At 32.2% G+C, this 576,716-nt stretch overlaps 36 protein-coding genes and 1 long non-coding RNA gene across 65 annotated transcripts in view; 20 read left to right on the top strand and 17 right to left on the bottom strand.

Annotated features, from left to right (window-relative positions):
* LOC113518405 (protein rolling stone-like) overlaps nucleotides 1-14,387 on the top strand; it is a 23,024-nt gene extending 8,637 nt beyond the window's left edge. The window contains exons 2-6 of the mRNA XM_026903312.3: nucleotides 3,785-3,938; nucleotides 4,565-4,773; nucleotides 6,731-6,871; nucleotides 7,716-7,943; nucleotides 9,549-14,387. Of these exons, the coding sequence (XP_026759113.1) occupies nucleotides 3,785-3,938; nucleotides 4,565-4,773; nucleotides 6,731-6,871; nucleotides 7,716-7,943; nucleotides 9,549-9,700 (884 nt within the window). The 3' untranslated portion in view covers nucleotides 9,701-14,387. The remainder of the gene's footprint in view (nucleotides 1-3,784; nucleotides 3,939-4,564; nucleotides 4,774-6,730; nucleotides 6,872-7,715; nucleotides 7,944-9,548) is intronic.
* Nucleotides 14,388-17,225: 2,838 nt separating this feature from the next.
* Nucleotides 17,226-43,660, top strand: LOC113518355 (protein rolling stone-like). 3 transcript variants are annotated; one of them, XM_052903035.1, is made up of 6 exons: nucleotides 17,244-17,375; nucleotides 21,531-21,608; nucleotides 24,713-25,115; nucleotides 34,468-34,581; nucleotides 37,577-37,772; nucleotides 41,609-43,660. In XM_052903035.1, exons 3-6 carry the CDS (start codon nucleotides 24,827-24,829, stop codon nucleotides 41,802-41,804), a joined length of 795 nt encoding a protein of 264 aa, XP_052758995.1. In that variant the 5' UTR covers nucleotides 17,244-17,375; nucleotides 21,531-21,608; nucleotides 24,713-24,826; the 3' UTR covers nucleotides 41,805-43,660. The 3 variants fall into 3 exon arrangements, with proteins under 3 accessions (XP_031769140.1, XP_052758995.1, XP_031769141.1); XM_031913280.2 differs by lacking the exon at nucleotides 21,531-21,608 and having other exon boundaries at nucleotides 17,226-17,375; XM_031913281.2 differs by lacking the exon at nucleotides 21,531-21,608 and having other exon boundaries at nucleotides 17,246-17,379.
* Nucleotides 43,661-45,359: 1,699 nt separating this feature from the next.
* LOC113518525 (uncharacterized) lies at nucleotides 45,360-60,086 on the top strand. Its single transcript, XM_026903500.3, has 8 exons — nucleotides 45,360-45,722; nucleotides 48,455-48,568; nucleotides 49,698-49,884; nucleotides 50,364-50,549; nucleotides 53,248-53,564; nucleotides 56,871-56,981; nucleotides 57,857-58,046; nucleotides 59,009-60,086. Exons 1-8 carry the CDS (start codon nucleotides 45,407-45,409, stop codon nucleotides 59,229-59,231), a joined length of 1,644 nt encoding a protein of 547 aa, XP_026759301.2. The 5' UTR covers nucleotides 45,360-45,406; the 3' UTR covers nucleotides 59,232-60,086.
* A 2,647-nt stretch (nucleotides 60,087-62,733) lies between these two features.
* On the top strand, nucleotides 62,734-73,049 carry LOC113518362 (protein rolling stone-like). The gene is made up of 4 exons (XM_026903246.3): nucleotides 62,734-63,549; nucleotides 67,863-67,973; nucleotides 68,603-68,798; nucleotides 72,288-73,049. The coding sequence occupies exons 1-4, from the start codon at nucleotides 63,255-63,257 to the stop codon at nucleotides 72,505-72,507; spliced, it is 822 nt and encodes a 273-aa protein (XP_026759047.2). The 5' UTR covers nucleotides 62,734-63,254; the 3' UTR covers nucleotides 72,508-73,049.
* Nucleotides 73,050-75,109: 2,060 nt separating this feature from the next.
* On the bottom strand, nucleotides 75,110-96,844 carry LOC113518524 (zinc finger protein 28 homolog). Of its 2 annotated transcripts, none has more exons than XM_052902327.1 (13): nucleotides 96,451-96,844; nucleotides 95,316-95,682; nucleotides 94,452-94,522; nucleotides 93,789-93,846; nucleotides 92,402-92,592; nucleotides 91,690-91,922; nucleotides 90,573-90,804; nucleotides 89,337-89,580; nucleotides 87,747-87,889; nucleotides 87,018-87,263; nucleotides 82,228-82,319; nucleotides 81,420-81,540; nucleotides 75,110-80,340 (listed from the first exon to the last, which is right to left on the bottom strand). In XM_052902327.1, the coding sequence occupies exons 1-13, from the start codon at nucleotides 96,451-96,453 to the stop codon at nucleotides 80,311-80,313; spliced, it is 2,031 nt and encodes a 676-aa protein (XP_052758287.1). In that variant the 5' UTR covers nucleotides 96,454-96,844; the 3' UTR covers nucleotides 75,110-80,310. The 2 variants fall into 2 exon arrangements, with proteins under 2 accessions (XP_052758287.1, XP_052758282.1); XM_052902322.1 differs by having other exon boundaries at nucleotides 87,012-87,263; nucleotides 96,451-96,834.
* Nucleotides 96,845-100,489: 3,645 nt separating this feature from the next.
* Nucleotides 100,490-105,142, bottom strand: LOC113518517 (uncharacterized). Its single transcript, XM_031913299.2, has 6 exons — nucleotides 104,840-105,142; nucleotides 104,256-104,494; nucleotides 103,239-103,421; nucleotides 102,579-102,897; nucleotides 101,672-101,930; nucleotides 100,490-100,793 (listed from the first exon to the last, which is right to left on the bottom strand). Exons 2-6 carry the CDS (start codon nucleotides 104,373-104,375, stop codon nucleotides 100,490-100,492), a joined length of 1,185 nt encoding a protein of 394 aa, XP_031769159.2. The 5' UTR covers nucleotides 104,376-104,494; nucleotides 104,840-105,142.
* A 2,193-nt stretch (nucleotides 105,143-107,335) lies between these two features.
* LOC113518307 (uncharacterized) lies at nucleotides 107,336-109,420 on the top strand. The gene is made up of 2 exons (XM_026903167.3): nucleotides 107,336-107,596; nucleotides 108,685-109,420. The coding sequence occupies exons 1-2, from the start codon at nucleotides 107,536-107,538 to the stop codon at nucleotides 109,125-109,127; spliced, it is 504 nt and encodes a 167-aa protein (XP_026758968.2). The 5' UTR covers nucleotides 107,336-107,535; the 3' UTR covers nucleotides 109,128-109,420.
* A 1,835-nt stretch (nucleotides 109,421-111,255) lies between these two features.
* LOC113518341 (low molecular weight phosphotyrosine protein phosphatase-like) lies at nucleotides 111,256-114,322 on the bottom strand. Its single transcript, XM_026903216.2, has 4 exons — nucleotides 114,039-114,322; nucleotides 113,573-113,760; nucleotides 113,048-113,209; nucleotides 111,256-111,534 (listed from the first exon to the last, which is right to left on the bottom strand). The coding sequence occupies exons 1-4, from the start codon at nucleotides 114,076-114,078 to the stop codon at nucleotides 111,442-111,444; spliced, it is 483 nt and encodes a 160-aa protein (XP_026759017.1). The 5' UTR covers nucleotides 114,079-114,322; the 3' UTR covers nucleotides 111,256-111,441.
* Nucleotides 114,323-117,821: 3,499 nt separating this feature from the next.
* LOC113518455 (alpha/beta hydrolase domain-containing protein 17B) lies at nucleotides 117,822-121,370 on the top strand. Of its 2 annotated transcripts, none has more exons than XR_003402282.3 (4): nucleotides 117,822-118,619; nucleotides 120,390-120,522; nucleotides 121,008-121,143; nucleotides 121,232-121,370. XR_003402282.3 is itself a non-coding variant. In XM_026903387.3 (4 exons), exons 1-3 carry the CDS (start codon nucleotides 117,973-117,975, stop codon nucleotides 121,089-121,091), a joined length of 864 nt encoding a protein of 287 aa, XP_026759188.1. In that variant the 5' UTR covers nucleotides 117,822-117,972; the 3' UTR covers nucleotides 121,092-121,125; nucleotides 121,232-121,370. The 2 variants fall into 2 exon arrangements, 1 of the variants encoding a protein (XP_026759188.1); XM_026903387.3 differs by having other exon boundaries at nucleotides 121,008-121,125.
* A 5,896-nt stretch (nucleotides 121,371-127,266) lies between these two features.
* Nucleotides 127,267-138,181, bottom strand: LOC113518456 (lipid droplet-associated hydrolase). The gene is made up of 3 exons (XM_052903116.1): nucleotides 137,938-138,181; nucleotides 132,038-132,270; nucleotides 127,267-128,935 (listed from the first exon to the last, which is right to left on the bottom strand). Exons 2-3 carry the CDS (start codon nucleotides 132,225-132,227, stop codon nucleotides 128,214-128,216), a joined length of 912 nt encoding a protein of 303 aa, XP_052759076.1. The 5' UTR covers nucleotides 132,228-132,270; nucleotides 137,938-138,181; the 3' UTR covers nucleotides 127,267-128,213.
* Nucleotides 138,182-141,937: 3,756 nt separating this feature from the next.
* On the top strand, nucleotides 141,938-145,000 carry LOC128202490 (uncharacterized). Its single transcript, XM_052903038.1, has 2 exons — nucleotides 141,938-143,430; nucleotides 143,955-145,000. Exon 2 carries the CDS (start codon nucleotides 143,960-143,962, stop codon nucleotides 144,998-145,000), a length of 1,041 nt encoding a protein of 346 aa, XP_052758998.1. The 5' UTR covers nucleotides 141,938-143,430; nucleotides 143,955-143,959.
* A 2,261-nt stretch (nucleotides 145,001-147,261) lies between these two features.
* LOC113518229 (F-box/WD repeat-containing protein 9-like) lies at nucleotides 147,262-151,367 on the bottom strand. 3 transcript variants are annotated; one of them, XM_031913132.2, is made up of 6 exons: nucleotides 151,254-151,367; nucleotides 150,468-150,607; nucleotides 150,000-150,311; nucleotides 149,245-149,513; nucleotides 147,967-148,507; nucleotides 147,262-147,563 (listed from the first exon to the last, which is right to left on the bottom strand). In XM_031913132.2, exons 2-6 carry the CDS (start codon nucleotides 150,597-150,599, stop codon nucleotides 147,474-147,476), a joined length of 1,344 nt encoding a protein of 447 aa, XP_031768992.1. In that variant the 5' UTR covers nucleotides 150,600-150,607; nucleotides 151,254-151,367; the 3' UTR covers nucleotides 147,262-147,473. The 3 variants fall into 3 exon arrangements, with proteins under 3 accessions (XP_031768992.1, XP_026758849.1, XP_026758848.1); XM_026903048.3 differs by lacking the exon at nucleotides 151,254-151,367 and adding an exon at nucleotides 151,086-151,246; XM_026903047.3 differs by lacking the exon at nucleotides 151,254-151,367 and adding an exon at nucleotides 150,686-150,770.
* A 1,577-nt stretch (nucleotides 151,368-152,944) lies between these two features.
* LOC113518514 (DNA ligase 4-like) lies at nucleotides 152,945-170,814 on the top strand. Of its 3 annotated transcripts, none has more exons than XM_031913130.2 (14): nucleotides 152,947-153,311; nucleotides 156,682-156,906; nucleotides 158,459-158,765; nucleotides 160,759-160,934; nucleotides 162,014-162,187; nucleotides 162,751-162,946; nucleotides 163,393-163,606; nucleotides 164,821-164,947; nucleotides 165,825-165,945; nucleotides 166,271-166,464; nucleotides 167,317-167,454; nucleotides 168,607-168,880; nucleotides 169,414-169,682; nucleotides 170,401-170,814. In XM_031913130.2, exons 2-14 carry the CDS (start codon nucleotides 156,712-156,714, stop codon nucleotides 170,725-170,727), a joined length of 2,712 nt encoding a protein of 903 aa, XP_031768990.2. In that variant the 5' UTR covers nucleotides 152,947-153,311; nucleotides 156,682-156,711; the 3' UTR covers nucleotides 170,728-170,814. The 3 variants fall into 3 exon arrangements, with proteins under 3 accessions (XP_026759285.2, XP_031768990.2, XP_031768991.2); XM_031913131.2 differs by having other exon boundaries at nucleotides 152,948-153,104; XM_026903484.3 differs by lacking the exon at nucleotides 156,682-156,906 and having other exon boundaries at nucleotides 152,945-154,888.
* A 2,900-nt stretch (nucleotides 170,815-173,714) lies between these two features.
* On the top strand, nucleotides 173,715-181,125 carry LOC113518427 (doublesex- and mab-3-related transcription factor 2). The gene is made up of 3 exons (XM_026903342.3): nucleotides 173,715-174,030; nucleotides 174,673-174,823; nucleotides 180,787-181,125. Exons 1-3 carry the CDS (start codon nucleotides 173,848-173,850, stop codon nucleotides 181,050-181,052), a joined length of 600 nt encoding a protein of 199 aa, XP_026759143.2. The 5' UTR covers nucleotides 173,715-173,847; the 3' UTR covers nucleotides 181,053-181,125.
* A 1-nt stretch (nucleotide 181,126) lies between these two features.
* Nucleotides 181,127-206,465, bottom strand: LOC113518058 (transportin-1). Of its 2 annotated transcripts, none has more exons than XM_031913129.2 (16): nucleotides 206,278-206,465; nucleotides 205,695-206,027; nucleotides 205,401-205,616; nucleotides 205,161-205,283; nucleotides 204,998-205,093; nucleotides 201,072-201,255; nucleotides 200,616-200,833; nucleotides 192,980-193,189; nucleotides 190,222-190,533; nucleotides 189,694-189,801; nucleotides 188,959-189,141; nucleotides 188,325-188,496; nucleotides 187,330-187,425; nucleotides 186,355-186,430; nucleotides 185,175-185,478; nucleotides 181,127-184,832 (listed from the first exon to the last, which is right to left on the bottom strand). In XM_031913129.2, exons 1-15 carry the CDS (start codon nucleotides 206,380-206,382, stop codon nucleotides 185,196-185,198), a joined length of 2,715 nt encoding a protein of 904 aa, XP_031768989.1. In that variant the 5' UTR covers nucleotides 206,383-206,465; the 3' UTR covers nucleotides 181,127-184,832; nucleotides 185,175-185,195. The 2 variants fall into 2 exon arrangements, with proteins under 2 accessions (XP_031768989.1, XP_026758619.1); XM_026902818.3 differs by having other exon boundaries at nucleotides 188,968-189,141; nucleotides 206,278-206,464.
* Nucleotides 206,466-206,979: 514 nt separating this feature from the next.
* On the top strand, nucleotides 206,980-209,040 carry LOC113518154 (probable dimethyladenosine transferase). Its single transcript, XM_026902936.3, has 5 exons — nucleotides 206,980-207,188; nucleotides 207,285-207,471; nucleotides 207,636-207,939; nucleotides 208,261-208,482; nucleotides 208,843-209,040. Exons 1-5 carry the CDS (start codon nucleotides 207,131-207,133, stop codon nucleotides 208,990-208,992), a joined length of 921 nt encoding a protein of 306 aa, XP_026758737.1. The 5' UTR covers nucleotides 206,980-207,130; the 3' UTR covers nucleotides 208,993-209,040.
* On the bottom strand, nucleotides 209,026-210,351 carry LOC113518156 (NADH dehydrogenase [ubiquinone] 1 beta subcomplex subunit 6). The gene is made up of 3 exons (XM_026902937.3): nucleotides 209,970-210,351; nucleotides 209,663-209,764; nucleotides 209,026-209,298 (listed from the first exon to the last, which is right to left on the bottom strand). The coding sequence occupies exons 1-3, from the start codon at nucleotides 210,210-210,212 to the stop codon at nucleotides 209,158-209,160; spliced, it is 486 nt and encodes a 161-aa protein (XP_026758738.1). The 5' UTR covers nucleotides 210,213-210,351; the 3' UTR covers nucleotides 209,026-209,157.
* Nucleotides 210,352-211,094: 743 nt separating this feature from the next.
* Nucleotides 211,095-220,148, top strand: LOC113518077 (mitogen-activated protein kinase p38b-like). 2 transcript variants are annotated; one of them, XM_026902838.3, is made up of 9 exons: nucleotides 211,095-211,342; nucleotides 211,507-211,643; nucleotides 211,833-212,026; nucleotides 212,958-213,067; nucleotides 214,035-214,159; nucleotides 214,988-215,067; nucleotides 215,718-215,839; nucleotides 216,162-216,292; nucleotides 217,597-220,148. In XM_026902838.3, exons 1-9 carry the CDS (start codon nucleotides 211,239-211,241, stop codon nucleotides 217,674-217,676), a joined length of 1,083 nt encoding a protein of 360 aa, XP_026758639.1. In that variant the 5' UTR covers nucleotides 211,095-211,238; the 3' UTR covers nucleotides 217,677-220,148. The 2 variants fall into 2 exon arrangements, with proteins under 2 accessions (XP_026758639.1, XP_026758638.1); XM_026902837.3 differs by lacking the exon at nucleotides 214,988-215,067 and adding an exon at nucleotides 214,653-214,732 and having other exon boundaries at nucleotides 211,097-211,342.
* Nucleotides 220,149-220,956: 808 nt separating this feature from the next.
* On the bottom strand, nucleotides 220,957-223,737 carry LOC113518078 (uncharacterized). Its single transcript, XM_026902839.3, has 4 exons — nucleotides 223,394-223,737; nucleotides 222,911-223,097; nucleotides 222,419-222,582; nucleotides 220,957-222,107 (listed from the first exon to the last, which is right to left on the bottom strand). The coding sequence occupies exons 1-4, from the start codon at nucleotides 223,417-223,419 to the stop codon at nucleotides 221,486-221,488; spliced, it is 999 nt and encodes a 332-aa protein (XP_026758640.2). The 5' UTR covers nucleotides 223,420-223,737; the 3' UTR covers nucleotides 220,957-221,485.
* A 1,419-nt stretch (nucleotides 223,738-225,156) lies between these two features.
* Nucleotides 225,157-233,693, bottom strand: LOC113518252 (E3 ubiquitin-protein ligase Topors-like). The gene is made up of 5 exons (XM_026903081.3): nucleotides 233,217-233,693; nucleotides 231,402-231,621; nucleotides 228,415-228,578; nucleotides 227,884-228,102; nucleotides 225,157-227,782 (listed from the first exon to the last, which is right to left on the bottom strand). Exons 2-5 carry the CDS (start codon nucleotides 231,609-231,611, stop codon nucleotides 226,189-226,191), a joined length of 2,187 nt encoding a protein of 728 aa, XP_026758882.1. The 5' UTR covers nucleotides 231,612-231,621; nucleotides 233,217-233,693; the 3' UTR covers nucleotides 225,157-226,188.
* A 7,539-nt stretch (nucleotides 233,694-241,232) lies between these two features.
* Nucleotides 241,233-242,276, top strand: LOC113518253 (NADH dehydrogenase [ubiquinone] 1 alpha subcomplex subunit 5). The gene is made up of 3 exons (XM_026903083.1): nucleotides 241,233-241,301; nucleotides 241,484-241,645; nucleotides 242,021-242,276. The coding sequence occupies exons 1-3, from the start codon at nucleotides 241,284-241,286 to the stop codon at nucleotides 242,195-242,197; spliced, it is 357 nt and encodes a 118-aa protein (XP_026758884.1). The 5' UTR covers nucleotides 241,233-241,283; the 3' UTR covers nucleotides 242,198-242,276.
* An 893-nt stretch (nucleotides 242,277-243,169) lies between these two features.
* Nucleotides 243,170-245,766, bottom strand: LOC113518369 (tax1-binding protein 3 homolog). Its single transcript, XM_026903253.3, has 3 exons — nucleotides 245,569-245,766; nucleotides 245,356-245,484; nucleotides 243,170-245,158 (listed from the first exon to the last, which is right to left on the bottom strand). The coding sequence occupies exons 1-3, from the start codon at nucleotides 245,620-245,622 to the stop codon at nucleotides 244,970-244,972; spliced, it is 372 nt and encodes a 123-aa protein (XP_026759054.1). The 5' UTR covers nucleotides 245,623-245,766; the 3' UTR covers nucleotides 243,170-244,969.
* A 935-nt stretch (nucleotides 245,767-246,701) lies between these two features.
* LOC113518382 (NADH dehydrogenase [ubiquinone] 1 alpha subcomplex assembly factor 2) lies at nucleotides 246,702-248,043 on the top strand. Its single transcript, XM_026903281.3, has 4 exons — nucleotides 246,702-246,856; nucleotides 247,197-247,290; nucleotides 247,380-247,530; nucleotides 247,761-248,043. The coding sequence occupies exons 2-4, from the start codon at nucleotides 247,197-247,199 to the stop codon at nucleotides 247,960-247,962; spliced, it is 447 nt and encodes a 148-aa protein (XP_026759082.1). The 5' UTR covers nucleotides 246,702-246,856; the 3' UTR covers nucleotides 247,963-248,043.
* A 6,475-nt stretch (nucleotides 248,044-254,518) lies between these two features.
* On the top strand, nucleotides 254,519-267,737 carry LOC113518105 (ornithine aminotransferase, mitochondrial). 2 transcript variants are annotated; one of them, XM_026902873.3, is made up of 10 exons: nucleotides 254,519-254,707; nucleotides 257,115-257,221; nucleotides 259,462-259,600; nucleotides 261,617-261,785; nucleotides 262,403-262,543; nucleotides 263,232-263,391; nucleotides 263,971-264,098; nucleotides 265,154-265,231; nucleotides 266,283-266,421; nucleotides 266,948-267,737. In XM_026902873.3, the coding sequence occupies exons 2-10, from the start codon at nucleotides 257,116-257,118 to the stop codon at nucleotides 267,112-267,114; spliced, it is 1,227 nt and encodes a 408-aa protein (XP_026758674.1). In that variant the 5' UTR covers nucleotides 254,519-254,707; nucleotide 257,115; the 3' UTR covers nucleotides 267,115-267,737. The 2 variants fall into 2 exon arrangements, with proteins under 2 accessions (XP_026758674.1, XP_026758675.1); XM_026902874.3 differs by lacking the exon at nucleotides 254,519-254,707 and adding an exon at nucleotides 255,061-255,213.
* Nucleotides 267,723-279,202, bottom strand: LOC113518129 (trans-1,2-dihydrobenzene-1,2-diol dehydrogenase-like). Of its 6 annotated transcripts, none has more exons than XM_026902901.3 (7): nucleotides 279,065-279,202; nucleotides 277,429-277,550; nucleotides 273,900-274,107; nucleotides 272,277-272,568; nucleotides 270,886-271,132; nucleotides 269,284-269,434; nucleotides 267,723-268,155 (listed from the first exon to the last, which is right to left on the bottom strand). In XM_026902901.3, the coding sequence occupies exons 2-7, from the start codon at nucleotides 277,453-277,455 to the stop codon at nucleotides 268,052-268,054; spliced, it is 1,029 nt and encodes a 342-aa protein (XP_026758702.1). In that variant the 5' UTR covers nucleotides 277,456-277,550; nucleotides 279,065-279,202; the 3' UTR covers nucleotides 267,723-268,051. The 6 variants fall into 6 exon arrangements, with proteins under 6 accessions (XP_026758702.1, XP_026758703.1, XP_031768969.1 ...); XM_026902902.3 differs by having other exon boundaries at nucleotides 278,941-279,124; XM_031913109.2 differs by lacking the exon at nucleotides 279,065-279,202 and adding an exon at nucleotides 278,682-278,701.
* A 245-nt stretch (nucleotides 279,203-279,447) lies between these two features.
* On the top strand, nucleotides 279,448-282,628 carry LOC113518380 (FAST kinase domain-containing protein 3, mitochondrial-like). Its single transcript, XM_026903278.3, has one exon. The coding sequence runs from the start codon at nucleotides 279,695-279,697 to the stop codon at nucleotides 281,627-281,629; it is 1,935 nt and encodes a 644-aa protein (XP_026759079.1). The 5' UTR covers nucleotides 279,448-279,694; the 3' UTR covers nucleotides 281,630-282,628.
* On the bottom strand, nucleotides 282,621-456,951 carry LOC113518458 (solute carrier family 12 member 6). 10 transcript variants are annotated; one of them, XM_052902067.1, is made up of 22 exons: nucleotides 349,181-349,334; nucleotides 346,498-346,651; nucleotides 317,274-317,344; nucleotides 304,968-305,228; nucleotides 303,942-304,127; nucleotides 302,845-303,080; nucleotides 302,317-302,470; nucleotides 301,775-301,961; nucleotides 301,193-301,349; nucleotides 300,565-300,777; nucleotides 299,937-300,116; nucleotides 299,501-299,620; nucleotides 297,889-298,082; nucleotides 297,041-297,209; nucleotides 296,323-296,527; nucleotides 295,951-296,166; nucleotides 295,261-295,368; nucleotides 294,840-294,890; nucleotides 292,397-292,552; nucleotides 289,176-289,345; nucleotides 288,503-288,642; nucleotides 282,621-287,134 (listed from the first exon to the last, which is right to left on the bottom strand). In XM_052902067.1, the coding sequence occupies exons 2-22, from the start codon at nucleotides 346,577-346,579 to the stop codon at nucleotides 287,043-287,045; spliced, it is 3,348 nt and encodes a 1,115-aa protein (XP_052758027.1). In that variant the 5' UTR covers nucleotides 346,580-346,651; nucleotides 349,181-349,334; the 3' UTR covers nucleotides 282,621-287,042. The 10 variants fall into 10 exon arrangements, with proteins under 10 accessions (XP_052758027.1, XP_031768965.1, XP_052758050.1 ...); XM_031913105.2 differs by having other exon boundaries at nucleotides 346,498-346,647; nucleotides 349,181-349,322; XM_052902090.1 differs by having other exon boundaries at nucleotides 289,176-289,276; nucleotides 346,498-346,647; nucleotides 349,181-349,322.
* LOC113518465 (trypsin CFT-1-like) lies at nucleotides 418,261-423,300 on the top strand. The gene is made up of 4 exons (XM_026903403.2): nucleotides 418,261-418,419; nucleotides 420,663-420,831; nucleotides 421,794-422,049; nucleotides 422,959-423,300. The coding sequence occupies exons 1-4, from the start codon at nucleotides 418,374-418,376 to the stop codon at nucleotides 423,253-423,255; spliced, it is 768 nt and encodes a 255-aa protein (XP_026759204.1). The 5' UTR covers nucleotides 418,261-418,373; the 3' UTR covers nucleotides 423,256-423,300.
* LOC116413519 (transmembrane protease serine 9-like) lies at nucleotides 425,968-436,310 on the top strand. The gene is made up of 8 exons (XM_031913112.2): nucleotides 425,968-426,067; nucleotides 427,168-427,336; nucleotides 427,910-428,165; nucleotides 429,454-429,748; nucleotides 432,064-432,120; nucleotides 434,152-434,320; nucleotides 434,928-435,183; nucleotides 435,962-436,310. The coding sequence occupies exons 1-8, from the start codon at nucleotides 426,007-426,009 to the stop codon at nucleotides 436,259-436,261; spliced, it is 1,563 nt and encodes a 520-aa protein (XP_031768972.2). The 5' UTR covers nucleotides 425,968-426,006; the 3' UTR covers nucleotides 436,262-436,310.
* Nucleotides 456,952-466,939: 9,988 nt separating the features above from the next.
* Nucleotides 466,940-469,527, bottom strand: LOC113516554 (trypsin CFT-1-like). The gene is made up of 4 exons (XM_026900973.3): nucleotides 469,372-469,527; nucleotides 468,422-468,590; nucleotides 467,500-467,755; nucleotides 466,940-467,387 (listed from the first exon to the last, which is right to left on the bottom strand). Exons 1-4 carry the CDS (start codon nucleotides 469,415-469,417, stop codon nucleotides 467,091-467,093), a joined length of 768 nt encoding a protein of 255 aa, XP_026756774.2. The 5' UTR covers nucleotides 469,418-469,527; the 3' UTR covers nucleotides 466,940-467,090.
* Nucleotides 469,528-474,169: 4,642 nt separating this feature from the next.
* Nucleotides 474,170-484,581, bottom strand: LOC128202497 (transmembrane protease serine 9-like). The gene is made up of 8 exons (XM_052903069.1): nucleotides 484,450-484,581; nucleotides 483,820-483,988; nucleotides 482,992-483,247; nucleotides 482,456-482,748; nucleotides 476,320-476,372; nucleotides 475,622-475,790; nucleotides 474,800-475,055; nucleotides 474,170-474,559 (listed from the first exon to the last, which is right to left on the bottom strand). The coding sequence occupies exons 1-8, from the start codon at nucleotides 484,493-484,495 to the stop codon at nucleotides 474,263-474,265; spliced, it is 1,539 nt and encodes a 512-aa protein (XP_052759029.1). The 5' UTR covers nucleotides 484,496-484,581; the 3' UTR covers nucleotides 474,170-474,262.
* Nucleotides 484,582-490,329: 5,748 nt separating this feature from the next.
* Nucleotides 490,330-493,384, bottom strand: LOC113518463 (trypsin CFT-1). The gene is made up of 4 exons (XM_026903402.3): nucleotides 493,226-493,384; nucleotides 492,321-492,489; nucleotides 491,474-491,729; nucleotides 490,330-490,817 (listed from the first exon to the last, which is right to left on the bottom strand). Exons 1-4 carry the CDS (start codon nucleotides 493,269-493,271, stop codon nucleotides 490,521-490,523), a joined length of 768 nt encoding a protein of 255 aa, XP_026759203.1. The 5' UTR covers nucleotides 493,272-493,384; the 3' UTR covers nucleotides 490,330-490,520.
* A 147-nt stretch (nucleotides 493,385-493,531) lies between these two features.
* LOC113518460 (monocarboxylate transporter 11-like) lies at nucleotides 493,532-531,693 on the top strand. 3 transcript variants are annotated; one of them, XM_052903054.1, is made up of 11 exons: nucleotides 493,532-493,668; nucleotides 514,987-515,113; nucleotides 516,159-516,301; nucleotides 517,736-517,838; nucleotides 519,945-520,118; nucleotides 521,952-522,099; nucleotides 523,029-523,176; nucleotides 525,660-525,807; nucleotides 527,312-527,503; nucleotides 530,177-530,370; nucleotides 531,468-531,693. In XM_052903054.1, the coding sequence occupies exons 2-10, from the start codon at nucleotides 515,053-515,055 to the stop codon at nucleotides 530,332-530,334; spliced, it is 1,275 nt and encodes a 424-aa protein (XP_052759014.1). In that variant the 5' UTR covers nucleotides 493,532-493,668; nucleotides 514,987-515,052; the 3' UTR covers nucleotides 530,335-530,370; nucleotides 531,468-531,693. The 3 variants fall into 3 exon arrangements, with proteins under 3 accessions (XP_052759014.1, XP_026759199.2, XP_052759013.1); XM_026903398.3 differs by lacking the exon at nucleotides 493,532-493,668 and adding an exon at nucleotides 514,012-514,137; XM_052903053.1 differs by lacking the exon at nucleotides 493,532-493,668 and adding an exon at nucleotides 514,295-514,324.
* LOC113518462 (trypsin CFT-1-like) lies at nucleotides 497,655-501,316 on the bottom strand. Its single transcript, XM_026903401.3, has 4 exons — nucleotides 501,160-501,316; nucleotides 499,818-499,986; nucleotides 498,740-498,995; nucleotides 497,655-498,088 (listed from the first exon to the last, which is right to left on the bottom strand). Exons 1-4 carry the CDS (start codon nucleotides 501,236-501,238, stop codon nucleotides 497,792-497,794), a joined length of 801 nt encoding a protein of 266 aa, XP_026759202.2. The 5' UTR covers nucleotides 501,239-501,316; the 3' UTR covers nucleotides 497,655-497,791.
* A 13,576-nt stretch (nucleotides 531,694-545,269) lies between the features above and the next one.
* Nucleotides 545,270-559,367, top strand: LOC113518459 (monocarboxylate transporter 9-like). Its single transcript, XM_026903397.3, has 8 exons — nucleotides 545,270-545,874; nucleotides 551,176-551,302; nucleotides 554,158-554,580; nucleotides 555,055-555,427; nucleotides 555,624-555,771; nucleotides 556,574-556,718; nucleotides 557,325-557,516; nucleotides 559,050-559,367. Exons 1-8 carry the CDS (start codon nucleotides 545,761-545,763, stop codon nucleotides 559,193-559,195), a joined length of 1,668 nt encoding a protein of 555 aa, XP_026759198.2. The 5' UTR covers nucleotides 545,270-545,760; the 3' UTR covers nucleotides 559,196-559,367.
* Nucleotides 559,368-559,446: 79 nt separating this feature from the next.
* On the bottom strand, nucleotides 559,447-564,573 carry LOC128202402 (uncharacterized). Of its 2 annotated transcripts, XR_008253758.1 has the most exons (4): nucleotides 564,453-564,573; nucleotides 562,469-562,655; nucleotides 560,819-560,903; nucleotides 559,447-559,574 (listed from the first exon to the last, which is right to left on the bottom strand). It is a non-coding gene; the product is annotated as an uncharacterized LOC128202402 (long non-coding RNA). The 2 variants fall into 2 exon arrangements; XR_008253757.1 differs by lacking the exon at nucleotides 564,453-564,573 and having other exon boundaries at nucleotides 562,469-563,949.
* On the top strand, nucleotides 564,525-576,299 carry LOC113518461 (monocarboxylate transporter 7-like). Its single transcript, XM_026903400.3, has 8 exons — nucleotides 564,525-564,733; nucleotides 566,320-566,446; nucleotides 567,042-567,455; nucleotides 567,533-567,656; nucleotides 567,767-567,914; nucleotides 568,491-568,635; nucleotides 572,343-572,534; nucleotides 575,407-576,299. Exons 1-8 carry the CDS (start codon nucleotides 564,632-564,634, stop codon nucleotides 575,520-575,522), a joined length of 1,368 nt encoding a protein of 455 aa, XP_026759201.2. The 5' UTR covers nucleotides 564,525-564,631; the 3' UTR covers nucleotides 575,523-576,299.
* The last annotated feature ends 417 nt before the right edge of the window (nucleotides 576,300-576,716 follow it).

Below are 576,716 nucleotides of genomic sequence, written 5' to 3'. Positions count from 1 at the left end.
TTAATTTTAGAAATATGAAAGCGTAGCGGTTTTTTGTATTAATTGCCGCATGCATTCTTATGTAAAATGTGAATACTATAACTATCAGATGGCAATTGTGAGTAGCTTTGACGTGGTCTAGTGTTTTGAGTAGTCATGCTCACTAAAATGTCCAGACTTGTGGCGGCGTGGTGGGCCGGGTCATTGGGCTCCCTAAAATATGGTCGAGCGCAGTGATGGCTGGCTCATCCGTCATACTCGTGAACGGGTGCTGCTTGTAGGGACTGGTCTGCTCTAATCACTATGACTGATTTCCTCTTATTAATTGTTTAACCAGTTGGTTATGTATTCAATATTTTTTTCTTTTTGAGTATTTAATTGAATTAGTGCTAATTGGTGGTTTGTATTCACACAATTAAACTTGAAAATGTAAAGTAATAATAAAATTATTTAAAAGAGCAACACGCAAGTTTCTTGCTCGTTCTTCTTGTGATGAGACAGCTTTCCGAACGAGCGGTAGATTAAAAAAAAAATGTAATGACTTTTCAAAAGTGCTTCAATGTAAGTTTATTTGAATAAATGATTTCTATTCTATTCTATTCTATATAATCTAACCTTACTCCTATATCACAGACTATCCTACAGACCCGTAGCAACAAGTTTTCAATTTAAACATTGTCTGTGCGGCTGCCTTGCTCATGATATGTCACTAACCGAGTACAATACGACAATATTAGTGCAAACGACATTTGTATGGTCGTGTCCACTGATGATTATGCACAATATTTCTGTTGCTTCCTTTTTATTGTGATCTAATATAGCCAGAGAGATCCAAGCAAGTGGGTACATTGGTGACTGACCTCAAGAAATTTAATAAACCAGGTTGGTTCGAGCATGAAAAAGGAATGGATGTCAAAACAGATATACAAATGCGAAAATGGTAAAAATTCCGTAGTGAAAACCCACTTGTTGGAGAAGACGAGTTAATACTACCATACTCCTATATCATGTAAAACTCCACAATGTTCTACCTCCTCGTCATAATGCCATGGGTTAACTTTAAATTTCATCGTGAACCAAGCGCTATTAACCCTCTAACAGGCCCCTCCTACTCTTGTGGAGAAACCTGTTCCAGTTTCCCCTCACGTGCCCTCCAAAGGTACTCATGTAACAGTAACAACAATAAGGAATATATACAATGCACCTGCACTGCTCGTGCTACTATACTCGTATTGGGGGGAGAGATTGTTAATAATGCGGACTACCAGTTCCATTGCTAGCAACATATCCTGTCAGGTCGACCTCCATGTGGTCCTCCCTGAAACTATCGTACTGAATCCCAAGTGTATTTATCACGATGGGCTAACTGATCTGCCTTTTCATTCTCACCTGTCATCCCTCACTGGTGTCCCGCCAGCGTATACCGTTAACGCAGGCGGGGTAGCCATTCCATTACCATCCATTAAAAAAGAAAAAAAATCTATATTCGTATTGAACTGCACCTATTACTCAAGTACCTTACCCACTCCAGATATTCTTTTTTTACAACACAGGGTGCAAACGAGCATACGGCTCACCTGATGATAAGTGAGATAAAAAAATTTACTAACACAATTAGTATTATGTCAAACCAAATATTTACTAAAAACCTAACACTATCGTATTATGTATGAGTACAATCCAACTCTCAATCGTCCATGATTACCTAAAAGTCATAATAGTGTGGATACTGACACCACTAAGTCATATGTTTTCGATAAACTAAAACGACTAGTGCCATATTTGTAAGTTATAATGAAATTATAAATATCTGTATTGTAATACACTACGATAGATTTAAAGAAATCTAAAATCGAGGCCGAAAACTATTGTTTTTTGTTTTGGAGTTAGTAGATAATTAAATAATGGAATTAACTGCGCCTTTAATGAAACATGGGCATCATACAACTTCAATCATTTAGGTATGTAATATTTTCTGAACACCGATATTAATGAAGACTCTGTAGATAATTATTATGAGACATAAAACTTTGTTTATTGAATCATGTGTATGACATTGGATTGCATTCAATACTTTCATTTTATCAAAAAATCCTGAGCTAAACTTTGATTAATGTCGATACCGTAAATAGAACGCTGTAATTTTTTAGGGTTGTCACACAACAACATTGTAATTATATAGATAGATTCCAAAAAAATCATTCAATATTTTTTTTATATGATTTTATATATGATACTGTATATCATAATTAAAGTTTTACTGCCATTTCTTATGGTATTTTATGGTAAAACTACTACATCAATCAAGTGAGGACAAAATCAGATCGGGTAGACCATATTGTCCATTGAGTCCGCGTTGCAATCAACATAATAGGGTCTACTGATAGCACTATTGCTATATAAGCCTATTTTTCGAAAGATTCCCTCTTTCTTTAATAATAAATGTTAAATTCCATATTCATATTTCTTATTTACTATTTATATAAATAGTTCATAAGAAAGAGTCAACCAAAAAATATTACAAAAATCTTTTTTTTTTAATACAATATATCAAAGTGACAACCTTAGCGGTTCCCGAGACATGCGGTTGTTGTAATCAAACGAGCAAACGACGTAATAATACGTATTCGCTAATAGTCTGAATGACTTTATTCATCGCGTGTGACGCTTATTCTGGCCACGGTCACGTGAAACAGCTGCAATACTTACTTAAACTTCACGCCATATCACTTATAGGATTATGCAAAGGTACCAAACTACCAAAAACCTCTATCCGTGCAATCTCTCTTGACTCATGAGTCATATTAAACAATCTTGGTCCAGAGACTCTGGACTCATCTTAAATTTATCTCGATCTAAAGGTATTTAGGTCGCAGTTTTTTGCACTTACAGTAAAACATACTCATATATCTACAAATGTAACTAAATAACTTCCACAATTCTGTACCATTATTAATTTCATTATTAACTTCCCTCGCGTAATCGGGATGTATATATTTACCAGAAAAATTTGCCGTCTTCGTCGCAAATACATGTCTACAGGTACCAAAAGTTTATAACGATTTATTTATCTGTTAAGATGCTAAAAAAAAACAAACACATAAAACTCATCTTCTCATTCATAATTATAGTAAATAGCTATAAATTGCTGCTTCGAACACGTGAATCAGTACATAATGTAACTATTTTTTAACGTCTGGAAAATGCTTTATGCAGACCCGTACACCTTATGGGAGGTGAATGGATACTGTGGGATTCAAGTAACGCAGGGGTGTACCCACCAAAAACCAGACGATATACCCTCAAGGTGCCATATGTCGGAGACATAGGTTCCATCGCTTTCGCACTCATCACATCTTCGACGGCACATAATGTAACTTATGCTCAGCACATAGGAGAGATTATATATAGGATTTCTTTTTATACCACAAAGATGGTAAACAAGCATTTTGTCCGTGTGATTATTCACGGTTACTGTAGCCTATGGACGTCTGCAACACTACGAGTGTCACGTGTGCGTTGCCAACCCTGAAAAAAAACTTAATATACGCTTTTTGAAAAATATTGTAGTCTCTTAGGAAAACTTCGGCAAGGAGCTCATTCCACAGCCGGAGTGTTCGCGGGAGAAAATTCCTTTGAAACCGCACTGTACGTGACTATTAAAAGTATAACCTACCTATGTCCCAAATTTCATTCAAATCTGTTGAATAGTTTTTGCATAAATAAACGTCCATCCTTACAAACTATCGCATTAGTAATAATAATAGGGTATCATATTATATTATTTACTATGATTTGTTTACAGCAATGCAAAAAAAATCATGCAGACCAGTAATGCTCGGTCGGATGTGGCAGGCAAGCAGACGAGCTCTGAGGCTCGATCACTCTCCACCACATCAGTTTGCCTGCTGCCAGTGGCAGAACGGTCACAAACCCTCAACTGGATACCTCATATACAGGTAAGTTTATCTATTTATTTTACTCCAGGTCCTTTACCGTATAGGCACAGAAAACCAAGTGCCTAAAGGCTTGCATAAACCTAGATCCTTGTAAATATCTCTTCATTCACTTTTATAATTGTCTTATACATATACGCCGATTTCCAAGAATGTGGAAAATCTTCAAATAATATGATCTATCTAATTATTACTTTAAGTTTCCTATAATGTCTACGTTCTTACAGTTTTGCATTCTATAGTATCTGTTTCATCACACTTTCATCTTCACCCAACCTTTCCATTTACTGAAACCAACATAGCCCAGTCATGCCCAGTGCATTATTTCTCATTTTATCACCGACGCTACAGTCTACGAGTAAATAACTCAAACCACTACTTTCCAAGCTTATTGTTTATTATTTTTTGGGTTCAAAAAAAAAATTTATGTCGACCACATGATTTCTCCTGTCGTTAGTGGCAGAAAGGTCAAAGACCTACAATTGGATACGTCGTATACATAGGTACAGCCTATAAAGACTGATACAAATACATTATGAGTAATTACGAGTAATTTCTTAGAATCCTTCATCATTGCCATTTTTAAACTAAAAAGACTGTTAATTAAGTTGTTGATGGCTTGTTTTCAGATGGCTGGTATTCTTGACTGTAATATGCATCGGTGTTGCAAGTTTCGCATGCCAGCGACTTCCGCGGCGTTATGAGGGGCCCCCAGTGAAGATAAATTATTTCAAATGGTTCATTTACTTCACTAACTGGGGGTTCATGTTAATTGCAATTCAGTCTGGCCTTGCATTGGCCGTTGTTCATCGGTATAGAAAAAAAGCTTACAATTTCTGTAAGTATGAACATGTTTAATTGTAATACAATACGTAAATGATACTTTTTATCTATCTACGAAGATATTGCTTAGCAATAAGACCGCCTTTTGTACTACACTATACTTATCAAAAATTTTTCAACGAGTTCTATAATTTTGGTGCAATAACAAATAAATAAATAAAATTGTAACATATAATTATCTTCAAATATTATTAACGTGCTTACGCAAATCTACGCGGAAATTTTGGAAAATCTACGACTACTTTTAATGAATTAATCCAGAATACGTGAAATCTATTGTTATGAATTTAAAATTAACCTGCATATTGGGAAATATTTTGATATTATTAAGTTTTTCTGACGATATATTTTACATATTGATGGTTAACGAATATCCACATATTGTGCAATTTCCAAAGTTTCTTCTGCAATGTGAAGACCCTCGTATGGGTGCGTCGCATCTACTAGTTAGTCGAATGTTTGCCTTGAGCGATGTCCGAGACGAATCAATTAATTTTAAAACGTACCTATCCATGATCTCGTGCCATTGTTTCACGTACACAACATAGCTGCCATTTGCTATTTAATCAACAGTCTATCGTATCAACTGTTATTATGGCATTTATAGATTCAGGATAGGCGGGAATATTTCTAAACCGCAACAATATTAATATAACATTTATCATTCCTTCGTTGTTATAAATTTACTTATTATTATTTATTTCATTTAAATAAATAAGTGTATTAAATCATTTAAATTCAGTGTTTTTGTCAACCAAGATAAGTGGAGATATACATTTTTATTTTTATTTATTTATTTAAGGAACACCAACAGCATATTGCATTATAACATATAGGTATAACAAACATTAAATATGATACAATATTAATGCACATGCCTATTATAGGTATTCACAGCATTTACTTTAACATAGTTATACAGTGCGAGAAAATGAAGTACATTTGAAAAGAAATGAGAGAATGATTTAAAATTACAAGTACAAACATATTGAACCTTTTTAATATGTTTTTACAGTTGCGAACCTCTCGTATATAGAAAAATAGGTACCCTTTTACTTATTTTTAGTTTTTTTCTTAATAAGTTTTTTTAGGATTAAAAAAGTATGTGCCTTAACTGGAAACGTATTGAATATGTAATATAAAAAACCTTATTATTTCTTTTACTGCATTAAAAATAACTTTTTTAAACTAAAAATAAGGTAATTGAAAATTTCTAGATAATAATATGGTGAATGATCACGTGGAATCAGTTATTTCTTGTTTTGTCAGTAAGCAAATGTATTTTTATATATTTTTCAAGACTGTTTACTGTATTGGTTAATTGTATTTAATTCGATACGATTCAACTTTAGATTAGTTAGTCGAATGCCTAATATCGGCATTCAATTCAACTTATAGACAGGGGTCTAACGGGTCAGAAACTGTCGATTGATACAATTTCGCATCAATTAAGAGAAGCAGCCGGCTCGCAAGTCTTGCGTTCTAATTGTCCTTATTGGTTCCCAAATTATTTCTCCGTCTGTCTGCTATTGACTGTCTCGGCAAGAAATAAAAACAAAAAGTTAATTGACTATCATCACAATATATAAAACGGACAACATTACGAGTCAGTTTGTACCTAACAGTTGTATTAATGTCTTGATAATGCAGCTTACATACCTAATAACATCCCTAGTATGTGAAAATTATTTTTTTAATGGATAAAAATAAAATGGTGCACTGAGTTGCCTTCATTCTCACTTATTATCCTTTACTAGTGCCCCGCCAACGTATATCGATAGCGCTGATGGGATTGCCATTCCTTTATCATCCATTAAAAATAGGCTGAAAGGATTTAAATGACATTTATTTGGTACATATAGATATGTACACACAGACACTTTATGTGCTAGTTAGTGTAATATAAATACCATTTAAATGTATTTAATTATCGACATTTTTAACATTTACAGCGTACGAGGAAGACGACGTGTTAACGCCACGGCGATCCGCCACACCGCTGCTGTGTCGGATGTATTGGCTCTCACACAACGTCGCCACAGACCTCGCATTCGTCATCACCCTTATCTACTGGACACTCGTTTACGATCCTAGTACGTGACTTCTGTTATACTAGTAAACCAGAGGGAAACTTTATACAAAAACTGTCTGCATGGTTACCTCTATCACATACGTGTTTCTGCCACGAAACAGTTGTGTTTGCATATCTGCTTTGATTTGAAGAGTGGAATATCTCTGGAAAATTACAGGGTACATAACATCAAATCAGAAATGACAAAGTATTAGATATGGCCATACTTAAGGATTAAAATGCCATGAATGTACAGTCATATTGTAATCTGGGATGCCATTGATGCTGTTTATTTCTATCCTGGCGACCGTGATCATTGTTCACTAAGTAGACTATTAACTTCTTTGCAATCTAAATTACCTATATGTATAAAAAAAATATAATAAACTCACTCGATCTTTGCTATCAAGTTGGCAGGAACTAGAGCATTAAACTTGCTTAAACCTTAAGCGCTTACATAATTTTTATTTGAGTCCCTTAGTTATAAGATAATGACTAGAGGGAAAGAATCTAATAATATTTTTTATACCACTATAATGGCAAACAAGCATACGACCCGTCTGTTACTATATGTAAAAACGATAAACAAGTCTAAGGACATGAAAAATACCACGAACTTCACCAGTACTGTGAGATCATTCCTCAAATATTGATATTTTTGAGAGTTATAAAACTTTGCCTTTTTTTATAAATATTGCACTCATATTGGAACTAACACTGGTGGAATACCAGTGAGAGGCTATAAATGAGGTTAGAGTGAGGTCAGTTTTCAAAAAGGACCGCATTAAAGTGAACCTGATTAGCATATTGCTGGCAATTAGAGACATTAAATACGTAATTACCAATATCATTGTTTGTAATTACAGAGTTACATGACATCAACGCTCTGAATCTCCTCGTTCACGGCGGGAACTCCTTGCTCATGGTATGCGAGCTGTTCGTAACAGCGCACCCTCTGCGGGCTGCTCACGCGCTGTATGGCTCCGCTGTTGGCCTTGCGTATGGTGTATTCAGCGCCATCTACTGGGCCCTCGGCGGCACCGACCGGTTCAACTTGCCTGCCATATATCCTTCTCTCAATTGGGATAAGCCTGGTATGTTTTTATCTACCGTTAATAACTGTTCTAAACTTTAAAGCAAGGCAAACCCTTCTGAAAGTATTCTAAAAATTGGGGCTCGTTAGCCTAATTATCTATTCACTTGCACTTGTATTCTTACAAGTATTAAAATTATTAATTTTTTTAAAATGAAAATTTATCTACATAATCGTATAGAAATAGTGTAAAACTCGTTATTAATTATATTATACATGATATTATTGCTCTAGGAATAAATGGCAACCCTCTTCGAATAGTTTTTCATCTGTAGATATTTCAGAAACCTAATAGTGTTAAAACAATGTTGGCAATTAAGACCACAAATAATTTTGTCTAAACCTGCTTATCTGAATTTTAGAAATCAACCATCCTTTAGTAATACCAACTTTGCCCATTACGTGGGTAGTTGATCATTTATTAAATTCAGTCAACGTTAAATTAAAGTCACGATGCAGACCGAACACGCAACATTTAACTGTCAATGTCAAGATCGCATCTGTGTTTAACGTCAATTAAATAATTAGTGGTTCTTATAGAGAAGGAACACATAAAATGGATATCGCGCCGATCCCAAATAGTATAATAGTATGCTGGGCATATTTCTCAATGCCATCTAGTCCAAAACTAAACAGAGCGTGTACTAAAAGGCATCAAGAAACTAATAGACATACTTAAATTTAAATTCAAATCATATTTATTTAAATAGACTTATTTACAAACACTTTTAAATCTATTTTATGAATGCAGGGTTCAGAAAGTTGTTATCTGTCGAGAAGAGTCCGCAAGAAACTCAACAGTTACTCTTTTAAATCTCTGTTAACATTATGTGTATTTATTTAAATGTACTATATTTAGAATTACACGGTCGTTAAAAGCCCATGCATGATGGACTAACACCATGCATATTTCAGATTCAAGTAATCGTTTAGTATGTAATAGGCTTTGTTAAAAAAGTGTTTTTAATGACAGTTTTAAACTTATTAAAAGGCAAATCCTAAATATCCTTCGGTATCTTATTATAACATTTAATGCCCATCCCGTCCCATTAAAGACCTATTAACTTTTTCTAAACGATACTTCGGAACAGCAAGTTTGAATTTGCATTTTTTTTATACAACTTAGAATGGCAAACAAGCTGACGGCCCACCTGATGGAAAGTGGTAACCGTCGCTTATAGACATGAGCAGTACCATGGACATAACAATGTATACTGTTTCGCCCATGATACACACCATGCGTTGCCATTCCTGAGGACTCAGATGTTATTCCTCTGTACCCAATAAATTCACGCCATATTCCACCCTTCAAACCGAAACACAGCCATGCAAACACAACTGCTTTACGGTTAAAACATATTTGTTAAGATTATTAAGATCGCTTTTTTATTTATATTATAAATAAATACATACATAAAAATAAATATACTTACTCCCGAATACAAATGTATTGTACAGGGAACAAACCCAATAACATGACAAACATAAGTTTAAAAAAGGATTAAGTCTAAAATCGATATTGACATGCCCAGATTGCAGTCAAGTGTTGTCCAGCTGATTATTCACAAAGATAAAGTAATCATGACTATGATAATGATGGTTCTAGGTCCAGCCTTCGGGTTCGTGGCTGTATGTGCCATGGTGCTCATGTTCGTCCACGGTTGTGCCACTTGCCTGGTCGCTTTGCGGTTGAGACTCGCCGCGCGCCTGCGACCCACGCGTGTTCAGAGCGAACACCTCACACTGCCGACGCACTGAGGGTCCAGAAAACGTGTATAGGTTAATTTAATTCTATAGTGTTTCCTTGAATCTAAGTGCGTGTTTGACACTAAATGATCGTGCTTATTAGGTATATAAAATGTAGATATTTTATTCAAATTACAAAGTTGAATTTTAAATAGGTACCGCAAGTGCGACAATATAGAAATATCTGAACCCATGAAATTTTTACATGTGAATATCATATAAAGTTCAAACAATTAACAAAACAGCATTAGAAAAATGTTATGTCTATACTACTTATTCAGTAATTATAAAAAATAATATGGCAAGGATGATTTTTATAGAATTTGACATGCTTGCGACATCTATTTAAATCTATATCCATGTTTTAAGTAGAGTTATTCTACTAAGCATAATACTGCAAACTGCAACGGTGAAAAGGTATCTACATGTAAGAATGTGAGGTTAGATAAAACTTTTGCATGAGACGTTGGGCTCGTGAACATAGATTATTACATTCGTTATGCTCGTGAAAGTCTTTAATGTGTTATCTCTCAAATTACCAACTAGTTGTTAGATGACTATCATGCATTCCTGTTTTTCAATTATCTTCTTATTTCACAGACTTATTTATATATTATTATTATATAAGCCGTTAACTGTCCACTACTGAATATAAACCTCCCCCATTAAGGGCAGTTTGCCAGTAATTCACAAAATTATATATGTCAAATTTCGAATGAGACAAGAATATCAAGTCAACAAGTGTTCACGTCCGATTTATATTCAGGAGATATACAGGGTGAAGTCAAAATCGTTAGTATCTCTTTACAATATATTAATCATCAATCATAAATTTGAATAAAGGTAAAGCCTTTCGTACTAAGGTGTCAGCTGGACGCGTCTGTTTATACAAGAGGATCTTTCTACGACAAATTTTTATTTGGGTTATATTGTTTAGTCACCCTTAAGCCTTAGGAGATATTTTGCCTCACTCTGCGTGTTCTACCGCTTGTAAAACGGATTGCGCTCAGAGGAATTGTTCAATATGATGCCCACGGCCACTTTCTGCCATCGTACCGTTCACCATCGACAGGGAGTTCACCCTAATACCCTACAGCTTAGATGATCGCGTACAACGCGGTTTCAGGAAAGTTTTCTCGCACGAACACTCAGGTTATAGAATGAGCTCCCTGTCGAGGTTTTTCCAAGAGACTACAGCATGGGGTTCTTCAAATGAGGGGTAAAGAGGTTTCTTCAGAGTCGGCAACGCGTGTCTAATACCTCTGGTATTGCAGACGTTCATAATCTACGGTAACTGCTTACCATGAGGTGGACTGTATCCTTGTATGCCCCCTGAGTGGTATAAAAAAACCCTGTATGTTTAATGGAACATATATTGTATATAAAAATAAATATGTCCTCAACATATCTAATCGCACAATATAAGGAATGTATATAAAATATTGTTTGTAAGACTTGAAAGATATTAGAATGTCGTAAGTGCAAGAACAGCATTTAATTAATATATCAGGTTAATGCAATAATACTCTCAATAAATTGTAGTTTAACAAACTAAAATATAATTAATTGTAATACTAAAACTATTTTGTAAGAAACAAAAATTGTTCAATGTTATCAGACTGAACTATACGGAGCTTTTTCAGCTCGTGTTATTAGATGCTAAGCTAGATTCATAGATCATATACATCTAGATATAGCGTTGAGTAATGAATAATGCCCCAAAAATAATCAGTCAATAATTTTTATTACTGTAAATTCAAATAAGTAGGTACTTTATCCCTTGTTATGATAAGTGAATTGTCGAATTCTACGACACGAACTGTTATTATAATAAAAACTAAACTAGGCAATTAGGTAAACAAAGTCTATTTTTCAACAAATAAAAATTGATATCTTTATTTGCTTGAATACCGATAACTTTATCGAAGATTCGGAAGGCACTTTATCTAGATGTTATTGATCTAAGTGTATTAATAAGCTTTGCCTAAGAAAGGAAGGAATATGAAGGAATAACGTAGCAAGTATAAATATAGACTATAACAATAGATGGGTACAAAATCAATCCATTGTTTAATTAACTGAACAACTTTTTCCAATTTCAAGGTCGATTTAAGCATGATTCAATATTACGTTCGTCATATGTCGAATACGGAACAACCCAGTTGTTTTTTTTCGAACAGTTCCGTGTAGAAAGTTGTTCAGATGTGAATAATTACCAATGGAATTGAGCTTGAATATCCTTTTCGTTACATCGTGTTTAAGTATGTGGAATGAATGAACAGTATTAAATAGGCTGTTGTTTTAATTAATAAGTATAGAAATGTTGCCATTTAAAATGTAAATTTATTTACAACTGATCTGATTTAGAAATGATCACACCAAAAACAATCTTGATAAAATATAACAAAATTGGTGGCATAATCTCCATAATGTAGTCTATATAATAATTTAATTTAACAGGTCCAAATATAATAGTAATTAACACTATTAAGCTGCAGAAAAGGCTGCAAGCATGATATCTGCGATACTAAACAACCAAAAAAAAACAACAAAATATCTAAACATTTTGTTAGTTCCTACTCGATTCTAAAATTACTAATAAATTACGTACTTTTAAAGTCACTAACGATACTTTACTATCTGGGTTGGAGAATTGAGTAGGCGAACTTAGTATTGTGTTTATAACAAATATTTACGATGCAATTCTACTGAAATAATTACGAAGCAATAATGTGATTTTTATTTAGTAATAGTAATAATAAGATATAGTCATTAATTCGTATTAATTGTCTATTTCTACGTATCACATTTATCAATTTATAAAATCATACACAGTTTAAATTACTAACCCTGTATCTCTACATGTATCTGAAACTATCGAAACGGCACCTTTTAAAAAACTAGAATTGTGTTTAAAAATTAGAATTAGAAGGAACTGAAATACACAATCAAGGCACCAGATCATCATGGTGAAATGTATACTTTTTTTACAATACATTAATACATTACTGCAGTTTGTTTCAATAGAACATACTAAACATGTAGACGAATGAATCATTGTCCCGACCTTAAGACAGTCTCCCTTAGTGGTACGTATAATCAATTAATAAACAATCGATTGTATATTGCGATTTGTTTCTGTGATATTTCAACAAAAATTGCTTACCTTTTCATTATATTCTACTGTAACAGACTGTAAATAGTATATATTAAATACCTACATTTGTAATTATTATATACGATATCATACAATATACACATGAGTACAGTGCAGGTGACAGGTCTCAAATTATAAGAATTAATTTAATAAAATGTGACATGTGGTTTTAACAAAATATTTAATCGTGAGAAACTATCAGCTGTGATTATTAGATTGTCTTCGACCCCAAAAATCTGATTCTGTTCTACCGTTAATATGTCGAGTATAACAGGTACTCAGTAATTCGAGTACCCTATATACAAAACTCGAATGCACAATATATACAGATTTCGATTACTTTGGTAGTTATGGTACTCGAATACTACATATGTGTTTATCATTTTTCTGTTTCTGTTTCGACATTTTTATATATATATTTTTTTTTATTTTATTTATTGTTAAAGAATATAGTTAAATAACGACATAATTAAAAAAGAAAAATTATTAGATTACCTAATTGTATTACTTTCATAAAAATAAGTTTCATAATCAATTTTAAAAGTACTCAAACCTGATAAAGTACTCGAATTACCCGTATAAGTGTTCGAGTACTTGTCCGAATATTCAGACCAAAGTCAGAATTCGATTCTTTTTAACGACTACCTACTAAAATACTTGAATACCTGACAAAGGTTAATTTAGCATAACACTAGCAAAACTTAAAATATGAGCTGTCGCCCGCACCGTTCTACATTGTAGAGAGTATTTATTATTCCCCTTTTATTTTCATCGTATATTGATATATATTGATGTGTAATAAGAATGACTGTGATGTGTTAAATTATGAATTAAGAATAATGTGCGACCGCCTTTTATTTTTAATTTCCAACAGAGTTAAAGGTTCTTTTTATGTGGTTGTAAAGTAGATGATAATGCCTTAGTTTATTCTATATAAGATTTATATAAATACCTACATATATTATACTGCAAATATAATAAATGCAATTTGAAAACATATTAATTTCTTGTAAAATTAAAGTATAATATAATATTAATTAATAATTAATTAATTAATAACTGATGGTATTTCTTTTATGTATAGTATTTATTGATTTTTTTTATTTGTCTTAATAATAATAATTCCGATTTTTTTATGCTTATCTGCTATAACCTATACAATTTTTATGAATATTGATTGTGTGGTAATATTACAGAATATGTAATAATACTAATACAAAATTGGTAATAATTAATTAATAAACTTTATAATCAAATACATTTCACTGTGAAATAAATCTTAATTTGATACAATGAACATTAAATGTAAAATAATAATTGATGTATACGTATATTACATCTGTTAAAAGATAAACAGATTTAAATATAATAACGTCCATTATTAGGTAATCGTGAAGTATATTTATTATATACTTACCTACCTACCAGTGGGAACATTTATATTAGAATATTTAATATCGACGTACTGAGTACGTTATCTACTTGTTTCTAGAATAGTTTTGCTTGTATGTAATGATTATAATATATTATAATGAACAATTAGCATGAATATTTTCATTTCATCATCATCATATCAGCCTTTAACTATCCACTACTGAACATAAGCCTCCCCCTCGGGGGGTTTTGCTAATAGTTGTCACGCTTGGCAAGCGGATTGGCAATTGCAGTCAGTCTTTAGAGATGTTTTAAGAGAGACGCTGCTGCCCAACCCTCGCCTCCCCCCCCCCCTTAGTCGCCTCTTATGACACCCACGGGAAAGAAGGGGTGGCCTATTCTATGTCTGGCATACCACACCGCCAATTTTTATTTCATACTAACAAAATAAAATATAAATAAAATTAAAAATAATATTCTGATAACTCATCTGATGGATGGGAGTAACCGTTGCCTTAACACATAAGAAATACCATAGATATGACATAGTATATTGTTATATTTATGGTATGAACATATATTACATGAACAATACAATTTTTGGCACAAAAATGGCAAGGGATGGCAAAACACCATATATTCATGGTGTTGCCAACTTAAGCAACGGACGAACGAAGAAGCTATAGCATAGCTGTGTCGATGAAGGGTGATGAAATTTTTTTTTATTATTATTGCACGACATGTGACCACACGATCCTGACCGAATACAGAGACGATATAGTCCATGAATACTACCCACCGAAAAGAGAATGTTCTACCCTCAAATGTTGACCGCACTATGTCGAATCAATAGATGTTTTTCATGCTACTTTTGAAGGGTTCAAGGTTATAGGGCAGAGCAAACACATCAAGGAAAAGGCTATTAACGTATGAGTTGGTAAACATATACAGCAGTAAAATTACTAGAAAGTATTTTTTTTTTATATAATTCTTTTTTATGCAACTTAGAATGGCAAACAAGCTGACGGTCCACCCGATGGAAAGTGGTAACCGTCGCCTATAATCATGAGCAGTACCATGGACATAACAGACTATACTGTTTCGCCCATGATACCTCCCATGTGTTACCATTCCTGAGGACTCTGGTGTTATTCCTCTGTACCCAGTAAATTAAATTCCAGTAATTTTACTGGAGACGTAGAAACCCTAATTCTAAAAACTAAAAATGCATTAGTGGTATCTTGAAAATTAATTAATTCATATTAATTCATTCAATAAACACGTTTTCATCAAGCTGCCTAATTTAAGTACTTATCATGTGATTGTTCATAACTGAAGTGTTTGCAAAACAAAATATACTTCTTTATTGTATACGGATAATGCCATAAAAAATCACCGACTACCATCGTGGCGTTACCAATTATTCTGATTTAAAAACCAAATCACTGAACCAATTTTGATAATATTTCTATGGAACCAATCTAAGAAAATATCCTTTCTAATAAAGAATTTTTTTAAATCGGTTTATAAATAACGGAAAGCTAATGTGACAACCGAATTTAAATCCTCCTCCTTTTTTGAATTTGGTTGAGAATGCTTTTATAATTTTCTGTCGATAAATTTGCTGTCGAACTTTCTAAATTTTCTTTATATAATTATGATAAACAAACGAAAACAAAAATAACAACTACATTGAAACTAGAAAAATTGTTAATCCGATTGATTGCCTCTGATTACCTCTCTTCAAAAATACTACCTTATCTAAATAATTATTATTACCTTATCTAAATTACATCATTTACAAATTAAAGAACTCAATGCCTTTTAAAAGTAACAAGTAAATTCCATATTAAAAAATGCATATATTCATAATTATATTTAGTATTTTATATATTCGAGCTAATGTGAAATACAATAAGCGTATATAAAAAATATAAAGATTTTTTTGAACAAACGTAAACCAAGTAGTGAATAAAAATCTTCCAATGCCTATTTTATTAATAACTTTTCAGTTTTTATTTGTTATTTCGTGTTATTGTCTTTATTTATATAGGTATAAATGGAAATAAAGTGTATTCTATTTAAATAGAATACACTTTATTGACTCAATTTAAGTTAAATAACGTATCTAGGTACCACTACACTTCAATATTTTAAGAAATATGTCATCCATATTATATATATGTCATGATTGACAGGACTTTTGGAAATAAAATCAACTTGTGAACTATGAACTAGTCTTTAATTTCAGTATGTGTATAACTAGGTACATTCTTAATTAAAATAGCTTATCTCAGCGCCTAGTTATTTTATTCCAAAATGATGCACAACGGCAAAAATGAAACTTCTATTGTAATGAAGTCTGCATAAAAACGAAATAGGTTCTTTATTTACCTATATTTTGTTTTTTTTTATATATATTTTACGCGATATCTTAAATATCTTGTATAGTTATATACATATAACTATCATCCATCCATCCGGTGGGCCGTCAGCTTGTTTGCCATTCTAAGTCGTATAAATAAAAACATAGCTTTAGTGAGCAATAAGCGAAGGATAAGCAAACTGAAGTGGCAATGGGCTGATTACATGAAGCTTGAAGAACCGACAACCGATAGGGAAGTAAGCTTTTCGAGTGGCAACCTCGTACGGGCAAACGCAGTGTAGGACAACCCCCCACTACATGAACAACGACGACTATCAAATGCATTGCATGGATGCAGGTGGCTCTGGACTGTTTGTTTATGGCACTCAATGAGGAAGGCCTATGTCTAGCAGTGGACAGAAAATAGCAGTTATAATGATGAGAAATAACTGCAATAACCGCCGTATTATTAAATATCTTTACTCTTTGTGGTTTTGTAAAAATAAACAAACGTAAATTAATATATAACTCCTAGTAATATTTAATAGACGTCATAATTATATATTACCTTGAACACGGTCGAATGCGTATGCGCACGCAGCAAGACGCAGCAGCGTCTCAAACAGAGCATTGCCCATCATCAGTAGCGCGCCGAAATACGCGCATAACGCGCGTGTTCTACTCTCTTAATACTACACATTAAAAACATCGCGTATATATGTAATAAAAAAAATATTAAATAAAAAAAAATAAGAAACAATATCTATTTTAAGTGCTACAGCAAATACATGGTAGGTAAGCTCCATTAAAGAGTTTATTTATTTTTTTAATATTATTAAATAATTAAATAGTGTATTAGTATGTGTGATTTATTTAAATTCTTATAACAGACCAATACAAATATCAAACGAGTATAAGCAATGGTATGTGCGGTTTATCTAAAAATAATTACGTCCGCGCCAGAATAACGCTTCCCGTGGTAATTACAACTGCCTCATTATTCACACGGCAACATACCTAAAATACACTATTATATTGCGTGCATACATCTATTGAGTATCAGGGAAATCACTTCAAACAAGGACACAAAATATTAATAAAAACTGAAAAAAATAACACAAGACTTAAAAAAAAATTATGTACAGTGTATGAAAATATATATTTTTATTTCTTTGTTTGTTTTAATTTGAGCAAATTATTTTTTATTACAAATCAAGAAGACAAAACACAACACTTTTATTTATTTATTAATTAGATGCACATAACAAAATCTTTTTAACGGTGATACCGTTACAAACTACCGATACAGGCACGAACATAAAATTGAAATATACGACTACGCTACTGTATTATTCATGTCAATTTTTCTCCCCTTAAACAAGTTTAAAAGAGCCTATTTGGTACTCCACCTTCATTTCAATTCGCAATCCTATTCTATATGAAATTTATATAAAACTATTGACAAAAACAGGTGGAACCAGAAGGCTCATAAAATCGCCATCTGAAAAGTCATATCCGAGGCCTTTATGTACAAAAAACACGCCTTAGAAATACTTGATACCTTGAAAACAAACCTCAATATCTACATATCAATATCCCTCTAACCATCCTCACATGAGAAGTAGTAGTATTTTATAGAACAAACATTATGAAATAAATATTGTATGCATATTTATGTTGTCTGTGGAGTGAACCACTTCAAATTAATGCAATAATTAAGCTCAAAGCCTATATATTTTAAGATAACTAAACAAAATGTTTACACTGGGTAAGTAAACGGAAATCTTACGTAATATTTAAGTGACTATCTAAATCAATTTAACAATAAATTTGGAAAAAATAACATATCATATTAAAAAAAGTTTATAAACAAATATAAACGTAAACATTATTATAAGATACAAATAATTACTTACAAAATTTGGAGCAAAAACAATTTGTATATTGATTATACCGTATTTGCGTACAAATAATTTGTGTCCAGAATTAGTACCTAAACTAACTTGAAAACATTTTATAATTTCTTATTACAAAATTAAAAAAATTTCATTCCCTTTTTTATGCAACTTAGAATGGCAAACAAGCTGACGGCCCACCTGACGAAAAGTAGTAACCGTCGCCTATAGAAATGAGTAGTACCATGGACATAACAGAGTATACTGTTTTTCCCATGATATTCGCCATGTGTTGCCATTCCTGAGAACTTATTCCTTATTCCTCTGTACTTTGTAAATTCACTGCCATATCCCATCCTTCAAACCGAAACACAGCCATGCAAATACAATAGCTTCACGGTAGAAATACGAATAGGAAAGAGGTGCCTAAGCTAACGCCTTTTGTACAAAGTCTCTCTCTGGTCTATGTACAACATTTTAGCATTACAAATAAAAGCACTCCTTTACTTATAACTGGTGATCCGGCCCGACTTTGCATGAGTAAACAGAATTTTCAAAAATAATATAACCTGAGTTACTCGCTGATAATGTAGCTATAGGTGAGTCCTCAGGAATGGCAACGCATGGGGGGTATCATGGGCGAATCAGTATATTATGTCCATGGTACTGCTCATGTCTATAGGCGACGGTTACCACTTTCCATCAGGTGGGCCGTCAGCTTGTTTGCCATTCTAAGTCGTATAAAAAAAAAGATGAAAGACTTTTTTAAAATTGGCTGAGTAGTTTTTGAGTTTATCCATTACAAACAAACAAACAATCTTTGCTCTTTATAAAACTAGTATAGATATAGATAAAATTGTAAATATGTAGTAAAAGATATAATTCTATTCTAACTAGAAAACCTCGACCCAAACTTATATAGTAGATCTAGTTAGTTTATAAGTAACTCTTTGTAGGCTTAAACGACCATAACCCTAAGAGTAGTAGGTAAATTATTCTTATGTCGAAGCCAAGTAATACTTGTTCACCTTAATTCGTAATTCATTATCATTGTTAGTACGTAAAAGGCAATGTTCAAAATTCATAACCAAATGCGTACGTCACAATGAAAATGTAAAAATATTGTTGTATGTTATTTTTAACCCTTCATAGTACCATGCGGAATTATTTTCTTGTAATAAAAATTTTCAAAAAATATTATTACTGAATAAACATATTACCATAATGGCCTATTAGCATGGTATAGCAATTTATTTCTCTCTGCATTGATATGTTATCTTGTCGACTTATCTGACCGAGAAGGTCTCACCCGTAGTGTGCCTGAATATCTTTTATGACATTTTAGGAATAAAAATAAACTACGTCTAAATTACTTTTTAATAAGTAATATTAATAATAAATTACTCCATAAACAACATTACTATCGTAATTTAACATTACTGTCCTGCTTATATAATATTATACCTCTTTCATTTTTGAGTATAAAAAGAAATAATGGCTGTTTTTCATCTATACTGATATTATAATGATATTATGAATAACATCTGAGTCCTCAGGAATGGCAACGCATGGGGGGTATCATGGGCGAAACAGTATACTCTGTTATTTCGATGGTACTGCTCATGTCTATAGGCGACGGTTACCACTTTCCATCAGGTGGGCCGTCAGCTTGTTTGCCATTCTAAGTTGTATAAAAAAAAAAATTATAAAAAGGAAAGGTTGTATTGTTTGTTTGTTTATTTGTAATGAATAAAGTCGAAAACTACTTAACCGATTTTAAAAATTCTTCCACGTATAGAAAGCTACATTATGAACAAGTTACATAGACTATATATTTTCGAAAATTCTACGAGTACCCGTGCGAAGTCTGGCAGGATCGCTAGTCCATAAGTAGACACAACAATACAGTATTCCATATAAGTTGTATTTTTAATCTGTCACCACATGGTCAATAGACAATTATAACCAATTAAATGACTCTGCTACATTGACGGAAATGTAGTAACCGGTGTTTTTTACATCTTGAGCTAGTTATTGTGAACCGAAGCGAAGATAATGTTCGTAATATACCTCATCCTTCACTGAGGCCACACCACTTTCCTGGGCTTCCACATGCAAAGGGATGTCCCAACTGACTATATAATTATAATTGACAACTGATATTCAAAAGCAGTACAGATTCACTAAATTTATTAAATAGACAAATTACAGTTCGTTATGTCGACTATATAATATTATTACAAATTATTTTATTTTTTAACTACGGCTAAAGATGAAGTTTCAAAACCGATCGAATGTATAAATAATAAAAACAAATTATTAAAATCAATTAAACACAGTACAAGTATTTTGAATAATATTAGATAATCAATAGGAAAGTTTTTGTTATATACACATACCACATTTTATTGGTCAATAAAGTCTAAATAAATAGATAATTCATTAAACACTTACCTTTAAAAAACAACTAGAATGTTTTCTCTGACCCAAAGTAAAAAGTATGAATATATAATAGTATCAAGACTGCCAATAACATTTCAAATAGGACAAATGTATGCCGTAGATATTGGCAACGGCCCAGACTTCTGACACATACTCGTAACAGCACAGTGTAAGGAACATCTAGCGGTTAAATTATGTCCCGCACATTTCGGGACACATTGCTCTGTCTAGTCATGTTCATTAAACTATTTAAAAAAAAAAGTTATTTTAGACAACTATATAAGTCCTTATTAAATATATCTTACATCATGCCAAATCTTTTACGTCTTAAGTAGAAAGAAGTTAGTACCAGAGGTCCTACAAACATACATATAAACACACGATTTTTTTATTAGTATACCATGCATTAACATATATATTATTGTAAATATTTTCTATATATAGTGATAGAGAGATAGTGTAGATAGTGTAGTCTACTCATATTATTACTTAAATTTTATAGCACTTTAATTAACGTTGAGTGCAATCGAGATAACATCATTATCCACAGGAACTAATGGTATATATTTAAGTAATACAATTTCATTAATATGCCTACAATCTCAACAGAAAATACAGTTACGCACTAAACGTGCAAAGAGCACAGAGTAACAGCTAGATTAAACAGCTTTTGGCAGCTGTTCATTGGTATGTTAACTACCTTTTTTATTTTATTTTTATACAGCTTAGAATGGCAAACAAGCTGACGGCCCACCTGATGGAACGTGGTCACCGTCGCCTATAGACATGAGCAGTACCATGGACATAACAGAGTATACTGTTTCGCCCATGATACCCCCCCTGCGTTGCCATTCCTGAGGACTCAGGTGTTAATCCTCTATACCCAGTAAATTCACGCCATATCCCTTCAACCTTCAAACCGAAACACAGCCATGCAAACACAGCTGCTTCACAGTTGAAACATGAATGGACAGAGGCAATCGAGTTTTGTACAAAGTCTCCCTCTGGTAATTTTTAGTTATTTAAAGTAAATAAATTAATAAATGGAAAACTCTTTATTATTCCCTTCACTGATATATTCCTTTATTCATAAAAATTAAAATATACAAACCTATTTTAACATTTAGAGTGTTTTGTCGATGTCTTTTAAATAAAGAAATCAATACAAAAGAAATAGTCAAAATACTTCAATAGCTAAAAAGGTTTATGACAGATTTGACGTTTTTATAAATAAAGAGGTTAGATTATATAGATAGAGTATCACAATACCGTTACCATAATGTGCATTTATAACTCATCATATGAAAGAATGTATTTACATTGTAAAGTTAAATTAAAAAATAAAAACGATTGAATATTATTATGAATATATTTAAAAGAATTATGTAAATAGTGCATATCTAATGATGCTTATCTCTACTAATTATTTTGATTTATATCGAAGTATAGACATAAAAAATGCTTTAGTTTTAAATCATTAAAAACGGCCGCCATTCTAATTTATACATGTATATTAACTTATATGCAACATTTATATATCAGAAGAAAATAATTTCTATCTAAAATTTAAGAAATCGACGTGATCTGGAAAATTATTAATCCATAAACTTGCAACACCGAAAAAATGGCGCGTTTTGCTTCATTTAAAAAAATATGCATCAAATTGAATTGACATATATTTACACTCGATGCTCAACCTATATAATCCAAGTTTACAAATTACATATGTTAACAACATTTACACAAAAATAAATCTTAAATTTTAATTATATTTTACTCTTGTTATTTCACCCAATTTCATAACCCATTTATAAGTATGCAGTCTCCAGAGGCTAATAACTTTCCGAATTTATAACTATAAGTCAGTACTTACCAGCCTTTTACATCAGTATCTATGCTAATAAACACTGCGGTCATTTCTAGGTCAATATAAAATCCCACCTATCAATTAATTTTGGCCGTAGCCTGCTGAACTTGAACTTAGAATTACATGTTACAGTCCACTGCAAGGTTATGTCATCAGAATGATAACCATATGTAAAATAGGTACATCAATAATCTTTATATCGAAGTTTAACCTCACGACAAGATTATAGATTCGTAAAGAAAACCAGTTTTTTAAGTTAGACCTTCAAGAATATAAATGTAAAAAGCACATCAAATTTGTGAATTGTAAGAATTAAAATCTAACAAATTGCTAAAGTAAATATGTCTTCTACAGACGTTCCCGTATGATTTCCTACACATTACACGAAATCTACAAATATACAATATAATCTATAAATATATAAAAGACAATTTTAACCATAAATGCTTTTTTATTATAGTTATGTAGGTTACATAGGAGTGGTTCGTGGTATAGCAATGCATATAATTAGGGCCAAGTTTATGTTATGGGATAGCGGTTTAGTACGTTATTATTATAACTAGTACAATGCATTAGTTGCGCAAAACATACCTAATGTATCACGAAGTAATTTAGTTCAACAATTGTAATATCCACTAAATTTTGTAAGTATAAATTTTATTTGTTATTTATTAGTATTCTGGTATATACGCGTGCATATATAACACTATATATATTAAATAAATATATTCTTAAAACGATTTTTTATAAAGTTAAAAACATCACCACTTTTGAAATTTATTAGAAAAAATACTTATAAATAAAAATTTTCTTAATACTAATATAACAGAATTGTAATTAAGCAATATCTATACATAAAAAATATTTAAGAAAAATTAATATCAGTCTTAAATTACCAGTAAATACCAAAACAATATTTTTTAGAAATGTTATCTATCTTCATGTCTATTTCGAAATCACGCAGAAACTACTTCACCAAATTGGTTGCAGTTTTTACAGTTGTATGTCTGAAAGTCTAACTTTATATCTGGTAAATGTTTCATCTATAAACGCCGTCTAAATCTATTACCTATTAAATTTCTTCTTCTGAAATTCACGCTTACAAAGTAACGGATAAAAGACTGTATTATAATAAAACTAACTAAACCGTGTTTAAAAAACCGTCGCACGAACGACATTGCAAATATTTTTTTATACAACTTAGAATTACAAACAAGTTGACGGTCCACCTGATGGAAAGTGGTAACCATCGCCTATAGACAAGAGCAGTACCATGGACATAACAGAGTATACTGTTTCGTTTATGATACTGCCCATGCATTACCATTCCTGAGGACTCAGATGTTATTTCTCTATACCCTATAAATTCACTGCCATATCCCACCCTTCAAACCGAAATATATTCATGCAAACGCAACTGCTTCACGGTAGAAATAAAAATAGGTCAGAGGTGTCCAAGCTAACGACTTTTATACAAAGTCTCTGTCTGGTTAAATAAGTCATACTAATAAATAGTGCTTTTAAAAATAAATCATGCGTTACAACAATTTAATATAGTGCCGTCGCGGCGTCGGTCTAGATTTCAGGTGTAATTATTTAGTTTTCTTAGTCCTCAGTTACACTTAAAAATATCTTAGTCATCAAAACCCAAACACTAAAACTAAGTAATGTACGCACATCCGTTTGGAAACGGTATGTCATTATTTACTAACAAACAGTAACAAAATAGCAAGGGCTTGACGGTCATAGCGCCAACTCTATTCGAGGTCTATTCGTGAGAATTTACCAAGTCAATTCACACGATGCACAAAGTAGATTGCTTTTATTGGCAAACTAAAATTTACGTAAAGCACGAGAAATATGAACGACCATTCAATGAGAAAACAATTATGACTACATCTAATGAGAATTTTGTTTTTTGCAGAAACTGTAAAGTGCCCCGTAGACGATTGCAATTGAACGAAACACAACTCCAGTGTTTTTAACTGTAAACACACAAGGATAAAGAAACCTGTACGATTAGTTTGAAATAAATACAATGGGTCGATTAAACTGGAGAAACGCTCACTGCATGGGTGGTGTTATGGACGGAGATGAGACATCGAAGTTGTTTGGAAAGTCCTGCCGTGGGAATGTATCGCCATTGTATTGGCGCATCCCAATTCTGCTATGGTCCGTCGTCGTGATCACTTGTTCAGTCAGCTTTTTCTGGGGCTCCCGTGAGAAATTCCTCATTTATATGACGCACTGGGGACTGGTGTTAATTTCATTGGAATCTCTGTTTGGAATCATTGTCACAGTCAGAAAAGTTAACAAAGAAAAATCTGGTAAGCTCGTTTAAATTTATACCTATAGTTTACCCTTACTAATATTGTAAATGGAAAGGTGATTTTATTTACTTGTTTGTTTCTTACTATTTGATACTTTAACAGCTCAACTAATTAACTTAAAATTAAACATAGATACATTTTCTTTATAGAAGGATATTTTGATCCCAGTCAAATGACCCAATCATACGAAATCGCGGGCATAGCTAGTACGCATGTTTAATTAGATAAATAGATAGACAGATTCTTTTTATTGTTTCCTCCATAATATTACAATAGTAAACTTATCATAAATATAGACAATTACAAGCAAATATTACACTGAGGAAACAATGGGCGGCCTTATTGCTAAGACGGATTCCTTCCAGGCAACCTTTGGATGGAGAAGAGTAATAAAAATAATAATAATTGACTTATAAAACGCATGTAAAATGTATGTAACAGATATAATTTGATATAATCGTGCTCTACCCATAAAAATCTCATTGCCGAACTAACGAGCCGACTATGAGAACTCAACGAATCGATGTTATAAGTATTTTTATTATGTTATTGATTTTTTTTATGCAACTTAAAATGGCATACAACCTGACGGCCCACCTGATGGAAAGTAGTAACAGTCGCCTATAAACATAAAAAGCACCATGGACATAACAGAGTATATACTGTTTCGCCCATGATACCCCTCCATGCGTTGCCATTCCTGAGATCTAAGGTGTTATGACTCTGTACCCTGTAAATTCACTGCCATATCCCACCCTTCACACCGAAACACAGTCATAGAATCACAATTGCTTCACGGTAGAAGTACGAATGGTACAAAGGTACCCAAGCATACGACTTTTATACAAAGTCTCTTGCTGTTATTAAATAAAACACAACAAGATTAAACCTATCAAACATTATATATACACGCACGCCTCAGTTAATTGATTTAGATCCGTCCGGTAGGTATTAAAATTTCCTTTACGTGCAAACATCATATAATACCATAAGAAGAGATAACTAGATGCTATATTTCAAAAGAAATAAGAAAATTCAATAATACTCATAAAGTAAAGCCTTCATCATTAGTGCAAATCTATTCATATCTTACAATAGACAAATGACATTTGAATATTGTCATTCATAAGTTCCATTGTCATATACAAGTAATTTAACTAATATACCTAATAGTGAATAATAATATTTTAGAGACATATATATATAGGTATATTATTATTTATATACTCTTGTCTAATACACTAAAACAAAATTCGAAAATAAAAAAGAAACTAACATAACATGTGAAGTGAAGGAGTACCTATTATGTATTATTATGAGTAAAAATAATACTATATAAATAATATATAATATATATAAAATAATAATATTTATATCTATACACTTATAACAAAAGTATAACATAACAATGTATGAATGTTAAAACTACAATTTTAATAAAGTCTGTATGTTTATTTCAGCATTACACAAAAACTACTGCACTAAATTGAGCACAGTAGTTTTTGTTTCCAAGATAAAATGTAGAAACGGGCTAACTTCTAGACATACGAGTGAATTCCTAGCATAGGACTATTAGTAACCATTAATAGCATCATTCCTTCATCCTACATGTTTTATTTCTCACTTATTAAATTATTACTTACAAAATTAAATTTATTAAAACAGTTTATATTTTTTTAATAAACATTAACAATTATAAAATTTTCATGAAATGTAAATTTTATGAAATATGGATTTGTGTAAAAAATTGCATAATATATTAATATACTAAACATATCCTGATTATTTTTAAAAATTTAATATTACGTACGTAAATGTTATTTTTAGTCATTAATTGCCGAGTAAGGGGATTTAATTTGCTTCGAGCGTAAAACTCAACCAACGTCTTATACTGGTAGCTTGTCAAGTTCACGTGCAAGGCTATAATGCGTTTAGCATAATCATTAGGGTCATAGAGCCGTATTCATGCGGTGCTTTGTTTCATTTTTAGAATCTTAAAAAAATAAAAGACTAAATTCAAGTTGTTTATATTGTTTTGTTAATGTCATGTCAATATGAGTATTACAACATAACTTCGTCAAATTTGAGTCTAAGAATAACAAACAAACCTAAATGTTTTAAGCAGCATGTATAGATAAATGACTAACTCATTTAACGGATTAATTAAAGATCATAGTTAATGGGTGGATCACGATTTAGAAATATTATATTTACCAAAATTTTCCCGAAAACAATACAGGCTGATGATGAAACGGCTTTACATTTTCGAAGCTATTGTCTATAGCATCGAAAAATAAAGAGCTATTTAATCTTAATAATAAAATATATTAATTAGACGTATGTTAGCATAGTCAGATTTCTATGATTATGTGAGCATCCTTTTATAGGAGGAAAATATTTTTTAAAATAAGTAAATGTACTTCATCTATTACTCTTGAACTATTTCAACAACCTTGACTGTACTGTTGACAATCTCCTCGGCTCACGCTTCGCCGATTCGACATAAATTTCTCGCGTCAGTTTAATCCAATAACTCAATGTTTTAGTACCTGTGGGCACGATAAACCCATGATAACTCAATAAATGTTCAATATTGTTAATCGATAATGGGAACAATTGTTAATTGCTACACAAAAACATAACAGATACGATACGAACAAAGCAATGTTGGAAAGTGATTGTTTACAGTGATCGTTTAATTATCGGTGACTGCAACCGTTTGCAATCATGATAATGCAGTACTTGAAGTGTTCGAAGTTACTACGTGAATGGAGAACGATTATGTTGGAGCACACGTTACCATCGGAATTTCACGTGAGCGGATGGCTGAGCAGTCACTCCTCATTGCCTTTGTTGTTACTAAGAAGTTGCCTCTTCCTGTTATCGACGAGCGTACTCATCAGCTCTATGATCTTGACCCGTATAACCTTAGACATTAAGTTCGGACTCTGGTTCATATACTTAACACACTGGAGTTTCCTTGTAATTGTCCTCAGCTCAGCTTTTTCCACTGCTGTTTCGGCCTATGCTTATTTTATTAAACCTATTGGTATGCATTTTTTCTTGTTTGACTAATGAAAATCTAACTATAACATATAAATCATCTTATTTCAATGTTCTTATTTCATCTTATTACAATTATTTTTTATTATAATTTAATACTTTATTTTAACAAGATAACAAAGACATCATAATAAACCACTTCTTCATCAATTCCTTGCTACATTAATAACATAATTAAATTATAAAAATTTGTTAAATAAATTGTCATATAATACGATATGTACAGTAAATAAGTATAATAATTTTTTCGGTCCAGTAAATAACACAGAAGGCATTTAATGTCTATTACTACAAAAAAAAGGAAACCTTACTTATACAGATAAACTTGTTCTATGTATAATGTATAACCACCACCAGAGGAAGACTTTGTACAAAAGTCGATTGCTTGGGTACTTCTGTCCCAATTGTGTTTCAACCGTGAAGCAGTTGTGTTTGCATGGCTGTGTTTCGGTTTGAAGGGTGGGATAGGGCGTGAATTTACAAGGTACAGAAGAATAACACCTGAGTCCTTAGGAATGACAACGCATGGGGGGTATCATGGTCGAAACAGTATACTCTGTTATTTCCATGGTACTGCACATGTCTATAGGCGACGGTTACCACTTTCCATCAGGTGGGCCGTCAGCTTGTTTGCCATTCTAAGTTGTATAAAAAAATGTATACTCAAAATTACTGCTGTTACTTTTTTGTCCTTCTTCCTTTTTTTTTCTATGTTAGACTTCAGACTATATATTTTCAAAATACTTTTATTCTTATTAGATATATACATATAATAGCTTTTATTAAATAATTTAGCATTTACTTCGCATAAATTGCCGACTTCAATCCTGACAAAATTGGTACTTGAACAAAATGGGAATAAATTATATCTATTTTTATTTTGTGGAACAAAATCTAAAAATATTATGTTCTGAATGAACACAATTAAGTACCTAATTATGTCAGCAACTAATATGAAGGAATACTTACTTTATAACATTTATAGAACGACTAATAGAAACAAAAGGAAATCTTATTTTAAGAAAAACATGTACGTTAAAATAAAAAATAAAATTAGGAACTGATAGGTCATTGAAACCTCCAGGTACAGCAGAACATAACGAGGACAATATAGTAAACGTGATCTTAGTACCGCGTTACTACGTGCTCGCAATAATTATTTTGTTTTACAGAAGGATAAAGTATCTAGATACAGATAATTATCATTGATGCAACAGATTCAATATTTCGAAATAAAATCTATCGGAATTAAAATTTTATCCCCTAAAATAAAGTATATAGTTCTGAACTTAGTCGATTAGGGTCGTGTAATAATTATAAGTAGAGGGATGGGCAGCAGCGTCCCTCTTAAAACACATATAAAAGCCTAACTGCGATTGCTACTGTGCTAACTGTGCTCATAGTACTCCTCATGCGTCACCATTTCTGGAGATTGGTGTAAAGACTCTTATATCTTCTTTTTTCATACCATATCGTACCCTTCAAACCAAAACAAAGCCTGTCTTCACGGTATAAGCACAGATGAGGTTTTTCCAACAGACTAGACCACGGAATTCTGCAATAAAGAAGTTTTCTTCAGGGTCGACAACACGCGTCTGATGCCCCTAATATTGCAGGCGTTAATAGGCTACGGTAACTGCTTACCATTAGGTGCGCCGTATGCTTATGTGCTACCTCACTGTTATAAAAAAAGGCACCCTTGCATATGACTTTTATATAAAATCTAAGGAGACTTCTATAAGACTAGAATACCAACATGTAGCCACAAATCCTTAATATCTTTTAACTTTCCCTAAGGAAAATATCTTTAATAAATCCTTATAGAAAAAGTTATTCAAGATCTAATTGTCAGTTGTGATTTACTCACAAATCGAACAAATCCTTTGTAAATTCACAAAACAAATTTAATGTTAAACCGTCATTAAAACTAGTAAACATCATTGACTGTTTTCAGAATCTTAACAATTATAATTGACGGGTTCAAATTTCATAACCTTACAGTCGTACTCAAGGTAACTTGTCATATAGTCGTAATTATACTTATTTGAGAAAATATTGAAAAACTATACTATTGCTTATAAAATTAATAGACTAGCATTTAATTAGAATAAATAAATAAGTATGATATATAAAACTGTTTCTTTGTTTAGATTTCAAAGTAATTTCGATGAATTTTTAGAGATTAATAAAAATTTTTCTTAAACATCGGTCGGAACTCTCATCATAACTACAATGCTCAGATAAAATGTAATACTATTAATAATTAAATTAATATTGCTTTATTCCGCCTATATGTTTTTTTATCTATGGTTATATGCAGTAAAATTATTCTCATAACATTATATATTAGACACTAACTGGTTTAATGTAACTAGTCTGGCCATAAATACTATTACGTAAGAACTTTTCTTTTTTTCAACTTTTTAATTATTTTGAATTTGGAACACGTTTATTATATTAAAAACTTCGTTCGATTTCGTACCATTTCACATATTTTTTCGTGTTCATTATCAAATTAAAATGTGGAAAGAGGTGTTAAAAAAAAAAAGGATTGCAGTGATCGCCTTGTACAAAGTGGGTATGGAGCCGTCGGTTATATTCCAGACACTTCAAAAGCTTGGTATTAGCTGTATGTTCATATATCGTACTATCAACAGATAAAACAACACTTCCTCTGACGGGGCAGCCGCGTGCTGTTAAGACTACAAAGACTGTCAATGCTGTTAAAGCCAGAATTCGTTAAAACCCCATTAGGAAGCAAAAAACCTTCAGTTCTAGATGGTTTACCCAGATAAATCATATTCTAGATTTTAAGTAAGACTTTCAGGAATACAATTGTGAAAACCGCTTATTATTAACTGCTTAGTGCAGTAGGTACTTTTTGCGTAATGTCGGAACTTATTGTTTTGTCTTCTATTTTTTTATACCACTGAGGTGACAAACAATCATACGGCCCACCTGATGGTAAACGATTACTGTAAATTATGAACGCCTGCAATACCAGGGGTATTATGCACTCGTTATTGACCCTAAATAAATCTCTTTTTTGAAGAATCCCGTACAAGAATCTCTTAGGAAAACCTCGACGCGACAGAGAACTCATTCCATAATCTAAGCGTTTGTGGAAAGAAACATTTCTGAAACCGCATTGTACGCGACCATCTCGGTTCTAAGGTATAAGGGTGTACTTCCAGTCAAAAGCGAGCTGTACAACTGTAGAAAGTACCCGTGAGCATTATAATGAATAATTCTTCTCAGTACTATTTTATTTTATTTTATTTAGTATTTTAATGGGTGTAAATGGCATAGTAACCTCGCCAGCGCTATCGGTATAAACTGGCAGGGCACCAGTGAGAGGTGATAGGTGAGGATGAAAAGACAGGTCAATTAGCCCGTCGTGACAAATTCAACGATCAATTAGTTACGATAATTCCCAGGGAAAACCGCGTGGAGGTCGACCTGATAGGGTATATTACTAACAATCTCTTCCCCCAGTGGGATACTTACTTACATATGCGTTCACTTAGAGTCAAATTGTTAAATATTTGACAGTTCGTAGACCTACAATGTAATGTCATACATTCAGCTGACACAATATTTGCAAAACTTGGAAAAACCTTGATACTCATATTAGATTTTGTGTTTAATAAAAAAAAATATCAGCAATGAATTGACGTCAAATAACCAGTTTTTGAATTAATCACACTTTTGTGTTTGCGATATTGTTACATAATCAAAGTGAACAATACTCACTCATACATTGTAACCATAAACACATAAAAAGTGATTGACATCTTACGGTTTGTTGGTTCACGCAGTGAACAAAATAAGAGGTCAAGTGTGAATCAAACGTGTTCTATAGTTAACGTTCCGAGACAGTGTCATGGCCTGCCCGGACTAGGGACATTTCGAATTGAGACAAAATTTACCTTTATGTTTAATTTGCCTGGGCAGGCTTTCAAGTATGGCTAAAGACAATCCTCTGCGTATTTGCGTCTGATCATAATAAAACCCTGTGCTGTGGTTTACGCATACTTTTAGATAGTTTATTTATTTATTTTATAAATTTAACTTAGAATTGCAAACAAGCTGATAGCCCACCTGATGGAAAGTAGTAACCGTCGCCTATAGACATAAGCAGTACTATGGACATAACAGTGTAAACTATTTCGCCCATGATACCCCCCATTCGTTGCCATTCCTGAGGACTCAGGTTTTATTCCTCTGTACCCTATAAATTCACTGCCATATCCCACCCTTCGAACCAAAACACAGCCATGCAAACACAATTGCTTTACAATAGAAACACGAATAGGACGGAGGTGCCCAAGCAAACGACTTTTTACAAAGTCTCCCTCTGGTAAGTACAAGTATATGACTTACACAAAAGGCAATTTTCTACGCGAACAAAAGTCTATTTTCTGCCCAGAATTGCGCGCTCTTTTATGTGTAATTAGATTTATATTCTGTCATCAAAACACTATTGTGTAGCTTTCACATCTACTCAATAGATAAAATATTGTAAGGATTTAATATATAGGTAGTCCTTATTGTTATAAATTTACGGTATTTAACGGTATCCCCATTCTAGTATGCGAACGCTATGCTTCTAAAACGATTTTGACAATTCTATTTGGTTCTGCTTATTAATTCTCTTATTGATAAATACGTAAAATATCTGAAGCCATAGACATATAGACATAGTATAATGTACTATGTACTAATCATAAGCCTATTTTAGCCATTGAAGGGTTTTGTCTTTTTTACACTAAATTCCTAATTTCCTACAATTTTCCAACTCTAATAGTTAAAATAAGTTTATTAAATGTTTTATTTATTTAGTTTATTTATTTATTCTTAATGAGCACATTACAAAAAATGTCTGTTACAAAAGGCGGACTTAATACTACATAGCATACTCCAGTCAACCTTTGACAAAACAGAAATGTAATTATGCCGTGAAAAAATTGAAAATTGTTACAGATAAAGAATTACACGTACGTATTGATATTGTCTTACAAATCACAGCACATACAATGGAGAACTAATGCATACTATAATTAAATAAATGTACATACATTAATACATTAACCAAATATTATTTACATGTGCAAATATATATCATATAAACATATATACAAATATAAATATACATACATACTTATAGATTATATACTATAATACCAATACACAATGATAGGAATCAAAAGTGATGCTGATGAAGATCATGAAATGCTTTCAGAACTTTTTCAAAAGATATTCGTTCTAATTATTATAAATAAAAGGGTGTAGGTTAAATCGGATGTTCTATAAATATGTACACCTACTTTATTTTTTCTTTTTTTTACACAAATTGAACGTAATGACATACAGAAAGCAGACTGTCCAACTTAATGAAAAATGGTAAACTTTGGCTATAAATATAAACGAGACTTCGATATCCCAGAATACACTGTGACGCCATGGTATCGCTCGTGCGTTGATACCTTATAATTTTTAATTACTATAAGCTCTGTAAATGTGTCAAATAGTCGAAATGTTTTTCCGGTATTTTTCATGTTTAGAATTACGCGTTACGTTACATCTTCTCTAGTTACGTACTGATTGTAGTAAATTTTTATTTGATCTGATGGTGTTAATAATTGGCTTTGAATTTAAAGAATTCCGAGTTAAAATTTATTTCAAAACTATCCAATAAAACATAACTGCATATCATAATTACATGTAAATAATGTTATAAAACATTGAGAATGCCGTAGGGCGCAATCAATCAAGTGTTATATAAAAAATGTCGTATAGTACCTACATGTTTTTTACTTGATTAATGATTTATTTTATCTATTAAAAATTTTACATTAAAAGCAATTGAAACTCAATTGCTTTTCACAAAATTCTCAATTTTCACAAAACATTAAAAATCTTCTATTTATTTCTATTTTAAATTCTAGATAAAAATGTTATTATCTTATCTCAATGTAAATCGTAATAGACTTTAATAAAATATAAAACTAGGTGCAAATTTATTGATTTAATTATAGTAGAGTTTGTTACTGAAAGTTGCTTAACTTACTAATATTATAAACGTAAAAGTGAGATTGTTTGTTTGTTTCTTACCTTATAGCGCCTAGCGGCTTAACCAATCATTATAAAATTTTATACGTACTATATGGCATAGAAAATGATACGGACAACTTTTATCCTAGTCAGTAAACACATCCCGATTACGCGGAAGAAGTCGAGGGTAAAAGTTAGTAAAATTATAAAAATATGTTTGTTGATTTTTCAGATGCTACATTCGGGTTACCATGGTACGTCAAGACTTACTGGTTGTTGTACAATATCGCTATACCGGTGTCCTTCCTCGTCTCCGGATTCTACTGGGGTCTCCTCAGGAGTAAAGGTGAGTACCTACTGAACAAAGTAATGGCAATAGCTCTAAAAGATATAACTTCAACTTATAGATATTATTCATAGCCTTTAGAAGACATTAAGAAGCTTTAGAAGAAATTTAATAAAATGATCAGAAAATATAAAAATTTACATATCTAGCTTGCAGTACCGATAGTTCTCTTATCTACAAGTTTTTTTTTTTCTTTTTTTTTTTGTACAAACACAACTGCTTCACGGTTGAAACACGAATGGGACAGAGGTACCCAATCAATCGACTTTTGTACAACGTCTCCTTCTGTAATTACTCCTCTCAGGTTTAGAGACTCTTAGACTGTGTATACCGTAGTGTAAGAGTCTCTAAACCTGAGAGGTTTAAATGGTACTAAAAATTCTTATTCTATGTTTTGTATGAACTTGCATGATAGTTAATTAAAAATAGTAACTTGTGAAGAAACGTAATCTATATATTTATATCTATCTATAGGTAACGTAAAGTTTATTTCTTAAAACAGTTATTTCTGGAAAAGGCTTTTAGGCGCTTCATACACGCGTCGCGCCGCCCTGTGCAAAGACTCCATGGTTTTCATACAGTTCAGTACAATACACACTTGCCAACGACGTGGAGGTGGACAAATTTGTATGGCACAGTATGAAACAGCGAAGTTATTGCATATAGCGGCATAACGTGTATGTGGAACGCCACGACAGTTTACCTTTTTTTTAATGGATGAAAATAGATTAGTGGCCCCGCCTACGCTATCGGTATACGCTGGCAAGGCACCAACGAGAAAGAATAAGTAAAGATGAAAAGAGGTCATTTGGCCCATCGTGACAAATTCGACAAGAATTAACCACGATTGTTTTCAGGGGATAGTATTATATTATCTGTGCCAGGGAGAACCGCGTGAAGGTCAAACTGATAGGGTATGATAGCCATACTCTATCAGTTTGGGGGGAAGGGATTGTTAATAATGCGGACTATCAGTCCCATTGCTAACAATATGCCCCATAAGGCCGACCTCCACGTGATCCCCCTGGAAACCATCGTGCTAAATTCCTAGTGTATTCATCAGAATGAAGTAACTGACCTGCCTTTTCATTCTCACCTATCACCCTTCCTTGGTACCCCGCCCGTGTATACCGTTAGCGCAAGTGGAGTAACCATTCCATTATCATCAATTACAAAAAAAAACTAACTATCAGTTTGACAAGTCCCATTGCTCTATAGCTAGCAATGGGATTTGCAATGTAAATTGGATTCCCATTTCCGCACTAAGCCTCTCATTTGGGACGTTGCAATACATTTTTCATTTTCATTTGGGACATAGCAATAGGATTTTTAAACTCCCAATTAATAACACCCACTTTATAACAGTTGATTTTGAATAACTGAAATGATTATGATATCATTTTAACTTTCCTGTGGTTCAAAGTCAAGTTTTTCTTATCTTTTGATTTATTGTTTAAATAACCATCACTAAAACTACTCTACAATATTTTTAAAATAATTAATACATCCACACTGGCTTGCAGTAGCCACTAGTGTCATGACCTCGTCTATTGATAACGATGAGGTTCAGCAGAATTTGACATTCACTTTCAATTGTCCGCGAGAATAGTTATTATGTACCTAAGCCTTTAGTAACGTTTTTATAGAAAATATTTCATGTCCATGCATAATGTTGCGTTACCTACTATATAATGTTAAAAAGGCTACAATAATAAATATATGACTATTTAATTTTTAAATATACATTAACCCTTCTGATTTATACGATAAGTATATAAGGGCTATTCTTATATAATGTAATAAGAAGATTGACCATTTTTACCTATATACAGAAACACCAAAACTATTTTAACGATACTAACATAAGTGTTCTAAAATAAGTTTCACAATCACTATTGCTATAATAAATACTATAATTTATAAAAAAAAAAAAACCGATAAAAGTCATACTTGCATCTGAAAGCCATTTACAGAAAAAAGAAATATAACAAAATACTTAAAAATCCGAAACAACGATATCTATGGTTTCAACCATTGTCTTAAACTACCTCGACTTTCTTATGGTTAAAAATTAACGATAGGTAATCCCCATAGGAGTTTGACATTCACTGTATATTATATTAGGATTTTTTTGGTAGTATTAAAAAATTACATAATGTAAATAAAGCAATATTTTTCCATGAATAAATGAAGTACTTTTGTAAAGTACATTAGAAAACCTTGCCCTTATTTTAATATAACAATTCAAATATACATTCCCATTAGAAAACCACATAATTTGGTGATTGTAGGTAACTGTTCGAATTAATTCATTTACAGGCAACTCATATTTCTGACCTGTTGTTCCTTTTTCTATGACAGGATCATAATCCCACAAAGTAATGTGACTTACTAATAAAGGATCAATTGAAAAAAATCCCTTATAGTAAGATACGTCTGTCATTAAAAATTCTGTATCCTGTAATTTAAATTTTACTGCACAATAAATAATAACAATTATTATAACTTTCGTATTTATATTTCGTACAATGAACTATTAGTTCTAGGTACACTGGCCTCTTACATAAATCTCAAACGCTATAATCGAACGAGAATAATCTGAGAGTCTACCATGAAATGACATTCTGAAGTTTCGAGCTCAATTTTTGTGTTTTATTCGTACCGAAATCAGCCCAGTAAATGGAGTTTGACATTTCATTCGTCATAAGTCCTAACATAAAAGTCCAAATAACGATATTTTAACATTTTAAATATTTTTAAACGATATGTATTATATAAACATCAAATTTGTATTTCGTTCGTGCCCGAAATATTGGAAAATGTTTCATTGTAGGGTATCTGTATTGTTTGAACTTCAACAGAATATAGTGGCTCATTTGGCCTGCAATACAGACGATCCATATTTTTTCGATGTTTTTTTTTTCTCATGTAATGATCGTCAATCATCATCACTTTTTTTACTGCCTTATTATAATAAAAATTCAACAATTTCCAGTGGGAAAGTTGGACTACTTCGCACCAAATCCAGTGCTGGACGTAATGTTACACGGAATTAACTCAGCTGTAATGTTGGTGGAGCTACTGTCGTCGGCGCACCCCAGCAGGTTACTTCACATCATGCAGCCGCTTCTGTTCGCAGGAGCTTACCTGTTATTCACCGTTATATATTACTACGCTGGAGGGCTCGATCCGTAAGTGCTTACACCTAATTATACATAATAAAATCTAAATTGTTAGCGCCTCTTGACGAAATGTATAATAATTATTTTTCCAAAGAACATGAGTCAAAAACAATAAAAAATTGTATGCCTCCCATACGAACACGACGTATCCAACTATCAGATTAGTAAAATTATATTTAGTTTCGTTGGTAGAATACTCACTTGACCTTTTTTTTTTAATTTCATCATTAGCATCCTTATGCTGAAATCACTAGCATCTTTCACCTTGTGTAATAAACAATAATATCTACCGACATATTAAAACTCATTATCTATCTCGATCAGACTAGACGGTTACATCAGTTTCCTGATTCTAATAATGGATTAGAATTCCAAGGTCTGATTAATTATTACTGTCATATAATAATTTAATTCGATAATAACTAAATAATATATTAATTAATTAATATTATTAGTAGATTATATTACAAAATAAGTTAAACAAATTACTCATAAATGAAATTAGAATTAAATTAATCTAATTTAGTTATGATTCGCACTATCTGCCTCTATTCTATTCATGTCTAAGCATGAGACTATTCTTAAATAAAATCAGACACTCTAAGTACCTCAACTTATACTAGATTAAGCGAATCATTGCCTTTAAATTTTCTTTGAGTTTTACTTCAACCGAAAGATGGACAGCATCGGGTCAATGTTTATTTTTGTGGATTCCAACCTCAACATTATGATTAGTAACTATTCTAACTGTATAGAACAATACAATGATGTCCACTTGATGTACGTACTCTTGCCTAAGAATATGAGTATTTGATTCAACAAACCTCGAGAGGCTGAATGTGAAACTAGTATTCAAAATCAATACCCAAAATCTGATCGGATATTGGTTTACATGAATTAACATAATCTAAAGGAGTATTTAAATTGTATGCATATAATATATATTGCATGAATATAAAATATAAACTAAAAAAAGAACATTTTATATATTTATACTTTATTGCTATAATTATGTACATACAAATGGCAGATTAGAGAGGTCATGCAAAATATCTGCATTATTTTTATAAAGGTATCTTGTAAATTAATTATCTAATAGATTGCTTTGTCTTATAATAAATAAATAAAGAAAAATACGATCATCTAACAACTAAAAATATCCATGCTATATTATAATTTGTCCAGGTTTTAGAATGCCACGTCGTAACCGGGAAAAATTTTTGACGCAATACTACGATCACCGGAAATTTATATTCTTCAATAAAACCAATATTGTTTAATGTGACATTTCTGATATTATAAGAACAAACAGACAATGAAAAAATATTGTTAAAAATTTAGACTATTCAAGTGCATTGGATACGAGACGTGTAAGATATCTCGACTATTTAGCATATTGTTAAGCATGTCGCAATAGTACGAGTATAACATCAGTAAGGTTAGATTAGAGGACATTCGCCGACGACCATCGATAGCGTGACCCTATTAAGTTTAAAGGAAAACACAACATCTATTACAAGTTCAAAGACCTGTTTTTTTAATAATCCTCATTTTAAACAGTTATTTTTTTAATTATAGTGGATTAATCTGGCGAACTTCTACTTCAAAATCTTTGGAAATATAGCAACATAATAATATAACACAAACAAAAATGTTCGTCGTGTTCGAAATATAAAGACAGTACCAAACCCTAAAAAAATGAAAAAACGTTATTTTTTCTGGGTTAATTTTCAAACGATTACCGATTCACACGATACCGACAATAAACGATGCCTTATGCTCAAACGCAATCCAGAATAAATTGATTAATTATCTAATTTCAACTTCAATTTTGTACATTACCCAGAGTATGTTTAAGTCAAATTGTTTTAATAAGAATGATTACAACATTTTTAGTACCTACTACCTACAAATAAAACAGATCAAGCGCAAGTAATCTCACGCTCGAGGGTTCCGTATTTAAAATAATCTGTAAATATGTTTTGGTATTTTTAAATGAAAATTTATTTGTATTTACATATATGAGATAAATTTTATAGATTTTACGTACATGTAAACGTGTTCGTACGTACACGTAAATGTGTTTTTTTTTTTTTTGTTATTAAAACAGAAATATGATAACAAGCGTTAGTATAATTAGAATTTCCACATTTAGGCCCTAACTGTGCTTAGAACCGGATTTTTACTATATTATTCACATATATCCTGATCAACTGTGATTATTTCTTTTTTTCTTTTCATAAAACAAAAAGAAATAAATGCAAATATAATATACAAATGAATCCCTTTCATATGATAATCAATTTGAACTATTTTGAAGTTTAGATGTCTCCTTTTGGACATCCAACAAAGAATATAATAATATTTTTCCAAATTAATTTCTCCAATACTATACAAGTAGCACTATAACAATGGAAAAAACGAATGGATGGAAAGAATCACTTACACCGACATAAGGGCTTTTTTAACCAATTAAGTACGGAACCCTAAAATCTTGTAATAGCTACTTACCCAATAACGACATCATTATAAAATAACACTTCACTCTGTATAAGACATCAAATGATGCCTCAATCTAACTACTGTCAAATGGTTTTTAGCAAGCGTCATTACAGCCAATGTCAAGTAGATAACGAAATACTACTAAACGAAGAACTTCAAAGTTGCACGCAAAACCTTCAAGCCATCTTATTGGTTAATTGAATTGAATTTCAAAATTTCAAAGCATGTATTGTCGCTAAATACCATACTTTTTAGCCCGAGGCACTTTTGTAATGTACAATGCAGCATGGTATGGCACAATTTTTTCTTTTAATGCAATAATCTATTCAATTACTCTAAAAAAGGTGTGTATTAAATAAATCCATTTACTACTGCAGAAAATAGTGCATTTTTTATTTTTTTTTTTATAGCTGACCAAAATTCGACTAATATATCCATTTTCCCGATGCTACGTTATATTATGGTATATTTTTTAATCAATTTGTTGAAAAAAAATCTATTAATTGCAGTAGAATAATTTCAAATATTTATCTTATACTTTCCGTTTGTAATTATTATTTTTCAGTGAGATACTTCTCAATTTAAAACTAGTAGATACTTCATTAACTTTTTCATCAACGCTATCTGTTCTTTATATGTATCTCCGCGCTTCTTAAAGATTGATTGATAGAGAATGCTTATACAATTAAGCCCGCCTTGTGTATCACATTTTATTAATAACTAAAATTTAAAATAAGTAACTAAATATGATTAGTATACAAGTACCTACCATTTCTATATCCTAAGATTTTGAGATATGAGCCTGATTGTTTATTGCTTAAACAAATATAAAGAGATTTACAATTTCGGATTTTGGGGATACAAATTGACCATGTTCTAAATGTTTTTATTTCTAACATTTCCACGTGATAATTTATAGTAGAAATTCCATAAGAGATATAGTATTTGCTAATAAATAAAATTATATGTATCTCTTTCAAATCCTAAGGTTCAGATTCGCCAATAATATCTTTATATATCTTGAGTTTTGTTCATAGATACAAAAAAATATCATAAAATATTTTTTTAAATAAACCTATTACACTTCCTTACTTACCCCCCAAAGACATATTAGTTTTACATATAGATATACAGATAGAGGAAAAGATTGATAGATAGTGTATCACTAGGCGTAACACATAACTTCGTTTGCATGGACTCAAAGATTAGATTAGATTGAATTGGTTCGAAATTCATACTTGGTATCTAATTATTTTTATTCAAATCAGAGCAAAAATAACTAACAAACATAAGACAATCCCATTTCGGATTTACTAAAGTTAATATAAAATATTTTATTTCAGGTGGGGTCACCCATACATTTACCCCGTAATGGACTGGAGTAAACCACGAGAGACGATAGTTGTTGCGGCACTGTCAGGCTTGTTCCTAGCTCTGATGCACATTGTTGTAGTAGCCATTGCAACACTGCGGGATGCAATCGTGCGGCGGTTACAGAAGGACGTCACTGGCGTTTACAACAATGCGTTCAATGCCTGAAGAAAATCCGATGGCAATGCATCAGAAAACTTACTTCTGATAGGTACCAGCGCATATTTTATAAGAATCCCTTTTATAATAGGTAGTTCATTTAAGAAAGAGGTGAAACTAGTCACAATTTCTTCTTCATTATTTGTACGTTAGTGTGGTTGTATTAATTACTGTGATCTATCTATCTATTGAAGTTTTTTTTAATTATTATATATCCAAAGAAAAGGGTAAAATTTAAAGATATGAAGATAATATAAGGCTCACGGACGATTCCACACGTGATGTTTTAATTCAAGCAGTATTTTCACTGATCAATACTTCATGTTAGATGTTGTCAGGAGACCTTTCTTTTACCAGTATAGTTTACTATCAAGCAGCTTATCAGCAATATTGGGTACTCCGAAATCGATATTTCTGCTGCCTGGACAGTGTGGATTTGGTTATACGTAGCAGCTGTTATGTTTCACTGCAAATTTTTATCATATAATTTGCAATACTAAACGAATTATGGTCTTATAAAAAATATTTATACATACACATTTAGTACATCCCTGTGTATATATATCGGATGTCATACCCATCACGTCTCTCCATTTCATCCAGGAAGCCGTATCCTGTGTTAGATGTTTGAGTCGAGACTACTTGAACTAGGTCATGCTCCAGTAGTCTCGACTTAATATTATTATAATAAAATAAATGCGAAATTCTAGATATGAAATCGACTACCTGTATGTATTCCCCTTTTATTTTTATTAGGTACTAAGAAAACAAAGATGATTTAGTAATAAGTGGTTATTGTTGCTCAATTAATTTATAGTTAAGACGATGAAGACTTGATGTGATAAATAAATAACAGACCCGAGGCACAGAAGAAAGTAAAGTTCAAGTTTAGTTATGGCATTGTATTACAAGCTAATAAATCTGGGTTATTATACAAAAATAATTAAATTTGCATTATTATGCTGCATTAAATACATAGTTTTTTTTTTTATTGAATTTATTTATTTTAATAGAAAAAGCCTAGATTTACAACTTATATAACACCATCAACCGCTACTAATAACTAACAACACTATCTTTTAATATTAGGAAACAGGATTAGGACTAGTGAATTTTTGTCTGCCTGTTTATTTCAACTGATATCTCTCTCATACCCAATTTTATTCTTATATATTAGAATAACTTAAAAGTGATATTAAATTAGTAATATTGTGTAAATGACATTTATTTCGTAAGATTAAGTATTAAAATATGAATTTTGTACAAACCGCCAGCTTTTTTGGAAATTTGAGTTATAACACAAACAGCATTTAAGTGGGTATCTAATATTAAATTCATGGATTTATTTATTTCAAATTAGTTCTATGTTTCTATTTGTGACGGTTCGGTGTGAAGTTTTATCGTCATATTTTCCTTTATTTAATAATCTTAATAGAACGCCAAAAAATATTTTTAGTTTTTGAATCTGGATTAAGGGGATTGTTTCTGTTTTTTTTATACAATAACATAAGTAACTTTAAACGAAGGGGAAAATAGTTCTATTGAACTTAATTTTATTTTGTAAAAAGAAACATTTTCTCTTTTAACACTCGATCGAAAATTAACAAAAAAAACATCTACTACCCACTCCTAAACTGCAAAATATTTTTGTAAAATAAACTTTTCACCCATTATTTTAATTTAAATACCTATACCTCAAGTACATTTATTTATTTTTTATTTAAAATCATTACTAGTATGAACAGTTCGATTTTATGGTCAACCAATAAAACTAAGATTCATTCATATCCAAAAATTAATTAATTATTAGTTACCTGGTAAATGTTATTATGTTTATTCATATTTGCCATAAAAAAAATTAAATAAATATTTACGACCTTTATTTGTATTTTTATTAATTCTTACCATGTGTCTTACGAGCTTTTTTTGTTTGAGAAATAAAATACATTTTTTTATTTTAAATAAATATAAAAATATTACTATATATACCTAACTAATAGTTATATATATATATATATATATATATATATATATATATATATATATATATATATATATATATATATATATATATATATATATATATATATATATATATTAGTTAGGTATATTGACGAGATGATTTTTTTTTTCGGTCTATTATTTACTAACTTTTACCCGCGACCTCGTCCGCGTGGCAGAAATATGTTAATTAAGATACGAGTAAAAAGTTGCCTATAACCTTCTCCATCTCATATAGTATGTGTATACTTAATTTAATAGCTATTGGCTAAGCTGTTAAGGCGCTAGAAGATAACAAACAGACAAACTCCCTTTCACATTCATTATATTTGTAAGGATTCCTAATAATTCTCAGAGACAAGTTTAAAATAAGGTACTTCTTTCATAAATAAGTATATCGTGAATTGATTAAGAACATTTCCTTCGATATGCTATTATCGCATATATGCCAGCGTGTATGCTAAATATGTTATTGTAAATATAATATATCACATTACTGATTAAATAAAGTAATTAATGAATATTGATATTAATGTCCGATATTAAATATTTCATAACGGAACTTTATATATTGAATCCCAATGTTCTGAGTAATCTTGTAATGTTTTATTTCAATATTATTATTACATAATATACATATATCTATGCACCTCTGTCCCATTCGTGTTTCTACCGTGAAGCAGTTGTGTCAAAGCTGTTTCGGTTTGAAGGTTGAAATATGGCAGTGAATTTACAGGGTACAGAGGAATAACACCTGAGGACTCAGGAATGGCAACGTATGTGAGGTATTATGAGCGAAACAGTATACTCTGTTATGTCCATGGTACTGCTCATGTCTATAGGCGACGGTTACCACTTTCTATTAGATGGGCCGTCAGCTTGTTTGCCATTCTAAGTTCCATAAAGAAAACTTAACATTGATAAAAACATCAAAAAATTATGAAATACACAGTACTATATGAAATATTATTATGGCAATAGGGAATAATGACTACACGTAGTATTTGATATGTACCAAAAAACATTGTATTAAAAAAGTACATCAACACTGACTGATATAACGATACGATCATAGACGAAGCCGCGGAGTCCAACTAGCAACATACAAATGAAATATAGTAAAATAGAGAATATTTTAGCCTCATGACGCCCGCCACGCCTCTGTATGCTTTCAGACTCAGACTCCGCGCCTCTGTGTGCAAAGACTCCACGCTTTTCATTATAAGTATATTTTATCTGGAATGACATATCCCATTTCCTCTTGATAAGTCAAAATAAACTACTCATAACGGTATTTCAGTATGCCTAATATATTTTTGATAAGTAAAATACGTTACTGGCTTTAGTTACAAGATATTACTCGTAAATACGTAAATTTACTTTGTAAGACAGTTGTATATTTTCATCATAATAAAAAATATTTATTTTAAAGTAATCTAACTGAATTTTGTTTTGAATCATAAATGACGGAGACATTATATCATAGCTTTATTATCACTTATCGCAAACCATATTGACGTCACGTTATCGCAGGTAACAAATCAAATAGATATAATACGAATACTTAGTACGTGATTTGAATTAGTGTAGACTTGACAATTTGCACAAGTATGGGAATAAAACAATATTTCAGCAATGAATTCTCAAAACAAATGTGGTTTCTGGAGCACGACGATGGGTCAGATTTCTACGTAAGTTCACTGCAGAGCAATCGGTCGTGCGTCCCCCTACTGTGTGCAAGGCTCATAATATTTATAGGTTGTTTAGGAATATTACTATCATCAATAATACTCGATGGACTGTCAAGCGTCACCTTTGGCGTCCGTTGGCCTGTTTACTTGACACACTGGGGGCTGATCTTCATAACTGTCACTTCTGGACTTTCATTATTTGTATCTATAGTAGCCTACAAGCAAGGATCTATTGGTGAGTAATATTTCCAGTTATTATATATCAAGTTCTAAATATCAATATTCTTTTACAATTATTTAATCAAGTTTTAAATCACAGCATCATTCTAATCTTACTTTTCCGCTAATATAAAAAATGGGGGGAAAGGGATTGTTAGTAATGGGGTCTAATGAACCCATTGCTAGCAATACACCTTATCAGGTCGACCTCCAAGTGGTTCCCCCTGGAAACCATCGTAAACAATTCTTGTTGAATTCGTCACGATGAACTAACTGAGCTGCTTCATCTTCACCTGTCATCCCTCACTAGTGCCCCGCCAGTGTATACCGATAGCACGGGTGGGGTTACCATTCCATCATCATCCATTAAAAAAAATATAAAAAATGTGAGAGTTTGGGTTTTGTATAATTGGATATTTAATGAGTACTCAATCACGCTTAAACAGCTGTATGTACTCGTACATACAAGTACATAAATGAAATATGCAGAAGCATAAAGGTTACATTAAGCTCTAGTTATATTATATTTTGAATAAATATATGATTATTATATATTTGCATAATACAATATAGGAAATAAGCAATACAATAAATGTAATGATACAATTTTCTAAGTACAGTAAGACAGTCTTATTGCTGAAAGCATTTTTTTCAAGACAATCTTAGAGTAACATTATAAGTATTTTGATTCAAACTAGTTTATTATCCAGATAATAATTACTAGGTATTTATTCCAGAGTAAGTAATTTTACTCCTTCAAAAACTGATGCATTTTTATTGAGCTAATATAAAAATACATACTCTCTAGAACCCACTTCTAATACTCCCCATTTCTTTCTTATCAATTTCATAATACTGTGGGTATTATGAAATTAGTATTTATTCGATCAACATATATATTAAACTGAATTTGTATCTCTGTAGATAAGTTAATACTCTATTACCGTTGTATTTGAAACTGATTAACTTATGCCTACTATAGGCACAATAATTATTAGTCAAATATTACAGATCTAATGAGAAACAAAGTAAATAAAACATTTGCCACGTTAGATTTTTTAAAGAATAATAATGAAGCTGTAACCCCGCCTGTGTGATGGAGGGAGAAGGAACTGTTAGTAATGCGAACTACTAGCCCCATTGCTAGCAATATACCATCTCAGGTCGAACCTCCTGGAAATCATTTTTGAATTCCAGGTGTATTCACCACGGCTAACTAACCTGCCTATTCATTCTCACTTATCATCCATCACTGATGTCCCGCCAGCGTACACAATTAGCGCAGGCAATGCTCCCATTCCATTATCATCTATTAAAAAATCTATCAGTATATGCTAACGGAGAACCAGTGATAATTGGTAAAGAAGAAATCATGGCAATTAACCTATCGTAACAAATACACTAAGAATTGACTACGATGGATGGTTTTCAAGGGGGACAGCGCGGAAGTCGACCTAACAGGGTATAGTAATACAATAATAAGACCGCTAATCTCGTTACTAATGACCCGACTCCCCCCTGCCACATTAGTTACCAATACCCACCTAATAAACATTTTCAAACATATTTGCGAGTACACAGTACTCGTGTTATCTTTGAACTTAGTATTCGGTACAGGAAGCATAAGAATCTGATAGGCAGTATATTTTTGTATACATGCATGTAAACAAGATTAGTAATGACTTTTATATAATAGTGGAGTTTTTAATAGTAGAGTAAATAAATAGATTTTTTTTTAATGGGTGATAATGCAATGCTAACCCCGCCTGCAATATCGGTATACGCTGGCGAGATACCAGAAGGTGTGATAGGTGAGGATGAAAAGGCAGGTCAGTTAGCTCATTGTGAGGAATTCCATTAGAATAAATTACGATAGTTTCTAGGGGGAACCGCGTGGAGATCGACCTGATAGAGTTTATTGATAATAATGGGGAAATTAGACCCATTGATGATTGGGGATTTAGATTACTAACAATCCCTTCCCCCCCCCCCCCCCCAATAAATAGGTTTGTTTTCTGATCATAAAATGCTCTGTTTATATTTTTGTTTTATTTATGTTTATTACGGCATATAAAAAGTTATAATATGCAATATCTAGTGACAAGGGGTGAAAGGGATTGTTAGTAATGCGGACTATCAGTCCCATTGCTAGCAACACACCCTATCAGATCGACTTCCACGTAGTCCCCCTGGAATCCATCATGCTGAATTCCAGGTATATTCATCACGATGGTCTAACTGATCTGACCTTTCATGTCACCTATCATCCCTCACTAGTGCCCTGTAAGTGTATACCGTTAGCGTAGGCGGAGTTACCATTTCATTATCATCCATTGAAAAAAAATATCTAGTGACAAGATATTTGATTCAAGAACAGCAAATCAACTGTATTTATTAATGTTGAAATACTTATACCAGAGGGAGACTTTGTACAAAAATTGTTTGCTTGGGCACCTTTGTACCATTCATGTTTCTACCGTGAAGCAGTTGTGTTTGCATGACTGTATTTCGGTTTGAAGAGTGGGATATGGCAGTAAATTTACAGGGTACAGAGGAATAACACCTGAGTCCTCAGGAACGGCATCGCATGAGGGCTACATCGTGAGCAATACGCATACTCTGTTACGGTTGGATGGTTCATGTCCATGGGCGACGATTAACACTTTCCACTAGGTAGGCCGTCAGCTTGTTTGCCATTCTAAGTTGTATAAAAAAAAATTACTAATACATATTTATATAATGTTCCAGACACGACCCTCGGTCTGCCATGGTACATAAAGGTGTACTGGGTATTATACAACGCAACGGTCCCGATAGCATTATTCATTACAGTTTTCTATTGGATTTTGCTGGCTTCTGGAAGTAAATATAAAAATGCACAATATTTCTTAAAACATTAAAACATCCTCGTAAATACATATGTAACCACTGAAAAGCAATTTCAAACTCCAGCATGATTTAGACGGAGTGATGGCCTCAAAGGCGTTGCTGATATTCAATGGATGCAGGTAGCCAGGATCGCTCCTTCAGCAGTAGATAAACGACTGAAATGATAATGAAATAATAAGTAACTTCACGTTTTTATTATAAAAAAAAATGTATGTTTAGATAGTGGACAGTTAAAGGCTGAAATGCTGACTACATCCATCAAACAAGCAATAAACTAGAATCAAGGTTCCAAAATGTTTGCCAAAGATCTGTCAATTTAACGACAACTGCATACTTTCACAAGTATAACACTAAAGTTATAATATTTGCTTTCAATAAATACTTCAACACTAATTATTTTAGTTATTTAACATCTATAAATGAGAACCAACGAATGCAGTTACAAATTTAAAACAGCTGCAACTAATAATGCCTATTTGGTATGGATACTGATAAAATAAGATTTACTGAACAAGTTAGTGCATCCTTTAACCTGAGATTATTGATAAAATTACATTAAAATCGAGTGTTAAAAGTTCCCTTTAGCCACTTGGCTGAAATTTTGAGATGAGTTTTGATACTCGGCGCTCCATCCAGATCTATATAATGTATACGTATCCAATACCGCAAAATTAATTCTACTTAAAAGTATTTTTTAGCAAAATTCTAATTATAGTTGGTTTCAATACAACTTAATGGAAAGATACCCATATTTTTTTAACATTATCAATGAAAAATCCCCTAAATGAAAATAGTAACAATTATGGGCGGTTATATATCGATATCGCCCATTGAGTTCCTCTGGACATTGACAAGATCATCACTTATTTTGATATCGCCCACACAAGTTGGATGTCTATATTGTTTTGAATCGGATTCTTTATTCCGATATTGTATAACCGAGTAACAAATCAATACACTTAATTAACTCATCGGTTATTTATTTGTACTGCCATTTAGACATTAGCAGACTGTCTTATGGTCAATTATTTTTATGTTATATTGAAACAAACTATAGCTTACTTTTTTACGTTTAATATCAGAATCATATTACCTTTTTCAGTTGATGACTATGCAATGGACCCAGTTCTGGACTTGTTCATCCACGCCATAAACTCTGTGTTGATGCTCATACTGCTGCTGCTGTCCCACCATCCGTCACATATTCTGCATTTCTTCCACCCCATATCATTCACTTTCGTCTACTTAGTGTTTACTATCATATATTATCATGCTGGTGGAACTAATCCGTAAGTGTTAATCTTTAAATAATCAATAGATATAAATCAAACGCTTACGTAAATAGTTTTTAAATTATGCCTTATAACTACGTAGTAAAATCAAAATTGTCTTCGATCATTCTTTATTTACCAAAGGATCAAAACTCTAATCAATTTTAACTATAGAAGTGTTTTGTTTTCTTTTAGCGCTTCTTAATTTAAAAGATAGTGAGAAAACATTTTATTGGTTAAAATACATCTGTATGGGATTTCAATTTTTATAAATAGGATTATTAATTAGTAGCACTTGAGTATGTCATTATAAAGGGAGGCCTATATTCAGCAGTGGACGGATAATAGCTGAGATGATGATGTCACCAATGAAGGAAACCGCACTTTATCATCTCCAAACAATATACGTATTTCAATTATTGTCCTCTTCCCATTTCTTTATTTTCTGAAAATATAAAACTAAATCTTAAATAATAATAATAATTTATATATTCCAGATGGGGAGGCCATTATATCTACCCGCAATTGGACTGGTCTAAACCTGGATCAACAGTTGGGGTGGTATTCGGTTCGGCGTTCACACTGATAATCCTGCATCTTATTGTAGTGCTGCTGTCTGTCTGTAGAGATTGGTTCTCTAAGAGATTTATAAGAAACAATCGGAAGCTCTTCATACATGAATAAAGAAATTTAGTAAAAAAAGTCTGGTAGTGAAGGGCTAATATTTAATTCCTTCGATGTGTGCTCTCTTTTTTGATAATACATTGTGGTTGTTGATACAAGATTGTCTGTATATACTGTAAACTCATAAAATAAATACATAACTACTTATTTAAAAAAAAACAACTTGTATAATAAAAAAAAAACTAAATTAAAACCCAAAATACATTGGTTACTCGACCCGCTTATCAAAATTTCTTAAATTTCCCTAAGGGGTCTTGTCCATCCATCCTAAATTCTCGACAAACATATCATATAGGGACATAAATAACTTTTTTAAAAGCATGAGTATTGTCTTTACAAGAAATAAAAGCCCATCACAGAATAACACTGTGAAAGATGGTACTCGAGCACAGTATTTCTTATTTTTTTTTTTAAATGGATGATAATGGAATGGTAACCCCGCCTGCGCTGACGGTATACGCTGGCGGGGCACCAGTGAGAGATGATAAGTGACAATGAAAAAGCAGGTCTGTTAGCCTATCATGATAAATTCACTTCGAATAGAACACGATAGTTTCTAGGATGGACCGCGAGGAGTTCGGTCTGACCCTGTATTACTAACAATGGGGCAACTAATCCCTATTTTAAAAGAATCCATTATACTCCCCAGTATTTCTTATTCGTTACTTATAAAGACTAATGTCATAATTCTTGAGTTTGAACTATCATTATTTATTCATTTTATTCATTAATATTATAATTCCTTTTATATTAAAACGCCTAGTATTTTACTAATTTCTGTAATAAAACACTATAATACCAAATTGCTCATAACTGAAACTTACTACTTACTGAATAGTAATTTACAAAAACATGTAAATATATCTAAGATATTTAATATATTTCTACGAAATAATCTTTTTTTATACCGACTTAAAACATATAAAATATATCAATCTTAATGTATAAAACTTCCGTGGAACCGCTGAACCAATTTTAATGAAATTTGGTAGTTGCGTATTTTTATAAAAACAATAGCGGCCTCTCCCTGCTAATAAAATTCCCATTTAAACTGACGTTTATAAAATTGTATTTTTTGCGTTCTGGAAATAAATTATGTATCTAATTTGTACTAACATGGAGATTTAATTTCTTCACGTAACAACTAGCACCTATAAAATCCATACTACATTCGAGGAGTCGCACATCCCGATTAGAAAAGATGGACATGGTACCTGGCGATAGGGGCAAAACAATCATTGCCGACTCATTAGTCGTAAATAAAGTCGTCATTTAAAATTTTAACTGTTCCACTCATTTCTGTCACGCATCGGTCTTCCTCATAGCTCGCGTTCCAAACCATAATTCAACATTATACCGCCGCATATCAATATAGATGCCACATGACATATATATGTATTACATAATATAAACAGTATGTGGATGGTATTATTCCTAAAAGAATAATCATAAAGTTATTGAATAGATAAAATCCGGTACAAAGACTTTATAGAAAATATTTAGTACTAGCTAACTACCTCGTTCCGAAATTTTAACTTCATCCATGCATCTTAATAAAATCTATGTATGTATAATTTTTTTAATATTCGAAAATGATATTTCATTCCCTCCTATAATTTTAAAGCATAATGAAGCACTATAGTGAAAGATATAAATATAAGGACGGAGTTAGTTCAGTTGGCGTATATTAATGAATTCGTAAGTGACCATTTTGATTTCCAAAGGGAACCATATAAAGAATCGGTACGTGACGTTACTCCCAACAATAGAAATGGCAACAAATTATTTTTATTAATTGTAACTGAAAGTATAGTAGGACATTTTTTTAAGGCTGGAGATATAATAGTGCCCCCGTCTATATAACGGTAAATAATGGCAGTGCACCAGTGGGTGGGTAATAAAATTATAAGGATAAATTTTGATCAACTGCCCAATCGTGACTAATCTAGGATAACTATCAACCAACCTCAAAATAATAAAATAGCTTCAAAAGTAAATACTTTTCATTAGAACACATGCGGGGCTGCGCGCGTAAATTTATAACGTTGCCATTATTTTAAAAATATAGTTGCCGTTTGTAATTTGTTTAAATTTTTTTAATAAGACTTCTCTTGAAGACTTCACCCCATATGACAAACTCACTAGGAATGTGTGATGGTTTTCGATGGGATCACGTGGAGGTGAAATGGTATATTGCAATAAATGGAAACTGGCGTCACCTTAACTAAAATTTCCTCTAACGCCACATGAGAGGGTAGCTCGAATTTTACAAATTGTATCGATCTTAAATAAAAAAAATCGCAAAAGAACAAGAAACAAAATGTAACTGGTAATTAACTCACTTTGATATTTAAGACATGTTAGTGTCTTTTCAAACTTCTTGTTTGTATATGAAAATGTATCTACGATTTAAAATACGAATACAATAAAAAATATAGGTAGCAATTTATTTATTTTATTTGATACAATAAATACCTATCACACCAAAATTATAGTATCTGAACGTAAATTATAAATTAAAATTATTATATAATTAGGAATAGAGTCTTGTACCTTCCTGCCTCACCCTGAAACAGTTCAAGATTATATTTGGCAACACAACTCAAGATAAACAAGGTGAGTCAATCCGATAACAGCCATCAATGTTCGTAATATTGGACGATAAAGATTTCAGGTGTATTTAAACTATAATTGAAGTAAAATGAGTGTTGTGAAAAGATATTTCAAAGATCAAATGCAATGGAGGAATTTAGGGCTAGAATATTCCGAGCCGGCGACCTTCTACCTCAGCGTTTGGCAAACGACCCGGTCATCGGTGCCGCTCTTGATATTCCGTGGAATACTTTTCCTAACCTCACTTGGGATTGTACTATCTTCAATAATCATATACTCACTTAACGGTATATGCGGATATTGGTTTATTTATTTAACGCATTGGGGACTAACAGCAAATCTACTAGCGACAGGATTTGCTACAGTGGTGTCCGCGCGGTGCTATTTCTATGGACCTATAAGTAAGTTTATTAAAATTATTGTTTTGTTCGCCTTCTTTAGACTTTTTCCTTTTTGTTCTACCTGAATGTTAAATTTAATTTTTATATTTAAATTATGTTAAAAAGCTAATTATACAAGCATGTATCATAGTCTCTAATCTATTAATGTTATGATAATAGGCATACCTACCTTTATTTTGACAGATAAAAAATATTTACATTGTAAAGTTTGCAGTTAATAAAGTAATACCTACATACTTCTATACCGAATTAGCTGTTTACATTATATTCCATTTTTGTGAAAATTTCGAACATCTTTTTTACGTACCTCATACCGCGAATAATAAATTATTTATTTATTTATTTATTTATTTATTATAAGTTACAACAACAGTTTGCAAACAGAAATGAACCATTAAAAAAACCAAAACAATACAAAAATTTATCAATACGCAGTTTGCCAACCTTACATTGTAAACATCATTTAACACTAAGTTATAAGTAAACGTTATACATTTTTATAGATATACATTATATTACTGATTACAATTATGAACTTATTCTATGCAAAAAAAAAAAAAAAAATCTAAACTTATTCCATCTCAAAACCATACAATGACCTCTTAAACCCAATAGTACTCTGATGAAAGATATCGATTTTTCCGCTAATTTTATTATACAATTGACACATTCGATGAATGGGATTATTATGTGAGACATTATTATTGGTGGATGGAATACTGAATAGCCGAGGATGTCTGAAAGAATGCTTACACGCAATCAAGTTCAGAGAAGCTGTTAATGATTCATTCAACAATCCATTTGCAATCCTAGAAAGCAAGCACAGATCACCAATTCTACGCCTCGTTTCCAAAGTTAAGAATCCAAAATACTTCATACGTTCCTCATAATCACGTAAATTTTGTTTTAAATGAAATTTCCTTGTAATGTAACGAAGGAAACCAGCTTGTACTGATTCGATTCTATTTATATCTACTTTATATATAGGAGACCAAACTGATGCACAATATTCTAAATTACTCTGAACGAGAGTTTTATATAATATAATAAAAGTGTTCGGCTTTTTAAATGGTTTAGTTGTACGAATTACAAATCCAAGCATTTTTTTAGCTTTATTTACAATAGAATCATAATGCAACTTAAATGACAATGTATTATCAAACCAAACTCCGAGGTCCCTTACTAATTTAGTATGTTTAAGTTTTATATCTTTAATGGTATAATAGTATGATATTGCGTGTTTATTTTTAGTAAATGTAATGTATTGACATTTGTCAATATTAAGAGTCATTAAGTTGTTTTTACACCAATCATCGACAATATCCAAATTATTCTGTAGCTTTTTACAGTCTTTCAAATCACAAATAGTTGAGAACAATTTAATGTCATCTGCGTAAGCCAGACACTGACAAGTAATGGTTTGAAGTAGATCATTAATAAAAAGCAAAAAGAGTAAGGGACCTAGATTCGATCCTTGTGGAACTCCGGATGTCGGTACAAATGGGACAGAATCATAACCATACAGTGCAACCAGTTGAGTTCGGTTCATTAAGTAGGATCTAAGCCAACGATGTAAATTGCCATGAATACCCAAATGTTGAGCCTTTACAAGAAGTATCTCATGATTAACGCGATCAAATGCCTTAGCAAAATCAATATAAATAGCATCCACCTGAGTCTTACTGTCAAAAGCCTTGCACAAATAATTAATATATGTTAACAGATTTGTATTTGTAGATTTTCCATTAGTAAAACCATGTTGTTTTTCACTTAATATGTGTTTTAGATGATTGTATAACTGATCATATACCAAAGATTCGAAGGCTTTACTAAACTGACTCAAATTACAAATGGGGCGGTAATTGCATATTTCAGTTTTATTACCCGACTTGTAAATAGGGGTTACCTTAGCTATTTTCCATAAGTCTGGGAAAATTCCTTCTTCCAGCGATTTATTAAATACAATAGTCAATGGTATAGATAATGCAGATGCACAGTAACGGACAAACACCGGAGGTATCCCATCGGGACCAGCACCCTTATTTATATTTATCTTTTTTATATGAGACAAGACTTCTTCTTTAGTAAATTTTAATGTAGTAAAATTATAATTTGATGGTGCAAATGTTGGAGTATAGTTAATGCATGTAGCATTGCTATATGTAGTATCAAAATATTCAGCGAAAAGATTCGCTACATCAGATCCTGTGCTTGCGGTTCGATCTCCATAAGTGACCATTTTAGGTACATCATTTGTTATTCTTTTACTTTTAGTATAAGACCAGAAGGCTTTAATATTTTTATTTAAATCAGTCTCTATTCTAGATATATATAATTTAAAACATTTATTTAGTGAATTTTTATTACGTGCTCTAAGCATTGAATAAGTATCGTAATCTCTAGGATTTGAATAAAGTTTAAACCTGCGATGGTATTTATTTTGCTCTTTTAGTGCCTTAATGAGTGATTTAGAATACCAAACCGGAAAACGTGAAACTTTCGGTGTCGCTATTGGAGTATGCCTATAAATAATATCCCAAATGTTATTATATAAGAACTGTACGAAATCATTACAATTCATTTGATTTTCATACAACTCCCAATCAACTTTGTTTAGATCTAAAATGCATTTTTCATAATCGGTCTTACGAAAATTAAGCTTAATTTGTGGAGATTCTTCCTTAAGAACAGACGGTATACCTACTGGGACAAATAATTCTAAAGGTGGATGATATGTGTCTATGACACTTAGAGGAACTGCTGTAATAATATTAGAATTCGATGCAAAGTTAGTCAATATAAGATCCAGTATATTATTCGAGCTATTAGTTACATCATTCAATTGCAGAAAATTAAATTTATACCTACCGACTTGCGAAATAATATGACTGTTAAAAATATCAAATTTAAACTAACACCATATTTTCTGTCCAACCTTAATAAAATAATGGAATAGTAATGTCAGTACTTACTATTTAAACAAAATGTAAAGTACCACACACAAGCCCAAGAAGTTTAAGTGGTACTAAAAATGCTTTATTTTTTGTATGTATTTGCATACTAGTTAAATAAATAATAATATATTCGAAATTCTAATCGTAGTAGTTTGGACTGTACGTTATTAGAACAATCAGTCAGTCAGGACAAGTCTTTAAAAATTCTATATATTCTATATTTATTAAATATTTAAGTTACTGAGCGTTACATATCACATCCTTTTTATATTTACATTTATTTAGCATACATTTCTTGTTTGGAGACTATACATTTTTTATTACTACTTACGGACTACCTTTATTTTTACAGGCACTAAATATCGCATTCCTTGGTATTTGAAGACCTACTGGGTAGTGTACAATGTGGCAACTCCTGTAGCGTTCCTCATCACAATTTTCTACTGGAGTGTCCTCTATGAAGGTGTGTTAATATTATAAATGTAAAAAATGTTTTTATGTTTGTTACGCTTAAACGGCTGAACGCATTCGAATTAAATTGGTATACGGGTAGATTATATGTGGACTTAACACTTAGAAATGCACTATATATAACCAGGCACGCTGTCACAGTCAGTTTTTTTATATATATTAAATTTTAATATAAGTGTAAGCAGTGTGACCATTTGTGTTAGATTCCTACAATTTTGGCATATTTCGCTCCTAAATTTTGTCTGTGGCAAATCATACTGAGGATTTACAAAAGTGTCAGATTATGGCAGGTTTAAGGATTCCAAGAAAATGAAGTGTGGCAAATTTTGGTAGATTCGTTGCCCAGTCTGTAGCAAATTCGCTATTAATGAGATAGTCACACTAATGATATGATTGAAATTGAAATCGAAATTATTATCATCCTTTTAAGGTCTGCCAATGTAACAGAATATTTGTTCATTTAAAAAAGAATGGATCGAAAATTGTCAAAAATATTTAGCCTAGCATTTTATTTCACTATGTATACTTTTTATTTTATTATGAGTTTATATTTAATACATAACGCCACCATTCTGTGCTGGGCTGGGACGGTAAAAACAGCTCTGCACACAGACAAAACCTTATTTTTATATATCGATGAGGAGTGAATGAAACGAAGCCTACATAATTGTGCTTACTAGAAAAAAATACCAATAACACATTTAACTAAGAAATTCTGTAGAAAATTAGAAAGGGTTTTTGAAAATTAATCCTCTAAAGTTATTTAAACAGAGTAGGTATATGTTTTAGTCCATAAGCAATGTACAGACACACTGTACTTCATTTTTTGACCCTATAAAAGATAATTACATTTTTCTGAATACGCAGCTGGCATAGAAGAAGAATTGAACCATGGCTTGGATGTCGCCGTCCACGGTCTGAATACTATAGTGATGTTTCTGCTACTGATCACGTGTTCGCAGCCCAGCTTCCTACTTCACTTGTACCAGCCTTTACTGTTCGCCCTGACATACTTTTTCTTCACTCTCATCTACTATTTAGCTAGAGGTGTCGACAAGTAAGTAGAACTAGTCGTAAATCAATTTAAATTTTATTTCATGACTTTGCCCACACAAATAAATTAAATAAATATCTTTTTTATTAATACAACACAGTACCTATAACGTAATCTAGACGCGATCTCTACTAAATAAAGAATTAGTCATAATTTTTTAGGTAATTTTAATTGTCTGTGTAATAAAATAGATGTAAACAAAACAAAAAACATACAGAAAAATTATCATACTATATTATATTCAAAAGTAATAAACAGGTTCTCGTTGAGTCACGAAATTACGAATATTTTAGGGTCTGTCATTGTTACTATCGTGTCAAAGCATTTTTTATTAACTTTTTTACTCATCTACGACTTTAAAAAGGAAGAATTATGTTTCTTAATGTTTTTTTTTTTTCATATTAGGCCTACATATGTCGAATAACATAACTAGGAATTTAAATACATATTATACCTATCAATTGTTTTAATAATGGAACGATTTCAATAATTGTTTATAGCTAACAATGGCATTGTCAGAACACGACGATTAAACACGAATTAGCTATAGACACAGATAATATATAGCTATAGATATCCCAAGCACATGTCTTCGTTTATAAACTTCCTTTTTTTTATGCAACTTAGAATAGCAAACAAGCTGACGGTCCACCTAAAAAAAGTGGTAACCGTCGTCTATAGACATGAGCAGTACAATGGACACAACAGAGTATACAGTTTCGCCCATGATACCTCGCATGCGTTGCCATTCCTGAAGACTCGGGTGTTATTCCTCTGTGCCCTAAAAATTCATTACCATATCCCACCCTTCAAACCAAATAATATTCCTGTACGATAATGTTAAATAATCTTACGATAATATAATAAATTAGAAGATCTCATAATTATTCTACACAAATGTTGCAATTTTCTTTTTAAGAAATATCAAAAAAGAGGTTTATTTGTGATTTTTTTTAATTTTACAGCAAAGGAAATCGATACATCTACCCAGTATTAAACTGGCAGAACCCTGGCATAACGATAGCTGTAGGTTCATTGACTGGTGTCCTGCTGGTCACGCTGTACTTCGTGATGGTAGGCATGGCAGCGGCGAGGGATGCCATCGCCACGCGCGTCATCCAATCTTCTGTCAAAGTGTACGCCCGAGAAGAAGTGCCTCTGTCACAACCAGTACAAACAGCAGTATAAATTTTCTACTAATTAATAAACATAAATTATAATTATTTAATTGTATTCAAAAATTTTCACAGGGTGGTTTTAATGTAAGATATAAATAAGCGTATAAGTAAATTGGTTATATAAAGCCTTGATTGATTTAAAACAGTAGCTCAAAAATGTGTATACTCAATGGTTTTGTATTTATTTATATTAATAATTATTATTATATTCATTAAAAATATATATTATATGTTATTATTAATAATTAGGAAATTCCCTTCATTTTAGAGGGATAGTTTTTAGTTATTTATTTTTTTTAAATGATATAATAGATTTGAGAGAATGCAGTAATGTCTACTATGTTGCACTGATCGGACACTAGTAAAAGAATGCCAACGGTTTCGATTTCATCCTATTTATTCGGGTTATTCGATATAGCATCATTGTTATGCACCCTTGACAGTATCTACAATGTGTAAGGCGCCAGCGCTGCGCCAAATCTATAACAATTTGCATGGCATATTTTCTTTTATCAGTTTATGCCTAATGAAATGACTAACAAATAATTGATGAACGACATTAAATACACTACCTTGTGTAAAAGAAATCTCTGAGGTTCAATTCGTGGACAAGGCCATGTAGGACTGAATCTATCCTGCTTGGGAACTAGATAATAGCGGCAGATGTTCGTTGCCTGATTTTCCAACAGCTCCAGATCCTCAAGGATTATATTAGTGAGATAAAGTGGCACTAACAATTTGTAAATAAGAGAGCATAAATACCTAATAAGTATTAGTATAAAGTGGCAATAAAACTGGCCCCATAGGACATAAGTGATAATATAATTTATTTCATTAGTTTACAATATAGTTTTTAATTTTTAAATTACTTTGTTTAATTTTTTTACCACGAAATATCTAGCTAATCGTTTCTTGAGTGCTCCCTAAATTAAATCCTGATTGCGCTCTTGTACATAAGTAAATTAATGGTAAATAGTGTTAATCTAAGAATAATATTATTCATTCTAATACCAGCAATCTATTACTAATTTGCCATGTAAGGGACAAGGGGATTGTTAGTAACGGAGATTGAGAGTCCCATTGCTAGCAATATACCCAACCAGGTCGACCTCCTCGCGGTTCTCTCTGGAAACTATCATGGTTAATTCCTGATGAATTCATCATGATGGGCTAACTGGCCTGTTTTCATTCTCATCTATCACCCTTTACTGGTGCTCCGCCAGCGTATCCCGTTAGCGCAGGCGGGGTTACCATACCATTTACACCCATAAAAAAAATTGCCATGTAATTATTTCTTATACTATTTAGAATATTTAAAAGGCGACTTAACTTAGGCAAGGTTAATTATGGTTTTTTATTTATTATTTAAGCCATTAACTGTCCACTGCTGAAAATAAGCCTTCTCCATAAGTGGAGTCTTGCCAGTAGTTGCCACGCTCGGCGGGTTGGCAACCACAGTTAAGCTTTTGATATGTTGTAAAAAAAACGCTGCTGCCCATCTCTCGCCCTCCCTTAGTCGCCTCTTATGACACTCAAGGGAAAGGAAGGGGTGACCCATTCTATGCTGAGGCACACACAGCCAATAATGGATTATCATACAAAATTACATCCCATTGTTTTAAATTTAAGAAAAAAACGTACTTTCCTATTTTAGAAGAAGAAAGTAACAACAACATGGGTACATGTAGTATAAAATAGTAATCACATCACCAGTATAATCAAGTTCTATCAATAAGACACAACAAAAACAGTACATTGTCTTAATTCTTTTTTTTTCATTGCGAAATTTGTTTTATGTAGAAAAGCTATACTTAATAATTCTATAAATTTGACTCTACTCACAACTAAATTAACAAGAACATCGGATCACTAGTTGTCTAATACCTAATAAGGGACTTTTAATCAAATGCGAAAAAAAATAAATCACAAGAATGCCGTAGACCTTCCAACTGCAAACAGCAGAGGTTGAGAACCTGTTTACACTATCTTTGTGTTGCTATTTATATTTTTTGCCTCTAGTCACCTACAGGAGATAATGTTTTATACTTTTAACACGTGTAGATAAAGGTACCGTATTAATTTAATACCTTATCTATTTTTTTCATAAATCAGCGTGTTTAGATCTAAAAAGTAAAATCGCAGGCCAGACAGTTCTACAGTTCTAACATAATATATTATGTGGTTATTTCAAGTGTTGTCCTTGTTTATACATATGTGCAAATGTAACTACCACTTTCTAAAATATGAAATATTTTTATGAGATTTAAAATTGCAAACAAGCTCTCAGCCTGCCTGACGGAAAATAGCCATAACCATAATCGCCTATGGACATAAGCAGCACCAGATATCAACTCGTCGTATATCTCTACATTTTAAGTATTTACGAGTAGCTACCTATATCCTAAAAATGTATTTAAATGTCAAAAAAAATATATAATCTATACGCAAGTAAGTAATGATCCGATAGATGTAAATTACGCAAGTTTTATTGTAATAATACATTTTATAAATAAATCGACTAGTTAGTAATTTAAATGATACCTAGTTAGTGAAAGTTCCAAAAGGCCAGGTTAATCCATTCGTCCATCCAAAACGTTAATAGGTTGCATCATAAATTTTAACCACGGAGTGGCATTGATAATTATATAATTTCAACGCAATGGTTTAACCTTAAAATAAGGTTTTAAAAAAGTCCTTTGTCATTGTTTTACTAACAAATTGCCATTTGTTGTATCAATGAGCAATCGTAGTAAAATAAGATAAAATGTTTTATTAAAAGATTAATTAATTGAACATTTAATTATTTTCTTACTCCTATTATCAATTCCGTGTTCGTACTTTGTAAGCGAGTTTTGTAATATATTTGTCCTCCTACACGTAAGTACCTACCAATTGCATTATGTTTTATTATTATACTTTCATATGCAGAACGTTGATGTAGGTATGACGATGTTGAAATAGTAAAACATACCTGTACAAATTTCTAAAAAATTTTATCAAACAATAAAACCAAGGTAATATATAAAATAATTGATATTATTATACATATCTATATATAATTTATATGACAACTATAACGATCGACCTTGATTTTGATAACTAGTAAACTAAATCGGTAGATTTAATAATCCCTAAAAAATTTGTACTCATTCTTAACAATAAAGTGTTACTAACAAACAAACAAACAAGATTCACTAACCAGAAATCAGACTTCTACCTAGATAGAAACCTAGACTCTACCTCTGAATCTCAACAAGTAATATCTCTTTCAAAATTAATAAAATAAAGTTATTTAAAAATATTTATATAGTATATTTCCAAAAACTCCTTACGAGGTATACGGAAGGACTAAATGCTAAAGATTGTGTTATAGAAAAATAAATTATTGTATAATCAGTTTATGCAATTTTGTATCCACACAAAGATACCAAAATCGTAAAATAAACAGAATCAAGTTTTAAATTTAAAGTGGGCTTGTTACGGTCGTTACGCAAGATGCAGTTGCGCGCGAGCCCTGGCTGGCCCGGCTCGCGGCGCGGCGCGCGGCAACCCAGCACCGCTCGCATTCAACATCGACGCGTTAGCGCCGCCACGCCGCTGCGTGCGCCACCGCACTTCTCAATTTCCTCACTTTTAGGGAAAAAGTATTTCTAACTAATATCAAGAACACTTAACATTTTTTGTAGATAATTTCACATCATATTTAAATTCTTTTTCCCAAATATAGCATAGTTAAAAACAATTATTACATACTTACTGATTATTTCCCTATTTGCCAAACACCTGTGGTACTTCCCTACCTTATTATCCGTTTATTGATGTCAATATATAGGATTACGCGGCGATAATAATGGCTTATCGATAGCGATTCCTAAACCTGCTCTCTCTGCGACATCTCGTCATTCATCCGCGCTGTGTTGCGAAAGAATATTATCTAAAAATTCAAACTTATCGGTCACTCCCAAACCTTTGATGTATTGTGTATTTATTTTCCGAACAACGCGTGTGAAATAAGTGATTATTTTTCAATAAAATGGTGAAATGTTATAGGAAATCTGTGTCATTGTCGGATGTATGGGTATCGTCAAACGACAAACTAAGTGATTTTTACGCGTCGTCATGGCAACGAGGAGAGTCTCCAATACCACTGTTGGTGGTAAGGATGCTGCTAACTGCGCTGGCACTGGGCATCCTGGTGTTTTCTTTGGTGGAGGGCGCTTCACCGTACTGGCTCATCTACCTCACCAACTGGGGATTACTTCTAATCACCATGATGATGGTCAGTGGACTTCTCGTCTCATGTGTTGCCGTGTGTAAAGCCAATTTTGGTAAGGTTTGATCATTAATTTTATCACTAAACTAATCATAAAAATATATTTTTAAATATATATAGATATTTTCATAATTTCTTGCAAATGTATTAAATACCTGTTATATACTAATACCGAATATGCGAAAAGCAATTTATTCGTAAGTATACATATTCGAAATACGCCCAAGCGTTAATAGGTGTCTATTAAGTAATGAATGAAATCGTTCATGTTACGTTAGGTAATAATCATATTAACTTCCTGTTAGTTTTTCTCAAAATAATTATCAATTTTGCAAACAAAAGAATTACTTGTCAGTTACTATCTACTTTATTTACTACCTACTTCATTATGTAAATTCTAAATCATAAATAGAATTAATCAACAAATGCCACTAACATCAGACATTGTTATTGTCAGCACATTAATTTATTTTTTATTTTCAACATTATTCCAAATTTTCAAGCACAAAATTCAAAGACAGGAAGTGGATACATTTATCTATTATCTTTCATATTATAATGATATTGGGTCAATTATATTTAAAACTATTCCATATCTACAGTGGTAGGAGTTTCTGAAATAGCATTGTGTTGTGACATTCGATAGTAGAGAACCCTAAAAATCATGCCTATAACGCAGGGGTGGCCGATTTGACTAGACCCGAGAACTACTGTTTACTGACGAAGCCCTGTGGGATCTACCAATTACATACTACTTGAATTTTTTTTTTATACAACTTAGAATGGCAAACAAGCTAACGGTCCACCTGATGGAAAGTGGTAACCGTCTCCTATAGACATGAGCAGTACCATGGACATAACAGAGTATACTATTCCACCCATGATACCCCCCATGCGTTGCCATTCCTGAGGACTCAGGTGTTATTCCTCTGTACCCAGTAAATTCACGCCATATCCCACCCTTCAAACCGAAACACAGCCATGCAAACACAGCTGCTTCGCGGTTGAAACACGAATGGGACAGAGGTACCCAAGCAATCGATTTTTGTACAAAGTCTCCCTCTGGTAAAATGAAAGAACATAATTCAGTACACAATTATATAATATTGTAGACTACAATTTACTTATTTATTAAACATAAAACTGAAAATCATTCTTAGTAACTGCTTATTTATATTAGTGTGAGCATTGCGTCTGAGCATCTTCAACTAGATTAGCAAAATATTATATTTCTTGCCTTGTCACGATCGAATGGACTAATAGTTGTGATCGATTGGTCGATCGCGATCGATATTGCTATAATGGTTAATCCTTACTAAGTAAATGTAAAAGTGAGTTTATTTTTATCCGTTTCTTTGTTACCTCTTGTTGCCTTAACGGCTCGACCAATCGTCATGAAATATAGTTTAGATACTCCACACATAGTATTTGGATTGTTGAAGAACACTTATAACGGCCAACCAATATATTCCAAACACGTGGACGTTGCAAATAAAAACTAATATTATTATATATAACAGACCTAATTTAAAATCTAAGAATTTAATTATTGACTATTCGTATTTTTTTATTTTTTTATTTGAATATCGTTTTTCATTCTATCTTGTATTCAAATACGTATCTGTAGGTATAGTATATAACAATGGAGTGTATTTTACGAGTGTATAGAGCATTGTAAAGTAAGACAACAATGATTAACAAGATATGATATTTATATTATCAATTACTGTCGTTTAAAATACACAGTCACGATAACTAACTAGTTAGCAATTATGTTAACTATGTCAATTTCTTTTTTCATCATTAACAATGTCTCTTATTCTCTAATATGAATGCAAATGCGACTAAAACTAAAATAAGTACTGAACATTGAATTCTCAAACTCGTATTACACGACGAAATGAAGCACCAAAGTGATCAAAGCTTGTAACAATTGGTAAGATATAATAGCTACTTACATATAAAACTTATACATATATATATATGTATAACTTATATATATATATATATATATATATATATATATATATATATATATATATATATATATATATATATATATATATAACCTGTCCAACTTCTTTACTGAACAAGTTACATACAAATTTTCAAATCCTGTGTTACCCTTTTAGGTGTTGAATTTTCAAAATTCCTTTAATTTCGTTCCCCTGTACCGTCCCTTGCTGTTCTGTTAAGAATCTATTTGCACAATTTCAAGATTATAGATTTCTTTTATACAACTTACAAGCCGACGGCCCACCTTTTTTTTACCAAACAAGCTGACGGAATGTGGATGGTGGTAAGTGGTAACTGTCGCCTATAGACATGAGCAGTACCATGGACATAACAAAGTATACTGTTTTGCCCATGATACCCCCCATGCGTTGCCATTCCTGAGGACTCAGGTGTTATTCAAACACAACTGCTTCACGATAGAAACACGAATGGGACAGAGGTACCCAAGTAATCGACTTTTGTACAGTCTCCCTCTGGTAACCTATACGATAATATATGGGTCAGTCAGTCACTGAGCATCCTCTTTTATATATAATATTATACGTATATATAGATTACCTAAATATGCTCGTATTCTGGATTAAAGAGACCAATGTAATTTTTTTAATGATTTTTACAGTAGTTTTTGGCAAATCTCATAGACAATAATAAATAATACATAATATTAAAAATAACAAAGTTGAATTGTCAGGCTCTCTGCCGATTGCTGTTCTCTTGTAAGACATCACAAAATGTCTTAACATCTAACATACCCTATGCAGGAAACTACGAGCATTATATGTTTTAGTAATATGCAATAAACATATTAAATACTGAATACATTTGACTAGTATTGCCATTGTAACAAACGTGACTATTGAAATGTACATATTTATATAATAAATTTATTAATAATAAATTGCATATAAACGTTACATATCTTTTATTAATTATATAATGCTATAAGTTGTCAGTTTCCTTAACATAATCTTAGCGAGGTACTCTATGGCCATTACGTCCCTTACTATGCAATATTCTGTGGCAACTTCACGTCGAATTGCGAGATATCAAGCCGGCCGAGTCGCTCGTGGCCCACATGCGTGTAATGGTTTGACATTGTGACGTAACTCTATGATGCATACTGATTCTCCGCGTTGACCAGTGACATTCTTAGTATTGTAACCGCTTGCCATAAGACGGGCCGTATATAAAACGGACTATCATTTTTTAATGTAACTTAGAATGGCAAACAAGCTGACGTCTCACCTAATGGAAAATAGTAACCGTCACCTATAGACATGAGCAGTACCATGGACATAACAAAGTATACTGTGAGTATACATCAAGAATGCTAACGCATGGGGGGCATCATGAGCGCATGATGCCCCCCATGCGTTACCATTTCTGAGAACTCAGGTGTTATTCCTCTGTACTCTGTAAATTCACTGCCATATCCCACCTTTCAAACCGAAACACAGCCACGTAAACACAATCGCTTCACGGTAGAAACACGAATGCGAAAGAGGTGCTCAAGTAAACGACTTTTGTACAAAGTTTCCTTCTGGTAAAGATACCTATTTGTAAAACAAATTTAAACTTAGTCACGATGATTAGATTCATAAGTTTAAATTTCGAAAAACATTAACTTTTCATTAAGGAACTAAAAAAAAAACATTTTATATTATACCATCTTTTATACAATTACCTTCTAAGCTTTCTTAAAAATTCAAAAGCAATATATCCAGTACCAGGCAATATCTAAGGGAGATGCCGAAATACAATAGAAGCGCTGAGATGTAAGAAAAACAATATAGGTAAATAAAGTATCACATTTTTTGTCATCAATCAGTAGATCCACCGGGTACCGTCATCACTTTAAAAGTTGGCCTTTTTTTGTCGTCGTCTTGCTCAGGGACGACAAATACCTAAACTAAGGCCGTCCTTATAGATACCTCCAAAATCTTTCAACAAGAAGAAGGCAAATCACTACTCCCAGAAATAGGAAATAGGAGAGAAAAAGATTATTAGTAATAGGGATCTAACAGCCCGGTTGCTAGCAATATACCCTATCAAGACCTCCACGCGAATCCCCCAGGAAACTATCTCAGTTAATTTTTATGGTATTTGTCACGCTGGACCAAGTGGCCTACTTCCATCCTTACCCATCATTCCTCATTGATGTTTCGTCAACGTATACCAATAATACAAGCGGGTTTACTATTCCATTATCATCCATAAAAAACCTTCCAACAATACTCAGAATACAAGCATATTCAGATAAACTTAAAGAAGTTGAAAATGAGCATTCTCTCGCTTGATCTAACACCCACCTTTTGACTATTTCATAATTGTTCAAATTCTCTATTTTTTCAGAGACAAAGGAATTGCCGTGGTACGTCAGTACCTATTGGTTTCTATACAATATTGTCGTCACAAATGCATTTATGATCACTGCCTTGTATTGGATCTTGCTCTATGAACCAGGTGATTTAAAAGTTTCATTTTTAAAATGGTTAACATCAAAATGTAGCAACATCGGAATTGTCTGTCAATTTATTTTGAAAACCAATTAAAGTATTTTTCACATTTAAAAATGGTTTGATAAGTTGCACTAAATATATCACTAAAACTTTTCCATACATTTAAAATTTCAGAAGCAATGTATGCCTCTGAAATTTTTAAATACTTTATTGCATCAAAAATATTGGCATTTAGTATTATTTTCCATGGCTGGGGGTTGCTTGACCCCATAAAAAGTATCTGCGAACCTTCACTCGCGTCCTGGAGTGGGCACCAGCGGATTCTGGTATGGTCACGGAATCCCTATAATAGCCTATAATCAAAAACTAAAATTTCAGTGGTAGCTAATATATATGATTTTGCTTGATTAATTTTGCGTATTTATTCACTATCATAGCACTTTTTAAATACATTATCAATATATTATAATTTATATACTCAAGGTATATTTAAATTTACTTGTTTTAGAAAAATTACATTTAATCCCGATGTTGTCATACTTTTGCAAGTAATTAATAATTCCCTTAAATCATTTTTAATCAGTTACCAACCAACCAATTACCTCACTTAATGTTTTCCTTTGTACTTTGTAGGTAGTTATGAAGAAGGGGGCCGTCGTCTGTTGTGGCTGGACATATCGACGCATGCGATGAACTCCTGTATAGCACTGATCGAAGTATTGGCTTCTAGGACACCAGTGCGTTTTTTACATTTCTACCAGCCGTTAAGCGTGGGAGCCTGGTACGCAGCGTTCTCCGGTATCTACTATTCAGCAGGTGGCACCGACAGGTAACTAACTAATAAATACATGAGTATTTTACATTGGGGGGAAAAGGGATTGTTAGTAATGGGGTCTAACTGACCCATTGTCAGCAATATGCCCATCAGGTGAACCTCCACGTGGTTCTCTCTGGAAACCATCATGGTTAATTCTAGTGGAATTCGTCGCAATGGGCTAACTAACCTGCTTTTATCGTCACCTGTCATCCCTCACTGATGTCCCGCCAGCGTATAGCGGGTTTACCATTCATTTCATATTTTTATTTATTTAATTAATTATTTCTTTACAAAGAAAGGCCAGCATTTGGACGGATTTTATTAATATGAGAAGAACTGGACCTCAAAAGAATAAATCTAATGTCTATATCGCGTGACACATTAATGTGCTTAGAATACTTGCAACATTAATAAGATGTCATTGTCAAAGGCGAAAAAATATTACGTTTTTCCGCAATGAAATAACTAGATCAGACCTGTGACAAATAGGTATTTATTATGCATGTATATTATATGCATATGCTGTAAAAGTAGCTTGATAGTCCTTTCTAGCATACTTTAAGAACAACTAAATAATGATAATGTTTATTCGAAACAGAATCCGTAACTGTAACGTGTTAGTAGAGATTATAATGTCTCTATATGTACGTCTAGCTATTCTGGGCCCATAACATTATATTGAATATTAAAAACTCTAGACTACTCTGGAATAGAAAGAGTTTCTATGAATATTGTTTATCAGTAAACAGACTATCAATAATAATTGTGATGTTAGTTACCTTAGCAACCACAATAGAGCTAACTGAGTTAATCACATTTGTCAACATGTGATAAATAGCTAATCACACTCATACATAAGTAATGATACCAGGAAATAAATAACCATAATAATGAGACTATAATATCAATATACGAATGATTTCTATTCTGATAATTCCTAATTGGGTACATATATTAGATGTTTACCTACATTTTAGTATTCCGTAAAACCCTGTCAACGATGTTTTTTTTTACCTTTCTACCATAGGCCTGTAACTTAAAAATAAACTGTCAAGGATTTGAAATTAGAATTTAAAAATGAAACAAAGACAAGTATTGCGCAAGCGAGAATTTCTTAATCGTCATAATAAAATAAAAACAAACAAGTTCTCACCGACGTTAAAATTTGGAAATTTTAAACTCGCAGACTAAAACTTCTTTTTGTAAGCAGTATGTAAGTATAGGTGATACTTACCTACAAAACAAAGAAAGGGCAAACCCCTTGTCTAAAACCGATGAAATTAAAATCATCTAAGTAAACACTGTTGATAAACTTGTTCGAATGACAATGCTTAGTTTTCCATCTCCACTTTTGATTCCAAAGAGAAATTTAACAATACATTAAACACATAATCAATAATAGCCTATCATAGAAACATCTCTGGCTCTATTACACTCGTGAGCATAGATGTTTAATAATACTCGTATAATCCCACAGACCTTTGAAAGAAATGTTGCTGATTTTAGAATTCACGTCCATTAGTCGACCAATCTTAGGAGATTGGTACAGTCAATAGGCTGTCTATCAATAAACAAACAGAGGCAGATATTACATCACCCTATACACATCATAGTAGATTATCAAATTGGTTTATAGAAAAATCTATTATAGTGAATAATCAAAATATTAATCTAAATACACTAGATATACAATGCACGTGATTGCTTCCTAGAGGCTACCGAAACAACCTTCTTACTTTGTTACCTACATTGTCAGTACGGACTAACAATGTAATAACAAACTAAGAATGGTCTTTGTTAAATAACAGTTTTGTCTTATCTTTAACGATCACTTTAGAAAATATAGCGTTATTTTTTTTATTTTTTTTCAATACCTGATAAGATGCAAAGTGTCTTCCAAGAACCCCTTATGATCATTTTAACTATCGCCAGTAAATGCTGGAGGCGTTCGTTGGTTTAGAGTATCTATAGGTACCAACCTATCCAGCACGAATCAGAAAAACAAATACAATGGATATATTTTATATTGAACAGTATGAATGTTACTCTTGTATAAAGACGTCGAACGACGATTACGATACCACTTTCCATCAAATAGGCTACTGTTGGATCGTTTACTAATTACAGTAGCAAAAAACAAGAATTTATCATACAAAACATATTCTATTCCTTTGTATTAAAGACGGTATGAGCGGAGGTAAACGCAACTCATCCAAGGACTAATGCAGTCCGCGTGAGTATCTGCTGTTTTTTATTAGGTTAGCTATTTCTTAAACGCTTAAGTTGGTATGCACAAAGTATGCACCTAATTAAATTTAAACACATTCGTTTAGTTAGATACATTCTATATAACTTAAAAATATTTATCAGTATAGGTAGGTGTCTACTACTTTTAATAAAACAAATTAAGGAATATGTATTGAAATTTTAAAAATCACGTTAAATACCTAATTACTTTGTAAAAAGCTAGCGTCTTTTATTTTCATAGCCATTTACTATTTCACTAATGGCAACCAATTAGAAACAACTCTGCTTCGCCTGTGTTTATCCTGTTAATTTGTATATGAGAATTCCCATGTCGAACAATATAACCCATAGGTATGTATATTTACAGACTCGTTGTCCTTGAGGATAACGAAGCTTAATCACTACATACATAGTATAAAACAAAGTCGCTTCCCGTCTATCTGCCCCTATGTATGCTTAGATCTTTAAAACTACACAACGAAATTTGATGCGTTTTTTTTATAGATACGAGTGATTCAAGAGGAAGGTTTGTATGTATAATACATGCATAATATAGTAGAGAAACACTGATAATTTTAGAGGTCTCCAATGTGATATGATGTAATGTGCACCCGTGCGAAGCCGGGGCGGGTAGTTAGTGTATAGTAGTGGCTAGTATAGTATAATTATATGTAGTATAGGTAATAAGGCTTCATTATATAGATAAAGACTATATTTGATATAATATTCTCATTTAGAAATAACAGAATAGTGCAGAGAATTTAAAACAAAAAATTAAAATTCTAATTTGTCTTTATATTAAAATATCTCTAAAAGTCTAACAATTTTGTTACAATATTAGTAGTATTCGTATACCTTTTTATTATTAGTGTAGGAAAGCTTTTTATTGATGCAAAAAAAATAAGAAACAAAACTTGTATAGTTCTATAAATTAATCATTTTCTTACACAAAAACAAACTTGAATATAAAAATTTTTGAAAGATACAAAAATCTTAACAAATCTATAGACGATGACTACCAGTTTCAATCAGGTGGGCGGTCAACTTGTCGTCAACGTCTATTCTAGTTACCTACATACAAATAAATTGACGACCGGTCAGATTACTATTGATAAATAATAAATACCTATAAATTAAGTTATTAAACGAATAAATGTTAATTGCGTTGGCAACGGAGAGTACATTCATGTACTAAATGTTGATAGTTTTTATTACTTCATTTTATATTTTGTAAAGCAGTGTTTTTCTTTTTAGTAATGGGAACCAGTACATCTACGAAGTTCTAGACTGGCGCGAAGGGAAGCGTACGGGTGCTGTAGTAGCAGCATCGGTGGCAGGCTTGCTTGCCGTGTATGTGGCACTGTGGTGCCTCGCGCTCTGCAGGGACAAGTTATCAATATCTCTGATCCGCACCATCAGCCATGATTTACCCGCGGTGCCTCCTGATACTAGACTGCACACCAGAATTGTTTAACAAGTATTTTTTAAGCTTTTATTTAATGTAAATTATTTTTAAAACCTTTTATTTATATGTACGTATTAATAACAATATAAAATTGGTGCAAAAGAAATATTTAAAATTAATTGTGACTTTCCAAACATATATTATTGTACTTAAATTATGTTTAAATATAATTTCAAGGATGGACTGAAGTATAATTAATATTGCAGGTATTGTACCTTCAGAGGTTGTACCTACTCCGAAAATTCGAATTTTTCAATAAGTTACAATTAACCTGTATAAAAAAATTAATAAAAACCAAAGAATTAATTTCCCATCATCACAACGATTGAAATTAAAAACGAATTAACTAAATGATTTAGGTACAGTATTTTATATATCTGTAGGTAAATTATGTTGACCAGTTTAAATACGATAAATCTTAAAAGATTTTTCATAGATACTGTGACCTGAGATTATAACTGTGACTGATATAAAACAAATACCTATTCGTCATATCAGCCTTAACTGTCCACTGCTGAACATAAGCCTCCCTCTTGGGGGGGGGGGGGGGGGGGGGGGGGGGTATTACCAGTTGTTGCCACGCTTGGCAGACAGATTAGCAACCACAGATAGGATTTGGAAATGTGTTAAGAGGAACGCTGCTGCCTATCCCTTGCCCTCCCTTAGTCGCCTCTTACGATACCCACGGAAGAAAAGATGGTGGCTTATTCTACGCTGGGACCACACGGGATACCTATTACTATTCATCAACAAAATTATCTAAGATTCTCAATTGTTTTGTGTTTCATTGCACAATAACATCGCCAAAACTAAACCGATTTTAATAAATCATTTTGTAATCGATAAGTTTTAATCCTATGTTAGTCCCATAGTACTTGTTATCATGTATCTAATATCCATCAAGTTTGTATAAACAATAATAAATTTGCGTTGTCTTAGAGCGAATATATTTATATATATATTTTTTTTACCTTGATGAATTTATTTTAATCAAGTTAGATTTAAGTTTAGTACTTATAAGTTTTGTAAATAAATAATATTATAAAAAATAGCCTTTTGCATTTATAACAGTAAGTTATAAGTAGACATACCCACCTTTCCTACAATTTCTTGCGTTAGAAATTGTCTAAAATTGTGAAAGATCTTTTTTTTATATATATCTGAGAATGGATTAAAAAGTACTCGGCCTAACCCAGAAATTAAACACACATAAAATTAACTATATTTTTATTTTTCTACGTAATTACCATCAAATTTAACTTTTCTTCTGAGTATTCTTTTATCTCCTCGTGTAAACGACATAGTAAGGTGCAGCAACAATCAGAATTTATTGGTAGACCTTTTTCAAGACAAACCATAAGCACACTCTTCGAATGTTATAGCTTCAATATTCTAAAATACTAAAACCATAGCCCACAAAACCGACTTTGCCTTTTTAGGAGGCGGTGAACTGGGTATTTTTGTTGTGTTTATTATTTTGTTTCCAGTGTGCTGTGGTAAAGCTATTGTTACATCCAAAGTAACGAAGCGATTCAAAAAAATATCTGAATTTACTTCAAACAGTTGCGTGAAATAGTCAATCGCGTTCTTTTTTATTCGATTGAAAGCAGCCACCTCGCTTATATCTTACGGAAACTAATAATGATGTTTTAAATTTGTTCATAAGAGATGCTTATAATTACGGCTTTCTTTCAATTTTTAATTTGCTGTCTCCCATAATTAACTCATGTACTTTTCCAATATTTTCATCGGTAGTGGAAGTCGTTACACTCTCTATTCCATATTTTTTTATAGATGAATATAACAGAGAAGAATACCCTAATATACTGACCACGTCATCATGGATGGCTTTTAGTGATTAGGTACCCCTTCTGATGGAGACATTTAATAACCACACATTGCTCAATTAGCTCTATTTGCGTAAATTACAAACTTAAATCACAACTAATTATCGAACACTTTATTATTCCGAACTTGACACAGTTAAATAGTTAATTTGAACTGCACTTAATAATGTGAATAGTTTTAATTTTAAGAATCGTATGGATCTGTGTCGTGCCGAATACTTTTCAATTCATCTCGTAAATAACATTTGAAACATTTCTGTATAATAATAGTAATTATACAATATTTGTTTCAACCATTTTTCTTATGTACATATAGATAATATTACTTATTATTACATATTAAAATGTTAAATATACGTTTGTATTGTTATTTTTTTTATACCACTGAGGTGGCAAACAAGCATATGGCCCACCTGATGGTAAGTGGTTACCGTAGCCTATGAACACCTGCAATACCAGAGGTATTACGCGTGCGTTGCCGACCCTGAAGAAAGATCTTTACCATTCTACTTTCTTTTATTTTTACTAATATATAAAGTATATATAAGTTAAGTATGTATCTAAAAAAATTACTAAGTATAATGCAAGCAATAGGTGCCATATAAGTAAACCAACAATCATGTAATGTTTCACTGATATTTCTTACTCTGTTCCGTCGCTTCAACCGTGTGATAATAACTTAGTGCCAATTTTATCACAATGTACGAATAAACAAAATAAACTCAGAACACACAAGGAAAAAGAAACTATTAAAAAAGTCACAATGTAGTTATCCAAGAACATTTATTTCATCTTCATCCAAACACTATTGTGTTACTATCCAAACACAATTAATAACAAACTAAACAATTATTGATATGTGATATTCTTAATGAAACATCTGACTTAGCGTGTCTGTACGATACGAGAACGTGCTTACATTATGTATACATCCGAAAATATTAAACAAAACAAATAGAAACAACCAAAATAAAACTCATTTATAAAAATAATTTTGCAATACATCTTAATTAGATATATTATTATAATTTTAACAAAATGATATCATGATATTATATTTTGGACAACAGTCTCAAAAAATAAGCCATCTTATCATTTATTTTGTATATCCAAAAATATATTTTCTTATTTACAATATTAATGTCTAAATTGTTAGCTAAATCAAGTCTTAAACAAACACTATACCTTCGGTCTGGCCTTCAGTCATTTCCGTGTTCAGATGGCATACCTAGCAAAAGTTCCTACCTAATTTTTCATATACCCCACTTGGCTACGTGTTAGGATACCAGATGTTCGAACTGCAAGGGAGTGTGTTTTATAAGCATCTATTAGCATATCTAACATTAGTTCAGATACTTATTTTTAAATTCAGCACTAATTGTAACTATTTACACAAATTATTGTAAAGTATAAAAGCATCTACACACGATTTGATTGAAATCAATAAGGTCTACTGCCATGTTGATCCCATATTAATTTTGTGACAATTAAAGCCACGGTGCCCGTTTGCTTGGGCCGATCTGTTAGCTTGGCTGCTAATTGATACTTGCGGAAATCAATCGCGCCGATATAACAAACTAATCATTTATTCCTAATTAAAACAGCTAAAGAAATTCAAAAATTAAAAATGGAATTCTCCCCTCTTTATTACGTCTCTATTTACTAAGTATATAATATTACAACTCATGCAATCTGTCGCCCTTCAAGACTAGAATATAATAGGCCACGTCATCACACAATTTCAAGGTAGACTGTGGTCAGTCGCGCTTAAAAATTAATAAAAAAAAACTCAAGAATGCTTGATTCCGGCCCAACATGTCGGCAAGACTGTGACAGTGTCAAAATTTGTCGTGCATAGAACCCTAAATACCACACTGCGAATTTTCATTGCACAGTTATATCCCCTCAAATTGTATAAAAATATTTATACCAAAGTTTGACTTTAATATTTCTAAATAATTATTTGAAAAATGCTGCTAAAATGAGGGAATTAAAATGTGAATTATGTAATAATACGATTTTTACTAAAGTAACATTGAAAGATTGGATTTTGAATTCAGAAAAAATGTTTGTAAACTTCTACAGCAAAATATATAAATACTATAAAATTTTTAGTGACATGATAGAGTTATGTGCAACTAATCTACGATTAATGTTTTAGTTTGCTTAATTTTAAAAATAGTATAATTTAATAAAGTAATAATTTAGAGAGATTTAAAAAAAAATATTTAAAATTTAAAAATAATGCAAAAATTGCCTCACTGCTCAATGACATCAAGAAAATTGTATAAACCTGAACGTTTACACGGATCCAATTCGCAGTGTGGTAATGTAACGATGCGATTTTGAAATAATAATGTTTCTACGTGTATAATGTATATAAGTAACAACTAGAAAATCGCATTTTAGTTTCAGTGCCATCATTCATTTTAAATATTTGATAAATTACATTTATCAAAACTACTTTAAAATGTAAACGGACTTATTAAAAAAAAATAATTTAACACATTGTGTATCTAAATGATTAAATATTGTTTAATAAGCGCAATAACGTCTATTTATAATTTTACGGCCCAAAATCTATAGTTTATTATTAATATATGTATAAAATACTAAACACCTTTTTATTTTTTATAACATAAACTTTTTTTTATTTAGACTTTTCTAGTCATCTAAACATGTACTGAACACCTGTGTATCGCAACTTTTCTGTGAAAAGACGGAAGGTATTTATCTTTTTACGCCACACTTCTTACGGAGTAGACAGAACTACACACGAATGGCCTCTATACTTCAAACAGACTTCCTATTTCGTCCACTTAGTATCCTTTACATAATAGTATAATTTAAAATCGGTCGCATTATCTCATGTCTCATTAAAATTTATGAATTAAGTATTATATTTATTGTTATTTCATCCTATAATAAAATCAGCCATACACTAAATAGATAAAACGATTTAAAATTAATTGATGATAAAATAGAAATTTATTATTCAGTCACCTTATCAAATTACCTACTTCACTGAATAATTATCCTGACATTTCAGTATGTTATTTTAGATAAAACAATTGTTATTAAAATAAGCGTTTTGATCATTGTAAATTGTAATACAAACTTGATCAGTCAAATTCGTGCGTGGCACGTTATTAGGCGTCAACAGGTATGATGATACATAGGATAGAACAAAACTACATACATACATACATATCTGTCACGCCCGTCTCCCATTAAGATAGGCAGAAACAATGGAACGTCAAATAGAGTAAAACCAACAACGTGATAATAACTTGAGCAGAATCTAGACAAGATATATCACTCTGCTGGTAAGCGACGCACGAAGTTGACTGATTCACTATAGTAAACCTCCTATGAATAGTTTTTGAAGCATATACACAAATCACTCGTAAAGCTAGGAGCATTCTATCGTAGTTCAATTAACATACTATCTCTTTTAAACCATTATACCTAATACGTTTTGATTCTCGTTCTCGTTTAATGTAATTCTAATCAAATTCGACATGTTAACTTTACAATACTATCCATATATTGTGAAAGCACTCTCTCATCTTCTAATTTAAAACTACAGTATCGATATTGTCTATTATATTATTTGTGTCTGATTACGCCCCTTTTTAATTGTACATCATGGACATAGGTATTAATTACAATATAATCCTATCGTGTCTTTCGTATGCTATAAAAGGAATTTATGTCAAAAAGACGTATTATATTATAGTTAAAACACACGATCGAGTATTCAATCATAAAGGAAACCACCTTAACCAAGGATATTAGATCTATTCAGACTTAACTTCCATACAACATGGAAACAATCCACTGTACATACATTTTAATTAATATTATCACAAAAAATAGACATTACGCTATAATGGTCAATCCACACAGTCCTTAATATAAAAGGCATTTCTAGAGATCATTACTTCTTGGCGATACATTTAAAGAACCGCTAACTTTAATACCAACAAATTAAAACCAAACTACGCATACTAGTTTACGAATTGTTTGTGAGAATCGTGGGAAAAAACGTAGGAAACGAAACATCGTAAAATAATGACGTCACATTTTGAATCTACTGTTATAAATTAATATAAGTACGACATTGAGATGTATGTGTGTGTTTACTAAATAACTTGTTTATGACTAGCTCATATGATTACTCAGATGGTCAAGTAATTCATACGTTTGTATTGTTCATTTATATAAAAGTGATGACAACGGTTATTTATATGAGTAAGTAATAAAATTTCAATGCAAACGGAAATCAATGTTACTTTTTCTCATATAAAACCGCAATTTTTTAAGACATATTTGTAGTGTTTGTATATGAATTACCTGCTTTAATTTATATATTTAGTTATACTTTTTCTTTGACACCGAGACATATAATAATTATAAGCAAAGACAAATATCCAAAAACCAATTTTGTGATAAAAATAAAAAAAATTAAGAGAGACATAATTCACAGTTAACAAGAGCATGTGTAACACAAAAAGAGGAATTGAACAACAACAAAAAAAGAACGTTGAATTCCGTATTGATAACTCTTTTTACATTTCTTTTCTTTTACCTTTTACGTGCATATCACCTAAATAATTTGGAAGCCAATAGGATACACGGAATAATTACTAACCAAATACCATAGCTTCATACAAAAAATAGAAAATAAATTATTGCACCGTAGATCATAATTTCATTAGTATATGCACAAGTATTTGTACCTTAGTTCAAAATTTGGCAAAAATTATATAAAACACATGCATAATATAAAACGACAATAGGAATTGCATTCGTCTTGTAACTACAGAAATAACATTTATCATACCTTGTATCATATAAAATTATACAAGAGATTTTTCATATTGGACCCAGTCATTGTACACTATTTAATAATATATCGAGATATAGGAGAATGTACCGAAAATATGAAATGTTGAAAAAATTCAATAAAATTAATATAATAAACAAAACCACTTAGTAAGAAAACTATTTTAGTATTTTTTTTTTTTATGTATGTTATGTTACATATCATAAATTTTAATATAAAGTAAAAATAAACAATAAAATTAATTTGTTTACTTCATATATAAATTATTGTATAATATAATTAGCTGTATATAAAACATTGTATAAACTGTAAAATAAAAATTTACTATAATTAATATAAGGCGTGCAATATGCGGCGTATGAATTTTTAAATAAAAATAACGATTAGAAAATCCCACGTGTTTGAGGCAGTTTATTGATGTTCTGATGAAGCAAATTTATTAAAAAAAATTTACTTCGGATTTTTTTTTTACATATAATATACATAGACTGGGCCAATGCTTCATATATTGCTAAAACATCTCCTTTCTATACCGTATTCCTTCTTGCCAAATTTGATTCATTTCTCTTAAATATACTACAATCTGTATTACATTACTTTTAACTATTCATAAAAAAGATCCACATATATAAGACACTTTGTCTTTGCTACATCGTATCACATACAAACTTTCCAAGAACCATTTCAAAGAGTCTTCAACAGTTTTTTATAAATCTTATAGTATATAAAACGGAGCCTTATGACTTTGTAATAAAAACTAAATTGCAGTTACCCACACGTATTTCTACTGTGTATATACATAGATCGTATAAATATACACAATCAATATAATTATTACAGTCTAGCAAAAATTGTCATCGTTTACCTCATGTCCTTCAATTAATAACGGCTCTAAACCTACCATAAAAATGTTACTAACCATAGACTATAAATATCGCTTACATATACCTCCTTATAAACATCTATCACTTCCAGTGATATAAATAAGATATTAACACAACAATGACTTGCTTTGAGCAGCCGTTACTACTTAACCTAGCTTGTGATTATTTAGTTGTCTGCCAGTTTGTAAATTATTTGCATCAATGAATAAATTCCTCTAGCGCTTAAACGCGATTACTGCCACACGGTGTACATTAACTCCTCCTACAAATAAAAATATAAACGCACAGGTCATTATTATATCCAATATATAATTATATACAGTTTACCCTAATAAGCAACTTTAAGGGCAACAAAATAGGACACAGAATATAATATGACTTCTATTGGAAAACTAATTGATACATTCTGTGAAAGCTAAGCAAGAATATTGTGATGCCAAAGTAAATAGTACATTACTGCAGCGGCCAGCAACTGAGGCATTGGTGGACGAACGTGCAAATGTGGGCCGAAGCGTAGCCGAGGCACACAGACGTGAGTCCATCAATGCCTAGTTGTGGCCAAGGCTTGTATAGTACTTTTCTCAAACAATACGCGGAAATCAAAAACACAATTTTATTTTTTAAGTTCAATGACGAATAACGAACAATAATAATTATTCACGCGCCATAATGTTCCTTTGTTTTTTTTTTTTAATAAACAGCTTTCTATTTGCAAGTCAGTTCGAATTTAAATATTAATAAAATTTAAATAAAACCTTTTATCAGTTGCCTTCTTGGTAGCTATGTTTCGAAGTAAAAGGTCATTCCATTTTTAAATTACAGGACAGATATGAGTTTACGTTATGTAATTTATCAGGCCGCAAAACACGACAGATATGGATTTTCATACAACTTTTGCCGGCCGCTGTCCGCATGTATCTGGCCAGTACGACAATTTTGATTTATCTCGAAGAAGATTGTCAAAATAATGCTCACATTTCCAAGCATGTTTGAGAAAAATATATATTCTTTCTTTTCCAGGACGTTATATGAGGCAACTAAGATAATAAATCGCTATCGCAGGCTTCCTCGCTTCCTATTACAACATTAGTTGTAATTATCATCAGCATCATATCAGCCCTTAACAGTTCACTGCTATACGAGTACATAAGCTTTCCCCATTAGGGGGGTTTTGTTAGTTATTTCCACGCATGGCAGGCGGGTTGGCAACCGCAGTTAGGTTTTAATGATGTTTTAAGAGGGACACTGCAGCCCATCCCTCGAACATTAAGTTAGATATAAATAAATAATAATTGAAAATAACTAATATAAGCTAACAATAATGTGTACAACAACACAAACCTGCATGAGATCAATAGTGGGATGAGCATCGAGCAGTCCCAGTTCGCCGAGCGCATCGTCCGCGCTCGCCTCCGCTTCCGCTTCCGCCTCTGCTCCCACCTCAGACACACCGCCCATATGTCTGCAGACATTTTTATTTTTGTTATATACATACATCATACTCATATACCACAAGTTTCACTATCCTTCTGTAGTGGGGGTACCTATGAGAAATATGGGGAGAAGGGATTGTTAGAAACGGGGAACTTAGTCCCTATTGCTACCAAAATACCCTATCAGGTTGACCTCCACGCGGTTCACCCTGAAAACTATCGTGACTAATTGATCGTTGAATTCGTCACGACGGACTAACTGACCTGCCTTTTCATCACCTATCACATCATATATCACCTCTCACTGATACCCCGCCAGTGTATACCAATTATCATGCCATTTCCACCCATTATAAAAATCTATGAGAAATAGCGTGAACAGAGCATAAAATAATCTTAATCATAGGCGTATTTGAAGAGGGGGGCCGGGTGGATCATGCCCAACCTTAACATTGCCATAATTAAATTACATAAGCACCTTTTTTAAGTGTCCAGGCCCCTCCTGGAAAATAATCTTAAACTATAATGATATAAAAAATACAGAGTAAAATGTTATAGGATAGAAATGTCGAAGGTCTTATTAAATAATTAAGAAGAAGACAACAACTCAGTTCGGAACGAGGTTCTATGCAAATTATCAAAATAATATATAAAGCTAGGGCCTTCAACATCTAGTGATTAGTCAGTTAAAACAATTTAATTCAGTATATACTCACTCACTATCTTCGTTGATCAGAACATTTCCATGGAGAAAGAGATCACTTCTCACGGTATAAATATTACTTTCTGAATTCTCAGACGGTTCCACCTGCAATAAATATTTATTACAACTGTCATAAAATTTAACATTTTGTCACATTTCTATCTTTAATATAGACATTAAATTATATTGAACATATTACTTGTCCAATTGTGTCTTAGAGAAAATGGACAGAAAAAAAATTAAGACTGAAAACAAAAACATACCAATATGCATGCATGGAAGGGTTACTGAAAGAAAAAAATTCTGTTCTTTTAAAAACCAAGCTTGGTACATCTCATTTAAATCCAGCTTAACCAATCATTATGAAATTTTACATACACGTTAATATGGCAAAATCAATATAGGTTATGAATAGAATAGAATAGAATAGAATAGAATAGAATTTTATTGCTAACTGTGTACATACATATAGCAGTAACTATTGCTTTGAATTTGACATCAGTATCAACAGTTATACCCTATCGGGCATGCAACAATTTAAGAACAGGTAATTATATTAACATCGAAACATTCAATACTATTACCATTACTTGATTACAAATAAATATGAAACATTATACAATACAATTAACAAGACAAAGAATAATCATAACCAAATTAAAATAAAATAAACATAATTTCACTTACATGTCAATTATTATTAATTATTAATTTAATTAGTTTTAAGATTGAAGTATTCATTTAAATTATAAAAAACATTATCAAAAAGCCAGGCTTTGAGTTTAATTTTAAACATATGCTTATCCTGACATTTAATGTTTAAGGGAAGATGATTAAATACTTTAATACCCATTATAATTGCACTCCTTCCATATGTATAACTATTTATTGTTGGTAGACAAATATCATATTTGTATTTATTACGTAAATTATTTCGAATATCAGATTTATTAACAAAATATGTCATATTATTATTAACAAAAACACACAATTCCATAATATATATGTTAGTCAGGCTGAGATATTTTTCATTTTTAAATATATTTCTTAAAGTCTCATCTGAATACATATTATAAATAATACGTAGACATTTCTTTTGAAGTAGAAAAGTCGATGCAACATCTACAGAATTTCCCCAATATATAATTCCGTATGTTAGTAAAGGGTACACATTACCAAAATAAGCGGACCGAGCAACAGTAGGCGACCACGAGTATAGAAAGAGCATAACAATAACTTGATATCTTTTTATTTACTTTATCTATATGCGATTTCCAGTTTAGATGACAATCTATGGTAACACCTAAAAAGTTATGTTCGTTAACTTCCTCGACTGTTGTATTTGAATGATGGATTTTCAATTTTAAAGAATTATTTTTAGCGAAATTGAATAAATTTTGTTTTCTTAAAATTTATTTTCAGGTTAATAGTTCTGAGCCACTTAACTATTGTTTGTAATGTTTCATTTATTTCATTTTCAAACACGTCATTATCACTGCTATTATCTGTTATAAAAATGGTCGTATCATCTGCAAACATCACACAGAGATGTTTTGTGATTTTAGGTAAGTCGTTTACACTTACCAGAAAAAGAAGTGGACCCAGAACACTTCCTTGAGGGACTCCTACAATTGTTTCTGCTTGAGTAGATTTAATTTCCTCAACAGTATTATTGTTTTTATTATATTTGTCAATAACTGTGTATTGTTTTCTATTCGTTAAATATGATTCAACAAGTTTTAATGCTATACCACGCACACCCATGTTTTCTAATTGTATTAAAAGAATGTTATGTTTTATACAATCAAATGCCTTTGACATATCCAAAAATAAACCAACACCTGCAGTTTTAGTGTTCAATGCATCCCATACGTCTTTTAGTATTCTAAATATTGCCGAACTTGTTGATTTTTTCTTTTGAAATCCAAATTGATTACTATCAAGTATGTCATTAATTTCGAAGAATTTAATTAGTCTTAAGTAAATTACTTTCTCAAATATTTTAGAAAACGACGGTGGTAAGGCTATTGGTCTATAATCATTTATATTTGATCGCGTACCCTTTTTAAACAATGGTTTTATTTTTGAAAGTTTTAAGGCGTCAGGATATTTGCCAGTTTCAATCATTAAATTTAATATATAAATGAGAGGTTCACTTATACAGTTTATGGATTTTTTAATAATTGATATTGGTATGTCGTCATAACCACAACTTTTTTTATTTTTAAAACTCGTTACAATTTTAATTAATTCAGTATTATCGACCGGTTCTAAAAATATGCTCTTGCAAGTTTTTTCGGACGTTGACTTATACAAACTGTTTTCATTGCATTGAGCGTTATCATTTACAAAGTAATCATTAAATGTTTTAGCTATGATTCTCGGGTCTTCAATGAGTACATTATTATTAATGAGATAATCAACTGTATTTTTTAAATTATTTACAGGAGTAGTTAGTTTTTTAATGATATTCCAAGTAGCTTTGATTTTGTTTGCGCTTTTATTAATAAATTCGATGTTATGTTTTATTTTCGCTTTATGAGTTACTGATTTCAAAATTTTACAGTATTTTTTATAATACACAATAAGGTTTGTACTTCTCTTCTTCAATATATTATGATAAATTCTTCTTTTATATTTACTTGATTTGCATATACCCCTAGTTTGCCAGTTTGATTTTCTGTGATATGTCATTTTGACTTTTTCTACAGGTATACATAAGTCATATAACATTTTAAATATGTTTATAAAAGTTTCATATGCTACATTAGGATCATCATGTAAATATACCTCCGAAAATTTCAGTTGAGACAGGTAATGCAAAAATATAGGCATATTCTCATCAGTATTCCTTCTATATACATACCAGTACTTTTAAATAAACTCCTGGCTACATGGCACCTCGATCAGTTGAGCTGAATGGTCTGAAAGACCTAGGTGCTCGACTTTGGACACGTAATTTTTATGATTTGTCAAGATATTGTCTATGCATGTTTTTGTATTTACTGATATTCTTGTTGGTTCATGTATTGTAGGTTTCAAGTTATATTTTAATAATGTATTCAGGAACATTTCACTTTTACTATTATTCTCAAGAGTATTAATATTGAAATCACCAGCTATAACAATTTTTTTCTTTGAGTACCGTGATCGTATCGTTAATCTTTGCAATAATAACTCCAATGCCCCAATAAATATATCAAAGTTCGAGTTTGGTACTCTATAGACACATATGACCACATAGTTCAATTCAGGTAACAAAATGCCACAACACTCAAAGTTAAGTTCCATTGTTATGTTATTTATGCATTCAAGCTGCTTTGTATTTATTCCGTTTTTTGCATAAATGCATACACCTCCTCTAGATTTACGACGACAAAGGAAGCCACCATTTTATAACCCGGAATTTGCAATGTAATTGTGTTTTGTGCTTTAAGAAAAGTTTCACTAAAACACAATATATCCATTTCATTTGAAGTTACTAATAATTCTATTTGACTGAGTTTAGATCTAATAATATTTTGATGTAGTATCTTTAACGAATAATTATTACTGTTGTTCACGAAAACAAGGCTGTTCCAGATTATTAATATTTGAATCAATTTTGGACTTGGGATTTCTTTTGAAATAATATGGTATAGTACCTTTTTTTAATACCTTCGTTTCAAACTGTTCGGAAGTTGCCTTAAGGTAACTCTTTTGTTTAGCTAATTTTGTAATCTCATTAAGTCTAATTTTATTAAAATAGTATGGAATAGTTCCCTGAACGTAGCAATTTTTATTTTTATTACTTATCCTCCTTTTGACAATGTGTAAATAATGAGTATCATAATCCTTCTTATCTATAATTATATTTATTTTATTAGTTATCATGTTCTTAAGGGCTGAACTATGCAAATTTATCTCATTTACCTGACTTTCTACATAAATACAATTTTTGAAACAAGTTACTAAAGATTTTATTTTAGAGTTTAGTTTACTAACATTTATATAAAGATTATGTAAGACACTGGTAACTATAATCTTAGGTTTATTTACAAGTTTTAATACTGCACATATTTCAGCAAAAATATTTATGGGGTTTGAATCATTAGCACCTATACATAATACAATCCAATCATCTTCGTTAAAGGTTATATTTGATAACTTTGATTTTTCTAAAATATAACTAACAGGCGCATTTGGGAAAATTTTACCTATTATATTATATTTTATGGGATTTTTATAGGACATTCTTTTAAAAATTAGGGATGAAGCAAGACCTGAGCCTTGCTGGTCACCAATAATAATTATTTTATTCTTTTATAACCGTATTAAAATCCAAATTTTTATTAATGTGGAAATTTGAATCTGTCCCATTTAAAGATGGATGAACAGTTGTTTGTTTCTTGCATGCACTCGGCCTAGTAACTTGCAATATCATTTTTGATTTGATGTCAACTGTTTCCTTTTCCTCTAGGATTTTTTTTCCTGATTGAAACTGATTCTTGTGTATGATGCGCGGTGACGATTGTTATGCACGGTATATACCAGTGATTGTCAACCACTGTGCCGCGGCACTTTTGTGTGCCGCCAAATTTTAAAAGTGTGCCGCCAAATTATGCAAATATTTAAAATTTTTGTCATAAACTATTTATGCAGTGTGTTGTAGTAAGTAAATAATTTTTATCTTTTTCCGCCAAATTTTGAAATCGTTAAATATGTGCCGCAACAAAAAAAAGGTTGAGAATCACTGGTATATACAATGGTGTTGCAGCTAAAATCGAGTACATAAAAAAAATATGATTTATGACTAACACTGACGTCCTCCTCGATGACGAAGTCGCGAGGCGCCCGCGACTGCAGCGGCCACGGGCAGTGCGTCCGCGCAGCACCGCCGCCGCCCTCCTCCGCAACAGTATCCTCCCCCTGCCCGTCTCTCTCCGCCTCCCCCGCGCACACTACCGACACCACGCCTTCCTCCACCTCGGGAACAACACCTTCCATTACCGCTTCCGCTCTCGGGTCCACTTCTTTCTCTTCGCTGGTCTCCGTTACACCCTCCACTGTCTAAAAATACATTCACGTTAAACAAATAAAAGCAACACCAACCTAATGATTTTAATTTTAGTTTAAGTACAACTAGGAAATTCAACATGATTTATAACCATTTACCGATCTTCACATGTCTTTATCCTAAATCGTCAATCAAGACATTTATCTACTACCATGTTCCACTTTGTATTACAATAATTTTATTTTGGATTTATTTTACGTTAAAAAACAAAATTGTAAAAAGGATTTGTAAAATTTAAATATACTTATATCATGATTTAGCTTTTTTTATACATCATAGTATATATTGGCTTCATTCATATCCTTTCAAGTAATATTTCCGAAGAGGAATATAAGCGACGTTCAAATAAACGTACATGAAAAAATTCATATTAAAACAGTTAATTTTACTACTGCACTTTTTCATTATGACATTGCTCATAATTATTTACTACAAAATATAACTTTGAGAATGTTATACTATGTCTATGAACTAACCAAAAATATCAAGTCCCAGTTGTTCTTCAATAGCGAGGGGGCGTCCTCGGTTGGAATGATCGTCGTATTGGTCTCTTGTTTCCTGTGCACCTTCTTCATATGCATGTAAAGCGAACTCATATTGCTGAAGACATGTTCACAACCTATAAAAAAATATTTGCAATATAAATTTTGATTAGAAAATACAATAAAATAATATTCCACGAAGAAAAAACTGAACTTCAATTCTAGTAAAACCAATTATTTTCATTTAATAACTACTGAGCCAAAAATCGGTTCGGTAATTAACACCTGAGTCCTCAGGAATGGCAACGCATGGGGGTATCATGGGCGAAACAATATACTCTGTTATGTCCATGGTACTGCTCATGTCTATAAGCGACAGTTACCATGTTCCATCAGGTGGGCTGTCAGCTTGTTTGCCATTCCAAATTGCATAAAAAAAATACATACAACAGGAGAGAGTGAAATTGGAAGATAAAGAGAGAACACGTAAGAGAGACCATAGGCGTATTTGTTTTAGGTTTTGGATCGTAACCAACCCAGAATCAGGAGTGGAGATTTTAGTTATGGGTAAATAAATGTTTAAGACTACACATTCGTTCCTTTTAAGGAATGAGGCACCCTTTGAAGAATAATCTTAATTATGCAAATTGAGAATGAGCGTCTATGAGTAAAGTGTAGGCGTATAGGTGTAAAGGTAACATTGAGCATAGGGGGGGAGGGATTGTTAATAATGGAGACTAAGGGCCCCATTGCTAGCAATATACCCAACCAGGTCGGCCTCCACGTGGTCCTCCATGGAAACCATTGTGCTGAATTCCAAGTGTATTCATCACAATGAGCTATCTGACCTGTCTTTTCATTCTCACCTATCATCCCTGATCGGTGCCCCGTCAGCGTATACCGTTAGCGCAGACGAGGTTACCATTATATTATCATTCATTTAAAAAAAAACATTGAGCATAACAAAACTACACGAGTATATCTGTGGGTAAAATTCACAAGTATATATGTAAAGATACCCTTAAGTGTGTTCATAATTTTTGCTTACTAGCAATACTCTGACGATATTGCAATTGTCTATTAATTTTCAAAAACGTACTTAAAATAAGTACTTTTCTCAATTTTTTTTAAATGTTCTGCTAGAGAACTAAAATATTAATAACAGAATACTTTGCATATAAATCTACCATAATTTTGCAGCTACTTTATATTTTCCTTCAGAATTTTTCAAATACATTTTTGCAATCAAAATCCAAACTTTCAGTGATAGTTTAATAAATATATTATTGTACGATTAACGTTTTATCCGTTAGTAGAGCATTTTTAAATAATCAGGATTACGATTACGATACGTTGCCAAGGCGCGCGTAATACTCCTGGCATTGCAGGCGCTCATAGACTACGGTAACAGCATACCATCAAGTGGGCCGTATGCTAGTTTGCCACCTCAGTGGTATTTTTAAATAATCAATCAGAACCATTGAAAAAATATCGGTTATTTTTGAAAACTGACAAATAATTGCGACGTTGCCACACTTGATCACGAACACTCTTAACCATAAACAAGCAGTGTAAGCGGCTGACCTTCGTGCGTGCAGCGGTGCGGACCGCGGCGGCGGGCGGCGGCGGTAGCGGTGGTAGTGGCGACAGTGGTGGTGGCGGCGATGGTGGCGGCGGGGCGGGCGCGGTGCCTGGCGGCGTGGTCGCGCAGGTGGTCGCGGCGGTGGAAGGCGCGGCCGCAGGCGCCGCACGCGTGTCGCCGCTCGCCCGTGTGACGCCGCGCGTGCCGCTCCAGCTTGCTCGCCGACCGGAACGACCACCCACAGTTCTGTACGGTAACGCAACTTTAGAATCCGACACCTACTTTCGCTCCAATTCACCCCAGACTTTAATATTAATTTGTATTCCAGTAACCGTATGTATATAAATATAATAATCAGTAGGGATAATATTTATATAATCACATCTCCCATATTAAGAACTAACAAATTTTTTCATCATGCCTCCCAAAAAATTGTTTATAATTACTCCTCTCCATCCAAAGGTTGCCTGGAAGAGATCGCTCTTAGAGATAAAGTCGCCCATTGTTTAATCATTGTGATTATTTCTTGTAATTATTTATATTTATAATAAGTTTATTGTTGTAATCTTTTGGAGAAAACAATAAAGAGTATCTATCTATCTATAAGCATAATTTTATGTGTATATATGTTAGTTACCTAGTACCCATAGATAGAGGGAAAAGGATGTTAACTGACCTGCTTTCATCCTCACCTATCTCATCCCTCACTGGTGCCCTGCCAGCATATAACAAGCTCTAGTTAGCGTGACGCGAGGGCGCCAAGTACCTACTTTTTTAATAGGTGATAATGGAATGATAACCCCGCTGCGCTATCGGTTTACGCTGGCGGGGCACCAGTGATAGATGCCAGGTGAAGATAAAGGCAGATCAGTGAGCCCATCGTGAAGAATTCAACACGAATTAACCATGATGGTTTCCAGGGAGAACCACGTAAAGGTCGACCTGATAGGTATATTGCTAGCAATGGAGACCTGGTTGGGGAGCATCATAAGGGTGATAGATGAGAATGAAAACAGGCCAGTCAGGCCATCATGATGAATTCATCAGCAAGTAACCATGATAGTTTCTAGGGGGAACCGCGAGGAGGTCGATCTGGTTGGATATATTACTAGCATTGGGATTCTCAGTCTCCATTACTAACAAACCCTTTCCCACCAAATTCAATGGAGGCTGTTAGAACATATTACTAACAATCCCTTTCCCCCCGCCAAGTACCTACTGTGTCAAGGTAAACTAACCGGGTAGGGACAGGGGTAGGGCCTGTCGCCAGTGTGCGCGCGCGCATGCTCGCGCAGGCGGCAGGGCTGGCGGAACTGGCGGCCGCAGCCGGGCCACGAGCACGCGTACGCGCCCGCGCCCGCTTCCGCTCCCGCTCCCGCTCCTGCCGCGCCCGCCGCCCGCGCCCAGTGCGACCGCGTGTGCGCGCGAAGCCCCGACGCCCAGAAGAACTTGCGCCCGCACTCCTCGCATCTAGTGTTTGACAATATTTTAACCCTTTGCACTCGAGCGGTGCCGATACGACGCCCGGCCGATACAAAGTGGCAACTCGAGCAGCGCTGCTGCGGCGACACTACGCTGCTACGACGCTATAGTCTTTTGTAACTGGATCTCCTTATTTACAATATGCGATAAGATAGTTTTCTCGAAAGTACTTTCGTGGACTAGGCTCTGCTTACATTGCAAGCGAAAAAGGCCTCGAGTGCAAAGGGTTAATATTAACAGCTGACTAATTTTATATATGTTTTGGTAAATTTAAACACTATGTTACTATCAAATTGTTTTCAATCACGTCACAGATAACAAAACATGTAAAACAGTAAACCAAGTAAACCAGTACCGTGATATCTGCAGTATTGCTAAAATAATGACTTCATAATCACAATTTTCGTAACCCTAGTTCACATCCCGTTTCCTATGATAAAACTTTTATTAAAAATATCATGTAGCATAAAAATGTTTTAGATTTCATGAAAATAGTTCACACGTAATAAAATTGAATCTGTCGAGTCATATATTTAATAAAGCTTTAATCTATACTCATAGGACCAGCATTAGACAGATTATAATATGTAATACATTGGATATGGTAACGTTAATTTTAAATTTTCGCGTTGTTAACACATATTTTTAAACACACAATCTGGACTTTATGCTCATTCAAGCATAACCACGACGTGATACATACAATCCACGTCGAAACGCAGACAATAAACTATGTAGGTATTATGTACCTGTAAAACCCTTTTAATCGCGTTAAGTCTCGATTGTGTATTTAAAAATATATATTAAAGGTATTATTCTGTATTCACAACTACACCTAAGATCAAGCTAGCTGAAGGCATAAAACCAGTTTACCTGTAGCTTGCATCTTCAAGGGTGTGATCCTCATTCAAATGTTTGACGAGTAGACTTCGTACCAAATAAATTTTCCCACATGGCTGCTCAATACCATCAGAATTAATTTTCTTTACAGGGCACTCCACAGTGATTTGCCTTGGTGCACTGCCACCTTCTTTGTTGTGGACATTCTTGTGTTTCTTCAATTTTTGTTCACTTCTGAACTCTTTGTTACAATTTGGAGAGTCACACTGTAAACAAATATTAATATATTGTACAGATTATTGTTACAAACCAATTTCAAAATAAAATATCTATTATGTAGTAATAATAATGATAATAATATAAGCCTTTATTCAGATAACATTTTTTTTTATAACAACTTATTATTTATTTAATTGCTGTTGTCTGTTAGTTTATTAGCAAAGGCCTCCTCCAACTGCCTCCAATGGTCTCTATTGCTAGCAATTCTTGTCCAAATTCCACCTGCTTCAACCCTAATGTCATCTACCCATCTTCTATGTGGTCTTCCTCTTCTTTTTTGTCTTTTGTGTACCAAAGCATTATCATTTTACTCCACTTATCTCTCCCTCTAATTGTATGCCCTGCCCATTTCCATTAAAGTTTTTTAACTGTGACTGTAACATCTTTAGTTTATTATGTAGTAGATACAAATATTTATTACTGCTATTATCGTTTATAAATAATATTTAAATTAATTATTGCTTACTTTGAACTTAACAGGAGAAGCTATGAGTTGTTGAAATAAATCCTGTTCTGGTGTAGCAGTAGTAGTAGGTGCTGGTTGCTCATCTCGTTGATTGTGTGGCTTTATTAATGATACAGATGAAAGAGGCACCATGTTTGTTATTAATTCTTGGTTTTGTTCCGCATACATATTGTTTAGTTGAGATTCATCATCTAAAACAAAATTAATAAATCACAGATTAAAAAAGTTGCAACTCAATAAATATTATAAATGGATTTTTATGGCTTAGCTTTTGATTTAAAATATCTACTAGGAAAAAAACTAATTTAAATTATGACAAAACTAAATAATTTGATTAAAAAACTAAACAACTGAACCAATTTTGATAAAATTTCTATAGGACTAATCTGTAATAATAAAAAATAATTTTCTAAATCAGTTTACAACTAACGGAGTTATGAGGTAATAAACATTAAAAAAAACAATTGAATTGAGAACCTACTTCTGTTTGAAATGTATTAAAAATAAAAATATAACTAAGGATTTATAAAAACAGCATTCATAAAAGCAAATGGAGTTTGCTATAAATAAATGGCTATTTTTGTGATGTTTGACCATTTATTTATTTACAGCAAATTCCATTCAAATAATATAGTAGTGATACATTTAATTTTCTTATATTATGATTTTTTTTTATACAACTTAGAATGGCAAACAAGCATACGGCCCACCTAATGGTAAGTAGTTAACGTAGCTTATGAACACCTGAAATACCAGAAGTATTACGCGTGCGTTGCCGACCCTGAAGAAAACTCTTTACCCCCCTTTTGAAGAACCCCATGCTGTAGTCTCTTGGGAAAACCTCGGCAGGGGAGCTCATTCCACAACCTGAGTGTTCGTGAAAAGAAACATCTCTGAAACCGCGCAGTACGCGACCATTGAGGCTGTAGGACATGAGGATGAACTCCCTGTCGATGGTGAGCCGTACGATGGTAGAAAGTGGCTGTGGGCATCATATTGAACAATTCCTCTGAACACAATCCATTGTACAAGCGGTATAACACGCAGAGTGAGGCAAAATCTCTCCTAAGACTTAAAGGTTCGATACCGCTTGTGAGCCTGGGATCATCGACAATTTTCATAGCTCGTTGTTGCAACGAGTCGAAAGGCTCAAGCTGGTATTTAGGTGCTCCGGCACATAAGTGACAGCAATACTCCATGTGGGGCCGGATTTGCGATTTGTAAAGCATTAATCGCTGATCCGGCGTGAAGTAATGCTTCGCTCTATTTAACACACCGAGTTTTTTGGATGCCAGCTATGTATATATGATGTGTATATATATATACACGCATCGTATATCTGACGAACAATGTACAACATGAATATATAAGTAAAAATGTAACTGACCTATAACCACTAGAGTGCGTAATTCTTTATCTGGATTTAGATTGAAGAGCAAAACATTCTGAAACATAAATAATTAATTGAATACAATGCCAATGGATACTTTAATACATAATTAGTATAATTTATACTGTTTTTGTTGTAATTGAAAGTATAATTAAATACATATTAATAGCATAAAATATATTTATTTCAAATTTATTAGTTAATTATTATTAGACAGTTTAAAACCAATCAGAATTTCATTTTAGAAATGTTCATAAAGAAGCTTACCAAAGTGTGGCAAATTATAACTATCTGTTAATTTACAAACACAATTTAACAACTTTCAATATTTCTAATTAAATAAAAACTATTCTAATAGCAAACTAAAAAATATTAGTTTCAGAACATGCCCCATAAAAACTACCACTAAAACTTTTGCACCCAATTCATATTTTACTCTAAAATTTTTTAAATTCAAATACTTTTTACCATTAAATAATAAAAATATTATTTAATGAGGAACTTTTTAGTTTGCTTGCTTTGCTTTTTAGATTACTTATTAAATAATTAATCAGAAATATTGGACACTGTTTTTGAAAATTAGCAAATAATTCTAACATTGCCACACTTCAGTATAAAGACTTTAGAAAGATGTTATCTAATGTATAAAATATTAAAAACCTCTCTATCAGTCACACCCTTGTTGAAGAAAGACTCAACATTGACAGCCTGATTGAAGTCCTCTTCATTATCTGTAACACAAGCAATTACAACATTTAACAAGTCACCACTGAAAATTTAACACCATTGAAAAAAAAATTATTTACTTACAATTGTAATCCCAGGCTGGGTAGTCAGAGGCATTTTTTCTACTGTTGCCTTTATGATGCTAAAAAAACTATTGTTCACATTGCACAAAGCATATTTAAATTACAGGGACAGAAAGTCTTATGCCCCTCAAATATAACAATTATTTATAATTCTTTCCATCATTAAAAAAAATGGAGGGAAGAAATTTTGCCTTAATTTAACATTTCCATTTTTTTTTTTAATTTTAACAGCTTAATGTTTAATTTCGTAAAACTAACATATTTATAATATTAACCAATTTTAAAAATTCTTTCACTTATTTTCTATAATTTTTAATAGTGGGTTATATTATTAGTAAGTGACATAGGTTTTATTTATTAAAAAAAAGTATACAAAGCTGAAGCGAGTTACTAGTAAGTAGTATGTAATAGGATTATTCAATAAGATTAAGCAATTTAAATATTTCTTTTGAGTGTTTTGTTTTTTTTTTTTTTTTTGTTAAAAATATTTAGTATATTTTAAAGTTGACTGTCACAAAATCTACAATTAAGTATATATGCAATTTAACAAAAAAATTCAATTTAAGCAGTCACAACAGGATAAAAAAAAGCAAAATACTATAGCTAGATAAAATCAAATGAAGTCATAGGAATAAGGTATAATACCCAAATTAAATATTTAAACTTAACTTTAACTTTTTAAATATCATATATTTAATATAAAAAATAAACTTACTATTCATATTCATATTGTTCCCAATAACACTATTATCCATTATGAGTTTCATATCAGTGGCTGGTAACTTATTTGATTCACTGTCTAAACCATTTTCTAATTTAAAACTTTGTGCTGGTCTCCTAATAATATCAAGTGAAGTATTACAATTATATCCATTAAAGCTATCTAACAGTAAGCTGCTGGATGTCTCTTGTGATGTCAGAGATTGTGTCTCTGGAGGTATGCATATCCCCTGCACATTTGTCCTTACTGTAGCTTTTGATTTTTTTCTAAGAATATTTGGTTTCTGAAAATTCTTTTTACAATGGTTTTCATGTGAAACAAACATGTTTATCACATCTTCCAATAGTTGTAGATTTGATTCCTGCACAATAAAAACATTTATGTTCATAAGCAAGTCTGTTTGGCTGTTATTAACAATAAAAAAAAAAACAAGAATTTAAATTATGCTTAGTTTGAAACTACACATTGTGTAAAGTATACAAGGGTATTAAAATATCGAATATAAAGAAAAGATGATCTCAGTTTACCACAATTTTTTTCCTAATAAGATCGACACTACGCTCCCTATCTATAGAACTTAATAAAATGTTAACCAAATTTTATTGACATTATGATAGAAACTCTCTAGATATGGATCAACAGTAATCACAGTATAGATGAAATATCTACGTTGCTAATCAAACTGTTGACAAAAAATACTATTTTCCATCAGGCACTTTGTAAATACTAATATAAATTACATTACAAATTACTAAATTACAGACTGTCATATAATAAAGTAAATTAATCATTTGTTTACATTCTCATTAAATTCTAATTAAACAGATTATACTTTGGCTAGTTTTAACATTGTGTTTTTTAAGTATTGTTCAGTCAGGTTGTACTTATATTTGACAGATAGGTTAGTTTTTATCACAGATCAATCAAATAGTAAAAAATATACGTCAAATTCATAAAACAATATTTATCTCTAACCTCTCACAGGTTCTATTAAGTTGTTCATTAATTTATTATTATTTTATAAATAATGTGCACTATGACATTATTATAGTATGGTAATCTAACTTTGTTGATAAGGAGAGAGAAGTATTAGCAATGGAAATTAATATTCCTATTACTGATAATATACCATATCAGGTCGACCTCCATGTAGTCTCCCATCATTAAGCCATCATAGTTAATTCCTGGTGAACTATTGATAATGGGTTAACTAACTTCATGGGCATCTATCTGATTTGATATCAATCCTCACTGGTGCCCGCCAGTGGATATTATTAAAGCAGGTGGGATTATCATTTACATCTCATTAAAATATCTTGCTTTATTAAAGTGCCTTATGAAAAAACAAATATAAATTTATTAATTAACAAATGCTAGGAGAAGCAGCATATACATACAACTAGTTACTGTGTTTTATACAGAAATACAAACACATTGGTACAAGAAACAACTTTAAAAATATAATTGTAAGTATCACGTATATAATGACGGTTGTTTAAATTAGTATCATCACACGGCAAATTTTATGCAAATAATAAATTTGAAAAAAAAAATTAAATAATATCTTAGGAATTAAGTAGTTACATTTCACATAAACAGTGACAAATTTACTATACCTATGATTAACGCAGGGAATCCAAAATGTTCATAATCGTATATTGAATAGGGGCAATTCGAAAATTAAAATTTTAATTACAGTAATTTTATTAATAATAAGAAGAAAAAATGCAAAATCTTTGAATAAAATTATGAAATATACAAAACGTCAAACACTTCCGAACTTCATGACTGACACCATATAGGACTGACATCAATCTATAGATTAAAAATATACCGGAGGTTTTTCTACGCCTTAATCATACTTGGTTATGGTTCACAGCAAGGAGCAAGTAATCCAAAATTACTACCTTATAAGATTTGGCAAAGACCTTATATCAACGGAGGAAAAAAATTGAAATGCATTTTTTTTACAACACATGCATGTTACCTTTTCGAAGTAACAACACAATGAAAATTATAAAAAAAAAATGGAAAAATATCCATAGTTTTGTACCATTATCTAGGTATATATTAAATATCTAATTAAATATAAAGTGCATATAGAGATTAGCTGTATTAATATTAGATTAATTATATATTAGAGTATCTATTCAATTAAATGTAGAAGAGTTTTCAAGAATTAAGTGTGATATACCTGAATACAACATAAATTAGGAAAATAACCACAAAATAGCACAATATTTCACGTAATAATTGCACTGTAAATATTTGACCTCTAAACTCAATATTCTGGAACAAACAGAATGAGAAACATGATGGAATTATTTTCAGTTTGGTAACAGTTTCATAGAAAAACATCATTCCATCAGGGATGTTCCAATTGTTGCTATTTTTTTTTTAATGGGAGATAATGGAATGGTAACCTCACCCACGCGGGGGGAAAGGGATTGTTAGTAATGGAGACTGAGAATCCCATTGCTAGCAATATACCCAACCAGGTCGACCTCCTCGCGGTTCTCGCTGGAATACACTGGCGGGGTACCAGCAAAGGATGTTAGGTGAGGAAGAAGCAAGTCCGTTAGTTTACGATGGTTTCCACGTAGAGGTCGACCTAATAGGGTATATTACTAGAAATGGGGCTGTCAAACTCCTAAAAAAAATTTTAGGGGAAAGGGATTGTTAGTAATGGGTTCTAATTGATCCATTGCTAGCAATACACCGTGTCAGGTCGACCTCCTCGCGGTTCTCCCTGGAAACTATAGACCGTGTGAAAGATGAGATGACTTACAAGACATGGGTCTTTTTAAGTCATCCTCTGCACTTATAGCCATCCACATTCATAATAAATATCTTTCTTAAAACATACTCCTCATTCCTAAACATCCCGTGTTTATACCATGACAGACGGTCTTGGTATGAACATGGGACACTCATTAACTTTTCTGTTACTAGCGCTAGTTTCAACTTCCTGATATACTCATTTTTAACTTTGTATATTTTTGTCACTCCACACATCCATCTTAAAAATTTTTTCATCCAGATTTTCATCCGTCACCTTTGCTGGCCTACAATTCGATCTGTATAAGACAACAGACCGGATTATCCTCTATCTTAAGGGGAATTCGCGATTCACAGGTGATGGTCGTAACCTGCCACCATTGCATCCATCCTAATTCGATGATTTACTGTTTATTCTAATTCAGCATCACTATATAGAAGTGAAGAAATAGATTAGATTGGTATAGCAGTACCGGCAAGCTTTATGACTGTAAAAATAAATACACGGACTGCCGAAATCGCAGACCATGTATTCAGATTTAGTACTGCTATTTTTGAAAACAAAACTCTCTAGGGTTCGTTGGCACTAAACCAGTCTGTTCTGAACCTCAGCTCCATCCTTACCGACAAACATAAAGTCGTCGGCAAACAGTAGGGAGAATTGCTTCGGATAAGTCACTTTACTATTATGTTGCTATGTAAATTTCATTACAATTTCAAGTGTAATACATACATAATGGCAGAACTGTCAGTTTATGTCATTTTCGATATATATCAAATCCCTGTAGGGTGCTATTAATGCGTGACTCGATTAGAGCTACTCTTAGGGGTGCTATGGATCAGGGATTTTATAGGAAGGACTGAAGAAAATTTGATAAATTTTCCAATGTCGTAACCCCATTTCTTGTACGACTCTCCGTTTTTTAAATATATGGATTTTACGGTGCCATTGTAGCTTCAGAAGTACAAGACTTAGAAAAATTTCAATGAATTTTTCGATGTCGCAATTATTCCACTTTCATGCGCTAATCGGATAGGGTCCCACTAGGGGATTAACTTTTGTCTAATATTTGTCTTTTAATAGCGTTAAATTCAATAGATTTATCCAGATTTAAGTAAGTGTTACGTGTTATCAATCATAATATCAGCCATTATCCGTCCACTACTGGACAGAGGCCTCCCCGATAGACTGCCATAAGGAAAGGTCCTGCGCCTACTGCGTCCACTGATTCCTTGCAATGCGTTATGTGTTACTAATATCGAATTCAAATATGATAGATTGCGTCGAGTCGACATCTGTCATATTACGAGCGGCCCAATATTGTAAACTACGTACAGTTGTACTCTTTGGTATTATCGTACCAATTGCAATTTTTTTTTTTTTAATGGATGATAATGGAATGGTAACCCCGCCTGAGATAACGGTATACTCCGGCGGGGCACAAGTGAGGGATGATAGGTGAAAATGGAAAGGCAGGTCACTTAACCCATCATGATGAATACACGTGGAATTCAACACAATGGTTTCCAAGGGGGACCACGTGGAGGTCGACCTAACAGAGTATATTGCTAGTAATGGGACTGGTAGTCCGCATTACTAATAATCGCCCTCTCCAAAACGCAGAAGTTGAGAATTCGATAAGAAAGCAAATTAATTCAAATTAGGGAGGTAGGTTCACCCTACCACGTTTTGATTATAAGATGCTTACAATCCAAGATGTCGCCGCTAAATTGTCACGAATAAAACTTTCAAATAAAAGATGAGCGAAAATAAATGCACTTCGCTTGTATGCTTCCACTTAGCTGCAATACAGGATCGCCAGATAAAAATAGGTAATAAATTTGATTAATTTGGTAAACTCTTCTTGATTTTACAAGATTTACACCAAATGTAAGGTTATCAAATTGGTTGCGGCTAACTGACATTCGGCTATCTTTCATTTAAACAAAGTTAAAAAGTTTTATACATGCACATTTCTTGGGAGGAAAGGCATTATTACCAATGGAGTTTGATAGCCTCATTGCCAGCAATATATCCTATTAGATCGACCTCCACGTGGTTACTCTTGGAAACAATCTTGTAGAATTCGTCACGATGGGCTGACTTGGTTCATCCCTTGGTATCCAGCCAGTGTATACCGATAGCGCGGAGGAGTTACCATTCTATTATCACCCATTAAAATAACCATGCAGAACTCAATGTCGGAATTTTAGGCTATCAGCGGAATGTTGAATATTCTGTATTACATTCACCATAACAGACTTTATACTATTTACGATAGTAGTCTACCACAATGATAACAGTAACAAATGCTATCCCACTTACAAAATGTAGTTGGAAGCATTTTTTTTTTTGCAAAATATTAGGTACTATGTTAACATTTACCAGTCTACAAATTATGAAATGAAAACAATACTAAATACAATTTATCATATTGTATTGGTTCTAAATGTCCCTCTTCATTCAATATCAAAGTTCTGAGACGCTTTGTATGATAATATTGACCACATTTTAAACTTGCTAATGCATAATGTACAATTTCTTGTAAAGGTCTTTTCAAATAATTTGACATATGTTTAATTGTGTTGTACGCTATTCTATATAAAAATCGATGTGTGTAACCATCTGAAAACTCTTTTACTAATTCTTTCCATCGTATATCAGGCCATACCTGATATGTAGATTTTTTCAATCTGTAACAAAATGCATCATGATTATTGCATGTATCATATTTACTTCCTAATTTCAATATATATTGAATAATTAAATAATGATAATAAATAACTGGTACAAAGGCCTAGTATTTTAGACTATAAGAAACAATACATAAATAAAGAGGAAGTTGCAGTGTAATCTGTCATGCTCGTAGTGCTTTTGCTGTTTAATAAATGATAGTAATCATTTTCCATCCATTGTTCTCCTATATTTATTAGGAAATATTTTTATTGTTTAATTATAGACTTTGGTAATTTATTATTAAACGATGAAAATACCAAATATTCATCAAAATACATACAAGTATTTTAAATATCATCTTCAAGTCAACTAAAAATTTATATTTCGCTTTTCCAGGTGGACTATATATTGTCCAAAAGAGTATAATAGACATTTAAGTTTTGCGACTTTGATATTCTGAGATCTGAATATCCGCTTCAATTGTGTTATTTTTGGCTTTGTAAGCCTTTATACTGTTTCCCGTGACTTAGCCCTTGTAAAAAGGTTTGTAATAATATTTGTATGTTTGTTACTATATTATATTCTAACATACAGGATTATTTATATACTAATGTATGTGGGCAACACTATGGGAAACAGTTTACAATATTGTTGATTGTATCAGTATAAACACTCATTCATATTATTGTTTATTGATTTTTCTTCTTTAGAATTGTAGTATTGCACAAAAGCACTTCAAATAGGTATACAGCCTATATGAACAAAGTCTTACTAAAATATTATAAAATTGTAACTAGACAATGTCTGTACATGGGAGATATTTGAGAGAAATTGATGAAGTAGATGAACATTTTATAAACCTAATTATAATACATTCAATTTGTAACCAACATACTTTTTGAATATTTTTTTCCTTAACGATCTCAAAGTAATATATTCCTTTACAAAAAGTTGGACTTTAAGAGTGTCATGCCAAAAGGATTGTAAATAAATATATTGCTGGTCTATATCTTTTTCCAGTTTCAACCAAATACTTTTTTCAATTTTCTTATGTTTCAACTCTTCCAAGGAACAATTTGAATATTCAAGCAATAAATTTAAGAACTTAGTTGCCAATGGCAATGTCCATTTTAACTTTTTCCTTTGTGGTTTGACTGTAATAAAAAAAATACAATTAGTAATTTCATATAATGTAAGGATCAAGCTAAATCTTATAAATAATGTCTGTGACTAATTCTATTAAAACATATACCAGTCAATAAAAAGTAAGCAAATATATTCTTAATTTTATTCTATTCAGCTTTTTACTCATGATAATAAAAAAGATGGACAGAGATTGGTTACTTTCAAACATTTATGTTATAATTATTTTTAATGAATAAATAAATAAATAAAATTTCATCATAAATCAGAATACTGATGAATCTTTATGTGTAATCTTTGTCAGATCCGTCAGTATTCTACGACTATGACGATATATTTAATATTTGTCAGATCCGTCAGTATTCTATGACTATAATAATTTGGTTAATTAAATAGTTTGACTTGAGCAAAATGAATTATTTAAATATTATTAAATAATTCATGTTAAGACTGGTAACAAATTCCATAAACAACATCATCCTTTGCTAAATTTCAGCTAACAATCCATGAAAACTAACTTTGCATTCCCCAGGAAAAATACACTGGCCAAGTAGTTTGGTATCTTTATTTTCATTCAAAGATTGATTCAGAATTAGCCCTCCTATTAGGAAGCCACATATAATATTACTCAAATTACTTTCAAATAAATAAGTGCTTACCATCAACAGTATAACCCAATCTTTTGTATATTCCTCGTGGCTCTCTGCCAAGTACTTTAGATAATATCACGACAGCATGTTTAGGTTCATATTGAAAGCATATATCCATAAGTTTTTCTTCAAAAGCAGAATAGTCACCCTTCACTGGACTACCATAATAAGTCATAATGTGTCTTAAAACTTGATAAAGATTTCGTTTTAGGCCTCGTGCTAGATATGCTACCACAAAATGTTTAACATGTAGCTCTCGTGAATGTCTTGATTTTCCCTTGTTTTTCCATCGAGCTAAACAAATAATTTTGTTGGGAATATCATATTTCTGCATAAAAAGAAAATTATAGTAAATTAAAAATAAAATACTTAAATCAGAAATTGCACATAATCACAAGAACGAAGATGTATATGAAGGGTTTGTGCTATAGAGCAATAAAATAGGAAATACTGAATAAAGAAATATATATATATATATATATATATATAAGTAAAATAGTATAGTAGTATTTGTGGTAGTATATACACTACCCCATAACCACTATCAGTTATCAAACAACTTCATGTATGTTTGGTGAATAGTAGTGCAATTTCATAACTCATCTCTATACACATATACCTACTTACATTAGTTTTGTTGTTAATACCATATCTATATTATTTTTATACCTTTTTAAATTTACGCCAATTTTTGTGTATAAGGTCTATTTCCTCTTTGGACATACTGTCTGTGTTATATGTTTCATCATGTTGTTCCTCAGGTTCCTTCAATGGTCTTGACAAGCATTTTGTTTGTTGGTACCATGGTTGCTCCCATGTTATTACTTCATTATCTAATTTAGACAACAGCAACTAAAATAAGATGAAAATACTCTATATTAATTAAATAGTATCCTAATAAACAATCTTGAAATGTAAAAGTGTGTTTATTTGTAAGTTGTCTTTTGGCACCATAATGAGTTAACCATTGGTTATAATTTTTTTATATAAATGGAGTATCTGGAATAGGGGGGAAAGAATTGTTAGTAATGGAGACTAAGGGCCCTATTGCTAGCAATATACCCAGGTCGACCTCCCTGTGGTTCCCCCTGGAAACCATCATGCTGAATGCCAAGTGTATTCACCACGATAGACTAACTGATCTGTGTCCCGTTAGTGCAGGTGGGGGTAAACATACCATTATCATCCATTAAAAAAAGTATCTGGAATAGAAAAGGATATAGGCCAGAGGGAGACTTTGTACAAAAGTCAATTGCTTGGGTACCTCTGTCCTATTCATGTTTCTACTGTGAAGCAGTTGTGTTTGCATAGCTGTGTTTCAGTTTGAAGGGTGGGATATAGTATGAATTTATTGGGTACAGAGAAATAACACCTGAGTCCTCAGGAATGGCAACGTATGGGGTATATCATGGGCAAAACAGTACACTCTGTTTTGTCCATGGTACTGCTCATGTCCAGCAGCCCATGTTCCATCAGGTGGGTCATCAGCTTGTTTGCCATTCTACGTTTGTAAAAAAAACTTTATGCCCCGACAGCATATACGGATAATCAGACGAAGTTAACAATTAATTTTTACCCATTAAAAAACTTTTAATTAACATAATTATCTTGTATATCGCGAACAAAATCCTGAGTACATCTAGTATTTAATAAAGTCACACAAGTAAATTAAAAATTATAATTTACCTCCATAAATTCATCATCTTCTTCTTCAAGTTCTTCAAAATATAATTTTATTTTATCCATACAAGATGGCTCACTTATGTCCATGTCTTTTAATTCTTCGTATAATTCTTCTAACGTCATTTTCCGTTATTATGAGGTTAATAATTCCTAATCTTTTTTCTTAATATAAATGTGTCTCGTGTTCTATTTAGAGTAATTACTTACCTCCTACTATAATCATTATTGGTTAGTTCTGTGATCTAAAATATTATTAATAACTTCTTTGAAAAAAAATATGAACAGAAGATTATCGTTAATAAAAGAAAACTGTAAAACGAGAAACAAAAAGCAACAAAATACAAATGTGCCGCTTAATAACTAATGTATATAAGCGGTGGAAAATGATAGGTAACCGAGATAACCTAAAAATAAGAAAACAAACTTCAAGACTATTCAAAAGACGGTGCATATTTTATGTCTATCTCATTCTAACACATAGATAACTTCGTAAATACAACCTGTAACATACATCAGGATTTTTGCGTTCCATACTGCGCTTTGATACAGCAATGAAAAATGAAATAGCCATAAAGATGACAGCTTACATTATGTATCTCACATTAGAATTTTATAAAACATAATTCTTATTCGAAGCCACTATTTATTTGTGTTGAAAATTCTTATCACAACGCAGCCCACGTTTTCAAAGTAGACGCTGTTTAATACCATAGTGTAAGGTGTCACCACAATTTAGAGAGGTTATGTCTAATCAAAAATAATACTTAAATAAAATGTAAATTCACAATTAACAATCCAATATATATATAGAAAAATAAAAATTGATTCGATAACCAAAATAATAAAGTTGTTAAATAATAAAATTAAACCAATCGTTTTAGTAAATGCGTTAATCTATGGCAGGTACTAATCGAATGCATAAAAGTTCTTCTTCTATTTAGATGTTTCGTAAAATTATGCGTGTTCTACCGCTTGTACAATGGATTGTGCTCAGAAGAATTGTTCAATATGATGTCCACAGCCACTTTCTAGCATCGTACGTCTTGCCATCGACAGGGAGTTCATCCTCATGTCCTACAGCCTCAATGGTCGCGTACTGCGCGGTTTCAGAGGTCCCTGCCGAAGTTTTCCTAAGAGACTACAGCATGGGGTTCTTCAAAAGGGGGATAAAGAGGTTTCTTCAGGGTCGGCAATTTATACGCGTTATACCTATGGTATTGCAGGTGTTCATATGCTACGGTAACCACTTACCATCAGGTGGGCTTGTTTGCCACCTTAGTGGTATAAAAAAAAATCGTATGAAAAGTAGTTCTTACTTTTATAATACTATCTATCGTTATTTAACTAGACACTGATGAGAGTTGGTGACGATGAAGGCAGGTCAGTTGACCCATCGGAATGAGTTTAACAACATTTAAACACGATGATTTACAGAGTGAATCGCGTGAACTTGTTACGGTATATTGCTAGTAATGGGGCTGCTAGTCCCCATTACTAACAATTCGGTTTTCTTTAGACGATATACGTGATAAAAAAAATGCTATCACAGGGAATTACCTGCTTACACACGGTCAGTGTTGCCTGATTGGGTATTTTTTTTTTTGCCCTTTTGGGTAAACATTTTAGTTTAAAGAAATAAAATTGTTAGACAAGTTTTCCAAAAAAATATAAATGATTTAAACAAATTTGAGAATTTTTTGACGGTTTTAGTATGATTTATTTTGTTTTTATGCAACTTAGAATGGCAAACAAGTTGACGACCTATCTGATGGAAAAATGGTAACCGTCGCCTATAGACATGAGCAGTACCATGGACATAACAGAATATACTGTTTTTCCCATGATATAACTCCCCCCCCCCATGCGGAGCCATACCTGAGGACTTAGATGTTATTCCTCTGTAGCCTGTAAATTCACTGCCATATCCCACCCTTCAAACCGAAACACAACCATAAAAACATAACTGCTTCACAGTAGAAACAAACAAGTTGACGACCTATCTGATGGAAAAATGGTAACCGTCGCCAAAAATATAGAGATATTATGTTTTAAATTGCAAAACTAAAAAAAAATTAATTAAATTAGGGAAAATCATTTGTATTCAATGTTGCCAAATTGAGCATATTTTTTTTTCGTAAAATTTAGAAACATTTGCTTAATATTATATATCTATATACTTATAATAAATCTGCAGAGAGGTCAATTCTGTATATATATTTCTGAAAATGCAATTTTAGTAGAATTTTCGTCTGTCTATATGTTTATTATAGAAACAAAAACTGTTACTCGACGGATTTTAACGAAACTTGGTACAATCATTCTTCATACTCCTGGGCAAGTTATAGTATACTTTTCATCACACACACATCATCAGCAGTGAAAGGAAATGTTGGAAAAACGGGAGAAGTTACTCCATTTTTAAGCTTCCGTCGCGTGTGCAGCCTTAATGGCCATTTTTTAAAATATAAAAATGTCCACCCGTGCGAAACCAGGACGAGCCGCTAGTAGAAAATATAATTGTTGGTGACATTCTTGAAAACTTATCACTTATTAACAGCGTCTAGATTCACATAATATGGCGTTATAGTAGGAAGTAAGTAGTACGATGCCCTTATTTTCCATATCACAGAACAAAAGAAAGATAATGGGAAATATACAAAAACTTTGTGATTGGGTTGATTTGTATTGAAATTCGTATCTATCTGAAGAAAAAATGTTTGACGTTTGCCCAAAAATCAAAATTCGCATCTATGTAGCAACCCTGGATCGAAGTGAAACGGATGAATTTAAAATTTAATAGAGTAGAAAATAGTGGGGTTGACTCTAAGGGACCATTTCTGAAAACCTATCTCTAAAATTAAAAATGTAATATCACAGTCAAATAAAGATATTCTAAGAGACAATACGAACTAAATTTTTAGTCACGATTATTATAAATTTAGTTCATGATGGTTCATTTAATAGTATGTTAAGAGGTACTTTAGAGAAATGGCTTCGCAGAATCAGTCCCAATATGAATTTATAAAAAAAATTTGAAATTTGGAAAAAATAAAAAATCGTATCTGGCAACGTTGTTTGTTTTGCACGCAATACACACAAGATAACAGTATCTAGATTAGAAAAATAAATCAAAAAGACTAGTGATTAAAGTAACTTTATTATTTTGGAAAAAATAATACTGCGGCTACTACCTATATACCTGCTTTTTTTCTCACTCTTGGTCCAAAAACTCTTCAAAGTATCTTTGTATAATAAGCAAGAGAAGCTTTTCAAAATTGTAATTATGAAAATGCAACATATCAAAACGTTACAAGAAATGTTGGACAGTGACGATGAATTGCCAAGTAAGTCATTGTACATAATTTTTACTAATTAAGTCATTGTTAAATATTTTATATCTTTATAGCAAGTCTAATTATAAATAACTTCCCTTTATAATGGGAACTAATTAAGTTACCTACTTTCTTAAATAACATTAGTAATTAGACAAAAACTATTAAGTATATACAAATATTGCACAATTCCTTAATAGGTACCTATTTGCTTCATTTCATATTTATCATTAATTTTAGCACAAATTTTATTTAATTTGGACAAATAGATATACTTCTTACATCATCTATAAATATAAAATACTATCTCCGTGGCGTTATGGTAGGCACTTTGTTTTGCTTAAGATTAAGAGTCCAAGTGTTTGATTCTCAATCAAGTCAATTTAGAAAATGAACTTTTCTAAATTGGCTCCAGTCTGGGTGTTTTAGATCGTCTCCAATGTTCATGGCCTGATTCCTCATAACACAGGGTATCCTAGCTGAAAAACCAGGCAATTGGTGTAATTGTATGGCATTTATAATTATTAATAAAGTATCTAAGCAATATAAAGTTTACTTAGTGATATTGCATTGACTATGGCAAAAGTATTGAGAAAAAAATAATGTATTGCTTTGTTATCTGTGACTGTGATATTATATCCTTAATATATATGGATGAAAGAATTTTTAAAATTGGTGATTTTTTTTAGAGTATATTCACAACAAAAACATTAAAAAATCAAGTCTCCTTTTTCTAATTTTGGGTTATATATGATATACCAACAAAGGTAGGTAGAATAACAGTAAACATAGTAGTAATAATAAACTTACCTCTTGAACTTATCTTTTAATTAGAAAGAAAAAAAAGTAATAGTATCACTAAAAGGTATGAAACAATATTATAGCATGACTGATATAATAAGTACTCCCTTATTCCAGTATGGTCGTGTTTTTTGTGTAATTTTCCACTTTCTAATTAATGGGCAACATATTCCATTCCTATTATATAATTTCTTTTTGTACGTTATTTGTCATCAACTTAAGTGCCTCTTCATTATGTAGGTAATTATACTATATTACAATTTTACACTGTCCCATATTTATATTTTATATTGTTTTAGATAATTACCATGAAATACCAGAAGTACCTGCATATAAAATGGATGGTCGTTTTGAACCCATAAAATTTCCATGGTTGAGCAGATCCAAAGACAAACAATCAGTGAAAAAGTGGAATGGGAACACTCTGTATTCAAATTTAAATGAAGATACAGTTTATAAACAAACTAAAGGACTTAAACCAGGTGAAAAAGCTTTGGTCGCCAAGGTAGTACTGAGTGAAGAGGACTTATATTGTTTAAAATGCGTTGAAACAGTCAACTCTGACGAAACATTTCTTTGGTTATTAAATTTTCTAATATATAAAGACATGCAATCAAATTACAAATACTATAAAACGTGTTTAGTGGATGTATATGTTTGTGACAGTATTGAGAATTATACATCAAAAGACAATATTAATAAGAAATTTTATTTTGAATTTAAAATAGATAATAAGCAATGATATGTTCAAGATAAACTTCATAACTAAAATGTAATTTTAGATATATTTGAAGGTGCTTGAAATATTTGAAACGACAAAATATCACATATAAGTACCTGCAAAACACAAAGGTGCTTCTTATCCAAAGTTTTTTTATAAGCTATTATACGTGTCATTGTAATATCTATTATTGGTATCTTGATAAGATACAAAATTGTTTACACTAGTTTTAGCCAATGTATTTTATTAATATAATTTTGTTGTGTTATTTACTTATGTACCTATATTTGATAAATATTATTTTATACATAAAATCATGGCTTTTTATTCAGAATGTTCAACATTTTCAAAAACTTGGGTGATATATTCAAATTTTTGATACATTCAAAATTATTTTATGGATACAAATTAGAGAGCATGTAAGTTATAACAAATTATGAATATGGCCAAGAACTCTGCAGAATAATTGGTATTCTGTGTATAGCCAAATATACTGTTTGCTGCTTATATAAAAAAAATATAAACATTCTTAACAATATCTATACTTATATATATGACTGTTGACAGCCCAATTTAATATAAATGACCATAACAACATAGATTTTTCAGAGAGGCACTGACATACAAAATCAAATATGAACACAGTAACTCATTACAAACAATAAGAATTGGCCATGCCAAATTTAGACAGGAAAAGCCTTGAATTAATTTCAAGGTATAATAACGAGCCATTGCCTCTTAAATACACATACACTATAAGGGTCATAGACAACCTTCTGCACTACAGCTATTGTAATGCTGAAGAATTGACTGCTCACATATAATCCTGAAATATAAAGAAGTAAAAAAAAATGTCTTCCAATATTCACAAGCCTTCAAAAAAGTGAGGTAACTCCATGAAGACTGTCTACTTTTTTTGTAATGGGTGAAAATGGTATGGTAACCCCGCCTACGCTAACGGGATACGCTGGCGGAGCACCAGTGAAGGGTGATAGATGAGAATGAAAACAGGCCAGTTAGCCCATCATAATGAATTTATCAGGAATTAACCATGATAGTTTCCAGAGAGAACTGTGAGGAGGTCGACCTGGTAGCAATGGGATTAATGTGGTTAGTAATAGTAGTAGCTAGTAATGTGATAAATGATAGGCTAAATGTAGAATAGGTGTCCAATTACAAACTGGTATTTATCAAATGTATTATCTGATATTACATACCAAATATCTCACAAATCTACAAGATACGGGGAATTATAGCTAAGGTTATAGGGGAAATTTTAGTTACAAAAGAATAAACCGTACAAACAATATGTTGTTCATAAGGATAATTGAATGCAGAAATTCAAAGTTACGAGGGATACACTGAAAATTTTTAGAACTGGCTACTTGAAAGCAATATAATAAAAAAAATTGTAAAAATTTTGAAAATGGAACTTTTTACGAATAATATTGAGTATATAATTTATTCGTTTGTCATTTGTTTTACGGTTTGGCGGCAAATTGAAAATAGTCTGTGTAACGTTATCATGAACTTAACACGAGAAAATTTTCGTGCAATGATTTTTTATGAGTTTCGATGTCATCTAAGCCAACAGGAAAGTTATGATAAACTACGATTGGCCTTTCAAGATGAAGCCCCGTCTCATGCCACTGTTTACAACTGGTTTAATGAATTTAAACGTGGTCGCACTAATCTTACCGATGATGTGCGTGAGGGACGGCCTTCTACGGCGATAACTAAAGATAACATCAGTGTTGTGCGGCGTATGATAGACTGACAAAAGAGTGACCTATCAGCAGATTCGGGCAAGCATAGGGATTAGTATGAGTCAAGTGCACAAAATCCTCCATGAACATTTGGCGGTCAGGAAGCTTTGTGCCCAGTTATCCAACCTCATAATTTGACCGAGGATCAAAAACTCCGTCGTATTGATTAGTGTCATGAAATACATGAAAGATTTAACGGAGGTGACTCAAATTCTGTGTTTGACATAATTACGGGAGACGAAAGCTGGATTTACTGTTATGATCCCAAAACTAAAAGACAGTCAGCTCAGTGGGTGTTTCCTTTCGAGGAGTTGCCAACTAAAGTGAAGAGAGGTATATATACTTTTTTTTTTTAAGATAGAACTAAAATGAAATTATTCATGTATTAATAATATAATTTATTTAACAATTTAAATTATGTCTTCTTGTAATAATAATAATTAATTAGTATTTATTAATACCAATTTTTTACTATTGTAAAATATAGAAATGTAAATTACTTGTAGTAAGTATGTACTAATACAATATAATTATTACAATTAATTTACATTTCTATATATTTCTGCAAGTTATTTTTCTTCCTTTTGAATATGTTCTAAGAATCCTTTAGAACACCTCACTGATTGTTCATAACATTTTTCAAAACCTTTGGAATCACTATCCTGAAAATAAAAATAATTAATCCTTAACCAAGGGTACAAAAAAAAACAATTCAAATTTCCCTAAGTCAATTTTTTTTACACAATTCTAGTACTTTACCCAAAATGTATATTGCCATTAGCTTTGATTTATAAATAAATACTCTTTATTATTTCCTCCAAAGCATGACAGTAGTAAACTTATTATAGATACGAACTATTGTAAGAAATTACAACACTGAGAAAACAATGGGCTAAAAATTCGGATCTAATTTGTCAAGATCTATCAATAGTTCAACTATAGGAAACCCATCTTTGGGAATTTCAAGAAATCCCCGTCATGCGTCAAAATGCTCATTTGTAGATCTTCATAAGATATGTTTGAATCTCTGGTTCATACTCTAAGCAGACTCATGGTTTGTATTGATTGTCGATTAAATACTGAGCCTTATCAGAAGAATAAAGATTAGGTAGAAGTGACACTCCTGCCAATTCAATAATTATACACTGTTCATAGCTTGGGACAAATTCCTTTAATTCGAGTTTTTTTTTAATGGATGATAATGGAATGGTAACCCCACCCGCGCTATCGGTATACACCGGTGGGGCACCAGTGAAGGATGATGGGTGATGATGAAGTAGGTCAGTTAGCCCATTGTGACAAATTCAACAAGAATTGTTCACAATGGTTTCCAGGGGGAACCACGTGGAGATCGACCTAATAAGCCATATTGCTAGCAATGGGGCTGTCAAACTCCATTGCTAACAATTGCTTTCCCTCCCTTTAATTTGAGTTAGCGCAGTCATGCGCCACTTGGAAAGTATGTTTAATTATAAACTAGATAGATACAAGATGGGTGCTTTTTTTATTTTACCAACATAAAACCAACATTAATGATTTGTTTACTTAGAAATTATTAAAACAATAGTAGGGCTTTTTTACACTTTTTTAATATAGTTATCATTGTCTAATTTTTGGTATGGAGTTTAAAAATAATAAAAAAGACTGTAAATTTAAAACTTTTTAAGGAGGATAACCATTAGTTATAAACTGCATATTATTCAAATTTATCCATATGATCTATAATTGGATTGTGTGCATCATATTACTTCTACTGGTAGGAGGTTGACTTTACATTTGTCTACACGAGGTTGCTGCTTTTGAATCTTTTTCTGTTTTTTTCAATATGATAACAGATTATTTTTCATTATTTTTATATAACAAAGTAATTTATTAAAAGAGTATAAATTTGTAACAAGCCTATTTAAGTAAAAGGAAATAAGATACATTTTATTGCCATTGGTACATTACATTAACAAAGTACATGAGTGTCACCCCTACCCAGATAATTTCATTTTTATTGTTCTTTTAGTTTTATTTATTCATTATATTTTGGTTATTTTTTTTACTCTTATAGTATTATGTACATTCAATAACAATTAGCCAAATTAATACAGCCGTTTTAGAAGATGTGCAATGAACTGCTTTTCAAAGTTTCAATATTTACATTAATTAAACAAATATATAAATACTTACATAATAAGGATCTCTAATAATACGATCACCCTGTGGATCAAAATCTCCAAACAGCAGTAGTTTTGCCTTACTATCCTTTGGTGCTCTCTTATTGAGATCCTTCATATTTGCCTCATCCATGCCAAATATATAATCATAATAGTTAAAATCTGCTGCTGTTATCTAAAAAATACATATTATTGTGTTAAGAAGACTATTAAAATAATATTTACAGTATAAACTATATTTTCCAAACTTACCACCTTCCTAACAGAAAGTGGAATGGGTAATACCAAGATTATATAAATATGTAATAACATATATATAAGTTTACTTACAAAAGTATAAATGTTTTCACATTTACATAATTAGTTTATTGGTTTTGTGTTCAATTTGTTGTTTCTTACTTATTATTGATTTATTGTCCAATGACAGTGACAAAATTCTAGCACTAGCTGTACACTGGGTATTATTGAAATAAAACATAATTTAGAAATCACAATTGTTGTGGTTGTAGGTATATAAAACACTTGCCTAAGTACTCACTTGTCTCGCATGATTGTTATATGGAACATTGTGTTTTTTTAAGGTATCCAAAGCTCTCCAATCTGGAGGGTTTCCAACATGCCAGCCTCCTATTGCAGCACTATCAATTTCCCATTCATCACCCAAATTTAAATCATTAACAGTTTTTTGGAACACTCCTTCTGCTATTGGAGATCGACAAATATTCCCTAAAAGAAAAAGAAAAATACACACAAGATGAAACAATGTTTTAGAATATTTGTTGGTATGTCTGCGTTTGTTGCGATATTAAAAAAAAACTATTGCATCAAATTGAATGCGCTATTTGCATTTGTAGTCTAATTTAAAATCCCGTGTAGGTATGTATGTAGATTTAACATGATATGCCATTTAGAAGAGGTTACTTCCAAAATTCACGAGTATGACCCGAAGTTTTGAGCAAAAACTAGTAATAAATAAATAATACTTAAAAACTTTATGTACTTACCCAAACAAATAAAAAGCGCTTTTTTCTTAGTGTTAGACATTGCTAAATTAAATGGAACTTGTTTTTTTATTACTTCGTCTGTATAACAACTTAGTTAAAGATAATATTTGACTTAAATTAAGTAGGTAACTTGCATGAACATAAAATATTAAGCGATAAGTAATATCAGTTATTGATATTAGCGATGTGCGACTTTACTATTCTATATCCGACTATTAATTATTCGATTAGTCAATTCATTCGGATAATTCAAATGATATTCGAAATTTTCGAATCCTTCAATTTATTGATTCTACTACAAATTTCATCCGCATCTAATTTTCATCCGACTAATATTTCATTTGACAACCAAGAGTACATAACCAATAGAACATCTACAACAAATTCCATTCGCTGTACGTTTCTACTAATAGCTAAAATCATTAATTAATAATTGTTCATGAGTCAATATGAAAGTAACCAAGTTGATTCGATCGCTTGAATATTCTTTTTTTTTTTTTGTTTTTGTATTTAGTAAAAAGTAGCGACTTTTTACATTTATCGAAGTAAATTTATAGTAATAAATTTTTTTGTTCGTCATCCATTATCATCTATTGGCAAACTAGTGGATACAGGGAAAGGATTTAGTTTTCATTATTAATAGTTTAAACGAAATAACTAATTAGCAAAATCATTTGATTACGACAATTAATATGTTACTAATTATGTAGTAAAATAAAAAAAAAACAGTAATTATTAATTATTTGAATAACAAAATCATTCCGATACATGAACTGCTAGTTAAGGTACATATAAATGTATCACAGAGCAAGTAAAAGTAAGCAGCGACTTTTTATCAACGATACCTAGAAAAAAAAAATTAAATGCATGTTACCTTTTCGAAGTAACACAACAAAACTACAAAAAACAAGAATAAATGAATGTATGTAGTGTTATACCACTATGTATATATACCTCTATCTAATATATCGACAGTTACCATAAAAAAATCTAGCTATTCTATAAAATAACATTTTTAAATCTTACAAGAAATGTGGACAATTTCATTGAATTTTCCTTAAAACAGGCCAATGGCCTACGTAATGGAAAGTGACAATCGCCTGTAGATATAAACAGTACCATGGGCATCACATGGTATATTGTGTCGCCGGTGATACCCAACATACGTTGCTATTTTTGAAGACTAAGCTCTTATGCCTGTACCATGTAATTTCAACAACATTCCCCATAAATTCTCCCTTCAAACCAAAACATAGCCATACAAACACAACTGTTTCATGCCAGAAAGACGAATGGCACATATGCACTTGTTAGATATTTATTTGAAATTATATTAAAGTTCTTAAACATCTTGTCAAAATATGTACCTACATTTATTAACAAAAATTAGCATAACAACTTTAAATATAATAAAATTGTTATTAACTTATTGTTGTTACTGTATGTTTTAGTGCAATAAAGAATATATAATAATAATAATATTAAAATTGTTATTATACCATATTTTGTAATAAATTATTCTTGTAATGTATATAAAACACTAATTTATATTTTAATTGATTTTATAATTATTTATTATCATGATATTTAAATAAAAAGTAATGAATTTGTAAGAACACGTGGTTTTGCTGACTTGTTTACTCCAATTCGGCCGTGTAGATATAAAAGATTGTTATTTGGGTGGGGAGGCACTTCTTCTCCAACCGTTGAACAGAGCGGAGCAACGTAGCAAGAGTGAATAAGTATAGTAAACCACATGGTCATTATATAAAATATAGGTATCACAATTATTGTTGATGGAAGTCCTAAAAAAACTATAGTTAAATAAGTGTCAATAGATTAAAAGAAGTTGGGTATTTATGTTATTTGTTATATATCAAATACAAAGTAAAATAAGTAAATATATGATTTAATAGTATGATATGTAAATTAAATGAACTAAGTGAACTTGTGCTTCTTTTCTATTTATTACTAAGAGGCTTACAACCTTTATATTGTTAAAGGATATATCATATATATTTAAGTTACAATTACGTAATACGTAATAAATACGTAATTAAATTACTATATAAATCTATTACTCTACAGTTATTTATCTAATTTGAGACACTCATATAGACGACTTTTGTGCAATGTCTCCATCTGGAAAAAAAAAATGGAAATATTTAAGAATGGCAGTGTTTTCATACGTTGATCGTAACAAAACTAGTTTTTTTGCTATAAAACTGAATCACTGAAGTTACAAAAAATACATATATACTGAAACATTTTGAAAACCATAGATATATTGAAGTTTAGCAAAGTTTATAATAACAATGGAAACTGTAAAGAAAAATATATATTGTGATAAAGGTCCTGTTAAGTACATACTCAAATTAATAAAAAAAAATTAGTTACATATGAAGAAAATAAATCGAAGATTTCTGCTTGGGAATAGATACAGAGAAAAAGAATCGCAAATGACAAATATGCAAATTATATAAACTGTAAAATATACAATTAAAGCGTAACTATCCATGTCTCAAGAAAAATCTGTTAACAAAGATACAGTCATTCGAGATTCTTGTAAACTTGAACACGAACTTTCAACACTAGATGGGGCGGGTGACAATATTGTATTTTTTTTTACAAAATTTATTTATAGTAAAATGTTATTTCTGATACAGCGCTATGACTCCAACTATCATAGCAATTCAAAATGATCATGATCTGCCATGATTAGCCACGTTTTAGTGACATAGTTTTATACAATAATGGTATTCCAACGATTTTCCTATTGTCGTTGACCTTGTAGGTATTCTTTCTCTAATGACATCTGACATTCAGGAAACTGTATTACCATTTCGAAATTTTTAAATTAAGCTTAATCATTTCTTAGATAAAGGTAGGTACATATTAAAAAAAATGGCGTAATTCAGTAAGATTAACAAAATATTAATTTTATCTTACATCTCCGTACTTCCGCAAAAGAACGCTAACACATAAAATTACATATAAGTAAAGGTATTGGCATTGTTTTTTTTATATCATTTAGAACGGCAAACAAGCTGACGGCCGACTTGATAGAAAGTGGTAACCATCGCCTATAGACGTGCAGTACCATGGACATAACAGAGTAGAGAGTAGAGTGTTTCGCCCATGCTACTCCCCATGCGTTGCCATTCCTGAGGACTCGGGTGCTATTCTTTTGTACCCTGTAAATTCACGCCATATCCCACCCTTCAAACCGTAACACAGCCATGTAAACACAACTGCTTCACGGTAGAAACACAAATGGGACAGAGGTACCCAAGCAATCGACTTTTGTACAAAGTCGATTGCTTGGATACCTGTAGTCTGGTGTTTCTCTCTCCCGCTTCTCAGACTGTCTTCAAACTTAGATGAAATATCAATATTTTGTAAATTAAGAATCCGATTTCACATGGGTAAATAGAATTTTTCAAAATAATATATAATTGTAATCTAAGTATATAATCTAAAATGTTATTAGATGACAAATAAATCCTTACTTTTTATAATTATAGTTTAGATTTTGATAAAAATGAAATGGTTTTAAAAATATTGATAAAAGAAAGAAAATTGCACAGGGAAATTAACAATTATGTAACTTTTAGTGTAGGAATTCATACATTAAACAGTATATAGGTATAGAAAGAGACCGATCTATTTCAATTTGTTTATTTTAGTACTGATTTTTAATTTTGATAATCTAAAATATCAAACTTCAAATCATAAATATTCGATTACTTTTTAAATCGAATCAAAATCGGAAACCCTACTTAACTAAATAGCCGTCATGGCTGAATGAATTGTTGTCGAACTGTCAGTTTTGTAAAATTCTTTTATTTTCTCCATGACCAGTAATTTGTGAGTTGTGGTTCTGTAATGGGTTGTGTTCAGTTATTTTTCTCATGAATACACACATATTTTAACCATGAACGGGTTAAGTTTTAGTGAACTGTGTTGCTTATTTTGTTGTCCGCCATGCCCAGGAAAAATTGCGGCTAAGCTGGCTTTCCTGCCTCCAGAACCCACGTATGCATTCACACCTGATGAAACTGGATCAAAATTCTCTTTAACACTGACTGAACGAGCAGAATGGCAATACTCAGAAAGAGAGAAAGAAAACATCGAAGGCTTCTACTCGAGGACAACTAGAGGCAACAGAATAGCTTGTCTCTTTGTTCGCTGCAGCCCCAACGCGCGCTTCACAATATTATTCTCTCATGGAAACGCCGTAGATCTTGGGCAAATGAGTAGTTTTTACTTAGGGTTAGGTACTAGAATTAACTGTAATATATTCAGCTATGACTATTCTGGGTATGGTGTAAGTGGTGGAAAGCCTTCTGAAAAGAATTTATATGCGGATATAGATGCTGCGTGGCAGGCTTTGCGGACACGCTATGGCATCAGTCCAGAGAACATAATATTATATGGACAAAGCATTGGAACAGTGCCTACTGTAGACCTCGCTGCACGGTATGAAGTGGGAGCAGTTGTTTTGCATTCGCCTCTCATGTCCGGCATGCGTGTAGCTTTTCCAAATACTAAAAGGACATGGTTCTTTGATGCTTTTCCAAGGTAAGTTCTATTGGATTTTATAGTAAATTTACAATGTATTTACTATATATTTCTAATATAAGACATAATTCCTTAGGACTATTCATTAAAAGTATATTCCTGTTATATAATTATATATTACTAATATAAGTATACATAACAATATTAAAACTCTTGATATATGATTTCCATATAGAATAATGGAAACATGTAAGATACTCGAAAAGTTATGTGATCAAAATTCTGGTCAAAGTAGTTTCTTGTTTGTTATATAAGTCAATGTGTGAATCAGTGGCTTCGATTAAGTATTAAAGTTATTATATTTATTTATCTTTCATTATCACATTATGTACACAACATTAAATTTTTATCAATGTTTTGTATTCTAGCTAGATACCTTATCTTATTAATAGGACCCTCACTTTGATCAACAATGTCATATAATTTGATTGTTTTTAATAAGTAGGTAAGAAAATTATATTTTGTTATTTTATTTACTAAATTTGTTTCTTATTCTCTTACCACAGATTGATTGAAAAATTACTTGGCAATCTGTTATTTCATATTTTTTTGTTGGTATGTTAATGTCCTAGAATAGATAGAGTTATAAAATATCCCTTGGGTATTGTTAAGAGACTTAATGTCTCACACATTTTATGTGAATAATAAATTTGGTTTTGGTAAATGTAAGACTTGACTTGTCTATATTTACATAAGTATTTTTAATGATAAATAGATTCAAATCAGTGTAGTCTGTCTTATAAAGTTAATCATGTCAACAGATCATTGATCCTTAACAATTATATATTGTTGTATTTTATTTATATGATACCTAATATTGATATCAACTTTCAATTATAATGTGAATAGAGGTGATAAAATATTGATAATACATAAATATTATGTTTAAAGTAGTTTATTGGTTTTGTCTCATTATTTGAGGTGGAGGTGTATTACATATACAATAAATGTTATAATAAATTTAAATTGATTTCCTCCTTATAGATGCACAATATTTCAAGAGATATTTTTTAACAATATTTATTTGAACTTTTCATTTAGTATATGTAATGATTTATGCACATAAAAAACTTGGTGATATAATACACAAACATGCATAGTGTTTTCAACTGCATTACTTCAACTGTTACACTTTCACTACATAGTTGATTACTGGAGCTTGTATGAATAAGTATGTACTAAGTACTTACATAGTTCAGTCATAAAACCAGATATAATGTAGGTAGACTAGCTAATCAAATAATTATATCCTAAAATTTTATACTTTTATTTATACCTAGATATTTTGATGTATGAATTTTTATAAGAACTGAAATAATCATATAGAAATTGTCTCTATTTCTATCAGTATATCATGTTCATTCTCATTTTCCTTGCTTTTATTTCATTATTTTTGGAATTGGCACAGTGTAGTTTCCTTTTGCATTGACCCTTGTCCAACATGTTTTTTATTTGTTTTTTTTTAATCAAATTTTTGTTGAAGGTCTAGTACACTTGAGTGACTATGCCAGCCTCATAGGGATTGTCTAAAAGTCAGTTTGTCAGTCCATCAGGGACACCTGACCCAAAAAAAATGTCATTTTATTTATTGTTGTATTATGTATAACCGATTAGTTGATGGAAATCTTAAAATTTCTCTGTTTAGATTTTTTTCAAATTAGTTATATGCGTATCACATTAAGTATATGATATATTCAAAATTGCAAGGTCAACCTTTATTTTAAATTCATATTTCTAAAAACTTTTATTCTTATTTTTTATATTTTTCAGTATCGACAAAATTCCCAAGGTCACATCTCCAGTCCTTGTTATTCATGGAACTGAAGATGAAGTGATTGACTTCTCCCACGGTTTAGCCATATATGAGCGCTGCCCGAGAGCTGTTGAACCATTATGGGTTGAGGTAGGATTATAAATTTATAATATTTTAAATTAGATGAAATTTTAAATTAGTTCATATTTTATGCTTTTTAACACAAAATTAGAAACAAGTTGGATTTTTTTTTTTCTAAATTATGTTCAATTATTAAAAAATTATAAAAAAATCACATATATCAACTGTATCAATCAGCCTTAGATGGGGGGACAAACTAGGTATGCTGAGGTTGACCCAGCATATTAATACATTTATAAATTAATGTTATGTGAATTAGTATATTATTGCATTTTTTCAATTCATTATATAAAAAAGATCATTATTATTGATTAATTGTAGAAAAGTAATTGAAGGTGACTATAACTTATTTACAATATTTATATTGCCTTGAAATATTTAGTGTGGATGAAATGATTTTGGAAGCTTGTTATTTGCAAGTAATTACTTAAATGTTTTACTAATATATACAAGAAATATATCCCACACTAAATAATTGAAATCTCATTTTTCAGGGCGCAGGACACAATGATGTCGAGCTTTTCAATCAATATTTAGAAAGATTGAAACGTTTCGTTTCAGTAGAGTTGCTCAACTGACAAAGACTGCCGGCCACGGGCCAGACAACTCAAGGTACCAATGTTTTTCCACGTGCGTATTTTACCCGAAAATTTTCCTTTTCATAGATTTTGTATTCACTTTATAATACTAGTAGAAATGACAATTTGTTTTTTCACAGGTGAAGACCAAAATCCTGCTTCAACATTAAGCTCTGGTACGTCAAGTTCAGCGACAGAAAGACTCCTCTAGCTAGCGGGGGCCGGGCCTAGTCGGGCCGGCCCCAATAAAAATTCAACGAATGCAAACGGCTCCGTCAGTCCGCATAATTATAGAGAAATTGATAAAAAAATAGACAATAACGATATCGGATCTAAAGAAACCAAAAGTCCTAAACCCGCAGTTCACAATATCAGCATAAACGTAACGGATACAGACTCGCCCGCGTGTGTCCGCCGCCGCATCCACCTGCGCTCGCTCAGTGACGTGACGCCCGCCAGTCGAGCGCTGGCGCCGCGCGCGCGCTCGCACTCCGAGCGGCCGCGCGCGTCCGCCGCGCCCTCTGCCGCCGCCTCGCCCGCGCCCTCCCCCTCGCACCCGCCCCTCGCGCCCCTCGCGCCCCTCGCGCCCCTCGCACCCCTAGCGCCGCTCCCGCGAGCCGTGCGCAGCGAGCGCTCCTCGCCGGACGCGTCGCAGCGGGCGCTCGACCGTCGCGCCGACGACGACACGAGTGCGGACACGCGACCGCGCCTCCGGGACCGCGGAGCCAGCGATGCGGTCACCGTTCTCGGCAATCCGTGGCGGAAGATGAGCGAGGTCGATCTTAAAAGCGCCGGTGGTCGTTCTCGACCCGTGACCCGTGCCGCGCTCGATCCGTGGATAAAAAATTCGTCGCTCCGGCCCGCAGGCGAGTCTCATCGCGATCGTACGGTCTCTAGAGATGATATCGTGAAGGCTTCGACCGAATCTGACGTGAGACGAGACAGCTCTACCGTCAAACGGGGCAAATTGGAGCGCAAGGCGGCTGTCGTGTGCGAGTCCTGCGGAAATGAAAGTTGCGAATGTTGGCGGCCGCGGAGCCCGGGCTGCCCGCGAACTCCGCGGTTGCAGCGAGCCGTGACGAGTGCTCTCGGCGCGCAGTGCACGTGCGACCCGCGCTCGCCGCGTCCGTCGCCCGCGCGCCTGGCCCCTCGTCCGCCGGTAAGAGCTCTATCAGACGATGAAGACCGTCCTAGACGGCTTTATAAGTCCGCTTCACAAAAAATGATTTGCTCGACTGTCGACAGTGACAACGTAAAAAAAGCTGCAGATCCACTTCTGGAGACTACGTGTTAAAACTGTCATCTCTGATCTTAAAGAAGCAGTAATGGTCTGATAAAAAGATCTAAGCTCTGCCCCGTCCGATATGACGGCTTCCGAGGCTCTACATGAAGCAACGGGGCGAAGCTTTTTGTCTTGTGTATGATATGTGTGTTGTCCCCTTAATGTATGAGTATTATTAGTGTGAATTTTGTATCCTTTAGTTGTAAGATTTCGAAATTGTAATTGTATCATATTAAATTCAATTATTATAAAGAGAGTGTCTGTACTATGTTATGGTATGATGATACTATGAATGTTTTAATGAATATTGTAATTATACTTATTTTTGAGCGATTGCTTGTATGTTAATTATGAATGATGACTTTTATAATAGCATTTTTTTTTCTAGCCGTTATTTGCAATAGTATGGGTGTTTCTTTTTTTTTGTGTAGTTCCTATATTTTGTTATACATTGTTTAAAACTTTGAACGCACAAATTATTCATGTGAAAATAATCAACAATTTATATGAGTTATATTCAAGTTATTTCAAAAATATATTCTTCCAATCATTGTACATAGGGATAGTTTTAGATATTATGGAATATTATGAAATTACACATTTATAAAGTTGTTACCATAATCCATTAATAATGCATTATGAATTATGATACTACCATTTTTTTTTTTTAATTAATCAGTGTATCCATACATTCCACAAATAATACATTCAGTAAAAATTTCTACACTAGGTACATGTTTTAATTGAAATTAATTTGTTTCTGAAACTTTGAGCATTTGAAATGGACGTAAGTGTGTCACAAACGAAGGGAACAAGGTTGGAGGCGTTATAATAGTCACTTTTAGTGAGTAATTATGATTGATTTCGTATACTTCGCCAATTTTATTAAATACCTCAGACTAAGAGCGTAATATAAAACACTAATAAGTACATTTACATTGGCCGGATTATATGAAATTAATCATTATTATAATAATGAATCATGCAGTTCCTTGTAATGAATGCTTAAAATTTTTATAACTTCAATCTTATCAAGGGACATTTAATTATATTTATTTAAGTGAATAATTTTATTTGTGACTTCGATCTTGCAACTGTGAAATCTATTTGTAAAATGACAAATAAAACATGTATTTACCATAGGCGTTTTGGTGAAAACGATTGTCGTGACGTCTAACACTAAACATGTTATCGATTGTAATATTATTTAATATACTTGTACTTTGTTCCCTGCCATTATTAAAAATAAAAACAAACTTCTTTATATATAAGACTATATTATATATAGACACGACTGGTTTCGAAAAGTGATCCTCATTTTTTAATAAACACACTATCAAGGTACAAATATTTTTAATATTATTATGTAATCGATATATTGGAGGTCAATCAAGAATTCTTGTTTTATACAAATACCAAAATGTGTATAAAACCATATATAAAGGCTTTATTATTCAAACCATTTCATTTAGATCACAATATTATGTTTGTTATCTAATGTTGAATGAATTCAATTTCTTCAAGTTCACATATATGTATGGGTCATAATTTCTACTGCCTTGTTATGCCATTATTATTGTTCTTAATATAATAATCACCTATTCTATTAGAATCAAATCGTAAGGTATAATTGGAAAAAGATACAGGTAATTCGAAAATGAAAGATGTAAGTCTGGTATATTTTGGTAAGGATTAACCGATATTTAATTAAAAATCGGTATGTTTTTTTTTGCTCATGAATCGACCATGTATGGTGCTTTGGGTCCATGGTAGTTCTATTATATTCTGTAATTGTTCACAGTACTGGAAATAGTTACCACAGCCTATACTGGCAGCTTATACAGATAACTCCTTTTCTATTACAATATTATTATTAAATATTCTAATAAATATACATCACGCTTCTCCCTTTGAGAATTTTGAATATTTGTAAACCTTAAGTATAAATAAAAAAAAAATAAAGCAGATATGTGCTCTGTCTCAATAATGTCAAAATTAATGGACATTATATTGTAAATGTCCTAAAAAAATCTGAGAACTAATTTGATTGGATTTGGAATGAAAAATTTAAATGTAATATGCTCATGTAGTAAGTATATGAGCATATCATATATAGATGTAAATGTATTTATCAAATATTTAAGTCACGCTGTCACAGATGTATTTAGTTTTTAATTATTATGATAATTATTATTATATACACAAAATTGCATTATCAAATCATAAAACCTCAAATTATCTTTTGATTCGCAAATGCGAAAATATATCTACCCAGTTCTTTTACTTTCATTCAGTGATAAGCACCTATACTATAATACTAATACCATGGTCGTTTATTATTTTGCTTTAACTGAATAAGAAAGGATCTTTTTTATAGGTTGTGACTTGTGAATAATACAAAACATCTTCTAAAATCCCAATTTAATTATTAGTTTCATTACATAGCTAAAATAGGGTTACATTTAATAAATATGAAATTGTATTTTAAAGACTGAAATTTGACAACAAAATAATAGGTATGATCCATTGATCAATGTATTATTGTGCAATAATCTGTAATATTGTATACTTACAATTTTGCCTTATTTATGTACTTAACATTTGTCAACACTTGCAAAACCCAATTGAGGAATCATGCACTATATTAGTACCTAAGCAATTCTTTCATAGCTCCAAAGTATGTACTACTATATAACCTTTGTTAAACTATTTAGATACATACCTATTTCATATAACACAAAATCTCTATTACTACATGTATCCTGCATTGTTATCTCTACCAAAGTAGGTACAAAAATCTAGAATCTGTATAGGTGAGGGATATTTTGTCTGCAAAGAAGAGAATTGTCCTGTATTAACATAGCACATTTTATAAAATTTTAAATTCTATTATAACGGAAGTGTTGACGATTGTCTCTCGTCTATACAGGCTCTAACAATAAGTACTTTTATTATGGCCATCCTACAAAACATACTAAAACTATCTTATATTATTTTTTGGATCACAAGCACTGTAAGTTAGTTAACGAACATGTAACAGGAATATTTTGCAATTTAGTAGTACGATACAAAGGCGATAAAAATAAAAAATAAATTGTTAAAATAGCCCAAATTTTACTATTTGCCATTATTAGTTTGACCAATGTATATGATCTAATATGGGTGGGTATTCATATTTACAGATCTTCATTGAAGTGGACAAATGTGAGCATTGTACTATAAATTTTTGGTTAAAAAATTCAATCGATTTTATAAATGGCTAAAATACATAAATCAGATTCTTACACCTATAGCAATAAATGCCATGAGGCATGAACGACACGGGCCACAACCCGCGGTCTTAGGGGGCAGGATTTCCAAAAAACGTCTTTTGCATCGCGAAAAATATATCTTGCCCATGTCCATATTTCGTCTTGCCCCGACACTACCTATAGCAAAAAGCATCCAGAACTTGTGAAATTAAATTTGGCATTAATTAATTAAATTCTGAAATCTCGTTTACAAGATAGTCATAATTATAAAAAAAAAAAAAACCATAGGTCCTATTACACCCGTTAATAATATCTCGAGAACTTATGAACATACCTAACACCTCAAACAGCCTATAAATCTACTGTAAAGCTCGTTGTATTGGCTAGCGAATTGGTTCATGTAATTCAGTTGCTATTAATTCTTTTTTGCATATGACAGTCTTGTGATAGTTGATATATTTGACAGTTTCAGTTACAAGTTGAGTTATAGTTTGTAATTAAACCACTTAACTGTCAAACAGAACATCCGTTATTGTCAAACTACTAACTACCAAAATAGAATCGATGTAAACTGATTTACTAATCCACCCGCTGGAACACTATCAATAATAATAATTATTATTTCCTTGGAATGTGATATTACTATACGTATGAAATCACATTTACAGTTTAATTAAATATAAAACTATAATGACAGTAATGGGGCCGATTTTGAGTCTCCATTTCTCTTAACCTAATATTTTAATGATTTTGCGTGAATAAGAAAGTATTTATATGATTGTTTTATATTATATCATGAACTGTAATATTACTTAAATTTATTATAAAATTAGTTCATATTGATCCTTACAGTAACCTAAAAATTTTGCATTGATATCAAATTGAAATTTTAATTTTAGGGAAATGACGCCACAGAATCCACCCCACTTTACATTCTTAATGTAATTTATATCGAATACAACAAACCAATAAATAATCTTCAATAAACCTTTTTATAAATATTTACCTACATATAAGTATTTAATTAAAAATGTAAGTATATTTTTCACTGGATTAGTTTATTTCATTAATATTTATCAGCTGTTATCTCTACAATCCCTAAGGTCTTTTTTTAGTATCTTAAAATAAATTATGCATATCCACTTCCACTGCATATTCTACTTATAACAAAACGTTACTTTTCCGTATATACTGGCTGGAAACTATACAAAAACCGCTCAATTGCAAATTGTCATACTGTCGAAGATAATTTTTTTTAAATGCAAGGTTTTGCTTGACATCTTCAAATGGAATGAAGCAGTCCCTTACCTGCATAAAGGACTGCTCCATTCCATTTGGACAAATTTCATTTATTAGCCGCGGTCTTGCTTTAACCTTTAGGTAACATATAGAATTCAAGTAATATATTTTCAGATACAAAAAGGTACGGTCCAGATAAAAAAAAACCCTCATCTGCACCGGCGCTTAAAAAAATATATGCAGTTTAGATAATTGAATTTGCACTTTAACATTATCAAATTATTCATTAATATGTTTGCATCATTATATAAATTTATTTTCGGAACATCGATCAGATAACAAGTTTCTAAAATAAATTTAAATATGTGTAAAAGCACGAAAGTGTAAAATTAATTTATTTATATATTACAATATCAACAGATTTTACTGTATTCAGTAATTATTGCTAATACTGCAATATTAAAGGCTAGATCCACTTCATCATTACTTATTTAGTAATTTAAAATATTTAGGATGAAGTATTTGAGGAAAGGGCACAATGAGATCGAGTAAACCCCGCACGACACAAGTGGTATCAAAATAGTTTTGTTTACTGTGTTGTGTTTTGAAAGTAATATTGTAAGAATGAAATTGATTATTTCTGTTTTGTTGTCACTGATTTTTATCATATAAAAACCGAAATTTATGAAATGTGTAAGCTTTTAGATATAGTTATTTTATGCATACAAAGTTATGTATTATACAATTAGAACACATTGATATATTAAAAAAACTCTTAGGTACACAGATACTAAAATATTCAATTTTGTACTCATTTCTAAACGTAATGTTGCAGTTAAATTTTTTTCTGGACAGTCTCAAATGTAGTATCTTTTATATAGTAATGTTAACCCTAGACTTTTTTATATATCAATGAGTTAGGATTCTAAAAATGGCAAAACATGCTATTAGAATCTATCGAATTTTATGTATTAGTTTTATTATTTACTAATATTTTTATATTTTTTCTATTTGGCAATTTAATTATAGTCATACTTTTTGTACTTACATGCATATTAATTATACTACGAAAAATTTTAAGTAGATACTGTCATGTGATTCCAAAGCCCTATTCTACTTACACCTCAGTGCCATTATTTAATATTTTATATTCCATAAGTACCTACCTAATTATTTTCATATGTTCTTTGTAAATGTATTTTTTTTATGTGGAATGGATCGTCTGCAAACAGGTTTTTTAATTAAGGCATATTACAATCTTAATGTAACATAAACAGGTAACAATAATTTCTAATAAATCAAATTGCACATAATCCTTAACAATCATTTCCATTCCCCATAACCTAGCAGTCAATTGGTTAAATACATTTTTGTTTTAATAAAGTCCACCACCATCTCTGCTACACGGTTTGAGGATTTAAGAACAAAGGCATGATTAATATTTACCAGTTTCATTTCAATCGATGGCTTGAAGCGTATGAAGTCATCGAAGTACTCTATTGGTGCCCAATTATCTCTGTTACTATAAATAACACATGTTAAATGTTTGATTCGATCAATTGCACTCTTATTTAGTGTAGTTACAGTTTGCATTTCGTCTATTGCTAAGTAAATTACTTTGTCCATTGTATTTGGATTTAGACATTTTAATATCCTGTCACTATAATGAGAAGGGAGTGAATTCGATTTTAAATATATATCCACTAGTAATGTTTTCACAAGAACTGGTAAATAATTTAGGAGTGTCAATAACATTATTATTAACGAATGAAATGTTTTTACATATTTAACGAATTGTTTGCCATTCGGACTTTCGACCATTTTTTGTAACGTAGGAAATAATAAGGTGACGGACGAAACTCTACTAATCAAATTAGGGTCTTTTTCCAATAATTCAATAATTAACCATGCACCTATAGAATGACCGATCAAATGAATTTTGCTTTTTTTATCTATATGATTATTAATAAGGTCTAGCTTTTGAGCCACCTGACCTTTAAGATTGTACAAATTATCACTACTTTCTAACTTTTCCTCTGGTCCGCTCGGAGGTTCGTCATGTCCAGCTTGTCCTTAAACATAAAAAATAATTCGATGGGTATAGGCGACTCAGTTACTGAATTACAATATTTCATATCGTTAATTATGTCAAATGTATTATAATGGTTATAGCTTGCCCAATTTCGTTCGGATTCGGACTCTCCGCAGACGGACACTTTTGCAATCGACAAGATAGGTTCTTACAATTTCTTGTTTTCCCACATAAATTTTGTCATGATAAAAACTGGGGAGCAACATTTTGTTTGTTACGGACTAAAATCTAGAAAATCTAAACAAGATTGCATATTATAAATTTAAATATTAAAGATTTTCTCTTAGGTAAAATAAGGGAGGAAATAATTAAGGGGTCATTGTTGAGTGGATACTGACTACCTATTATACCACCAGGCGAAAACTAAAAACGCAATCTGAAGTACTATTTCATTTCCATCCATGAAAAAAATAGACAAATTAATCAAAAACGATAACCAGAGGGAGATTTTGTACAAAAGTCGTTTGCTTGAGAACCTCTGTCCCATTCATATTTCTATCGTTAAGCAGTTGTGTTTCGGTTTAAAGGGTGGGATATGGCAGTGAATTTACAGTATACAGAGGAATAATACCCGAGTCTTCAGGAATGGTAACGCATGGGGTATCATGGACAAAACAGTATGAAAAAAAAAATGAAAAATGAAAAAATATTTATTTCGTAACAAAATTGTATATTCTATTATGTCCATGGTACATGAATATATTGCTGGCAATAGGGCTATCAAACTCCACTGGTAACAATCACTTTCTCCCCCCCAAGAGTTGTGCATGGTACTGCTCATGTCTATAGGTGACGGTTACCACTTCCCATCAGGTGGGCCGTCAGCTTGTTTGCCACTCTAAGTAGCATAAAAAAAAAACAATCTGTTAAAATAGCTTAACTTTTAAAATTGGTAACCCAAAATTATCTAGTCAAATATGACAATCATAAATAGCAAAATTATGAATTTGACAGTTAAATTGAGAATAACCTTTTTCATAGGTACGTTGAAAATTATGGCAACTTTGCGTCGAAAGCTGCATTTTGTGAATATTGGTTATTTTTTTATAGGCTGAAAATGGAATGTTAACCCCATCCATGCTATCAGTATAAATTGACAGGCTACCGATAAGTAATGAAGTTCAATCAGTAGACTCATTGTGACAATTTCACCAAGAAGTAAACATGGTTTTCAGGGAAGATTGAGTGTATTCGACCGGATAGGATATATTGCTGGCAATGTCCCATTCATGTTTCAACCGTGAAGCAGTTGTTTGCATGGCTGTGTTTCGGTTTTAAGGGTGGGATATGGCAGTGAATTAACAGGGTATAGAGGAATAACACCCGAGTACTCAGGGATGGCAACGCATGAGGAGTATCATGGGCGAAACAGTATACTCTGCTATGTCCATGGTACTACTCATGTCTTTAGGCGACGGTTAGTACTTTTTCTCAGATGGGCCGTTAGCTTATTTGCCATTCGAAGCTGCACAAAAACAAACATTAGCAATTCTATCCTCACCACATTAAAAAAGTTAGATCATCATTTGTTCCTTATACTATAATAATACTACATTATATTAGTAATATGAACTAATAACATCATTGCTATATACTCTGTCAGGTCGACCTCCTGGTTCTCTTTGGAAACTATCATAGTTAATATTTGCATTTGTTACTATGGGCTTGCTGATCTGCTTTAGTTTCAATGCAATGCAAGCAGAGTTACAATGCCATCATCACTCATTAAAAAATATGATCTGTCATATATAATTAGCAAAGGCGGGGTCATTTTTCCATTATTCCATCACCCATTAACAAAAATTAGGTAATTTTATACATAAATATATGTCACTCTTGTCTTCCATAATCAAGTAACTTTATATTAATTACTTATTTATTTATCTTTCTCCTAATAATAATAATAAATAAAAAGGTCTTATCCTATTACAATATATTTTAGAAAGTTTGTAAAGATGAATTGATGTTTGTTACTCTTTCACACAAAAACTATCAAACAGATTTAAATAAAATTTGGTAGACATGTATGTTTATAGCCTAACTTAACATTAAGATACATTTGTATCGATTTACATGGGAGACGGCTGCGGGATGCAGTAAATAATATTTTTATATTTTCTATGCAAAATTTTATATTTTCTTACAGCGTCAATTTTTAAGAAAATATAAAACTATCATGTCATGACTAATCGTAAACACTTGTTATGATTTCTATTTAAATAAAGTTTAGTAAAATTAACTACCATACCAATATAGTATTGTGTAAATAGGCTTGTAGCCTATTTAAAATATTTTTAAATAATAGAAAATGTGGTAATGATCTTCTACAATAATCTTATTTTATCATTTCAGTACTATACTAATATCAATCAATAATTAGATTAATATTCTGTAATTCTGGGGAACAAATTAAAATTATAACTTTTTTGTTTTACTATAGATATTTTACTTTTATATATTCTTACAGGATGAATAATTGCAAAGATTTTGCAACTTCAATTTAAGATATAATAACTACAACTTGAGATTGGCCCTCTTAGTATAGGTATGCTCCAGTATATTGCTGTAGGTATATTCCACTATTGCAAGTATTAGAAAATAATTGTCTAGTACGTACATAATAATTGCCTAGTATGTTAACTCATTCAAATTTAAAATTGGTAGGCTGTTTTATTTATGCATAAAAGTTTTTTATCAAAAAGCCAAAAGTATTAAAATAATTCCTAAATATATGTTTTAATTTCGACTAAAATTAACAATGAAAATATAATCTTATCCACCTAGATTTCTAAAAAAATTAAAATCTTGAAAAATGTATTTTATATATAGAAATAATATAAATCCTCCAAAGGGGAGATCTATGTTCAGCTGTGGACGGTTAATGGCTAATATGATGATGATACGAATAATATACCAGTAGTGCACAATGTAGTTTTACCTAAAGGATATGGGTCAATAAAAATTTCTACTAATAATTAGCTTTTCCTGTGTATTAGTTACAGACACCTTTGTACCATAACTACATAAAGATGCTATTAGTCACGTACCTGTGATACAAAAATATAAAAACAAAATTACTAACCAATAACACACACAGGAAGTCCAGTATTCTTGTGTACTTCGGAACCAAATTCTGTATAGAAATCTATGATTCCTGGATTACCCGTAATACACACTACAACATCAGATCCTTTGCAATCATTAATGTTTTCCCACATTAAAAGAGGAGTTCGAACATAATTAAGTGTTCTACAAACTGTTTTAAAGGACATATTTTAAAAATTTGTGGGTACCTATCAAAACTTTATTATTTACCTTTTTTTTTTTTTTTTTTTTCTTTTTTTGTGGCGTTCACCCCGATATTAGGGTATTTTGCCAAGAACAAAACGGGGAAACGATAATAGTAATAAAAATACCTAACACAAACGAATTTAGAAAGGATAAGGATTAGGTCTAGGATATTTATAGGATATGAAACATATACTTGTACATATGAGAATATACTTATAAATATATAGGAAAAGCAATTGATGCAACTATAAATGTATTCATGTAATATAACTAAATCTTAATATTGTTATCATATATATATGAAGATAGTATTTTATAGATAATAGGATCATTGGAAGAAAGTAGAGTAAGAATAGAAGTTGGGAATGGAACACGGATGGATCGGAGATGATTAAAAAGGGAGGTGTGGTCAAATTTAGAACATGAGAAGAATATATGATTCAAGTCCGCCACTTCAGCACCGCAATTACACGACGAACTTTGTACAATACCAAGCTTGTATAAATGAGAAGGTGTGCATACGTGACCTAGACGCATACGAGTTATAATAGTTGTTGCGGTCTTTCCAAGCTTTAATTTACAAAACCATGGTTTGAAAGGAATATCGGGTTGTATAAGGCGATAAAATCTTCCTTTTATTGTACTTGTTTTTTCCCAATATTCCTTCCAGGCATACCTTAAATATATTTTTGGGAGACAAGCTAGGTCACTACAGTAATTATGATACGGATACATATCACCACAAGTTACAGCCTCTCTTGCAATAAGGTCAGCTTTGTCATTGCCGCTAATACCACTGTGTCCTGGTAACCAGGCAAAAGAAACGGAATAACCTCTCAACATGCAAAGATAAAGACTTTGTCTTATGTCACAAATAATGGGATAAACTGGTTTTGATTTAAACGGATATTTGGCTAGAGCTTGCAAAGAGCTCATAGAGTCAGTGAAAACTATTGCCTTATGTAATTTCATTAAAAGTATATATTCTACAGCTTTTAAAATACCATAACATTCCCCGGTAAAAACTGAAGACTCCGGTGGAAGTTTAATTTTTTGAACGATATTAAATTGTGAATGAAACACACCCACACCTACACAACCGCTATTGTCTGGTTTTGATGCATCAGTAAAGATGTAGTGCCATTCATTCCATTCAATGTCAGTTATAAACATAAATTTGGCATTCAATTCTGAATCATTTTTTAATAACCCAAAATCATATTTAATATTAGGAGATAAAACTAAAGATTGATATGAGCATTTATAAATGGGAAAACAGGACGATGTAAAAGTGGGAGATTCTATGGATTTATATTTTTCATAACTTTGTATTAAACATGGAGGTTTTTTATGTTTCCAATAAGATGAAGACGAAATAAAGATATGTAGTTGAGATAACTTTTGAATAAGCGGATGATCAGATAATTGTAAACAACGAAAAAAGAAGCGATCAGATAGATATTGTCTTCTTAAAACCAAAGGTGGATCACCGACTTCGAGCTGTAAAGCATTGATTGGACTTGATTTCATTGCTCCAGAGATAATCCTCAAGGCCTTTGATTGAATTAAATCCAATTTCTTAAAAGCAAATGAACTTCCTGGAGCTAACAAAAAAGTTCCATAATCAATGACACTCCTTATAAGACCATTATAAGCAAGTTTTAGTGAAACGGGATGTGCTCCCCACCAAACTCCAGCAAGGCACCTAAGAATGTTGAGGTTACGCTCACATTTCGTAGAAATATAATTACAGTGGGACAGACCTGTTAATTTATTATCTAGCACGATACCTAAAAATTTAATTTCAGTCTTTATAGGAATGTATGAGTTATCATAAAGCACCTTAATTTGTTGCGGTGATCTCATTCTTGAAAACAAAACTACACTACTCTTGGTTACAGAAAGATTAAGACCATTTGCATCTAACCACGTTTTTAACAAATCTAATGAATCAGATAATTTGGCAGAAGCAGATTCTATGGACTTCGCAATAAAATATAATAAAAGATCATCAGCATATTGTAAAATTTTGACGGATTTATCAAGGAATAATTCTAGATCGTATGTGTATATGTTAAATAAGATTGGACTGAGAACAGATCCTTGTGGAAGGCCTTTCCATACTGTTCTAGATAATTTGGTATCTTCATCTAAATTCATATATATTGTTCTTTCTGATAAAATATTAATAATGAAATTAGAAAGCATTACCGGTACATTTAGAGCTTGTAATTTAGTTTTTAAAATAGAAATTATTACATTATCATAGGCAGAATTTATATCTAAAAAGGCTGAGAGGATTGACAAATTTTGTGAGAAAGCTATATGAATATCTGAAATAAGAATGCTCACATTATCTAAGGTGCTCTTACCTTTCCTAAAACCAAACTGGTTCGGGGATAGTAAGTTATTACTTTCTAAAAACCATTCTAGACGGTTTTTCACTAAATGTTCAGCTAGCTTTAGTAAGACAGAGGAAAGTGCAACAGGACGGTATGAAGATGGTTCAGAAGGTGGTTTATGAGGCTTTAGAAATGGTATAATAATCTGAGACTTCCATGAAGTAGGTATATTTCCCGAAATAATTATGGAATTAATTATATTTAAAAAGTAAATTAATGTCGCATCGCTAGCATTTTTAAAAAAGGAATACGGTATACCGTCTTCTCCCGGTGCAGAGTCTTTAATAGAAGCTAGAACACCTTTAAGTTCTACTAGAGTAAAAGGAGAGTCAAGTTCGAATAATTCGTCAGAGACGGATAGAGAAATATTGTAAAGGCATTCCGGCACATAACTAGGAGCAAGACGATCTAAAAATTTATTCGCTAAAGTTAAATCGAGTGCAGAACGTGATGTATGATCACTAAAGGCAGATCTGAATCTTTTAATATTATTCCAAACGACTGATGAATTAACTTCTGGACAGATAGAAGAACAAAATCTTCTCCAGCCTTCTAATTTCTTTTTTTCAGTAGTTTTCGAGTAGAACGTGAAACTGCGGTGTAAATTTCAAAATTTTCTGGTGTCATGTAATTATTATAATTTTTTTCAGCCTCTTTACGATTTTTAATTGCTTCCGTACAATCTTTGTCCCACCAAGGTGGCGAGGGAATTTTCCCTGAAGCACTATTTTTAACAGGAAATAATAAATCAGCAACCTCCTTCATATTTATCATCAAGTCATTACAACATTGATGTTCATTTCCATGGTAAACAATAGGTAACTCCGATATTTTATTATCTAAATATTGTTTGTAAATATTCCAGTCTACATTTGATAAATTATATTTAAGCCGAGGACCACTCTTTCGACTTGAGGGAATGGAAATTGGAAAAGAAAGAATGAGGGGAAAGTGATCGCTTCCGAAAGTAGAGGAATGAGGATACCACGACAGTGAAGAAGCTAAATCAGAAGAACATATTGAAATGTCAGGAGCACTAAACCCTTCATTCGGTGCAGTTCTACGTGTTGGTACATCTGAGTTAATAATACATAAGTTGTAAGTGTCAATTATCGTCAGGAGTTTTCCACCATAAAAATTAGAAGTAGAACTGCCCCACGATTGGTGTTGAGCATTAAAATCGCCCATTACGAGAAAAGGTTTAGGTAAAATTGAAAATAATTGTTCTAGTTGTGAATATATTTGGCATGTAGGATCAGGAATATATAAAGTAACAAAACAGATACCATTTATAATTATAGCAGCTGCATTAATGCCGCTATATACAGGAAGCGAAAAAGAAGAAAAAGGAAGGGAGTTTTTGACCAATATGGCAACACCGCCATATCCGTCAGCTCTATCATCACGGAGACTTGTAAAGCCTGAAATCCTAAAAGGATATCCTGGCTTTAACCAAGTCTCTTGGAGAGCTATTATAAAAGGATTATATTTATTAATCAAATAAAATAAGTCTGATTTCTTGTTTGTTATGCTACGACAGTTCCACTGAATTATTAGGACTTTGTAATCCATTGTGAGAAGTTAATAATTGAGAAAATACATTGTAAATGGCATCGTTGGACGGTGGTAAAGTTGTTTGTATCATTTTCGATTGCGATAACACTTTAATAAGCATGAGAATAATATCAAAGATGGATTGATTATTGTCAATATTATTTGATGATAATGCACAACCATTAGAGGGAGCAGGAATATTATATTCCTTAACTATGGCTTCATGGGCAGAACGATCATATCCTTGTTGTGCTTTTTGAGGAGAGCGTGGTTTAAGTGTAACTGTTTTTTTATGTGATGATTGAATATGTGGTAATGATGATTTCTCTTTGAGGAAAGAAGATTGAAAATGAGATTTATTGGACGGAGATGATGATGTTAATACATCTGAATATAGTTTAGAAGTGGGAGGATGAAATTTTGATGCTTCAGCATAAGAAACACAACTGTGGGCCATTGTTTCTTTAATGGCTTTCTGACGTGCATATTCAGGACATTTCTTACTAATTGCTGAATGAGAACCATTACACAAGATACAAGAAACATTTTCCTCATCTACTTCACATTTATCACCTGTATGATTTTGCCTGCATTTATAACACCGAGGATTTGAACGACACTGCATCTTGACATGTCCGAACCTACAGCAGTTATAGCATTGGATAGTGGGGTAAATGTACAAATCTACAGTTAATGATGTGTAAAACATAAATACTCTTTTTGGTAATATTTGTCCATCAAAAGTAATAACAATGGTTTCAGTATTAATAAAACTTGGTTGTCCTTCATTAATGGTCTTTTTCTTAATTCTTCTGGTTTTTAGAATTCTCCCACAACCTATAGGTACTGATATATTTTGGATTACTTCCTCTTCTGTCCAATCTTTAGGAATACCCCTCACAATTCCCATACGGGTTACATGGAAAGAAGGTATAAATGCCTTAAAATTATGTGTTTCTAAGTGACTATTATTTAAAAATGCATTTGCATTTTCAAAATTTGAGAAAGAAAGCGATAAACGGTTTCTTCCTATTCTTTTGAGGCTACCATTCACTATATTATTTATCTTATTAGTGTGTAAAAAGCGACCAAATGCAATAGGATGTAATGTAGTGTTATCATTAGGATGTGTTTCATTTTTTTGTACATGAACGACATAAGGAGCTACATCCTCGGCATTGTACAAAGTTCTGCTTAAAGTACTGGGTGGAGAAGCAGGTTTAACAGACTCGGTATTATTTACAACTGGTATTGATACTAGAGTTTGATTCTCATCCTCAATACATTGACAATCACTATCTTTAATTTTAGATTCGAGACCTTTGGTGTGCCTCCTTCGTTTTTTATTGCAATGTTTGCAAATGCGACGTTCGCCACGTACTCGCTTACGTTTAGAACTTGCAACGCTAGAACCATCTGTGTCCATACTAGATTCACCCAATATATCAAAACTATTATTAAATGGGATAGTTATATTTGCAGACACCTGGGGGGTTGTCCCCCCAGGGTCTATAGGTGGATCCATAATGTCTAATTAATATAGGTAATTTACTTACCAATATTTACAGCAACAAACACTATTACTACAAAATATACAATTATATATACAATCTAATACACAATATATAAATAAAACTAATCCTTATATAATTAAAAATAAAATTAATTTAAAGAAGATCAAAAAACACTCCCGCTTTTTTAAACGTTTCCCGCGCTTTTTTTTTTTCTTATTTACCTTCTGTCACGTTACGCAAGATAATAGGGTCACTTCTGAGGCGTCATTTCTCAAAACTTATCGTAAAGATTACAATTTCAATTTGAAATCATAGCGAAATCTTTATGCTTAGAACTAATATAAATTAAATTCTTTTAAATAAAAATTATTATAAATTTAGTTTATAATGATACATGAAACAATAATTACGTGAAACTATCAAACTAAAATATTGGGTTACGAGATATGTGTAAAGAAATGACGTCTCAGAATCGATCGCGAAATAAAGTAAAAATTAGTGATGTGCCCATTGAGTCAGTCTTGAGTCAATCTGACACAAATATCTACTGTGTATCTATTACATTTATTTTACATATGACGTACCATATATATATATATATTATATATATGGTACGTCATATGTACAAAATACACTTACGTGTATTACTCTAATGATACATATATATATCCAGAAATAAAGGAACTAAATGCTTCGATTTGAAAAGACTTCTTTTGTTTTTCCGCATTCATTAATCTTTTTTATTCTTACCGTTTTTTTTTTAATAGATGATAATGGAATGGTAGTCCCGCTTGCGCTAACGGTATACGCTGGGGGGCACCAGTGAAGGATGATAAGTTAGAATGAAAAGGCAGGTCAGTTAGCCCATCATGATGAATACACCTGGAATTTAGCACGACGGTTTCCAGGAGAGGGGGGGGAGGTTATATATAGGTATATTGCTAGCAATGAGACTAGTAGTCCATATTACCAATAATCCCTTCCCCCCTATGCTCACCGGTTACGGGTACTTTTAATTTACCCCTTCTTGAGTACGTTGCCTATTTAGTCACTAAACGCCCCCTATCGACGTTTAAATTCATTCGTGTTTGATATATCTCTTTCGTAATTCTTTCATCCATCCTCTCCATATTATCAAACTAATGGAACAGCCCTTTTTCAATTTTTGTTACTACATCGTCTTTCAGTCTATACTTTTCTTTAAACATATTAATTCTCTCTATCTTTTAATGTAATACAATACATATTTCTCAGAACTTTCATTTCTTTAGCATTTATAATACTTATGGATTGTTTCCCTACATGAGTTTTGATGTCAGTACTCCCTGAATTATGGCAAGACGAACTTCGTTCGATATATTATTACTTGCGTGAATTGAGAGCTGTGCACCATTTACACTGTTTTCCGCTTTATTTATTTTTTTTTCTTTCGCTCTCTTTTCTATATTTACCTCACACTTTTTATTCCTCGTTAATATTAAACCCAAAATTAGAAACCCACTCACTTGCTCCACTCTTTCATCTCCTATAATTATTTGACTACTATTATACTTTATTTCTTCCAAAAATCATTACCTTTGTTTCTTTCTTCGCAATTATTTTCATACCTTCTCTTATATATTCTTCATAACTTGAATTGTAATTTCATTAATTTTGCAAGCGGTACTTGGTCGTCAGCGTATAAAAGTCTTAAATAGTAATTCAATTATTTGGAATCCGCGATCAGACTTTTTCGAATCGGTCTGACAACTGTCCATAAATAGATTGAACATCCAAGAATGCTATACAAACATGTATATACGTACAACACCTGTTGTACGTGTTATACATGTGTAACACCTTCAATGCGAAACCAGCCCATATAGACTCCATTTATTCTGACATAGGCGCTTGAATCCTTATTTTAGGATTTGAATTTCCGTATCAAATATCTACCCACTTCGTACATAGGCAGTGTTTTTTTTTTTTTTGATGGGCGAAAATAGTGTTGTAACCCCGCCTGCGCTAACGGGATACGCTGGCGGAGCACCAGTAAAGCGTGATAGATGAGAATGAAAACAGGCCAGTTAGCCCATCATGATGAATTCATCAGGAATTAACCATGATAGTTTCCAGGGAGAACCGCGAGGAGGTCGACCTGGTTGGATATATTGCTAGCAATGGGATTCTTAGTCTCCATTACTAACAATCCCTTTCCCCCTACATAGGCAGTGTTGACCACAGCTTATTTCTCACCAATCCATCTGTAAGCCTTTTCAAGGTCAATGAAGGCACAGAAAACTTTCTGATGTTAAGCTAAGGTTTTCTCTGTTATGCACATTAAGGAAGACTTGACCCGTAAATCCCTTACTTACCCTTTCGTAAATCTGCTTGCAGATCTCAAATTTTAATCTCCGTTTCATTGATAGATCTTTTAATAAAAATTCTAGCATACATTTTCCATACAACACTAAGAAGGCTCGTTATGGGGAGATTTTTAGACTCCTGCTTTAATTTTAAATTTTAAACAGCCGGTACAGCAAGCTTAATGATTTATCCACTTTCTTTAAAGAATGCTTAAGCATTTCAGCAGATTTTCTATCGAAACCCGCTGCTTTGCAAACTTGCATAATCGTTATTGCATTCATTACCTCATCCATAGTCTCAATTTTAAATGTGTATATAAATTAAACAACAAATTCGTTAAGATTTTATTATAAAATTATCATCATCATGTACAAAAATGTACTTAAAAACAGAGATCGTTAAGAAATTATAATATTATTGAGTAGGTAACAAAACTAGCAAAGACACAAATACTACCTTTGCTAGCTTTTTTACTTTGAAGTAATACAAATAAGTATAACAATATATTTAAACCTGTTGTAGTAGTAAATTAATGTTCATTATAATATCCTATTCGTGACATTATACTGACATTTCTTCCTATAGATAAGTTCGGTACGTACAGTATGTGCCTACTTACTGATTACAGATCTCAGGGCGTTCAGTGAATGCGACAGTTTTAGGACGTGAGATGTAGTTATTACAATCATAAAAAAATTATTACACGTTCAGTCTGTTCCATATTTTTAGAGCTTTTATACATACATAGTTAGCATACAGTTGTAAAAAAGTACCTACTTTAATAGTGTTACATTTTATACCTATTAATTCAAGGCGCTTTTATTATATCATAACACATTATAATATTGTACGATCCTACCGTCATAATATACCTACCTAATAGGAAAGTAAAATATATGCCATACAGTGACATATAAGAGCACTTTTCAAATGATAGTACAGAAATATTTAAAGCTAGCTGGGCGTGCTATTTTGACCGCGTGGTAGGTAAAAAGAAAAATATTTTTTTGCAATTTAGAATAGCAAACAAGCTGACCACTCACCTGATATATTGTGGTAACAGTTGCCTATAATCATGAACGGCACCAAGGGCATCACAGATTACTCTATAGAGCCCATGGTACCCTTCATGCATTGCCATACCTGAAGACTACGATGTTACGTTTGTGTACTCTCTAGTTACATTGCCATATCCTACTTATCAAGCAGAAATACAGCCATGCGAGCACACTTTACGACAGAACGAAATTTATTATTTTTATTTTATATTATGTATTTAGCGGTTTTTTTAATATGATTATCCAATTAATAAAGTCGTTATATGTGATTTCATGCAATTGATGGTATCAAACTATATCTCATTATTTGTTCTACCGATTTTGATGTTATACCCACTGTTGTGATATTCTGTGAAAACAAACTCCAATTTCACTATCGGAATGATTTACATTTGGTATTCTATAAAGAACTACAATCGATGACAGTACCACTTTCCTAAGATAACGGCACAATAACCTAGGATGAGTATGCTACCATACTGAGGTGTCCACTATATTTTTCAAAACTCATATCACTTGTTATTCCTAAAACTGACAAATTTGAAAATAAATAAATTATTTAAAAAGATAAGGTAAAAGTATATTAAGTTGTGAAATAAGTATCTTTAGAGATTAGCATAGGTTGTTGTCTGTATTTAAAGATCACAAAACTATAAAATGTATAAAATTACTTCAATTACTTTCTTGTGATATCTACAAATGTCACCTATATCGAACACTACATGTTCGTTTGTAATAAATAAATATGTATATTATAAATACAGATGGGCAAAGCACCGGGTTTAAACCCGGTGCTTTGGTAAAAACCCAATAAACACCCATAAACTCCCATAATCACCCAAAAAAATAGGTTTTTACGTATTTTTTTGAAAATATGTAAGTAATACCAATAAATTATTTTTATAAATTGTATTGATCAATTCTACAATATTAAATAAAACGTTAACTAATAATATTTCAGGAAATTTTAAAAATCTATATATAATAAAATGAAAGTAATTAATTTTCAGTGTTTTCATGTTGCAGTTGATCAACATGTTGGCCTTTTGCTTCCCGTAGATACTTTAAAATTTCTTCATAACACCTCGTTCGCACACATGGCCGTATATATTTAAATTCTTGAGCCACTAACAGTCCGAAATACTCATTTCTTTTATCCTCTTCTCCATAAATTAAGCATTTAGAACAGTTTGTTTCTTCTTTCAGTAAATTTTCTTTTACTTTATCCTCGTTTTTTTTGTTTGTTGCGACGACGCTGGGTAAATCGTCTGGACACTGGGTCTCACTATCGCCAAATATATTTGGAGATCGGCTTCGGCTACGGCTTGGCAGACATTTTTTTCTTTCTACAATTTTAAATTAAATTTATTAGAATAAATGCTTCGAACACACGCGATCTAAGTACCTTTTGTGTTTATTATACCTTACCTACCTAGGTATAAAAAGAGTACTTACGTAGATTTTCTTTTATTAACTGTTTTATACGAAGATCTTGATCTCTCAAATTAGCATCCATTTTACTTCCAGTGATTATCAACTAAATTAATAATCCACAAAGTATTAAATAACGTTTTTATGAAATATTTAGCACAAAAACAATACCCTTTAAATATCGATCGTCAGTAACTGTGGCTGACTTACCTATATTCTAGCAAGCAGGACTGCCAGATGTGAAGGGGAAATCCCCAATAAATTGTTGCATGTGACTGATGATGTGAGCATGTTCGTTTCATAATAAAAATGTTGCCAGGTAACCAAAAAGTCGTATGTTTTTGTGCGAATTACGATCATAATCTTTACGATCGTACATTAAAAAATAGACAAATAATAGTATGAGTACGATTTAAATCGTATATCTGTCAACCCTGCTAGCAAGACAGCGACAAAATCACGTTGCATAACAATGTAGCCCAAGCTTATATCTTATGAAATATACGGAAGAGATACGGACTTAGAAAAAACAGAAATGTTGTTCTTTGTGGAAGTCATTGATGAAATTCTATGTATTTTAGCCCGCAAACTTTCTTCAAACAAAAACAGCGCCATCTAGTATCGAGTTCTGTAATTATCTCTTTGTTTATGGATTTGAAGTAAGACCGCCACGCATGCAATACATTATGACTGGGGATTCCCCTATTCGTCGACGATGAATATGAGGCGACGACAATCACTGTCAAACGTGTTCACTATTACTCTGACTCTGGTAACGTGACTTCCTGGTAACGTGTTAGGTAGGAAAAGCAGTAAAAAAGTGCATATTAAGGGAGCAGATTTGAAATAATATTTATACTTAACAAGAAATAATTAAAGGTAAGTGGATTTTTGAATGATACAATTATATCATGATCACTTAACAATTTTAACTTAAAATTAGATGTATTATTACAAGCTTTTATTTAGCTTGCGTTATGTAAATAAAAGTATGTAGGTATGTTCGTATGTTGATGCAATTATCCTCAATCCTCAACCGACTGGGATAAAATTTTCCATACACGTTTATTTTGGATGATAGTGCATAGTTAGCTGAGAGTCGTCATTGGATAATAATGGTGGATAGCCTAAGATGTGTACTAGATATTTATTTTTAACATAATATGCGTAAGTACCTAATCGAATTAAAGAAGTTGCTGAGAAAAATACAGAACAATACGATAATAAACTAGCGTCTGCGTTTAATCCTCCGAGGAGATGTAATTTTACAAAGGTTTTTTGTATTTATTTTATTATTTTTTTAATAAATTTATTGTAAATAACAAGAAATAATCATTGTAAAAAAATAGGCACTCTATTGTTGAATTTTCGTCAGACCAACTAATCATCGTTCATTTTTTTAGGTTCAATGGGGAGACCTAAAGATTTACGCATATGGGAGCACTACCGTACTTTACCAAACAAGTCTGTTTCTTGCAAGCTTTGTAATAAGGTCTACAAATTCAGTAATGCTGCCAAAATGCTTCAACATCTTATCACTTGTCCAAAATCTCCAGAAACATTAAAAGACTCTATGAAACTTATAAAAGATAGCTCGTCCAAAACCAAAATGTCTGGACTGTCAGAGATAGAGACAAATGATTCTTTTATAAGCCCCTCGTCGTCTGCTAACACTACAATAAATGCTGAGTTTCAAGACACCGATGATCATATAAAAACAGAATTAGCGAGAGCTATATTTGTAACAGGGACGCCATTATCGATGGTGCAACATCCTTTATGGATACAATTTTTCGAAAAATTGCAACCAAAATTTAAAATACCTTCACGTAAAGCTTTAGCGACAAAATACTTAGATAAAATATATAGAGAAATGCGTTTTGAGTTAAATGAGGAACTAAATGCTTGTAGTTACTTACACCTTCAGTGCGATGGCTGGTCTAATTTAAGAAATGAAGGAATAATAAACTTTCTTATATCAAAACCTCAACCTGCATACGTTAAAAGTTTGAATACAGAAAGTAATCCTCACACTAGTGAATACCTTAGCCAAGAAGTTGAAAAAGTAATGAAAGTGTATGGAGCAAATAAGTTTCTTGTACTTATTGGCGATAACGCTAGAAATATACAAAAGGCATTCGAATTAACAAAACTCAAATATCCACATGTTGTTCCTCTCGGTTGCTGTGCACATATCCTTAACTTGTTGTGCCAAGATATTGTAAAGATACAAGAAGTAACTGTGTTTATTATGCAAGCCATAAATATAATAAAAACTGTTAAAAGGAGTCAACGATTAAGTTCCTTGTTGATAAAATCAAGGCAGGGTGAAGATTCTACACAAACACTAAAATTGCCTTGTGCTACAAGATGGGGAAGTCATGTTACTTCGTTAAAAAGTTTGAAAGCAAATAAGATAGCTTATTATTTATTATTAATTAACAGTTAGAGAAGATGTGGTAATTTCAAGAGATATTAAAGATTTAATTCTAAGTGATGATTTCTGGACGAAGACAGGGGAATGTATAAGTATTTTGGAACCAGTCACTGAAAGCATATTTTACTTAGAGAGCGACCAGAATCGTTTGCATCGCACATACATTACATTTAGAGATGTACAAGCTAAGATACGTTTTGCATTAAATGAGATTTCGACATTGAGCGAAGAAAGCAAACAGCAGATTCTAACATCAGTATCTTCAAGATGCAATATGGCAATGAGGCCAATACATTTTGCAGCATATATTCTAGACCCCAGGACTCTAGGAGTCGAACTTACTCAAGAGGAAGAACTTAAGGGTATGGAGTTTATCTACAATTTAAGCCAATACTTAAGTTTGTCAAATGTAATGGCAGATTTGGCGTGTTATAAAGCTAAAGAAAACTTTTGGGCCAGAGGATTTGTATGGAGCTCATTAGATAGCATTGAGCCCCTAATATGGTGGAAAGGTATTTGTGGTTCCACTGAGTTAAGCAAAGTAGCGATTCGTATTCTATCAGCTCCCTGTACTTCGGCAGCCACTGAGCGTTCCTTTAGTATCCAAGGCTACATACATAATAACAAAAGAAATCGACTTACAACTGAAAGAACTGAAAAAATTTCATTCATTTGTTATAACTGGAATCTTAAACATAAAGCTGAATGCGAGGACATTCAGTTTAATGAAGAAAATACCTTAGAAGCTTTCATTGAGCAAGTAAATGAACATAACAGTTTAGACGAAATAGAGCCTATCGAACCTATACAATTCATCGCTTGTAATAACTCTGAATCTGACAGTGATTGACTGTAGTTTTACATTTTACTTTCATCTCTTTCTTAATAAACTCAAAATCAAATTAAAAGTTTTTTATTCTGTAGGCTGCATAATAATATTGTCTATGTCCAGTATAGTGGACGTCTTGCGGCTGAGATGACGATGATGAAGTACAAAATCATAAACACCCAAAAATTTGGGTGTTTATGGGGTTTAAACCCAATAAACCCAAAACACCCGGTTTTTACCCACCAGACTTTAAACCCACCCAGGTGGATTGCCCATCTCTAATTATAAATGTTTATAATACCTATTCGAATTGAGATTCATACAGCCATTTCCAAGCAAATCCGTAATAAATAGATAATCATCTATTTAATAATGACTGATGCATAACCACCATAATTTTTGCAACAAAAAATAGACTGCCCCCATTAACAATTTCATTATACATATATTTTTATTGTTTTTTATAAAATTGACATAAAATGCAGAGATTGCTACACTTTGGCATATATGTTCACACAATAGAGTGCAAATAGACAATAAAGCATCAGCATCACATTTGTAGTGATTATATTTACAGAATTTAAAAACATATGTATAAAATAAAAACATGTAAGTCATGTTATGACCAGTGTAAACATAACGATTTTTTATTTATAATTATATTTTACACACATTTGAAGCATACATATCTAATGAATTTAAAATAATGAACTGTTAAGTTGCCAGCTGCCACAACTAAAATTTGTCTTCTAATCATATTGTATGGATCAATATAATGACAAGTAAAATGGTCCCTGTTTTTGTCCCTGTGTTGTTGGAGTGGCCTATATAAAAAGACATGGACATACAAGGTAAAGAATGGACATTTTGTATATGATAATTAGGGGGGGGGGGGGAGGAATGGAAGAGGTCTTTGCCTCTATGTTAAATAAATGCATGTATAAGAATAATGTTATATTAAAACTAACATTATTAAAGGAATTAAATTGTCATAATAATAATAACAGATATAGATATATCATAGAATTATAACAACAATGAATTATTTTGATTTTTAATTTATCTTAGATATGTGTCTACTTAGTGATGGGCAGCAGCGTCCCTCTTAAAATATCAGTAAAAGTCAAGCTGCGGTTGCCAACCCGCCTGCCAAGCGTGGCAACTACTGACAAAATGATATATATATGATGTCTACTTATTACACATCATTTTTATATTGCTATGTTAGGCAATATTTGAAACTAAATCCAGGGAATTACATTTTATTCGTTTCTAAAGTTAAAAAGGTAATAAAGGATTTTATTTATTGGATAGATAAGGAAATATTGCAGATCTTATGTTAATGATTTCCCATTTACACTTGACTATGCCAATGTAAAAGAAAAGCATCTCGGATGATTATTTCTGTATGCCATGTTATATAAAATTAAACAATATAACCTGCTTGCTGCTATTTCAGTTTGCTTCAGTATTTCAATAGCATTTAATAAAAGCATATAATGTAATAAGTTAAGGAAAAGCGACGTAATTATAACATTATATAACAAAGATATACCTCTAGTTAGTTATTTTAACTGTAGTTAGAAGTCATGTTTCCATATCAGCAGACTATGAACTATTTAATCTTTAAGATCAATAAGGCAAATCTGCAATAAACTATGTGTCTTGATACCGCTCACTAGGAATCCAAAATTCAATGGCTGAATCACAGGTTCCCGTCACTAGCACCTCGTTCAAATATCGTAACTGGAAAAAAGTTGATTTGTCTATTAATTAATAATTTACATACATATACGTATATGTGAGGCAGAGGGGGAGAGGGATTGTGATCACTGCTAAATTGTCCATGTTAGAATGAGAGCGGCACTTTAATTATGCGTAAACATGTCTGAAAGTACAGAATGTAACTTTAAGACGACAATCTCCTTTTTCCCCTCCAGAAAATAATATTAAATATACATATACATATACTATTATATATATAATATAGTTCATAGTATCGTGTATCTCCATAATCTACTAAGTAGGTTTATATAAAATTTCATGATCATTTGACAATTGGTTAGACCCTTATGTTGTTACGTTATAAAGAAGAAATGAACACCCACATTAATAATATTGTAACTAAAGAATTAACGATGACAATTACCTGAGTCACATCACATGTACTGGTCTCCACATTGGAAAATTCTTCTGGAGGGTAACAATTATATAAAAATTTTATTTCTCCTCTATCTGAACATACAATCATAGTTCCTTGATTTTGATAACAACTAGTTATTTTACTAGACGGCTTGATAATGGGCGGCTCAGGCCATATTTCGTGCGATTTCACATACGTATGATCTTCAGGATTGATTAGGTGCAGAGAACCTTTTGAATCACCAATGTATAAAGCTGTCGGACACCAACTAATACAAACAGGGTATCCTTTGTCTGTAGGTATCTTGACATCATGCGCTAAAAGCTTTCCAGCAATTCTATCCCAAACTGCTAATGTTTTATCTTCACTAACAGATGCAATCATGTTATTATAAGCACATAGTGCTAAAATAGGACCTCTATGTGGTTTATAGCAACCTACTGGACTAGGACCAGCTCGCATATCGAAAGAGAGCACTTTTTTAGAATATAAACCGGCCATTACTATTTTGTCTATAGTTACGACTGACAAAGCTGACATGCCACACCTGTGAAATAATTTTATTAATTGTAATTATTATTAATATTAATGTATAAAGTGCATTGGAGATTCAGCATGTTACATAACATTTCTAGTAAAATAAACAAAAATCTGAAATTGAGTTTCAATATAGAAGAGCACTTATCTGTTAACTAGATAAATGCTCTTCACTGTCGGTCCATCCTCTACTCTGACCATAATTGATAAACTTAAATGATAAATCTGTCATGGCCTCTTCCTTTCCTGGGTTAAAATTATTTAAGAATAATGTAATCACTACATAACAATTTATAACAACACTATGTCTCATAAATGGACACTTATTTAATGAATGAAAGTAATGAAAATTTAATCACCAAGATGTTGATAAAAGCCTGTAACAGCCTCTTTGATAACATATATATTTAGCTATAATTAACTTGATGCTTCATTGTTAACTTCATAGCTAACCAGAGGGAGACTATACAAAAGTCATTTGCTTGGGTACCTCTGTTCCATTTGTGTTTCTACCATGAAGCAGCTGTGTTTCCGTTTGAGGGTGTGATATAGCAGTGAATGTAAAGGGTATAGAGGAATAACACCTGAGTCCTCAGGAATGGCGATAAATAGGGGGTATTATGGGTGAAACAGTATACTCTGTTATGTCTATGGTACTGCTCATGTCTATAGGAGATGGTTACCATTTTCCATCAGGTGGGCCGTCAATTTGTTTGCCATTCTAAGTTGCATAAAAAAATAACTTACTGAAAAGTCTGTACACATTCAAATCCAGAGTGTAAGTCCCAAGCTTTAACAGTGTTGTCCCATGATGCTGAATAAATTATGCTAGCAGAATCAATATTATCTGGTGCTAAGTCCCACACCCAACCCAAATGTGCATCATATTTTATTTGCCTTGGTTTGGCATCTGTAATTGCTGTAGAATTGTCATAATAACGATGAGCTTTTATATCTTGAACACTCCAGAGTGCCATACCACGATCTCTACCACCTGATATACATATTTCACCCTTCTGCAAAATAATCAACTAATATATTTCTAAAAGAGTCTTTTATTTCACAGTCAGCAAGCCGGACATACACTGAATATAAAAAAGCAAAATATAACTACTTGATATTTTAATTTTCATAATAAATCTTACTTATCTTACTACAATTATCTTAACAGAAGTAAAATTTGCAATAGATAAGTATTTATTACATGTTAAGACATCTAAAATAAAATTTGAATTTAAACACTTAAAGAATTTTTTTATACATTGTTTGAATAAACAGCATTTTATTTAAATATTTTCTTTGTAGTAAAATTGCATATATTCTAAATTCAAATAGATAGTGTAAAATTATTCTTGTTTCAATGCCTATGTGTGAAATTGCCATTTTAACATCCAAAGTACTGGGCTAATTTCTATAAAATTTGACAAAGACATAGCTATGTGAGATTGGCGAATATTATTCAGTTTTACATAAATGTGAAGAGTGAATAAAAAACTACTTACATTAACTAGTAACACAGTATCAACAGAAGCAAAATGTACATCCCTTACAACTATGTGCTTCATAGTTTCTTTGACATTTGACCATTTCTTTCTTTCTACATCCATTTCAACACAGACCTCCTCCCAATCCAGATCTGTTTCATCCCATAATTTCAAATAAGGTAAAGGAGGATAGGCACCTTTAATTTTACTATGAATCCAGTTTTTCCAAAGATGATCATCAGCTAATATATCTTCAAAACGTCTACAAACCTTACTTAGTGTGGTTCTTAAAAAATGTGGGTCCAGATATGAACATATGTTAAGAATAATCTGTAATCAAATATAATATTTTTATAAATATGTTCTTTAACATTATGTAGAAATTAAATATTTAATAAAAGAAAATACCTAAAATTATACACTCTTAGGGTTTAGTTTTATATACATAAAGTAAAAAGTATAGACACGTAACAATAAAAGTGATACCTCAACTGGCATATTCAGCAGGGTTGGCTCATTATTTTCCACATAGACTTCCGAAACTTCTTTATTAGACATAATGAGATCATTTTCAATTTCATTCAATTCTCCTTTCAGAGATTCCAGTATATCACACATTTCAATACCTAGATATAATAGAATTGAATGAATAAACCTTGTTGGATTGTGTAACTTTAAAATATAAAAATTTTCAATTTTACAACCATTATAACAAAATGCTGTATCATGCTACAGACGTTAAGTACTTTATTCAAAAATTACTTCATTATTTCTTTGTCCTTACATAGCCTGTTAAGGTGAACAACTATTAAATGAGCTATGCAATGAAAATAATTCAATATATGGAAAAAATCGCATATTACTTAACTACATTATTATGACATTACACTTTTGCTGAGCTGAATAGCTATTTAAGGAAGTGGCTTTAAATTTCTAATGTTTACAACAATACTAAAACAATACCAAAGGTTTTGCAAAATGCAGAAAATAGCGTATATGTAAAAGTAAATGAAAAATACTAAAAGTATCAAACTTTTAAAACGTAATTCATATTTAGTGTAAATATGATAATAGAAGAAATATTTAAATTTTTATTAGACATACTTGTTAAGATTAACACAATTTCTATTTCACATACATATGTAATATATACACAAGTAATTAAAAATAAACACAATAAATAAATAAACAATGGGTTCGATATAAAAACTTTCTATTAAATTTTAAATGCTTTCTTTGATATTGTTTTGATATTTTTTTATAAATTCGTACCTGAGTACAATATAATACAAATAAGTATATAAGTACACAGAGTAATTAATCCGTAGTGCTTTGGCTGAGATAACACGAATTTAGGGTTTACATCCGAATAGTAAATCAGTTCGATTCAAGTATATTCAATTCATTTTTACTTAGATGTTATAGATAGAGAATCGAGTTAAACTTTTTCAACTTTTTGTTAATGAATTTTTTATACCATTGAAGTAGCAAACAAGCTTATGGCCCACCTGATGGTAAGTGGTTACTGTAGTCTATGAACATCTGCAATAGCAAGGGCATTAAGCGCGCGTTGCCGACCTTGAAGAAACCTCTTTATCCCTTTTTTGAAGAAGCTCATGCTGTAGTCTCTTGAAAAACTTTAACATTCCATAACCTGAAACATCTCTGAAAACATGCTGTACGTGACTATTTAGGTTATAAGGTGTAGGGGTGAACTTCCTAGCGATGGCGAGCTGTACGATGGAAGGTGGCCGTCAGCATCATATTAAACAATTCAACACACAGAGAGAGCCAAATCTCTCATAAGATTTAAGGGTTCAATACCGTTTGTAAGCCTAGGATCATTGACAATTCATCTCATCAAATCTTATCTTCGAGATGGCCACGGAATTATATATCACTAGACATGTTAACATCAAGGATTCCAATTTTTTTAGAAATGTTAAGGTTCGTGCCCTATAATTGTAAAGCCGCAGCAAATTAGCAGTGAATGCGCAAGCTTGTGCCATAGCAGGGTTAAACTGAACTACAAGTTGTAAGTTTTATCGACCCCATAAGAAAATTAAATTAACACTAATAAAACAAGTCTGCTAATTATTAAATTTGCTCACTCATTTTTTTATTCGTGTTTTATATTAAAGTGACCAACTATTTTTTGTTAAAAAAGTACACTTTGCTAGTATTTCATAGGTGAAAAAAAAAGAAGAAAAAGCGATAAGAACTTTATTTTCTTTTAAAAACATATGTTTCTTCAGAGTGGATTTTTTTTCCTAATTTAGGGTGTTCGTTTAATAATGTAGCCACATCCGAACAATTTTCATTTTGCATATTAAATTTGATTGTTAAGACGGCAGATAATGTTTTTACAGAAAGTTGCGACTTCTCACTGCTCCAATAATCATTCCCTAATGAAAATATCCTTTCAACAGCAGCATTAGTACGTGGACAACATAATGAAATTTCTATTAAAACTTTTAAATTTTCATGTTGGATATGTTCTACTGAAATTCTAATGTAATTCAAATCACTGTCAAAATCATTTTAAAAATTTTATTAATAAAATTTAAATTAAATAATCTAAAAAAATGTTTTAGAAATACAAATGAGTACTTTCAGAGTACAGAATTTGAAAAGAGTACGGTTTGCGAAAAAAGAGTACAAAACTCAGTAAATGAGTATAGTTGGTCACCTTATCTATATACTTATACCATATACTATATAGATAGATTTTTGAGACTTAAAAATGGGTTAATTTTTTGTCAGCTTATTATCAATTTGAGCACACAGTGTATCTTGACGTGTCTATACGTAATTATTCCATAAATAAAATAAGGCTTTGCGCACTAAAAAACGCCAGCCCAAACACGAGTTAGGGAGAAACTAACTCGAGTTAACTCGAACTTAGCACATTTCGAGATAGTAAGTCGAGTTGGTCGTCTCTAGGAGATTCTTATTCTGTCTTTAGACATAGTCTGTCTCTAATCTGTGATCTATGGTTTAAATTGTTTTTTCAATCTTTGAGTTATCCTATCCTTGTTCTTAAATTCTAATTTTATTCCCTATAAATAAATAATGAAAAAATAATGAAGTAAAAAATTTTTTTGATTAATTCTGCATACATAGGTAATGTTATTCTAATATCTATGTTTTCGTTATGATTAAGCTTGAAAATTTAAAGTATCTAGTTCAGAATATATGTGTGTATTAAAATGGAATTGAGAAGAGCCGGTTTTCAGTAATAATTTATTGTAATTTCTAATGCCGATTTGCGAGCAAACCATCTATTTGGACAAATAAACAAATTCAAGGGCCCTGTTGTAATGTTGTCGTGTAAGTAAATACACTACATGCATAATTATTTCTTCCAACTTCTTGTTTAATTAAGGGTATCCACTGACTAAAAGTTAAAAACGACAACTATGGAGAATTCGGAATCCAATCCCACCGAATGTGAACAAAAAATGGATTTGGAAAAAGAGTTAACAAATAAATTTTTGAGCGGTGAAATGACATTTGCTGATTATTCAAATGAATGGTATAATTATGATGATGATGATGATGGTGACGACGACGACGATATCGAAAATACAGATGATTCCACTAATAGAATAATTGATGAAGAACCCCAACCATCTGTGCAATCTACTGGCAAAAGTGTAACTAGACGTCGTAAAGTTACTCGATTATCACCAGCACTTTTGGGTTTAATGGGAGAAGCTAATTTGCGATTTGTAAGGGGAGAGAAAGATACTGCAGAAAGAATGTGCCATGAGATCATAAAACAAGTACCAACAGCACCAGAGCCATATCAAACATTGGCACAGATTTATGAAAATGATTCGGAAAAATCATTGCAGTTCTCTCTGTTGGCGGCTCACTTGAGTCGTCCTGATGCAACTGAGTGGCTCCGATTGGCAGCTCTGTCTAAAGAAAGGAATAATGTGAAACAAGTAATGACATGTTATACTCAAGCCATTAAAGCTCAGCCACATAATTTAGATATTCATTTAAAAAGATTGGAAATTTTGTCAACCTTGGAGGAAATCAAATACCCTTTGCATACGCTAAGTATAAATAGAGTTAAATGTTACCATAGAATTGTAACTTGTTTACCAGAAAGTGATGGTGAAGTAATTATGAAATATGCCAAAATGGCAACAACATTGTATCACAATTCAAATGAAGTTGAACGGGCGCTGGAGGTCATGGGAACAGCATACAAGAAATGCCCAGCTCTTTTTACTTTAGAGGATATCAATATTTTAATAGAACTCTTAATAACTATGAAACAGTATCAAACATGCTTAGAGATTTTTGTTGCAAATGTTGGTGTAGATATAGAAGCTGAAATAGAAACTTTTAAAAATGCAGATGGAAAGATAGAAGAACAAACAAATTATATTAAATGTTCTATCCCAAATAATTTGCCAATTGATTTGAAAAGCAAATTATTAATATGTTTCATTTATTTAGGTGCTATCAACTTAGTACAGACATTACTAGAGGATTTCTTGTCTAATGATGTAGAAAAAGCTGGAGATTTATATATGGACATAGAAGAAGCATTGTCAGCAGTTGGGCATCATGAATTAGCTATGCAACTCTTGGTACCACTGGTGAACAATAACAGCTTTGATTTAGGTGCTGTATGGTTAAAGCATGCTGATTGTTTAAATAATCTAGGCAGACATGATGATGCTATTGAGTCCTATTATAAAGTTTTGAAACACGCTCCCCAACATCCAGATGCTCGGAGAAAGTTATTTGAACTTCTTGAGAAAAAGGGCTGCATAGATGAAGCTTTAAAAATTTTACAACAAGATTATAAATATGTTATTAGTGCTCAGTTACTTCATGAGCAATGTAATATATTAAAGAAATACAATAAAATGCTAGATTACTTGGAAGCGGGTGAAACTTTATTGTATAAGACCTTCCAAAGATACAGACATCAAGAAGAAATTAAAATAGTACTTCACATGAAAAATACAAAGACTAATCTGGAACTTATTAATGACTTTAGAAGGATGCGTGGGGAAAATCATTATCTAGAGAATGATATACATTTTGATGAAGATGAAACATTCAAATTAACACCTCAACAAGAATGGGACTTATTTTTAGAGTTATTAGGTATTGCACTTAATAATAAGAAATATATTACAATGCAACGTTTAACTTTTGGGGCACTGATGTCCAAGACTTTGAGTCCACATCGCCGTGAAATAGAATTTTTATGTTTTCAAGCTTGTCTGCTCACTGAAGATTATCGAAACGGACTAAGGTTTATAAGAGAATTTTCTCAAAAATCTCCCACTAATTGCACATGGAATTTATTAAATTTGTTAATTAATTTAGTTGAGGAAAGTTCACATGTGAAACTACTCTCAAGAATTTTTCAAAAAGAGCCAAATATTGTGAAAAATCTTTTTATGGGTAATAATTTTCTAACATCAGGAAGATATGCTGTTGCACTTAAATATTTTTTAGAATATCATGAACACCACAGTGATCCTATGTCTGCCCTTTTAGTGGCTATCACAATATTAGTAATGGCTGCTCAAAAAACTGTTAACAAGCACCATAATTTGATATTACAAGGAATGTCATATCTTTTGACTTATCAAAAGTTAAGAAAATTTGATCAGGAAACTAATTATAACATGGGAAGAGCATATCAAATGTTAAGCATAAATAACTTAGCAATAGAATATTATGAAAGAGCATTGGCCTGTGAACCTGTAACTAATTGTGAAAAACATGGAATTATAGATTTAAGAAGGGAAACTGCTTTTAACCTTTTTTTATTATATAAAGATCACTCCCCCCAAATAGCTAGGAAATATATGTTAAAATACCTTGTAATTGAATAAAATAAATGATTATTTATTTAAATTAGTAAACTTTTTTATTTAAATAATGTTTCAAAATTAATATTTTCAAGATCAATTCTTCGATAAACATGTTCTTTTTTTCATTTGGTGGATAGTACCTAATGACTTCGTTTATCGTGTACCTTTTATGTTTAAATATGATTTAAAGTTTTTATGAAAACCTGTAATTGGCTTACTGTTGGTTTTTATAACAAAATTATTTGTTAGTTTTTCTTTAATAAAAATATAATGAAATTGAATTCTTGACCATAAAAATAAATATAGTTGGTAGAGATATTAGATAGTTTTGTGAATAGGCTTTGAGATTTGATATTGCTGTACTATACATTGGCTAGGTACCTATAAGAAATGATAGGTGCAGATGAAAGGTCAGTTTGCTCATCGTGACGAATTCGTTAAGTATTAACCGCAATGGTTTCCAGAGAGGGATTGCGTGGAGGTCGATCTGACAGCATATATTGCAAGTAATGGGACGCTGCTTCCCGGTACTGACAATCCCTTCCCCACTGTGTATATGGTAATACCACCAAAATTTATCCCTTTTGCCATAGGTTTGTGTAAGGGATACAGCGAAGGTTGTGTTTGTTGAAGATTTATTTTCTAACAAAAAAAATTGTACTTTTTAAATTTTGTCCTAATCAAAGAATGTCTGGAAGATATTTGGCAGAGCTCATATCATGTAACAGTTCGTGGATTTTGTTATATACTTACATAGGGATCTGTCTTATATCCTCTGTTGAGTTTAATATTTAGTATATCCGATACCGTGATTTACATAATAGATAAACTAAAGTTATTTATTTTAGGTAAATTTCTAAATTAACTACTTAATTACAATGGACATCGTTGAAATTATGCCGGCTAATTCAGTTCTGTTTGAAGATATATGTTCTGCCTTAGAACGGATCTATGATTTACACAAGAATCAAAACAAACATAAGAAGAAGAATGTTAAAGAAGAACAAGCAAATATTTTAATAGAGTTTTTTAACGATTTTAAATTAACTGCAGCGAAAGTTTCAAGAAAAAAGGTACGTTATAATTTTATTTGCTTGTACAACTCGCTCAGGAAGCCACTACTAACGCTACCAGTAGTGTCATATCGAAATACAGCGCAGGAGAAATAATTTCTACCTAAAATTGAACAATGGAATTTAACAATTTATCGAATAGGTTAATATTTATTATGTAATATAGTTGTAATTAATAGGTACATGGTATCAGCGGCGGCCTCACCCATTGCGAGGCTCCGGGCCCGGGCGGTAGGTCTTTATGAGGCCCTTTGCCCTTCGTGAAAAGTTTGTGATGCGAAACTAGGTCAGGTTGTTTGATTTAGGTATTTGTAATATTTGACGAGAAATGTTATCATCTTTATTCATATACAGATGTTAATGAATAAAGATGATTGATTGTTAAAGTTATATAAATAAATAAAATTTGAGCTTTAAATTATTGGAAATTTTCGGCTGACTCAATAAAATATCTCTTATTTTACATTTATACAATAAAATTTTTTAATTGTATATATTAGTGTTGGTAATTTTGTTCATTCGTGATTAAAATGCCTAAATCGGGAAGTTTTTGCAACTTGCTACTAGACTAAATGTCACTCACTGGTTGTTAAAAATTTGGTTGGGTTGTTACGTGAAGGCTCTACAAGAGTGAGGCCCCGGGTGATAGCCCTATTTGCCACCCCCTAAGGCCGCTGTTGCATGATTCATAATTTATATATTAATATAAGTATGTATTATATCAACATCGAGGGCACGAGCATAAGAATATTGTTACAGAGATGGTGTGATATTAGCGTGATATAAGTGTGATATTAGCGGTAATTATAGTAGATATGGTAAGAGTAAGCAACGCGTATATATTCATATAATTTTAATTGTCTTTTTTTATGCAACTTAGAATGGCAAACAAGCTGACGGCCTACCTGATGGAAAGTGGTAACCTTCGTCTATAGACATGAACAGTACCAGAGATATAATAGAGTAAACATTTGATAAACAAGTTGAGGAGTCCACCTGTAATCCCTCTGGTATTGCAGGTGTTTATGAGCTACGGTAATCGCTTACTATCAGGTGGGCCGTATGCTTGTTTGCCACCTCAGTGGTATAAAATCCATCTAAGAGTCGTTGTCAAGATATAAACAGTATCATGGATATTACAGAGCACATAGAGTACTGTGACGCGTGTATGGTACTCCCTAATGAGTTGCCGTTTCTGAGGACTATAACATGAGGTTCATAATACTTATGACTTTTATAAAGCTCTCTAGAACCTAACATTTTTCAAAATTTCAACTGTATAATTTTTATTTATACCGAAATCCCTTATGATGTTAATGTATGAATACGAGTGACAATTTGATTAATTACAATATTCGTTCGGTCAAAAGTTTTAGAGAAAGAAAAAAATATTGGAATTTGGATAGGCTGTTTGTCTGATTAATTAGTAGATAAATAACATTTTAGATTAACTAAATAGATATCTAAGTATTTATACCTCTAGCAAAGGGAAGGTTCATAGCACTTGTAAACGGATCCGATTCTGAAATAAACACCTTGATAAACTTTTAAGAATTCCAGTATTTTCCCGATTTTGAGATTACTTTTACCGGCATGTGAGCGAGAAAGGAATCCATACATGTTAAAAGAGAAGAAACTCGGGGAACTGTTGGTGAAGGTGTTATCAATAAAAAATTCCTTGGATGCAAGAAAGCTGCTGGAATATAAGTCAGTGAACAGCGCAAGAGACCATGATTTCGCAAGTGTTGCTTATCACGTCATAAAAAATAAAATTCGTGATGAATGTGGCGATCTCACTGTTGGAGAAATAAATGAAATTCTCGACAAAGTAGCTACTGCCGAAGTTGGAAATAAAGGACGTAAGTTTTATTTTTACACAACTTGGCAAAGAAGCTAACGGTTTTTTTTTTAATGGATGATAATGGAATGGTAGCCTCGCCTGCACTAACGGTATACGCTGGCGGAGCACCGGTGAGGGGTAATAAGTGAGGATGAAAGGGAAGGTCAGTTAGCTCATCGTGATGGATACACATGGAATTCAGCACGACGGTTTCCAGTGGGGACCACGTGAAGGTCGACCTGATAGGGTATATTGCTAGTAATGGAACTGAAAGTCTACATTACTAACTATCCCTCTCCCCCCACTTAGAAGCTAACGGTTAATCTTACGAATGTGCTAACGGTCTATAGGGGATGAAAAGGGATTGTAACTAATGAAGATTAGCAATCATATTACTAGCAATATACCTTATCAGGTTGACCTCCTCTCGGTTCCCCTGAGAACCAACGTGGCTGATTCATTGGTGAATTTGTCACGATGGGCTAAATGAAGCAGGTCATCATCTTCACTTATCGTCCCTCACTGGAATTCCGTCAGCGTATACCGATAGCGTAGACAGGGTTACTATTCCATTATCATTAATTAGAAAAAAATAAAAAAGGTGTATGGGGGGGGGGGGAGAGGAGAGGAATAGGGATTCTAAGCAATGAGGACTAACTACCTCATTGCTAACAATATACCTTTATCAAGTTAATTTTTGTAATGTCACGGTAAGTCAACTGACTCTTCACTGGTGTTTCAGTACAGGCGGGGTTACTGGTTAATGGAATACATTATCATACCAGTTATTCTTACTAATATTATAAATATGAAAGTGAGTTTGTTTGTTTGTTATCTTATAGCGTCTTAATCGATTAGTTTGAAATTTGGTAAACACGTACTATATGGAATGGAGAAGGATATAGACTCCTTTTTAGTAAACAGCGGGTCTACCATGAAATGAAATTCTGAAATTTTGGACTCACTTTCGTGTTTTTGTTTATACCAAAATCGGACCAATAAATGGAGTTTAACATTTCGTTCGTCATACATCCTATCATAAAAGTCAAAAGAAACAATATTGTAACATTTTTAATATTTCCAAACGGCATGTATTATGTAATTTTAACATCAAATTTCTGTTTCGTTTGGCTCCGAAATTTCGGGAAATATTCCATGGTAGGCCCTCAGATCCCGGTCACGCAGACGAAGTCGCGGGTAAAATCTTGTAGTTTTATAAACATGAAAGTTTATAAAGATATTAAGTTGTTTATTACTCAATAGTATTTAAAAGACTAAACGAATTCGAATTCAATTTGCTACACGGATAAATAATATTTTAATTTAGCACATAGGATACCTAATGTACTGATTCACGCGGGCAAAGCCGCGGGAAACAGTCATTTATAAAAATGGCCGTCAATAACCATAAACAACTCCATGTGCATCAAAGAATATACAATGATGCTCTATGGACATACCAGAATACTGTATACCTAAGTAAGGCTTTGTCATTTATGAGGACTATGGTATTATATGTCGTGTAGTCCCGGCATAAAATAGACCATCCCTTCCAATCCCGTGGATGTCGTAAGAGCCGACTAAAGGAGGGCAAGGGATGGGCAGTAACGTCCCTCTTAAAACATGTCTTAAGCCTGATTGCGATTGCCAATCCGCCTGCCAAGCGTGGCAACTATTGGCAAAACCCCTCAAGAGAAGATTTATGTTCAGCAGTGGACAGTCATGATGATAGTGATGGTATTATATGCTCACCTGATAGTAAGTGATTACCGCCGCCCATAGGCACACAGGCAACATCAAGGAAATTGCAGGTGTGTTGCTGGCCCTTTAAGAAGGAATACCTACTAAATAGTATACAAAAAAAAAACTGATATACCATAATCTAGTAAGTAAAAATATAAATAATAAGAACTTGAATTATATTGTAAAATCTTTATTGTACATAACTCAGATTAAACACTGGTAAATGATTTAATATATAATACAATATTATGTAATTGTTTGTGTTGTAGCTGTGCTGATGGAGACATTCGAGTATGCATTAAAAAAATTAAGCGCCAAACAATTTAAATGGTTTCTTCGGATAATTCTGAAAGACTTGAAACTTGCATTTGGTGTTGACCGAATTTTATCAGCCTTCCATCCCGACGCTCCAAGTTATTATAAAAATTGTAACAACCTTTATAAGGTAAGTAGTAGGTTCCTTTGTTTACAATATAATGTAAACGATAACTGTGAGTTTATATTTTTTTTATACTGCTATGGTGACAAACAAGCATACGGCTCGTCTGATAGTAAACGTTCATGCCTGCTATATCAGGCAATCATTACATTCCCATTTACCGCTTAGATTACATACATACACATCACTGTCTCCTAAGGATTACGGCAGGCTTCTTTTGTCACTAAATGTAGGACTCTGTCTAAAAGGGATGGAATAAAACTATCTGTACTGATAAATTTGGTATAGACTCCTTATAATAATAGTAATCTTTTATATGCAAAATAGAGTGGCAAATAAGCTGATGGCCCACTTGATGGAAAGTGATATTCGTCGTCTATAGACCAGTACCATGGACATTTCAGAGTATACTGTTTCGCGCATGATACCTCCCATGCGTTGCCATTCCTGAAGACTGAGATGTTATTCCTCTGTACCCTGTAAATTCACTGCCCCACCCTATCCCATCCTTTAAACCGAAACACAGCCATGCAAACGCAACTGCTTCATGATAGACACACGAATGAGACAACGATACCCAACAAACGCCTTTTATATAAAGTCTCCCTATGGTTAAATAGTGTTATTTTTCTTTTCGCAAAGGTTAGGGTTAAATTTAAATTTGTAAACAAGCCACCGTAGAAAATAGTATTATTTACTTTTGTAAGTAAATATTTCGAGTATTTCTTAATACTGTAAAATAATTAAAATATGAACTAATAAAGAGAGACATTTTGTAATGGATAAATACAAAAATACATAACCGATAATTTTTTTTTTTCAATTAAAAAGCTATATTATCAGCGAATAATATAGTATGTATTTTATATGTTGGTCTTATTCAAACTATGTTAGCTGAACTTAAACCAGAAATTTTTCTTCTCTTTCCGCGTCTAGGGAAACTAGATAAAGTTTTGTTTGAGAAATCAGTTCAGGGTACAATAGGACTGATATACCTGAAGAAGGTAAAAGCCGTTAAAATATTAAAAAAAAAAAAACCATGCGGAGTCACACGAATTGTTGCACTCAATACGTTGCTGTTTTAGGTGTGTGAAGAGTTAGACGATGGCAACAGCCGGCCGTTGGAGCTGGGTGTACAGTTGTTCTGCGCTGTGAGCCCTATGCTCTCGGAGCGATTGAATATCACACAAGTATCACAGCGACTCTCGTCGGAGAGGAAGTACCACGTGGAAAACAAATTTGACGGCGAGCGATTTCAAGTGAGCGTACTCTTTACTAATAACATAAAAACGTTGCAATATAATTATGTAGATACGTATATATTTACGTTCAATTATAATCTAGTAATACCCCGTGCTGTGCCATGATTATTTACATTTATCTGTAGTTTACCGCACAATATGATTTCATACGATTTTGCTCTCGCGATATAATAGGAAAGTAGAAAGTAAAAAATACATATGGTTTAAATGAATCCGCTTTAAATTTCCGTTCCCGTTAAAGATAAAAATTATCATGCAAGCATGAAATTTTAAAGATTTTAAATATTTACCTGTGTGAAAGATGATATGGTCAGAATAGGGATGAATGATGAAATTACTACGAAGAAAAAAGGAGGAGAAAAACATATTATACGAACCCCAAATAAAAAATTGGAATTCACACTTTTAAATTTAAAGTTTTCTTTAAAATTTGAAATATCATCGATCAGTATCAAAATCAATATCATCTATCGTTTAAAAATATGGCTGGACATCTCGCGAATAGTAACAAATCTAATTGGTTATAAATTATATCCAATTGACTTGTTTTTTTTTTCTAGATGCACATGAAAAATGGAGAATTTGAATATTTTTCAAGAAGAGGCCATCCGTATTCACATAAATATGGCAAGACGTACGAAACTGGCCTACTGACGCCCTTTTTAAAAAGTTGCTTTAGTCCGAGCGTTGTTAACTTCATATTAGATGGCGAAATGATGGGCTGGCACAAAGTAGATAAATCTTTCAGAGTAAAAGGTTAGTCCAAATTTAAAACTTCAGCATATGAGTTGCTCTCTCTAATCAAACACATAAGAATCGTATGTGAGATAGGCTAGGATTGTTAAATTCAATAATAGTTAATACGATTTATGAGTTTGTGACATAGGTCACAAACTCGTGATTCAATTATTCAATCCGGCTTGAAGGACCAAAAGGTCTACTGCTTTTGTCTAACAGTTTTATTAGTTGTCATATTAGAAGTTAAATTCACAGGCAAAAACAATAAAATATACCTTTCTTCTAGATAGATGTAATAGATTTCGAGAAACTGTATTTTTGCGAGTCCATAAAATTTTAAAAATATAAAATCATAAAGTTTTATATATGGATTTATAAAAACAAATATCGGAGATATTGCACTTGTTATAAAGTAAAGCACAATTGAACCTGTTCTTCACGAAATAAGTAACGTTTTTTTATAGGAGAATCGTTCGACGTGAAGAAAATAACCGAGCATTCGAGTCTAAGGCCGTGCTTCTGTGTATATGACGTGTTGTACTACAATGACAAAGTGTTGGTGGGCACCCCAGACAAGGGCGGCGTTCCACTAGAAGAACGGTTAAAGTTGCTCGACACGATGTTCAGTGACATACCCGGGGTCATACAGCATAGTAAAAGGATACCTGTCAGAGATAGGTAAGCTCATAGGTATACGCCATCGTTTTAAAACCAAACCAGTATTTGTGTAATCATATACATAATATTTATAGGAATAGTAATTCGTGTTTCTGCCGTGAAGCCGTTGTGTTTGTATAGCTTTGTTTCAGTTTAAAGCGTTTTTTTTAATGGGTGTAGATGGAATGGTAACCCCGCCTACGCTATATGTATACGCTGAAGGGCACCGGTTAAGGTTGACAGGTGAGGATGAAGATAGATCAGGTGACCTATAGTGACCAAACCAAACCAAAAAGACCAAAATTAGAATGTTTGCAAACAAACGTATCATATCTTGTCCAAACTTGAGAATTTGTCCTATAAGTGAGACATAAGGGTAATAATGTCATCATACCAACCTTTAACAATAGCCTCCCCCTTGGGGGTTTAGCCAGAAGTTCTACGCTTGGCAAGCGAATTGGTAACCGCAGTTAGGCTTTGAAGATGTTTTAAGCGGCACGCTGCTGCCCATCCCTCGTCCTCCCTTAGTCAGCTCTTACGACACCCACGGGAAAAGAAGGGATGTCCTATTCTATGCCGGAACCACACGGCTATTAATTAAGTTATTAATATGAGTGTACTTATTGACTTAGGGTTACTGAGCTATAAAGTCCCAATTATAGGGGTTATAGAAATTTTTCTATGCAAAAAAGTAGAGAGCTCATTACGATTATCAATAGCAGAGATTTCTCACATATCCATCCAGGTCCCAGTTAGCCAGGTGTCATTTTAATACCAAATTTTTTTTTTATAAAATCTGATTTTGTTATCATTTATTGCTAATATATACAGCTACCTGACAAAATTGATCGTTTCGTGAATCATAAGTTTAAAAATGACAAAAAAAATCGATTCTCCCATTCTGATTAGACAGCTGGACGCATCGCGTTAGTAAGGGAGACTCAATTCTTTTTGCCCCTTTTCAATCCATGTTTCATTAGTGAAATGTTCAGTTTTGCTGGTAGAATTATGAAAAAAAATTCGAAACGCGTGATGTATAATTAATTGATTATATATGTATATGATATGTACATAGAATCAGACAGACTGAAAAAACGAACTTAAAAAAACTTAGTGCTATTAGTAACAATGAACTTTCTAAGTTTTTTCGAACTAAGATTGCTCGACGATTTATTTCCACTAAATTCGCACTCGGTTAAATATAGAAGTATTCAATTTAAATTATTTACTTTCAGTAATGATATCTTAGATAAATTAAATGACGCCATAGAACTACAAGAAGAGGGTATTGTTGTGAAAGATGTCGCCTCATACTACGTGCCTCAAGCGCGCAACGCTGGATGGTACAAAATTAAACCGGAGGCATGTAACTACTTGGCTTATCTTCTCTTGTATTTCTATCCAGAGTTATCATTTGGTGTTCTTATTTTTTCATTGGATGAAGAGAGAATAGCATAGGCGCACTGCCTATGCTATACAATGGCAGGGACTCAGTGAAGGATGAAACAATAATGACATCACTTGGCTCATCACTGCGATTATAATTGCCAGACGTCTACCTAATAGGGTATTTTTTTAATGGGTAATAATGGTATAGAAACCCCGCCCGCGCTATCGGTATACGCTGGCGGGGCACCAGTGAAGGGTGATCGATGAGAATGAAAACAAGTCAGTTAGCCCATCATGATGAATTCATCAGGAATTAACCATGATAGTTTCCAGAGGGAACTGCGAGGAGGTCGACCTGGTTGGGTATATTGCTAGCAATGGGATTCTCAGTCTCCATTACTATCAGTCCCTTTCCTCCCCTAATAGGGTATTGTGCTAACGATGAGAACTAGCGTCCCCATTACTAACAATCCCAATGGGATCCCAATTCAACAATGGGAATATTATTGTATTCGTCACGATGGGCTAACTGACCTGATTTTTCATCCTTACCATAACCATCCTGCCTGCCTATACCAATAGCGCAAGCAAGGTTGCCATTCCAATATCATCCATTAAAAAGTCCTTTTCCGTTGTGTTCTTCTCTTTATTTTAGTACTAGCTGCTTGCAGTGTCGCTTATATAAATAAAAATCGTAAAGAAGTATACGACCTGCCTGATGACTATCGGTTATGCGTAACGTACTTGAAACGGTTATATTGTATAGTATTTCTCGTATATCAAAAAAATATCTAGCAAAATGAATTAATTTAATTTCAAACCAAACAATTATCTAAATAATATGTTATAGTACACGAGCGAAACCATGAATGACTTAGACTTCGTGATAATTGGCGCCGATGAAGCAGAGAACAAGCGGCACGGCCGTGCAAACAGCTTCTACGTAGCCTGCGCTGACGTCGCCGCACCAGGCAAAGTATCACTGTACAATATTTTTTTTACGTGAAAGGACGACAAACGTGCATGCGGTTCATCTGATAGTAACCGTTTACCGCAGCACATGAACACTGACGACACCAAGGGGTCACCCCATGTTTTTTTTTTATGTTGTATTAATTTAAAAATCATCATTATCTTCCTATCTTTATCCCAATTATTATTTGGGGTCGGCATGATATGTTTTTTATTCATATTACAAAAAGATTTGGCTTATAGTTTTACTATTGGCCACCTGCTCTTGAAGTCAACGCTCTTTCAGAAAATAAAAAATAAATATTTTTTAATTATTGTAATTAGGTGAGGTCCCTCACCGATGGGTGTCTGTGGGACGGGTGTCATCTGGTTTCTCCAATGAGCAGTTGCAGAGTGTTTGTGAAATGTTGGAACGCCATTGGGTGCCTACAAAACGGACTTCCCCGCCGGCGACCCTCGTCTTCAATAAAAAGAAACCCGATTTTTGGATTATGCCAGAACACTCTATAGTGTTAGAGGTAATATAAAAATTCTTAAAACGTCACCAAAGCCAAACTACGATTGTTAGCCCGACTGCCAAGCGTGACAACTACGGGCAAAATCTCCGCATTTCACTTCTGTGAAATCCGCATCCAATTTAGTGCATTAGTTTTTGCGTTATGCCGGAATAAATATACACACAGAAAGACAGGTAGACGAAATCTCTAAAGATATTATTTTGGCATCTATTTTTTTTTATGTAACTTAGAATGGCAAACAAGCTGACGGCCCACCTGATGGAAAGTGGTTAGTCTATTTATAATTTCATTATATTAGTAAGATATTAGGTTTCCCAAATGCAAGGATGCTTTAAAAATATAACATGTTCATCTAGAATCACATAATAATACCATATACTATAACCATAAATAGATTGGACAAAAATGAAGTGAAATTTACTCTTTTGTGTGAATGCGTCAATACCTCCAAGTATTAAGTCTATCTTTTGACCCGAATTGTGATATTTGCAACACATTGAGTAATGTTCAGCATATGATATCTGAATGTAAAACATACAAAATACAAAGAGAAGCTTTAATACATAAATATAATTTAAATAGACAAGACATTGGACTATTTTTAAGTATACTCACAGATCCACATTCCGAAATGGCAAAATTTTTAATTGCTATATTTTTGTATCATGACTTCCTCTATTTTCGTATGTAAAATAAATAAGTAAGGTTAGCTTATGACATATCCTTGTTGAATAAAAGCCCCTAAATAAAATGATTAAAAAATGTCCACTTTTTCTACCATACTTTCATTTGGTCAATATTTTTTTTTATTTATAATAAATAATAAATAGATTAAATTTTGTTGATAAATAGATACGCGCGACAGAGCTGATCCGCAGCGTCGACTACGGCACCTCGCACACGCTGCGGTTCCCACGACTCTGCAGACTGCGAGACGACAAGCCAGTCAATGATGTAATCACGTTGGAAGCCTTCAATGCACTCACGGAGGTGAGTAAATATTGTAAACTGTTTTATAAATTTAGTAAACATCTAGATCAGCCTTTCCCAAAGTGAGCGATAACGCTCCCTTGTGGGCGCTGCAGGCCTAAAGGGGGGCGGTAAGAGACCCTAAAAAAAATGGGGGCGTTATAGATAGGCTTGGGGGGTGACTTGTTGATCTTGAAGTGAGTGGTTTTTAAGTACATGAAAAAATGGGGGCGCTAAAAATTATTTATTTTCAAAGTGGGCAGTAGAAAAAATAAGTTTGGGAACCCCTGATCTAGATCCTCGTAACTATGTAACGTATTTATAAATTGAATGCATTTCACATGATTACACCAAGCTCCTGGTTCATAAGGTAACATATCCAGTATTATGAGGAATCAGAAAATATCTGTGTGGAGGCACAACCTAGAATACCCTGAATCTAGGCAATTCAGAAAAGTTCATTTTTCAAATTAGACCGAGTGAGATTCAAACCCGGGACCTCAAATCACAGCAAAGCAACGCACCCGCCACTGCGCCCTGAGTTTGTCGTAAACTCTTGCACCTCATTGTGGACTTATCTATCTTCCTGCCTGGTATATTTTTTACTTAGAAGTTGAAAAAAGAATAAAAGTGTGTACTGAATAAAGAATTTACCAGAGGGAGACTTTGTACTAAAGTCGTTTGCTGTACCTAAGCATTCGTGTCTTATTCGTGTTTCTACCGTGAAGCAGCTATGTTTGCATGGCTGTGTTTCGGTTTGAAGGGTGGGATATGGCATGAATTTACAGAGTACAGAGGAATAACACCTGAGTCCTCAGGAATGGCAACGCATGTGGGATATCATAGGCGAAACGGTGTGCACTGTTATGTCCATGGTACTGCTCATGTCTATAGGCGACGGTTGCCACTTTCCAACAGGTGGGCCTTCAGCTTGTTTGCCATTCTAAATTTCTAAATAGTATAAAACAAAAAAGAGTACTTTAGTTGCAACTTTTTTTTTATTCTTTTAACTAATCTTGACTTTCTATTGTGCTCATCGAAATTTAATGTTAACCTTTACGAGTATTTCGTATACGCAGTAAGGTTCAAGAGATTTGGAATCTGCACATGCTCATGGATTTTTTTTTTTGTTAAATACTGCCAACAGATAACAATAAAAAAATTTATTTGTAGAACAAAGGGAATGTGCTCAAATTAGCCACAAAAACTGTAGAACAAGGGCAAATGGAAGTCGACGGCGTCGAAATAAAGCCACGGAAAAAGCGAGCTCCTAATGTTATACAAGTACACGAACAGTTTCGACCCATGATCAGTGGAGATGTTAAATCGATTTCTAAGGCTTTACTCGATCGTAAAATTCGCATCATATCAGGCGATGAAGAGGACGATTTGAAAGAACTAATCGAAATTGTGATATCGCATAGTGGAAAACATGTATTAAACGTTGGTAAGTAAACACTAGTCCAATTTACGTGGGGGGGGGGGGGATTGTTAGTAATGCGGACTATCAGTTTTTGCTAACAATATACCCTGTCAGGTTGAACTCCACGTGGGTCCCTCTGGAAACCATCGTGCTGAATTCCTGGCGTATTCTTCACGGTGGGTTAACTAACCTGCTTTTTCATTTCACCTATCAGTCCTTACTTATACCCCGCCAGCGTATACCGTTACGCAAGTGGGGTTACCGTTTCATTATCACCCATTAAAAAAAAAAAAAAAAAAAAAAAAAAAAATATATATATATATATATATATATATATATATATATATATATATACGATATATACTGGCTGGGCACCAGTGATAGATGACTAATGAGGATGAAAGCAGATCAGTTAGCCCATCCTGACGAATTCAACCTGACAGGGTATATTGCTAGTAATGGTGCTATTTGACCTCATTACTCATTATTTTAGTTAGTTATCATGAAATGTGGTTTATGCGTAATATTTTTAATGAACTAACAATTGGTGAGGACAGGTCCTGATACGTGGTGTGCGGTGGTGGGTCGCATGACCGCGCGCGCTCGAGACGCACTGGAGTCGCGGGCAGTTGACGTGGTTCCCACTAGTTGGCTGCGGCAACTGCCACCATCACCTGAGCCCTGTCAGCTGCGGCCGCTCGACTTGCTTCAAATGAAACCCTCCACCAGCTTAAACTTCCGTAGAGATTACGATCGCTTCGGTGACAGCTATACGCAACCGGTCGACGAGGGCACGCTCAAGAGGTGTTTTGAAAAGATGGACACTGTTAGTATTTGCCTGTGTTACAAATATTTTAAATCTATACCTTTCATTTATTTTATTTTTATCTTTACTTATTTAAAGTACCTAATATGAAGAAGAAAGATTGGATTTTTGTTTGTAATGGATTTTCCAAAAAAATTAGAGATCACTACGAAAATTATTATACTGTAACCCTAATGTGTAATATAATATATATAATGTGTGTGGCCGTGTGGTCCCGGCATAGAATGGGCCACCCTTTCTCTTTCCGTGAGTGTCGTAAAAGGCAACTGGGAGGGCGAGTAACATGGGCTATATTTTATTTTTGAAGAGTCGCGTGAAGCCGGACCGGGTCGCAAATGTCTAGTAAAACTAAAGCTATTCAACAAATTTTATTGTGTAAGCAGAACGTGAAACTTTTAATGCTGACGGTATCATGATTTTAACGATACTAACTAAAGAAACAATAAAAACAAAATAACTAACGAAAACAAACTTTAATCATATTAGCCTTTAACCGTCCACTGCTGAACATAAGCTTTCCCCTTGGGAGGTTTTGCCAGTACTTGCCACGCTTGGCAGGCGGATTAGCAACCGCAGTTAGATTAGTTAAGGTTAGTTAGGGAGTAACCGCTGGTAATCTGTATTACTAACAATCCCTTCCCCCCCCCCCTATTGGTAGTTTCATACCTAGTCATTAAATGCAGTGTAATGCATCATTAATTTCTCGTTTTTATTTCAGGAATCCCAAATATACCTCACAAGGCGTGAGATGTTGGCTGTGGATAAGCATATTTTTGAGGATGGAAATCCGTTTTCATTTCTACGTCGGTGTACCATATATTTTCACAATAGCAGCAGTATTTATGCTATATTGGCAGAGTTGTACGGCGCTGTGGTGTGTGATCAAGCAGCGGATTTGACCCACGTAACCGTGGCACCGACGACCAAAATTGAAGACGTAATGAAATTGAAAAATGAATTTCGTGTTCCAGTAATTTCCGAAAACTGGTTGGACGAGTGTTTTCTTACCAAAAAGTTAATATCTGAAGATAGATTTATTTTGTAATTATCAATAAGGTTGCATTAACTCTTTCTATCATGTTAAAGATATAAAATTAGTATTTTTTATATTTAATAAAATGTATTAAAAGTATTCAACAATTGTTTATTTATCTGAAAATTTTAAAATCGATCGTAATATCTATAATCTATTCACATAACCGTAGTTAGAGAGGCTAGGGCTTTGAGGGCAATGCCCTACCTTATAAGGCGCAATGCCCTACCTCAAAATAAAGGCCCCAAGAAAATTAGACAAATTCGCTTTTTCGAAGTCCTACCTTTTGTCCTACTAAAATGTCCCTTTGCCCTACCTTAAACATGGATCCAGCTACGGCCCTGTCTATTCCATAATTCAAATATTGTATTTTCTATTTAAATACTCCTATATAGGTATTTTAGGAAATACCTCAGTTGACGTCTGCAGCAATAAGGTTTTTTAATCAATGTTAATCATGGCGGAGCACCAGTCACGGTATAGATGAGAATGAAAAGTCAGGCCTAGTCAGCCCATCATGATTTTTATTCATCACAATTTATCCATTTAAAGTTTCATTAAAAAACATATTAATACCGCGAGGAGGTCGACCGTTGTTTTAGTATATATGTTCAGTCTCCATTTATAAAATTTTCCTCCCAAATATTATATTATCTATTTAAATACTGCGATATATAAAAATCGCTTAAAATATCTCAGTTGACGTCTGCAAAAGCGTGAAAATAATTTGGTTTTTTTTTCAGTGTTAATCATTTTCATGGCCAATAAAAAATACCTTTGCCTTGTAAAAATTCTAAAAAAGTACTATCATTCAGCCAACCCTGGCTTTTTACGTTCCTCACAATTTATCCATTTAAAGTTTCATTAAAAAAGATTTATATTAATATACTCATACCTACAAAGTTGCTGGGGAGGGGGGATTGTTAGTAATGGAAACTAAGGGCCCTATTGTTAGCAAAATACTCAACCGGTCGACCTTCCCGTGGTCTCCCCTATAAACTATCGAAACTATATATCATAATGGGCTAACTGACCTGCTTTTTTCATTCTCACCTACCTCATTGATGCTCCGCCAGCGTATACCGTTAGCGCAGGCGGGGTTACCATTCCATTATCATCCATTTAAAAAAAAGAGCTGCAGAATCTTATCAAATTAAATGTACTTCACACGTTTTCGACTATATTTATTTTGTTTCGACAATGAAGATATAGTAATATCGTATTTTATTATAAGTAAAGAAATGATGCATCTTTCAATTTCTTAATCTTGATAGCACATTGTTTATTATTATTGATTATGATTTAGCACATTCAGACTCGCTCATCCAGAAAATGAATCAAAAGCAAGCGTGTCATTATATGTAACCTGACACACAGCGAGTTCGTTTCACAGCGCTGCACTGCACTTTACCAATGAGTGCTTTGTGCCCTGTAATTATAAACATAATAAGGATCATTGTGCACGCACATTATATTTACAACGTTACTGTATACTAATAGATATCTACAGTTTAATTGTACTAATTAAAATCAGCTAATGGAAGTACATACGTACCACTACATAGTTTCTTATATATTTTTTATGCTACTCGGATTGGCAAACTGAAGGCTCGCGTGATGCAAAAATAACATTGATTTCAGACATGAATGTACTAATCACAGATATCACAATATACTGTGACGACCGTGATACTCTTCATGGGTTGCCATATTTGAGGCCTCTGATGGAATATCTCCAATCTTTGTAATTTTACTGCCTTTTTCCTTTATATAATAGTGCCATTTGTTGTAATTTGCAGCTCATATTAAATCTAGAGTGCAAGATAGGCGGGATTAGGAAGGAGTTGCTCAACCTGCTTTTGTATTTCAGCGTAAAACAACTCGGTAACCTATTCTTAGGATAGAGTATCAAATTTGGCATATGATAGGATGTCGAGACAAGTCCCCGTCAAACAATGAGCAGTTCATATTTTAATGTCATGCCTACTTATAATGTAGTCAGTCAGGCGCTATGTCAAAACTTCTCACGATTAAAGGTTTCAAATGGTCTCGAAACTAATGGAGCTTTCTCCACCTAATTAAACGTAAATTAAACCGGTAGTTATTACATTGAAATATAATGCATACTTAGAAAATTTTGCCCTCCGGTAAAATTTTCCCAAATCTTTTTTCTGAATGGTATTGACTAGTGAAAAATGTGATGCTACATCCTAATGTAAAATATACTTAGACAGTATCCATTCACACCAAAAAACATTATAAGGATGCTTATCCATCATTATATAAAATTCATTGAAATAAGAAAATGGGAAATATGATATTGCTAGTAAAATTAGCAGTGGTCAAATCGAATGTAATCGGAGAGTTAATTGGCAATCGTCGTCCGAGATTGGATATTGTTTACATCTCGCGACACCTCGTTACAAATACTAACATTTTTATACTATTTTGATATAAAGGACAGTTAAATGTTTTGCTAGTATTTTATTTATTTATTATCTATTCTATTACATAATTATAACATATTATGATATCGAATTTTACCAAGCGCCAGACGCAATCCAATAAATGCCAACTAGATAGATATGTAGGATCATGTGCTTTTAAAAAACTACCTTTTTGTTGCCAACATTTTCTCGTAAAATTGTCCAACAGTATCAAGTTGTGTAGCCAACACTTTAAAGTACTTATACTATGACATTTTTATGATCTATCGAGTTGATTTTCAAATTAATTCTTCCGCTGTAAAATATGATATCCTTTGCTGAAACAACAAACAGACTGCTTATAACACTAAACCCGAGCCATGCAATAAATGTATCACTTTACTGAGAAAATATAAAAAATCACAGGGTTTTTTGTACAAATGGTAGAATTGGACTCAAACCGCCCGCCTACAATGCCCTTTCGGCCAATAGCGACGGTGCTAGGGCGGAGTTACTGCTCACACTGAACGTTTTAAACTTGAGACCCACTTCAGAGCCGTCAATCTCTGAAAAGATATTTCAGCGGGGACATGACTCGAATTATTAATACCTATACGTTCGGGAGTTGTTTAGTCGTGTTACAATGAAATAAGAGTATACAATTCTAGATGATCAATTAGCATTGGGAAATAGTAAAAAATTCGTCATGCAAAGTGAGACAGAGGGGAGCGCAAGTCGGAAAGCGCTTAGGACTCCAAAGTGCGCTCGGTGTCGAAACCATGGTGTGATCTCCTGTTTGAAGGGTCACAAACGTTTGTGCCGGTGGCGCGACTGCCGATGCCCTGGGTGCTTGTTGGTGCTCGAGAGACAACGCGTCATGGCTGCTCAGGTCAGTACCTATCTATTTTATCTATACATAGTTACTACTATGTCTACTATCTATAATATTAGTCAAATCAATAAATGTCCATGATCTATTAATTGATATTTGTTCTAAAATTATGTGAAAAGAAAAATACATGCTTCGACTACAATTTTCAGTCCTCTTTTTCTCTGCCCGATTTAAAATAACAATTTAAATTAAAAAAAAAAGATTTTCAATTAATTAAAATAACTCACAATATCTTAATTTTAAAGTAGGTAGAAAAGAACCCTACTTAACAGGGGGAAAGAGATTGTTAGTAATGGGAATTCACCAGCTCAATTACTAGCAGTAATTGAGCTGGTGAATTCCCATATCCTAATGCAATATCATATCAGGTCCACAGGGTTCCTCCTGGAAACCATCGTGGTTAATTCTTGTGGAATTTATCACAATGGGCTAACTGATATGCTTTCTTTCTCACTTATCATCCCTAATTGGTGCCCCGCCAGCGTACACCGATAGCACAGGCGGGATTAGGTACCATTTCATTATCATCCCACAAAAAAAAAACATTGAGTTTAGTAGATACTTAATAAATTATAACATTTTTCATAACATAAAACCTACCTACTTTTACCTTATTTTATTCAACTATTCACACATTAGGTTGCATTGAGGAGGCAACAAGGTGCTGGTGGTTCTGAAACACGGAATGGCGGCGAGATGGCGGCGTTAGCAGCACGCAAACGTGCCTACCGCGCCCGCTTGCGTTGCATGCAGATGGCCAAGACGTATCCACCACAGCCACCTTCCTATGGTGAGTATTTTGACCAAATTACCAAAGTAAGGGAGGAAATATTTTTCAAATGGCAAATATGACTATATCTTTGGCGCTATGTTCAATACATAATGTTCTATAATTAACATCTTTTTTATATTTCAAAGTAAATTTATTTACAATATAATCTGTTTCAATAAAACTTATGAAAAAGTAACTGAGTTTTGTTGAAATGATCACAAACATTCTTCATATACGGTCCCGGCATAGAATAGGCCCCGTCCTTTCCCCTGTGTGTAAGAGACGACTAAGGGACAGTGAGCGAAGGAGAGCAGCGTCCCTCTTAAAACATCTTCTAAGCCTAACTGCGGTTGCTAATTCGCCTGCGAAACGTGGCAACTACTGACAATTAAAGGCTGATATGATGATATATGACTTTTCAAATGAAATTGTAAAAAATCGATAAATTCAATCAATTAAAAATTTTTTTACTATTGAATATTAGAAGACCTTTTTACGGTTTTAGGCTCGGTCATTTACCCGTTTGTTTACTTTTGCATTAAGTTATATTTAAAGAGAGTAGCCTTGAATGGCTCCAAATAGATTATACCTAAATTAGGAAAGCACCACAGGGTGTAGGTATGAGTAATATATATCCATAAGTATCAGAAACTTGCAAATAAATATCTGAATGAATGAATGAAATTTATTGCTAAAAATATGTTTCAATAAGATAATATGTTAATATTACAATAGTTGGTTTCACACATTTTGTCATTACTCACATGCAACAGTCATTACAAAAGTTATGACGAAATAATTCTTTATAATAAGATTAATCTATCAGAGTCTGTTGTGTCTATTTTGAAGTAAATCATGCCAATAAAACCTACGGCACATTTTATTGGCATGATTTACTTCAAAAGGGGGGTAAACAGATTTCTTCAGGGTCGACAACGCACGCGTAATACCTCTGGTATTGCAGGTGTTCATAGGCTACGGTAACCACTTACCATCAGGTGGGCCGTATGCTTGTTTGTCACCTCAGTGGTATAAAAAAAAACGTGGTCCATGTCGAATTTTACATCAGAAAATGTTTAGATAGTGTTATTTTTTCTTATGCAATGGTAACAAGAAGACAATGTCTTACCTGATAGAAGGTAGTACCGTCCTCTATAGATATAAATAGTACTATAGATTTCACAGGATACACTGTGACGCCCATGGTCTTCTCATACGTTACTTTACAATAGTAATATTGTGTAGCCAGTGTAAAATTCTTTGCTGAATTTATGGACATCTATAATTCGACAACAAATTACAAAATTAGGGAAGTACTTGAAAATTTGAAGAATATTAATGTAAAACGAATTCGATAAAATTAGACCCTTGTCTAGATTTGACACTCGTGATTATTATGAGTTTGCATAGAATTATCTCAGGTATGATAAAATATTACCAGAGGGCGGAGAGATTTTGTACAAAAGTATAATACATAGTTTGTTTGGATACCTCTGGCCTATTCGTGTTTCTACAGTGAAGCAGTTGTGTTTGCATAGCTGCGTTTCGGTTTGAAGGGTGGGATATGGCAGTGAATTTACAGGGTACAGAGGAATAACACCTGAGTCCTTAGGAATGGCAACGCATGGAGGGTATCATGGGCTAAACTTATTATATACTTACTATACTTTGTTATGTACATGCTACCGCCCATGTCTATAGGCGACGGTTATCACTTTCCATCAGGCGGACCGTCAGCTTGTACGCCTATCTAAGTTGCATAAAAAAATATGTTTTATATTGTTTATGTATTGAAAAAATCGGTATAGGACGTATGGTTAGAAATTATGCATGAAATGGACAGTTTAGATCTTTTACAAGGTATAAAAATTATAATAGGTATCTATTAAAATACTTAAATCGTGTTGGACGATATATAACTGAATTTATTATTATTATTCTATAATGGTAGCCACGTGCAATATGTGTTTACCGTTGACGGAACGGGTGTCTCAGCGCAGTCTCGTCCGTTGATTGTTTTTCTTGTAAGTGAGTAGACACTGTCGAGTGTGTCGTTTCTCACTCGTGAAATGTTAAATGCGAATTAGCTGTATAAATATTTGTTTTGGAACATTAAGAGCGAGTTAAAATTATATATTTTGAAAAGACCATCCAAAGTTTTAGCTGCTTCTAAATTAGTCATGTTGACGGATTTGTTTGTTTAGTTGTTACACACAATAATTATGTTTGTAGATATTTTGAATGCTGTAAATTGATTATTGTTTTATTGATCAACAAAGTCTAAATAAATAAAATACTATTAGGCTTATGGATAGAGTGTAATAATGATAACTATATTTAAATAAAAAAAGCAGGCACGCTACCTACAGATTTTTATATTAGATATAATAAAAAGTATTACGCCGACTCCGAATAATTGTGGTAATGGCAGAAAGATAATGATGAAGAGTTTGTTTCAATAGAACTTAATAAAAAAGTAAATATTTGAATAGTTCACCCAATCAAAAGACAGTCTACTTTTAAAGAAATATTTTTATACAGTTCATCAAATAATAAACGTTCATTGTAGTTTATGAACGCCTGCAATACTGGGGGTGTTGTGTGTGCATTGCATATCCTAAGAATCTTAATACACCCTTTTTGAAGAACTCCAAACCGTAGTCTCTAGGGAAAACTTCGGTTGGGAGCTCATTCCACAGCCTGAGCGTTTACTGAAGAAAATTCCTTTACGAATTAAAGTTTACTGAACGCGACCATTTAGGTTCTAGCGTGTGAATTTCTCTTCCCTGTCGACGGGAGCAGTGCAATGATAAAAGGTGGCTGTCGGCATAACTGCGAATAATTCCTCAGAACACAATCCATAATACGTACCTATAGAGTACACATAGGGAGACAAAATTTAGACTCAGTTATCCATGTACCCCGGTACAATGGATGGATTGATGGGTACAACTTAGCCAGGGCCCACAGATGAGAGCAATATTCCATGGGTACCACAACAAATTTTTGGTCTTTGTGTCGAGGTAATATTTCGCTCAATAGATTGAGCACCTCGAGCTTTTTGATAATCAGCTTGACCCTATTTTCAATCTGACTTCGGAAGTTGACAGTGCTGAAGATGTCGACACCGAAAACCCTAATGCTTTTGGAGATGGTAACAATTACTTAATTAAAAAATCATGTGGATGATATTACATCTATTTATAGTAAAAGTTGTTTAAGACATCGTTTATTTGATTCCAGATTAAAACATGCTGTCGCAAGTATATATAATTATTATAGACATTTTGTATTAATTACTTGTTTTTGTTGTTCCTACATCTAGTTCTTAAAAAGAGTAAAGTCGACTTTATTAAAAAAAAGTCATATCTTCACCAATTTTGGACTGATTTTGATTCTTAAATCAAAATTATTTACACTAAATTTTGTTAATGATGCTCTTGATTTGTTTCTGCATATAAAATCATCACTTATACGTTTTATTTAGATATTTAAAAGGTACATAAGCACAACAAACAGTAAAGAATTATATTAATTTTATCACATAAATATTATAAATGCGAAAGTTTGTGAGAATGGATGGATAAATGGCTATTTTCCTGTTTTGTATGAAAATATCCATTGTATATATATATGGATATCCATTCTCTGAAAAAAATATCCAAATGTCTCTTATGGCCTTAACCGATCACTATGAAATTTGGTATACACGTACTATAGGTGATGGAGAAGGGCGTTAACTCATTTCTAATATATCTCGATTACATAGACGAAGTCAAGTACCTTGGCAATTTTTTACATTCTATATGCATTCTATTAAGCAATTTTTAAAAATGTACTTGTTCCACAGTCTAAAGAACTCTCTACTATTATGAAGTACAAAAAATAGAACACCGAGTAGAAAGAAAAATAAAGTATTATAAATCTTGAAAATGTCCCCACTTCGTTAGCATTTAAAATAACAAAAGCTGTCATCTACACTCGGCAACATTTCACTGTCTATCAAAAAAAAAAAGACTCAAAATAATTTCTTTCAACTATTTTTATAGGCTCTTAAAAAATGTGAAGATTGTTTTACAAGAGAACGCGGAGGCGGCTCTTTGTCGGGATATCGGGTTACAGCGATACTGTTGACTGTAAACATGTCTTTCCGCCTCGTTGAATGATAGCTCCGCGGGTGCCAAAAAGATCCGACCAAATGTTATAGGGAGCTTTGTTCAACTGTACATATTTTCTTGTGTGTAAAGTTTAAATTATCGATCGTATTTATTATGTAATTTAAGTTTCATAAAAAAAAACTGTGTATGTTGAAAAATATTGATTAATATAGGGTGAGGGTAGGCTCGCCCTCTGCCAATATGCTGGGTGAAATATGAGTATGTCGAGTGTTAAGTTTAAGACAACGGCAGTATTTGATTAGTCGACTGACTGCCTGACTACTTTATTTGGAGGGAGGCAGGTTATTAGTAATGGAGAGTTTAGTCCCTATTGCTATCAATATACCCTATCCTCCACGCAGTGGCGTAACAATAGGGTGGCAGGCCTGGCAAAATGACACGGGCCCCCAACCCAAAAGGGCCCCGGCTCAAGAGGCCAAGAGCTCAGAATTTTTTTTTAACTTGTACCTCAGTATTTTATTTTACTTGAAAATAAATGATAGGACCAAATTAAAAGAATTTGCCACAGGCCTCAAATGGTATAGTTACGCCACTGCCTCCACGCGGTTCCCCCTGGAAACTATCGTGACTAATTTATCGTTAAATTCGTCACGATAGGCTAACTGACCTGCCTTTTCATCCTCATCTTTCACCTTTCACTGGTGCCCCGTCTGTGTATACTGATAGCGCAGGCGGAATAACCATGCTATTTACACCGATTAAAAAATCCTTATTTTTTTTAAAGATGAAAATGAAATTGTTATCCTGCCCGTGCTCTCGATATACACTAGCAGGGTACCAGTGTGTGATGATAGATGAGAATGAAACCAACGTTGAGGGTATACGTTGGCGGGGCATCAGTGAAGAATGACAGGTAAGAATGAAAAGGTAGGTCAGTTAGGACATAGTGACGAATTCACTAAGAATTAATAACGATGGTTGTCTGACAAGACTGCATGGAGGTCGACCTGACGGAGTATACTGGTAGCAATGGGATCATTAGTCCCCATTATTAGAAATCCCCTCCTATAACGCTTCCAAAACTATGTAGTTATATACCTTTATTTACTAATATTCTAATGTGGGGGGAAAAGGACTTTTATTAAGGCGTCTGGTTGGCCCATTGCTAGCAGTATACCTAATCAGGTTGACCTCTACGTGGTTCCCTCTCGAAACCACCAACCCTGAACTTTTGTTGAATTCCTCACGATGGGCTAACTGACCTAATTTTAACCTTACTCTCACTAGTACTGCCTCGCCAGCGTATACCACTCTGATAGCGAAGGCGGAGTTAATACTCCATTTTCACCCATTAAAAAATATTGATAGAGAAATAACGCCTGAGTCCTCAAGAATGGCAACGTATAATAATAATAATAATAATTTATTTCAAAATAAATGTTACATTTTAAATATAGGTAAAACTCTGCTCCCTAAAAAGGTAAATCCTGAATGATAATATAATGACACAAAATTATACAAACAAAGAAACAATACAAGTTAAGGGTAAATGGGGGTATGGAATGGATGAGTTATTTTAAAATGGCGTCATAACCTAACACACTATATTCTTAAAACGTGGGGGGTTCATGTCCATATATTCTGTACTACACATATCTATAGGCGACGGTTACCACTATCTATCAGGTGGGCCGTCAGTTTGTTTGCCATTCTAAGTTGAATAAAAAATTCTAATATTACTACGCGTAATGTAGACTAGAATCTGGATTAATGTTTACGCGAACTTGTTAGATCAAATTATAAAATTCCCAAGTTTATCAACCTAATAAGGTTACAATTTGTTAAACATGATATTTTTAACAGGGAATATCAGACTGCTACACAGCGACTCAGCATGGAGTGAACGTGTACGACGAAGAAAAGCATTTGCCGATGCAGAACTGGAGCGCGGTGCTGCGCCGGCGGCGGTAGCCCTGCCCGCCGCGGCCTCCGCGACCGCCGCGACTCCAGCCGCCGCGTTCTGTAGGCACCTGCTCGCCGCGCTCCTCACTAACTACGCGCCGTTATCACCACCACCACAAAGGCAGAAACTTTCCTTCTCTATTGAATCTATTATAGGTGTGCAGTAATTCGAAAGTAGGTGTAGATGAAGTAAAAAAATTAATTCATAGGATGGAGAATAAATATACTGCATCAACTTTTTTAATATTTGTTAGCTTATGTTTACTTATTAACTGTATATCTGTATGTTTATAAATTATAAATAAAATCTAACATACTGTTTGGTATCATCACTGATCAGATCAATCAAAGTAATGTATAAGTACTTAATAAATGAAAAACAAACATTTGAACAATGAGTGCTTTATTAACGAAATGTTTGGTAAAAGAATGTCTATTGTAAGATTTTTGTATTACAAACTGGTTTTATATGTACTGTAACAAAATATTGTTAACATATCTTATGAACTGTCATAATAATTACAAGTAAATTAGAAAGTGAGTACAGAGTATATTTGAAATGAAAAAAATCCTATTTTTTTACATTTAGGTAGGTACATGCAATATTAGTTTATTTGAATAAATCAAAGCCTAATTCGCACCACCTGTTATATTATATTTATAAGTACTCACTTAAAAGATCAAAATTTGTATAAACAAGTGAAGTCACAATTATTTTAATTAGTGTTATAATTAGACATAACAATTCCATATTGTTTATTTTGAACAGTTCCTTTACAATATTAAGTTGTAATGAATAATCGAATGATTCGTAAAGGGAGCTGGAATAATGTAAATTATAATGACTCGATATTTTTTGCGAATAAACATTATACAGATAAATCACATATTATATATGTAAAATTAATATAAATAAAATATACTTGTTAATAAAAATAAAATTACCGTCGAGAAAGTATCATTGCAAATAGCTGAGTATATTGTATAGGCAAGACGAAAACGAATTGTCACATCACAAAATCTATTCTAATATCTTCTTAACAAATGTATCGAGGGTCCTCTTCGACTTCATTTGTTTTGATCAAACATGCGACAGGTCGTGTGAGTGATTAATTGATTCATTTCCTCAGCGCTATTGTCACTAGAAATCGATTTTTGTTTAATCGATTTATAATCGATAAACACATTTCGAATACATACAAAACTGGTCAATTCTACTATTTCAGATGAGTTACAAAATATTATTAAGTAATATATGAGGGAATGTAATGTACGTGAAATACGTGGATAAGTTCGTTTTCTGTAGTATTATTTGAAACTGCTATAATCTAAGTAACATATAATTTGATGACTGGGTCTTTAATAAATAAGTAGGTATATATGATGAAGTTTAGAATTTGATTTGCGATACTCTAATAATGAATATTTAACATAAAATAATTACAAAATAAATATACATATCGTATGCGTTGCAAAAACGTACAATACATCGACATGCTTCACACTATATTCATCTGTACGATACAAATACATCTCGTATATAATATAACTACGCCTCGAGAATGGGAGTGCCTCACGAATGCCGCCTCATTCACTCACACAAACATGCGCACACTTAATAATCTATTATCACGGTTTCATTTTTTTTTAGAAAAAAAAATACTATAATAAAATCATGACAATAAAGTCTACTAACCTTAAAAATAAATTACAATGCCACCCGTAATATTTATAAAAGGATTCTACTTAAAAATAAATATCGTCTCTCAAATGTAATCGGGAGGCAGCAATGTATTTAGCTACAATAATTTTTAATATGTGCCCTACAAGTACCGGGAATTTAAGTTGGTACCATTTTTAATTATATAATGCAAACCTCAGTCTGTCAAGTTGAATAAACACACATTTCAATTTGTGTATAACTTGAAGATAAAAGAGCGAGCATTCATTCAAGCATGTTATGGGCTTCGTTGGCACATGACAAGGAGTGGGACTAGATAGGACTCGGGATAGGAACTGATTGGGAGGTTAAGGACCGATTGAGGACCTACTGACAACTAAAGCCTGAAATTTTGTAAAATGCAATACTTATTATTATATACGGAAATTACGAAAGAAAGCATACAATTACAGTTGTTGTGACAAAGCCCGTCGCTGAATTTTGTTCCTAAGGAATGTTGTACATTTAATGTATCACCCCAAAGCGAATGTATCCAATGCATACCTAGCGCGAGTAGCAAAATATATTGCGTTTAATTTGTACTAAACATTTCAGATCCCCGTCATCTGAAAAAACAAAATGATATACAACAAGTGTTTAAAGTCAGACTTTTAGCTTTTATAAAACAAAAATATAACAATTTTACTTGCATATAATAATAATAATATACATCGCAATATGTATTTACATATACATAATATTATTTTAATTCAATATACACGTAAATAGTACTTTATATCGATCATATAAGTTTCTCAAAGTGAGCCCACACTGGCATATAAAATGGCATTGAAAAAAAATATATTAAGCTGTATTGAATTTTGGAATCCTTTAACTCCAATACTTCGTTTATTACAGCCAGTGTCGGTCAAAGCGAGAAACGCAAACATACAAATCCATTAAAACAATATACAACGTAAAAATACTATTTGGTATAATATTATATAGCAGAAATCTAGCCGTCATAAAAACTATCAAAGCAGTATATTATATCTACACTGACACAGACATATAATCATACACATATATTAGTCAAAATAAACCAGTCACAAATCACAGCTGACATAAATTCTCGATTTCACTAAGTCTTGTAATTTAAATAAAATTATATAGTTAACACATCAATTTAAAAATACTAAATATTTTCGAAAAGCTCTAGTGGAGACATAAATGCTTTTAGACATACGTTCCAAATATTTCTGTTACGTTAGAAATCACGTAAAGGTCACTCACAATTTCCTTATTGTTATATTTAAAGTACAATTAGTGTTAGTTGTATGTAGAAATAAAACAACGTGTCGGTCGGTTGAGCAGTAAATGGTAACAGTTAGTTTAAATACTAAACAAGCATACATCATCTAGGCTTACAGTCCCACACGTAGACGTAAGTTGATAATGCACTACTTGCGGAGAAGTCTTTTAATTTACACCAAATCAATACCAGCTCATTGTACGGGCAGACAATAATTTATATGATATTCCTTAATAAAATAAAATTATGTAAAATCACTGCTATGTGGCAGACAGAAGTAATCCCGTAATGATTCGATGTATAATTGAAATTAAATTTAACATTCCAAAACTACTGTCACATAAATGTTTACTTGGAAAAACATTTCAATAATGATGAGTAGTTCTAATTTCATACAAATCAACTAAACGGTTCATGTTTCCACTATAATCTATCACTAACTTTCATGCAATTATTATTATATATTTCGACAACATGTCACCTTGTTAAAACAATTAGGTGATTACTACAACTACAGATCAGTGGTTTAACACATTATTCTGTTAACGAAAATATAACGGCACGTAAGCATGCAACGCGCCACATTTATTACACGACACGAGTACAGTAAGCCTAGCACCCTACAGCAGCTCGTCCTCCGGTGCAGAGCCGATGCCGAGCCGACGCGTCCGCCCTACTTTGTCCTATGTACAACACTCACAGTCTGTATTAATTAATGTTAAGGGTTGTCGCCGCTATCAAAAATCATTTTGACTATTAACAATTTCAGGTACGACGATCGATCAGAAACCAAGTGTAATGATATACAACCTAGGTAACATTCCTGATAGGTACATGTAGTGTTGAATCAGAAAATATGGTTGCTAGTCTATTGAGGTTAACGTGTTGGCACAATAAGTGGCGTCCGTAGCAGCGACTGGCGGCTGCGCTCCCGCACCCGCAATGTCTTCCCGACCCTTGTTGACATTGATTCCCCTGGAAAGTACAGTAAGACACAATCAATCACAATAACATCTGATAATATGAAATATTCAGAATAATGTTCTGAATATACTGTTTTAGTTTTTACCAAGCTGTCCCTTACACCCTATATAAATATAAACTAAGCTACAAAACAAATAATTGTTATGATCGATTAGCTGCAATAGATTAGAGACTTTGGATTCAATATAAACTACCTAGTCCAAAGAAATACATTTCACACAAATTACAAGTAAGGAGTATGTTAAAAATAGCGAATTATTGAAGATATGTAAATCAGATATACTAATTATACTACTTATTTTAAATACAATTCATATTGTAAAAATTGCTTACCATAAAATAAGTAATCGTGTCTTATATTCCACACATAGCCGAGAGCCGGGCACTCAGCTGCATAGGGAATTGGTCAGTGAACCGGCGCCAGTTCTCCTCACCCACTTGGTTCTTGAACCCGTGCAGGATCTTGGTGAACATTTCCTTTAGATCGTCCTTGGGGTGTGACCACGAGGCGACCGCGTCGCAAAAGAACATGAAATCTGGGACCACGCCACCCGGGTTGACTTGGATCATCTGACAGATGCCCCGGAAGGCGGAGTCCTTTTCGTCGTTATCCCGGATGTTTCGAAGCGATGCGCACCTGAGCCAGAAACATCGACTCTGTTATACAATAATCTATATTTTGTATTTTAATAATATCAACATATTTTGAAGGTTTCAAATGTTAGTGAACTAATATTATATATTAGATAAATATATAAAGCGGATAAGTACATAATGATCAAAATAATTATGTAGTATAATATGTTATGGTTGTTTTAAAGTGAAAAATATTAAATGTGATGAGCACATAAAAACATATTTATAGACACTGATTTTGAGCATTCCAAACTGTAAGCAAATTATACAGAGCATTTTAAATGAGGCTACGATAAATCGAGTCAATAAAAACATAGTATTAAAAAATATAGGATTAAAAAAATATATATTTGCAATAAAGGACATACTTGTATTGTTTTGAAAAATCCGCACGTCCGGTGCATTTAAATCATACATACAACTCGCCTCTTTTAAAAATGCTTTTATATTAAAAATGGTTATATAAAACAAAAAAATCCTGTTATTAACTCCTGTTAGCCGACAAAAAAAAAATTGGAGAAAATTTTTCTTGCAGTTTGGTTAAAATAATAGTTATATAAATTTTAGCTGTAGTATAATTTAGAAAGCGGATGGTGTTCAACACATAAAGAACAACACCGAAATTAAGTATATAATATATTTAAATCAAATAAATACCACCCCATAGGTCAGCAATTCTTCAAGTGAGGCCGTGTAATCAGTAAGTAAATAGGATTAATATCGCATGCCTGGTTGAACTCAAACGATAACAACATATCATATAAAAGAATATTAACAAGCCATGAACAAACACCATCCACAATCGAAATAATACTTAATATAACTTATTCAATATTAAAAGTAATATAAAGTAATAATAAAAAAAATTACTACAGACCACTGGCGTACAAATTGATGTAATACGGGTGCGACGTCGTGGGGGCACACATAACCTAGCCGACCGATAGTAATCGCTACACGCCACAACACGATATACCGAGAACAAAAACCAAGAAAATAAATCAACAAACAATTAAAAACATAGGTTAATTACAAAAGTCAACAGCAAAAAATTAGTGTTACAAATAGAAAAAATGTGAAACAATTTTACGCTAAGTAATTGCTATTAAAAATTAAATGTTGAATACTCGTCAAGAGATGGCCCAGGACTTGTTAAACAAACTAGTATTTATAGAGCACAGATGATGGTTTACGTTACTATTCAGTATTGTTTTAAGGTACAAATCATAGTCAAGTCCAGGCCATCTCTTAATGTCAGGCACACACTTTAGTGTTTGGCACTACCTCTGTAGTTAAGGATATTTACATTACACCCCGAAAACAAAATTATGAGTAATTGATTACAAAAAAATTAAGAAATAAGTCATAGCTCAAATTTTACTTTTTGCAAATGTTAATGTACTATTTATTAGTTTAATTTCTCTGTATATTAGTTAAGTATATATAAATATTATATACATATTAAAATGTATAAATAGGGAGTAGAAACTATATATATGCAACACAATTTGGTAAAAAAACTTTTCACACAAGATGACATACTTAATAAATTATAATATCTGGTAAGCTTTAAAATTATTTATAGATTCTAATAAATAATATTGCAATGTATCACAGACAGAATAAACAAAGGTTATGAAAAGTGAATATTATGATTGGTATGGGCATACAATAGAAAGCAGTGATGACTATTTTTTTTTTTTTTACAAAATTGTCTGCCACCAAGAAGGTTCCTACTGAAAAATAATCTAGCAAATATCAATGAACAGTTTCTCTCTAGGACAAAATTGAAAGAATTAACTATTGCTTTTTTATGACATAATTTTGATGGTATTATTTTAATATCACTTACCTGTGTTTTCAAGTAGTGTTTTGGGTGTATTAGGCTTATTGATTATTTCCACTAAATGGTTTAAGACAAGGGGGATGTACTTTGAAGTTTCAGGTCCTGAAATATAACACAAAAATCAAGTATATCAATATTTTCAAAAACTTTAAATTTCGACAGAAATTTGCTAGTACAAGTATAATGAAGAATGTTGGATAAATAAATACCTAGTTATTTGTTAGAAGTAGCTTTAAACAAATCAATCTTATATTTACATGTGTGTGTGTGTGTGTGTTGTGCGAGTGAAACATTGTATGCATGCATTATGTATTCTGCAATATATACACATATTTGTATGATTATTATCTCTGCAGTTATATCTTTGCAACTCCACTATTTTTATTCTTGTAAGAATATTCATAGTAAACCATTATCTACATCATTATGAAATAACTTATCTATTAGTGAAAGACTTTAATATAGATTCAATAGTTACAGAAATCGTATTAGTGTAGATATGGATGACTTTTTGAAATTAGTTCATATTTATACTAATAACTAATAATGGAACCAATATTTTAAAATTGATTTACAATCAAGATGTATAATCAGAAACTAAAAAGCGGCACTGAAGAATGAAGATAGATTACATTCAACTACTTATCTATGCATTCAATCAAATTATGCTAAAATTTCTACCCAGACAGTGACATTTGCATTTCACAAACATTCTATTACATTCGTGGTCGCGCTAGTTTCCATAATATATCCATAGATAGAGGAAAACTAGACAAAATATATTTTACCCAGAATTTTAAGATTAGAAATGTTTTAGTATTTTAAAAAACTGAATGAATTTCTCCAAGAGACATTTCATACTAAATAGATTTCACAATGATACTATATGACCTTTCTGAAAGTTGTTCAGTCTTGCTATTGCTCGACTTCAAATCATTGTCCCTTCTATTAAGTCCTGTACAGTGTGAGATTTTTTTCAATAATAATAATAAAGTGCTCACCTAATTTGATACTTATTTCGCCGATAGCCCAAGTAGCATTATTGCAAACAGAAATTAGTTCAGGATTGAGGTTCATTCCCAATATGGGTAGAAACTCGGGTATATATGGGTGTACGTGCTGGAAACAAGCCTTAGTCAGGTCTCCCAACAATGCGAACGAAGACTGGCGCACCTACAACAATGTCACGCTCATTATTTTATATTTTTTTTAGATTATTTCAACCCAATACCCATTTTCTGTTAGTAAGCAACTATTTGATAATGTTAAAAGCAATTGAATGAGCATGTTAATAAAAAATATTTGCAGTAAATTTTTATATAGACTTCAATAAAAATCCTATTAAATTTTTAATAGATTATGATGTCGATAAATGCTCCATCTGAAATTACAGTTGTTGGTAGACATATTAAGAAATATACATTAAGAATATTTTCATTAAAATTTTAAGTCTTTTATATTCACTACAAATATCTTTGATTATTTTCAGATCGAATGGATGATAATATTTTTTTTATTAGTGGTCATTTATAAAGATATATAATTGTTATTTCAGATAAAAAGTAAACTTATACAAAACTTTCTGTCCTATGCTCCATCTTCCCAGAATCTATAAAAAAAGTAATAATCACATACAAGATATACCTCAGGCATTGGATCCTGCATGCATTGGTAGAGTAATTGCATGAGGTTAGAATTGAGGACCAAGTGGTCAATATGTCCATCCAAGCCTTCTGCCAATCCACTTAATAAATCTAATGCCACAATCATAAAATCTTTATCGGGAGCCTCAAACTGTTCAGGACTTTGGCTGTTTGCCTGAAAAAAAAAAATAGATGTTTGTATTGTCATATCATACTTAAAAGAATTAAAGTGGAAAATAAACTATGAATAAATTTTCGAAAATAAATGTTGTTATTAATATTGAAAGACTGGATTTTCAGGCAGAATAACCTGTGACACTGCAAACCTTCCATGTTCTTTAGTGCTCGCTCTGTTTTTAAAGTTTGATGTGAATGATAGGAATTTTAAGATGTTTTTTGTAGCGACGTTTTTTATCTCCTCAGGATATAGAGTGTGATTTCCAAATAAGATATATTGTTTATATATTGTATACATAATAGTGGGCTATAGCCACACAGTGCTGCGGAATTTCTTCCTTACTGTGACAAAATCTGTAAATACTTTTTGAACATAAGCCTAATCGGGCCATATGCTTGTTTAGTTTACAGCGTCTAGTGAGAGACCATGTTAAAGTGGTGTTAGTTGGAAAACATATATAAACAAAACAATCAAATAAAAAAACATGTTATATTACGGCAAGAATTTGTTACAATCGTTTTAAATATAAAAATAATAGTAGATACTTACAATATTTTGATTTAAAGTCTGTTCTATTAAAGACACACATCTCCTGAACACAGGTTCACAATATGGTAGAAATCCAGATTGTAATGCTGTGGCTACAGATGACAGGCACTGAAAAATATATTAAAGTTAGACCCACGAGCTATATAGCTCTTATTTAATATATGACTTCCAGTCTTATTTTTTCTATGTAACACAATATAATTCCACCATCATAAAGATAACGCAAGTTCAATGAATAACTTTTACTATGAATATAATTGGGTTTTCACCACACAGTAAAGACATAAAATATGAACAATGATAAGTTTAGTTTAAAGTTAATAAAAAAAAAACATTTTTTTATGCAATTTAAAATGGCAAACAAGCTGATGGCCCACCTGATGGGAAGTGGTAACCGTCGCCTATAGATATAAAAGCAGTACCATGGACGTAACAGAGTATACTATTTCATCCATGAATCAAACAACTTTTGTACAAAGTCTCCCTCTGGTACATACTTTAATTCAATTATATATAATGTATACCAACCTCAAGTAGCGGAAACAGGTCCTTGTCTTCGTCTTTTAGCACATTCCACTTTGTTATAAGAGGCGGCATCAATAGATTGATGTATTCTTGTTTATTCAGGTGATGGCCCACTGAATCGGCTAGGGTGCCGATAGCGTCGTATAGGATTAGTAGATTTTTGTGCTGATACTTGCTAAAGGCGTAAACGAGTGTTTGGAGAATGTAGCCAAGGTACGGGACCAGTTCTGTGCAGGCTTCCTCTTCGAGTGTAGCGAAAGCCGAACAAGCTGCCTCTTGGACGCGCTTGTTGTTGTCTAACACACGCTTCAGTAACTGGAATAATATACAAGGCGACTCAAAAGAAAGTTCACATTTAAAAATTCGATAAAAAATTAAACAAGGAGTTTATTAAAAAAATGTTTATTACATATTAAAATATACTTTTTGGGAATTTATTTCTTGAAAATTATATTGTTTAAGAGTAAACCGTTGCGTTTACGGCATTCATTTAATCGAGCTCTAAAATTTTCTATGACGGCTCGGCATGTATTTTCCGTGATGGCTGCCATTTCGTGACGGATATTTCCTTTTAATTGTGCCAAGGAAGTAGGTTCGTTGGCATAAACTTTAGATTTGATGTAACCCCACAGGAAAAAGTCCATAGGGGTTAAATTGGGACTTCGTGGAGGCCAATTTATGTCACCTCTCCTGGATATCAATATGCCAGGAAAATTTTCACGAACTCGTGGTAAAGACCTGTTGGACGTGTGTGAAGTCGCTTCGTCCAGTTGGAACCATGTTCTTTGGTTATAACTAGGAAAGTTTTGCAGTTCAGGCACGAAGAAGTTGTCTAACATTTCCACATAACGGTCCGAGGTTCACTATAACTGTGCATCCCCTTTCATCTTCAAAAAAGTAAGGGCCGATAATCCCTCGCGCCGACATTGCAGCCCATACAGTCACTTTAGACGAATGTAGGGGATTCTGATGTTTGTGTTTTGGATTAGTTGCACTCCAGTATCGGCAATTTTGTTTGTTTACATGTCCATTGAGGTGGAAATTAGCTTGATGAGTTACCGTTTTATTACAATCAGTTATTTTAATTTAAAAACTAAAGCTCTGAACACATTTTTATAAAATTCCTATGGGATTAATCTGTTAGTTTTAGATAAGTTTTAACCTTTTAGATAAAAAAACTTCCAAATTGGTCTATAACTAATGAAGTTATGAGGTGACAAAAAAAAACCGAAATAAGAATCTTTTTCTTTATGACATTGGATGAAAATGTTTTCACTTTAGCACAAGATAATATCTGCTTCCGAACATAACAGTTGGAACATAAAACTTGTACCTACTTACTATAATAAGTAGGTACAAGTTTTACATATGTTTTCAGCAAATTAAGCAATTATTCATGTAATATAATAATAATATAAGCCTTTATTAAAGAAGTAACATAAACAATTCAATAAAGTTATTCAGTAAATATTTTGTCACCCCTTTCTTGTCCGAAGACAAAGGCCCTCCTCCAGAGCCTTCCATCCTATTCTGTATTTGGCTATCCTTATTCAAAGTGCACCTGCTACTGCTTTTATGTCTGTAACCCATCATGTCAATGGTCTTCTCTTCTTTCGCCTGTTCTAGGATATCAGTCTGTTACAGTTGCTGTCTGTTTCTGTGTTCCCCCCCCCCCCCCCCATATGTCCTACCCATCATCATTTTAATTTTTTTTTATTGTACAAATAACATTTTTGAGTTTTGTTTTTTCTTAAATGTCTACTAATTTAACCCCATTCTTTGTTTTTATGCTCAGATTGAACGAATTGATGAATCAGAAGACAGCTTTTTATGCTGTTTTGACATACTTTTAATTTTCTAAGATTTCTTTTAGTTAATGGTCATGTTTAGTATCCATATGTAAGATAAAATAGTATGCATGTTTCAAACACTTTTTTTTGCCATTCATTGATATATTTGTTTTTCATGATCTCTTTTAATGACCAATACCAAGTCCATGTGTTGGCAATTCTCCTGTCAATCTGTTTGTGTCATTTGCGACAGAAATTATCTGGCTCAAATATAAATATTCTTCAACATATTCAATGGGTTTTCCATTCACTGTTATGTTTGTATGTATACCATTTGTTAATACCTTTGTTTTTTTGATTTTGATAGACAGTCCTACTTTCATACTCTCATTTGCTAGTTTTTGAACCATGATTTGCAAACTTTCAGTTATCTGCAAGGAGGACTATGTCATACGAAAATCGTGTGTGAAACTCTCGTCATTTATATTCAAAACATAATGTGTCCATTCTATTTTTGTAATATTGTTCTAGTGCAGCTGTAAGTAGCTTAGGAGAGATGGGATATCCTTGTCTAACGCCTCTCTATATAGGAAAGGGTTTTCCTGATCTAATCTTATTTTTGTTGCACTCTTAGAATATATTTTACGCAGTAATCTTATATATTTGTGTAATATAGTCTAGATAAATAATAAATATAAAGCGCCATTTAATCTCAAGAATAAGGATTAGAATAATTGGACAAACCTATTAATCCTTATTTATCCTTACTAATATTTTACAGTGAAATAGTCTGTTCCTTTTTGGCACGTTAAGGACTTATAAAATTGCCATAAAATTTATTATATGCAGTGTTAAGAAGGACATAGGCTACTTATTATACCAATCAATCGATATAATACAGTCACACAGGTAATGTTAACATCTGTATAAACTATCAACTGTGGCAGGGTGTCATTATCATAGGTGTGTACCTCTGTCATGACGGGACGCAGATATAGGTCGTGCGACTGCGAGACGATCCAGTGTGAGTAGCGCGACAGGGTCCAGCAGGTGATGGCGCGCACGAGCGCCTTGCGTTCGGCCAGGCAGCACACCAGGTACGGCACTAGGTCGGGCAGGTGCGGCACCATGCCGCCCATGCACCCGTCAGCCACCGCACCCAGCGCCAGAATGCCGCTCTCCTGTTGCCGCAATACAATACATGTCAATGCGACATTTACTTAAACTGACCTACGATCTTCCAATCCCTCTAAATAATACTATTGTTCACTTTAGATGTAATAATTGCATGGCAACATTCTCGATAATTCATAAAAACATTTATTCTTGTATGTGGCAATTAATAATTTTGATTGGTAGTAAGATAAAAAAAAGTTGTTGGTGTCTGCTCTTAAATACAGAAACAGAACAGTTTTGTCGTTGTCGCTCATAAAGTATTTAATAAGTATAACATTTAATTTCACAATCGTGTGACTAGTTTTTGAATTTAATATTTTTGTTTTATAAAAGAACTACACAACAGATAATTTCTCGTGTCGTTCTTAAATATTTAAAAGGATTTAAGATTGAAACGTCTGTCGGAAGATTCAAGATCGAAACCCTTAGTTCTTATAACATTTACGAGGTAATCTCAGGTAACTTTAGCATGCTTTAGGGAACTGAGTGATCTGAGTATGTTGTAAAAGGAATTTTCGCTAATCAAAGGGTAAGTCATTTGAACTAATTTTGAATCTAGGTAATTTAGTACTGCTTTTAAAACAACTTGTCGTTTTTCGCATTCTCAAATATTTCAAAGAACTTATCGTACATACAGTCCACTTTACATTCTCGCACATTTTGGCCCATCGGCCGGATATCATTGATAGGCGACATAATTGTATTATTAGTAAATTTGATTTGCAAACTATAGTAATATAATATTAAAATAAACTGTTATCTAGTTGAACTAATTAGTATTTTTGCATTCCATTGTGCAGTTTTTATTTTAGTCGAGGGTAGATAACTAATTATTAAAATCATTGATAGTGGAATTAAATTATTAATAAGCACTACATTTTTAGAGAGGCAAAGGTACAATTGCTATACAGCCATACATCGAATATTGATTTCAATATTGATTGAATCTATACTTATCGATTTTGTTGTCGTTGCAAATTATTACGTAAATATATCGTACAATTAGTGAATTAGTGTACGTTTTTTAATAGTTTATTATTTTTAACTTCATTTATTGGCATTAATTTGAATTTTATCGAAATGGCGACCAATGAAAGTCTTAGTTATGATAATGGTGATATAAATCGCATTTCTCGTGATTATGCGGTAATGAGATTGGAAATTATGGAACAATCAGACCTATTGGGATTTTCTGAAGTAGACTTTAAGGATTTGGCAAACGAATTTCATATAGCACAATGTAAGTTGTTATCAACATTGAATCGTCAAGAGCGTTCTAGTGAATTTGAAATTACAGTTAAATTTGATACAAAAATGAAACATATAAAACAAAGATTTTGTGAAATTAATTCCACAGATAAAAAATGTGCTTCTAACTTAAATAATAACAATAGTGAGCCACAGACATCTGTGAAATTACCCAAGATCAGTATTAAACCTTTTGACAGTACCATAGACAATTGGATTTCATTCATACAATTGTTTGATTCTCTAGTTCATAATAGAACGAATATATCGAATGTAGAAAAATTACATTATTTGTTGTCAAGTGTTCAGGGTAAAGCTTATGAATTGATTAAAAATTATCCTGTTACGAATGAAAATTATATGAATGCTTATGAAACTCTTACGAAGTATTATAATAGACAGCGACAAATCGCTACAATTTACTATGAAAAAATGTTATATTGTGAACCCATTAAATTTAAATCAAGTTCCGAACTTGAACGTATTTATCGTACATTTTCAGAAAATTTAGCCATATTAGAAAAATATAAATTGCCAGATAAAAATTTTATGCTATTCCATTTGTTGTGGTCTAAACTTGATAAAGTTACAAAGGAAGCATTCCAACTTGATCAGAATACAGAGGATATTCAGGATTCTATTCCTAAGTTTGAACATTTACAAAAGTTTATTGAGAAGCACTATAAAGCGTTAGAATTAAGTGGTTCATCGTCGATGGTTTCCAAGATAAATCAAAATAATAATAAAGGAAATAATCAATTAAAATTTAAAGCAAAATCATCTCTTTTGGTATCCCATGTAACTTGTATATATTGTACAGGCCAGCACTCTCTTGCTAAATGTGAAAAATTTATAAAACTAAATGTAAAATTTCGTTTTGATTTTGTTAAGGAGAAACGTTTGTGTTTATTGTGTTTTTCGAATAGTCATACAGTAAAACAGTGTCGTGCTACCTATCGTTGTGAATTTTGTAACTATTCTCATCATTCATTGTTGCATTTTGACAAACCCAAGCCTGAAACTTCTGTCACTGAAAATGAAACATTAAGTAGCACTGTCTTGACATCAGTGGCCAAGTTTAGTGATAAAACAGTTTTATTTTCAACAGCTAAGGTTTTAATAAAAGATGGTCACGGTAATTATCAACCAGTTCGTGTACTGCTCGATTGTGCAAGTGCATGTAATTTTATTTCGGAGTCTTGTGTAAACAGGTTACAATTGCCTATAACTAAAACACAGCAGTCTATAAGCGGTATTGGTCATTCTACAGCACAACCACTTGGGTCATCGTTTTGTGAAATTAAACCGATAAACTCTTCATCACCATGTAATTTTAATTTAAAGGCTTTAGTGTTGTCGTCGATTTGTGCTCATCAACCAAGCCAGTATATTAATTCTGCAGATTGGTCTCACATAAATAAATTATCACTTGCCGACTCTGACTTCGATCGTCCTGGTCCAATTGATATGCTTTTAAGCGCTGGTGTTTTTGCTTCTGCACTGCTCCCTGGTTTAAGAAAAGGTAAAGTAGGACAACCACGGGCTTTGCGCACTGTATTTGGTTGGATTATTATGGGTGAGTGCAACTCAGCTGATAGTTGTCAAAATCGAAACGCGGATTGTTATTTCGTTACAAATAATTCCCAGTGTAATATTTCGAACTTGTCGTTAGATAATAATATTAAAAGATTTTGGGAGATAGAAAATGTCACATCTTCTTCAAAATTGTCGAAGGAAGATCAGATTTGTGAACAATACTTCGTTAAAAATTCTCATCGTAATCATGAAGGGAGGTTTATTGTACCCTTACCTTTCATTGATCCTAATAATAAACCCATCTTCTCAAATTCGCGGGAGATAGCTATGAGAAGGTTTTTGTCGCTTGAAAATAAATTAAAAAATAATTTTGAATTTCGCCAGCTATATACTTCTTTCATGGAAGACTATGAGACATGTGGTCATCTTAAAGAAGTCAATGTTCCAATCAGTAGTGTCGGCGAATTTTATTATATCCCTCATCATGGTATATTACGGCCTGAATCAGTTACAACTCCACTTCGTGTCGTATTTGATGCCAGTGCAAAAGATGCTAATAATCTGTCCTTAAATGATACTCTTTTGCCTGGTCCTAAGCTTCAATTAAATATCACTGATTTATTATTGCGTTTTCGTTGGCACTCTGTAGTTTTCACAGGTGATATTAAACAAATGTACCGTCAAATAATGGTTTCTGATAAAGATTCGGAATATCAGCGAATTCTGTGGCGATCTTCACCTGATGAACCTATTCGAGACTATAAATTCCTTACAGTCACGTATGGCGTGTCGTCTGCTCCTTATCAAGCGCTGCGTACAATTGCTCAAGTGGCTGAAAACTCGGCAACGGAATTTCCATCGGGATCCGCTGTGTTGAGTCGTGATATTTATGTGGATGATGTGGTATCAGGAGCTGAATCTGTCGAAAAGGCTTTAAGCATAAGATCGGAATTGACTAAAATGTTGTCGTCGAATGGGTTCCATTTACGAAAGTGGACCTCTAATCATAAAGATTTCTTGAATAATATTAAACCATCTGATTTGTACTCAGAGGAATTTAGGAGTTTCGAAGAAGCCTCTGATGTCACACTTAAAATTTTGGGACTTTTGTGGATACCAAGTGTAGACTGCTTTACATTTAAAGTTGCTGAATTCGAAGAGCGGCGACTCACAAAAAGAACAATATTATCGGACATTGCACGAATCTATGATCCTTTAGGTTTTCTTGGTCCTGTTACATTCTACGCTAAGTATCTTATGCAGCTTCTTTGGACTTCGGGCGTTTCTTGGGATAGCGATATACCTGAGGATATTGCCAGGGAATGGTCGAAGTTCAAATCTCAATTATCGTCTTTGTCGTCTATTTCTATCACTCGTCGTATGGTCAACTCTTTTGTGTCTCTACAGTTTCACGGTTTTTGTGATGCTTCAGAGCGTGGATATTGCGCTGTCGTTTATTGTCGGTCTGTCGATGCAAATGGTTGTTGTTCTGTCGAATTTTGCTGTGCAAAAACTAAGGTTGCACCTCTTCGTAAACTGTCGTTACCTCGATTGGAGTTACAAGCTGCTGTTTTACTAGCAGACTTGATAAATTCAGTACTGAGTGCTTTGAAACCACTGCATGATATAAATAACATTTTTGCTTGGTCAGATTCTACTGTTGCTTTGTCGTGGATAACGTCATGCCCATCTAAATGGCAGACGTTTGTAGCTAATAGAGTAAGTCATATCCAAGACATAGTCTCTCCTGAATGTTGGCATCATGTTAGTACAAATTTTAATCCTGCTGATGGAGGATCACGCGGCATGCATCCAGCTGACTTAGTTAAACATAAATGTTGGTGGAAGGGGCCAGTATGGCTATCTGAACCTGAAGAAAATTGGCCAGAATCATTGTTAATTTTGCCATCTTCTCATGACGTTCAAGCAGAGCAAAAGATTCTTTGTCTTCAAACTTCTTCTAATGTCAACTTTGTCGATCAGTTATTAAATAAATTCTCGTTGCTAATAACTTTGAAACGTGTATTGTCGTTTTGTTTCCGGTTTATTCATAACTCGCGTCGAAGCAGTTCAAATGAAAAAAATTTTGGTCCTTTATTGTCGTCTGAAACGAATAAATCTTTTATGTATTTAATTAAATATGTCCAGCAAACTACCTTTTCGAAGGAAATTGATAATTTGAAAAGAAACCGTTCGAATTTACTTCCTAAAAGCTTACGTAAATTGTCGTTGTTCCTCGATGTTGCGGGACTTTTGAGGGTGGGCGGACGACTGGCTAATGCCAATGTAAATTATAATGTCAAGCACCCCCTTCTCTTACCTCGCGATCATCGCCTAACTCATCTCATAATTGATGATTGTCACAAAAAGTTTATGCATCCTGGTGCACAAACACTTCAGAATATACTGGCGCAAAATTTTTGGATTCTGTCACCTAAGAGAGCGATTCGATCTGTCATAGCTGGTTGTATGAAATGTTTTCGGGCTAAGCCTCAGCCGGCTCCAGCCCCTCTTATGGGCAATCTGCCCGCTTATCGTATCAATCAAATTAAACCTTTTTCAAATGTTGTCGTTGATTACGGCGGTCCTTTTGATATTGCGTTAGGTCGTGGTAGGGGCGTAAAGACCTATAAAGGCTACATTTGCGTTTTTGTGTGCACTGCCACCAAGGCCATTCATCTAGAGCTTGCCTCAGAACTTACAACTGAAGCCTTTTTAGCCGCATTAAAAAGATTTATCGCACGAAGAGGTCGTTGTAGCCATATTATATCGGACCAAGGAAGAAATTTCGTTGGTGCTAGTAACTATCTTGCTTCGATCATGAAAGAGATTTCAGAATCTCAAGAAATAAAATTTTCGTTAAGCCCACCTGGTAGCCCGCATTTTAATGGGTTGGCTGAAGCTGGAATAAAGTCTGTCAAGGCTCATCTGGTTCGGGTTATAGGTCTTCAAAGATTAACCTTTGAAGAATTTTATACAATTTTAACTCAGATAGAATCAATGTTATATTCTCGTCCTCTGTCGCCACTCAGCTCTGATGCTAACGATTTTTCAGTGTTAACCCCAGGCCATTTCTTGACATTGGAACCTTTGTCGACTATTCCGGAAGAAAATATAACCAATCAAACTATTAGCATCCTTCAGCGATGGAAGCTAGTTAAAAAAATCCATCAGGACTTTTGGCGTAGGTACCAACGTGAATATATACACACGCTTAACCAAAAGGCTAAATGGGATAAAAATTATACTAATATAGCTATCGGTACATTAGTACTAATTGTAAATGAACAATCAAGCCCCTTAAAATGGACTATGGGTCGTATCATCGCTTTGCATCCCGGACATGATGGTGTCTGTAGGGTTGTAACAGTAAAAACTGTAACCGGTCAATACAAAAGACCAGTTGTTAAAATTTGTCCATTGCCTATATGTTATTAAAATATTTTCGCTAAATTATTTATTCTTAATAGCTGTAATTTCAAATTATATTAGTAAACTTTATTAAGATTCATAATTGTACTTCTTTGTGTATTATTATTATTTATTTTCGTTTAAATACCTTGTATTTAGGTGGGCGGAATGTTCACTTTAGATGTAATAATTGCATGGCAACATTCTCGATAATTCATAAAAACATTTATTCTTGTATGTGGCAATTAATAATTTTGATTGGAGGTAGTAAGATAAAAAAAAGTTGTTGGTGTCTGCTCTTAAATACAGAAACAGAACAGTTTTGTCGTTGTCGCTCATAAAGTATTTAATAAGTATAACATTTAATTTCACAATCGTGTGACTAGTTTTTGAATTTAATATTTTTGTTTTATAAAAGAACTACACAACAGATAATTTCTCGTGTCGTTCTTAAATATTTAAAAGGATTTAAGATTGAAACGTCTGTCGGAAGATTCAAGATCGAAACCCTTAGTTCTTATAACATTTACGAGGTAATCTCAGGTAACTTTAGCATGCTTTAGGGAACTGAGTGATCTGAGTATGTTGTAAAAGGAATTTTCGCTAATCAAAGGGTAAGTCATTTGAACTAATTTTGAATCTAGGTAATTTAGTACTGCTTTTAAAACAACTTGTCGTTTTTCGCATTCTCAAATATTTCAAAGAACTTATCGTACATACAGTCCACTTTACATTCTCGCACAACTATAAAATTGGTTATAAAATCAAAGTATGTGGAATTATTACTGAAGAACTTCAAAATGGGGATTGGCATATTATTTATAATAATAAAAAAATGATCAATCTAGTGATAAGCATTGTGCTGTTACTAAAAGAAGAGGTGAAATATAACAAAAATAATTTTTATTTTATGAATATGTGTTTAGGCTTCGTTAAAAATGGATAAGGCATCGCAAGCGTCGCGCTGACAACCTCGAGAGTGATCAAGTGATTTAAATGTTCAAACTATTTAGATTTTTTTATTAAAAGTATTGTTAGTAGTATGAATTATAGAATATTAATAATTACATTAATATATTATTATACATAACATTAATTTATTTCTACATTTTATTTTAATCACATGAAATGAATATTGAGTTTTGATACTCTCTTAATGTGCTCAAGCTTAGTTATGTTGGCTCACAATCTTCACAAGTCAGAATAGCTTCTAATATATAAATCTGGAATACTAACCTTAATTACCCATTCTTCATGGAAAAGTGTCTCTTTTAGGATAGGAAAGAGTACTGGCAGTAAGTCAGCGCCGAACACGTTGGCAAGCACATCGAGAGCGGCGGCGCTGCACTTGCGCAGGTTCCAGTCCGAGAGCGAGCCGTCATCTGCGTCTGCACCGCCGTCGTCTTCATCGTCCGACTCACCGCCACCCGACATGTTACTGTCGCCTGCGCCCGCTACCCACAAATTGTGTTATTTCAATAACAAACTAATGATACCCTCATCTTATTCGATTTTTGAATTAAAATATATTTACTAATTATTACAAGATTTCATTGAATTTGACTAAAGTGAATTAATGGGATCTATGTACAGTATCATACAAATTTTATCAAAATTGAAATCTATTTTTTTTTTTGTAACAAAAAATCATAAAATATCCATAATATTTAAGAAAGTAAACAAAGTATTCACCATTATGTTTGATGGTATGTGAACGTGGCTTGTGAAAACGGGGCCGTATGTCTGACTCGCGGTCAGGTTCAGCATCATCGGCGTCGTCGTCACGGTCACCTCGCAACAGGATCACATCCATCTCCGAGTAGCGCATACCACGCACCAAGACAGGCAGCAGGGCCGGTAAACGTGGACCGAGGACCTGGAAATATTTAATTCACAATGTCTTTTATCTATACATATAATAAAACTGTAGAGGTCGAATGTTTATACATAGAAAAAAAATGCTAAAAACTGAGTTAGGGGGATGTCAGAATAGAACACATCTAGATCTTTTAAAAACAATTTATTTCTCTGTTTGTTTGTACAGGTGAATCTCCATAACTGTTTATTAACAATTTAAATTTTGCATGGTTGTACCTTACATCCCCGATCAACATTTTTAATTTTAATCACGGAAAATTAAAGAGTTTCCATAGAATAGTCAAAAAACTATAGTAACTTATACAGTTTAGTACACAACCTACTTAAAGTAATTTTGACCAGTATTCCCAGACATAGTTCACTACAATAAGAAGGTTAAAAATGTTCATCGAAGGGATAACAAATACCACACGGACAAAGTAGCGGGCATCAGCTAGTCAATAATAACAAGACTCGCAGTCAGTGTCCAAAAAAACAACTTCATTAAAACAGTACCCAAATGCTAATTTAGACATTCTTTTACTTATTACATTCTATATTTAGAATAAGTACTGAAATTTATTTGTCCTTGTCAATTTATAGAATTCATAGGATGACTATAAATCTAATTTTAATAACTGGGGCGGTTGAAGTAGACACCAGCTGTATCTTAGATTATATCATTACATACCAATAGATAAAATAAGTTCAAAAACAAACCCACCTTGTAGTAAAAAATACAAATTTACTCTTTCATTCATACATATGGTATACTACTGTTTTTTATTCCTAAAATGTAAGAATCATCCAAAGTAGTGGTCGGAACCTTTCAGAAGATGAGGACGACATAATAGCAAAAAATAAAGCAAACCAGTAATCACAAGCCACAAATTGTAACACAAAAGTGCAAAGGAATGAAAACTGAAATTAAATGAAAAATAAAATATTAACTTCTATATATATATATATATATATTATATATATATATATATATATATATATATATATATATATATATATATATATATATATATATATATATATATATGGCAACCACAGTCAGGCTTTAAAGATATTTTAAGAGGAACATTGCTGTCCATTCCTCGCCTTCCCTTAGTCGGCTGTTATGACACTCACGAAATAGAAATGGGTGGCCTATTCTATGTCGGGACCATATAGCCAAATAATAATAAGTTATTAATAATAACTTCATCATCATCATTTCAGTAACTATCCATCCACTGCTGGCCTCCTCCCTTAAAGTGCCATAAGGAATGGTCCTGAGCCACCTGCATCCATTGACTGCCAGCAATGAATTTGAAATCGTCACTCCATCATTTTGCAGATATCCTTGTTTCGGATTCCGTCACATAAAAAAACTCCTTGAGCATAGCTCTCTCAATCGCTCGCTGAGTAATTTGAAGCTTTTGCATATGGGCAATCGTGTAGGACCATATATCAGTTCCATAAGTCATCACTGGCAAGATGCACTGGTAAGATCTTCATCTTCAAACTTTGAGGTATTTTGGATGAAAAGATATGGCGTAGTTTTCCGAACGCTGCCCAGCGGAGTTGGATTCGTCGGTTGACTTTTCGGTCGAAGTTGAACGTGCCTATTCAGACAACTTGTCCCAGCTATATTTTAGACATGGTATAACTTATCCATGTTCATCTTAAGACCTAATTGTTAAAAGCACCATTGAGGTCATTGGGGATAATATTCAAATCTTCCAGGGATTCCGCCATGATTAATATAGCATCAGCAAATCGAAGTTGAGTGATGTACTCGCCAATAATGTATATACCATATCTTTTCTAGTCCAAGAGTTTGAAAACATCTTCCAATGCAGCTGTGAACAGTTTCGGAGATATTACGTCTTCCTGTCTTACACCTTTCTGCACTGAGATGGGTTTCATACTCTGGTTCTGTACTCGGATAGACATCATTGCCTTACTGTACAATGTACATACACTTCAACACTTCAATATTCTCGTACCTATCAATAGGTCACGTACCTATCGTAGTTAATCTGAAACCGCTGGAGAGACTGTCATACCAACCATGTCGCGAGCGAGTCAAAGACTTCCTTATAGTCCACAAACGCCACATATAGAGGCAGATTATACTCTTCGATCTTCTGTCCAATCTGCCGTAGCGTATGTATGTGGTCTATGGTGCTAAAGATCTTTTGGAAGCCAGCTTGTTCGGGTGACTGAAAGTCGTCGAGTTTGTGCGAAAGACTCAGGACACTCAAAAACAGTACGTAGACAAGATTTAGAAGGGATGTCGATCTATAGTTCTTCAATAGGGTATTATTACCCTTCTTAAAGAACAGGACTACTAAGAGCACTTCTGCTCCACTTCTCTGACGTAACACCGTTATAAATGACGAAATTAAATAGCTTCTGAAGGACTACAAGTACCGGTTTTCCATCCGCTCTCAGCTCTGCTGTAATTCCGTCCTTCCCGGGTGCCTTGCCGTTTTAAGCTGTTTGAGAGCCTTTTTAATCTCCTGCAAACTGACGTTTGGGATATCATCGGTATAGTGTCAGATGACTAGCTATTTTAAATAATAATTAGAAGGAATTCATTATCAAGAGTCCCTCCTTCTCTATGAAGTCAACCAACTGCTGTCCCCTAGGATTTCGCTGCCCAATACCGTAGTTCCCCATTCTCATCATCTTTCCTTGTACCCAATTTAGCGTTGAAGTCCCCCATTAATATTGAATATTAGAGGAATGTATGGCTCTTGTAATGTCCTTATACATTACCACATACGTACATAACATCATTGGAGTGTGTCACGGTCGACACATTTATCTGTATAACCTTCAGCAAATATCTTTTGGTAATTCTGAATGAATATACATATATATAGTATATCAGGTATATTGCCCTTGTAGACACATTCTCAATCTTTAAAACAGTATTAACGTTGTTGATATATAATTGATGTATAATTGTTGATTTGACGATCGATGAATCCAACACTACCATGGGACAGATGGCTGCCTTCAGGGTTGTAGAATAAGTGGTAACTTATTCTACCACCACTAAAAAGATATAAATGATCTTTTAATCTGGTAAGATTAAAAGATCATTTATATCTTTTTCCAGTTCCACAATCTTCCCATCAGTCCTCAAAATTTATGTATTGTATATCACCAGGTCCAATCATCTTGGTTGGTAGCAGAATCTCTGCTGGATATTCTTAGGACCCCTTGTTCTGCAATTACCATTACCTAAGGAATAGCGAAGCTACCAGGGACTGGAGGCCGTTTTTTCATGGTGTTTGCCATTGGTAGGTTTTGTTAGTAGTTGTCATGCTTGGCAGGCTGGTTGGTAACCACAGTTAGGCCTTTAATGATGTTTTAAGAGGGACACTGCTGCTCATCCCTTAATTATAAGTTCCCTTAGTTGCCTGCCACCCACGGGAAAAGAGTGATCTGTTCTATGCAAGAACTGACACGGCTATAACTTAGGATTAGGATAGGATTTTATTCCAAGTATTCTTTCCGAGTGTGGCAAAATCTCTAAGTAACAGGAACATTTTAATAATAATTAACTAAACATTTTTTAAATATTTGCCTTTAATGACAATATTACTTTTTATTATATATATATACTTATTACATACATTTAAAAGTAAATAATACTCATAACTTTTGCAATAAAGTATAAAATGAATAAATAAATAAACTTTTTGTGATTTTTTTAATGTTATGATGAGTAAAATAATTAATTAAAAATCATCACTTACCTCTCTACAAACATTCTGTTCTGCTAGAGATAACCAAAATTCACATGCCTCTAAAGCCACACCTTCCTCTGGATCTTGGGTCCGTACCAACATATACTGCAACAAATGAAACATATTATTTACCTGTTCTGCATATACAAAGAACTAATTCATCACTACTTACCTCAATTATGTTGGGCAAATGCGGTATAAGTCTATCCAAACGAACTTCCAAAAGTAACACTAGTGCATGACAAACATTTTTTCTAACATCTGCATCTTCATCAGCTGCTAAGTGGAATAAATTCTGCAAATTTCATATAAATATATAAGTTCTATATAAATAAAGTATATTATGATACTCAATGAGCAAATATGGAACCTAAGCAAAGAATAATCTAATATAAAGATTTCAATAGTTTACCTCAATGAAAGCGTCAATGTGCATCATAAGGGCCTGTGTTCTGCCCAAAATGAAATAATTAACACAAGCAATTGCATGGCATCGGATTTTTGGTGATGAATGTCTGAAGAATTGTAGAAATTTTGGTATTAATACATTCAACGGCCTATTTAATGCATCACTGTCCAGTAGCTCAGTTGTATCTTCACATATTTTTTGCAAAGCTCCAAATGCACCCTAGAAAGTTAAAAATAGTCTTTTTTAAAAGAATCAGAACAGTACAATAAATATTTTTAGCACTAAACCATTTCATACCTCACAAACATTGTAGTCTTGCGAGTCAAGCATCTGACATAAAGCTGGCAAGAGTTCAGGCCAGGAGGTTAATTCACCCTTGCTTGCAATTGTAGTAATAATAATGCCAACTGTTGCACGGATCAGTGGTGAAGGATCTCCGACAGCAGACAAACATTCACGTTTTATGAATTCTGCTACCTCAGGCAAAAAGCTATTGTAATGTGATTTTACATTATTTTTCAAAATCAAACCACTCAGTGATCTTGTTGGTTCTTCTTCATTGTGTAGTTTAGTCAATACGAATATAAGATAGTTATTAAAATCCGGGTACTTGTTTAATTCTTCCAATTTCTGAGAACATTTGCTAAGGAAGTATATCAAAGATGTCAATGACTGTCATGTCGGAAAATCGATTTTATCACAAGCGTCGAGATGAGACGCACACCTCATAAAAAAGCATTTGTAATGAAACATGTAATAAATTCATCAAAATATTTACACATATGATAGAAATTAAACCTAAATAGAAAATAAGGCGGTTAGAAGCATAAAAAATATCCACGCCGATGAAATGTATCGACCAAAACTATGAAAAGGATACTTGTTGAACAGCTCTTTGTGTCGCTGTATCTGGAGATTGAGACTCCTTAAGAAGTGTTAATATTTGTCTTAATCCTTCTTGTTCAGGTTTCCACTCCATTTTCATAATAATTTCACAAAACGGTTTTAATTCACTCGGTACCGTAAAAATCAACCATGCCAAAATTTTACAAATTAGTTGCCAGTAGAAAAATTCTGAACATTGATTATTAAAGGTAGAATAAATTAGTTTATAATCTATAGAAAAAAATTGGAGTCAAATTTATTCCTTAATATATAATTTTAACGTAATTGTTATACAAAATTACTATTTATATACTATCATAAACTAAATATTAATTAAGTCTATTACAGTTTACTTCATATTATCTTCATTTAAGTCAAGACTTTTAAACTAAATCAAATCTATTCGAGAAAGAATTTAATAAGACTGATTCTGAGGTGCAACTTCCCTATCACTACCTTTAAATTTATAGTTTTGCGAAATTACTGTTTTATGGAACATCATATACTAAAATTATAAAAACTTTGCCTTAAATTTATTAAAAATTAGTTCATGTTGATAAAAATTTTGTTGAAATTGAAATCTTAATCTGTTACTATATAATTAAATTTTTATTCTCAAAAATATAAATTATTTAATTCATGGTATCGATTCTGAAATAAATCACAGTCACTTGCCTACTTTTATCCAAAATCTTTGACTTTCATATTATGTCATTTTAACAAGCGATTGCCCACTTACTCTGTGCAACTTTTGTCTTAATTTTCACATGTTTTTAAAACATATTATAAATATCGTGTTTTGATAAAATACGATCTGTTTCTGACTGATTTAATTTAATATTTTCATAATGCCGAAAATCAAAGCAGAAAAAAAGTCTAGGATTCATAATGATATTGCTAAACAAGGTGAGTCAAAAATATTGATTTAATATTATTGTATTTGGTTATAATATTTGTACTGTGAGTACTGGTGAACTAAAATGAAAATATCTTTTATTTTAGGTATACAGTTTAATAAAGATTTTGGCCAACATATTTTAAAGAATCCTCTTATTATTACATCTATGCTTGATAAAGCTGGTTTAAGACCCACTGATGTCGCCTTAGAAATCGGTCCCGGTACTGGAAACATGACCATCAAATTGCTGGACAGAGTCAAAAAAGTAATAGCTTGTGAAATTGATACAAGGTATTTACAAGGTCAGAATGTAACAAAATGAGTGCTTGAGTTTGCTCCAAAGTTAAATATACTTTTTTTTTAACCTAAGCATCTTTTGTACATTCAATATACCATACATTAATGTCAGACTTTTTTTTTATAAAAGGTAGTAATCAAACTTTCTTTAATTACAGACTTGTAGCTGAACTTCAAAAACGTGTTCAAGGTACTCCTTATCAAGCTAAATTACAGATACTTGTTGGAGATGTTTTAAAAACAGAATTGCCTTTTTTCGATATATGTGTAGCAAATATTCCCTACCAAATTAGTTCACCTTTAGTGTTCAAATTGTTGCTGCACAGACCATTCTTCAGATGTGCAGTCTTAATGTTCCAAAAAGAGTTTGCACAAAGATTGGTTGCAAAACCAGGAGACAAGTTATATTGTAGATTGTCAATTAACACTCAACTGCTGGCACGAGTTGACATGTTAATGAAGGTTACATTTTTTTTTTCAATTAATATAATTTTTTAAAATTATTTATATTGGCTTTATTTATTTACTTATGTGCATATATAACAAATTAGACATAACACCTTATGGATTTTTTTACCAGTAAAGTGTGCATCATATATTGTTGACAGTAATAATTTTGGGATTGCCCAACTTTATAAGTAAAGCCAATATAAATATTATTAAAATGTGACAATTAATAGTTTATTTTAGTTTTTTTTTTTTTTTTTTTTTTAATAAAATTAGTATTATATAAATATTGCTCATTTAATACACTTGAATATTAATTGTAGGTGTATTTTTTAGGTTGGTAAAAATAATTTTAGGCCACCACCAAAAGTTGAATCTAGTGTGGTGCGGATAGAGCCACGGAATCCTCCTCCACCAATAAATTTTGTTGAATGGGATGGTCTGACAAGGATAGCATTTGTTAGAAAGAACAAAACTTTAGCTGCTGCTTTTAAACATGCCACTACAATGGCTGTAATGGAGAAAAACTACAGAGTACACTGTTCTTTAAATAATAAGGTAAATTTAAGCTTGACTAATATATCTTTTAACACAATTATTGTGGTTCTGTTAAATGAAAAATTTCTCTCAATGTTGCGTCTTTTCTATATTATTTTTTATTTTACTAGTAAGATTTTATTCATAAACAATAAATGATGATGTGAAGAAATATAAATTTCACTCTTTCATATGAATCACTAAACAACAAAGTTTTGTTTTAAGAGGTATAATTAAAATAATATAGGAATATAAGATTATACATACATATTTTACCCAAGGAGTAGAATTTAAAGCAGATCAAAAGCTTCATGAATTGATATAACTGATATTGTATACATTTGATAATATCTCTTAGTAAAATATAAAATTTATTTATAGGAGGTGCCTGAGGATTTTGATATAAAACAAAAAGTGCAAGATATTTTAACAAAAGAAGAAGCTGACCAAATGAGAGCAAGGACTATGGACATTGATGACTTCATGAAATTATTACATGCTTTCAATGCAGAAGGAATACATTTTGCATAATTATTTTATAAAATATTTAAAAATAAAACTAAATACAAATTAATAAAACTTTATTAACTAATAATATATTTTTTTAACTAGATGTTGCATATATAGATGTTAGATATAGGTAAAATTATAATTTTTTTATTGTAATTCAGTGATATAAACATATTAACTATAAGTTTAAATTACTGAATTCTTGAAGTTCCTGTCGGCATAATCAGAAGGCTTGGATCTTTCAGATTTGAATGGGAAACCTGGTTGGCCTGGAAGAACTGTGGGTTTGGTCCTCAAAACTCTCCAACCACCTTTCTTTGTCCAATCCTATGATAATAAAATCCTATTAATATAATAAATGCAAAAATTTGTAGCAATAGATGAATATTTGTTACACTTTCATGCAAAAACTACAGAATGGACTTGAATGAAATTTGGTACAAAAAATGGAATGTTTTATGATTCATATATAATTGCTTATTAATATTATTAAATAACTATATAATTTTGTATGTTGATATATAATAATATAACTACAGAGCAATTTATAAATATAAAATTTTTGTACAACATGCAGTAACATTGCTGACAACCCATCTGATAGAAGTTGTCACTATTATCTATAGATATGAATTACACTGTGATGTATACAGTAATTGTTGCAGTTTAGAAGAAAATAAAATCGACTTACATTTCCTTGGTATTTGAAATAATAATGTACAGAAAGTACACCAATAGCAATTAGACCAAGCTTTCCAGTAATATATCTATAATTTACAGCACGCTCTTCACCCTGCAAAAAACTACATATCTGTTACTTGTTCTACATTTTTGTAAACAAATTTTTATTTGTATGTACAGGTATAAAATTTCAAATGGCAATAACAAAACATATGTATGCTACTTCATAGAAACATCTAGAATAATTATAAAAGGATCACATTGTTAATAACAAATATATTGTTATTAAAAGGTTATAAACAGTTATGTAATACTACCAGCATTGGAATAAGGGCAGTGAATAATTTATCCAAGGGTTTGCGATAGAAACGACGAATGGGGTTAGTCCTTTCTCTCCAATATTCCTCTACATATACAGGTTCGTTGGGAGCCAAGACTTGATCTTTTAACCACTGTTTGCGCCAAGCTCTTTCAGCATCGGTCATACCCATACATCGTTCCCTCTCAGAGGCCACTCGACCGGCAATGGTCATAGGCTTTACGCCCGCTGTTTGTGCCATTTTTCTTTATATCTTATTGATTATAATTATTCAAGTTATAACTATACAGAAGAGAATAATAAGGAGAAAAGCAAAATTTAAGAATACTCAACAAATATCATTCATTCGCTAAGTCAATGACATTTGAATCCGTCAGTGTAAGTCAACTGTAGCTATTAAAACAAGCCTAGATGTCGGAAACCACAGAGTAAATAACCACTATGTTATCTTAGTACGTTATTTAGAAAAAGAATTCGGAAATCTCAAAGATTTCGAAATCTGACGGCCTACTATGAAATGTTTTCCGAAATTTCGGAGCCGAACGAAACACAAATTTAATGTTAAAATTACATAATACTTACCGTTTAAAAACATAAAAAATATGAAAATATTATTCCTTGGGACTTTGATGATTTATGACGAACGAAATGTTAAGCTCCATTTACTGGCCCAATTTAGGTGTGAACAAAAATACGAAATTGAGTCCGAACCTTCGGAATTTCATTTCATGGTAGGCCCCGTGTTTTTAGATTTGACTAGAAAATATCTAAGAACAAGGAATTACATAGAATGAATGATAAAATAAAAACTGTAAATCCTATCATTGCCTCCTTTTTTCTTATATAAATATAATTAGTAAAAAGAGGACGAAAGATATACCATCAGTTGCTATTATTGTCAATTCATTTGTAGGCTAGTGTATAGAAAATGTTATACGGCCGTATAAGCCTCGCAAATTCAGATGCAACCTGCTTGCATACTTTCTAGATAAACTGTGTCGAACATATTATCTAGCAATCTAAACATTGTTATTACCATTAACACCTCTTAGATTAAGAATAGTTCTGGCAGTAGGTACTCCTCTGCTTGCTTATTATTTGATCTGTAAAAAAAAATATTTTTTATTTAATTGATCTGTGTTTGGTTCAGTCAGAGTATTGCTTACGCAAAATAGAATTTAATCATAATTTTTACAGAATTAATTAGGCTTGTATTAATTCCAATAATTGACATTTGCATTCTTTTGATTTCCTAACAGAACTCAATATGCCTCGATTTCATAAAGTGGAAATTAATAAAACAGAATGGATTGTGCCTGAAAGATATCAAATGTTAACACCTGTGGGATCAGGGGCTTACGGTCAGGTTTGGTATGTATTTATTTGTAAACTGTTTCAGGCACCGCGCCAGTATTTATTTTCGATTCTAATTCAATCTAATGATAATCTTGTATATTCACTGCAGTTCCTGCATTGTAACAGTGCATTGCCCCTACGTGGGTGGACCGGTTATAAATTGTCTATCATTTTCCCAGTTCCGCTGTTGACACTCTGCATAATGTAAAAGTGGCAATAAAGAAATTAGCGAGGCCATTTCAGTCAGCAGTGCATGCTAAGAGGACTTACCGAGAGCTTCGCATGTTGAAGCACATGAATCATGAAAATGTTATTGGTGGGTGTACAGTTATTTGTCACAAAAAATCATATGAATGTATTTTTAAACATTATCAGTGTATTATTTGCAGTATAATATGTAAATAATATATATATTATGATACTGCACTTGTGTTTCATATGAAATATGTTACAGAATAATGTTACAGCATTATGTTTTTAACAAAAATTATTTCCTATAAAATAGGATTGCTGGATGTATTTAGTCCAGAAAAAACCATAGAGGAGTTCCAACAGGTGTACCTGGTCACCCACTTAATGGGAGCTGATTTGAATAATATAATCCGTACACAGAAATTGTCTGATGACCATGTACAGTTCCTTGTGTACCAGATTCTTCGTGGACTTAAGTATATACATTCTGCAGGAATTATTCATAGGGTATGTTAATTTATCTACTGTAAAATAATTTATATCAATTAAAGCAATTATGTTGTGAATTATGATAAGTAATCTATAAAGGTGTGATAAGGAAAAATCATAATAATAAATATAAAAAGCAAATGTAAATTTTCTTTAGACTCATTATAGAAAAAGGTAACCTTTCATGGATCTATCTTCACACTTCACTATAGCTTAGAACTATGTGGCATAGTTAAATATTATTATACCAGTATAGTTACATCAGTGGGTTATATTAATAGAATGCTAAAATGATTAAAGCAGGTTCTTTTTTAATCCTCCAGTAACTATTGTTTTGTTTCTTTTTATATTAAAAAAAGTGGTGTTAGTTAACTTAGGTGAAATGATTGACTATGGTTTCATGATCAAATTGGAGATTCAGTCTACTAATATCTGAGGTATTAAGTAATTCTTTGATATTATGCTTTAATGAGTGCAACTGTTGTTATGTAAACCATAAGAAAGGCTTTCACAATATAAGGGCCAAAATGGGATATCTTTTTTATAATTAAATTTGTAATAAAAATTATAAATAGTATAATCTTATTAAAATAATAAAATTGGAACTAGATAATGTCATTGGAGATATTTAAGAAAAAATAATATTAGGGCAATAAGAGAAGCCAATACAATAATTTTTTGAAATTTTGTCTGCCTGTCTGTATGTTTGTTCCAGCATTATGCAAAAACTATTGTATCAAATTAGAGCAGATACACAGTAGTATTACTGAAGGTCTAACTTAAAATTGGATGTATGTTTCATCTTGATATGCCATCTGAAAGTGGTCCTTTTAACTGATATTCCTACTTCTGAAATCCATGTATATAAGTAACAGAAAAAAATTGATTACTTTAATAATAAAGATTTACACTAAATACCGTGTTAAGTCTCAAAATTATTATATTACAGGACTTAAAGCCCTCAAACATTGCTGTTAATGAAGATTGTGAGTTAAAAATATTAGACTTCGGTTTAGCTAGGCCTACTGAGACTGAAATGACTGGATATGTAGCTACAAGGTATGTTGTTGTAATATTAGTATTATTATTATCATAGTAATCAGTATGTTTATATATGTATATGTTATGGACCAAGTGATTAATGAGAGCATTATACAAAATGCTTGGGCATTATGAATAATGGCCAGCTATATTAGACCAACTGATTTTAAGTGTAATTTGATAATAAAGCTACATTAGGCGAGGTACAGGACGGATAATAAGCGAGTGTTGTGTGTTGACCAATCAGAGACCGGTATAGCAGCGATGTAACTGTTGTTAGTGTTTGTTTAAGTAATTAATCATGGATATATCAAAATTGAGAGACATGAATCGCCAATTTGATGAAAGATTGAATGAAATAATATAGCTAAAATAACAAAATACTCAGTTTTTTTATCAATGAAAGCTATACAAAGATGATTGCTGAAGTTAAATCTGCAATGTTAAAAAGGACGCATAAAAATCAGAAAATTATCAGCGATTGCGAAAATTTGATGTCATGACTTTTTAGGTTAGGTTAGGTTTAGGTTTAACGTCAAAAATAAAAATAATAGTGATGAACCATGTGATGGACATTATGTATAATGCCTGGAAAATTTAATTATTTGAATAGTTATTATCAAATTGTCATCTCATAATGGTCATTTTTCATTATGCTCGGGCATTATTTATAATGGCCCATTTATCACTTAGTACATAACATATATAATATTCAGATGCATGCAGATATTATCGAGCATACTGATAAGTTATTATTGAGAAAAAATTTAACTCATACATAATTTTTTTTTTTATTATTGTGATAGTTCCTACAAGATTTTTTGAATAAAAACTGAATACATAATAATGATAATGTATTTTTCAGTAATATAGTAAAATCTACTTACCTATATTGTCAAAAAGTTTTAAAACAATGCCCTGTATTAGTAATAATTTACTGTGCTGTTATTATATTCTGCTTTCAAGTACACATATCAAATTATAGGTGGTATAGAGCACCTGAGATCATGCTCAACTGGATGCATTACAACCAGACTGTTGATATATGGTCAGTTGGTTGCATAATGGCTGAACTGCTGACTGGCAGGACCCTATTTCCAGGCACAGATCGTATCCTTTTAATACTGGCATTTAGAGCATTCAACATAGAATGTACTTTATATCTTTCTTTGAATGTATAAATGTAATTGACTTAATCAATCAATAATTTTAGACAATTCTATGTCTGACCAATTTTGAATTTTATTAGTATCATTTTCTTGTAAAAAGTGGAAAAATTAAATATAAGGTGTACTTCATCTCATGTGTTGAATGCTTTAAGTTTATTATAAAAATCGATGTATTACTTTTTCATGCTATATCTACCTACACTGTTTTATATTTCAAATAGAAACGGGCTACATGTTTTAACCAAAATTATTGTTTCACATGCTATACTCATTTTATACTCCTTACTAGATTAGCAGTTTAAATGCTTATGTTTTTTTTTAAAGAATATTATTATTATTATATATTTGTTTCCGTTTCACGTTATTATCTAACTTCCTAGTGTAGTATTAGAAACTGGCGCCTTATTGGCTTTCAACCTTAATGAACGAGACAGATATTCATCAATTGAATCTAATCATGGAAGTACTTGGGACGCCTAGTCAGGAATTCATGCAGAAGATTTCCTCTGAGTCTGTAAGTTGACTTCATTAATTATAGGGCTTATTTTGTAATCGCAGTACCTGCACCAACGACGGGGACACCCATAATTCAAACAACTGAGAGCTGAAAATGTCTTTGTATATATTTTTTTTTATAGTTTTACATCTATGATTTTAACAATACTTAGATAAGTCATAACACAGCTTTGCGTTAACATGCTTATTGGTTTCTACTGTCTACATGGCTTTTGTAAGTTTGGTGCTTGTAACCTTAACATTCGTGCGTCAGATATCGATCACCTCACGAGAATATTGTTTTTGTGTGGGAGTCCCGAACAAGAAACAGTTGATAAAATCATTAGCGAAGAGGTAAGCGAACTAACGAGATTATAAATGGTCTAAATATTATATATTTTCCAGACAGTTATATAGCAATATAATAAATGCAATAATATATAGTTACGATTAGTGCAATTAACTGAAACTACAATAACAAGCTAAATTGCTATTATTAATGATTGAAGCATCCTATTGCCCATGTATATATTGTTAAATTAGTAAATTTATAAGTAACTTAAGAAAATATGCATGCTAGGCGAATATTGTAAGAGGATGAAGTTACTTTTATTTTCTCTCTCATAATCTCTAGGGATACATTCATTACATACATTGTTGTGTCCAAAATGTGCCTCGTTTAAAACTTCTAATAATGCTCTTGTGTAATTGTCTATATGCAAATGTGATACAAGTTGTTGTGTTTGTTACTGCAACTCGCTTTGTCTGATTCATAGGTTACGTAATAGCACGACTGTGATTACGGTAATTGTAGATTCATGAATGAATAAATGAGTATACTTTATTTGCATTATACAATATAGGAAATAAGACAATCAACAAATGTAACGAAACAATTGTATAAGTACAGTAAGGCGGTCTTATTGTTGAGAGCAATCTTTTCAAAACGGCTTTAGGATTGTCATCATTATGCAAGTAACGCATTAATGCAACTTATGTTCCAGGCTCGAAACTACATCCAGACCCTGCCCCGTATGAAGAAGCGCGACTTTCGTGAAGTGTTCCGCGGAGCGAATCCTCTTGCCATCAGCCTGTTGGAACGTATGCTAGAGTTGGATGCTGATAAGTAAGACTCTGTAATTTATTAGAAATTTAATTAATTTATTTACATATGTTCTTTGGCGTTTTGATGGGTTTTTATTATATTAAAAATCGGGAAATTAATATTGTTCTTATTCATTAATATAATTTATATATATTTAACATTACCTTTTTTTTAAAGGTCTTTATCTACTATCTGCGAAACTGGACATGTTTTCCAAAAAAAAAAAACATGGATTTAAAAACGACAAATAACGTTGAGCCTCCTATACTAATACGATCCATATAGCTTTCATTTATTATTAAAATGAATTTAGAAGACATGAATACAAATGGTTAAATTGTAGGCGCATTACTGCGGAGGAAGCGCTCGCACACGAGTACTTGGCGCAGTACGCTGATCCGACTGACGAGCCCGAGTCTACGCCCTACGATGAGAGCTTCGAAGATATGGATCTTCCCGTTGAACAGTGGAAAGGTAATTGCATGTATACAAGTTATATATTATTATCAGTGCTATATCACCTTATGGCATATTGGCTGTAGTTGGGGGAGGGGGGGGGGGGAGGTTGGCATTAAGGAGCAATGCCCTACCTTAAATGCCCAATACCTCTTAAATTTGAAATGACAGATTCGCTTTTTCGAAGTCACAGAATTATAACTTCTGCCCTACCAAAAAAATATTTTGTCCTACCTTAAAGATAGGTCTAGCTACGGTCCTGCCTTATAGTATATACATGGTAATTATAAATATTTTGCTTGAATGAATCTTCTTCGATTCAAGGAGTTCCCATTATACTGTAGATTATAATTTGCAATCTTCTACAATTTCTAAAAAGTAATACTTGAACAAGGGAAGGGAATGGTAGATAAGATTCTGTTTATGCATTCACTGCTCGGATTCCCCTAAAGGACTAAGATTAGAAGGTAGTCTATAATTGTATGTATGTCACTTCAGACGTATACAGTCATCAAGTTTAACTTCAAGTGTAGATAAATATATAGAAAATTATGTACCTATCACTAGAGGGAGATGTTGTACAAAAGTCGTCTGCTTGGGTTCCTCTGTTCCATTTGTGTTTGCATGATTGCGTTTGTTTGAAGGGCAATATGACAATAAAATTACAGGGTTCAGAGGCTTAACACCTTAGTCCTTAGGAATGGGAATACATGAAGCGTGAATTTACTGGGTACAGAGGAATAACACCTGAGTTCTCAGAAATGGCAACGCATGGGGGGTATCATGGGCGAAACAGTATACTCTGTTATGTCCATGGTACTGCTCATATCTATAGGTGACGATTACCACTTTCCATCAGGTGGGCCGTCAGCTTGTTTGCCATTCTAAGTTGTATAAAAAAAAATTATCATGGGCGACACAGTACAATCCATTATGTTCGTGGTTCTTTTGTGACTTTTAAACAGTTTTAACTTGCATGTATTTTTATTTATATGAAACGCGATATATTCGGCTATTCTAAACCGATTTTAATAATTCAGAGCATTACTCCCGGTTCCGTGTTGGTTCATACATGACAATGTAAGTCAAGAGTGAACTCCTTTTTCTATTATTGAGAGACATATTCCATATTCTCTTAATTGAAACTGATTGTCGATCTCTGACTTTATTTATTAGACGACATGGCACAATATGATTTGGAGTAAGTTCTTTGTTTTGTAATTATTTTATATTTTTTGCTCCAATTGACGAGTATAATATTTAAATATTAACTCATATTTTTTCTTACTGAAAATAAAATAGTGAATTTTATCGGATTTCAGATTTGGTTTGGAAAGAAACTGTTGAATTTAAACCTCACCCACAGCACATGAGCACCGTGGTCGAAGTGAACACGTCATAACTTATGGTTTGATATTGTTTTTAAAGTGTATCCTATATTTTATTGTTTACGACTTGAACGAACCCGCTCGTAATACCAACTAGTCCAATGCGTTGATGTTATACAGTGCAATATTATTACAATTTGATTGATGGGCAGAATTGGGATTTACGGGTGAACATGTATTCGCGGCATTGCTGGACAATGCATTACTTGCAGCGATATTTTATTATTCACATGCTGGTTCATTGCTCGTGTTTTATAAAAAAATTCTTAAATAATATATGTTAACGAAGCGGTTTTATTTTGTTACAAAAATATTTGAAAAATTTTAGAAAAAAAATTTGCCTATAAGTGTAACTAATATACGTAATTAATATGATTCGCGCGCAGTTATATATAATTTGTATGTTTAATAATCAAATATAATTTATCGATTAATGGACGTCAATGGATTGAAAGTAATCACATAAATATGCCCAGTGGCTAATTTTAATTATATAGGTTGTAAAGTAAAATATTTTCAATTGTATGTTTAAATAACTGATGAGGTAAAATGTATTTAGTGGTAAAGGCAAAAGAAAACCTTATTAGTGTTAAAAGATATGTAATATCTATAAAATAGATAATAAAGCATGATTATGTATTAATAGATAGTGGATAACATTCTAGCATACAGTGGTAATTTGTTAAATTTAACATGTCATGGATTGACGGACAAAATAGAAATATAGTTTTTTCTAACCTAAAAGGTACTAAACTAGCGATTGTCTGATTTGTATGAAAGAATTGAAAATTCCATTCACATTTCGGCCATGTTGGGATTATTATACTTTGTATTATAAATAATACATTTAAACAGTATCATATATTAAATGTAATTGGAGCAATAACGCGTTTTATAAGATAGTGTTATGTATGCTTATATGAAAATAACAAAACACAATTAGTAGATCTTTAGAGCACTGGTGCTAATAAATAATACGCCTTATAAAATTAAGATTCACTGCTAATTGTTACTGGAACATATTGAAAACAGGGTTTTTCACGCTAATTGCTGTAATTGGTACTAATACATTCAATAGTGTTCGGCTTTTGTATTCAACTACTTACTATACAGCGACAATGGTAGCTGTCCGCCCACGTGACATTTATTTTGCTTTGGTTTTGTTTGAATTAGCTATACCATGTGAGTTTTAAGTGTAGAACTACAATATCTTTTAAGTAACTATGGTTTATTAATTTTATTACGTCTATCGCTATCTGATATATTGGTAGTATGGTCATGCTAAAATTAGACGTAGTTTTGAAAAACAGTGATATATGTGCAGTTTAGTTACTAGCACAGTTATAATTGTATTTTAGTGTACTAATTGTATTTAATATGGCATAAGAGGTAGTCATATTTTGTTGTATAATTTTGGAGTAGTGAACCGTAGCCTGAATTGTGCTATTTACATATAAATATTTTAATTGACAATATCTAAAGCTATGTTAGTCATATAGTACTCTAACTCGAAAACTATTCATTCAAAAACTATTCATAAAATTCATAAATATCGGAATTGAAGGGCTCAGTTCTACATCTCATTTTGATCGCAGGAGTAATAAAGTATTAATACATATTTTTATTATTGTGGTAGAATTTGGATTTTGTCTAAACTATGTCTAATTTTAATAAGTCAATGGCTATTTTTTACATTATGGTTTATATATAACAAAATTTAAAAAAGCAATATATATATATATATATATATATATATATATATATATATATATATATATATATATATATATATATATATATATATATATACTTGAATCTAAAATTCATCACTAATGAACTAAATTTGCGAAGATAACTGTCATGCGAATTCATTATATTTTTATATGTGTATAATATATTAAAAAACTTGCCTGTTATGGAACGATTGTTTTCAATATTCCACGAGCGAAATATATCACGTCAATTATGTGCTAGGCCTATGTGCGTTCGGAGGCGTCTTGGTATTCATTTTTTTTAAGTATCACTTATCTAGTACTTTAGTAATACTACTGTATTTGTAATGTATTTCTGGATTACCACTATTTCCATCACAAATATTTTTTATTTACAATTACATCTAAGTTCTATACTACAATTATATACTAGGTTTTGACTTGATTTTGTTTATATAATTTTGTATAATGAAGTTAATACCTATATGTCACATTGCCTTCTGATGTATAAAAACACTAAGTCAGCCATACTAGACTGGGTAGGTAGTATTATATTTTTCTAAGATGCTAGTAATCATCCGGTACTTATGTATCATACGGAACCTGACAAATGTTAGATACAAGGTCACCTACAAGAAGCTGAATATTGATATAATATATTTTGTCAAAAAAAAAAATTGTGGTAAGGGCTTAGAGATTTGAAGCAAATACTGGTCTGGTTCTGTATAATTAAATATAGACTTGTGAGAAATAAAGTACAATTCACCATAGAAATATTGTTTATTATTTATTCTTATTCTCTTGTTAGGCTAATTTACTTGAAATGGCACGTTTCGAGTAAATTAGCCAAACGATATTGATGGCTAATTTGGAAGGTTGTGGAACTTTTGGTAGTAATAAAATTAAAAGTAAACACATACTAATAGTAAAGGAATTAAACAAAATAATTCTATTCGAATACTTCAGTAAAATAATTTCAATCTCTATATCTATATTATATTATATTTTTTTTGTCTCCACCAATTCACCATTTCTATCAGGCATTTATAGATTGTCATCATGGGCGGCGGTAGTCACCATCAGGTGAGCCGAACGCTTGTTTGCCTCCTGTGTTATAAAAAAATAAAAAATATTAGGCATAAGTAGGGCGGAAATAAAGCTTCATAAGTACCTACTATACTCTCGAATGTGTGGCAAAGGTTTAGGTTAGGTTAGGTTGCGCATAATAAAAGAGTGTGATAAAGTTGATTTATTTATTGTAAATCTATACAGCACTGTGCAATAAAATAATGTTCATTTGCCAGGAACTGAAATTTGGACTTGTTTCAAATACATATGTCAAGTATTGAAGTTTCTTTATTTATATCAGTGACTTTATTGAGCCAATTTAATTTTACATTATAGTTACATGTACATTTACTAGATTAGAAACAAGATTATAAATAACGAAGTTACAAGATATAATTTGATTTGTATTAAAGTATATACCAAATATATAAAGTACACTGATATAAACCGGTGAATTGTAGTTTGAAGAATAGAGATTATGCACTTATTATAAATAAAGTATTTACCAATAGTCCAAATTAAAGTGCAAACACAAACTGCAAACTAAATTTGATAAAACAACATCATTGATAAACCTAAAGGGAAAGAAATAAAAAAAAAAATACTTTATCACATTGTTTGCATTGCCATTGACTAAAATCCACCATTAAGATGTTTTCTGTACAATCAAATTCAGCAGAAGATTATATCTTTTAAATCGGAATCTATGTTACTTCTCATCATCAGTTTATAACTGAGGAAGGTTTTTCTTCAGCTAAACCTTTTTCAGGTAATGTATAAAGATTCGAATTTGTTATGGCACTATTTATAACCTTACATGTTTCATTTGAACTTGATTCACCATTGTTTTTATTGTACACAACATTAACGACATTTTTCAGTATTTTGCTCTCACATCTTGTCGGCCGTCGATTGCGCTCTCTTCTAGGCCTGTGTTTGTGATTATTGGATATGCTGCTCATCTTTGCAATGGATCCGTGATGTGGTGCGTTTTGTTTTACTCCTCTTCTCGTCTTTCCCTGTACCAATACTTTATAAGGTTTTCATTTAGTTTTTCGTTTCAGCATTTTGTTTCTTTTACTGCTAGAAGACGATGTATCACTGTCACTAGAAGAATCATTATAGTTGTCGCTAGTGGATGTGGCATCGGTGGATGGGCTCATCAATGATATACAGGCCGTGGTGCGGCAGGTGTCGCTGGTGGTGGTGGAGTCGTCAGAGAGCAGGCGACGGCGACGGCGCACGGCCGGCGGTCGGATCACACTTTCGTCGCTGTCCGAGTCATCGCTCTCGTATATTATGCGACGTTTCGAAGTTAACTTTACTGATGGCTTAGGCCGATTTTTTTGAGCATCTCGAGTGTTTGCTGTTATTTCCGATGGCACAGTATCTTGTCCAATAACGTCACCGTCCACCACTATGTCTAAGTCCACTACCTCACGCGTTCTATACTTGGGTTCGGAGGAATCATCATCATCATCAGTGTTTGATTGTAACATTTTTTCGATAGTTATGTCGAAGATGGGTAGCGGAGGTCGACGGTGGGGCGCCGACGCTGATCCCGACTCCGGCGCCGGCGGCGGGTACAGTTCCGCCGCCATCATGCACTGCGCCAGAATATCCCGGACAGTGATGCCCTCATGTCGCGAAAGCGTCAACGTCGTCCTGCGCACACATTACAATAAAATGTAAACGACCTGTTTACATTTTATATACTGTATACAATTTTTTGGGGTTAACGGATTAATCGACTACTATGAAATTTAATACACCCATACTAATACGGGCTCGAGATACTTTCCTGTTAATTAACATATCCCGGTAACGCGAAATAAGATTCAGGTAAATTTAAATATGTTTGTTTGTTACCTTCTGGAGGCTTAATAGCTTAACTACCAATTATCATGAAATTTGGGGCACACCGAGTATTTTGTATTAAAGTATTGGATAAGTGTAATGTATATGTAATTACTTACATGTATGTGAACTTCCTCATATAAGGACCGTCATTGTCCAGTCTCTCAATTGTCTCCTCTTCTTCCCGCTGTTCCACCATATATCGCTCATACCGACGACTGGAGATTACATTGTGGATAATGGATTTAAAATTTTGTTTACAAAGTGGACATTCTGTTTTGACCTGCAACAATGGTTTATTAAAATATCAGTAAACAAATAGTGGTAATTTCATAATGTACCTATGTAAAGAAGGGAAAACTGACAAAAACCGATAAAATTTTCTGCCAAGGTCATAGCAATATTATGTAATGTAAACTTCAATTCTGTTTTATCTTCAATAGTGACTTTATATCTAGTCTATTAACTTTTGTATGAAGATTATGTTGTTAAACTTTCATTTCACTGGTATATACATATTTCATGTAGGCATGTTTATCTAATATATATAAATTTCTTATAAAAGATAATGTCATCAAAAAAGTTTTAGAGTTAATAAAATATAAACTTACTTTACTCCAAGTGAAAATACACTTAAAACAGAACTGATGAAGGCAGGAATCAGTAAATGATTTGTGTTCACAAGTGCCCAGACATATTGGGCAATTTGATGATGATGAACCACTCTTAACACTGCTAGGTTTGGCATCTGAACTGTCTTCTGGCATTGCTTCAGATACAGTCTCTATTTTGTGTTGCCTGCGATAGTAATTTTAGTAATATTAATATTCTAATTTGAAAAGAAAAAATAAAATAAAGATATTAATATAGATGAGAATAATAAAAGAAACTGCCTGTTCTCAAGCTTGAACATCTTGTATTATATAAGAAAAATAAGCAATTGTGGGCACAATATGTTTAACTGATTTAAGACAGAAAATCTTAAATCAGTTAAACATAGTGTATATAGTGACATGTAATTGTAATAATATTAAAATTACAAATAGAACTATTTCTCTTATATGCATATATAGTATTATGGAATATGGACTTACCGGTTGGAGTGTTGAGGCAGGTCCATGCTTTTAAGAATTACTTCTTCACTTCACGATTACTTGCACTAAATGACGCGGTTGGCGAGAAAGTATGCGCACGTATCGCGGTTAGGAGCTCCGAGAAGCGACTGACTAAGCGTCGAGCGTTTGAGCAGACATTGGCGAAGGGAGAGCGGGGCATGCGTCAGGGAAGAGTGACGTACCACTCACACGGGTAAGGCGAGGTGCGTACGTACGTTTTTTAATAACAATAGTTTCCATTATTGTTTAATACACTAAAGTGAATTTGCATTGCTTATGTAGCTGTTTTTTTGGAAAATTCAAAAATTCTGTATTATGAATTAGCTAGGTTTTTTATAACGCATTCGATATCGATATTTAGGATAGAGCCGTATACGCATACATACATACGACACTATGGATATCTATATTTTTTTTTATAATTTTTCCATTGCTTTGTTACTTGCATTTTATTTTCCCATTAATTGTTTGTCATTAATAATATCTTCGTTGTGACTTTCCATATTGCAAACGATTCTTCACTTGAGACTTTTTTCACGTTATTAATTTCGTCGTTCGACATGATTTCACGTACTAACCATGATGTACCAATTATACTGATGATGTAGTTGATGATCTTCATTTTAGTTTTTACGGACATAGACGCTAGTAACGTATTTTCTTAGTATATTTTACTGTTACTGTTTTTACGACACTTACAACTTTTTATCACTCTCGCTGGGCACATAACCCCACAAACACGGAAGACAGACAATAACAGTATTGCCAAATTATTTTTCCATAGTCATTCGGAATAAAAATGCGAATGTCCTCTTCAAGACAATCTGGGGATATTCTGCATACGCGTTACTTTAGTTTTTTTGTATATATGTTTATTTGTATATCTTTGATTGTGTATTTATATATGTATGTATTCATCATCATTGTCATATCAGCTTTTAACTATCTGATTACTGATACTATTACTGAACATAAGCTTCCCCCTTGGGTGTGTGTGTGTGTGTGTGTGTGTAGAGGGGGGGGGGAGGGTTACCAGTAGTTGCCACGCTTGGCAGGCGGATCGGCAACCGCTGTAAGATAGGGCATAAGTCCAGAATAATTGAGTGACTTCGTCAAAGCGATTCTGTCTAATTTTTTTGGGGCCTTTCCCATCCCTCGCCTTCCGTTAGTCGCCCCTTACGACATCCACAGGATAGGAAAGGGCAGCCTATTCTATGCCAGGACCATGCTACATATGTATTATGAGTAAATATTTATATTGTGATATTTATGTACTTCCTTATTTATAATATTAAAGTGTTATGCTTTGTGATATATATATATGCTTTCAGATGTATTAGTTATCATTTAGATGTGTTATTTTGTCTTATAGACTTAGTATACCGTACTTGTTGTCCAGTATTAATGTTATGCTCGTGTTATAAACACCTATTATTATTATATTTTTTAATTGGCTTATTTTATTATTTTTTACAAAAAATCTGTTTTTATTATTTTATTTATTATATTTTTTTTTGTCTCCACCAATTCACGCTTTCTATCAGGCATTTATAGATTGTCATCATGGGCGGCGGTAGTCACCATCAGGTGAGCCGTACGCTTGTTTGCCTCCTGTGTTATAATAAATTAAAACATATTAGGCATAAGTAGGGCGGAAATAAAGCTACATAAGTACCTACTATACTCTCGAATGTGTGGCAAAGGTTTAGGTTAGATTAGGTTGCGCATAATAAAGAGTGAGATAAAATTGATTTATTTATTGTAAATCTATACAGCACTGTGGAATCAATGTAATGGCAAATTATAGTATCAATTATATATAATTATAGAGCTGCACCTCATTCGTATGTTGGATTTATATCCTCGTTCGACTTCTGTAAGCACTCACATGACAAAAGCGAACGAAAATATTATTTGGCATGAGTTTTCAAAATAATTAAATATGCTACCAAATGTTCGTAACGTTTATATCTAATACTATAATTTATAATCCTGTTATAGTAGTAAGTCGTTACCCTTAAATGCAACATAAAAAAGGTGCAGTCATCTGATAATAGCAAATAAAATATGTGAACTCTTAAAATTCACATTGGCTATGTACATTTTTTTTTTAATGTTACAATGGTTTTACTTAATGCATGTGATTCGGATACGGCATGGTTTCCAATAATTCCTACAAAAAAATAATGTTCATTTGCTAGGAACTTAAATTTTGGTTGAATCAAATACATATGTCAAGTATTGAAAATTCTCTATTTATATCAGTGACTTCACTGAACCAATTTAATTTTACATCACAGTTACATGTACATTTACTATATTTCATTCAAATATCCGTATTTCAAACAATATTATAAACAACAAAGTTACAAGATATAATTTGATTTGTATTAAAGTATATACCAAATATATAAAGTACACTGATATATACCAGTGAATTGTAGTTTGAAGAATAGAGATTATGCACTTATTATAAATAAATTATTTACCAATAGTCCAAATTAAAGTTTTATAAAATAAACAAAACACTATTCGGTTGTGTGTAAGTAGGCATGTACAGTGAGTTACATTACTCATACACTATCTTAAAATCCAGTCTCTGAATCTAATTCAAGTAACATACAAATGTACAAATATACAGATTGACTGTAACTATATTTTTCCAAACACAAATTGCAAACTAAATTTGATAAAACAACATCTTTGATAAAGGGAAAGAAATAAAAAAATTACTTTATCACATTATTTGCATTGTCATTGACTAAAGTCCATCATTAAGATGTTTTCTGTACAGTCAAATTCAGCGGAAGATTATCTTCTGAATCAGAATCTTCGTTATTTTTCATAAAGTTTATAACTGAGGAAGTTTCTTCTTCAACCAAACCTTTTTCAGGTAATGTATTAGGATTTGAATTTGTTACGGCACTATTTAAAACCTTACATGTTCCACTTGATTCACCATTATTTTTATTGTACATAACATTAACAACACTTTTCAGTCTTTTGCTCTCATAGTTTGTCGGCCGTCGATTACGCTCTCTTCTAGACCTGTGTTTGTGATTACTGGAGATTCCACTAGTACTAGGTTGGTCTGTATCTATAGAAGTCGTAACTGGTGCATTAGAAGATTCATTCTTTTTTGATGATTTACCAGTTTTACTAGAATGTGATTTACGTTTCCTAGGTTTATCCTTTTCTAACTTAATAGATTGCTTATCTTTGTGATGAGTCCGTGATGTGCGTTTTGTTTTACTTCTCTTCTTGTCTTTCCCTGTACTAATACATTCTTTACAAGATTTTCTTTTAGTTTTTCGCTTCAGAATTTTGTTTCTTTTACTGCTAGAAGAGGATGTATCACTATCAGTAGAAGAATCATTATAGTTGTCGCTAGTGGATGTGGCATCGGTGGATGGGCTCATCAACGATGTACAGGACGACAGCGAGGTGAGTGACTCGGATGTCGGTTGCCACTCACTAGCGGGGGAAGGCGTGGTGCGGCAGGTGTCGCTGGTGGTGGCGGTGTCGTTGGAGCGCTGGCGGCGGCGACGGCGTACGGCCGACGATCGATTCACACTCTCGTCACTGTCCGAGTCGTCGTTCTCGTACATTATGTGACGTTTTAAAGTTAATTTTACTGATGGTGTAGGCCGATTTTCTTGAGCTTCTTGAGTGTTTGCTGTTGGTTCCGATGGCACAGTATCTTGTAAAATAACATCACTATCTGAACCGAGTAAGTCCACCACCTCAGGTGTTCTATCCTGGGGTGGTTTTATGTAACCCACAACCATAACTTCGGAAGAATCATCATCAGTGTCTGAGTGTGATATACTTTCGATAGTTATAACATTATTATTTGTTGTAGGCTCAGAAATGTAATTTTGTGGATATACAGGTTCTGGCGCTCTGGAAGGACCCATTATTCTGGAGGATGCCTGTAGCCTAGATGGCCCCGGTATTCTCGAAACACTGGGCACTCTAGAAGGTCCTGGAGGAGGTTCTGCTGGTTCAGAACTGGATACCATTACTATGTCAGAGTCGACACTTCCTTCTGACTCTGAACTTGAAATAACTTCATTAACCATTGTTGATATTCTAGTGTCAGTAGTGTATTGTACATATCTATCATAACCAGTCATATCATAAGGGGTAGAAGCGAAACAATATAGTTCATGAAGGAAATGCTCAGTCCGATCCCTGAAATACACTTGTACAGCTTCTCTGAATTCTGGTGATGTAATATGGTACCGTGGAAGTAATTCCAAGATACGAGAAATTACATATGATATGTGTCCTACATTTTCATTCAATAAATAATGAAGTTCTCTGTTGAGCCAAGGCACTAACCGATGCATTTGCGTATCATTATATCTGAAATATTAGAAAAAAAATAAGTAAATAAAATATATCTAAAAACGCAGAATTAAAAACATCAATTTCAGATTTGAAAATGCATTTTTAATTACGAGTACCTGTAGAATTCCGGCGTACAGTCCCTGAAGCGGCCGGTGAAGTCAGGTAGCGGACGCGCCCATAAGCGGTGGCGGTACACTGTGCGGCGGAAGGAGGCCGGCGAAGGGCGACGGCGGGGCGCTGGCGCCGGTGGCGGGAATAGTTCCGCCGTCAACGGGTACTGCGTCAGCAGCTCCCGGATAGTGATGGACTCGTGTCGCGGAAGCGTCAACGTCGTCCTGCGCACACATTACAATAAGATGTAAACAGGTCTATACAATTTTTTGGGCTTAACGGTTTAAACAACTACTATGAAATTTGGTATACCCATACTAATATGGGCTCGAGATATTTTCCTGTTAATGAACATATCCCGATAACGAGAAATAAAGTTTCAAGTAAATTTAAATATAAACATAAAATGAAAATGAGTTTGTTTATTACCTTCTGGAGGCTTAATAACTTAACTACCAATTATCATGAAATTTGGGGCACACCGAGTATTTTGTATCAAAGTATTGGATAAGTGTAATGTATATGTAATTAGTTACCTGTATCGGAACCTCCTCGTATAAGAGCCGTCATTGTCCAATCTCTCAATTGTTTCCTCTGTTTCCCGCTGTTCCACCATATATTCCTCATACTGATGATTGGAACGTACATTGTGAATAATGGATTTAAAATTTTGTTTACAAAGTGGACATTCTGCTTTGACCTGCAACAATGGTTTATTAAAATATCAGTAAATATATAGTGGTAATTTCATAATGTACCTAGTTAAAGGGAATTTCTCCTTTTTTCAATTTAAATAGCTGCCACCAATTTCGATTGGTGATTCTGCCAACGTCATGGTTGAGACATGGTGAAATATTCTTATTTCTGTGGTTCTTGAATCTGACCGATATTGAACAATGTCACTTGGTGTTGAAATTGTAGGCTAAAAACGAATACAATACATGAGTTTTAAAACAAATAAGCAAGTGTCCGTACGGGTAAAATTAATAACCAAGGGACAACATCTGTAAGAGCGACAACAAAAAAGGCCAATGCGACTTTAGGAAGTCTACTTTAATTTCAAATTATTTAGGACAAAAATTTTGCCAGTATTTTGACAAACGGAGAGTGGACTAATATTTAAAAATATAGAATATTGATAGGACGGGGTATATCATAGGGTAACAGGTCATACAATGACAGCATCTGTGACAAAGTGTCCATTCTTTAAAATGTTCTTCAACAATTTTATTAAATTCCTGATTGGTTGTAAGGGAATGTTTCTGTATACTAAAATTTAAAATAATCCTGATATGATGATGGGATATTGAGCTGGGATATGGGAAAGAGTCGAAGTTAGATTAAAAAAGAGGATGTCGATGCATTTTAACTATTAAAGTATTCGAATTTTTAAGTTTCTGAAAGCTGTTAAGGAGTGGGGGTGGGGCCTTATGTGATCAATATGAAGAGGAAGGAATTAAATTGGATATGGATTCTAGTACAGGGAGTAAAGGATGAGTCCTGTACTGTGCGATGTTAAGGAAAAATCGATCGGAGAGGAATTGTCTACGGAGATGTAAAGGGGGGACAACACACTCTACTTAGACTGCATTGGTTGGAGAAGACTACATTGTACCTAGGATAATAAAGCTATCTAAGCTTGAAGTCTGTCAAACTTTGCAAAAGCAAAAGTAATGGCTCTAAAAGAAAACAACCAACCAACAATTAGGAGTTAATTTGATTATCAAATTGACTCCAAATTATGGCATCGTAAAAAGTTTTTGGCTATAGGGGTGTGAGCCCTAACGGACTCCAAAAAGGGTTTTTAACACATTAATGCCGCTTTCATACTTTTCAGATATGTAGGAAAGATGATGAAGGCCTATTAGTCTAAAATTTTACTTTGTCCTTAATCTTCATTATTTCGCCATTAAAATATACGAAGGGAGGTCAAAAAGTTCGCAGAATGGCGGGGTTGGTGGGGGTTGGTTTACTCGTCCATGTAGTCACTTATTAAGCACCTCATTAAGAGTATATATACCAAGTTTGAACCAAATCGGGTTATTAACTTTTGAGTTATCGATCTGCAAACAAGTGAATCGAGAAGAAATCGGCGAGTATGGAGAAAATTAAACACTGCACTGTTATTAAGTTCCTCAACAAGCAAGGAAAATCCGCTCAGACGATTTATCAAGAGCTGTTCGCTGTTTACGCGGACTCTGCTCCTGGTAAAACCATAGTTTACAAGTGGCATGGTCTTTTTAAACAAGGTAGAGAGTCTATTGAATGACCCCCGCTCCGGACGGTCAATTGAGGCCACCACACTGGAAATTGTCGCATAAGTAGAAAAACTTGTATTAGAAGATACCCGGTTGAAGAAGAAGCAGCTTGCAGCAATGGTTGGAGTATCCGAAACAAGTATTTTAAATATTCTACATCATCATCTTGGCATGACTAAAGTCAGTGCAGAATGGGTTTTAAGAATGCTCACGCTACTTCAAAAAAGTAAGCGTGTTGAGTGTTCTCGCCAGTTTTTGAAGCTCTGTGGAGAGAGTAGGGAAGAAGTTATGGCTCGAACTGTTACTGGAGATGAAACCTGGATTCACCACTATGAAATTGAGTCGAAGCAAGAGTCGATGCAGTGGCATAAAAAAGGCACAACTCCTCCGAAGAAGTTTAAGTGTCACAATCGGCCGGAAAGGTCATGGCGACTATTTTTTGGGATACAGAAGGTATTTTAGATATATTAGATACTGATAGATTATAAAGATTGTAGTGTGACTATAACGTTTTTATGGAGAAAAGGGACGAATTTGAGGAGACGAGTAGAGTAACCTGCAGGTTAACCATATCAGGTTCTATTCTATTCACATGTACAGGGTAGGGAGCAGATTCTGTAACTTTGTATTTATAATGCGTATCATTCTCGAATCCTGGCAAAATATACATAGCTGGATAGAGACCGATGGAGGGTTTGATTTTTTGTTATCGTCACTATTCAAGTTTTAGTTATCTGTCGCTTGGGTTTTCCATGTGACTATCAGTAAGGTCTCCACCATCTGGGAGGTTATCATCCGCACCCATCTCCATCATATTTACAATGGAGATAGGTCACATATATATAAATAAATACTTACCCCCCAACAATGAACGAACACAACACAAATCAGAACAAAAGCACAAAATCTCAGCACAACTAGAAGTTTAAAACAGTCAAATAATGCAACCACGTGTCAATCTAACACACTTCCGAAGGCTGAATCAAGAAGGGAATTTGAAAACTAACAAAAGCAATAAAAATTTCTTCCAAGGTCATATTAATATTATGTTATGTAAACTTCAATTCTGTCTTATCTTCACTAGTGACTTTATACTATATGACCTAGTCTATTAACTTTTGTATGAATATTGTTGTTAAACATTCATTTCACTGGTATAAATTTCAAGTAAGCATGTTTATCTAATACATATAAATTTCTTTTAAAAGATAATGTCATTTTCATCAAAAGGATTTTAGAGTTAATAAAGTATAAAATAAACTTACTTTACTCCAAGTTAAAAGACACTTGAAACAGAACTGATGAAGGCAGGAATCAGTAAATGATTTGTTTTTACAAGTGCCGAGGCATATTGCACAATTTGGTGGTGGTGAACCACGACCTCCTTCGTTACGTGGACTACTGTCGTCACTCTTAACACTGCTGGGGTTGGCACCTGAACTATCTTCTGGCACTGCTTGAGATACCGTTTCCATTTTGTATTGCCTGCAATAGTAATTTCAGTAATATTAATTTCTTTATTTGAAAAGAAGTAAAATAAAAAATTGTAAGCACAATATGTTTTACTGATTTAAAACTTCCTTTCAAGGTCCTAAAATCAAAGTTGAATAAGAAAAGTTTGTTTCATTAAAGTAACTTGACTGGAGATTTCTGCCTTTAATTGACTACTGCTATACATAGGCATTCCCCTACGGGAGGGGGAGAGGGCTTTGCCAATAGTTGGCATGCTTGGCAGGCAGATTGGTAACCGCGATTAGGCTTTGATGTTGATTTTAAGAGGGACTTTGCTGCTATTTGCTCATTAAGTTCTTTTAGTTGCCTCTTAGGACACCCACAGGAGGTGGTCCATTGTATGCCGGGACCGCATGGCATATAAGCATAATTATATGTAAACTAAACTTTAAACCTGTGAATGAAAACCTTGAAAATTCAAACCCACTAGATGTTTTGGTACTGATCTGATTTTGAAAATTCTTTCATTATTAGTATATTATCTCTGAGTGCTATAGGCTACATTTACTAACACAAATAGCTAATTTAAAATGGAAATTTCACAGAGATAAAAGTTTAATTTTAGGTTATTTTTCTTTTTTTTACAACTTGGAATGGCAAACAAGCTGACAGCCCACCTGATAGAAAGTGGTAATCATCACCCATGGACATGAACCATCCAACTAATAAAACTATATAAACATAGACAAATGAAAATGCTAAATAGGTTATTCATTTAAAAATCCTAGAGAATATTAGTGCAGTACTTTTACACAGACCAAGATATCAGCCTTACCAAAATGTCGAACAATTTAAAAGTTACATAAACAAACATTACACTCATACAAAGTCGGGGTGGGTCACTAGTATTATATAAAAGGCACATTATTAACTATCTAATGAAATCAAAATTCTATTATCCCCTTTTATCTTTTAGTTCTGGTTTCAGGAGTTAGGAATTAAATTATTAATTAAAGAAATTTTAAAACTGGGATTATAAAGGGGAGCCATGGAAAAGAAAGCTACAGTAAACAATAGAAAGGTGTGTTAATTTTGAAAATTTGTTAGAATATAAGTGGCTTGTATTCTCTCTCTCTCTCTCTCTCTCTTGGGCTTAGCCTGTACTTATCTTTATGGAGGCATTATAAGAAAAAAAATTAATTTGAAACTAACAGCACTAGTCAAAACCTTACTAATTCATCAGGAATTACAATCATGAGCACATTTATCTTTATTTAATAATAATGATAACTGTAAAGATTAAGGTTACAGATGTGAGACTAGAAATTAGAGCATACAGTGAGACAAGTATAAAATATGTTTTTAATGTAACTGCAGAAATTCCACATATGAAATTTTATGTGAATGTAAAAACTAAGAAGCTAACTAGAAAATTTATATTTATGTGTAGTATGTAAGATTTTTACATCCATTTTTAACATTTACTTCCACAAATTATTCTGGGCAAGGATTACGACATTAATAACTTAATAAATTTACTTGATATTATTCATAATTCACGAATTAAAAGTAAAATACAGATCAATATAATATCCAACAAAATAATAGTTAGGTACAAACTTGCTTACCTCAATTTTTATGTCCAGAAGTACCTATTTGGTGATAACAAACCCCGATCTACATAATCAATGTGCGTGATCTTGACAGATTTCCACTGGAACGTGACGTGACGAAGAAGTCCCGAAATTGAATGCAATAATTTTTAAGAATGAATAAACATTGAACTGTTTTTACACAACATTAATTATAAACATAACGAGGAACAATATATCAATATCCCATAAAACAAGAACTAAGCAAATACACTGTCTACTAGTCAACATTGGTCGACTAGTTATGGTTCATTTCAGAACTCAAGCAATGATAAACAAGTTGATTTATCGACTTTCATGATTAAAATAAGTTAGTTTAAATATGTATTTTAAAGTATTAAAAAGCCACGAATTTATTGTTCTTTCATCACAAGATAAGACGAGATTTAAGAAGATAATATTAAAGAAATCTAATTTAATCGCAACTTATATACTACATTCTTCGAAAAGACCAATCAATCAAAGAGAACATACAAATAACAGAGTAATATATAATGAGTAAAATGGGCTCCGTAAACGCTCTAGTAAAATCAAAGACACGATAAAAAAAAAAGACGGAATACCTTAATCTAAGAACAAATTAGAATAGAAGGAATAAATAAAATAAAAATAGGTAATTATATGACTGCTTCTTTTCTTCTTATGATATTATAATGAGCAAACAGAGAACATTAACAACAACAAGACGCTTACGACAGCTAGAATATGGTTGTTGGAATGACATTTTTGTAGGAGGAAGGTTTCTGTTAATGGAATTGGAAAAGAGCGTGTACGTCAGTGAGAATCTAAATTGATATTATTTATTTTCTGATATCTTTTCATCTTTTTGGTGTTTTGTGTTTGTACTGTATTAGTGGCAGCGAGCCACCTGATATACCGTTTGATACATTCCCTGATTTATTTAAATACTCACTTGTCTTAACAGTGCCCTCTGATTTTTGAAACTTCTGTTAGGAAAAGAACATTAGAGATACCTTCAGAAAATTCATCCTCCACCAAAGTTTTAAAACAAGTTGTGTATCGTTTAAAATACTCTCATGCTGATAATTCTCATTATCTCGTCTACGTATCACGGATTGAATTCGATCCATAATCAGATACTTCCCTCCACTCTCTACATTACTCAACATCCAAGAAGGGTTCAGGAATAGAGCGTTTTTTCGAGAACACAACTACGGCACTTTTGGCTGCGGATAGTTTTAAATCATGAAATTCCAGTTATGTATTTAAAGATTCAAGGGAAATTTGCATGGAGGATACAGCGGCTATAATGTCATTATCAAAGATATATAGTGCTAAGTCCTCTCTAAGGAATTAACCATGATAGTTTCCAGGGGAACCGCGAGGAGGTCGACCTGGTTGGATATATTGCTAGCAATGGGATTCTCAGTCTCCATTACTAATAACCCCTTTCCCCCCAAAAACTATCATGGTTAATTCTTGATGAATTCATCATGATGGGCTAACTAGCCTGTTTTCATTTTCATCGATCACCCTTCACTTTTGCCGCGCCAGCGTATCCCGTTAGCGCAGGGGCCGGGGGGCGGGGGGGGGGGGGGTTAACATTCCATTTTCACCCATTAAAAAAAACGAAAGGATTACAATTCTTGGATCCATAGCATGTGGTTTACAAAGATTTTGTGTCAACTTTAAACGTTGCGATTAATTTTCCCAACATAGTAGACGAACACAACATTCAAAAAGTTGATGACGAACTTCAACAAATAAAATTTGATAAAAGTATAAAAGATTTGTTAGAATAAGTGAAAGTAGTATCACCAATACGATTTTGAGTGTAGATAAATTTTGGGAAGCGATTGGAAAAAAATCCAGGCCGCGAATAGTAATACAAAGTTTTATCAAAGTAAATATTATATATTTTGCGAAAGCTTTATTATGTTTGCCCATGTCAAACGTTTCGTACGAAAGAATATTCTCTCAGGTGAATCTAAACAAAACAAAAACAAAGAATAGGTTCCTAAACCAACATGTTTTAGCTATAATTACCACAAAAGAGGGTATAAAGGAACACGAAGACTTTGTTTCCTTTAAACTAATCAAAAACATAATAAAAAAGATGTCTCCAAATTGTATGTACTTGAAAAATAGAGACGAAAATTATTTGCCTCCAGGCAAATATTGATATGTAAAGTAAATTATTTTGTTGATTAAAGAAATTTTATTAAATTTCTTGTGTATTTTTTTTCCATTTCCTTGTTGCCTACAAGAAAATGGATATTTGGATTTTATTGGGCATTTTTCACAGCAATTCTGGCAAATTTTGGTAGATTCGCTATTAATGAGATGGCCACACTGCTTCTGCCGCAGACTATAGTTAAGTAGTCTGTAGAAAAAAGCGCGGGAAACGTTTAAAAAAGCGGGAGTGTTTTTTGATCTTCTTTAAATTAATTTTATTTTTATTTATATAAGGATTAGTCTTTTTTATATATTGTGTATTAGATTGTATATTTAATTGTATATTTTGTAGTAATAGTGTTTGTTGCTGTAAATATTGGTAAGTAAATTACCTATATTAACATTATGGATCCACCTATAGACCCTGGGGGGACAACTCCCCAGGTGTCTGCAAATATAACTATTCCATTCAATAATAGTTTTGATATATTGGGTGAATCTAGTATGGACACAGATGGTTCTAGCGTTGCAAGTTCTAAACGTAAGCGAGTACGTGGTGAACGTCGCATTTGCAAACATTGCAATAAAAAACGAAGGAGGCACACCAAGGGTCTTGAATCTAAAATTAAAGATAGTGATTGTCAATGTATTGAAGATGAGAATCAAACTCAAGTATCAATCCCAGTTGTAAACAATACCGAGTCTGTTAAACCTGCTTCTCCACCCAGTACTTTAAGCAGAACTTTGTACAATGCCGAGGATATAGCACCTTATGTCGTTCATGTACAAAAAAATGAAACACATCCTAATGATAACACTACATTACATCCTATTGCATTTGGTCGCTTTTTACACACTAATAAGATAAATAATATAGTGAATGGTAGCCTCAAAAGAATAGGAAGAAACCGTTTATCGCTTTCTTTCTCAAATTTTGAAAATGCAAATGCATTTTTAAATAATAGTAACTTAGAAACACATAATTTTAAGGCATTTATACCTTCTTTCCATGTAACCCGTATGGGAATTGTGAGGGGTATTCCTAAAGATTGGACAGAAGAGGAAGTAATCCAAAATATATCAGTACCGATAGGTTGTGGGAAAATTCTAAAAACCAGAAGAATAAAGAAAAAGACAATTAATGAAGGACAACCAAGTTTTATTAATACTGAAACCATTGTTATTACTTTTGATGGACAAATATTGCCAAAAAGAGTATTTATGTTTTACACATCATTAACTGTAGATTTGTACATTTACCCTACTATCCAATGCTATAACTGCTGTAGGTTCGGACATGTCAAGATGCAGTGTCGTTCAAATCCTCGGTGTTATAAATGCAGGCAAAATCATACAGGTGATAAATGTGAAGTAGATGAGGAAAATGTTTCTTGTATCTTGTGTAATGGTTCTCATTCAGCAATTAGTAAAAAATGTCCTGAATATGCACGTCAGAAAGCCATTAAAGAAACAATGGCCCATAGTTGTGTTTCTTATGCTGAAGCATCAAAATTTCATCCTCCAACTTCTAAACTATATTCAGATGTATTAACATCATCATCTCCTTCAAATAAATCTCATTTTCAATCTTCTTTCCTTAAAGAGAAATCATCATTACCACATATACAATCATCATATAAAAAAACAGTTACACTTAAACCACGCTCTCCTCAAAAAATACAACAAGGATATGATCGTTCTGCCCATGAAGCCATAGTTAAGGAATATAATATTCCTGCTCCCTCTAATGGTTGTGCATTATCATCAAATAATATTGACAATAATCAATCCATCATTGATATTATTCTCATGCTTATTAAAGTGTTATCGCAATCAAAAATGATACAAACAACTTTACCACCGTCCAACGATGCCATGTACAATGTATTGTCTCAATTGTTAACTTCTCGCAATGGATTACAAAGTCCAAATAATTCAGTGGAACTGTCGTAGCATAACAAATAAGAAATCAGACTTATTTTATTTGATTAATAAATATAATCCTTTTATAATAGCTCTACAAGAGACTTGGTTAAAGCCAGGATATCCTTTTAGGATTTCAGGCTTTACAAGTCTCCGTGATGATAGAGCTGACGGATATGGCGGTGTTGCCATATTGGTCAAAAACTCCCTTCTTTTTTCTTCTTTTTCGCTTCCTGTATATAGCGGCATTAATGCAGCTGCTATAATTATAAATGGTATCTGTTTTGTTACTTTATATATTCCTGATCCTACATGCCAAATATATTCACAACTAGAACAATTATTTTCAATTTTACCTAAACCTTTTCTCGTAATGGGCGATTTTAATGCTCAGCACCAATCGTGGGGCAGTTCTACTTCTAATTTTTATGGTGGAAAACTCCTGACGATAATTGACACTTACAACTTATGTATTGTTAACTCAGATGTACCGACACGTAGAACTGCACCGAATGAAGGGTTTAGTGCTCCTGATATTTCAATATGTTCTTCTGATTTAGCTTCTTCACTGTCGTGGTATCCTCATTCCTCTACCTTCGGAAGCGATCACTTTCCCCTCATTCTTTCTTTTCCAATTTCCATTCCCTCAAGTCGAAAGAGTAGTCCTCGACTTAAATATAATTTATCAAATGTAGACTGGAATATTTACAAACAATATTTAGATAATAAAATATCGGAGTTACCTATTGTTTATCATGGAAATGAACATCAATGTTGTAATGACTTGATAATTAATATGAAGGAGGTTGCTGATTTATTATTTCCTGTTAAAAATAGTGCTTCAGGGAAAATTCCCTCCCCACCTTGGTGGGACAAAGATTGTACGGAAGCAATTAAAAATCGTAAAGAGGCTGAAAAAAATTATAATAATTACATGACATCAGAAAATTTTGAAATTTACACCGCAGTTTCACGTTCTACTCGAAAACTACTAAAAAAAAAGAAATTGGAAGGTTGGAGAAGATTTTGTTCTTCTATCTGTCCAGAAGTTAATTCATCAGTCGTTTGGAATAATATTAAAAGATTCAGATCTGCCTTTAGTGATCATACATCACGTTCTGCACTCGATTTAACTTTAGCGAATAAATTTTTAGATCGCCTTGCTCCTAGTTATGTGCCGGAATGCCTTTACAATATTTCTCTATCCGTCTCTGACGAATTATCCGAACTTGAGTCTCCTTTTACTCTTGTAGAACTTAAAGGTGTTCTAGCTTGTATTAAAGACTCTGCACCGGGAGAAGACGGTATACCGTATTCCTTTTTAAAAATGCTAGCGATGCGACATTAATTTACTTTTTAAATATAATTAATTCCATAATTATTTCGGGAAATATACCTACTTCATGGAAGTCTCAGATTATTATACCATTTCTAAAGCCTCATAAACCACCTTCTGAACCATCTTCATACCGTCCTGTTGCACTTTCCTCTGTCTTACTAAAGCTAGCTGAACATTTAGTGAAGAACCGTCTAGAATGGTTTTTAGAAAGTAATAACTTACTATCCCCGAACCAGTTTGGTTTTAGGAAAGGTAAGAGCACCTTAGATAATGTGAGCATTCTTATTTCAGATATTCATATAGCTTTCTCACAAAATTTGTCAATCCTCTCAGCCTTTTTAGATATAAATTCTGCCTATGATAATGTAATAATTTCTATTTTAAAAACTAAATTACAAGCTTTAAATGTACCGGTAATGCTTTCTAATTTCATTATTAATATTTTATCAGAAAGAACAATACATATGGATCTAGATGAAGATACCAAATTATCTAGAACAGTATGGAAAGGCCTTCCACAAGGATCTGTTCTCAGTCCAATTTTATTCAACATATACACATACGATCTAGAATCATTCCTTGATAAATCCGTCAAAATTTTACAATATGCTGATGATCTCTTATTATATTTTATTGCGAAGTCCATAGAATCTGCTTCTGCCAAATTATCTGATTCATTAGATTTGTTAAAAACGTGGTTAGATGCAAATGGTCTTAATCTTTCTGTAACCAAGAGTAGTGTAGTTTTGTTTTCAAGAATGAGATCACCGCAACAAATTAAGGTTCTTTATGATAACTCATACATTCCTATAAAGACTGAAATTAAATTTTTAGGTATCGTGCTAGATAATAAATTAACAGGTCTGTCCCACTGTAATTATATTTCCACGAAATGTGAGCGTAACCTCAACATTCTTAGGTGCCTTGCTGGAGTTTGGTGGGGAGCACATCCCGTTTCACTAAAACTTGCTTATAATGGTCTTATAAGGAGTGTCATTGATTATGGAACTTTTTTGTTAGCTCCAGGAAGTTCATTTGCTTTTAAGAAATTGGATTTAATTCAATCAAAGGCCTTGAGGATTATCTCTGGAGCAATGAAATCAAGTCCAATCAATGCTTTACAGCTCGAAGTCGGTGATCCACCTTTGGTTTTAAGAAGGCAATATTTATCTGATCGCTTCTTTTTTCGTTGTTTACAATTATCTGATCATCCGCTTATTCAAAAGTTATCTCAACTATATATCTTTATTTCGTCTTCATCTTATTGGAAACATAAAAAACCTCCATGTTTAATACAAAGTTATGAAAAATATAAATCCATAGAATCTCCCACTTTTACATCGTCCTGTTTTCCCATTTATAAATGCTCATATCAATCTTTAGTTTTATCTCCTAATATTAAATATGATTTTGGGTTATCAAAAAATGATTCAGAATTGAATGCCAAATTTATGTTTATAACTGACATTGAATGGAATGAATGGCACTACATCTTTACAGATGCATCAAAACCAGACAATAGCGGTTGTGTAGGTGTGGGTGTGTTTCATTCACAATTTAATATTGTTCAAAAAATTAAACTTCCATCGGAATCTTCAGTTTTTACCGGGGAATGTTATGGTATTTTAAAAGCTGTAGAATATATACTTTTAATGAAATTACATAAGGCAATAGTTTTCACTGACTCTATGAGCTCTTTGCAAGCTCTAGCCAAATATCCGTTTAAATCAAAACCAGTTTATCCCATTATTTGTGACATAAGACAAAGTCTTTATCTTTGCATGTTGAGAGGGTATTCCGTTTCTTTTGCCTGGTTACCAGGACACAGTGGTATTAGCGGCAATGACAAAGCTGACCTTATGGCAAGAGAGGCTGTAACTTGTGGTGATATGTATCCGTATCATAATTACTGTAGTGACCTAGCTTGTCTCCCAAAAATATATTTAAGGTATGCCTGGAAGGAATATTGGGAAAAAACAAGTACAATAAAAGGAAGATTTTATCGCCTTATACAACCCGATATTCCTTTCAAACCATGGTTTTGTAAATTAAAGCTTGGAAAGACCGCAACAACTATTATAACTCGTATGCGTCTAGGTCACGTATGCACACCTTCTCATTTATACAAGCTTGGTATTGTACAAAGTTCGTCGTGTAATTGCGGTGCTGAAGTGGCGGACTTGAATCATATATTCTTCTCATGTTCTAAATTTGACCACACCTCCATTTTTAATCATCTCCGATCCATCCGTGTTCCATTCCCAACTTCTATTCTTACTCTACTTTCTTCCAATGATCCTATTATCTATAAAATACTATCTTCATATATATATAATAACAATATTAAGATTTAGTTATATTACATGAATACATTTATAGTTGCATCAATTGCTTTTCCTATATATTTATAAGTATATTCTCATATGTACAAGTATATCCTTCATATCCTATAAATATCCTAGACCTAATCCTTATCCTTTCTAAATTCGTTTGTGTTAGGTATTTTTATTACTATTATCGTTTCCCCGTTTTGTTCTTGGCAAAATACCCTAATATCGGGGTGAACGCCACAAAAGAAGAAAAAAAAAAAAAAGAAAAAAAGTAGTCTGTAAGACTATCTTTGTTGTTACCTAATCATTGAAATAATGGGTTTACTAAAAAAAGTATATATAATTTATTTATTATAGTTTGCTTGCATTAAGTTACGAATCTTATTCATTCTAAGTTTATAAGAATTGAATGTTTGATTTTGTTACTTTTAGACGTGAACCAATTTTTATAATTTTATTACTAGTGATTATGGTTTAGTAATATTAAAAAACTTTAAGCTTTCATTTATTTTCAGACAACCGGACTTACGGGTCTTGCGGTGGCTGCAAATCCACATCATACTTTAGGTGCACTTTATGGTAAAATTCTTAGAACCTTGCAAAAAATGCCGGAAACATCTGTATACCGAAAATATACTGAGCAAATTGTAAGGGAAAGGGCTGCTGTACTTACACAGGTAACAATTAATAAAATGTATTGTTTGTTATTAAATTAATAATACCTGCCAATTGAAGCTATTAGCTCTAGAACTGAAACTAATAAGAAACATTAAGTTTTAATCATCAGAGACAAGTGTTAATTGTTTGTTAACATTTTTGGCAGTCTTACTCTGCCATAGTTTTTCTCCCTATAATATATCCATTACAATAATTTAATAATTAATATTTAATAGTTGGGTTTCACAAATTCATAAACACATTTTTCTCTTCTCTCTCTATTGACCTCTCCTCACATACACCTCACCTTCACTACAGAATGGTACTTAAAAAGAGATCTGTATTCTGAAATGTAATATTTGATTTTATAATTGTTACAATTTAATATTTCACAGACAAAGGATGTGTATGAGATTGAACAAAAGATCAACTGTGGCCAAGCTGAAGAGTTGATAATTCAAGCTGAAAATGAACTCAATTTGGCTAGAAAAATGCTGAACTGGAAGCCATGGGAGCCTCTTGTTGCCAAGCCACCTAAGGGTCAATGGGATTGGCCTCCAGCAAAATCTTAAATAAACTTGCACATATATTATGGAATTGTTAATTTGTCAGTTGTTTAGAAATAAATTTTATCTTATATTTACCGTACAATTATTTGATTATTATTTTATCTTCCATTAATTTTTTATTTTAATAAATATTTATTTATAACACATATATAAATATTTTTGATGAGCCTTACAGATTTACTAAAAACCATAGAACATTATAATACATTAATGGAAAAACATTGTGGTCTTTTCTGACAATGTTGATGGAATTTAACATTAGTAAATTGCTGTGATTTTAATTCCAGGATAAAATAAACATTTGTATTTAATAATAAGTCTGAGATTTTACGGATATTAGTGAATGTCTGCATTATTAAACCTTGTTGTTTATGGGATAGGCAGAAAGAATTGTCAACTAGGTTTCTACATCTACACAATATTAAAATTAGTTACTTTGTAATGGATAATCTTCTATTAGGATGAATTATGGCATTTATGTCAATGTCAGGTGTGATTTGCCTGCATTTCTGAATATCTAGTAGGTACTTATCTAGTAAACAAGTGTATATTATAATGAAGACGTTAGGATTACTTTTTGTAATTCTGTATAAACAATCATCAGACAAAATTAAAATATAAGTATTTTTTTATTTTAATGAGTGCTAAAGGTTTCTTTAATGTAGTTTATATATCAGTGCATTTTTATTTATACAACTAGTTTTGGAAGAAACAAAGTGGAAAGTGGTAAATGCTATATAGATTTGTCCTGCATGATCATGTTTATAGATGATGATTACCACAGAATATGCTGGTACATGGTATTGATCTATGATATATACATTGTCATTTCTGAGGACTAGTGTCTGTGTGACTAAAGTCTCACACTTTTTTTGTTCAATCCCACCTTTTCGAATTGAACACGACTATAACAACAAGCTGTATGCCGCCAGAAATAAGAGTGAAAGTAATAAAAAAAATAAGATCAACAAATGATTAGTATAACATGTAATATTTATTTATAAATTATTCTCGATGTGATTTTTATGACATTGCTCCAGAGGCCTTAAATAAAATATAAATTATAGCCTTAAGTCCATCCCTTATATTAAATAATTAATGAAAAAATATAATTAATTTAGTAGAGTATTTAAAATTGTAAATGCACATTCATTCTCCTACAAATGGACCTTAAAAATACTAAGTACATACATCGTTTACTTTGTATTATTACATTTATTGAAAGTTAGGTAATGTAATAGTTTATCTTATGTGTTGTTAAGGTTTATTTTAGTAGTATAACTCTTTGGTTCATTACTTCAAGATACAATCTGACTGAAAATGTGCAAATAGGTATTTATTTAGTCACACTAATAAAAGCGAATTGGAAATATTGGAATGTGTACATTTAAGTGCATGCAGAGTCCATTATTTTAATATGAGTAAACTTTATGTATTTATAATAATAAATAGTAATGATTTTGTTATTTTCAAATATATTCATATTATAATGAGTATGGCTAATATTTGATTTGTTTATATGAAATAATTCATATAATTAAAAATTAACACGAATATACAGGATATATTAGCTTGAAACACAAAGATAGTATGTATAAAACAATTTTTCCAAATGAACATGAGTTGAAATGTGAAAATAATCTAAACCTGTGGTTTGCTTTGAGTATATATAGATAGATAAATACTCTTTGTCATTTTCTCCAAAAGATTACACTAGTAAATTTATTATAAATACAAACTTTGAGCATATAGTGATTGACTTGTATGCAAGATTCAAAATTTAGAATGTATACAAAGACCATAATACAGCAGCAGGTTACACATATTGTGTTGTTCTAGTTTAGGAATGACACAATTGGTGTGATTGTGTGTCACTTATTATTACTATTTATACAATTGGTTTATTTTTCTTGCCAAAAGTTGTTAAGTTTTTTTTAATATGATCATAGGGCTTCAAGTTACTATATTGCCTGGTTAACACTGTATAAGTTCCTATGTATTTTTATAGTGGACTCTGTATATAATATAGATAGCTATAATAATAATATTTGGCACAGCACATTAATGTTGAAATGTAGATTTCACAATAAAAATGTTCATATAAAATTTCAAGTACCAATATACTAGTGTACCATACCATAACTCATTAACAAGATAATGATTTACATACAACCAATAATAAATTTTTAATTTTTATACTTAACAATAGTAAATAGGTGAAAATCATATTTCAACTAAATGATAATTAGTTTTGCTATATTATAAAAAAGTGGAAACAATTGTGTCTATGTCAGCATAGTACATTATAGTGAATTATTAAATGATAATGGTAACTCACTTGTAAAACATACCATCTCCTAGCAAACTGTTTTGTACTATTCATAGTACATTTACCAGACAGTGATTAACTGTATCAGCATATTTGATATTCACCAAATTTCTTAACTACACAATATTTATGTATAAAGTACATAATCCTTACATTTATAAAATAAATAACTGTATAAAATCACTTGTTTATATAATACTTAAGTTTAGTGTGGGCTCCACCAGGAATAGCCAACTAACAATGCTATAGCATTTGTAAAATGTCTATATCAAGAGTCAATATATACATAATTTTAAAACATATTTTTTATCTTTATAGATTTACTTATTGCTTTAACTGAATTCATAAAAATAAGTCAGTTTGCTCTTCATAGTGGATTTCCTGTTGTCTCCATCAACCAATTATCCTGAAGAATGATAATTTATTCCTTATCTTGATGTGGCAGATTATGTTGATGTAACACCTTTTCTTGCTACCAACAAATTTAAAACAGGGTGTTTTTTTATGTAACTAACTGCCTTTTTATGTGTTACCATAGTGAAGTCATAACCATTGCATTGTAAGATTTTATCATGCATTCTTAAACCTGATTTAGCAGCTGGACTTCCTTCATGAACTTCTGTCACATAAATGCCCTAGAAAAAAAGTAAATATAAAATAAAATTTTAAACTAACAAGTTTGTTTCAATATAAAGATTTCAAATGAAAGTTTATTATTGTCACTGTATCTACACCAGTGTTTTATTGATATAGAAAACATTTCTCATTACATTGAACCGATGTGTAGATATGTGGCGAATGACGCATGAAATTAACGTTATTTATCACTTACGTTATCAGTGTATCCCTGGGGACTTTTACGAAAATCTTGGTCAATTCCACCACCGATTTTGAAGCCACATTTCATAACTTCCCGCCCTTCAGCGTCTACCCCAGCCTCTTTTTGTAAAGTTATTGGTATCTGTGAAGATAATTATATATGATAAAAAGTACGAAATGAGAGCTTTCGAGGAGAATACATTGGGGAGTGGTCTACAGAACTTACACTGAGACACTCCATAGCCGTTCCGGCCTGGTGTTGAAATGCCATTTTCGCCATGATGAAAGATTATTTTTTAAAATCTTTTGGACGTTTCACTATAAAATTTGGGTAAAATAGTCAATAATATTTAAATATAAAACACACGTAAAATTAATGACAACAAGCGAAAATTTCACCTATTAAATCTATGGTACAATATGAATCATAGATTTTTATATAGAATTTAGTAAACTTTATAGCTTTGGGTTCTAGTAAAAACACATTAGGTATTACAGCGCTGGATTATAATCAATTTTTTTTTTATTTGATTTTAAACAATATTTATAGACATACTTGCGGTAAAACTATAATAAAATGCGAGAAAAATATAAATATGAATATTAATAAACTAAATTTTTAAATGTCATTAATAATAAAACGAATTCAAAGGACTGTGACCGATAAGATAAGCAATAAAACGTGACTTAGATTGTATATATAGAGTGTCTCCATAAAATGCTTCGAAAAAAAAAGGGTCACCATTTTTATACTATACAATTTTGCGTGATAAATAGTTATGAGTGACTCCTTTATAACTTCTATATTTATTTTGTTTTATAAGTTCTGCAATTTTCATTATTCATTCGCAAAAACTTATTTTATTTATTAAATAATTAAATATAGACAAGTGAAGATACATTATATGCGTCTATACGTATGTAGAGCCTAATTAATAAAGATATGAGTCAGCTAATTTGACAATTAGCTGACAAAAAGTTGATCTGTATTTGAGGCTGAACACCCTATCCATATAATCTAAGATCTTGATTATAAAATAAGATAAAATAATTCGGAATAAGAGCCTCTTATAGAAAAATGGTCGTAAAAATAGCAACTGATTGCCATTGAGCAAAAGAAGAAAAAGAACACAATTGTATTACTAGTATAACACTTGATGATTTGATAGTTTTACAATAAACTGAATCTAAATTATAGCTGAAGACCAAAGATTTGTTCTTAGGTAAAAAGAAGGCGAAATGAACTTTGGTTATAACCTGTCCGAAAGGATAAATTGAAATGACTTAACAACACCTTGTTAGTGTAAAGAAAATTCCAAATCAGACTAGGCTGTATGGGTTTTATCTTCTTTGCTTATTTTTTTTGAGGAAAAAGAAGTATTGTCAAATATCAATTCGACATTGACGTTTTAGATATATTGTGTGATTTTGATTGACAGAAAGGAAAAATTAAAATTATGTTTTCTCTTAATTAGTTATTTATTTATTGTAACAAAATAAAATAATTTTTAAATGTAAGTACCTAACTTAATAATTGTTATTTTTAATGACTAAATTCAAACTATGAAGGAGAGTTCTGTGTAGGCATTATAGGCAATGAATAATATTCTTTCGTTGTGAAATGATGTGGGCGATAGCTGACTTTTAATTTTTACTATAAAATAACATTTATTAACTGAGATAATTATGCTGTTTTTTCACAATCATCATTGTTTTGTTGAATTGTATATATGTTTTGGTGGCCAAAACACATTTTAAAGCGTATACACTATAAAGTTCAATTAGTAATAAAAACTACGCATAGAATTTATTTAATAATACATGATTTTTAAGTATTCGTCTGTATTTTGACAGATGTCCAATGGTGAATACCGTCATTTATGGCGGATCGTGTTTAGGAATTTTATTAATTCTTTTAAACCAAGACCAATAAAGGGAAATAATGTTGGTAAGTTATAAAAATCATTGTTTCAATGCTTACTAATCACAAAACTGTATGTAGAGCATTATTGTCATGTAATTTATTAATTTGTGTAGGTAAAGATTACATAGGAAATATATATTATGAAATACCAGCCAACCCCAGTCTTGGTAAACGAAAACCTTCTAGGTGGTATGATCCACCTAAGGGCCAGGATTTTCAGGATCCTATTCCAGCTGAATGGGAGGCATGGCTGAGAATGAGGAGGTTGGTATAATTAATATTTTTTGTTTTCATTTACATTTTTTTATAATTATGACAATATTTGTATTTATGTTAAAAAAATTTAAAATTGTTTTTTAATTGTAAATATAATATTGTTTATTTTAAAATAAAATTTTATATGATTTACAATATGAAATGCTTTATTCAAGATGTGTGACATGTCATAATTGTAAAGTGATATAACTTTTATTAATATTTTTTATTTCTCATAGGACTGATCCTCCCTCAAAAGAAGAAATAGAAAAGAATTTAGCTATAGCTCAATTGAAGAAGATAAATGCGGCTAAAATTGAAACAAAGAGGCTTGCTGAAGGAGGTTCTTTGCCAACAACACCTATAAAAGGCCCTGAATCATTTCCAACATATTCAGAGTACCACACGGGAGACCCAGAAAACCACCCTAGACATAAATAGATTATGTGATTTGTGTTATGATGTAAATAATAGTTGTTATGAGTAGATTTTATTTTATTATATTGGAAACTACTACTTTTATTTTTTATCTGTTTTGGTGATTTATTTCCTCTAAGTAAATTAATTTAGTTAATTAATAGTCTATGACATAAACAAATTGCTGTGTAAAAATTCCCTAGGCTTTTGATAGTGTTATATAATATGGGATGTCATAGTAAAAGTATACAAGTAATTGAGAGAAAATCATAAAAAAAATTAAAAATAATAAATACATAGCAGTAGGATATGTCATAGTGCTGTCTACTCAGTATCTAACTAAGTACAGCTTGTATTAAAATATTTCTATCTTTCATCTCCAGTCGGCATTCATGACAAGGGCAAAAAAATCCTAAATATTTGATAGAGTGTCCTTATCTTAGGTCAATACTTGGAGGGAGTGTATAAATGCTTCAATAGAAATGCCTTTATCTTTTTAAAATTGCATTCTTTTTCAATCATACTATTTTTGTAATTAGTAAGGGTTTTACCACAAAAACGATTATTTATATTTATTATAAGCTAACCTGGTAAAACTTTTGATCTCTAATGGGAGCTTTTCCACACAGTGGGATCATTTTGTTATAGCAAATAATATACATTACAAAATTTCATTAAAATCGGTTATGTGGTTTCAGACTTTTTTATGCAATTTAGAATGATGAATAATCGTCGCCTGTAGAGACGAACCATGGACAACAGATTATGCGTGTCGCTTATAATGTCCCTCATCCGTTGCCATTCCTGAGGCCTAAGATGTCAAGCCTGTGAACCCTATAATTTCACTCCCATACCTCTCCTTTAACTCGAAATACAGCTATGCAAATACAACTACTTCTGTATTCAGCATGCACAGTTGGTTCACTACAGAAACCGTGCGTTTTTTCTGGTATCAATTTCCAGCAGCAGTATTTCCGAACCAATATGACAACATAACCTTAAAAAAAGAGAATATTCCTTTTTAAAAGGCCGGCAGCACACCTGCAATGCCATTGGTCTTGTGGGTGATCATTAGGCGGCAATGGTCACTTACCATCAGGTGAGCCGCATGCTCGCTTGCCCCTGTGTTGTAAAAAAAAAGAAACAGGCCAGTTCCACTCATCGCTACAAACTTTCTCCAAGAGAGAGAGAAAGGTAGAGATAGATAAAGATAACCACGCATATAATTTTTGTACAAAGTATTCTTTTTTTTATTCTGAATCTGGTTAGCGACCAAATTAGGAAGTAGTCGAAATAGGTGTCCCGTCCTCGCTATTTTAAAAAAGGGGGGGAGGTAAACCCTGAAGGGGGGAGGGATTGTTAGTAATGCGGACTACCAGCCTAATTGCTAGTAATAGACCCTTGCAGGTTGACCTCTACTTGGTTTCCCCTGGAAATCATTGTGTTGAATTCCAGGTATATTCATCACGATGGGCTAACTGACCTGCCTTTTCAACCTCACCTATTATCCCTCACTGGTGTCCCGCAAGCGTAGTCCGTTAGCGCAGGAGGAGTTATGTGAAGATATTGTTTAGAGTAGCAGTGTCCATTGATGATTTGCGTCATGGAGAATATAGTTGGAAAAACGTTCTTATATGCCGCAATGTCTTTTAAATGTAAGAAGCTATAAGCTAATTAAAGAATTGGATCTTCCTTCGGTATATTCCTCACCCCATCCACGAATGGTTTTATTCTATATCTCCAAGCGAGCATAGGACAATTGGAACGTATTCGAATGGTTACGAGGATTGTAACCCAACTGCCTGTGTTTTTAAGGCCATCATGAAGTCGACAAATAACTGCTGCGGGCGTTATGTCTCCTGTTTCCAATTCACTGCCATCAGTGTATAATAGTGTAATCAGTATTGGCAGTGAGTCGTGACTTATTCGTGATTACCTCTTGTACAATGAATAATATATATGATGTCCGAAAAGAAAACAAATATAAATCAAATACGATTAGATAATTTAATTAGTTAAATGTTTAGATTTGCTACTAACTACATTTAAAAGAACATAAATAAAAAAGTAATAATCAATTTTTTCTATATATATACTCATTTATATACCCAGGTAAGTATGGAACTCTCAAGGCGCCAGATCGGCTCATATTGTGTACAAGCTTAGTTATGATCTTTATTACTTTTTTAATATTTTTAAACGTGTACATATTAATACAAGAATTAGTATAAGTTGACACTTCTCAAATCTTTTCTCATTAAGTTATTAAATATAGTTTAGTATGTGCATACACTATGTTTGTAATGCTATAATGATGTCTATGATAAACTTAAAGATTAAGCGATCGCTAGGCCATGGAATGTATGTGATAACGTAATACCAACTTATTTTACCCAATTTAGTTGATCTCAGCCTGTTTTTATCTACTGCTGAATATGTTGTATGCTTTCCTCATATGGGTATAACGTGTTTTAACCTGCTTTCCGTGAACTCCCAAGTGTATTCATTCCGATGGGCTAATTGACCTGCCATTTTCATTCTCATCTATCAACCCTAACTGGTGCCTCGCCAGTGTATACCGATAGCGCTGGCGGGGTTACCATTTCATTATTATCCGTTAAAAGAAAAAAAAGCTGCTTCCCGCAATAATTTCGTATTCTCTTCTTTTAATTTATTCATCGTTAATACGGAGTAACTTACTGTTACAATCCATCATCATCATATCAGCCATTATCTGTCCACTATTGGACACAGGTCTCTCCTATAGACTACCATCCACTGACTCCTTACAATGTATTTGAGATCGTCACTCCATCTAGTGGAGGGTCGTTCTATACTGCGTTTTCCCAAACGGGTTGCCACTTAATAACCTTTCTTCCCTATCGGTTGTCGATTCTTCGAGCTATATGACCAGCCCATTGCTACTTCAGCTTGCTTATCCTTCAGGCTATGTTAGTTATTTCGGTTCTTTTGTGGATATCCTCGTTTCGGATTCCGAGATGCAAAGAAACTCTGAGTATAGCCCTCTCCATAGCTCGCCAAGTAATTTAAAGCCTTTGCATACGGGTAACTATGTAGGACCATGTTTCGGTTTTATAAGTCAACACGCATTAGTTAAAGACCTTCGTCTTCAAGCTTTGAGGCATTCTAGGTAAGAAGATGTGGCGTAGTTTCCGGAACGCTGCTTAGCCTAGTTGGATTCGTAAGTTGACCTCTCGGTCAAAGTTTGACTTACCTATTCAGACAAGAATGTGCTGTGCTGGTATACATTCAATCATTTAATACATAAAAAATATAATTAACGGTACAGATTCGAAGCTGAGAGTAGTTATAATAAATATATGTGTTTTTATATATATTACACCAGACATAGTGGCAGATTATTTTAAATCTTCTGTATGATCTTACTGTATGTATCAGGTCTTGGTGCTAAGTTTAGAACGAGTTATTTTGGAAGTCGTCATTTAAATAAGACGTTTGGTTTTTTTTTAATTGAAAATGGTATGGTAACCCCGCCTGCGCTAACGGGATATGGCGGAGAATCATGAAGGGTTTGTTGAGAATGAAAACAGGCCATCATCATGATGAATTCATCAGCCATTAACCGATAGTTTCCACTGGGAACTGGACGTCGACCTGGTTGGGTATATTGCTAGCAATGGGATTCTCAGTCTCCATTACTAACAATCTCTTTCCCCCCAGACGTTTGGTTAGGACTCTCGAAAACAGTACCTACGTTAGTCGTTAGTTGCGTCTACACGCAATTTAGAAAGGATATTGATCTATAGTTCTTCATTAGGGTAATGACACTCTTCTTGAAGAACAAGACCACTGCACTTCTGCTCGGCGTTTTGGGCGTAACATCTTTGTGGATTACTATATTTATACATTAATATTTAGACGAGAATGTGCTGTGCTGGTATACATTCAATCATTTAAAATATAAAAATTATAATTATCGGTACAGATTCGAAGCTGAGGGTAGTTATAATAAATATATGTGTTTTTATATACATTAAAATAAATTATTTTGAATTTCATTTTACTGTACGGTCTTAGTAAGTATAGAACGAGTAATTTTAGACAGTACATTTAAATAAATACATATGATGTGTGTATTAACACAGATTATTAAAAAGGACAACTGCCGAATAATAGAATCATAACTGTTTCAGTATTATCCGTCCACTCTGGATATAAGTTTTATAGTAATTAAATAAAGAACGGTCTTGCGATATCTACTTACTTAGTTAAACCTATTTAATACAAAGATCTTGAGTGGGGCATCGACTTATACTACGTTTACCCATAAGTGGTCGCCATTCAAGAACCTTTCTTCCCCATCCGTTGTTGGTTCTTCGAGCTATTTATCAGCTCATTGTTACTTCAGCTTGCTTATCCTTCGGGTTATGTCGGTTATTTTGGTTCTTTTGCGGATGTTCCCATGCCTAATGTATATTAATTTAATTTTGCCCATTTTTAAAGCACAATCATTTGGGTCGCTACGTTTTTGATGCCTCTTTCCTTTGTAGATTTCTTAATTTAATAAATCTATGTGTATGTGTGTAATTAATTTATTACAAAAGGACACATAATAATAATTGTATTTTGTATTGTCTACGTGATTCAATGTAGATATAAGTTTTACTTGTAATTAAATAAAGCATTATCATGAGATATTTACTTATTTAGTTAAACCTGTTTAATACAAAGATTTGAGTATTACGATCAACATAATTCAGATATTTGCATATTCATCACACATTGTTTTATTAGTAAAACAAAGTAAGTATGTCAGTTCAGTACTTAGGATAATGAAATCTATGAAAAATCGTATGTTAATTTTCAATAAATATCTATATAATAATTTATACTTTAAATGTATTAATATAATAATGGGATTTATTTATAACAAAAATACAGAATTAGATAGAAAAATAGAAAATTAATCTCGTGTGCCATAAAAAGAAAACCGACTTCAATTGTGACTAAATCAGTTACTTTGATTTAAAAATTTAATTACTAATCCGACTTTGATAAAACTTCTATGGGACCAATCTGTAAGTAGGTACATTCTTTCAGATAAAAAAAGAATATTCCAAACCGGTTTACAACTTATGGAGTTTTGAGGTAACAAACACAAGAAAAATATGAAATCGAATTGAGAATGTTCTTTTTTAAGTCAATTAAAAATAACTCTACGAGTATGTGGTTATTTACGGTATTTATATAGAAAGAGCAATCAACTTCCTGGAAGGCCGTAGACACTAGGTCACGGTACCCTCGTAGCCATGAACTACAAATATGTAGATAATATATATACATAATAATTAAAGAATGCTGTATGTTGATTATTTTTTATGATAAAACATGAATACCATACATATTACAATAATTTTTTTTTATACAACTTAGAATGACAAACAAGCTGACGGTCTACCTGATGGAAAGTGATAACCGTCGCCTATAGACATGCGCAGTACCATGGACATAACAGAGTATACTGTTTCGCCCATGATACCCCTCATGCGGTGCCATTCCTGAATACTCAGGTATTATATATATTCCTCTGTACCCAGTAAATTCACGCCATATCCCACTCTTCAAACCGAAACACAGCCATGCAAACACAACTGCTTCACGCTTTAAACGTGAATGGGACAGAGGTACCCAAGCAATTGACTTTTGTACAAAGTCTCCCTCTGGTATTATGTGACCTTCTATGCAGAATCAGAGCTCTTGCTAGTTTTTTAATGATGATACTTAGAATGGCAAGACTACTAAAACAAATTGAAAATCCATCTGATAGAAAGAAGTTATAGTTGTCCATATACTTGAACAGCACCATGGGCTCCACAACATGTTTTGTGATGTCCGAGGTGCTCTTCAAGTGTTGCCATTCCTGAGGACTATAGTGATAGGCCTCCGTACCATGTAATTTCTCTACCATATCATAGCAATTTTATTCCCATAGTTTCGGCTAAAAGGGCGGTACCTTCAAACCGAAACACAGTCATGTACATACAGCTACTTTACGACAAAAACACTAGTGAGACAGAGGTACCCATAGCCCATGCAGATGACTTCTAAAAGTGAGTTGATATAATTATTTATGTATTTGCGTATAGTCGTACCTCTTTATTTTTATTAATATCTTTTTTTAACTCGTTTGCTTACATTATGAACAAAAACAGGAGTAAACTCGATCACTGCGTGCAAAAATGACCCTTAACATGGTAATCTGAGTTTGTTGTTGATAGTACAGTATATTAAATATGTATTATTAATATAGGATTTTTTTTAAATGGGTTCTGGGTTATTAATTTTTTCAGATTGCTCTAGCCTTTATTTTTTGTTTTGGAGAGACTCACATATAGTGTTTTTTCCTATATTTTTCATTGTGTCAATACAGCATGTGTCAGTGGTAAATATGGGCGAAAAGTTATGACTGTTAAACTTTTTAAATCCATATCATATATAATTATTTGATGTTAAACATAGTATAAAGGAGTTTATAGTGTAATAAAACTTGTGTAGCAGGTAGGTATATAAGGATAGTTGAATGACGTAAGACAATAACTGAACAAATCAGTCGTTTAATCTTCGTTTCATGAAGTATTTTTCCGACGATCGCGGTAGTGTGGCACTCAGTCGCTGAGTTATTTTGGACGCTGCCACATCTCTCGCGGGTTCGAGGGCGCTCTTCAACGACGCGTCGTACACACGAAAATTAATTTGAACTTAACCGTTAATACACAATACCCACAAGGTTAGCCAACATTTTTTTGATCGGTGTTTCATTCATTATTCTGGATAGAACACTGTGTGACGTCATTACTTAAGTTCATTGTCCTCAAGAGCTTTTCGTATTTGCTTTATCGATGTAACAGCTGTTAACAGTGATTTTTTTTATGTTATATTTTATAAATTTGTACTTATCATTGACTTTTCATAATGTCTTTGACTTTTCAATATCCACTTATTCATAACTTATTATTTTAACGGAGATTAAAATGGGCATAAGTATTTGTTTTTAATAAGTGCTTAATATAGACACAACAATAAATCAATTGCAATCATTTGTTTATATTTTCATTCATTGTCATAATTGTTTTTTATTAAATGTTTTCAACAGTCTATTTGCGATAAGTATACCTATATATATATAAGTTGTTTATGATATATTTTATACATTATTGCACTGCAGTTGATAGCTGGTGTGAATGCCAATATATTACTCAAGATATCAGTTTTAATAATTTCTTGATCTGTCATGTGAGTCTATTCTCTATTTCTTATTATTGAAGCTAATTATAAAGAGAAAAGATTTATTTTTTGCATGTTTTTTGGTAATGGATAAACTCAAAAAATAATCGATTTTAAAATTTTTTGGACTAAATTTTATTAACAAAAAGTGCGAGTCTGGGTCGGTTACTACTAAGTATATGTACATACAATTTTGCGTGATAAATAGTTATGAATGATCCCTTTATAACTTTTATATTTAAATAGTCTTATAATTTCTGAATTTTTTAATTCGTAAATACTCATTTTGTTTATTAAATAATACGTCAAGATACATTGTTTGCGTAAGTATATAGAACACTGATAAAACACACGAGTCAGCTTATTTGACAATTGCCGATCCTATTTGAAAAGCCTCATATTATAGTTTCTATATTTTTTACGATCATTAAATTACACTGGTCATTAAAAAACCCTTTTTATAATTAACATAAAGTCTTTTGTTTAGTTATGTTTAGGACAAGGTATTAGATAATAGAAATAAAATTAGAAAGATCTTTCAAATACGAATATCTTCTTTGATTTTATTAAATATTAGAAATTTTTAGTTTTTATCAACAAATAGAAGCTATTCCGTTACATTGCAACATTAATATAAATTTTAAAAATAAAAACATAAAATAAAATGTAGTTTTATGATTTTCGGCTATATTTTACTTCAGGGATGTCTTGTTCTAATGTCCAACAGTAATCCGTTAACATACGTGGATTCCACTTGCCCTGATATCGTTTTTCTATGGTTAAAATATTTTGGTGAAAACTTTCATTGTGTTCATCGCTAACGGAGCCCAAATTTTGAGGAAATAAGTCTAAATATGAAGGAAGAAAATTTATTTTCAACGACATTACAGCCCCAAGCCTTATAAGTAGATAACAGCTCCGCGACATTACTTTTATAGTCACTTAATCGGTGATTTTTTAAAAAAATTAAAGGAGCTTTTATGAAAGATTCCAAAGCTGATTTTTCGAAACCACTAAGCTTTTCTTAAAATATCATCTTTTATCAATTGCTTGATTTAGGGCCAACAAATATGACCTCTTTTATTTTTACCTCACTCAGTTTAGGAAATTTTTCTTTCAAAAAGCCATTTATAAAAAGCCATCACCATTCTTATCCATAGCTTTTACAAAGTTTTTCATCAGCCTAAGTTTTATGTGTAAAGCTGGTAAAAACATATTATGAGGCTGAATTAATAGATGATATTTAGTATATTGGCAGATCAGGATACTTAATTCTATTTTTTGTTTTAATTGTAATACCTTTTGTATCAGTAAGAGAAAAATAACAATCAGAAGAGTGATTTGCTGGCTTTTTCCAAATCATAGGGATCGCAAAAGGCATAGATCTAAATCTTTTCATCCATCCTGTAAGAAAAGCCACACATGTAACACAACAGATATATGGGTTACGCTTTGTCTTGTTGTCCGATAGCAAAGCCAAAATACAGTTCATATAATTTAGTTACTAATGGTGTTAAATTCCTTCATTGAGTTTTACAAATAATCTCGCCACAAATGTAACAAAATTTATTAGGATTGTTTTTACACTTATTTGACATTATTTTAAAATCACTTAACTCAAAACAGAAAAAAAAACACTACGCTCTTTAAATAAATAAATGCTCTGAATCCGAAAGTGAAATAAAAACGGTTAATTTTCAATTTTGTGGGTAGTAGCTGTAACACGAAAACGAGACATGATTTAATAAAAATAAATATGATGATAAATTGAGGGTAGGTGAGGTGGGTCATCACAAAATTAATAAGAATCGTTCTTGATACAAAATTTTGTTGACCAGTGTTATTGATCATAAAATAGTAACATTTTTATTAACAATATCTTAATTTAATATCTGTAATCTTTTATTTAGAATGGCTACTGAGAAAACGTACAGTTCCGAAGAGATTTTCTCCTTAGAGGATAAATACGGATGTCGTAATTACGCGCCCCTGCCCGTCGCATTATGCCGTGGCGAAGGTAAGTTTGTTATTTGTACTTAATTAATAAAATACTAGGTACTTGGCCACTCGTTCTCTTTTGTATTAATAGTATGGCTAACCTGAAATATGTTTAAACATCTTTTTATGTTCTACTGTTGATCGGCAGGTATCTAATATATATATCTCTAATATATAAAATTCTCGTGTCGCGGTGTTTGTTACCAAACTCCTCCGAGACGGCTTAACCAATTTTTATGAAATTTTGTGTGCATATCGGATAGGTCTGAGAATCGGAACATCTATTTTTTATACCTCTCAATGATAAGGGTGACCCACACCAAAATTTTTTTTTACAAATTTTTTTATTTTAGTTTTATTATGATGATGGCATTGAAAAATACTTATAACTTGAAATTTTTACTCTTTCACGTTCAACCCCTGTGTTTTAATCGCGATTTTTATATTCCTCAATAGAGTTGGAAGATGGCAATCGAATATAATAATTGTAGTACGATGAATTTTCATGTATAGTTCTAGATATAATGTATATATTAAAACAACGTTTGCCAGGTCAGCTAGTATAGTTAGAAAATTATAATTTTTAACAATGTTTTAGTTTGGTCCTATGAAAATTAATAACAATAATCCATAAGTAGACGTTTAGATATATTTCTAAGTATCAACACATTTGTCATAATTTTATGCTCGCGATGATTATAGTATTTATTTAACAATTTATTAAGGAGATTATGTAGATAATATACAAGCATGTCTCTGAAATTTTGGCATTACGCTATGGAGCTTTGCTTTGACAATTACTGAACTTTTATTTAGAATATATTATTTATTATTTTATTGTAAAGTTAATTTATTGTAAAGTTAAGCGTCAATATTATTATTTCTTAAAATTTTAAAGGCTTTTACCTTCTTTAGGTATATCAGCGCTATTGTACCTTGAACTGATTTCTTAGAAAAATTTTATATATGTACTTTCTCTACTCACGAAAAGAGATAATTTACAGACATGTTCAACAATTTCTGATTTGGGTTCAGCTTTCATAGATCAATATTTAATGTATTTAGGTGAAAATGGCCCATGGATTCTTTTCGTTAACTTTATACGACACCATCATCGATGGCATCACAAATTTGACAATGGAAAAACTTTTGCATCGTATGTATGTGCAAATTTTTTTGATCAGAAAGAGGGTTGACGTCAGGCAAGCGGCCGGTGGAAGATGATGAATGAGCCAGATCAGCTAAATTTAGTATTATATATGTTCATTTTAGTTCTACAAAACCAAAAAATGTGTTCAGCTAATATTTTTATATAGTTTTAGTATAAAGCTGAATAGTTTTATAACAAAAACCCTTTTCTTTTTAAATTTCGTTAAAATATCTATTCCAAACTTTTTGATATTGAATTATAAATTTAAGTATATATTTACTAAAGTGTGGTAATGCTGGTATTTCCTTTCCTTCTTTATGGCTAGTTTAACTAAACGGTTTGCTTCTTCGTTGTCTCTTAAGCCAACGTGTGCTGGAATCCATTGCAGTGTTAAGTCAAATTTACTTTAGTTTAATTTATGAATGAGGTCTATAATTTTGTAAGCAATATAGGAATTCCTCTTATTATCAACGCTGAACATATGTTAATAATTTATTTATAGCGATTGTCGTAAAACAATAAAATAATCTCATCTTATCATTTTGTTTTTCAAACAACCTAATGTAATTGCTTATGTAAATAAATAATATATTTACGCTAATTATAAAATGATAGTAATTAAGAAGGGATTTAAATGCATGTTGTTTTTTTCATCGTTCTGTTTTTGTGTTTACCAGTTATTTAGGATATCTCCGTAGTCTTATACTTATCCTTGATGCGGTGTCGTTTTAATACTAAGTTGATAAGATTATATATGTGACTGGAGCTTACAAATAATAGTTTATTATAGTTATACAAAATTTAATTTTAATGCTAGATAATCCTATTTCTATGTGATATAGATATTTATATGTGAGGATGTTGGATGGATGTTTCTTACTCTTTCACGCAAAAATTTCTAAATGGTTTGGAATGAAATTTGGTACACTGATAGGTTATATCCTAACTTAAGGTATAAGATTATTTAATACTTAACCACGCAGATATAGTTAGCATTATAATTCAGTCATGCCAACAAAGTTGCGGGTAAAAGCTAGTGTTGTTTAAAATCTTCATATTATTGTTATTGTATCTACTTAGGAATTTTAGAATTTCATTTAATATTTCAGGTGTATTTGTTTGGGATGTAGAAGGAAAGAAGTACTATGACTTTCTAAGTGCGTATTCGGCTGTCAACCAGGGTCACTGTCACCCAAGGATTGTGGAAGCGCTTAAGAGACAGGCTGAAAAACTCACTCTCGTCTCTAGGTAACCTAACATTGATTACAATAATTAAATTAAAATAATTCTTAACCAACATCGTAATATATAAGTCATTAGTGAATGTTAAAAATTTTAATATTAGGCAATTTTGTTTTGTTGTTCATTTACGCAAAACTGCTTAACCGATTTTTATGGAATTTTGTAAATATACATTTTTGGTGTAACTTGAGTATATTTCTTTATCATGCTTTTTCACTCTGCTTATGTTTCTTTAGTTTCATAAAATAAACTGATTTAAGGTAAACTTGAATAGACTATTCGTGGGTTCGCTCCATTTTAGACCACATCATCATTTTTCTTTAGGCGTAATCGTGATTAATCGTGGAGACCATCCACAGTAAATAATAAAAAAAAGATGGTATAGTTATTACCTCGATAAAATAATGGATCAAGTAGGTGGTGGTAAGGAACAAAACCACGTTTACCGGGTTAGTTAGTTAGTTAGGTTAGTATAATTACTTATTTCTGTTGCATTTCTAAATTAAGGTATCTACTTGTGGAGTGCACTGAGTCAGGTTGTATTACGGTAGGAGAGATTTTTTAATGAATGAGAATAGAATGGTAACCTCACCTGTGCTGTCGGTATACGGTAACGATGGAAAGACGTGAAGGTTGCGCTGATAGAGTATATAGGAATGGGGATGTTAGATGCCATTACTAATTACTCCTTTCCCCCGCTATAGGACTTATAGGTGTATTTAGGGGACAACTGTAAATTAATATAATAGTAATAAGTATTATATTTGAATTTTATTTTAAGCGTGTCTTTGGTTTCTTTTTTTTAATATATAAAACTTCTTCCGACTTAGGATTTGAATTATAATAAAAATTAAATGTGCGCAGGAATTAGGTAGTTAGGGTTGCCAAAAACAGGGAACAGCACTGAAACAAAAAAACTAGTGTCTTAGTTATTTTATTATTGATGGGACGTTGAAATAGGAACCGTATCCAATAATATAGTTTTTAAATCAAAATAACTGGTTTTGTCATCAACATTGAAGTCGCTTTTTTGTGGTCTTTATTATTATACTTTAATTGCATTGTCTTATATAGACACATAGGAAATAAAAGAACCCAAACAATAGATGCACTTTTCTAAGTTAGCAGCCGTAGTATTCTGATTTGGATACTATACCTGTTATAAAGTCTTGGCAACCCTAGACAATGGAAGTTACATTTACCTAAATATTGTCAAATATGATGACGTTACTTGTTTACTTTTTGCGAAGAAACGATTAAATGTTTATTTATAGGTACTATTTGTTAATGAAATATTAAAATTTTCCGTAACTATGTTTTGTTGTCAACTCACTTCTTATCTATATATAGTCTATATTAATTGGCACAGGCAGACGCTGCATCACAATACTGGCGATAAATAAGTAGTAGAAGCTATTTTTAGTTAATGAGAAATGTGTTTGTTACACTTTGCGATATTTTCAAGTATGTTTATTTGTTTATTTTGTATCTACATAAAGGATTATTACGGAATTTATTGTCAAAATTGACTCGAGAAAAAAAAATCACAGCGAGCAAAGCTCCAAAATTATATTGAATACAAAAGTATTTTTTAGGATATTTAACTTCAATTAACAGAGCAAATATTAAAAGTATATGACAAATTAAATCGAGATTTAATGTAAATTGTTATATAAAAATATTTATGTATTTTCAGAGCTTTGTTTTCCATTCAATTAGGCAAATATGAGAGGTCTATGGTAGATTTATTCGGAATTTAATGTAAATTGTCCTGATGTAGGCCCGCCTGTATAGTAAGTAATCCCATGAGAAAAACATAAATACTAATATTAAAAATGAGTAAGTGAGTTTGTTTGTTACCTTATAGTGCCTTAACGGCTTAACAAATCTCTATGAAATTTTCAAATACACGTACTACATGGAATGGAGAAAGACATAGGCAATTTTTTTTATTCTAGTGACGTGGACGAAGTCGTAAGTAAAAGCTAGTAAATCATAAAAGGTTTCGTACGTATTTTTCAGGGCTTTTTATTCCGATCAGCTGGGTAAATATGAGAAGTATATGACAGAGTTATTTGGATTCGAGCGTCTGCTACCGATGAACACTGGCGTGGAGGGTGGTGAAAGTGCGTGTAAAATTGCACGCAAGTGGGGCTACGAGGTCAAGAAGATACCAGAGGGACAGGCCAAGGTGATAAGTCGAGTTCAACATAATACCGGGCGTAGAGGCGGTTATCTCTACATTGATATTGTTGGAACTAGTTTCGTTTGGTTACTACATTTAATAGAGAACAATAAAAATGTTTATATCGATTATCGATGCAATGTTAAGTAACTAATATAGGAGGTTTGATTTTAATATTTCTGTATTTAATGAAATTTTAAACATAATTTGAAAAAATTGCTAATTATTATATCTAATATAAATAAAAACAAATATTATATAAATATTAAAAATCGAATCAAATCTTAATATTTTTTTTATATGTATGTGTATAAAACCTCTTTAAATGAAGATCATCAAAATCAGTTTGGAATTGAAAAGGTATCAATCAAATAACATATAAAAATATCTTTGTCTTATCGAATAACGTAATATATTATATTTTCTCTACTATATATATATATATATATATATATATATATATATATATATATATATATATATATATATATATATATATATATATATATATATATATATATATATATATATATATATATATATATATATATATATATATATATATTATACGTAGTCGTTTACTTTTTTATCATTAGTTAATGTTATGGACAATTTAATTTCAGATTATTTTCGCGGAGGGTAATTTCTGGGGGCGCACGCTATCTGCAGTGTCTGCTTCGTCAGATCCGTCTTGCTATCAAGGCTTCGGACCTTACATGCCAGGATTCAAACTCATTCCTTATAACAACATTCCAGTTTTAGAGGTAAATAATAATTAAAGCAATAATTTACCAGAGGGAGACTTTGTACAAAAGTTGTTTGCTTGGGCACCTCCGTCCCATTCGTGTTTCTACTGTGCAGCAGTTGTGTTTGCATGGCTGTATTTCGGTTTGAAGGGTGAGATATAGCAGTATATTTATAGGGTACAAATGAATAACGTCTGAGTCCTCAGGAAAAGCAACGTATGGCCCCCCATACGTTGCATCACGGGCATCTCTGTTATGTCCTTGGTATAGCTCATGTTTAAAGCTGTCTATTACGTCATCAAGAGAAAAGAGTGAAAGACTGAGAAAAACATTTAACACAGACGTAGTATAACCCACTTTAACCAGATATTAGAATTTAATTAGGGCAGGAGGAAAAAAAAATGCGATTTTACTAGGCACTCTTTATTACGAGTAAATTGTTACTCTCGTATTAATCTCCAGCTGGGTAATCAATATAAGTTGATCTTGATTATCAAGACGACGAATTCCCGGACACTATAAAGAAATAGAATTTTCTATACGTACTTAAGTATACTTAAACTTACTGTTTTTTTCATATATTTCCGCTAAAAACATTCTCATAATTTCAAGGATAAATAGTAGGTAACCCTGGAGAATTTTAACTTTTACTTTAAGTAACTATGAATAAGTATATTAAATTGAAGTTATGGCATTTACTTTACAGAAAGAACTACAAGATCCGACCGTAGCTGCGTTCATGGTAGAACCCATTCAAGGCGAGGCTGGAGTTATAGTTCCAGACAAAGGGTACCTGAGGAAGGTTCGAGAGTTGTGTACAAAGTACAATGTCCTCTGGATTGATGATGAAGTGCAGACTGGTCTTGGTGAGATCCACAAGATATTGACAATCCTATTACTGTGAAAGTTTGAATGTTTGTTACTTAACATTTTTTTTTTTATACCAATGAGGTGGCAAATAAGCATACTGCCCACCTGATGGTAAGTAGTTACCGTAGCTTATGAACGCCTGCAATACCAGGGGTATTACGCGCACATTGTCGACCCTGAAGTTATCTCGTTAAGACTTTTTTGAAGAATCCTATGCTGTAATCTTTTGCAAAAACCTCGATATATGTTCAAACAACCGAACAGATTTAAATGAGATTTAGTGCATAGATAGATCATATCTTAGATAAACATTTAGATAAAGAGGCCTGGATCCTTAAAAAACATCTATATGTACTTTCAGACATGTTTATATTACAGTTCCTCAGAACACAATTTGTTATACAAGTTATATTAATACCATTTTCTCAAATTAATTTTATGAACATTGAATAAATTACGATGATTTCTAGGGATGTATGGACGGTGTCTTACCCCATTATGTGACCATACGGGAGTAGAATTATGTATATAGTGTTTTTTTTTGTCTATTCCATTTTTCTTTTTGCTTTCATCAGGTCGTACCGGCAAATTGTCGGCCGTCGACCATGAAGGAGTTAAACCCGACATCATGATCCTGGGCAAAGCGCTCAGCGGTGGCACGATACCGGTGTCAGCTGTACTAACTAACAGCAGTGTAATGAATGTACGTATGCACTATGGCTATTCATATATTAGCTTTAACTGTCCACTGTTGAATATAAGCCTCCCTCCTTGGGGGGTTTTCAGTAGTTGCCACGCGTGGCAGGCGGATTGGCAACCGCTGTCAGGTTGTGGCGTACATATATATATATGTATGTATATATTACAAACCTTTACATATAACTAAACCTTTTGAATTTCTGTAGAAAAATAAATTATTAATAACAGAGCGCATGCGAGGTTGCGCGCGCAGTAAAAATTGCAAATTGTCATTCTTTTTAAATATATAGACGTTTAAATATTGGATTAAATATTTTACTTACTCATTTCCCATTAGGTTTTACACATGTTTTAAGTGGGACGCTGTTGCCCATCCCTCGACTTTTCTTAGTCGGCTTTTACGACACCCATGGGAAAGAAAGGGTTGGCTTATTCTATGCCGAGACCACACGATATTTACGGCTATTATTTGAATTGAATTCATGAGTGAAATAATAACAGAGATTTTGTAAAGTTTGCATGGGTACCTCTGTTATCAAGGATTTTACATGCTGTATTTGAAGGTTTAGGTATGTTATGTCAATGAAATTGCTGAAAATTGTGGCATTACTATATTGTCTTTCTTGCTTTTCGTGAGTTGTCATAACTAAGGGTACTAAAGTATTGTGTGAGTATCTCGTTATCCTGTAATATCACTGCCATAACCTACTATTTAAACCGAGCTTCAGTCATCCAAATATCGGTTTGGTCGCAGAAATATAAGTGGAATTTAGATTTTGTCAGTCTTCTTTATAATTGACCTAAAGGGATTTAGTTAATTTTAAACTTTCGTGTTGTTTATTTGTTTGTATCTAAAGGGTATGTCTCTGGTAGTCACTTACTATTAGGCAAGCCGTATGCTTGTTTATCCCCTGTGTTATAGAAAAAAGGGATTTAATAAAAATAAAAGTTGAATTTATTAAAATCTAATCTGAAGCTATGTGTATTTTTTAAAGGTGTTTACTTAAATTATATATTATAGCACCCTAAACGAATTTTCCAAATTATTTTTGATTGCAGGTAATAAAGCCGGGGACACATGGTTCCACGTACGGGGGCAATCCTTTGGCATGTGCTGTAGCTATAGAAGCTATTAAGGTATTTTATTATTCAGTATACTTACCTATTGTAACAAATTCAATACGTAGAACGTAAAACATTGTTTTGAAAGGAATTGTTTTGGATTTACAACTTTCATGAATAAACTTTCATAATGGTTTTAGAAGAAAGCAACAATTGAATTACTTGCTTTTTATTTTAATTATATTACTCTAAAAATGCATTTTGAATAGGTGGTAGAATGCATTGCATGCAAACATTATGAATATGATTAAATTTAAAGTTACTTGAATTCATAAAAGAACTTTTTTTTTTATGGCAAACAAGTTGACGTCCCTTTCGATGAAAAGTGGCAACTGTCACCTATAGTCATGTATAGCATCAAGAATATCATTGAATTCACTGTAACGCTTATGCGTTGTCATTCCTGAGAAAAAAGCTTAAATGGTCGCATACAGTGCAGGTTTTTTTAATGGATGATAATGGAATAGTAATCCTGCCTACGCTAACGGTATACACTGGTGGGGCACTAGTGAGGGATGATAGGTGAAGATGAAAGCAGGTCAGTTGGCCTATAGTGATGAATTCATAAAAAAAAACCTGGATTTTTTTTTTTTATGAATTCATTTCCAGAGAGAACTGCGTGGAGGTCAATTTGATAAGATATATTGTTAGCAATGGGGTCTCTAGTCTCATTATTAACAAGCCCTTTCCCCTCATACAGTGCGGTTTTAAAATAATTTTCTCCGGCGAATGCTCAGGCTGTGGAATGAGACCTGCCAAGGTTTTCCCTAGAGACTATAGTATGGGATGCTTTAAAAAGTGTACATTATGGTTTCTTCAGGGTCGGCAATACGCATGTAACACGCCTAGTGTTACAGGCGCCCATAAGCTAGTGACCGTTTACCATCAAACGGGCTGTATGCTTGTTTACCAACTTTGTGGTATAAAATCTCAGTACCCTGTAATTTCTCCATATTTCACCCTCCGAATAGAAATAACCATGTGAGACATATTCGTCGAATTTGGACAATTTAGGAATGTAATATTTTTATGTTGCTATTTTATGCATAAACAATGTATTGCAAAGGTATTGCTGGACGAGAAGATGTGTGAGAAGGCGGCCGCTTTAGAGAGTGTACTCCGCGAGGAACTGGAGAAGATCCCAAAGAAGTACATCACCGATATCCGCGGGAGAGGATTAATGTTTGCCATTGACGTCGCCGAAGGTAGGAAGATAGTTATTGAAATTGAAACAGAAATGAGAGACTTAATTTATTGGCAACAGTTTAATACACTGCTTCACATTCCGATGGTCACGACTTCGACCCCCGCTCTTTTCAAATATTTATTTATAAATTTTTATTTTTTTTCCTTGAAAACTAAAAGAAATAATAACATGCTCGATAGATTTTTTTTTATTTATTATAACAGCACTAAAATTTGAAAATTTACCATAAGTGAGTTTGCTGCGTTTTAGTTACCACAGGAGAGTAAGTCTTGTTTTTTAATGGATGATAATGGAGTAGTATCTTTGCTAGCGCTAACGGTATATGCTGGTAGGGAATTAGTGAGGCATGATAGGTGAGGATGTAAAGACAGGTCAGTTAGCCCCTTGTGATGAATACACCTGGATTTCAGCACGATTTCTAGGGGGGACCTGACAGGGTATATTGCTAGCAATGGTAATCTGTATTAATAACAATCCCTTCCCCCGGGCACTAATGTTGTCACAACATATATACTTTTCACCAGGAGTGTCAGCGTACGAGGTGTGCCTGCGGCTGCGCGATGCCGGATTACTCACCAAGACGACACACGGTCAGACCATTCGGCTGGCGCCGCCGCTCGTCATCACCGAACAGCAGATCCGTCACGGAGCCGCCCTCATCCGCCAGGTGTTCGAGAGTTTCAACAAATAAACCATTCTCAACCTTATTATTATAAACACATAAAGTTGTTATTGCGATTCTGGTTGTCGGGCGGCGAGTGGATTTGTTCCAGCTCCCGATCAGCTATTCAACAGAATCCGCACACTTACCCATATTTTTATTGTATATATTGTTTAAATTTATATTAAAGGTGAAAAGGATATTTTGTTCGCGGATTTTTTATTTATATATAATTTAATTATATTTTATAGACATTAGTCCGCGGACAAAAGTCCCTCATCTAAACAGGTCTTTACTGTGATCTATTATTATATCTACTTAATAATATGTATTAATAATATTATTTTATAGTGGAATAATTTTTTAATGTTAAAATGCGATATAAATAAGAATAGGAAAGTCAATGACCCAGACCTTGACCTGTCACCTGTCACTTGAAAAGGACGGTTGGCAAAGACTACAACATGAGTCATCCATAGACAAATATAAAAAAAAAAAAGTGTCTTAGTCAATCTAAATAACTGTTTTATTTCGAATAGTAAGTGATTACTATTCTTATTTTATCCTATTATGTTGGTATATACATATTATAATATTTATTTTTATGACTGTCATAATAATAAAAAGGAAAATAAACATTCTGTGCAATAATATTGATTGTATTTATTTGAATATTATTAATTTTAACAACCGCTTCACAACGCATATTGCAATCACAGTAGTCGAGGTAAATACTGTACTTTTTTAATAAGTAATTTGTGCTCGTGTACTGTTCTATATAACAATTATTATTATATAATATTTATTATCACAATTTCAAGTACATTTGTTCCCGTTATACTGGCACTTAATTTTATAATATCTAAATTAAAATAATTTTAAATGTGGCATCAAACACAACGCTTTAGTGCATGTTTATCTAAACTAGCAATTCGTATTTAAATAATAAACCTTATTATTAATAATATTATAGTCCGTTTTCTAAGATGCCCAATTGCGTTCTCATAGTATCAGTTAATTTTGACAGGAGTATACTTTCATCTAAGCTCATTTTAGGGCTCTCTGTTTCACCTGTAACAAAATGTAATTAATTAGTAACTAAAATTTCAGTATTTATCTTAATTAAGCTAGCTTAGTTTCAAGTTCCGTGATTTTAAAGTTTTTTTTTTTTAATAAAAATTAACCCCTTTATTCATAAAAACTAAAATCTCTTACAAAACACTACTGTTTTAACTATTATATTGTTATGTCACTTTCATTTAAACTGAGAATTTGGCACAAAACAATAACATAAAACAATTCAACAGTTAAAATAGGTTTATGATAGGTTAGATGTTTTTATGAATAAAATACTTTATTATTTTTAAAATGCAGGTTCATTTTTATCCAATATCTATAACATATGTAAAGAGAAATTAATGAACTCACTGTGTTTTTGCCCTTTCCGCTAATTGTTTTACTTCATTCGGAAGTCTTATACAGGGAGTGTTTGACGGTTTGCATATGTATACAGACATCGGGCAAGACTTTGTTCACAAATAAGCGATTTTAATTATTACAACTTTAGTAAGACCAGCACGAAAGTATCAGTAATTACTTCAAATTATTTATTTTACTAAATAAAAGAAATATAAAAATAATCGGTTCAGATTAATATATAACACAGAGACAAAAAATGAAATGCAGTCGAATTGAGAATTTCTTCTGAAAATATAAATATATTTTATATGTAGACGCGTAGTCTAGATAAAAAAAAAAAACAGTTTATATGTATGCGTGTATATAAACACATGATTCATACAATATTAAAAATTCCTAATACTAACTCGCGTTACTTTACTTTTAATATTCCACGACTTGTACCCAGTACAGAAGCGATTGCTTCATAATATGAGTTTCCACAATTTTCAATATGTAGTAGGGATAACAAAATAGATATATTTAATAGTAGCAGCATTTATATTAGAAAAACCATCGGAAATTACTCATTAATTGATTTTAACGACGTTTAGCCTGTGTCTTCAAATTTATTAATTACCTAGACTGTAAGTAATCCTATTTTTGTTAATTATATGTGGTAGCTTCTAATTAGCTTATTGTTGTCATGTATAGTTAAGTTATTAAGTTATTACAGCTGTTCCTTAAAATAATAAAGAAAGAAATAAATACGACAAGTAATAAATATAAAGGAATCAATACCTTTGCTAATGCAGTCCCAGCATTCCTGTATCTGATAGCTGAGTCCCGCACTGTTGTGAAAGTGGAACTTATATTTGCCCTTTGGTAAGGACCATTCAGTGCTGTTAGCGGCCGATATGTGTAGCACCGTGGGACACCAGAAGTAATCCAACTGTAAAGAGTTTTAATTAGTCTTCATTTTTGTACAAAAGTCGATTGCTTGGGTATCTCTGTCCCATTCGTGTTTCTACTGTGAAGCAGTTGTGTTTGCATGGCTGTGTTTCGGTTTGAAGGGTGGGATATGGCGTGAATTTACAGGGTACAGAGGAATAACACCTGAGTCCTCAGGAATGGCAACGTATGGGGGGTATCATGGGCGAAACAGTATACTCTGTTATGTCCATGGTACTGCTCATGTATATAGGCGACGGTTACCACTTTCCATCAGGTGGGCCGTCAGCTCGTTTGCCATTCTAAGTTGTATAAAAAAAATTGTATACATATTAATATAATACATTATAACCAAACTATGTCTGTCTTGAGAAATCATCATCATCTCAGCTTTGATCTGTCCACTGCTGGATATAGACCTTTCCTATAGACTATTATAAGGAACAATCCCGAGTCACCTGCATTCACTGATTATCTGCAATGCATTTAATGTCGTTACTCCATTTAGTAGGAGGTCGTTCTACATTGCGTTTGCCCGTAAGGTGCCGCTACTCAAGAACTTTCTTTCGCATGGGTCGATTATTCTAGCTATGTGACCAGTTCATTGCCCATAGGAAATATTTATGAAAAATTAATATGAGTGTTCTCAATAGGAGGAACGGAAGCCAAGACAATATTATTTAGGAATTTTGATTATCACTTTGTAGGTTTGTAAATATACGCACATATTATTGCACGAAAATGGATGAGCTTTTCACAGTTGTATTCCTAAAGGTTTCCTTAAGAACTGGTGTAGGTATATTTATCTTTATTAGCCATCTCGAAGTAGTATGTTTAATTGATTTTCCTACGAAAAGGGCAAAAAATAGTATAACATAAAAGTAACAAAACAACCTTTTTTTTTTAATATCGGGACTATGAAGTATAAAAAAAAAATATTCGAAAATCACTTATTATTATTATTATTAATCCAGGATGGAAATATTAATTAACAGCGTTTACCTCAAAAGTTCATAATTCCATGATAATTTAAATTTTTCATCAAATTGCTTTTAATTTACGTTTTTTTTATGGAACTTAAAATGGCAACAAGCTGACGACCCACCTGTTGGAAAGTGGTAACCGTTACCTATAGACATGAATAGTATCATGGACATAACAGAGTATACTGTTTCGACCATGTGTTTTTAGGCATGAATTAAAAGCAATTTTTATTTAATTAAACTAAAGAGTCTGCCCAGTTCAATCTCGTCTATATCAGACTACATAATTACATGTAGCTACAGTTATTGTACAGTAACATAATAAGCTATAATTATGGCAAAGTTATTTCATTCGCGTATCAGGACAGAGTATAGGTAAAAAAATATATAGGAAATTGAGAACTGCCTTTTGAAGTAGCTACAAGAGGAACCCTGGTTGAAATGATTATTACTGACGAAAGTGACTTACGACAAGATTGCCCTTGGTGCCGATAATGTCTGCCTTATTAGTCATGGTGGCGCGCGTGTGCGCGGCCAGGGTGGCCGTCCTGCCGTCCTTGTACTTGAGCGCGCACGACACTGACTCGTCCACGCCCGCCTTGCTCAGGTGGCCAGTGCACACAATATCCACAGGCGGCTCTTTGTATATAAACTGCACTAGTTGCAACATGTAAATACCCAGGTCCAATATCACTCCGCCTCCTAGATCCTTCATTCTGTAATTATAGAATTTTGTCTCTTAATATTATACAATAGAATTGATTTTATTATTTTGAGTTTTATAAGTAATATGCAATTGTATTTAGGGCCGTCTATTAATTAAGTGAAGTTTTAGCTTTGGTAAGATTAAATTTATCTTAAGCTGTTTTTTTTTAATATACCTATTTTTTTTTAATCTATACTTATAATAAATCTGTAGAGAGGTCAATTCTGTACATGAAATATATTTACAAAATAACTATCAGGGGGTGATTAGTGATCGATATTGATGCAAAAAATGCTATCAGTAAAATTTTTGTCTGTCTGTCTGTATGTTCGTTATAGAAACAAAAACTATTTGACGGATTTTAACGAAATTTGGTACGATTATTCTTCATACTCCTGGGCAGGTTACAGTATACTTTTTATCACGCTACGATCAACAGGAGCAGAGTAGTGAAGGGAAATGTTGGGAAAACGGGAGAAGTTACTCCATTTTTAAGTTTCCGTCACGAATGCAGCCTTAATGGCCATGACGTGGGTTTTAATAATAAATAACAAGAGGGTTAGTTTTTAATCTTCATATCTTCTTTAAGACACACACACACACACACACACACACACTCATATGTATATATATATATACGTATATATATGTACTATATATATATATATATATATAAGCTGACGGCCCACCTGATGAAAAGTGGTAGTGGTAACCGTCGCCTATAGACATGAGCAGTACCATGGACATATCAGAGTATACTGTTTCGCCCATGATACCCCCCATGCGTTGCCATTCCTGAGGATTCGGGTGTTATTCCTCTGTACCCAGTAAATTCACGCCATATCCCACCCTTCAAACCGAAACACAGCCATGCAAACACAACTGCTTCACGGTTGAAACACGAATGGGACAGAGGTACCCAAGCAATCGATTTTTATACAAAGTCTCCCTCTGGTAATTACTAGACAGTTCATTACTATCAGTTCACGTAATTAATAGACGCTCCTGTATATTAATAATTTAATATATATACTTACATCCCTATATTAAAAATATTCTTATTCTTATATTATTAATGGCTGAACTATCATTTAATATGGATGCGGCATTGTTTATGTACAAAGCGATTCAGCGAATGAAAACAAATATCTTACAGGTTTCTTTCTATGTCGTTAATTTCAACCCCAAACTGTACGCTGATGTGATAGATGTCCCCAAGCCCGCCAGAAGATATGTGCCTATCCAAAGCGTCGTAAGCAGGAAAGAACCTCGACCACATCCCCTCAAGAAGAAAGAGTTTCTTTTCGCGAGCCAGATCCACCAGTGATTTGGTTTGTTTGTAGGTCATACCCATTGGCTTCTCGCATAGAACATGTTTGTTGTTCTCTAACATTAGTCTAGTTATTTCATAGTGTTGCAAGTTCAGTACACTGACGAAAACAATGTCTGGAATCAAGAAAAACGTAGTGATTTACAGTAAGAAACCGACTTTCTGTTTGAAGACAATTTGTATACAACTTTATTTTAATTCAAAAACTAAGTAGATAAAATCGGCTCAAGATTACCCAGAAACATGTCAAATAATATACACATAAATTTGATTTTTTTTTTTGTAAATACGTTCGGTGAAATTTTCTTAATATAAATATAAATAATAATAAAAATAAATAGAATAATAGATCACATGAGAGTTCATATGAAGAGTCCAAAACTTATTTTCCTATTCCGTTCCAAGTTCCTTGATGTACTTTTTTTTGTTTATACTGTATTGATATGAAAGTTAATGTGATATGGTGTGATGCGATCAATGGTCTAATTCCTAGTTGCGTTTACCCACGTCATTAGGGTGAGTATTCACAGAAGACTATTCGCCTGTTATATAAAGGCGAAGTTAAAAGAACAACAGTTAGAACATAGAAGTAGGTTGGTAAAATAAAAGACTAAAAGAAGTCAGTATAAAACCTTAAGTTACATAAGAAAAGCCAAATAGCTCATTCGCAAAATAATTAATTCTTATTTGTTAAAATAAGCAGATAGTGGGGGAAAATGAGGATTTGCTCCCCTATGCTAATTCTCTATTTACAACTCAGGATCTAACATAACATGAGGGGGGAAAAGGGATTGTTAGTAATGGAGACTAAAAATTCCATTGCTAGCAATATACCCAACCAGGTCGACCTCCTTGCGGTGCCCCTGGAAACTATCATGGTTAAATTCTGATGAATTCATTATGATGGGCTAATTGGCCTGTTTTCATTCTCATCTATCACCCTTCACTGGTGCTTCGCCAGCGTATCCCGTTAGCGCAGGCATTCCATTTTCACCCATCAAATAAAATAAAAAAATACAAATAAAAAAAAAAAAACATGAGAGAATACAGTATCATGTAACACTGTGGTCAGCGGAATATTTTTACTGTTAATACTAATTTTAACCATAATTGGAATTTTAGTGAGATATGCAAAAATTTTGCATATCTCACTAAAATTCCAAAAAAAGTTCGAAAAAGTGAAAGCTAGATTGTTATTAAAGTTTAATTTAAAGGCAGGAATAAAATCTTTTTTTTATGACATTGGTAATGTTGGCATCCAGTAAAAAGTATTTAAAACACGGGAACGGAAGAAAATGGCGTCCGTGGGACCAGAAGCGGAAAACAGATAGTGTTATAATAAATACCTATACTGGTCAGAGAGATTTGAATGGAGATATTTGACGTCGCTAAAAAGCTATTAAAAATGAGTAAAGGAATATTAAGACAATTACGATGGTATTTATACCTATAGAATCGTCACGTGCCAGTGACTCGTAGCCTTCGTATACTGTACTGATTTTATGTAGTGAGGCCAATCTGTCGGCGCGCTCGAGGTCTTTCCCGGCAATGGCGATGACCTTGTGTTGGTGAGCAGGCAGAGTGCCCAGGGCGGTGATGAAGTCGTGAGCTATCATGCCGACACCTGCTATGCCCCATCGTAACTGGAAATCCATCTGAAAACATGGAAAATTTTCACTCAAGCTGCCGTTTTCGACGCGTGTTGACACATATGAATGATGTGTTTGATAACGATTGTTTTAAGAGTTTACTTCTCATATTGAGTTCTTGTACAGCGAGGCTTGCTTTAAATTATTGAAACTAGCTAAATGATGCAGTAAATCAAGATTCTCCGGAAACAAGGTACATGCATGAGACGAAGTGGATGAAAATAGAGATGCATGCAAGAATGGGAGGCTTTTGACATTCGGTTTTTTCTACTAACTTCGTAAGGGACAACGAAATAACGCTAGGTGATCAAGTGTTTAAAATTTATTAAATATTGTCTTATTTTTCAATGAACAGTACGTCAATTTGCTTTACAGTCTTGAAATTGAAATTATACTAAGGTAATGAATTAACTAAAGATAGTAATAGTAATTAACTAAACTTACTATACGTTGTTCCTAATACACCTATCAATCAACAAATATTTTGACTTCAGACTAGTTTACGACGTTGTTTTATGTATAAGAATTCAAGATAATAAATTATATTGAGTACCTACTTGAAATCACTTTGTGTCAGCAAACGTTTACGCACCTTTATACACTTTTATACTGCTTAGTAAAATGTTCAAACAGTTTATTAGTTCACCACAAAATGACACCTAGTGAAATTTGACTCCCGGCGCCGCGTGACCACCCAGCAATTATCAACAATGTAACTCAACACTACATAATGAGCATCGTACGAATTGCTGAATTTTAGATAAGTAAAAAAAAATACTTAGTCGCTCTTTACAATTTCTTATCACTCAAGATAAACATACAAAAATAAGTAAGGCGTTATCTAAGATTTTCTTTATGAAGTGGAATGATTTGTTGTCGCTCAAAATCACATACAAATTGGCTGACAGACCGCTTAACTATGTGCTAATTGGACTGCGCTCATAACACATGTTGTACTATGTTTATTTATAGGCTAGTCAGTATTAATACGGTTATAAGTACATACTAAAGTAGCATATGGTAGCCATAACAGTATGTTTTCATTAACTAAGCAGGTTGTTTGCTATTTGCACAGGCACTTGTCTATATATTTATGGCAATTTTATGGGCACCCATAACGTCTGATTATGGTTATGATTACATGATTGATATGTTGACGCAATTTGTCATATCAAGTGCGAGGATGGTGCTATTCATATCTTAAAGTGACGGTTACCACTTTCCATTAGGTGCGCTGACTGACAGTCATTATAATTTTTTTTTAATGTGAAATGGTGGTAAATGAGCATGCGGTTCACTTGATGTTAAATGGCTACCACAGTCTATGGTCACTAATGACACGAGGTCGCCAGTTAACGGGCTTGGCACAAAAAATAGTATAACTGCTTGAAAGTGGAGGAGACACGAGTGCGACATTTTTACTATGAAATATTTTGTTAAAATATAATAATCGGACCTCAAATTATTTACTATTACTTATATTAATAACCTTATTCGGGGAAAAATTTGTTTGTAACTTAACTTCAATCAAAGTAATGACCTTCCATACAGGTTTTTAAATAAAAATGTACTTAGTAAGGTTTTTTGACGGCCTCCATGAAGCAGCGGTTGGCATGTTGCTTTGCGTAATGAGGTCTCGGGTTCGATTATTAAAAATGTAGTAATTGGTAATTTTTATTATAGAAAAAAGTGTCATGTTATTTATATTGACTGTATACTGTACGCTGCGGCTTTCTCCACTGTCATATGGTATCATATCAAATCAGCCGTCTACTGTCCACTGATAAACATAGGCCTCCCCCTTGGGGGAAGTCACTTTTTGCCAGTATTTATCGTATGGTAATGTAAATAAGTTCATATTTGATTGGTATTTCCTGAGATAAGCGCGTTCAAACAAACAAACTTTTCCGCTTTCTTATATTGGTATAGACTACACTTTTAAACTAGTTTGAAATCGTATATATGAAATATACGATTAAGAATAAAATCATTTTTTTGAACATTCAGTATGAAAAATAGACAAATTGACAGTTGGCTGAACATGTTTTGTGCTATTTTTTCTCACTCGTTGCCCCATCTAGGTGTAAATAAATGATCTCTGTTTGCAGTTGGTATTGTCAAAGCACTTGTTCGAGGTTAATTAATATCTATTAAACTTCATTGCCGTACGTTACACGAGCTTAGGATATGGCCTTATTGAGAGCAAAATGTTATTTATTAAATATATTAACCTTATCCGTCATATAATATTATATTATGTACATACATGTATATATAAAACCCGTTCGGGTATAGAATGGGTAACAAGCCGAAACCTAGCGTACGTTACCTTTATATCTATATTATAATTTTATATTGAAACTGGAAAATATGTAGTGTCACTTTGGCAGAGATATATATACTTATAAAACATACAGTCATAATCACAATAATATATTCATTGTAATTAAGTATTTTCCTAATTTCAAATCGATAGGTATTTTGTCAACGAATTTTTTTTTTTATAAATTGTTTTTTTTTTATACAACTTAGAATGGCAAACAAGTTGACGGCCCACCGGATGGCCATGAGAATAAAATTATAAAAAAAGATTCATTCAAGACCGTGGCGAACATGCACCAATAGAGGACGTGCTATAAATTTATACATATTTATATTTTTATTTTATTTTCGTTAAGAACATATTTTTTTTTTTATTTTTATACAACTTAGAATGGTAAACAAGCTGACGGCCCAACTGATGGAAAGTGGTAACCATCGCCTATAGACATGAGCAGTACCATGGACATAACAGAGTATACTGTTTCGCCCATGATACCCCCCATGCATTGCCATTCCTGAGGACTCAGGTGTTATTCCTCTGTACCCTGTAAATTCACACCATATCCCACCCTTCAAACCGAAACACAGCCATGCAAACACAACTGCTTCACAGTAGAAATTGTAATGAAATGTAAAATGGAATAGAATGTACATATATTACTCGTTTACGCACAACGGCCCAAATGGGAGGCTAAGTGCGGAAAACAGAGTCTTTCTTACATATTACTCGTTTTTACCTGTGATTTTGTATGCCTCATTTCGTTATACTTTGTACCTACATGTGATGTATACGAAGCCATTAAATGTTAATTGACCAGGATAAAAAGTGACATATGTCTTTTTCCATCCTATGCAGTAAATGTATATCAAATTTTATTACAATTGGTTTATACAGTAAGGAACTAAGTATATTAGCTTCAGCCTGCAACTTTGTATGCATGGATTTTGAATCAATGAAATAGACAGAAAGACAGATAGATTTTAAAGTAAAAATAGTATACTTACATGTGCTGGTTCAGGCATTTCTAACATATTAATAATTTATATTGTAATTAACAGATTAAAAGAAGAAATAGCTATAATAGCATTTCATTCAAACAGAATTTCTACAACCATCTATACAGTATCTGCAAGAAAAAATAAATTGTATATTATTATGTAAATTTTAAAAGTATTTATTGAATTACAATTTACAGCATTAAATTAATTTAAATTTAAACAATGGTGCATTTAAAAGCAAGCATAAAATAAATGATTATCAGGTTTTGTCTATCACTATTATCTTCACTTTAATAAATTTTCATTATATGTATGTATAACTACCATTACCTCTCAGTTTAATATGTGTGAAATCTACATATGTGAACAAAAATAAATTGCCGAATGTATTTAAGAACATTACTTCAGAATGGCTGCAATCTTTGATGGATTTTTTTGTTGTTATAATTGTCAGGACAAAGTTTGTATGATAGACAATGGTTGAAATATCATAGATGTGCTTAGAAGGGGTGGACATTTAAAATATAGCTAAGATTAATTATTCAAGAATAATATAGTTCTCTTATTCACAGACATGGTGGTATTGATAGTAACAGGGACACAGTGAGTCCATTGCTACTCCAACAGACTTCATTGTCATCTTTCCTTTCTATAGACATCTTGTTAATGAATAACAATAGTGTAGACAGGATTACCATTCCATTTATTTATTTATTTAATACTTTATTGTACACATGAGTTATTAAAATATGACAGAGGTAAACAAAAGTACAAAGGCGAGGCAAACCCAAAGTGGAAACGAGCATCAATGTCAGAGGATACAGTAGTGTACAATTTTTAAACAGCCAAAATTAAATTAATTACATTATATTTTATCGTACAAATACACATATACATAAATATATACCTACATCTATGCATATACCTACAAATATACATACAATATACCTACATATATAGATATATTTATTTTGTTAATAGAGATAGAAGATGCTCTTTAAGTCTACTCTTAAAAATATTTTCAGCAGTTAAATAGTATATATAAATATATGCTTCAAGTTTTTAATTTATTTTTTCTATCATATAATTGTGGAGGACAGTGGGATACATATTACTGTAAAGAAACATGCAAGAATTCATATTCTATATTTAAGCATTTTTATTATCAACCCATTTCTCTTAACATGTTTATTAATTTTAATATTCATATTTTATTTCATTAAAAATAATGAGTGATGTAATTTTACGTGAGCACTTACGTTATACTGCGACTATGGTGGCTTCACTTAGTTATGTAGAAAGGTATTCAATTAGTATAATTTAAAAATTGTTTAAATTTTCATTCACGGAATTAGATGATTATGATAATCTAAATAAAAAAAATGGTTTACCCTTTATGCACATGTTTAAATGGTTATAAGATCCCAAACAACTTATAAATATCTACTAGCTCTAAATATATTACGGCAACTACTATTATTTTTACTATTTTTAGTAACTAGAAAATGAAACACTTACAATTAATTCCAATCATTGTCAATGAATGGGTGAATTTACTGTGTAAAATAAATAGAAAAAAGCACAACTAAAGAATACACATGATGACCACAATTACATTTAATATATATTTATTATTATTTACCCGTAAATCAGTAATCACAAGCACAACCGCATCTATTCAATACAATGTAACATGTCATTTGTCATTCATAATTTTCATTAGAATGATGCTGTGAATGATATTTATCTAATAGGAATGTCATTCATAGCGTCATATTAAAATTGATTATAAGGTATGCACAATTTAATTAGTTTTGTTCTAAGAACAAGGAATAACATAGAATTCATTCTGATCCTTAGATTTAAGATATTGTTGTATTAGCAAATCGAAATTTTAATTTTAGATTTAGCTTTAGAAATATGGAGCCTTAGAATCGACCCCATTGATAGTACGGCCCTAGTACAATGGGACTGACTGACAGCCACTGTCATATGAACTGACTGTCAGTCACTGATATATCTATCACTCTTATTCATTATGTCATTGTACATAATGAAATGATGATCATTTTTTATATTTAAATTGTATAATATTTTCAATTTTGTACGAAGTTGTTATTACTATTTATACATTACGCCTAGCTAGAGTTTATAATTATTAATAACATTTCATCAAAACAGTGATTAGTGACAGTATTTTTCGTCTGTGAAATAAAACAAAACAAATGCGCAATTAGTGGATTTAATAGTATGTCCTGTTTTATAAACAAATATGGCAATAGTATTAAGATCCTATTGCAAAGCTCACAAAAATGTTCAAAAATCTGTCCTACCTTCACTTTCCACTCTAATGCCAATGTTTCATAAAACATTCAGCGATGATAGAGTGATCGACAATGCCGACTTTTGTGACAGCACCATTTTAGTAGAAACTGGTTTCAATGTGCAGGAGCTACCAGTGATTATCAGAAAAATAAAACACATAGAAGTGGAAAAGGAACAAGCGAGCAGTGAGCAAGAAAAGAAGCACACAAGTGATTCCATCAGCTATAATCTCATACAATCTGAGTTTAAACAGTGTGTAGATCTTAGAGATGTTTTTTCTTTGTTGACAAAATGTACTAAAATAACGCCAAACATTGCTCTAGGTGCAATGGAACGTATATATGATTTGGAAAAAAATCCAGGTGCCTTGAATTTAGACATTAAAAATGAACATATTAATTTGGCAAAGGGTGCTATTTTAGACAAACTATTAAAAGTAGTTATGAAGACTGACGATACACAAACAATACTTAATGTATTGCAGTCAGTTTCATCATTTATGGTCCCATATAAATATAAATTTTGTGATGAGCTTTTGTTTAGAACAGTAGATAATAAGCTAACAATCGAACAGCTTTGTACATTTACTATGTTTTTAATTAAAAATAAGAATGATCCTAAATATTCTGAAACTATAGACAAATTGTGGGTTGGTTTTGTTCAGAAAGATGTTGATATTAATGAAACAAATATTTTACAAATATTTCAAGTCTTACCACATTTAAAAATAAGTAAAAGGACAGTACAAACTTTACTTGAACAAAAGTTATGCGATTTATGGCCTAAAATTAATGTAAGTACTATGCAAGATATTTTGAGTATTTTTATTGAAGAAAAATATTTGTCTTTACAGTCTTTTGCTGTAGTAGGAAGTTGGCTCAAGAAAAGCATAAATATATTAAATGATGATGCATTATTGGATATGATTACAAAACTTACCAGGTTAAATTACACTGATGACCAAATAGAAACAGCTGTAGAAAAATATATGAGACTGAAAGTGACAAAGATCGAGTCACATGTTTTAATTGTGGGTGTTTTAAACTATTGTATGCAGTTTCAAATACGAAATAATAATATTATGACTGCATGCAGTCAATATTTTTTAACACATGGCAAATCAATCTCACCTAGTTTTTTGAAATCAATAATTTATCCATTTGGATATTTATTACTTGATACAAATGATTATGATGAATTTTGGGACTTTGCTGTAAGTGTTATTGAGGAGAAATTTTATAAAATTGACCCTGATCATCTGTGCTCAATATTATTGTCTTATATTTATGTTCGTAAATATCCTTTAAAATTAGTTAACAGGATATTTGCTCAAGAGTATTTGTTTAATATGAATTCCCAAACATTAAAATCACTTCATATTATTGACACTGCTTTGTCGTTAGAATATTCAGAATATTTAGGTCCCCTCTTGCCTAAGGACCAATGGTCGAAACCTATTACACAAGACAGTAGAATAAAAAATATTATAGATAAAGTTAGAGACAGTTTGGTGGCTGTTGCTGGCGGTGAGGACAAGTTGTCAACAGCTGTATTAATTCCTCATTTATATTCTCATGAGACATATTTGATAGATGTGATGCTTCATCCTACTGGTTTAGGTAGTAATATTTTCAATTGGAAAACAAAAACACGTAGAAATGAAAATATAGCTATTTTAATTCATTTACCAGATCATTATTGTTCAGATAATGAACAACTTGTTGGCCCACAAATGATGAGAAAGAGACATCTGAAAATTCTTGGAATGAAAGTTGCTAGTTTGAAGTATACATCAATAAGTCAATTTTATACGTCTTACAACTCTAGTGGTTTAAGACAATATCTGGGTGATGCAATAAAAAATGCTGAATCATGTTCATGATACATGCATTGATTTTATTGTTATTTTTCTAATATAATATTAATTGTATTTTTTCCTTTTGTTATCATGACTAATACCTCTATTGATTGTGAGAAATAATAGTGCCTTTATATGTACATAATTATGTATATGTATAATGATATTAATAAATAGTCCTGGGTTACATTATGAAATAGTAGCTTTTTTAAAAATATAAGCTTGTCATATAAATATAATCATGAAGGAATAGCACCATGCAATTATGGATCAATTCTGACCGTGCCAAAAAATAGTAATTGTATGCTTTTTATCTTGTGATATTGATCAAATAGCAGATGCTCTTAGTTGTTGTTAAAAGTTTTAACCAAAAATTTTTTATACATATTTATAATTTATCACGGCTGAGTAATTTTTATCATAGCAGTTAATATTTGTTTTTTTCTTTATTAAATATTGTACAATATAATGTACATTTTATAATGTAAAATATACGGTTCCTACATGTAAGGAAAAGGTTATTTACATTTATTAACAGTCATGAAATATGTGTGTGTAATTAAGTACAGTAGAGACTCGATTAACTGGTCTAATTGTTGTCGTAATGCATTCGGATATTAATCTGGAAAATCCGGAAAATTAAATATATGAAGTTATCTCGCATATATATGTTTATTAGAAATTATAAAATCGCATTTTTTATACTTAAGAACCTACTTATTTTTTTATCACGGTTCACACTCTGGATAATGACGAATCCGTGTAATTGAGGTCTGGATAATCGAGTAATATTTTTACTAGTCTTGCTGAATACCGAAGTCGAAAAAGTCAATATCTTTAATATAATTATCGGATGCAAATGGCAAAACAATGTCAAATGAAATATTTTTCTACATTTAATATTGTACATAAATGTATGGAACATTTTTTATTTAACTTTAATTAGGTATGTAACAAATATATTTGTCATCTAGGTTTAAATTATTTATCATAGGGTCAGAAATAAATGGTGCGATAATTTTATCATTAGTTTAATTCATTATACTCATAACATCTTTCACTTAAATATACTCACCGACTAATTCACTAGAATTATTATTTGAATATTTTAGTAATTTCTTAAATAACTTTTACAATTCGAAATATTTCACTAATAAAAACTCGTTCCAGATCAAAATATTTATTAAATACATCATAGTTAAATCCTAGCATATTGCACCGCGGTGACAAAATTGTATTTTATCTCTATATATTTTTTTTTTATTCTGCGATAATGAACGTGGATAACATTTTACGAAGACATGCTCAAACTGTTCAATGTACAGACAAACTTGTCATAATTTTTTGTTTTATTTATAAATTACGAGGCGAAAAATCATGAACTACTTTTATACTTATATTTTACTTGCCGAAAACTCAAATGATGATTCTTGGGCGTTCAAAGATATTTCCGGGTAAAAGGTGCACTACTCGTCAGTGAAATCACAGATAGAATATGGCTTCATTTTTTATATTTCATTGATTATAGCCAGAAATGACTACTTAATAACTTTATAGCCATAATGGTGTATCACAGCAACTCTAGCCTGAATATTTAATTGTAAAGAATGTGTTTACGCTGACTCACAGCCTAAAATCTAAAATACATTTTACATCGATAAACTTGACACTCGACAGATTGAATGGGTGCAGTCGCCGGCAGAGCGGTAGCACCATAAAGCCCTTTGGCATACATGATGTTTGATGGTGCATATTACTTTGCCGGCGATCGCACATACATTTATACTGGCTCTGAATAAGGCTAATGTACGATTGAATTTACGAACACGACTTTATATCTATTTGAAATAGGTTAACTATGTATGTGCATTTTTTGAATTACAACTATGTTAGTTAAGTGATATCTCTAACACACAATGTAACTCCAAAAGCTTATGATTACACATTATAATTATCCCATTGAAAGTTTAATCTGCAATTAGTCTACATATCGCGCATATCCCATGGATTGTCACCGTCTATGATACCTATAGTTTGGCACATGTCTGTGTAGGTATAATACAAGCGTTTGGTGTAGTTAGATATTAATTTGATGCATCAATACGCTCACAGAACATATCAGACAAGATTCAACGAGAATCGAATTTGAATTCAGGTAGACGTCTAACAGATTGGTAACAATCTAATTGCCTATGTAGTTAATTCATAAAAATGGTATTTACACAATATACCTAGTAATTAATTTCTTGTTTGCAATAAATATACGTACACTGGAAAGTAGTACATATAAGGTAGTAGTTATTAATTATACATAGGTAAATTATGTAATAGGTAGTTTCAGGAAAACATTTTATATATGATACTGCATAATAATATTCAAATTTGAATAATATTTAAAGGTGACGAGAAAATACGTGATAATTGATTACACACAATACAGTATTTGATTGAATGACAACTCAACTATTTAATTTATTACCAGAATACTATTATATTTGAGTATGTATTTAGGTCACACAGTACTAGAGATATTACAATGTGTTAATAAATTATATAAAGACAGACGAGGAAAAAAATTCTGAGCGTCAGCACAAGTCCATAAGGGAAGTAACCATAATAAGCGAGATTGCATGTGTGCAGGGCTTTAATTGGACGCAGTGTCTTTTATTTACTCGTCTCTGATCGTTTAGTTAGTTCACAATAGGTTGCTATGTGTACATTGTTATACATAAGCGTAATATTTGGATAATTAATCAAATTCGATTGGCAATGTATACATATACATATCAAATATAAGTTTTAAATTTTGATGTATATAATTCAATAATTTATTTATTTATTCAAATAAATTTTATTCCTTTACCTATTCATAGGCATAAACAGTTGATTGATATAATTTTCTATGCGAAAATGAAGATATGTGTGTACTATTTCAATAATACCATGAATTTTGTATCACTAGGTGATAAAAATAATTTGTTTCTTTCAATATCACGAACTTAAAACAATTATATTTCATTTTTTGTTAATAAGTAAATATCATTTAGAATAATATACATCTATTTACTTCAATGAAGTGAAAATGGCACCGATTATAATTTATTTTCTGAGACGTTCTCGCCTCTATATCGAGAAAGTATGTATTTATAAGTAGATTCATATAATTTTAATTCATAATTTGTCTTATAATTAAAATATAATTTGTCCCATGAAATAGTGTCCAATAATATGAAATCTATGCATAAAATATATAGAATTTATGACGTCATATTTAGTCGAAGTGTAAAATGGCCAAAGTAACCATTAAAGGGTAATTTATGCCTGTAGGCAGATATACATAAATATAGAGAAATATGTCCAGGACCTACATTTGAATAAATCTCAATTTCAAAGATATAAAATATTACTGAAGTTTTTAATTGAAAACAACTATTATATCGTCTATGACTTTAAGATCGCGAAGTTGGAGTATAGGTATTCAGAAATCACCACGAGTATTGTCAATAGCTTTATGAATATTGCAACATAACCGTTTACGATTATAGATTCAGATAAATGCTTCATCTATGGTTCACTATGTACGCTACCTAGTAATCATTATAGTGATATCATGCACTAGACTCCTCTTACAACAATTAACTTGATCTTTGATCTAATTAATATGAATTTTGAACAATGAAATTAATTAGAATTAGGTACTTACGGACTAGGATATTTTACAACACCGATTCCTATTTGGCAGTTACCTAACACTCTTTTATTATGAATTAGAAATATATTTATTCTTAGACTTACACCTTTACCAAAAATAAAAATCGTCTGATTTATTTCGAAACCGCTATCTAACATCTATTATATGAGTACTATGTTCTACATTGCGCGATGTTTCGGTAAAACGAAACGCATTGAATTATCAGAGCAGATTTAAATTTTTGGTAACGGAAATGATGTTGAAATAAAAATTGACATTCCATTCTTTATAACGTATATGCTACGTTTTAGATATAATATTTTGTAGAATTATGGAACGGATACTTATATCTACGTATAATGCCATTTGGTGTTATTAATTTAGGTGATCGTTAACTAAGGTCCGAGCTGGCAGAAAAATATAATATTGAAAACGCTTTGGTATTACCATTGAGTGGATATATTATTATAGTTTACACGTATCAATGTAAGGAATATATAATAATTGCTAAAATAAATGTACTCGTACCTAATTAGCTCAGACTCGGTACTGATAGCGATCACAGTAAAAAATCATTTAACTTCGCGAATGTGCGTAACAATTTTTTATAGTTAATTATGTAGAATTATTGCGACATGAAAATAAATGTTACATTGATAAATCCGGACATGCCTTACCGAATTTCTCACAATACCTACTATTCAAAGTCAGTTACATGTTATAATTACTGCATATTGATTAGTATTGTTTATTTTGGGATATTTGGATCTACTCACCATAAAACCCGGTGGAGGGTTAGAGAAAACTGGTTTAAATTAAATATTAGATAAAAGACTAATAAGAGTAGGTAGGTATGTAAAAAGTAGGTAGTTATTTTTTGGTATTTTTTTTTTCATATTTCACTTTAGGTAATAATAAAGTCAAATGACTAGAATGATAAATTGATTTAGTATGTTCGTAAAGTCACCTACGAGGGCTGGGATGTATTGAAGTAAAATGTCGATGCTTCAGTCCCACGGTAAGTTTTAAGTTGAGCAGATGTAAAAATCTTAGAACAAAATAATTATTTACAAAATACATTTTTATATAAGTAGATTAAAATCTTTAATGTTCTTTTTTAATAAATGTATATGCTTACAAAGTATCTACATTCTTTAATATTGTTAGAAAAACAAATAAAATAGTACCATTAAAACAATAGCGAGGGGCTACGTCATAAAACGAAAACGATATGGCATATCGGTAACCAAGGAGTCACTTAGATACCTAAATTAATTCAAGTCTAGTGTCTAATCTAGGTACGTAACAAAAACAAACTTAGAGCTAACGACCGATAGTTTAAGGCTCCTCATTAGATTCATACATACATTTATCCATACATATCTATACAACAGTGAATAAATTTCAAAACAACGACTCCCTAAACAGCAAATGTAACAAAACATTTAGAACTAAGCTAACATTTACAGTCAAACGAACGTCAATATAATAGTAATAGTAAGAAAATACAATATTTATAAACAAATTGGAACGTAACGTCCGTCTCGGCAGTCTTTCGAGAGCGATTATGCGATTGTTAATTTTACAAAACGATTAACGAGACACGAACTCGAATTCGAACGTTCAAAATAGAGCACTAACAGTTATAATAGAATCACAAAGACATTTCATAAGGGCGCTGGCGAGCGCGGTCGCTTCCACTAACAGTTCGAGTTGGGGAGAGGGCGTGGCGGCGGCGTGGTGCGTTCACGAGTAGATAGTGATCACCTCGCGCCCTCCTCCGCGCACCATCAGCACCTTCTCCAGGCCCTCGGTCAGTACCTCCAGGAACTCCATGTCTGTGTAATTCAAACGCAAGTTTTTAAAACAACAAGTCTTGAGAACTCTAAGAGTTCAACTTCAGTCTCGGGGGGATAAAACCTTCTTTACGTGAATTGTAATAGCTCTTATATAGTACCTATATAATATAATCTTAAGCCTTTCCTATTTCCATGAAAAACTCTGGAAATCCCTTTTTAGTAATGCAATTAATTTATGGGGGAAAAGGGATGGTTAGTAATGGGATCTAATTGCTCCATTGCAAGCAATACACTCTATCAGGTCGATCTCCATGTGGTTCCTCCTGGAAATTATCGTGATTATTTCTAGTGGAATTCGTCACGATGGGCTAACAGACCTGCTTTCATTCTCACAAATCGTCCCACACTGGTGCCCTGCCAGCATATACCGATAGTGCAGGTTACTGCAGCAGGTGGGCTTACTATTATTATCACCAATTAAAAGAACTACTAACTTAGAGCTCACTCGTTTTGGTATTAGTTATTGGCTGTTAGTCAGTCTTTTTAATATGTATATTTGTTTAGAATCGAATTTCGAGGAGAGTTCTTTAGACTTTGGTCTAGTATATGGTAGTATTATATTATCTATGTTTTGGTATTATTATTATGTGATAAGGGTCACGTAAGCATAGCATTATTTTTAATTAATGTCTACAGTATTATCACAGAACTGTCTTTGTATTATTAGTATTGTATATATCAATATTCACATAGGATAATGTTCGATACGTTGAGCTCACGTAAATATTTTAAATATTAAATTCAAGGGTATTCAGGTGAATCAATGAAGGTGGACAGTGAATGAGTAGAGTGATAAAGATTTGAATAGAACATGGCAAGGGTACGACGTCTTTTCAATTGATTTGCTTTGATAATGGTTTTTATTATTAGTCTCTGCCTGCAACATCATACGCGTGGATTTATTTTTATGCAAACAAGCTGACGGTCCACCTGATGGAAAGTGGTAACCGTGGCCTATAGATAAATTTTGAAAATAGATAACCACTTCTAAATGGCATATCGAGATAAAACATACTGCAAATTTTAAGTGTCTCTAAAAATACAACTTCAAAACCTGATTCAGTTTGTTGCAGTGATTTCTTTGACTTCTATTGCTCTTATTAAGAATTCTGCCGTTAAATTTTCTTAAATATCTCTCAGGTACAAATATCGTTTAGTTATAATTGTATAATAATAAGCTACTGGATAACCACAGCTTACCTGTAAAATAGCCCAATTGACAGGCATAGTGCGGAAATGGGAGTCCAATTTACATTTATAAGATTACTGGATAGTTTAGAAACTACTATAATTTAAACATATGCCCTGAATACTAGTTTAATTCAAAACATGTCTAAGTGAACTCACAGTTGGATTCTCTTTCGAATTTGGTGTCCCTGGGCGGGCCGGGCAAGTTCAGTATGACTAGTTGTGCGTCGTGGGAGCGTGTCACAATCACCTCGTTCAGTTTCACCGCTGTGTGCATCCGCCTCACTGTGCCCTCATCGCTGCATCGAACACAGATAAATCATTGATATAAAATAAAATTAAATAAACGCAAGATGATATAAATCATCATGGTTAGAGACTAAAAAGCATCACTGAAAATAGAGTGCATTTAACTAGATTATGCACTCATTTTCTTCCAACACATTACGTTCATTTTCAACCATTCTACAACTTTGGTAAAAGCCACGTTTGGTGACGAAAATTTATTTTTATGTTTATGATTATTTATGCTGATATATCATACGTTTTTATATAACATGAAATTACAAATATACAGTTATAGACAAGAACAGCACCTAGTCTTCACAGGATACAATTTGGCGCCCTTGGTTATTCTTTATATCATTGTCATTTTTGAGAACTAGTGTGTTATTAATCTATGTCTTGTAATTTCACTGCCATATTAGATCCTTTAAACTGAAACAGCTATGTAAGACCAGCTGTTTCGCGGCAGAAACACGAGTGGGGCATATTTATGCAGATAATTTTTCTACAGTCTCCTTGTGGAAGAATGAATAATGAATAAACTCACGGTGTAATATCCATGTTGGGCTTGGGCTTGATTGCATCTCCGTTGGGGTTGTTCTCCTTTTGCTTGTCGGCTTCTGGCGGCGGCGAGTTCCCTCCCTCACACTGCGACCGTTCATCGGGCGAGTCCCACATTGAATCGATTATGTGCAACAAACTACTTCGAAAGTCGTCCTACGTTACCCCAATTGCAATCCCGTTTCATTGGTCCAATTTAGATTCGCGCACCGACAGTTGCACATGACGGATTCAAGGCGAATAAAACACGGGATGTCATATATTACTTTAATTGTTAAACGATAAACCACTACGGACATTTAAACATCCAATCTCTCAACTACCGGTGAACAACGAAACGAACTAAAGTGAACAAATCAACGTGGATGATATCACTGGCAAACATATGACCACCGTGTGTAGATTCGCTAGGACTCATTGGCGACCATTGGCGTATTTAAAATAATTCTTCAGGGGGGCCCAGGCCCCTAAAAAAGACGCTTATATATACTCAGGTATATTATTGTGCATAGTTGAGAGATCCGCTCGGATCCTAAGGCGGGCATCAGATAATCTGGAGTGGGCATTGCCCACTTAGCCCCCCCTTAAATACGCCTATGTTGGAGACAAAATAATGACGTCATTCGATGGAGTGGTGAATAGCTGAGTAACATAGCGAGGGTTATTGTAATGGTGCTGTGCAGTGATATTTTATTAGCAAAGTTATAGTATGGCCGCTTTCAACATAAAGAAAACTTGCAGAAAATAATATATTTTTGTTTATTCAGCTAAGTATATGAAGATTTGGAATTAAAACCACGTTTTGTTAATGTGAGAGCGGCCTTTGTAAGCATTTGTGTTGTAAATTAGCTCGATGAAAAAGAATGAAAAATTAACATTTTCACTTGAAACTGAAAGGGGAAAACCATAAATAAACCCATTATAATATAAAAAAAAACATTCAGTTTTTAGCGAATTGTTAAAACATAATTTCGAACAGAGACATGGATGTTTTAATCTCGTCATTAAAAAAATAAACTTTCAATAATATGTACAATTAGTTATAGGAATCAATTATTAAATGTTCTATATTTTTGTATATTATCTAGGCTATTTCATTCTTTAGTTATAATTTATTACTCTATTAAGTCTTGTATAGATGTTTGTGTTAGGCTTGTTTATTAACACAGTTACTAAGCCATATATATGTTTTTTATTGATTGATATTAATACTAAGAATTTACTAATTGTGATCATAGAATAGGTCTAAAGGAACAGATATGTAATGTATCGATACCTACATATAAACGGCTTAGAAAGGTATGTGCTTGTATAGTACCCAATCCGTTATTAAGGTGAAAATTAAGATAATTTTAATGGAACAAATGAATGAATATATAGATTTTTTTTATTACATAGGTATTTCAGATTTCATTATACATTTCGATTATATATATTTGGCTATACTGATATAGAGTTGATAAAAATATAATTGCTTATTGTATAAGGATTGAGTACTCTTGCAATTTTATATCAATAAAACACCATAGTTAAGGTAGAATGGCTGTATTATTTAATTAAAAAATATTTCTATAGTCGTTTAGCTTCAGTTAGTTATAGTAATAGTAGGATGATTGTTTCTATTGTCTTAGATCATAGATAGAGAATACTATCTAAGCTGTATTACTTATCTATGTCAGAGACAACTAAATATAAAAAAAAAAAATTATACTGTTTATCTAAATAGTGTTTAACAAAAAGTAAAAGTAATATTAAGTTTTAAAACTCACTTAGTTATTTAAACACTACTTTTACTTTAATATTGTTTAGTCGATGTTTGATAAATTACATATAAAAATAATATGTCAAAATCTATACATTATTGTAATAAAATTAAACACTTTTTAATCGACTTTAAAAAGACGATTGTATGTTTTTTTTATGTTTGTTACTTTATAACTCCGTTAGTTGTAAAACGGTTTTAAAAATTCTTTTTTTTTTATCTGAAAGGCTATACTTACAGATTAGCCCCATAGACATTTTATCAATATCGGTTTAGTCGTTTAGTTTCTAAATCAAAATAACTGGTATTGTCACAATTGAAGTCAGTCTATTTTGTGTTACATAATTATTATTTTTATAAACAAATGTTAGAGACGATTATTGTAGTAAGATATCTAAATATGTATTGAATACTTGTTTATCACAAGTTTATCTTTTTTGTGGTAAAGACAGTAAATATTTAAAACATATATTCTCTATCTATGATTGACGTCGCGTCGACGTTTTTCTAATAAAAGAAGCCGTTCTACCTCCACTTGTGTCTGCTATACAAGAGCGGTATTAACCGATACAGACTCGTCTAAAGCGAAGGGAAAGTCGAGAGCAAATCGGTTTATACTCAAGATCAAATCATTGATTTGTTAAGGTTGGCTGCACACGTACGGCTTCCTGTTTAGGTTTCTGTTTGATAGTGTAATTATTTTTAGGAAATGCGTGCCTGGATATATGCAATTTGAATTTAGATTCACAAACGTTCTTAAACAGGAAACTGCGTGTGTAGCTATCCTAATTTGGAGGGTCGTTTACACTATCAAATATAATAAAATCATAGCCAGTTCTATTAGATCTTATAAATTAGCATTTTATAAATTAAAATATCTTGTATAGTTTAGGAATAATCAGGTGAGATAAACTTTCTTTCTAGCATTTTCACGTCAATAAGATGCGAAGCTAAATCGATAGACATGTTATCGTTAATGGCGGAGAAAGAGCTAAATTGGATTTGGTGACAAGATACATTTTGCGTGAGATCCTCTGGTAATATAAAGAGTGTTTAAAAATATTTGTCTTGTCTAAAAAAACAAATTCATAAGGCATGAGGTTCGTCAGATCACAAGGCCGTAGGCGGTGAAGAGATTATTAGTAATGCGGACTATCAGTCCCATTGCTAGCAATATGCCCTCCCAGGTCGACCGTCACGTGATTCCCCTTGGAAACCAGGTGTATTCTTCATGATGGGTTAACTGATCTGCCTTTTCATTCTCACCGATCATCCCTCATTGGTGCCCTGCCAGCGTATACCGTTAGCACAGGCAGGGTTGTCATTCCATTATCCATAATAAAATATATCCCGGTTACGCGGACGAAGTTGCGGGTGAAAGCTAGTGATCCTATATGTTTGATAGTGTAATATACCAGTAGGTAAGTTATAAGATGCGCGTTCACCTTGTCGTCCTTGTCCTTGTCCCTGTCTTCGGTGTCTGTGAGCGGCGGTGAGGGCGCATCCTCCGCGGTCTCGCCGCCGCCGCTGCCCGGCTCCGCGAACCGCACCTTGCTAGCGGTCTTCACGTCCGCGTGGTGGTGGTCTACTATCGCTTGCACCTGTATTGACATGCCAGTGCTTAGACAGGTATTTGTTGTATTTTTTATTCAATTCCGACGATTCTGTTGTTCCTTCGAGGAAGGTTTAGTCGTCAGTTGGTAATATTAAAAAAAAATCTTTTTCAGGATTCATCCCTGTATTAAAGAGGAGTAAATGACACTTTTAGATCCGCGAGTATTCAAGAGTAAATATTTTTTGTTAGACGAAGGTTTTTGTAATATAATAATACATTAATAAATAATATAAATCAATTAACACTAAAATATATAATAATATTTTATAGTAATAGTCTTAGGAGTTTATTAAAGTGTGTGGAATACAGTTTCATTATTATATATTATAAAGAAAAAAAAAGAATAGTTGAAATCATTGGTAAATTTGAAGCTGGATGAATTCTGATGTATAGATTAATAAGACTAGTATGTCTGTATGCTAGGTCCTTTATGGGCTAAGTGGAGAAAATAGAGTATCAAAGATCTTTACATATTTATATATGATATATACATGTTGTTGATAGATATGACAAAAATAGAAACTACCTATAAAAATAAAGTATAATATAATAATAGCTACATATCATAGAAAAACTTGTTCTACCAAATTCCAGAATTATAATATATAAGCCAAATATTTATTATAAATTATTTACATACAACATAAGTAGGTTATAATAAAGGACAATATTCTATTTTGAAATGTATATGTGATATACCTAATGATATTCCCGCCTATTAATAAACGACAAGAAGCTGAAATAATATGCCTAATAAAACAACTATTACAATGGTAATCAGTTAAGCGCCTATGAGAACAAATAGAAGCAATCACAACAACAAATAAGTTTCCCTACCGAACGAAGTGGCTATAACGATAGGGAAGCGATTGTAACGGAAAAAATAAATCTTATAAGGAAATCGTGTATCATTTCCTGTTGTCGTCGCCAACACTCTCATCACTTTTACTCATATTGGTTAGATATTTTCATCATAGTACTATATACATATAATTAATGTATAGATATTCTTATTTATTAGTATATTTGCAAGTGTGAAAATGAGTTTGTTTGTCATCTCTGGGGCCTTAACTTGATGGTTTAAACAATCACTATGAAATTTGGTTTACAAGGATTACATGGGATGGAGAAGGACATACTTTTTAAGGCTATTTTTTATCCCGAGTAGTGAATATATCCCGGTCAAGCGGACAAAGTCGCGGGGAAAAAGCTAGTTAACTATATATTACTAATATTGAAGAAGAAAAAGTATATAGTAGTAATATTGAAAAAGTAATCATAGGTAGTTCGATGATAGAACATTAGTGCATTTACAATATTATGAATGAACGGTTCAAACTGATCAATGCAAGCGAAATTGCGATTAATTTATATTATAAGTTGTAAAATATTTTAATAAATTCATAGATAATCTTAACAATAAAATATGGTGTATACACTTAAAAAAAATCTTCAAAGCATTCTTCTTTGTAGAGTTGTATATTGTAAAGACAGGTAACTCGAAGTGCATAATTACCATATTATGATTTGGTATATTAGAAATAAATGCTATATTAGAAAATATAAAGAAACATTGATCTAAATTAGAATAGTGCACATTTGGAAGTAGTGAACAGTTTGAAAATAACATTTAAAAATTTATTAACATTAAAAGCATCTAGCATTTTTTTGGTGCCTATTATGGTGGTAAGAGACTACAACATTATGGAGTGGGATGATTGTGAAGTGGGTAATGCACATCGAGAAACATTTAGGCGTAATCAAAATCAACTAATTCAGGGCCGTAGCTACAATAAATTACGGGTAATTTTTTTAAAAGAGCAAAATTGCTCCAGTAGCTACATCTATTGATTTAGTATCATTTGAAAAATTTCTAGCAGCAAACGAATTTATAAGATAGATATGTATGAAAGAGATAACAGATATGTTTTCGCTGCCGTATCTATAATGTAGAACGAGAAGGCAACTTTTGGCGTTAGTAACGAAAACGCATCTGCTAATCGATTCGTTTGCCACTTCTTTACAGGGCTGTCTAGTTACGGCCCTGTGTATTATTAGTCCAGTAGTTAAACGCAGAATACTAAGGAGGGAAATACTGAATGAAGCTTCAAAGAAAATACAAATCCATTTACATATTGTTACAATAATAATAACATTAACAGTAGAAAACAATGTGTAAATGATATAGAATGCGGGGAACATCCATGAATGAAATTAATAAATAGCTATATTACAGAAAGTGGACTTTATCGGGGTTAATGCATCTATTTTACCAGAGGCAACTTCTCCTCAGCGTTTTCACGATAGTCCACGAAATTTTGCATCTGTGTTCGCAGCGACAGACAAACATAATGTTAGTTGTATGGTACATAAGAACATTGTAAAGCTTTGTACACATTTGTAAAGCATGAATATTAGTATCGTGGCGATATAGTATATCCTTAGCATTATTAAACTACGCTTATTTTTTATTTTTAAAAGATTTGTAATCCAAAATATTATTTATTACTATATAATTATATTTGGATTTTCCAATTGAATATTTGGAATTGCAAATATTGTTTTGCTTGCAAGGTAAATTTATATTATGAATACATTTCAATGAAGTATTTTGTTGTTGTCTTTCAATGTATTGCAATTTGTGAGGACAATTCATTTTATGAACATCATAAAATGTAGTGTTTGTATACATACCATGCCGAGTGTTTCTTTTTTGTTGAGCCTCAGTTCGCGCAGCATTTGATTGCGTTGCTCCATCATCAATGTGCGTTCGTACGTGTACGCAGATATATCGCTGTCAGTCTGAAATATAATTTATTTAATAGCATTTTAATTTGTAGATTTACCTACATAGTTACTGTAGAGTTGGATTTTTTTATAAATATTATGCTATTATGAATGGAATTAAAAACATTTATAGATCATCTGTTAAAAGGTGAAAACTGTTGCATTTTCTTTTTAAACTCAAATCTAATAATGCTTTATGGCAAAAATATCAGAAATATATTCAGCCCATGATCTAAAAGCACGGAGGGCAGAGAAAGTGTTTTCAATGGTGTTATTAAAAAAATGCCTACCATAAAAAAATAACAAAAAAAAAAAACTGAAACTAAATGTATAATATTTTGGCTAAACTGCACTACACAATTTACATCACATAAAACCTTAAAGTAGATTTTAAATTGTTTATTCAAAGTGAGTTAAGATTGTTAACACAATTTTCTCCAAATCAAATTACTCTCCATTATCAACTATTAGAGAATAAAATTGAAAATGCACTGAAATGGTGAAATCAGTAAGAAGGTATAATGCAATTAATAAATAAAAACTGTGAAAATAGTAAGTATACCTAAGTGGAATAGATAATAAAAAAAGATGTCTCACCATTTCAACAACTTCCACTTCAGCTTCGATACGCAGTTGGTACAGGAACATTTTCAGGTCTTTCTTCATTTGTATGGAGTTGTCCTCCATCTGGGCCACGGTGAAGATGCGCATCTTGCAGTTCTTCCAGGTCCGGTGTTGCTTGAGCAGGAACGGGAGCAACATCAGCATGCCACCGTCGTGTACGATCCACCAGATGTCAATATTGCCAGATATCTAGAATATACATCATGCATATGGAATATTTATGTTTTAATACGAGTACATAGTCTATTTTGTTCCAAAATGTCCAATATTAGTGGCAAAATATAATAAAGTATACTTTGATACATATTAATATATAATTTTAAAATAGGTTATTGGGTAAATTACCTTCTCAGTGGAATCAGGGAAGAAGTTGATCCCCTTGGGTACCAGCATGGCCATCCTGGCGGCGGTGACGGCGCGCACGGTATGCAGGAAACCATGCCACTTGGGCAAGCTGCTCGCCTCCAACTCTTCGGAGTGTCTCCAACCGTACGGCCACCCCACGATCACCGTGTTCGGTTTCAGACCTCCAAGACCGCATGTTTGGACACTAAGCAGAAGAATAATTTCGCTAATTTAAGAAACAATACACACCCTATTTATGTTACTATCATTATCATTGTTTAGTCTATATTGAACATAGATTTTTTGTAAACTGTCATAAAGAAGCATAAATGGTCCAAAGCCAACTGCATCCACTTTTTAAAGTCATCGCTCTATTCAATGGGAGTCCATCCTATGTTGACATCGCTTATACGTGGTTATCACTTAAGAACTTTTCTTCTCCATCGGTTGTCAGTTATTTAAGCTACATAGTTGGTTTATTTTTACTATATCGGATGTATTTTTCGGATTATATCGATCACTTTAGTTCTTTTGCGTATGTTCTTATTTTAGTTTTATTTATGCAGCGAAACATTGAGTACATTCAACTCCGTAGCTGCCTTGAGCGAGATTTTGTAGACATATTGTTCTAATGTAAAATATCGCATTTCAGTATCCATATACGATTCTGTAACTCGAGAAGTAGGAATATATAAATTTATTTGAAAGTAGTACTTACAAATGGCTCAGTCCATCAGATATACTGGGCGCGACAAGTACATCGACGAAGCCCTTGAGTTTCTCGTCGTCCATGCACTTGCGGAGGTTCTGCCTCGCGGTGGAAGCTTCGCCCGCGCGTCGCGTGAAATCGCCCGGCAACACCGACACACAGACCGTCAAACCCTTACCTATATAGAATGAAACCATATCAGATAGCTGCAAACTTGAGGGGAGGGGCGGAAGCGATTGTTAGTAATGGAGGTGCAATGAGTACCAGATTAAAAGTCTTTGATGCGATAGCTCAGAAATTTAGAAAGCACTGTCAGGTCTTTTTTTAATTGATGATAATGGAATGGTAACCCCATCTGTGCTAACGGTATACATTGGCGGGGCACCAGTAGGGATGATAGGTGAGAATGAAAAGGCAGGTCAGTTAGCCCATCGTGATGAATACACCTGGAATTCAGTACGATGGTTTCCAGGGGGTATCGCGTGAAAGTCGACAGGGTATATTACTAGCAATGGAACTGGTAGTTCGAATTTTGAACAATCCTTTCCCTTAACACTGTCAGGTTAGGTAATATAAAGTCATTTATTAAATTAGGTTTGTTTAATTAGTATTGCAGATTTCAAGTAAGGAGTAAAAAAGGAAATATAATTTTTGATACGAGAATCGTAAGAATTTAGTCTATAGAAATAGTAATACTCGTATGTATGTAGTGGAACAAGTGTCATATTATAGTTTATGATGGTCATATATTCACAATATATTAGCTTTATATAAAGTATATAATAGAATAAAAACAACTTTGCTCTGTCTCTTATGACATCAATATTAATTTAATAATTCAGGTAAGATATTCATACCAGCTTTAAGTTGACTAGCAAAAGCGAGCATCTTCCTGTACGTGGGTTGGAGCTCGTTGTTAAGCTTGGCGAGCACGAGCACCTGCGGTCGCCAGTTCTTCGTATGCGGAGGGCCTTGCTCCAGTCGCAGTAGGGAATAGCGAGCAGCTGATAGTGCGAGACCGCGGAGCCCATCGCCCCATTCTTTCTCCGCTCTGGAAATAGTAGCAGAAGTCAATCACTTATTAATTATAGAAATTATTTTAGGTTAGTGGTGTTTTAATAGATTCTGAAGTTTGTGAGTTTTAATTTGGCTGACATTTAATTTAAAGTTAAAATTTAAAGAATCAAATTAGTCTAATATATTGGATTAGGCTCACCTCGGATCAAATTGGATTCAAATATGTTTTGCGAAATGTTGGCAAGTCGAGTGATACGTTCAACACAACGGTAGTAGTCAATGGAGTATCTTTGACTATGAGCCGAGTTAAGTGGATAAAATAAAATAATAAAAAATACGATTTTTTTATTATTTTATCCACTTAACTTGTTTTATACATATACTTTGTTGTCATGACAAAATATTACTTAATTCAATATAACATTAAAAAATTTAAAAATATATATATTTAAAGATAAAAAATTTCTTTAAGATTAGCTGTACGTTATTATATAGCAATATTGTTGACAATAAATGTTTTCCACCAGCCGGCGTGAGATCTCTTTTTCATGGCTACGGACCCAGAGTTATGATATATATCCATTCTGAATATCCATAATGTGTTGCGGCGGCACCAGCCCTCTTGGATGTACTTTGAAGGATGAGACGGTGCCACCGTGTCGACGCAGGTGAAGTCCCATACAAGCGGAGTCAAAGGTACCAGGACATCGGTCTCTTGCCATCGTCAATCAAACCAGGAGGTTTTGGCAGGCACGCCCGCGGTTGTAATTGTTTGTATTTATAATATAGTGGTGTCCCACTATTGTCCCCACACCTTAATGGGGAGCATTCGTTTTGGCAATAAGAGAGATTGATCTAAACGTTGCGTTATCATAATGTTCCGATATGAGGTTTTTGTTCCCATTTGGACACCGTTTCAGCAGAGTTCTGGGAAGAGTCTAGTAACGAAGTTCTGTATAAATCGTTAATGATCATTGCCTCTGAATATTTATAAAGGACTTGGGACCCAGAGACGATACTCGATCACCGAAAAAAGGTGTACTTGTAGATGATAGAAAAGCTGGTAGGGAGATATGGGAGATTTGGCGGATTCGGCCCCCATGCCATGACCGGCAAAGATGAGTCCATATACGGTCTTCGAAAGTGATATTAAAGAACCAGGATGCACTTTGTTGTCAACATGTGATTATGTAGTTATTATATGCATATTGTTGTAAATGTTTACTTTTTTCTATTATGATTATTCTTCTCTATCCAAATGTAGCCTGGAAGAGATTGCTCTTAGCAATAAGGTCGTCTTGGTGTAATATTTTCTTGTAATTGTTTGTATTTATAATAAGTTTACTATTGTAATTTTATGGAGGTAACAATAAAGAGTATCTATGTCATATTTTTGTATGATGTGTCTGCGGTGTGATTGTACTAAGATCATTAATATTATAAAGGACTTACCCGCGATACTCAATGTACTTGTAGATGAGACCGGCCATGCCCATCGCGATGAGTGCGTAGAACCAGGATGTCATGAACATGATCGAGATGCACAGCGTCAGTCCCGCTAACGACAATGACCTGTAGGCAGTATATCATAAAACTTCAATAAACATTTGTGTACATATAGGAATTGTCAACTATGGATCAATGAGGAAAGAAAATTATCATTGTGGATCCTGATCATAGATTCAAGAGAACTGAAAATTTTCAAGTACAAATTGACGAAGTCTGTTGATCTTTCCCAAATCGTAAATTAGAGATTTTTGTTTCAAATTAACATGATTAACTTTGAAATTAGTTATATGAAATTAACAAATAACCAAGTACGTTAGTTAAGATTTTTTGGAAAACTCGGAAATAAAAGAAATTGAATTACAAGATATTAAATACTCACCAATGGTAGTACTTGAATCTAGGACGCCAGTTAGGAGTCTTGAGGAGGGTCTGTAATGCGCAGGCGAGGTTCACAAACCCGTAGCACATAAGGAAGAACATAGAGAGTAGTGGCGCGAGGATGTCTACGTTGCCGAGCAGGATACCGCATTGGCAGATCGCCATTGTTAGAAGCAGGGCTCTGCATAAATTAGACAGGAGCATAACATTCAGTAAGTGTAATTTACAGTGAATCAGTTACTGATTTTAAACAATAGGTTAGTGTTGACCTACTGCCTTCACATATTTTGTTTATAATATGATGGTAAATAACATCACACATCGAAAGGTAAACGGTTATTATAGCTTATGAACGCTTGCAATAAGAAATTCGCCATATGTGTATTTTTGATCTTTAGAAATATAATCATCTACGTCTTTATTGAAGAACCTTTAATTTTTTGAGAAAGTAATGTATAAATTTGAAATCAGTTTATATGATAACATTAGTGGATAATTGTATTGAATTTGGGGTTAGTAGCAAATTTAATATAAGTTTGTATTAATTTTGAATTTCATTAACCCATGTTAATGGTATTTATAAATCAATTCAACAATCAAACAATATACTTTAGAAAGCAGATCCTTACCTAGTAGGTTCGCCCCTGCTTGACGAAACGGCGAAGGGTGCTAAGAAGGGTATAATTTCATCTTTTGCGATGGCTTGCAGCAGACGTGGAGCTCCTGTCAATGATTGCAGACCTGCTCCGAGGGTGGAGAGAAATGAACCCACCAAGATCACCCACTGGTTCGGCCATGCCATGTTGGCAACCACTAGTTTACCGCCGATAGATTGGCCAAATCTGAAATATTTAAATTTATGATAACATGCAATTTAATATAACAAATTTGTCTAAAACTTAGTAAACCTCGTAGTTTTTGTTCGTGCAAATAAAACTAATTTATGAAAATGAATGAAATATAATTAAACAGTTTTAATTAACAAAAACTATCCAGTTAAATCAAAAATTTGTGATCATAGTGATTTATAGTAGTATTAAAATACTTTGTCATATATATTTCGTATTATTATCTAATATGACGGATTATTACATAATTATAATTTTTAAAGTTTATTTTAATTTATGGATTTTCAATATATGAATAGATATTATCCAAAACAAGTTTATTTAAAACTTATATGTAAATATTATAATACCTCGTAAATGTTTAATTTACGTTAAAAATAAAGGTTAAGAGTTAATCAGTAATGCATACTTGTCTCGTAGTAATAAGTTATCGACGGTGCCGGCGAATAGCAGTACACAGGAGAGGTACACAGTAGAGGTGGTGAGGATAGCGCAGATTGTGCCAATGGGGATGCTCTTTTGAGCATCAGCTAGGTCACCGGAACGATTGGAGCCGGCCATGATACCTGAAGTTAACATTATATTGTTTATATACATCAAGTCAATAATTATTACCACAGTACCATAGTTCTCAGGAATGGCAAAAATTGAGAGGTGCCATGTTTATCACAATATATTAGGTGTTATTCACTTCCTATTCAGTAAGAACTTGTTTGTTATTTTAAGATGTATAAAAAATCATCATTAAAATGCAGTTGTTAATATAATAAAAATGTAAAAATGCGAACTCTAAGAGCCAGGAAAATCTTTGCGCGAATCAAACTCTGAAGCGTTAGTAAGTGCTTAACTAGAAATGACAATTAAGAAATATATATAAACAAATTGTTTTATACAATTTCAAATGTACATCAAAATCAGTAAACTTGGTTAATTTATCTTGAAATGATAATCTATAAAATTTAAAAACAAAAATATATAACAATGTATTTACCAGTAACAGAAGGGAAGAAGATCCCTATAAGGATTGTGAACGTAGTTGTGAGGTCGGCGTAGACTTGGTTATACGTTGGCCGCTCCATTTGTTCAATATCATCAGGTTCCTTTCCGTAGGCGATGTACTGGCCAAGTTGCAAGAACGAATCTTGTAAGTTGTCGAAGAAAACTCCACTGGACAAACCCTGGATAATAAAATAATTTATTTAGTTGTAAACTTAAAATTTATTTAAATATAATACAGACAATTTTAAATCATCTCTTTAATATATTACTTATGCAGTTTTAGAAACTCAACTGAGGATATATTACGACAAATGTTTTTTGTAGTTTCTTCTCAAGAGATAACAGGCTTTTACAAGTTACAAGTCTTTTTAATATATATGAAAGTATGTTTAAAATATTGCAAATAGTTATTAAATATTCACCAGATTAACAACTGAAGCACTTTTGTTTTGTATTTAGGACTTTTCACTTTAACAACAGCCCGTTATTAAATACTCGTGTAAAATTAAATAATATATTTCCCATTTTTTGTACCTTGATGCCTTGAACGATGCTAACGTTGTGTGCAGAGTAATATGGATCACAAGTCTTGTTAGGACAAAATAGTTGTTCCAGTTCGCCTTTAGGTGCTTTCGTACAATTGCTGATATGAATGTCTTTTAACAGTCTTTTTCCAAGTACGCACATTCTGAAAATTTGTTTAATCAATTTAGCCTCATGAGTTGAATATGGTGTGTTACTAGTTTTAAAACTATTGCTTCTATTTTAATTTTGTATTATAAAATTATATCTTTAGATTGGGATATTACCGATTGATATTAAAAGTAGCCCATATTATCTTTATTTAGTGCATGCAATGTAACTTAACTCTAAGGAGATTTCGTTTCTCTGCATTGTTCAAATATATCAAATCAGTATAGAGAGAGAGAAGACATGTAATTAATATTTTGGTTAAAGCAATTTTTTTCGAAACTTGTATATTTGTAGCAAAACCGTACGTTAATAATTACGAGAAAAATGACTTTAGTACATAATTACATATAATGTTAACGAAATACTTACTGCAGATTCGAGTTTCCGTTGAAATTGACAAAGATGCCAGCGTAAACGGCGGTGATGGAAAGTATAACGCACGCGAGCGCAATCGTCGCGAACTTGTTCACGAACTTGACTCCGACAAACACCACCATGCCCATTACTAGTAACAGACCGGTGCCGTACACTCTGAAGTTGTTGTACATCGCCTCCGGATCTTTGGTGAAATCACCAAAGATTGACATCCAGGGAGCCATGTACGTCTGCCAAAGATATAGCCAAATAAACCATGGGAAGAGCAGTTAGAGAGGCCTACATAACTTTAATTTTTGTAATGCTAAGATTGCCTATAAATACAATTACTTTTTAAGTGGTACGTAAGATTACATATCAAAGCTCTTTGAAGCAATGGTTGTTGAGTAGAGTATATTGTATTGTAATACGCACGATGTAAGATATTCGGAGTTTTGGAGGCATACATATTGTACGGTAACCGTTTACCATCAGGCGGTTAGAGTTGTCCATAAAAGTTAACATTAAGTTACAATTATTATATTATTCTTGAAGTAACAAGAGAAGAAGTTTGATATTCGTATTGGAAGCACGAGTTTAGTTAACAATTACTTTTATATTGAGGCGGAAAGTTAGCAAGTTCGCCGCGCTGTATTCTGTACACGATCTGTTCGTAGCCGCGAACGGGCTCCGCAAATTCCGGTAATTGAATTTAGATCTTAGATGAAAGCAGACCACTTACGGCAATAATAGGTTTAGGTCATAACTTTTACGTTATATAACTGAAGGATTTGTTTACAGTACATAAAGTTTCGAAGGATCAAATAAAGTAATGGATGAAACGCTAAAGAAAGTAAGTTAACGTAGAAGATTATAAGACTTGGATCGAAAACAATTTTATTATGAAATTGTTCGTGAACATTATTGTTCTTGTAAATACAACAGAAGAAATATGAGCCGATATTGGAAGCATAGGCGCAGCTAACGTCATCTAAGATATTATAAACGTTGAGGCAGTGTCCCATTTTGGCACTGTTTGGCTTACTCCTCCTTTAGATTGAGCTGTGCAGGAGGTTCTGTTATAAAATTTGTTACTTTAAAATTAAACTAACCAGAACAATTTCGACTGCACCGACGATGTACATGGCGGCTGCTAGCGTGGTGCCGGTGTAGAACAGCATACCAACAGCGCCTCCGCACTCGGGACCTAACGACCGACCGATCATGAAGTACGACCCGCCTGCTGGCACCACCCCATTTGTCGCAATTGCTGACATTGATATCGCTGTAAGCATTGTCTGTGAAATAGGAAAATAAACATGAGCTTTTACATATTTTTTTGTGACATTTCGTGGTTTCAATTGTGATTGAATTCGCTTAGTAAAGGATGAGTTATTAGATTGCTTAAATTACATATTAACATTATTTTAAGTTACATTACCAAAAATGCATCGGTTTTTTTATTAATACAATCAAATGGTAATAAGAAAATCTTTTACCATCTTTAAAGAATATATTTAATATAGGTCGGTTAGTACTTAGAATTTTAGAATATCAAGATTTAAGTTGATTGTAATTTAAACAGAGATATTATTTTTGTACTACTATAAGAATAAATGGATATTTTTATTTTACAACCCACCCTACTTGTAGTAGTAAAGATAAGTCAGAATTAGAATGTATATTTTATACTATCTCTGAGATTTGGCTTCGACACGCCAATCGTATATGCTCTCGGGGGAAATCTAACATTGGAAATATCATAGCAAATTTAATCAACTCGGAAAATATACGTATTTCATTGTATTTATATAGTGTTATGTATTTACATGATAACAAATAAATCTAGTCATATGATTTTGGCTATTGAATAAACTTTATGAAAAAATATAGAAGGCATGAATTATTTTTATCCAACGTTTCAGACGAGTGTGTCACTATTTATTGATATATAATATTAAAGTTCTGAGAAGTATTTTGGAAAAAGTGGTCCAAAGATGAAAGTGTCTTATTTATTTTGAAGAAGACATTTAAATTATCATTATTACATTGAATTGAAATTACAAGAAATCGTTTTAAAAAATTTAAATCTATATAAAAAAAGGCGTATAAAATAGGTAATATTTTTAATGACTTACCGTACAACAGCATGTAAGTACAATCAGGAAGCCTTGTATGGCGCCCGCAGTGCCCACGACCCATGTGAGACGGATGAATAGGATAACACCGAAAATGTTTTGAATACAAGGAAGGTAGACGCCGATGAGCGTGCCCATACGGGCAGGGGGCGCCGGTTTAGCAGCGTCAGGGTCCGCCGCCGACGCCGTGGGAATGGTATTCGAGTAGTCTGCCAGAGAGCTGAGGAATGTCGCCGCTCGAGGTCTGTCTTCGATTTCTTCCTATAAAAAATATAAAGATCTAATAAAAATAACGTCTTACGACTTTCTTTTTCAACAGTATGATGTTCGTAATAGTCACTTTATCGATTCCCGTTTTTTTATTATAAATTCAACTTTTATTTGGAAAAAGTAACCGTCGAGTTTTTTGTCCATTTTCAGCTGAAATTAAATTTCAAACTTGGCGGTAGATTAATAAAAGAATTACTATCCAAAAATGCTTATAATTAAGTTTACTTAAAAAAATATTTTTATTTAGTAATTCTTTATTTTCTTTCCTAGTTTGGACGACTCCTACAAATAACGGTTTTTTGATTCATAGTTATATTAAAAGATTATATCGCTAATTCTGAACTGATTCCTTTTTGCAATTAATAAGATGGTTCCATATTAATTTGTTAACGATTAAAATTGCCTTTTTTACGAAACAAGAAAAAAATTAACCGCGCTTTAAATTAAAATATTTTAAATGTAACATTACTAAGTAACATTTTATTGGTAATTTAAGTCATTGCATTGCCATTGCATAAGCCAAAAGAATTTATAACTATTTTTTTATGTAAATAGTTTCTTGTTTATATGATTAGTCAGTATTTTATTTTGGTATATGCAAAATAAAACGCTGATATACATAAACATATATACTTACTATAGTGTTTATATAGTAACTACTACATTATTATCATCATATGAGCCTTAACTGTCCACTGCTGAACATAAGTCTCCTCTTATCGGAGGGTTTTGTCAGTAGTTGCCACGTTTGGCAGGCGGATTGACAACCGCAAGGCTTTGGAGATATTTTAAGAAGAACGCCGCTGCCTATCCCTCATGCTCCCTTAGTCGCCTCTTACGACACCCATGGGAAAGGAAGGGGTGGCCTATTTTATGCCGGAATCACACGGGAATCTTCACTACATTATAGACTTTCCTATTATTTATTTAAAAAAATATTGTTAAGACGATATATAAGCATGCACTACGAAACTCTTTGCAATATCGGAATATCTACCTTAATCCTAATACCGCTTCTAGTAAAGTTGGCGAGTGCGGCGTTATCCACATTACTATTGGGATCACGTTGCCGGCATAAAATGTATTCTCGCCATTCGTGATAGAAAGTTATATCTACCACAGTTTTAGATATTGTAATACTCTGCAGTTATACGTAGGTAGATACCAGTGATATGTAGCTACCTAACGCCTGTATTTTATTATATAATTAGCCTACAGGCTAATTACATAATAAATGCTTTATATATATGTAGTACACTACATATATATAAAGCATTTCACCACAGGGAGACTTTGTACAAAATTCGTTTGCTTGGGCACCTCTGTCCTATTCGTGTTTCTACCGTGAAACAAAATTATAAATCACTGGGTTGTGTGTTAATTATGAAGAATATTTTAATTATATTTTTATTCAATTATAATTTTGTGTGGACAAGTATATTCCAATATATTAAGATTCATATTTATCATAATATAATAGGGTGTATATGTTAGAGAAGCAGAGAGAGAAGTAAAGAGTATATTTCATGTTTCAATGTGTACGAGTTTCATAATTTTTAAAGGAGTTTATTATCTTAATAAGTATTTGAAAATTATTATAATATACGATTTCTACTGACAACCAATTTTATTATTTTTATTATTTCAACTGTTAACTGTCCACTGGGGAAATAAGGGGAGTTTTGCCAGTAGTTGCCATACTTCGGAGGCGTGTTGGCAACCGCAATTAGGCTTTTACAGATGTTTTAAGAGGGACGCTGCTGCCTATTCCTCGACCATAAGTTCTCTTAGTCACCTCTTACGACACCTACAGGAAAAGAAGGGATTATTATTATTTATTCTATGCTGGGGCATACACGACGAAATAACCAATTCGTAAAGTAAAAATACGAAGTATACTGTTGTATAACATTTTGTCTAGTTAATTAAAATTTGGCTTTCGAAACTTTCCTACGTAATAATAAAAGTATGAAAATGACTTACTTACATATGTATATAGTATTTGGGACAAAGGATTATATGAAATCGGGCAAAAATTTGTCGAAAAATTCTATACATTTAAGTGCGGTAAATTTTTTTGCTTCATAAAATATGAGTGAGAGACGAGAACGTTGTGTAATGCGATTCAAATTCTGAAATATAGCCGCCGTGGAAGGTTTTTTAATTTGGCGCATGTAATATGATATAAGTATGTTAGCGGAGGGCCCTGTTGGAGCGAGATTCCGAGCTCCCGGCTCAGAACTCTCGTATTTTATTTATGTGCCATTTGCATCGCTCCATCGCTCGCCGTAAAGGCGAGTCCACAATTTGTACGAACCATAGAATGTTTGAAGTGGCTTGAAACTCTATCCTAACTAATCGAACTAAGGTAACGCCTGTGTTCGGTTTAAGTAAACGTATAACCTAGTAAACAAAGTGCAAACTTTACTCGCAAATAGCCTTTGTATCCACTTTAAAGGAATATATGTGTATGAATAATTTACCAACTGCTAAGATATAGTGATATTTATATACTGCTGTTACAATATCTACACATACTCGTGAATTGATACAATAACAGATATAACTATCGGTTCTCCAATATATAAAATTGAAAAGAAAAACCCGCTCATAACGAATATAGATATCCAATCGCAATGGGCGGTCATCGATGTATTTTATTCATATTTCTTTTTATTATTATTTTTAATAAGGAATTTCGCAACTGACTTTCGGCCACAACAGAATATCAGTGTTTTGCTCTTAAAAAGCAATAAACTGAGTTCTGACCATTTTATGTTACTATGGCACACGCATGAAAAAAAAAGGATATTGTTGTTTTATATGTTTTGCTTATTGGTTTTTTGTTGCTTTTTTGTTTTTAATTCTTTTATCTCTTTTACTGTTTCATGTGTATGTTTGTATTGTAATTTGTGTCCTGTAAGTAATGTAAATAAATTATCTATCTATCTATCTATCAATGTCGTGAAGAACTTAATATATAGATATAGGATATTACCCATCTCTGCTAACTGTACCTATTCGATATATCAAAATAATTGAGAGCCCCGATTAATGGAACGGAAAAATTAGATTTATATGTATGTGAGTGTATAAGATTACATAGAGAGTGTATTTGAACATTTTAGCTATATTTATGTTGTTAATTGCCACTGAACTGACAGGTCATTAGCACTGATTGCAAATTTAGTAACGCTCAGAGTGACGTTTGTGAACGCCAAACCCCAGCGTAGGTACTCAAGTGATTTATCATTATTGCAGAGTTAAATGCACTGTCACTACCCTCGTAATGAACAAGCATTTGAGAAAATTAAGCCAAAGATGGTGGATTTATCATTAGCTGTTATCAATGACCATTAAAAGCGGCCCAATTTGTTATGCGTTATTTGGTAACGTATTTTGTGAGCGCTTTAAAATGCCCGCAATTATCCTAAACGCGGCATTATAAATATTCTGAGCAATAAAATAAAGGTTATAGTCTGCGAATCGCGCCATTTATCACGGGAGCTTTTTTCCTATTTGTTTTCATTTGTTCTGTCGCCATTATTCGACACTTTATTTAGGAACGGGATTCCGGACTGTAGAATTGCGAACGTAATGAAGTCCTTTGTTCTTTCGATGTCGACTTTGTGGCGAGAAAGACAGACTATCGACGTTGATGTGTTTCATTATTAAATTATTAATTAAAGTATAAAATGTTCTTTAGATTAATAATAAGAAATAAGGTCCTTGTTAAGATTTTGTATTATGTTTATTTTATAACATTCATAAGACTTTTGATTATTATATATTCTTTATTGCACTAAAACATACAGTAACAACAATAAGTTAATAACAATGTTAGCAAAGGCGAACTTATCTCTAAAAGAGATTTCTTCCAGTCAACCTAACGCAGTGGCATAGGAAGTAGTGAGTGGGCAGTATTATGGTTTAAGCTAATAATTTTATCTAAATGAACTAATTGTATATGGATGGATTATTATTATTTGATGTCAAAATGATACAATTTGTATTATTGAGTAAAAAAAAAGTTTTTATATGGTGATGAAATAGGTGATCTGAAGAAAGTGATCTCAGGAAAGTCTTCAAATTCTTGCTAATATTGAAAATTTCATAAATATGTTGGAGTTCTATTCGATTAAATATCTTAAAAGAATTAGAATGGAATTCAGTATAAAGACTATGGCGTTTATTTGGTCTACTCCTTTTAGCTGAGTGATTTAAGATAAATATTACTATTTTATGTACAAGAGAATCTACATGACATTTTTGATGCTCTGTCAATATTCCTATTCGATGAACTTAAATTTTATATTCGCTTTGTTTTTATGGGAGTTAAAACTTAAGTTTAATATTTAAGCTGTCAAACTAAATACAAGTAGTTTTTTAAATATTCTATATTCATATTATATTCTAAACTGAATGTGTTCTTTCCTTTTGTAAGCGAGAATGTCACTTGCGTGTTGTCAACCTAAAATGGTATAAAATCTTATACCTATATGTTGTTAAATTAACATAAATATTATTTTGAGTTTAGCATCAAATAAATTTTGTAAATAGCAAGGTCAGGAATATCTGAAGAATTTGCTGAGGAATAATGAAGAATTTGCTCGTAGATATAATAGAGAATTAAAACAGGTTCACTCAATTAGAAAAGTAAATAAAGACATTATAGACAGATAATTAACTTGGAAACTATGGTGGTTAAACCGCGATTGGGAAGTTTATCCACAGATACATTGTCGTCGTCTACTTTCATTTATTGATCTAATTATTCTAATCTTGGATCGACACAGTGGGTGAACACTTTGCATACTTGAGTATCCATTTTAAAGTTATACTGTTCAACAATATAATGAAATTAGTAAAGTTTCTAATAAAGATGTTGAAAATGGCATTACTTTACACATAATAGGCAATAAGATTGAGTAGAGCAAGATGTGGTTGTCATTTCAACTTTTTATTGAGGTAGTACAATTTACTACATTATGACCATAGTTTTAAAGGATTAGCATAATCTTTCACGATATAATATTCCTAAATGTTATTTTTATTTGCCTGAAATTTATATTAAGAAGTTGCTAGAAGCGCAAATTTGCGCGTAACATAGATTTTGATTTGCAAGGTTTAAATAAAATAGACACAAATGCTAATATTAACTAATATTAACTTCAAAATTTATATATTAATTATAAATTATTATTATAATTATAATATTTATTTTAATTATAAATTTTATGATGGAAATTGTCAATTTTAGGACAGGTCTGAATTACATTCATCATTGCCTTGTTTTTCCTGTTTATTTGGAGTCGGCGTAGTATATTTTCTTCTTCTATTGAGGTTTGAATTACATTACGACTTAAAAATATAATCTTTGTTTTTAGCACTTTCTTTTAAACGTAATCAAAATTATTCTTATAAAAGAAATAAAGGTGCTATGAATAAATCGTTAAATTTATTAGAGTAATCCATACAACTTGACATCTCGTTTTGATGACACTCAATTTTAGTGAAGATGTTTTAGAATTAAGCTCTTCTGTTACATTCCTTTTGGTATCAATGAGGCACTCATTAATTGGCCTTGTGGCGAAGTGCGGCCTCCGGTGTAGTATGTTCTTGGACTTGTACGATGAAGGTCACTTTTAAGTATCGATATCAGTCTCACAATATAGACGGGTAGTTGCTTGGGTCAGGTACGATATTTTTTTTGCAATAATGTTTGTTCTGAACAGGTTAGATATTATGATATTATAAATTTATTATAAATCAATACTTTTAGTTCCATTTACAAGTTTCCATCAATATACAGTTTAATTAAAGTATACATGGTTTATCTATTTGCAATTAACTGTCAGATGCCGATAGTAACACCACGAAATTGTAATTAATGGAGTCATTAATATTATGGCAAATTAAATTTAACGATAAAGTTTAAAAATAAAAATAAGTAAGTTACAAAATAAAATGTCAAATAGTTGGGATAGGTACATCGTAAAACGATTAGAGTCACACGAAAAATGATGGCGACCCTCTTAGCCACCAATAGAAATTGATTGATTTAGGCACGGACCTGTCAGATCTCATATTTTAAGGATATAAAAATAGCAACAACGTCCTGGGAGAATCCAATAACGGAGATATATAACGCTTATAAATATTGTTCGTTTAATTTTATAACACTGGGGATTCACACTCAATGGATGATGCGAAAATTATATATGGAAAATATTTAAACAAGTCTATATATATATATTTTTTTTTTTTTTTTTTTTTTTTTTTTTTTTTTTTTTTATGCAAGTCTATACATATTTACAATTTTATACCCACTAAATAAAGCATTATTTTTATTTTTTAATGCAAATGTGTGTACATAGTGAATTGAAATCATTAGTATTCAATGGAATACTAATGAAAGGAGTGATTTCATCATCATCATCATATCAGCCATTAACTGTCCATTGCTATACATAGGTCTTTCCCATAAACTGGCATAAGGAACAGTTCTGAGTCATCTGCATCCATTGACTCCCTGCTATGTATTTGACGTCGCCACTCCTAGTGGGATGTCGTTTTACACTGTGTTTGCCTGTATGGGGTCGGTAGAAGGTGATTTACCAATGAAGAAAGAACATTTTCTTAAAGGAACATGTGTTAAAAAACGACAAAATATTTTGAGTAACTGGAAGCAATACGTGTACTATTAATTTCATTTAAAGAATTCCAAATTCAAAGAGTCCATAACTTCCAGCATCAATATGATTAAACAAGTTACTTCGACAATAAAACAATTCTGTTCACATTACGAATTAGCAGTCAGCAGTCAATCAGCACGGATTGTACATTTAAAATAACAAACTGAGAAAGTCTGTAATTGAGTCACGTCCTAGCTGCCCTCACTTTATTTGTCGAGAACGCGTTTTATTCTATTAGGGTGCAGTCGAGAACAAATATATCTTTGTGTTAAGGAAAGTAATACTTTTTTAAATAAATAACAGACATCTAGGGCAATAGAATTCAGGATTATATACTGTATATAGTATACGCATTCTAATATTGCTTGTAGAGAATCAACTGTTACTGAAACCAACAAACAAACACATAGTACTATTGTGCCTAAAAAGTGTTTGCAGATTTTGTCACTATGAGGAAGAAATGCCGCAGCATTTATTATGTGGCTGTAGCCCATTCATATATAAACAATATATATCCTTTCGAAAATATAGTTATACTTAATATCCTGAGGAGATAAAAAACATAGTTATAAAGAACATCTTAAAATTTCTGTCACGGACAGAATTTAGCAGCGAAGTTTAAAAAAGGGCGAGCACAAAAGATCTTAGTAAAGTCGCAGTATCATAAGTTTTTCTGTTTAACTAAGTAATAACTGTAATCATCTAACATTGTATCCAAATAAAAACATTGTATCCATGTTATCTAATAATATTATTATTAGTTACTATGACATATCGTCATTACATTTAAACAATTTTAAGAATAACTTTAAGAACTTAAATAATGTAATTGTAACGTACGTATCTTTTAGCATATAGCAACGTTCTGAACTCGGTAGAATAATATATATATATATATATATATATATATATATATATATATATATATATATATATATTAAAGTATTCTTATATAATATCTTTATTCCCATCGACGTATGTAACTAAGCCTAAAGTCGAGAGTTTGGCAAATGGCGCTTGAATTATATAGAAGATTGCGCTGTGGATTATTCCAGCCGCCCGCAGCCTCGTAGCGAACCGCACACAGGTGTACCATCACCTTTATTTGCTAATATTATATTTTTTTTATTAAGAAGCTTACTTGCCGTTGTTTTATGTACATAAAATTCGGTTTACGTAAATTTATGGTTAGAGAAAATAAAAATTATTATTTTCAATATTACTATTAATACTGCAGTAGATATAAAACACAGTATTGTACATGTATTAAATTATACATTTAGTTCATATATTGGTATTTTTGTTTTTTTCTGGATCTGATATTTTGGCTGCCATCCTTTTTCGATGAAACCCGTTACTTTTTTAAATAATTTATCGCGTCATAGAGCCTGTTATAATTTGTTTTATGCAACTTAGAATGGCAAACAAGCTGAAGGCCCACCTGATAGAAAGTGGTAACCGTCACCTATCGACATGAGTAGTACCATGGACATAACAGAGTATACTGTTTCGCCCATGATACCCATGCGTTGTCATTCCTAAAGACTCAAGTGTTATTCCTCTGTACCCTGTAATATACCTTGTTATTTTCTGACTACTTGACGGGAAGAGTATGCTTCATAATAAATGAAACAAATTTATTCATGAAGAATGAAATAAATTTATTTATTTATACGCGAATATGGATGATAATATTCATGCGATATATTTATCCACAGTCTGTTTGTCTTTCCCAATCCTTTTTATTGTCAGGAATAAGTGGTTAGCTAGCGGTAAACAAATATTAAAACAGTAAACGAGCTGTATTTGATAGATCTCGTTATCTTTTTTTTTAATACCATAAAGGTAGCAAATAAACATATAGCCCGTCTGATGGTAAAGGGTCACTGTAGCCTATGGATGCTTGCAACACTAGGGGTGTCACGTACGCGTTGCTGACTTTATTACATTTTATGTGTGTGTGTGTTTTTTAATGCAACTTAGAGTGGCAAACAAGCTAACGGCCCACTTGATGGAAAGTGGTAACCGTCGCCTATAGACATGCGCAGTACCGAGGAGATAATAGAGTATATTGTTTCGCCCATGATATCCTCATGCATTGCAATTCCTGAGTTTTTTTTTTCAATCAGTCGGTGTCCATATCTTCCTCCAGCCAGCTCTATCCCAGTATCCTTTATCTCCCTATACGACATGACGCCTAGTGTTCCTTTATCTGTCCCATGTATCCTCACTTCCTTCCTCTTTTGCCCTCAGTTTCCTTCTATTATGCTCAAAAAAATCGTCATGTCGTATAAGGTGGCCCAGAAACATTATTTCAATCAACGCTCTCCTCTCGTTTACTTTTTCAGACTTCCTCGTTCGTTAGTTTTTCCGTCCAGTTATCCTTTCCATTCTCCTCCATGTCCACATTTCGAATGTACAAATCTTTCTTTCCTTCTGCGTCATTGTCCATGTTTCATTTATAATATGCTCCAAATATAAGTTTTTATATTTTATTATAAATCCGTGAGTTGATTAGATTAAATAAAGACAAAGAATTATATGTATTCATCTATATATATATATATATATATATATATATATATATATATATATATATATATATATATATATATATATATATATATATATATAATACTATATGACATTAAATTAAAATCCGTTATGGCTTTAATTGAATAACAAATATCCGAACGTCTTTATAAAGTGTTACATTTATAGGTATATTAATTTATATTATATTTAAATATTATATTTGTAGATTTTCAGTAATAACCTCCTGGAATCGAAACCGAATGACAAATGGGGCGAACACGAGTCAATCGCATAAGAAATTGGAAAGCTACGACGCTACGAGAGCATGTAACGAGCTACGAACGGTCTACGGAGCTACGAGCACTATGAGATCTATACGGGTCATCGAGGGCGCGTAGCACCGGTACCGGTAGCTAGGCAATATGCTTCTAACTCAATTTCAATAAGGCGCTCGATTTATTCCGTTTCCTTATGGAATATATCCTTTAATCCGACCTTAAATTAGCCCACGCCAATGTTATTTTGAACTGCTTACGTATGTCTCCATATTACGTGTTTAAATCAGAAATTGTGTTTAAGTACGAACGTATTTAGATAGAGGACTGTTATATTTATTTCTTGAATGTTATGTGTGAAAGAAGAAATATTTTTATTCATATAAACTTAGATTTAAGCATTTTTGAATAGTAATTTTTTCATTACCGCCCATTCGGAATGCAATTTCAGCCAAGAAGAACGGGCAAGAAACTCAGCTGTTGCTTTTTTTAAAGTTTAACTATATAAATAATGAATTTGTGTGAATAAAAACTACTAAGCGGTATCAGATCATAAAAATTAAAATATATAGTATATAATTAGAACAAATCATATAAAATAAATCGGTTACGATGATCAGAGCCGACCAGAGCCTGCAGGAAACACCCGTTCACGGGTATGACGGGTGAACCAGCTAACATTGTGCTCAACGTTTTAGGGAAGTCAATAACCCGGTCCATCACGCTACCACCTGTCTGGACAGTTTAGTGAGCATGACTTACTTAAAGCCACCAACCACATAATTAAGTTAATTGAAATATACGAAGAATAATACATACATATAGACAAAATAATGGATAAAAAAAAATTGCACTTCATTAAGAGCCAAGAAAGAATAAATAATAATTTTTTTTTCAAGGGTTCATTCTGGTTATTCATGTGATAGCGCTAACAATTGTGTGAATATATACCAGAATATAAAATATATATAGATCATAGTAGCCTGAAAATAAACCTTTTACATGTATAAACTTAAGCGATAAGTTTTCATTAATTTTATGAGACATGAAATTATTTTGAAAGTAAATCTTGAATGAGTATAAACTTTGTACATATGCACTTATAAGGGCGATTACCTACAATGTAAATCTAGAGATAAAACAATAACAACATCATGACCCATGTTTGGATAATACAATAATTTGGATGACGGATTATTTCTGCTGGATATACTCTGCATACATCGCAATAAGCATTATTTCGCGTAATTTATCAAAATTAATAACTATTAAGGTAAGTACCCATGTTTACTAAAATAAATAAAAATAAGTCCAGGGAATTCTAAATTTATAGATGATTTTGATAAAATTAGTATGAGACTAACAAAGGAAGGCTAAACGCATGCTGAAACTACAATATTATTATATTTAATCTTAAAGTAGGAGAAAACAGAATACGACAGTTTGCGATGTCTTTGTTCCTACGCTAAGGCTACATAATACTATGTTGAGACGAAGATGACGTATTTCACAGTAAGTACGCAGGGAAGAGCAGATTTTGTAACATATCTATAAATATAGAACTACCACAGAGTAAGTAATAACTTTTTTTACGCAACTAACAAAGGCAAACAAGCTGATTGCCCACCTGATGGACAGTGGTAACCGTTGCTTTATAGACTTGAATAGCACCAGAGTAGGTGTGTCGTCCATGATACCCCTCATGCGTTACCATTCGTGAGAACTAAAGTGTTATGCCACTGTATCATGTAATTTCACTATCATATCCACCTTTCAAATGTATACACAGTACTAGTAAATTAAAAGTAAATATAAATCACAATTTAAGAGTTAACACTATTTTTAATATATTTATGTTTAAAGTATTATAAAAAAACCTAGGTATGTTATAATGTAAAATTGTTAATCAGTTCAACTATTTGTATAAATATAAATATGTTTGTATTCAAAATTGCGTAGGTCAGAGAGCTCCTTACATAAAACAAAATACAGATCTATCTGGATATCTCTGAAGCTGCATTGCTCTGCGGCTCGTAAGCTCGTTGTGTTGTCAGTACAGATTACTCCGCGACGCGTGCACGTAATCTTTTTTATTGTTTTGGCGCCAAATTACTTTTTTTTTACAGTCAACGCAGACATGCATTATTTATAGTTTATGTCAATTCATTATTTAATATGTAGCTATGTTAGTGTGCAAGATATTTATAAATATAGATAAATAATGTTACTGATGAATGTATAGTTGCTAAAAATAAATAATTTAATCTACGTCCGTGACCTATGTCTGCATCAACTGTCAAGCCCAGGTCCTGGTAAATTTGTATTATGCTGTTAAGGGTCGTGTGCATTTAAACTTATGCTCAATTTCTATATAAATCCCTTATATTATTATATAATAAATCCTTACAATGAAAAAAAAATTGAAACACTTCAGAATTGAGAAACATATTGGGGTAAATTTTGAGATATCAAACTTTTTTTACAAACAAAGTAAAAAAAAAAATCAGTAATATATTATGCATAGCACTTACATGATATAGGTAAAGATTGGTGTCACATCCCTTGTCCTTCTGTGTGGGCAGACCATGCTCGTCGTTGTCACCTGCAACATATAGAGAAATAACCTCAATTTTATCTAACGACAGCCTCCGTCCGGAGTTGAACCCTTTGGGTCTCATATTTTATGCTGCATATATAGTTCATAAGTTTAATCTAAATAAATTTAATAAAATACCTATATGAACACAATTATGTTTTTTATACGTAGCATTCTACTTTAGATATTTAGAATTATCTTAATAAGTTATTTTAAAATTAGAAGTCCTTATCACAATTCGCTTGGATGATAGACATAATGTAAGTACTATACTGACTTTATTTGCATACGATCTATGGAACCTCAAAAAGCAACAATGTTTATTGAACTTTATATAGATAAGTCTTAGATTATATAGATAGAGCATCGAGCCTCAAAAACGGCTCAACTTTTTGTCAGCTAATTGTCAAATTAGCCAATTCGTTTTTTTATCAGTGTTCTATATACTTACGCAACATAATGTATTTTGAAGTGTTTTATTTAATTGTTGTATACATAAAATGAGTTTTTCCGCATTAAAAAGATGCAAAAATTATAAAACAAAATAAATATAGCAGTTGTAAAGGAAACGCTCATAACTATTTATCACGTTTCACGAAGAAACGACTGCTCACGTAATCCTGGAATGTGAGGCTGTGGTTCATCAACGTTTAGAAATCCTCGGAACGGTAAGGTCGCTCCGTGAGGCCTGTGAAGAACCCAGGAAGCTTCTGCGCTTCTGGGCGGAGCTAGGTTGGCTGTACTAGCCACGACTCATAGGTACAACGGCCCAAATGAGAGGCTAAGCGCGGAAAATAGAGTCTTTTTCACACACATTCACATACATTCAACTATTTATCACGCAAAATTGTATGAAAAAGTTGATCTGCTTTTCTCAAAGCATTTGTATGGAGACACTCTATCTATATAATGTAAGAGCATATACCTCTGTTAATAAAACTGCGTAGTGTGCAATATGCTCTATGTAAATATTATATGTAAGAGTAAATACAATGTATGTTCAACTGAAGGGAACTTTATGTATTCAGAAGTTAACACACATATGATGGGAATCCAAGCATGTCACTGTCAATAATTGTTATTGGCTGAGTTCTCACTAAATAATACTAGTCTACTTCTTATTTACATAATGTAGGTCTTATTCTCAAATAAAAGTTATGTATTTTTACATTTATTACTAACTACATATTCGTTCTGGTTTTGCATTTTTTCATTTTTTCGTATGATTTTTTAAATATTTTCTTTAATATCAATCCTGAGCTGACCAATATAAACATATTTCCTGACTAATATAAACACACATTCGACAAATAATTTTTATTTATGTATGTAGAGTTAGAAGATTTGGTTTTAGTAACATAATTCCATCACTTATAATGTAATATCCTTACCAATGTAACTTAATCCTAACATATAGTTATGACTACATCAAGTAAAATGATCTAAGCATACATATTATTTATTATATTTTATGAATTCCAGAGAGGTAAGCATTGTTTACTGGCATTATTATACAGGGAACGAAAAATATTACGTAATCAGAAACCAGCGACACAAATATTGTCAACATAAATGAGTTTCTATGGAATGGGAGCAATTGAGGGGACGTCACGTAGCATTATATGTTCACACGAGCGTCGCTATGTTAGGTAGATAAACAAAGACTAAAAACAAATTCCAGCAAGCCAACGATTCTCGTCTCTTGTAAATATTATGAGGGCGGATTCAAATAAGATGTCATATTGTACTTGTATTTTAATTTAAATTATATTATACGAGTATATTCTGAGTGTTAACAGTAACTGTTTGTAGTGTATTGTGGAAAATTATACATATATATATATATATATATATATATATATATATATATATATATATATATATATATATATATATATATATATATATAAGAAAGTGACAAGATGGTATCCCAAGGAAGGCAAACGGAAAAGAGGCAGACCCTGCATAAGATGGGATGATGACATCAGGGAAGTGGCAAGTGGCTGGAAAAATGTGGGACAGAGTGGCTCAGGATAGGCGAGACCTTTGGAGGAGGCCAAATGGCAAACAGATCTTCAAAAAATAAGTAAGAAACAATCATTAGAATAAGTTATTTTAAGTTTTTTTTTTAATTTTATGTTTGTTTTTAATGTATTAAGTTGATCTGAATAAAGGCTATATTATGTTTATTATATATATATATATATATATATATATATATATATATATATATATATATATATATATATATATTATTGTATTATTTAATTATTTTTATTATCCATAAATGAATTTATACTTTATATATCACAAAATAAAATAAAATACTAACCAAATGTGACTAAGTTCGATTAGGATTTGGGCATCAAGGGTTTCCTGCATTAAATTATCTATTGATGTACAAAATGTATTTATTTTGTTCATTCTATGTGAGCTAAACACCTAATGTAATATAATATGATAAAAGCTGAAGAGAAATAAATGGTATTTATTTTAATATTTTCTGTTATAAATCGAAATTATGAGACGTGAAAAGAAAGAGAATGGTTTTAGAATATGTAAATGAAGTCCTCATTTATACTAGCAAGCGTATTCTCATCGTCATTCTTATACTCATTTATTCAGAAATTTCGAGCATTAATTTTAAACCCGAGGGTAAATCGCAAAAAATCTTTCACTTGTCACTTCATTCTATATATAATAGTTATATATTAAATTTAGATCATAAATGAAACTATTACGTAGTGCATTACCTCTATTTTGGGTTTCCAAACTTTTTCCTTATCGCAGGTGTGGATTACAACATAATCTTATTAAACATGTGTCACTTCCGTGTGCCTCGACAAACCCATTGTCCTTCTCCATCAATGGTCACGGACACACATTATATATATATATATTTCTTTAACTTATTGTTTTCGTTGCATAATAAGATCAACTTAGAACAAAATTTACATTATAAATGTGACGTTGATTTTTTTTCATTTGATGTTAATTTTATTGTAAAAGAAAAAAAATATTTATTTTAGAGCAAATGTTTTAAAGATAACGAAAGTAGTTTATGAAAAGGATCGAAAAGATATTAAAAAAATTGCAGATGCAGACGTTGCCAATCATTGTTGCATCAATGGAAAATTGATAGGCCTTTGCATCCTGTCTATACAATAAAGTAACTTCGTATATATATCAATATTTTATCCATCTAAAGTTATTTTGTCCATCTGTTTACCTGCATGTTTGTTCCGGCATCACGCAAAAACTATTGTACAAAATTAGATGCAGTTTTCACAGTTGTAATTCTGAAAGTCTAACTTATAAACTGGTATATGTTTAAACTTGATTATTATCTAAGAGTGGTCTCTCTCACTGATTTTCCTTTTGATATTTATGTGTACGAAGTACCAGGTAAAGAGCTAGTTTTAAAATAGAATGGTTATGCATGGCAAAATATTGCCGGCGGTACATACACATCCGCTTTAATTATTATTAATGTAAGTATATAACTGACTAATTCCATTGCATGCCCGTAAGAACGGACGATAATATAATCAACAAAATTTAATATAGCCACTTTATACATTCGAGAAGGTCAGAGATTGACCTTTTCTCATCTTCAGTATTATTTGCATACTGGTTGATGGAGACATATTTCGGCATTGACGTTGTCAAAAGAACTAAAGGTTAAATTTCCAGCTTTCAAAGTACGAAATAATGTCGTAGTATCAACTTGTATTTAGATATGTATTATATTTTGGTATATATATAGGTATAAATATATACTCTTTGGAATCAACTTCCAGCAGTAGTATTTTTGAACCGATACATCTTGTGGTTTTTTATTCTAAAAAGAACTGTCGTAATGTGTTTTATGTATTTATTATGGTTTCCGATAAAATATTCCAGTCATTGAGTGTTCATACACTCTGTTGGTTTTATAGGTATTCAGTAATGTACTAATTGAGCGTTAAGCTTCTCCTAAGTTAATTATAGCATAAAAGAGTAAATTTAGAAAAAAAAAGAGTTTATTATTTCACAATATAGATATTAACATGTGAAAAAAGGTTGGTGGTAAAAATATTTATGAAAATTTATTTATAATCCAAGTATTAATTTATCAAAGGACTTTTTCATATATGTGTTACGTATATATTTTCTGTGGTAATCATATTACTAAGCAAAATAGTCTAATTTTCAGGCGTAAAAGACGTAAGGGATAACGTTGGCATCATAGTGTATTCTTTGGTGATCATAGTGCTATAGACGACGACCACCATTTTTCTATGTGCTATTAGATAGCTTGATATTCTAAACCGTTTCAAAATTTTAAACGTCAGTAAGAGATAGAAACAATATCATACTTGATAGATTTTCTCATACAAATGCTTCGAAAAAAAGATCAACATTTTTATACATATGTGTTTGCTAAGGTTACCAGATTAGAATTTATCACTTTTAGTTTAAATTCTTAATACTATTTTGTTAATCCTTTTCCTTAGATTATATATTTAGATAGAGTGTTTTCATACAAATGCTTTGAGAAAAGTGGATCAACTTTTTCATACCATTTTGCGTAATAAATATGTTATGTTATGAGTGTTATGTTATGTTATAATATAAATATGTTAAGATAGGAGTGATTCCTTTATAACTTCTATATATATTTTGTCTTATAATTTTTGCATGTGTAAAAACTCATTTTATTTATTAAATAAATATAGATACGTCAAGATACATTGTGTGTGTAAGTATATAGAATACTAAATTTGATAATTAGAAGACAAAAATTTACTTGTTTTTAAGACTCGATACTCTATCTCTATAATTCTAATTTGTAAATATAAATATTGACAAATTATATTTATAATGTTTGCTAGTTACCACTCCTAAAAGGACAGGTAAAGCCTATACGTAAAAATAGCAATGTTACTTTATAATGTTACCAAACGTTTTTTTATCAACAGAAGAAAAAGATTTGGAAGGGAAATATGTATTTATGAGAAAGCAATTATTAAAATATTAATTTCAATATCTCCATTTCAAATTTGCATCGCAATTGGCATGTATCCCCGTGGAATATTAAGCTTTACATATTCCAAATCATTAGGGGATTATGCCTACGCTTTCTACATTTATTAAATTTTTTTCAATAATCTCATAATTGTGTGTTATAATAGACTCATGTCATTATTTATTGTCCATTTATTTTTACCCGGGACTTCGTTCGCGTGACCTGGAATGTTAAAAAGTAGATTATATTCTTTTCTCTATCCCATATGAACAAACCAACACACAAATTTCATAGTGATTGGTTCAGTCGTTAAGACGCTAAGAGATAATAAACAAATTCACTTTAACATTTATAGTGTCACTAGTTACTTTCCGTGGCTTTGCTTGCGTGAATTAGTACATAAATTATCCTTTGTGCTAAGTTAGGATTACAATCTGCTCATTTAGCAAATTTCATTTAAACTCTTTAATATTTTTTGCATGAAAGAGTAACAAACATTCGTCCATGCTTACAAACTTTCATAATTTAAAATATTATGATATAATATTAATAATTAATCTTAAATAATAGGATATAATAAGGGTTTTTTTTGTTTACACTTTATACTACCTTTTGTGAAGAGAAAATAAACCATTCATTCATTCATAATATACATATTTATTTATGTTTAATTATCTGCTTGCCTTATGGTTGATTGGTAGAGAACGCCATTAGGTGTTAAATCCGCCGTATGTACACTTACTTATATAATTGTGCATTGAAGTTTAAATAAATATATTTCAATTACTTCATTATCACATTAAGTAATTTATCTGTTACTTTTTTTTATTTACTATTAAGTAACTGCTAAAGTGCTAGTAGCAGTGAACTCTGAGTAGACACTTTATATAGTGTAGCCCGATTGATGGATGGCTCAACGGCGATTACTCTGTCGCTTTATCTTGTTTAAATGAATGAATTCGGAGCTCATTTTCTTAAAGTGTTTTTTTTTTTAGATACTAATATGTACAATTGTATTTTTATTAAAGCAATTTTTATTACAATCAAGTTAAGAAAAATATCAAAAGTAGGTTAGATATAAGTCTCTAAATTGCCTAGGTCTTGCTTGTAATTAAACACACAGTAATCTTGTTTCAGATTAGGCAATTGGATTCATTATGTAATAATTAGGGGTGGGTAATATATAGGAAAATTTATATATTTTAGTTACAATATCTGTATACTGGTTCAATAACGAATATATTAAAAGTCTGTTATCCAAAAAATAATATTGAATAACAGACTTTTAACATATTTAAAAATAGATATCCAACAGATATGGGCGATATCGAAATGGATGATTGACCTTTTTCCACTATCTATGTCTTGAGAAACCCAATATATAGATATCGGATCGGTGTCTATATTACCCATGCTACTACGCATTAATATTATATATTAATAGTAATTTATTTAGTGTTATTTATATTTAAAAATAATTTCAGTATTTTTGCCTTAAGGCCAAACATCTTGCGATATAGTCAAAGAGAAACGAATGTCAAAGGTTTCTATCTATTTTCACATATATCTCTTGCTCCATCTACTTTTTTATAACACGTCTCATGTACGCACGCGGATTACGGAGATTTCATAAGTAATGTAATATTACATGGTAACATTCACACTACAACTAGTAAAATAACAACAAAGCAAATGTACACTTTTCGGTCTTTTATGGTAAGTACGCATTTTAATAAAAAAATTAACCCCCGAACACCTAGATCTCATGGGTCGTAGATAAAGCACGTTTAATATAAAATACTTTATTAAAACCATAAAGATAATATGTAGTTATAATACAAAATTACGCTCGTTTCTATCTACACGTGCACAATATTGCCCACTAATTTGAATTTTGCCCACTATTGCAATATTCACGTACGGGATACAGTAGCAGTAGTTGCAATCCAATTCAATTAATATTTTAATGCCACATGCGATCGGTTCACAGAGCTACCAATTAATTGGACACTGAATATAATCAGGGCTGGTCAGCTCTCGGCTATGAATGTCCTATCATTGATGTATGTATAGTGGGATGTCATATTGTTCATTTGATAGAGGGATTATTTATAGCCCCAGATATTGAGTTGGACTGTTATTGTGTTATAAATTATGTTCTATGTGACGGTTTTAATATTAGAGCATAGTTTAGTGTCCTTTTTTTTACTAAAATTTGTAAACGCGAACGAATAAAACGTAAATTTTACACATAAAAAAAATTTTTGTTCGTTTTTTTTGTATCTACTTTTATTGTTTTCATTTACAATAAAATATATTTTTGTAAGTAAACACAATTTGGAGCAAAAATGTTATTTATTAATTTTATTGGATTAAACGGTGTTTCTTGTTTTGATTGGTTGATTTAAACGCAAAGTGAATAAATACTAGTTATAATCAGAATATTATTATGCACTACGTGTTGTATACTTGTCAAATTTAATTTCAATCCGTTTAGCAAAAAAGAACGATTAATCAAATACACAAACACTTTCATCTGAATCATATCAATTACCAAATCATCTATATTATTATTGAAATTGAATTGAACTGTCAATTTTCTAATTTTATATATTTGGTTAAACATGCCGAAGAGTTTGCTCTATGAAGTAGGTACTATTATATAATATGCGGTACTACTAAAGATAGATTTAAAATATATTTCTTCGTTGTTCGTCACGTTATGTGCTTGGGTACCTCTGTCCCATTCGAGTTTCAATTGAAAAGCAGTCGTGTTTGCATGGCTGTATTTCGCTTTGAAGGGTGGGATATGTGAGTAAATTTACAAGATACAGAGGAATAACACCTTAGTCCGCAGGAATGGCAACTCATGGGGGGTATCATGGGCGAAACAGTATACTTTGTTATGTCCATGGTACTGCACATGTCTGTAGGAGACGGTTACCATTTTATATTGGATGGGCCGTCAACTTGTTTGCCATTCTTAGTGGTTTAAACACGTTAGGTTTGTGTTTAAAACACGATCACGTTAAAACATCTTTTATTCCAGTAAGTAGGCAGATATTACAGATATGAAGCGATTACACATTTTTTTATCTTGTTAGTGGTAGAGCAAATGCCATATATGTTAGTGGCCGAACTTAGTGGGGTTGGAGCGTAAACCGAGACCTTTTATGGATCACGAAGTTTGCACGGATCGCTGAGTAGACGGATCCCTCGTAACTTGAACTTTGCGTTTTCTTAACGAAATGTGTCGAGAAGAAGGAGCTTTCTGAATTTTTAATCAAGTCTGTCATGTATATTGAATTGGGAAATATATACAATCCAATATAATATTGGACATAAAAAATACAATGCATCGGCGGCTGCTCTATATTGTGGTTGATATGGAATATGGATCCATGGACTGCGGTGATTGTTGATTCCGTATCAAACCGCATATTCGCTTGATATCCTTTCCAATAAATAAAGTAATAACAATTTAAATTCAAGACTTTCAAAGAATATTTTTATTTCTTATTCTAAATTGATAGAGAATATTTCAAAACTGTGTAAAATCAGTTGTTTACATTTGTATGTGTAAGAATACTAGGCTGGCGTCACTGAAAATTTTACTATTTATATACTATTTTTAAAATAAAGTCGGAAACTATAAACATAGTGTTTCAATCCGAAACATAGATTTAATTCTTTACCTTAGTAAAATAAAAAAAGACTATTAAAAACATTACAATATAAAAGTAATTAAAAATGGCTCCGTAAGAAAGAAACAGGTGTACGTGGTTTCATTTTACAAAATTTCCCGAAGTAATATTATCCACCTAATAACCTGCGGAGACAAATTACGAGTAACTTTCTTCTCGGACTATCCAGAAGTACATTCAATTCCCGATAACTGGTATACGATAGTATGATAGTATTATGTACTAAGACTGTTTCTCTATTTTTTAATATATATTGCTTACTCATTTCAGAGTGGAACTAAAAACAGAACATTTAGATCGAAGCTAATTTAAAAACGTTCTCGTGTCGTAACAATAGTTTAGTTCAGTTAAAGTTATAAGTTAATCGAATTAGTACGAAGTAAGTCTTTGTAGAAATATTTTCTTTAATTATTAATGTATTTTTTTATTCTTCTTGATTTTTGAATGAATATAATATAGGATAAATGGTCTAGAAATGAGAGTTCTAAGAAATATGTGTGGTATTACATTGAAAGATAGAGTGAGAAATAGTGTGATTAAAATAAAATGTGATGATGTGACTGATGGATGATGTAGAGACAAAAATCAAAAGAGAATATTGCGTTAGTTTGGCCATTTGGAGAGGATAAAGGACAGAAGAATTACGAAAGTGAGTTTTTTTTATGAATGAATGATAATGAAATGAGAACCCTGCCTGCGCTATCGGTATAAACTAGCATGGCACCAGTGAGAGATGATAGGTGAGGATGAAAAGGCAGGTCAGTGAGCCCATTGTGACGAATTCAACGATAAATTAGTCACGATAATTTCCAGGGGGTACCGTGTGGAGATCTATCCTATATTGATAGCAATAGGAACTAACCTCTCCATTACTAACAATTCCTTCTCCCCTTACGAAATAGAGTTATTCAGCACGAATGAATGGAGATGTCGGTAGGGGCCGCTTTAAATGGACGTATGTCGACCAAATAGGTGACGTGCTGAAGGGCCAAAATATAAGTCCCCATCATTGTCGAGTTTGTATGTAAAGATTGATGAATGTGGAGGAAGTGAAAGAGGTCTGTTTGGATCAAAGCTTTTTGCGTGTCATTGTTTCTGCCTACCCTAATCGGAGACAGGCGTGACAAATACATTTGTAAGTAGCTAAGAGGCCTGCGACAGTGGAAACATCGTTGTTGGAATTATGTTTTTTTTTCTGAAACTATGTTACCAAACTGTATTTCATCATAGCGAATCACGGCCATCTTGAATAAGCGCCATGACAGTCATGGCGCCATTTCAAAAAACAGCATTTCACTTATAAAAATATGTTTTAAAGGGTTATTTTTCTTATATGCATATTGTACAGTACGTATACCATATTTTCTATAAAAACTGTAGATGTGTTTTTTTCAGGTGATGTTTGACACGGCACAATACTTCCAACTATTTTTTAATGAGCTAAAGAAAATTTACATTACTCACCTGTCAAAGAATTAGATTTAAAATTAAGGAATATAAAATATGTAAACATATTGTCCATGTTTTTTGAGAAATTGAAATTTTGATATTGCGCAGTAGCTAGGTATTCTTATGGCAACTGTTGATATCAATATTTTAGATGGAGGCATATGCGTATAGTTAGTGTTACAATATTGTGGATAATAATTTATTTTTCCGTTTTTTTTTTATAGTCTTTCCTTGTGTTGTTACTTCAAGAAGGTAACATGCATTTTATTTTCTAAGTTCCGTGGATTCATGGCCGCTGCCAACTCTTATAAGGTAATGTTTACTTACTCTGTGGTAACTACTAATTAGAGAACATTCAAAATAAATTTCTTCAAAGACTACTTAAAGCTAATGCTCTACAACGGTGATTAAACTCCGCCGGTGAGATCAAACATTTTTCTTTAAAATTATTATTAAAAATAATGGATATGCTGGATTTACCATCCCTTCTAAGAAATGTTCATTCAAATGTCCTACTTTAAGTTTCTTTCTAAAGCCCTTTTTCTGTTTCAATTTGTGAAAGGTGATTACTACTGAAATCGTTTCTACCATAATGCGGAATTTGTAATAATCATTATTATTATTATACCAACTTATTACATTGTAACTTTTATGAATATACTTTTTAATCAAGGAAGTTTTTTAAGCGGTGTTTAATTTTTCTAATATTTAATTAATAATAGTTTAATTCAATTAGATAATTTACAAGTACTATGTTATTAATAAAGATTTATTTATTATTTTTGCTTTAAATTTCGTGTATTTTTTTCAATGTATTTATCTGCTTAATTGGCTGTTGTTTTACTTATATGTTACATATATGTATCTATCATGAATTCTTCAAATGTGTACTATATTTTTCTTAAATACATTTATTAAAATTTGATTTTTTTATTAAACCTTATTTACTAAAAATATGTATATAATATAAAATATGTATAAAGCAGGCACCTTAGAAAAGTAATTCATTAATAAATTTCTATATCGTAAAACTTCATAATTATTCATTAAATAGTTGTTCTTGAATACTGAAATGACATAACAGTTACATAAAATTTGTACATTATAAATAAATAATAGAAGTAGGTACGTTGTAATATATTTGATGAAACGCCAAGTGCCTTATTGGATGACGGCAATCCTCAGAATTTGTGATTTCACATCGCTCGACGAGACGAGTTCATTTAACTGTGTCACATGAAGTTGCTCCGACAGCCTGTCGGCACTCCTAAATCCAAGGAATTTGAAAATTTCATTCTGCGCGGTCGGGATTTTGCGGCAGAACTTTTACTAAGTACTGACATACAAAACCATAATATATTTGAATCGGATTTTATACGTGCTGTCCAGTTTGGAAATTTTAATCCAGGCATGCATAGATTTTAAACGTCAAGTAATACGTCAAGCTAATAATAAATTTCCCAAATCTGAGCCAATATATTACTGAATGAACTTTTTAGTTTACGAACGTAGTTGGATGGGTAAAAAAGTTTTAGGACAAAATTTCATTAGCTCCGCTAACTGAGCAAAGTTTTAATTAGAGATGTCCTTGTTAGTTAGTACAACGGATTAAAGCTCGTGTTGTTTGCAAAGGGACTTCACTGGCCATTTATTGTTTAAATACAACAGGACCTTAACAGCGGAGACTAAACTACCTAAAATTTATCAGGAAAGTTCCTACAAATTTGCATAAACTAGAACTAAAACATTAAAAAAATATAGCCAAGAAATTACAAGATAATACAGTAAAATTGATAAAAATAGTGCATACATTTATGCCATTAGTTAAGCACTCCAAAGCTGTGGAGTATTTAAAGGTATAACATTAAGTAAAAGTGATTAAGTAACACTATTAATTATGTACTACTTCATTAGCTTTTGATTTTGATATTGAAAATGACCTAGATGGTAAAATAAAGCTGCTGAATGTATGTATGTAATACGTATTTCTATGAGTATATTGTATAAGAAATTAAGAAACTCCACGCTATATACTTAACCCCTTATTCGTAAAAACCTTCTAAACTCTATTTTAACTATTACACTGTTTTGTCACTTTTTCAAATTACGATTTTAGCACAAAAGAAAAAGACAAAACAGTTGAATAGCTAAAATGGGTTTATGAGAGAATTGAACAAATTAAAAAAAAGTATTTCGGTAATATTTAGATTTTAAAATGCAAATTAAAACTATGAAACATTTTGACGTAGCATTCTAGATAACATCTACTTTAAGATTATATTGTACATTCCATTATCTCTCTAAACCTACATACAAGTATGTATTTCAAATGTAGGTCAGCAATATAGGTGAACTTTATGAATATGTAGACAATATATCCTGTGCAATCAAACAAACGTTATTGGAGATTTGTGGAAGTAATTGTTTTCAAATTCAAACACGTATAGCCAATGGCGAACCGAAATTGCTGTGCGAAAGTTTTATTTTGTTATTTTTATAACTGCGCAATGGTGTACAACGGGAATATTAATCAGCTATCGGAACAAGAGAGCTCTTAATGATTACTACCTACGCAGACAAATGAAATTTATATTTAGATTTACGAAAATAATCTCAAGACGATGTCTTTGACGAGGCAAGTCTTAATTTTGCTTATAAATTGAAGGGGAAGTTCGGATTCGAATAAAAATTACATGGATGCTACTCGTAGGACCGTCACAGTAAATTACTTTGCAAATTCATGGAATATGAAAACCAATTTATTTATTTATTCAAGTTATGTTTTTACCGAAATTGTGTTCAGACAATTATTTGTAAGAGATCTCAAGGGTAGGTTCACGCTATCAGTGTAGAAAAAAATATCAAATTAACGAAATTGAATCACAATAGTAAAATTTTAAATTTAAAAACTTTTTAAAAACTCGTAACGATAAAAAAGAAATTGCAAGAACGTAAAAATTATGATAACAAATACTTATCTATAATAATGAAATTGGAAAAAATAAAAGCAATTGTTTATAGTTTAGTGCTGTTATAATTAGTCATTTTATATTAATTAAAATGACTACCCAAAAGGGTAATTTAGGTGTGGGTGGATACTTATATTTAGTACAAAATTAATTCGTCGCGGTGTTCCAGAGAGGGTGATTATGGGCGGACCATGCATTATCCCAATTAATTAATCGGACGGTCGCTGATCTATATGTACACTAGTATGGCTAGTTTGCAGTTTAATTGAACTGTAACATATATTATTATTCATCAAATTTGTTCTTTTTTAGAACTGTCACAGATTCCGTTTTGTATCTTTTTTAAATAAAATGTTATGGAGTTAAAAACTTTGAATGATTTTAATGAATTTCCATTTACTACATTTAATAAATATTTATATATAATCGCAATAAAATTGTATAGGTACATTAAACATCGTATAGACGCTCTATACCGGCCGTAGTTAAACTATTTTTACTTAATTTATTTTTATATTCATCATATTTTTTTATTATCTAGGTGTTAATTTTTCTTTTATTTCATATTATTTATTAAAAATTTTGTAAGAAAGTAAATTAGTGTTTATAATTTCATCTACATTTGATAAAATAAAACATAGTAATCTGTATACGATTTTTGCATATGGAGTAGGATGATCACAAACAATTGCATGGTAATGCAAAGAATCTTCGTAAGCAGAATTTGTCGTACCGAATGTGCCATTTACAAAACTTGGCGGGTCGCAATTTGAATATGGCGGCTGTAAACAAAGCACCGAACAGGTCTTAAAATTTTGTACGCTTCCTGAAAATATTCCTTTTAACTTTTACTTAGACGCGAACGTTTGGTTAACCTTTACTCAAGTTGATAAGTTTCGCGTTTGGGAACGCCCACAGTGTACGAGTCAGTTACTAAACTTTGTGCCTTTAATGAGCTAGTTTGCTGTTCGTTACCTAGACAGTGTTTTCCCAAGAGCAAGCGAATGACCACACACAATATATATATATATATATATATATATATATATATATATATATATATATATATATATATATATATATATATATATATATATATATATATATATGTATGTTCTTTTCCTTACTGTACTGAACTAAAAAATCTATTTTCGCATAACTAATAAATGTTTTACGAGTTATATATCATTACATATATAGTCTAGGTAAACTGTGAAACTTGTCAAATTTTGAGACTTTCATATCCTACGTATTGTTGGATGTTGGTTAAACACAGTAAAAATGAATCTTCACCTTTAAATGTTTTTAATATTTCATATATTGTATATTTTTATATTATAAATTATAATTACAAATTATGCATGGTTTACATCATAAATTTAGTTATTAACTGTCGTTTTAAGAGGGATGCTGCTGCCTATCCCTATACTGTTAAGGTTCTTTAGTCGACTCTTACAATACTCACGGGAAAGGAAGAGCCTATTTATTCTATGTTGGAACCACACAGCAGTAAGAATGCGGTGATATAGTTAAAGTATGATGAAATATAATTTATATATACACACTTATATATCTGTGGTCAAATGTCTTTGGATTTCTATGATAAAATATGTATTACTGAAATATCTTTAAAATGAGACCGATTTATATTATCGAGATTCGAATGGATTACAGTTTTAAAACCGATCTCCAATCACTGTTTACCCGATGTTCGTCCGCTTATTTGCATTAAGATTTCACTGCGCTCCAACATTTGAAATTATAATTTGCACTTCGTTTAACTTGATGTTCAACAACTTCCCCTGTTTGTGGATTTCTTACTTAGCATTTTTGCATTAAGGATATAATATAGGTTACATCTGCATAAGTTTGATTCGATTGGATTTTATTCAAAAACCACTTTAAGTTGAATAGAACTGTGGAGCGAGAAATTCGATTATTAATTTATCTTTTAAAATTAAATTTGAAGATATCAATTAATGATGATAATGGAATAATTTTAATGGAATTTATGTTCACCTTTGAAGTATCTTTTTATCTTCACCTAATGATGAAATTAAATAAATTACTTAACATTATGGTGACTCAATCTTAGCAACAAATGTCGCAAATATTTATTTAAGAAGACATATATAATAAAATTATAAAAAAATCAGAATTCTATATTTGCGCAGAAATCCTTACTTTCTTACTAACATTATAAATGTGAAAGTGAGTTTGTATGTTGCCTTACAACGTCTTAACGGTTTAATCAATCACGTACTATATGGGATGAAAAAGGCTATAGGCTTTCCTTATCCTGGTAAATAAACGTATTTCGGTCACGTAGATGATATTGCGGGTAAAAGCTAGTTTTAAAATTCAATAAAAAATCTAAATATATATTTTTACTTATTTTAATTTCTTATGCTTTTATACCGTTCAGTTAAAAATAACTGACTAAAAACTTGACCGTTTAAAATAATCTTGTTAATTTTATTCAGGTGTATTTCGGTGTATATTGTTGATTATTGCCTATAGACATGAACAGTACCATGGACATAACAGAGTATACTGTTTAGCCCATGATACCTCCCATACGTTACCATTACTGAGGACTCGGGTGTTATTCCTCTGTACTCCGTAAATTCACTACCATATTCCATCCTTCAAAACGAAATACAGCCATGCAAACTTAACTGCTGCACGGTAATATTGCCTTTGACCAAGTTTATTTATTTATTTATTGGAAAATTAAGTTAATAAAAGTTAAGTAATCAAGTTAATAAAAATAATAAGTACGTACTGTATATGTATATCTAATTTGAAAATAAAATGTAAGGTTTTACGGTTAATATACGAACTTTAAATTGATTTTATTATAAATTTATCGAAGGCATATTAGCTTTCAGTTCCCGTAACTTGGCAGTTTTTTGTTTGGTTAGACTCAAGTTTCGGTTTCCAGTAGATTTGTCTTCAAATCCAGTGTAGTAGGGCGCCTGGCGGATTTCCAAATGGCGTTTTCCCGCCATCACGCCCTAATTTTCTTTCCAACTAAAATTGTATGACTAGTGACTAAATTGTAAACCCTTTATTCATTTGTATTTCACAATACACCCGCTGTTAAGATCTCAGATGCTTTTCTGAGTTTACAGCAACCTACTGTATGAAAAAAAATATCAATCTCATCTTGTCCAAATATTAGTTTTTTTTTTCTTAAGAATTTTAGTAAAAAGTTTCGTACCCATTATATTTATTATATACCCTCTAGATTAAGGGTTCCGAATGGTACCGAAACTAGTCAACCTTTCTCGACAAAATTACACGTAAGTTAAGCCGGTAGTTATTATATTAAAGTTTAAAGAGATTGTATTATGAAAACTTAGTCAAATAGATTCAGCAGCTTTCAAGTGATGTTCGTATTATTATTATACGTGAAAGACGGACTTTTTTAGGCAGAAAATGTGTGATATGTCGCGTGTGTAAGTATATAGAACGCTAATAAAAAATACGAGTCAGCTAATTTGAAAATTAGCTGACTAAAAGTTGACCCGTTTTTGAGACTCGATGCTCTATCTATATAATATAAGGTATTGGTATTATCTAGATACGATTTTCTTATATATACATATGGATGAAGCCTCAAAGCAACGTTGACAAAAGATTTTTTTGTAACATTAATTGCCTTCCGATTTGTTGAGATTCAAACAACGTTACTAAATTTAACTTTTATTACCCGCTATGTTTGTTACGGGATTCGGATACAAAGGAATGTGACGGCAATCGATATCCTTTGTATCCCGGTGTAGCGTGAAACTGGAATATATTTAAAGTCATGTCAGCCTGTGTTACTTGTTTGCGGCAAACCTATTCATTGAAAGAGAGAATCACTTACGTTAACAATTTTCTGCTATATTTTTTACCTGAAACAAAAATGTTACATTATTAATATATAAAGAGAAACGTACACATTTTATAAGATATCTATAAAGTATTGTTCTAGCCTATCTTTACCCTATAAGTATGGTTAACGACTTTGTTTTCGACCCTATTTAATGTAGCAAAACATAAACGTTCATGTAATGTTTACGTATGAATGTACCTATGTAGTGATAGTAGGCCACTGGCCGTTTGATTCCTGTTTCTCAAAGTGACGCTGCAACAAAGCCTCTTGCATGGTAGCTTGAGATCCTTTGTACTTGTGCAGCCAGGCATAATGCCCCTACTCTGTTTATAAGTTATTGCATACGTTTAATAATCGTATTGCCCTTTGGATGCATTTCATTATGTATCCTTTGCTGAATATATGTATGAATATTTATTAATATTTGTATTTCTAGTACCTACTAGTAATATACACATAATTATTAATAAATTTATACGGAATTACTAGACTTATTGAACTTATATTTAGTTATTTAGTATAGTTAAGCTATTATAATAACATTGTATTTAGTGTCGCATAAATAAAACAAAAGTATTATACATAATTAAAAATAATAATATTAAAAAGATTTAACTTAACTAGAAATAACATTAGAGCTTAAATCTCTAAACACAAACACTCTGTGGTTATCTGACGAAACTCCAGCTAGTTGGAGGTAAATACGTCCAATTTCGGATACCGGCTCAAAATATCATTGAGTAGTTTCAATGTAAGAGATAGGGGAGTTTGATTAGCCAACTCTGTTCTTCTTAACGGAATATCAAATAAGTGCTGTCCACGTGCTCGCATGTAGTTACTGGGTGCTTCTGTTGATATATCATATGAGTTTTTCATAAAAAAGCAGATTTACTTAATGTATGTTGTAGTAAAACACAATTGCGTAGAAGTTTAAAACATTCATCAACCTAATAATAATATAATTTAAAAAAATTGGATAAATTATAACTCGTAATCACAGATGTTGACTTAAGAGTCGATGCTGCTTTTATATTGACGAAATTGGAAAATGAACTATGTAACCATATAGAAGTATCAGTACAATGAGATCATTAATATTTATAGTTTTGTATGAGTATTTATAATATTCTGTTTAAAACATTGATATGGATAAATATTATAAAAGATCTAGCTATTTTACAGTATAAAATTTTCAAATTCATTTAACTGGTTGCATAGATTTGGTATGGATGTTCTATGTTTGGTGTGACTGGTCAGGAATAAAGTTAATTAAATTCCTCCCGATTTCTAATAAATTGTCTTCGAAAAAGAAAGATTAAAAAATATTCGTAAAAATATAAAGATCTCATTAAAATGAAAAAAAATATATAACCCGCCTATATTATTATACTATCCACAGAACAAGTAATCATACATACATATCTACAAGTAATCACTACGTAATAATAATATCCTTAATAAACGGCGTGTTGTTTTAAGTGGTTTCAAGCGTTTTTTTTTTATATTACGAAGATGGCAAACAAGCATAGACATAGATTGAGGGTAGTACCTTTTTTTTTTTTTTTTTTTTTTTTTATAGAACTTAGAATGGCAAACAAGCTGACGGCCCACCTGATGGAAAGTGGTATCCGTCGCCTATAGACATGAGCAGTACCATGGACATAACAGAGTATACTGTTTCGCCCATGATACCCCCATGCGTTGCCATTCCTGAGGACTCAGGTGTTATTCCTCTGTACCCAGTAAATTCACGCCATATCCCACCCTTCAAACCGAAACACAGCCATGCAAACACAACTGCTTCACGGTTGAAACACGAATGGGACAGAGGTACCCAAGCAATCGACTTTTGTACAAAGTCTCCCTCTGGTAAACCTGCTACGATTTCAAATATAAATAAGTATATTTATATTATATATATGTATATTTCTTTTGGCATACATCTAAGACACACATACACAATATTTTATTAACCAACATCAGCTCAAGCGTAGAAAACTGTAGGTATTTCTTAATTTATGAGTCTAAGCTATGCGGATCTATGACAATACTTTGATGGTTTTTGTTTTTGATTGACAATCATTTTGAATGAAATCTATTCACAAAGACTGGAGTTTAATCTATTACCCGAAGGCAACAGTGACACAAATTCTGATATTAAAATGAATTTAAAACTGATTTTTGCATTCAAAAGCTCAAATAGACGACGGCGTAACATAATCTTCTGTGGCGAAGCGTCCAGCTAAATCTGGATTAAATGCTTCAGGCAGTGCTAATGCAGATTTGTAAAGTACTGTCGAGCATCACAGACTTTTAAAAGGATAAAGTCCGCTAAGAAGTCTGACGTCTTCTCTACAAAGGCTATTTATCTTTATGTTCCTAAGATGTGCAACCCAAAGTTTGATCGTAGTTACTTGGAGTGGGGAGTGTTGTTGTCATTTCATCAACAAAGATTTATGGCCGACTCGATATTACTTCGCGGAAGTTTGATTTAATCTTGTCCATAACATCAAATATTACAGATAGAAATATTATGCTATTCCCTCATAAGATGGAATCTTTATGGAATGTATGAGCATACAGAAATAACTAATCAACAGCTTAAGTTATTTTGACGTAGTAAATAATACAAAGTTTCAGTTGACTGTAGATTTATATGATTTATATGATATTATAGAACTTTCAATGTGTGTGCAAATGACGTCTACATGTCAGAAATAGTCTTCAAACTTTGAAACGAAATAAGACAGCGATTTAAATTTCATACATACATAACATGTAATAAGCATGGCTCAAAGTCAGACAGAAACATAAGTAAACTTTGGAAACAGGAAACATTTTTTTTCGTTTGATGTACATATCTGAACATACTTTCAAAATTTCATTATAAAGTACTAAAATTCTTTATAATACAGATAAATAATAAAAATGATATTCAATCTATCAACTGTATACTAAGCGTGAATGATGATGTAACTGATCTCTCCAAACTGCATTCAGTATATTGTAATGTTCATGTAAGTGATGTGTCACGTCGGCCTTTTTTGGCATTCAAGTATTTTGGTAATCATTAAATAAAGAATCGATTCGAATAATTACTGCAGTTTTTGTACGGGTAAAATTATCGAATATTTTTCAATTGATTTCTGACGTTTATATTAATGAAAATAATAAATTAGATTTATGTAATATGATAAAAACATAAGTGGTATTCGAGTACTTACTGTATTAGAATAATGTATATCCGAGTTCTACATTTTGAAGGCGAGGGATGGGCAGCAGCGTCCCTTTAAAAATATCTTTAAAAACCTAACGTCGGATGCAAACCTGCCTGCCAAGCGTGGCAACTACTGGCAAAACTCTCCTTATGGGGAAAGCTTATGTCCAGCAGTGGACAGTTAAATAATGATAAAAAATAAGATGGAGCGATGATCAAATATATTACAGGGAGTTAGTGGATGCAGGTGACTTAGGATCTCTCTTTAAGACAGATAATAGGCGAGCGCTATGTTCATCAGAGAACAATGAAATGATAATGTCGATGACCTATATTTATACATTGATCGTAAATATAGGGCTTTGATTTCAAATAATGAATTATCATTAGGAGTCTTTTTCGGTTCTCTAAATTTCTAACTTTCCAAATTGTTAAGAATAGACGTAGTTAGAGAATTGAACTTATTTATTATGCACGCGCTGTGAAACTTGGCCTCGTGAATCCTCCAAGCTCCTCGCTTAGGGCATAAGGATTCTTATTAAATTTAAAAAGTTTAGAACGACTCAAAAGTTGGCGACCCGTACTAAATGGTATTTCGCTCTGATGGAGTAATAATATAAAATCTCATGTTCTATCTACCAAGACAGTTTGGATTACGTAATGTGATTACGTAATTTTTAATATTTCGTCAGTTAAAGAAATACCTATGAAGGGATAAAGATTGTTTTATAACTATATTTTTCATAGTATTTTTTAGTATTTGCAATTGAGATTACTCCCGTATTGGTCCTGTATTATTTTTGCTGATGATATTTACCGACATAGTCTTACTGATATTTTTTTTTTACTGTAAAATGTGAAGTGACTACTATAAATGCAAGTAACGTAAATTTTAGGAATAATTTAAAATCGAATAGAATAGAGACAATATATTTATTATTTAATGGCATTACAGTGTCATTATATGTAGGAATACATTGGACCATTTACTATTACTTCCTATTTCTTTCCCGGAATTGAAGAAAGCTATTAAGTGGGCAAAACACAATATACTAGTGCAGGGGAAGAAATACTCAAATTAAAATCCTATAACGAATCGCCTGGGGGTGGGGGAAAGGGATTGTTAGTAATGGAGACTAACAATCCTATTGCTAGTAATATATCCAACCAGGTCGACCTCCCCGCGATTTCCTCTGGAAACTATCATGTTTAATTTCTGATGAATCCATCTTAATAGGCTAACCAGCCTGTTTTCATTCTCATCAATCACCCTTCACTGGTGCTCCGCCAGTGTATCCCGTTAACACAGGCGGGGTTACCATTCCATTTTCACCCGTCAAAAAAAACGAACCGCCTGGTTAGTGTTGTACCTAATAGTTTTTTTTTTAAATGGGTGATGACGGAATTGTAACCCTACTTGCCGTATATGCTGGCAGAACTCCTTTGAGAGATGACATGTGAAGATGAAAGCAGTTCAGTTGGCCTATCGTGAGGAATTCACCAGGAACTGACCACGATAATTTCCAGGGGGAACCGCACGGAGATTGACTTGTTATGGTATATTGCTAGTATTGAGTACTAATTTCTCATTACTAACAATTCCTTTCCCTCCTTGCCTGGTAATAGTAGGCTTAATAAAGGGAGAGGATTATGTTTAACAGTGTGACAAGATAGTCAGATTTTGTTGCTGTGAACACGGCATAAAATATTCTAATTGAAAACTAAACGTTATTTACAGGCAATCAACTGGTAGTTTAACTTACAATCCAAGTAACTGCCTGACTATAAAATGCTCTATTACATAAATTATGTTAATGTTGCCTCGAGCTGACCTGCTCAGTGATGATTATACTGATATGCCTTTGTAAACAAATAATACTGTAGGCCTTTAATTTTTTTTCGTGAAATTTGAAAATATTTGTGTAAAAATGTAAAACAAAATATTCCTTATACGTCATCATGACTCTATCCGATTAGGAAACGATTTCCCAGCCATTAGCCATCCTGTTGTTCTTGTGAAGCAAAAATAGTCAAAATAAAGACGTCACTAAGTTAAATGTAAACGCGGCAGTGACGTCTGAGTAATCGGATTTAGATCGAAGCTTTTGACAAACGACTTTTTCTTTCAATTCATTGTAGCCTTTGACATTTACATAGATAGAAATTTGTAAAATAGGATTGTTCAAACCACTGGTATTTCTGTTTTCATCTTTACCATTTTTCAAATAAGATAAAACTACTCTATTGATATATACCTACTTTACATTACTAATCGTACACAAATAACTTTTTTCCCCGACTCGTAAAGTCAGCAAATTTCATCAGTCATTCCAAAGAACAAAACGGATACATTTCTAAATAATTCAAAATTTTGGATATTTTAAATTTATTTTGGTTATTTTTCAGTGATTCTGTTGTTGTATGTAATTTTAAAAATAACTATTTGGCATATTTAATTAATAATTGATAATTCTGGTCGATTTTAGTTATGCTTTACAAAATCGGAAGACAATTTACTTTTTCTTCCTTCTCTTTTTCCATATCTATTTGAGGTTATGGAACTTCAAGATAGATATGGATCTATTTCGTAAGTCAAACTACTAAAAAAATAACTTCTAAGAATACGATAATTTCTAAGAAACAGATATAAATTTTAGCTCATAGGTTGTCACTCAGCTGAATATCTCTTGGACTTAAGACCTAGATATACTCGTATTAAATGAGTTGGCTGAGATTTTAAATGTTTCTATTTTTTTATTTCACGGCTGTCCAACGCACAGTTGTTTTGTTGTTCAGTCATTTTGAAAAATTGATGATTAAAACACGACAAAGTTATTGAAACTCGAGATGTGATTTTAAAACAGTCAGGAGCCTGTTTAAAAGTCGTAGACTTACTTAGGTTTCGTATTTGAAGCGGCTTTTAATGGTCAATTGTGTGCGATTTTATATTGACTAACATGGGAATGAAACTTAAAAGAAACTACTAAGGATTCCAGTTTCATCACTTTTCAGTTACGCTATGTGTTCTCGGCCTGAAAGGTATGTATAATCAAATTAATGAACTCAGTCTAAGGTAAACTTATGGAAGGCGTGATTATTTGCAAGGTTTGTCCTTAAATAAAAGATAAGTAGGTAATCAAAAATATATTTCCGCTAGATTGTTTCGTTTACTATCACGTATTACATGTGATTTGTAAACCCATAAATGTTTGGCACATAGATAAAGTATACGCCTTTACCCACACCTACGGTTTGGTATGTTTATATTGTTTATCTGTGGTACTACAATGAGTGCCTTCTAGATAAAGAATATGATCTACCGTTCCTTAGATAAATAACTATTAGTACAATATCTGTTATTGCCCTATTATTTTTGGTATTGTTCATGTACCATTCAGATGTTTACTATCATTCCATAAGTCTAAGAATATCAACAGTACTATTGTTATAATTTTTTATTAGGTAGACTTCTTTTTACATTTTAATTATGTCGTAGTAAATTCATATCCACCCATTCATTATATGGCTATAGTGTAGGGTCTTTGTAGATTGTGGAAGTGAATATCTTGACAGTGTTCAAACTATTCGAAACTTTCTTATTTAACTCAAAGTAAAACAATCATTATTTAGCTACAATATGCCACTTTTGAAGTACAGAAACTTGTTAGGGCTTAGCTAAAATCAATCAACACAAACTAACTTGCTGACTAATCGAGTGTGGTGAACATAATTTTATCTGGTTTATAAGTAGAATTTATGTTATTTTATTGAAGCCTGACTATCTGACCGCTAGGCAAGTTATCGTTGCCACGTACCAAAAAGCCATCCGAATCTGCTAGTCACTCCTGAGAGTTTCGTGCGAATACAAAGGGTTTTAGTTTAATGTGATCCGAGAGCCAGCCAACCCCAGTGGGCGGCATAACCTCCGTGCTCACATGTAAAACTACATAAGTTACACAATTTTTCGACATCCATAAAAATAAATGTGTTTGTCGATGCTTGCCGTGTAATGTGAATTGACAACGTATATTATATGAAAAGGAAAATATAAACTAAAACTACATCCCTCGTATTCTTGGTATTCGTAGTATTATTTCTATTCCGAATTAGATAGATATTTAATACTGTAGAATATAGAAAATTTTATTTAAATTCAAATCCATTTAATCGCAGACATCAAAATCTATTTTGTTAGTAGAAGATTTAAAAAGTTATAATTTAATAATCCATATACTTGAGAGGTGTTCGGCCAGGACAGTAATAAACCGAAATGCCTCATCACAGGTGCATGGACATCCTCAGCTATCATTTTAAGAATAGTATTGTCACTCTCCCTCTTTCTTTTCACTACTGATGATTATTGATCACTATAAAATACTAGGAAAGCAACGACGTTCCGTGACTGGGATGTAAACAGAAAAGGGACAAAAAGTATCCTATATACCCTTCTCTATTCCATATACGACATAAAATTTTATAGTAATTGGTTAAAATGTTAAAGTGCTAAGAAATGAGAAACAAACAAGCTTATTTGCATATTTATAATATTAGCAAGAATAAGGATATTGAAACAGTAAACGGTGAAGTCCCGGAGGAAAGTCACTCTCATAAATCTCACGACAAATTTAATTAGAAAACAAAATAGGATAAGAAGAAATAATTAAATTGTTAAATTGGCTACAAAACAAAGGGAGTGCCGGTGAGAATAAAATGAATAAAGTGAAATAAGCCATAAAAAGACAGGCCTAATAAAGTAAGATTGACTATCTACCAATTGAATGTTTCATAATATAATACGTAAATGTGACTGGAATTCGCCAGTAAATAAAATATATAATATTAAGATATTTTTTCTATTACTACACAAAGTGGGTATAGAAAGTTTTCTGCAACCGTAATCTGAGTTCTTGTAAACTTATTCTTATATTTAAATATGTGAGGGCTGCATTTATAGTAAAATTACGTCATATTTATAGAAAGAAATAAGCTGGTATTTTTACTAGAATTATTTTGTTTAATTGACCACTAGATACTACTACTAGAAGTTTTACAAACTTCCATGTGTAAATATTTCTAATCAAATAACCAGTGACATGGACTTCCGCAAGATAACATCTAGTTCAGTAAAATATTTAAAAAAAAAAAAAAGAAAAAAAGCACAAATTGTTTAATTATACTGAACTCAAATTTCTTTGTGATCTCATTTATATTATAGATAAGCAAGTTTGTGAGGATTTTAATGTGGGTTGAATAGATTTGCATTACTTTAGTAAAGAAAAACTATCTATGTCCTAAAAAGCACGATTTAAAGTACTAAAACCTTTAAAAACTTGACTGTTAGTTTTTAGTGGCGTGTGGTTATTAAAATCATAGCGTAATTGCAATATTAATTTGGTTTTTCTGTACAAATAAAAGGTTTGGTTTGTTAAATCTAAAAATCGGCTTACAATTTTTAAAATGTTTTTAAATAGATTTAAATATTTAAAACAAATTTTGTTGTTTTTCAACTATTTTCAAGGTGAGGTTGTGGAGGCTAACATATTAGAAACGCGTTGCCAAGTAAATCAACTGGAAAAAAAGGGTGCTGAATTGGACATGTGCTGTAAAGACCAGACATACTCGTATATGTATATAGCAAGCAAGCCTTTAAATTACAAGCAGATGGCCAGTATAGACCCGGTTGTTTTTTATTTAAGATTAGGGAGGCCAACGAACAGACGGTCTACTAGATGGAAACCGTCGTCAATGAATACCTGTAACGTCAGAGAAGTTACTTGTGTGTTGCCGACCTTTAAAACTTTAAAACACATGAGATGGTCAGTTAAGAATGAGACTGCATCAACTGACCTCACCAGGAATCGACTAAAACCTATTATAAAAAGAACCATGATAAAAAGAAATTCCTTCTATGAGTTCTATGTAACCGATGAAGGCAACATTACAGTATTTCTTAGACTAATAACTTAAATGAAACGATTTATGTCAGACAACTTTGACAAACTCAAGATCCTGGTCCGAGTACTATTACTACTTACAGCAGGGTAAATTTTAAATCTAATATTGAACAACTCGAAGAAGAGTAAACCTTTTAAGAATTTCTCAAAGTTGCCTGGATATCGTATCAGCTCAGACCCTAAACTTTTGGGAACTCTTAAAAGAGTTAAATACATATTTTTAGTACGTTCAATAGGTAAGGTTTGCTTTGATTTTTGAGTACATTTTTTTATTATATTACTGACTGTTCTAAATATGAGTATAAATAAGACGAAAATTCTTTGTTGTTCTACGTCATGCGACAATGCTCTGTAATACGAGAATTTAAAATACGAAATCTCTTTGTTGGCTTATGCAAAAAATTTGTATGTTCCGAACACAACCGTTTCTGTTTAATAACTCACTTATAGCATACTAAGAAATTTACATACAAAAAGCTAGAGTGGATAATATATGCGCAAACAAATATATATATATATATATAAAGCCTCCTTACTAATATTATAAATATTATTGTGGGTTAGTTTGTTACTTCTTAGCGCCTTAACGGTTTAACAGATCACTATAAAATTTGGTATAAATGTACTATATGCAATAGAGAAAGGCGCAGGGTACTTTTTATTACAACCATTGAACGTAACCCGGTAAAAGCTAGTATTTAAAAAAAACTTACACTTTCCAGGGAAATAAGGAAATAGAGTAAGTATTAACACTATTATTATTATGGTTTCAGTGACACTACTCTCGTGGAAGACATTATTACACCGGCTACTTTATCCAAAGAGGAAGACATTACGAGTACAACGTTGGCCACTTTATTTGGACTTTTTCTTGTATTGGTATTTACGTACTACGCTTTGTTTTCCTAATCGCCTCTCACGGCAACTTAAGGATGAAAAGTAGTCATATTGTATTTTTACTCTGACACTAAAGCTTATCAAGTTACGTTAATGTTACTATTGTATTATTATGTATTAATTTAGTTACATATAAGACAAAGAAAAACTGCACAATTAGAGTTTTTTAGAAAATGATTTACGGGGATTAGAGAACAATACATGTAATCTTGGAGTACTGTATACCTTCCTATTTTGTAGCTTGTAATCATGCTTATCACTTCTGTATAACTTTATCGAGTATCGTAATTTATCGCGGAAGATGAGGTTGCTTCATCAAACGAATAACTTCACATATCGAGTGAATAATTTACATATGTCCTACATCTTAGATACATTTCATTTTATATCAGATGTTAATTGTTCACTGCTGGACATAGACCTCCCTATGGGGGGCGTTTTGCCAGGTTAACAACTGTAGTTAGCCTATGGTGATATTTTAAGAGGGACGCTGCTGCCCATTTCTTGACTGTCAAGTTTCCTTAGTTGCCTCTTACGACATCCACGGGAAAGAAAACAGTGGCCTATTCTATGCCGGGACCACACGGCATCTTATATAAATATTTCATAAGACATTGTTTCTGAAACTTGTTAGTACCGCGACCCGCTAAACAGCCTTGTAGCTATTTCGGGGATCGCTTTTTAAAAAACGTACCTACCCGTTACTACGTACATAATTTGACCTTTGTCAAAGTTTAAATTTGATAAATATTCATGATGAATATAACATTTTGTTTCATCTACAAAAAAGAGAACCTTTTTGGAAGTAATTTAAAAAGAGATTAAATATATTATAAAATATAATAATACAAAAATATGTAGTTTTATGTGTTTATTATAAAAAATCCATATTTGGCAACTCTGGTATTCTTTAATTATATTTTTGTTTTAACTAACTCGAAAATTTTGTTTAGGCTCCTGCATCTACCTACAGGATCTATTTATTCACATGAGGATAAAAATGATTCTACCTTTGAAGTTAAAATAAATAACATGCTTTCACAAAATTTCAATACAAACTTAAATAGTAGTTACATTAATAAAGAAAACTATATTATTAAGAAAATATATAAAATGCGATAATATATATAAGATAAAAAAAAAGATTCTATATGTTCAATCATATTTTACAAACTAGAATAAGTTTTTCTAAAGAGTAAAAATTTCGTTTACAAATTTATATCGATTCTTAAAAAAAAATTGTCCCACTTCTATTTTTACTCTTAAACTGTTAAACTTTCATTTTCATTGAAAAATAATATGAATATTTTTAATTCTTTCTAAGAAGCCTTCTTATTCTTACACATGACAAATTGAAATATCAATGACAGTACCTAGATAGATATTAAGAAGAAAAAAGTATATTTTGATGAACAGATCAAATCACATAGCTAAAAGTGGAATGAATTACATACCTACGCAACTTCACACTATAGTAAGCGGATAACCGGCTTCGAAACAAGGCGCGAAACCTGACAAATGACAACTTACTAGTTATTTCTGTGTTTTCTTTCCTTCACCTTGTATCTTGTGGGCAGTAAAGGTTATTTAGAAGTGGATTATAAATTTTACGGTAAAAAATGCATTATTTGTATTGGTACTGTCTATTTAGTACAATGGACTAAATAGGACTAAGGTGTACGTTTGTGATTATGCACGGCTTACTAAACCTATTCCGTGCTACTGAACAGAGTAATGTAATTACGCATCTATTAAAAATAAATGGTCTGTGAAAGATATAATCTGACTCCATTTATTCCAAGTAGGTAGGTAGATGTTGCTTTATCTTATAAATATACTAGTACATTTATTGGACTCTGTAGTAGAAGACAATATAATTCTAGGTAGACTTATCTTTAAAATAGATCTATATTTGTCAACCTAATACTGTAATACGGGAAATAAAGCAACAATGAGTTAAAAAGAAATATTTAAATTGATTATCAGTTACAGGACATGCGGGAAACTGGGAAATATATTGTCATTTTTCTCTGTTCAGGAGCTCCAGGTATACTTTGAATGTCTAGTTGGGATATTACCTTTTTTCCCTGGTGACGTGCAGTTGCTCTTATTAGAGGGCGATTTCGTTTCAGCGGCCATCTTCTCCTTTTCAGACGTCATGTTTAGCAGTTCACTCGCCGAGAAGGTCCCAAGTTACGCGACGTAGTCTCACACGCCGCCTCTCATCACTGTCTTCGTGGGTTTGCAGAAAGAAAACTATGTTAGGCCCGCGCGCGTCCGCCCTCAAGGACAATATGCACTAATTTAATGGATAATGAGCGACGAATGATTTGTGATGACTAAAATTGGCAAACAGCCAAACTACATTATTGACTGTTAGTCACAAAATCGAGTACGCGACCGCTATAAGGTAAATACGGATGTAAAGAAAAAAAATTATATCCACTTAGAGCAATTTACTTTTAGTCTTGACTGGTTTGGTAGAGTGGTTGGACTGTTTGTTCTGTGTTGATGAAGCTAGTGTTCTTTTATGTACACCTGGTACGTGAGGCACTAATTGAGTGCTGATCACGCTGCGCCCGCGGCGTGACATATTTTGTGTGTCTTTAGGATGACATTAATCTATTACAAATATACGTCGAAGTGCTTATTCAGTTAATTACGATAATTTTAGATTAAATAAGTGATTGCTTATTAATTAACATGTAGCGAGGAAGGTCGCAAGCTGGTATTACAGTTCTTTTGTTTAAGGTTTTCCGCGTGTTTGTCGTGGAATATTTTTATTGCTTTATATAGTAATATTTAAGATTTTTTCCTACCAGAGATTAGGCAAAATTTGATATATCGGAGAAAACTTGTCCAACATTTGGTAAGTTTTTATCGAATTACATTGTCTTCGATCACAACGCGACATTGAACAAAAAATCTAAAGTACCCGTAATGGCAGGTGATGGATGGTGTTATGATGTTATTTTCCAAAGTGAATCAATATTTGTGTGGCTTTCAAATATTAGGACGCAATAATTAAATTCAAGCTGAAAGAAAAGTTGAGATTACGATCTTGGTTGAAATAATACAAAGGAATTGTTAGTTTAGTCTTGCTTAAAATGGGTTTGGTGTTTACACTCGTATTGTGTAATTTCTATATTATTAACAGTTATTCCTTTAGCGGAAAATTCTTGTAAAATGATAGTATATTCATGTATCAATCAGATTTAATATATACGTATGGGAACAGAAAACAGCCTTTATTGCTGGTTAATAAAAAGTAAATAACTTTTTTGGAAGGAAGGAAGAAAGGCTCTTGAGTGGCGACCACGTACGGGTATACGCAATATAGGACGACCTCCACTAGATGAAGTGACAATCTGAAATGCGTTACAGGGGGTCAGTGGCTCAGGAAGCTCAGGACCGTTCTTTATGGCGGTTTGGCTTTCTTTCGGTATGGCTTTATGGGGGAGGCTTATGTCAGTGGACAGATAAGGACTGAAATGATGATGATGATGATGAAATAACTTTTTATGATATGTATGTGGCAAATGTAAGAAACAATAGATAAATTTCAATGTAATGTAGCAGAAATAATAAGTTATATTAGATATTTGGCTTTTTTTAAGAGAGAATTATTAAAGCTTATTAATACATACTGGCCAGATGGCTTGGGATAGGTTTCTATTTCAAATGTTTCTCCTTTTAAATATATTTGTATTATTGATAATATCAGTTTAATAGCAGTTATAATTCTAGAATTATGACTGCTAACACATAATGTGTTTTACCTTTATAATAAATTTTCTGACATAATGAATCGCGTAAGCTTAAATTCTTTGTAGCGTGCGACTATGGAATAGCGCCCATAGGTACACCTAAGACTAAAAATAATCTAGCAATAAAATAAAGTTATAATGCTTGTTAGTACTTAAGTACTTATTAGGGTAACCTTGTTAGTTAACCTGTGCCTGTATCTACGTATAGTGAACGTATAAAAATCAAAAATTTTCTTTGTCATGAATATTTTTGTTTAAACTTAATACGTAATCTACAGATAAATATGAATAACTTACTGTAGATAGATATGATAAACTCAAGTGATATGATATTATGGTCTCTAAAAATTAAGTTAAATAACTATTAATAAGTTATAATGATTCAGTCTTCGTAGAGTTAATAATCTTTGTTTAAAACATGCTTTTATTTTATAATAAATATAGTATCTATTAAATAATGCTTATTTTATAGTAATGCATGTAAATACTACGGAACTACTATGAAATGCTTGGACGTGAAAATGGGAACGAATTTATTTAGTTCCTGCTAGGCGCTATTCACTTTTCAGTAGTAGATAAGCTATACGTCTATTTCGACTCTATTATCACTACAACAAAGTCGCGATTAGTATGAAAGAATGAGATACTACAATGCTCTGGTGTATAATCGGTACAATTCGAGGCTATGTGTGCGTGTAGCGCCGATTCATATAACTTTTGGTATGAAATATTAAAGCCAGGTAAATAGCAAATTAACAAAAGCATAGAAAGCTACTCCTAGACAGGGACACAGACAGGTTTCATGAAATATGTGAAGCATACGAGAAGCATGTTAATAGAAACCTGGGTGTACACAACGGCGACCACTCACACATAACCTGTCAAAAGGTACGCACGAAATCTCAAATGTTACGTAAGCGGGCACGATTATAACCTGAAACACTGGCGATTACTGTTATTGTTGTGGGGACGTGATCGGATGAGGGATATGGACCTTGGAGGAGGGCGCGTGCGGGCGGTCGACGGCTCGGGCGCGCGTCGTGCGGTATTGAGGAGCGCGTGGATATCGCGTGCAGCGCGCGGTTGGCGCGCGCGTTGAGGCCCGGCTCGCCGGAGGCTGCGGCCCGGGCGGGATCGATGCGGGCAGCGGGCGGCGGCGGAGTGCAGCAGCTGGGAGGCTGCGCCGCGCCCCGCCCCGCCCCGCGCGCCGCGCACGCGCCCTCCAGCTCGCTCGCGGCCCTTGTCCGCACCCGCACGGCTACCGGCACCGCGCCGCCGCGTCGCCGCCGGCCGCTCGCCGCCGCCGCCGACCGCGACGATTCAATTCCCTCCTCATCCCGCACTGATTTACGATACGTTCCGTCTTATAATGTTATTTTTTATCTTTGTGAGACATCACCAGTATTATGGGTATGATCGTATTACCTCGACTCCACGAAAACCAATTTCAGTAATCGTTATTTAATAATTACGGAGTAAATAAAACATTGACATACTTAAATGGGAGAGGGTCAGAAGTTGCTTGTTGCAAATATCTAACAATAGACTTCTGTTATTAAACAAGTTTTAATTAAATTGCTTTCGGCGAATAAAGACAGAAGGAATTATAATTAATTTACTGTTGTTCTATATTTGTTGTAATAGATATTAATATTTTATCTAATTATTAATAGATAATATATATGTTAAAGTTTGTCACTAAATAATTTTTAACAATGTTAATAATAGTTATTTCTGGTCATTAAGTATTTTTAGGTTTCCGTACCTTCAAAGGAAAAAAACGGAACACTTATAGACTTATTTTGTTGTTCGTCCGTCTGTCCGTCCATTTACACCCTTTTTTTCTTAGAAACGCGTGGAGTTCAACTTGATATAAGTTGAAATATTATCATGTACTCAGGTCTACAATCTCTTAAAGTAGCGAAGAAAGATCAACCTTCTAAATCGACGCAATCAAGATACGGCCGTTTATGTTCCATTTATATCGCATATTTTGACATTCGCGAAGGGAATCAAAACCTATAGGGTACTTCTCGTTGATTTAGAATCACAAAATTTGGCAAGAATCAATGTCATGTAGCACAAGTAAAGGGGAAAATCCGAAATTCGTAAATTTGTAGTTTTTCACAAAATGAAAAAAAAAATACCTTGATAATTTTGTCGGAACCCTCGTTGCACGAGTCCAACTCGAACTTCACCGGCTTTTTTAAAAGACAAATGTCTTTGAAAAAATATTTGTTGTATCATATTTTATCGTCATAATATAATGAATACCGTAACTATAATGTTATTAAATTAACGTCGATTCTAATAATTCTAATACCATTAGTTCATTTTCATACTGAAATACTGTGACAAGATTCAGTATAAAATCGTGAACATGAATGGACGTTGATGGAAAATGAAAAGCGTCATACGAATATATAGCTTTTGTTTTCTTATTCAATCATAATAATAAAAACGGGCCGTGCTACGACAAACAATATTAAAAGCGCCCATTGGTTGCCAAGTTCTATGTAGTGTTTTTCCGATATCTACACCACGACATATCATTGAGTTTACGGGACAGGTTAAATGTTCTGAGAATGCAAATTCAAGCTGATCTGAATCGCAGGGCACAGATCGAAAGCCTCACAAAAACTGCTGCAAAGAAATTGGGCGTTCTAAATAAATTGCTTCGATTTTTTACACCGATAGCTACAGCAGCAAATGTTACGCTAACTGCAACTCATTTTATGTGGCGAGTGCTGTTTCCATCTTTGTTATTCCACCAAGTATCTAATGTGTTCTTTAGTGTTAGCTTAAAGACGTGTTGTTAGTATTATAAATAATTTAAAGATCTCTAAACATCTCGAATTTCTACAACTGCGTCGAGGTATTATTTATCTGAGCGTTTATTATAGCTCGTTCTATGGAGAATACTCTAAGGAATTATTTGAAATTATCAGTTAAACCATATTTCATTAAAGGATTACCTGTGTTGGGCAAAAATGTATCCATATAAGACGAGATACACGATCCAAACAACTTAACAGCTTCTTTGTCACACCACCAATTTGTAGATACTCTTCTCAGGGCTCGTATTTCTTACCAATGTAACTTGGACTCCGTTAATCATTATAATAGGGGACACAGATTTTATCTAACTCTGCGTTTGACCTTATGTTTACACAGATAGATTTCACATAATTACTTAGCATCATGTGGCTATGAAGTCAACTTGTCGTACCGGTATACGAAAATGGTGGCAAACAAGCAGACGGCCTACCCGATGGAAAATGGTAACTGTTACCTATTGACATGAAAAGTACCATGAACATAATATAACAATATATTCATGGTACTGTTGTATTATAATGGTACTGGTGTATGTATATAAATATAATAATGAGTAGGGATAATATTTATATTATTATATGTATCACATCTCCCATATTTAGAACTAACAAAATTTTTCATCGTGCCTCCCACCAAACTGTTTATAATTACTCCTCTCCATCCAAAGGTTGCCTGGAAGAGATCGCTCTTAGCGATAAGGTCGCCCATTGTTTTCTCATTGTGATTATTTCTTGTAATTATTTATATTTATAATAAGTTTACTATTGTAATCTTTTGGAGGAAACAATAAAGAGTATCTATCTATCTATCTATCTATAATAATAATTATATTTATGATTACGCTTTAATAATAGTAATCTGTTTAAATAACAACAAATTGCTTAGCAGCTAGTATGTAAATATAGTAAAATATCTAGTTACATATAATCATAGCTCATTACACCAACATCTGAGCCAATTTAGTTTCATATAATAGACTTTACTAACAATACAATACGGATCCTCATACAATAGCACTCGTCATTTTGGTTGTGAAATTATAGAGTACAAAGCCATGGCATTTCAGAATAATAGTATGTATGAGTATCATGTTATGGATCATGGGTGTTACAGCGTATCGCGTGAATCCCACAATACCATAATACAATACCAGAGGGAGACTGTACAAAAGTCGTTTGCTTGGGCACCTCTGTCTAATTCGTGTTTCTACCGTGAAGCAGTTCTGTTTGCATGGCTATGTTTCGGTTTGAAGGGTGGGATATGGCAGTGAATTTACAGGGTACAGAGGAATAACACCTGAGTCCTCAGAAATGGCAATGCAGGGGGGTATCATGGGCGAAACAGTATACTCTGTTACAAGGTACTCCTCGTGTCTATAGGCGGCTGTTACCACGTTCCATCAGGTGGACCGTCAGCTTGTTTGCCATTTTAAGTTGCATAAAAAAGAAATACATTTTTTGATTATGGATAACGATTCTCACTTTTTACTGTCATATTAAGAATGTCAACAGCTTGTATATCATTGCAAGCTGATTATATGAGTTTGAAATATCTGATTCCACTTTGAGAAGTTTGTTTATGTTAGTTTATCTTCAATTGGTAAATATCTTGATAAAATCTATCCACTTCGTAAAGTAGGTCACAAGATCGGATTGGAGCAGAAATATCGGAGCGAATGTATAACGATTTTGTTAAATAATTTTTAGATAGATATCTTTAATATATTTTTATTTCATTTTTTATGCCTTACCAACCGATGGCCACAGGTTCAAACCCCGTATAATACAAATATTTGTATTCATGAGTATGTAGGTTTGGTCTCATCATCTAATTTGATCTGGCTATTTTCGATGTATTTATAATATGTATTTACAAAAAAAGTATTATATTTTAAGTAGGTTTCACAATTGTTTAATACCCTTTTATATTTTGCAATACTATTTTCAAAACTTATGTTAATTTTTTAACGATTTCTAACAAGAAAGAGATGAGACGATGTGACGCAAAGCGCTGTATTCCCCCTGAAGAAGACTTTCGGATAAAGTTGAGACAATTGTCGAAAAAGAGAAACTTTGTACGTTCATAAAATTCCCGTTATACATATACATACATACATGGACTTCTACAAGAAGTGCTAAGTTTCGCGTTAAATGACGTTGCGTATTATGCCCAGCGGCACTTTTATTATTTCTTTATGTTACACAATAAGCTTTTATACAAACTTATATACATAGATTCTTACATTAAATTATAACACATATATTTAGAAATTATAGTATATTTACATTTGATGTCGGAGATGTGTAATGCGTGGTGTTGATTTATTTTTCTCTCTAAATGATTACAGTAAGTAATTTGAACAAACACAAAAAATTTTATATATATATAAAATTTTTTGTGTTTGCTATCGCTATAGTTAAAAATCCCAAATCGTTTTGGACGTATATAAATAGCCTAAATACTGATAACAATGTCTTACCGTCGATAATGACGTACAACAACCAAACGTTAGATTCAGCTCAAGCAATATGTGACGGCTTTGCTTCTTGTTTCCTTACAAACTTTCTTCCTTCTGATCCTACCAATTTGTCACTTTCACTACCGTTTACCTCAGATTCCTCTGGCATTGGTGATGTCATGATAGATAACAGTGAACTTTTAAAATTACTCAATGATATTGATGTACGTATGGGTGCTGGCCCTGATGATGTATCCCCGTTGCTGATTGCTCGCTGTGCTAAGAGTTTATGTTTACCACTTTCCATTCTATTCCAAAGATCGCTAAGAGAAGGTATCGTTCCGGATATATGGAAAAAAACATACATAGTTCCTATACATAAAAAAGGATCAAAATCGCAAATTGAAAACTTTAGGCCTATCTCTAAATTATGTCATTTTGCTAAAATCTTGGAAAAAATTGTCCACAGGCAACTCTATCATGCACTTAACAAATCCTTTATCATAGATCAACATGGTTTTATCAAAGGGCGATCCACAGTAACCAATTTACTTTCAAGTAATGAATATATCTCCTCAGCTATGGATATGGGTGATCAGGTGGATGCCATATTTACGGATTATAGTAAATGCTTCGATAGAATTGACCATCTGATACTTCTTCAAAAATTACAACTGGCCGGTATTCATGGCAACCTTTTTCGATGGTTTTCATCATATATTAACAACAGAACTCAGGCTGTGACCCTTAAAGGATATATCTCATGCTGGCATCGGATACCCTCTGGTGTTCCTCAGGGATCGATCCTGGGTCCTCTATTGTTTGTTATCTTTATAAACGATATAAAGTCGTATTTCCACTACTCTACTATCTTGTTATTTGCTGACGATATGAAAATATTGGCTAGAGTACATGACATAAGCGACTGCCTACATCTACAAGAAGACCTTAATCATTTTGATAGATATTGTACGATTAATAAATTAGATTTGAACATAAGCAAGTGTCACATAATTTCTTACACGCGCAAAACGGTTCCTTTAAAATTTAATTATACATTGAAAGGTTCGCAGCTAGTAAGGGTTGATCATGTCAGGGATCTAGGGATCACGCATGATGCTAAACTCCTATTCGATATTCATATTGACAATATTGTAAATAAAGCATCAAGAATGCTCGGTTTTGTTATTAGGTCCTCCGCCAATTTCAATAGTTTGAAACCTATTAAGGTTCTGTATTGTTCTTATGTGCGTAGTTTACTCGAGTACGCTTCTCAGGTGTGGAATCCGTGTTATAATGTATATATTAATAGGATAGAATCCATTCAGAGGAGATTCATGAAGTACTTGCAATACAAGGCGCGAACTGATGATCCCAACTACGAATCCAGGTGTAAGCGATTTCATTTTTTACCTCTTGCAACTAGAAGGGATATAGCAGATGTAATATTGCTAGTCAGTATCGCAAGAGGTGATATTAATTGTCCTGAACTGGTTCAAAATATAAACCTTTTTGTTCCTACTAGAAATCGTAGGATGTTTGTATGTACCGCGTTACAGAACCAACTTTAGGCGAAATTCATATTTCTGCAGAGCTCCAGTTAAGTTTAACAAATTATTGTTTGACCATGATATTGATCTGTTCCACACAAAGCCGCATGCAATTAAATTGCAGGTGGCAAAATCATTCTTTGGTTCTCGCCCTGCTGCACCTAATTGACTATTTTAGTAATGTTGTTTTGCTTTATATTACTTTTGTTTTGTTATTATATATCAAGCTAAAAGATGTCTCATCAAAATTTATAACTTTTTAATTATTATAGATGTGTGTATGTATGCGTGTGTATGTGTATGTGTGTGTGTGTGTGTGTGTGTGTATATGTATATATGTGTATGTGTATGTATATATATATGTGTATGAATGTATGTATGTATGTGTATGTATGTATTTTGCATATATAAAAACCGATCATTGTCATCACGCAAATGTGAAAACGATTCATGGCTTAACATAGATATAAATTTGATTATGTATTGACTGTAATTCAGCTGTACGTTTTCCAAAAAAATAAATAAATAAATAAATAAATAAATTCAAGAAAAGCTCATACAGAAAACTAAGGACGGTCTTATCGCTAAATGTGATCTCTTCAAGCAGTTGGATGGAATGTAGTACTCGTTTATATAAATAGTTTGGTTAGTGGCACGACACTTAATAGTTAGTTGACTTCATAGTATTTATTATCAATAATGAAATATGCAACTGTATATTAACAAATAAAAATAATTGATTAATATATGAAATTCATAATTTAATTTTTTTGTGTAGTTCCACATTTTAACAATATTTCTTCAACAATTACTGTTTGCAAAAAAAAAAATTCGAATGACAAACAAGTTAATGGTCTGTCTGATGGACAATAGTAAATTGTTGGTTTTTTTTTTATACTGTAATAGCATTTTAAGTGTTATTTTGTGAATTGGCTAAGAGGGATTTGCCTCAACATTTATTCTAAAAATCTAAAAAAATGTTTAAATAACTGTCTAACTAACTGTTTGCCAATTTATTACGTCATCACGAGGAAATGGCGGAGTGACTTCAATAAAATTGAATTTTGTAATCACTAATGAAATTAATAAAAAAATGGTGATAATTTTACTAAAATCAATCGAGTATATCAAAGTAAATATATTGACTGTACATTATATGAAGTCACTTAGAAGTTAAGGTCTTCACCGATAGCTATCAAATGCAAGAAGTATCATTAACGTCAGAATTGGTGAAGATATTGTGTTACATATACACAAAAAAAAAAACTGAGCACCTTATTCTTTTCAAAGTCTTATAAAATAATACTTTCATGCGTAACAAATTATTAAAGTATCTACTTGGTAAAATTTAATTATATTATCAATTTTATCTTAAAAGGGTCAAGATGTTGACTTTCCTTTCGACAAGAAACAACGTTCTAATTTAAATACTTATTATGTGCCGTTGAAATTTAATAAGTACTTTTTAAATTTCTTAAAGTGTCAGTAAACATTCTTCATATTTTCACTTCTGACGCAATAGAATTTGGAATAAAAAATTGATACGTAAATGAACAAGTGCTATAGTAATGCTTAACACCTATTTCTATGAGAGATCAATTAAATTTTTTAAGTCTTAATATTATAGATAAGAATAGAATTAAAAGGTTAATGTTTCTTTTATAGGTAATTAATTCTTTAAGGTGTGGTATCTAGGAGGCTGGCTGCATTACTCGCTGAACAGCGATGGAAATGCATTAGCTAAAATATAGGCCAGCCTTTTGGTCATTAGAGGTTTAACTACTAGTTTTTTGGTTATATATAGAATAAATATATTGCTTATAAAATTATTATTATTATTTACATGACAAATTATTTATTTATTTACGGTTCACTTTATTTATTTATATGCATATTGTACTGTAATAATACTTACAATAAACGTAACTTTTATATTTAATTTTATTTTTAAATATAAGAAAATATGATTCTAAAATTATTATAGTTAGTAGTTATTTGCGTGAATTTACTGGGTACGGAGGAATAACATCTGAGTCCTCAGGAATGGCAACGTATGGGGGGTATCATGGGCGAAACAGTATACTCTGTTAAGTCCTGCTCACGTCTATAGGCGACGGTTACCACTTTCCATCAGGTGGGCCATCAGCTTGTTTGCCATTCTAAGTTGTATAAAAAAAAACATTTTCTTTCTCGTGGGTGTCGTAGGAGGCGACTAAAGGAATTTAATGGCAGAAGGATGAGCAGTAGCGTCCCTCTTAAAACATCTCTAAAAATCTAACTGCGGTTGCCAATCCGCCTTTCAAGCATTGCAACTACTGGCAAAACTCCCCATAAGGGAAAGGCTTATGTTAAGCAGTGGACTGTAAAAGGTTAAAATGATGAAATTATGATAAATGTATCTATATTGTTAATGTAACTATAGGTATCTGTATAGGTCTAAGTTTTCCAAATAAAATGAAAGTAAAATTGGAAACATTTCAGACTTGGTCCCTGAGGAGACGTCAAGTGTAGTGGTTGTTAATTTCGAGATGGGAGTCTAATGAAATGAAGCGGTACTTCAGATGGTAACGGCATTGATCCCAGATTGGTACAGAAGGCGCGGGATCTAACTTCGCCTGCTTTGAAGTTTTAAATCGCACAACAATGAGTAGAATACAGTTTTATATTATAATAATAAAATTAAGAATAGTAATATTTCTTTGGAATTCTTAATATATCGTTTATTTGTTAATCTTAATACACTATTTTATATAGTATATAATAGACGTTATTAAAAAGTAATTTCTAACTAAAGTGCTAAACTAAGAGAGTAAGAATAAAATTTGATGTTTTTTCCTTCTTTTACATTTTAAAATTAAGGTAAGTGATGTATTTTATTTTGATAAGGTAAGAGAAAAAAATAAACGTAATGCATTAAACGTAATAAATAATACTTTGATTTATGTGTTGTAGGTTAAATGAGTGTTCAAATTTCAAGATTTTTATTTCGCAGATATTTGAAATAATTTATATTATTTATTGGTTGTTTAACTACAGTTGGTATCATAAAAACAGATATTGAAGCAGTCAAATGAATAATACAGTTTAATTAATCAGAATGGAACGGGAAGATAATAAAACCCCTTCAAAATTGCTGGCAGAAAATGGCTCCCGTGGCATATATTTGACGCAATGAATCGATAGCAATTTGCTTTCAGAGTATAGAGCAAGAGTAAAATTGCATAGTCTTTGATCACCTATTATGTTATCTCCTATTATTCCTCATTATTATTTCCATAATATCAAAATCGTATGATATTATAAATCAACCATTCATGCTATGGTAAATAATATAATCGTCCATAATGTAAATTTAGTGATGTGCCAAATCGGCTTTTACTGGTAATATAACAGTTTTGGTATTCGTTTAAAAAGAATCACATTTTGATTTAAGTTTCAGAATTCGTATAAATATTCGACCAAGTACTCAAATATTTAATGTTGTGTAGATTTTCGATTATTAAAGTTTGAGAACTCGAACAAGTATTCCAGTACTTGTATGGATTTTCGATTATTACATTTGACTCGAGTATTTTTTTAATTGATTTCTTAATTTTATTTTTGATTAATTTAATAAATGGTAACTTATTTAGTAACCTAGCTTTTATCTATAACTTCATTTGCGTAGCTAGGGTAAGTTTTCTATTGGGATAAAAAACCTATGTCTTCTTCCCCATCCCCAATCACTATGAAATGTGGTGCAAGTCGTTATGCTACTAAGAAATAAATAAACTCTTAAATATCTTAAATAAAAATCTTCTTGTTAAATACTTAACAAAAACAACTGACGTGGTTTTTTGGGAATACGGATTAATGGCGTTTTAATTAAATTCAATAGAGAAAATTGCTTTGAGATACGAGCAATTTGACATACGAGCATGGTTACAAGGTCGTGGTACCACTGTACTCGAATTCTGAACTCGAGTATCGTGTATCCGAATTCCGTTTATTGAATACTCGAATGCATGCGTCTTTAGTTGGTATTTGAATCAGTAATCGAGTTATATTAATATATTACTTAGTGGATGCTCGCATCGCCCGAATTCACGTTTCGTTACAAATAAAATATATAATAACAGTAAGTCATTCCACGTCCCATTTTCGTTACACAAATTCGAACTCCAATAATTGAAGGGAAATACTGACTGTAAGCGGATAATCCGAATCACTGCTACATTGAAATACCGAATCTATTGGCCATTTAATCAGTATCGATATACCTACCTATATACATATATATTATATAAATGTATAAGAAAATGTTACTTGAGTAAGTGCTCCAATATATGTATATGCTATTGTAGTTTCGTTTTTTTTAAGGGCTGTTCCTTAGGATTTTCCTTAGGATTTTAGGACCTTCCTTAGGATTACAATTACGATTGAAAATATAATAAAAAATATAGATGGGTAGACGGATTTCCTGTCTTATCACGATAATATCAGAAATGAATGAGCATATTGCTGTGGGTTTTTACTCTACTGATTATATGTAGTTATCGTGTAATTAAATCATGCTTTGTTATAAAGCATATCATATTTCGTGATATAAGTAGGTAAGTAGGTATATTATTGTAAAATATGATAACCTGTAAAACTATTTATAATTGCAATAATAATGCAATTAATAAAAAGGTAGTAGGAGATTAAGATCAATAAAATTTGGAATCTTGATTATTTAATCAATGCTTCAAAGTTCATTAACTGTAATCGTAATATATTACTTGTTGACTTGATATTATGGTAAGTTAGCATTTACCCGTGACTTCGTTCGTGTGGCTGAAATATGTTCATTACAAGAATAAAAAGTAGCCTATGTTCTTCTCCATTCCATATAGTACGTGCATACCAAATGTCATAGTTATTGATTAAGTTGATAAGGCGTTAAAATGTAACAAATAAACAAACTTATACATTTATAATACTAATAACAATGCAGTATTTGACAACTCTTTGACAGATTTATCCAATCTTGGTTTAAAACATTCATCTTTGCGAATTTGAGTTTTCTCAAATAAATGAATGAAAATGACTAATGTAGTCATAATTCGACGAGTGTATAGTCCTGGTCGAAAATCAAAGACAAAACATAGATTTATCACAGATTGCTGTGTGGGTCTGGTATAGAATGGGCCACCCTTTCCCTTCCCGTGGGTGTTGTTAGAGGTGACTAAGGGAACTTAATGGCCAAGAGATAGGCAGTAGCGTCCCTTTTAAAAGATCACCAAAGCCTAACTGCTGCTGCCAGCCTGACTCCTAAGCGTGACAAGTATTGGCAAACCCCTTTTTATGGCGAAGGCTTATGTTTAGCAGTGGACAGTAACTGATGGGATATCATAGGTTGAGTATAGAGAAAATAGTATGACATCTTTGTTTACTTATATAATTATATAGTATAATTATCGATATTAAACGTAGGGTTGTGTTTCTTGAGTTTTTGAATTTTCAGACGTCTCTAGGCTTTTTTAATATATGATAATGGATTAGTAACTCCGCCTGCGCTATTTGTATACACTGGCAGGGCATCAGTGATGGATGATAGGTGAAAATGAAGCAGGCCAGTTAGACCATCGTGATAAATTCTCTAATGAATCAATCATGATGGTTTCCAGGGGGAGCCGCGAGGAGATCCACCTGTGAGGATATATTGCTAAAAATAGGGTTGCTAATACCCATTACTAACAATCCCTTTTCCCTCCGAAGTCTCTAGGCTGTACAGAAGGCCAGAAAGAGACGCTGTATACCGAGAAAAGTAAATTGGATATTACGTATGCCGAGTCACATCTGCGTTGTCATAATTCGGGTTGTGAATTTGGCCACAGCGTCTGCAAGTTAAAACTTTTTCCCTTGGCATATGATACCACGAGTGTGTTTGTGCGTAATGTGTGCGAAATTGATATTGAAGGAATCGTTGTTTGTACGATTGATGCGAAAGATTATATTAAAGTATCCGAATCAACGGAGATCATGGCCTCTTTCCATACAATGGTATGATTTCCGTTCCGGTTTGTGCCTGGCTCAAAAGATTTACTCAGATCCAATGCGGAAATTTATCAACATTTCGACCTGGCACGGGATGGAACGAATTCAATGAATATAAAATTTTGTTTTTTTTTTTTGCTGTTTTAGTATATTACTCTTGATTACGTGTATCTTAGAATTGTTTATTAAAATATTACACAAAGCTTTTCATGAACAAAATTTAAAATTTTCTTTTTCAAATAGTCAATAGTTTAAAACTGTAAATTAAATAACGAGGAATTAAAAGAATCTCTATATCGTAAACATATAAATACAGAATAAAAAATACATCGATTTTTTTTATATAGGTACTTTACATTTGGCTTTACAGTATATTATTTTTTTCTTCTTTTTCAAACAAAATTTTTTAATATTTTATATTAACAATAAATTAATTATTCATTAAACTTTTGAAATATAGCTTAGTTTCCTGGTTACTTAATCTTGCAATCTATTTATTTAGTTAGCATCACAATTAATAAAAACAAAATTTGTAAGGACATTATTTTTTTAGTATAGAATGCCGAAATATAATTGGTAGTAAATTTTTGCTTATCATTTTTACAGAATAACTTTAGAAGATAAAAAGAAATAGATATTTAATTGTATTCAAATAAAACTTAAGAAATTATATTTAATCTTAAAATGAAAAAAAATATATCATTTTTTAAATAATCAATAAATTTCCATAATTGTTTTTCAAAATTGAGAGATATATCCAACATTGCCACACTGCTAATGCAAGCTTCAGTATGAACTCACTTAACATAATTACAATAATATAACATTATTGACTCATTTTTTACTAGCTATATTCCGCAGCTGCGCTCGTGTGAATCAGTATATAAAGTATCCTATATGCTAAGCTAAGATATAATCTACTCGTGTACTAAATTTCATTCAAATTCGTTCGGAAGTTTTTGTGTGAAAGAGTAACAAACATTCATCCATTCATACATACATCATTATAAATTTTCGCACATACGATGACTATAATAGTATATTAATTTGAGTTAAATGTGACTACGACCAAAGAGGCTTAAGGCACAATTACGAGTACTTATATATTTTAGAATTTATTAGCACGTGATACGGATATATATTGTGATTTTAGTGAACGTTTCCACAAGATCTGTCACACATTGTGTATGTGGAAGTATTTGGGAAATATTTAAACGTGTGAAGGACATTTTTATTATATTCCGATATCGCAATATGGAAACTGTAATATATATTTATAGATACTTATATTCGGTTTGGTATTTATAATAAAAGTGTGAATTAGATATTGTTTTTTTCAATAAACTATTTCATTTACGACCATGCTAAAGGTATGCCTTCAATCATATTTCTTAGTCCACATGCAAATATTAGATTTATAATATATATATACATATATATATATATATATATATATATATATATATATATATATATATTTACCAGAGGGGGTCTTTGTACAAAAGTTGTTTGCTTGGGCACCTCTCTCCCATTCATATTTCTACCGTGAAGCAGATGTGTTTGCATGGATGTGTTTCGGTTTGAAGGGTGGGATATGGTAGTGAATTTACAGGGTATAGAGGAATAATACTTAAGTCCTCAGAAATGACAACGCATTAGGGGTATCAAGAGCGAAACATTACTCTGTAACGTCCATGTTTTAAGAGGGACGCTGCTGCCCATCCCTCGCTGTCCCTTAGTTGTCTTTTAAGACACCTACGGGAAAGGAAGGGGTGGCCTATTCTATGCTGGGGCCACACGGCCAATAGATATATGGCGTTGTGTAAAATTAATCATGATTGTTATCTATTGTTATTATTTTATTAGATATGAAGATGATTTAATGAGAAATATAGGTCTGTACTTAATCTGAAAATACGCTGTGAATATCCGTCCCACATGGGAGCCGATAGATTATTACTACTCGGCTATTGTTAGCGGGAAGCCGTACCTTTATACGGTGATATGCTATCCCATATATCTCTTGGTGTGCTCCCTATATTCCTTAATTCTATTTGTGGACATTAATGACCGTAATTTTGTAGAGGTACCCTTATAATCTTCTATACATATATAATGTAACTGTAATTGGCCAATGTCTATTTATATGTACATATTTATTAATATTATTTTGTGAAAATTTGTTTGTTTGATGCGTTTTAGTGCCTTTGTCAATTGTTAAACAATTTGATATATATATATAAAAAAAATAGTATATGAATATTTATAACAAGGATTTTGTCTGTCTGTAGGTATGTACACACACAAATTTACTCAAAAGACTGCATTAAATTACGTATAGTTTTTTCAGTATTATTAATAATATATCTGAAAAACTAATGTGTGTCTCATTATCACCCACAATCTAAAAACAAAATTATTCTAAATTAAACTTTCTAACGTACAGAAAACTAAGTATCTAAGTATCGGGAGGTTATTTAACTAGGGTTATATAATTAAGGAATTACGATACCAAAATTTTTTTTATGTAACTTAGAATGGCAAACAGCTGACGGCCCACCTGATGGAAAATGGTAACCGTCGCCTATAGACATGAACAGTACCATGGACATAACAGAGTATACTGTTTCGCCCATGATACTCCCCATGCGTTTCCATTCCTGAGGACTATGTTATTCCTCTGTACACTATAAATTCACTGCCATATTTACTCTTCAAATCGAAACATAGCTATGTATGTAAACACAAACACGATTGTCTTACGGTAGGAATACGAATGGGACAGAGGTGCCCAAGCAAACGACTTTTGTACAGTCTCCCCCTGGTAAATAATAAGAAATAAACTTACTTCAATCATTAAGACTGAAGAATATATTTATCTAGGAATGAATTGCAAAAAAAAAAATCATTTATAGTGTCAAGAGATATATTTCTGTATATTATAGGAATAATAATACAACTGAGTGTTAATTGTCTGTAACGGCATTGAATGCTAAATCAGGTATAATCAATAAAACTATATGATAAGGAGTTAATCGAGACGGTAATCGTTGTTTTATGGACACTCCAATGATCAATATCTTTGAAGTTATGACAGTAATTCTGTATGGGCCATGTAATCTGTCCATAACTGGATAACATAAAAATTCTTCACCTAACCCTTAAGGCTTAAGGACTGCAAATGGTAGGAGCCGTTCACATTTCGTTTTATAAAATGCCATCTAAAGCCTTACATACACGGAGAGATTATTTTTTCAATCAATCGAAAAAATAATGATATGATTAAATGATTTCTGAAGAAACATTATAAGTATGACAGATGTTTAGACAAATCATTAAATAAAAAAAATAGATTTTACAAGATTTATTTAAAACGCCAATTTATATACATATTGGTTTAAGTGGTTAAAGGTTATACTACTAATCTAGTAAAAAAGTTAGTAACGTGGCAACACTGCTTAATTGCATTTGATTTCACCATTCACTAACGATCGAAAGATCTTAAAACGAAACAGATATTTGAGGGGTTTCGTTGCGATTTGCGATCAGAAAGTTGAATGGACTATCATCAATATCGTGACGCATTGGTGTAATAATATGACCCGTTGTTATATTATAAAAATTAATGGATAATTGTATGATTATCACACCGTTTAAAACGTTAATATTTGTTTGTTAGCAACTAAGCAAAGTGAATTTGACAGAGACAAAAAATTCTAACTGTTAAATTTTCATGTTTTTGACAAATTTACGGTACTCGTAATGACGAATACTGTAAGAGATTTATATAAAGAGGCAAGATTTTTAATTCGTTCGTAATTTTATTTGTATGTGTTAATGATAAATTATCTACAAATAGGCACAATTTTATAATATTTTTTTAATAATTCTATGTATTAGCAAATAATAATAATAAAAAAAGAAATTATAGGAAAAAAATAATAAGAGCAAATAGACACTTAATTTTTTTTTTTATTTTTCTAATTTACAATTACCACTGCAAATGTGATGATTTCTTATTACAAGTAGGTACTTATATTTTCTTCTAACCTTCTTAAATATTATACAAGTATCTGCAAAATATAGATTTTTTAAGCTACTTAAAAGGGCAGACAAGTTGATGGCCTACTTATTAGAAAATAGCCACCGTAACTGTCATGAACAGCATTGTAGATATTACTTTAGTCTGTGACGATATGATATCTCAGTCTAGAAAAATAATCGTTCCTTAAATTGATCCAGAATTGAATCTGGAATCTCATTTACAAAAATGTGTCAACTGATGCGCTAAGCATATCGGTGAATGTTGCCTACAGCCTACCGTTATATATAAAATAGTTTATTGAATCATCGCATTGTATTACAACGGCAAATATGAAACAGAATAACATAAAAACAAGGATGAAACTTTCAGGATAAGAGGCGGGGGCATCAACGCAAAAATATAACGCACATTACTGTCGCGTTGTGATTTGTGGACACGCGTGTGTTGCCCTATTTATAGTAGGATTGCCAGATTTGCTCGTGAACGTTTTGCGTGCTGGGAGTTCTGGCATTAAGTACGTCGGTTTGTGTCAGTAAATAGTTACAAAGTAAGAGTGACAACCCAAATGTGAGTGTGTGAAATATGTATGTGTATCTTTAATTATGAATACTTTAAATGATGAGAAGCTCTTATCAGTGGTGGGAGATACGAAGATTATTATGAATATATATATATATATATATATATATATATATATATATATATATATATATATATATATATATATATATATATATATAATTACAAACATAATAAATATATAAATAACTTTTATTAATATTGCGCTCATAACTTAATCCGTGAAGATTAGTAAAAATGGATATAACATATATTCACATAACAAACACAATATATAAAATACATTTGAAAACATAGTTATTTCGAATGTATATCTATTTTTAGAATTATAGCAATAAGAAAAAAAATATTAATCATAAGGATTGAGAGAACTCGTATGTCGGTATCTATTATATGAATTTATACATTTTTTGCTATGATATGTCTAAATCGAAGCAACCCTAAGGCTCCGATGCCTAACACTTGAGAAAATCACTTGGGATGATTCTAACCTTGCTATGGCTCTGTCATCAAGAACAAGAATGTGTAGGTGGTAAAATAAAAATTTGTGGAAGTGGTATATGTATCTTCTAAGATAAAATATACATCTCGAATAGGTTGGTGATAATAATATTTTTTTTTATACAACTTAGAATGGCTAACAATTTGATGGCCCACCTGATGGGAAATAGTAACCGTCGCCTATAGACATGAGCAGTACCATGGACATAACAGTACATACATATATTGTTTCGCCTATGATACCCCCCCATGCGTTGCCATTCCTGAGGACTCAGGTGTTATTCCTCTGTACCCTGTAAATTTACGCCGTATCCCACCCTTCAAACCGAAACACAGCCATGCAAACACAACTGCTTCACGGTAGAAACACGAATGGGACAGAGGTACCCAAACAATGGACTTTTGTACAAAGTCTCCCCTGGGAATGAACTGGATGTTGTACTAATTTGGAAAATAATTATATTGAAGCTTACATTTATTTACATAATGAAGTAATAAGGATTATTCAATAATAATAAGTATCTATGAAATAATGTTAAAAGAATTTGATAAGTGTAAAACTAAAAGTATAAAATGTAGAAAAATATAAAAAAAAATTTAAACGTATAAAAATTTTAAACATCTTATATGCAAAAATATTTTCATCACTTCGACTACTGATTGTTCATCATTATCATTATTACTCGTATATCTGTCGTTATCTGTCCACTGCTGAATAAAGCTTCGCCCATAGACTGCCCCGTGTCACCTCCCATCGATGATTATACACGTGGAATCAAAATTATAAATATTCTTTTATGGTGAACATTCTGGGCAAAGGAACTTCAGTTGACAACAACAAAAATATATCACAGTTACACGCACCGTTTAGTATGCGATGCTCAAAATTTATTGTCGTTTTTCCACTCAAATTTATTTGGGAAAAATGCTCTGATTCACTGACAGAAAACTCCCTTAAATGGACGCTAATAATTTTGATTTCACTTTGTAATAGCATAAGTTATACATTTTTTCCTGTTCTCATGGCAGTGTTTGATTTTATTAAAAGCTTTTTATTAAGACACTGGTTTTGTAACGGATATTTTTTTAATGGCACTTAAAATATCTATGGATATAGATATACTAAATGAAATTACAGAATCATAAAAATGTATGCGACTTTGAAACAATACATTGATACAACGTAACGTATATTATAGGTACTTATTTTTATGTTGGCATCACTATTGGTTAACACCAAAATTTAAAATTAAAAAAAAATATGATTATTTTTTAAGGTAATAAATAAATAGGTTATAAATGTACATTTATTTGCAATATCTATTACAGTTACAATTGAATACAAATATTAGTACTAAGTGGGGAATTACATACGTATTTTTATATTAAATAAATATATTAAATATATAACTAAATTAGTTTGTTAAATGTATTGATAATAAAGTGAGATAGCAATGAAATGAAAATGGTAAGATAGCGTATAATACAAATAAATAAATGCTGATTGCTATAATACTACAACAAAAACAATATTATTTTGTAGTCTATTTGTTTTGAAAATATTATAGGTATTTTTTAGCAAATAACAACATTCCAAACTGAGAATTACAGTTATAAAGAGTGATGATTAAAAAGACTCACTACTTTTTACCCCATGAGCGATGGTGTGTGTCCTGAATTAACATATAGAATACCCTTTTATTCTAATTTATTCGAGTGAAGCTGTAAGATGTAGGTAGTATATTATAAATTTAAATAATTAAAGAAAAAGGTGAGTTACGTGTATAGCATTGATGTGGGTTATACTCGTAGTGAATTAAATTTGGCAAGAGCAAGACACAACAAATGTGTATAGGTACTCTTGTAAGCAAGCACGAGCCTTGAACGCTGTGGTTTTCTTTGTGCACGGACTTGTAATATTCGAGGAGATGATCACAATTTCAAAGCGACGCGGCTTTGACGACGTGAAACAAGATAAGCGCGAAGACACCTGTATTCCCTTCAGGTATAAATAAATGTGCCCTATATAATGACTGGTTGTTAAGTACTCACGCTTGCTTTTCTCAACGTGTTATTTGAGTTTTATTAATATGTACTTGGTGCATGAAATAGCAATCTTTACTAAAATCATAAATGTGAAAGTATTTGGTATTATTTATAAATTCATAAAATTCGAATTTTAAGAATTAAGAAATTTTAAAGACATTATATTCTAAACCAGAATTATATATATTGTATAAAATATCTAAAAAATATAATATACACACCTATCTATTATATATACACACCAAGCTACATCTATGGAATACTATAAATATTAAAAATAGACCGTTGCCCCCTTAAAAATTATTTAAAGATAAAAAAATTCTTTGAGATCACTGCCAACTGGTAGGGTACCTAGGAGACTTGCTGCATTTCCACGCTGAATGGCTATGGAGAATGTGAAAGTAAATTTGTTTTTATGTTACATCATGGCATATTAATAGTTCAAATATCGTCAAAAAATTTGGTGTTTATTTATTTGAGTTGGAGAAGGATATGTAAGTTATTAGAAGGAGAATGTACAAACTCTTTTTTTTTGGATACGTCTGTCCCATTCGTGTTTCGGCTTTAAAGCAGTTGTCGTTGAAGGGTATGTGGCAATGAAATTACAGAATAAAGGGGCGTAATGTCTTAGTCTTCAGGAAAGGCAACACATGAAGGGTATCATGGGTCACACAGTATACTCTGTTCAGTCCACTACTATTCATTCATATCTACAGGTGACGGTTACCACTGTCCATCAAGGGGGTTTATTAGCTTTAGGTGTGTCAGCTTGTTTGCCATTCTAAGCTGTATAAAAAAAACCTTATATAATTTAGTCATTCAAACGAAAATGTTAAAAAAAAATGCAAGTAAAATAATAACTGTCATGTTCTAAATTTTGAAAATCACAGATTATAATAATAATATAACCTATAGCATATAAATTATTTTGAGCAGGTCTTCTCTATAAGCATTCCACGTTCACGAGTATGATGGATGAGCCAGTTATAATGATGGCTCCCTCAAGTATTAGAACGTAAAAGGGTTTAACGATATTTTAAGCGACTTCAACGAGTGAATATCTTCTCCTAACCAAACGGAATAGCGAACAATTCGTTTGTACGTTATTTACGCTTTAATATTCAATAATAATATTTAAAACATTATAATATATATAATTATTCATTACCAGAGGGAGACTTTGTACAAAAGTCGATTGCTTGAGTACCTATGTCCCATTCGTGTTTCTATCGTGAAGCAATTGTGTTTGCATGGCTGTGTTTCGGTTTGAAGGGTGGGATATGGCGTGAATTTACAGGATACAGAGGAATAACACCTGAATCCGGGGGGAAAGGGATTGTTAGTAATGGAGACTGAGAATCCCATTGCTAGCAATATACCCAACCAGGTCGACCTCCTCGCGGTTTCCCCTGGAAACTATCATGGTTAATTCCTGATGAATTCATCATGATAGGCTAACTGGCCTGTTTTCATTCTCATCTATCACCCTTCACTGGTGCTCCGCCAGCGTATCCCGTTAGTGCAGGCGGGGTGACCATATCATTTTCACCCATCAAAAAAAAAAAACACTTGAATCCTCAGGAATAGCAATGCATAGGGGGTATTATGGGCGTAACAGTACACTCTGTTATGTCCACGGTACTGCTCATGTCTATAGGCGACGGTTACCACTTTCCATCTGGTGGGCCGTTAGCTTGTTTGCCATTCTAAGTTATATATAAAAAAAAATTGTTTGTGTACTTATTCATAATCTTTATAATCTGTATCATTCTTTGAGGGGAAAAATAAAGAGTTTTTATTTATTCATTCATTCATGATACTTTGATTTGTTATTAATCATCAGTCTAATAAAACGATTCATAAACTCTAAGGTATTTAATTTTAAGCTATAACTACGTACTGTTTTGTGATGAGAAATAAATATAATTCATATTTTTCATCCATTACTCATATTGTTGAAATAATTGATACACTATTAATATTAACATTAAGCCCAAATTAATCTGTCGTGATTAGATAGATTGTAATCTTATTGTTTCAGGACGTACCTATGCATAAGACGATGCGATGTAAGTGGATAAAGGACTACAGATATGCAAGGATAGATATGTATTCGGTGCTCTCTGCCTATCCTGTAAATGATTAGCTCTACTAGACAAGGGGCAAGCGAATACAGTGATAGATACTTTATCGGTATCACGTACATAAAAAAGAACAAGACGCAGGATGTTGCGCTCTCGTCTATCATACATGCAGTAGCGAACACATCTATCAATAAATTCGTTTGCCATTTATCTAAGAAGGCTAGCATAAATGTACTACTACTCGTGCGAGGGTGTCGCCCTTTGGTATCAAGAGTTTCTTGATTACCGTCATGGTAAGAAAAAGTCTCTAACATAGCTTGTATAAATTAACAAAGCGAACTAACTCTTATCATTGAAGTACTTAGAAAATTCCGTTTCGTTGAACAGTTTACATTTATAATATGTATTCGTGTGACAGACGGTTTTGGGCACACGAGCCTTTGATGATATAAATTGTATGTATGTATATAGCACCAACCAACGTTGAGTTATGTTTGTGTGGCGTGAACGAATCCTCTAATAACATCATTTGCTCTCAGAACCGAGAAAATGATTTTCCTAACGACATATCGGCGGCTTATTCCGCTCTAAATCACTTGGGGTGCCGCAAGGTAAACGTTGAGACCCGAGATTTCTTATTAACAGCAATAGTATAAGTACGTAAATTGTGATAAATGTATATACAATAAACATGTGTGTGAAAGGTCATGCACAACACGTGTGCACTATAAGCGAACAATGTGAGATGTTAAATTATAATTAAAATAAGATTTGCTTTGAAATTTTTAAATTTCTCAATTTTTTTCTTTATTAATTTTTGTATCTGCAGTGAAATTTTAGTTAATTCTCATAGTTGGCTATATGAGTAAAATATCAATAAAATTAATTAGATATCTCCTTTTTGTACAAGTAGATATAGATCGAATATACATGTACGTGTGAATATAACTATAATTTAGATTAAATTACTAATTTTTTAAACAAACAAAATGTAATGGAAATAAATTGTAAGAGTGTTTGCAATTTGGCTTCTTTTTACTTTTTTTTTAATAAAACTAACCAGACCATCTCTAATTGGTGTTCAAATTAGGATACCTCTTGCTGTAAGAAACTTACAAGGAAACATCTGGTCGCACAACCTAATTAGAGTCTATCTCACAGCAAGATTTTTAATTTTAATTATGTCAGAGACAAATACATCCTTATTACAATAATTAATAATATAAATGTAAAAGTTTGTTTGTTTGCTACATCTCAGCGCATCAACGACTCAACTAATTGATATAAAATTTGGTATATAATATATGTGGTATATAAATAAATAAACCTTGTATAGTTTTACTTAATGAAACAAGCAAAAATAAATTTTATTTATGTTTAATTAAGGTTTTATTTAGGATAACATCGTGATCAAAATCTACGTAAAATACGACGTAGTCGCGGCATATCTGCGGAGTGCACCTTACATGTAACGTAAGTACACATATGTATATAATAATATGTATATATGTTTAGATGTCAACAACAACAGCTGTGATACAGATGTAATGGGTTAAATTGAGTCGTTCGTGACACTCCCCAAAGTTGCCTTTCCTAAGGATTTGCTTAAGGAGGTTTTATGCTTCTTGTATAACAAATTGCCTTCTTGTATTTACACAGTAATACAACGCAAATGTTGTTTTACATTGGAATAGACATGAGCAGTACCACGGACATAACAGAGTATACTGTTTCACCCATGATACCCCCATGTGTTGCCATTATTGAGGACTAAGTTATTATTCTTCTATACCCTGTAAATTTATCGTTATATCACACGCTAAAAATCGAAACATAGCCATGTAAACATAACTACTTCATGGTAGAAACACGAATGGGACAGAGATACCCAAGCAAACGACTTTTGTACAATGTCTCCGTCTGGTATACATGTATAGATTAGTCGATTATCATGTCACCTATACAAATAAAAAAAAAATACTAGGGAAATAAAAATTATACATATAAAGACTCGTAGAAACTAAATGTAGCTTCGAAACCTTACGAGAACTTTGCAAACAAGAAACCATTAAAAATCAACGAACAGTTTTATTTTTTACGGTATAAATATTCGTAGTCACTTTCTTAGCCCTTTTTAATCTACCTACACGTACTTTACAATAACTGTTTATGCCGTATCTCAGTTTAAATCCTTTAACGTACAAGAAAACCACTGAAAGGTATTGAGACTTGTTTACTGTTGCTCATTAAAATTTATTACCTTTACTAGGCACACTATTAAAAAGTTTACAATGAAGATTAATGCCTTCTTTTTTAATATTTAGTATATACACATATATGTTACATGTGTAGAGTATTTTAGAGATTTCATTAAATTTTTAATGGATAAGTAACAAATAGTAATAATATCAGGCGAGGAATTATTTGACTCAACGTGATAAATTAATCAGGAATTAATCGCATTGGAAATAGAAATATTATTAAAACCACGGTGATATTTAGAGAGGGTCCGTGCAGGTCAGTCTGGCAAGAAGGTATATTATTAATATTTTTTTAAGCTGTTAACTGGGGGGGGGGAGGGATTGTTAGCAATGGAGTTTGATAGCCCCATTGCTAGAAATATGCCCTTTTCATGCCCTGGTCGACCTCCAAGTGGTTCCTCCTGGAAACCATCGTGAACAATTCTTGTTGAATTCGTTACGATGGGCTAACTGACCTGTTTCATCCTCACCTCTCATCTTTCACTGGTGCCCCGTCGGTGTATACCGAAACCGCGGGTGGGGTTACCAATCCATTATCACCCATTAAAAAAAATCGTTAACTGTCCACTGCTGAACATAAGCCTTCCCCATAAGAGGAGTTTTGCCAGTAATTGCCACGCTCTGCAGGCGAGTTGACAACCGCAGTTAGATTTTTACAGATGTTTTAGGAGGAACGCAGCTGTCAATCCCTTTATCATAAATGCCCTTAGTTGCCTGTAACGACATTCATAGGAACGGAAGGGGTGGCCTATTTTATGCCGGGACCTACATGGCGATCAAGGTATATTACCAGCATCGAATTCATAAGTCCTGTTATAATCATCTCTGTAGTAACCTAGTCAATCCGATGTAGGATCTTGTATTGATAGACTTTATAGCTTTTACCCATGATTCCGTATGCGTGACCAGGGTTTGAGATAAAAAGTAGTCTATGTCCTTCTCCATTCTATATTGTACTTGTATACCGAATTTCATAGTAATTGGTTAAGCCATTAAAGTGGTAAGAGATAACAAACAAACCCACTTTCACATTTATAACATTAGCAAGAGTAAGGATATTGAGACAATAAACGGTGAAGCTCATGCAAGTCCCGTAGGAAAGTCAGTCACCTAAATCTCACGACAAATTCAATTAGAAAGCAAAACAGTATAAGAAAATATAATTAAATTGATTAAAAAACAAAGGAAAGTTAAGTTTATGATTTAAATTTTAACATACTCGTAGATGGAGCTAGGTAATTTTATAAAAATGTGAGCGAAGTGCCTAAGTACAGTTTTATTGAAATAAATCAGTCAGTATCATATTTTTTTAACGGGAACGGTCTGTGAATAAGTATTTATTATCGTAAATGTTGTACGGTAATAATTAATGCTCCTATTGATTTTCATCTTGTTACCAATCAGTTTGGCTCCTGAGTGGTTTGGTTTAATTAAAGAGCTCAGACAAAGTTGTGGGCGGTCGAGTGAGGTGAAGTTTTTGCAGTACTCTTCAAACAGTTCCCTGTTAATTAGTGTCCCTTCTAAACAAAGGGTAATATGAAAAAGTATTTAGATAACACAGTAGGTTTGATTTATTTTTATATTATGTAAACAATATGATGGAAAAATTTAGAAAAATTACAAATATTTGAAATAGATTATTTGCTTGAAATATTTTTTTTATATACATCTTCGAATGGCAAACAAGTTGACGGTCCACCTGATGGAAAGTAGTAACCGTCGCCTATAGACATGAGCAGTACCATGGACATAACAGAGTATACCTACTGTTTCGCCCATGATACCCCCCATGCGTTGCCATTCCTGAGAACGCAGTTGTTATTTCCCTGTACCCTGTAAATTCACGCCATATCCCACCCTTCAAACCGAAACACAGTCATGCAAACACAACTACTTCACGGTAGAAACACGAATGAGACAGAGGTACCCAAGCAATCGACTTTTGTACAACGTCTCCCTCTGGTGTAAATAACGACTTTAACAATTGATTTCATAGTCCGAGACATTAGATTACTTTACTCTCTTGGAGAATGTATCTTTTTTTATGATACATATACATTAAAAACAAGTATATCTATTTAAAAGATGCTGGAATCTATTACTAACAGTACTTAGGTTGAAATAATAAAACATGTGTCTTACCTCTTCAAAATAATAATGAATTTCGTACAATAGTCAACAGGCTCACTTATCGTCGAGCATATTAAAATCCATCGTGGTGAAGGGCAAGCCTACTACAGTCATTCGAATTAGTTTGGCTTGTTATTGATATTTGCTCCTAACAGGAGATGGAAATTGACACATAGTTTCTAGGAGTTAGTCAAATTGAAATCTAGACCGTTGGCATCTATCAGTCTAGGTATTTTACCACTAGGCCACAATAACTTATAATAATTTTTGTACCTAACTGAGGCGTAACGAAAGTGCTTTATTATGTAGGTTAATATACCCCTTTCAAAAATTCACATAAAATGCTGCAACCATCAAATATTCTGTGTAAACGAGGCGTTCATAAAATATGTAACAGTGGGCTTGAAATCCGCACCGGGCACCGAGTCTATTTTATGCACAAAAATTTTATTTCGCCAGTGAGTACTGATAGCGTCTTCAGATACTGTAAAATATGGTAAGTTACTTTATAGTAACGCTCCATAGATTGTAAAAGAATATTTTTTTAGCCCCGCTTGCTATAACGGTATACGGTGGCGTGGCACCAGTGAGGGATGATAGATGAGGATGAAAACGCAGCTCAGCTAGCCCAAAGTGATGAATAAACCTGAAATTCAGTACGATGGTTTCTAGGGGAGACCATGTGGAACGTCCACATATGACTTGACAGGGTATATTGCTAGCAATGGGATTGGTAGTTCGTACTACTAACAATCCCTCTCCCCCAGTTATATATATACATTTATATGACCTGAGGTGCGTAGGATAAATTGAAATTTAGAATGAATATATTAGTGGTAAACAAAAAGTAGCGCCAGTAGTAAACTTGAGAAATAATCTTAGTAATGATCGACATGTGATGCATGACGAGGGACGAAGACAATGTGGTAAGGAAAATGTTTATTAAAATGGAGGGAGATCTAAAAAGAAATGGATACATAATGCTGCATGGAAGATGATAGGGTTAGAAAGAAAGTGAACGTTGAGACGATTGCAAAATGGAGGTAAATGTAGATAAAAAATGAACATTACATTGACCGTAAACAGATATGGGTAAAGGGCGAGAATATGATGCTTTGTAATATGCTCTTTGCATGCTTTGAATAGTATTCAATAGTTTACGAATATGAGTAAATAACCAGTGGTGAATTTACCAGCTGACTGAGCAGGCTGGAGCCTAGAACGGCAGATTTTAGGGATGGCAAATTTGAGGCAATTTTTTTTTATAGTCATGAAGTTGCAATTTCACAAAAAAGTGATAATCTATATGATTATGAACTCGAATATTGAATTTTAGAGGTGGGTTTTGAATAGCCTGTTGGCAGAAAATATATAAATCCGCCGGTAATAATTCAATTTTAGTAGTACTCGAATGTGACATAATGTAATCTCAGAATAAAAATGCACATTTTTATCCGATATAAAGGTAGGGACATACAAGTAATTTATTACCCTAATAGAGCATATTTAATCTCTTTCTTAAAAAAAAAAAATGCTATTGAAATACCATAAAATTATTTTATTCAGTTTATTTTTTAGGCAAACCTATTTAAGACAATATTTTGTTATTTTTAAATTCCAGATGTCTTGCTTTCTTAATTTTCGAGATTTACTTCTTTATATGTGTACACCGATCTTTTTTTTTATATATAATTTGGCAAATAAGCTGACGGTCTACCTGATGATGATGATGACAACAGAAAGCAGTGATTATCACCAGTAAATATGAACAATACTATGAAGACATCAGAAAATAAACTGTGAACTTTGTTGCGTATATTTGCTTTTATATTTTATAATTTTACTGCCATAAACCACCCTTCAAACCGAAGCATACTTGTAGAATTTGTGCGAGTTGTTTGGCGGCTAGAAACACGAATGGGAAAATGTGCTAATGAGGAAATTTTTTGTATATAGTATCTATCGTGTAATGTTAATTATATTTAAATAATGGCCGTGTAGGTCCCGGCATAGAACAGACCACCCCTTCTTTTCCCGTGGGTGTCGTAAGAGGCGACTAAGGGAGCATGAGGGATAGGCAGCGGCGTTCTTCTTAAAATATCTCCAAAGCCTTGCGGTTGTCAATCCGCCTGCCAAACGTGGCAACTACTGGCAAAACCCTCCGATAGGGGGGCGCTTATGTTCAGCAGCGGACAGTTAAGGCTCATATGATGATAATAATGTAGTAGTTACTATATAAACACATATAGTAAGTAAGGTCGAGTGATGGACAGCAGCGTCCCTCTTCAAACATCTTTAAAATTTAACTGCGGTTGCCAATCCGCCTGCCAAGCATGGCAACTACTGGCAAAACCCTCCAAGGGGGAGGCTTATGTTCAGCAGTGGACAGTTGTAGGTTGATATGATGATGAATGTTAATTACATAACGTAGATATTCTTGTAATTTTTCTTAATCAATTTTATTTTTATACAATTATTGGAGATATTGGTTTTTTTAAACTTTTTTTATCTAATAGTATCATGGCAGAATGTAATTAGAAATTTTTATAGTATACAGTTCTTTATTATTAATTAAAATTAATAATTCAAAATTGTATTATTATTGTAAGCTCATGTAGATGAGTTTAACAAATTCATTCGACTGGTTACTAACAACACTGACAGGCAAGATTTACAATTTACTTTTTGAACACAAATAAAGTGCTTACATGGAAACTTGATATGTTTACGTTGACGTCAAGATGTCTGAACTTTGTAATAACATTGTAGCCTTATTTAAAAATATATCTACCAACTCTTTATCACTTATTTGTAAATAACGTTTCATTTAAATATATTTAAAAAAGTCTTTAAAGTATCTATCATGTAATGTTTATTACATAGATGTTCTTGTAATTTTTTTAGGACAATTTAGTTTTTACCATATAAAACTATTAGGAATATTTTAATTTTTTTTTATGCAACTTAGAATGGCAAACAAACTGACGATCCTCCAGATGGAAAGTGTTCACCTATAGACATGAGTAGTACCATGGATATAACAGCGTATATCCATGGTACTGCTCGCTATACTGTTTCGCTCATGATACTCCCCATGCATTGCAATTCTTGAGGACTCAGGTATTATTCCTCTGTACCCTATAAATTCACTGCCATATCCAACCCTTCAAACCAAAACATAGCCATGCAAACACAAGTGCTTCACGGTAGAAACACGAATGGGATAACGAATGTTTGGGTTGGGATTCGATATTGGGTCTCTCAGAATGTAGTCAAGCGTTGTTGGACTGAGCTGTTATCCTTTATATTCCCACGAATGATGAGGAAATATCTTTTAATGTTTTTCAATATGCAGTTATTTTAATACGCAATATCAGTCACTGTTTATAAACGTTTCTCTAAATATATCCAGCGGATTAACACCCGCCTCAACCCTCGTTAACATGAAATTATTATCGGCAATATTTCCCTGAATATTAAGTTTAAACGGAGTTTCAACGTAACGTTCCAGTTACATTTTGTTGTTTATTAAAGTTCTGTCACGTTATAAAATTAAATTCCAAAAAATAAAAATGTTTAACTTTTTATTTCTAATTTGTTTAGTGATTAAATTCTTTTCAAGAGAATCATGACATAGATCATAAGTAATTTCATCATCGCATAAGATTACTGGACTAAATCTATAAGATCACGGTAAAGTATTTCTATGGGATAATAAGAAAAAGAATTGTCATATTTACTGTTTATAAACATGTTGGTTCTTTTCTTTATGATGTTATATATTAATTATATTAATTTTATATGAAAATACCATCTATTGACGTGAAATATTATCTTTTGTTATTATTCCCTTATTTTTAATTTCTTTTTTATAAAAAAACTATCAATTTACATGAAGGTTCATTTTTGAATATTTACCCACTATTTATTAACTGGCGGTTTAGAAATGACAAATTAATAATTATAAGTGTTAGTATATAAATAGATAGATAGGTCATATTATTTGAGATATAGTAAGAACACAGTAGGAACTCTCAGTAAATTAGTACTGACAATGCATTAGAGATACTATAGGATCACAGTAATTTCCGAGCAATTAAAATTATAATAGTTACTAAAGGATTATAACTTTCTATTAAATGACCCTTCAGACGTTTGTATGTCTTTCTAAAAGCTCTTTAAAAATTGAAAGTGTCAACAGTATATTACTTTATATTGAAATCCAACAGAGTCCATGGCAAAAGTCCATATTATGTAGGCATTTGATCTTTTATCATGATACTTGCAATTAACCGAAATCGACGAGCAATTTGTTGTTGAGCAACAGAAGTTGTTTTTTTAATTAAAAACTCAGGAATTTTATTAAATTCGACGAACAGCGATAAAAATTAGAAACGAAACAAATAGGAGTTTGAACAAATAATTTTCTCTACAGAAGAATTTTCTGTTCAGAAGTAAAATGAAAAATCAACATAAGGATTTTCTTTGTCTCTTTTAATTCTTTTTGGTATATAAATTCGACAGGAAAGAGCAATGATATATATATAATTCGTTTTTTGGCGTAATAAGATAAAATATATATTAGAATTTAAGTTAGACCTTCTTAAACACAAGTGTGAAAACCATTTTTCCAATTATCCAGTTTAGGCATCCAATTTGATATTATAATTTTTGCGTGATACCGGAACAAATATATATAGACAGACATACAGACAAAATAAAAAAAATTGCTTTGGCATCAATTAATCAATTAATGTTCAAGGGATGGGCCACAGCGTCTCTCTTAAAACAACACCAAAGCCTAAATGTGGTTGCCAATCCGCCTGCCAAACGTAGCAACTACTGACAAAACCCCCTTATGGGGAGGTCTATGTTTCGCAGTGAACAATTGACGGTTGACATGATGAAACAGTTATAAAGAGACTTCAATCTTTAAAAATTCCAAATTTAGTGGCGAAATTCCCTAAAGTTCTAGTACCCAAGAGATATTTTCGTCTTTATAGATCCACAAACAGTCTAATGGCATACTAATTGTTTTCAAAAGAGGGAACAATAGACCTCGGCCTTGGTCTGTTTTCCTTAGTTACCTATTGTCTCTATTAGAAAGCCTTCATATAAATGGAGCTTTATTTCTGCACGATAAGTAATACTATTTAACAGGAGAGAATCGGTATAAAATAATTTCCTTTGCCCGTTTTTCATCTCTGTTATTTTCATTTGTGTTTAATCAATATGTAAAAACAAATATATTTATAACTGTAATATCAGATGGCGTTTTTATTTTCATTAGTCGACTGACAGGTACTATTTTTAATATGGTCTAAGAACAAGGAATTACATAGAAGGAATGATAAAATAAAAACTGTAAATCATACGGTTGCCTCCTTTCTTCTTATGCAAATATAATTAGTAAAAAGAGGACGAAAGATACACTATCAGTTATTATTTTTCTCAATTCATAGCAGGCTAGTGTGTAGAAAATGTGTGTAAAAATTTTTTGTTCATATTCATAGGTATGTCATTAATTTGTCAATGACAAATTTTACATTACTAGATAATATATTCGACACAGTTTATGTAGAAAGTATGCAAGCAGGTTGTATCTGAATTTAGTACGGTTATACGACTAATAAAACCAAGTTGTCATATCTAGATGCATTTGACTACTACGGACTATTCAAAAGGCAGATGCGTTTTTATATGTATCCTTCTCTAACGCATTGGCAATGTCACAAATAGAACGAGCTACACACTAGGTGAATTATACATTCCATTTTTTCTACTCCGAAATCTTTGGTTACGGCAAAATTATATAATCTGTAGCTGTAATGTGGTACGTTATTTTTTAGAACAATAATATTCAAGGTGCAGTAAATTTAAGAGAGGGTAGTCAGTAGTTTACTATAAACATTTATACTCGTATCATGCAGAATACCTTACTGATTTTGTTCATATAAGATACATATTTTCGAGTACATTTGGAATGCACTAGATTAGAATGTAAACTTATTGTCACCGCTTATTTTAATTTGGTTTGTTAACAGTATTTAGCGTTGCTGTGGTTAGTAAAAAATTTGAATTGTCAGTTTATGGTATCGTTTATATTTAACTCGCCATTAGGAATAGGGGTTTTATGATTCGGGTTAGCAAACTATCGACTTTCAATTCTCTTATCGTCATAATTGCAGTAACTTATTAATGACCCATTTCTAGGCACGATATGCTCATATCAAATAAATATGAATTTAAAATTCATATAAAGCACAAATGTTTCTAGTTAATTGATATACAAAGAATGACAAAAAGAATATCTCTTCATTTTCAATAAAACCGGAGCTGTATCGCTTTTAATTATTCTCACTGTAATAGTGCATTCCAATCAGCGCGAGTATTGTGCGAGTTTATAATTGAATTTTTTTTTTTAAGAATAGCAACAGAGCAAAGGCATCCAGGACTATAATGATAAGTATGGATTATTTTCCCAAATACATATTTTTATAACAAAGTACACTTCTAGTATAAATTCATTTCGATCTTTATGCTAGTAAGTAGATAATGTTGACACAGTTAAATATTTATATTTTAGATTATATAGATGGTGCGCCTCCGTTCTAATGATTCACCAAAAATAGGTCAACTTTTGTATCCATTTTTTGCGTGCGTGAATAGGGACACCGTAATGTACTGTTACTACCCAGCACGTGGAAAAATGTATATTTTAAGGATAAGTTGAGAAAAGAAAATTCTATAGAATACATAATAGATAAAAATAATATAAATAATATAGATAAAAAATAGATAATAAAGAAGAGAAAAAAAGACAAATATCTTACTTAATAATTCATAATGACGATAGTTTTTATTGGTTATTTTGATTTACTTTGAGTATAGATTTAAAAAAAGATTTCGTTTTAAAATCATTGTATATTTAATACTGTATTATATTAGAAAAATAGTTTTCAATTTAAATTAAAAAAATTTACTTGATTTGAGAATTTTTTAAATCAAATACTTGCAACACTGAAAAAATTGTGTGCTTTGTTTTAAAAAAAGCTGGCTTAAGTGACGTTTGACTCTATTTCGATCTGTATTTAACACTCATTGCACTGTTTTTTTTAATTTTTTTATTTAAACATTTTTTTCTCTTTGTACAATAGTATTTTAAGTATACTAGTTGCTATAATTAATAATTTATGAACATATTATTATTATGCAGTATGCAATGGTAAATAGCTTGACGGTCTACCTGATGGAAAATGCTAACCATTACTTATAGTCATGAACAGCGTCGTGTACAATTACAAAACACCTCCATAGTATGGACACCATTCCAAAGAATAAAAGTTTTATGCAAGTCTATATGTTCGTATAATATCTTCAGTAGCGTCTATATAAAGGTTTTATGGCCACATGATATGGTTGAGTAGCTTTATTAGCTTATTATTTCTCTGTTAGACTTATATTACAGGTTAGTACTTCAGATTTTTTTTATTTTTTGCCGAAGGGTTAACATTAGGCTCCGAGCAGCGATCTATTAATTTGTCTGAAGATGCCTTGTTTTTAAGTGAAATAGAGGTCACAAAACGTGCATGGATGGTATGGCGGTCGGAAATTGATGGCTAACATGGAAGGTTGTAGAATTTCTCATTATAATAATAGTAGTCAATTGTCGAGTGTTGGCAGTTGCAGGCATACTAATAGTAGCGGACCTAAACAAAATAATTATAATCAACTAATCAGTGATTTAGACATCCGCAAGATAACACCTAGTTCAGTAAACTAACTACTAGTTAGTTAAGCTACGTAACAATAATTTTAAGTACTTATGTTAATATTGTAATAAAATAAATAATTAAATTGGAGTTACCTTGACTGCCTTGGTGGTGTTGCGGTTTTATACACTGCCTTACTTTCCGCTGGTATCGAGGGTATCAATTATAACAAATATTTATATATGATTATTTCTGAATTGTTTAGTACTTATAGTACAAGTCCTGCTTAGTTTGAGATTAGATGGCGCTGGGTCCATTAGTATTTATTTACCTATAACAAAAACAAAGTTTCGTGAATATAATTATTTGACAGATTTTGGTTTAATGAAAATCATAGACGTATTATAACGGTATATTTTATAATTTAGCCAAATTTTATCAGAGTTGGACTTTAGGCCACTCCTTCCTTTCCCGTGGGTATCGTAAGAACCGGCTAAGGGAAGGCGTGGGATGGGTAGCAACGTTCCTCTTAAAACGATTCTAAAGTCTGATTGCGGTTGTCAATCCGCCTGCCAAGTATAGCAACTACTGGTAAAACCTCCCCAAGGGTGAAGCTTACATTCAGCAGTGGATAGTTGAAGGCTGATATGATGATGAAGATAGACTATATAGTCGTCTGCTTGAGTATCACTGCCCCATTCGTGTTTCTATCGTAAAACAGTCGTTTATATAAAGCTGTGTTTAGGCTTGAAACGTGAGATGTGATAATGGCATTATAGTGTACAGAGGCATAATACTTTAATCCTCAAAAATGGAAATGCATCAAGAGTGTTATGGGCGATACAGTATACATTGTTATGTATATGGTACCGTTCGTGTCTATAATCGACGGTTGCCACTTACCGCCATGTGGACTGTCAACTTGTTTGCCATTATAAGTTGCAAAAAAAAAATATTGGCGAAATTAGTTAATTCATTTGAGTAGTCATTAATTTTTTAAGATAATAAAATAAATGAGAGAGAATATTGTTTAGAAACAATACCTTGGTATTTTTTTATTGTTAGTGGTGGCTCGATAGTACGTATAGATAAGCGGAAGATCTACATATTTACATATTAGAAGAAATAAAAAGAAAATGACAAGAGACAAGTAAAATTGACTGTTTTGGAAGCATACTATCATAGTTCTCTTAAGAACTTAACTTTACCAGAGGGAGACTTTGTACAAAAGTCGATTGCTTGGGTACCTCTTTCCCATTCGAGTTTCAACCGTGAAGCAGTTGTGTTTGCATGGCTGTGTTTCGGTTTGAAGGGTGGGATATAGCGTGAATTTACTGGGTATAGAGGAATAACACCTGAATCCTCAGGAATGGCAACGCATGGGGGGTATCATGGGCGAAACAGTATACTCTGTTATGTCCATGGTACTGTTCATGTCTATAGGCGACGGTTACCACTTTCCATCAGATGGGCCGTCAGCTTGTTTGCCATTCTAAGTTGTATAAAAAAAAGTGTAATATCATAGTTCTCTTAAGAACGGTAATAAGGGTACCAGGAGCGTCACGGTAACTTTTGTGATGTCATGGTGCAGTTCATGTCTATAGGCGACGGTAACTACTATCAATCAAGTTGGCTGTCAGTTTGTTTGTTATTCTAAGTTACATAATAACTTTTGCACATATGGGTATAGATGTGGAGTGATAGCAGTTATCAGTGATTAGAAATTTACAAAAGTACGACTTGTGTATACTAATATAATAAAAAGAAACATTTGACTGTTCGTTTTTAAAGGAAAAACTCAATAATTACTTAACCAGTTTTAAAAATCCTTTTACGTATAGAAAGCTACAATATCACCAAGTAATATAGGCCATTGTAAATTAAATCTTTTAATGTATTCAATATAAATTATGTACAATAAAAATTTTACAATACAATAGGTATTAACAATATAATAGATTTTACATTACAAAAATAATATAATTAATAATATTATTTTAGAAAATTCTATCCACTAGTACGAAGCCGGGCCGGATCGCTAGTATTATATTTTAGTATTTATGTTTTACATATTACTTTCCTTTAGGTGGATCGTCCGCTTGTTTGCTATTTAAGTTATATTTATTTTTATAAAATAAGTTATGCGGAAACAAAACAAAAAAAATCAATCTTTTGTATTAATATAAAAATACATTTAGATCGTGTGAATCTGTCAGCGGACTTAATTTGGTACTGGAAAAGCCTGTGGATTAATTCAATTAGAGTTAAGAAAATAAGATGTCCGTTTTAAAATTAAATCTATTAATTTAATTTAAAGTTAGGGGAATTGTTGGAAGTACGTATGTTACACTTTAAGTTATAAAATAGCGTATACGTCTTTATTTTCAGTTCCGCCTATTGATCTTAGCGCATAGATAATTCACGTCAGAGAAAGTGAGACTTACTAAAAAAAAAGTTGGCAGTATTCTTCTTTTTATTGATAAATATTGATAAACTAATAGGTCATGTTTCATTTAAATCATTATTATATATAATTAACGAAATATATAAATTTTTCAAAAAAAAAAATAGCTGGTAGCTGCTTTGCCCAAAAGATAAGTTTGGCAATCCAAAGAGGTAATGCTGCCAGTAAGATACTGGCAGCATTACATTAGGGTACGCTGCCTCGATGTGGTGCGTTGTGGGATTACTTATAATTAGTATTAGTATTTAAGGAATTTTATATGAACTTTAATTTATTGTTGTATTGTTTTTATAAAATGCATTAGAACAGAAAATTCCAAAATAAAAATTTTTTGTTTCATTATGATTTTTATATATTTATAAATTTAATATAAAAAGAAATGAAAACTTTAATAAGCAGATTTCGCTTTGAAAAAAGAACAACATCCACTCAATCATGACAAAATTATTTGACTTTGAATAAAACGCACCAATGAATAATACGTTTCGTAGAAACAGATTTAGAATATTTGAATTTAGTACGCGGAAATGTAGAATTTTTGAAATTTCATTTTCTATATAATTTAATTTAGAAAATTACTTTAGAAAACGCCTAAAACTCTCTAGATTACTCCTCCAGATGTTCCTTATTTTATGCTGTCTGTTTCCAGATCTGTTCATTTAGCATCCCAGATGTTTTGCTCAATTAAATTAAGACACTGATTTGAATTTAAAAATATTGAATTTAATCCTTCTGTATGTTTAAAGATAGCACAAAATCTATTTACAGTCTATTGGAGTTTGAGCTGTTTAAAATCAGGTCACGTTTAAAAATTAACACAGCAGCATGCAATCCCTGGTACGTACCTCGCTCGCAGCAAGGAATCCAAAGCGCGCTGGCTTATACACATGTAGATGTCAGCTCGTAGAATAGACGAGTATATGTACCTAAGCAGCTATGAGACTTTGTTTGAATACGACTTTAATGTCGTCCTATTTTAAAGTGCAATGTGCTGTCCAACTAGATCTAACTGTAATAGTGCTTACAATACATCAGTCGAGGAATAGACGGGAGTGGTGGATATGTGGGTGTGATTAAATGTGGGTATTTTTGTCTGTCTCAATTATTGTGAATGTCTCATTTATTTAAGGTGTTAAACCTTTTTTATTTTTTAACAATGTCTATATATGTGTACTAGCGGCTCGTCCCGGTTTCGCACCGGTGGACATTTTAACATTTTAAAAAGTGGTTATTGTGACATAACGATAATAGTTGGACATATAGTATTGCGTATTATAATTTTATTATAATTTTATAAACATATTATGTTTGTAGTTTCAGACAATTGTTTCGACGTCAACTAGAAGTCTTTTTCAAGTCAAGTACGGTGCTTTACATTACAGAGAGACGAGACTGTGATTCTCGGTATATATAGACATCGTATCAAAACATGGTCATACAATGCTGAATAAGTTGCAAGTCACTCCACAAGCTGTAGTGAAGTCTATTCTCGGAGTTTAACTAAGCGATAAAATCAGAAATGATAACAAATGATAACAGATATAAAGACCGAAAATTCTGTAAGTTGAAGTAGTAATGGGTCAATTATATAGTTCAAAGGATTGACAATTGATACGGTATAAAGTGCTTTTTTAGATGCGGAGAAAATGATATGGTAAGCTCACTGGCACTATAGGCTGTCGGGGTATCAGTGAGTGATGATAGATGAGAATGAAATTAAAATAGATAGCCTATCGTAGTAAATTACTAGAAACTACGATGGTTTCCAGCGGTGACCGTGTGGAGGTCGACCTGGTAAATCGATGCTAGTAACGAGCGTTAACCTTCCTATTACCAACAATGGCCTCTTTCTCGAAAGAAAGTGGTGACAGTTATGGGTATATATGATTGTTAGCTTGCATAATGGCAAATTCCTAGCGGTAAAATAGGTTTAGTGGTTACACTGCCTATATATTAATTAACTGAAGACTCTCTTAACCATAGAGGTAAAAATATAATGTAAGATTACACAATATTAAAATCATCATCCTATCAGCTTTTAACTGTCCACTGGTGATTATAAGCGTTCCGCTAAAGTGGTTTTGCCAGCAGTTGTCACTCTTGGCTAGCGGTTTGGCAACCGCAGTTATCTTTGGGGATTTTTTTATATATTTTTTTATACAACATAGAATGGAAAACAAGCTGACGGCCCACCTGATGGAAAGTGGTAACTGTCGCCTATAGACATGGGTAGTACCATGAACATTACAGAGTATATACTGTTTCGCCCATAATATCCTTCATGCGTTGCCATTCCTAACGACTCAGGTGTTATTCCTCTGTGCCCTTTAAAACGCCATATCTCACCCTTCAAACCGAAACACAGTTATGCAAACATAACTGCTTCACGGTAGAAACACGAATAGGACAGAGATACCCAAGCAAATGACTTTGACGAAGTCTCCCTCTGGTATTTTTTACTAATATGGCTTATATCGTTATTGCCTTCATATTCAGTGTACAGTATAGAGTACAACTCTTTTAGAATACCTTCATGTATCGAATATTGCACTCATAAAGTGTCAAAATGGGCTATAAAGATAACGACACAGTGTTAAAATTTATTGACTTGGATTAAGTGAGTCTATAAAATAAATATTAGTTCAACTTAGTTTGGAAGTCATCGCTTAGAATTTACTAGAGCACAGCAGATGTGTCGGTCAAATACTCACTAGTTAATTTTGTATAACTAACAACATTTGACGGTTTTTTATGGATGCAATTTATTTACATTATTACGAGTATTATAAATATTGTATTTATGTACTAATTATAAAGTTCGTTTTTCATCTTTTCATTTAAACTTTCCACAAAAAATATTGAAATAGCATTGAATTACGTATCCAAAATTCGTTGCAACAGAAACAATTTTTATTACGGGAATTATGAAACATGAATTATGAACAGACTCATAAACTGCTACTTGATGGCAAAAGTTATACTATAATATTTTTACTAGTATTCGATTTATAGTATACAAAAAAATTAATAGTAGCCGATACAAGAAAACAAAGAAGTCATTGGTTTTTACAAAGTTATCTATTTCCAGTATTTATGGAACTTCTCATATGTAGTGTAGGTGTCTATGTATCCTATTTATTGTTATGTGCAAGTATGTATTATTAAATGATATGTATAAATGTTATTATAAAAGTCGTTTGTTATTTATAAAAGTTGGACACTTCTGTCCCATTTGTGTTTTTAGAGTGAAGCACGATAGTGTTTCGGTTTGAAGGGTGGGATATGGCAGTGAATTTACAGGGTACAGAGGAATAACACCTAAGTCTTCAGGAATGACAACGCATGAGGGCTATTATGGGCGAAACAGTATTACTCTGTTATATCCATGGTATTGCGCACCACTTTTCATCAGGTGGGCTGTCAGCTTATTTGCCATTCTAAGTTGCATAAAAAAATCATTCATTGAGTGATATATACTTGTGCTTTTTTTCTTATAAATTTGTCTCAATTTGTCATCTTTTTTATATGTACCTAACTTTAGTCGCGATATGTGTAGCTGTAGTCCCCAAAGGCAACAAATCTGTGTAGGTGTGCCGTTGAAACGGAAGGAGTGATGGACAGTTCCACGGAATGTGACAAAGTAGCGTTCATTGTTGATGCGAAATCTTACTTATTCACGCCTTTCCTTGAAACAGTGATATATGTTAGACTTTGACAAATTAGTATCTCTCAATTTTTTTAGGCAACGCGCCTATTTATACGTCTATTCTACATTTACACGTATTGCAAATAAAAATCATTGTTAGAAAATGTTCCCATATTTGTTACGTCGATTTGTAAAAAAAAAAGAAGAAATATCACACATAATCAAATCTTGTTTTTTATATATCACAAGGAGCAAAAGAAAATGCAGCTCACCTGATGGTAAGTGACTATGATCACCCGCAACATTAAAGGCATTGCAGGTGTGCTGCCGGCCTTTAAAAAAGGAATCTTTGGTTCTCTAATCATCTTCTATTAAATGTAAAGTCAAATTCGGGTATTTAATTTAATAATGTCAATATACTGTTTATCAATTTCACAGAATTCATATTTAAGTTATGATAGTTATTTTTTCTCATTTTGATCATTTCTTGTAATTGTTTGTAATTATATTAAGTTTACTATCTTTTGGAGGAAATAATAAAGAGTATCTATCTATCTATGTATGGATTAAAAAAGTAATATAAGTGTAATCATTTTTAAACATATTATAATAGATTTTTTTAGTGATTTGAGATAATTTCAAATTAATTTTAAAAGAGATGTTGCTTGAAATAAGTTCCGGTTTTTAGCTTGTGAGATATCTCGCATTGGGTTCTCTCTGGTTACCCCGTCGAGGATTTGGCGTGAAGATACATAATAACTTACATATATATGTGAGAAATTTATAAATGATCAAGGCAACATTAACGGACATTTTAATATGTACGCCGTGGGATATGGCGTCAGTCGCAGTCTGACTTATGGCCCATTTAGAATTACTTGGTAACTCCCAGCTGAATTTACGGAGAGTGTATTAGCAAATGGGAACATGAAACGTGCTTACTTACTTAGGCAGAGAATGAAAACTTGTGTATGGCGTTTATAAGCATAATAATGTTGGTAAAATGTGCATTTTTTTTACGGAAAGGAAATAAAACGGTAACACTGTCTTCGCTATTAGTATACTTACGCTGGCGTGGTACTAGTGAGAGATTAATAAATCTACCTTAGTTAATTTCTAGAAATTAACTAAGATAGTTTCCAGGGAAGATCTCGTAAAGGTCGAACTGAGAGGGAGAATAGATATAGGATCGTAAGATATTATTTTTTTAATAGGTGACGATGGAGTGGTAATCCCGCTTGTGTTACCGGTACACGCTGACAAGGTATCAGTGAGAGATGATAGGTGAGGATGACTGCAGGTTACTTAGCTCATTGTAAGGAATTCAAGAATTAAACATGATAGTTTCCAGTCGACCTGTTATGTAAATATACACATATTATTATATCCCATTACTAACAAATCCTTTTTCCCTCATTAGACACTGGGGTCGATTCTAAAGCGCAATTTTGTAAACTTACCTCTTAAACTATTATTTCAATTTGATAGTTTCGCAAAATTACTGTTATATGGATTATCATAAATTCAATTTAGAATAATTTGGACTTTAATGTATTAGAAATCCAGTTCATAATGTTTTTTGAAATAAAGATTTTACTATAATATCAAATTAAAATTTTAATATTAGAGATAGTATCAGAATACCTAATAGCACCTCAGAATCGATCCCAATATTACATTTATATCACTACGCAGTGGATGCAGTAGTAGGTACACTGATTCATGTAAACGAGGACCTGATTCGATTCTTTGTGGGGTTAATTTTGAAGGTCTGGGTGTGTGCTATATAATATTTTATTTTAGCTATATAAAAGTTATATTACAATCCAATTTGGCTGGAAACAAAACTGTAGGATTATTTATGTTTGTGAACATTATTTATCACCACCGGAGTGTAAGATAAAAAAATGGATTGACATAATTTTAGAGTCAGAATTAATAGAATTGTAGAACTATTTATTATAGCGAATTAGTAGAGGGTTTTTATAGAGTTTTCCTTTTTCTTTATACAGGTTTGTTTCCTTAGTCGTCTCTTACGACATTCTAGGGATAAGGAATGCCTATACAATTTATTTTTTCTCGTCATCGCGTGGATCCATTTTCCACAGCGAATAGTAAATATTCTAACAAAACTATTCACTACTGACGTATCAGTGGCGAAGAGTAAAATATGTTCACTATTTACATCTGTTTGTTACACAAATCTACAGTCAATCATAAACAGAACCGTATTGTATAGCTGGCAAAGTCCAAAATAGAATGAAACTTTGCTACTAACTATCTGTCACAACAGTTGACCGTATTTTCTTAGCCGTTCAGTTTGTTCATGTTGATGAACAAACTTTTTTATTTCGTTTGTCCTTTATTAGATGCCCGAGAGAACAAGTTATGCCCATGTAGACGGTCTTATTCTCCTTTTTTTTATATACTGTTTTTAAAACATTAAATACGTTTTAAATAAATATATTAGTGAAAGAATAATAATATATATTCTAAACTTTAATATTATATTTACAACATTTATATATATTTTAGTAATAAATGCACCGCCTACTTATTTTTCTGCTTGCCTCATGGTCGACTGGTAGAGAACGCCATTAGGCGTTTAGTCCGCCAAAATAAATAAATATATTTAATAAAAGCACACATGCACTTGTAAAACAAACACGTTTATGTAGAGAAAGCGATAATAAAGTAATAATTCTTCATAACTTTAAGTAAGTGAAATTTTTCTAAAGAATTTTGCTGTTCTTAAGAAAATTTTTATTTACATTTAATTACGAGCTGTTTTTTTTAAAGAATGATAATGGAATAGTAACTCTGCCTGTGTTAACGGCGGGGCACCAGTAAGGGATGATTGGTGACGAAATTTATTTTATATTCTAATCTACTGCAGGATTCGGAAAAATATTCTCTGCTGAGAAAAATCTGCAAGAAACTCAACAGTTACTCTCCTAAATCTCTGTTAACATATGTATGTTATAAGTACATATATTTATTTAAATATATTATTTCTAACTTGGTCATTTAATTAAATAGCATGGTCAACTAACACCATGCATGTTTATCATTCAAGTAATCGTTTAATGTTTAATAAATAGGATGTGATCAATGAGAGTTTTGAATAACAGTTTTAAACTTATTAAAAGGTAGATCTTAAACATCCTTTGGTATCTTATTACATTTACTGCCAATTTCCATAAAAGATCTATTAACTTTTTCTAAACGATACTTCGGAACAGCAAGTTTGTATTTACATCTAGTGTTAAGCTTATTAAGATCGCTGTTTTTAAGAAACAATTGAAGATTCCTGCATATATACAAAATGTTTGCGTATATATATTATGAAACTATGGTGAAAATATTTGCTTCTTTAAATTTTTGTCTTAGTGATTCATGACTTCCCGTTATCTATTTATTCCGTTAATTTATTATCCGTTATTCTTTCTATATGCTCGAATCATCGTAACATGCCCTATTTTATATCTAAAATACAGTAAGTATTAAACCTAATAAAAATATCGCAAATAAATTAATTGTACAAGGACAAAGTCGTCAGTTCCATCTAATATCTAATGCAATAAAGATCCCGACTCTCGTGAATTCGAACTTAAAATATTAATCAGAAATATTGAGAGCTATTGTGAAATAGACATTCCTTTTTCCTCTGACAATTCGACAATGTGTCTTTCAGTTCGTTATGTCAATGTCGAGTTATTTCCTACATGGAGGATGACTGGATTTCTTCCTTCCTTTCACACGTAACATTTTTCATTACTATTTTATATTTAGTCATAAAAAGGAAATCATAGAAGAAAGTGCGAAGAGTGATGGGATAAATTGATGTTTACGAAGGGACAGAGATACTTATGAGAGAAATATATATTGTTCTTTGTTATTTATATGTCTATATCATATAGGTCTGTAAGTTTTGCTAATTTTAATAGTAGAATAAAATTGAGACTAGACGATGTCTGTACATGGGGATATTTAAGAAAAATTAAAATATGGGATCTTAATAAGATCCAATATATACCAGGCGGAGACTTTCTACAAAAGTCGTTTGCTTGGGCACCTCTCTTCCATTTGTGTTTCTACCGTGAAGCAGTTGTATTTAAATGGTTGTGATTTGAAGGATGGGATATGGCAGTAAATTTACAGAGTACAGAGGAATAACACTTGAGTCCTAAGGAATGGCAACGCATGGGGGCTTAGAATGGCAAACAAGCTGACAGCCCACCTGATGGAAATGGTAATCGTCGCCTATAGACATGAGCAGTACCATGGACACACACAGAAACAGAGTGTACTGTTTCGCCTATGATACCCCCATGCGTTGTTATTCCTGAATACTCGAGTGTTATTCCTCTGTGTCCTGTAAATTCACTACCATATCCCACCCTTCAAACTGAAACACAGTCATGCAAATACAACTGCTTCACGGTAGAAACACAAATGGGACAGAGGTACTCAAGCAAACGACTTTTGTAGAAAGTCTCCCTCTGATAAAAAAAGGTGGCTACAATTAATATAAAATATTAGAAGTATCTAACATTAATAATAATACGGCTTGCTTTCTTCCAAAATATAATTCTGTCAATCTTTTTTATGACTTCTACTTGTGAATAACACTAACGATTTTGCGTCACCCAAACACAAAAATAAGATCCGCCTATAATTTGATCTCTCAGTACGTAGCCGACCTTATTACGGGCTCCGTAGTTGTCGTAGGTGGCTCTGCCACTGTATCAGAAAGGTAGGTCGCTGCTTGGCCTATATTTCCTCCTTTTCAAACATCGGCATTATTTTATCGGCTGTCCCGTTCCCCCGTGACGTCACGACGCAACCCCTCCGTTGCGACTGTGTGCGTATCGCGACACGCAACGTCTGTATGTGCGTTCTCCGCCGTGATTATTGCAATAGTTCGATCTGGTTATCTTTACTCGGAAAAAGGGTGAGGTAGCTGATATACGACGTGATGGCTTATTTTAAGTGAACAGTATGTTTAGGTAAAAAATCGTATCTAATGATAGCATTGCATCGTTTTATTTTTATTTCGTAGCTACTACTTAGGGGAAGTCTATCATCTATATTATTCAGAAGCCAACGTAGTTTTAAGAAGCTTAAAAGTCCTAAAGAAAACGGCAATAAAAGCTTTTCAGCAATTATTTTTGCGTCGAAATAATTATTGCAAAATTTTCCACAATATGTTTATAGAGATGTTTATTTAACGAAGCCGTGTTGGAGTTTAATTAATTTTTGGTAGCAGAGGCATCGTTTATTCGGGGCGGGGCCAGTCGGGGCCTATTATTACATTATATTACCTATCCGCTTCGGATCTATTCACGTTATTGTATTGTATGAATGTTAATGTAGTGAGCTAATTTAGTTGTTGTTTGCTAAAGATAAATGAAACGCTTTGTTCTCTGAAATTTTACACAATTGATACAGTCCCGCCTCGTTTCTGTTACATGTAAAACATAACTCATTTAAATGGATTTTTAAACGTGCATTATCACATTTTTGAATATTTTACTCGTTTAATTTTATTTTTATTATCCTCTCAATATTAAAAATGTGAAAGTTTGTAACGATGGATGCATTTTTTTACAACACAGGGGGCAAACGAGCATGCGGCTCACCTGATGGTAAGTGACTGCCGCCGCCCATGATCACCCACAACACCAAAGGCATTGCCGGTGTGCTGCCGGCCTTTTAAAAAGGAATATGCTCTTTTCTTGAAGGTTATGATGTCGTATCGGTTCGGAAATACTGCTGCTGGATGTTTTTTTTTAATCTTTTTTATTTAGAGGCTTTTATCCTATAAGGATATGTCAGCTTCATCATACCCTAATCTTAAAAAATACCTCACATACTTAAAACATTAATACATACATACATAAATAAATAATACATAATATCTCAGTAGTCTATTTTAATAAAGGCAATTATTGATACAAAAATATAGTAATTAAAGATTTTGCCATTCCAGAATGTGGATCTGCGAGTATATTTGAAAATAAACCAGTCTCCTGTCTATTGAGACTATATTTCTGTACCAATACTTCCCTTTGTGTTTTGTATTTTGTACATTCGAATATCATATGCTGAACATCATCCAATGTGTTGGAAGTTGATTAAAAAAAGTGGTTGTGCGTGCAAGAAAGTTTCTTGAAAAATGCACTGTGAAAAACCCATACGTCCAGATGGTTGGGATTAAAGTTTAGTTTATTGTGGGTTGTACGGTGGCGAAAATCAGCAGCGGAAAATTTGGTGAAATTCAACAGGATAAATATTTGTTACTTTTTCACGCAAAAACTACTGAATGGCATTGAATGAAATTTGGTACATGATAGGTTATTATATCCTAACTTAGTACACATGTAGATTATATACTGTTTCAAGCGGAGAAGCCGCAGGGTATAGATAGTTATTTATATTAAATATTTAAATGATAGTATCCACTATTATTAGCGCCTTCCAATGAATGATTTAAGAGCAGAAATCGCCCACTGAAAGGGAAAAGTTGGCCCCTCAAAATAATTTTTGCGAGAGTGAGAAACGGGGCAAGAGTCATAGGTCCAGTGGGTCTAAGACCTCTATAAATTTGCATCTACATGAGCGGTGAAGCTCACGGAGGGCCCGGGCAAAGTTAAGCATGCCATAATGAGATAAAAAATATAAGGGTTAGAGAGAAATCCTTACTAATATTGTAAATGTGTAAATGGGTTTGTTTGTTACCTCTTAGCGCCTTGTTTATTAATCAATTATGAAATTTGGTATAAACCTATTAGATGGAATGGAGAAGAATATTTTTATTTAGATTAGTAAATATATCCCGGTCACGTGGATGAAGTCACGGGCCATAACTAGTAATTAAACTAACTCCTTTGAGATAAACTGAGTAACTACAAAGATAATCCAAACCAAAAACTAGAAGCAAGTAAACGAACACGATTACTGAAGTGTAGCTTGATTGCTCAGTACAACGGTTCATTTTTGTTCTATTGTTATTTATACAGGATGTGACAGACGACGCATAACAACGAGCTTCAGTGATAGCTTTCATGATTCCGAACAATTTTCACAATGAAGGTCAGAGATCGGATGATAAAAACAAAGGAACTGTCCAATACAAAACATGCGGTTATGTGATTTATTTATTATGAAAGACTTTAGTTTTTATACGACTTCTAAAAGATTATTATTTCGTAAGCATTTTTACTCGGGTTTTTATTTTATTTTTGTTATTTATTTTATTCAAAATCTGGTTAAAATTAAAATTAAATAAATTTCTAATCAATATTTATTTATTGCTTCATTTTTTTTAGGAATAATATACACTATAGCAATATATATTAAGTACGTTTAAATTATAGAATCGTCATGTCTACATCCGTTTAAAAATAAGTATTTACATAGAAAGTATTAATTGATTATGTATCAGTATGTGACCAGAACACGGTTAGTTGTTCACTTTATATATATGTACATAGTTCAATCAGCGCTTCGCTTATTCATTAGCCGCTATACGGGGGTAATTTTAGCTCTGTGTTAAAAACCCTTTGACAAGAGTATTTCTCCTTAGCCGAATCATTTTCAAACTTCAACCCCTTCTAAATTACGCTGTCTTTTGTCATTGCCTCACTGCTTCATGACTTTATCAGTTTGTTCTGAATCCTTTGTTTTAATTTTAATAATAATTTAAGACTAATTCACAACTCTTAAAATATGGCAATTGATCCTAAAGAATTCAGCACCAGCCAATCTTGAGCTCGCGGCATAATGATCACGTTCAATAAGTTTTAGAATGGAAATCTGCGTTTCTGACATCGCATTCATTTATAACAATTGATCTCCACGACTATTCAGACCTCTTTGTAATTTCATTAAACGAAACCGAACCCCGCTCTCAAACGGCAAATATTTGTGGAGTTGTACATTTTTAATTAAATTTGTTTTATTCGTGTTCGATGTTTTGTTTTACTTTCTAATTTTGTTTATTTTAAATTCTTTAGCAGACGAACTTTTTAAATATTGGTATATAGTACAAGTTTAGTTTTAATTAATTTTTTTTCTATTTTGCCACAAATGTGGTGATAGTTTGCTAATTTGACAATGCCTCACTTTTTAAGAAGTCTATTATATTTATTACAGGAATACATCGATATACATATTACTTTGCGTTATTTTACCTCAGCCTTCTTTTAAACCGAGATTGATTGATTCATTTGGCCACAGGGAAGGAATTGTTAGTACCGGAGATGCTTGTCCCCACTGCTAGTAATATACCTCTCTCAGGTCACTTCGAAACTATCGTGCTTCATTTATAGTAAATTCATTACGATAGACCAATTACCTGCCTTTATCCTCATCGTTTAATTCTTTACTAAGCCCTGTCATTGTATACCGTTAGTACAAGTCAGCACCATTCCATCTTCATCTATTAACAAAAAAAGTTGCTTCACTTTTCGTATGAGAAATCTCAAATAAACCAAAAAAAGAAAAATATTTCTGGTTGGTTCTATCCTCTCCAACCAGCCAAAAAATGTCATATAAATATGTTTTTTGTTAGTTCTATTTTCAGAGTGAAGCAACATAGATTACGGTCATCTCTTGAACGCATTCAGTTATACGGTGACTTAGCAGTAAGCTATCCAAGTATCTCTAGATTATCGTTAAGCCATAGTGAATACTCTTGAGTGAATTGAAAACTGATCATTTAGTTGATCCTTATTGTTAGATATACTAGTCGGTAATATGAACACTGCCACCCATTCAAAATTTTATCAATATTTAAATCAGTTAAGATTTTTTTTTTATACAACTTAAAATGGCAAACAAGTTGACGCCCCATTTGATGGAAAGTGGTAACCGTCGCCTATAGACATGAGCAGTATACCATGACCATGGACATAACAGAGTATACTGTTTCGCTCATGATACCCGCCATGTGTTGCCATAACTCATGACTCAGGTGTTATTCCTTTGTATCCAGTAAATTCACGCCATATCCCACACTTCAAACCGAAACACAGCCATGCAAACACAACTGCTTCACGGGTGAAACACAAATGGGACAGAGGTACCCAAGCAATCGACTTTTGTACAAAGTCTCCCTCTGATTTAAAAAAATCATTTATATTTATTTATATCAATTATAAATAACAAGCTCGTGTGTAAAATTTCATACTTCTAAATCCACTTATTTAGGTGGAGTATTGTTTACTACTCGTTGAATGCCCTCTGAAATCAAGGATTTTTAGGTCGTCTACGTTATAAATTACTCATTTAATTACATTTATACGCCACAATTATTTAATATTATTTCGATAGTCTGCTTAGTATAGTTATCTATTAAAATATATTATCACCATCTAGAAGAGAAATTATTTAAACTTATAAAAAAATTAGAAAATTTGAAGCTCGCCACTAAAGATATTGATGCCAGAGATCCGGGGATAGTCGCTTTGGTAATGAATTTGAGGTAAAGGGGCTGGCTTTGAACTCTTCTAAAAAGACTTGCATACTTATAAATGATACTCTTCTAAATATAAGACCATTTTCCATCATGTGAAGTTTGCATAAAAGAAGTCAGTATAAATGACAAAAATATTAAGATTAGAAAATTTGTAAACTTCTATCACGTAGTTTATTAATTAATGGAATACCTATAATAGATTACATTTTTTTTAAGTGCATGTAATCACACAATTTTTTAGTGAGTTTAGGAGGAAACAAAATGGAATACCTATCAAAAAGGTATCTATATCTATCTGTCTATCTACCCATATAAAGGTACCCATTACAGCACTGAAAGTAACTTGGAATTCTAAATGTTTTGAAGAGCGTCATAAAATTAAATCATGAAAGGGAGGTAATATGTTTGCACCGCATGCGTCGGTCGTTAGAGATTTTACAATTTTAACCGAATTAAAAAGAAGGAGGTAAATAATTTGATTATATTTTTTTGTGTGCGTCTCCACCAAATATATCTTTCATATTTTTTTGAATTTTTTATTCACTACACATTATAAAATTGTTATCTTGATGATAAGCCTGTTTGTATTTTCATACACGTCTCATCAATGGATGGCAAATCATAATATACAAGTTTAAGTTAAAGAAAATTACGAATTAAACCTTATAACGAGCAGGTTGGTTTGCGTAGTCTAATAATTTGGACCAAAATCGTCCTTTTAAGAGTAGGGATCCAGCAGTGGGACGTTAATTGGTTGTTATTTATTATGATGTTAATTAAGTCTATTCAAAAAGGCATTATTCGAGATGTATTCAAGCATTTTGAATGAGCCAACGTCGATGCAACGACCTAAAAAGGTTCGCTTGAAGTGTATTCTTTACAAATGTTAAGTTGTTAACAACTGAGGCAAGACAACGAAGTAGGTCAACCTTACCACTGGGAAGTTACTGGTAATGTATGTGTCTACGGTTCTGTGGAGCTCAGAAGTTGTAGAAAATTGGATTTTCAAACGTATTATGTGGGTTTGCCCGCGTGAATTAGAATAAGTAAATTTTGCTGGAGAAAAACAAAAGTTAATTTAATAATATAAACTAATTAAAGCAATATTATCTATTAATTTGATTGTTCTTAATTTAAAATAAATAAACATGGAATGATGGTAGAGCTTAAATAAGTGATATTAAGTATTTGTATTTAGAATGTAAAATACAGTAGGTATTTATGTGTATTCATAAATAGATATTATTCCTTAGTAGCTAGAATTTTGTTTCCTAGAGAAAAGCAATACGTTAATCAGCTACAAAATTAATTCAAGATCGACGTCGGAATAGACTCTATCAAATACAAAAAAAATATATATATATATCAAAATTGATTCAGAATTAGCAAAAACTTGTGTAAATGTGTATGTGTATATATAAAAATAAAAAGAAAAATACAGATGAATTTATAATCTCTTTCCCATGCTAGGGATACCATTATAAAAAAAAAATCTACTAAGGCCTTATACCGTACCGTTATGTATTGCTGTGTGGTGCCAGCATGGAATAAGCCACCCTTACTTTCCCGTGGTGTTTTAAGATGTGACTAAGGGGACTTAATAGTTGGAGGATGGACGGGTAGCAGTATTCCTTTTAAAATATCACCAAAACCTAACTGCGGTTGCCAACCCGCCGTCAATCATGGCATCTACTGGCAAACCCCCCAAGAGGTGGTCATTGTTCAGCAGTGGACAGTTAACGGTTGATATGATGATGATGATGAAGGTCTTATAGTGAGAGCAATACCACCTTAATGGGGGGAAAGGGATTGTTAGTAATAGAGACTGAGAATTCCATTGCTAGCAATATACCCAACCAGGTCGACCTCCTCGCGGTTCCCCCAGGAAACTATCATGGTCGATTCCTGATGAATTCATCATGATGGGCTAACTGACCTGTTTTCATTCTCATCTATCACCCTTCACTGGTGCTCAGCGTATCCCGTTAGCGCAGGCGGAGTTACCATACCATTTTCACCCATCAAGAAAAAAATACCACCTTAATATTCATTTTAGAAAAAATATTAACAGCTTTAGTGTAGACTGTTTAATACTCGTAATTGCTTTATAGAGGTGGTTCTATCACTAAAACGCTAGATAAAATGGTTAGAAAATTTGTAAAATTGAACTGTTATTAGTATTAGTAGTTTCAACTTATAACTTGAGTCTAGACTAAGCTACTACGGCCAGAACATTACAGCGTTGTATGCAAATGCAATCAGTTAGATTGTATTTATCCCAAGAAACTCGAAACTTATTACTTTACTTGGTAAACACGCCAACTTGCATTGCCTTGGGGAATAGAGAAATTGTTTGTTTAATGGTGAAATAATTTATTTGTGTAATTTTTTTAAAAGGTTTAATTTCTTAAGTTGTTGCTATTTAGCTTGAAACTGCACTTTCAATAAATATTTGCTGGTTCTGGTTTTTTTTTATTTTATTGATGATCTTAACTGGTTTCGTAGGTATGATTGGAGTGAAAATTTGCTACTGCTTTCTTCTCCATGTTAAATATATATATATATATATATATATATATATATATATATATATATATATATATATATATATATATATATATATATATATATATATATATAAATATATCATATATAACATTCTATGGGGGAGGCTTATGTCAAGCAGTGAACGGATAATGGCTGTAATGATGATATTTGATGATGATTAGTTAAGCCTTTAAGGCACTGAGAACTAACATACAATCTCACTTTTACATATAATTACTGTTTGTTTTATTTCGATATTAGTCGTATGTGTAAATAACAATCATATTTTCAACCGATTACAAAAAGGATGTTTTCAATTCGATTGTATATATATGTATATATATATATATATATATATATATATATATATATATATACATATATATATATATTAACTTTTCGCCTTTTATTTCGTACGTATAGATTTTAAAGGTAGAAAAACTAATAAAAAGAGACCACTCCTAGATGGTATATCAAGATATAACCCATATCAGATATCAAATTAGAATTTCCGAAACAAATATATGAAAGCCGCATCCAATTTGGTGTAGTAGTCTTTGAGTGATACCGGAGTAAACATGCAGAGCGACAGAGAGGGAGGGAGAGAGAGAGACAGACAGACAAAACACCTTTCATTTAAATTTTTCTTAAATATCAACCACGTACAGATATCGTGTAGTAAAATTTTTATTAAATTAGTAAGCGCGTATATAACATTTATGACGTGTTGTTGAGATATCATATTTTATAAGGTAGTTTAGTAATAAATTTTATTAGGGTAGTTTAATATACATTGTTGCCAGCTGGGAAAAATATTCTGTTATTCGAAAAGTATATTCGGGTTTGGGCAGTAGTTGCCAAGCTTGGCAAGCGGATTGCCACGACGGGAACACACCCACGAGAATGGATGGGGTGGCCTATTCTACATCGGTATGAAAGTACTATAATATACAAATATTTTGTACATTCATTATAAACTTCAAATACCATCAAATAATAACATTCAATACTGGGGGGATGGGATGTAATGGGGAGGTTAGTACCCGTTACTATCAATATACCCAACCAGTTCGACCTTCACGCGGCTCCCCCTGGAAATCATCGTGACTAATTTATCGTGGAATTTGTAAATATTATTCCTACTCCAAAAACGTTTACAGACCATAAAAGAGAAATTATAAAAGCTTAATAAATAGCTAACAGAGCCATTATTTGTTCACAATGTTCTAAAGGGCTAAACGGGGTTAACCATATTGAGAGATATGCTAATCTTCTTTGTATCGTTCCAATTTTAGTATATGTACTGCCGAACCAGTATTATTGAGAGATATTGATGTATAGTAATACATCTGAGAGTTTAATTGAAATTTGTTACATACATAGGACGTATTGTATACTAATACATATGTTAGCTTAACACGACACATATTACAGGATCATATCTCCTCCTGTTAAGCATTAGTTGATCTATATAAACTGAGATGTAGTTACAATGAACGATAACTATAAATATATATTAATACTATATCATTAATTTATTTTTAATATTTATAATTTAGAAAACAAGTGGGTAGACAATTTGTACCAATATAAAAAAATAGTGTATCAACTCCTTAGTCTATCGATTTTTAATTTGTATGTCTTGATTTGTTACTTTATATTATTACTTATAAATCAGTGTTATTTAAATTATAATTATTTTATCTTAACCTCGATATTTAAAAACATAGGAGAACTGTAATTAGTTTAGGGATGTTGACCTAATATTTTAAAATTTGTCACCATTTTTTATCAGTCAATCTGTCGTGGCCTCTTGAGACGAGGGAAAGAGCCGTGGCTAATTATTCAGACAATAATTATAAAACTTGTGAGTATATTGTATAATTATAAAATTTGATTCAATCGAAAATTTTCTATTTCTCCGCATTTCCATCTCTAACTTGTACATAGAACACTTTTATTCGAATTAGAGGGACAATATTGTGGGCTATAGTTAGCATGTACCCGTAAATATTGTCATTCTATACCAAACTAAAATATTGTCTTGCAAATTATTGTAAAGACATTTGAATAAGGAATTTGTATATTTCATCTGAAAAGAATAGAAAAAGGTCCAAGCGATGAGGTCACATGAATAAAGTAGGACGAATTCATTCGGATACAAAAATCACAATGTCGCCGAAAATGCCACAATGGGTATAAATGAGTCACAGGCGTCGACTATTCGCCCCCTAGTCCCTGTGAATCGATTCAAAGCGATCGACAAAAGAATGCCATTGTTTATCTATATATCAACAAAGCCTTCATCTCGCCTCGTCGGCGTAATGTTGGCTTTTCTCGTTTCCGGCTACCGTTGTAATCTGAGGATTACTTAGTATGTACACAGTAACAGTATATTTACGTAATTAACATTCTACACGTATTTGTTCTTTGGTTAATTGTTGTTAATTCAAAGGTGTGTAAATATTAGGCTAATGTTATTTATTGTTTAATGGGTTGATTTACTCACATAATCACTATTCGATCAGACTAAAATCAACATTAATATGTTTCTTTTTTCAATATGTTTAGTATCATGAGTCCAGTAAGACATTACGTTCAGCTTGCTGCAGCATTGACACTTGTCGTTGCTGCTATTTATTTAATAAAAAAAAATGTTGCATAAAATTACATATATATGCATTAAATAAAGTTCACGGATAATTAGTTATAATATTATCGTTAGTCTTTGTATCGTAATGCAGTGCTGTCGTGACAACTTTGAAATTGGCAACAAAAGTGAGGTGATTCCTAATTCGACTTGTTTTTGGTGTAGGTATTTATTTTTTTAAACGATGTCATTTCCAAATTTAATGATTTTTTGTAATCAATAAATTGCAATTCTTGAGTTAATTTTATGTTATCATTATTCGGATTAAATTAGTTGTTCTTAAAATAAAATATTACATGTTTTTTTTCCACATAAATTTTTCAACAACACTTTTCAGAGATTTTTAGAGGATTGTCCTGTTGTTATTACTAATTAGTAGACTAAAATATAATTATAGAAGTTTATTAAAATCAATAAACATTTTAGTGTTTAAAAATTAAAGTAATAAAAGAAGTGCTTCATTAATTCATTAAAATGCAGCAGAAAAAATGTTAAAAGCTATTTGAGACCCAGCAAAGTACCTACCGTTACTTAGCGTATTTCTTTTGTTTTTTTAAATATAATTTCTGTTAATAACATAAAGAGAAATAAATTAAAAAAAATCCATAACAAAAAATAAAAGTATTACCGTTAAAATAAAAAAAAGAGCTTAAAAGAGTGTAATGTAATGCTTTCACTAGATTATCTGCTCAACCCTTATAAAGCCGGGCGATTTCTTATCTGGGACACGACAGCAATCAGTATACAAGTCGTGCTTATTTACTGTAAAGGGTTAAGTTGATCATTAACCCGAGGGCAGTAGTTTCGTACACAATGAAAGAAACTATAATAATTCTTTTTTATTATATTATTGCCGTGTGGTCCCGATAATGAATGGGCCACCTCCTCCTTTCTTGTGCGTGTCGTAAAAGGCGACTAAGGGAACATAATGGTAGAGATATAGACAGCATAGACTCTGTTCTGCGGTGAAGCAGCTGTGCTTCTTTTGGAGTTTTTTTATGCAACTTAGAATAGCAAACAAACTAACGGCCTACTTAAAAGTGGTAACTGTCGCCTATAGACGTGAACGGTACCATGGTCATAACAGAGTATACTGTTTCGCCCATGATACTCTCCATGCGTTGCCATTCCTGAGGACTCAGGTGTTATTTCTCTGTACCCTGTAAATTTACTGTATTTTAGTTTTGGCATGGCTGTATTTTAGTTTAAAAGATCGGATATAACAGTGAAATTACAGGGTACGGAGGCATAATACTTGGGAATGGTAATATATGAACATGAGCATGACAGTATATTCTGTGATGCCTATGTTGCTGTCTATATCTATAGGTGACCGTTACCCATTTTAAATAAGTGGACAGTTCGCTTGTTTGCAATTCTAAGTTGCATAAATAAAAAATGCTGACCGTAAATAACAAATTTGACCTAAAACGTGTGGATCGTGATCTCTGACGTATTTTATTTGAAAAAAAAAAATCTCAAACGACGTTATTGGATTTTTCGCTACACATAAGGTTCTATTTCAGAATCCTTTGTGTCTCTTTGTTTATAGCGGGAACTCTGGATTCCAAATGCGTCCACACCGTAAAAATATTATTTTGCTATGTTATTGTACTATCTACCTACTATTAAATTTAAAATTGATTTCGGGTATTCCAGCTTGCACACACTATATTCAGCAAAATTACTTGTGAACTTTGTAAATTACCTTAAAATAGTCATTAGGTCGGTAAATCGTGCAGGTTAATATAGACTCTGAAACTATTATAATTAAAGTTAAAATTCTAGTGAAGTCATAAAGACTTCCGAATTCATAAGCCGGTTGCTATAAAGCCAAAATCGTAGAACAAATAATAATTTCTGCTTTGTCAGCTGAGCTCACTTACATAAATTCTGAGGCCCCTGTACCCCTCATTCCGATTAACTTCACCCTGCACTAGGGGCGGGTAATATATAGCAGTATCTATATATTTATTTACAATATGTATATATTAATGCAATAACGGACATATGAAATATCGGTTTATGATTCTTATTTAAGAGTTGCGCTCTTGTCAGTGGAGCTCTTGCCACTCACTACGACAACTATATTTCGGCGAGTTTCTGATACGATACGACGCCAACTTTTTCCAGGATCTGATCAATGTAACTGTGCCTTGGTATGGTTATGTGCTGCTCGGTATGTAACGCTTATTTCTTCAATCTTGCCTTCTGAATATCGATTATAAATTTTTTTTTATACCAGTTAGAATGGCAAACAAGCTGACAGCTCACCTGATGGAAGGTAATAACCGTCGCCTATAGACATGAGCAGTACCATGGACACACATACTGTTTCGCCCATGATACCCCCCATACTTTGCCATTCCTGAGGACTCAGGTGTTAAACGCCATATCCCACCCTTCAAACCGAAACACAGCTATGCAAACACAACTGCTTCACAATAGAATCACGAATGGGACAGAGGTACCCAAGCAATCGACTTTTGTACAAAGTCTCCCTCTGATAAAATATATTGTGTAATATCGAAATGCAAAACCCGATCGAAATGAATATAGATTCGATTGGTATGGGTGATATCGAAATAGATGTTGCCTTTTTAACCATTAATATCTATAAAAACCTAATATATAGATATCGAAGTGATACCGATTTTACCCACGCCTACTTTGTACCGGTCTGATTGCTGAGCGCTCTTCAACGCTGTGTTATTTGTTCAGCTTATAAACGCTTCCACAAATGCTTACTAAATTTAAATACTGTTCCATTCATTCATGTGTAGGTAGGTTCGTTAAGCCGAATATTTTGTATAAAATACTGAAATTTCGTTTTTGGACGACTGGTAAGTATTTTGTTCAATAGATTGAGTAGGGGTGGAGGGTATTATTGTATTTTTGTAGTATGAGTTGTATGTATGAGAGTTTACTACTGTTATCTTTTGGAGGAAACAATAAAGAGTATCTATCTATTCATCTATCTATCTATTGTTAGTAATGAGGAGCAATGACCTAATAATTAGCAATGTTCTCAAAAGTATTTATACAATATAGGGATTTAACGCGATTACAAATTTTTGCAGGTAAATAGTACCTACATACCTGCTTCTATATTGCTAAAGTTTGAATATGTGTTAATAACGTGAAAGTTTAAATTTAACTACTTATTTATTCAAATAATTTTTAAGTAATTTTAATAAAAAAGTAGCATCGAAAATAATTTTAGGTCAGAGTATAATCTTATACCTAATGTACTCGTATAGGGAGGAAGATAGTAATGGAGACATAAAATCTACTTTCAAGCAATCTCCATTATCCTTTACAGGTAATTCGCTAGCGCAAACTGATAGTGCAAGTTCTATTCTATTTTGATCCAATAAAAAATAGATTGAACATTATTTATTTGTTTAACTCATTATTGCACCAGAAAAATAAAAATTTACAATGACAATTGAATAATTCAAGTAAAATACAGTTACATTAATACAGATTAAAATATATACACAAAGATTCAAAAGGCGGTCTTATCGTTGGGCAATCTCTTACAGACAATCTTTAAAACAATTGAATGAATGATTTAATTGTGATTAAATCATATCTAAGGAGTAATATTTTTTTTTAACAATTTGTCTTATTATAAGGGTTTTTCTTCTAATTCATATGGGAACAGAAAAAATCTGGTTCCGGTCAGTACAGTCTTGTAAATGATTATTTATAGGTATCGATCTACCTACTAAAGCCGTCACTTAATTGTTAAATTAATTTAGTTAATTTTTGTCTGACATCAAAATATTATTCTACATCATTAACTTTTTCTCTTCTTAGATATAATTTCAGAATTTTACAGAATTGAATATAAGCAAGATTTTGAGTGACACAAATGCATACCTCTTCATTTTCATTTCGGAGGAAAAAAATAAACATGAAATTACGTAGCGTAGATAAAACGAAATGTTTCCAACTCAGCTATGCGTGTGGTACAATAGAATATTATATGAAAGTTGTAAAAATTATGTGGAAAATACCTTGTGCCCACAGGAAAATAAAATAATAAATAGGTGACATTTTGTACAAACTTTATCAGAAACCAAATTTTAATAAAGTTTTTCTCTAGTGCAGATTAATTAAGGATGATCGTGGTCTCCAATTAGATATATTTTGGGTACACAAAAACGAATTACATTAACTGAATTTTAATGAAAATTATTTGATTTTTAATTAAAAGTAAGAAATTTGTCTGTCTTTTACCACCTTAATTACGTACGGTTAAGCCATTAAGGTGGCAAAAGTAACAACATAACAAACTCACTTTCAAGTCTATACAATTTGTAAAGAATGTATCTCAAAATTTGTCAACAGTTAGGATATGATTGAGAAAGCAATAAGGATTCCTTATTTACTTATTTAACTCCTTATTGCACCAAAAATATAAACTGTTATTTAAAAAATTGAAGTGAAATACAATAGCATAAAGTACAGATTAAATTTATTCGTATTTTACGTCTTGATTAAAAGAAGCATTTAATTTCGTGGAATAATAATATCATCACTGGTATTAGTTAGTGTAAAAAAGTGCCTAATATCTGAGTTATATATAGTCATAAAATTTTTAATTCGTTGTCCTTGAGTGGCAACTATCTTTGGAGTTAACAATTTGAAGTGTGATATCGTTAGCAAACAAGAATTGATAAATGAAACCGCTGTAGTATAAAGCAGCTGTTTATAGTTATTTTAATCGTTATATTTACGAGTAAATTTATTATGTAAATGGCTTTATCCTGCGGATTTGACCATGTGTTTTAATAGGTAAAGGACAATGCAATATATATATATATATATATATATATATATATATATATATATATATATATATATATATATATATATATATATATATATATATATATGTATATATTTATATATGTTTATAATATTATTCGCTATGATATTTATTATTATATATTATATTATCTATTTATATTATAAGTAAATTTAAATTTATGTGTAATGTATATTCGCCACTACTGTTCTCAAACGGTTTCTGTTTTTATCTAATAGTCATTTGGTAGAGTGCCATATGGCAATAAGTCCGATATTTGTACAAATTTTATTGTGCAATAAAGAATAAATAAATAAATATCCGTTGTTATGTTACAATAACCGCTTCATGTATGTAAGGCTTAAGCTGACCTTTCATAAGGGCTGTTTCCGAAGCTCCACCATCTTTGTCTTGTCCGGAGAGAAGTCTCATTCTTCTGATTTTAGTCCAGAAATCAATGGAACAAATATAGCAAACTAAATCTCTTTGTCGGCAAATCTTATTTATATATAAGTGAAAGTAGGTTAAATTTTATCAGACATGTGACTGATAAGTGATGGAAAATATAAAGAAGTTTAACTTTTAAGATCCATGAATTTAATGTGATCATTATCGCATTGTATCTAGCAATCTAGCAATATTGCACCAAAGCCTAACTGCGATTGCTAATACGTCTGCCAAGCATGGCAACTAACATAGGTTTATGTTAAGCAGTGGACAGTTAAAGGCTGATATGATGATGATGATTATTGCATTGTAGGTATCTACCGTAACTTGTGGGATAGGTAAAGAGAATAAAGTGCCAATGAACAGTGACATCCCTAAATATACCTCTAATTTTATATAATTAAAGCGTCATACATATATATGCACAAAGTAAATGTCATAAATAAGATAAATAAAACAATAAAAATGATTTTTCTCCTAAAAGTATAAAAAATATAGGATCAATAATAATAATAAAAACTTAAGATAATGTTATTAATTAGAAATATGAACTAAATGATATACGATGAATAATAATATATAAAAAAAATATTACTCTATGAAAGCGTGTGATATTTCATGACCAGACAACAAGTGACAAAATTTTTTGTTAGATACTTGGATTTATGTTCTCGATAGATTGGACCAAAATCTTGTAACTATGTAATTTCAAACCTTAATATCTCAGCATTGTCCTGCAGGGTGACGTTTAATGTAATCGATTTAGAATCATATCGAATAGATGTCAATTGGCTATTACCTTATATTTCACGTCTAATTGATGCGATTTTGATTCGATCCCGATTCGTTTGAAATAAAAGTTTTTAATGAGATAATGAAAATGCGACAATTATTACCCACCTGCACTGTCTTTATACGCTGGCGGGGTATCATTGAATGATTATAAGTGAGGATAAAGTCAGGTTAGTTAACCTATCCTGATAAGGTTACCAGGAATCAAACATGATAGTAATTTAATCTAAGAGATATAAGAGAGACAACGTAGAGCTTGATATGACAAATTGACCTCTACGTGGTATATTATCACACATATACACGTACAACACACATTGGGTACATTGCTAGCAATTGGACCACTAGTCCCAGTTTAATAATTCCCTTCTCTGTCAAAAGTTTCCTCGTTGTTTCCACAAACATGTCATGTCTGAGCGAGGCGGTGTAGTGTTCAAATATGAATTATTTCACCTACCTTTGTTGGGTACTGGCAAATATTCTTGGAGCAATTTTTTCTCTGTCTTCATACTAAACTGTATTACAACTTAAGGGGCACTAAACGTTGTATTCTAGATTAGCTGTTACGCTCGTTTGAAAAGTGCGAAATTCAGCGGCAGTAAAAGTGATATTATCAGTTATAATAAGCCGTGTACTTGAGATATCGTACAAACGACATGCGGAATGTATTTATCTAAAAACTGAGTTCAACTGTTTAAATAATTATATTTGTTTATTAAACATTATTTATATCAAAACCATCCTATCGCATACAAGTTTAATCGAACTGCTATTTTGAGAGCTATTTCAATATTTATATGTCGTAAGTTTGTTTGGTCAATATATTTTCTTATAGTGTATATATATATATATATATATATATATATATATATATATATATATATATATATATATATATATATATATATATATATATATATACATATATCTATTCAGTATCCAATAATCATTCATTTCGTATTGGTGCAATAAATTGTTAAATAAATAAAATAAACAAATATTATGTTCGTATGTTTCTTTATTCTCTAATACAAGAAATGGTAAAGTGGATTTTTAATAAACGGAGTGTCGTTGGAATGGTCTTGACGGCCATTGACATTTTTTCCTTTGGATCATATTCGAACTAGAAATTGTTGCTTGCGACTTGGCCAAGTAACCTTTTTTATAACAGAACAATAAGATTTATATTCCTTTTATTCTTTATATATTTAATATGATATTTGTTTTTGACGTAGATTGAGGATAATACGGTTACCTTTTTACATTTATTGACATTACTTTTCTGCAGGCTTTTCTATAACTACATAATATAAGTATATCTATTTTTTTTATTAAATGAGAACCTTTTAGCCTCAACAAAATCATTAGAAGTGACATGTTTAATTACGCAAAAAAAAAAAATATATATATAGAAACATTTTTCCTGTATAAAATTGATACGTGTATTATATTATTTTTGCAATTATGACATTTATCACCGGATCGTTTGTGGATAATTATAATTAATTAAGTATAATCATTCTCATTATTTATGGTCGATACAGTATACCTTTCTCTTTCATTGATCCATATATGGGTTTACACTTCTTTTATGAATATCGTCTTTTACATAATGTGTGTGTGTATATTGTATGAATTTTGTAGATATTTATAATATTATTCGGTAAGGGAAGGCGAGGGATGGGCAGCAGCCTCCTTTTTAAACATCTCTAAAATCTGATTGAAGTTGCCAATCCGTTTGCCAAGCGTGGCAACTATTGGCAAAAGATCCCAAGGGAGGAGGCTTATTTTCAGCAGTGGACAGTTAATGGCTGGTATGATGATGATAATGATTATTTGGTATGATATTTATTATTGTCAATTCATATTAATAGGTTTTTTTTTTGTGTAATGAATGTTCGCCACTACTACCCTCTTAAATGCTTTCTGTTTTTATCTAATAATAGCTTGTAGAGAATGCCAATCGCGATTTGTACATATTTCTATTGTACAATAAAGAATAAATAAATCATCCATCTCTTCTTGGCTCGTCACTTTTTTTACATCCCTCCATGATTAAAAAAGTTCTTTAAGACATCGCATTTATTCATTCATATGACATACTAAGATAATCGGATGCTATCACAATATAATTATGATTAGTAAGTATAATTAAATTCGATAAGAATTTATTAATCAAGTCGTTTTTGCGTAATTAAGTAACAAATTTTAAGTTATTTCCAACTCTATGCTAAATAAACACATAATGTAAGTGAATTTCAAGACCGTATCTCATTTAGTTTGGAACTTAGAAGCCTTTGAGAAACGTATAGCATTGCTACAACAATAGAGTTAAGATCCTTATAGCAAGATACCTTTTGATTATATATGTATATATACTTGTGTTATGTCGATAGATTAATGATACTAAGTATATTGTGTGTTTAGATTCATTAGTTCATTTATCTATTTAAGCTTAATGCCTGCATATATAGATTTTACTTATTAAAAATAAATAAATAAATTACTAATTACAAATAAAATTATTTAGTCGTTTGAATTTCTGTTTTTCATGCAACTTAGAATAACATATATGCTGACGGAAAATAGCAATCGTCACCTAAATACAGGTAAATCAACCCAATTATTTTTATAAATAAAATAAAATGTGTACAAGACTTTTATTAATAAAATAGTAACTTCCCAGTCAGGCGATACTTGTCTATGGCATTCAATTGTCTTTTTTTATTTGTAACTTTAAGACTTTCTAGTCAGTATCAATAAATTTTAAAAAATTACATGGTGGTAATTCAATAGATCGATCTTCCTCTCTATCAAGTATTGATTCTCGATTTTCAAATTCATATTTGGATTGTTAAAAAATGATTATCACTTACTTTGTACTTCGGAGGGCACTTGAAAGTCTTCGTACGGCACCTTAGTTTTTTATTTACGACGAAGGAGGCGGGATACTCTTGATATCAGGTGGTGCTATCTTCAGACGAGTGGTATAATATAATAAAATAAATGTTGAGGAAAAATATGGCGACGTATCGCGTACCCAATAGGGCGATCATGTCATGTAACATGTTAGATGATGAACGATAAATCACTCTAGCATGGCTACCAATAGCCGTGTTGACTGCATCCGATAACGCGATCCAGGTCATAGGTACTTATTATAATGATAGTGGTATATTAAATGTAAACAAAGTGACAAGAATGCGATACTGCGAATATTCACCGTAGGTATGTGTATAAGGAAATTACCTGTTGATACACATTAATTGATAATAATCTTTTGTTTTTAGTTTTAAACTGGAATTTTTGTTGTTTGTTTGGTTTCATAGATGTAGTTTTTTATAGATAAAGATGGAATGAAGTACTTGCCAACGCTGGTGATGTACAATGGTGAGTAATGAAAAGGGGTATAGAGCGGAGTGAAAACACCATAGTCCTCAAGAATGGCAATGTATGAGAGGTAAATAAGTCTATGGTACTGTTTTTGTCTATAGGCGACAAACAATTAACTTAGTTGTGGGCATTTTATGTTATAATACGAGTAGCATGCACGAAAAGAAAAAATATCAGTTTTTTTATATAGGTATTTTTCTAATTATATACGTTTTTTCTCTTTTTTATGCATATTTATTTGTACTTTTTGGTGTTTTTATTAATTAGGTTGTCGGTATGTTTGTTACACTAAATCGCATTAAAATAATCCAAGAAAAACCTTTGTTATTTTTGGCCTATTTAACATTAAAGTAAACTATTTTTTTTTCAGAAAAAAGTCGTTCAGCAATGGCGAAGATATCGTGTAACATAAATGTAAGAAAATACAGTTGAAGTATGATATTTTCTTCTCTTTTGTAAACAGGGCGTTTTTTCAGAGTTCCATCAAGTTTATTTGTTTACACAGCTGTAGCGGATAAAAAATATGACTATACTAAAAATGATGTAGTCAGAGATACCCAAGTATTTGTCGACTGTTCTCGAGAATATTAGAAAGCAACTTGGAGCTTTTTTTAATGGATGATAATGGAATGATAACCCCGCCTGCGCTATTGGTACATATTTAGTCAGTTATATGGTACATTTGATTATTTAATAAGTGATAAATTTTTATATTAATTCTCAAGGCAAATCCGTGGAATACAGTTAGTTTATAAGTTCAGAGATATCAGAAATATATAGGTTTAGTTAGTGACGTTTCAGAATCGAGCCCATTGTCAGAAGAAATTCCTGTTAACAGCAGCGCAACATACTTGGAATACAAATGAATCTCCAGCAAATTGATTTATATTTCTTCCCACTGCTATTTCTTTGCTACGTATAATATATAAGTCTATATACATCAAATTAGGATACAAATCAAAGGCTCAATATAAATAAAGAATAAATTATTAGAGTTTCCTAGAATTGAAAGCGAATAATATTGTTATTTATATTATGTGTCATATTTTTTTATGAATAACAAACAAGCTGATGGTTCACCTGATGGAAAGGGGTAATCGTTGCCTATAGACAGGAACAGCACTATGGAAATATAATAACAGAATTTTTTTTTTTTATACCAATATGATGGTAAGCGGTTACCGTGATGAACGCCTGCAATACCAGAGGTATTACGCGCGCGTTGCCGACCCTGAAGAAACCTCTTTACCCCCTTTTGAAGAACCCCATGCTGTAGTCTCTCGGGAAAACCTCGGCAGGAAGCTCATTCCATAACCTTAGTGTTCGTGGGAGAAAGCATATCTGAAACCGCGTTGTACGCGACCATTTAGGCTGTAATATAATATCGAAAGTGGCCGTCGGCATCATACTGTGATGCCTATGGTATTTCGCATGTGTTGCTATTAGGTAATTAATATCGATATCTATATATTTTAGGTAGAATATACTATATATTTGGCCACAAAAACGGATTTATGAAATGTCGGTCATCTAATATGTATAATACCGAAATAGAGAACTCAAACGAAGTAAATACAAATATCATCAATATCCATACGAATCTAATATATATATTTTGGAGTGGTATCGGTATTATCTATCCCTAGTAGCCATTCTTAAGAACTATGATGTAATATTCTTTTGTATTACGTTACTAACATACACAATAACGATTACAAGATTTCTATATTGAAGTACGAAGAAATAAATTAACAGATATACTTACACAAGTAAACTTTGCTCTCCAAAAATGCAGCGTTTTTAATTCTGACAAAATTAACAATGATTAGCAATTTCATTATACCTATTTTAAACCAATAAAATTTAAAATATTTGAATTTAGAATCAGTATTTATATGACTGTACTCGTAGCGATAATATGCTCGGTGATATATTACCGAGCAAAATTTTTGCATTTACAACATAACAAATTGACCATAACAATGCACAGTATCGTCTGATCATAAACTAAATGGGTACTAGATAAGTGATACTATTAGATAGTTTATATAGATAGATTATCAAGTGTCAAACACGAGCCAAAATGAGTCAGTTATTTTGACGTTTGGCTGACTAAATTCTGACACATATTTTTAAGAAATGAAACAAAAACGCGCCGTTTTCAGTTTTACATCTAATATTTTTAGATAAGGTTAATATTTAAAATTTGAATTAGGAATTATTTTTTCTTATTTAATATAAATATACATGTGCACCTATGTATTGTTCACAAATTAATATACATATATTTAGTAAAATGGTGGCCCATTTTCAATGACTTGAAAACAAAAATATATTTTGTCTAAACTTATTTGAGTTTATCAAAATAATCAGAAAAAATTAGCATCATTACAATTCATTACGCACTATTTATATTATTCTTTCAAATATATTCGTAAGAATTTTGTATCAATTTTATTTGTTAATTTAACGTTCTAATATAATTATTTCCATGTTCTGAACAATAAATATATATTATGTAACCCTTTTCTTTCCCACATGAATGAAAAAAGTTGACCTGTTTTTGGCGAAGCATTTGTATGGGAGACACTCTATCTATATATTCTAAGCTGATACTAAGTTATGTATGTAAATGTTTGGTGTTGCGTGAGGTTTAAACATGAGACCAGTGGTACATATTTTATCAAGAATTGCTAGATATTTTGCGTTGTATATTTATAAAATTTATGACGATGAAGGATCCATCATTAAATCTTAAAGGTACTATATATTTATTTACTTTCACGCCAAGCCTATTGTAGAGTAGGCAGAGAGATCTGAGTGCTATGTAATAATATTTTTTCTTTCTCATTTTATTATTACATATATACATCTCTTGCGTTATTCGCTTTCAAAATGTGTTTCAAACTTGTACGTCGATTTCAGATAGTCTCCAATTGTGAATCTCTGATTATAGGTTAGTCAAGAAAATTTTTCAAATACTTTTTCGGATTAAAACCCTTTGGAAAGGAGACATTATGACGTCATTTCCAATAAAAAAGCTGATAAGCGCTTCGTATCGGATTTCGTACAACATGGATTGAAAAAATCACGGATTATGGATAATGAGTGACTGATTAGACGAAATTCATTAGAATCATTCAACAGTGTTGTCAACACAAATAAATTCGCTTATAGAGTGTTCCGTACGTAATATATACATAATATATAATTATATTATATTTGTATCTTTACAAACTTTCACATTTATAACATTAGATGATGGTGATGATGATTGATGATTAATATTAGAGATGATAAAGTTTGTGAAATGTTTGGACGCTTGTTATTTAGTCACAGCTGGAGCGATAGAATGGTATACAGACAGGTCATGTCCTACACAAATAAATAGAATATCTTTATCGTAATTTAGGTGGGTAAAGTCGTAGAATACTGATAGTAAAAATCCTTGCGTGAGTTGGGTTAATAGCTAGTACAAAAAAATGGATATCGTGAATGAAAAGGACTACAAAAATCCAAGTATATATATATACATACATATATGTATTTACTTATGTATTTATAATATATTTATTGACTCATATTACATGAATTAAAAGATGGGCGTAAGAAAAAACAAATATTACTAATTAAATTATTAATTATATTAATTTAGTATTTTTTGTTATACTAGCGACCCGCCCCGGCTTCGCACGGGTGCACATTACATCACATCACATTAGAAACCTCTAAAATTACCAGTGTTTCTCTACTATATTATGCATGTATTATACACATAAACCTTTCTCTTGAATCACTCTATCTATTAAAAATAATCGCGTCAAAATCCGTTGCGTAGTTTTAAAGATTTAAGCATACATAGGGACGGACAGACAGCGACAGCGACTTTGTTTTATACTATGTAGTGATGATGATGATGTGTTGATATGATATGATTATATGATGAGCCATACAAAAACGTTCATGAGGACAATTTCCTATACATGTTTTTGCAGAGCTCTTACGTCAATGCACTTACATCTTCCAATAATATCTATGAATAGTTGGACCTTGGTTAATTTTAAACTTTCGCGTTGTTTACATATATTTTAAATACACAATCGAGACTTGATGCGACGATAAAACCTTTGCAGGTAAATAGTACCTATACATGTACCTGCTTTATATGCATATGTTTAGTTAGATTATGAGTCGTAAAAATAACTTGTTTAGTAGAACAAAAACTTTGATTCGATTGAACAGAATACATTAGTCGACTATTATTGTAACTGGTATTTGTCCATTTTTGTAGTCCATCCATCTAGTTCTTTGCATATCTAGGTATATTACATTAATCTACTTAGATAATGCAATGATCGATTATTCATTAGACATTTTCAAGACTAATAAAGAAAGAAATAGATTAAGTAGTCACGGATTGATGTCATAAATTAACGTAGATAACAAATCGTCTCGGCTTCTATCTACCAATATTATAAATGGATAAAATTTGTTTGTTCGTTTGTTAATTTGTGTATTTTTTTTATACCACTGAGGTGGCAAACAAGCATACGGCCCACCTGATGGTAAGTGGTTACCGTAGCCTAAGAACACCTGCAATACCAGAGGTATTACGCGTGCGTTGTCGACCCTTTGAAGAAACCTTTCTAGAAAAGCTTTCTCTAATTTGAAGTAACACTATTTCTATTTTCTATGAAAATGCCTATACAAGAATGGCAAATAACAGATTTATTGTTGAAGTGATTGTTTGAAATCCATGAGCTTTGTTTCCATATTTTTCAGAATAGATTTTTTTTAATAGGATATAGTGTTTTTTTTTTTTAATAATAAATAAGGATAAGTAATAGTATTATCTTAAAAAAGGGAATAATAGAGCAATCACCAAGTAGGTGTATTTTCAAAAACAGCATTATAAAGAGGAGATTTGATTTTTTGCTTGTAATGAATACAAATAAATATACATTTTCAATAAGTAACTGGTGCTGAATTTTATTTTCTCTATCCGTACGGAGTTGGGGTAGTTCGCTAGTATTTCTTTTTATACAACTTAGAATGGCAAATAAGCTGGCGGCTCACCTGATGGAAAGTGGTAACCGTCGCCTATAGACATGAGCAGTACCATGGACATAACAGAGTATACTGTTTCGCCCATGATACTCCCCATACGTTGCCATTCCTGAGGAGGTGTTATTCCTCTGTACCCAGTAAATTCACGCCACATCCCACCCTTAAAACCGAAGCACAGCCATGCAAACACAACTGCTTCGCGGTTGAAATACGAATAGGACAGAGGTACCCAAGCAATCGAAACAAACAAGTATATCCATACATATTAAAATGTTTGTGTATTATATGTGCATTTCCTATGTATTATGTATTATTTTTTCAATGTATATGCTATATGGCATTGTTAATTGTTATTATTAAGCTCGCCATTTGTATAAAGTTTTATTGTGCAATAAAGAATAAATAAACAACTTTTTAATAAATGTAATTTAATAAAGATTTATTCCAGTATGCGCATTGTTTATTAAAATTAAAGTGTGCATAGCCGGGAGTACAAATACGTTATTACAAAAAAAGTATAGTTGATAGGTGTTATCTATTTAATCTCTTTCGTAAAATCCATGTCTCATTCGATCTACTATAAATATGATCAAATAATTATACATTGGTTATATGGTGTTGAGACCCTTTTACTTGTGTTGGTAGAAGGGTAGTGAAACAAAATGCGTGTGCTATTTCTCATTGCTCTTACCGTTGCTGCTGTGTCAGGTATGTAGTGTATTTTGTACTAATACCATAATAGTAAATGTTTAGATGCCGTGTGGTCCTGGCATGAATGTACCATCCCTTTCGTTCCCGCGAGTGTAGTAAGAGGGGACTAAGGAAACTTAATGGGCGAGGAATGGTCAGTAAAACGTCCCTCTTAAAACGTCACCAAAGCCTATCTGCGGTTGCTAATCCGTCTGCTAGGCGTGGTAACCATTGGCAAATTCCTTATGGGGAATGCTTTAGTGTACACAAAAATTTGTAGAATGAAGAAACGAAACATCTGGGTAAAATATTGTAACTATCATAATGATGTTCAGCAGTGGACAGTTTACGGCTGATATGAAGAAATGTCCAGATAGAACTGAGACGTCTGTGAATTTAGTAATAATAGATTGCTGGCACACTGTTAGTCAGTTTTTTTTAGCTTAAGAATAGTGTTTCTTTTTTAAATCAAGCTTTGCAAGCTAAAAATTTTTCCATGCGTATGTCATATGACCTGACTTATTTCTTAATTGTAAATAAATTTGAAATAAACTGTGTCGAGTCTGAAGGGACGAGGAGTATATTTATAGGCGGTACTATCGCATTCAAAACGGATAATATGAGCGTCACTTATATCTCATTTATTCCTATGCTAATATATAATATTATTTTAATATTCACACAACATGCACATTCTCTTGAAAGAGAATGTAAGTAAAACAAAATCGGATATTGTGTTATTCGATAATCTTTGGAATAGAATGCGACGTATATGGTATTCCCTAATATGATGCCGTTAATATAAACTAAGAAAAAAAATAATATATTACTGCTTCTTTGCATTGGCATTTATTCAGACATACTGTACCTAATACAATATTTTAGCATATAGTGAATTACGAATATTTATATTTGCAACTCTTTTTTGTTGTTGGGAATAAACGTTTTCTATCTTTCTTCTTCTTTCTAAATAGTATTGATTTTTAATTGATTGTATTCTTCTAGAAAAGAGAATCTTCAATTAATTAATTCTTTTATGCGACTTAGAATGGCAAACATGTTGCCGGTCCACTTGATGGAATGTGGTAATCGTCGCCTATAGATATGAGCAGTAGATATGAGCATGAACATAACAGAGTTTCATGATATGCCCATGATAACTCCCATACATTGCCATTCCTGAGGACTCAGGTGTTATTTCTTTATATTCTGTAAATTCATTGCCATATTTCACCCTTCAACCCGAAACACAGCCATGCAAACACAACTGCATCACGGTGGAAACACGAATGGGACAGAGGTGCGCAAGGTTCAAAATTTCCTTCTGGTTAATTAATTAATCTTTACTAATATTATAAATGTAAAAATTTGTTTGTTTTGTTTCTTTAGTAATGCGTTTTAATGGTTTAATTAATCTTCATGAAATTTGGTGTACACATAAAATTTAGAATGAAGAAAGAGATAGGTTACTATTTATCTCGGTTACACTCACGAAGTCATGGGTAAAAGATTGTAACTTAATAAATGTAGGTACGTTTAAACTAACGAAACATTTTACTATCGTAATGAAATAGCTTATGTATATATAAAATATCTGGAAATGTAATAGTGAAAATGAAGAAATAAAATAATAATATAAAGTTAATGAATGGGAAAGCGTATTTAGATATATTGAGTAAAGATTTGATCTACTTATTCGTAAGTACACCATTTATAGTTAGTGACTAATTATTATCAATGAGTTTGTCGCAATTATGTGTATTACTGACCTGATAAGATTAGACTGAATGGACTATTTTTTTACAGGTATTTCTATACAATGTTACCGTCTGTTTTAGTAGTTTTAAATTAGGATTTTCGTACTTATTTTCAGCTATTTATATAGATATATTGTACCAAAATCGGATTTCCTTTCTCATTTTGCGAAAGAAAGTAAACATTTTTTTACTAAATGTAGTTCTACTAATATATAATGAGAAATTTTAGATGTTTGTCCTTATTCAAGTTGGTGTAAATGGTTGAACAGATTTACAAGTAAATTGATTTAAAGATAAATTATATTCTGAATTAATATAATGTATTAGCTATTTTATATGCAAAACGACATGAAAAATACCGCGAGATACAGGGTGAACCTAATAGGATCCTAAGCTTAAGGAAATTGTTTTACTTAGCATTATTATAACATTTACACTAAAGGGAACTAACTTAGAAGTTGTAATAGGTAAGACTTAAATAATAAATGCAATTGTTATTTTTAGCTGCACCCAAAAACCCACAGAGGATCGTGGGTGGGTCTGTAACCAGCATTGAACAATGGCCTGAGATGACCTCATTGCTCTTCTCATGGACCGGATCTACATTCTCACAGTCTTGTGGTGGATCTATCCTTAACAACAGATCTGTCTTATCTGCTGCTCACTGCTTTGTGTAAGTAAATTAATTAAATTAAATATTATTATTTCAATCACATTATCCCAATATTTGGTACATTTATAAGCATGTTTCCTTCACTGAATATGAATTGATTTCTATCGTGTTGCATATGTTTATGAGCGATGGTAGTCCCTTCCTATCAGGTTTATCGTCTTCATGTTTGCCTTCCTAACAATAAAACAATTCTCTCTTATGTTATGATTGATGTATGATATTAAAATATACATTGATATATTCACATTATTGTACGTATTACATCTCTATATGTGTTTGAAATGAACACAGTTTCATGCCTTCAGCCAAACTGTTTATAATTACTCGTTTCCATCCAAAGGTTGCTTGGAAGGGATCACTTTTAGTGATAAGACCACTCATTGTTTTGTCAGTGTAATTTTTTCTTGTAATTATTTGTATTTATAATAAGTTTACTACAGTAATCTTTTGGAGTAAACAATAAAGAGTATCTATGTGTCTATGATGGAAGATATTTCTTTTTAGAGACAATGTTATTGGGCATTTGATTAGAATTATTTTGTTTAATTCTGCTATCATTAGTATGTGTGTGACTACCAACACTCGAACATTGATCACTACTATTACTAACAGAAGTTTTATAACCTTCTATGTTAGCTATCAATCTCCGACTGTCATTTGCTTGCGTAGGAACCAGTATCTCAATTCTACTGTTATTAATTTTCAATTTTTGTTCAAAAGTATTAGTTGCCAAATTTCGACACAACGGGTATAACATTTTAATCTTCAGGAATGATAACGGATAAAAGATATTATGTGCATTACGGAGTATTGTATTATGTCCATGCTACTATTTATGTATGTACGCGATTATTCGTTTTCGTCAGTTCTTCAGTTTGTTTATCATCTACAGTCATATATAACGATCTGTATGGATTGGAAAAATTAAGCATTGATTAATTTTTATTATTCATTACTTTCAGTGGCGACCCACCCACCAGGTGGCGTGTGCGCGTCGGATCCACCAACGCTAACAGCGGTGGTACCGTTATCAACGTTGGTCAAATCTTCATCAACCCCACCTACAGCTCGTCGACATTGGACAATGATGTCGCTATCCTGCGTGTTACAACCAACTTCATTTACAGCAATGTGATCCGTGCTGCCAGCATCGCCGGCACTAACTACAATCTCGCTGACAATCAAGTGGTCTACGCCACTGGATGGGGCAGAGTATCTGTAAGTATTATTTTTTATCTAATAATTTAAATTTGTTAATATTTATTGTTACCATATTTCATTAGGCGGACTATATATAAACTTGTTATTCCTGTAAAAGAAGTTGATAATTCATCTGATGGGGTCTAAAACCATAAATATGAACAGGAACTAAAGAGTTATTCTAGATTAATACAGTATTGTTGATTAAAGGGTGTTCTATCTATATACATAGACGGATATCTGCACTATAATTTCTTCAATATATATGAACTGCTTCGATCATAAAAAAACTGTAATTTACAAATTTAGGACTGCGTTTTTGCATGTTACGGTTTGCTTGTCGCGATGTTATTTTTGACAATTTTATAAACTGTTTTTGACATTCATTTTCATATAAGAATGGATTAAATTTAGCTGATGTATAAGTAGGCTCTTTTGTCTCTATATTTTTTTTTTGATGGGTGAAAATGGTATGGTAACCCCGCTTGCGCTAACGGGATACGCTGGCGGAGCACCAGTAAAGGGTGATAGATGAGAATGAAAATAGGCCAGTTAGCCCATCATGATGAATTCATCAGGAATTAACCATGATAGTTTCCAGGGAGAACCGCGAGGAGGTCGACCTGGTTGGGTGTATTGCTAGCAATGGGATTTTCAGTATTATTACTAACAATCCCTTTCCCCCCAATTTTGTATCTATTTAGAATTTAAATTAAAAAATATACGTGAATTAAATATAGTTGCTGTATCAATGTAAATTCATATCTGTAGTCTGTAATTCTTTTATCAGAGACTGTATTAATTATTCTTATCCTTGATCGAAATATAAGAATGTATGATTATTATTTCGTAACAGAAATAACCAATGTACATATATATAAGATTTAACTGCTAGTACCATTTGTATAACATTATGACATATTCCAGCCCGGTGGTGCCGCATCTGAGCAACTGCGTGAAGTTCAGATTTGGAGCATCAACCAGGCTACCTGCAGAAGCCGTTACGCTGAGCTCGGACTTACTGTGACCGATAACATGTTGTGCTCCGGTTGGTTGGATGTCGGCGGTCGCGACCAGTGCCAGGGTGACTCTGGCGGTCCCCTCTTCCACAACGGTGTCGTCGTCGGTATTTGCTCCTGGGGATACTCATGCGCTACTGCTCGCTACCCTGGTGTTAACACTCGTGTGTCTCGTTACACGACTTGGATTCAAGCCAACGCTTAAATATTTTATATATGATATTAAATTATAAATTTTCAGTTTTTTAAATTGTGTTTTATTTAATTTATATTTAAATACGTATTATTTATTTGAATAAAATTAAGACGACATCTCACCGGATATGCATTTTCTAACGCTCATAATTATAATACGTAAAGTGATAAAGTGCAAATAAAATTACATCGTTTATTGACCTATGATATTTTTCATACAATGAAAATAGGGGTTATCTTTTTTTATACAACTTAGAATGGCAAACAAGCTGATGGCTCACCTGATGGAAAGTGGTAACCGTCGCTTATAGACATGAGCAGTACCATGGACAGAACAGATTATACTGTTTCGCCCTCGATAACCCTCAAACGTTGCTATTCCTTAGGACTTAGGTTTTATTTCTCTGTACCCTGTAAATTCACTGCCATATCCCATTCTTCAAATCGAAATATAGACATGCAAACACAACTGCTTCACGGTAGAAACACGAATGAGACAGAGGTGCCCAAGCAAACGACTTTTATACAAAGTTGCCCTCTGGTATCTTACTATGCCATATCATATATTATGTTTTTGTGGCATAGTCCAATGATTTTATATTTATTATATGATTGATTGTTCATGTCATATTTGTGAGGTAAAATAATATTTAACACTTATTATTAAATGATAGATAAAGTTTTATCATTACAACAACAACAGTCGATAAGTGCCTCTACTAGGCTTATAGTCATGAGCATATTTATTTTATTATTTAATATGTAATGGTACATATTATAACTTAATTTTTAGTAGTAAATGAAAAAAATAACAAAGGGAATGTTTGAATGAACAAATAGAGTGGATTCTATAAAGATTTTTTTAAATAATTGAAGTATATATAAAATATGTAAATGAATTTTGTTTTCGTTGTTGATTTCAAAACTAATTATTTATGGTCAATTTAACCCATCTATGCCCGTTTACCGCTAAAAAAGTCTCATTTATTGTAGCTCCACAGTTTCGGAATACATCCGTTACTAAATAATATCTGTTTTCAAACCAGCTTGTAAGAGGGGAAAGAGATTGTTAGTAATGGAGACCCCATTGCTAAATATACAACCAGGTCGACCTCCTCGCGGTTCTCCCTGTTCATGGTTAATTCCTGATGAATTCATCATAATGGACTAACTGGCCTGTTTTCATTCTCATCTATCACCTTTCACTGGTGCTCCGCTAGCGTATCCCGTTAGCGCAGGCAGGGTTACCATACCATTTTCACCCATCAAAAAAAAACAGCTTATAAAGCGTCTAATATTTGTTATTCTAATTTTTCATGTACATGCATAAATACATGCATACAGATCATTTAAGAAATGATAAGAATAATAAATGTTCAGGGACATTTATTATTATTATTTCTTTTAAATTGACTAAAAATGGAAATCTAATAACAGGCTCACGACTCACCTGATTAAAAGTGGTACGTGCAACTATATCTATGGCATCCAAGGATATGATAGAATATACTGTGATGCCTATATTCTTCTAAGGGAAAATCTTTACTTATAGGCAGAACAAAACTACATATGGTGATGCCCTCATATCTTGACTTCATTAAGGACTAGGGATATATCCTACTATTCAATTCGAAAACAGCCATGTAAGCACAGTTGTCTCATAACAGAAACAGGAATAGGACAGAGGTACCCAAGCAGACAACTTATGTACAAAGTCTCTCTCTAGTAGACAATAAAAATATATAACCAATATAGGAATATGCATTAAATTTATTATACATTTAGAAAATATAGAAATAACAAACAGTGAATTGAATTTAAAATTCATTGTCGGGTTTTCCAAAATTTTAAGATGTTTTATTTATATGGTTTGTTTGAATCGAAGCATTTGGCGTTCCATTGTTTCTGCCTACCCTAATGGGAAACAGGCGTGACAGATATGTATGTATGTATGTATGTTATTTATATGACTTAGAATGGCAAACAAGCTGATGGTCCACCTAATGGAAAGTAGTAACCGTCGCCTATAGATATGAGTGGTACCATGGACATAACAGAGTATACTGTTTTGCCCATCATACCTCCATGTGTTGCCATTCCTAAGAACTCAGGTGTTATTCCTCTATACTCTGTAAATTTACGCCATATCCCACCTTACAAACCGAAACACAGGCATGCAAATACAACTGCTTCACGGTAGAAACACGAATGGGATAGAGGTATCAAAGCAATCAACTTTTGTACAAAGTCTCCTCTGGTAAAGATAATAAAATGTGATTGTGGAAAAAAAATTATTTACCGAAGATTTTAAGTTAGTTGAATAAGATGGTGGATGCCTGTAGTTCCAACAGAGGGGATTGGTAATGATAGTAACGACAATAAAAACAATTGTACAAATATTGTAATAAATAATTGACAGCGTGACCGGAGTGACAGGTATTTTACTGACCGGAATAAAAATTAGCCTATGTCCTTCTTCATTTCATGTAGTGATACCAAATTTCATAGTGAAAAGTTAAGGCGTTTTAAGGTAATAAATAAACATTCACATTATAATGCTTGTATTTATAACATTTTGTTACAAATGTAACTTATATTTGTAACAAAAACTAAGAAATGAGTAATATTAAGTAGTTAAGTTAGATAACTATATCTGATAACACACTACTCCTTTATCTTTAGACATCTTTTGTTATTAAATAGATTATTAATTATATAAATAGAAAATAGATTGAAGTGTAATTAGTAAACAGTAAGTGACATGTGCTCCCACAAAATGCATTTGGCGGCTTTTATTTTAACTCTTGCAGTCTCCGTTGGAGGTAATTATGCTCTTGACCTTTTGTAATAAGTTACAAACCTAAGTCCAACATTTCATCGAGTAAAGTCAATAAAATGATAACTCAGAAGACAAAGGTGTTTTTCCTTAGTCGGTCATACATAAATTTTTTTATATTTCTGATATATTATTCGAGGAGAATATTATATTTAATGTATTAGCGATATATTTAACAGATATGAAAGAATCATTATCAAGTTTCTTGTAGTTTAATTCCAGCACATCTTAACCCTTCAAAACTATAGTACAGTTGTGATAAAAAATATTATAAATAAGCTTATAAAAGTTATAAATAATGTTTATGTATAGACTTTACTTCAAAATATATTTAATGTTTCATCATCGTCATAAGCTCTCTCCTTCTCCTTGGGGGGGTTTGCCAGTAGTTGCCGTGCTTGCAGGCGGATTGGCAACCGTAGTCAGGCTTTAGAGAGTTTTAGCGACCCTCTGGTCGCTGTTACTCATTCCTCGTCATCCCTTAGTCGACTTTTACGATACCTGCGGGAAAAGAATTGGAGACCCATTCTATGCCGGGACCACACGGCTATTATTTGCATGTTTAATGTTTATATTTAAATAAACATAAAACATGCAAATGGCACAGTGGCTTAATCAAACAAATGAATGCAAGTTTATTTTGTCTAGACTTAAGAGGTAACATTTGTTTGTTTATATGAAGAGGGTAACCTGTTTTCACAGTGTACACTATTTGCGAGTAATATTAAAAAAATACGAACAGAACATCAAATAATTAGAATTATCCGCGACTTCACTGCACGAAACGATCCTAGTATTTCATGGTAGAAACAATGTTACTAAAAAAATAATAATCTACCCCAATACTCATGAGACTCAATGAAATACTTACCAATAATAAAAGTAGATTTCTAGTTACGAAAACATGTTCCTTTTCCTTAGGTAATATAATATCTTATGGTAAAGGAATGTTTCTTTTCATAATCAATTTGTGAACTTTGCCCATTTTTAGGCAGGTATTACTAGATCTAATTTTGCTTATTTTGACTTAAGTTTTCTTTTTATTAAGACTACAGCGAATTAATGTCGGTTTTATTTTATTTACAGCTGCACCTAAAAATCCACAGAGAATTGTAGGCGGCTCGGTTACAACCATCGGCCAATATCCTGAGATGGCTTCTATGTTGATTAACTGGAGTGGATCTATTTTTAGTCAAGCTTGTGGAGGATCTATCATAAATGCTAGATCTATTTTATCCGCTGCTCATTGTTTCTTGTATGTTTATTTTTTTTTGTCGAGGCTTTGAAGATTTTCTTGTAATATAATGAATTGTATTCCGAGGAATCGTCAGATAGGTACATAATGTTCAGGACCAACTTTTTTGGGGATTCATTCCCTTACTCTTGAATAAAAATTTTAGAAGGAATATCTATTGCGAATGTTCAGTTGGAATGCGCTACTTACTGTAGTTTTTTTAGAGACTGGGGTTCTTCAGAAAAGATATATTAAGGTTACTTTAGGGTTGGACATGCGCACATGACCCACAAGGGTTTTGCAAGCATTCAAACGCTACGCTGTAAGTTTACTAACTAAATTTTATGGTATTAAAAAATCAAGTTTCTGTAGTCACATATCAATAAGAGATAACTCTGATATATTTGGCCCTACTGTGTTTTGATTTTTGGACCTGTAACTTATAATTGTTCAATAAGAACTCCTATTGAACTTGAAACTAGTTTGTTTGACTTTTCAAGTTTGATGAAAAATAAATAGTATGACAAATACTTAGTTACCTTAGATGTTAAAAATTTTATTACTTAACTAAATAATGTATTTTTTAAACTGCAGCGGTGATGTAGCTTCAAGATGGCGTGTTCGGGTTGGATCTATCCACGCAAACAGCGGAGGTGTAGTGCATGAACTGAATCTCATAATCTTACACGAAAACTATATTACAAGCACATTGGATAATGATATAGCCATACTTCGTACTTCTACATATATAGTTTATAATAACATCGTTCGACCCGCTGTTATAGCTGGCACAGCGTACAATCTTTATGATAACTCAGTTGTATGGGCTGTAGGATGGGGGAGTACATCAGTGAGTATTTAAACCATACCAATATTTTAAAGTAACCTTGTGGTCCCGGTATAGAATAGGCCACCTCTTCCTTTTCCGTGGTAGTCGTAAGAGGCGACTAAGGGGACCTAATGGCCGAGGGATGGGCAGCAGCGTCTCTCTTAAAACAAAGCCAAAGCCTAACTTCGGTTACCAATACCCATGCCAAGTATGGTAACTAATAGCAAACTCTCCTTATGGGGGAGGCTTATCTTTAGTAGTGGACAGTTAATGGCTGATATGATGATGATGATGATGATGAATATTATAAATATGAAGGTGTTAGTTATGTCTTGGCGTTTTAGCAAATACACATAGTATTTGGTATGGTATAGTATAGAAGGACATACATTAATATTTTCTATCCCAGTCATATGGACAAGTTGCGGGTACAAACTAGTAGGTACTTTATACATGCTATCTTGGAGGAAAGACCTTATTGTTAGCAACGCGCTTTTGCCAGATTGACGTCTAAGTGGTCATTGTGGAAGCCATTGTGGTTCATTCCCAGTGAATTTGTCACGATGGGCCGATTTATTTGATATCTTTATATTTCATCTGATCCAGCGTAAACCAACAGCTTTACTTTAAGCCGGCGGGCAAAAATGTTGTGAATTAGTTCGGTCTGTAGAAGATACTGAGATTGATAAAGATATCTGTCGAAATGACGGTATCCTGAAAAGTAGTTAGTTATCTTATTAACAATAATCTGTTCGTCTCAAATATTTATTTGATTTATATTTATAATAAAAAATAACTCCATCCTGAATGGGAAAACACAGGTGTTTAAGTTAATATTATAAAGAGGAAATGTTTTTTTTTAATGGGTGATAATAGAATAACCCCGCCTTCGCTATTGGTATATACTGGCGAGGCACTAGTGACGGATGATAGATGATGATGAAAGCAGGACAGTTAGCCCATCATGACGAATTCCACTAGAATTAATCACGATGGTTTCCAGGGGGAATTGCGTGGAGGTCGACCTAATAGGGTGTATTGTTTGCAATGGGTCAGTTAGACCCCATTACTAAGAATCCCTTTCCCCTCAAAAGGAAAGGTTTGGTGTTAGTTTGTTGTTTGTAATGGATAAAATCAAAAAATATTTAACTGATTTTATAATTTCTTTCATCCATATTGTGTTGTATTTTATTTTGTCCCCTATCTATTTTTGTTGTATAATATATTTGTATATTTTTAATTATATATTATATTAATTAAAATAACTGAAATATATTTTTTTTACCTTTACATATTACTACATTTTAAGGTTGGCGGAACATTATCTGAGGAGCTACGTCACGTTCAAATCTGGAGTATAAATCAAGCTACATGTAGAAACATCTACTCCGAGATTGGTCTTACTGTAACAGATAATATGTTATGCTCTGGATGGCTGGACGTGGGTGGTCGCGACCAATGCCAGGGTGATTCTGGTGGTCCCCTCTTTCACGATAGAGTAGTCGTCGGTATTTGTTCCTTGGGCCATCAGTGCGCTCTGGCCCGCTATCCTGGTGTAAATACACGTGTTTCTCGCTACACACGCTGGATTCAAGCTAATGCTTAATTGACTAATTTTATTATTTAACTAAGTTCTTTGTGTAATAAATGAGTGCTGTATTGTATATATAGAAAGAAACTTTATTCATTAGCGGTACGTAAAAATAAGACTGTATAAAAAAATTAGGCTAAAAATTTCTATTTTCTAAAAAAAATTAGTTACATATATAACTTATCCACTGGATGTGTCATGTCATCTGTTGTCGTTTATCTCTTGTCATGTTCTTTTGAGAAATTTAGGCGGTTTTACTGATCAAATACTTTTTGATTTCACATGTATAAAATGAATAATATGTTTTTTTTTATACAACTTAGAATGGCAAACAAGCTGACGGCCCACCTGATGGAAAGTGGTAACCGTCGCCTATAGACATGAGCAGTACCATGGACATAACAGAGTATACTGTTTCGTCCATGATACCCCCATGTGTTGCCATTCCTGAGGATTCAGGTGTTATTCCTCTGTACCCTGTAAATTCACGCCATATCCCACCCTTCAAACCGAAATACAGCTATGCAAACACAACTGCTTCACGGTTGAAACACGAATGGGACAGAGGTACCCAAGCAATTGACTTTTGTACAAAATCTCCCTCTGGTATATAAATAAATAAATAAATAAATACTATTAATCTCTTATCCCTTTCTCCATTAACCAGTAGTACGAATATAAAATGCCCAGAGCAATGTCTGGCTCACCATAATCCTCAGGGGGGTAGTATATGAGAGATGCAATTAGATACACTCTCTATTCTACAATGCACACTAATTCCCTGAAGCAGTTAATATGTAACAAGTGTTGTTTTTTTTTAAACTTATATTCTCATTTTTTTTAAAGGAATTTTTACGAAGTCGAAACAATTGTAGGGACCAAAAAATACAGTATATTCGTAAAATTCTCGTTTTAGACATGTAATAATCCAGTATCCATCAAGTTATCTCTATTTTTTAAAGCCTATATTCATCGCGGATACATAGCTTCCTACAGGTTAAACTATTTTTAAAATCTGTTCATTAGTTTTTGAGTTTCTATATTACAAATAAACAATCAAATCTTTTTGTAATAATAATAATAATAAACTCTTTAGTGCGCATAAAAGAGATATATACAAGGAGTATTTATATAGAACGTGTATGTACAAAAAGCGGCTTTATAGCTAAAAGCAATCTTTTATAGACAACTTGACATAAATAGTAAATAAGGACAAAGTGAAAGGTAGATGGCGCAAGTCAGACAAAAACAAAAGTAACCCATGAAAATGCATGTTATTCTAAATATCATTTATATAAAAATAAGACAAAGTTATAAACACACACACATATATATATATATATATATATATATATATATATATATATATATATATATATATATATATATATATATATATATATATATATATATACATATAATATACATATATATTCGTGATGATAATATTTTTATATCAATTTACTATTGGTAAATGTACAGGTATCTAATCATAATTGTATGTTTAACTAATCAATATGGTTTATTGTTACGTGCCATGTCCAAAAACTGATAATATGTATACATCTTAGAATTATCAGGCATTCCCCGACAATTTGATAATATTGCTACTTCGGGAAAAATAGCATTAATTGTAATTTTTTTTGTTTATTAATATTATTAGTATAATTGTCAAATTTGACATATAGTTATATATTTACATTGTTTAATAAAGAAATCAAATATCATATTATGTACAATACATTCGAGGGATACGATTGCTGGTAAGAAAGATTAGCTCATTGTTAGCATATGTTTATATTAACTTATTTACCAGGAATTAACCAAGATAATTTCCAAAAATTAACTTGGTTAATTCCTGGTAAATAAGTTACGGCTGACTAGCTACATCACCTTCACCTATCATCCCTTATTGGACCATCCAATGAACTATGGTGTTATGTCTCTATATCCTGTAATTTTACTGACCCCTGTATATATATATATATATATATATATATATATATATATATCTTAACAGAAAGCACAGTTGGTTCATGGCGGACACAAGTAGGACAAAGGTACCCAGCGGACCACTTTTGTATAAAGTTTCTCATTGGCTGAAAATATATTTTTATACAATTGAATAAAATGGTATAAAAATATATTTTCCATAATGGTATATATTTTATCAAACGGTTACCTACTTAGATAAATAAATATATTATTTCTGAATCAATGTATATAATAATATCTTGGATTACGGTAGATATCAATTAGTATAATAACGGCATATCACGTTACAGTTAGTTTTAACGTGTCCAAGTGAATTCAAGTGAAGATACGTAGTATTCAAAATGCGTATAATATTAGTACTATATCTCATAGGTGTCGCTGCTGTCGTCGGTAATTTATATTTATTTTTTTAATTATATTATTTATTATATGGAATATATATATAACATATACACAACGTGTAAACGTACTATAAATTATAATATTATTTTTTATTTCCGAAAAAATATTTTTATTGTGCATAAAATATAATACAATGGCAACTAAATTATTCTATTCTTTTCTTATACCTATCTCAGGCACCAGTCTCTCACAATTATATTTATAATTTGATTACTTTAATATAAGCATGTCTTATTGTATTTCACTATGATGAATTGTGAAGAGAAAATAAATCTATTTATTATTATTATTTTTTAAATTTCACTAAAATTCTCATCTCCCCTCTTAAGGAGAGGAGATGGCAACTAACCCCCGGCAGAAGCACAGTCGGCCGGGGTTCAGGGCCCCAGGGAGAGAAACCGGCGTACAATGCGGGCAGAATCTCTATTTATTACTATTTATTATTATTATTATTATTATATTTGAAATAATTTGAATATTAATTATAAATAATGATGGAATCTATGATGGAAAAAAAAGTCATATTAATAACAAATTATATACAAAAATGGTATGCCAAACTGGTTAAATGTGAAAGTCAGTTATTTTTATTAATTCACAGAAAATAAATATAATTTATTCATTTATACTTTATTGTACACAAAAATTACATAGTTAAAGCCTATATTAAATGAAGATGTACAACATAATTTCATTTGATTTTATCATATCCTTAAATTTCATTACAAAACGAACTTACAAATGATATCTCTGTGTATAGTTCTAGTTAAATGTTAGCAAACAAGAAATATCACATACAAATTGTCTGGAATTTGTTATGTTAGTTCAGAAATCGTAATAGGTACGATTGTTTACTTTAAATTTTTCATTCTTATCTATTTTTATATTATAGATTTGCCTTTTTAAAAACTTCTTCATTTCGTATCACTTTATTAATGACCTGTAATATTATACTACTGGGTAAGGCCCAACTATTGGGGGGAAAGGGATTGTTAGCAATGGAGTTCGACATTGCTAGCAATATGCCCTATCAGGTCGACCTCTACGTGGTTCCCCCTGGAAACCATCGTGAACAATTCTTGTTGAATTCGTAACGATGGACTAACTGACCTGCTTCGTCCTCATCTATCATCCCTCACTGGTGCCCCGCCGGTGTATACCAATAGCGTGGGTGGGGGGTTACCATTCCATTATTACTCATTAAAAAAAAATGGCCCAACTATTTCCAGTTAACACTGTCATAGATCGTACCAGTTTTTGTAAAACCGATAAGTTAAGGAATTATATAAAAATATATAGTTGTAGTAAATGTTCAAGGGATGGTCCCTCAAGTCAAACTGAGGTTGCCAACCCACTTGTCATGCGTGGCAACTACTGCCAAAGTACACTATAGTTGGAGGCCTATGTTCAGTAATGGACAGTTAACGGCTGTTATGATGATGACGATATAATTGCGCAATAGTACAAGTACTAACAACACACTAATATTATACATCTACACTAATATTATAAAAAGCAAAGATTTGTATTTTTGTGTGTATGTTTGTAATGAATAAACTCAATAACTACTTTGCCGATTTCAAAAATTCTTTCACCATTAGAAAGCTACATTCACCTTGAGTAACAAAGGCTATATTTATTGCTAGAAAAGATTAGGGGTCCTTACTAAAACTTTAGTAACGTAACTCAAGATGTAGAAAAAATATTATAAAATATCTTTCGTGGCGTACGCTGCGGAAACTATTGGTGATAGAACAAAAGTATGTTCTGCAATATTGAAGAAAATATGAATAACTACAAAAAACTTCGCGATACTATATGCTCAACTATTATTGTTATGTCACAATAACCACTTTTTAAAATGTTGTAAAAATATCCACCCGTGCGAAGCCGGGCCGGGCCGCTAGTCATTAATACAATAATCCATTTATAAATCTATATTTTTTAAAAACTCACTAAAACCATTAAGTTCCCGATCTTCAGTTACATAAATAACTAATTTATTTTGCCTTTTTTCAGCTGTCCCAAGGAACCCGCAAAGAATTGTGGGTGGCGCGGTTACTGATATCTCCCGGTACCCCGAAATAACTTCCCTTCTATATTCATGGAACGGTGTTATATTTAGCCAAGCGTGTGGCGGGACCATCCTTAACCAAAGATCCATCTTGTCCGCCGCTCATTGTTTTGTGTAAGTTAATTTATATAATGGAGTACATATGAGTACATAAATACGTTCTCATACACACTGCTGCGTATAATTAATTCAATATGAAGAGTTTAAACACACAAACATTGGAGTTACTAGCTATTTTTAGTAAAATTTGCTTGTAATTTAATGTCTTTTCTATGTAATATTTATGCGAGTAAACTAAAACAAACAGGTACCTACAGATTGTATGAAATGAGACAAGTTTAGAAGTTAATTTAAAGATTAAAAGACCAGAGGGACATTTTGTACAAAAGTCGTTTGCTTGGGTATCTGTGTCCCATTCGTGTTTCAACCATAAAGCAGTTGTGTTTGCATGGCTGTGTTTTGGTTTGAAGGGTGGGCAGTGAATTCACAGGGTAAAGTGGAATAATACCTGAGTCCTATGGAATGGCAACACATTGGGTGTATTATGGGCGAAACAGTATACTCTGTTATGTCCATGGTGCTGCTCATGTCTATAGGCGACGGTTACCACTTCCCGTCAGCTTGTTTGCCTTTCTAAGTTGTATAAAAAAAAAAGATTTATAATATATTTTATTTCTTTAGTTTTTAACACTTCTTATATCACCTGCTTTATTTTTTACAGTGGTGATTTAGTCTCTAGATGGCGTATTCGTGTTGGATCGTCTTACGCTAACAGCGGTGGTATTATACATGGCGTCAGTAACATCGTTCTGCACCAAAAGTATAACATAGTTACTCAGGACAATGACATTGCCATTCTTCATACTGTTTACAATATTGTGTATAATAATTTTGTCAAGGCTGCCAGTATTCTAGGCCCTAATTTCAATCTTGGTTACAACGAAGAAGTTTGGGCTGCTGGATGGGGCGCCGTAGCGGTAACTACACATTTTTTATTTTATTGTTGAATTAATTTGTTTATATACTAACTGCTACCTTCGACTTAGTCCGCGTGATCTGGATATGTTCACTGACTGAGATAAAAAGTATTCTATATTTTTTTCTATTTCATATAGGAAGTGTATAACATATTTCTTAACGATCGGTTAAGCCCTTAAGGAACTATAATCTAACAAACAAACAAATACATTTTCACATTTATAATATTGTAATATTATAGTAAGTATAAGGATATATAATATGTGTAGGTATGTAAAATAGAAAGAGCCTAATGGTGCTACTTAAATTTGTCCGTCCGTCTGTCACAGCGCTATATCTCAGTAACTACTAATATTATCAATTTAAAAGAAACAGTTTTAGATACTTATTGGTATAGTGGTTTGACAAACTGCTTCACTTTTCCATGGTCGTGGGTTCGGTCTTCGTATAACATTTGTATTTCTGAGTAAAGTTGTTTGTATTGGTCTGGGCGTTTTCTGTGTTCAAAATACACATATGTATTTGCAGAAAAAAAAAATCAAATCATAAGAGGAGTATTTAAGTATTTCTATAAGTTTTTTTAATATCTATACCATGTTTAGTTATATATTGTTTAATTTAAACATGTGTCATGTTTCGAATGCATTAATTTATTTTTTTATTGTTAAGAGGTCTAAAAGGGTTGTTCAACCTTTATAACAGGCCTACTAGTTCAATTGGGATATCATATGAAAGGTCAATATTTGTTATTATTTTAAAATAAATATTTATTTACAGTATAATGGACCTCCGTCGGAACAGCTTCGCCATGTTCTAGTGTGGACTGTAAATCATACAGAATGCGCTGATCGCTACAGAGAAGTTAAATTAGACGTAACTCCCAACATGTTGTGCTCCGGCTGGTTGGATGTTGGCGGTCGTGATCAATGCCAGGGTGACTCCGGTGGTCCCCTGTACTACAACGGAGTCGTGGTCGGTATTGCCTCCTGGGGCTTAGATTGTGGCAATCCATATTTCCCTGGTGTTAACACACGCGTTTCCAATTATTTTTATTGGATTTCAATTAATATCATATGATTATATTATTTAATATTTGGTATATAAATAAAATAATATTTATATATTATGTTATATTTTTTGTAACTATATTAGTTGGATCCCACGGCTTTGCCGCGTAAATCAGTAAGTATGTACAGTGTCCTATGTGCTAAGTTAGAATAAAATATATCCGTGTACTAAATTTTATTCAAATCCGTTTAGTAGTTTTTGCGTGAAAGTGTAAGAAATATCCATCCATTCTCCTATCATGACCAACTTTCGCATTTATTATATTAATATGATATTACAACTTAATCTGTCAGGTCATAAAATATAGTTAAATAAAAATCTGTCTATAATATATATAATAATATATAATTATAATAAAGATATATTCCATATTTCACTAAACGCCAACAATCTTCAGTATTTATAATATAATCATTGTTTGTAAATGTGAAAACCATTACTTGCATCATAGAATACACTGTGACACTTATGGTACTGCCAACGCGGACGATTATGGTATTGTGTCTCAGTAACTTATAAGTTCACTTCTAAATTCCACTATTTATACTTAAACGTAGAAAAGCGAACACAGCAGCCTGCTTGGCAGCAGAAATATGAGTGATAATAAAGGGTACAGGATACGGAAAAATGTATTTTTAAAAGAACAAAAAGTATTAAATAATTCTTGTAATATATATAACAAGAGCTAGAATATAGTTTAGACTTCAAAAACAAGGATATGTAAGTATATACGAGTATAGATATAATTAATCAATCAATTGTACATGATAATTCTATGCACTTATACATATGTATACATATGTATATATATTTATCTATTTACTTATTTACGTATTTATTTATTTATTTATATATTTATTCACAATAGTGTTTGATGTATTTACATTATTTTCATTGGTACCTTTTCTGCACTGGATTACCCAAATTAAATCATTTTCTCTCTAATTACACTAGGTTGGCTGGAAGAGATTTTAGAGATAAGTCCTCCCTTGCTAACAAGTTGTTAAACTAATCGTCGCATATATTGTTTAAGTGAAATAAAGAATATATATATGTAAATTTTATCATAAATGATGCAGCTATTATTTTATGGAACACAATTTCAAATATATTAGACTTTTAGAATAAATATCGCCATGCTTCATCCTTGGCCGTCGCTACAATCGCCGGCTTCGGCCGTTCTGGCGTAGAATGGGCCATCTCTTCTTTTCCCGTAGGTGATTAAGAGAACTTAATGATCAAGGGCAGCAGCGTCCCTCTTAAAAAATCATCAAAGGCTAACTGCCGTTGCCAATCTGCCTGCCAAGCATGGCAACTACTAGCAATACCTTCCATTGGCAAAGGCAGACTATGGAGAAGTTTTTTTTCTGAAGTGGACTCTTAGCGGCTGATATAATGATGATGCATCCGTTGTAGTGTTAGTGACTGCAATTTATATTCTTATATCCAGTAAATAATTTCAGGTCAGTAAGTGGTGACGGACTTTGGTAAACTTATGGCAGAATGCCAGCAATTGTTAAGCTTTTTTCTATTTTCCCGTTCAGATTTAGGTCACCGTAACTAACACACATTTATTAAATAAAAAATATTATTATTATATTCGTATAGAATTCATTATAATTATTATGTTATCAATTTATCATTTCATTTATTATATATATACTTATTTTGAATACTAAACTGTATCAAACATTATAGTGATCCAATGTTAAAATATAACATAATTTTTTAAATTTGATAAAAAATTAAACGTTGCTATTTCTATAATCGAAAAAAATAAGTTTTGTTTTGCAAAGCATTTTTAATTATGAACACACACATACGTATGAGCGACGATATGTTTCAATGACACATGGCATATTAGATGAAAATTATTTAAATTTCGAACTAGGAAGAATTTGTTTCGTTTTAATAAGTTTTTTGCTTTACAAAGAAGTATGGCAATTTTAGTTGTTACAAAATAAATATAAGACGAATGCAGAGTAAAAAATTTGATTTAAATTTTGATTTAAAAACTAAACTATTAAATCGATATTGATATCATTTTTGAGGGATCAATCTATAAGTATATTCTATCAGACAAATAAAAGAATTATCCATTTGGAAAATTCTTTTATTTATCTTTGTGCAATTACACCGACAATAAATGTTTATCGACGGTGTTATGTGGTAACAAACATAAAAAAAATACAAACGAATTGAGGATCTCTTTCTTTTTGAAATCCATTGAAAATCAGTTCAAATATGGTGACAAACTGCGTTACATAGGTGTTAAAAAATTAATTAATAAGATAAAACTTATTTCTACTAACTTATATATAAAAATTCATTTAGAAGTAACTTTTACCTGCAGTACGTCAGCAGTGTTATACCAAAAAAATGTTCTTTTAAATACCTGCAACAAAAAATATAAATTGTGAAAGATATACAGGCACGAAATAAATTTTTACAAAAATATATGACTAGAAATTAGGGGCCGTCCTAGACGGACATATGTTGATCAAATAGGCGACGTGCTGAAGAAGGGCCAAATTAAAAGTACCCGTAACCGGAGAGCGTGTATGAAAAGATTAAGAAGCGAAAGAGTTTTGTTTGAATCGAAGCATTTGGCGTTCCATTGTTTCTGCCTACCTTAATGGGAGACAGGCGTAATAGATATGTACGTATGTATGTAGAAATTATTGTCCGAACACAGCTAGTTAGTATTGTGTATTTTCTGATTATCCTAAAAAGTAGTAGGCGTAAAATGGATGGACAAAATAAAAAAAAAATCAGTTCAATGCGAGTTAGACTCGAACATTGAAATTTTACTAGGAATAAAAATAATAATTTTTGCATGTAATATAATTTTTGTATAGATGGATACATTTATTTGCCAGAATGTTGTTATTACAGATTTTCATTTATTGTGAAGTACAAATGTTCGCCTTATAGTCTAAATCATGCTTTTATTCATTCAGAACAAAACAAATATTGTCAAATAACATACATAACATTCCAATGATTGACAATAATAAATCATAAAAATTATAGGAGATGAAAAATGAGTAGGTTTTTGTTTTTGTTTATTTACTTCTTTATTGTACACACTAATTATACACAAAAATATGACAGGTAATCAAATGTACAAAGTCGAGCTTAACTCTAAAAGAGTTGAGTTTTTATTTACATTTTGTTTATTTATTTAAGTAGATATAAAATAATTAATAGTTAACAGTGTGGATATACATACTTTGATAATAAATACATTTTTACATTACATTAATTATTAAATTTGTAAACACAAGTATTTTTTGTTAGGTTGTACAATTTGTTAGGATATACAGCAATGAGACTGCAGCTAATTCCCACAAATTCCTCTTTACAGTAATATTTTATAGTATGACCAGTACCGTTTATAGTCATCATCTTCCTACCCTTATCCCAATTATTATTTGGGGTCGGCGTAATATAGTTTTATCCATATTACTAAAGGATTAAGTACCGTTTATAGTACATTTTTTTATATAACCCACTTTCTTTTATATAATACTGTAGTATAAGTAATAGTAATTAATATAGATAGATAGATACTCTTGTTTCCTCCAAAAGATTATAACAGTAAACTTATTATAAATATAAATAATTACAAGAAATAATGTTTCATATAGTACCTAGAGTAGTGAAGTAAATTAATTGGTATGCCATTGATTTAATTCGCGTATTAATTTAATCGAGCGTTTCCACAATTCCGCTGCAAATTTATGTTAATCTGATCAGATTAGTATCTCTCGTAATGATTTTAACCATCTGCCAAAAAACGAGTCTTTTTTTTATACAACCTAGAATGGCAAACAATCTGACGGCCCACCTGATGGAAAGTGGTAACCGTCGCCTATAGACATGAGCAGTACCATGGATTTAACTGAGTATACTGTTTCGCCCATGATACCCCCATGCGTTGCCATTCCTGAGGACTCAGATGTTATTCCTCTGTACCCAGTAAATTCACGCCATATCCCACCCTTCAAACCGAAACACAGCCATGTAAACACAACTGCTTCACGGTTGAAACACGAATGGGATAGAGGAGCAATCGACATTTGTACAATGTCTCCCTCTGAGTCTATTATGCAGATATATAAGTTAAAATCATCATCACAATGAATAGCTTAAATGGCTTGATTGGGGAAGAGAAAATGGTAATGGAGATAATCATGTTAGATTGACCTTTTCTTGGTTACTTCCGTAGTCCGTGGGTGGACTTATTGTGGTTAATTTCTGGTGTATATCACGAGGGGGTAAACGGACTTCACTGTCTTGGGGAAAGGAATTGTTAGTAATGGTGTCTAAAAGGGTACCAACTAGGAATATACCTTCTCAGGTCGATATTCATGTGGTTTCCCTTGGGAACCATTATTATATAGGCTTATAAGCGGTATCGAACCTTTAAGTCTTAGGAGAAATTCTGCCTCACTCTGCGTGTTATACCGCTTATAGAACAGACTGTGCTCAGAGGAATTGTTCAGTATGACGTTCACAGTCACTTTCTACCATCGTACAGCTCGCCATCGACACGGAGTTAACCCTTATATCTTAGAGTCTAGATGGTCGTGTACAACGTGGTTTCAAAGATGTTTTCTTTCACGAACGCTCAAGTTAGGAAACGAACTCCCTATCGAGGTTTTTTTAAGAGATTACAGCATGGAGTTTTTCAAAAGGGGGTAAAGTGTTTTTTCAGGGTAGGAAAAATTGCCAATCCGCCTGACAAGCATGGCAACTACTGGAAAAGCCCCTCTTTTGAGGAAGGTCAATGCTCAACAGTAGAGAGTAGCCGGTTAATGACTACTTACATCTGAATATCTTCTGCTATATTAAAAGCCATTTATAATATTAATATGTAGTTTTACATTTCATTTAATATTAATTATAAAGTTTAAACTTTGACATTTTGGAGCGACTGTTTCTAGGTAGTCAGTAACAGGTAGACAGTTCCAAATTAAATTTATAGGAAGTTAATAAAAGACGAGCACCTTGTATCAAATGAAATGGAATTACCTGTACACGTTCTGGTTTCTGAATAAATTCACTAGAATATATAATTAATTAAAATTAGGAAAACGTTTGAAGTATGGTAGAAAATTTTCTAAATATATACACACATCAATTATGGTTTGAATTACAGTTATAATTTTTTATGGGCCATAATTAACTGCACATAGTTTGGATTTTTTATTTATGTAATATTTTATTTATACCACTGGGATGGAAGACAAGCATACAGCCCACCTGATGGTAAATGGTTACCGTAGCTTATGAACACAAGCAATACCAGAGGTATTACGCGCGCATTGCGGACCCTAAAGAAACCTCTTTACCCCCCTTTTGAAAAACCTCGTGCTGTAGTCTCTTGGAAAAACCTCGTCATAAAATGCGATCCATTATTAAAAAAGCGTAGTTTAATATAAAAGTAAATAGTAAAATAAATAACACATAAATTTTAACGTTCTATTCTTATTACAAAATTTTATAATCAGTAAACCTATATTTCTCAGTATCCATTCAGTTGAGATGATACAGTTTGACAGCCACGACGTTCAGTAGATATTGTGACGTCAGAGTTGCTGAATACAAAATTAACATTTGACATCGTGTTCATAATTTTATATGACACATTGGAATTATTACATAAACAAAAGTATCTACATTTACTACATACATTGTTTGTTACGTAATAAAATAGCAAATTTGACCATGAGGAAGAAACTAACTATAGGGCAAAACATAGGTATATGTTTCGCCCTATAGTTAGTTTTATCCAGGTTTTTTGTTATTTTATTTATTATAGTTTCGCTTTACTCATGATATGTAAAATTTGCCCCATATAAATAGCAATATCGATTATTGTGACATTTGTTTCGTAAAATTTTGTCTCGTAAAAGTCAGTGATTGCATAAATATATACGCATATTTTGCCATGTAAAAATCAGCAATCTCAATTGTGACGAATATATATTGCTTTTTTTTTAATTTGGTAGATAGTACTTTAAAAATTAAAGGAAGGAAGGAAACTTCGAAAAGATATTGAAGGTTTCAGTATCGTATCTGTTCTAAAATACTGCTACTCTCTCAGCAGCTATATCCTATCCTTTGGTTTTAAAGTCCATAATTTATAGTGTGACATTTACATGAAAACTAAAACTAACAATCGAACTCGCTCACCCTTTATTTGATACAACATATCACATCACTAATTTATTTGTTTCTATTATTTTTTTATTGCTATTTATCATTTATTCACGTCCATTAGAGTTCCAATTAGGAATGTTATAGCAGAATTAATTGTATTGTTAACCATTCATTGTAAACATGAAAACTCGTGCTAAAGCCAGACAAGCTCGTGACTTTCCAGTATAAATAGGTCTATAAGCGATGAATTATTTAAGTTGTTACCATTTAGGTTGTAGAGGGTTGTAGACGAATGCCAATGTCAGCGAGAATGACCGAGCGCTGACGAAAATTGTCGAGCGTCTGAATCGATTTTCAAACCACCGCGGTTCATGTATGCTTCTTAATGATACATAATCTACATTGATATAATGAAAGATTAAATTTTTAAATTTAGAAAACTTTCGCAGCTCAGTGCAGTGGTAGAAATATTATTTGAAATGAGATTATGGGTGCGATTCGAGGTCGGACAATTTAAGTAATAAACTTTTTCAAAGTGGCCTGTGATCGTGTCCTATGATGTTGGTTGTCTGGTTTTTCAAAACCTAATTTAAGAATCAAGAAATTAGAGGAATTACATTTATTAATTTAATTGCATTATTTTTTAATTTGTAATAGGTAATCATTAGATTACCTATATGAATGCGACTTTTACCTAATGATCTGAGCTACATTCAGATATTACATATTATACAAAGTTTACAGAAAAAAAATTATGCACTTCTTATATTCACTGCTTTTTCTAAAAAAATAAAAAAAAACTACAGCTTTAATTTATTGCAACCAATATAAAATCAATACGGGTATAAACAATGTCGAATGGAAAAAGAATTGTGAAAATCGATTCAGAGCGAGCGTTGTAATCACGTAACATATTCGCCAGAAATAAAATTAAATATAAAAACTCTTTCTTTTGGGTGCCGCTAAAAACTTAATGCAATAAATGCACCCCCGCATCGTTCGTGACCTCACGTGAGTTTATAATATTACGGCCACATTATACGATTACGGTGAGGTTATGTTATGGCTGCTAAATGAATATTCATCCAAGGCTCTCTATTTCAGTGTGACAATGCCACGAACTTGATCACAGGGGCGCCTTTTCCACGGTCATCAATTTATGTGTTCCTGCTACGTAATTAATCATCAATGTCAGCTTGTATCAATATTAATGTACACTCATTGAGGCTTTTTATAGGTAGAAGGTCAGTGTTTGTACTAGTACAGTGTGATAATACCTATGGGACCTCGTGGTATGTCATATTATATGAGAATTTTTATAGACAATAAACATGGTTACCATGACCCTGCCGGTATTTAAGTTTTTTTTTGATGGGTGAAAATGGTATGGTAACCTCGCCTGCGCTAACAGGATACGCTGGCGGAGCACCAGTGAAGGATGATAGATGAGAATGAAAACAGACCAATTAGCCCATCATGATGAATTTATCAGGAATTATCCATGATAGTTTCCAGGGAGAACGAGGAGGTCGACCTGGTTGGGTATATTGCCAGCAATGGGATTCTCATTCTCCATTACTAACAATCCCTTTCCCCCCGCCTGTATTTAAGTTTGCGCTTGTGGAGAATTAGTGAAGGATGAAAGTAGGTCTCGTAACGAATTTGACAAGAATAAACTACGAATGTTTCCAGGGGGATATTGTCGTCTATTGCTAGCAATGGTGCTGTTAGATCCCATAACTAACAACCTTTTTCCCCATAATGAGTCAAATCTGTTGATGCATTGTGATGAATTGATCAGGAATTAACTGCGGTGGTTTCTTGAAGATGGTGTGAAGGTGGACCTAATAGAGTACATATATTATATAACACATATATATGTATTATAGGGATATGATTTCTTGTTCCTAGTAATTCTTTATTCCCAATCATCACCATTGTATCAGACGTTGACTGTCCACTGTTGGATAATTAAGAATCTAATACAACTGCTATTAAAGGCATTATTACTGTTACTATTATTTATTAATTAATAAAATATTTCTACAAGTGATTACCGTAAGTTGAATTATAAGTTTACAATAATACGAGATATTAAAATTCCTTTTTTTCCTGTGGGTTTAGTAAGAGGCAACCAAGGGATAGCGAGGGATGGGCAACAGCATCCCTTTTAAAACATCTCTAAAGCTTAACTGCGGTTGCCAATTCGCCTGCCAAGTATGGCAATTACTGACAAAACCCTCCGAGAGGGAGGCTTATGTTCAGCAGTGGACAGTTAAAGGTTGATATGATGTTATGATGATGATATTTTTTTATAAAAAGGTTTTCCTAAGCGACTACAGCATGGGGTTCTTCAAAAGAGGGTAAAGAGGTTTCTTTAGGGTCATCAACGCACGCGTAATATCCCTGGTATTGCAGGCGTTCATAGGCTACGGTAACCGATTACCATCAGGTGGGTCATACTTTTTTATACCATCGAGGTGGCAAATAATGTCACCTCGATGGTGATAAAAAAGTAAATGTTTGTATTATGCGGAGATCGAACTTGCGACCATCGGATGGTGACGCAGTGAATATGTTCCACTATCAAGTTCATCCAAAATATAAATATTGATTTATAATAAACAAAAAAAAAAAATCAATAATACGTAGTACTATACAGACAGTATAGTACTCCGTGATAAATTCCGTGCACGGCAGCGTACATGTGGCTCACAGTTGTCAAGGACGTAATAACAAATCAATGTAAAGGCACGCCAATGTCAATACTGCTGGAGGTCACAGTCAATCGTATGTCATTTAATGGCGGGAGGTTGGTAAATGAATTATTGGGAGTAGTTACTCAATGTGAGTAATTGATACAGATTACTTTTGTAAGTCTACTCTAGTCACTACAATTGATTTATTTCATTACTTAGCTCTACTTTATTTATTCTTTATCTTAGTGTATAAAAATCTCGTGTCCACTATGTTAGTTCACGAAGATCTCCGAAATGGCTATCCGATTTAATGGAATACTGTAAATGTCTATTGTTGGTTCTAACTTGAGATAGAATAGTTTTTATTACGATAATAAAAAATTATGCCAGTAAAAGTAGATTTGTTTGTTATTTCAGCAACAATTTGAGAGTTTAATGCCTTATAGGATTGTGTACTGTACTATTAGATACAAACAAAAAGCTACTGACAGACAGTAGTGGGAGAAATCTGTGACTAAATAGCACCTAACACAAATATGTACACAAAATACATAATAATAATGAATATGTTTTTTCTACATTTGCCATAAGTCTATAATAGAACAAATATTAATTATATAATTATGTAATAATTAGAGGATGGGCAGCAGCGCCTCTCCTAAAATAACTAAACTTAACTGCTATCGCCAATCCGCCAAGTCTGCCAAGCGTGGCGGCTACTGTCAAAACCCCTCAAGGGGGAAGCCTATGTTCAGCAATGGACAGTTGAAGGCTAATATGATGGTGATTTGTTTTATAGAACTTAGAATGGCAAACAAGCTGACGGCCCACCTGATGGAAAGTGGTAACCGTCGGCTATAGACATGAGCAGTACCATGGACATAACAGAGTATACCTTTTCGCCCTCGACACCCCCCATGCATTGCTATTCCTGAGGATTTAGGTGTTATTCCTCTGTGCCCTGTAATTTCACTGCCATATCCCACCCTTCAAACAGTCTTGCAAACGAAAGCAGTCATGCAAACACAACTGCTTCACGGTTGAAACACGAATGGGACAGAGGTACCTAAGCAAACAACTTTTGTACAAAGTCTCCCTCTGGTATACATGGTCTGATGATGTTTATTTTCTTTCTTAAATATATGGTATATATATTATATAATCAATTCCATAAAAAAGGAATATTTTTTACTCTAATTAATTAATTTTGATTTAACGGATTCGACGTATAAGAAATTGGATTATATAAATATATTACGATAAGAAACTGTTAAAATTATAATGCAAGTCTTATCTGAAAATGTTCGGGTAATTCCTGAACGATATTCGATCAAAGTTCAATATTTATCGAGACGGTTTCTAGTATTTTCTACCGATACTCTCAGTCGATTTCTGGACGGGAAAATAAATGACAGCAATCTTAAAATTGACGGTCTAAACTTAGAGCTAAATGTAGGGGCTGAACATAGAATGACAGTGATGGGCAGTTTAAACAACAATATTACATTTACAATTAGGGAAGAGAACATTATTTTTACATTAAAAAAATATGTTCACGTCTAGTGTGACCATATGCGACTGTTTCCAGTTTTTTTTGCATAATTTTAATTTATTTTGTATTTTGATATTTTCACTTAACGTTTTATGTATTTGGATGTGTTGTATCCTTTTCTTAATGACCGATTAAGAATTATTAAATCTCAGAATCTTATTCAACTTCATAAATTGTTATGTTATGTAAAATGTACAAAAAAGTCAGCATTATAGGAAGTTGAAGCCTTGAAGCGTTAAAAAGCGATTTTCTCCAGGTAACCTTGGGGTAATTAAACTGTTGAGTAATTAAAGTGAGGCAATGTAGATGCTAATGGAGGGCCCATTCTGGTGTGAACCTAATATTCTTTACCCATATTTCGCCGACGATATTTGAAAATAAATTCAAATTAAAATTAATTACGGTACCCTATTATTTCATGTTCATTATTATTGTTCAAAAATTAATCTTCACGGAAATTGATAGTTTTTTTTTATAAAATAAATGGATAACAACAAAATATATCATTGTGATCCCGGTATAAAATGGGCTACCTCTTCCTATCCCGTTAGTCGTAAGAGGCGATTAAGGGAACTTAATGGTTGAAGGATGGACAGTAGCTAATTGCGGTTGATTGTGAAGCGTGGCAACTGCTGGAAAAACCTCCCTTATGGGGGAGGCCTATGTTCAACAGTGGAGAGTTAATATCTGATACGAATAATATATCACGTCAACAGACGGTATTTTCAGCAAATGTAATACAATTAATAAATGACATTATAAAGAAAAACACCGGCATATTTAGAAACAATAATATTGGACAAATTTTTTTATTACATTAATTAACAGTAGTAATTATTGTAATATTTTTGACAATCTTTTACAGGTATAATATATATATGTTTTGTAGAATTACAAATTACGTTAATTTTCAAGGACACATTTAATTTTTAAATGTACATAAAATCATGCACGAATGTCCTTGTCTTATTGTATATATTTTCCTTTCAGTTTCTTAATTCAAAAGTAAACGCTAAAATCGATATTATCAGTTTGAAAAAGAATCAACTTATAAAAATGATATTAGCAAGTGTCCATGACACTCGATCACATCTAGACCTCGAAAGTGACCTCCAGATCGGCCTCGGCCTATTTATTGTTATTTCAGCTTGCCTATAATATCTTCTCTTTTACGTATAGTCTATATCTAATATATAAAAAAAGTTTTCGCTAACTGTGTACATATATGTATGTATGTAAGAATGTTACTCAGAGGAATAACACCTGAATCTTCAGGAATTGCAACGTATGGGAGGTATCATGGGCGAAACAGTATACTCTGTTATGTCAATGGTACAGCTCATGTCTATTGGCGACAGTTACCACTTTCCATCAGCTGGGCCGTCAGCTTTTTGGCATTCTAAGTTGCATAAAAAAAATAGCGCATTTAGCACTTGAATGTTTCTGCCTACCCCAATGGGAGACAAGCGTGATAGATATATATGTATGTAGGCATGTATATATGGAAAACGGTCTGGAATTAGATAAAAGTATTTATGAAAGAAGTAAAAATGGTCTAGGAAATGGTCTAGGAAAATACAGCAGCATCCTTTTCAAAACATTACTAAAGGCCTAACCCGCCTCATAAATGTAGTAGTAATAAAATAGTTAATGTATTATAAAAAGAAAGACAAATTTATGCCAACATGTTAGGACACAGGGGTATTTGAAAAAAATGGTGACCGAATGAAATCAAGTGTTTGCTAAATTGTGTTTGAACTTAGATTGAACGATTGATCTGAACATATCCTAACACTCCAGTCACAATGCTATCCCCAACTGAACGTGGTATTATCAATATCTCATTATTGAGTAAAGCTCTCTAGTAAATCTATATCTGCTTACTTAGAAAATATACTTATTTTTTATGTCTATATATTTACACGTACAACGGGAACTTTATGAAATTATAATATTTGTTATTTCCGACAATTCTTTCGACTTTATCTGGAATTGTTTTTCGGGGAGAGTACGGTATGCTTTGCATTACAGCTTCTCAGACTAGATAAACATATATGTACATCGTAAAAAATTAACATAAGTTTTAAAAATAATATTTTTAGATGATTTTCAAAATGAGGAAGTTTGTTTGCATTTTAAAAGTGAAGTGTTAAGGCATTAAATATGTTTGTACTTTAGATTATACCTATAGATAATTTAAAAGCTGTGCGATTTATGTCAATAAAGAGATATTATTATTATTAATATTATATTTTATTACAGAGCATCGAGTGTCAAAAACTATATTTAATAACAAAATTTTTTAAATCAAAATATAGCGCGTTTCCATATATATTAGTAGTGCATAATAATTCATAATGACGCTTAACTTTACTGAATACTTTGATTCATACATATGTAAGTATAAATATAAAATTTGTTTTCGTTTTTTAAAATAACTGTCATTTATATTATTTATCATAGTATATACGGCTACTATAATATACTGTATATAGTTTCCACTGCCAGGGTTACCGCCGTGGTTTTGTTCGTCTGACCAAAAGCGAGTACAGTTCATAGTTCACAACTGCAATTTACTACGCTCTCGTTACGGCAATAGCTTTCAGTCTGCATGGAACAAATTGCAAACGACATGCGAATGCCGAAGGAAACAAAGAGAAACGAACATACCAATTTCACGTTCATTGCTTTTATTTTTAATTCAGAAATTGCAAATAATAAGATCACAGTGTAAAGAGTTCATTTCTTATATTATGGACAGAAAAGAAAGAGAGAGATACAATTTATACAAAGTATGTTAATAATTCTGATTGTCGGCACTTAATTATATATAGTACACATATATAATTAAAAAAATACGAAACTGAAGGTACAAGTGTTTTATTCTATTAATATCTATATATTTTACTCAAAGTTGTGTATAATTTACAGGACTTTCTAAAGAATTTTATAATGGCGATAAATAGTGGGAGGGAGAGGGAGACTTTGTACAGAAGTCGATTACTTGGGTACCTCTGTCCCATTCGTTTTTCTACTGTGAAGCAGTTGTGTTTGCATGGCTGTGTTTCGGTTTGAAGGGTGGGATATGGCGTGAATTTACAGGGTAGTGAGGAATAACATCTGAGTCCTCAGGAACGGCAACGCATGGGGGGTGTCGTGGGCGAAAAGGTATACTCTGTTATGTCCATGGTACTGCTCATGTCTATAGGCGACGGTTACTACTTTCCATCAGGTGGGCCGTCGCCAAAAAAAATAATATAGTAATTGTGACATTTTAGGCACATTACAGAGTATTCCCACTCATAATACTTCTAGTGCGTTACCGTCACTGAGAACTAAGGTGCTACGCTTCCGTAGCCTGTAATTTTATTTAATTGGTGATAATGGAACGGTAACTCCATCTGCGCTAACGATCTACGCTGGCGAGACACCAGTGAAGGATGATAGGTGAGAATGAAATGGCAAGTCAGTTAGTCCATCGTGACGAATACACCTGGAATTCAGTACGATGGTTTCTAGGTGGGACCACGTGGAGGTCGTTGTTAGGGTATACTGCTAGCAATGAGACCAGAAGTAATCTGGAAGAAATCTCTTATTAGAGATAAGCTCGCCTTTGTACATTATGTTTCAAATGAATTCTGGTTAACATTATATTTTGTGTACAATAAAGAAAGAATAAAATATTCCGCATTATTAACTATTCCTTTCCACTTTGTTATTTAACTATTATATACAAAATACATTTTCAATTTGAAATACAATTTGGTAAACATGGTTTTTTGTGAAAAAAAATACGAATGGGGTCTAAGGTACCCATGCAAACGAAATTTACTGGAAGTCGCATGAGAATATTAATTTATTCCACTTCTTAGTGGCCACTTTAACTTGCTACAATATTCCCGCAAATAAATCACGAGCTCTGTTCGTTTTTAACTTGTACTGGGGACCATTTTCATTCTAACAGTAAGTAGTTTTTAGTTGGTTTCAGTTGTCGTTTTTCTGTTCGCAAGTTTCTCGTTTGGGGCTGCGATCGCCATAAAACGGGGACACGCCTTTAGCAATAGTAAAAGTTTAACTGTGCCGTAACAATAATGAGAGAAGCTTACACTAAAGAAATTTGTTAAGCATCTTCGAATTTTATTTAATTATACATAGTATAGCCACAGATAATATAATACTGTATAGCCGACCTAAATAATTACGATACAGTATAACTCAAGCTGGTTATTATTCAATAATTTAAGACTGTAATTAAAATAATCGGCTTCAATTGTGGCTAAGTCAGTTATTTTAATTTAAAAACCGATTACTGAACTGGTTTTGATGAAATTTGTAAGGGACTAATCTGTAAGTATAAGCTTTCAAATATAAAAATTCTAAATCGGTTTACAACTGAGTGTTATAAGTTAACAAACAAAAAAAAAAAATACAATCGAATGGAGGGCCTCTTTCTTTTGTCGGTTTACGTTTTACATCTAAGTCTTTGGAAAACTGAGAAAAGTCGTTCCATAAGAAGAAGGTCTTCTCTCAATACGTTTGTATTTAGAACACTTATGTGAAATTAATGTTGTGATTACTGAAGCAAAATTTATTTGTACGTTACAATTAGAGTAACTATTTTTTTTAACCGACTTCAGTAAGGAGGTTCTAAATTCGGTTGTATTTTTTTATGTTTGTTATTTCGTAATTCCGTTTGCTCTAAATTGATTTGGGAAATTCTTTCTTTATTAGAAAGGATTTATATTTAGTTTTTAGATTAAAATAATTGAAATTATTTTAATTGAAGTCGGTTTTTTTATGGGACAGGTTTTTTTAATTATTTACAGAATAAATATTACTCGCAGAAGTAAATTATGAGTATTTAAAGGAGTAATCATGCAAAATTTTAAAATTTTATATATAAATAACTATTTTTATTATTAATTGAAAACAAAAGCTTTGTTCTTTGAATTAGGATGAAAAGAATTGAATACTAGTTGCGCATCATCACTTCACAAGAGTGTACTAATGAATAAAACGAGACCGAATCGATGTAACTGTTCTAAATTGATGCATTTCTTTTATATGTAAATAAATTTGACATACATATTTGTTTGTTTCTATTTTAAATAGAGAACATCGTATGCAGAATACGTTATTCTTATTAAACTGTCAGCAAAGATAAGATCGTGACAGGACTGTAGTATGAATTGGTGAGCGTCGAGTCCTTACCATCTCGACAAGGGCTTATATACGTTCAGAAACTTTGTACCGAATATAACTTCGTCTGAGATGGTGAAATGTAGCTTTTATCAGTTCCGTCTCGAGTACACCTATTTTTATCGTATTTCAATAAAGTATGAGTATAAATTGGATAGGCTTTTTGAACTGATTTAAAGAAATAAAGAGGTTCTAGACGGTTTTTTTTAACGGCTTTAAAAAGAAGGGAGTTCTCATTTTGCTTGTATTTTTTTAAGGTTTGTTACTTCTTCATTTTAAGTTTATTTACTTTACAATGTGTACGTACAAAGTGCATGTTAAAACTACATAGTCAAGTCGTATACAAATGCTTTAAGTTACTCAGTGAGCTACGGAAAGGGCTATGCTCGGAGTTTGTTTGCATGATGGAATTTGAAATAAGAATATCCGCAAAAGAATCAAAGTGATTAATGTAGCACAAGGTAAGATAAGCAAGCTGAAGCGGTAATAGGCTGGACATAGCTCAAAGAACTGTCAATCTATGGAGAAGAAAGGTAAAGAAGTACCGACCTCCCACTAGATGGAGTGACGACATCAAATGCATTGCAGAGAATCAGTAGTTGTAAGTGGTTTGGGACTATTTCTTGTGGCAGTCTATAGGAGGGGTATATTCAGCAGTGGACAGTTAACGGCGGATATGATGATGACGATGAAACTATTTATGTATATAGAATACTGATCTAATATTACACTTAATACATACCATAATATTATATTTCGTAAGAACATAAATAATATTAAGTATAATAATGTTTTATTAACGTATGTTTCCATTTTTGCATGTTTTAACAAACCGCAATACATAACGACCTTACAATATAATAATATAATCACGGTAAAGTTCTCGTTTATAAAGTGTGGTTGATTCTCTGAAACTAACAGGATCAATTTAACTTAATGGATAGTTTTGGATTTAACCAAGTAGTTATTCTGAGTACGGTCCCAGATGGCTTTGTTTGCTTTCTCATAGAGAGCCTATTAAAAGCACATATTTACCCATTATAAATAGAATAATGGTCATTGAATTAGCTTCTATTGTAATCGAGCTATATCAAGGAAAATACGGAAGAGAAACACTTCGTAAAGACGCCTATAAAAGTGGCCAAAAATGACAATAGGCGCATATCTGCGGCGCACTTTTATAGGCGTTTCAGGGGCATGAAAAGAAGCTAATATACCTAGAGTGGGTATTTCTGATACCAAACATGGCTCGTGCCAGCCACTTATAGGAAATAACGCCTTTCATTTTTGTAGTAAGTATCCTATTGTAATATTATAAAGGTAAAAGTATGTAAAGATATTTGGTTGTTTAAATATTTGTTACTCAATTACGCTTATATGAGATACATTTTATGAAGTAAGAACATGAGTGAATGTAAACAGGTGGCTCGGGACTTTTCCTTATGGTTCTCTATTGGAGAGACCTATATACATATGATGACGACGATGAAGAATAGGATGTGCTATCAGTCTAAATAGTTGGGGGGAGAAGGAATTGTTAGTAATGGGGATTAGTAGCCCCATTACTAGCAATATACCCTGTCAGGTCGACCTCCACGTGGTTCCCCCTGGAAACCATCGTGACTAATTCTAGTTGAATTCGTCAGGATGGGCTAAGTGACCTGCTTTCATTTTCAACAGTCATCTATCACTGGTACCCCGTCAGTGTATACCAATAGCGCAGACCATACCATACCATTCTCATTCATTAAAAAAAAAAAGCCTAAATAGTTTCAACGCTAACCCAAGCATTGAATGAACCAAACAGTCTAAACTTGCGAGGCACAGACAGTTGAATGGGTATTGCATAAAACATAAACACCAATAGGATAAAGAGAAAAAACAAATTGAAACAGACAGAAATAATAAAACAAATGAAATCGAAACAAATAAATAAGAATTTAAAACACGTTAAGTATACGAATGAAAGGTGAATAATGTAAGGTATAAAAAAAGAAAAAGGATGGAAAGTAAAATAGAAAAGAATTAAGCATTACCAATTACACATAGTCTCAAAAAACTTAATATACGGTGCAAACGTACTTTTCCGTGAGGGGGGGGGGGGAATATATAAAAAAAAATGCTAACCCAAAACGATGAGAGTGGGTGTGCCAATTATGTATATAAAATACCAAGTAATATGCTTAATAAATTACCTATATATATAGTATATAATATAATGGTAAATAAGGTGGTGAAATCATAAAAAATACTATTTAAAAATGATTATAATTTACTTGAAAAAAAAATATTCTTACGAAAGTTACATCCTTACTACTATCATAAATATGAAAGTAAGTTTGTTTATTTGTTTGTTACCCTATAATGCCTTAATGGCTTAAATAATCACTATGAAATTTGGTATTCAAATACTATATGGGATGGAAAAGCATATATTTAGGTTACTTTTTATTCCGGCCAGTAAACATATCCCGGTCGTGGTAAAAAGTCGTGGGTAAAAGTTAGCGTATAATAAACTAGTTTCAGTTATCGACGTGATTCATCATTTTTTATCGAGCAAAAACAATTCTGAATTTAGAAGAAAGTGACAAAACACTGATACCAAATTTTTTTTATAACACAGTGTGCAATAAGGCATGTGGCTCACCTAATGGTAAGTGACTACCGCCGCACCTGCAAAACCTCTTGAGTTGTGATTTTTGTGATCATCACCCACAACACCAGAGGCATTGCAGGTTTTTTTTATACAAGCTAGAATGACAAACAAGCTGTAATGGAAAGTAGTAACCGTCGCCTATAGATATGAGCAGTACTATGGACATAACAGAGTATATTGTTTCGCCCATGATACCCCCCATGCGTTGCCATTCCTGAGGACTCAGGACTCAGTACCATAGACGTAACAGAGTATACTGCTGCTGATTAGAATAATAAGGATAGATTTGAATTTTAGATTTTATGAAAGAGACGAAATGATTAAATTACATAATTAAATATTTCCAAAAAAAAAAAACCTACTTCCATTTGGCAAAACCAGTTATTTTGATTTAAAAACTAAACTAATAAATCGATTTTGGCAAAATTACTCTGAAACAAATCTGTAAGCATATCCTTTCAGACAAAAAAAAATCCAAATTGGTTTACAACTGACAGAGTTATGAGGTAAAAACATCAATAATTATAATAAACTCTTTATTGCGCACAAAAGATATATATATAAGGAATATTTATATAGAATGTGCATATACAGAAGATGGCCTTGTCGCTATAAGAAATCTTTTACAGACAACCTGGCATAAATAGAAGCTAAGTACAGAGAGAAATGTAGATAGAGAGAAAAAATACAAACAATTTGAGAACTTCCTTCTTTTTAAAGTCGATTGAAAATAAGATTTATCGTTTCGATCATTCCAAACAATAATCCTTGAATAAATTAAAAAATAAGAAAAAGACACATTAATAAGTACGTTGTAGATAAACGTTACTATTCTCCGTTCGAGTGTGGGGCCTCCAAAAGGGGTGTGGTAACACGACGCGAGATTTGAGTTCTTCCACCTCCCTACCTATCACGCCCATGTGTTGGCCTACATCATAACATCTATCGAGACTTTATAAACTGCCTGTTTTGATAAATCAATAGAACGCTCCGTGTAGTTTTGAGATTGTGTAATGAGTTTCCAGCCAAGGTTCTCCCTGGAGAAGCGGATGCGGAAAGGATCTTTCTGGGTCGGTAATCCGCAATGTTGTAGGCGTCAATAGGATTAAACAGTTTCAAAGACAGAGGGTTACCCCTTCACACTTTCCTTCGCTTTTTAGATAAGCTTAATTTTCTTGAAATATTCAAATGTAGGTATTAATATAAACATTAGTTTGTGAAAGTATTTGAATGTTTATTACAAAATAATGCATAACGGGAGAATGGATTTAATTGAAGGAATCCTCTTTCTTATTCAATTTAAACTTGTGTCGTTTACTTATTGCGGTTACAAAGCTACTACTGATTGTATATATTGTTCCTTTGTACTTCTATTTTCCTTATGTTTATGTTGTCAAGCAGCTGCATTACGTGTTTGAGTTTTTTTTCGGTTTAAAAAACAATTAAGGGGTATGGAGACAAACGGCTGATATTATCATAACATCTTGATGATATGACGATACCAGTCGTTAGTTCACCATTGCTTAAAACAGACCTCTCCTTGGGATATTTTGCCAGTAGATGCCACGTTCGGCAAGCGGATTGACAACCGCAGTTAGGCTTCAGTGATGTTAAGAGGAACGCTGCTACCCGTCTTTCGACTATTAAGTTCTCTTTTTTCGACTTAAAGGATAATTGTAGGGTAGAGAGACAAACGAGAAACATCTTGAGTTCTCATGAATAACAATGATTATATTGAGTATATATATATATATATATATATATATATATATATATATATATATATATATATATTCTCATAATAAAATTCGATTTAGATTTATTATGAGAAGATTAAAAATCTGCAGCTCAGATCAATCTATGTTTATTGAGAAAGTTGTTCGCTGGGTTCTGGCTTGGTATACTTATTATAACTGTATAATATATATATGTATATATAGATAACGCTTACCATTTTTCATCACGATCATTAGCTTATTTGTCATTGCCAGTCTTATAAGTAATTTTAAATCTACAGTGTTTTTATTTTCTCTTCAAAAATTTCTTCTTATAGGTTGTCTGTAAAAAATTGCTTTAGCAATTAGACCGCCTTTTGTATTTCTTAGGTATAATATAAAATAAATAAATAAAACATTTTTATTTGAGCTACAACAATGTATCAGCGATATTAACTTTCATTGATAACAACTTTTGAATGTGAACTAATAGAAACTGATTCGTACCTGTTGAAATACTGCTGTATCCATCAGGAGTCATCAAAGGAGTATCTCCGGTACTGAACATGGTTGATAGTCCGCGAACGTAAAATAACTCACTTGAAACTACTTTTGTATAATGTCACATGACACCACAATTATATTTTACATTCACATGTTTTGAACATATTTTAGTCTTATCTCACTAACAGTCAACATAAAATATCAATGTAGTATTTACTCTGAACTCTAAAAAATATATAAACAAACCGTAAAATTTAAAATAAATCTAAATGACGACACTTAATGAAATAATATCTTAATATAAATATTATCTTATTAATGATACTTAAAGAGGTTTATTTGAATCGAAGCATTTGGCATTCTTGCAGTTCGTTTTGTTGTTTCTGCCTACCCTATGTACGTAATATAAAAAAAAAATAATTGTAACTAGACGATATCTGTAAGGGGAAGATATTTAAGAAATGTTGCTATGAAGGACTTTAATAAAACCAACAGATGTTAAAATAATAATATTTAAAATTTTGCCTGTATGTCAGTCTATATGTTTGTTCCGGCATCACGCAAAAATAGCAACACCAAATTGGATGCGGTTTTCATAGTTATATTGCTCTAGGTCTAAGTTAAAATTTGGTGTATCTTTTATATTGATATGTCATCTAAAAGTGATCTATTTAATTGTATTTTAATTCTATTTTTGAAATCTACACGTACAAAATAATAGATAAAATATAAAAAACACCATATTTCAATAATCATCGACTTCGCTTAAAAAAGTTAATAATTGATTTTATTATAATATATGGATATATTTATTTTACTTAAATATTTGAGGAGAAGGAGAAAAGAATAGAAAGTTGAAATGATATCTTTTATATTCTCCCTAACAAATTTAATCGAGTCGTGTTTTTTTTTTACCATATAGGTGAAAATGAAATGGTAACACTGCCTGCGCTAAAGGTATACGCTGGCGGAGCACCAGTGAAAGGTGATCGATGAGAATGAAAACAGGCCAGTTAGCCCATCATGATGAATTCACCAGAAACTACAGAGGTGGACCTAGTTGGTTATATTGCTAGCAATAGGATTTTTAGTCTCCATTACTAACAATCCCTTTTCCCCCAATCGAGTCGTGTTAGTACGGGAGGTTTATATTTTTTTATCGTGTTTCGATCCATGTTTCTTTGGTGAAAATGCATAGTTTAAAGTTATAGTTCCTAAATTATATGCAATGTTCAAAGTCATGAATAAAAGCTCATTGAATATTTTATTTCATTCAACAATTATGTAAGTACTTTCATGCTGGCCATCACCTTAAGAAACAAAGGTCAAGTTAGCGGTTACATGACGCTACGAAAGGTCATGTGAATTCAAAGCTTTCAATGCTAACGACACTTATGAACATTAATAATTCAGGAGATTGTATTGTCATTTTATATACTAAAATATATTTTGCATTGTATTGAAACAGAAGTTTCTTGTCTGTTAGATCATTAATCTTATGTTGTACATATTTGAGAGACTTCCCAACAGACCTCTAAAGGTTTAGCCCTGAATATCTAAGCGGTCCTTTGCAGAAAAGTTCGATTATTAAATAAAATTGATTATAGCATAAAAAAGTAAGTATACTGTAAAAAGCTAGGTAACATTTTTTCCAATTTTCGGTAAAAAAGGAATAAATGTTATATTGGATTAAAGAATATTGAGTTTGGTACAAGTTTGGGTGTATTTTATTTTTAAATTTTGTTAAAATAAAATGTGGCGGTTAAGGCGTTAAATTAAGTACAAGAATTTATTTTACAATTATTATACATCTATATAATATATTACAAAGAGAAAATATTTGATCGTTTCTTTGTTTGTGATGGATAAACTCACAAACTACTCGACTGATTTAAAAAATTCTTTGACCTATAGAAAGCATCGGCGAGTAACCGCGCAAAGTCGGGCCGGATCCCTAGTCTTATTATAAACTTTCAGTAGCTACTTGCGTGCAAGTTCCGTTTGATTAATGTACCAAACACCAAAAAAAAAAAATGGAATTTTCTTAGGAATTACAACAATTTTACGAACCTACTTATAGAATAATTTACTTTTGCGCGCTCCAAACATAAGTTTATATAGAATTACGACTTAGGTCTTACGATTTCATTACTGTAACGTCCCACGGGTACTAGGCTGTCATAAATCATGAGAAAATATAGCTTTCACAAAACCGTATTTACAGTTGGACATTAAGTTACGTTTCTGAGTTAATTTGTTTTAACTAAAATAAAATTTGTAATAATAAAATCTGGAATTCAGAAAATTTGCTATATTTGAATCTACATAATATCTATATAATTATATCATAAAAATATGGTAAATTAATAATTATATCAATGTAATATTATTATAATAAATAAGTCTTCTTAATGCTTTGTTTTTTTTTATACCAGAAAAGTGGTAAGCAAGTATACAGCTCGTCTGATGATAAACGGTCACTGTAGCCAATTAACGCCTGCAATAGAGGTGACGCGTGCGTGTTGTTCGCTTGAAGAAACCTTAGTATATCCACTTTGAAGAACCCAATATTGTAGTTTCATGGGAAAACCTCTGATATTAAGTAAAGTCACTGACCATCTAATAACGATGATATTTTTTTATACAGATGATAATGGAATGGAAATTCCGCCTGCGCTATCGATATATACTGGCGGGGCATCAGTAAGGGATGAGAGGTGAGAATTAGAAAGAAGAAGAAAATGAGAGAGAGAAAGAGACAAGCAGGTCAGTTGGTCCATAGTGACGAATTCATTAAGAGATAAAGGTAGACCTTATAGGGGATATTGCTAGCAGTAGGGTTGCTAGTTCCTTTTACTAACAATCTCTTCCACTTCCTAAATTTGCTAATGAAACCGGTATTTAACTTTTAATGTATTACTTTGTTTAATGAGGCTATGTTAAACAGTAGTTTTTTTTTTATTTTTGATTGTGTATGAGTATAAATATGCTGATAAAACATCTAAATTTTAAAGTCATAAATATACAGAAGCTAATAAGAGATTTCTTTTAGGAAACCTACGTTATGCTCACATTGTGTTCACTTATATGAAAAATAGATACGTACAAATTAGCCTTTTTATTTTGTACTATACTACACGCCATCTATAGCTAACCGTTAAACATCAGGTAAGCCGTATACATTGTCTTACCTGATATTAAGCTCTTACTAATGTATAATAAAAATAATTGGCTAATGCTAAAAACATTATAATAAAAATATACAAAGAACCAAAGACTAGCAAATTACGATTTGATATGTATAAAAAAAGTAATGGAGTCTGGTGATCAATTTCACTTCAATTTATGATATCTTATAGAGTTAGTAATAGTATAATAATAGTTATTCATTAATTAATCACTCACTTCATATTTTAAAAGCTCATAAACAGATGTCGACGTAAATAGATGACGAAATTAGGTAACAATGAAACACAAATGGGTGGAGCATTGTACTTTGATATTGCTGATTTCAATGGTTCCTATTTTTTAAATAACTTATTTTTAAACTAATAAAAACTTAATTATAAACGATTTAGAGACGAAGGTGACATTTGTCGATGTATTTTTTTAATTGTTGTTTTTTTTTCTCGTTTTATATTTCGCGAAAGCTCGTCGCACGTCAGTTCGAGCTTGGTGGTATCGCGCCACTAAACCACCCCAAAGTACCACCATAGAGGGTGGTACACCACCTTGCCTGTGGTGGGTTTACGACGTGAATCGAGGAAACAAATTAATTGGATATGACTTTATATACGCAGTTATATGTATATATATATATGCATCATGCTATAACGTAAACATCTTATTCATTATAAGGACGGGTAGAACCTAAATATTATTTGATTTATATAATTATATAATTACATTAACTTAAAAGGAATTTCGAATAATAATGTAATGTTTACATTTATATGTGTATATTTCTAATTCTTGTAGTTAAATTAGACTATAGACATTTAAATAGTAGTATCTGTACATAAAATATTGCTTTATATTTTGCAAAAGGTATTATTATTATTATAAGACAGTCTTTTTCAAGCAGAAAAATCTACGACACTGCGAACTTTCTATGATTTTTTTGTGCTCGTTCTTTTTTAAAGTTCGCTGCAAATTTTTATTAGTGATAGGAATTTTAAGGTATTTTTTGTAGCGATTTATTTTTGTCTCCGCAGGATATGAAGTCTATTTTTCAAAGGAGTATCGTTTTTGTATGAGTAAGCTACAATACTATTGTAACAAATTAAAACAAATATTGCAAAATGTAACAGAATTTTCAATTAAAAAAATTGAGACTTATATGGGAGTAAACCTTATAAAATATAAGTACAACCTGTTCCTTTAATAACAGAAAATCTTTTTAATAACAACAGTATCGGATATAATATTTTTACTTTACGTTTACAAAGGTATTTACTAAAACTAGGTATTATCATGATGAATTGTCAAATATTTAGTGGGTTTTTCTGTTCTATTTATAGCATTATCGTGACGAAATGACTTATAAAATTATGTTATGATTTAGGTCATTTATTAGATATTGAACTATCGAACTAATTAGGCTTAGTTTTGGTTCTTTCATTTGATCTATGTAAGATAAGAAATAAATGAGAATAATTTTTATTTTTAATAAAAAGATTTAAGGATCATCAACAATAGAGCACCATAAGGAGCGGTTCTGAGTACGCAATGTATCTGAGGTAAGGTGAGGTATTTACAGGGTACAGAGGAATAACACCTGAGTCCTCAGAAATGGCAACGCATGGGGGGTATCATGGGCAAAACAATATACTCTGTTATGTCCATGGTACTGCTCATGTCTATTGGCGACGGTTACCACTTTCCATCAGGTGGGCCGTCAGCTTGTTTGGCATTCTAAGTTGTATAAAAAAAAAAAACATACTCTCAAGCGTATCCACGCGTAAATAATCATGTGATAATATAATAATATGTTAGCTCCTGATTGTAATTGGTGATTAAATCTGTAGACACCAGAATACTGATAAACGATAACATGGATGTTACAAATATATCACGCATGTAACATAGGTACTTATTAATGTAAATAGGAAGGGCAAATCGTAGCATATTGATAAGATTATCATCCTATACTTAGTTGGCTTAGATCAACAGTATATATATTGAGTATCTCCCTACAAGTGCTTTGATATAAACACGTTCCCATTTTTATTCAAAATAATGGGTTTTTAATAATATTGTAATCTGTATTTTTATCATTAAATATTAAAATATATTTTTATTGATTAAAGTTTTTTTAGCAAATAAAGCACTGTATTTAAATACAAAAAGTTTTATATTCATAGATTAAAAATAATAAGTACCAAACAATATTACTGCATGTATTTGATAACATTAGAAACAAAAATATTATAATTTTGTTGTTAAATGCTTTATAAAATTTACTGGTATACACTATATATTTTTTATATTTCATTATGATCATATGCTGATTTAGTGTTGGGGAAATATTTGGCGGTTAAGAGTCGAACCAGCTCCATAATACACTGGCTTACTGTGTAGAAATAGATTATCTGTTTGGAAAAATAATAGTTGCATTGATGTATCCACTATTATTTTAGACGATAATGCTTCATTATATCACAAAAAAACAATATATTTTTTTAAAATATTTTTTTAAAATTTCTATAAAATTAATCTGAAAGTATACTTTAACATAAAAAATATTTTTTCAAATCCAATCCAAAGAATTATGAGGTAGTAAACGAAAAAAACTGAATTGACGACTGATTGACTGAATTCCTTTTTTGAAGTCGGTTAAAAATAAAAATATTACATTAATCTATGATAAAGTGAAAACATAGATAATTATTTTAAATACTTTTTGAGACAAATAAAAAAAATATCAAGAAGAGAAAACTGACGCCAGCTAGGGCGACCTTTGTGAGCCTTTACCCAACCGGATTTCACTGTGAATAGGCTCGCCATTAGGAACAGGGTCAAAGTAGATTTATCACGAATGTCCCGAAAGCATAATAGTTTAATTGTACTGGGTGACCCGCCCAGCATTGTCTAAAACCAAGTAAAGGGTAGTTCCATCTGCTTAATGTTACAACGGAAAATTTTATTATTTACCGTTTCACTGGAAGACACTTATAAAATCTTGGATTTGAGCATAGGAATAATACTAAGATTGATGGGGGGGGGGGAGTGGGGCGAGTGGTGTTAATTTTTTATTTTATTTTGTATTTTAGGGTTTTCTATTTTTTTTATAACATAAGCAAATGAGCATGCGGCTCGCCTGATGGTAAGTGGCCATCAACGCCCATGATCACCCATAACACCAGAGGTATCACAGGTGTGCTGTTGGCCTTTTAAAAAGAAATATGCTCTTTTCTTGAAGGTTATGATGTAAGTTTGAAGGTTGGGATATGCCAGTTAAACTATATGATGTCAGAGACTTCTGAAAATGGTAACCCGTGACGTCCATGCCAACTCATGTCTATAGACGACGGTTACCGCTTCCTATCAGATCATTATTTGCCATTCTAAGTTTCATAGAAAAAAATCATTGTCAGTTTGGTTAACGAACTAGGTTTAGTTTAATTTTTATCACTGTTTTTAAACAGTGATAAAAACTTCACTACCTAATAATAAATATATGAGTTGTTCAATATTGTTATCATGCTGTAACAAGCCTAACGCCCATTAACCTGATTACAAGCAGCGCGTCTCGATATGTAATACACAATTGATATAATGCATGACACATTTATTATTTAAAATTCCCCTAAAACAATAAATGTGAACAAAAACAAACATCAACTGTATAAATCATTAATTTCCTTAATTGATAACAGGTATGTTAGTTATGAATTATTTACTTGACTCTAGACGCCAATGAGTTTGCCTAGTAAAGAATATATTATTCATATATTGTTTGATATAACTAACGTTGCAACGAGACAGGTTGACAAAACAATGAGTCACTGTTTCTTATCTCATATAAGATGTTGTATTGTAGGATATATCCTTTATTATAATCTATTAGGGAAAATTCTGCCTATCTTTGGATAAATTATACTTTCACCAAGGCACAATTTACAGAAATTACATACTAGTATATTTTTTTTTAAAAGATGAAAATGGTATAATAAATTTAGATGGGTTATTAGTATAAGAACAAAAAACAAACAAAATAATTTATTTACACACATAATACGAATATAATACATACCCAAAGGTTGTTTGGAAGACATTGTTTTAGCGATTAAACCTCTTTTTATATTTCATATGTGTAATATATACCTACTGTTTTGTATTATATTGTAAACTCTTTATTGTGCATAATTTATATTGGACACAATAAAAGATTTAATATACAATGGTGGACTTATCCCATAAAGGGATCTCTTACAGTCGACCTTTGAGATGCTAAAAGAAAACAGTAGAATGTACAAGGGTAAAAACCGTACAGCTAAAGATAAACTAAATAACATCTAGTAAAAATTGAAAATACAATAAAAAATAAATGTTTACACCTACATATATAAATAACAATAATACATAAATAATAATATTACATAAATATATTGTATTATTCTTTAAGTGGTGCAATAAAGAGTAAATAAATAAATAATAATTATATATGGTATAAAAAAGTGAATGGATCTTATCCTTTTAAATTTGTAATAACATGTGTTAGAATGAGATGGCTTTTTTTTTAAATATTGAGTAGTGTATTTACAATATATCTGTACCTTAATAAAGCAAAAATGAACGTGTATTAAATTTGTTTATTGTTTTGTTGGTTGGATTTTTGTTTGGATTAAATTGGATTTTTTACAGATATATTATTTAATTATAGATACATTATAAATTAATTATAAATACATTATATAAATAGGCTGCCGTGTAAAATGATCATAAATTTAAGCCAGTTAGTCTATCTTGACTAATCCCATTGGGATTAATGATGATAGTTTCCAAGGAGATCGCGTGGAAGTCAACCTCATAGATATATTATTAAGAATAGGACTGTTAAATCCTATTACAAACAATCCTTTTCCCCTATTCGACAAAATACTATCTTGTCGAAGTGGCTGAACCGATTTGGCTGTTTTTTAAAAGAGTTTCTTTAATTCATGATAATTGGAATAAGTTATTGTAGTTAAAAAAAACATTCAAGGCTCAACATTTAGTCCCAATCTCAATTGAAGGATGAACAAGTAATAAATTATTTGAACGTAATATTAAAAATATATATAGTTAAAGATTATTTGACGTTGCGACATACACATAGATTATAGACGTAATAAAATAATAAGTTCACGACTGTGTTTCTTAATGGGATAATTAGACTTATTAGGGAAATAGATTACCAGAGAGAGACTTTGTACGAAAGTCGTTTGCTTGGGCACCTCTGTCCCATTCGTGATTCTACCGTGTAGCAGTTGTGTATATGTATATGGCAGTGAATTTACAGGGTACAGAGCAAGAACATTCCAGTCCTCAGGAATGGCAATGCATGGGGTATATCATGGACGAAACATTATACTCTGTTATGTCCATGGTACTGCTCATGTCTATAGGCGACGGTTACCACTTTTTTTTAAGGTGACCGTCAGCTTGTTTGCTATTTTAAGTAGCATAAAAAAAAAAGAAAAAAAAAAACACTATATATACGGTAGTTAATTTAAAAATTAAAACTAATACTTAACTACTACTACTAACGTGTTTCATACACGTTATCTGTCGGGTACTTCTAATCGCAGTCATTATAAAAGTGGCACTCTACCTTATTATTGTTTAATGATATGATAATCACACCTATGAGTACTAACCAGTACTGATGGGTGCAGTCCATATATATATAATCAAAAATAGACCGCATTAAAGTTCAGGGACAGAAAACTTCACATTTATTTTGTTAACACATTAAGGGCGGGAGATCTTGACAAAAGTATGCTAGATAACGCGGCGATTTTGGCACTTCCTCATGACGAGTATACTCGTTAATCACAGTTAACTGGTTAAGCTACAGTCGAGATAAATCGTATTACTACGACTGCCGCCTTTAAGCTGCAGTCGAGATAAATCGTAGTGCTACGACTCCCGCCTTTAAGCTACAGTCGAGATAAATCGTAGTACTACGACTCCCGCCTTTAAGCTACAGTCGAGATAAATCTCAGTACTACGACTCCCGCCTTTATGTTATAGTCGAGATAAATAGTAGTACCTGAACTCCTGTCTTTAATGTGTTAATATTAAGCATTAAGAGGTTTACAATTTAAGCGATTTGAATAATAGGGAAGGAAGGTTGTCGATTCGATGGCATTTTTTTGTCCGTATGCTATGTGATGTCTTTGTCAATTTATTATCGTAATGGGGTTCATTCCAGTGTTAGTTTTACATAAATTTTGTGACCATAGTAGACGCCGTTTTTTTGTGGGACAAAATCTCATCTTATAAATACAATATTTTAGATAATGCTGGTGATGTCTAAACGAATATGAAAAATATTATACATAAATAAATAGAAATTGCAAATAGCATATATATATATATATATATATATATATATATATATATATATATATATATATATATATATATATATATATATATATATATATATATATATAATATTTAAATATAATGTATCAAATAATGCAAGTATGTATATATAATCGCGTAATAATCGATATAATATTTGCAATAATTTTTTTATACTAAGTAATTTTTTTATTTAATATTAATTTACAGTGCACTTATTTAGTTATCAATATGTTAGATAGCTGGTAATTAAAGATTAAGCTCAAGTACAATAATAATAATTACAAGTATGACGTTTAAAAATAGGTAGATAATTCATTGGTAAAATTACGGTATTAGTAAAATAAGTAGCGCAACTCATCGAGCTGTCCGCTGTCCACGCGCACAAATGACGCAATGCGCGTTCTATACTCATACAGCGTGTTCCATTTAGTTAATAACAAAAAACAATTTGAATTTAATTGTTCATGTGAGGGTTGTGCAGCTAATTTAATCCCTATGTTTAGATGTTTACTTAAATAAAAATATCATCGCTATTATCTGAGATAATTTTATATGCCACAATACTGAAAGTTCTGCATAGAATGTTATCAATGCATATATGTTATAAATGAAACGTAAATATATATCAGAATCTGTATATTTTATTATTTTTATAAAAAATTATAAAATACATATTTATTCCAATTAATATAGATCAATAAATTTGTATAGTCTATATTTATTGTTAATACAAATAATATAGACTGAGAAGATATTTCAATGGTGCTGTTTAAGCGTTTTCTTGAATCCAAGTTGCGTAGCGAGATATACGAGCGTTGACACCAGGGTAGCGGGCGAGAGCGCACTGCACACCCCACGAGCACACGCCGACGACGACTTTGTTGTGGTAGAGGGGACCGCCAGAGTCGCCCTGGCACTGGTCGCGACCGCCGACATCCAACCAACCAGAGCACAACATGTTGTCGGTTAGAGTATGACCGATTTCAGCGTAACGGTTTCTGCATGTCTCGTGGTTGACAGTCCAGATTTGTACATGCCGAAGTTGTTCGGAGCCAGAACCGCCGACCTAAAGTAAAAAACAATTGCTAGATGAAGCTGGTTATTCACATCTATTATAAACATTTTTCTTTCTTGTCGATGTACTGTTATACATATAAGAAGAGATACGTGAAACTTACAGATGTAGCACCCCATCCAGCAGCATACACAACTTGGTTGTCAGCGAGATTGTAACTGGATCCAGCAATGCTGGCAGGCTGAATGACATCGGTGTACGCAAGGTTCGAGGAGAGCCGCAAAATAGAGACGTCATTGTCATTGGTCCCGCTGTTGTAGCTGCCGTGGGTGATGATGGCATTGACATTATGAACAACACCACCGCTGTTAGCATTGGTAGAGCCAACGCGAACGCGCCATCTGTTTGCTGGGTCACCGCTGTAAAAGCAGGACATGTATTATATATATTAGATAGATAGATTTATTGTTTCCTCCAAAAGATTACAATAGTAAACTCATTATAAATATAAATAATTACAAGGTATATTAATATTATTATAATATAAATGCAAAAATATTAGTATAACCTATTTTACTTGTAAATTATATATTTTGTAAATAATAGCATGGCCATGTGGTTCCGGCATAGAAAAAGCCACCGTTTCCTTTGCTGTGGATATCGTAAGAGCCAATTAAGTGAGGGCGAGAGATGGGCAGCAGTGTTCCTTTTCAAACATCTCCAAAGCCTAACTGCGGTTGCCAATCCGCTTGCTACGCATAGAAACTATTGGCAAAAGCCCCCAAGTGGAGGATTATGTTCAGCAGTGAACAGTTGAAGGCTGATATGATGATGATGATGATGATGAAATAAAAGCATGATTTATAAAACACTATTACTTGTTGGGTGTAAAATATAAAAGTTAAAATAAAATATATATAACACTATTTCTTTTTATAGTCTAAAGCATTTCCAAATTTGGTACAAATCCAATTTCTATTCATTAAATATCCTCAAGTTGCAACAAAATAGATGAGTAAATATTTATCAAAATTTAGATAAAAATAATAATATTTAGAAATAGTATTATATAAATATATACTTACACAAAGCAGTGAGCAGCAGACAAGATGGATCTCTTGTTAAGGATAGATCCACCGCACGCTTGGCTGTATGCGGCACCGTTCCATGAGAACAAGAGTGCAGCGATCTCTGGGTAGTTATTGATATTGGTAAGTGCACCACCTATGATACGCTGCGGGTTCTTAGGTACGGCTGAAAATATTAATTACATTATTGTCAATTATTTTTGATCTTATAAAAAAAGGAACAGGTATCTAAACTCTTCACTTAAGTTTGATTCGATTTCTATTATAAACTGCATGTATTTGACGATGACTTTATGCGTTCATCAGACAATGTTTCAGGTGCATATTGCATCACAGTTTCATTTATTAATTTGTAGTCTTTGTTAATTGTTATAGTTTAGTAATATTATATAGTACAATAGTTTAGTATATCAGTATTAATAATTAATAATTAAATGAGCTATTAAATAAAAACAATATTAAGTATGAATAGTAACATAATAATAATAATTAATAGTTTTTTAGATTTATCGTCATTTAATCGTCAATTGTATATTAATTTCTAATTGTAATTTAATTGATTACTGAACAATAAAAAATGTGTATTGTACAAATTGTAAAAAGTGCTATCGATTGCATAATATTCTAAAACTGGGTAATTTTTATTTATAAAGAACTGGGATACTTCAGAATTTTATATAAAGTTGGATTTACACTAAAAAACTAAAGAGCACACGACAAAGGTTTGAACATTGAAACAGCGTACAAGTTTGTTAACGAATGAAATATAGAATTAAAAGAATTCCTTACCATCTTCATTGAATATTATTTTCTTGTAGAATAAAAAAAAAAATACTTAAACTTTGTTTAATCTACCTTAATTATAGTTTTGGTGTAAATATTTTTAATTACAAATAAAATATTATTTTTTCTATATTGTAGTAAAATTCAAGTGTTAAAATACTTACCTGCAACAGCAGCGATGACAGTCAACCACACAATTATAGAACGCATTTTGTCTCTTCACTTCAAAAAGCCCTTAGACATAACAGAGTAACGAACACACGATATTTATACCATTACGACCGTATTATTATGGTAATTGTTATCTTTTATAATCAGATTGATTTTGTTAATCTAAACAAACAATACCTTCAACACTAGGAAGACGAGTTGGGGGTCATTAGACTTATTTTGTTTTTTTCATAGGTGTCATTTTATTATACAATTAGTGCATGAATTTAACAGTCTGTGATAGAATCAACACAAGTCAATCTACAAGTTCAACAAAGTCACCAGTACAGGTGACCGATTTTTTTATGATTTAGGTGTAACTACAAGAAAAAAAAAAACTGCTGCTTATGTTTCAGGGTATAAAAATAAAACCAATAAGGTCTGTGACATGTTTTAAAAAACTGTTACGTGGACAATGTAATCAGTTAAATATACATATTCGTATATGAGTTTTATTAAAAAAGTCATTATCATTGTTCATTTAACTTTGCCACTAAATGCTCCTTCTAGGGTTTAGTATCAAAAAAGTACAAAGCAATTTTTATGGGATGACTTTGTCAGTCCGTCCGTCCGTCCGTCTGTTCAATTGTCACAACGATATAGCTTAGTATAATCGAACAGTAGCAACTACTAATCTTACTGACTTGAATTTGGAATACTTTTAAATATTATTGGCTCACACACTTTGCAGTAGAATTTATTAAAAAAACGATGAACATAATAGAACACAAAACAATGATTTTTAGAATTTTTGTCTGTTTGTCTTTTTTTTTAATATAAATTAGAATGGCAAACAAGCTGACGGCCCACCTGATGGAAAGTAGCAACCGTCGCCTATAGACATGAGTAATACCATGGACGTTTGTGCTTATAAATCTCAGAAACGGCTAAACCGATTTGAATGCGGTTTTTACTAATGCATTGCAGTTTATTTTATTTAATATTTATTGTTTGTTTTATTTAAATCGGTACATAAATAAAAAAGTTATATCAATCTAAAGAATCATATATGCTAAAACTGAGGCTGAAACTTCATGAAGGTATTAGGTACATAATTATCATCTAAGTACATAATACAATATAAGATTCATGAAGATTTTTAATGGGAATGATATACGGAAACTACATAGAAGCAAGCAACGTTGCGGGAAACGGTTAGTTATTCATAAATTGTTTGATATAACGTTGCAACGAGACAGGTGAGAATGCAATGAGTCACCATTTCTTATCACATATCCTTTATTGTAATCTATTAGGAAAATTCCGGATAAATTATACTTCCAGTAAGGCACAATTTACAGAAATTACATACTCGTATATTTTTAAAATAGATGAATGGAATATATATATATATATACTGTTTTTGTATTATATCTTTAAGTAGTGCAATAAAGAGTAAATAAATAAATAAATAATAATTTAATATATAAAAAGCGAATGGATTTTATCATTTTAAGTTTGTAATAACATGTATTAGAATGAGATCGCTCTTTTTTTTAAATATTACGTAGTGTATTTACATTATATCTGTAATTTAATAAAGCAGAAATGAACGTGTATTATTCTTGGTTATTGTTTTAAACCACAATAATTAATTTATAATATTTTATAAATTAATTATAAATACATTATATAAATAGGCTGCCGTGTAAAATGATCATAAATTTAAGCCAGTTAGCCTATCTTGACTAATCCCATGGGGATTAATGATGATAGTTTCCAAGGAGATCGCGTGGAGTTCAACCTCATAGGTACATTATCAACTAGAATTCCGCCCCGGCTTCGCACGGGTGCACATTACATCACATAACATTACATACATTTAAAATTATCAGTATTCTTCTACTATATTATGCATGTATTATACATATAAATCTTCCTCTTGAATCACTTTATCTGATAAAAGAAACTGCATCAAAATCCGTTACGTATAAATATATTATATAGTTAAAGGCAATTTGATGTTGCGACAGACACATAGATTATAAATATAATAAATTATTATGTTCACGACTGAGTTCCTTAATGGGACAATTAGACTTATTAAGGAAATAGATTACCAGAGGGAGATTTTGTACGAAAATCGTTTGCTTGGGCACCTCTGTCCCATTCTACCGTGAAGCAGTTGTGTTTGCATAAGTGTGTTTCGATTTGAAGAGTAGGATATGGCAGTGAATTTACAGAGTACAGAGGAATAACATTTGAGTCCTCAGAAATGGCAACGCATGGGGTGAATCATGGACTATATTGTTATGTCCGTGGTACTGCTCATGTCGGCATATCTCTCTCCCTCCAAAAAGGGGCCGACCTCCAAGCTCTCATGGACCTGGGGGATTCGGTAATTATTGCCGCTCAAAATAGCTATAGGTGACAGTTACCACTTTCCATCCGTCAGCTTATTTGCCGTTCTACGTTGAATAAAAAAAAAGAAAAAGATCGTATACAAGATAGTTAATTTAAAAAATAAAACTAATTCTTTTATACACGTTATCTGTCCGTTATTTCTAATCGCAGTCATTACAAAAGTGGCACTCTACCTTATTATTGTTTAATGATATGATAATAATCATACCTATGAGTACTAACCAGTACTGATGGGTGCAGTCCATGTACATATAATCATAAATAGACCGCAGTAAAGTTCAGGGACAGAAAACTTATATTTTGTTATATTGTTATTATTTTGTTACATTTATTTTGTTTACACATTATAGGCGGGAGATCTTGACAAAAGTAGGTATGCTAGACAACACGGCGATTTTGCCACTTCTCCGTGACGAGTATAATCGTCAATCACGGTTAAGCTACAGTCGAGATAAATTATATTACTTCGATTCCCGCCTTTAAGCTACAGTCGAGATAAATCGTAGTACTACGACTCCCGCCTTTAAGCTACAGTCGAGATAAATCGTAGTACTACGACTCCCGCCTTTAAGCTACAGTCGAGATAAATCGTAGTACTACGACTCCCGCCTTTAAACTATAGTCGAGATGAATAGTAGTATCTAAACTCCTGCCTTTAATGTGTTAATATTAAGCATTAAGAGATTTACAATTTAAGCGATTTGAACAATAAGAAAGGAAGGTTGTCGATTCGATAGCATTTTTTGTCCGTATGCTATGATGTAATGAATAAATTGACAAAGATATTAGTCTTTGTCAATTTATTATCATAACGGGGTTCATTCCCGTGTTAGTTTCACATAAATTTTGTGACCATAGAAGACACCGTTTTTTGGGTCAAAATCTCATCTTATAAATGCAATATTTTAGACTGAAGATATTTAAATGAACAGCCTAAAAATACTATGACATAAATTTGAGAAATTGCAAGTAGCATATTTGTCATTTATTATATTAAAGATTATCCTTACATAGGTATTATTAAGTATGGGTATTCTGAACTGATTGTAGGAAAGAAAATGCCGGTTCGTGTTGAAAAGTTATACTGACAATTTATTAAAAAAATTAACAAATAAAAGAATATAATATTTGAAACACAAATTACAAAGGTGTTTGTAACAATGGATATTATAGAAATATAATACTGGGTTAATAAACTTCTATATATTATTAATACATCCGTTCTATCACCATCATCGTCATCATCATATCAGGCTTTAATTATCCTCTGCTAAACATAAGCTTACCCCTAGTGGGGTTAAGCCAGTAGTTGCCACGCTTGGGAGGTAGATTGGCAACCGCAGTTAGGCTTTGAAGATGTTTTAACGGACGCTGCTGCCCATCCCTGGCCCTTCCTTAGTCGCGTCTCACGACACTTACGGGAGAGGAAGGGGTGGCCTATTTTATGCCGGGATTACACGGTAATAAACTAATTTATCATCCAAATCTATTAAGGAGTTTGTGTATGATTCAGTAAAAAACAAGCTGATATTAAATATATCGAATACATGCAAGTATGTAAATAATCGCGTGTATTCCATATACTATTTTTTTTAATGGATGAAAATGGTATGGTAACCCCGCCTGCGCTATTGGTATACACTGGCGGGGCACTAATGAGAGGTGATAGATGAGGGTGAAAGCAGGTCAGTTAGCCCATTGTAAAGAATTCCGTAAGAATTAACCACGATGGTTTTCAGGGGGAACCGCGTGAAGGTCGACCTGATAGGGTATATTGCTAGTAATGAAACTTTTAGATCCCATTACTAACAATCCTTTTTCCCCCCTCGATATAATATTTGCAATGCGCGATCATAATTAAAGGTTAAGCTCAATGCAATCAAAATAATGACAAGAAGGTAGCGCGACGTTTAAAAATAGGTAGATAAAATTCATTGGTAAAATTACGGTATTAGTAAAATAAGTGGCGCAACGGCGGCGTGTTTCAGTTTGAAGGGTGGGAAATGGCGTGAATTTACTGGGTACAGAGGAATAACACCTGAGTCCTCAGGAATGGCAACGCATAGGGGGTATCATGGGCTAAACAGTATACTCTGTTATGTCCATGGTACTGCTCATGTCTATAAGCGACGGTTACCACTGTCCATCAGGTGGGCCGTCAGCTTGCTCAGCTTGCCATTCTAAGTTGTATAAAACAAAAAAGTGCACTCTAATTTAATCCCTTTGTTTAAAAATTAATTATGTGAATTTGAGAGGCGTTTACTAATCTTATATACAATCATATACTGAAAGTTCTGCATAGAATGTTATCAAATAAAATGAAACGTAAATATATATCAGAATATTTGTATATTTTATTATTTTTATAAAAAATTATAAAATACATATTATTCCAGTTAATATAGATGAATAAATTTGTATAGTCTATATTTATTGTTAATACAAATAATATAGACTGAGAAGATATTTCAATGGTGCTGTTTAAGAATTTTCTCGAATCCAAGCTGCGTAGCGAGACACACGAGCGTTAACACCAGGGTAGCGGGCGACAGCGCACTGCGCACCCCACGAGCACACGCCGACGACGACTTTGTTGTGGTAGAGGGGGCCGCCAGAGTCGCCCTGGCACTGGTCGCGACCGCCGACATCCAACCAACCGGAGCACAACATGTTGTCCGTTAGAGCATGACCGATTTCAGCGTAACGGTTCCTGCATGTCTCTTGGTTCACAGTCCAGACTTGTACGTGTTGAAGTTGTTCAGAGCCAGAACCGCCGACCTAAAGTACAAAATATTTCTAAATTTTAAATATGCCCAAATAGGAGTCTGGTACATTGAAACAAGTCTGAAATTATATTCTCTAAAATTGCCTTAAATTTATTAGTATTTGTTCGACAACTACATTACTAGATGAAGCTGGTTATTTACATCTATTATAAACAATGTGATTTTACTTTCTTGTTATTGTTCTCTTTTTATTGTTTTCTAATACATATAAGAAGAGACACGTGAAACTTACAGATGTGGCACCCCATCCAGCAGCATAGACAACTTGGTTGTCAGCGAGGTTGTAACTGGATCCAGCAATGCTGGCAGGTTGAATGACATCGGTGTACACAAGGTTCGAGGAGAGACGCAAAATAGAGAGGTCATTGTCGTTGGTCCCGTTGTTGTAGCTACTGTGGGTGATGATGGCATCGACATTATGAACAACACCACCGCTGTTAGCGTTGGTAGAGCCAACGCGAACGCGCCATCTGTTTGCTGGGTCACCGCTGTAAAAGCAGGACATGTATTATATATATTAGTATAATCTATTTTACTTATAAATTATATATTTTGTAAATAATAGCACGGCCATGTGGTCTCGGCATAGAATAGGCTACCCCTCCCTATGCCTTAGGTGTCGTAAGAGCCAACTAAGGGAGGGCGAGAGATGGGCAGCAGTGCCCCTTTTCAAACATCTTCAAAGCCTAACTGCGGTTGCCAATCCGCTTGCTACGCATGGAAACTACTGGCAAAACCCGCCAAGGGGGAGGTTTATGTTCAGCAGTGGACAGTTGAAGGCTGATATGATGATGATGATGAAATAATAGCATGATTTATAAAACACTATTACTTTTTGTATATTAAATATAATATAAAAGTTAAAATTAAATAAAATAAAATAAAAACACTTTCTTTCTTTTTTTTAGTCTAAAGCGTTTCCAAATTTGATACAAATCTAATTCCTATTTATTAAAATTCTTCAAGTTGCAACAAAATAGATGAGTAAATATTTGTCAAAATTAAGATAAGTATAATTCTATTTAGAAATAGTATTATATAAATATATACTTACACAAAGCAGTGAGCAGCAGACAAGATGGATCTCTTGTTAAGGATAGATCCACCGCACGCTTGGCTGTATGCAATACCGTTCCATGAGAACAAGAGTGCAGCGATCTCTGGGTAGTTATTGATATTGGTAAGTTCACCACCTATGATACGCTGCGGGTTCTTAGGTACGGCTGAAAATATTAATGTTGTTAATTATTTTTGACTTTATAAAAAAAGAAACAAGCAACTAAAGTATCCTATTAAATTTGATTCGATTACAATTATCTTTTTTATGCGTTCGATTTTATGCGTTCGATTTTATGCGTTCATCAGACAAGTTTTAAGTGCGTTTGTACATCACGTTTTCATTTATTAATTTGTAGTTTTAGTACATTGCAATAGTTTAGTAATAATATATAGTACAATAGTTAAGTTTATTAGTATTAATATTAAATAATTAAATAAGCTAATAAGTAAAAAATAATATTAAATGTGAATAATAACATAATAATAATAATAGTACAAGTTTGTTAACGAATGCAATATAGAATGAAAAAATCGCTTACTACGTTTATTAGATATTTTTTCTTGCAGAATAAGAAAATTATTCGCTTGATCTTATTTGGTTTAATGTTAAGGTTTTGGTGTAAATATTTTTAATTACAAATAAAATATTACTTTTTCTATATTGTAGTAAAATTCAAGTGTTAAAATACTTACCTGCAACAGCAGCGATGACAGTCAACCACACAATTATAGAACGCATTTTGTCTCTTCACTTCAAAAAGCCCTTAGACATAACAGAGTAACGAACACACGATATTTATACCATTACGACCGTATTATTATGGTAATTGTTATCTTTTATAATCAGATTGATTTTGTTAATCTAAACAAACAATACCTTCAGCACTAGGAAGACGAGTTGGGGGTCATTAGACTTATTTTGTTTTTTTTCATAGGTGTCATTTTATTATACAATTAGTGCATGAATTTAACAGTCTGTGGTAGAATCAAGACAAGTAAATCTACAAGTTCAACAAAGTCACCAGTACAGGTGACCGATTTTTTTATGATTTAGGTGTAACTACAAGAAAAAAAAAACTGCTACTTATATTTCTGGGTATAAAAATAAAACCAATAAGGTCTGTGACATGTTTTAAAAAACTATTACGTGGACAATGTAATCAGTTAAATATACATATTCGTATGTGAGTTTTATTAGTAAAAGTCATTGTCATTGTTCATTTAACTTTGCCACTAAATGCTCCTTCTAGGGTTTAGTATCAAAAAAGTACAAAGCAATTTTTATGGGATGACTTTGTCAGTCCGTCCGTCCGTCCGTCTGTTCAATTGTCACAACGATATTGCTTAGTATAATCGAACAGTAGCAACTACTAATCTTACTGGCTTGAATTTGGAATACTTTTAAATATTATTGGCCCACACACTTTGCAGTAGAATTTATTAAAAAAACGATGAACATAATAGAACACAAAACAATGATTTTTAGAATTTTTGTCTGTTTGTATTTTTGTTTATATAAGTTAGAATGGCAAACAAGCTGACGGCCCACCTGATGGAAAGTGGTAACCGTCGCCTATAGACATGAGTAATACCATGGACGTTTGTGCTCGTAAATCTTAGAAACGGCGGAATGATATACGGAAACTACATAGAAGCAAGCAACGTTGCGGGAAATGGTTAGTTATTCATAAATTGTTTGATATAACATTGCAACGAGACATGTGAGAATGCAATGAGTCACCATTTCTTATCACATATCCTTTATTGTAATCTATTAGGGAAAATTCCGGATAAATTATACTTCCAGCAAGGTACAATTTACAGAAATTACATACTTGTATATTTTTAAAATAAATGAAAATGGAACGCTAAATTTAGTTGAGCTATTAGTATAAGAAGAAAAAAATATATAATAGTTTATTTAGACACATAATACAAATATAATACATAATACATACCCAAAGGTTGTTTGAAAAAGATTGCTTTAGCGATAAGATATATATATATATATATATATATATATATATATATATATATATATATATATATATATATATATATATATATATACACTGTTTTTTTATTATATCTGTAAGTATTGCAATAAAGAGTAAATAAATAATAATTTAACATATATGTAATATATAAAAATTGAATGGATTTTAACATTTTACATTATATATGTATTTTAATAAAGCAGAAATGAACGTGTATTATATTTGATTATTGTTTTAAACCACAACAGTATAAATTAATTATAAATACGTTATATAAATAGGCTGTGGTGTAAAATGATCATAAATTGAAGCCAGTTAGTCTATCTTGACTAATCCCATGGGGATTAATGATGATAGTTTCCAAGGAGATCGCGTAGAGTTCGACCTCATAGGTACATTATCAACTAGAATTCCGCCCCGGTTTCGCACGAGTGCACATTACATCACATAACATTAGATATATTTAAAATTATCAGTATTCTTCTATTATATTATGCATGTATTATACATATAAACCCTTCTCTTGAATCACTCTATCTATTAAAAGAAACTGCATCAAAATCCGTTACGTAGTTTTAAAGATCTAAGCATACATAGAGACAGACAGACGGGAAGCGGTTTTGATTTATACTATGTATTTTATTTTTATTTTATTTATTTATTTAAGGAACACCAACAGCATATTGCATTATAACATATAGGTATAACAAACATTAAATACAATACAATATTAATGCACACGCCTATTATAGGTATTCACAGCATTCACTTTAACATAATTATACAGTGTAAGAAATTTAAGTAAATAACAAAAATAAACATGTAATCTAAGTTGTGAGCAATATCAGAAAATAAGATTATGAGTGAATTAAATTAAAAAAAAATATTAAAAAAATATATATTATGACAATTAGAGTTAATGTTCATAAGATTGTTGTACAAAGTGCTTCAGCAATTTATTCCTGTAGGAATTCAAATTATCGTACACTATATCAATTTCAGGTAATTTGGCATTAATTTCATTGTATGACGCACCAATCCTGGCCAGAGGTTGATGCAGTCCTAGGTTTGTTCTGCAGCGCGGTAAGCTAAATGTTCTAGTTATAGGGTGTCGAGGATAATTTAGAGGTACCGTTAATTGGAGTGAACTCCGTAAATCTGCACAATGAATTTTATTATTGAGAATTTTATGAATAAACATTAAATCTGCAATCATACGACGCGTCTTAAGAGAGGTAATGTTAAAGAAGGACATTCTCTGACTATAAGGTCGCCTATGCGATATGTTACGGGTTATGTAAGCTAGGTGTCTAGTGAATGCTCGTTGGATATTTTCTATTCTTTGAGATGAAGAGCTGTAGACTGGATTCCAGGAAACAGAGGCAAACTCCAAACGACTACGTACTAAACTGTTATAAAGAATTAATCTAGTTTGCCTCAATTTAACTAGATTAATTCTTTATAACAGTTTAGTACTATGTAGTGACAATAGGCCTGTTAAATCGAATAAAAAACAATCCTTTTTCCCTATCCTATAAATATTTTTTTCCGACAAACGCTGTTCTGTCGAAATTCCAATGGTTCAACCGAAACGGCTATTTTTTTTTTAAAAAGTTTCATTTATTAATTAATTGGATTAAGATAGTGTGGTTAAAAAAAAATTAAGGCTCAACATTTAGTCTCAATCTCGATTGACAGATGATCAATTAGGTTAATAAATAATTTGAACATAATATTAAAAATATATTATAAAGTTAAAGGCTATTTGGTGTTGCGACAGACACATAGATTATAATTAAAATAAATTAATATGTTCACGACTGTCTTTCTTAATGGGATAATTAGACTTATTAAGGAAATAGATTACCAGAGGGAGATTTTGTTCGAAAATCGTTTGCTTTGGCACCTCTGTCCCATTCGTGATTCTACCGTGAAGCAGTTGTGTTTGCATAACCATGTTTCGATTTGAAAGGTGGGATATGGCAGTGAATTTACAGGGTACAGAGGAATAACATTTGAGTCCTCAGGAATGGCAACGCATGGGATGAATCATAGACTATACTCTGTTATGTCCATGGTACTGCTCATATCTATAGGTGACGGTTATTACTTTCTATTAGGTGGACCGTCAGCTTGTTTGCCGTTCTAAGTTGAATAAAAAAAAAGAAAAAGATCATATACAAGGTAGTTAATTTAAAAAATAAAACTAATACATTTATACACGTTATCTGTCGGTTATTTCTAATCCCAGTCGTTATAAAAGTGGCACTCTATCTTATTATTGTTTAATGATATGATAGTAATCACAACTATGAGTACTAACCAGTACTGATGTATGCAGTCCATATATATATAAAGTTCAGGGATAGAAAATATCACATTTATTTTGTTAACACATTAAAGGCGGGAGATCTGACATCTGACAAAAGTATGCTAGGTAACGCAGTGATTTTGCCACTTCTCCTTGACGAGTATACTCGTCAATCACAGTTAACTGGTTAAGCTACAGTCGAGATAAATTGTATTACTTCGATTCCTTGCTTTAAGCTACAGTCGAGATAAATCGTAGTACTACGACTTCCGCCTTTAAGCTACAGTCGAGATAAATCGTAGTACTACAACTCTCGCCTTTAAGCTACAGTCGAGATAAATCGTAGTACTACGACTTCCGCCTTTAAGCTACAGTCGAGATAAATCGTAGTACTACGACTCTCGCCTTTAAGCTACAGTCGAGATAAATCGTAGTACTACGACTCTCGCCTTTAAGCTACAGTCGAGATAAATAGTAGTACCTGAACTTCTGCCTTTAATGTGTTAATATTAAGCATTAAGAGGTTTACAATTTAAGCGATTTGAACAATGGTAAAGGAAGGTTGTCGATTCAATAGTATTTTTTGTCCGTATGCTATGTAATGTCTCTGTTAATTTATTATGATAACGGGGTTCATTCCCGTGTTAGTTTCACATAAATTTTGTGACCATAGAAGAAACCGTTTTTTGGGTCAAAATCTCATCTTATAAATGCAATATTTTAGACTGAAGATATTTAAATGAACAGCCTAAAAATACTATGACATAAATTTGAGAAATTGCAAGTAGCAAATTTGTCATTTATTGTATTAAAGATTATCCTTAAATAGGTATTATTAAGTATGGGTATTCTTAACTGATTGTAGGAAAGAAAACGCCGGTTCGTGTTGAAAAGTTATACTGACAATTTATTAAAAAAATGAACAAATAAAAGAATATAATATTTGAAACACAAATTACAAAGGAGTTTGTAACAATGGGTATTATAGAAATATAATACTGGGTTAATAAACTTCTATATATTATTAATACATCCGTTCTATCACCATCATCGTCAACATCATATCAGGCTTTAATTATCCTCTGCTAAACATAAGCTTACCCCTAATGTGGTTAAGCCAGTAGTTGCCACGCTTGGGAGGTAGATTGGCAACCGCAGTTAGGCTTTGCAGATGTTTTAAGAGGGACGCTGCTGCCCATCTCTGGCCCTTCCTTAGTCACGTTTTACGACACTTACGGGAGAGGAAGGGGTGGCCTATTTTATGCTGGGATTACACGGCAATAAACTAATTTATCATCCAAATTTATTAAGGAGTTTGTGTATGATTCAGTAAAAAACAAGCTGATATTAAATATATCGAATACATGCAAGTATGTAAATAATCGCGTGTATTCCATATAATATTTTTTTTAATGGATGAAAATGGTATGGTAACCCCGCCTGCGCTATTGATATACAATACACTGGCGGGGCACTAATGAGAGGTGATAGATGAGGGTGAAATCAGGTCAGTTAGCCCATTATAAAGAATTCCGTAAGAATTAACCACGACGGTTTTCAGGGGGAACCGCGTGAAGATCGACCTGATAGGTTATATTGCTAGCAATGAAACTGTTAGATCCCATTATTAACAATCCCTTTCCCCCTTGATATAATATTTGCAATGCGTGATCATAATTAAAGGTTAAGCTCAATGCAATCAAAATAATGACAAGAAGGTAGCGCGACGTTTAAAAATAGGTAGATAAAATTCATTGGTAAAATTACGGTATTAGTAAAATAAGTGGCGCAACTCATCGAGCCCGCTGTCCACGCGCACAAGTGACGCAGTGCGCGTTTTAATACTAGTACTTACAGCGTATTCCGTTTAGTTAATAACAAAAAACCATTTCAATTTAATTACTCATGTGAGGGTTGTGCCGTTGTGTTACCAGAGGGAGACTTTGTACAAAAGTCGATTGCTTGGGTACCTCTATCCCATTCGTGTTTCAACAGTGAAGCAGTTGTGTTTGCATAGCTGTGTTTCGGTTTGAAGGGTGGGAAATGGCGTGAATTTACTGGGTACAGAGGAATAACACCTGAGTCCTCAGGAATGGCAACGTATAGGGGGTATCATGGGCTAAACAGTATACTCTGTTATGTCCATGGTACTGCTCATGTCTATAAGCGACGGTTACCACTGTCCATCAGGTGGGCCGTCAGCTTGCTTGCCATTCTAAGTTGTATAAAACAAAAAAGTGCACTCTAATTTAATCCCTTTGTTTAAAAATTAATTATGTGAATTTGAGAGGCGTTTACTAATCTTATATACAATCATATACTGAAAGTTCTGTGTAGAATGTTATCAAATAAAATGAAACGTAAATATATATCAGAATATTTGTATATTTTATTATTTTTATAAAAAATTATAAAATACATATTTATTCCAATTAATATAGATCAATAAATTTGTATAGTCTATATTTATTGTTAATACAAAGAATATAGACTGAGCAGATATTTCAATGGTGCTGTTTAAGAATTTTCTCGAATCCAAGCTGCGTAGCGAGACACACGAGCGTTAACACCAGGGTAGCGGGCGACAGCGCACTGCGCACCCCACGAGCACACGCCGACAACGACTTTGTTGTGGTAGAGGGGGCCGCCAGAGTCGCCCTGGCACTGGTCGCGACCGCCGACATCCAACCAACCGGAGCACAACATGTTGTCCGTTAGAGCATGACCGATTTCAGCGTAACGGTTCCTGCATATCTCTTGGTTCACAGTCCAGACTTGTACGTGTTGAAGTTGTTCAGAGCCAGAACCGCCGACCTAAAGTACAAAATAATTCTAAATTTTAAATATGCCCAAATAGGAGTCTGGTACATTGAAACAAGTCTGAAATTATAATATTCTCTAAAATTGTCTTAAATTTATTAGTATTTGTTCGACAACTACATTGCTAGATGAAGCTGGTTATTTACATCTATTATAAACAATGTGATTTTACTTTCTTGTTGTTGTTCTCTTGTTGTTGTTTTCTTATACATATAAGAAGAGATACGTGAAACTTACAGATGTAGCACCCCATCCAGCTGCATAGACAACTTGGTTGTCAGCGAGGTTGTAACTGGATCCAGCAATGCTGGCAGGCTGAATGACATCGGTGTACACAAGGTTCGAGGAGAGACGCAAAATAGAGAGGTCATTGTCGTTGGTCCCGTTGTTGTAGCTGCCGTGGGTGATGATGGCATCGACATTATGAACAACACCACCGCTGTTAGCGTTGGTAGAACCAACGCGAACGCGCCATCTGTTTGCTGGGTCACCGCTGTAAAAGCAGGACATGTATTATATATATATTAGTATAACCTATTTTACTTATAAATTATATATTTTGTAAATAATAGCACGGCCATATGGTCTCGGCATAGAATAGGCCACCCCTCCCTAAGCCTTAGGTGTCGTAAGAGCCAACTAAGGGAGGGCGAGAGATGGGCAGCAGTGCCCCTTTTCAAACATCTCTAAAGCCTAACTGCGGTTGCCAATCCGCCTGCTACGCATGGCAACTACTAGCAAAACCCCCCAAGGGGGAGGTTTATGTTCAGCAGTAGACAGTTGAAGACTGATATGATGATGATGATGATGATGAAACAATAGCATGATTTATAAAACACTATCATTTTTTGTATGTTAAATATAATATAAAAGTTAAAATAAAATCAAATATATATAACACTTTCTTTCTTTTTTTTAGTCTAAAGCGTTTCCAAATTTGATACAAATCTAATTCCTATTTATTAAAATTCTTCAAGTTGCAACAAAATAGATGAGTAAATATTTGTCAAAATTTAGATAAAAATAATTCTATTTAGAAATAGTATTATATAAATATATACTTACACAAAGCAGTGAGCAGCAGACAAGATGGATCTCTTGTTAAGGATAGATCCACCGCACGCTTGGCTGTATGCAATACCGTTCCATGAGAACAAGAGTGCAGCGATCTCTGGGTAGTTATTGATATTGGTAAGTTCACCACCTATGATACGCTGCGGGTTCTTAGGTACGGCTGAAAATATAAATGTTGTCAATTATTTTTGACTTTATAAAGAAAGAAAGAAACAAGCAACTAAAGTATCCTATTAAATTTGATTCGATTACAATTATCTTTTTTATGCGTTCGATTTTATGCGTTCATCAGACAAGTTTTAAGTGCGTTTGTACATCACGTTTTCATTTATTAATTTGTAGTTTTTGTATATTGCAATAGTTAAGTATATTAGTATTAATATTAAATAAGCTATTAAGTAAAAAATAATATTAAATGTGAATAATAACATAATAATAATAATAGTACAAGTTTGTTAACAAATGCAATAAAGAATGAAAAAATTGCTTACTACATTTATTGAATATTTTTTCTTGCCTCCACTACTACCTTAATTATAGTTTTGGTGTAAATATTTTTAATTACAAATAAAATATTATTTTTTCTATATTGTAGAATAATTCAAGTGTTAAAACACTTACCTGCAACAGCAGCGATGACAGTCAACCACACAATTATAGAACGCATTTTGTCTCTTCACTTCAAAAAGCCCTTAGACATAACAGAGTAACGAACACACGATATTTATACCATTACGACCGTATTATTATGGTAATTGTTATCTTTTATAATCAGATTGATTTTGTTAATCTAAACAAACAATACCTTCAACACTAGGAAGACGGGTTGAGGGTCATTAGACCTATTTTGAAGTTTTCTTAATAAATCAATATTCACTTAAGAGTTCCGTTGAATTTTATTAAACTATTTGATGTGTGTGTATATGAACCTATATGTAATTTCAACTGAAAGTAATCGTTCTCGGTCCAGCCAATGTGTACACAATATTTTGACCAATCAACTAGCCTATATCTTATGCAAGAAGACAAATTGGGCAAAAATTTGTTGTTGCTGCTGATTGATAATACAATCTTGCACCCTTAAATGTATGGGGTTTGTATTAGAAAGTAATTAATAAAAAATCATAGGCGACATTTCATTCTACAATTAGTATATGAAATTAACAATCTGTCGGTAAAATCAATGTCTACAAATTTAATACCGTCACCAGTACAGGTGACCGATTTTTTATAATTTAGGTTCAACTACAAGAAAAAGAAACTGCTAATTATATTTCTGTGTATAAAAATAAAACCAATAAGGTCTGTGACATTTGTAAAAAAGTCTTACGTGGTCCATATAATCAGTTAAATATACATACTTGTATTTGTTATTGTTAATTTAATTTTTGTCACTAAATGCCTCTTTTAGGAAAATAATAAAAAAAAAAAAAATATTTTGTTGCTAGAGAGCCTAAAATAGGTACACATAATTTAAAAATGTACTTACTAGTCTAGATGTAGAAATGAAGCCCTTTCACATGATTCCCCATCTATATTTTATTTATTTTTTTATTCTTAATCTGCGTAATTTTTTAATTATAATCGAAAATGTGAGAAAAGCCACCCCCTCTTCCCTTATCTCCGAAATTTTTAAAGCTAACAGTTTAAAATAATTATTATTTATAAAGGTATACGTAAATATTACAAAAATAAAATGATGTTTATATTTACCATAGTTATAAAGGATTAGATAAAAAACTGCGAAAACAAACTTAATTTTGCGACCGGGTTTCTAGCTATAGTTATGGCCTAAATATGAAATTTGTAATTGAAATAAAAATAATAATAATTATCAGATAGTATTACTACATAGTAAAAAACAAAGTCGCTTCCCGTCTGTTCCCATGTATGCATGCTTAGATTTTTAAAAATTCGCAACGGATATTGATGCAGTTTTTTTCTTAATACATAGAGTGATTCAAGAGGAAAGTTTATATGTATAATATATGCATAATATAGTAGAAAAACACTAATAATTTCAGAGGGTTCTAATGTGATGTGGTAAATAAACACATTATTTGGCATTTCACCCGTGCGAAACCGGGGCGGATCGCTAGTTGCACATAAAATACAATAAGGAGATCATTTTATATCATATGTTATTATATTTCATATGTTAATACGTTCATCATGTAATGATTTAATTTATCTTGGCGTTTCGGAGTATTTTTGAAGCAATGGTGAGTGTACAATATGTTCAAAGTATTTTATTTTATCTAAAAAAAATAAAAATATTTTATGTACGGAACCTCCAGCAAGTGAGTTCAACTCACAAATAACCGTTTGTTTTTATTTACAGACATTTAAACGAGTTCAGAATTTGGTAACTTGAGGTCATATGACCCCTGGCTGCCTTTAGTGGTAGGAAAATTTTTAAGTTTTTCTAGTGTTAAAATATTACCTATAAACAATTGATATAATGTATGACACATTTATTATTTAAAATTCCCTCAAAATAGTAAATATCAACAAAAACAAACATCAACTGTATTAGTAAAAGATTTCCTTAATTGATAATAAGTGTAACCATATCAGCTGTTTACTATCCATTGCTGAAAATAGGCGTTCTCTGGAGGAGGGTGGGGAAGGGGGAGGGGGTAGCCAGTTGTTGCTATGAGTGAGTCAAGTGGGTTGGCAACTACAGTTAGGTTTTGGTGATGTTTATAGAGCGATGTTGCTGTCGTTAGTCGCCTTTTACGGCACCTACGAGAAAGAATGGAGTGGTCCATTCTATGTCGGAATCATTCGGCGATAACAGGTGTCATCATCATCATTATTTCACCCATTATTTGTCCACTGCTGGACATAGGTCTCCCACATAGACAGCCATAAGAAACGGTCCCGAGTCACCTGCATCCACTGACTTCCTGCAATTTGAGGTCGTCATTCCACCTAGTGGGGGGTCGTTCCACACTGCGTTTGCTTGTACGGGGTAACCACTTAAGAACCTTTCCTTCTCATCAGTTGTCGGTTATGAGCTACAAGCTATGTGATCAGCTCATTGTCACTTCAGCTTATTTCACCTTCGGGATATGTCGGTTACTTTGGTTCTTTTTTGCGGATATCCTCGTTTCAGATTCTGTCACGCAAAGAGACTCTAGACATAGTTCTTTCCATAGACCGCTGAGTAATTTGAAGCTTTTGCATACGGATAATCGTGTAACAGGTGTATTAGTTAGAAATTGTTTAGGTACTACTACTGACTGCCGTTGGGGATCTCGGTATCCTACGAAAGGGTACCCAGTACCCCAACACTATGACGCGGCAAGGGATTGCCGTGGTGGGTTTTAGCCGGTAGGAGTTCGGCGGTACCCATACGTCTCCCCCGGGGCGTATGAGTCTGCATGAAGCATTTCCCTCACGATAAAAAAAGTACTACAATTGACTAGACGCTGTCTGTAGGGGGGAAGGGATTGTAGAAATGGAGATTAAGGAGAGCTAGCAACAGGCTAGCAATATACTCTACCAGGTCGGCCTCCCCGTGGTCCCCCTTGGAAATCATCCTGCTGAATTCCGAGTATATTCATCACGATGGGCTAACTAATCTGTCTTTTTCATTCTCATCTATCATTCCTTACTGGAGTCCCGCCAGCGTAAACCATAAGCGCAGGCGGAGTTACCATTCAATTATCATCTATTAAAAAAATAAAGAAAAAAAGTAGCTGACTGTATGTTTACCTATTACAGAATATATAACTTTAATGTAATATTTGATATACCATTGCAACGAAACAGATGAGAATAAAGTGGGTCATCATTAGTGTTAAGAATTGTAACTTGATATATTTCGTCTGGCAACAATTAAAAAAAAAACCGGTAGTAATAGGAATGTCGATAGTAGTAGTAGTTGGAGTTTATCTACAACCAAAAGGTTGATTAAGTGGAGGGCGCTACACTGCGGGTCTGTTCAAGGCGGTGGATAGGTAACCGGATCTGAAGGTAAGTTCGAATGGACCAAAAGTTCTGGGAAGCCTAACGCCAGAGCTGAATCCTGTAAGCTACAAAAATTCATGTCAGCGATCTCCACCCTCATAATCCTCTTGTGTTCATAATTTCTATACAATTTTCGTAAAACATAATACAGTCCACTAGCAACCACTGCAGACGATTATTTTCAATTTTCACCATTTCATTTCACGAACGGTTAACAATTTGTTTTAATTTATAAGGTGTTGTGGATCCACAATATGTCGAGAAAAAAGTCTGACCTTCTTCAGATATAGTATATAGACTAAGACACAGTTTAGAGAAACTTCTTAACTTTTGTTTTAAAGACGAAAATGGAAAAGTAATCTCGCTCGTGCCACGGTATAGATTGGCGGGAAATATCGAAAGATAGGTAGGAGTATATGAAGTCAGCCCCTTAAACAATTGACAAACGAATCCATCGATGGAATTGTTATTACAAGCGAGTCTATAAGCTGGAATGAGACGTTAGACGTCGCTATCTCTTTCTATCTCATAAACTCGTCATCAATGGCGATTTCATCGATGGATTCCGTTGCCACTTGCCTAGAGGTCCAGCTCAATTATCTTAAGTAATTCATCGACTTGACAGAGTACATTGCTAACAATGAAGATATTAGACCCAACTAGTTTTCATAATACAGCATGGAATTCTTCAAAAATGAAGCATAAAAGGAATACTACTAAAAACTCAAATTAAATTGTAATAGTAAAGGTTTAAAGGCAAATAATAATATTTGTGGAGAATTGCATCTGTCGAGTGACATATTGAATCACCAATAATTTATTTTACTATAATATTAAAACATTTTTGATGTAGGGACTTAGATAAATAGATCATAACAAATAAAATAAGTCAGTATGCTGTCGACTATATTTCCTAACGAGGTAGTCAGAGGCATTTGTTAGATTATATATTACTTAATTTAGAAAAAGTATTTGTAATATTTTTTTATATCCGTTATATGTATACTATCTTTCAGTGTTAATCGTATTAATTATATAAGTACGTCTCTAATTTTTTTTTTATTATTTTTAAATAATACGATAATATTACATTTATTACTGCTGGATATAACTATAAATGAATTAGATTGCAGTAGAATTGAAAGGTAGACAAATTATTTTGTTAATAACAAGCACTAAGAGTTAGAGTTTAAATGACTACAAAAATGTAATCGAAAGTATTTTTTGTGTCAAAATTTTCCGCCATATTTTTAACAATTTATTATCGGAATGGAGTTTACTTCCGTGTTTATTTATTATTATAGCTTTTTCTCCAGTTCAATGGTCCCCAAGGGTAAAAGCCTTCTCCATTTTTTTCACTTCTCCTTACTGTAGCAATATTTGTCCAGTTTTATCCTAATGTCTTTATTATGTCATCGGACCATTTCTTTCGTTGCCTTCACCTCGCCATTTTGTTGTTCGGAGAGTCCACCTTTTATTTTTGTACCTCGTTATATAACCTGCCCATTTCCACTTATGTTTCATACTATACTAAAGAGCATCTGTTCTTTTGGTTTTCTTCTTACACTTCCGTGATAATCCAATATCAATTACGTGACGATTAAAGATGTTGTAATTTGTGTAAAAAATCTTAAATTATGAAGACTGTGTTTTATATTATAAATAAACATTATAAAAATATTGAAAGATCTAGGAAATTTAAAATAACAATTCTGATATACTCGTATATTTTGAACTAATCATTATCAGTAGATATTGTTAAATATACCGTGAAAACATAATATTAAAGTATATATTTATATGGCAAATTTTATCTAAATCTATTAAGTCCAAAAGATGCTGATAACAAATATCATATCGTATATTATGCAAGTGTATAAATACTTGCGTGTATTCAATATATAATTTTAAATTTTCGAATATTATTTCATAATTGTTATTTATTTAACGACCCAACATTATTGGATCGGCAACGCGCACGTGACGCCCCTAGTGTTGCAGGCGTTCGTAGGTTACAGTAGTCATTGAATATCAGATAGGTTATATGCTTGTCTACCACTTTCGTGGTATAAAAAAAATTATAATAAATTTAACTATTCTTAGTGGTGGTCTTGGTTGTGCAGAGCGTCTAGGCTAAAATTGGTCACAAAGGGCCTTGACGTGTCTTATAGGACGTCATGTTGGCTTTATAAGATTATAATAATTTATTATCTACATGTGTTAAAATCTATTTTTTTTTATTACAATATGACATAAGACCGCACTATCCTTAGGGATTAAAAAAGAATATTCTACTTCTCATGCTTCGTTTGAAAGGTCCGTGATTATAGGACGAAGGAAATATGTCATGGGAAAGGCCATACCACATTGATATATTGGTACAGTTTATATAAAAGGTTTGTAGTTCCACAAATAAGGAGATATTCACTTTAAAAATAACATTACAATAAGGAATATAGGTAATCCTATGCATCACAATACAGAAAAACTGCATAGAATGTTATCTAATAAAATGAAACGTAATAATTATAATTCAGAATATCTGTATATTTAATTGTTCTTACAAAAAACATTGTAAAATAATAATTAATTATTAATTAATTAATGACTAATTAATTAATAATTCCAAAAAGTATTGAATAATAAGTAATCTGTTTAGTCTATATTTATTGCTATCACAATGAACATAGACCGGGCAGATATTTCAATGGCACGATTTAAGCATTGGCCTGGATCCAGGTTGTGAACCGGGATACACGAGCGTTGACACCAGGGTAGCGAGCGAGAGCGCACTGTGTACCCCAAGAGCAAATACCGACGACGATTCTGTTGTGGTAGAGGGGACCGCCAGAGTCACCCTGGCACTGGTCGCGACCGCCGACATCCAACCAACCGGAGCACAACATGTTGTCGGTCACAGTAAGTCCGAGCTCAGCGTAACGGTTTCTGCATGTCGCTTGGTTTACAGTCCAGATTTGTACGTGACGGAGCTGTTCTGAGCCTGGACCGCCAACCTAAAATACAAAACAATTGTAAATATGACAATAAATGTAGGAGTCCGATACATTGAAACGACTCTGAAATATCATTCCCTTAATATATGTAACTCTAAAATTGCCTTCTCTCTATTAATGTTTCATTAAAACGGCACTGCTAGCTGAAAGTAAAGTCTGGCTACTCAATTTTATTATAAACAATGTCATTTCGCTTTTTTGTTGGTGTATTTTTCAATAAATCTTAAAGATTATTCTTTAAGCTATTGATTGACATTGTTTTGTTATTGTTACAATATTTTATCGATCTAATAATTAGAAAGAAGTAGTGAAAAGTTGTATGCATCTGTCCTACACAAGTAGGTTTTAGTGTTTTGATGGGTGGGATATTAGTAATATTAGAAGCTACGAAGAAAGTTCTGAAGAACATTTTAATGATGATGTCTATGAGACCATGGTGATTTAATGTCTATTGGTGAGCATTAATCCTTTCTATCAGGTTTGCCATTCTACACTGCATAAAAAAAAATATAAATTGAGCCAGGCACATGTCCTACAAAGAATCTATCCAAGATATATGCGCATAATTTCATTGCATGTAAAACTTTAGTATTTTCTTTTAAATACAGACATAAATTCTAATGTGGATTGTATAAAAATAGATACGTGTAACTCACAGATATGGCACCCCATCCAGCGGCATAAACGACTTGGTTGTCAGCGAGGTTGTAATTGGACCCAGCAATGCTGGCAGGCTGAATGACATTGGTGTACGCAAGGTTGGAGGAGAGACGCAAGATGGCGACGTCATTGTCGTTGGTCCAGCTGTTGTAGCTGCCGTGGTTGATGATGGAAGCGACATTGTAAACAACACCACCGCTGTTAGCGTTGGTAGAGCCAACGCGAACGCGCCATCTGTTGGCTGGGTCACCTCTGTAAATATACGATATGTATTAGTATAAATTGTTTTTTCTTACTTAATTTAAAAAAAAATTAATAAATTCTTGACTGGTTTTATTATAAAAATAAGAAATAAAAAACATGGTAATTATTTTGCGTATTATATAAACATTTTGCAATTTGAATATAAATGTATAAAGTTGAAAAGAAACAAAATTGATTAAAGTTGGTGGTTGAGAATTTAGATTTAGTGAGATTTGGCGTTTCTGAATTTAGACAAAATATTAAACACAGTCCAGTTTAAGCTAGGAGTCGTTCTAAAGACCCAGACAACAATAAAAAAAATAATAAAAAAAGCTTTTTCATTTATTTTTTTATTTTATTCATATATAATTTTATTAGAATTAATAGTCGAGGGATAAAGTCCAAAGCCTAACTAAGGTTGCCAACCGCAATAATACGCAACAATATGCTATTTTGATAAAATAAACTAACGGTAAAATTGTTTATATACTAATTAAACTAAGCAAGGAGCATCAAACTATCTATCAAAATTAGACCTAAAGTTTATCAAAAATAATCAATTATTTAGAAATAGCGTCATTCAAATATATAGGTACTTACACAAAGCAGTGAGCAGCAGACAGGATGGATCTGTTGTTGAGGATAGATCCACCGCAGGCTTGGCTGTAGGTGGCACCATTCCATGAGTACAAGAGTGCAGCGATCTCTGGGTAGCTGTTGATGTTCGTAACTGAACCACCTACGATACGCTGCGGGTTCCTAGGTACGGCTGAAAATATAAACCTTGTTAGTTGTTTTTGACTTTTAAAAAACCCTACTATTAAATAGTAAATTTAGGAACACATATTAAATCGATCCAAGTTGTATGCACTTTAAGATGCTTCTATTATTATTAAGATATTATATTTATCTTACTACAGAATATATTACTTGTAAAGTAGCTTCTGAATCGGTTAATTTCATCAGCATTTTAAGTAAGTGATCAAATAAAAAAATCCTAAAACGTTTAATTACATTCATGATAATAATAATTCATTAATTAATCGCATTAGCACTGGTTAATAATTGTATATTAATTTTTAATTTAATTTCATTAATGAAATAACAAAACAAATTGAAAATGTGTTTTGTATTTTAACACTGAAAGATATTCGAAACAATGGAATACAATAATTTATGGCAAACTGGACAATAAACATTGAAATTTACAATTCAGAACACTAAAATAGTTTAAATATTATTAACAACTAGCTGTATCTCATGGCATCGCTTACGTAAATTATTATATAAAGTATTCTACATACTAAGAGGATATATCCTACGAGTGCATTAAATTTCGTTCAAATCTGTTCAGTTGTTTATGCTTGAAAAAGTAACAAACATCCATCTATCGATTTATCATTAAACACTTTCACAATAATATTAATAGGATCGATTAACAATATAAATATATGTTTTAATATACAATATAGAAAAAATTTAAATATTATATTTGTAACACTCACCTGCAACAGCAGCGATGATAGCTAGCCACACAAATACGAAACGCATTTTGACCTCGTCACTTCAGAAAGTCCTCACACATAAAAGAGATACGAACACTCGATATTTATACCTTTACGACGGTATCACATTAATTGTTATCTTTTATAATCAGATTGATTTTATTAATCTGCATAATCTAATAACTAATACCTTTAAAGTATTGTGCCAAAAACTTTTGCACGATAATGGTATCTATAGAGGTTTTCCTTGTATTGTTGTGAACGAAAAACCCACTTTGCATTGTACGAGTAGGTGCTGAGAAATAAGTATGCTATGTAATTGAATTAGAAGCAAGTGGACATTACGAGTATTAAAAATTCTAAGCATTATGTGTTATAAGTGTAAATAAAAAAAAATGTAAATAAATAAATATAACAACACATAAAATTGTCTATAATGTATTGTAAGTATTAAAACTTTTTTTATTCGATTTATATTTTTTTTAAATATACGTGTATTAATCTATGGTCAATCAATAATTATCAATATATTTATCTATGGGTTTACGTTTTTTACAACCTTGTTGGCAAGTAATAATAAAAAAAAAAAATATTAATTTATTACTAAAAATTTGAATTCATTACTTTTTATTAATATCGCTGTGTAGTCTAGGAGTCCCATAAACAGAGGTAATTAAGGGAGGGTTAAGCTATTATCGTTACACAATTATATTATAATTAGGATCTACATAAAATATATATATATTCCTTCTTTAAATTGTTATAATATAAAAGTTGAATAAAAAATATATGAAGATAGAACTTAATATATCATTAATTAAATAGAGGCGACTAAGGAAACTTAATAATCAAGCAGCACCCTTCTTAAAACCTCATCAAAGCTTAATTGCGGTTGCCAATCCGCCTGCCAAGCATGGCAACTACTGGAAAACTCCCTCTTATGAGTGAGTTCTATATTCAGCAGTGGACAGTTAACGGCCGATACGACACGATACGTTATTATAGAATTATTGTACAAGTTAATTTTTTATTTTAATTATGAAAAGCAAGACAGAGGAGAGACTTTGTCCTATTCAAAAGTTTACGGGTACAGAGAAATAACACCTGAGTCCTCAGGAATGGCAACGCATGGGGGGTATCATGAGCGCAACAGTATTTTCTATTATGTCTATAGTACAGCTCATGTCTATAGGCGACGGTTACCACTTTTCATCAGGTGGGCCGTCTGCTTTTTTGCCATTCTAAGTTACATAAAAAAAGACTCGATTTTACACCAAGAGGTAGAATATAAAAGATTATATTTATAAATTAATTATTATTTTTAATAATTTGCAAGGTTATATATAAGTATTGGTTAACTATTAATATAGTATATATAAAAATGTGATTATATATAATAAATAATAATGTAGTTGCCTGTGAAGCATCGGTATGAAAATAATAAAGTCTCTTTATGTAGCATAAATAAAAAGTATTTCTAAAGTCTTATGGTATTTTTTTAATTAAAATAAAATATTTTTACTTCAAAAAATACCACAACAAAACTATTTGAGATATTATATAAAAAAATTATTCCAAACGTGCTTTTTGCCCGCTACTTCATACGCGCGTATTTGAAAACTAGTAAAGCTGTTGAAATATACTCCTTATACATTAAAATAAAACATACACCAGTATTTTTTTTAATGGGTGATAATGGAATGGTAACCCCACCCGCGCTATTGGTATACATCGGCGGGGCACCAGTGAGGGATGATAGATGAGATGAAGCAGGTCAGTTAGCCCATCGTGACGAATTCAACAAGAATTGTTCACGATGGTTTCCAGGGGGAACCACGCGGAGGTCGCCCTGATAGGGCATATTGCTACTCTCTATTGCTAACAATCCCTTTCTCCCCAGTATTTAATTTAATTTAGGCTTTCAGGAATACATTAGTGAAAACGGAACAGACAGACAAAATTTTTAAAAGACGTCCTTGTGGCTTCTTTTGCTTCTATTAAAATCCCTTACATTATTTTTTTTATATTATCTTCCATGTACAGACATCGTCCAGTTACAATTTTATTATATTAGTAAGATTTAGGCTGTCGACTTGAAAAAATAATAAAACAAATGTAAAATTTTTATGAATTTAGTTTTTATTAATTTAAATATAAAACTGAGAATCTTTCGTTCAACAGATTTCTTATACATCCTTGATTTTAGTTCCTTAAAAAATAAATTCACCTAAAATTTGAAATGCTTTTTCCTTAGTTTTATTATAGATGATTTAGTTTCATACTACAATCCTAAATACAATCTTTTAAGTTGAAATTTTATTGACTTTCATATTAAGTTTTAAGTCAGGTAACCTGATAATTTTTCGCAAAATACTTTTTTTTTCGTTTATTTTACACAGAGAAAATATCAACTAAATTAACTTCTTATAATTTTCGTAATTTTAACTCAGCGGTTAGCATTCAGACATGACTTATGAAATGATTAAGGATAGATACCAGAGGGAGACTTTGTACAAAAGTCGATTGCTTAGGTACCTCTGTCCCATTCGTGTTTTAACCGTGAAGCAGTTGTGTTTGCATGGCTGTGTTTCGGTTTGAAGAGTGGGATATGGCGTGAATTTACTGGGTATAGAGGAATAACACCTGAGTCCTCAGGAATGACAACGCATGGGGGGTATCATGGGCGAAACAGTATACTCTGTTATGTCCATGGTACTGCTCATGTCTATATGCGACGGGTACCATTTTCCATCAGGTGGGCCGTCAGCTTGTTTGCCATTCTAAGTTGTATAAAAAAAAGGATATAAAATATAAGAAACATACAATTTAATATTTTGAATTTTCAACTTCCTCAAATGCATTATAGGATGCAGGTATTTCAGGACCATTCCTTATAACAGTCTGTGGGGGATGCCTATGTTCAGCAGTGGACAGATAATGGCTGTGATATTGATAATGCTGATCATTATAATAATGTTTTTTCAATAAATCTACTTATCTAATAGGTAAGTACCTAATTTGTATTGTAAAACAATTTTAAAGTACCAATATCATCGTGTTAAATCACGAAGAATCTTATTATTAAATTTAAGTGTCGTAATTCAGACAGTAGTATTTCCCCATTGTGAATCACAGACGTAGAATGAAATCTAAACTATATGTAATAAAGAGAAAAAAATATATTGTTTATTTGTAATGGATGAACATTAAAAATACTTAACCGATTTTAAAAAATTCTTACAACTATAGAAAGCTACATTATCAGCCAGTAACATGAACTGAGTATTTTATTCATTTACTTAATTTAACTGAGTATCCAGTGCATCATATATCTTATTGTATGGATAAGTTCTAATGCGGATTTTTTTCAACCAACTTTAAAAAGAAAGAGGTTCTAGAGAAGAAGAAGATTCGGTTATATTTTTTTGTTTATGTTTGTTATCTTATAATTCCGATAGTTGTTAACCGTTTGGAAAATTCTTGTTTTATCTGAAAGGATATGCCTATTTACAGATTGGTCTCGTAGAAATTTTATCAGAACCAGTTTAATAGTTTTGTTTTTACATTAAAATAATTCGTTGTGTTACAACTGAAGTCGATTTTTTTTCTTGGACACAATATTGAATAATTATATGAGTAGTAACCATACAACGGATACTTTTTACAGATTTTTTTTTTATTACGTAAATACTGTGGTGCTCTATTAATATGTCAACCTCGATATAATGCTGCAATTGTTACAGTGTACTGGCTCTTTTGCGAAGTATTGTGTTTGGTTTCTCTTCGAAACTAATCCTTAATGGATTGTTCTCGAACTGTTGGAATGTTGACCATTGGCTGGATTACATAACATTGGCGTTTAAAGTTTTAAGTAAAAATTCTATCAGTCTTAATAGTCTTAAATTCCTAAACTGTAATTTCAATATATATATATATATATATATATATATATATATATATATAGTGTGTGTGTATATATATATATATATATACATACATATTAAAATGAGTTGGTTTTTTTTGTAAATGATTGTTAACAATCTTATTCATTCCCAAAGTAATAATGTTATAAGAAGCTTTGTTATATCATAGCTCTTAAATGGATGAATCGATTTCAACTCGATTCTCGTTATTTGAAGGCGGGTTTGTCGTTATGTGTCTTATTTACAATTATGTATTTGTAAGAAATCTGTTCAAGATATCTAAATTCTGATTCCTTAAAAAAGTAATTATTATTACCTTTTTATATCAAATATATAGAAAGAGCAAAAAAGCACATTCTATTGAAAATGTTTGAATAATTTGTGTACTAAATCCATTAAAATCTTTTTAGCGTAAGCGTAATTAAATAATATTTGTAATTATATGGAATTCAAATTTTCACATTTGTAATATAAGTAGGATTTCACAAAAAATAAGGAAGGAGTCGTCATATTTAATAATTGAATCGTTTAATACTTTAATGAAACAAATATGAAAATAAATAAATAAAATTGTATATTGAACAATTCTTACAGAGAATAATTTTAAAATAAAACGATTGACTAGGCAGATTTTTGAATACATTTATGCATTTCCTTGGATCCATGCAGTAAACCGGGACACACGAGCGTTGACACCAGGGTAGCGGGCGAGAGCGCATTGCGCACCCCAGGAGCACACGCCGACGACGACTCTGTTGTGGTAGAGGGGACCGCCAGAGTCGCCCTGGCACTGGTCGCGACCGCCGACGTCCAACCAACCGGAGCACAACATGTTGTCGGTCACAGTAAGTCCGAGCTCAGCGTAACGGTTTCTGCACGTTGCTTGATTGATAGTCCAGATTTGCACGTGACGCAGCTGTTCCGAACTTGGCCCGCCGTACTAAAATAGAAAAAAATATATTAAAATAAAAAAAAATACATGTCAATTTATTTATGGTAAACTACGTTTAAATGGCATTTTCATCTAATGTTTAGGCTATTCTATGGATTATGATGTTAGTTAACAGTGGTTAGTATCTCTTTATGAAAATAGGAATGAATTAAAATATTAAATACCTATATGAATCGATTTCTAATTTTGTATTACTATTAAACATCAGCAGAATGTATTATGGTCGGACCAATTATTCCTTTACATTTTAACTTCCATTGAAATTATTTATAGGTTGTCTATGACATTGTAAATCACATAAAAATAATCACGTTCAACCTTTTTAATCAGCATTGAATAATGAGATTTTTTTACACAACTTAGAACGGCAAACAAGCTGACGGCCCACCTGATAGAAAGTAATAACCTCCGCCTATAGACATCATTGAAATCATCATCATCATTTAACTGTCCACAGCTGAATATAGGCTTCCCCCTTGGGGGAGGGGGGGGGGGTTGCCAGTAGTTTCCACGCTTCGCAGGCGAATAGGCAACCGCAGTCAGGCTTTAGAGATATTTTAAGAGGAACGCTGCTGCCCATCCCTTACCGTCGTGATTGATACTTACAAATAGTCGTAGAAGAATAAGAGATATACTCACAGATGTGGTACCCCATCCAGCAGCATAAACGATTTGATTATCAGCAAGATTATAATTGGCACTGGCTATACTGGCAGCTTGAACTACGTTGCTGAAGACAATGTTTGTAGCAGTACGCAAGATGGAAACATCATTATCTGAGGTCACAACGTTGTATAGGGGGTGGTTTATGATGGAAGCTATATTATAAACAACGCCACCGCTGTTGGCGTAGGTGGAACCAACACGAATGCGCCATCTATTAGCCGGATCACCGCTGTAAATATATGATAATTGACCTGATCCAACAAATAATGTAATTTGTTGGATCAGGTCAGCAAATTACTTCGTATAAAAATTGGTTTTTAAATTTACAGAACACATTAATATTTTTACACACTTGAAATATAAAATGTAAAGTTTTAAGTACAAATTTCAAATTAAATATTTGCACACAACACGGTCGAACATACAGATATTGTTTTTAACATTAAATACTTGTAAAGTAATAACTTGTATTCAAGCAAATAAAATTATCGTTCGTATAAGAATAAAATTGCCCGATCCATAAACCGTCCTGGTTTATAGCTTAGACATCGAATTTAATAAATATAATCCCGTATAATCCCTATCAGACAAACTGTAAACAATTTAGAAATGTTTACGTTTACCAGTGGCAGATTTTGTGCAAAAATTGTATACTATGCATGTACCATTGTTTCATTCGTATTTCTTTTGTGAAGCCATTATGCTTGCACGCTTACATTTCAATTTGAAAGGTGGGATATGGGAGCGAAATTACCGAGTGAGAAGTTACACAGACATAACAGCATATCTCTCAGATAATGCCCTGCATGAGGGGTACCATAGCTGTCACAGTGTATTCTGTGATGCCTATTGTATTTTTCATGTATTACGAAGATTATCATTACATCAAGTGGGCCATCAGCATAGTTGCTGTTCTTAGTATCATAAAAAATAAGTTATAAATTCGGGACGACATTCTGCAAAGCTATACGAGCCACAGCGGATATCAGCTTAGTGTATTAAACCTTAAAGTTGACAATGCTTTCTGTTGGTTTATTGGATATCAACTTACTAGAAGCAGTGAGCGGCAGATAGGACGGATCTGTGGTTTAGGATGGACCCTCCACAGGATTGACTGAATGTGACACCATTCCATGAATACAACAGAGACGCGATATCAGGGTAACTATTAATATTTGTTACGGACCCACCTACAATACGCTGTGGGTTTCTTGGTTCAGCTGAAAAAAATGTTTTTATCATTTGGTGATGTCAGTATACAATAATAGTATATTCTGCATGGGTCTGAAAGTATACAATAAATTGCCCCAATATATAAAAGACATTAATCATTTGCATCTATTTAAGAAGGAACTAAAGAAAAAATCTAATAGACAAAGCACACAGACTCTAAATGAATATATGATAGATAGTTTTAAAAATTAAACAAACGATAAATGACTGCGTTGTATTCTCATGAGACAAGAGACAAGACAAATTTTGATGTAATGTTTTTTTTTTCTGTAATCTATTATAATTAAGACATTGTGATATATGAAATTTAGTAACATTTATATTAAAAGAAGATTTGCACGCCATTTATGGTAAAATATGGAGGCGTAATAACCTATTAATATAACATCTGTAATACCCATATTTGAGCAAATAAATTATATTATTATTATTATTATTAATTAATATCTTCACTTATGTTATAAATATAAAAATAAATTTGTTTGTTACCTCTTGGTGCTTTCTCTTTGGGATGACGAAAGACATAGGCTACTATTCATCCCAATCAATCGACATATTCCATATTTCCATTCAATAGTTTGTAAATATAATTTTTACTAAATAAGTATTAAATAGGTTAGATGTTATTTTATAAATTAATGCACTTCGTGTATAGTCAGCTACATAAAGATATTACATAACAACAAATTCAATGATTATTGTGGCTGACATTTCATTTTTATCTTATCATTTAATAATTTATTATTAGCAACTACTATATTTATACTTTTGTAATTAAAAATCACCAGTTAGATAAAATATATACTACTACTATTATTATGTTATTTGGTAATGTAGAATATATACTACATTACCAAATAACATTACATAGTTAGAGTCGACAGCGTGTGTGGCGTGAATTTACTGGGTACAGAGGAATAACACCTGAGTCCTCAGGAATGGCAACGCATGGGGGTATCATGGGCGAAACAGTATACTCTGCTATGTCCATGGTACTGCTCATGTCTATAGGCGACGGTTACCACTTTCCATCAGGTGGGCCGTCAGCTTGTTTGCCATTTTAAGTTGTATAAAAAAAAACTTGAATTTAGTAAACTGATATTTTACATTATTAAATTAATGTATAATTATTAAATTCGAGTATTATTATATTGACTTACCTGTAACGGCAGCGATAACTGTCACGCAAACAAGTATGAAACGCATTTTGATTTTGAACAATTCTTCACTTCTGTACATCAAATACAAACACTCGACATATATAACAGTGTGAACATATCACTTTAGTGGCTATCTTTTATAATGAAATTATCTATAACAACTATAAATTTCACTAATCTATAAAGAATAAGTAATATTTTTATTACCTTTAAACTAGTCAACAACCAATTGGGTGATTCATTTTGAGGTGAGATTTTCCTTGTTATATTGTTTCTTGTAAAATCCACAAAAAATGTTTTTCAGATGTAATATGTACTTATACTAGTAGTCGTAATGATAAAAATATAATAACAGATACCCGTACCTATTTAAAATAACAGCATCATTAATATAGTTCAATAGGGCAAACGCAGTGTAGGACGACCCCCCCACTAGATGGAGTGACGACCTGAAATGCATTGCAGGGAGTCAGTGGATGCAGATGGCTCAGGACCGTTCCTTATGGCAGTCTATGGGGGAGGCTTATGTCCAGCAGTGGACGAATAATGTCTGATATGATTAATATAGTTCAGATGTCTAAATACCAAAAGTTGGTATATGCGTTGGTATGTTTCTTATTTAATCAAACTTAAACAGCTATAGAGATTTTAATGCAATTTGGTACACGAGAAGGTTTTATTTCGTAAAATACTTAATATAATTCTTCACGTGTGCTGCGGCAATCAACTAGTGTGTACCTACTTTTTTTAATGTATGATAATAGAATGGTAACCCCGCCCGCGCTATCGGCATACGCTGACAGAGCACCAGTGAGGCGTGATAGGTGGATATAAAAAGGCAGGTCAGTTGGCCCATCATGATAAATACATCTGGAATTCAGCACGATGGTTTCCAGGGGGGACCACGTGGAGGTCGATTTAACAAGGTATATTGTTAACAATGGGACTGGTATTCCTCATTACTGAAAATCCCTCCCTTCCAGTGTGTACTTACTGAACGTAAAAGTCTGAAAGTAATTAAAAAATGCCATAGTATATAAATGTGTAATATTATATAAATATTTAATATTAAAAAAAAACAGAGATTTTTTTTTAATATTAAATAATTTTAAGAGGTGCATCAATTATCAACTAATATATAAATATAGATATAGATACTACATAAATTATTAAACAATTTCTAAAAATTCATCCATTTTCTAAAAATTGTTTCTTGCTCTTTTTCTTGGTTCTCTATTTGTTCATATTTTTTGTGTATATATTACACGACATCTTCGTCAATTTTAAACCGAAATTAAAAAGTCCCTTTATAGAATTAGACAGTGTCATAAGCATCAATAAAAACCTCTTTTAATATTTTTGTGTGTGCTTATAAAATCTCCTTAGCCTCTTACGACATTTACGGGAAAGGAAGGAGTAGGCCACCCTTTGCTTTCCCTTTCTATGTCAAATAGCCTTTACCTTTGTATCGGTCCCATATTGAAACTATAATGTTTAAAAATGCTTTTGAGAAGTAAAATATATTTGGTATTAGTGTTTATAAAAACTCTGGGGTGTACTTTGATATAGATTAAGATTACGAGTTTTACGACATAGTTTTAATATTACGTAAGAGGGACAAATTTTTAGGTTATTTTTTTATTCAGGCCTTATTATATCTATTATTATAGCATTAGTAATGCCCATCAATTGCAAGTCGCAAATCCGTCAAGTTTCAAATGTAAAAAGAGAACTAGAGTTTCAAAAATAATAACATTTACTTTGCAATTGTTTGTTTCTAAGTATTATACTTATTTATAGACCTGCAAATTTATATTTGTTTCTAGTACATCTATTCTAAGAAATAGATGGTAATCTAGTACAAAAATGAATTATGCTTGTCATTCAGATAAGGCTATTCATAATATTTTTTACAGGTATATTTAAACACGTAAAACCCACAAAAATATAAGGAAATAAACAGAAATTATTAACAGGTATAATTATTTGTCAATTTAGTACCATTCTGAGAGAAACAGAAAGAAATAAGAGCTCAATGTAAATCAATAAATGCTTTATTTTAAATAAACAAATTACTTATTAATTAATTGTATGTTGTAATTGTTAATATTTATAGAATTTGTTCGTTGTGTGGTCCCGGCATTGAATGGGTCACCCCTTCCTTTCTCGTGGGTGTCGTAAGGGGCGACTAAAGAAGCTAAACGGTAGAAGAATAAGCAGCAATATCTCTCTTAAACATCACCAAAGCCTAACTGTTGTTACCAATCTGTCAAGCGTGACAACTATGTTCTGTAACTATGAGGCCTACGTTAAGTAGTTAACGGCTGATATAATAATAAATATAGAATTTGTTAATAGTTATATAATTCTACTAAGATAAAGCGACCGAATCATATATAGATACGATTCGGTCGAATGTAGTAATAAATACATTTTACAATAAAAAGATTATGATAAAGTATTAGCGATGCAGCCGGCTTCGAATAGGTAGATAGAATTTTCGAAAATAATACACAATGTACTCGCTGATAATATAGCTTTCTGTAGGTGAAAGAATTTTTAAAATCGGTCGAGTAGCTTTTGAGTTTATCTGTTATAAATAAACAATAAAATGTTTCTTCTTTATACTATTTAAGTCAGTGATTCTCAACCATTTTTTGTTGCGGCACATATTTAACGATTTCAAAATTTGGCGGCACACGAAGAAAAAGATAAAAATTATTTACTTACTACAACACACTGCATAAGTTGTTTATGACAAAAATTTTAAATATTTGCAAAATTTGGAGGTACACTTTTAAAATTTGGCGGCACACAAAAGTGCCGCGGCACAGTGGTTGAGAATCACTGACTTAAGTTGTTGTGTAGACAAAGGCTAAGGAACGTCTAGGATCATTTATTATTTAAGAACAAAATTTAAAAAGGTAAACCTTTTTATTACAGTCCTAGTGAATGTGATGATAGATAATACGGCATATCAAAAATTTATTTTATAGATTCGTGGAATACTATTATTAATCGTGTGAGGGTGGCGTCCTCTATTATTTCTAGGTCGTCTTCGTTGTACAAGGTTTCTGAGGTGAATTACCGGACGGCTTTAGATGCCCTTCTAAGTACGAAGCAAGTGAAAAATTCGAACGATGCCCATACAAATTAGTATTTTAAAAATGTAATTTGATTTTAGAATCCTCGGATCGATAGGCTGCTATCAAACTGTTATTAATTGTATTTCCACATACTTGCTGTGTGGTTCCAGCACTGAATGGGCCACCTCTTCCTTTCCCGTGGGTGTCGTAAGAGGCGAGGATGGGCAGCAGCGTCCCTCTTAAACGATCTTCTAAGCCTAACTGCGGTTGCTAAATGTGGCAATTACTGGCAAAACCTTCCTTTATGGAGGAGGCCTATGTTTAGTAGTGGACAGTTAACGGTTGATACGATACGATTACGATTACGGTAATGAAGTTATGCACGGGAATATGTGTGTAGGATCGGCGAACGCTGATCCTTTTATTGACAGGATCATTTTGAAAATCTGCCAGTAATCTAAGCCACCTTCTGGTCTTCTGAATAAGTCTATTGGCAATTATTGACTCTTAAACCTCAATGCATAATGACCTAAATATACTAACTACTTATAATATGTTTCAATAAAACTTCATGAAAAGGTACTTACTATACTTATAACTATACTTTGTTGAAATTATCACATGAATACTAAATAAGGTTAGTAACAAATCGAAATGTTCAATCAGTTAATCAATAATATAGTTAATCGATAAATTATAATATTTTTTGATTAGCACTGATATTGGACATTACCACGCAGACTTATGGCCGTTCCAATTATTCGTTTGTTTATATTTTCATTAAGTCCTATTGAAACTGAATCTACCATTGTTCGTGAACAAGTACTACGGCCGTGACCGCCATGACCCCGTCCTTGTAACTGTAAGGTTAGTTATCGACCCAACAAATATTAGTGTAGATATTAGTAATATGCAATCCATAGTAACGAGTTCGTAGTAACTTGTTGGTTTATATTTTGTAGCAGCAAAGTATTCATAAGGCGATTAGGTCGGGTTTCGAAAATCGGGTTAGTGTCGCCGCTCCCAAGTTGCAATAAGTGGGTTATATAAGATGCAGGGAGAGCAAAGAATAGCTGTTTGTTTTTAGAGTGAAAAAGAGTTAGAGACAGATCATTGCTCATGATGCAGCAAAGACCTGGTCAAGTGTTGCCTGAGATAATAATTTATCTTCTTTTAGAACAATATATATGCAATGCATCGAAATTTACTCTTTCTATTTAGCATAACGGTTGCCTGGTAGAGAATGTCATTAGGTATTAAGTTCGCCCTGTAGACATATAATATTAATGTAATATTTAATTGTGTGTAAAAGTATAAATAAATAAATAAATATATAATACCTAATTGCGTCATTGATACAGGAAGCTGAAAAAGTACTTTTTAATAACTTCTTTGTTACTGCTTGTAACTCGCTCTTTAGAGCGACAGCTTCAGAAATTAAGATAATTAAGAACCTCCGATAGTAGTGGAACTCAAAGAAGAAAAAAAAGAATAAGTTCTTTACTTAAAATTTTTTTAATAACTTCTATGGATGCGTTTTGTTGTTTCGTATATTTACATATATACTAATATATAGGCGTGATCGTGATACCGTATAATTTACTTCCATTACGTAATAGAATTTACTAAAATTATACATATTTTATGTAATGTAGGTGAATAACACTCGTATGACACAGTCACATTATGGTTTTATTATACATAATTATACTTATACAGATAACATACACGTTTTCATGAAATATGAGATAATAATATGGCTATAAATATCATATTTTTCCTAAGTATTGATTTACTACATTTTGTTAGATAGCAGCGATTGTAATGTAGAACGGAAAGCTCAGACCGGATGGAGGGAGGCACGCGATAATCTACTTGAAAGCTTGCGTTGTCGGTGGAACTTGCTAACGTTGCTACAAGATTTTTACATTATGATTACAATTTAACTTACATAAAAACAATTATACATTATGTACTGAGTAAGTAACTTAAGCGCAGCGCTCAAGTAAATAACATGATTCTTTTTTTTTAAAAAAATGCTCGAAATAGTGTTGGAACTGTTTGGGATTGGGAAATATAAAAAAATAAGTATATACACACTTTATATTTTAACAATTAGAAAATATCATGACGTGATATAAAAAAAAAAATGGCTGTGCTTCGGTTTAAAGTATATACACACTTTATATTTTAACAATTAGAAAATCATCATGACGTGATAACTGTTTCATACTAATGAGTATATTTGTGGATATGTTTATTTGTTATCTCTTAGCTCTTTAATGATGATTGTTTGGCAATCTTTATGAGGAAAGAAAGATATAGTGTATTTTAAATCCTGGTCGATTAATACGAAAATATTTCGGTTATAAATATTCAGGTGTAAAAATTAGTAATTATTAAATTTAAATAATAGAATATTTTATTTATATTTTAAATTCTGTTACTATAAAATAAAAAATAACATACAAAAATAAACACAATCCAGCTAAGCATGAATAGTCCGTCTATGGGCCAGAATTTGGACAGGACATTAAACTATAACACTGTGTTCTCAAATTATTCAAGTCACCATCAGCCTCGGAAGACATCAAAGATCAGATTAGTTTGTAGTTAACTAGCCACTAGGATAAGAGGTCTTCAAAGGAATATAACGGAAATACGGCAGTGCCTATAACGGTTTACTTAGGACGGATTTATTATGCTCTAGTTTTTACCCGCTTCGACTTCGTTCGTGTGACCGGGTTATACTGATTGACCGGGATAGAAAGACCTTTTTCATTTTAAATACTACGTGTGTAGAATACTGATTTTCATGAAGATTGGTCGAGTCGTTAGGGTCTAAAATGTAATGAATAAAGAAACATACTTTCAGATATTATTAATGTAATAAAATTGTAACGAGGCAATGTTGGTAATTGGGAGATATTAAAAAAACAAAAATTATTAAAAAAAATTAAGAAAAATTTATATGGTGGACCTTATTAAGACCAATCGATGCCAAAACAGTATTTTTTAGAGATTGTGTTTGTTATTCTGTTTGTGTATTTGTTCCAGTATCGCGGAAAAACTATTGTACCAAATTGGATGCCGTTTTTACAGTTGTGTTTCTAAAGGAATGACCTAAAATCTGGTATACGTTATTATCTTAAAAAAACATCTAAAAACAGTCTTAATTATTCTACTTTTGAACACGTACGAAGTAGTGGGTAAAAGGTAGTTTATAATAAAAATGAGTTAGGATTTACTGTCGCGTCATCACCGAGGAATCGTAACATGCCAGTATATCTTTGACGGCAATTATTTTTTAACATATATACATTAACTGTTTTTATATTTGCTTGAGGCAGAGATTATCGATTGATCGAGCTAGTCTCGCATTAAGTCGAAAATCTTATTCCTTTTACGAAAGTTATTTTATGTCTTGCGAAAAGTGATCTAAATTAGAAATATAAGTAGATAGATTGTCGTGTGGGCCCGGCATAGAAAGGGCTACCCCTCCCTTCCCGTGGGTGTCATAAGAGAACTTAATGGCCAAAGAATGTGCAGCAGCGTCTCTTTTAAAATATCACTAAAGCCTAACTGAGCTTACCAACCCAGCTGCCAAACAAGAGAACTATCCGCCTACTCTCATGGGAAAGGCCTATGTTCAGCAGTGGACAGATACGGCTGATGGGATGAGGATGGGGATATGTAGATGGAAAACATTAATTTGGTTCGGTATTAAGTGAAGAAGGTCTCGAGCTGAGAATTTAAACCATTTATCTTCGACCAAGTAACTTCAGCGATTAATCAAAATTTCTTTGAATTCACATCAGTCAGAACAGTAAGGAGGAATTATGGGTTTGTAAATGAATGTTTTATCGTAGTTTTGTTAGAGTTAGTATTAATAATTTTGCAAAATATAATAAAATACTGCAAATACTAATCCTGGAACGGTGGCATCAAAACTTTCTTAAGTCATCTTTAATATACATAAGGTCTTTCTGGCAATTTCTTAAAAGGTTTACCTAGCTGTCACGTTTTTAGAAATACGAATTAAGTAATTAATGCTATTTTAATATTGTAAGTAGAAGATTTAAGAATTTTGAGATTATTATAGAATACGCTAATTCTACATTTTTTAATCCTTAGCCATGATTCATATTTTTTTAATGTATTTTACATTATTATTATGCTGGTATATGGTAATCCTCATAACTGTTAAATATATAGATAGTATGGGTTTTAGAGGCGGATATGGTCGGGCGAGATCCAAGAGGGGCAACAAGATCAAAAAAGCTGTCGAGTAAGATGAGACAGGCGCTAGGATTAATAAAGAATCACATTAAATTCGACTGTGGATCAACAGCGTGGATCGCCAAAGAGGATCCACCAAAAATAGGACGCCATCAAAAACTTGCCCAAGAATACACTCTAAAGCTAGCTCTGTATATAGATGTAGCAACATTATGGATATTTATATTTGTGGTCTCGATATAAAATTTCATTGAAATTATGTAATAAATATATGTTATATCTGCATTAGATTATATAAAGGTGAAATAGAACTTAATCTCACGAAGGTCGTAGATATTACCACGGACCGTATTGAATTATGAGCGCTTTTTCCCGGCAGAGTTTAAAGAAGCGGGGAAAAAATTCGGCTGTAGCGTTTATAATAAACGACCGTGAGTCGATGCCGAAGTTGAAAAAGTTAAACGGGAATTACTTTGGCATTTTATAATGCGCTTAATGTTTATACATAAGTCTGAAACTTTTCCAATTATCGATTGTGAATGTTCGGATTTTGATCTTAATTCGCATTTATCTAGCCAAGATCAGCAACTGATTATTGTCGAAAACGAACTGAGATTAAATTGATATCCCTTCGAATGTACGAAATCATATTGAATAGAAATATTTGACATTATTTCGATTGCATGATTTTTGTATAGGCTGCTCGATTAGTTTCGGTACAATACGGAACTCTAAATTTTTCCATTCAATTCAATTTATTCTTAACAATATTACATCGTGTTGAATATTTTTTGTTATAAAAAAAGAATTATACAGTAAACAAAAAAAGTATGAAGGAATTAAATAATAAACAATAATTGTCCATAAATTATAATGTTAATAAATGTTATTAGTCATTTTATATTACCTGAAAGCCATTGATTTCACTTCTGCAAAACGACTTAGAAACTAAAATTATTAACATAAATTAGCTAGATTTGCCACTTGATCGCCAATAGGGCTGTTTATCGGAGATTTAATCAGATTTTGTCAGAAATGTATTTATCTCATGTAGTGAGTAAAAAGTAATTGTGCTACATAATACCAGTGGCTCAGGGCAGTTTTTTATGGCAGTCTATGGGGGAGGCTTATGTCCAGCAGTGGATGAATAATGGCGAAAATGATGATAATGCATACCATTGTCTTTGATATTTAGTAGTCATTCATAAAGCGCTCGTGCTGTTTGTTAAATAGCCATAATAACTAGGTTGGCGAATTTTCATACAGTCGTTTTGGGATATGTCAAAGAGATTAATCCATTGTTCAAACTTTAACCTATGACTGTATTAATAATGAGCAGAGATTTTGGCAAATAAAACCAAGTGAACCATTGATAAATTGCTAGTTAACAATGTAAACTGAAAAATTAAATAATATTCTGTAAACTTCAAATCGACGCTAGTAACTGAAGCGTGGCCATATTGATCCAGTGAGGCGTGCCTTTCCATTACAGACCTTTGTTTGCATTGACTACTGAATAAAGTATATTTAGTATTTTAGTATTTTCTTTGGGATAACTACTAGATTTTTTTTTATGAAACTTAAAATTATAAACAAGCTGACGGCCCACCTGATGGAAAGTGGTAACCGTCGCCTATAGACATGAGCAGTACCATAGACATAGCAGAGTATACTGTTTCGCCCATAATATCCGCCATGCGTTGCCATTCCTATACCATTATACGCGAAACGAAATTAGAAGACTAGGACCGCGAAGGAAAACTAAAGGGAAACAATAGAGATGCGTGTCAATTTCACATTTGGTAAATAATAATATAAAAACTATAAATAACATATGTGGTTTGTACTCCTTATATTGCTCTAGACTATTCAATGTTTCGGTACCACCGTAGTATATAGCTGCTATAAAATAGTAGATAGTTATTTCTTTCGAAATAAACAATAAGACATTACCAAAATAACACACAGGTATCGGAAATTTCCGATACAACTGAAAAGATAACGTAGGAGACTATCATCTTCCATTATCTTCTAGAATGACATTACGTGTGTGCGTGCTAGACTGAGTTGAACTACGGATGCGAAGACGTAATCCTTCAACAAATACTTTGTTATCTGTTAATAATAAAATTATGATGAAATTTAAATAGTTATAAAAATTGCTAATGATAGCATATGCCACGGCCTTGTTGTTGTTTAGTTAGAAAAATTACGAATGGACTAAAGTAGGAAAGACAATTTAGGTAATTTATTAATTTAATTTAATTATAACACCTTACTAGATGGAGTGACGGCCTCAAATGCATTGCAGGGATTCAGTGGATGCAGGTGGCTTAAGACTGTTCCTAATGGCAGTTTATAGGGGAAGCTTATGACCGACACTGGACGGATAATGGCTGACAGGATTTTTTTTTATACAACTTAGAATGGCAAACAAGCTGACGGCCCACCTGATGTAAAGTGGTAACCGTCGCCTATAGATATGAGCAGTACCATGGACATAACAGAGCATACTGTTTCGTCCATGATACCCCCCATGCGTTGCCATTCCTGAGGACTCAGATGTTATTCCTCTGTACCCTGTAAATTCACGCCATATCCTATCCTTCAAACCGAAACATAGCCATGCAAACACAACTGCTTTGCGGTTGAAACACGAATAGGACAGAGGTACCCAAGCAAACGACTTTTGTACAAAGTCTCCCTCGTATGTATTTTTTTTTAAATTTATATTGCATTAGATGACTTGCCAAATGTTGTTTTGCTCTCTATAGGTCATTTGTCGGGATATAAAATAATTGATTTCTCAAGTTGTAGCAAAAAATACACTTTCTCAAATTTTCATTAAAGTAAAAAGATTTAAAAGGTTATATATATAGTCAGGATTAACACTAAATAAAATTTGAAAGTACAGTAACAGAAAGACAACATTCTAATTCCAACAAAAAGCGTTTAACATATATATCGCATAGATTCAATAATTCATTGGTCAGTGAATTCGTTGGAAGTCAGTTTCGTGTACTTCATTGTAGAACAATTTTAGAACTGTTTAAATAAATTATTCAGTGTTCTTTCAAAGTCCTTGTTCCTCTTTTTAGAGTTGCATATCCATTATATTAATATTGAAGATTTTTGTTCGAGTAATTTATGGATTAAGGAGTGACATGATTTATTAAGATTATAAGACTCTTACGTCATGTTACAGCGTATTTAATACTTACTGCCCAGTTGGAATAAGATAAATGTATCTAATAGTTTTATACACTGTTATGTCCATGGTACTGTTCATGTCTATAGGCGACGGTTACCACTTTCCATCAGGTGGGCCGTCAGCTTGTTTGCCATTTAAAGTTGCATAATTTTTTTTTTAAATAAGATTACTTACTGCTCAACTTTTTCAATTTTGATTGCAAATAATTCTACAGGTACGATTATTGAAATGAAAAGTTTATCAAGTACATATATACTCGTTTCTTTATTTTGTTAACTGTTTTTAAAAGAATATTTTTTTTATATGCAACAAAGAAGCTGACGACCTACCTGATGGAAAGTGGTAGCAGTAGCCTACAGACATGAGCAGTACAATGGATATAGCTGAGAATACTGTTTCGCCCATAATACCCCCCATGCGTTGCCATTCCTGAGGACTCAGGTGTTATTCCTCTGTACTCAGTAAATTCACTGCCATATCCCAATCTTCAAACCGAAACCAGCCATGCAAACACAACTTCTCCGGGGAGAAAGGGATTGTTAGTAATGGAGACTGAGAATCCCATTGCTAGCAATATACCCAACGAGGTCGACCTCCTCGCGGTTCTCCCTGGAAACTATCATGGTTAATTCCTGATGAATTCATCGTGATGGGCTAACTGGCCTGTTTTCATTCTCATCTTCTCCCTTCACTGGTGCTCCGCCAGTGTATCCCGTTAGCGCAGGCGAGGTTACCATAGCATTTTCACCCATCAAAAAAAGAACACAACTTCTCCACAGTAGAAACACGAATGGGCCAGAGGTGTCCAAGCAAACGGCTTTTGTACAAAGTCTCCCTCTGGTAAAACATGTGAAGTTGTACACACACACAAAAACAAATACAGCCAAATTGAGAATCTAATTACTGGGGCCTGATTAATTTAACCCCAAGCTGATGTATGTACGCATTAGCCGATATTTATAACGCCATTTTATTGATTCAATTGGGGCTTTAATTATACGGACTTTTGGACATTATAATAGGATTTTTATTGATAATTTATTTGAATATAATGTGCAATCTTTAGGTGAAGGGTGTAAATAACGGATTATTTTCAAAAGGTTTAAAGTAGGTACTTTTGTATACTGAATATTATTAAATGGAGTCATTATGGAAGGAAACTATATTGATTGCAAAAAGAATTATAAAAATCATACATACCATCATACAGCTCGCTATTTATAGGGAATTCATCTACATACCTTAGAGCATGGATACACTACACTACACTGTACACGACCATGTACAGCGCGGTTTCAGAGATGTTTCCTCCCACGAACGTTTAAGCTATAATTTTTTTATACAACTTAGAATGGCAAACAAGCTGATGGCTCACCTGATGGAAAGTGGTAACCGTCGCCTATAGACATAAATGAGCTCCCTGTCGAGGTTTTTCTAAGAGACTACAATATGAGGCTCTTAAAAAAGCGGTAAAGAGATTTCTTTAGGTTCGGCAACGTGCGTGTAATGCCTCTGGTATAGGCTACGATAACCGTTTACCATCAAGTGGGCCGTATGCTTGTTTGCCACCTCAATGGTATAAAAACATCTCAATTGAGAATTGATGAAGATATTATACAACATAATAGGTACAAAAAAAATCACAATAATAAATAGACTATCTATTTGAGAATTTTTACGAAGTCTTAAAATAAATGTAAAGCATGATAAATTTAATATAATATATTATTATGAGAATGTTCATTCATTAACTTCCTATGAGATTAGACATGTATTTAAATAGGCTTACAAAAACGTATCGTAAGCATTATATAACAGTCATCGTGTATTTTGTCTCATTTTGTAACCGACTTCAAAAAGAATGAGATATACAATTCGGTTGTTTTTTTTCTATGTTTATTTACTGCAAACTCCGTCACTTAAAAATCGATTTGGAACATGTATATTTTTTATCTAAAAGGATATACTTACAGATTGGTACCATAGAAATTGTATCAAAACTTTTTTTTTTGTATTTTTTTTTTATAATACAGATGGCAAACAAGGATTTCCATCAGATGGATGGTGTGCTACTCTAAATTGCATAAAAGAAGAAACAAACCACTTTTACGTTCTAAAAAGTAGCAACGTATTAATGGATAGGAGATCACCAGGATACTGCACATGTTCTGTGATCACGTCTACATGACTGTTATGCGTGGTATGACATGAAATAATTTTATCATATCATTAAATTTATTAAATTCATCACAAATATTGAGATGAAATATGTTGACTTAATGTTGATAACATTTATAATTCCTTTGAATAAACTGCAGCCGTATCATTCAATAAAGTAACATAATGGCTGTTAGAAGTGAAACTGCTATAAAAAAATATAAATTAGTGCCACCGGACGGAGGATGGGGTTATGTGATTTGTATTGCAGCTACAATAGTGTTTGTAAGTGATTGAATTTATTTCAATTGAATGGATCCATTTACGGTCGTGGCTACGAGCTGTATCACAGCTCAATTTGTTAACTGTCTAACTTCAACTGAGTTCCTTATGGAATAGACAGAGAGCTGAGTGTCAAAGACTTTTCTTGCATGCATCTTTTGTTTTATCTATTATCATGATTTTAATACAGGTGTTTATTTTAATCTCTTAATTTTTTCTTATCTGGGTAATATAAAACCAATTTAAAATGTTCCAGTAGAAATATTATGATTATATCTAATTCTTTTATTATACTATCTTAATTATTTATTTCATCTTTAAGTTTCATTGTAATCGAATACAGATACTTAAACCATTTGAGTGCTTAGATCAATTATACTTTATTAAGTATTAACATCTTTCATAATAATATTGTAGAATGCAATAAATAAGTTGAATTGAACAAAAAAAAGAAAACTATTTTTTTGTGCAACTAAAAATGGGAAAGTAGCTGACAGCCCACTCGACGGAAAGTTGTAACCGTTGCCTATATACATGAACAGTACCAAGAACAAAAAAGTATACTGTTTTGCCCATGATACCCCATTGCGTTGTCATTCCTAAGGACTAAGGTTTTTTTAATCTATTCGCGATATCGAAATCATGAAATGTATATAATGAAATATAAGCCTGTGTAAATAAGCAAGTACTAAGATAAATTCCAAATTTCATCAAGTGCCAACGATTTCCAGTAATTAATAACAAGAATTTATTGTCAAGGTAGTTTCTTGTTAATATATTTAAATTTATATTGTAATTTTTTTATTTAAAAAATCAGTAGGTAGAAAAATAATATTGGGTTGTTGAATGCAGACTATAACTTCGGGATTCGGTGCTTGTTTTGGTCTTATATACAATGACTTGATAAACACAATTGGAATGGGATCGACAATGATTACAATATTCACAGGAATCGGAGTTTTGGTGAATGCATTTTTTGGTAAGTTATTTTTTTTTTCAACATAGAATGGCAAACAAGCTGACGGTCAACCTTATGGCAAGTAGTGACCATCGCCTATACTCATGGACAATACCATGGACATAACTGTATTGCCCATAATATATGAATGGCCTCATGCGTTGCCATTCCTGAGGACTAAGGTGTTAAGTCTCTGTACCCTATAATTTCATTGCCACATCCTCTCTCCCCTTCAAACCGAGACACAGTCATGCAAATACAGTTGCTTCACGACAGAAACACGAATAGGACAGAGGTACCGAAACAAACGACTTTTGTACAAAGTCTCCCACTGGTGAATAATTTAATTCTGTTGAGAATAAATTACTTTAAAAGGTTTTAATTGGATGTGAAAATTACGAAGCATGTGGGGTTTGAACCTATTCGTACACATTTCAAATCTCTACCTATTTAACTATAAAATTGTAAAAAGTGATTATTACTCGAAATATACCGTGTGGTTCCAGCATAGAATGAGCCACTTCTTCCTTTCACGTGGGTGTCGTAAGAGGTGACTAAGGGAATTTAAAGGTCGAGGGATGGACAGCAGCGTCCCTTTTAAAACATCACCAAAGCTTAACCCTTTGAGTGCCGACGAGCGCCATCGCACTCGTGCGTATTGCAACTAAAAGTGTCACGAGCGTTATACCGCTCGTGAAATCAGTCGCTGTTTAGCTTGCTGTAAAAAAAAATATTAAAATTGGATAATTTTTTGAGGAGATACAGTTTTTTTAGAGAGAGAGAGAGGCATTTTTAAGTAGATATGAGTAAAAATCAATGACACTAAAAGGGTTAACTGCAGTTACCAACCCGTCAGCCAAGCGTGGCAACTATTGGCAAAACCCCACTTATGGGAGAGGCTTATGTTCATCAGTGGACAGTTAACGGCTGATATGATGACGATGATTACCCGAAAATAATTACAGTAACTTTTAATTACCGCTTTATTGATACTGTTTGTTTTTCAGTTATAATAAAGACAATTAACATTAAGCCTAACGCAATGCCTAATTTTTTTTATTTGCAGGTTTTATTACATCTCCGCTACTGAAAATTTTATCTTTTCGACAAGTGGCGTTCATAGCGGCTATCATGTACAACATTGGAGTTTTTGGCACATATTTTGTTCAGTCAATGGTGTCATTCCTTATCTTCTATTCTTTGTTACTGGTAATTTATTTTCTATGTATGTTTGTACTCGGGAGATATTCTATAATTTTGCGTGTTTTTAGGGTTCCGTACCAAAGGGACCTTTATGGTGCAACTTTATCCGTCCGGCCGTCCATACAGTGATATATCTCAGAAACTACTAACGATATTTATTTGAAATTTGGATTTTTTTCATGTATTATTTGGTCTATATATATTGCTAAAGAAATAAGTAAAATAAGTATTTTTATTTTCTTTGCTAGAGGGTTGAAAGGGGTATTAAAAATTTCAAAGTAGACTTACTAGTCCAAGTGGAGTACCGTATGTAAGGGCTTCATTTGTATATTTTAACTAATTTTTATTTGTTTTTTGCTCTAGTTTCTGACTTGATCCAAAATAATAAAAAAAAAATCATGCGCATTGTTATGGTGTACTTTTAAAGTAACGGCGGGTATAAAATTATCGAAAAAATAATCTCATATATATACATATAATTCGAAGATTTTTTTATCTAAAAAACCTTTTTCAAGAAAAACATTATGAAACCCTCGGTGAGTTAGTTCAACTCACACTTGACTAGTTTTTTTTAATATTTAGATTTCTTAAATGAGATTTAGTCCTAAGATTTTAAGTAATAAAATTCATTTAATGCTATTTTAGCTAAGAGCTCTCTTAGTTAAAACTAAGTACGCGTAAATTTTGGAAGCAATTAATCGATTTTGATGGTGGATTGAAATAAAACATACTCATAAAAATTAATGGAGGTCCCTTAATATAAGCTTTATGAATAAAAGAAATGAATTCATATTGAAAATACTCATGGGAATACCTGCCATTGACAAACATCATTTAAAGATAGATGATGATCTAGTAACATAATTTGCCTAAATATTACCTTAATTTTTATACCGGTGTTGCTATCTCATTCTATGTCATTTCTGCTATAGCGTAAACGTAAATAAATACATTTTTGTCTAGAAAGTCTTTGGCTTCTTTAAACGTCAAAAGTAATTGGTGAACTAGCTTAAATCACTTTATAATTACTTTATAATTTATGGGATAAGTCCGCCATTGTACTGATTCTTTTCTTTAGAATTCTGTAGCCTATATTTTAAGACTTACAATAAAGGGTTACAAAAAAAACTAAACAAACTGTTTTTTACTACGTTAATACAGACATTGATCAATGGAGAACAATGAAAGTATGAGTATGTAAAAATTCCTATTGTTGGGTATTAGCGTCAATTTTATTATGCTAATACCCAAAATACTAAAAGCCAAATTTTTTTGTAATATGAATAAAAATATATTACGCCGACCCCAAATAATAGTTGGGATAAGGGTAGGAAAATGATGATTTGAGCTGTATGGTAACATATCAAGCTATAAGATATAAAAAATAATAATTGATATTATTGTATGACTATAATTAATTGCTCTTTTTTTAAATTTCAGAGTGCCGGCTTTGGACTTTTATTAAATTTGACGAGTACTATAGTGAATGATTATTTTACAAGTAAAAGATTACTCACTGTAAGTCTCACTCAGACTGCTGTGGGTACGTATCAAAATATTTCAACAGTTTCTATGTTTCCTTTTTATTAATTATACAAAATCCTGATAAAAAGGATATTGTAATCTTAATACTAGAGTTAATATTTATGAAAACGGACAACTTTGTCCAAGAAGAATGTATATTTGTATATATATATATATATATATATATATATATATATATATATATATATATATATATATATATATATATATATATATATATATATATATATATATATATATATATATAGATTTCCTGTGTGTGTGCCAGTAATAGGGACTATTATAAATGTGCATTAATTATACATGTACAAGTCAAATTTACTAGAAATAATTTGAAATTTTGTCTAATAATTACTAAATCCAACCCGTATTGTTGTCTGTTTGGATTAGAATAGAAAGCATATTGCATGGTATTTTATTCAAATTTATCCAGCCATAAATTCTTAAAATATGACACTGTTTAAGCACGGATGAGTAACAAACATAACATATATATTTTAAACACACAATCGGGGCTTAGCGCGATGTAAAAAGTACCTACACACCTGCTACCTTATGGCCGACGTTTCGACGTGTTTAAAATTAACTAAACATAACATAACTGTCACCTTTACAAATTTTTTACATTTATAATATTAGTACAATGTGTCGTTGGAAGCCAACCACCGCAATTAATGCTATAGAAATTGCTTATACAAACAGCCATTATACATATATATTACATCTGTCTCCTATTTGGAAAACTAGAAACATTTGTATACCAAATTATCTGATTCAAACAGATCTCTTTCTTTCCACATTTATTAGTCTATTCATACTAGCTCGTTGGTTATAAGTACTTGTCACTTGGCCCTTTTTCATACTAACACACACACACACACACACACACACACACACACACACACACACACACACACACACACACACACACACACACACACACACACACACACACACACACACACACACACACACACACACACACACACACACACACACACACACACACACACAAACACACACACACTAATGGCCACCTGTTTGATCGTAGTGTGTACTTATGGTCCGGGCATAGAATAGACTACCTCTTCCTTTCTCGTGGGTGTCGTACAAGGCGACTAAGGAAACTTAATGGTCTACCAGGAACACTCCTTAAAAGGAGAACGCCTATATTTAAAAGTGGGCAATTAACAGCTGATATGCTGATGTACTTATGGAAGTACGTTCATCTACGATAGCTACCGACATCTCTAGTCTATTATTCTAGATGTATCTCTTTCATAATTCTTCTTCTAGTGCCACTTGTAGTTTTTTTTTAATATTTAAAGGGCTTTTACCTTCTTCAGGTACATCAGTCCTATCGTACCCTGAACTGATTTCTCAAACAAAACTTTATCTACGTTCCTTAGACGCGGAAAGAGACGAATTATTGGGCATCAATAATTTACAGAGATGTTCAAAAATTTCTGGTTTAAGTTCAGCTAACATAGATTGAATAAGACCAACAAGTTATTATTTACTAGCGTTTACCCGCGACTTCGTCCGCATGACTGGGATACGTTTTTGACCGGGATATAAAATTACCTACAACCTTTTTCACCATTCATAGTAAATGTTTATACTATATTTCAAAGTGATTGGTAGTGATTGATTAAGCCGTTAAGTCGCTATAAGGTAACAAACAAACTCACTTTCACATTTTTACCATTAGTAAGGATGGTGTATGGTTAATAATTTATATAATTAATAACATATACATATGAAAACTTCTGGCAAACTCCATTTGATTGGAGAGGAAAAATCATGTTTAAAATGTTATTGATATATTTGTTTTCTTTATGTGTATATATGTATGTGTATATGTGTGTATATGTATGTATGTATGTGTGTGTATGTGTATGTATGTATGTATGTGTTTGTATATACTATTATATATATTTTTATGTTAATCATTTGCTCTCGATTATTTGGTTTGGTTTATTGTGGAAACTTTACTGATTTATGTTATGGTTGTGTATACTATTTTATATGTCTCAGGTATTGTATGTTTCCCTTTTAAAGTAAAATAAAAATAAAATAATATAATAATTACAAAAAATTACAGGTGTTAATTGCATGCTATTACCAAAACTAGTGGCAATGATATCCAACGAGTATGGATCTCGAGGATGTATACTCATTATATCTGGTATAAGCACCCATTTATTCGTTGCTGTGGCTTTAATGCAGCCGATTAAATGGCATATGAAGAAAGAGGAGTTACCAGAAAACAATGACGGTAAGACAACAAATTTAAACGATACCTTTAAAAAAAAATATATTAATTTACACAAATAAACTATCTACACATAGCTAAAACTATTAAGTCTAGAAATTTTGGAATATAGATTTATTTGTATGCGTCCGTGTAGCCTAACTTCAGGCTGCGGCTGAAAATCAGTGCTTTGCTTTTAAGCAAAACTATCACTGAGCTGTAGCCTATTTGGGTCACTGTGACACACATAGCGGAAATATATTTTCGTATTTTATACCTTTTTTTTTATATTTAAAAGAAGTGTAAATAATTTGATTGTATAAACTTATTTGTTAATTTACGTGTGTCATAAATGGCTCAAATAAAGTGTTTATTTACTCGTATCTATCTATTTTACGATGTATGCATCTAGTAAGAAATTATTTTCAATCCATATCAAATAGAAGGAACTTTCTCAATTCGATTTTTATGTTTGTTACCTCATAACTCTGTCAGTTTACAACTGATTTGATAAATTCTTCTTTTATCTGAACCGATATATTTATAGATTGATTCTATAGAAATTTTATCAAAATCGCTTCAGTAACTTAGTTTTTAAATCAAAATAACTACTTGCAATAATGGAAGTATTTTTTTTGTAAAACAGAATCTTAAATTATTTAAAATTTCAACTTATATGGGAAACACGATACTGTCTAAAGCCGTGGGTGCAAAACGTAGCATGTTTATAATTTAAAACAAATATTTGGGTAGAAAACACGAAACGATCTTGAACGGTTCGACATGATTTCAATGTACATCTTTTTGTGTAAATTTTTATATAAAAAGATATAAATTTTAAATTTTGCAATTATATTTATATATATATATATAATATATATATTATATATATATATATATATATATATATATATATATATATATATATATATATATATAATATATATTATATTTATATATATATATATATATATAATTATATATATATATAATTATATATATATATATATATATATATATATATATATATTATATTTCTAGAATCTTCTAAAATAATATTTACAGATACGAAACATAGCGATTTCAATCGTATTTTCACTGAACTCGAATCCTATCAACTGCAACAAGAGTTATCAAAATTGATAAGTATTGGCAAAGATATCGCATAAAATATAAAGGAAATGCCCGCGAATAACCTTTTTGAAGTAATTTAAAAAATATAATTCATAAAGCTACTTGTAAAGTATGTTAATAATCGAGATTGATGGCACTTTATGGAACTTTATACACATTGATATCATATTTATATATTATTTTTTTAGCAATCTAGGTTCCGGTATAGAATAGGCCACTCCTTCATTTCCCGTGATTGTCGAAAGAGACGACTAAGGGAGGGCAAGGGATGAGCAGCGTCCCTGTTAAAACATCTCCAAAGCCTAACTGCGGTTGCCAATACGCCTATTAAGCATGGCAACTACTTGCAAAATCGCTTTTATGGCGGAGCCTATGTTCAGCAGTGGACAGTTAACGGCGGACACAATTGTATATTATATTTTATAAAAAAAATAACTGTATTATTTTGCAAATTATGGAAGAATACAAGAATTTTGACCCCATACGAGCAAACGCAGTATAGGACGACTCCTCACTAGATTAAGTGACGACTTCAAATGCATTGCAGGTAGTCAATGGATGCAGGTGACTTAAGTCAGAAGGAGGATAGGAGGAAATCTATGATTATCAGTGGACAAATAACTGAGATAATGATGACGATGATAAGAATCTTTTTAAAAATTTCTACTGTTAATAGTTTGGTCAGTTTACATTATATATACATTTATTATCATTACATTACAGAATCGCTAATACTTTTGGTCAATCCCCCAAATGAGGGCGACAAAACACCTGTGGTCACGATGAGCGAAATAAAACCTCCTAATAAAACAGTTACAGAGAAAACTGATACTAGTATTACCTTATCACATGAAAAGAGATCGAGAATCACGTATGTATCTATTGTTTACGTATTATATTTAAAATTATCTATATAATCTACTGAAGAAATGTTGCAATATCTATTTTTTTATCGTCATTCTTTCGCTTCTTGTTTTACGACTTGTCCCTTAGAAACATCAAAAAGATAATACTTATGTATGTGTATATAAGATAATATTGTAACACTCACAGTATGGCTTTGTCCGTAGTCATATCATGATGTTGAATAACCTTTAACCTTATTCAAGAAATGAGATATCAAATGCTGAAAATATTTTGTAAATCCAATTAGTAATTCTAGATATTAGCTCGTTAAAACAAACAAACTCTTCTGCTTTGTATATTAGTATAGATAATTATAATACACTAGCTGACTCTGACTCTCTCTCTTTTCAAAACTTCTTTTGATTTCGCGCCATTCCACATATTATTTCGTGTCCATTATTAAAATACAATATGGAATGGGGTGTTAAAAATAGGATTATTATCTATCCGTTATAAATTATTTAAATAACTATAAAAGCTAACTTAAATAACCGGAAGAACGATCATGGCCCCTATCCAAAATGCGTTAACCCAACTCCTTTATAAAAGATTTCGCTAGAATTCTCACATACCTACCCGTAATCTCAAAAGCAACACAGATTTTTGTATTAATTTACAAGTACGACGAAGAGACGAACTAAAAAGCAAACAAGGATATATAAAAAATTAAAAAATATATCAATTATTGTTAAGTGTTTTTTCTAATACATCTTTTCGACGTCACTAAGATTATAATGTCTTAATCTGTTGGGTTTTCCCAACAAGTAGTAATACAGTAATTGAATAGATTAATGAAATAAATTAATTTATAGGCGATATTATGTGATCAATAAATAGCATTAGGAGAGAATGATAAAAGTCTAGTTTATTTACATTAATTCCTTTATATTACAGGATATTAATAAGTGAGCTGTTCGATAAATCGGTAATGAAAATATTTTTTTCTTCAATCATTATTATTGGACCAGCGTGTAGCTTCTTTTGTGATCTTACTTTTTATATGATTTTTCCACAAGCCTTATATTCTTTACAATGGAACTATGTAAGTATAGATATAAAATATTATGATATTTTTTTATATACAGCTCAAAATATAGATATAATGATTAAGATTGTTCCACAGAAAAAAACAGACTTCAATTTTGGCAACACCAGTTATTTTTAATTAAAAACTAAACTAATGAAGCGATTTGAACAAAATTTGCATGGAACTAGTCTACATGTATATTAGTTCAAATAAAAGAAATAATTTTCCAAATATGTTTAAAATTGACGCTGTTATGAGGTTACAAACATAAAAAAAAAACATTGATGCTTCTTTCCACTGTGGGTTTGTTGGAAGGGAACTCTTGTAAAGTGAAGCTTGTTCTTGTACATTTGCTTTCCACTGTTATATATTTTTTATGTATTATTAGTGCGTACAATAAAGTATAAATACGTATAAAAAATAAATAAATAAATGGATAAAAAAGTCCTTCCTTTTGAAGTCGCTCGAAAAGGGCTGTAACAACAAATATTTTTACGTAAACATTTTTGCAGTGTGGATAGTTAATTAAGTAATACAGATTAGAACTGAGTGATATTTTAATAGGTTGTTAAGGTAACTTATAGCTAATTTGTACAAAAGAATCATTGTTATTTATAACTGTTGTTGTGTTCATTTGATTAGTAATCAGAGGTGAAGATTGCCTCATTATATTTTTTTATATTGTACCTTTTTATATATAATGTAGCTGTTTATCTACTAATTAAATAAATAAATAACAGATTATCTCCGAATCCTGCTTGATAGTTGATCCTCCTTGATTAATAGATAGAATAAGCCGCGGAACAACACGGCTCTTTCATACGAAAATGGCGTGATTCATGATCATTATTATAATATAAATGATGACGTTTGAATACTACATACATTCATACATATATTTGCGCGTGCGCGTTCTCGTGTTAAATAAAATTTAAAATGTAAAAACTTTTGTAATTCTAAAATAAAAATGCTAAAAAATTAAATCTTCATCTTTCTACCCTTATTTCAATTATTATTTGGGGTCGGCGTTATATGGTTTTATCCATATTATAAAAAGATTTGGCTTATAGTTTTACTACCGGCCACCTGCCTAACGTCAGCCCTCTTTAGGAATGCATTTGTTGGTGGTTTCCGCCACCTACAGTATGGAGGAAAGGATTGAAAAAAAAGGAAGGGAATGGAAATGCGTAAAAGAAATTGATAAATGAGAGGAATAAGGGACTTATGTGGAAAAGGAAAGAGGAGGGGGGGACACTGTAGTTACGGAAGGAACTGGGACAGTGCAGTGGCTCAAGAAGCCGGGGTCGCATACCTGTATGACCTTATTCTAGAATCGAACAGATTTCTAGAGAAGAACACCCCGGAAAAATTAAATATATATAATATTTTCCAATACTTAAGCAAGGACAATCTGAAAGGCAATCTTTCACAAACAAATTTTGGGCAGAGGAAATAAGATAGAAGGAATTTTCCAATTTCCTCTAGTGGGTATGTACCTTCGCCAAAGTATACAATGTACTCGAGGAAATTGGAAAGTATAACGTTATTTTATTTTTTTCCAATTTCCTATCATCCTTTATTTCTATCCAAATTAATGACGAACAAATGTAATAACATAGTAAATAATTTATGTCTATTTATTTGTTTCTCTCACTTTCCATAATACTATATATTTACGAGTATGTATTGTGAGTAGGTACTTTACATTTTACATAAATACTACATAATAGTTTTTTTTAAGCGAATCAAAATAAAATAGTAATTCTGTCTGCGTTATTGGTTTATATTAGTTGAGGATAATTAACCACGTTAGTTTCCAGGGGACCATGGGGAGGCCTATGAACCCGATAGATCCTTTTACTAACCTGTTGCCTTAATCACCTAATTAACGTGTTTTTTTTTAATGAACGAAAATTCAATGATAACTAAGCCTGTGCTATCGGTATACGTTGGTGAGACACTAGTGAAACATGACTGGTGAGGATGAAAACAGATCAGTTGGTTTATCGTGATGGGTTAAACAAGAATTAACCACTATGGTTTTCAGGGGCAACCGCATTGAGATATCGACGTAACAGCATATATTGCTAGTAAACACACAATCACAATATAAAATATCGATAATACATATACACGTATATATATACGTATATTAAAAAACATCCGTACACGTAGTAAATTTCCAAAGAAAAAATATATATATGTATATATATATATATATATATATAGACATATATAGATATATATTTGTGTATGTGTGTGTGTGTGTGTGTGTGTGTCTGTATATATGTATACATTTATATACATTTATATTTATATACACATTGTTGTATATACCCAAACCGAAATTTACAACGTGTGTCGGATGTTCTTTTAAATTTTTATAAAATCACGTTTTACCTATCTACATTAATATAACTAACGACAGTTAAAAGGGGAAATAAAAAACTTTTGAGTAAATGTATGAATATTGTATTATATAATAAAATTTATTACAGGAACACGTTGCATGGGCAATCTCATTATTGGCCTTCGGAGATACAGCAGCGAGAGCGTTGTTTATAGTTCTTAACAACTGGTTATACAGGATTGGAATAGAAGAATTGTACATAATTGGGCTGGGAATCGCTTTTTTATCCAGAATAGGTAATATGCTAATCAAATATTTCAACTTTTCTAATTATTAACTTATATCTCTCTGTTCCATTTGGCCATTTCTACCATAAAGCAGTTGTGTTTGCGTGGCTGTGTTTCGGTGTGAAGGGTGGGATATGGTAGTGAATTTACAGGGTACAGAGGAATAATACCTGAGTCCTCAGGAATGACAACACATGGGAGGTATAATGGAGGAAACAGTATAATCTGTTTTGTCTATGGGCGTATCATGGGCGAAACAGTATACTCTGTTATGTCCATAGTACTGTACATGTCTATAGACGACGGTTACCACTTTCCATTAGATGGGCCGTCAGCTTGTTTGCCATTCTAAGTTGTATAGAATAATAGATATCGCGAGAGACATTGTATGATGTTGGTATCGGATTACGATGAGCTCATGACTATGGTCTGTGGAAATGAGGGATATTTGTCCGCAAACAAAATTTTCCTTTATGTTTTTTAAGATCTGTCATGGCATTTAAAACAAGGAACAGTCTTTATACATTTCAGTTCAGTCATTATATTACACGAAACTTACATATTACAACGCACAAGTAATTGTGTAAGGTTCCGTTTATACAAATCGGCTTGGAGAGGTGAGCAGATTTTGATCGCGTTTAAAATAGAATTTTAAGATCATTGAAATATGGTCTATTTTACATTTCACTTTTTTTGTTATTTGAGAATGTTCGAGAGCTAACAAAAAAGTGAAACGCTTTAAAAATTTGTTCTCCTCTCCGAGTCGGTCTATGTGAATGGACACTAAGTACACGGCTTACACATTTGGGATTTTTTTCCGCTAAAATATCAGTTTTTTGCACAAGCCTTTAAAGTCTTTAATAAAGTTCGGAGAAGTTGGACAATCCTGAATGTAAATACGAGTAATTTCGATGTAAGAGAAAACTACGTAATTTACCGTAACTACTTTATAATCCGATCCTTGTAACTTGATGTTTACGTTAGAGTGGATGGCATTCCTAAGTAAACTTTAAGTACAGAATAGTTAATAGTACTATATTCTATAAGTTCTTATTAATTATTAATTTATTACAAAATACAATAGTTTATTAATTCATCTACATCATCTGATTTTAATAATTATTTTTATATTTAATAGAACTTTATTATATGCAGTTAAGAACCGCAAATAAATAATTTACAAAAGTGGCTAATATGATATTATATTTCACTGTAATATTAAAATTTTTAAATAAAAACACAGACATGCAAGAGCAATTGGTACATGATAGTTTCTATCATGTAGCAATTCCTCTTGTTTTGACTTTTTTTGACAAAGTTTTTGACATAGTATCGCTACTGATGACTTTTGTATAAAGTCACCCTTTGGTATTTTAAACATTATTTTATCGACTTAGATTCATAAATAGTCACACTGAATTATGTAACTAACTAACTAATTAATTGTGTGTATTTCTCAATGCCTAGCTTGTATTTACTTATTCTACCTTCTTTCTACTTATTCTCATTTCAGGAATGCTGCTATCAAAAGATACCATTCCAGTTTTAGTATATATGACCATTATTGGTGTAAGCCGCTGTTTTTTTATAATACTTGCACCTTTGGTGATGGTTAATGCTGTGGGAGTCGACAAATTTACGGCTGTCAACGGTATTTACATGTTGACTGTAGGAATTCTCGGTATAGCATTAGGACCTCTTACTGGTAAGTTGAACCTTATCTGCGTTTTCTTTAGGATTGCTTCTTCAAAATATTATCACTTGTATTGATTCTGATCCAAATTTGATCAAAACTTTTACTTGGTGATTATTCAATCTCCGTTTCTATCAATCAGCAAGTTATTATGTGTTTTTATATATAATATGTGCATGTTCCATGTTTATATATACGGACACATGTATGTATATATATCATATCTCGCAACACTAATTATGGTGAACACAGTTATTTATAATGTATGTGTAATATATTATAATTATATGTACTATAAAAAAAAAATAATCGACTTAAAAAAAAGAGGAGGTTCACAATTCGGTGGTAATTTCTCTTTTTTTCAAAAGGCTATACTTGCAGATTAGTTTTATAGAAATTTTATTAAAATCGATCCAGTAGTTTAGTTTTTAATTCAAAATAACTGGTTCTGGTATAACTGAAGTCACTTTTTTTTTTGCGGAACACAATCTTTGTAAGTACAGATATCAAAACATGTTTATATATAACTTAGTATATTTTACAAGTAATTATTACAATATTTAATACATGAGATATGATTGGCAGAAACGCAGAGTCACGTATAGGTAATGATTTTTTATTATATAAAAAGAATATTTTTTTATACAATTTTATAATAAAAGTTCGATATTTTAATACTTTTACAATATCCATTCATGTAAGACAGTCAGCATATAATCAAGGTTATAATGACTTACAGTAAGTCAGGTAGTAGCCGGTTGTTGACAATGTAATATACGTACCTGTAAAAGAAAAACAAAAAGCTTATATATATATATAAACTATTTAAATATAATCCTCTTAATATTATAAATGTGTAAGTTGGTAAACATGTTTGAATATAAATATCCAAATATCTTGACATGCAAATGAATCAAACTATTGCTATTGACATTCGTTTATTTCCCTTTTATAATGTTAGTTACCGTGTGGTCCAGGTATAGGATGGGTTATCCTTATCTTTGCTATGGGTGTCGTAAGAGGCGACTAAGAGAACTTAATAGTCGAAGATGGACAACAGCGCCCCTTTTAAAATATTACCAAAAGCCTAACTGCGGTTGCCAACTTGTCTAAAAAGCGTGACAGCTACTGGTAAAACCCCCCTTTATGGGGAAGGCCTATATTCAGCAGTGGATAGTTTTAAACTATCATCATTAATGATTAATGTTAGTTAATATAGGTGTCTACTGACATAATAATTACGGACCCTGTTTCAGTTATGAAAATGGAAATATCAAAATAGTCACAGCTAAAAAAAAAATCATAATATCCACAATTCTGTATATTTAGCGCGGTTAAGCTCAAATAGTTTTTTTTTTATTGGGTGATAATGGAATGGTTACCCCACCTGCGCCATCGGTATACGCTGGTGGGGCACCAGTGAGTGATGATAGATGAGGATGAAAGCAGGTCAGTTAGCCCATCGTGATGAATTCCATTAGAATTAACTATGATGGTTTCCAGGGGGAACCGCGTGGAGGTCGACCTGACAGGGTATGTTACTAGCAATGGGTTCATTAGATCCCATTACTAACAATCCCTTCCCCCCCGCTCAAATAGCTTAATCGCCATAAATAAATATCATGTGATATCCCATTATCAGGCATAGGATTTGTTCAATTAGCTTACTATTAACGTGCTGGAGAAAGAGGAAATTGCTAGCAATGTAAATTAATAGCTCCATTGTTAGTAGTATACTCTATCACGTCTCTGTTTTTTTTTTTAGTCATGATGAATTAACTGACTTCTTCTTCATCTATCATCCTTCGTTAGTAGCTTACCAATGGGGTCACTATTTCATTTTCATCCTATTGAAAAAGACTTTTACCATGCTAGTCACGGGGCTTGTTATTTTGCTTTACTTCGGATTTTCCTTATCTTCCTCTCATGTAGCGAGATCTGTTCCCTTAATCGCCTCTCACAACATCCTGGAGATTAAAAGAAGCAGTGATACATTGTATTCTTAATCTGTATTATACGGAGAATCATAAACAAAATTATAGTCATGGAAAGAGATTGCCAACAATTTATTGTTCGGTCGTTATTCAACTGTAGAAGAATTTTATCGCCACTTTCTTTTTTAAAATTAGAATATTCAAGGTATCATGATTAGAATGGAATAATTTATTCTAAAGGTACAAGTGCACCAAAAATGAAACCTGAAGATAATGTTGATTAGTACCACTGTATATACTTTTAATATATATGTACTTTTTTATATAACTTAGAATGGCAAATAAGCTGACGACTCACCGGATGGAAAGTGATAATTGTTGCTTATAGACATGAACATACTATTTGCATATATTTCTCTTTTTTATTTATTATTCTAATTATTAAATATTTTAATAACTTTATCTCTTTTCAATTATTAGCAAATATAGGGAAATATCTATATGTACTGTCATTGTGTTCGGAAATTTCTTTTAGTTGTTTTCTTGATGAATAAAAATCATAGTCTAACTAGATTTTTCCCTACTAACCCGAATATTAACTGGGGTCTCACATTTTTTATTTTATTTGGATTTATGTTATTTTTTTTTTTATAAATATGTTTAGTCTCACTGGTAGAGTAGATTCTTAAAATGATTTTGATTTCAACTTGTATATTTATATAACAAAATTCAATGTGTTCAAACTTTACAGGTGCCGTGAGAGATATGACTGGCAGTTACACAATAGTATTTGCTATAATGGCTGGTATTTTACTATTAATAATGCTGATATGGATAATAGAATTATATTATAAGAAAAGGAAATGTAAATCACAAAGAAAAACATCAGTAAACCAGTACAATTTATGAGAACGGTTTTGTGAGAGTTTATGTGTTTTTGTAAAGGTTTGTGTTTTTTGAATGACTACGATGTTGATAATTTTGAACGATATGATATGAAGAATAGAATTTGTTTCCTCACAAAATTTTTTTTTCTTTGATTTATAGTTTATCTGTACAAAAATAAAAATATTTTTTTTTCTTTTTTTAATCCACATAGTTTAAAAATATATTTGTAGTAAAAATTTATTCAATCACGACAAATAATGAATGAATTGAAACTATTGAGGCAATAAAGCCTATAGATATCAAAAGAATCATTAAAATTTTACAATGATTTTGCGTAAATATAATACAAACAATACAGTAGAATATTAGAATCCTATTAATATTACAAATTAGAAAATTTGTAAAAATGCTTGGATGTTTGTAGGTTTGTGTTTTTGTTACTTAATTACGTTTCTACATCTGGACGGATTTAAATGAAATTTGATACACAATAAGCTAGTAAATTCAAATGCAAATCATCTGTAATTAAATAGAATTATTTACAAGCTCTTTTAAATTGTCTTTTTTTACGAATGCAGGATTCAGAAAGTTATTATTTTGTGAGAAAAGACAGTAAAAAACTCAACAATTACTCATTTAGATATCTGTTAACATTACGTGGAGTTATTTAAACGTACTATTCTAAAATTACATGGTCGTTAAAAGCCCGTGCATGATCGACTAATACCATGCACATTTATCATTTAAGTAATTGTTCAGTGTCTAATAGGTTTTGTTTAATAAGTTTTTTTAATAACAATTTTAAAAAGTAGATCCAAAATAAAACTTATAATACAAAGTAATTAATAATAACTCTTCTCTATTCAAAGGTTGTCTGGAAGAGATCGCTGTTAGCGATAAGTCTGCCCATTGTTTTCTTAGTGTAATATTTTCTTGTAATTGTTTGTATTTATAATAAGTTCACTATTGTAATCTTATGGAGGAAACAATAAAGAGCATCTATCTATAATAATACTACGTTATGACGAATTATCAATTCATGTTTTTAAATCGTGACGATTACAAAAAATACGAACGAAGTGTTCATATTTTTATATGAATATTTATCGTATATTTATATAAAGTTACAATTATGCCCTTCCTTTTTTTTTCAGAGTAATATTTGAGCACTTCGACTCAAAATGATTACAATTTTCCATATGAGTGCCTATTTAAATACACGCCAGTGTATAAAACTGATTCTCTGTACATTGTGGCAGGCGCAACGTTCTTTGTAGACCATTTATGAAGTACTTTTAATATATAATTTAGAGAATAATAAATATGCATAATATGAGTGATCTATATTCAAATTGTTTCAAATAAATTAAAATGAACTTTGACATTGTATTATTTACGGAAATATAAAAGGACGCCAGGTTTCCGAGGTGAGGACGCAACAAACAAAATGGTAAAACACACATAAACTTTTTTTTTAATTTAAATAGCAGCTATATTCTATGGCTTTTTTACGTCAATCAGTTATTAATTATATATGCATCCTATATATTAATTATATATAGGATGTAACCTACACGTGTACCAAAATTTCATTCAATTTCTTTCAGCAGTTTTTGCTTGAAATAGTAATAAATATTTATCCAGCCATCGCTACAAACTTTCGATTTAATTTTAATAGGATTTGAATTTGTGTAGTATAGTTCTTACCTACATAATTATAATACTTAGGTTAGGTAACCTAAATATAATTTGGGCTTAGAAATTGTTAGTAATCCTGATAATCAGTTCCATTGCTATCAATATACCCTGTCAGGTCGACCTCCACGTAGTCCCCCTGGAAACCACCGTGCTGAATTTCAGGAGCATTCATCATGGTGGGCTTTTTTATTTATTTTTATCTATCAGCCCTCACTGGTGCTCTGCCAGCGTATACTGTTAGCGCAGGCGGGGTAACCATTCCATTATCATTCATAATTTTTTTTATTTGTTTATACGTTTACCGATGTTAAAAAATCACTGAAAAGTGTCAACATCTACAACAATACAGAAAGTATTGTTTGTCAATTAAAACATATATTTTTTCCATCTTCCAGAATGATTGTTTACATATTGCTCTGGTAACCATAAATTTAATTATAGAAAATTGTACATATAAATCTACTATTAGATATTTTGCAACGACTTCATAATTTACTTTAAAATTTTTATATATGTTCTTAACGGCAAAATCCAAAATTATAATTAATATATACTATTATTAAGTTTTAAGAAAAGTTTTTAATTACTTTCTTACTTTATTTCATAACATATTACAACTTGTAATAGTAATATTATTTAAAACTCCTTTGAAAAAGTTATTCAGTTTTAAAAATGCAATCACTGAGCTTTTCTGGTATTCTACTCTACTATAGTACTCTCTTTGTCAAACTTATGCAGCTAATTATCTAATTCATCCACTTACTACATTATAACATAGAATTGATAACATCACATTAAAAAAAATATTTAATCTGTAAACAAGACAATTTACATAATAAGTAATTTGATTTCGTCCAATGTTACATTTTATACCAAATACAAATTAATTAGATGCAAATCTTGACACAGATTTTATTATCGCATTTTGTTCATAAGTAGTGGAATTTTTTGTGTATTTAATTAAATTCCGCATTAAAACGATACATTTAATCGTGATACGACTAAAATGGGCCGATAGCTAATACACGCACGCACGCACGCACGCACGCATGCACGCACACGAGCATACATCACGCACACACATATACGCACACGCCCACACCCACGCCCACGCACACTGATTGCCTTTTTGTAGACAAATTTATGTCGTAATGACATACATTGCAAATATTTGAATTTCGAACATGACTTCACATAGAGATTTCGCTTTCAAATAAGCAGTTTTTTACTCTGTAAAGGAAGATGGTAATATCAAATGTCATATGTGTAATTTAAATAGAATTAACCCGGGAATTTAAAAAACTTTAACATTTGTTAAAAGGATTATGAAAATCGTAACAGAATTGGTGATGAAATTGTGTCAATAAAATCATAAAAAAATCAGACGAATTGAAAAAGTAAACAGGAATCTACTAATTTACTGTATATTATAACAGAAATATTTACACAATAATCGTCAGATATCCTTAATCAGTCAATTCGCGGCTATCAACAGTTCACGTAAATATTTACACTGACCAAAATACAATACGGATAGACATATAGTATAGATATAGTGAAGTTGGGTTCAAATTGTCACAATGTCAGCAAACTTATCATGCATCCGCAAACGGTCATGTATACAATGGCACGCGCCATACAGCTGTTATGTTTGTTTTTACTGTTTAAAAAAAAATCTTTTGTTTATAAAACAAGATGACAATGGAACGATAAACACGCGTGTATTTTTTTTTTGTTGAGTGAAAATGGTATGGTAACTCTGCCTGCGCTGACGGGATACGCTGGCGGAGCACCAGTGAAGGGTGATAAATGAGAATGAAAACAGGCCAGTTAGCCCATCATAATGAAATCATCAGGAATTAACCATGATAGTTTCCAGGGAGAACCACGAGGAGGTCGACCTGGTTGGGTATACTATTGCTAGCAATGGGATTTTTAGTCTCCATTACTAACAATCCCTTTCCCCTCTCCCAAAAAGGGTTGATGTTAGGTAGGCGGCCGGTTGTAAAACTAAAAACCAAATCTTTTTGTAATATGGGTGATATAATGAAATATATGAAAGGTTAAAGACATTAGCCATATTGTCAACTGTCGACCTTGACCTTGATGACTCCCTCTTGGGAGATTTTACCAGTAGTTGCCATGTTTGGCAGGCGGGTTGGCAGCATCTAAACTCACAAACTCCTCTTTATAATACTGGTATAGATAGATTAGTAATATTTTAATTCATTGTTAGCGCTCATGTAAAACTTATGTAGTTGTAGTTATGTATTTATAAGAAGAAACAAACATACTAATCATAATGAAGCTCATACTCATCATACTGCATAATAAAACTAATCTAGAAACGTAATATTGTCAACAAGATTTCTAATGTGAGCATTTTATTATTTAGATTTTTTTATTCCACTGAGGTAGCAATAAGCATACGACCCACCTGATGGTAAACAGTCACCGTAGCCTATGAACGCCTGTAATACCAGGGGCATTAGGCGCGCGTTGTCAATCCTGAAAAAACCTCTTGTAGTCTCTTAGGAAATTATTTTTTTCATTTCTTTGTAAGTCAGCAAATCAAATCAAAATGTTCCTATATATCCTAAAATGTAGATAATTAAATATCTAAAGAATTGGGGAAATGTTATTCAACTATCGATGTATTCTGGACTGTACATATTTTAATGTATAATTAATGTATAATATACATATGTATAGCGATAAAAACTGGTTAAAACTAAATCAGTTAACACTTCAGGGTTACTTGCCTGCTCAAAGAAGTTCACGTTGCACTGATATTAGTAGATATCTACGCGTAGGTATGTATATTTTGATTTATATTGAATTCATTTTTACTTACGTGATGTCTGGATTGACATTAATAAAAAGTAGCCTAATATTCTTCTCTGTTTACTTCAAACAGGAAATATAGTTCGTTTGTTACCTCTAATTTTTATATACATATATATTTACAACGATCACGTAGACGAAGTCACGCGTGGAAATTAGTAGGTTACTTTTTAATATTTTTTTTAATACTACGACCTTTCGTATCATCAATCAAGCATACAGCTCGTCTGATTGTAAACAGTAACTGTAGCCTATGGACGTCTGTAACACTAAAGATATCACATACGCATTGCTGCCCTAAAGAAACCTTAATGTAACCTTTTTGTTTAATTCATTGTTAAATTAATTCTACTGAAATTAATGGAAGAAAACTCTATTGTTCCATTTAAAGAACAATACCTTTAAAGAAAGAATGATTTAAAAATATGTAACATTCTTATTGAAACCCCGACGACGAATTATAATAAATACGAAAGTTTAAAAAAATTGATTAATGGATGTTTCTCCCAAATTTTTCTTTCACCCAAATGATATTAAACGGTTAGAGTTAAAATTGGTAACATTATCATCATATCGGTCTTTAACTATCCACTGATGAACATAAGTCTCCCCCTTGGGATGTTTTGGCAGTAGTTGCCACGTTAGGCAGGCGGATTGTCAACCGTAGTCAAGCTTTAGATATGTTTTAAGAGAGACGTTGGTGCCCATCGCTCGCCTTTCCTTAGTCGGCTTTTACGACACCCACGGGAAAGGAAGGGGTGGCCTATTGTATGCCAGAACTACACGGCGAATTTATTTAAATTTTATATAGGGATAGGTTATATCTCAATGTATATCCTATACACTTTATATGGATTTACGCAGGTAAAACCACAGGATAGAGCTAGTAAGTAATATTTACCAATTAATAGAAAAAGTTGTTGAGAACTGATAATATGAAGTAACGGTGCGAAACAAAGGTTATCATAAAATGAAATGATAATTTTAATAAATACCCAAATTAAAATTGAGATATTAAAAAAAAAGAGATTGTAATATGTACATACAGTTGTAATTTATAGAAAATAAACAAATTGATTAGAACCTTCAGATATCTTTAATATTAAAACGAATATTTATTTATACTCATATTATAAAGATATAGTCATTGTATGGTTTGGGCATAAAATAGGCTACCCTCTCCTTTCCCGTGCGTGTCGTAAGAGGCGACTAAGGGACGGCGGGGAATGGGCAGCAGCGTCCCTCTTAAAATATCTTCAAAGCCTAACTTCGGTTGCCAATTCGCCTATCAAGCGTGGCAACTATTGGCAAAACCTCCCAAAGGGGAGGCTGATATTCAGCAGTAGACAGTTAAAGTCTGATATGATGATGACATTATAAAGAGGTAAGATTTAATTTTTTGTTTGTAATAAACTCAAAAATTACTTGAACGAAAAAAAAATTCTTTCACTTATAGAAAATTACGGTGTCAGCGAGTAACAAAGACTAATATTTTCGAAAATTCTACCTACAAGTGTGAAGTCAGGCTGGATCATTATAAATGTAAAAGTCAGCTTGTTTGTTACCTCTCTACGCCTAAATGTTTTAACCAATCGTCATTAAAATTAGGTTAACAAGCACTATTTGGAACGAAGAAAGACATAGGCTACTATTTATCAAGAGGGGGGGAGGGATTGTTAGTAATGCAGACTACCAGTGCCATTGCTAGCAATATACTCTGGTAGGTCGACCTCCACGTGGGGACCACGAAAACTATTGTGCCGAATTCCAGGTGTATTCATCACGATGGACTAACTGACCTGCGTTTTCATTCTTACCTATCATCCCTTACTGGTGCTCCACCAGCGCATACCGTTGGCACAGGCGGGGTTACCATTTCATTATCATCCATCAAAAAACTATTTATCGACTTCAATGTGCATATTCTGGTCACGCGGATAAAGTCGCGGGTAATGCTTGTAAAATTATAAAATTACAGATAAAAGAAATTACGTTATAGGTAAAATACGTATATGGATATTTTTAACTAAACCAACGTAGTATTTATTTATTTATTTACATGTTATATACATAGGTGTATTATCTGCTCGTGGAATATTCATGCAATAGTTGTTATCTCACGTTTATTATAATAGTTGCAATAAAGTTAATGACATTATTTACATAGTTTCATATAGGTATTTGAACTCTAATTCGCATAAAGATGGTTCTGTACTTATAATATTGACATAATATATTAAATTCACGATCAGAATGGAAAAAACGGACAGTAGCCGAAAGGGTTAAAGAACACATATCGGCAGTCAAAAGTAGGCAAACAAATAAATCGGCGATCGCAGAACATTTATTAAACAGCTCTACTAATCACTGCATTGAGCTGTATGAGCCGAAGGTTCTATCAACCAAGCGTCACTGTTATCCTCGGATAGAAGGTGAAGCAATTGAAAAAAACTAGAGGAAGACTTTGTACAAAAGTCGATTGCTTGGGTACCTCTGTCCCATTCGTGTTTCAACCGTGAAACAGTTGTATTTGCATGGCTGTGTTTCGATTTGAAGGGTGGGATATGGCGTGAATTTACTGGGTACAGAGGATTAACACCTGAGTCCTCAGGAATGGCAACGCATGGGGGGTATCATGGGCGAAACAGTATACTCTGTTATGTCCATGGTACTGCTCATGTCTATAGGCGACGATTACTACTTTCTATCAGGTGGGCCGTCAGCTTGTTTGCCATTCTAAATTGCATAAAAAAAGAAATTGGGAAAAAAGATATTTAAAAAAAAATCAATGGGGAAGAAGGATATAGGCTTCAACATCATGGGGCCCAGTGATTACTACACTAAAAACACGCGATAATTTGTTTAAACAGTGCATTTACCGTCAGTGCGGTGTGTAGGTTGGATCTAGATAACAATAGTGACAGTGTGAGGGTACCCGAAGAAACTGCGTGAGCTGCTAGACGAAGATGCCTGTTCATTCAGTCCTGTCGTGATCCGACGTGGTGCAAACCACGTCGAAATATCGGCGATAAAGAAACAGGTATGTAGGTACTATTTACCTGTACAGCTTTGTTTTTTTTTTCATCGCGTTAAGTCTCGATTGTGTATTTAAAATATGTGTAAACAACATGTAAGTTTCAATATTGATATAAGCCCACGCCATTTCTCTTTGGGATGGGCACGAATCTCCTTTTTTTTCACAGAATTTTAGACGTATGGTTTTTTAAGTTTTTCAACAATTGGATTCGATTTTGAGCCGTTATTTCTTTAAATGTATCTTTAAAATTAAAATTTCATTACGATTTCAAAGCGAAATATTTATTGTAAAAACCAATATGAATTCATTTTCTAATAGATTTATGCCAGAAATGTTGTAATTTTATGGCCCATTAAACAGTCTTTTGTGAAATTATCCGATTAAAATACGAGGATAAGTTTACAGAAATGGCCCCTTAGAATCGGCCCTTTTCATGAATATTCATATACCTCATATAATTAGGTGGTTATCATTATGTACTCTGATAATAGATGTTGTTAATAGCGTCAGGGGTGTCCTTCTTTAGAAATCTGTCCGATTCTAGAATAAGGGCATACGGGTACGCGACCCCGGCCTCCCGAGCCGCTGCCGTGTCTCAGTCCTTTCCGCAACTGTAGTGCCCCTCCCCCCTTTTCCTTTCCTACATAAATCCCTTACTCCTTTTATTTATCAATTTCTTTTACGCATTGCATCAAATCTTCCCTTCCTTTTTTCCTCAATCTTTTCCTCTATACCGTAGATGGCAGGAACCACCAACAAATGCATTCCCAAAGAGAATTGAAGTCAGGCAGGTGGCTGGTCGTAAATCTAATCTAAGCCAAATCTTTTTGTAATATAGATAAAAATCATATTACGCTGATCACAAGTAATAATTGGAATAAGGGTAGGAAGATGACGATGATGTTGTAAATTGGCCATCTCGCTATACACAGAAATAGTATAATATTATAATGAAATAGAAGTAGACATTTCAGGATATAGTTGTTCTAGGAACAGAGATAATAATTGTCTTAATGTATTGTGTCTTAATAAAACATTAATTGATGTGTTTTTTACGGTGAAAAATACAGTGGATCGGGGGGGGGGGGGGAAGGGATTGTTAGCATTGGACTTTGACAGTCTCATTGCTAGCAATATGCCCTATCAGATCAACCTCCACGTGGTTCCCCCTGGAAACCATCGTGAACAATTCTCGTTGAATTCATCATGATAGGCTAACTGACCTGTTTCATCCTCATCTATCATCCTTCACTGGTGCCCTGCCGGTGTATACCGATAGCGCGGGTTACTATTTCATTATCACCTATAAAAAAATATAGTGGATGAAATGAATGAAAACTTTGAATTTGGCTGGACTTACTGCCGCATGTCTAGATCTTTTAAGTGTTCTGCAGATCTTTTTTTTTAATCTGTTTGTCATAAAAGGAAGTTTTAAATTCATCTATTTTTTTTTTGCGAATACATTACACGATTCCAACGTTAATTCTGAATCGAATATTCAAAATTATTTTTGTAATCGATAGGATTTTCTTCGTGTTCGTGCACTATTTTATTACACGTTTTACATCATCATTTTCATTATTATGCTTATTATTATTTTTGCACTATTTTTATTATATTATAACAGATGGCCCACGACCACCTTCTACCATCATACAACTCATCAGCGACAGGGAGTTCACCCTATAGACCCACCCCTATAGATTCACCTTAGAACTTAGATGGTCATATACAGCGCGGTTTCAGAGATATTTTCTTCACGAACGCTCAGGTTGTTAATTGATCTCCTTGTCGAGGTTTTTCCGAGAGACTACAGTGTAGGGTTCTTAAAAAAAAAGATCCCCTTGGGTGGGGGGGATTGCCAGTAGTTGTCATGTTTGGGATTGGCAAGGGCAGTCAGGATTTAGAGATGTTTTAGGACGCTGCTACCTATCCTTGCCCTCTCTTAGTTAACTCTTACGACACCTACGGGATAGGAAAGGGTGACTTATTTTGTACTGGGACCATACGGCCAATATTTTACTTATCTAATAGAATATAAATAGCCAAACCATACTACTTATACAAATATGTAGTGTTATTAGTTATAGCAGACATTTTTAAAAACATATCCTTACTAATACTATAATTGTGAAAGTGTGTTTGTTGCCTTATAGCGCCTTAACGACTTAATTAATTACTACAAAATACACTTATTATATGGAATAGAGAAGGATATAGGGTACTTTTTATTCCGGTTTGTAAACATATCCCGGTCACGCAGACAAAGTTACAAGTAAAAACTAGTAAAGGTATATTTTTAGTTATTTTGCAACGTATTCGGTGTCTAGAATAAAAATAACTTATTCTTTAAATTAAAATAAAAGAGATCTCTAAGCGATGAAATTTATACGAGGTATCTGTTTTACTACACTTAAATACGAATCCCTAATTACGAGTATGTGAGATAATTTAATTTTATAATTAACTTATCTTCATTCGGCATCTGTTCATTAAATATGGTTTTTCTAATCCCATTTTTATGAAAGTGTAAAGTAAATTAGTAGCAAAGTTATTATATTGGATAATTCATCATGGATAAGATAAATTTATCTCGGTTTGAATGGAGGAAAAATTTATTTAAAGATAGTACTTTTGTAGATTAGGAATATTGGTTTTTACATACAATTTCATTAAATAACTTAACCATACAGAGTGACAGAGTAAGGATTCAATTATATACCATCATCAGCGTTCATCATCATCTTTTTCATTTTATCAACTTCCAGCAGCAGTCTTTCCAAACCGATACGACAACATAACCTTCAAGAAAAGAGCATATTCCTTTTTAAAAGGCCTGCAGCATACCTGCTGGATTTGGGGGTGATCATGGGCGGCGGTGGTCACTTACCATCAGGTGAGCCGCATGCTCGTTTGCCCTAAGTGTTGTTAAAAAAAATTCTGAACTGGCTAACCCGATTGATGTCTTTCTATTATAATTCAGTCAATATTTAATTGAAATATTTGAATTAATAGCTGGGAACAATTTGTATGGAAAAAAGAACAATGGGATTTTTACATTATTTTGGGCTATGTTTTCGATTTATCCATTTATTATTAATACGAAACTATCTTGGACTTTACTGAATATTAAAAAAAAATGAAATGGCCTATTGAAATAGCAGTTTCGAGTTTTGCATTTAACGACACATCAAATTTTTAACTTTTATTTGTTATAATAGACTAAAGGAACAAAACAGCATACATTAGTGCGAGAGTAAAAAAAAACTCGAATGAATTATAATACAAAACCATATGATTAACGCGGTAATTGAAGTCTTTTACGCATATAGCTCTTTTATGGGAAGATATCTGTGCTCATACAAGCAGACAAGAAGTAAGCTCAACATACAGCAGTGCACTGTTGTATGTTCTATAGGATATTGTTTCATCATCATCATCACATATCAGCCGTTTACTGTCTACTGTTGAACTTAGGTCTCAGACGTAAAGGGATGTTAGTAGTTATGATCTTGGCGAACGGGTTGGCAACTGTAGTTATTTATTATTAGCTTTGTTTTTGTTTTGAGAGGGACACTGCTACCTATTCCTCGACCATTTAGTCTCCTTACTCGTCTCTTACGATACCCACAGGAAAGGAAGCAGTGCCCATTTTATGCCAGGATTACACGGAATGTTGTTTATTCTACAGTAATTCCACTCCTATAGAAACTTGCCTTGGAAAATTATTTAAGATCTGTGGAGTGCATAATTTATTAATAGTTTTACGGAAGTAGTTTATTGGTAAAATATAATCGTAATATTAAAATTATATTCTACTATAAATTAACTTTGACTGGCGGCTACACCTTTGTAAGAAATTAAAATAAAATGCAACCTATAGTGCTGTTGCAGAGATTATTGAAAATACAATAATTATTATTATATCAGCTGGTAATTGTCCACTGCACATTTTTCAAGCATATTTTCGGAGTGTTTTGCCAGTAGTTCCCACGCTTAGCAACCGCAGTTAGGCTTTGGTGGTGTTTTAAGAGGAAACGCTGCTACTCATCCCTCAACCATTAAATTTTTTCAGTCACCTCATATTGCACACAGGGAAAGGAAGGGATGGCATCTTTTATGCTGGGAAAATTAAATATATAAAGAAAAGAATAATTGTCTCGACTAAAACATAGTCTACGAATGTCCAATAGTTGTATGAATCTAAAATCGGTTATTTGATTGAATGTTTGATTTATTACTAATTTTATTTAAAAAGTGCTTCTGTGATATTTGAACAAAAGCTTTCATTCATTCCATTGAAACAAACTGTATGTTAATCTTGTAAACGTTCTATTTATGTGTCGAATTTGAATCGGATCCTTTCAGCCGATTGACATACATGTAGAGTGCTTGCAAGGCTTTATTTTGGCTTAGAGGGTAGAATATAGTAGTGGAATTGCAGGATATGAGGGCATAACATAAGTCCTGAGAAGACGGGTAAGATGTGCGTTACATTTTATTGTTTGTATATAGATTTACCGCTTTCCATTACGTGGGTCTTTAACTCGTTAGCTATTCTAAGTTAGATAAAATTATACTTTGGTAACTTTATTATATTATATTTTTTAAATAATATTCTAAATGTAATTGTTTGTAAAGATGTTTAGAAGATTAAAAGTTTATTCAATCATATATAAACAGTGTTAATAATTTATGAATATTATTTTTAAACCACCACATGCTCGCGGCATAGATTGGACCACCCCTTCCTGTCTCGAGGTTGTCGTAAGTGGTGACTAAGAGAATTTAATATTAGAAGGATGGATAGCGTTCTTCTTAAAACATCACCAAAATCTAAGTGTGGTTATCCACTCCCCTGCCAAGTATTGCAGTTACTGGTAAAACCTTGCTTTTGGGGGAGGCCTATGTCCAACAATTGACAGTCAACGGCTGTTATAATAATTAAATTTAAAACTTATGTCCATTTTTAAAGATGTCTATATATATACACACATATACATTTGTCTATGTGTGCATGTGAGATGAGACACAAAGCACTGTATTCCCCCAGAAGATTTCTGGATCAAGCCGAAACAAATGTTGGTAATAATAAACATAGTACGTTTATAAAATTTCTCGTTATACATGTACGAGCATATAGAGAATCAGAATGAAATGTAGTATGAAGATAGATTAATTATTCTATATAAATAACTTTATCATTACATTCGAGTAAAACTGTTCAAGCGTAAGTCGTTTAATAAGCCGAGGAATCTGTACTTATTGATATTGATACTTGAGGCCAATTCTCGTGCATTCAAGTGTATCACGAAGTCGAGAAAAAAATCGAACTCGAACATTTCTTGAGCGAAAATCAAGTAACATTTTTCTTGGTATGGCGATTCTGACATTTCTCGAGGACAAGCCAATCGAGTTGCTCGTGCATTCGAATGTATCACGAAGTCGAGAAAAAAATCGAATCGAACACTTCTTGAGCGAAAATCAAGTGACATTTTTCTTGGTATGGCGATTCCGACATTTCTCGAGGGCAAGCCAAAATTTATTTTTCTACCATTCTATCCATGGAAGCTGTGTATCGCTAATTCGAAATATGTTAGAAGAACTAGCTATATTTGCAGTTGTCTTTGTTAAGGCAGTAGCAGCGGACTGTAAACGCTTATAACATTTTACAAATTTACACGTATAAAAAGTGATGAGAACTGCAGGAAATGCCGGTGTCTGATACTCCCCGCATCGTGTGGGAGCATCCTTTGGGACTACGTCCAGATACATTCGGTTATAGCTAACATTCGGACTTAGTATTTAAATTGCTAAGTGACGAAACTAATAGCTTATTAATCATTGATAAAAATTCAATAAATACGCGTAGAATGCATATTAAAATATTATAAAAATATGACATCTTTTTATTATATTGTAAATTTTAAGTAATTTTATTGGTGATAAAATAACCATTATTTAACCGAAAGTCCATGGAACGGAATTCACGTTGCACCGTGTAGTAGGATCATAGTATTATATTATCTGTGGTAGGATCATTATCTATATTAAAGGGCAGTAATTTACACTTCGACTCGACATTCGAAATATATTTAAATTTGTGTTGAATACGTGATTCGAGAAAATTTCGAGATTTTATAGTAGGAAAAAAATCGAATCACTATCTCTATTTAGAGATTATGTCGAAAGAAATGAGAATTGGCCTCCTGGTACTTGTAAAATTTAGAATTCACCTCTATAAAAGAGAATATACGTGTAGGCATCCTTCTACAGGTCATCGAAGGTGACTTCTAATTTCTTTATATTTGCATTTGCCAAACGTGGAGAAACCGGTCAGATCATAAAATAAATATAATAAAATAAACATGTAGGAGAATAAGTATTATCACTTATAAAGATGGTTCCGTACTTAATATAATACAATTTATATTCAAGTCATACGAATTTCAAATTTATTGATTAAGTCAAAATATTTATTTAGCTTACAAATTATACTGTACTGCGAAACAGTACACTGTTATGTTCATGGTATATGCTCATGTCTGTTGGCGGCGGTTACCACTTTCCATCAGGCGGGCCGTCAGCTTGATACCATTCTAAGTCACATATAAAAATACTTTTCACGTATTTGTTAAGCATTTATTGTATAAATAAAGGACAGTTATTTAAATATATGAGTATACTTGTATTAAGAAAAAACTGTACCACATTTATATAACGTAATAATACAAGCTTTTACTTACGACTTTGTCCGCGTGACTGGGATATGTTTACTCACCTGGATAAAAAGAAGTCTATCCTTTTTCATCCTGTACATGTACTATACATATACACCAAATTTCATATACATAGGCGCTATAAAGAGCTCTTATTGCTTAACCATTTTTTGTTTGTTGGTTTTTTACAAAGGGTCAAACAAACTCAGTTTGATTTTATATATATATATATATATATATATATATATATATATATATATATATATATATATATAGCTTTTTAAGATACATTTTGTGTAATTGCAACTTCTACTTAGGTAAATATTTGTTACTTAAAACTAATCATTTTCAGCTTCCTCATGTCTTGTATTAAAATGAAATATTTTCTGGAAACAGACTTTGAAAAGAGCAGGATAAGCAAATTTATAATTTGATATTTGGAAAAAAATTTCCACACAAAATAACCAGTTGAAAACTGGTTATGCATTTCATTAATAAGTAAGAGTATAGACCCGTAACTACTGACAGGTAAACAGTAGCGTGACATACGATTCCACACATATTTTTCGTAAGGAACCCCAATAAATAAACATTCAGATAAACTTATATTGTTAAAGACTCTATCTTTATAAAATAATATTGGTTTATCACTAAGCAGAACAAAACGTAATAAGTTATATTACTAAACGCACTACAATAAAGCTCGTGGATTCCTACTAAGCAACTTATTTTAACTCATTTAACTAACCAGTCTCACAGTTATAAGTGGGTCATCTGCTTTCGACATGTCAACACAATCTGACGTGCGGACAGAGAAATAAATAAATTGTATTATATTTTTTTTTTTAAAAACAAACTCTTTTTATTGCCAGCCAGTTGCTTTCTGTGAAAGATTTGTGCAATTACGGTATTAAATTTAAAACAGTGTCGTGTTTTTCATTTGTGGTGTTTATATGGGAAATCCAAGGATTGTTTAGTCTGTGTGTATATTGTTTCCTCAATTATATTACTATAATTACATTTAAGCCTTGCACAAATACAGCATTTGTATACGATAACAAGAGATTTATAAGACCACCAACCGAGCTCTAAAAGGTTGTATTAGATTTGATACATAGGGTAGTGTATGCGAGTCTGTTTTGGAGGAAAATGGGCTTGAAAGATAAACAAATTTTATGTGATGCGGACGAAGATAAATACGAGCTTGTGCCCCCAGAGGGAGGCTGGGGATACGTAGTTTGCATTGGGCTGTCCGTCATATTCGTGAGTACTTAATTTTTTTTTTTATATTTAGGAATTTTTTTATAGAAATATGTACGACTATAAAATATTTACTTAAATTTAAAGTGTTTATTTTCTTCTTTTTTTCTTTGCAAGATAATTCGTAAACATATTAACGAGCAATAAAAGTGTAATATACATTCTAAAAAACTGGTATAGGGGTTTTCCTGTGTAAATTAGGATACATTTTTTTTATATTATTCTTTAAGTGGTGCAATAAAGAGTTAATAAATAAATAAAATAAATAAATTGCCAAAATACTTACTTTGCTTCTATCTTATGTAAATTTATCTATGTATTCATTTTTAAATTTTATTCAAATCTGTTAAGCCTATTACACGTGATTGGGTAACAAAACAATCATTCAAATATCGAAATACCTTTTCGAACTTTAACATGTATAATATTAGTAGGACTAAATATTTCCTGCGGTTCTACCTGAATATATAAAAACTACCTTATGTGCTAAGTTGGAATCTGGTCCCTTTATGGAGTGTTTAATCAAATTCGTTCTACTTTGATTACAAATAATCAAATATGTAAATATTCAAATATCTTTCATATTTGTAATATTAGTAGTGATTTTTTTTTGTTATTTTAGCCGTTAACTGCCCACTGCTGGACATAAGCCTTCTCCATTACGAGAGTTATGCCAGTAATTGTCACGTTTGAAAGGCAGGTTGGCAATCGCAGTTAGAATTTTAGAGATATTTTAAAAGGGACACTGCTGTCTATCCCTCGCCCTCCCTTAGTTGCCTCTTACGACACTCACGGGAAAGTAAGGGGTGATCCATTCTATGCTGGGGCATACACGGAATAGTGACCGTGTAATAATGATAAAAGATAAATTTAAAACAGAATAATATTACAGATAATTTGAATGTTAGTTTACCAGAGGGAGACTTTGTACAAAAGTCGATTGCTTGGGAACATCTGTCCCATTTGTGTTTCTACCGTGAAGCAGTTGTGTTTGCATGGCTGTGTTTCGGTTTGAAGGGTGGGATATGGCGTGAATTTACGGGATACAGAGGAATAACATCTGAGTCCTCAGGAATGGCAACGCATAGGGGGGTATCATGGGTGTAACAGTATACTCTGTTATGTCCATGGTACTGCTCATGTCTATAGGCGACGGTTACCACTTTCCATTAGGTGGACCGTCAGCTTGTTTGCCGTTCTAAGTTGTATAAAAAAATGACATTTTTTGTTAAATGAGAGATAGAAAATATTGTGTCATTATGAATATTCTATTATAAAAATTACTTATGGAGAAATTTTGATTTCCATTCTAATATAGGGGTAAATTAATATTAATTAACTACAGAATTTTTATCGACGTATTTATCGTATAAATTAATCTGAATATTAATGTAAAGAAAGTAATTGATTCTGATACGTCAACTCGTCTTCTCATATAATTACATAATATGATATTTTAAAAACAAGTCAGTTAATGGAACTTGCAATCTTTTGCTGGTAATACTGATGTGTTATAATTTATCAACTACCAACACATCAACATCCCACTGTTGGGAATGGAACTCTATACTAGCGTTAGACTAATATCTTTTTTTATTATAATAAAATTTTAACCTTAATTTAGACTCTTAGATTGGGTACCTAAGAGTCTCAATTAAGTCCAGTTAGCCGTAATCTCAAAGAATTTTTATATCTTTAAGTAATCTTTTAAGATTTGTTATTAATATTTATAGTATTTAAACATTGTAATTTATAAATGTCTAAATTACGAATAAGTAGAAAGCAAGTCGCAAATATAAAAAAAAAATTGCTCTGTTAAGTTATAATCCTTACACATATTATAAATGTGATGGTGAGTTTGTTTGTTTGTTTATTTATTTTATAATACCTTAAAAGGTCGTTTGGTCCCGGTATAGGCCAACCTTTTCTTTTCCATGAGTGTTGTAAGAAGTGACTAAGGGAGGGCAAGGGATGGGCAGCAGTGTCCCTATTTAAAACATCTCCAAAGCCTAAATATGGTTGCCCATCCTCCTGCCAAGCGTCGCAATTACTGGAAAAATCCCCCAAGATAGAAGCCTATATTCAGCAGTGGACAGTTAAAGGCTGATATGATGAACACATTAAATGCTTAATCACAATCATACACGTACTATATGAAATGGCGAAGGATATAGGTTACTTTTTATCCCAGTCAGTAAATAATTTCCGGTTACGCGGATGAAGTTGGGGGCAAAAGGTGGTATTAAACCAGAAGTAAAAGGTAAAATTAAATACACATTAAATATATACATATACATCACGTCTATCGCTTGTCGCTAATTGAGACAGACAGAAATAGTGGAAAGACAATTGCTTTGATTAAAATATATCTCTTTATGAAACATTAAATCTATTTTTTTAATAAGACGGTGGAATTATAATTTCAGCCGTCAACTGTCCACTGCTGGACATAAGTCTTTCCCATAAGGGTATTTATGCCAGTAGTTGTCACACTTGGCAGGCGGGTTGGCAAACGCAGTAAGGCTTTTAGAGTTTTAAGAGGGACGCTGCCCATCCCTTGCCCTCCTTTAGTCGCCTCTTTCGGCATTCACGGGAAAGGAAAGAATGACCTATTCTATGCCGGAGAACACACGACAAACAATAAATACTAATACTATACTCATGTGAGTATAACTATAGTGGTGTAATAATTGTAATTAATGATATTTTTACACGGGGGAGAAGGATTGTTAGTAATCCCTATTACGTTAACTTATTGATTTATTTATTCTTTATTGCACAATAAAACTTTGTACAAATGGCGAGCTTAATACCATATGGCATTCTCTACTAGCCAACTAATCTCCATTGCTAGCAATTTACCCTGTTAAATCGACCTCCAAGTAGTTCCCTCTGGAAAGCATCGAGATTAATCATTGTCAAATTCATCGCTATGGGCCAACTGATCTAACTTTATTCTCACTAGTCCCCCGTCAGTTTATACCGATAGCGCAGGCGGGATTACCATTTTATTATCACCCATTAAAAAAAAAACTTTACGCGACATGTATACGTATTTTCATTCAAAATAAAGTATTGTACTTTAATACGTAAACATGATTATTTAAAGATGTTCCGTTTAATTGTTTATTTATTACATCTATCATTATTAATGATTGTTTGTTTGTCCTATACTTTCACTCTTATCTAACACGGCGCGGCGATGGAAATGTACTAAGTTATAATAAATTCAAAGTAACAACCCTAAGGGCACGACTAAGAGTAACATGTATATATATATATATATATATATATATATATATATATATATATATATATATATATATATATATATATATATATATATATATATATATATATATATATATATATATATATATATATATATGATCTTTTTTTAATAAATCCATATTCAATATTCTTCAAAAGAAGAAGTTCATCTTTAATAAAATCTAAATCTCTTCAAACAGAAAATGATAATAAAAACAATTTTTTTTTGTTCCGCGAAATAATATCTACGTCAATTGTGAAAAAGGTAATATGAGTATGTGTAAACCTGCTCTTAGTACTACATTTTATCTATAATATAAAAATGAATCGCTCAATGTGTTGCTAAGCACAAATTTCGAGAACAGCTAAACCGATTTCGCTAATTATTTTTTTAGAATATTCTTTGAAGTACAAGGATGGTTTTTACGGAGGGAAAAAATAAAAAAATGGCTGAAAAACTCTGCATAGAACGCTTTTCTACACTCTCATACAAACGATTCGTAATACTTAAAAGTCAATTTGAACTTTAACACCATACCATATAGTTCAAGTGTTAGTTTAGGAGAGGTTTCGGGAAGGCAAAACAATTGAGTGATGTTAGTGTCGTATAAATCTAGCCGACCCGGCGTCCCGAATAACAGTTTTAAAAAAAACTAAAAAATTAAAGAATCGACTCGTCAGCTAGTTGGTCAATAAATTTAAACAAATAAATATTAGTCCAATACGAAAGTATCTAAACTTTATCAACTGCATAAAGTATAAAAATAGGTTGTATAAAATTTTTAACTTTATTTAATTATAATATTATTTTCATCTATTTTATACCTATTATTATACGAGTAGGTATATGTATACCTACGAATAAACCAGATAGGGCATTGACCTATTGAACTTATATCCTTTAACAGAATGTCAAGTGATTACAATCTTGTAGCTATAAATGTCATTAAAATAATATCTATTGATTATTATAATTACTTCACATACATTATTACGGTTCGCGCGAACGTCACTCGATTTGATACCTGTCTGTAAATTCTATAGATATAGACCAGTTTTTTATGGGTTAGAATGGTATGGTAACTCCGCCTGCGCTATCGGTATACGCTGCCGGGTCACCAGTGAAAGATGACAAGTGAGGATGAAATCAGATCAGTTAGCCCATCGTGACCAATTCTTCAAAACTTAACCACGATGATTTTTGGTGGATTGCTCCGCTCATTCATAAACCACTTAACGGATTTTTATAAAAGATTCACTATTATTTGGACATATTTTTATTAAAGATTCATATGAACTATATGTATACCTATACATTCTAATTAATCTTTTTTATAAAGAGATGTTTGCAGAAGTGCTAAGCCGGAAGTCGCTAGCTAACTAGGTAATGGGAACTAGCAATCTCATTATGTGTATTTGCAATGAAAATAATGTTAGGTCGAGGTGGAAAAACTGAAGTAAATCAAAGTTTAGAAGATTGATTTTGCTTTTTCCGTGATCCAAACCTATCAATACGTAATAGCCAAAAATAAAATTAAGCAAGACGATGTTGGTATCACAGTTAATTTCTTGTGAATTCGTTGAGCTATTTGATCTGACTTCTTCCACGCAAATTTATCTCTCTTCAGTCGTACACTCTTGGCAGAGTTATGGTTTTCGTGATTATAGTGGATTGCCGATGAGGTTCTTCTTCACGATTGAAGTCTTCGCAATGTCTCTTCATTTATTTCTGCTCACAATACATACAGTATACTGCTAGAGTACACCGAGTGCAGAATTAAGCCGTGTCGTCACGGAATAGAATGAGCCACCCCTTCCTTTCCCTTAGCTGTCATAAGAAGCGACTAAGAAAACTTAATGATAATGCGGGATAAGTGGCAGTATCCTTTTACCGTGACAATTACTGGCAAAACTACCCAAGGGAGAGGCCTATGTTCGATAGTGAACGATTTGCTGCCGATATGATAAAAAAGATAAACTTGTTTCAATTTTTGTTGTCAAACCGTATTAACACGATTATTTTATTACTTTCAGATAGCTGGAACCGCCCACCAACCTGTCTTCGGGTTCATATATAATGATTTCCTAAACGAGTTAGGAGTGGGCACTGGGGCTGTGACGGTCGTGTTTGGGGTATTCCAAGTTACATTGGCTATCGCTGGTATGTATACTTATGTAACCGTTTTGTAAATGGATAGGGATGGTAGAATAAACTTCATTTAGTGAAACAAATAACACAAAGTAAAGAATAAAAGAATACAAATATAGCGGTTAAAAGTTTTTTTTTTTTTATGCAACTTAGAATAGAGAACAAGCTGATGTCCCACCTGGAGGAAAGTGGTAACCACAGGTGAGCAGTACCATGGACATAATAGAGTATACTGTATCGTCAATAATACCCTCCATGTGTTGCCATTCCTAAGGACTCAGGTGTTATTCCTCAGGTATATCCTGTAAATTTAATGCCATACCCCACTCTTTAAACCGAAACACAGCCATGCAAACACAACTGCTTTACACACGAATGGAACAGAGGTGCCCAAGCAAACGACTTTTGTACAAAATCTCTCTTTGGTAAGTTATTTTCAGAGATCATATTAAATAAGTGTGTGTGTGAGGAAGAAAGAGAGAGCGAGATAGTGAGATAGAGAAAACCTAGTGGAAACTAGAATAAAGCTAAATTTAAGCTAATATAAAATTTTTTGTTGCAACGAAAACTATAATAAATTTTGCAAAGTAGATAATATAAGGAAATCTTTTTGATTTTGTTTCCTACTGAAAGATTTTATTTCATCATTATATTACAATAGAATACAGAAAAAAATAAAAAGCCTCACTGCCGTAGATCGGAAGAATCTAATCTACGGCAATGAGAGCTCACAAAAAATAATTTTATACATCCTTAGTAATAAATTTTTAACGAGACAGACATTATGATTTATAATAAAAAAGGGAAGTTCAAACAGCTATTATTGCATCATTATGAAATTTAATAGACGTGTACAAAGCTAAATTTGAATACGCAGAATTTGAATAGAAAATTTGAGAATGAAAATGCAATGTTTTTTTTTATACTACTGTAGTTGTTTGGAGGAAATAAGTATTACAACTAACTTTATCCATTCACATATATACAGAAGGTATTAACAAAGGAACATGTAGAAAATAATATATAAAAACGGAAATTAAAAGTGTAATAGGTGAGCGATCGAGATGGAGGGAATGACAGTTAAAATGAATATAAGAAGTAAACGTCGCTGTCATGTCTGTACAACCAGTCCGAAAGAAAGAGGTGAATTATCTAAGTACAATTTAATTAACCTACTTGATGGAAAAGAAAATAATGATGTTGACAATGAATATGTACAATATTCATTTACAGACGTCACACTACTATGTAGTAATAGGTAAAGGGGGGGGGGGGGGGGATTGTTAATAATCAGGTCGACATCCACGCATGATTCTGGAAACCATCGTGGCTAATTCTAGTAGAATTCGTTCTGACCTGCTTTCATCCTCATTAGTCATCTATCACTGGTGCCCCGCTATTATATACTGATAGCGCAGACCTTAGTCTATGGATGCTTGTTATATCAGGGATGTTACGTTCGCATTGCAGTCTATTAACAAACCTTACTACGCCCTTTTTGGTGAACCCATGCTGTAGTCTTTAGGAAAAGTCTCAGTACTAAGATAATTTCACAACCTGAGTGTTCGCGGGAGGAACTTCCTCTGAAACTGCACTGTGCGTGACAATTCTAGTTCTAAGTGTGAGGATGGATTCTCTGCTAAAGACGAGCGATACTATGGTGAAAAGTTACTGAAGCCATCATATTGAAGAGTTCTTTATAACACAAACAATATGTTAATATGATTAAAAAAAAATTGAGATATTTTCAAGTTTTAACAAAATACAAGGTCGTTATTTACAATAAAATAAAAGAAAATAGAATACATTCATAGATATTTTTAAGTTATTTTGTCATTCTTCATTTGAAGAGAATTATAGCTCTATATTATGTTATATGTTAGAATGTTAAATCTCAATTTACACAATTTAGTAAATTGCCTTAGCTAATCACATAGTAACAATGACGGCTTAACATCAATTATCTGTAGATAATCATTGAATCTGACGGCTCAATGTACTCGTCAAGGTGTCGCTCGATATACTTATTCGATTGATCTATGTCGACAGGGCATAATTTAAACAGTACGGTCTTCTTGTATTTAATCGTCTGATAATTATGTATCTAATAATCGAGAATGAAATCCGACTAGTTTTAGAACCATCCGAGATCCCTAGTCATAAGCGGCCGTGACATGAGCGGGAATGAGAAATATATAGGAATATGTCGTGTGGTTCCAGTTTATAATAAGGCGACTAAGGGAATTTAATAATTGAAATCGAAAGATGGACTGTTAAAACGTCACGAAAAATATAAAAATTAGGCCTTGGTGATGTTTTAAAAGGGACACTGCTGCTCATCTCTCGACTATTAATTTCTCTTAGTCGCCTATAGGCAAGGCAAGGCGACATCCACAGAAAGGAAGGGGTAACCTATTCTATGTCACTATTACACGGCCGAACCTGTTCATCTGTTTACTATAACACAAATACTATAATCGGCTTATTGTGTAGTAAAATTTTTAGTTATTAATATGCATTCATTTAGATTTATATTTATAATATTATATTCACTTATATTTATAATATTATATTCGTAATAACTCACTTCACATGTTAAGCAAGGATCTCTTTTCATAAAAGTGGGACTTTAGACTACTATTGCTACGCTAGTTAGGTGGCCTAGTATGGAGTTTTATTTTAAGTCTCTCTTCTAATTCACTAATATGGTTTTGAAAGGAAATGGTGATACATTGTTTTAGTATTCTATTACCATGCCAATTTATATTTTGTTAAGTTATAAATATACGTATGCTATATGTTATATGTGTCTATATTAATGTAATTTCTGTTTCTAATTTTGTCAATGATTTATTATTTTATTCCAGGATTCACGGCAAATATATTACTGAAGAAACTAACATTAAGACAAGTTGGATTGATTGGAGCATTCATATATACAACGGCATCATTTCTTGCAATATTTGTAGTATCTACGACTCAACTAATAATAACAAATGGTTTTCTACAAGGCTTGGGCATGGGTTTCCTCATTCCAGTATCTTATACTAGTTTCAACTGTTATTTTACAAAGAAAAAAGTGCTTTATCTCAGTCTATGTAAGGCTTCAATTGGATTAATAACGATGGGGTATCCGTTATTCATTAAATTTACTTTAAACGAGTACGGATTTAGGGGAACACTGGCCATAATTTGTGCTATATCAGCCCACAGTATATTTGGAGCCATGGTGATGCACCCTGTACAATGGCATATGGTCAAACAACCAAAACCATGCGAGAAAATTGTTTGTAAGTATTTAATACTAATTTGTTACTAAAACAAATTAATTAAAAAGACAAATAGATTATTTGTAACATGAGAAATAATATGGATCAACACGGGAGTAAGCTCAAAGAGTTTACTCTCGAGAACTCCCGAGATGAATTATCGAAATCGGTTCAAAATTCGCGGAGAAATTGCATAACGTACACGTCTTATTTATGAAGTTAATAGAATATAAACAATCTTGTTGTAGATATTACATTATGCAATATATTGTTACTTATCAGTGTTACGTATTTCGAATTCTTCCCCTGTGAAAATTCTGTTATTTGTTTAGGACAAATGCTTACTAAGGATAACTTTATTTTCGTAGAACAAACTACAATGTATGTTTCAATTGTTAATGGATTTCCCAAAAGATTTAATAACACATTGCGATAAATAAAGTAATATAAATAAATTATTATATAGCACAATTTTAAATATTTGCAATGTTTTAGTGATACCACCAACTCCTGCAGTTGAAGCTGATAAAGATCATTTCGATTTCACGAAGAATGGAATTAATGTCAACAAAACAAATACAACACAACCAACAAATGAGAATACCAAATCTGTTGAAAATTTATATTTGAATAACAACAGACGCAAGGGTTCAGAATTACTGGGCGTACCAGAATTAGCGGATTCCAGGAGATTGAGCATTCCTGTGGTTTTGATCCGGAACGACGGCAAGACGGATAGTAATTTCAATTCGAGTGACAACGTTTATATTGAGAATCTGTATAAAGCTGCCTCTGTATCCAGTTTAGGGAACTTTGGCAATATTGCCGCTGAACCGATGCCAATTATCAAAAACAAAGAAGGGAAATGGTAAGGAAAAGCTTTTAATATTATGTAGACGATTTATATTTAAATCTCGTACCTATTTTAAATTGTAGAAAATGTAATTAGACTCAGTTGGAATAGATTTTAATACTATTAATTTCTCTGTAATGACCTCAACTCTGAGCTCATTTAAATTTGTTGGAAATGTATTTAAAGCAATAGGTAATATTTTTGTTTTCAGGCAAACCGTAACCGAATTTTTAGATCTGACATTGTTAAAAGATTGGGTATATGACAATATTACAGTTGGAATGGCGTTAACTTTCTTTGCTGATTTGACATTCTTTACATTGGAACCTTTGTTCTTGGGAAGAAATCATCTGAGTCAGGTGAGATTATATCCTTATTTGTATTTTGTTAAAAAATTACGTACATGTTTTCCCATTTAGTCATATACGTAATTATTAAAAAAAAACTCCTGATAAAAGGAAAAGCAAAACATTAAATATAAATATTATTATATCAATAAGTGCTCTCATATTTTGGGTATTTAAACTATTATAATCAAGTGTGAAATAATAAATTTTTGGTTTTATATACTTAGATACTTAACCAATTTAAAATTATATGCATATATTAGAAAATAACATTGTAAGGACATAATATGGGCTGTATTTTTCTTTTTTTTTTTTTTAAACCGTGCGAAGCCTAGATGGGTTGTTAGTTTAATAATAAAAATAATAAGATGACTTTAACCATAACGAAATAAACATATAATGAAACAAAAAAATCATTAGCAATATTTTAAGAGAGTGTTCTACTAGAGTAACTGATTATTTCTCTAAAGAAAATATGAGTTAAAAAATAAGATACCGAGAGCACTTTCTTAAATGGTTTAAATTTTACCCTGAATAATATATACGAGTATGATTAATCCCACGGATAATCCGCGTGAATGATAGAGCAGCTATTTATTAAACCAAGATAATATTTTACCCTATTTCTATATAAAATTATATTTTAATCCTTATATCGCTCTTATAAATATCTTTATAAACTTGAATTATTTGTTAGAAAAGGTTCTTATAGTTTAACATAAAGTTTGCAAATTTTGTTATGTTTAATAAGAAAATAATTCAAGAAACGATTTCTTTATTTATATTAATTTTTTTTTTTTCTTTATACTTTCAGTCTGAAATTGCCTACATAATTACATTTGGTGGAGCCACAGATATGACTGCGAGATTACTATTGGGCGTTGCGGGCCAATTTTTTAGGATAAATGCTCGCTGTATGTTTTTTGCGGGTGCCCTATTTGCTGCCATATTTAGGATAGGTAACTATTAATTAGCAATAATTAATTATATTTCTTCTCTCTTTCTATTATTATATTTTTTTGCAACATGGAATGGCAAACAAGCTGACGGCCCACCTGATGGAAAGTAGTAACCGTCACCTATAGACATGAGCAGTACCACGGCATAACAGAATATACTGTTTCGCCCATGATATCTCTCTTGCGTTGTCGTTCCTACGGACTCAGGTGTTATTCCTCTGTACCTTGTAAATTCACTGTCGTATCCCACCCTTCAAACCGAAACACAGCCATTATTGAATGATCCTTAGAATGGAAAATAAGTTGATATCTCACGTGATAAAAAGTGATAATGATCGTTTATGGCAGTGATTCTCAACCTTTTTTTTGTTGCGGCACATATTTAACGATTTCAAAATTTGGCGACACAAAGAAAAAGATAAAAAATATTTACTTACTACAACACACTGCATAAGTTGTTTATGACAGAAATTTTAAATATTTGCAAAATTTGGCGGCACACTTTTAAAATTTGGCGGCACACAAAAGTGCCGCGGCACAGTGGTTGAGGATCACTGGTCTATGGTATAGACATAATTAATAATATAATATATTTTTTCTTTACAGCATTCGTTCAGTACACAACATTTACGCCTTTATTGGTGTTGACTGCAATATTAGGCGCAACGAGATCGCTGGTGCATATTGCTCAGCCGATTGTGATGGCTGAGCATGTACCTATAGAGAAGTATCCGCCTGCTTACGGCCTCTATATGCTGTTGACTGGAGCTCTAAGTTTATCAGTCGGCCCTATGATAGGTAAGATTATCATCGTTTATATGCTAATTTAAAATTACTTACAATTTTCCTCACATTACTCCATAAATTTTAATTCTTTTCGTCGTTTTCTTGGACATCTCTGTCTCACTTTATGTATAGTATTTGCTACGTTTATGAACCGAGAATTAAACGGAAATTGATAGCAGCATATAAAATTAGGAATATACCCATATTATAAAATATATTAAGATATAAAATACGTGGATTAATAATTCAAAATCGTAAATATTTTTGAGTCTTCTACCCGTACCAACTAAATAACTAAATGCGTTGTGTTTGTTAATTTACCAGAGGGAGACTTTGTATAAAAGTCGTTTGTGCAAAGTCTCCCTCTGGTGGTGACCTCTGTCCTATTCGTGTTTCTACCGTAAAACAGTTGTCTTTGCATGGCTGTGCTTCGATTTGAAGGGTAAGATGTGACAATGAATTTACAGGATACAGTGTAATAGCACCTTAGTCCTCAGTAAAGCATGGGTATCATGGGCCAAATAGTATACTTTGTTATGTCCATGGTTACTGTTCATGTCTATATGCGATGGTTACCACTTTCCATCAGGTGGGCCGTCAGCTTGTTTGCCATTCTAAGTTGCATAAAAGAATGTAAGTTATAAAAATACAAGTTGCAAGGCTAGATATAAGTGCATACAGTATGATAGGTAATAATAACAGGAAACTATATTTAAACATTAGTACAAGATAGATAGATAGACAGATAGATAAACACTTTATTTGAGCCATTTATGACACACGCAAACTAACAAATAAGTTCATACAAAATATTAATTACACAAGCACCGATTTTCACACTACTGAATAGTAATTTATGTCTAATCTATTTAAATTTAGCGCCAGAAAAATCTCCTAATAAAATTAATTATTAACAGCATATGTTTTTGTTCCAACATAGCATTTGCTAACTTTAATAATTTAGGCGTTATGACAAATGATTTATGATGTATTGAAATAGATTTTTATACTCTATATATTTATATGAATAATAGGTATTTTTTTAAACGATTTGAAATGACAAAATATCCTGACAGCCCATGTGATGGAAAGCGGTAACATAGGTATTCAGTAATTTCAAAGCATAGTAGCTTGATTGTAGACGCAAAAATGAGACAAAGGAAGAGAAATATATATTTTAAATACAAAAAGTTACTTTGGTATGTACAACATGTGTATTTGTTGGATTATATATTAACTAACGCCGTATGGTCCCGGCTTAAAATGGGCTACCCCTTCCTTTTCTTGTAAAATATGTTAATAGTCGAGATTGAAATATTACCAAACCTAACTGCAATTGCCAACCCGTCTGCCAAGCATGGTAACTACTGGCAAACCCTATTGGGAAAGGCTTATGTACAGCACTTGGACAGTTAACGGCTGATGTATGATGATTAAGATGATGATGACATTAACTAGAGATAAAAATGAGATAAAATAATATATTCTATTAATTAAAAATAATAAATAGAAAAATTAAGTTCTTTTTATGTATAATTATTCCAGGTTTTCTTCGAGACATCACAGGAAGTTACGTGATAGCGTTCAACATGCTTACAGCATGCAACCTCTGCTGCGTTATTCCATGGAGCATCGAAGGCATACTCAGATTTATGAATCGGAAACAAACCATGAAATCCCTTCAAACGTGATTTCAAAAATGGAAATGACTGTGATATAAAATTATATGAACTAGTTTCTATGTACATTGTGTGGTTTAAAATGTACTAGTCATATACTATATTAATGTAGGCACAATACATGTAGCTTACATGTACCAATATATTAATTATTAATTTAAAAATAAAACTTTTTAAATGACAATTAATATAGCAGCGGTAGTTACTTACCTTGAGGTAAGCCCCATGTTCGTTTGCCCTATGTTATAAAAAATATGTAGGTGGTTTAAGACCGTTCCTTATGGCAGTCTATTAGGGAGGTCTGTGTTCAGCAGCGAACAGATAATGGCTGAGATGATAATAATGATGATTATGTAGGATTCTTGTGGCTTTAAGAAAACTGATGTCTTATCTGAAAGTGGGTAACATCACTAATAGTCAAAAATTATAAAAATAAAGAGCAGTTTATTACTGATAGGATTCCTCAGACTGTCCATAATAACCTATTTACATCCTATAATTTGGCATAAGTTTTTTCTTACATATAGAGAATACTATTACCATGGTGGCTAAATGGTTTGGTATAGGATTAAGTTTCGAGATTTCCTTTTTAGAGCACTGGTAGGTTTATTGGACTTACGACAACGTAACTATCAAGAAAAAAGCGTATTCGTTTTTACAAGGCCAGCAGCAGATTTGAACGGTATTGTTGGTGCTCATGGGTGGCGGTAGTCACTTACTACCAGATGAGCCGCATGTTTGTTTGCCCTCTGTCATAAAAAAAAAACTGATATGTATCGTAGTCATTTTTAACACTTTGCAGATGAAAAGTAATGGCGATTATTTGTATTCTTTATTCTTCCTGAAACTAGGTTTTAGGACTAGAAACATTTCTTGTTAGGTGTTTTTCTTTACACAAAAAAAGTACAAAGAAATCCTTACGGTACGACTTTGTTCGTCCGTCCATCTATCTGTCATAGCTGCATATCTCGATTAGGTTTTTTTTTTATTTAAAATTAAGATTGAAATTGTAGATAATATTTTTTAAACTGACAATTTTCAGAGTAATTTGTTTCTTTTTATCATGCATTTATTTAAATTTGCATGCTAATTTTTCTCAAAAAAATACATATAGGAGTTTTTTTTTTTTCTTTTCTAATGATGATATCTGTATTTTAATACTGCCATTAATCTATTATATAATATATTTATTCTAGCAGAAATATACTTTATAAAATTTCTAAGAATAATTATTTATAATATTTTTTAACTATAGTGGGTACTAAATACCTACATTACTTATGTACGCAAAAAAAAAAACTATAAATAAAAAATAAAAGTAATAAATTATGAAAGTATTTTCTTATTATTTATTAAAAAAAAATCCGTAATATTTCTAGGCAATTTACTATCGTGATGTACTTAAATATACTTATTTAGTTTTGTCTGATAGATTTCTCATTTACTTATGTAGAAAAAAATATGAGTAATAAAAACATATTAGTGACTATTTCGTCTGTAATTATTTAATAATTCAAATCTCAGAGTTAAAATTTAAATTAATAAATTATCATTACTAACATACCTAATTTTGATGATTATAAAGTTTATGAGTATTTCTTGTTACTATTTTTAATAATATATATTTGTACTTACATGTTTTGATTTAATAGTGGGAGTTCCCCCACTATTAAATCAAATGAACCGCGTCACTACTATCGGATGCACAATGGTGTGTTATCTACCAATCGAGAATAGATAATCATGAATATCATCTACTATTATATAGGCAGTGAGCTTATGTATTCTATTGATCAATAAATATGTATTATATATAAATACTAGCTGACTCGGTAAACGTTGTTTTACCATATACATTATATCTAGAACTATACATGAAAATATATCGTACTACAATTATTATATTCGATTATCATCTTGCAGCCCTATTGCGGCATACAAAAATTGCGATTAAACATTAGGAGTTGATAGTAAAAGCGTGAAAATTTGAATTTGTATGTATTTTTCAATGCTACTCGTAAATCATAATAAAATAAAAATAAAAAAAATATTGTCAGAAAATAAAAAAAAATATTTAGGGGTGGGTCACCCTTATCAGTGAGAGGTATGAAAAATACATGTTGGCTGATTCTCAGACCTACCCGATATGCACACAAAATTTCATAAAAATCGGTAAAGCCGTTTCGGAGGAGTTTGGTAACAAACACCGCGACACGAGAATTTTATATATTAGATGTACACGTATACACACCTGTGTATTCACAAAAACGCGAAGTAAAAGGTGAAACCGCTTAGAGACGCTAAATAATATCAATAGAATCACACCAAATGCCTGGTCTTCACGAGTATCTGGAGGCATAACAATAAGAATAAGTAATATTTGTTATTCTTATAACAAAACCGAGAATACTTAGAATACATTTGTATACCAGTTTTAAATACAGTCGTACTCTGCTCACGACTTCATTTATTTTTCAATCATCTTCAAAATAAGGAGGTTATCAATTCAGTTGTATTTTTTTTAATGTTTGTTACCTGTTTTGTTTGTCTTGTTTCTGTCTGTATATAAACCGATTAGGGAAATTATTTTTTTATATAAAAGGATATAACAGATTGATCCCATAGATTTTTTATAAAAAATATAAAATGTAAATATATATTTATTACTGTCACAAAATAAAAATATAATAAAACTTATAGTTACATAGGTTACAATTTAAAACAATCTTTGTGAGAGATTGGTGTCACCAGGCTCCCAAACTCAAGGATATCTATTTTACTTGATTTGTTAAGATAAGAGTATATAAATGAAAATGAAATTTTATAAGCTACATGTATGTACTAGTATGGATGAGGATGAGAGTATTTTTTATCAAAATTAGTCCAGTAGTTTAGTTTTTAAATCAAAACAACTGGTTTTGCTACAGTTGAAGTCTTATGGAATATACTGTTAATTATTATATATTTTATTTATTTATTTAACACTTTATTGCACCAACATTAAAGGATTTGTTGAACAATTTTCGATAAGTATAGTGTAGTACAAAAGGCGGTCTTATTGCTAAGCAATCTCTTCCAGACAACCTTTGGATAAGAAGAATTAACGAATAAATAGATAGGTGGCGTGTTAAAAAATAGATCTGTAAAATATATATATATATATATATATATATATATATATATATATATATATATATAATATAACTGGTAGGAAATAAGGAGGACTAAATTATAAGGATAGGTAGTGGGATTTAACTATTATATTGGTAAATAGTATACGGTTACCGTAATCTATGGACGCCTGTAACACTAGGGATATCACGCCCTCGTTACCGACCCATAAGACATCTTATTACACGCTTTTTGAAGAACCCCAATTATTAATATTATCTGTGCCCATGCTGTAATCTCTAGGGAAAACCTCGGCAGGAAGGTCATTCCATTATCTGAGAGTTTGCGAGAGAAAGCTACTCTAAAATCACCACACTGTATTTGTTAAATTATATGAAGTCAGAAAAATTATAATTTGTACAAAAATGGTCTCTGTGTTATAAAAAAAATCTGTTCAAGTTTTCAATAAATATAGACAGACACGAACAAATTCTTTAGTGCCATTAAATATGTATGAATGTCGTATGTGTGTATGTGTGTTAGTATGTGGTGTGATGACCTCATACGTAAACGAACAAAGAATTGTTATCGTACCAACGTTCACCTTATCTAGGGTTGGCAAATTAGTTACATAGGTTTTTTAAAGGATGATAATGGAATGGCAACCCCGCCTGCGTTAAGGGTATACGCTGGCAGGGCACCAGTGAAGTACGATAGGTGTGATTTAAAAATTAGGTCAGTTAGCCCATCGTGATGAATATACCTGGAATTTGTCACGATGGTTTCTAGGAGGGACCACATGGAATCAGCCTGACAGGGTACTAGTAATCCCTTTATGCTGGGGGAAGGGATTGTTAGTAATGGGGAGGTTAGTCCCCATTGCTATCAATATACCCTATCAGGTCGACCTCCACGCGGTTCCTCCTGGAAACTATCTTGACTAATTTATCGTTAAATTTGTCACGATGGGCTAACTGACCTGCCTTTTCATCTTCACCTCTCATTGATACCCTGCCAGTGTATATCGATAGCGCAGGCGGGATACTTTGCCATTTTCACCCATTAAAAAAATCCCTTTGGGCCAAGAAATGATATATATTTTAATTAAAAAAAAAAGCTAGTATGAAAGTGTGTCAAAGTAGACATCTGGAAAATACTCTAAATAAGAGATTCTTTGACATTTGCATACATTTCTGCACAATTTGCAAACATGATCCGTTTTATTTCTTTCATTTCTTATTAATATTCTTATTGTATTAGTTAGTCCATCCATTATAAAATATCTCCTCTCAGTCGTTGATTCTTGAAAAAACTAGAAGTAAAATCTTTAGCAGTTTAAAAAAACATTCTTTACTTAGTTATGTACTTATTAATAAGTGAAGAATGCGTATGGGACTCCATATCATTCCTATATTGAATTTGTTGTTTATACAATACTAAATATAAATCGCTATCTAAAAAAAACATCGTCACACATTCCTACCACAGTTCACATTATAGCCAGTAATAGAGCACTATTCTATTTGTAGACACATATATCTACAATAAATCGGGAGGCCCAGTAAATGTTATTGTTTTTGAAATCAGGAAGTCACCATAGATTGTGGGAAAAAAAAAACATTCTGGCAATTTTTTTAATTTTTTTACAATAAAATCGACGTATTTCCATTTTCAAAAATATATATACATACATTTATTTACTAATCTTATATATAGGATGAACAGGAAAATATTTTATTTGTGATAAGAGAGTTTATGAGTTTGTTGCACGAAAAGAAACTGTGCCAAAATTGTAAAAATAAATATTAAAATCTACTTAGAATTATGAAGACTTCACATAACATATAGACAAAAAATACTACAATTTAAAACCATCTGTTTGAAGTCGGAATCGATGGGCATGCATAAAACGAGTTATAAAAATGAATGAAGCAAGAGATGTATGTAAGGAAAACTTTAATTCATGTCTATATGCTTATCTGGTGAGGAGCTTAGCGTGAAGATACACATAGAAGAAAAAGTTGAAGTTAGGGATGGATAAAAATAGTGAGATTACGTCACAGGTCAAGATGTCATAGGATCAATATGAACCAACAGACCTGGAGTTGTAAAAGAGAACTATAAAATAAATGTAAAAGATTTATCAATAGGTATCTACCTGTAAAGATTACGAAAACAACCAAAGACAAACGTCATATTAAACAGTAGAGTTGTAACGATTGGCAGCCCTACTTTTTAACCACTTAAATCTATCCTTTGCCGACTCATCTGGCTGCGCTCACGACTCAGTTCAGTTCAGTTACAGAAATAAGTTCGTTCGAACCACACGTGCTGAAAATGGATAATGAAGTTCGTGAAACAGTGAAAAGTGTTAGTAAAAATCAAACTAAAAATGATAATTGGGGATATATGGTTTGTTTTGGAACAATAATTACATTTGTAAGTATCGTACGATTGCAATTATGATAAGACGTAAAAGATAAATACTAATTTATTGTTGTCATGCTATTATCAAGTATAATGGTTATTTCGCATGGAAATGTTTGTAAATAGTTTAATAAAATTTAATGCTATAACTGCATTTAATAAAGGTAAGTAAGTAAAAGGTTAGGTATCATACTTTTATTAGTTGTAATCTAGTTTTGATTGTAGTGTATTTATTTGTAAAATAATAAAATTCCACTAGGTTTATTGGAAGGTAATGATAAAATTATCTATACAGTCAGATATCTCTATATAATATCTAGACGACTTAAATTTATAGTATAGAATATGTTCCAAGTATTTTCCAAATATAAACTACATTAGTTTATATTTGGAAAACAAAGAAACAATGCAAACTTTGTTTATTGCAATGCCATGACTTTGCATTGAGTAATTCTATATTTTACGCTTACTGATTTTACAGTAACAGTATTCCAATGGATCACATTAAATTAATCTAAATATAATATAGACATTCGAAGCACTAGCTTCAATATTGGTGTCTGTTAATAAAATGGATATATATATATATATATATATATATATATATATATATATATATATATATATATATATATATTACCCACATTTTCACGTAGATTCTTATCTATTCACCTATCAGTACATTTCTATATGTAATTAGTATCTAATATAGCTACAAGATTTGAATTTAAATTAATAGATTGTTTAGATATAACATTTACGTTTACATCTAGAACATCGACATAGGATTTATTACATCGTGTATATGATTATTCGTATTATTTTTATACAGACGCATATTTTTCTATATATCTATTTAGAAATAACATTTTGCCTATATATTTCTATTATATTACCCAATAATTTAATTTTCTCGCATATACATAAGACTGTTCACATAATTTACATTATTTCTTTATTTTTATATTTAAATTATACCTACAATAGTGATTATTCAAATAAGTAGACATAGTTATGAATTATTTATATATTGAAATTTGTTAAAGTACAAGTGGATTTTATTGTTAAGTTTCGTAAGCACACATTATATTTTAATATAATAACTATACAGGTTTAACTTACGTATAGATAGATACTCTTTATTGTTTCTTCCATAACATTACAATAATAAACTTATTTAAATACAAACAATTACAAGAAAATATTGCATTAAGAAAACAATGGGCGGCCTTATTGTTAAGAGCGATCTCTTCCAGGCAACCTTACGTGTAATTAAATGGAGAAAGCTCGACTAGTTTTCGAACTAATTATACGTAAGTTGAACCGTTAGTTATTACATGGGTAACATACAACAAATGAGTTTTACATTTCTGATACCTACCTATTTCATTTGATGTGATTTAGGAAAAAATGTAGGCATTACGTATCAGTAGCATGTTTTGTTTTTCAGTTACATTTTAATCAATTACGAGTACCTACAATTAAAAATAATGTTCGTTGTATTCGTTTGGGATTAGATTTGCTGATAATAATTATTACTGCTATTATTATATGCATTTAAACACTACATATATTTCTTTTGAATATAAACATTTCAGATTGCAGGCATAGGCCATGTAAATTCCACAGGATTAATATATAATGACTTCATTATTGCAACACAATCGACCACCAAGTCCTTAACAATAGCACATGGTGTGTTTGCTTTAATGCTTGCCTTTGGAGGTAAGTCCAGTTGTACACATTGTGTTATTATTATTGTTATAACATATATAGACTTATTGTCTATTATCATATATATATATATATATATATATATATATATATATATAATTGATTCAATAATGTTATATGAAAAGTATTAAATGTATTTCAATTTCAGTAATAAATGGAGCTCACTTGGATGGCTAGATAGCCCCATCCTATATTTCTATATGCATATATTGTTGTTTTTCAGTACAATATATTACAAAAATTGTAAAAAGTATATCAACTTAATTCTCAAAAGTAGCAATACATGCAATTAGTTAATTATATCAGGTCATAGGTCAATAGCTTTTTTGTTAAGTTTGTTGTTTCTCTGAAATATTGTTTGTTATTTCATGCTTTGTCTACATGAATCAGTATATAAAGTATTCTATCTGTAAAATTAGGGTATAATCTACCAATGTATCAAAATTAATTCAAATCCATTAAGATTTAATTTCAGTAGTTTATGCATGAAAGAGTAACAAACTTTCGAATTGATTATCTTAATAGGATTAATAACACTTTGTTTACGTATATAATTACACTTTGTTATCTCATTTATTGTTTCCAGGTATAATACTAAATTCGATATCCAAAAAGTATTCTCTGCGATTTGGAGGTTTTATTGGTGCTTTCATATTATCAGTTGGATCTTTTTCAACAATTTTTATTAGAAACACAAATGAGTTGCCTTTGACATATGGAGTACTTCAGGGCATTGGATTTGGAATATTGACACCAGTATGCTATTCGATGTTAAATTATTATTATAAAGACAATGCAAGAACGACAGCAATGAGCATATGTAAAGGTGTTCAAGGAGTATTCTTGATGTGGTATCCACAAATTATAAAGAACTTTATGTCGTGGTATGGCTTCAGAGGAACTCTGTTGATAATAAGCGGAATAACTTTTCATACGTTTCCTGCAATGATCACCATGACAACAAATGAAAGAAGATCATCTAAGAAAACAAAAACAACAAGTATTTTTCAACTTTTAACATATACTGTTTATTTGAAATGGATAGAAAGAAGATATGCATGTAAATTAAATTTGCAGATAATGTAGAATATGGGAAAAGAGAAGATGAAAATGTTGATTTGTTAAATCGTAATAACAATAGCACAGAAGTGACTTATAAAACTACTAGTACAAATGAGGGGAATATCGTTAAGAAAATTGGGTAAGTTTAAAGTAACAATTAAAGTAAAAATAAGCCATTTTAAGATACGAGTAAAATTTAAATATTTAATTTATCCTTTAATATATGTACATAATTTTATTTTATTACAGTTCAATACTGTTGGATGTTTTTCATTTAAAAGTATTAAAGGACCCGGTATACTGTAATATTTGCATTGGCCAAAGTTTCTGCAACTTTTCGGATGTTACATTCTTCGTTCTACAGCCAATGCTATTTTTACAGTATGGTTTTGACAAAGTACGTTATTTAGATGAGTATTTGTTTAATCCTTATAAATATCTAATAAATTAATGTTTTTCGATTTCTAAGTTAACTATATACAAATATAGTAAAATCTACTGTCATATTATTACTTGACTCGAAAAATTCCCTATGGTTAACTGGGAGAGAATGCTTTTAGCATTAAGTTCGCCATGTACACATATTTGTACTAATGAATAAATAAATAAAAATAACCTTAGTATGATCAGCAGGCAATAAGCAGAATTAGTATTTATTATTAATTATTTATATTTCAAAAATAATTACTGAATTCGTATCAGGATTTGTGATCATGCAGAATATTGTTCGACTACTCGTACATAATTTAACCTAAAATACTTCTAGATTGTACATGTAGATTGTCTCTATAGATGACATTCAGTTCTTACTCTTGAAAATGAGAGATTCTTTAGATAATGTTGTCATCGTGTTTATAAGATTCTATAAGCTTTTTAAATATCACTAATAACACAGTAGTAAATTCAGATTCATTGTTATTTGAAGAATTAACATATCTACTTTTTTATCTTACTCTTTATTTGTATATTACAGACGGAAGCAGCGACTTGCATATCAATATGCGCCGGGGCTGATGTTGCAGGACGGTTTGTGTTAGCGTTTATAAGTACTCAAACTAAGATTAATACGAGATTATTGTATTATTTTACTATTCTTTTAACTGTCTTCTTTAGAACAGGTAAATGAAATTTTATAATTTAATAAAATTTATTAATTACTTAAAAATTAAGTAAATATATTCTCAATACCTTTTTAATTTTTAAAAGAAATAATATTAATACTTTTATTTAAATTTTTTTTAAACAACTTAGAATGGCAAACAAGCTGACGGCTCACCTGATAGAAAGTGGTAACCGTCGCCTACAGACATGAGCAGTATCATGGACATAACAGAGTATACTGTTTCGCCCATGATACCCCCCCATGCGTTGATACACCTGAGGACTCAGGTGTTATTTTTCTGTACCCAGTAAATTCACGCCATATCCCACCCTTCAAACCGAAACACAGCCATGCAAACACAACTGCTTCACGGTTGAAACACGAATAGGACAGAGATACCCAAGCAATCGACTTTTGTACAAAGTCTCCCTTTGGCAACACATGGGGGGTATCCCCATGCGTTGCCATTCCTGAGGCTTAGATGTTATTCGTCTGTACCCTGTAAATTCGTATATCCCACCCTTCAAACCGCACAGCCATATACGATTGAAACACGAATGGGACAAGGTACCTTTTGTACAAAGTACCCAAGGACTTTTGTACAAAGTCTCCCTCTGGTAATTTTATTATAATAAACTATGTCATATTAATTGCATGACAATTATTGATGGAACTGAATAAACATTTTTTAATCTTCTTTAATGAAAATATAGAGGTCGAAATATGATTTACTTTTTATATTAAATTGATCACCTGCCATATTGTATCTATGAGGGATCATTTTTAAAATGATTTCGAAAACGGGGTTTTAAATTTGCATGAAATCTTTTTATAATCTGTAGAGTATATTTCAGTATTCAATTATTTTAATTGTTTTTTTTTTAATAAATAAAGGCCTAGTGTTTTTGTAAGCTTTCCTATTTTTGAAACAAAATTTGCTCGTTATTGCCATTTTTTCTTTCTTTGGGTCTTTGTCAGTGAAATTTCATAAATAAGATGATTATAATGTTTTTGTCACGGTATTTTTTTTTTTTTTTTTTTTTTTTTTTTTTTATACAACTTAGAATGGCAAACAAGCTGACGGCCCACCTGATGGAAAGTGGTAACCGTCGCCCATGCGTTGCCATTCCTGAGGACTCAGGTGTATATACCCAACGCCATATCCCACTCTTCAAACCGAAACACAGCCATGCAAACACAACTTTCATGGATGAAACACGAATGGGACAGAGGTAACAATCGACTTTTGTACAAAGTCTAACAGGTAATTTCGATGACGGTAACGGTGACTTCTGGTAACGGTAGATTCTGTTTAGTCATTTAGATATCCTTAGTTAAATAAATATTCCTTGATACGTAATAAAAATGATATTTCGTCCTTAAAACCACATTATATACAACGAAATACTCACAGAATCAACACTTTTTTAATGGATGATAATGGAATGGTAATTCCGCCTGCGTTAACGGTATACGCTAGCGGGGTACCAGTGAGGGATGATAGGTAAAAATGAAAAAGCAGATCAATTGGCCCCTCATGATGAATACATGATAGATTCCAGAAGGGATCATGTGGAGGTCGATCTGACAGAGTATATTGCTAGTAATGGGATTAGTAGTCCGCATTACTAACAATCCTCCCCCTATAGAATTGATATTAAGTATATGTACGAAGTATAAAAAGTACTAAGTTGTAAAGAACTTTTCTTTGAACATACCATATTCGCTGTTAACTGTATATTGCTGAATACAGGCTTTCTCCATAAGGGAGGTCTTGCCAATAGCTATCACGCTTGGCAAGCGGATTGGCAACCACAGTAAGGATTTTTATTCTTATTAGGGGAACGCTACTGCTCATCCCTGGACCGTTAAGTTCCCTTAGTCGCCTCTTACGTCATCCACGGGAAAGAAAGAGATGACCCATTCTATGCGGGGTCCATACAGCATTTCTTTGTCGACTGTTCGATCTTTGTCACATGACATTTAAAATAATTGCTAAATCCTGAAGAGCTAGAAGCAATTCCAGTAGTTGGGTTACTATCTTAGATAACAGCTTCGAGTAATCTCTGAATACACATGAATGTAATATACACAAATAAATCACAATGTAATACGTATATTTGTCTACAGATATGTATATAAACTAAACGTGTGAACAATATTATATATTTTTTAGACTACATATAATTTCCATTGGTAAGTGGCGACTAAGGCAGAGCGAAGGGTGGGCAGCAGCGTCCCTCTTAAAACATTTCCAAAGCCTAACTTCGGTTGCCAATCCGCCAAGCGTGGCAACTACTGGCAAAACCCCCGTAGAGGGAGGCTTATGTTCAGCAGTGTACAGTTAAAGGCTGATATGATGATGATGATGATATAAGACTACAAGATATTTATCTACGAGCCCATGTTTATAAACTTGTTGTCTGAAATCAATAAATAAACAAACACATTTTGAGCAAATTTATTTTGATTTAAAATATAATTAATGATGATAAAATCAGCCGTTAAAAGCAGATAGATAGATACTTTTTATTGTTTCCTCCAAAAGTGTATTCGAATAAAGATGATTTCTATTCTATACAAGCTTAAAGGATCTGTATTTGTTTTTTTTTTTTAGTACGTTTGTTCCGTTGTGGAACAGGCTAAGGCCGGATACCATGCTGCCTAGTCTTCAGTATGATAATTTGTCTGGAACAATATATGTCTTTGTTTTAGTTTGTTTCTTTATGGGACATTTTGCTTTTTTTTTAATTTTAAGATAAGGAAGTACTCCGTTGCCATATAAATAAATGTCACTATTATTATCCTTTGCGCCGGTGATTATCACGCCAACGTATAACGTGGGCCACGGCTCCCATTTTGCGAGGCGGCAATAACAACTTGGAAGAATGCCAGCTAACCCATTTTAATCGTTTCTATAAAATATTATTTTTTTATCAGACATTTGATTAAAGACTTTATGGATGAACTAAATAATTATAGTGTATATACAATTATTACAAAAAAGTAAACAGTTTTTTTTTTTATTTAAACAAAAAAATGTTTCTTCGTATCGCGACAAATATAAACAAAAAAATTTGCCTAAAAAAATTAATCGTAAACACACGCACATACATATACATATCAATAAATAACAAGTACCGTAGATAGATCGACAGATCGGAGTGTCCTATTTTTTAAATATTTGTACTTAGAATGCGGATTTGAATATTTATAAGTAGGTATATCTTACTTTTTTTTCTTTAGTAATAAAAGTGAACTTATAAATATTCAAATCCGCATTCCAAATTCAAATATTAAAAAAAAAAACGCAAAATAGTTGTTTGCCCCACAGAGACAAACAACTTTAATCAACATAAATTAAACATGTGATTAAGATGATTAGGAAAAGAATCATAAAAATCAGTTCAGTCGCATAATACAGTCACAATAAAATTCAGACTTATTGAGAATTTCCTCCTTTCACTAAACTACAGCCCAAGGATCTCAAAATCCAATTCAAACCTAAATTTCTGAATTATTAATTTTTAGTTTTAATCATTTAAATCTTCACGTATTTCATGCTTCGAAGGACAGATAAAGCTATCGTCCGGTATGCCACGTCGAAGGCCTTCATACATAATGAAGGTACTTGAAACTCTTGTCACCAAATTGCCACACCCTCACACGATTAACAGTAATAGTCCTATCGTTTAATTGATTAATCACAATTTTTGTTTTTAGTGATTCTCCATGTCAACCAGTTCCTCTGGCTGGCTATTGTGACTGGTATACTGGGATTACTGCGAGCGGGACTACATGTGGCCAGTCCTTTGGTGATATCCAATCACGTTGCCCATGAAGACTTGCCTGGCGCTTACGCAGTCTTCTTGCTCACTGTTGGTCTGGTCAACGTGGCGATTGCTCCAATTATTGGTAATTTATTTTTATGCAATTTAAAAGGCAATAGAACTGACGGCCTGCTTGATGGAAAATAATAATCATTTAGACGAATTGGCAACCTTTTTTTTTAATTCGGTTCGTGTACAAATAAATTATGTAATTTTTTTAGATATTTCGCTTATGTTCTTTGAGTTTAAGAAGTAGGTGATACAGATATACGTAATCAGGGCATAGTCTGTACCCAATATTACGAATTGTTTATCAAATATTTAAACTAAACTATGTCAAGTGTTTAACATGTTATGTAGCACAAACGGTTAAAAGAACAAATTGCTTTAGGTAATGATACCTACTGTGTACTGGTTTAACCTGGTTATTTTTTTTTTTTTGTTTATATACAGTATTACTATCATAAGTAATTAAGTAAATAAAGTTTTTCATTCAAGAGAGTATTTTACAAGGGATATTGAATTTTTTTCCCAAAAAAACATTTTATATGCAATAAAAATTTAAACAAGCTAACAATCTACCTATTGGAAAGTAGTGACCGTCACCTATAGATATGAATATTGCCATGGACGTAGTAGAGTATACTGTGTCGCTTATGGCGCCCCTCATGCGTTGCCATTTCTGAGGAAGGTGTTATGCCTCTGTATCCTGTAATTTCATTGCCATATCTCAAGTTTTTGTGTTTTATGGAACAAAATCAATTTTTTTTTATAAAGCACTTGTATAATTTTTCCATATAAATACAATATTAAACATTTATTATGAAGATTATTTTATTGATCTCGTTATTACATAACTTTGGTTGTAGACAAAATAATAATCGAATTCAGTCTTTTAATAATAAATTTAATAGGCTAGACTACTTTTGTAAATAATAATAGTCCCAGATACTTCACAAAACGCCATCTAGTTCCAATTAAGCGCAAATAGGTTTTTTTTTTTAATGGATGATAATGGAATGGTAACCCCACCCGCGCTATCGGTTTACATCGACGGGGCACCAGTGAAGGATGATAGGTGAGGAGATGAAGTAGGTCAGTTAGCCCATCGTGACGAATTCAACAAGAGTTGTTCACGATGGTTTTCAGGGGGAACCACGTGGAGGTCGACCTAATAAGGCATATTGCTAGCAATGGGTCTGTCAAACTCCATTACTAACAATCCCTTTCCCCCAAGCGCAAATAGGTAGGTTCTAAGCACAACTTCATAGACATAGGTACTCATACACTTTTTAAGACATACAAATTTATTTTTTAAGAAATATTATTTACTTTGTTATAACAAAGATACAACAATCAAAGAACTAAAGCGACCTACACAGCCCGAAAGATAAGCAAATTGAAATGACTTGGTTACATAGCTCGAAGAACCAACAACCAGTGGAGAGGAAAGGTTCTTGAGTGACTCTCCACTATATGGAGCGACAACCTCAAATACATTGTACGAAGTCCGTGAATGTAGATGCTTAGGACCGTTCCTTATGACAGTCTGTGGGAAAGGCCTGTTTATCACGGGCCAGATAATGGCTGATATGCTGATGCTGATTATATCACATAACAATTATAAAAAAAGAAATTAATTTAAAAATTAGCTTATCTTGTTCGAATTAATATTTATTTATATATCTTCAAAAGAAATAAATCTCTTTCAAGATTGAATGTTTGCCATGTTTGTGTAACACGTTACATGCTTTTGATTTATGTAGATAAATTGTCTTTTACTTAGATATAAATACTGGTATATTTCACCACAAGAAAGGAGCCCGTAAATGCTTCTTGTGATAAATTACTCGATCAACGTGGAGAGACAAATTGAACCGTTTTTATTACAGTTAGCTCAACCGAATTTCACGTAATTTGCACTATCAAATCAATTAAGCTGTAATCACTAGTTCTGTAACCTAATACATTTAGGAACTTAGTTTTTTGATAAAAAAAATGAATTAACTTTTAAGAAATTAATTCAGAAAAAAATACTTATACGAGGTTTGTCCGGAAAGTACGTATAAAAGTTTTTTAAAAATTTTATTTTACAATTATTCAGGTAAATCAATTTTATCCCCTTCAAAGTACTCCCCCTGTGACATAATGCACTTGTGCCAACGCCGTTTCCACTGTGAGAAGGCTCCTTGAAAGTCCTCTGGTTGTAGGTTTCTCAGCTGCCCCGTCGTAGCTTTTTTTATCTCATTTATGTCCCCCAAATGCCGCCCCCGAAGTACCAATTTGGTTTTTGGGAACAAGAAGAAGTCACACGGGGCCAAATCCGGCGAATAGGGGGGTGTTCGGTCACCGTAATGGAATTTTTACTCAAAAACTCACGGACAACAAGAGAGGTGTGGGCAGGGGCATTGTCGTGGTGAAGAATCCAACGCCCCTCTCGCGCCAATTCTGGACGAACTTGCCACACGAGCTTTGAGGCGTCTGAGCACATCGACGTAGAATTTTCCATCAACTGTCTGGCCTGGAGGGACGAATTCTTGATGGACAATCCCCCGAACATCGAAAAAAACAATCAACAATGGTTTAGCCACTTGTGGACGGTTGGTTCCTTCACAGCATCATCCCCATAAACTGTTCTGAGATCGGCAAAAATTTCACGGCCATTCTTGCCGAGTTTTAGAAACTTGATTACGACGCGCTGCTCTTCAACGGAAGCGGGCTCCATGCCGACGGGGTTTCGTTAAGAGGTAACTTCACAGATGGCGTGACAAGCCAGTTCGCATCGCACGGCGGTCAGACCAGAACTGGAGCATTGTTAGGGACATAAGGAAGGGGTCCTGCGCTTACCTGGCCTCCCCACTCCTCTTTCTCGCATTCCAGAACACTTTTATATTTCCGGACAGACCTAAATGACTTTGCTAAATCTGCTTCTGACGAATTTTTATTACTTTTTTCAGGTATATTAAAGGATGAATACCAGAACTTCATACCTGCTTTCTACGCCTTAGTATTATGCTGTCTTCCTTGCCTCATATTGTGGCCTATCGAATATATACTAAGATATAAGAAGTGACTAATATTAATTGATATACATTAGAGAAAGTCAACGACTTTAAATGTATAAAAAGGAATTTGATTCCAATTTATACGGGTGATTATTTTTATATATTAAATTGTTGTCTGCGTTTATTGCATAAAAAAATCACTGTACAATAAAATTTTATCTTCGATAAATTATTTAAAAACAGTATTATATATAAGAAATTGTACATAAGTAATATATTTTCTTACAATAAAATTATTTAGAGACAATTTTTTTTTCTAATAAGGTTTTTTATTCATTAGAAATATTTTCAATGTATAATAATTACTATTATACATTGAAAATATACTCATAAAAATTACAAAATTTATACAACATTAGACCCATAATAGTAGTAAACTCTACCGATTAAAAAAGAATAATCAAAATCGTTTAGAATTTTACCAAAATTAGTGGGAGATTAATTTAGAAGTGATTGTAAGATAATCACTGAAAGTGCTATAGAATTGATTAAGTCGTTACGCACAATATAACTGCTAAATTGAAAACCTCCTCTTTTTGTAGTAGGTTAAAAATTTAACTAACATGTCGTTTATTCGTAGATATCTCTGTTATTAATTAAAAAGATGATATAAAGATAGATGGAAGCAAAATTCAGACGAAACATTCAAATTAAGAGACGATGTGAAGTAAAGTATACATCAAATTAAAATGTCGTTTCAAAAAAATTCGGGGTCATCCCGAGAGTAATCCCATGATTAAGAAAATAATTAAAATCGGTTTTATATATATATATATATATATATATATATATATATATATATATATATATATATATATATATATATATATATATATATATATATATATATATATATATATATATATACAAATTGAGAGCCTTAATATTTTGAACCGACTGTAAAAAGAAGTTTCTTAAGTCGGTTGTATTTTTCTATTCTTTTTATACAACTTAGAATGGCAAACAAGCTGACGGCCCACTCGTCGCCTATACCAGAACAGTACCATGGACATAACAGAGTATACTGTTTCGCCCATGATACCCCCATGGGTTATTATTCCTGAGGACTCGGGTGTTATTCCTCTGTACCCAGTAAATTCACGCCATATCCCACCCTTCAAACCGAAACACAGCCATGCAAACACAACTGCTTCACGGTTGAAAAACGAATGGGACAGAGGTACCCAAGCAATCGACTTTTG

This window comes from Galleria mellonella, unplaced genomic scaffold (assembly GCF_026898425.1).
Source record: "Galleria mellonella isolate WM207_F2 unplaced genomic scaffold, CSIRO_AGI_GalMel_v1 utg132, whole genome shotgun sequence".
NCBI classification, from domain to species: domain Eukaryota; kingdom Metazoa; phylum Arthropoda; class Insecta; order Lepidoptera; family Pyralidae; genus Galleria; species Galleria mellonella.
This window is presented reverse-complemented; position numbering and strand designations above follow the sequence as displayed.

Coding starts and splice junctions, on each gene's coding strand:
- LOC113518077 (XM_026902838.3), top strand. CDS start 211,239: ATGCCTCGATTTCATAAAGTGGAAATTAATAAAACAGAATGGATTGTG. Junction 212,027..212,957: donor CTGCAGGAATTATTCATAGG/GTATGTTAATTT, acceptor ATTATATTACAG/GACTTAAAGCCCTCAAACAT. Junction 215,068..215,717: donor ATAAAATCATTAGCGAAGAG/GTAAGCGAACTA, acceptor CTTATGTTCCAG/GCTCGAAACTACATCCAGAC.
- LOC116413519 (XM_031913112.2), top strand. CDS start 426,007: ATGTGCTCCCACAAAATGCATTTGGCGGCTTTTATTTTAACTCTTGCA. Junction 426,068..427,167: donor TCTTGCAGTCTCCGTTGGAG/GTAATTATGCTC, acceptor TTTTATTTACAG/CTGCACCTAAAAATCCACAG. Junction 432,121..434,151: donor AGGTGTCGCTGCTGTCGTCG/GTAATTTATATT, acceptor GCCTTTTTTCAG/CTGTCCCAAGGAACCCGCAA.
- LOC113518517 (XM_031913299.2), bottom strand. CDS start 104,375: ATGACGTTAGAAGAATTATACGAAGAATTAAAAGACATGGACATAAGT. Junction 102,898..103,238: donor ATTGGCGTAAATTTAAAAAG/GTATAAAAATAA, acceptor CTTTTTATGCAG/AAATATGATATTCCCAACAA. Junction 101,931..102,578: donor ATTGGGTTATACTGTTGATG/GTAAGCACTTAT, acceptor TTTTTATTACAG/TCAAACCACAAAGGAAAAAG.
- LOC113518461 (XM_026903400.3), top strand. CDS start 564,632: ATGGATAATGAAGTTCGTGAAACAGTGAAAAGTGTTAGTAAAAATCAA. Junction 564,734..566,319: donor TTGGAACAATAATTACATTT/GTAAGTATCGTA, acceptor TAAACATTTCAG/ATTGCAGGCATAGGCCATGT. Junction 567,456..567,532: donor TAAGAAAACAAAAACAACAA/GTATTTTTCAAC, acceptor TTAAATTTGCAG/ATAATGTAGAATATGGGAAA.
- LOC113518463 (XM_026903402.3), bottom strand. CDS start 493,271: ATGCGTTTCGTATTTGTGTGGCTAGCTATCATCGCTGCTGTTGCAG. Junction 492,490..493,225: donor TATCATCGCTGCTGTTGCAG/GTGAGTGTTACA, acceptor TTATATTTTCAG/CCGTACCTAGGAACCCGCAG. Junction 491,730..492,320: donor TCTGCTGCTCACTGCTTTGT/GTAAGTACCTAT, acceptor GTATATTTACAG/AGGTGACCCAGCCAACAGAT.
- LOC113518307 (XM_026903167.3), top strand. CDS start 107,536: ATGAAAATGCAACATATCAAAACGTTACAAGAAATGTTGGACAGTGAC. Junction 107,597..108,684: donor CAGTGACGATGAATTGCCAA/GTAAGTCATTGT, acceptor ATATTGTTTTAG/ATAATTACCATGAAATACCA.
- LOC113518525 (XM_026903500.3), top strand. CDS start 45,407: ATGGGAATAAAACAATATTTCAGCAATGAATTCTCAAAACAAATGTGG. Junction 48,569..49,697: donor GATTTTGCTGGCTTCTGGAA/GTAAATATAAAA, acceptor TACCTTTTTCAG/TTGATGACTATGCAATGGAC. Junction 49,885..50,363: donor CATGCTGGTGGAACTAATCC/GTAAGTGTTAAT, acceptor TATATATTCCAG/ATGGGGAGGCCATTATATCT.
- LOC113518156 (XM_026902937.3), bottom strand. CDS start 210,212: ATGGCACAAACAGCGGGCGTAAAGCCTATGACCATTGCCGGTCGAGTG. Junction 209,765..209,969: donor CTGCCCTTATTCCAATGCTG/GTAGTATTACAT, acceptor AGTTTTTTGCAG/GGTGAAGAGCGTGCTGTAAA. Junction 209,299..209,662: donor ATTTCAAATACCAAGGAAAT/GTAAGTCGATTT, acceptor TTATTATCATAG/GATTGGACAAAGAAAGGTGG.
- LOC128202497 (XM_052903069.1), bottom strand. CDS start 484,495: ATGCGTTCTATAATTGTGTGGTTGACTGTCATCGCTGCTGTTGCAG. Junction 475,791..476,319: donor TGTCATCGCTGCTGTTGCAG/GTAAGTATTTTA, acceptor TAATATTTTCAG/CCGTACCTAAGAACCCGCAG. Junction 475,056..475,621: donor TCTGCTGCTCACTGCTTTGT/GTAAGTATATAT, acceptor CTGCTTTTACAG/CGGTGACCCAGCAAACAGAT.
- LOC113518078 (XM_026902839.3), bottom strand. CDS start 223,419: ATGGACCTGCCTCAACACTCCAACCG. Junction 223,098..223,393: donor CTGCCTCAACACTCCAACCG/GTAAGTCCATAT, acceptor TTACTATCGCAG/GCAACACAAAATAGAGACTG. Junction 222,108..222,418: donor ATGAGGAAGTTCACATACAT/GTAAGTAATTAC, acceptor ATGTGTGCGCAG/GACGACGTTGACGCTTTCGC.
- LOC113518460 (XM_026903398.3), top strand. CDS start 514,039: ATGGCTGTTAGAAGTGAAACTGCTATAAAAAAATATAAATTAGTGCCA. Junction 516,302..517,735: donor TCTTCTATTCTTTGTTACTG/GTAATTTATTTT, acceptor TTTAAATTTCAG/AGTGCCGGCTTTGGACTTTT. Junction 517,839..519,944: donor TCTCACTCAGACTGCTGTGG/GTACGTATCAAA, acceptor AAAAAATTACAG/GTGTTAATTGCATGCTATTA.
- LOC113518341 (XM_026903216.2), bottom strand. CDS start 114,078: ATGTCTAACACTAAGAAAAAAGCGCTTTTTATTTGTTTGG. Junction 113,761..114,038: donor AGCGCTTTTTATTTGTTTGG/GTAAGTACATAA, acceptor TTTTTCTTTTAG/GGAATATTTGTCGATCTCCA. Junction 111,535..113,047: donor TTATTAGAGATCCTTATTAT/GTAAGTATTTAT, acceptor TTTTATTTTCAG/GATAGTGATTCCAAAGGTTT.
- LOC113518229 (XM_031913132.2), bottom strand. CDS start 150,599: ATGTGTGATATACTGGAATCTCTGAAAGGAGAATTGAATGAAATTGAA. Junction 148,508..149,244: donor GAATGTGTACAGACTTTTCA/GTAAGTTATTTT, acceptor ATTATTTCACAG/GTGTGGCATGTCAGCTTTGT. Junction 147,564..147,966: donor GTACATGTGATGTGACTCAG/GTAATTGTCATC, acceptor ACTTTTTTCCAG/TTACGATATTTGAACGAGGT.
- LOC113518058 (XM_031913129.2), bottom strand. CDS start 206,382: ATGAAAATGGAGTGGAAACCTGAACAAGAAGGATTAAGACAAATATTA. Junction 206,028..206,277: donor CACAAAGAGCTGTTCAACAA/GTATCCTTTTCA, acceptor AAATGTTCTCAG/AAATTGGAAGAATTAAACAA. Junction 189,802..190,221: donor ACCTGTTTCCGCTACTTGAG/GTTGGTATACAT, acceptor TATATTTTTCAG/TGCCTGTCATCTGTAGCCAC.
- LOC113518462 (XM_026903401.3), bottom strand. CDS start 501,238: ATGTACAGAAGTGAAGAATTGTTCAAAATCAAAATGCGTTTCATACTT. Junction 499,987..501,159: donor AGTTATCGCTGCCGTTACAG/GTAAGTCAATAT, acceptor CATTTTTTTCAG/CTGAACCAAGAAACCCACAG. Junction 498,089..498,739: donor CTGGATGGGGTACCACATCT/GTGAGTATATCT, acceptor TTTCTATTTTAG/TACGGCGGGCCAAGTTCGGA.
- LOC113518380 (XM_026903278.3), top strand. CDS start 279,695: ATGGCAATAGTATTAAGATCCTATTGCAAAGCTCACAAAAATGTTCAA.
- LOC113518382 (XM_026903281.3), top strand. CDS start 247,197: ATGTCCAATGGTGAATACCGTCATTTATGGCGGATCGTGTTTAGGAAT. Junction 247,291..247,379: donor AATAAAGGGAAATAATGTTG/GTAAGTTATAAA, acceptor TAATTTGTGTAG/GTAAAGATTACATAGGAAAT. Junction 247,531..247,760: donor GCATGGCTGAGAATGAGGAG/GTTGGTATAATT, acceptor TATTTCTCATAG/GACTGATCCTCCCTCAAAAG.
- LOC113518154 (XM_026902936.3), top strand. CDS start 207,131: ATGCCGAAAATCAAAGCAGAAAAAAAGTCTAGGATTCATAATGATATT. Junction 207,189..207,284: donor TAATGATATTGCTAAACAAG/GTGAGTCAAAAA, acceptor CTTTTATTTTAG/GTATACAGTTTAATAAAGAT. Junction 207,472..207,635: donor GCTTGTGAAATTGATACAAG/GTATTTACAAGG, acceptor CTTTAATTACAG/ACTTGTAGCTGAACTTCAAA.
- LOC113518253 (XM_026903083.1), top strand. Junction 241,646..242,020: donor GGGCTGCTGTACTTACACAG/GTAACAATTAAT, acceptor AATATTTCACAG/ACAAAGGATGTGTATGAGAT.
- LOC128202490 (XM_052903038.1), top strand. CDS start 143,960: ATGGGGAGACCTAAAGATTTACGCATATGGGAGCACTACCGTACTTTA.
- LOC113518456 (XM_052903116.1), bottom strand. CDS start 132,227: ATGTCCTTTAAAACAGTTTGTAGAACACTTAATTATGTTCGAACTCCT. Junction 128,936..132,037: donor ACTTCCTGTGTGTGTTATTG/GTTAGTAATTTT, acceptor TTTATGTTTAAG/GACAAGCTGGACATGACGAA.
- LOC113518458 (XM_052902067.1), bottom strand. CDS start 346,579: ATGACGTCTGAAAAGGAGAAGATGGCCGCTGAAACGAAATCGCCCTCT. Junction 301,350..301,774: donor CTTCTTCCCTTCTGTTACTG/GTAAATACATTG, acceptor TGTTAACTTCAG/GTATCATGGCCGGCTCCAAT. Junction 296,167..296,322: donor TCCCTGATTCCACTGAGAAG/GTAATTTACCCA, acceptor TGTATATTCTAG/ATATCTGGCAATATTGACAT.
- LOC113518362 (XM_026903246.3), top strand. CDS start 63,255: ATGGTGAAATGTTATAGGAAATCTGTGTCATTGTCGGATGTATGGGTA. Junction 63,550..67,862: donor CGTGTGTAAAGCCAATTTTG/GTAAGGTTTGAT, acceptor CTATTTTTTCAG/AGACAAAGGAATTGCCGTGG. Junction 68,799..72,287: donor TCAGCAGGTGGCACCGACAG/GTAACTAACTAA, acceptor TTTTCTTTTTAG/TAATGGGAACCAGTACATCT.
- LOC113518459 (XM_026903397.3), top strand. CDS start 545,761: ATGGGCTTGAAAGATAAACAAATTTTATGTGATGCGGACGAAGATAAA. Junction 545,875..551,175: donor TTGGGCTGTCCGTCATATTC/GTGAGTACTTAA, acceptor TATTACTTTCAG/ATAGCTGGAACCGCCCACCA. Junction 555,428..555,623: donor AAAAACAAAGAAGGGAAATG/GTAAGGAAAAGC, acceptor TTTTGTTTTCAG/GCAAACCGTAACCGAATTTT.
- LOC113518524 (XM_052902322.1), bottom strand. Junction 81,541..82,227: donor CTGATCAACGAAGATAGTGA/GTGAGTATATAC, acceptor AAATGTCTGCAG/ACATATGGGCGGTGTGTCTG. Junction 80,341..81,419: donor CCACTATTGATCTCATGCAG/GTTTGTGTTGTT, acceptor TTTTATTTGTAG/GAGGAGTTAATGTACACCGT.
- LOC113518369 (XM_026903253.3), bottom strand. CDS start 245,622: ATGGCGAAAATGGCATTTCAACACCAGGCCGGAACGGCTATGGAGTGT. Junction 245,485..245,568: donor CGGCTATGGAGTGTCTCAGT/GTAAGTTCTGTA, acceptor TTATCTTCACAG/ATACCAATAACTTTACAAAA. Junction 245,159..245,355: donor CCCAGGGATACACTGATAAC/GTAAGTGATAAA, acceptor CTTTTTTTCTAG/GGCATTTATGTGACAGAAGT.
- LOC113518465 (XM_026903403.2), top strand. CDS start 418,374: ATGCGTGTGCTATTTCTCATTGCTCTTACCGTTGCTGCTGTGTCAG. Junction 418,420..420,662: donor TACCGTTGCTGCTGTGTCAG/GTATGTAGTGTA, acceptor TGTTATTTTTAG/CTGCACCCAAAAACCCACAG. Junction 422,050..422,958: donor CTGGATGGGGCAGAGTATCT/GTAAGTATTATT, acceptor GACATATTCCAG/CCCGGTGGTGCCGCATCTGA.
- LOC113516554 (XM_026900973.3), bottom strand. CDS start 469,417: ATGCGTTCTATAATTGTGTGGTTGACTGTCATCGCTGCTGTTGCAG. Junction 468,591..469,371: donor TGTCATCGCTGCTGTTGCAG/GTAAGTATTTTA, acceptor TAATATTTTCAG/CCGTACCTAAGAACCCGCAG. Junction 467,756..468,421: donor TCTGCTGCTCACTGCTTTGT/GTAAGTATATAT, acceptor CTGCTTTTACAG/CGGTGACCCAGCAAACAGAT.
- LOC113518427 (XM_026903342.3), top strand. CDS start 173,848: ATGCAAAGTGAGACAGAGGGGAGCGCAAGTCGGAAAGCGCTTAGGACT. Junction 174,031..174,672: donor AACGCGTCATGGCTGCTCAG/GTCAGTACCTAT, acceptor TTCACACATTAG/GTTGCATTGAGGAGGCAACA. Junction 174,824..180,786: donor ACCACAGCCACCTTCCTATG/GTGAGTATTTTG, acceptor TATTTTTAACAG/GGAATATCAGACTGCTACAC.
- LOC113518514 (XM_026903484.3), top strand. CDS start 153,401: ATGGAGAATTCGGAATCCAATCCCACCGAATGTGAACAAAAAATGGAT. Junction 162,947..163,392: donor TAAATCTTTCAGAGTAAAAG/GTTAGTCCAAAT, acceptor GTTTTTTTATAG/GAGAATCGTTCGACGTGAAG. Junction 164,948..165,824: donor GGTACAAAATTAAACCGGAG/GCATGTAACTAC, acceptor AATATGTTATAG/TACACGAGCGAAACCATGAA.
- LOC113518252 (XM_026903081.3), bottom strand. CDS start 231,611: ATGGAAACGGTATCTCAAGCAGTGCCAGAAGATAGTTCAGGTGCCAAC. Junction 228,579..231,401: donor GTCTTTTAACTTGGAGTAAA/GTAAGTTTATTT, acceptor CCATTGTTGCAG/GTCAAAGCAGAATGTCCACT. Junction 228,103..228,414: donor ACGAGGAGGTTCCGATACAG/GTAACTAATTAC, acceptor ATGTGTGCGCAG/GACGACGTTGACGCTTCCGC.
- LOC113518105 (XM_026902873.3), top strand. CDS start 257,116: ATGGCTACTGAGAAAACGTACAGTTCCGAAGAGATTTTCTCCTTAGAG. Junction 259,601..261,616: donor AAACTCACTCTCGTCTCTAG/GTAACCTAACAT, acceptor CGTATTTTTCAG/GGCTTTTTATTCCGATCAGC. Junction 266,422..266,947: donor TGCCATTGACGTCGCCGAAG/GTAGGAAGATAG, acceptor ACTTTTCACCAG/GAGTGTCAGCGTACGAGGTG.
- LOC113518455 (XM_026903387.3), top strand. CDS start 117,973: ATGAACGGGTTAAGTTTTAGTGAACTGTGTTGCTTATTTTGTTGTCCG. Junction 118,620..120,389: donor TTCTTTGATGCTTTTCCAAG/GTAAGTTCTATT, acceptor TATATTTTTCAG/TATCGACAAAATTCCCAAGG. Junction 120,523..121,007: donor TTGAACCATTATGGGTTGAG/GTAGGATTATAA, acceptor CTCATTTTTCAG/GGCGCAGGACACAATGATGT.
- LOC113518129 (XM_026902901.3), bottom strand. CDS start 277,455: ATGTTAGAAATGCCTGAACCAGCACAT. Junction 274,108..277,428: donor AAATGCCTGAACCAGCACAT/GTAAGTATACTA, acceptor CCATGTTTTCAG/ATGGATTTCCAGTTACGATG. Junction 269,435..270,885: donor GCACCAAGGGCAATCTTGTC/GTAAGTCACTTT, acceptor AACTCTTTACAG/TTGGATTACTTCTGGTGTCC.
- LOC113518355 (XM_031913280.2), top strand. CDS start 24,827: ATGGGTCGATTAAACTGGAGAAACGCTCACTGCATGGGTGGTGTTATG. Junction 25,116..34,467: donor AGTTAACAAAGAAAAATCTG/GTAAGCTCGTTT, acceptor TTGATTTTTCAG/ATGCTACATTCGGGTTACCA. Junction 37,773..41,608: donor TACGCTGGAGGGCTCGATCC/GTAAGTGCTTAC, acceptor ATTTTATTTCAG/GTGGGGTCACCCATACATTT.